Source organism: Carcharodon carcharias, chromosome 13 (genome assembly GCF_017639515.1).
Source record: "Carcharodon carcharias isolate sCarCar2 chromosome 13, sCarCar2.pri, whole genome shotgun sequence".
Taxonomy (NCBI): domain Eukaryota; kingdom Metazoa; phylum Chordata; class Chondrichthyes; order Lamniformes; family Lamnidae; genus Carcharodon; species Carcharodon carcharias.
The window spans coordinates 100,752,405-101,329,120 of record NC_054479.1 but is presented as its reverse complement, the minus strand read 5'-3'; the positions used below and the strand labels follow the sequence as shown (position 1 = coordinate 101,329,120).

The 576,716-nt window shown below is 41.9% G+C and overlaps 4 protein-coding genes across 10 annotated transcripts in view; 1 reads left to right on the top strand and 3 right to left on the bottom strand.

The window, feature by feature from the left end:
• Positions 1-46,876, bottom strand: part of LOC121286119 (mucin-19-like) — a 199,089-nt gene extending 152,213 nt beyond the window's left edge. The window contains exons 1-22 of the mRNA XM_041203108.1: positions 46,802-46,876; positions 45,749-45,934; positions 41,614-41,853; positions 41,332-41,488; positions 38,346-38,471; positions 31,963-32,104; positions 27,921-27,949; positions 10,060-10,116; positions 9,916-9,972; positions 9,542-9,598; positions 8,429-8,485; positions 7,797-7,856; positions 7,650-7,706; positions 6,031-6,087; positions 5,549-5,605; positions 5,064-5,120; positions 4,582-4,638; positions 3,952-4,008; positions 2,333-2,389; positions 1,851-1,907; positions 1,364-1,420; positions 732-788 (exon numbers count right to left, since the gene is read on the bottom strand). Of these exons, the coding sequence (XP_041059042.1) occupies positions 732-788; positions 1,364-1,420; positions 1,851-1,907; positions 2,333-2,389; positions 3,952-4,008; positions 4,582-4,638; positions 5,064-5,120; positions 5,549-5,605; positions 6,031-6,087; positions 7,650-7,706; positions 7,797-7,856; positions 8,429-8,485; positions 9,542-9,598; positions 9,916-9,972; positions 10,060-10,116; positions 27,921-27,949; positions 31,963-32,104; positions 38,346-38,471; positions 41,332-41,488; positions 41,614-41,853; positions 45,749-45,934; positions 46,802-46,876 (1,813 nt within the window). The remainder of the gene's footprint in view (positions 1-731; positions 789-1,363; positions 1,421-1,850; positions 1,908-2,332; positions 2,390-3,951; positions 4,009-4,581; positions 4,639-5,063; positions 5,121-5,548; positions 5,606-6,030; positions 6,088-7,649; positions 7,707-7,796; positions 7,857-8,428; positions 8,486-9,541; positions 9,599-9,915; positions 9,973-10,059; positions 10,117-27,920; positions 27,950-31,962; positions 32,105-38,345; positions 38,472-41,331; positions 41,489-41,613; positions 41,854-45,748; positions 45,935-46,801) is intronic.
• A 315-nt stretch (positions 46,877-47,191) lies between these two features.
• LOC121286118 (mucin-6-like) lies at positions 47,192-56,909 on the bottom strand. Its single transcript, XM_041203107.1, has 6 exons — positions 56,701-56,909; positions 56,560-56,618; positions 56,388-56,470; positions 47,943-48,091; positions 47,707-47,845; positions 47,192-47,197 (listed from the first exon to the last, which is right to left on the bottom strand). The coding sequence occupies exons 1-6, from the start codon at positions 56,907-56,909 to the stop codon at positions 47,192-47,194; spliced, it is 645 nt and encodes a 214-aa protein (XP_041059041.1).
• An 86,136-nt stretch (positions 56,910-143,045) lies between these two features.
• lrrk2 (leucine-rich repeat kinase 2) lies at positions 143,046-370,029 on the bottom strand. Of its 4 annotated transcripts, none has more exons than XM_041203526.1 (52): positions 369,834-370,029; positions 304,925-305,396; positions 304,738-304,823; positions 298,774-298,883; positions 290,658-290,746; positions 281,579-281,713; positions 276,009-276,143; positions 275,537-275,668; positions 275,297-275,416; positions 273,804-273,913; positions 271,546-271,625; positions 271,300-271,406; positions 271,072-271,201; positions 267,048-267,172; positions 257,008-257,129; positions 247,381-247,522; positions 242,598-242,737; positions 240,354-240,470; positions 240,084-240,254; positions 235,550-235,811; positions 233,906-234,091; positions 233,170-233,255; positions 231,469-231,541; positions 227,101-227,321; positions 225,284-225,528; positions 222,212-222,360; positions 217,304-217,397; positions 208,385-208,571; positions 207,952-208,133; positions 206,350-206,585; positions 203,773-203,900; positions 201,873-202,091; positions 200,582-200,783; positions 197,958-198,046; positions 196,321-196,508; positions 195,627-195,781; positions 190,027-190,179; positions 189,357-189,548; positions 183,896-184,042; positions 183,348-183,460; positions 181,374-181,564; positions 179,816-179,976; positions 177,798-177,968; positions 176,726-176,826; positions 166,027-166,221; positions 164,277-164,470; positions 161,892-161,964; positions 158,152-158,333; positions 155,980-156,132; positions 154,843-155,015; positions 146,311-146,391; positions 143,046-145,979 (listed from the first exon to the last, which is right to left on the bottom strand). In XM_041203526.1, the coding sequence occupies exons 2-52, from the start codon at positions 305,058-305,060 to the stop codon at positions 145,858-145,860; spliced, it is 7,491 nt and encodes a 2,496-aa protein (XP_041059460.1). In that variant the 5' UTR covers positions 305,061-305,396; positions 369,834-370,029; the 3' UTR covers positions 143,046-145,857. The 4 variants fall into 4 exon arrangements, with proteins under 4 accessions (XP_041059460.1, XP_041059459.1, XP_041059461.1 ...); XM_041203525.1 differs by lacking the exon at positions 369,834-370,029 and adding an exon at positions 305,639-305,721; XM_041203527.1 differs by lacking the exons at positions 304,738-304,823; positions 369,834-370,029 and adding an exon at positions 305,639-305,721.
• On the top strand, positions 368,903-531,567 carry LOC121286424 (proton myo-inositol cotransporter). Of its 4 annotated transcripts, XM_041203532.1 has the most exons (12): positions 368,903-369,746; positions 401,302-401,461; positions 434,238-434,446; positions 455,220-455,328; positions 497,264-497,427; positions 498,684-498,804; positions 507,115-507,240; positions 522,806-522,927; positions 527,518-527,670; positions 529,480-529,629; positions 529,901-529,957; positions 530,270-531,567. In XM_041203532.1, exons 1-12 carry the CDS (start codon positions 369,194-369,196, stop codon positions 530,278-530,280), a joined length of 1,935 nt encoding a protein of 644 aa, XP_041059466.1. In that variant the 5' UTR covers positions 368,903-369,193; the 3' UTR covers positions 530,281-531,567. The 4 variants fall into 4 exon arrangements, 3 of the variants coding, with proteins under 3 accessions (XP_041059466.1, XP_041059463.1, XP_041059464.1); XM_041203529.1 differs by having other exon boundaries at positions 529,901-531,567; XR_005944933.1 differs by lacking the exon at positions 530,270-531,567 and having other exon boundaries at positions 368,904-369,746; positions 529,480-529,788; positions 529,901-529,922.
• Positions 531,568-576,716: the final 45,149 nt, after the last annotated feature.

The following is a 576,716-nucleotide window of genomic DNA, read 5'->3' as shown; positions in this document are numbered from 1 at the left end:
TGGGCCGTCTTCATTATCCGTATCGCTTGCTAATTCAAAGATACTGCCAACAACACTGCCACTCATCCAACAATGACACAGCCGACTGACTCCCATCAATTCAACAAGCTTACTTAACTGCTCCGTCCTCGACCAAAAGAAATACTTGACAATGCCAGATATCAACTATAACTGGCTACAATCACAATTCTCATACCTCTTTAATCAACACGTGTTTTGATCACAAAACAAAAATGCATCAATAAGCAGTGAGGTAAGTAAAGGGACAAGGTGTTTGTGCTCACATTTTGTAAAATGTGGCATAAAAATTGAACCTAAGCTTACACAAAGCGTTAACAATTTATTATCATTTGACAATTTTACCATCAGAAACCACTGCCAGAAAAAAGCATAAAGAGGCACATTTATGAAGTAAGAACATTACCAATGATTCTATGGAACACCTCATCTGGCATTCATTTATACATTTCCATGTGATTGGACTCAACATATCATCAACTTCAATTTTGCAAAAACGATCAAGACACTTGACTGCCTGCAGTTGGCAGGGCAAACTTCACATGGCAATGAGAAAACATGTGCTCACCAGTAATCGGGTTTCTGAAACCATTGCAAATCCTGTCCCTGTAGCTTGGGTTGGTCCTATGCAGCAGAGATCATAATGCAGAGCGCTAAATCACAAATCGCTCTGAAATAATTTCACCTAATCAAATGAAATTAGCTCTACTCACCAGAAATGCTGGTCTCTGAAGCAGGAAGTACACCTGTCACTGTCGTTAGTGTTCGCACTATGTAGCAGAGGAAATATTAAAGAATATTAATAAACGAATCGCACAACATTAACTTAACATGCTGATGAGGAGAAGAACAATTCTCACCACCACTGATGGTGGTCTCTGAATTTGTTGCTCTCCCTGTTCCTCCAAATGGTGTTGGCCCTAAATACCAGAGAAAATCATAAAGCATATTAATTCACTGCTGGCTGCATCGCTTTCCTACATAATGTTCACTGAATTTACTTCAGTTGAAGGAACATGTTAGAGATGACACTAGAAAGGTAAGAAACAGAAAAATAGTTATACCCAAAATCTCCTATCACTAATTCAATTCTCAAAATCTAGCAGTTAAACCCCAGAGCAGTTGCTGGAGAAAATTGCCTGCAAAGGGCATTTGCTTTTCAGGCAACAATATCATGAATGACATGGTGTCAACAAACAATTCATTGTCTTCTGTTGACAAGAATAAGCGATTGTTTACAAGGAAAGATTATACTTAATGTAGCAGAGGAAATATTACAGAATACTTATACCCGAATCGCAGAAATTTTACTTAACATGCTGATGAGGAGAAGAACAATACTCACCACTGATGGTGGTCGCTGAAGTTCTTGGCCTTCCAGTTCTACCAACTGGCGTTGGCCCTAAATGCCAGAGGAAATGGCAGATTATTAATTCACTACTGGCTGCATCGGCTTCTGAGATAATGTTGAGATATTCGCATCATCTAGTTCAGTTGAAGGAGTAACTTACAATTCCTTCTACAAAGATAGGAACAGAACAATAATTATATACAACAAAGCCTAGCATCAATTCCCTTCCCATAAGGTAGAGGTTAACTTCCAGAGCAATTCCTGGACAAAGTAGCCGATAAGAGGCACTTAATTTTCAGGCAATGATATCTTCAATGACACGTTCTCAACAAACGCTTCATTATCTTTTGTCGACAAGGATGAACAATTGTTTACAAGGAAAGATCATATTTAAGGTAGCAGAGGAAATATTTCAGCATACTAATACACAAATCGCAGAAATTGAACTTAACACGCTGATAAGGAGTAGAACAATACTCACCACTGATGGTGGTCTCTGAAGTTCTTGGTCTTCCAGTTCCACCAAATGGTGTTGGCCCTAAATACCGGAGAAAATGGTACAATATATTAAATCACTACTGGCTGCATCGCTTTGCTAGAAAATGTACACTAAATTTGCATCAGTTGAAGGAGCAAGCTAGAGATGATACTACAAAGGTAAGAAACTGAAAAATAATTATTCCCAAAATCTCCTATCACTAATTCAATTCTCCAAATCTAGCAGTTAACCTCCAGAGCAGGTGCTGGAGCAAGTTGCTTGCAAAAGGCATTTGCTTTTCCGCCAAGAATATCATGAATGACAGAGTGCCAACAAACGCTTCATAATCTTTTGTTGACAAGAATGAACAGTTGTTTACAAGGAAAGATTATATTTAACGTAGCAGAGGAAATATTACAGAATACTTATACCCGAATCACAGAAATTTAACTTAACATGCTGATGAGGAGAAGAACAATACGCACCACTGAAGGTGGTCTCTGAAGTTCTTGGTCTTCCTGCTCCTCCAAATGGCGTTGGCCCTAAATGCCAGAGGAAATGGCAGATTATTAATTCACTACTGGCTGCATCGCCTTCTGAGATAATTTTGAGATATTCACATCATCTGGTTCAGTTGAAGGAGCAACTTACAATTAATTCTACAAAGATAAGGAATAGAACAATAATTATATACAACAGCCTAGCAGCAATTCCCTTCCAATAAGGTAGAGGTTAACTTCCAGAGCAATTCCTGGACAAAGTTGCCGATAAGAGGCACTTAATTTACAGGCAATGATATCTTCAATGACATGGTGTCAGCAAATGCTTCATTTGCTTTTCTTCACGAGATTGAGCGCTTCTTAACAGGCAAAATTAATTGGCATGATTTCAAACTGATTGATATTTCTAACAACTTCAGGGGCGCAATTTAAAAATCCAATTCAGCACATGGCACTTCTCATCACTACTTCACCAATTATTTGCTAATGGAAACCTTGCTGTATTCCATTTTGAGAAAATAATGTTCTCTGTCTTTCCAAAAACATATTTCACATGGAAACCTCATCACTGCGCAAAATCACCCCAAAAGAATCCTTTCATTTTCCAGTTCATCAATTGAGATTCTTTTAAGCATTTTCTCTTGGACTCAGGACAGACAAGCATTTCTCTACTCATCAGATAACCTGATGTCTTCTGCTATCATCATTGGTTCAAATAAATGCATTTAGGTCTCTAAAATTAATAACAGTAACCTGATAGTTCTTCAATCTACAAATGCAAAAATGCAAATAATCACAAATTTTCAATTTGAATATTTGCTTCGAATACACAAATGGAATTGCCAGGCCCAGTTCCCACATTTCTCAAAACATTTTGGGCCGTCTTCATTATCCGTATCGCTTGCTAATTCAAAGATACTGCCAACAACACTGCCACTCATCCAACAATGACACAGCCGACTGACTCCCATCAATTCAACAAGCTTACTTAACTGCTCCGTCCTCGACCAAAAGAAATACTTGACAATGCCAGATATCAACTATAACTGGCTACAATCACAATTCTCATACCTCTTTAATCAACACGTCTTTTAATCACAAAACAAAAATGCATCAATAAGCAGTGTGGTAAGTAAAGGGACAAGGTGTTTGTGCTCACATTTTGTAAAATGTGGCGTAAAAATTGAACCTAAGCTTACACAAAGCGTTAACAATTTATTATCATTTGACAATTTTACCTTCAGAAACCACTGCCAGAAAAACGCATAAAGAGGCACATTTATGAAGTAAGAACATTACCAATAATACTGTGGAACAACTCATTTGGCACTCATTTAGACATTTCCATGTGATTGCACTCAACATATCATCAACTTCAATTTTGCAAAAACATCAAGACCCTTGACTGCCTGCAGTTGGCAGGGCAAGCTTCACATGGCAATGAGAAAACGTGCTCACCAGTAATCCTAATTTCTGAAACCATTGCAAAACCTGTCCCTGTAGCTTGGGTTGGTCCTATGCAGCAGAGATCATATTGCAGAGCGCTAAATCACAAATCGCTCTGAAATAATTTCACCTAATCAAATGAAATTAACTCTACTCACCAGAAATGCTGGTCTCTGAAGCAGGAAGTACACCTGTCACTGTCATTAGTGTTGGCACTATGTAGCAGAGGAAATATAACAGAATATTAATACACGAATCTCACAACATTAACTTAACATTCTGATGAGGAGAAGAACAATTCTCTCCACCACTGATGGTGGTCTCTGAAGTTGTTGCTCTCCCTGTTCCTCCAAATGGTGTTGGCCCTAAATACCAGAGAAAATGGTAAAGCATATTAATTCACTGCTGGCTGCATCGCTTTCCTACATAATGTACACTGAATTTACTTCAGTTGAAGGAACATGTTAGAGATGATACTAGAAAGGTAAGAAACAGAAAAATAGTTATACCCAAAATCGCTTATCACTAATTCAATTCTCAAAATCTAGCAGTTAATCTACAGAGCAGTTGCTGGAGCAAATTGCCTGCAAAAGGCTTTTGCTTTTTAGGCAAGACAATGGTGTCAACAAATGTCAACAAACAATTCATTGTCTTTTATCGACAAGAATGAGCGATTGTTTACAAGGAAAGATTACACTTAATGTAGCAGAGGAAATATTTCAGCATACTAATACAAAAATCGCAGAAATTTTACTTAACACGCTGATTAGGAGGAGAACAATACTCACCACTGATGGTGGTCTCTGAAGTTCTTGGTCTTCCAGTTCCACCAAATGGTGTTGGCCCTAAATACCAGAGAAAATGATACAATATATTAATTCACTCCTGGCTGCATTGCTTTCCTAGAAAATGTACACTAAATTTACATCAGTTGAAGGAGCAAGCTAGAGATGATACTACAGAAGTAAGAAACAGAAAAATAATTATTCCCAAAATCTCCTATCAGCAATTCAATTCTCAAAATCTAGCGGTTAACCTCCAGAGCAGGTGCTGGAGCAAGTTGCCTGCAAAAGGCATTTGCTTTTCCGCCAAGAATATCATTAATGACAGAGTGTCAATAAATGCTTCATAATCTTGTGTTGACGAGAATGAGCAGTTGTTTACAAGGAAAGATTATATTTAACATAGCAGAGGAAATATTACAGAATACTTATAACCGAATCACAGAAATTTAACTTAACATGCTGATGAGGAGAAGAACCATACTCACCACTGATGGTGGTCTCTGAAGTTCTTGGTCTTCCTGTTCCTCCAAATGGCGTTGGCCCTAAATGCCAGAGGAAATGGCACATTATTAATTCACTACTGGCTGCATCGCCTTCTGAGATAATGTTGAGATATTCGCATCATCTAGTTCAGTTGAAGGAGCAACTTACAATTACTTCTACAAAGATAGGAACAGAACAATAATTATATACAACAGCCTAGCAGCAATTCCCTTCCCATAAGGTAGAGGTTAACTTCCAGAGCAATTCCTGGACAAAGTTGCCGATAAGAGGCACTTAATTTACAGGCAATGATATCTTCAATGACATGGTGTCAACAAATGCTTCATTATCTTTTGTTGACAAGAATGAGCGATTGTTTACAAGGAAAGATCATATTTAAGGTAGCAGAGGAAATATTTCAGCATACTAATACACAATTCGCAGAAATTTAACTTAACATGCTGATGAGGAGAAGAACCATACTCACCACTGATGGTGGTCTCTGAAGTTCTTGGTCTTCCTCTTCCACCAAAAGGTGTTGGCCCTAAATACCAGAGAAAATGGGACAATACATTAATTCATTCCTGGCGGCATCGCTTTCCTAGAAAATGTACACTAAATTTACATCAGTTGAAGGAGCAAGCTCGAGATGATACTACAAAGGTAAGAAACTGAAAAATAATTATACCCAAGATCTCCTATCACCAATTCAATTCTCAAAATCTAGCGGTTAACCTCCAGAGCAGGTGCTGGAGCATGTTGCCTGCAAAATGCATTTGCTTTTCCGGCTAGAATATCATTAATGACATGGGGTCAACAAACGCTTCATTATCTTTTGTTGACAAGAATGAGCGGTTGTTTACTAGGGAAGATTATATTTAACGTAGCAGAGGAAATATTACAGAATACCTATATACGAATTAGAGGAATTTAACTTAACATGCTGATGAGGAGAAGAACAGTACTCACCACTGATGGTGATCTCTGAAGTTCTTGGTCTTCCTGTTCCTCCAAATGGCTTTGGCCCTATATGCCAGAGGAAATGGCACAGATTATTAATTCACTACTGGCTGCATCGGCTTCTGAGATAATGTTGAGATATTCGCATCATCTAGTTCAGCTTGGGAAGGAGCAACTTACAATTACTTCTACAAAGAGAAGGAGTAGAACAATAATTATATACAACATAGCCTAGCAGCAGTTCCCTTCCCATCAGATAGAGTTAAACTTCCAGAGCAATTCCTTGACCAAATTGTCGATAAAAGACACTTAATTTTCAGGCAATGATATCTTCAATGACATGGTGTCAGCAAATGCTTCATTTGCTTTTCTTCACGACATTGAGCACTTCTTAACAGTCAAGATTTAATGTGAAAGATTTCAAACTGATGGATATTTCTAACAACTTCAAGGGCGCAATTTAAAAATCCCACTCAGCACATGGCACTTCTCATCACCACTTCACCAATTATTTGCTAATGGAAACCTTGCTGTATTCCATTTTGAGAAAATAATGTTCTCTGTCTTTTCAAAAACATATTTCACATGGAAGCCTCATCATTGCCCAAAATCACCCCAAAAGAATCCTTACATTTTCCAGTTCATCAATGGAGATGCTTTTAAGCACATCCTCTTGGCCTCAGGACAGACAAGCATTTCTCTACTCATCAGATAACCTGATGTCTTCTGCTATCATCATTCATTCAAATAAATGCATTTAGGTCTCTAAAATTAATAACAGCAACCTGATAGTTCTTCAAACTACAAATGCAAAAAAGCAAATAATCGCAAATTTTCAATTTCAATATTTGCTTTGAAAAAATAAATGGAATTATCAGGCCCCAGTTCCTCCATTTCTCAAAAAGTTTTGGGCCGTCTTCATTATCCGTATCGCTTGCTAATTCAAAGATACTGCCAATAACACAATCACTCATCCAACGGACTGACTCCAATCAATTCAACAAGCTTACTTAATTGCTCCGTCCTCGACCAAAAGAAATACTTGACAATGCCAGATATCAACTATAAGTGGCAACAATCACAATTCTCATACCTCTTTAATCAACACGTCTTTTAATCACAAAACAAATATGCATTGATAAGCAGTGAGGTAAGTAAAGGTACAAGGTACTTGTGCTCACATTTTGTAAAATGTGGCATAAAAGTTGAACCTAAGCTTACACAAAGCGTTAACAATTTATTATCATTTGACAATTTTACCTTCAGAAACCACTGCCAGAACAAAGAATAAAGAAGCACATTTATGAAGTAAGAACGTTACCAATAATACTGTGGAACAACTCATTTGGCACTCATTTAGACATTTCCATGTGATTGCACTCAACATATCATCAACTTCAATTTTGCAAAAACATCAAGACCCTTGACTGCCTGCAGTTGGCAGGGCTAGCTTCACATGGCAATGAGAAAACATGTGCTCACCAGTAATCCTGGTTTCTGAAACCATTGCAAAACCTGTCCCTGTAGCTTGGGTTGGTCCTATGCAGCAGAGATCATAATGCAGAGCGCTAAATCACAAATCGCTCTGAAATAATTTCACCTAATCAAATGAAATTAGCTCTACTCACCAGAAATGCTGGTCTCTGAAGCAGGAAGTACACCTGTCACTGTCGTTAGTGTTCGCACTATGTAGCAGAGGAAATATAACAGAATGTTAATACACGAATCTCACAACATTAACTTAACATTCTGATGAGGAGAAGAACAATTCTCACCACCACTGATGGTAGTCTCTGAAGTTGTTGGTCTCCCTGTTCCTCCAAATGGTGTTGGCCCTAAATACGAGAGAAAATGGTAAAGCATATTAATTCACTGCTGGCTGCATCGCTTTCCTACATAATGTACACTGAATTTACTTCAGTTGAAGGAACATGTTAGAGATGATACTAGAAAGGTAAGAAACAGAAAAATAGTTATACCCAAAATCGCTTATCACTAATTCAATTCTCAAAATCTAGCAGTTAATCTATAGAGCAGTTGCTGGAGCAAATTGCCTGCAAAAGGCATTTGCTTTTTGGTTAAGAATATGGTGTCAACAAATGTCAACAAACAATTCATTGTCTTTTGTCGACAAGAATGAGCGATTGTTTACAAGGAAAGATTACACTTAATGTAGCAGAGGAAATATTTCAGCATACTTCCCTGACTGCCAATGGTTGGCAGGGCAAACTTTATATGACAATGAGAAACCATGTCCTCACCACCAATCCTGGTTTCTGAAACTATGGCAATGCCTGTCCCTGTATCTACAGTTGGTCCTATGAGGCAGAGATGATATTGCAGAGCGCTAAATCACAAATCCCTCTGAAATAATTTCACCTAATGAATTGAAATAATCTCTACTCACCAGAAATGCTGGTCTCTGAAGTGGAAAGTGCACCTGTCACTGTCGTTAGTGTTGGCACTATGTAGCAGAGGAAATATTACAGAATATTAATATACGAATCACACAAAATTAACTTAACATGCTGATGAGGAGAAGAACAATTCTCACCACCACTGATGATGGTCTCTGAAGTTGTTGGTCTTCCTGTTCCTCCAAATGGTTTTGGCCCTAAATACCAGAGAAAATGGTACAGCATGTTAATTCCCTGCTGGCTGCATCGCTTTCCTACATAATGTACACTGAATTTACATCAGTTGAAGGAGCACATTACAGATGATATTAGAATGGTAGGAAACAGAAAAATAGTTATACCCAAAATCTCTTATCACTAATTCAATTCTCAAAATCTAGCAGTTAAACTCCAGAGCAGGTGCTGGAGCAAGTTGCCTGCAAAAGGCATTTGCTTTTCAAGCAAGAATATCATGAATGACAGAGTGTCAACAAACACTTCATTGTCTTTTGTTGACAAGAATGAGCATTTGTTTACAAGGAAAGATTATATTTCATGTAGCAGAGGAAATATTTCAGCATACTAACACACAAATCGCAGAAATTAAACTTAACACGCTCATGAGGAGAAGAACAATACTCACCACTGATGGTGGTCCCTGAAATTCTTGGTCTTCCTCTTCCACCAAATGGTGTTGGCCCTAAATACCAGAGAAAATCTTACAATATATTAATTCACTACTCGTTGCATCACTTTCCTAGAAAATGTACACTAAATTTACATCAGTTGAAGGAGCAAGCTAGAGATGATACTACAAAGGTAAGAAACAGAAAAATAATTATACCCAAAATCTCTTATCACTAATTCATTTCTCAAAATCTAGCGATTAACCTCCAGAGCAGTTGCTGGAACAAGTTGCCTACAAAAGGCATTTGCTTTTCAAGCAAGAATATCATAATGACATGGTGTCAATAAATGATTCATTATCTTTTCATGACAAGGATGAGCGGATGTTTACAAGCAAAGATTACATTTCATATAGCAGAGGAAATGTTACAGGATAATAATGCACACGTTGCAATCACTTAATTTAACATGCAGATGAGGAGAAGAACAATACTCACCATTGATGGTGCTCTCTGAAAAGATTGGTCTTTCTGTTCCTCCAAATGGTGTTGGCCCTAAATACCAGAGAAAATGATAAAGCATATTAATTCACTACTGGTTGCATCGCTTTCCTAGAAAATGTACACTAAATTTACATCAGTTGAAGGAGCAAGTTAGAGATGATACTCGAAAGGTAAGAAACAGAAAAAAAATTATACCCAAAATCTCTTATCACTAATTCAATTCTCAAAATCTAGCAGTTAACCTCCATAACAGTTGCTGGAGCAAGTTGCCTGCAAAAGGCATTTCTTTTCAGGCAAGAATATCATTAATGACATTGTATCAACAAACACTTCATTATCTTTTCATGACAAGAATGAGCTCTACTCACCCGTAATGCCAGTCTCTGAAGCGGCTATTACACCTGTCACAGTAGTTGGTGTTGGCGCTATGTAGCAGAGGAAATATTACATAATATTAATACACGAATCACAGAAAATTAACTTAACATGCTGATGAGAAGAACAATACCCACCACTGATGGTGGTCTCTGAAGTTGTTGGTCTTCCTGTTCCTCCAAATGGTGTTGGTCCTAAATACCAGAGAAAATGGTGCTGCATATTAATTCACCACTGGCTTCAACATTTTATGTTTAAATATTCATATCGTTTCGATCAGCTGAAGGGCCAAGTTAGAAATTCTTCTTCAAAGGCAAGCAACAGAACTATAGTTGTCCCTAAATTTTCCTATCAGTAATTCCCTTCCCAAACTGTAGTGATTACCCTTTAGAGCAATTCCTGGACTACAATTCCTGCCTGCAAAAGGGATATCTTTTCAGAAAAGAACATCTTAAATAACATGGTGGAAGCAAACATTTCATTAACTTTTCTTGAGAAGATTGAGGGTCTGTTTATCAGCAAAAACTTTATTTTCAAGGTTTCTAAATGATTTAAATTCCCAAGACTGAAGAGTGTTATTCAAAAATCTCACTGAACCCCTGGCACTTCTCACTATTACTTCATCAATTTCTCGATAATGAGCACTTTGCTTTATTCATTTTGAGGAAATAAATTTGTCTGTCTTTCCAAATAGATATTTCACATGAAAGGATCATCATTGTCCAAAATCACCTGAAAAGAATCGTCTCATTTTGCAATTCTTCAAATGAGATGCTTTCAAGCACTTTCTCTTCTATTCAGGACAGACAAGCACTTCTCTACTCATCAGGTGACCTGATGTCTTCTGCTATCATCATGCATGCAAATAAGTGTATTGGGGTTTTCAAAATTAATGACAGCAAGCTCCTAGCGCTTCAAAACATGAAAGCAAAAAGCAAAAATCCCAAATTTTCCATTTTAATACTTGCATCAAAAACACAAATGGAGACTGTTAAATCCACTGTTCAATAGGTTTTGGGCAGTCTTCATTATTAGTACCTATTTTTAATTCAAAAGTGTTCCCATTAATGCTCTCAGTCGTGCAACAGTGACACATTGAACATTATCCATTAAATTCAACAAGCTTATTGAACAGCACGTCCTCCATTGAAAGTTATACTTGATAATGCCAGATATCCATTATATCACTTTTCCAATAACTATTCAATGAGAAGGTCTTTCAATCTCAAAATAAATATGCATTAATAAGCAGTGAGGCAAGTAAAATACCAAGATACTTGTGCTCATATTTTTTAACATAGGGCACAGAAATTGTACCAAAGATGACAAAAGCATTGACCATCATTTGACAATTTTACCATCAGAAACCAATGTCAGTGCTGAGGATGAAAGAAGCACATTCAGGACGTAAGAATATTACCAACAATTGCATGGCTCAACTCATCTGGCATTCATTTACATACTTCCATGTGAATGGAGTCAATGTATGATGAACTTCAATATTTCACCAACTTCAAGATCCCTGACTGCCTACAGTTGGCAGGAGAAACTTCACATGACAATGAAAAAACATATCCTCACCAGTAATCCTAGTTTGAGAAACAATAGGAATACCTGTCTCCATAGGTTATAGAGTCATAGAGTCACAGAGGTCTACAGCACAGAAAAAGACCCTTTGGCCCATCAGGTCTGCGCCGGTCAAACAGGTACCTAGCTATTCTAATCTTGTTTTGCAGCACTAGGCCCATAACCTTGTATGCCATGGCATTCTAAGTGCACATCCAAATGCTTCTTAAATGTTATGAGTGTTTCTGCCTCTACCAAACTTTCAGGCAGTGAGTTCCAGGTTCCTTCTGAAATCCCCTACTATTACAACTCTATTATTTTTATACTTCTCTGAAATTTGCCTCCATATCTGCTCTTCTATTTCTCTCTCATTGTTTGGGGGCCTATAGTGCACTCGCAGCAATGTGATTGCTCCTTTTCTGTTTCGATTGTGTTGGCCCTATGTAGCAGAGGTCATATTGCAGAGTATTAAACTGCAAATTGCTCTTAATTAATTACACCTAATGATATTGATGAAGCTCTGCTCGCTAGTAATGCCAGTCTCAGAAGCAAGACACACACTTGTCACTATGGTTGGTTTTGGCGCTATGTAGCAGAGGAAATGTTGCAGAATATTATTTCGCTAATTGCAGAAATTAATACTATATGCTGATGAGGATAAGAACAATGCTCACCACTGATGGTCATCCCTGAAGTTGTTGATCTTCCTGTTGCGGAAGTTAGTTTTGGCCCTAAATACCAGAGAAAATGGTACAGAATAATAATTCACTACTGGCTGCATTGGTTTCCTAAGTAATGTTTAGAGATGAGCATCATTTAGTTTAGTTGAAGGAGCAAGTTGTAAATGCAACTACTTTCATAAAGAGCAGATTAATAATTTTAGCCAAAATATCATTTGATTAACTCTCTTGAGTAATTGTTACTGTTGTCCTTCAGATTCATTTTTGGCTCAAGTTGCCTGCAAAAGCCCTAACTGTGCAATAACAATGTAATCGACATGGTGTCAGCAATCACATCATTATCTTTTCTCAACAAAATCTAACTGTTGGTTTCAAATAATTTAATTTGGAAGAATACTGCCAAGTTTGTTTTCCAAAGAATACATGGTGTGATGCAAACATCTCACTGAACACACTGCATTTGTCATCAAATTTAATCAATTTCTCCATATTAAGCATTCTCCTTCTTTCTGATTTGAAGAAGTCACGTCATCTGTCTTCTGCAGTAGAAATTTAACACGGGAGAATCATCGTTGTCCAGAATCATCCCAATCAAATCCTTTGATTTTGGAATTCTCCAAAAGAGATGCTTTCAAGCATTTCTATACTCATCAAATGACCTGATGTCTTCTGCTATCACCATTCATGTGAATAAGTGGACTTAGGTCAAGAAAACATGAAATAGCAACAGAAGACCTTACAGCCTGTCGAGCCAGGTGTGCCTTTCACCATTTTCATGGCTAATATTCGCCTTCAAATTTCCCACCCATTCCCCATAGGCCTTGTTTCCCTGAGAGACCAGAAATCTCTCTATCTCAACCTTAAAATGTAATCAATGATGGAGCATCCACAACCCTCTGGGATAGAGAATTCCAATAATTCACAACCCTTTGAGTGAAAAAAATTCTCTTCATCTCAGTTCTAAGTGATTAGCCCCATGTTGTGAGACTCTATTCACTTGTTCTAGATTCCCCAGCCAGTGGAAACACCGTCTCAGTATCTACACTGTCAAACCTTTTCATAATTTTGAATATTCCAATGAGATCACCTCTCATTCTTTTAAACTCCAGATATACTCCAATTTTCTCAGCCTCTCATCAGAAGGCAGCCGTCTCATCCCAGGGACTAAACCAGTGAACATTTGCTATACTACCTCCAATGCAAGTATATCCTTCCATAGATATGGACCCAAAACTGCAAATAGTCTTCCAGCTGTGGACTCACCAAAGAATCGTACAATTGTAGCAAGACTGCTTTATTCTTGTACTCCAATGTTTCAGTTCACTTTCTGCTCGGATCATGTGATCCACATGAACCTTCTCACTTTTCTGTCAATTTCATCCAAGTACATTTTAGTTACATACACATCTACTACATTTCTCACATCCCACTTGCATGATTTGTGTTGGGATCCCAAAAACACAAACGTGCTCATTTTGTCTGTCATGTTGAAGTTTTTGACCAAACTGTTTGACTGAACTCCATAACCCCAACTGTTGCAGCCCTGCTCACATAACAACTCATTGTTTCAACTGTCGAATGGTTTCAGTTCCTCTTCTGTACACTGGTCAGTCTCTGTCCATCCGTTCAATGTCTGTTTGTAGACTCTTCTCAACAAAGAGCCTGAGCTTTAGCTGCAATTTCAATTGCAGTGAATGGAAAGTCATCATCTACAATCCGAATGAATTGTTGAATGCAATAATGCTTCAGCAATAGTATTTTCTTTCAAACTACGAAATGCAATGTTGTGTGACAGGTATAGCCCACACTGCATCCTTAGCACTGCTATCATTGCTTTTGCCGATTTTGCTCCTAGGATAGCTAATGGAAGTTTTTGATCTGTGACTATTTAACAAAAACTGGTGAAACTTACAGTCCAAAGATGATTTCAAGCACTTTTTAAAATCTATTTGCATACGTTACATTTATTCCTGACACAAATGCTATCAGCTTCTCTTGACCATCATCCATAATGTGACTGATCACTCCCCCAACTCCATAGCTTGAAGCATCACATGCTAACTTCAGGCTGCGATTTATGTCAGAATGAATGAGTAGTGCATCACTAGTTAAGCTTCTCTTATGTACATCATAAGCATCTTAATATGCTTTGGACCATTCCATTTCACATCTTTCTTCAGCAACTCATGTTTGCATAAGCAATATAGCACTCCTTGAAAAATCATTGGAACCATGGAATGGTTACAACACAAAAGGACGCCAGTGCTGACTCTCTGAAAGAACAATTCACCTTGTGCCTGTCCCCTGCCTTCTCCCTGTAGCCCTGCACATTCTCCCTTTTCAGGTAATAATCAAGTTCCCTCTTGAATGCATTGATTAAAATTGCCCCCACCATCTCTCAGCCAGTGTATTGTAGATCCTAACCACTTGCTGGGTGAAATAGCTTTTCCTCATGTTGCCATTGCTTCTTTTGCCAATGACCTTAAATCTGAACCTTCCACCAATAGGAACAGTTTCTCCCGACCTACTCTGTCAAACCCCCTCATGATTTTATATACCTCTATCAAATCTTCTCTCAACCTTCTCTAAGGAAAAGAGGCCCAACTTCTCCTATCTACATAACTGATGTTCCTCATTGGGGAACCATTCTCATGAATCTTTTTTGCATCCCCTCTAAAGCTTTCACATCCTTCCTAAATTGTGGTGCCCAGAATTAGATGCAATACTCTAGTTGAGGCTAAACTAGCATTTTATATAAGTTTTATATAAGTTTAACAAAAGCTTCCTTGCTTTTGTATGCCATGCCTCTATTGATAAAGCCTAGGATGCTGTATGATGTATTAAACATTCTCTCAACTTGTGGTGCCACCATCCATGATTGAGGCACACATATATGCAGGTCCCTCTACTCCTGCACTCCTTTAGAATTGTATCCTTTATTTTGTATTGTCCGTCCACAATTTTTCTATAAAAATGAATATAATCACACTTCTTTGCATTAAATTTCATCTGCCATTGTCTGTCCATTTTATGAACCTGCCTATGTCTTTTTGAAGTTCTACATTATCCTCCTCACAGTTCACAATGCTCCCAAGTTGTATCTTATCCCATTGTAGCTAGGAAGATTGCTTTTATTTTAAGAAAGTTTCACCATTATAGGGCCATTTCATGTAGAAGTATAACCCTTTTTGCTTGTTTATCATGATATACTGGTGACTTTTTCAATCCGCATTGAGCTGTGCATAAACATGAGACAAAACCAAATTCATGAATAGCTTGAATGCCACTAATTCTGCATACAAATCTTGGGAATTCAGTAAGGGATGCTGCTCATTATCCACTGCCTGGGTTATTGTGACTTTGTAGTCCCCACACAGTCATATGGTGTTGTCAGACTTGGGTGCCACTACATTTGGGGTTACCCAATCACTATGATCAATTTCACTAGCAGACCATTTCTCTCTAACTTCTTTAGTTCGTCTTCAACATGGAAAACATAAATAACTGGCTTAACCTTGCAATATATTGGTTTTGCATCAGGTCTGATTTGGATGTGTGCTTCCTCATTGATTATGCCTTCATAGCTGCCCTTGAAAATGTTGTAACTATTCAATAGCTAATCAAGCTTCTTGGTCATCACAACTTGAAAAACATGCTTCCAATATAACTTCAGCTTGTGAAGCCAGCCTTTATCCAAGCCAGTCTTTATCCATTCACAGGTTGGGGGTCAGTCAGTTGTCTGGACGTCTGTTTGTGATGCAGAGTGACGCCAACAGTGCAGGTTCAATTCCGGTACTGGCTGAGGTCATCCATGAAGGCCTTGCCTTCTCAACTTCACCCCTCACCTGAAGTGTGGTGACCCTCAGGTTAAACTCACCAGTTGTCTCTCTTTAATGAAAGAGCAAGGTCCTCTGGGAGTACGGCAACTTTCACTATCCATTCACATTTCTTTGTTGACATATTTTGCTACAACAGTGGACAACTTGGGGGATTTGTCCATATGTTGGACATTGCATTCTATTTGTCCACACATTTCTAAGACCTCACCAGTGTAGGATTTCAACTGAACTTCAGCTAGAGGTACATCAGTAGAGGTATAATTTGCTCTTGCACATGTCATAAAGGAGCACCTGCAGCTGTATCAATTCACATGTTGATGTACTGTTAATTTACCAACATATTTGTACAAAAGTTGCTGTTATTTGAGTGATTGCTAGTGGCATAAATGCTGTGCAGCCCTAGCTGCTCTTCGCTTAGGCGCTGTGGATTCACTTCAAGATTGTAAACTCCAACCCTTTGACATCGCTGTGTTCCAATACTATTGGAATGAGTTTTCTTTCCTGTTTTGGCCTTCGCTGAGCAAGACATTGCAATACGCTCTTTCTTTGGCTATTAAAGCATTTGACATTTCTGTATACATGCCTGGGCCATATGGTTGCCATTACAACAATAAAAAGTCACTAAACTGCTATCACCAGCACTCTTCTGATCAGGTTTCCATATATTAGGCTTGGCAGAAGCCTTCTGACTGCAGACAGAAGCAGTACTAGTCACTTGTGTAGGACAAAATTCCTGAGGATTCTTCATTGCCATCTTCATGGAAAGAGCAGGCATGAACACTAGCTCAAATGTAAGATTTTGTGTGTTCAGTAAACTTGATTGGATTCTTCCATCCACCAACCCACATACAAATCTGTCTTGCAATGCACAGTCTAAGAATGTGCCAACATTGGAATGCAGTCAAAAATTCTTCAGTCCCACAATGGAGCACCAACTGTTTCACTAGCTTTCTGATTTCTGGTTCCAAATTTGTAGCTTTCCACTATCTGTAGTGGCTTTAGGGTTGAAATATTCTTCAAACATGGTGATGATTGTTTTGAATGGCACATCTTTTTCTTCATAGGGAGCCCGAAAATTTGTTGGCATGCTGTACATTTCCAGGCTAATTTTTTTTTTAATTTATTCACGGGATGTGGGCTTCACTGGCTGGGCCAGCATTCATTGTCCATCCCTTGTTGCCCTTGAGAGGGTGCTGGTGAGCTGCCTTCTTGAACCGCTGCAGCCCATTTGGTGGAGGTACACCCACAGTGCTGTTAGGGATTTTGACCCAGTGACAGCAGAATTACTTTATTGTGCTCAATAATTGCCTTACTCTGAGTCTTGACCTCTTCACTTTCACTTTCAAGTTGCAAAATGTTATTTGTTCTGAAAACAATATCCATTCTTTCAACATACAAACTAAATGGTTGTCGAGCCCTCTTATATGTTCTGAGCATTCCGATGAATCCATGGGTACAGCCATATTACCCGTTTCCAAATTCAACAGTGACACAGTGAACAACTTCACTGTGGCTATCTTTAACAGTGATACAGAGTTTCATGCATGCCTACTGTACACACAAGACAGATGAGATTCAACACCATGTTTGCGATAAAACATCTCAATAAGTCAGTTTAGGCAAAATAAATTCAGGAGATCCTGCAATAACCAATCGCAGTAAGAAAGGCAACACAGGTGTTCAAGACTCTCAAATCAACAAAATCATCCTATTTTCTGGCTGTGCAGAATACTATGTTCCCACTCCAAGCACTATGACCTTTGAACATGTTACAGGAAAGATCTATGTTACATTCTAAAAGTGCTCAATGCGCTCAATAAATCTGATTATGTTTACTCATCAGGTGTTTCTGTCTGAACTGTTGCTCTAATCTATGTACCTAGCCCTAGCCACATATGTAAATACAATTGACAGAAAATAAGTAAATATTTAAAAACCACATGCATTTATCATATGAAAACGCCAACACAGCACAGTAATTTCATGCATTTCATTTGCTGTGTACCTTTGTTACGTATCAGACAGACAGTTCAGCACATTGATGTATGTAACTGAGTTTAAGAACACACTATATTTTATGATATATATAGATATATATATATATATAATATATAAATATATATACACACACACATGTCTCATCATGGCTATGTCCTAAAATTTTAAAACTGGATAATGACCTTTTAAAAATGACTGAAGCTCTGTCTGGCTGTGACCTTCAAACAATAGGAGCTAATCTAGCAGTACTGAAGAAATTTACACCTTATTATCCCTGAAGATACATTAACGGCTCTGTGGACTACAGAGGCCAAATTCAGAAGGAATTATAGAAAGGCCATCCACATTTCATAAGCCAGGCTTGATCACTAGAGTCTACTAGTCTGCTAGAACAAAGAGCCCTGCAAAGGGTCCTTTGTAATTCTTAATGGTCGGAACATTAACAATCTTAGGAACCCAGAGAAAAGAATATACACACTTCGTCAAAGCCAAAGCGGAGAGGTGGGAGCCATGTGACGTGAATCCCTAGCTGGAGGAAAACTGCCTTGTGGAGCTGCAAAACTCAGTCTGCCATTTTCCATCTAGCAAGCAACAGCTCAGAAAAATGGTCGTGTCCAGGTTTGAATGCCTGTCCCCCATTTATACTGTTTCAACTAAGGCTTCTGAATTTCTATACCATTGCCTATAATACTAATTCTTCTCTGCATGCCTATCACATTGTGGAAAAGTCAAATATCTAGCATCAGTCCAGCCTGTTGACCTCTGAGAAGAAATTCACCATTGGACTTTGATTCAGGATTTTGGACTCATGTGAAACAATAATTCTTTACTTTGTGGCCTTTGCCCTGTAAATATTTCCTTCTCCATCCCTCTTTTATTGTATAAATGCTCAGGGAGGGGCTACATAGTGATGCCCCCTCCTGCTTTTTGAGTGTATGCAAATAAACTAACCCTATCTCAAGTTTACTGTGGGGTCATTAATGAAATTTAGTTTACACCAAAACTAAGAGCCTGGGAAATATGTCACCGCTTATAAAGGGTGAAATCAAAAATCAAAACACCTTTCTGGTTACAGACGGGTAGTGAGAGAAGAAATCAGGACTGTTTAAATGAAACCCCATCCTGTCTGTAATATATAACATAATGCAGTAGCATGAAGAGACTGAATACAGATAAGTGCTACATTTGTCCATACAGTTGCTTCCCAATATCTGTAAAGCTGTCATTTCTTTCTTCTGAAGAAACATTCAGAAACACAACCTCCAATTCAAGTCCTAAACTACTCTTATATGGCAATGTGACACACGTTGAGCAAGAAATATTATATATAAAAAAAGCAGAGATTTACATTACATCCTCCCAAACAATAATGGGACCAAGTGTTGAGGATAAGGTAGTAATTGTATTTTAGTGAGCAGGAGCATTGCATATTGAAAAAAAACAACTTCGTGGTTGTGGACCCAGGTGTGCTGGTTGTCACTGTTGTTGTAATTATTTCTTCTGAAGATAAACAAAAACATGCACAAATGAATTGAGAAACTATTAAGAGTTTTGTCATGATTCAGCATGTACACAAAATCATTTTAAAACTATTATTACAAATACTCAAGCACAGTGTAACCAGTCATAATACTTAAGAACATAAGAACTAGGAGCAGGGGTAGGCCATTAGGCTGATATGATTGAGGCCTGACCCCTTAACACTCGATTCTTTTTTAGATCAAAAATCTGTCTACCTCAGCCTTGAATATATTCAATGACCTAGCCTCCATTGCTCTCTTGGGTAGAGAAATCCGAAGATCAGTCACCCTCAGAGAAGAAATTTCTCCTCATCTACATCTTGAAAGGGAGATGCCTTGTTTTGAAATTGTACCCCCTTCTAATTCCTCCCATAAGGGGAAATATCCTCTCAGTATTAAACCTGTCAAGCCTCCTCAGAATCCCATTTGTTTCAATAACATCACTCTTATTCTTCTAAATTCAAATGAGTATAGGCCCAACCTGCACAACCTTTCTTCTTAAGGCAATCCCTTCATTCCAGAAATCAACCTAGTGAATCTTCTTTGAACTGCCTCCAATGCGAGCATATTCTTTATTAAATAGAGAGACCAAAACTCTACATAGTGCTCTAGGTTTCATGGCACTAGTGCCCTCCAGGGTTGTAGCAAGACTTTCCTATTTTTATACACCACCCCATTGCAATAAAGGTCAACATTCCATTTGCCTTCCTAATTACTTGCTGTACCTGCATGCTGACTTTTAGTGATTCATGTGTAAGGGCACGCAGATCTCTCTGTAGCACAGCATTCTCGAGTCATTGACAATTTAAATAATATTCTGCTCTTCTATTCTTCCCACCAAAGTGGACAACCTCACATTTTCCTACAGTATACTCCATATGCAAATTTTTACCATTCACTTAACCCATCTATATCCTTTTGCAGGCTTTTTGGATGGAATCTTCCTTTCTGGAGATTAAGTCCAGTGGAGGGAGCAGAAATCAGAGTGACTTCCACTGGAAAGCAGGCTGCTGAACACATGAGATCTTGCACTGTTCAGTTCAATACTTATGCATCCGCAAGAAGTACATTAAATCTCATGGTGGGTAAGGCAGGAAGCAGCCCACCACACTGTCACCTCATAGGCTCTGACATCCAGGCGCCATATTTAAATGGCACCCAGACAGCCATTCACTCTTCCGCTCTGCTCCTTGACTCTCCCAAGTCCTGCCTCGGTCTCATTCCTCCTATATGCCTAGCCTTCGACCCAACCATTTATGGGGCATCTTTTGCCTTTTGGAAATCCAAATACACTACATCTACTGGTTCCCCTTGATCAATCCTGCTTGTTATTTCCACAAATAATTCTAATAAATTTGTCAAACATGGTTTCCTTTTCACTAAACCATGTTGACTCTGTTTGTTTGTATTTTTATTTTCTCAATGTCCTTTTAATACTTCATTAATAATGGATTTCAGTGTTTTTCCAATGACAGATATTAGGCTAACTGACCTACTGCTTTTAGTCTTCCTCTTTTCATAAACAGAGGTATCACTTCTATGATTATTCAATCAGCTGGGACCTTTCCAGGATCTAGGGAATTTTGAAAGATCACAACCAATGCATCCATCATCCCTGCAACCACTTCTTTTAAGACCTCAGGGTACAAAATATCAGGTCAAGTAGACCTCTCAGCTTTTTGTCCCATTATTTTTGCTAGTACTTTTCCCTAGTGATAGTTATTATTTTAAGCTCCTCCTTCCCTTTATTCCCTTGATTTTCTACCATTCTTGGGGATTTTGTTTTGTAATTTCTACTGTGAAGACAGGTGCAAAGTACTTATTTAAAGTCTCTGCCATTTCTTTGTTTCCAATTACTAATTCCCCGGTCTCATATTCTAAGGAACCAACGTTTACTTCAGCTGCTCTCTTCCTTTTTATACAAAAGGACTACTGGTTGTTTTTATTTTTCTCATTTGTTTACACTCATATTCTAATTTACCCTTTTTTTTTGGTCATCCTTTGCTGGCTTTGAAATTTTTCCTTATCTTTCATCTTACCACTAATCTCCACAGAATTGTACACTATTTCTTTCAATCAAAAAGATTCTTAACTTCCTTAGCTAGCCACAGATGGTATATCCTTCTCATAGAGTCTTTCTTTCTCATACATGTATGTGTATTCCATTTGTGTTATTGACAAGCTCTCCGTCAAGTGAATATTATGTGGTAACTTAGAATCTGAGACACGGGGATGGAGCATATACACCTCCACCAGTGGGTTTGAAGGCATGTAAAATCCAGCTGGCGCCATGCCTATTACCTACCAACCCACCCCTTCCCCCACTGCAATTAAATAGGAACCAATTAATGGCCATTTAAGGCCTCATCCCACCTCTGTGGGTATTTTACCTGCAGCTGGGTGTAGCCCACACCGGTCAGGAAGTCCGACAGCTATAGCTGCGCAGGCTGTTCTTGGGCAGCTGGGGGACATACCCCACAAAGTCATTACCTCTTTAAACCCTTCCACCAACCTCTCCAACCAGCCTCCACCCTCCATGCCAGGGCCCGTCAACCTGGCCCAGTGAGACCCTGGGTCCCAGAATCACCTGGGACATTAGCGTGCCATCTAGATGGCTAGCAGTTCTCTAAGGCTGGACTTCTTCCTGAGACAGGGGAAGATGTCCCACCTCCAGCCACTTGACACTGCTCCCAATTCTACATGACTGCAAGGCAGTTGTCGGAACCATGGACAAGCTATTCCCTCTGACGTTTTAGCTGCGGGGTTGGGAGGCAGAGACTACATCATCCTGTCAGATCCGGCCCAGCGAATTCATTTTATTTATCCTGGTCTAAGACTGCACTGACATTTAGAATACAGAGGGTACACTGAAAGCATAAAGGAGACTTAGGCCAGAAAATAATAACATCTGTCAGAACCCATGAGGAGAAAAGGAAGGCATGCAAAGCTGGAGCTCCCTAGATAACTAAAGTTATAGAGATTAAAATCAAAAGCGAAGGGAGGCATGTGATGAATGTCAGGTTCACAATAGTTGAGAACACAGAAAGGTAAGAACAGGAGCCAATTATTCAGTCCCTCAAGCTTGTTCCACCATTCAGTGAGATCATGGCTGACCTGTAGATTAGCTCTATCCACCTGCTTTGGTTTCATATCATTTTATACCTTGTCTAGCAAATATCTATTGATCTCAGGATTAACATTATTCATTAATCTTGCATCTACTACTTTTTGTAAGAGGGTTGTGCACTCCTCCCATACATTGCAGGAAGAGGTGTTTCTAAACTTCACTCCTGAATTTTCTGGCTCAATTTTAAGGTCATGTCCCCTTGACCTAGATACCCCACCAGGAGAAAATGTTTCTCTCCACCTACCCTATCAAAATCCTAAAAACTCATGACTTAACCTTTTTATGTTCCCAGGAATACAAGCCTAGTTTATGTAATCCAAGAGCGTCAGAACGTAAGAAATAGAATCCAGGGTAGGCCATGCAGCCCATCAAAGCTGCTGTGCCATTTTGTAAGATCATGGCTGAACATCTACATCAGTTCCACTTTCCTGTGCTATCTCCATATCCCATGATTTTCTTGGCACCCAAAACTCCATCAATCTCAGTCTTGAATGAGCATCCACAGCCCTCTGGGTTTGAGAATTCAAAAGATACATAGCTCTTTGAGTGAAGAAATCTCTCCTCATCTCAGTCTCAAATGGCTGAACCCTTTTTCTGATGCCTCTCAGCATCTACCAAGCCTTTAAGTATTTTTAATGTTTCAATGAGACCACCTCTCATTCTTTTAATCTCTAGAGTATATAAACCTGTTTTACTCAATCTCTCCTCACAGGACAATGCCAGGGAGCTGTTTAGTGAACCTTTGTTGCAACCTGTCTCTAAGGCAACTATATACTTCCTTAAGCAAGGAAACTAAAATCGTACATAGCACTCCAGTTGTGGTTTCACCAAAGCCCTATATAATTGAAGTAAGACTTCTTTACTGTTATACGCCAATGCCTTTCTAATAAAGGCTAACATACCATTTTCTTTCCTCATTGCTTGCTGTACATGCATATTATCTTTCCCTGTACAAGGTCATCCAGGTTCTTCTGAATACCATTTCCCACTCTCTCACCTTTTAAAAAATATTCTACTTTTCATTTTCCTTACCTTTCCTAATCTGTCCTCATAATCTACCCTTGGAGACCTGTTAATATTCTGGTAAATCTGCGCTGTGCACCTTCCGAGTCCAATATGTCATTTTTAACGTGCTGTGCTGAGAACTCTACACAGTACTCCAGATGCTGTCTATCACGGCATCATCTAGCTGTAACAAAACTTTCTTTGCTTCATATTCTAGCCATCTTGTTATAAAAACTAACTTTCTATTAGTCTTTTGATTAGTTTTTGGACATGCCTGCTACATTTCAGTAATTTGCATAGCACAGAATCATTGGCTTTTCACCAATTACTCGTATCAACTCTTTTTGGTCCAAAATTGATGACCTCACAATTATCTGCGCTGAAATCCATCTCCCCCAATTCTGCCCACTCACATCATCTATCAATGCCTCTTTGAAATGTTATGTTCCTGTCTACACACCTTACAATGCCACTGATTTTTATTAGAAGACTTTGATCTGGTTTTCTTTATATTACCTAAGTCATTAAGAAATCTAGTGAATAGTGGAGGCACATATTCATCACTTCATTCCAATTTGACTATAGACACATTATCGTTACTCTCTGCCTTCTACTACCTAACCATAATCCTAACTAGATAAATAATTTGCCTTCAAATGCCTTCAGGAGGATCATATATACATCCATTTACATCCCCCTGCCTATTACTTTAGTCAACTCCCCAAAAAAAATCAATTAAATTTGTTAGACATGACCTTTTTATAAATCCATGTTGACTCTCTCTAATCAGCTCACATTTCTTGAAGTGCTGAGACAATCTGTCCTAAAATATAATTTCCAACACTTTCCCACAACAGACGTTAGATAACAGAACAAAGCTGAATACAGAATGGAGGAGAACTGAAAAAGGAAATAAGAAAGGCAAAGGAGAATGTATGAGAATAGATCAGTGGGAGGAATAGAAAGGAACACAGAAGTATTTTATAAACATATAAATAGCGAGATTGTATGAGGAATGGTGGAAAAGATTAGTGCCCAAAAAGGAGATGACATGGCTGAGGTACTTAAAGAATTCTTGAATCTGTCTCCATGAAAGAAGAGGATGCTGCTAATATCATGGTAAAGGAGGAGATAACAGAAATTGGATGTCCTAAAAATAGATTAAGAGGAGGTGTTTAAAAGGTTGACAGCATTCAACTTAGAAGCATTACACAGTGCATCCTCAGCTGCTGAGGGATGTAAGGGCAGAAATAATGGAGACACCAGGCACAATCTTTCAATCCTTATCTATGGCAGTGGTGCCAAAGGACAGGAAAATGCAATTGTTGCAAATGATCAAAAAAGGAAGGATGCAGAGGAGATTTACCAGAATGGTACCAGTAGTGGAGCTTCAGTTATGTGGAGAGACACTAGAGAAACGGGGATTCTTCTTAAAGCAATTAAAGGAAGATTTAGCAAAAGTTCAAAAATATGAAGAGTTTTGATAGATTCAATAATGAGAAATTATTTCCAATACAGCATAGTCAGTAACCAGAGGCTGCAGAGTTAAAGCAACTGGCAAAAGAAACAATGGCAATACATGGAAAAATTTATTTTACATAGTGAATTCTTATGATTTGGAATACACTGCCTGAATAACTTTCAAAAGGGAATTGGATTAATACTTGAAGGGAAAAAACACAATTCGGATCGCCAGTATAATCAATTATAGCTTCAGAAAAGGATGAATATAATTCCATGACTTGATGATTTTAATGCATACTTTGTGATGTGTTCTTCTGCATGATCGCTAGCCATAATGGCAACATTTTGTCTTAGAAACAAGCATATGTAATCAAAATTGCTTCAAATATACTGGGCAATAGAGAACAGGATGCTTGGCAGCTTCTGTTTGCATGAAGATATCAAATCTTGACATTCGAATTTTGGAATTTTCTTGAGCTTTATTTCTACGTTTTGAAGATTTAGTAGATTGCTGCCATAATAACAGAGACCATTTCTTACCATGAGAGATAATAAGAGTTGATGATTTCTGGTAAAATGATAGGTACAGCTGAGAATAAAAGGAATTATTTGAAAGCACATTAAATGGAGAATTATTAATCAAAGGCTTGTCAGCAAAATGGAATTCCTTAAAATTAAAGGGGCAGTGGCAGCGTGGACAGCTAAAGGACAGAATGCAGAGAGTAGTGACGAACAGTTGCCTTTTAGAAAGGATGGAAGTATATAGTGGTGTTCAGTTGCCTCTTAGAAAGGACAGAATTTACAGTGGTGTTCTCAATGAGTCAGTATTAGGACCACTGTTCTTTTTGATGTATTACCAACCTGGGCTTGTAGGCTGAAGGCATCATTTCATTGCTTGTAAATGACACAATACTTTGAATTGTACTGAGCAGCATTTGGAAGGCTTCAGGAGGACACAGGTTGGTAAAATGGGCAGAGACGTGACAAATGAAATTTAATGCAGAGAATTGTAAGGCGATGTATTTTGGATGGAAAATGAAGAGAAGCAATGGGAAATAAATGGTACAAATTTAAAGGGGATGCAAGAACAGAGAAATCTCAGATTGTATGTACAAAGATCTTTGGTTTTAGGACAAGTTGATAAGACAGTTAAAAAAGCAAATGGGATCCTTGGCCTTATAAGTATAGACACAGGGTACACCAGCAAGAAAATTATGATAAACCCTGCTAAACCTTCACTGGTTATGCCTCAGCTGGAGTATTGTATCCAAATTTGGGCACAGCAAAGAAAGATGTAAAGGACTCAGAAGAGCTTTACTAGAATAGCACCAGTGATAATGGACATTATGTGGAGGAACGAGAAGATAGGGTTGTTCTACGTAGAGCAGGGTAGGTTTAAGGGTAATTAAAATTAAAATCACGAAAGGTATTGACAGAGTAAATGGGCAGTCACAGCATATAGAAATACATACTTTCCTTGTGGGCCCTTCCAAAATCACACCACCTTCTCCCGGCCCCACCAAGATAATTACATTTTGAATTCTCTGCTTTTGGTCAGACTGGTTATAGATGCTGGAGTGTGCAAGCTGGTCACACTGTCCAGTTGGCCTCCAAAATGGTCTTGGGTTCCAACTATAATGGTCCTGATTTTTGGCATAATTGTGAGGCATCCACTTCAACCATCCAGTTATACAACTGTGGTTTGGGAACTGAGCAGCAAAAAAGTACCTGATGGTTCTAATTCCTGTTCCACCCTTTTTCTGCCAGGTGGAAGGAGTTAAAATCCTGCCAGTGTGTCTGTAAAAATGATCCAAGTTATAAAAATTTATGTATCTTTTTGAGGCTATCCTTGCAATGTGTGCACCATTGTTAAGAATACCCAGCAAACAAATATGTCTAATGGTCATCAATCCAATTTGAAAAAGGTTATGAGGTTATACCTTCCTCATGATTATTTGATCAATTTTCAAATCATGATCAATAAAAATGCAAGACAAATTCTATAACTAATAATGTGGTTTAACTTTGACTCCATTCACAAAATTGGTGTATTCTGAGCTGAATTATGTGTTAATGGCATGATGTAGTTCTTAATGTCATTGTTGTCATATCATCTAAATTGACAGTGAATTATTTCAAAAGGTTAGTTTCCAGTTTCATAATTAGTGATAACTATTGTGTTGCTTTCAGAGAAATGTTAATGGAAGGTGAAATTGTAAGGGCTTGGAAATTCAGGCATACAAAGGGGCACAGGAATCAATCTCAGTGCCTGAATGGATAGACCCTAGGCAGATGTAATGTTGTGTTGATCCAGTTCACAGTACACAAAATGGCATCTTCAGGCTGGAGAAGGGGACTTGAAGATGCAGACCTCTGCAACGCTCACAGACGCTCTAAGGTAAGACTGGGTAGCATTGGCCAGAATCGGGGAGAACAAGTGGCGGGCCTGGAACCAGGAAGAGCAGGTAACGGTGGCCAGATTTGGGGAAGGTAGCAGCTGAGATTCAGGGGGGTGAGGGTGGTGGCAGGGTTTGGTGGTGCAGTAGTGGTGAGCTGTAAGGTTTCAATGAAGCATGAAGAACATTCCTGTACTTCCTGAATCCACGTTCAGGTAAATATATGTTAAACAGTTATCTTATCAGTTGTGTCCTGCCGTGGTCCCTTTAAAGACTGTCAGTTAAACCGTATGTAGATCTGGTTTTCCAGAATACAGCTGGTCATTAACATTCATCTTCCTTATCGGTTAGAATGATATTGGGACTACCAGTGCTACTTTTTATCATTGAAACTGTTACTTACCAGAGATAATGGTTCCATTTCGGCATGTGCTGTAAGATAGAAAATAATAAAATTAAAATATGTTGGTATGATATTCATTTTGGGCAAACCAATAGAAAAATTGTCTTTATTTTAATTATAATTTCTGTTTTTGTTCGTTGAACAAATTTGCTTATTTTGCTCAAATTTGAACAAGATGTCATGCTTATTTAGCTATCATGAACAGCATTTGGGGGTAAGTTTAGTCTTGGAGGCACTGAAAATGCTTTGCATTAGAACTCATTTTTAGTCCCTTTTTAAGCATATTGGCAGGTCCATTTGTGTTCTGTACAATTACAAGCATTACAAGTAAGGTACAGTTGAGGGGTCAGTCAAATATATCTGTGATGCTGCTGAGCAGTTGGTTAAATTCCTAATCGTCCACATAGCGAACATGTATGAACTCTTAGCAAATTCTACCACATAGTGTGCGTGTCTCATTTCCTATTGATTGATTGTGTAAAATAACAGAACTGGCCAATAATGATAAGTATGAAATGAGCCCAACTGAACAGTGCTCAGAGTGAGAAGAGCCCACATGAACAAGAGTGAGACGTTTTATCCCATCCTCATGAAAACATGTATAATGAATGGGATAAGGTTGTTCGATGGTACTTTCACAAGACTACAAGGTAGATACAAAGGAGTAAGTCTATTTGCTCCATCTTAGCCCAATTATTATTTCCTGGTACTTTCTGCAATAGTTTCTTTCATGATTCAGGCCAGCGGGTTTACACAATTACACTGTTTCTTTGGCAACCTATTGCAGAAAGTACCAGGAAAGCATAAGTTTGGAACCAACCCTGAGAACTGAAAGTCAGGTTTAAGAATCCATATATCGGAGAGACTGCTGAATTAATATTTAACCCATTTCAGGTGGATGAGGTGAGAAGTAGGCAGAGATTCACAAAACACTGTGACATAGGGCAGAATATTGCACTCGTCAGGCGGGTATGCACTCGACCCAAACGAGCATAAAATGACGCACGATGACGTCGAGCGAGCATCATCGGGCACGTTAGGCAGTCTATTAAGGCCCTTATGGAACTAATTGACTTGAATTTCTCGCTGCCCATCCAACCGTTAGGTTGGCGGACGGGCAAAAATGCCAAGCGACCTTTACATTTTTGGCGAAGCCTCTTCCAGGGGTGGAATGAGGTTTCGGCCGGTGATTCAGAAAAATAAAAACTTTTTGCTTTCATACTTTACATATCCCTGCTCATGTGACAGTCACATGTGCAGGGATATGTTTTAATTATTTTAAAATTTTTTATTTGTAATGTTAAAAATCTTCAGCTCCATGAGGCAGCTCTGTGCCTCAGGAAGCTTTTACTGCACGCACCCACGTGCATGCGTGAACATCAGCCCACAAGCTTCTGCCGCTCCCACCCCAGCAGTGCTGAGCGCTGCAGCACGCAATTCACCCTGGCTGGCCGTTAATTGGCCAGCCAGCGTAAAATCCATGTCAGGGCCCGATTGTGGGCGCAGTCGCCTTTGCAACCCCTCCCGGGCCCGTCCGCCGCACACGCCCGACGAGGGCAAAATTCTGCCCAAAATTTCCGTGACCATTACAGTTGGACAGAAGTTAATCAACAGAACAACCTCCCTTTGGTGCTGTGAGTGTGCACATGCATGCCCATAACTTAAGTTCAAACTTGCACTCACCTATGCACCAACCAGCCCGCAACGCTCCCACATCCTCCCCCACCCCACCCCCACCACACTACCAGCAGAGCCTCGCAATTGCAAAACTTGAGTTTTAGTTTATATTTCTTTCATAACTGGATCATTAGTGGAGGCTTCAGAAAGTTTGGCAATGTTCCACATTTGTGATCAATGGCTGAATTAGCAGATAATTAACAGAGGTTTAAAACCAGTATTCAGAGGGTTGGCATCAATGAGGAGCTTTATAGATTGCAAGGAGATTAGTCGTGACACTCTCTATTTTCCATCCATATTGATGGCATGGCCAAAAAGGAAGATCTCAAAATTTCCAGAGAATTGCAGAAATAGAAGGACAGACACATACTGAGGAATAATGCAACCTGGTTAGAAAGGTTTAGCTATTTTAAGTAACTGGAACAACAGGTGGCAGATTCAATTCCACAGGCAGAAATGTGAAATAGGTACAAAGTAGTGAACAATTTGGGTTGGGGAAGAGTTGGGGGGGAGGGGCAGCTGGCAGGAGACCTGTATTCATTCACAGGATGTGGGCATCACTAGCAAGGCCAACATTTGCTGTTCATTCCTAGTTAGCTTTGAGAAGGCTGTAATGAGCTAGCTTCATAAACAACTGCTGTCTATGTGCTGTAGGTACTCACAGTGCTGGTAGGGAATCCAAGGATTTTGACCCAGTGGCGAAGAAACAGTGGTATAGTTCCAAGCTAGGATAGCATGTGGCTTGGAGCATAACTTGCAGATGGTAGTGCTCCCATGTGCCTTACTGCTCTTGTTCATAAGGCAGTTAATTTAAGTGACAGGAACGGATGCCTGGTACAATCAGCATCTGAGATTTCACATTCCCTCCAAATATGAGATGTAAAGTTATGTGTTGTAGGTGATGAGATGTAATTTTGTAATGGTGGCTGCTGTTCCATTGACAACGAAAGATGCCTCCTCCTATACAGAAGCCCTCCTGCACTGAACTATTTATAACGTGAGGCTATCTGTTGTCCATAATCTGCAGCAAAGATTTTTAGAGACAGTCACAGCCCCTTCACATGACATCTTCAAGACCCATCTCTAAATTATTTCCATTTATAAAATTTTCATTATCCAGATTACCATCTCAGCAGATCATGTCTGGTTTAGTTAGCACTAATCATATAAGTGTCGGCGGAATATGGATCTTAGCCGATGCAACCAAAGCAGAAGAAGAAGTAGATACTTTTTCAAAGAGCCCGCAAACTCAAAGCATAGCTCAGCAATGCCTACAGCCAAAATTTCACCAGTGCCGCTTTTAACTTTTAGTTTTAGAAATTGTTCCTATTGGTTAATTAATAATGATTTGCAATGAGTGTACGATAGAGGCAGATTCACTAATAGTTTTCAAAAGGGAATTGGATAATTGCCTGAAGAAATAGATTTATAGGGCTATGAGGAAAAGGCAGGGAAGTCAGACTAGCTGAATTGTTCTCTCACAGCAGGCATGGACCTGATGGGCCAAATGGTTTTCTTTATTGAACCATTCTACAATTCTATTTTTCCCTCTTCATGGTACCTTTGGAACACAGATGGGGCTTTACAGACAGAAAAACGGGCCCCCAAAGTGCTATGAGGAACTAGATAACAATATGCCGATCAAAAAAGAAATCAGAGGTAATGGTGGATAATTTTTTGAAACCACCTACACAGTGCTTCTTAACTGCTGCACAAAAAAAGTCAAACAAGCTATCTGGTTTAATTGCCACAGTGTACAGGAAAAATCAAAAGGAGCTGTACTGCTCCATAAGTTGTTGGTCAGACTTTACTCATTGTTCTATTTGGAAATTTGAATGTCTGGGAAATGTTACCCGGAAAGGTCATTAAAGTGGTCAGCAAATGTCTGAAGTAGTGTTCAGTTGTTAAATTGTTCACTGTTTGATTATTTGTGTCTGGTATCTGTTAACTGTTCTTTGTACAATTAGTCAAGCCTGGGTGTAGTTATAGAGAGAAAGAGAAAATAAAAAGCTGGAACTATTGAATAAAACTCCTGTTCAGACATAGAAACTGGTGTTATTTCCTGCATTTCTCCAAGACATAGAACGCAATATGAAATATTTTGCAGATTATGTTATCATGAAAGCATCAATGTAAATGGATTCAACATACAAGTAGATACAGTTCTCAAGGAAGACATCAAGAATATACTGAGGGCATCAGGTCATCTGTTAACCTTTGCAAAAGTGAAATGTTTCTTGGGTATATTAGCTTTTCCTAGTTAATGAAAATTGTATTTATCATGATTTTGTTTCAACATGAAGCATGTTTGAAGATGAATAATAAAACACATCATTTAGAAATGGATAATGAAGTGATACTTTACCATTGCCCACAGTTTGTAATTTGCACTTCATTTGGTTGCAGTAATAGTCCATTATAGTAACAAGTACATTGAGATAAGGGAACACATTTCATTGTATTTTCATCCAGATAAGGAGCATGCTTAGGGCATTTTGCATAGCAACCTGTACATTAGAAGAAAATAGTAAAATTAGTCTGAGGCATTGAGCCTAATTAAGCCACTGTAGCTAAGATACATGTGTGTTTAAGGTGTGTGCTGTTAAGCTTGTCACCTTTTTTCCCCCCCAATTTACTGACATGAACATTTCTGGAAAGATTTAATGTGTGACTATGCTTTTAAGGGCAGCAGTTTAGGCCACTCATTTTGTGCAGATGGGTAGACTGTGTACTACTCACAGTCCACCCCTTTGTACATGAAAATGCCAATTGGTGAGCTCCCACTGGCCTAAGACTCCAATTTTCAAAATTAAGCAGCCTGCCACCTAGAACATGAAGCCCTGCTACTCACCCCATTTAATGTATCAAATGAAAAAGATTAGTGAAGACAAATGTAGGTCCCTTACAGTCCGAAACGGGAGAATTTATAATCAAAGAAATGTCAAGCAATTTAGTGTTGTCTTCATGGAGGAAGATATAAATAACTTCCTAGAAATGCGAGGGAACCAAGGGTCTAGTGAGAAGGAGGAATTGAAGGAAACTAGTATTACTAAAAAAATACTGCTGGAGAAATTAACGGGAGTAAAAGCCAATAAATCCCCAGGGCCTGATAACCTACATCCCAGGGTACTAAAGGAGGTGGCCATGGAAATAGTGGATATGTTGGCTGTCATCTTCCAAAATTTGTAGATTCTGGAACAATCCCAGCAGATTGGAAGGTCGCAAATGTAACTCTACTATTTAAAAGAGTAAGGAGGGAGAAAACATGGAATTACTGACCAGTTAGCCTAACATCAGTAGTAGGGAAAATGTTAGAGTCTATTATAAAGGGTGTGCTAACAGGATGCTTAGAAAATATCAATGGGATTAAACAAAGACAACATGAATTTATGAAAGGGAAAACATATTTGACAAACTTGAGTTTCTTGAGGACATAGATAACAGAATAAATAAGGGAGAACCAGTGGATGTGGTGTATTTGGATTCTCAGAAAGCTTTTGACAAAGTCCCACATAAGAGGTTAGTGTGCCAAGTTAAAGCACTTGGGACTGGGGGTAATATGTTGATATGGATTGAGAATTGATTAGCAGACAGGAAACAGAGTAGGAATAAATGGGTCTTTTGCAGAGTGGCAGGCGATGACTTATGGGGTACCACAGGGATCAGTGCTTGGGCCCTAGCTATTCACAATATTTATATCAATGATTTAGATGAGGGAACCAAATATAATATTTCCAAGTTTGCTGATGACACAAAACTAGGTGGGAGTGTGAGTGGTGAGGATGTTAAGAGAAGTTAAGGTGATTTAGACAAGTTGAATGAGTGGGAAAATATATGGCAGATGCAGTATAATGTGGATAAGTGTGAAGTTAACTTCTTTGGTAGGAAAAACAGAATGGCAGAGTATTGTTTAAATGGTGATAGATTGGAAAATGCTGATATACAAATGGGCCTCGGTATCCTTGTACACATACCACTGAAAGCAAGCATGCAGGTGCAGCAGGCAGTTAGAAAGGAAAAGGTATGTCAGCCTTCATTGTGAGAGGACTTGAGTACAGGAGCAGGAATGCCTTACTGCAGCTGTACAGGGCCTTAGTGAGACACACCTGGAGTATTGAGTGCAGTTTTGGTCTCTTTACCTAAGAAAGAATATACTTGCCATTGAGGGAGTGCAGCAAAGGTTCAACAGACTGATTCCTGGGATGGCAGGATTGTCACATGAGGAGAGATTAGGTTGACTAGCCCTGTATTCACTGGAGTTTAGAAGAATGAGAGGGAATCTCATTGAAATGTATAAAATTCTGAAAGGGCAGGGCAGACTGGGTGTAGGGATGATGTTTCCTCTGGCTGGGAGGTCCAGAGCAAGGGGTCACAATTTCAGGATATGGGGCAGACCATTTAGGCCTGAAATGAGGAGAAATTTCTTCACTCAGAGGGTAGTGAGCCTGTGGAAGGCTGTGGAGGCCAAGTCACTGAATATATTTAAGAAGGAAATATTTCTAAACTCTAAAGGTGTCAAGGGGATGGGAAGAGAGCTGGAATATGGCGCTGGGATAGAGGATCATATTGAATGGCAAAGCAGGCTCAAAGGGTCGAATGACCTACCCCTGCTCCCATTTTCTATGTTTCTGTCTAAGTGGACATTGGGCAATATGGCCAATGTGCCCCTACTCCAATTTTCAACTTCTAGTTACCTGTTTTTCAGGCAATAAACTGGCAGTTGGCAGTTGAAAATCATCTCCATTCCATTCATCGTGTGTAAACTATTTGAAGAGTATTCTAACATTTTGGCTCCTTAACAAGCAGGACTTTGCTTTGCACAGTGTAAAAGAAGCAATAATGGACAGCAAAATGTGGGAAACTCCAATTCCTACCCAGTGACAAGCTGCAGCAGAGTGCCCGCATGTCACCCACTGTTGGCCATCAGCATATAATTGATGCCCAGTCTTCAAAATGGTTCAGCTCTCATACCAGCAACAATAGGTGAGATGCAGACAGGCCCATCAGTTATCCACCTCAAGTTAAAATTGGCCCTATTGATTCACCCTAAGAAACTAACTGGTGGGAAGATTCCATCCAGTCACTGCGTATGAAAATTATAAATGCATTAGGAATACATTTCATAACACATAGGAAATCTTTCCCTATCCAGATGTGCTGGTTAAACATGCCAGCGGCAGTAATATGGAGGTTAGATCCGTGTCCACCCAATGTAAATGCAAGGAAATGGTGCTAGCAGTGTGTCAACCCTGACAGGAAATATTTCAATGATAAGAAAAAAACGAATGAGACATTGATAAGTCTTCAACTAAAAGGTATTAAGCTGAGGGGAGGCAAAGGTCAATTCCCTCAGCTGGTGCCCACAGCAGGAGAGCAGCACAGAATCAGTGACATACTTTAGCGCAGAGGGCACAACATAGCTATTTTAAAAGTTCAGTGAGACTGAGACTTCGCTGAGGCCATATCCAGGTCATTTCAAAGCCATAAATTCAACGTAAATATATGTTCATGTATCCTACAACTCTGTTCTTTAGACACTTTATGTCAGTTTAGAAAGGGCATCTGACAACAACTTACATTTATGTAGCACATTTAATGTCTTAAGACACTTCACAGGAGAATTATGAAAGAAAGTGTGACACCAAGCCAAAAAAGGACACATTAGGCCAGATTGCCAAAAGCTTGGTCAAAGAGGTAGGTTTTAAGGAGTGTCATAAAGGAGGAAAGTGAGGCAGAGAAGCGGAGAGTTGTAGGGAGGGTTTTCCAAAGCTTGGGGCCTAGGCAACTGAGGGCACAACTACTCATGGTGAAGCAATTCAAATCAGGGATGCACAAGACCAAAGCCAGAATTAGAGGAGCTTAGCTATCTCAAAGGGTTGTGGGGCTGGAGGAGATTATAGTGAAATGTTGGGGTGAGGTATTTGAAACCAAGGATGAGAATCTTAGAATCAAGATGTTGCTTGACCGTAAGTCAATGTAGATCAGTGAGCACAGGATGATAGTTGAAGCTCAGACAGGGCAGCAGACTTTTGGACAACCTCAAGTTTACGGAGGGTAGAATGTGGGAGCCCAGCCAGGAATAGTCAAGTCTAAAGGTAACAAAAGCTTGAATGAGGGTTTCAGTAGCAATGAGCTGACCTGCAAGATGAGGACCTCAAAAAGGCCAGCTGAGAGATGTCACTGCAAGCCCTGTCTCGGCACCAAATTTTAATTAATTGGCTTCTAAAAGCAACAGCTACCAAGCAACTGCAACACAGGGAACCTTCCAGGAGGAATGAAGATGCACTGAGGTAGCCTTCATTACATTCAGAGGAAGCAAAAATTCTGAATCCAAACACCAGAAGCAAACTTCTATTCCTTTACCTAGGAAGGCTCTGGTTCCTCAGTACATGGTTCTTCCTTTCCTGATGCCGCTTAACAACTCTCACAAGAAAAACAGGGCCTCCCTGACCACCCTTTCCCCACTAGGTATTGCTTTTCAAGTTTTCTCCTGATACCCATCTGAAAACATTGAACAGCCTGAAACATTGAGGCTCTTTTCTCTCAAAAATGGAAGGTTAAGAGGACAGTGCTATAAGATATATGTTCTGTTCAGTAGATCCCACGAAGACGTTCAGATGCTAGTAAGATTGAACTTTAACTGTTTATTGGTAACACATAATTATGTACATATGTATAGGAGATAGGCCAAGCTATGAGCTAATTCCATGCTTATTTCTACACAGGTCTCTGTCCAGCCCACAACTGACTCTGGTTGCAGGTCATGCGACTCTTTACATCATATTGTGAGCAGTTATGTTCCCCAGCCCCAAATTATCCCTTGCTATGTGAGACATCCTCATACTACAGTGACCTGGTAGAGGTCTTTAAGATTATGAAAGGGTTCAATAGAGTAGATATTGAGAAGATGTTTCCACTTGTGGGGAAGAACAAAATTAGGGGCCATAAATAAAAATAGTCACTGATAAATACAAAAGAAAACTCAGCAGAAATCTGTTTACCCAAAGAGTTGTTATAATGTGGAACTCACTATCACAAGGATAAGCTGAGGTGCATTTTGATGCATTTAAGGGGAAGCTAGATTAACACATGAGGGAAAAAGGAAAGGAAGGTTATAGGGTTAGATGAAGAGGACTGACAAGAGGTTCATGTTGAGTAGAAACACTAGAATGGACCAGGAGAGTCCAAGGAATAGGGTGGGGTGGGGGGGAGTGAGCATTGTGGGATGGAATGGGGTGAAATTGCCAGGAGTAGGGGTGCAACATTGCCAGGACAGGGGCTGAATATTGATGGGGGATGGTGGGGGAAAGGTGAACATTGTCAGGGAGATGGAGTCAACATTGGCAGGAGGGGGTCAACATTGTCAGGAAGAGGGTGAACATCACTGTGTTGGAGGGCATGGTAGCTTTTGTGCTATGACACTCCGGCTGATTTACTTAAAGTTACACTGCTTAGCATGCCTTATACCTGCTATGTAAAGCTCAACTTAGGTCTGTGTAAAAACCAGGGTCAGTATAGGACAAACAGCCCAGTCTCTGTAGTTCAAGCCATTTGATCCCACTGTCATTGGAATCATGCAGCAATCCAGGCAGGGTAAAAACAACAATCAGAAATTTAAACTTCCTGCCTAAGTACCGTGGTTGTGCGTACGCCGGGACTTCTTTAGAATCCCAATGCACATCAGTGATGTAAGTTGAGTCAGAGGCCTCTCACCAAATCAGAAGATTTGGCCCAACATTTTGCATCTCTTAGGACAAAGAAACAATTTACCTCTTTCGATGCAAATAGAAATAAAAGCAATCATTTAGAGCAATCATTTGGTGGCCTCCTTGATAGTATATTACATTTCCCTCCTGGGCTGCATTGCATGATCTTTGTTGTCACCTGTTCAACATCCTTTTGTTCCTTCCCCCTGCTTTCACGTTTTCTGCTGCCCCAAACTAACTTTTTGAATAAAATATATTAAGACCCTCCAACTGATTCAAGCATCCTAAAGGCTTACAGCATTAGAACCCTGATTCTAATATGACATATTTAGATGCATATTGAGTTTGAACATAATGGCTGAACAAAGCTTTCCACCCAACCTTCCTATTCACATCATTCGATCTCATTGGGGTACCTCAATATCAAAAAAAAACCACGCATAATCTATTGATTGTATGCATTGACGTGCATTCGCTTAGGTATAGCAGCACATCAAGTGGAGACTGAAGGAGCAGTAACCGTGCTTTCTGAGGGTTATAAACAGGCAATTGACTGTGTGTGCACAGCCAACAATGCCCAGCACTTAAATCATCCTGTTTGTTAGCCCAAACTGCCTTTGTTTCTCCTGTCAGTCACAGTGTCACATGAGCTGGGACATGTCAATTAATTTTTTAAAAACATTTTATTCAATTTTTAAACAGTTCATGAAACCTCACCCCACCCGTGAATGAGGTTCCATGAAAAATGCAAAGGCCACCTGGGCTCTTCACCTGCCTGCCAACTTTAAGGTTGGACGGGCAGCATTCTTAACTGCTTTAATTGGTTTCCTAATGGCCTTTATTGGTTGTTGACATTTCAGCAGCCATGCAGCCAACTCCGGGGTGCGCCCACCAAACAAAATATCGCAATGACATCGGGACGCATGCCCAGCGTAATTTTATGCATCAGCAAGCAGGCCCTGCCCCCACTCACCGACTCGAAAATTCTGCCCATAGTACATATAACTAATCTATAAACTAACTAGAACAAAAAAATTGAAACCTTCAAGAAGTGTGGAGAACTTTTTGCCAATAGGATGGTCACTGCATGTCTTTTGAGTTGCTGTTCCACATGCTTTGTAGTGCCAGGTGCATTCAACATCATGATTATAATAGTCACAGTATATAGCTGCAATATAAAATATAAATAATTCATATTATTTAATATCACAAGAATAATAAACTCTTGTGGAGTATTCTAATCATGTATGTGCCAGGAAGTCAAATAAAATATCTGCCCTGCAAAAAATACACAAGTTGAGATTACAAGCTGCCAAGAACTGTAAGGTCCTTGAAGACAATTCCCAGGTAATAGGCCATATTATCCTCTACAAATGCAAAGTCTCAATAATAACAATGCTAATGATGGTATGGGTCTCACAATATCTCAATGCACAGAAAGTCAGCATTAGCCCTACAAAACTGAATTAACAACCATGGAGACTGGACACACCACTACATTTAGTGACACTGCATGGCATGCTAACATTACCAATCAATTGCATCAAGACTCTTGGGGAATGATAGACAATTTGCTACACACCATCACCCGGGCAGAAACTTAATTGCCTGGGGCATACCAATACATCTCACCCTAGCTTGTACATACACTGTTGTTCCTAAAACCTTTCATTAGCACAACTGACTAATCATCAAGGTAGATAGTTCTATGTTCAATCATATTGTACTAAACAGGCAACGTTGTTACATCAATGAGGCTCAGGAGTTAAAATAACCCGGATGTCATTTTTGGATGAACAGGAGGGCTTCTTTCTCACAATGTGAGTTGTTGTTGCTACTAAAATTTCAAGAAATGGCCTGGAGTTAGAATCTGGCCAAGGAAATCAAGCTATAATCATTCAACCATTATAATATCAGGCAACTAAATGCACACAATAGGTGTACAATCTGAAAGAATTTGGTGAATGTAATGTGACATCATAAGCAAAACAATGAATAGTGCGATGACTAGAAAATAGATGATGATTGGAGATCATTAATATAGAGAAATAATAGTGTGGAAGAGATGAGAAACATGGGAAACCCTTCAGAGAATTATAAAACAAATGATGAATCATAAATTATAGCACAGGTATGAAATGAGAAGAAACTGGGCATCAATGAATAGTTTTGGTTGGTGCCCATACAATTTCTTTAAAAATTCACAGTGTTACAAATGCAGAACTTTACAAGACGATTATATTTTAAAATGTCTTTTTTAACTCAAGGTGAAACAGAACTTTCTGGGGGTGGTGAGGTCATAGTAAACACCTCTGCTCAGAGACAGCCCCAGGTGATCTGGTTACCATGGGGGTATAAACTCAAATCTACTAAAATATAAAGTGACAGATTTCACGCCTTACACACAGAAAAGCACAACTGCTGTTGTGATGAAGGCAGGAAAGGACTTGGGGCTCTCCCAGGACCAGGTTTTACTATTCTGTAAGAAATGCTGAGGAGTAGAAGTCAAGCTTTCAATGGGGAAAGCAATTTTACCAGAGTCGACTAAACCATTTAAAGGGGGTAAATACAGGAATCTTTCAAATTCTGGATTGTCAGGATGGTTGTGACCTGAAGGAGAGGGGATTCATCGAGTTGTACCATGCTGGTGATAATTGTATCCAGGAAATCTTAAGTATTGTGGAACAATTGTCGAAGGACAATGAAATTTTTGACCTGGTGTGGCAAGAAGTGAACCTCTAGTTGGGAGCTTGGAGTTACTTTGGACTTGTTCCTGTAATGTTATATAGTTCTCAGGATTCTAGTACACATTGTAAGAAGTATCACAATTATGTTATTTAATACAGAGTATCTTTTCTTTGTTTTGTTTTGTTCGCTCATGGGATGTGGGTGTCACTGGCAAGGCTAGCATTTGTTGCCCATCCCTAATTGTCCTTGAACTGAGTGACATGCTAAGCCATTTCAGAGGGCCGTTAAGAGTTGACCATATTGCTGTAGATCTGGAGTCACATATGGGCCAGACCAGGTCAGGATGGTAGATTTCCTTCCCTAAAGAACATTAATGAACCAAATGGGTTTTTATAAGAATCGATGATAGGTTCATGGTCATGATTACTGAGACTAGCTTTGTATTCCAGATTTTCTTATATACTGATTTTAAATTCTGCCAGTTGCCTGTTAAATAATGTTTAGCCTATGTTGATTTTAGGCTGTTACAGTAAAAGTCTTAAAACGTGAAATCCTGTCCATCAGTTAGTTCTGTCTGTTGCTGGAAAATTAACCTCCTTTAAAAAGTTATCACTCTCTACAGGGATCAAGCCAGTAGTACGAGATCTTATCAAAGATTTGGTGATGTCCATGGAAAGGACAGATAATTCAGTAAAATTTTGCAAGGTAATAAGTTTTTCTTTTATTCTAAAAAGGGAAGATTAACTGAAATAATGCAGTTTGTAAAGGCTGCATCGGAAAGGAACAAAATTGCCCATGGCTCACAGCTTATGGCCAATTGGAGGAATATGCTCAGGGCTCTCCAAGGATAGGAGAGCAAAATAGAGGTGAGGAGGAAGTTTCATTTTAGCTGTAATGGCGGAACAGAACAGGCCAACACAAGGACCCAATACCATCAAGTTTAGAACTGAAGTAAAATATTATGAGATTATTTGCATGAAGGGTGCATGCAACTTTACTGCCACGTGTGTACACCACTGTTGCAGCAAGTATTGAAGCTCCTGGCTGGTGTCATCTGATCAGCATCCAGGTTCAGAAAGAATGACCATATAGATTGCTTCTTACAGAACTGTTCACTGATCAGGCCCGTTGTTGACCAGAAGAGGGCTGCCTGTCAACTCTATAGAGACAGAATTGTGATCCTTGATGGGAGGGGGAATATACTTACGTTTTAAACATCTCCTGCAAAGTAGGAATTTCTAAGATGATATTCATAACCAGCCTTGTCGAGCAATTAAAAGTATATTTATTTTTCCTTAAAATGGTCCTTGATTATCATGCATGGTGAAATCATTACTTACGACATGATTCTGAAGTTCTCCAATCAACACAAATACCAGCTGCATTACAAGCTTCTGCATACACTGCTACAGAAGTACAAAAACCCAAAAATCTTCCTTCCATGTCACAGGCACATGCTTCCTCAACACAAGCATTGTAGTATGGATCCGGGTCAACCTGATGGGAGTGTTAGATCACAGTGTCAGAAAGCACGTGAACATTTTATAAGAGGCATCATCTCTTTTTATTTTAAGGCTTTATTGGTTCAGCCTTATACAGACATATTACTCATTAAACCTTACCATTTTATGGCATCCTTTAAAATTGACTCCTGTAATGATGGCGCATTTCCTTGCAGCCCATGAGTAACAATATGGGTTTTTGTCACAAGGGGAAATTTGCGTTATTTTTGCACAGCATGGCTTTGGAGATTTCCAGCTTGCTGCAAATTCCAGAGTATCGGTCATCAAAGATTTTGACTTTGTCATGAGATCATCTTCAGTCCGGGAATTGTAATTTCCACAGAGGCCAAATATTTTGTTCTGTAATGAATTTTCAAAAGAATTTTAGAATGAATCACTGAAAACAGCTTCCTTTTATTGAATACATATTCTCCTCAGGGTAAGATATCAACCAATCATATATGTATCAACAAATTAAGTGACTACAATAATCAAAATTAGAATATTAAAATAGCTTAGCATTTGCATCAAATGAAGGAACTTTATGGTTATTCTGCTTCCCGTTTTGCATGATGTCAAAATTCTTCATTTGCCTTTAAAAAAGTATTTCCAACATGGAAATAAATCTTAGACCTCACTACTCAATTTTAACCATCCCTTCCTCTCACCCTGCTGAATAAATAGTAATTTTGGCCAGAATTTTCCAGCCACCCGTAGCAGGGCCAGCAAGCCATTGAAATCTCCAGTCACATTGGTGATTTGGAAGATCATGTCGGCATGAGGGGCTGGAAAGTTCCAGCCTTTTTTTGTGCTAAAATTACTTAAAAGTCTCTTGTTCATCGTGGGTTTTATCTTTTAGATGCTGATAGCATTGATGTGAAAGCAACAGTTCAACTCATTTGATATAATGGCAATATATTGTCAAATACAAACAGCAAAATTTTGCAATTAAAGTACCATTTCAAAAGATTCATAACAAAATGCAACACTCGAATGAAGAAAAGCAACAGCCAAAACTAAAGATTTTACTAGTCAAGTCACAAAATATGCCAATTAAATAAAAGATAATGGCCCAATTTTAACCCATTCAAAACCTACCCACATGCACAGGGTTAAAATTGGGCCCAATATATTACTATTGATTCACAAGTTATAGAAGGTTAGTTTCACATATCGTTAACAGAAAAATGAAAAATTAGTACACGTATATATGAATAAAAAAGTTCTCAAGGGTAACAAAAATACAAACATGGTTTAAATTAAGCTGTATGCTACACTATGATTGGACGTATGTCCAATAAAATATGATCTTTAAAAGGTTTAATTTACTTTATGTGTTAAAGTTAGGACACATTAAGGGCTGAATTTTAAGACCATAACAAGGACCCCGACAACAGGCCTGACAGCCATTGACCAGTCATTTCCAGGAGTCCCAGCTGCATCTTACTTGGGTCAGGCGTCTACAAAATGGGCCTCAGTTCAATGGCTGGACTTTCCTTGCTTATCCCACCTGTGAACAGGTGATTCAGCAGGAGTAACTGAAGAAATAAAAGAATATATGGCAGCAAGGAAGCCTGGCAGAGATTCCACATCAAAAAAAAATGTCAGTATTTTCATTCAGGGATTGTAATTGAGGTACTAGCCTTGAGCCCATCTTACCTTATAAACATAGGATAGGTGGGGTAGTTTACTTGACCACACTATTTCTCTTGCCACTGCCCTCAACAATCAGCACTACTACCAATGTGGGATTTAGAGTATAGTGTCCCAGAGGTGAGATGGCAGAATGGATACCATAGCTTTAGGCAATGTAAAACTGCTTGTCTTTTGCAAGTTGAGCAGTTAAGGCAAGCTTAGGAGAAATTTTATATCTTACACTTAATAATACCGAACTTAACAGTTTGTACTAAAAATATTTAAAGCATTTTGAGGAAAGGAATACATTTCTCTACAGGAATACAATTGTTCCTGAATCATGAGCAGGATGATAATGAGAATAGGGTTGAAGAGCAGATGGAAATAAGAACTTGGAGACATCACAGAAGGCGACAAAACTCTGCTTATCAATACCTATTCCACAGGATATATTGACCTCATGAGGTCATGCATTGGCTTCTGAACAAAGCAATGTGTTGGAAAGCTATGCTGCCCCCAAGGTTATGGAGAGTTTGTTAAAGCAGCCAATTTAACAAACAACACAGCCTTCTCTGTGACTATTAAAGTAAATACCGCTTTGAATTTTTATACCACCCAGCCTTTTATGGCAGCCACTGCTGACCTCAATTACATCAATCTATGTGTACAACTAGTAAATTGTGTAAGACAGATGGTCTGTTCATGCAAGAATTCCAATATATTCCCTTCCCTTTCCATTCTGCCAAGCAAAGACAATGAGCAGTGAAGTTTTTGCAGAATAGCAGAAATCCCCCAGGTAAATATTATAATTGATGCTAATCATTCAAGGCCCAGATTGGGAATCCCCTTCAATTTAGTTTACAGAAAAAGTTGTAATCCTGGTAATCTGATATTATTCTTGTATGTAATTGCCAGCCACTCAAGAAGCTGCTATGATTAACTTATATTTTGGCAGTTAATAATACCTGGGGAAGGCACACAGGTTAGATATTCTGACACCAGAAATACTCACCTAGCTCTAGCTTGTGACAACTCCTTGACATCCAAGCTATTATTACAGAACAGGTATAATGAGAAATTAAATTACACTTGAATTTCTAGAGAACAGAAAATGAGTATGTTGATGGCCTGTTTCAATAGGTCCCAAAGATCCCTGCAATGCAGGCCAGCAAGAATTGCCTTGAGTGTATCCTCAAAATGGAATGAAGTCGGAGTGAATGCTGGGAAAGGAAAGGGCTAATGATAAATTGTAAAAGCTTAGACAAACAAAGCATTTTTTTTAGTCAAGGATAGAAGACAAAACATAAAGGTCACAAGCCCAAAGATAATTTATAAAGAAAAAAAAATCTATGTCCTGCCTTCTTTATACCTGTGAGAGACTCTTCATGAGCAAAGACCTGAAAAGCTAAGGAGTGATTCAACATGTCTCAGTTCTCCTGTTTCAAAGATTTGGAGGTCATCAAGAGCTATGTGAAGTGATGACACCAAAACAGCTCAATTCTTCAATCACATGTATTACTCAGATAATTGAAAAGGTTTCATTGGGTACCCTAAATATGTAAGATAGTGTTTCAACTAAATTTTTCTTTAATTCTAGATCTTATAGTGGTCTTTTTAGTACAAGCTGTAGGAATTATTAGCCTAGTCCAAGTATGTCTCTGTAAAATCATAAATTGTATCTCTGAAAACAGAAAATAAGGTTACAGAAGTTAATATTGAATGGCTATACAAACCAGTTACAGGCAGACAAACTGTGTTAGTAAGTTGAACATAGTTTCCTTAGATCCATTGAACTGAGATTGAAGCCAGCTAGTCTAGATACACCTACCAAAATGAAGAGACTAACAGGCAAGATCCATTGATCTGATGTATCAAAAGGCTGAGACCTTCCTGCGAGAGCTTATCTATCTTATCTATCCATGCCAGCTTATTAGGGCTCATTTGTACAAGTTTTGGTAAAATTGTCAACTACCAGCTTGTAGGCTAATCTATTCAATAGATGGGTTATCTAATGCTGCTAAATTGTCAACTATCAATCTAATCAATTTATATCAATCTCAGACACATCTCAACTGTAAATTTATAATCAAGAAGAAATTAATGCTGAAATTATTGGTCTGCCACTCACTGTCAGCTTTTTTGTCAATTAACTCTCTACTCATCATTTACATATTCAATTAACAATCATCTCAGTGAAGTTGCAATCCCTTAAGAGGCACACTGTAGACTTATTAATGGTGGACAACTTTTTTTATTATTAACATTTTCCCCTGACTGGCATAGCATTTAGCTCTGAAGAGTCATACGCACTCGAAATGTTAACTCTCTCCACAGATGCTGTTAGACCTGCTTGAGTTTTTCCAGCACTTTCTGTTTTTGTTTCAGATTTCCAGCATCCACAGTATTTTGCTTTTATCATAGCAATTAGCTTCACTGACGAATCTGTAGACACTCCATAGCCAAAATGTGTTTTGTGGTATTCTTCATTACTTTATGATGAATAATATTCAATGAAATATGCCAATTTCTCAAAATCAGTTAAGGCCTTTACTCCGTTTATGGTGTTAATTCCTATTTGCTAATATTGGCATGCACACAAGAAAAATTGAAGGATACTTACTTGCCATTCTGTAGTCAGTGTTACCGAAAATCTGGTGTGTTTATCCCAGATCACTGTAATCCCGTTAGCAAATTCAAGAATTAAATAGAATCCAACGATGTGCATTGAATATATATTTTGTGTGCATTGGGTTTCATTAGAATATACATTTTGTACTTTCCCATCAAGTAGCTTTATTTCTATATCCTATAAGAATGTATTGAAAGAAGAAAGTATTATGTTTAAACCAACAGTGCTATAAATCCACTTGTGCTCCATTTTTGAGCACAGGGGTCACAATTTGCATTCTGGCCAAATTGGTTCCAACAAAGGTTGGCAGCCCACAGATTTGGTGCTTCCTCCTCATTTTCATTATAATAGCCTGAGTGGGTTCCTCATTGCCAGGTGCATCTGCATTCAGCATTGTGCTGCTAGCACGTGGTGCAGTCAGCCAACTCTTCTTAGAGGTGGTCTGACCTTTTCAAAAGAAAACTGTGCTAAATAAATTTTCTGAAATTTAAAATATAGAAAATGGAACTCCAGGGCAGAGGATGGTTGGAGAGTCACAGATGCAGCTCCAGGGAACATTAGTGGTGAGCAAGAGAAGGATCACAATGGGCTGAATTTAAGGCAGCCCGTCACAGCAGGAAACATGATGGCCAGGTTTATTTAATCGCAGGAGAGACCATCAGCAGCATCAGTCTCCCGGTGGCATAAAAACCTCCCGCGATTAAGTTGGGGGCTAGGAGCAGCCCATTGGGGAAACTTGCCCACTCCAGGCACAGCTTTCCCTTAACTCCCGAAGGCTGCCCAGCAAACCTGTGGATCTCAATGGGGTGACAGACAGGGAGTGCTGTTGGACATGCGCTGAGAGATACTTAGTACATTGATTGGCTTGTCAAACAGACACGTGTTACTGTCAAGAAGCATGGAGCAGTCCAACTCCAATTTGACAACAGGAATCAAGCAGAACTTGCACTTGCCAAATTAAGTATTCAGGCATTGCCTCAGCCAGTTGAACTATGACGTCAAAATAATGCTCCATCACTGGCTTCTAGCACATGCTGAGGATACCCTGGATGCGCCCTTCTCAAGACTATGTGCCTCGTTAGGTGGTGACGGTACTACAGAGATGAAATTTACACCCATATTTTCAAAACATACATTAAGATGTTTAAGTCAAATGTTAACAGCAGCTGCTTAATAATTACAAATCAAAGTATATACCTCAAGTAAAATTCTGATCGCTCTTGAACATGTCACACCATTGTCACAGCAAGGTAAACTCTGGACTAATACTTGAAATGCACCAGGTCCTTCAAAGGAGGTCTAAAAATGAAAATAAAGATCAAAATATAGTCTGACCTGACTCACCTAGTTTTATAATAAAAGCAGAAAATGCTGGAGATCCTCAGCAAGGCAGGCAGCAAAACAAAGTTAATGTTTTATGTTGATGACCCTTCATCATACCTGGAAAAGGTTAAAGATGTAGCATGTTTTACACAAACACAGAGGGAGAGGCAGTGGGGAGGGAGCAAAAGATTGAAAGGGAAGGTCTGTGATAGGATGGCAGGCAGGAGAGAATAAATGACTAAAAGGATGATAGTGCAAGGCAAAAGGGGGATGGTAATAGGACAAGTAAGGACCAAAACAATTGGTCCAGAGGAGGTGTAAATGTGAATACCAGAGCCATTAACAACAGCTTCTGTCTGAAAAAAAATAGGAGAATTGGTTATGACCTGAAATTGTTGAATTCAGTGTTAACTCAGGAAGATTGTAAAGTATTTGATTAAAAGATGAGGTGCTGTTCTTTGAGCTTCTGCTGAACTTCACTAGAACAATGTAGGAGACCACAGATTGAATGATTAGAGTGCAAGTGGGGCATAACTCTTTGCAACGCTGAGTTCAACAATTTCAGATCAATAACAGATATTCAGAGATAACAACATTTTAACTTATTTTTCCTCATTAAGTCTCACCTGAACAAAAACGTATTCACAATCACTATCAAAGAACCACCTTTGTCCATCAAAGGTTATATAATGGCCACTTCCATAAACTAGACAAGTCTTTGAACATTGATTTTCACTGCAATCCCATGATCCACCTTGGCATGTACTAGATTAGAAAGAATGCAATGCCAAAACATTTTATAATGTCATGCAGATATTGATGCATTATTTTATTTATTATTTGGTTTTGCGTTTAATCTCACCACTTGTTGCAGTCCAGTTGGATTGTAGCTCCAGGGTTATAAAAGGCATCACCATATAAACAAGAACATTCTTCACGTGGAATGCAGTTTCCATTTCTATCTTCCACTTGATTATTCGGGCAGATCCAGCCAGGAACACATAGACTTGGCTTTAGAGAGATAAAGGATAATACTTTCTTAAATAAGCATCTACAGATACACTCTCTCAAAACTGTAAGCCCAGGGAGTGAGGCCTTGTCAGATTTTGGATTTTGACAGTTTTCCAATCAGGCACTTAAGGTATTAGGTGGTTCGGGCCAATCCTGATCAGGTAAGATCAAGGGTGTTAGTATCTAATAGGTTCTGTTAATAGATATTAAATACCTAGTAGTTTAAGGTAATAAGGTGAACATGTGTTGGGTATTGATTAGTTAATTATTTTCAGATGTGTATATAAAGAAGAATCAGCCACCCCTGGGTGTAAGGATGTTAGAGTGGTGTACTAAGCTCTGTGATGAGCAATAAACAGTCTTTACTAAAGCATCCTAGTCTTCTTTACAGCCAGGCTTGGGAGTTTGCTCTGACAAAGGTTATTTGGAGTGTGGGAATCGAAAATGTGCAAGTGGTGAAGGGAATAACAAGTATGGTGCCATGTAATGCCTAGCTGAATTGTCCAGATAAGTTCATTTTAATTGAGTAAAACTTTTTTTAAAAAAATGCCTGGCACATTCTAAAAATGTGTGGTTTTTGGACAGCTCAGGTTTTTAGATAACTGATTTTGAGGGAGTTCACACGCACTTGTATAATTTTCTGACAATATTAGAAGACAATGTGATTGTCAATGTATTTAAGTAGACCTTCATTCTATACTGACTGAATAAGCCAAATTCCAGTTTTTTTACATGGAATTATGGCAAATTCTTGTACTATTTGTAATGAGTCTTCATCAAAATTGTGCATTATGTATAATTCCCCTATTCATTTTGAATGATGTAGGAAACTCCTGCCAGAAAGAAGTGGGAGCTTGATTTCAATGTTTTAATTAGAAGAATGAGGTCTTCATATTAGGCTATTGAGAGTAATTCATAAAAATCCTCCTGCACACTAGCCACCCAAAGATTCTAGGTAGCTATAGGATGCAAAAGTGTTGATTGAAAGCAACAAGGAAGATAAAATACAGGATCTGAAGAGCATTTTCTAAGTGTTTATTTGAATCATTTTGGTTACTATAGGATTGAAAATCCACTGGTTGTAATATTAACAGTTCTGCCAGGATCCAGCCCACCAGGGTTTGACCCTGCCAGGGTTCCTCAGGGTTAGTCAGGAGGCACTTATTAACCATGAGAAGACTGGCAAAAGCACCACCTCTGTCCCTGGGAAACCAACTAGAATTTTTTTTCAAGGAAAACTGGCTCTCTTTAGGGGTGGGCCTCACTCTCAATATTCTGCCCTCTACTGGTATCCCAAATCCCTATCCAGACTAAGGAATGTAAAATTGGTTTAGGGGTCTGTATCTCTGCTTCCAATGGCTGGCCTTGTATGGGTGACTGAATGTATCATGAAAACAGGGGTAGGCTATCCAACCTGACGAGCTCTGCTCTGCCATTTTATCTGTATACTAACTCCAATTCCCTGTCCTTGATCCCTGACCTTAAAAAAAACAACCTATTAATCTCACAATTGATCCTTTTATTTAATCCACTGCTATCCACAACCTTATGTGAGAGAGATTTCCAGGTTTGCAGTACCTTTTGTGTAGGGAAGAAGTATTTCATCATTTCACTCATGAAAGGCCTAGCTTGAACTGTTAAGATTATATCCCTCTTTTCTGCATGCCATCACCTAAGGAAAGAGTTTTCTCTGTACCCACTCAATAGAATCCTATAAATACCTCAATTAGGTCATCATGCAACCTTCAAAACCCTTGGGAATACATGCTGATTTTATCCAATCATTATTTAAATCTTTAATTGATTATATCCTGTTGGTGACTCAGGACTGTATCCCTTCTGGAATCAAAATATCATGCCTGAAGTGCAGTGCCCATAAATGAACACAGAGTAGATAAAGGGCCATGACACAGGAAGAGGCTCAAGTTAGCCCGGCAAGTAAGGCAAAACAGCAGGGAGAGGGACAGTTAGTAGCAGTCACTTATTCGACATCAGGAAAGTTTTCATTAGATCTAACTAAGGGTGGGGTTTTCCCCTCTCTGCGCTAAGTGCGGTGGTGTGTGTGAAAATTGACGTTTTACCAGCTGGCTGCAATGGAAGGATTCTGTGCCTCATCATCTGTTCCCTGCCTCATTAATTATGAATGCACAGGAAATACACCAGATTACAGCCAGGTGGCATCAGATTCGCCCGTCCTGCCATGTGCTGATTATTTCCTCTCTCGGGTGCAATATTTAAACGGCACCTGTGCACAGCATTTTCTGAAGCCCAGGACTGCCATAAATGAGAGAGATGGCCCTGATAGGGAATAGGTCAGCTTCAAATTCAGTGATACCTGCCGGACGCAGTCTAGGCCCACTGCGATGTCCTCTACCCTAGTAATGGCTGGCGGAGGTCCACCAACCTCACCATTCCGGCTTGGCAGATTGGGAGGCAGTGACAGCGGTGGTCAGTGGCAACACAGCACAGATGTCAGCCACCCAGTGCAGAAAAAGGATGAATGATCTCACCCGTGCCTACAGGGTAAGTCAATCATTTCATCATTCTGAACTCTCATACTCACCAGCCCACTAGACATTCACTGGCATCTCACGTGCTGCCAGTTCAAGGGCCATCACCACTCAGTCTTACATCTCCATCTGGTCTCATATCCTCTGAAGTTTGCATCCTCATCCTGTCCATGGCTGCACTCGCCACCCTCGCATGGCAGGCATCTTTACCGTTCACCCTGGCATGTGCCTGCTCACACTCTCCAACTGTCTGTGTGTGAACTTGTCCTGCATAATCAGAGGGAGAGGCCTCAGACCTGGGGGGGGAAGTGGAGTGGCCAAAATCAAGGTCCTTACTCCCTACAAGAGTTGAGCCATCGAGCTAGCCAGAGAAGACTTGGGCAGTGCCTGTGGCAACAGTGAGGTGGACAGCGTACAACCAAGTGAAGATCTTACACAAACTCATCTCTCGGACAACCATACTGTGAGTGCATGTCCTATATTAGAGTCACCTGCCATGCATTAATTGCCTATCCTTTCTTTTGTAGGCATCTCTGGAAAGTGCCTGAGGGCATCCACAAGCCAGGCTGTCAGCTCCAGCTCCAACAATACCTCTGATGCAGAACCAAAGAGGAGATTGATAGAAGACCTGTCACAGTACTCACCTACACTCTCCAGTAGCACAGAGATTCTCAACCTCTATGGGACTTAGTTTTAGATCAGCATCGGGGTCCACTGCAAGCAGAGGCAGGGACGTTTGAGGTCACCGGCACTTGGAGGGCTGTTGGAAACCAGGAATCTGCGGAGTTTGAGTCAGGTGACGAGCCTCCAGACTCGGTCCTAAATCAGTTGCTGGCGCTGCAGTGACAACCACAGGAACATCAGGAAGGGATGTCAGCTGTATTCCTCAGATTGCAAGGACAATGGAGAAGTCCATCCATGTTCAGTCTGAGGCGATAGCGCCGGCATGCCAACACACCGAGGTCAACACTGGTAGGCTGGCAGAGGCCATGAAGACCTTGGCCTGGCACATTGGTCCTGCATTGCTGCAGGAATAGCACTCCATCGCTGTAGCCATTGGTGATATCCATCAGTGGCTACGTGAGGGGGGGTGGGGGGGTAGCTTTGTGGGGGGCATCTAAATCTCACTTCAGTTGCCCCTTCTCAATCAGGCACCCATTGGGAGGAAGTCCAGCAGCTGGACACCCCGGGGGAATCCACCTTAGGTGACTCCCAGACTGGTTGGCCGGTCTTATGCCCCTCTTCCTGTGACCCCATCACCTTCAGCTCCACAGGCTGAGGAGAGTCCACCTGCCCCACAGCAGGACACCCAAAACAGGCCGGAGCCCTCCAGGTCTCAGCCCCCTGGGGGATGCTCGCCAAAGTCATCACAGATAACAGGATGTAGCATTCAGGAGGCTGCATCCGCCTCTGCTGTGGATGTCAGGGTATCACCCTGACATAGCAGTAGGGTTAGGAAAGTTTAAAATATAAAATCTAGGAGCAGAACCATGGCACGGGTGTACACAATATGTATATAATGTTTACAAATGCACCCTTTTCATATCTCCTCGTGTGCCTCCTTTTTATGGTGAACTGTGTTGCAGTCAATCAGGTGTGATAACATGGCCCCTCCCCCCCACTTATCACAGACGTCGCTATCATGGGCCTCTCGTCTGTGTAGTGTGCTTCCGTATCGCCACACTGTGTGCCCCTGTTTCAGATCATTCCCAACATTAGTGGTGCCTCGACCTTAATGTAAGTGTGCTTGTGGAAGGGACCTCGTTCACATGCTTTGCAGGGTCATGTCATGTTTGTTCTTCACTGTTAGAATGAGGCAGAGGTGCTTCCTATCTCACCTGCATTCCTGGAAGGTGAAGGTGTAGTGTACAAGGAGAGATGCGTTTACACATGGAGAAGGGTAATATATCATACAACTTCTCTATCTATTGGCAGGGTTTTCATCCTATGAGCCCTTACTCAGAGCTTAAGTGCATTCCTGTCTGCCAACCATGTTTCTGACTTTTCCAATTTCACCAATAAGTGGAGGCACCTTGTCACCTCAAGGTGCTGAAGCTCTGCCCCTCTCAACCACATTATTGCCCTGGCCTTTGAACCTACAACCTTAATCATTTCTCAACCTATAATTGTCAGTAGTGCATCCACAAACCTCTCATCACAATGGTGGGGTGCAGCGCTGTGCCTCCCACCATTCAATGAGATCAGTGATACTATATGCAAATAGTGATTTTTTTGGCAGCCAACACACTCTTTGAACACACTCTGGAAGCTCACATCGTAGCTTTAGGCAATGTTGTGAGGAACAATGGGATAGGAGCGAGGATGTACTAAAGCTGAAGTCTGCTCTTTACTAGTAATGACTTATGACCTTGAGGGCTTCATGATGTCTGAGCATTTTGGAGTTTGCATGGGCCAAACCTGGCCATGAGGGCACAATATGTGTCTTGAGGAGGCATTTCAATATTTGGCATACAAGTGGGTGAACGTCATCCTCCTCAGGTGGTCCACATGCATAGTAAGGTGAGGATAAAAGCAGGCAAGCGTCCCTAACTGAGTGCCAAGTGTTAATGGAGAAGAATGTGACACAGGACTAAGCTGCCTCTGAATAGATGCACACGTTCAGAATGTCTTCGGCTGATTGGACCAAGCCTCAGCTATCAGTTTCACTATCGAGGTTACACAGAATGTGTTGCCCCATTGATGGAGATGGATCTCCTCGGGGAGCTTTGTCAGATTGAAGGCATATAGCTAAGAGCCCACTGAGGATAGTGGAACAGCTCCTGGCTCTTGTAGGCTGCCATTGCGACTGGGATGGTGAAGAGACACCTGAAGAGGTAGCACCTTCTGACGTCTGATGCAGGAATGCCCTCCTCCAATTAGCACTTCATCTCAGCAAGGACACGTGCTCCCAAGGCTTCATAATCCTTCAAAGCATCAGGACAATGTGAACCTGATGTGTAACTACTCACATTCAGATTGAAGTGCATGGTTGAAATGGAAAGTCGTCCCCACTTTGCAGTGCCAGGTTGTGCAGCGCGCAGCAAGCCACAATGATCCGTGAGACCCTGTGGGTAGTGCACTGGAGTGCTCCGCCAGATCTATCAAGGCATTGGAATCGCATCTTTTAAGATGCCTATGATGTGCTCCACCAATGTTCAGGTAGTGGCATAAGCTTCATTGTATCTTCTATCTACAGGATTTTGTGACCAGCGTATGGGTGTCATTAGCCATGTCTTTTGCGGGTACCCCTTGTCACGGAAGAGCCAGCCCTGGATCCTGTGCAGTCCCTTGAAGGTGTCCAGGATCTGTGATCTATGAGTTGTGGACTCTTCCTGGGTATCTGGCGCAAACATGCATGATAATATGCAGCTGGTCCGCAACTATAAGAAACTTGAGTGAGTGGTAGCCTTTCTGGTTTATATATTGGAGTGCCTGTTGCCAGGGAGCTTTTATAGCCATATGAGTGCAGTCAATGGCACCCTGGACCCGAGGGAATCCAGAAATCTCAGCAAAGCTCAGTGCTCTGGCGTCCTGGCTTGCTTGATCTCTGTCGAAGTTGATGTAATTGCGGGCCTTGGCAAAAATGGTGCCTGTGACCTCATATATGCATTTATGCATGAATGCTTGAGAGATGCTGCAGAGCTCCCCAGCGGAGCCCTGGAAGGAGCCATTGGCATAGAAGTTGAGTGTGGCCGTTACTTTTAGAGCCACTGGAAATGGATGTCCCCCCAGCCCCCTTGGTGCAATTTCTGGAGATGTGGCAAATGTGAGTCACCACATCCCTGGACATGCGAAGGCGTCAACAACACTGTGTCTCACTCATTTGCAGATAAGACATACGCATTCTGTACACCCTTGGTCTATGAGCCATCTACACACGATGTTTCTGTGAGCCACATTCTCTGGGTCTGGAGGGGTTCCTGCAAGCCCTTGGTCTTGAGGGTTTTGCGCCTCCCTTTGGCAAGCCAGGCACCTCCATTATAATTTTGTCCTTCTCTCCTGCCTGTATACGGTTTTGCAGGCAGCAATAAATCCAGGTTCCATCTTCCTGATGGTCTCCTCTCTGCAGCATCAATGTAAAACAGACATGAATCAGCATTAGCTTGGGACAAGGACAGTCTTTGCAAGCTCAACAATGTAAACTGAGGTGCTTCTTTACCTCAGCGTTCCTCAAGTTCTGGCCCCAAGTGGCTGATGTCATTCCGTAATATACTCCCATCCTGGCGCTGAGGATGCAACCCACCCCCACCGTAGTCATGTGTCTGAGTGCAACCTTTCCCACTCTTACCCCCCAGAGAAGCTCTTGCCCTGTGGCACATTAAAAGCCACCCCCTGCCTTGCCACTGGTCTGGTAGGTAGATACTTGTCAGTGACAACCCCCTGAAAGCGATGTGGTGCTACCAGCGAAGCCTGATGCTGATTATCGCGAGTGCTGCGTGATGTAATGGAGGCAAACGAACCTCGAAGTCTCAAGCGATGTGCAGGTCACCAGGTGCAAGTTGCTTATATACCATTGTGAAATATGTCACTCTATTTGCATGCCAATGTGCATGCAAATTGATTAAAATGACATTCCCGACATGTGGCACAGGAAACGCCATTGAAGATTGCAGATCGCAATCACAAACTAGTTTTACAATAGCATAAACTTTCAGGCAGGATTTTCCCGTCGATGAGCAGGGGGCAGGGCCCGCTCACCGATGCGTAAAATGACACGCAGTGACGTCGGGCGGAACTCCTGATGTCACCCCAGTCCATTTAAAGTTTCCAGTCGGCAGGGGAGCAGCAAAATCAACTGTGTGCCTGCCGACCTGTCAATAGCCAATTGAGGCCATTGACAGAGTCATTTAGCTAATTAATGGACCTGCCCGTCCAACCTTAAGGTTGGTGGGCAGGCCAGGAGCCCCGGTGCGAATTAGAAAAAGCATGAAACCTCATCCAGTGGCGGCATGAGGTTTCATGTAGGTTTTTAAAAAGCTTATTAAAGTTTTTGTAAAAATTATGAACATGTTCCAACTCCTGTGACAGTGTCACATGAGGGGACATGTCAGGAATTTTATGTTTCTATTTTTAATGTTTGTCACAGAATAGCCGATCTCTCTGAAGCAGCACTTAGCCTCAGAGAGAGGAGTGTGCTCTTTCGTGCGCATGCGCAAAAGAGCGCACTCTCAATTTTGGGATTCCCCCGGTCTCAGGGAGCGTTCAGCGCTTCCTTGCAGATGTTGCGTTGGGCGGGCCTTAATTGGCCCACCCATGTAAAATAGCACTGCACCCCTGAATCGGGGGTGCCAATCGGAAGCACGTCTATACGCGCCCGCCATTCAACTTCGCTCCCAACAGGGGGAAAATCCTGCCCTTTATTTTGGCTTCTCATGATATTTTCCAATCCCACCTGTCATGACGCCCGCTGCAGGATGGAGTGGAAAATCCTGGCCTAAGCCAAAAATTTGGATACTGGCATCTAATAAATCCATGAAGTTAAATGTGAATGTTTGAGTGGTCTCAATATTCAAATGGGAGTATACTAATGATCACCAGGTTCATATATTGCACAAAATAGGGAGTCAGCTATTTTTATGAATTAGAAGTAATTGGATTAGGTTCACATAAACAAGAGGACCCTAAACTGGCCCCTGAAAAGCTATACATGCCACTAGCACAAGAAGAGCATTTTAAATGAATCTTTTTTCCTATATCGCAAACTAATTATTTTTTTCAAAATATTTAATCACTCTTTGGTCCAAAGTGGAAGTTACAAATTAGCATAATATTTGAATGTTACTTACGCAGGGCACATTTAAATTTTGGCATGACTTTGCACATTGTTTTTGCAAACCATCACAATTCAAAAATACTTTTCCAGGGCTATCTGAAGAAAAAGGAATTCAATTAAATTGAAGCAAAAGTTGAATTTTATGTGTCAATGATTTTGAAAGTAATTGAAAGAAAACAGATTACCTTGTCTGGAATCTTCTGATTTTGTGTAGGAACAGCTGAGAACTCCACTTTTACAAAAGCTGCACAATGGAAAATAATTGTTTTATTCTATATTGCTCATTATTTATGCTTAATTTGTTTGAGTGTAAGGAAACTGCTTACCAAATGGCACCTTGAACAGTTGCACTGTGTCCATGTTTAATAACATTATCAGAAATATAACATGGACATTGTGTCTTATCAATACAGATTCCATTTTCATCCAAGTACATTCCTTCAGGGCAGCCACAACCACTGACTGGGACATCGTCATCATCACAGGTAAAATCATACTGCATTAATGCCTTGCAGGTCTGGTTACAGGCTCTCATACTATAATGAAACACCTGGGTGTCAGGGCACCTTATTCCTATAAACAAATAGCACATACACCAGTGATAGAATTGCAATGAAAATGCACTATAGAAGTTAATCCTAATAAAAACAGAAAAATATGACATTGATATTTTGAAATGCACCACATTGTGCTTGAATGAAGAAAGCACTTATCCATACTTTCTTGCACATGAATGATTGAACTTTCTGAAACTTGAACTAATTTTAATAATTCTAAAATATTCAAACATGAACTGATTTCTCAAAGGATGTTATGTTTTTCAGGTACAATCGAGATTTTAACTCATTCAAACCCCACCCACTTGCACTTTGTTAAAATTAGGCCCTATCTCTATGCTGTCATGTTTCATCACCTAATCCAAGTTTCCTTTGCTGTTAACACCTAACATGAAATCTTGTCAGCAGTTCTTGGAAAATCCAAGTGCACAGCAGATACATTTAACCTTTCCTGCGCTGCAAGACAGCAGTTAAAATCACTTTATCACCAAGGTCCAGTTCTCTTCGCGCAGTTTCTGATTTTAACCTAGTCTTCTGATCAGGTAGAAAGGAAACCGAGAAGTGGGGTTCCTCAACAGGGTTTGATAGAGCTCGGCTGCTATTTTAAACAGAGGTCTGTGTGGGGAAGCTGTTGTGGCTCCCCTGCCAGGTCAAGGAGTCAGAACCAGAAGAAGGCCCAAAAAGATAAGTTTTTTTTTTACATTTCATGGGTGTCACAGGGAGGAGTGGTGCTCCTCCAAGCAATATAAAGGAGGTAGTAAAAGGTTAGAACTTCACTGTTAATGTACAGGTAGCCGGGACACTGGGTTGTGTGGGAGGACAGCTATGAGACTGAGCAAGTCAATAAACTCGTTTCGGTTTTGGCTCCACCAACCGGCTTGGATCCTATCAAAATTCACTGCCCCAGACCTCTTTGCCCCTTTCCTTAAATCGAGAACCCCTTCCAGGTGACTTATCCAAGTGCCAGGTTTCTCTCCTGCCTCACATATCCAACTCTTGCTGCTTCAGTGAATTGTGGGTGGAAGACATTGTGCCTTTGCAGATAAAGCCTGAGTATTAAATTCTCTGGGACCTCATGCTTAGTCAGGATGGTCTGCCACTTGCCTTAGGCACTGGCTGCCTCAGCTGAATTGTTTTTTTCTGGTTATATATCAACAAATATTTTATTCTTTTATTTACAATTTCTATATAATATTGCTGATATGGTGCTGTTACAATACCATCTATACTTAAAGTAAATATATGATAACTTACTGCACATATTTTTTCTCCAGTCAACCACAGTAACACTTCTTGCAGCACACTCATGAGCATATGCTTCAAATGCTGAGCAGATACAGTCATCAATGTTCAGGCAGGTGCATGAGGCAGCTATGCACATCTGACAAATGGACACATTTAAAGGAGTTATTTCTTTGTGAAGTTTTTATAAACTCTGTAGTGACAGCCCTTTTATTTAAATTCAAATGACATTATGATGCACTGATGTGGACAAGACACTTAGGACCTAGCAGAAGCTCTCAAAATTATGAAAAGCCTGTGAAGGTAAATTGTGATTGGTTTCTGTTGTTGAGGAATCAGTAACAAGGGGTATAAGCTCAGGATTGTAATTAAGAGAATGCAGGAAGAAAGTTAGATGACTTTTTCAGAGTTTCATTATTAGAAAATGGAATGTTTGATCACAAGTGGTCATTGAGGCAGGGGCATTTAAAGGAATTGACCAAGTATTTGAAAAAGAATATGGGGCAAAAATGGCAAGTCACAGCAGTACTTTGCCAAATATAACCATGGACTAACACAGAACTCCATGGTCGCTGAAGAGGGCATGGTATCTGAAGATAGAGAGAGATGGGGCAAGATTACAGTAGACTCCAAGATGTTAGGTGCAGCATTGTAATCATAGCAAATATTCAATTTAGCGAATTTGATAAGTGTAATTTGTAAAATAAGTAATTGTGTTTGAGAGATGTGATGGCAATCCCAGGCATGGTTATGTTAAGCTATGGTATATGGGAGAGTGAAAAGTGTTGAATGCACTCAGAATCCACAATGTTTGCCTTTATTTGTTGAGTTAATAAAATGTAAGAAGCCGCTGTCAAAACCCTCTGACTTTTGCTACTGCGTACCCAGCTACCTCACCTATCTCCCATTCCTGCTGTTACTGAGGAACATAGACACAGGACTGGATTATTCAGTTCCTTGTACCTGATTTGCCATTTAATTAGATCATGATGGAATTTCATTTACCCACATTTGCTCCTTATTCCTGATGCCTTTATCTAATAAATATCTACCATTGGAATCTTAAAATTTTCAATAGACTTAGCATGCTTTTGGGTGAGAGAGTTCCAGATTTCCATTCCCCTTTGTCTGAACAAGTACTCCCTCCATTTGTTCCTCTGCATGATATGATTCCATTTTGCTTCGCTCACTACCTCAGGGGTATCCATGACCTACCTAAATGAGAACTCTGGGCAGAATTTTCCCATCGGCAATTAAGGCCATTGACAGGTTAATTAAGATCATTAAAGACCCTGCCATCCAACCTTAAGGCTGGCGGGCAGGCCAGGAGCCCCAGCAGGCTCCTGATAATACATGAAACCTCATCCACTGACGGGATGAGGTTTCATGTCTGTTTTTAAAAAGTTTAATAAAGTTTATGTCCTTTTTATTAATATGTCCCATCTCATGTGACATTGCCATGTGAGGGAGACATGTTAATTTTTATATTTTTCTATTTTTAATGTTTTTGACACTCAGTAATCTCCCTGAGACAGCACTTAGTCTCAGGAAGCAGTGCGCATGCACGAAAGAGCGCACTATGACAGATGGGGAATCCCTCCACCTCCCGCACAGGAAGAGCATAGCGCTTCTTGTCAGGCATGCCTTAATTGGCCTGCCCACCTAAAATGGCAGCAGGCCCCATTTCGTCGGCGGAGTTCGACTGCCTGCCCGCCGCCAAGCTGGTGGGGCCCGCCCACACATCAAGGTAAAATTCTGGCCTCTATATTCACCTGAGAGGGTAGACAAAGGATAACATGATGCTGAATTAAGAACAGCAGGGCCGCCCTCCTCATGATCTGGGCAACATTTATCACTCAACCAACATCCCTAGAACTGATTATCTGGTGACTATTACATTGCTTTCTTTGGGACTGTGCTGTGCGCAATTTGGCTGCCTCATTTCCTACATAATAACAAGTGACTACAATTCAAAAGAAACATATTTAATTGTCAATCATATGTTTTGGTAGGTCTTGAGGTTGGCAACGGCACTATTTAAACCCAAGTCTTTATCTTTATATCTTTTGTTTCCATAGGACATAATTGTGAAGGATGCATATTGACACCACATCTTCAAATCTATTGGAAGTAAACGCCCAACATCTTACAAATGATCCAGACAACAGAATCAAACAGTTAATATACTAACAGTGTAAGTCTATAACGAACAGTTGGAACAGGAGAAGGACTTTCTACCTTTTTATCCTGTTCCATCATTCAATGAGATCCTTGTTGATTTCTTCCCTAACTCCATCCACCTTCATTGGCTCCATATTCCTTAATACCCTTGGCTAGCAAAAATCTTTCAACCTCAGATTTAAAATGATTGATTTTAATTATTAATCTACTGCTTTTTGTAGGAAAGAGTTCCAGACTTCTTCTATGCTTGCTGTGAAAAAAGTATTTCCAAACTTCTCTCTTGAATTATGTCACAATATCAGAAAACTGTGACCAAGTGAGTGATACTGACAACTTCACCAGCTAACCAGAGGCATATTGAACTATTTAATGAAGACCTGTTTTAAAAAAAAAATACAATTAAAGACATTGACCAAAGATGGAAATGAGCAGTCACCTGGCGTCTGGCGTTTTAAGTGACCATTTTTTTCCCATATGGATTGCGCTGCAGACCTGCTCTAAGATGTTGCATGGAATTTCACACTTTAAACAGGGATTCTTGAAAGGAATGTATTAAAAATGCAAAGTGCTGGGATGTTAATCCAATGTAATTCCGTTGAAGGCAATGGGAACTGCTATCCAGCCAGTTACACCCCACAGAGACACTCAAAACATTTAGTGGATGATGAAATAACCTCTTGGTTTATATCTCAAAAACATGTCAAAATGTTTCTGTAATGAAAGATCCAAAACTGGGATTACTCTTCTGGGAATATGCAGAAATAAGTTTAAAACAGGCTCTGCAGGCACAGCTGGGGCCCATGTGGGTACCCATAGCCACACCTTTTATTTGGAGGAAGTGAGAAGAGTTAAAGGAGAAATTGTTCAGTGTGAGAACAAGTTCAGCCAGACGGAGGAGAGTAGTGGTGGATGGGGATTGTTCGGGCCTCTTTATGGGGTATGTGGAACATTCCTTGTTCCAGTCCTACTCCAGCCCCCTCCCACAACTCTTTCTCCGGTACATCGATGATTACTTCGGTGCTGCTTCATGCTCTCGTCGGGACTTGGAAAAATTTATTAATGTTGCTTCCAATTTCCACCCTGCCATCATTTTCACATGGTCCATCTCTGACACTTCCCTTCCCTTCCTTGACCTCTCTGTCTCAATTTCTGGTGATAGACTGTCCACCAATATCCATTACAAGCCTACCGACTCCCACAGCTACCTCGACTACAGCTCCTCACACCCCGCTTCCTGTAAGGACTCCATCCCATTCTCTCAGTTCCTTTGCCTCTGTCGCATCTGTTCTGATGATGCCACTTTCAGAAACATTTCCTCTGACATGTTCTCCTTCTTCCTCAACCGAGGTTTTCCACCCACATTGGTTGACAGGGCCCTCAACCGTGTCCGGCCCATCTCCCGCGCATCCATCCTCGCACCTTCTCCTCCCTCCCAGAAACATGATAGAGTCTCCCTTGTCCTCACTTATCACCGCACCAGCCTCCGCATTCAAAGGATCATCCTCCGCCATTTCCGCCAACTCCAGCATGATGCCACCACCAAACATCTCTTCCCTTCACCCCCACGGCGGCATTCCATAGGGATCATTCCCTCCGTGACACCCTGGTCCACTCCTCCATCACCCTCTACTCCTCAACCCCCCTCCTACGGCACCTTCCCATGCAACCGCAGGAGATGCAACACCTGCCCCTTCACTTCCCCTATCCTCACCATCCAAGGGTCCAAACACTCTTTTCAAGTGAAGCAGCATTTCACTTGCACTTCCCTCAACTTAGTCTACTGCATTCATTGCTCCCAATGTGGTTTCTTCTACATTGTAGAGACCAAACGCAGACTGGGTGACAGCTTTACAGAATACCTTTGGTCTGTCCGCAAGCATTACCCTCGCTGTCGCTTGCCATTTCAACACTCCACCCTGCTCCCATGCCCATATGTCCATCCTTGGCTTGCTGCATTTTTCCAGTGAAGCTCGACGCAAACTGGAGGAACAGCACCTCATCTTCCGACTAGGCATTTTACAGCCTTCCGGACTGAATATTGAGTTCAACAACTTTAGGCCTTGAGCTCCCTCCTCCATCCTGACCCCCTTTCTGTTTTGTTCCCCCCTCCTTTTTGTTTTTTCCAATAATTTATATAGATTTTTCTTTTCCCACCTATTTCCATTATTTTAAATGTATTTCTATCCATTGTTTTATCTCTACCTTTTAGCCTTTTTAGTATTCCTTCACCCCACCTCACCCCCACTAGAGCTAGTTGTACCTTGTTTGTCCTGCTTTCTACCCTTAATTAGCACATTCCTTTAGATAATATCACCACCTTCAACACCTCTTTGTCCTTTTGTCTATGAAATCTTTTTGTTATCTCCACTTATCACTGACCCTTTACCTAGCTCTCCTTGTCCCAACACCCCCCGCCCCCCTTAAACCAGCTTATATTTCACCCCTTTCCTATTTTTACTTAGTTCTGTTGAAGGGTCATGAGGACTCAAAACATCAACTGTGCTCTTCTCCACCAATGCTGCCAGACCTGCTGAGTTTTTCCAGGTATTTCTGTTTTTGTTTAGGAAAGATCCCTCTCTCTGTCTCTCTTTCTCTTTGAAGCCAGAGCCTTTTCACAGAGTGCAGACCTGAACAAAGTTACCGGAAACCATCTAGCTTCAAATGGCTGTAACATTCCACAGTCCATGCTGCACGGACAAGCAATGACTTACTTGTATATTCTTTTAACTTTTATTTTTTGGATGATAAACTTTCTCATTTTTTATACGTGTGTGTCATCATCGGGAGAATTTCCTCCCCGTTCGGGGGTGGGGGGGGCTGCTGAGGGCTGAGCGGGAGCAAGCGCAGACAGGCGCGCACAACCAGTCATCACCTGCAATCAGCTGCACGCCGCCATTTTACAAGGCAGGCCAATTAAGGCCCGCCCAGCATGACGCACACCCAGAAGTGCCGAGGGCTCCCTGTGCAGGTGGGGGAATTAGGCTGAGTTGGGGCCTGCGTGAGAAAGAGCGCAGAAATCTCCGAGGCATAGAGCTGCCTCAGGGAGATTAATTTCAATGTGAAAAATTTAATTAAAGAAAACAAAAAATTTTAAGACATGTCCCCCCCATGTGACAGTGTCACATGAGCTGGGACATGTCTATGAAATTTATTAAAAATTTTAATTAAATTTTAAAAACCTTCATGAAACCTCATCCCGCTCTTCTTCCAAGGCTAATATATTGTGAAGGGCAGTGCCCAGAATTCTTCTCCAGATGTAGTCTAACTAGAACTTCATACTGCTGTATGAGGTTTCATGACAAATGCACAGGCTGCCTGGGCTCTTCGCCTGTCCGCCAATCTTAAGGTTGGACACGCAGCTCTAGTAATTGGTTTAATTGATATTTAAATTGCCTTAATAGGACTTTGACAGTTCGGCAGGTGCGCAGCCGACTCCTGCCGAACTGAAGATCTGAATGACGTGTGGTGACGCACACCTGACATCACCGCGCATCATTTTGCCCGTCGGCGATCTGGGCCCACACCCGCATGCCAACCTGAAGATTCTGGCCCATGTCTTCTATTATTTTTCTCAGGCTTTAGTAATTCATAAACTTACTCTTCCTTTGACTCAAGAAAATCCTGGTTGATTGGCTCCTTGTTTAAAAAGTAAATACACATGGCCAGAAAAGATATCTATAGGGAAAAGTATTTTTAAAACCTTTATTGCAACCAACTGAGCAGGCTGTATAAAGGGGAGTCAATTCATTTATCCTCACCCTGTCATAGCAATGGACTAACTCTGATTTTAAATATATGTCATCTTGTCCTAGACCTGCCCTCTCACCAGCGGAAAAAGTTTCTGTCCATCTTCCTTTCTATTTTGTTCAAACTCATATAAACCTCATAAAAATCACCACTTAACTCTCTATATTAAAGGGAATACAGGCCCGATTTATTTTAATCTCACTCAGTTTAACCCATAGAGCCTGGTAACATTCTAGTGAATCTACATTGCTCTTCTTCCAAGGCTAATATATTGTGAAGGGCAGTGCCCAGAATTCTTCTCCAGATGTAGTCTAACTAGAACTTCATACTGCTGTAGCAAAATTTCTTCCATTTTATATCCTAGCACTCTATTAGAACAGGTTAACATTCCATTAGTCTTTTTGACTACTTTTTACACCTGCCTGCTACATTTTATTGTTCTATGTACATGGACCTCTAAACTTCTTTGGACCTCTGAAGTTCCTAGTTTTTCACCAGGTAAAAATACTCAAACCTATCTTTATTTGATCCAAAATTAATGACCTCACACTAACCTGCATTGAAATCCATTTGCCCCAATTTTGCCCACTCACTTTATCAATATTGCTTTATAATTATGTTCCCATCTACGCTTTGTAATACCAATCTTTGAGTTATCGGCAAACTTGGATCTATAATTCTCTGCTGTGTTAACTAAGCCATTAAGAAATATGTTGACTAGTTGAAGCCCCTACACAGGTTCTTGTGGAGAACCACTAGTCACTTTGCTCCAATTCAAATAAATAATTATTATTCCCAGTCTCTATCATCTACCAAGTAATGACACTCACAACAAGATCAATAATTTGCCATCAATTCCATGAGCTTTATCTTCACTTTAAGAGGAGCATTATCAAATTTCTTCTGGAAGTCCATGTAAACTACATTCATAAGCATTCCCCTATCTATGATTTTAGCTACTTCTTCAAACAGCTCAAGTAAATTTATTCGACATGACTCACCCATTACAAATTTGAGGCACTGGGAACCAAGGTTGGTTAATGATGTACCTGATTGAATTTTTTGATGAGATGACTAAAGTAGTGGAGAGGATAGTGTCAATAGTGTTATTTATGTGATCTTCATTTGATTAGGTTCCCCATAAAAGACTGTTAGTAAAAGTTAAAGCGGATGGAATTGGAGGCAAATTACCTGGTTAGGAAATTGGTGAATGGCAGGAGACAGAGATTACAGACAATGGGAAGGTACTCTTAATTGGTAGTATTTAACTAGGGTGTCCCACAAGGATCTATATTTATTAATAACTTGGAAGATCAGATAGAAAGCCACATATCCAAATTTGCCAAGGACACAAAGTAAGGCAACACTGCAAGCGCTATAGATAGAAGCAAAGAGATATTAAGAACATTTGATTGGTTAAGTGAATGGACATAACTGTGGCAAATGGATTTCAATGTGGGCATATATGAGGTCATCCACTTTGGACCTAAAAATTACAGGAAAAGTTACTTTCTAAATGGTGAAAAGCTGAAAACAGTGGAGGTCCAAAGAAACTCAGCGCATAGATCATTAAAATGTCATGAACAAGTCTAATGGGACTGTACTTAGATTACAAACATACAAACAAGGAGCCGGAGTAGGCCATTCCGCCCCTTGAGCCTTCTCCACAGTTTAATAAGATAATGGCTGATCTGATAGTAAGCTGAAATCTGCATCCCACCTACCCCCAATAACCTACCACCCCCTTGCTTATCAAGAATCTATCCATCCCTGTCTTAAAAATATTCAAAGACTCTGCTTCCACCACCTTTTGAGGAAGAGAGTTCCAAAGACTCATGACCCTGTGAGTGAAAAAATTTCACGTCATCTCTGTTTTAAATGGGCAACCCCTTATTTTTAAACAGCAACACCTAGTTCTAGGTTCTCCCACAAGAGGAAACATTCTGTTCATATCCACCCTGTCAGGATCTTATATGCTTCAATCAAGTCACCCCCTACTCGTCCAAACTCCATCGGGTACAAACCTAGTCTGTCCAACCTTTCTGCAAAGACAACCCACCCATCCCAGGTATTAGTCTGGTAAACCTTCTCTGAACTGCTTCCAATGCATTTACACCCTTCCTTAATTAAGGTGACCAATACTGTATGCAGTACTTCAAATGTGGTTTCACTAGTGCCCTGCACAACTGAAGTGTAACCTCCCTACTTTTGTAGTTAATTCCCCTCGCAATAAACAATAACATTCTATTAGCTTGCCTAATTACTTGCTGTACCTGCAAACTAGCCTTTTGTGATTCACTCACCAGGACACCCAGATCCCTCTGCACCTCAGAGCTCTGCAATCTCTCACCATTTAGGTAATATGCTTCTCTTTTATTCTTTCTGCCAAAATGGATAATTTAATATTTTCTCACATTATACTCCATTTGCCAGATCTTTGCCCACTCACTTAACCAATCTATATCTTTTTGTAGCTTCTTTATGTCCTCTCCACAACTTTCTTTCCTACCTAACTTTGTGTCAACAGCAAATTTGGCGACCATCCCATCCATCCCTTCATCCAAGTCATTTATATAAATTGTACACAGTTGAGGTCCCAGCAGTGATCCCTGTGGCACACCACTCGTTACATTTTGCCAACCTGAAAAAGACCCATTTATGCCTACTCTCTGCTTCCTGTTAGCCAGCTAATCTTCTACCCATGTGAGATTTCCAGAGGGCATTTGATAAAGTGCCAAATCAAAGGTTACTGTGGAAAATAAAAGCTCATGGTATAGGGGGTAACATATTGGCATGGAATCACAAAAGGCCAATATGCCTTTTGTAAATTTGAAATCAATAAAAATCTGGAATTAAAAGTCTAATGATGACCATGAAGCCATTGTTGATTGTCGTAAAAACCCATCTGGTTCACTAATGCCCTTTACAGAAGGAAATCTGCCATCTCACCCGGTCTGGCCTATATGAGACTCCAGATTCGCAGTAATGTGGTTGACCCTTAAATGCCCTCTGAAAGCCATTCAGTTGTTAAAAACCAGACAACCTGGCATCAACCAAGACACCAGAAATAACAACGGCAAACCCAACCCATTTGACCCTGCCAAATCCTCCTTAATAATATCTGGGAGCTTGTGCCTAAATTGGGAGAGCTGTCTCGCTGACTAGTCAAGCAACAGCCTGATATAGTCATATTCACAGAGTCATACCTTACAGACGATACCCCAAATGTCCTGTCCCACTGGCAGGACAGACCCAGAAGCAGTGGCAGTGAAGCGTAACACAGTTGGCAGGGAGCTGCCCTGGGAGTCCTCAACATCGACTCTGCCCCCAGTGAAGTCTCAGGACATCAGGTCAAACATGGGCAAGGAAACCTCCTACTGATTACTACGTATCATCCCCCCTCAGCTGATGAATCAGTACTCCTCCATGTTGAACAGCAAATGGAGGAAGCAATGAAGGGGGCAAGGGTGCAGAGTGTACCCTGGGTGGGGGACTTCAACACTCACCAGAAAGAGAGGCTCAGAAGCACAACCACAGACTGAGCAGGCCGAATCCTAAAAGTGCTAGACTGGGTCTGCAGCAGGTGATGAGGGAACCAATATACTTGTGCCAATGAGGGAAAAACATACTTGGCCTCATCTTCACCAACCTGCCTGCCACAGATATATCTGTCCATGACAGTATTGGTAGGAGTGACCAATGCACAGTCCTTGTGGAGGTGAAGTCCTGTCTCCACATTCAGGATACTCCCTACCATGTTGTGTGCAACTACCACTGTGCTAAATGGGATAGATTCAGACAGACCTAACAACTCAAGAGGGCAGTGCAGGCCATCATCATCAGCAGAATTGTACTCAACCACAATCTGTAATCTCATGGCCCAGCATATCCCCCACTCTACCATTACTATCAAGCCAAAGGATCCACCCTGGTTCAATGAAAAGTGCAGGAGGGCATGCCAGGAGCAGCACCAAGCATGCCTAAAAATTAGGTGTCAACCTGATGAAACTACAACTCAGGACTACTTGCATGACAAACATAAGCAGCAAGTGATAGACAAAGCTAATTGATTCCACAACCAACGGATCAGATCTAAGCTCTGCAGTCCTGCCACATCCAGTCGTGAATGGTGGTGGACAATTAAACAACTCACTGGAGGAGGAGGCTCCACAAATACCTCCATCTTCAGTGATGGGGGAGCCTGGCATATCAATGCAAAAGGTAAAACTGAAGCATTCGCAACAATCTTCAGCCAGAGGTGCTGAGTGGATGATCCATCTCTGCCTCCTCCAAAGGTCCCCAGCATCGTAGATGCCAGTCTTCAGCCAATTCAATTCACTCTACATGATATCAAGAAATGGCTGAAGGCACTGGATACTGAAAACGCCATGGGCCCAGACAATATTCCAGCAATAGTACGGAAGACTTGTGCTCCAGAAGTTGCCGCACCCCTAGCCAAGCTGTTCCAGTACAGCTACAATACTGACATCTACCTGGCTATGTGGGAAATTGCCCAGGTACATCCTGTACATAAAAAGCAGAACAAATCTAACCCAGCAAATTACCGCCCCATCAGTCTACTATTGATCATAAGACCATAAGACATAGGAGCAGAAATTAGGCCATTCGGCCCATTGAGTCTGCTCCGCCATTCAATCATGGCTGATATGTTCCTCAACCCCATTCTCCCGTCTTCTCCCCGTAACCTTTGACCCAGTTACCAATCAAGAACCTATCTATCTCGGTCTTAAATGCACTCAATGACCTGGCCTCCACAGCCTTCTGTGGCAATGAATTCCATAGATTCACCACTCTCTGGCTAAAGAAGTTTCTCCTTATCTCCGTTCTAAAAGATCTTCCCTTTACTCTGAGGCTGTGCCCTCGGGTCCTAGTCTTTCCTACTAATAGAAACGTCTTCCCCACATCCACTCTATCCAGACCTTTCAGTATTCTATAAGTTTCAATCAGATCCCCCCTCATCCTTCTAAACTCCATCGAGTATAGACCCAGAGTCCTCAAACGTTCCTCATATGTTAAGCGTTTCATTCCTGGGATCATTCTCGTGAACCTCCTCTGAACCCTCTCCAGGGCCAGCACATCCTTCCTGAGATACGGGGCCCAAAATTGCTCACAACATTCTAAATGTGGTCTGACCGGAGCCTTATAAAGCCTCAGCTGCACATCCCTGCTTTTATATTCTAGTCCTCTCGAAATAAATGCCAACATTGCATTTGCCTTCCTAACAACCGGCTCAACCTGCAAGTTAACCTTAAGAGAATCCTGGACTAGACTCCCAAGTTCCTTTGCACTCCACATTTCTGAATTCTCTCCCCATTTAGAAAATAGTCTATGCCTCTATTCTTCCTACCAAAGTGCATGACCTCACACTTCGCCATGTTGTATTCCATCTGCCACTTCTTTGCCCATTCTCTTAACCTATCCAAATCCTTCTGCAGCCTCCCTGCCTCCTCAATACTACCTGTCCCTCCACCTATTTTTGTGCAAACTTAGCCAGGATGCCCTCAGTTCCTCCATCTAGATCATTAATGTATAAAGTGAAAAGTTGTGGTCCCAACACTGACCCCTGCGGAACTCCACTAGTCACCGGCTGCCATCCTGAGAAGGACCCCCTTATCCCCACTCTCTGCCTCCTGCCAGACAGCCAATCTTCTATCCATGCTAGTACCTTGCCTCTAACACCATGGGCTCTTATCTTACTGAGCAGCCTCCTGTGTGGCACCTTGTCAAAGGCCTTCTGGAAGTCAAAGTAGATAACATCCATTGGTTCTCCTTTGTCTAACCTATTCATTACCTCCTCAAAGAATTCTAACAGATTTGTCAGGCATGACCTCCCCTTGATGAAACCATGCTGACTTTGCCCGATTTTGCCATGAACTTCCAAGTATTCTGAAATCTCATCCTTAATAATGGATTCTAAAATCTTACCAACGACCGAGGTCAGGCTAATCGGCCTGTAACTCCCTTCTTAAAAAGGGGGGTTACATTAGCGATTTTCCAGTCCTGTGGGACCCGATCATCAGTAGAGTGATGGAAGGGGTCATCAACAGTGCTATCAAGCAGCACTTGCTTAGCAATAACCTGTTCATCGATGCTTGGTTTGGGTTCCGCCAATATCACTCAGCATCTGACCTCATGACAGCCTTGGTTTAAACATGCACAAACATGGACTGAGTGTGGCATCAAGGAGCCCAACTAAAACTGGAGTCAATAGGAATCAGGGGGAAAAGCCTCTGCTGGTTGGAGTCATACTTGGCACAAAGGAAGATGGTTGTGGTGTTAGAGATGAATTGTCTCAGCTCCAGGACATCACTGCAGGAGTTCCTCAGGGTAGTGTCCTAGGCCCACCCGTCTTCAGCTTCTTTATCATTGACCTTCCTTCCATCATAAGATCAGAAGTGGGGATGTTCACTGATGATTACCCAATGTTCAGCACCTCAGGTGTGACTCCTCAGATACTAAAACAGTCCGTGTTCAAATGCAGTAACACCTGGACATCATCCAAGCTTGGGCTGACAAGTGGCAAGTAATATTCATGCCACACAAGTGCCAGGCAAGGACCATCTCCAACAAGAGAGAATCCATTCATAGCCCCTTGACATTCAACAGCATTGAATCCTTGACTAACAACATCCTGGGGGTTACCATTGACCAGAAATTGAACTGGACTAGCCATATAAATACTGTGGCTACAAGAGCAGGTCAGAGGCTAAGAATCCTGCAGCAAGTAACCCACCTCCTGATTCCCCAAAGCCTGTCCATCATCTACAAGGCACAAGTCAGGAGTGTGATGGAATACTCTCCATTTGCCTGGATGAGAGCAGCTCCAACAACACTAAAGAAGCTTAACACCATCCAGGACAAAACAGCCCGCTTAATTGGCACCACGTCCACAAACATTCACTCCCTCCCCCACCGACGCACAGTAACAGCAGTGTGGATCATCTACAAGATGCACTGCAGGAATTCACCAATGCTCCTTCGACAGCACCTTCCAAACCCACGACCACTACCATCTAGAAGGATAAGGGCAGCAAATAGATAGGCACACCACCATCTGGAAGTCCCCCTCCAAGTCACTCAACATCCTGACTTGGAAATATATCGCCATTCCTTCACTGTCACTGGGTCAAAATCCTGAAACTCCCTAACAGCACTGTGGGTGTATCTACACCATATGGACACAAGTCGGAACACTATTGCCGGAATATTGTAAGGGCCCATAGCCTTTGCAATATCCAGTGCCCTTAGCCATTTCTTGATATAATGTGGAGTGAATCGATTTGGCTGAAGTCTGGCAACCATGATGCTGGGACCTCCGGAGGAGGCCGAGATGGATCGTCCACTCAGCATTTCTGGCTGAAGATTGTAGCAAATGCTTCAGCCTTATCTTTTGTACTGATGTGCTGGGCTCCTCCATAATTGAGGATGGGGATATTTGTGGAGCCTCCTCCTCCAGTGAGTTGTTTAATTGTCCACCACCATTCACGACTGGATGTGGCAGGACTGCAGAGCTTAGATCTGATCCATTGGTTGAGGGATCGCTTAGCCCTGTCAATCACTTGCTGCGTATGCTGTTTGGCAAGCAAGTAATCCAGTGTTGACACCTCATTTTTAGGTATGACTGTTGCTGTCCCTGGCATGCACTCTTTCACTCTTCATTGAACCAGGGTTGATCCTCTGGCTTGATGGTAATGGTAGAGTGGGGGATATGCCAGGCCATGAGGCTATAGATTGTGTCTGAGTACAATTCCGCTGCTGCTGATGGCCCACAGTGCCTCATGGAGGACCAGTCTTGGGCTGCTAGGTCTGTTCGAAATCTATCCCATTTAGCACGGTAGTAAAGCCACACATGATGAAGGGTATCCTCAATATGAATCACAGAATCACAGAATCTCACAGTGCTGAAGAGGTCCTTCGGTCCATCGAGTCTGCACCAACACGTGAGAAACCTATCTACCTAACCCCATTTACCAGCACTTGGCCCATAGCCTTGAATGTTATGATGTGCCAAGTGCTCATCCAGGTACTTTTTAAAGGATGTGAGGCAACCCGCCTCCACCACCCTCCCAGGCAGTGCATTCCAGACCGTCACCACCCTCTGGGTAAAAAAGTTTTTCCTCATATCCTCCCTAAACCTCCTGCCCCTCACCTTGAACTTATGTCCCCTTGTAACTGACCCTTTAACTAAGCAGAACAGCTGCTCCCTATCCACCCTGTCCATGCCCCTCATAATCTTGTACACCTCGATCAGGTTGCCCCTCAGTCTTCTTTGCTCCAACGAAAATAACCCAAGTCTATCCAATCTCTCTTCATAACTTAAATGTTTCATCCCAGGCAACATCCTGGTGAATCTCCTCTGCACCCCCTCCAGTGGAGGAAGGACTTGGTCTCCACAATGATGTGCAATGGTCACCGATACTGTCATTGACCAAATGCGTCTGTAGCAGGCAGGTTGGTGAGGATGAGGTCAAGTGTATTTTTCTTCTTGTTGGTTCCCTCACCACCTGCCACAGGTCCAGTCTAGCAGCTATGTCATCTAGGACGCAGCCAGTAGTGGTCCTACCGAGCCACTCTTGGTGATGGACATTGAGGTCCCCATCCAGAGTACATTCTGCACCCTTGCTATTCTCAGTGCTTCCTCCAAGTGGTGTTCAACATGGAGGAGCACTGATTCATCAGCTGAGAGAGGACAGTGCATGGTAGGAGGTTTCCTTGCCCATGTTTGACCTAATGTCATGAGACTTCATGAGGTCCAGAGTCGATGTTGAGGACTCCCAGGGCATCTCCCTCCAGACTCCCAATCAGCAGCAGCAAACCCACCTCTGCTGGGTCTGTCCTACCAGTGGGACAGGACATACTCAGGGATAGGGATGGTTGTGTCTGGGACAGTATCGAGCCAACAGGGTCGAGATTGTGGTTGTTGTTTCCAAGGTCAATGCCCGTCCGGTTTCATTGTAGCAGTTTGCTAGGTTACAGAGTCAACCACCAACAGATTTCCCCTTCCCTAAAGGGCATTATTGAACCAGGTGGATTTTTACAACAACAGTCATCATCAGACTTTTGAATCCAGATTTTTATTGAATTCAATTTTCCACTATCTGCCATGGCAGGATTTAAACCCAGGTCCTCAGAGCATTACCCTGGGTCTCTGGATTACTAATTCAGCAACAGTACCATTAAGCCATCGCCGTCCTCCAAAGTCAACATGTGTGGAATATGGAAGTAAAAGTCAACATCGTAAATATAGTTTACAAAAGTAAACATACAGTCCCAGTGTTGCAGTGAAATATTCTGCCATTTGAATGTATGATCTTTTCAACCTAGCATTTGGTCAATTTTTTCATCCGATTACGATGTGAAGTGCCTTGAAAAATTTTAATATGTTGAAAATACCACAATAATACAAATTGTTATTATTATATGGTGCTTAGAACAGTGCAATTCACCATGTCCCCTCTGATAACAAAATGCCGTCTAGGACCAGCATACTGAAATGCTATACTAAGATTACATAACCATAGACTATAAACCCACTTTGTAAGGTGTTAATTGCTTGGAAATATTTGTTATCGGCAGCTGAAATGACTGTCAGACACAGCCATTATGGCTGGAGAACAAGACACAAAAGTTTAATATTCACTCTATATAGAATACGCCTATTTCTCAAAATGAAAATCAGGGTTCAGCCACAAGAGGTGACAAAGGGAAATGGATGGCAGATGTCTGTCTGAAGGGCTCAGGGGTGAAGAAATGTGAGAGCTCCAAAGCACTACCTTGTGGCCAGAACACAGAACTGTAGAGTTACAGATCACATTAGCCAATCACAACACTGGAAACCTTAATTAAGTTAGTGTTATCATTACTGGGTGAAGGTCCCATATGACTTTTCAATGGAATGTGGAAAGAAATAGCAAATGTAATAATAATATCTCCCCCTGTAAAGACTTAGGCAGAATTCTTACCTCATAGTATTTTTCATAATTCACTGTAGAATGACACACTGCAAAATGGCCATCAGGCTGTTTTAAGTGGGAGCAATACTCTTTGGCATAATTTTCTATAAGGTAAATTTCAGATATGATTAGAGTTTCTTTTACAGATCAACAAATAATTCAGCAATGTTATAATGTTAGGGTTTTTTTACACTTTTTGTAATATGTGATCTTATAACTTTACCAGGATTCACATTAGGGAGATTAGGGCTGTTATAAGTTTATTAACTGTTGTACGGTGCAAGAATGTCATCTAAAATAACAATATATATACATAGCCATCATCATTGAAGCCATGTTCAAATCAGAAAGAGTGAAATGATTGTAAACACATTCAGAAACTGTTTGTAAATTTGATTTTTTTATAGTACCATCACCTCCTGTCACATGGGCCTCGTGCAGCAAGTGGCAAGTCCAAAGTAAGCTTGCCAGATTTGCTAAGGCCCAGCATCCCATTAAATCCAAAATAACACCAGCTAAACAGATGGCTTGGCACTGGGATTTCAGAATAAGATGTCCTGAGCAGCTTGGAGTGGTTTCTATCCCAAAGGTGCTATATACATATATGCAAGATATTGTTGTCATTGTCTTAAAATAGATAAATTGAGTAATAGTTAAATAAATCTGAAGGACACCAGAGATCCATAGGGTTTCTGCCAACCTCCTGCCATAAGTCCAGCAGAAAACTGGCAGAATCCACCAGAAAATGGCAAGGTAGGAGGTAAGTGAGCTCTTCGCATTCACTGCAATTTTCCAATGTGCTTTGACAGGAGAGGAACCTGTTCCTGCCTATTACAAGGCAAATGTTGTCAGAGGTGAAGCCAGAGACAGGGACTTCAAATGTCAGGAGTCCCTGCTTTCCTAGATCATTTGAGGCTCAGCCTCAACTCAGTAATACCGGAGTTCAGTAATATAAAAAACAATGAGCAGATGGGAAGGTGGGTCCCATTGTGGTACAAGGTGAGGAGCATGGTGTTCAGGGGAAGGAAGCAACCTGGGTCCTGAAGTAAGGAACATTTTAAAAAGTGAAAATTCATAATGTCTGCAGCACACCCCCGCAGAAGGACTGGTGGCTGGCCTGAGCAGAAAAATAGGGATGCACTGTCATACCTACAAGAATTAAAAGATCAGGCACCTAACCTAAATCTACTTCAAGACAAAGTTCAGAAGCCCTTGAGCACCTCTCACTCCACAAACCACATCCCACTAACCATACTCTTATCAACTCCACATAACACCAGTGAAGTTTCATTGGAGTGAGGTATTCACCCACAAATACTAGAAAACTTCATCATGTTAACAACCGTAAAACTTGCATTTCAAAATATACACAATAGAACAAAATTATTTTGAAACAAAGCATTACCATTTTCTGAAATGAGACATAGAGGAGGTGGGACTGCTTCATTGTTACATGGTGCAGCCTTCCAAGAATGACCGAATGCAATTGCCATTGGTTCCACAATATTTTCTGATGACAGAAAATCGTCATCTACTTTGTCGTTGAAGTTACCACATAATCCTAGAAAAGAGGAAGATACATGACATAATCACCTCAACTGCACCATTTCAAGTGTAGTCAGTGATCTTTAGGGCTGCATGGAAATCAGACTGCAGCATTTACTAGAGGTCAGTGCAATTAAGGGAAGCCAGGGAGATGCTGCAGACCAGAAACCAAGAATGAATCTAAATAAACCTCAATAATAAAGAAAGTCAAGTGGACATTTAATGGATGTATTCCAAATTATGAAGGTTTTGAAAGGATGGATAGGGAGCAATTGTTGACAATGGTAGAAGATCTTTAACCAGAGAAATTAGATTGAAAACAATTGGCAAAAATGCCTGGGGAAGTTTAGAATTTTCTTTTGCTCAGCGAGATATGATAACCTTGAAGGCATTGCCTGAAAGGGTGGTGAAAGGAAGCAGATTCAGTGGAAACTTTCAAAAGGAGTGGGCTAGATACTTAAACATAAAAATAAATGTAGGGCTATAGGAAAAGAGCAGGAGAGTGGGAATACTCAGGAAGTACTTTCAGAGAGTTGGCACAGGCACAATAGGCCAAATGGCCTCCTGTGCTATGTGATTCTAAGTCACAAAAAAGGGAATTAGAAATAACAACATGAGAAATGTGAGCAAATTGCTATTTGACCTCTGTGATGTAAGTCTAAAACCAATTGATACCCTCTCTGTTTACTGCAAGCATCCTACATTAAATGAGCTTAGAGTAGTCTCAACTCAATTTCTAATGGGTACAAATTCAAAACTAAATTAGCACTATCACTCAGAAATGTTTTCCCTTTATTCTTTCATGGATGTCATCTGCAAGATCAGCATTTGTTGCCTATCCGTAACTGCCATTTCAGAGGGCAGTTAAGAGTCACATGTATGCCAGACCAGTTGAGAACATGAGGACATGAGTTTTTACAACAGTTGATGATAGTTGTACTGACACTAGCTTTATATTCCATCAGCTGCCGCAATGGAATTTGAACCCATGTCCTCAAGTGCCTCTGGATTACTAGTCCAGTGTCATTACCACTACACCACCATCAATTCAAGTGCGGTGAGCGACACTATTCTTAAATTACAGTGCTATTCTGAGACCCACTTGGATAAGTTTCTATTGCCAGCATCCATTCAAGTTCATGCTCAAAATATTACAACCCACTGACTTTATGCAACAACATGCTCAGCTCTTCATTCCACCTGCACACTGAGGACCCTCTGATAATGCATAATTGGCGCTATTCTGATCTTGCCTTTGTGGCTGAGTGAAGTGGACCATGCAGTCAGCAGCTTACTGCCACATCCTTAGATATTACTGGAAGTTTGTGGTCACTTTCACTGATCCAAATACATCTATAAGGACCTCCATTTCCTGGTCATTGAAATTGGCTTTTCCATCCCTTTGTGCTTCATGGTTTTTACTTGTTCTTGCTGTTGAATTTGGATTGACTGAAACTAAAGAGCACATCGCATTGGCCCCAAAGGGCTTTAAGCCCAGTACATCTAAGAAAATCTGAAGTTCAGTGACCCTTGCTTTGAAATATTTTGCTTGGAATTACTCACACCATGGGCTCCAATATAATGTAGCTTATCTTGAGGCATATGTGACGCAAGGAATTCTGAATGCACTTAACTATTCTCCCATTCCCTCACCATGCCAACTACTCCAACCACCACTATCCCTCCGCTCCCACCCCACTGCATAAGGTTACAAAGGTTTCCCATGTTCATTTCAAAGTACTCATTAACAATTATATTTTGGAGCTAACTTTTGTAGGTACATTGTAACACAGAAGCTAAACTTTGTATGACAGTGTAAAACAGGTGATAGCAAATCAACAGCCCATTATACATCTTTCCCAATTTTTATTTCTATTGATTTCAATGATTTAAAACAAACTGCTGACTCACTGTCATCCAATTTATATTATCGCACAAAAGTCAAAATCTACTCTTGAGTAAAGGGAGAGAAGTTAGTTATCACTATTTAGTGCTATTCTTATGCTGTTCATTCATTAACTGGTCATTAAATATTATGCACAAGAGGGAACTTGCCTGTACACCATCTCAAAGGCTTTATTCTTAAAGACAGCATCATGATGTCTCAGAAATGGTCCAGTTATCCGTTTAATTTCTTTAGGTTCAGTGACTATTGTAATATAAGATCATAAGAAATAGGAGCAAAAATAGATCATTTGGCCCATCAAGCCTGCTCCGCCATTCAGTAAGATCATGGCTGATCTGACCATGGTCTAAATACCACTTTTTTGCCTGATCCCCATAACCATTGACTCCCTTGTCAATCAAAAATCTATCTAACTCAGCCTTGAATATATTCAATGTCCCAGCCTCAACTGCTCTCTGGGAAAAGGAATTCCAAAGATTAACAGTCCTTTAAGACAAGAAATTCCTCATCCCCATCTTAAATTGGAGGCCCCTTACTTTTAAACCATGCCCTCTAGTTCTAGATTCCCCACAAAAGAAAACATCTTCTCAGCATTTGTTTACAGAGTGAGGTTAATATTTTCATTTAATTACACGTTAATTGTACCTTTTACAAGTCCTTTTGCATCATCAGGCAGTGAAATATAAAGCTGTACAATTGAACCAATATTCTGCTGCATTTTGAGCCCATTGTCTGCTGATAGTTGAATGTGATTCATGGACTGATGAAAGATTTTTATCCCGCCTGCAAAAGCAAAAATAAAACAAACTTAAACTCATGTTGAGGAATTTATTCCCTGACCTTGAAGAATACAAACAGAGTTCTCTTACTTTGCATCAATGGGAGTTTAATTAGATTTCCATTAGCATGGACAATCCCATTCTGTTTGATGTGATATTCCACCTACAAAAGAAAAATAAACATTGTCTTGCACCATTTTAAAAATGAAACATATCTGTCAAACAGGTTTGTAAATGAGCAATCTTAAAATACTTGCCCCAGCATAAGTGTATGTAACACTCTCCAAACAGATCTGTTCATGTCCTTCCTTGCATGGATGCATCTCAATCTTGACTAACCATTCATCTGTCTAAATGACAATTTAAAAAGCCAATCTCAGACATTGATTCAGCAAGCATTCTTATGTGCACATTTTAAATAACAAGGGCTGCGCAACCAATGTAGGAAAAGATCACTCACAAAAGCAGCAATGTATGAACAATCTCCCATCAACTGATAGCTTTTGCCATCAAATGTTGTAATGTAGTTTCCTTCTTCAAATTTGCATACATGAGAACAGTTAAGAGAAGAGCATGCCCATTCTCCACCTAGGCAGGTGCTAAAAGTACAGGAAAATACATTTATAACAATATATTTTAGCTGGCATGTTTCAAAATTAATTTGATGAATAGTATATGACTTGAATTGGCAATCATTACCATTGTTGGCAGTGACCAATTCTTGTTTGTCCTCTTAAGTAAATAGATCCACCACTTAAACAAGGACATTCTGTTTTCACAATACATTTTTCTGTATTTCTTATGTTATCAAGAACAGTTCCTAAAGAATAAAATAATCATCTCAGTTAAAAATTACATGGCTGATCTAAAAATGCAGAACACATTCTGACTCGCTTGAGTAAAAACAAAAAATGCTGAAAATACTCAGCAGGTCTTGCAGCATCTATGACTTGTTTTGTGCTGTTTTAAGTGATTGGATCTGCTTACAAAAAGCTAAGTGATTCATTGTGGTTATCAGAATGTTTGAGAGTTTACATTTATTGGTTGATTATTATCTAGGCTGTCAACAGCTGGTGCCAAGCCATGTGAATAATATAAGTGACTTATGTGATATATCAGACAAATCTTGAACTTATGTTGATTAAAGGTAACTTTTGATTTCCAGATATTGTGTTAGGCTTCAGATATTATGCTTCACTAGAACTCATTAGCCTTTCTTTATCTTTTAGGTCAACTTGCTGTATACATCCAACAATTGTTGAATGTATGCTTGGAACAATATTTGATTTGAAAGCACCTGCATTGAATTTAGTTTGACAACAGATTCTGAAAGGAGCAAACTTCTTTCTGCAGTTGTTGATTTGCAAAAGGATGCTCTACAATCTTGTTTTTTTAACACAGAAGAAAAATTAGCATGAAGTAGAACAGAGATGAAGGCCATTAGTAGGTTTTATTGGAAAATTAAAAGAAGTTGGAAATTATTGTGAGGGACAGATACTTAAAAAATGCATCAGTGACATTAAATGGAGGGTAGTGATATGGAGATGAGGAAGCAAGGTAGAGGGATGAAGTGCATGAAAGTGAGAAAGAAGGAAAGGAGAAAGTGAGCAAGGGGAACATCATTTTGCAAATCAACAAGAACAGGAAGGAGAGCAAGGAAAGGGAAAAGGGCACAAAGGGAGGGCAAGGAGATGGTGGAGGAGGAAACAAAGTGATGATGAAAAGGTTGGGGCATAGTGTACGGATAAGTATTTGGCTGAGTTCCAAGACTCACTAATGACGTAGCTCAGCCAGGAGTCTGTTTTACAGGTGGAAGTGGAGTGTTTGCTTTGATTGATTGACAGCTTTATGAGGTTATAATGTTATTCTTTCTTTGATCTGTTTTTTTTCCAATGTCTTTATGTTTATTTGGGCAAGATTAAGAGGTGTGAAGTGAGGGAAAGCTTCTGTTATTGAAGCTAGGAATGGCTGTCCCATTGGCACTTCTATAAGATTGGAAGAGCAAAGTTAGTTTTCAAAGGAAATTTTTGAATGGGTGCTTTTTTATGTGCATTTCAAGACTTGCGTTTGTCGCTACATGGCTCACTGGTTCTGTACATAGTGAATACTGGGTGATGACAGGTGGCATAGGGGCACGTAGGTGGCATAAGGAGTGGGGTTTTAGGAGTGAGTGCTACAGGGCCAAACAGTCTTTAATACAACTGGGACAAAGTCTCAGAAAACCAACTAACCAGCCCGCCTTGGCACTTGCCTTCCTTCGAAACAGCATCTGATCTCCTTCCCGGATCAGTGGGCCCAACTCAACCGTACCACCACCTCCCCAGAATGAAAATGATGTGCCGAGGCCAGTTATACAGAGGCTTTGCCTGTTGAATTGAGAAATTTCCCAACTCGAGCTTTTTGTCTCAATGGTGAAAATCCGACCCAAATATTCTCAAATTGCATTGTGAGGGTGAGAAAGGCTACAAAGATTAAGATATGTGTGTTTATAAACTACATTTGCAACATTATTTATATATGTATGTAGATGAAAAAATATAAAGGATTACTTTTTTAACTAAACTAGGACTGGAGTTTACTTGAAGGAAAACTCATGAAACAAACGATACCAGGAAAAGAAAGCCACCCCGTGGCCTGATTGTGTACTTGCACAACATGACGAATTTATGACTGTGGACACTGGAAATTATAATGGTAAAATGATTAAATAAAAAGTGTGGATAAAACATGACAACAGTAAGTCAGGTAGTGTGGAAGGGAAGATGTAACACATGCAGACGTAAGAATAATATAGAGTATTTAGGTGATCTAGCTTTGTTTCAACATTATTTTCAGAAATTCTTACCGTGTTAAATTAATTTGGATCCAATTACTTGTAACATTATTTTAGCAATTATAGATTATAATAGAAACAGCCAGTTCCAGCTCTGCCACTGCAGCCATGGTGAAATAGGACTTATGTCTACTACTTACGAGGATTGCTTCAGAACTTCCACTAGGTACATATTCCAGTAGCAACACCAGCTGGGTGTCCACTGGGAGAGGGGCAAAGGTGGAGAAAATTAGCAATGAGGACAACCACTGAGATTGAATGCAAGCAGGTTTGAAGGGAATGGATGAAGGGGGAAAAGCAATTGGGCCTTCATGTAATACTATTAGTGGTTTAAAATGTCCCAAGTTGCTTCATAGGAGTGTGATCAAACAGAATTTGACACCAAGCCAAGTAAACAGATATTAGCAAAAGACCAAAAGCTTAGTCAAAGAGGCAGATTTTAAGAAGTAGCTTAAAGATGGAGAGAGGGGTGGAGAGGCAGAGAGATTTAGGGAGGAAAATCCAAGTTTAGGACCTCAAGGAAAACACAAGAAGTAGGTCAGCGAGGACAGAGGTTAATAGATGAGCAGGATTCAGTTCAGGATAGCACACGGACAGCAGGGTTTTGGATGAGCTGATGTTTATGGAATGTAAAGGAAGTAAGGCCAGCCAAGAGAATATTGGGATAGTCAACTCTGGGACTATCTTCCCCAGTAAAGGCATGTCCTATTGATAACCCTGAAAACATGAACTGTACTATCGGTGTGGAGTCTTATGGAACTGACTTTTCTTTTAAAAATGAACTATAACATTTTGCAAAAGATGGCCGCTGAGGGTCATCTGACTTGATCTGTGAATTCAAAACTACCACACTGTCTTTAAAGTAGAAAAGGACACCTTCCAAACTAAAATGTGTCGCTACCCATCTCCTGGGATCTTCCAAATGGTACTTCCTAACATAAGTGGGTCGTTCTGAAGCAAAGACAATGATTGTTTCGACTCCCTTCACGGTGAATGTCAGCAAACAATAACCCAATTTGTGGCTAATCAACTTAAGCCCACCACCATATTTGGAAAAGGGGACTGTGGGAAGTCACATGGTAAGGCAGCCATGTTGGTTCCCCCCAATTTAACCATCAAGTGTTGTCTGTGGAGGGACAACAAAAATAGCAGTAGCAGAAAGGGCAGCAACACATAAGCCTTAAGAACTGGAGATTGCAAAATCATAAGGTCTCCAAGCCTGTTCCTTTTTGAATTCACCAATACAGCAAACCAACCTCCTGGAAACAAGACTACAAGTAACCAACTTCATGAGCTGCAGAAAGTCCATCTCTTCGAGAGAACCCTACAATGACTCTGATATACGACTTCAGCTATTGAATTCACTTAGAATACACTTCAGGAATGAAAACGTCTTCTTCGTCAGGTTTGCAACATGTGTTTCCCAAGACAAGTCAATCGCATGAATTTTGGACTATTCTTTTGTGTATGACTTGTAAAACCGCACCTTCTCTTTAATTGTACTTTTCTTGAGTGCATTTGTGTATGTGATTGTGTGAATGAGGACATAGCATTAGATGTTCAGGGTAAATGCATGAATAAATAATTTTCTTTATTTAAGCTATGAATAAACTTGCTGCTGGTTATTCAAATTGTCCAAACACCCAGGGGTTAAGAAATACACACATCTTCCTTTACAAAAGCATATTGATTACATACAATAGGAAAGAGAACAGGGGTTTCAGTAGTTCTCTCTCACCCTGTCCATAAGAGACTGACAAAGGAACAGATGAGAATTTCAACAGCAAAGAGGCTAAGCCAGACAATATTCAGGAGGTTGAAGTAGGTATTCTTTATGGCATAGAGGATATGGGGTCAACTCTGCTCAGGGTCATAAAGGACAGTAAACTCCCGAACAGTCTTGTACAACCTGAAATAGTGGCTTGGGAGGGGGATTGAATTGATAGTAAAAGTACGGAGCTTGGCCAGGAGTAGAGGTGATGGCTTTGATCTTCCCAAATATTTAGTTAGAAGAAATTGTACTTATTGAAGACTGCATGTCAAACAGTCTGACAGTGGAGAGCTCAAGTGAGCTGGTGGAGATGTAAAGTTGGAGGTCATCAGCAAACGTGTTGAAGCTATGCCTTTAGATGATGTCACCAAGGGACAGGATGTCTATCAATTGTGGCTTTGATTAGGGCCATTAGCAGAAAGAATGTGAGAAGAATAAGCACAGAGTTGGAAAGGAGCAAAATGATCAAGGACATTGAAGGGAAAAGGGAGGTTGAAGGTGGGCTGATCATTTGCAAGGACAGAAGGATCAAGATGTGGATTTTTTTGGAGAAGGGTGGTGATGAAATCCATTATACAAGGTACTAAGCAGTATGTGAAGAGGAGAACTGCCCACAAGATCAACTTAATCGGCTTAAAAGTTCTAAAAACTGCAAGTTGTTGTTTTCGTTTAGTGATACAGACATCAAAGGAGCAGGAGGTGGGTTTCACTAGGCAAAGTAATTACAACTGTCACAACAGCAAGAAATCATGACTGAGTGAGATCTACTTACAACTTTACCAGCTAACTCCAGACATATTGAACTGTTTAAAGACCTGTTATAAAAATACAAGAAAAGACACTGATCCAAAAATGGCTGCCATGAATCACCTGATGTCTGACCTGTAAGTTGACCACTTTTCTGGAAAATTTCTATAAGGATTGCACTGCAGACCTGCTGCATGGAATTTTACACTGGGGGCGTGGGTGGTGGGGGTAGCATTAAGGTTCAACAGGACTCTCTAGAAAGGAAGCATTCAAAATGCAAAGCGCTAGAGTTATAGTTCTATCACGACAATAGGAATGTTAACCAACCAGACACTCATCAAACATTCAAAACCCCCTGTGGAGGACAAAATAACCCCAGCTCTGGTTGATTTCTATCTTTAAATGTGTCAAAGGTTTTGGAAAAGATCAGAAAATGGGATTACTTGATCTACAACAATGACTGCAAGACATGCTAATTGAATTCCTTTCTGTGGATATACATGCAGGAGTTTTAAATCTGGATCTGCCAAGCAGAATCAGGAGGGAGGAGAAACATCACAGTCATCTAAAAACATTGTTGGAAGGGAGCCGTAAAGATCTCTCTCTCTCTCTCTCTCTCTCTGAAGCTAAAAGACTTCAACAAAGTCTAGACGTGAATTAAGTCAACTCCTGAAATCTACAAGAAATCAAATAACTTCAGATGGCTGCAATGTTCAACAATCTAAACTTCAAAGGCAAGCAAAGGAATTAGTTATTTATTCTTTTAACTTTTTATTGAACTCTAACTTCCTTACTTTTGATATCTGTTTATCCGTGTGTGTTTGTCATCACGTTTTTATTTTTCTTGGGTTTAGTAACTAATAAACTCTTTCTTTGACTTAGGAAAACCTGGTTTGATTGGCTCCTTTTTAACCAATAAATACATTTGGATTGGAAAAGGCATTTATGGGGAAAATAAATTTTAAAACCCTTGTTGCGACCAAGGGGTGCTGAATAGAAGGGGAGCCCGTTCACTCCTCCTCATCCAGTTGTAACACAATTTAAAGGAGCATCTTAGAGACAGAGAGATTTACAGCAGGAATTCCAAAGCTCAGGGCCTGTAGAGAGATGAAGACATGGCTGTTATTTTTAAAAAATTAATTCATGGGACATGGGAGTTGCTAGCCAGGCCAGTATTTATGCGCATCCCTAATTTCACTTGAGAAGGTGGTGGTGAGCTGCCTTCTCGAACTGCTACAGTCCATGTCATGCAAGTACAGCTACAGTGCTGTTAGGAAGGGAGTTCCAGGATTTTGACCCAGCCACAGTGAAGGAACGGCGATATATTTCCAAGTCAGGATGGTGTGTGGCTTGGAAGGGAACTTTCAGGTGGTGATATTCCCATGTATCTGCCGCCCTTGTCTTTCTGGATGATAGTGGTCATGGGTTTGGAAGGTGTCAAAGTAGCGTTGGTGAGTTCCTGCAGTGCATCTTGTAGATGGTACACACTGCTGCCACTGTGCATTGGTGTTGGAGGGTGTGAATGTTTGTGGATGGGGGGCCAATCAAGTGGGCTGCTTTGTCCTGGACAGTGTCAAGCTTCTTGAGTGTTATTGAAGCTGTACTCTCCCAGGCGAGTGGAGAGTATTCCATCACACTCCTGATTTGTGCCTTGTGGATGGTGGGCAGGCTTTGGGGAGTCAGGAGGTGAGTTACTTGTTGCAGGGTTCTTAGTCTCTGATCTGTTCTTGTAGCCACAGTATTTATATGGCTAGTTCAGTTCAGTTTCTGGTCAATGGTAACTCCCAGGACAGTGATAGTGGGGTGGGTGGGGGCTTCAGCAATGGTAATGCCATTGACTGTAAAGGGACGATGGTCAGCTTATCTCTAGTTGGAGATGGTGATTGCCTGGCACTTGTGTGGCGAGAATGTTACTTGCCATTTGATATCCCAAGCCTGGATATTGTCCAGGTCTTGCTGCATTTGGACATGGACTGCTTCAGTATCTAAGGAGTCAAGTATGGTGCTGGACATTGTGTAATCATCAGCGAACATCCCCACTTCTGACCTTATGACAGAAAAAAGTCATTGATAAGGCAGCTGAAGATGGTTGGGCCTAGGACACTATCCTGAGGAACTCCTGCAGTGATGTCCTGGAACTGAGGTGACTGATCTCTAACAACCTCTACCATCTTCCTTTATGCTAGGTATGACTCCAACCTGTGAAGAGCTTTCCTCTGATTCCTAGTGACTCCAGTTTTGCTAGGGCTCCTTGATGCCACACTTGGTCAAGTGCTGCCTCGATGTCAAGGGCAGTCACTTTCGCCTCGGGAGTTCAGCTCTGTTGTCCATGTTTGAACCAAGACTGTAATGAGGTCAGGAGCTGAGTGATCCTGGTGGAACCCAAACTGAGTGTCAGTGAGCACGTTATTTCTAGGCAAGTGATAGCACTATTGATGGCCCCTTCCATCACTGTACTGATGATCAAGAGTAGACTGATGGGGCATTAGTTGGCCTGGTTGGATTTGTCCTGCTTTTTGTGGATGGGACATACCTGAGCAATTTTCCACATTTCCGGGTAGATGCCAGTGTTTTAGCTGCTTGGAACAACTTGGCTAGGGGCACAGCAAGTTCTGGAGCACAAGTCTACAGTACTATTGCCGGAATATTGTCAGGGACCATAGCCTTTGCAGTATCCAGTGCCATCAGCTGTTTCTTGATATCACGTGGAGTGAATTGAATTGGCTGAAGATTGGCATCTGTGAAGCTGTGCACCTCCAGAGGCTGATGAAACATTTAAAATCGAGGATGTCCAAGAGGCCAGAATTGGAGGAGTTCAGGGGTCCTGGAGCATCGTGGGGTTGGAGAAGGTTACAGACATAATAAGGGATAAGGCCATGGAAAAATTCGTTCAGGTTCAGGTCTAAGGTCAGGAGGAGATGGGGCTGCAGGATGAGCATTTTAGTATTCATCATATGTAAATTGAATACTTCATCTTTATTCAATAGTCAGAGATTGAAGATTAACGTCATAGAGAAGCTGGAACAAAGACAAAGGCCAGCAAACAGACTTGCAGATAAAGACTATTAAGCCGAAAAATACAGGGATGGTGAGAGGCATGAGTTGGAGAGACTGGGAATGTAACATATTCCTGAATAAAATACAGCAAAATACAAGAGCTTTTCTGATTTACATCAGGGTCAACTATCACTGGCAAATGATTAGGGTCCCGAAGTGCAAAGTTTACTTTACTAGACTAGTAACCCAGAGTATGTGAGTTCAAATCCCATCATAGCAGTTTGAAAATTTAAATTTAGTTTTAAAAACTTCTGGAAATAAAAGGTGGGATCAGGAAAAATGACCATAGTTTGTCATAATATCCTAAATGGTTCATTCAGACTGGCCTATATTTGACTCCAGTCTCAAACCCATGTGTTTGTTTCTGAAGTGACCTGGCAAGCAACACAGTTGTATCAATCAACTTCAAAGCAGTGATTCAAGAAGGCAGCTCACCAATGCCTTCTTAGGGCAACCAGGGATGGGTAATAAATACAAGCCTTGCCCACATCCAAAAATGAATTTTAGAATAAAGACTGCTGTTACTTGTATAATTCTAACTTATCCCCATAGCTCTGCGAGTGTAGCATCTGGGATTTAGCGTGCCAACTCTTCATTCACATATATTTAATGAAGCTGCATGTAGAATAGTCAGGAGGATAGCAGGGAGGACACAGGCCTGATCAGATTAGGCATTGCTGCCATTACATTCCCCACAATCAGCAGATGAAAATGGCACTACACTGAAAAGTGCTCCAAAAATACCAATTAAAATTAGCAGCGTATTGTAATTGTATATTTGCAAATGTTAAGTAAGATTATATAAATGTAATCTCAAGCAAATTAAATTGTTAGTAACAATAAAATCTGATTACCATTTGGACAATCACATGTATTCACACACTGTTGGGAATGGTGTTGAGGATTTCCATTACTACAGGTTGGAATATAGGCAGGACCACACTCCTCGTATATCTGATCCCCTGGACAAGTTTTCGGTGCTGAAAATGAAAAAAAAAATGTTTATTTTATCATTTGACTACCCAATATTGGTAAGCAGTAGAATTACAAAATTCATCTCTCTTTGTTTATATGGCCTGAGGTTGAAAATAAATTAGGAGTTACTTTCACTTCTAAAAGAGTGTGGTTAAAGTTCATGTCCTGACTGCCCGCTGCAGAGCTAACTTACCACAGTCTATAGATTGCCGCCACTTTTGCCAATCTTCACCACTTGCAGCTACACACTGACGTGCTATTTCTTCAAAATTGGCACAAACACCATTAGCTTCTGTGCTTTGAAAACTGCAGGCATCTTTCTGACACATCTCCAAGTATTTATCATTAATGGTAGGGTCAGTACAATGCAGGAAAATCGTTGAGATTTCTGAACAGTTCTGAACATATAAAAGGAATCACAATGATATTTAGACGAAGACAATTCTGAATCAGACTCATTCGGTTGCATTAAATAAATAATTGAACAAGCAGCAGGAAGCTAGTCAATGCCCTGTGCAGCTCGGTTGCATAGATTTAAATAATTGAGGAGGTTCCAAATTCTTAGCTGTGCCAACTGGTGCCCAATCTCTCTGAAGTAAGCTCCTCCAGGAAACAACTAAGGGGGTTGGGGGAACTTCTTCCCAAAACTGGCACAACATTGGCAGAATGTCCACAAAACCCAACTGCAATGGTGATGGGAGACTTGAAACAATTTTTGAATTTGGGTCTTATTTGGATGCACTCTGATAGCTGAGGACACCAAGCAATTGGGTGAAAGAACAGAAAATCACTGAGAGTGGAGGAGTTGTTGGTGGTGAAATAAAGCTGATCTCAGCATGAAGATCACATGGGCCAACAGCATATACTTTGTGAAGCTAATAATTCCCTTCCAAATTAACGGAGCCTTTTGAGGAGCAGCCACTAGGTGTCCCTCTAGGACCACTGGTTCGGCTTATCACAGCATTGTACAAATAGACAGAATTTGCATGTTGCACATTCGTCTCTATTATAATTGGGGTTCTACAAATGGAAGACTGCAACAAGGCCCTATTTGAAAATAGGAAGAAATTATAACAACTGGAATTCTGCTTCAGTTAGGTCTTAGTATCAATGGAGCAGTCAAAGTTGCTACCCCACTTAATTTTCATCTGCCAGATGTCCATTTCTCAGGTGAGAAATAGGTAGCAATCAGCTGAAAACAGTCTTTTTTTTTAATCAGGGGCTTTTGGCAGTTGTAGGACCCCTTAGTAGAGTTGCAGGTCACTGCAGCCAGATGTGCGGGGGACTGTTGGGGGTCAGTAACAGGATGATGCCTCTCCATTTTGCATCCAGCAGAGCTGGCAATGGGAGACATGGAGCTCTCTGGATGCTGCTCCCTCTTGAGACATCCAAGCACAAACCATTCAAGATTGTCATTTTGGTTCGGGCTGCAGAACTAAGCTGGTGTCATATTGACATGTGCATCCATGTTTAAATCACCTTTACAGTCACATGAAGGCTACTGTACCCACTAACTTGGTGATGCAATGATTGAAATAACTGAACCATGTGGAGCTGCTTCAGGACATGCGCCGATAGAGTGCAATCCACATTTCATAGTGGCCACATGTTGTGAAGGCTACTATTCATTCCAAGGATGACCCCATTGTTAGAGAAGAAGGTGACTAAAGCTATTTCCATGATCTTTGTGAGATTTCTGGCTTCTCCTGAGATGTTCATGCTGGGAACAACGGTACTTTGTGTTCCCTGCATCAAAGGCCGAAGAGTCTCGATTGAGAAATATAGTCATGATTTGGTTCCTCCTGGAGACTTACAGCTATGAGACTTTCCTGGGTGATTCTTACTTTCCTAGTTCAGCATCATACATGGAGAGAATAGGAATTATAAGCATGGAAGGATGTTCAGCCTTAAATGCAGGGATAGTCACCAGCTGCAGGAAGGAGTGGGAGCTTGAGGTGTTCAACATTTAATACTACTTTTTTCAAATACCCAATCTCATAGAATAAACACCATTGCAAGTCATGCATTGGGGAAACAATGATATCTTGAGTCGTGACAACTGATTTTGCCATCCACAAAAAACAGAGATCAGTGTGATCAGACAGCAGAATAATCAATAAGCCTGATGTGCAATTCTCCCGCACCTAAATGATGTCAGTCTGGGATTTAATGGTGATGGGTGTATTGGCCAGTCATCATGGTCACATGTTATGTGCCTTTGCTGATGGCGCAGATGTGGAAATAAAGACTGCTCAATGTGGTGAGATCGTGTTGGAATTAATGTAACTAAAGTTCCAGGTGGGGGTACACGTTTCACCCCTGAGTGCACGTGGAACGTTGCATCATCTGAATATCCATTGAATCCATGAGACTTGGAGAAGGGATAAAGCAGAATATATTTATAAAGGTGCAAAGTATATACAAAGAGTGAACCGTGCCACCAGTGCGCATTCGATACTTTTTAATTTTTCTAACCCTCCTGCTACATCTAGGTTCAGCCCCAACATCCACAGTAGAGGGAGGCAGCTTGCTGACTGCTATGCCCTGTTGTCTGAGTTGACTTCAGCAGGCATCCTCTGGAGGTCCGAGACCTTGAGGACCCCAGCCTGCTAAAAGTCTCCTGCTCTGAAGGCGCACCTGCCTTCCTGGGCCTGACCTGCTGGAGTCGATGGGGGTCACTGACAGATGGAGCTGGAGCTTCAGGGCAACATTAGAGTGCCCTAGGTGGGTGCCCCCAGAGTGACTGGTTGGTGTTCCTCCTATCTGTGGGTTCCCAATGGCCCCTCCCTGACTCCTTGAGGAGAAGGGGCACCTGTCCTATGACCAGTTTCCCACTAAAAATTAGATTCCTCCAATAATTACTAAGATGCACTCTGACTGCTCCAGGCTCCACATTCAGGTAAGTTAAAGTCTTTGTAGTGACCTCAGCAGTCCCTTTTAAAAATTACTGGTCTGCTTCGTACTTGGGAAACTGACAACAGCACACATGGTGAATGTTGCAATTGGTTGCAATCAGATATCTGGAAGGAGCCTGAAACTGGCCCTGGATTTGCATGGAGTAAGGACCTGGCCAACTCTTTGGAAAAACAGGCACTACGTAACCCAAACTGCTGAGCAATAATTCTGTAAAGTGGTTAATTCTAATTTAATTATTGATGCTCAAACCAATAATTGCGCAATCATTTTAAATGCAAAATGTTCTTTGCTGTTGGGGAGCTGAATAATATTGTATATAGCATTATATTAAAGTTATATCAGAAACATCTGCTATGCTTACAAGGTAGCCTATACAATAAAAATTGCATTAATAACTTCAGATCTTATCTGGTTAAGTAGGTCACGTCCTTCAAAAATAGTTAAACAGAGAGATATTGGTCATAATTGCTCAAGAGAAAATGATCAAAAGTACTGTATTACATGTGTACATATAATTCCTTTGTAAACATGTACAGATAGCACAAGTTGGATATAAATAATGGTTGTTCTATTAGATCTTTTTTGTACTTGAACCATTTATTTAAGTTTTAAAGATATTAAAAATAAACAGTTACATATTACAGAAATATTACTGGTATAAACACAATACTATCCCAAAGCATGTTAGCAAACCATGTTTAACCAAGGAATTCCCAACCAAAGTGTAGTATCACACATGTAGAAATATGGCTACACAGAGAACAGTTGTTCTTCAGTGATTTCTTGGTAATTTCTATCCCTTTCTAAATAATGTTTCTTTTTGTTTCATAGGATGTGGATTTCATTGGGAAGGCCAGAATTTATTGTACATTCCTAATTGTCCTTGAAAAGATGATAGTTAACCACCTTCTTGAACCACTGCAGTCCATCTGGTGCAGGTACACTGACAGTGTTGTTAGGGAGTTCCAGGATTCTGATCCAACAAAAGTAAAGTAACGCAATATAGTTCCATGTCAAGATGGTGTATGACTTGGAGGGGAACTTGAAGGTGGTGGTGTTTTCATGCATCTGCTTCCCTTGTCCTTCTAGGTGGTAAGGTCATGGTTGTCAAAGGAGGTGCCATTAAGCTATTAATGTATATAATGCTATTGGAAATTATTTTTTTTAAATAGAGATTTAGTCTGTGGGCATGTCTGTGTGTCTTAATTGGATTAAAGCCAGCTAGTCTGGGTGTTTTGATGTATAGTAGTTTTGAGATGTAAACAGAGGTAGAGGTACATTTGCCTTTTTTGAATACAGCATTCGAGAGTGGGAGTGAAATCTTGCACCTAGCTAGGAGACACCAAGCAATTTAAGTTACTAATAAAATTGGTACTATGAAAGGGGTTTTACTATTAGAGGAGGTGGAGTTGAAAGGGCCTGAGAATTTGTACTCAAAGGGGAGTGCTGGGTATAACCTGAGAGGAGTTTGTGTGTGCAGAGCAGGGGCATATAACATCAAAGCAGCTGTAAGCTTACAACTTCTTCAAAGGAACCAAATTGAAAGGAACTTCATTTTGAACTTGTAGGGTAAAAATGCTTTGCCTAGTGTCTGGTTAAGTCTATTGGTTATTGTTGCCTTAGTGGAGACTAATTTGGGAATTTGTTAAAAGTTATGACAGTAGTAATTTGTAGCTATGTGTATGTGTTTAATACCTTGTTGTAAATTAATAAATGTCGCATTTAGTTTCATATAAAAACTTCTCGAAAACTGGTCATCTTATTCCTGAATTTAGAGCTGCAACTCAAAACATACCAATTGAAAATATAGGTTATGATAGTTGTTATGACAGTAGTCTAAAGTCTCCCTCTGGGATTTTTAAATAACAGAAGGCAAGATAAGTTGCTGCAGTGCATTTTGTATATAGTGCACACAGCTGCCACTGTGCATTGGTGGTGGAGGGAGTGAATCTTTAAGTTAGTGGATAGGGTGCTGATCAAATGGGCTGTTTCATCCTGGATAGTGTTGAGCTTCTTGAGTGTTGTTGGAGCCACAATCATCCAGGCAAATGGAGAATATTCTATCACACTGATTTTTGGCTTGTAGATGGTGGACAGGCTTTGGAGAGACAAGGATTGAATCACTCATCACAGAATTCTAATCCCCTGACCTGCTCTTATAGCCACAGTATTTTATATGACTAGTCCAGTTCAGCTTCTGGACAGTGGTAAACCCAGGATGTTGATGGTGATCTAATTATTCAATCAACTCTATAAAACTGTCCTTATAATATATTCTATTATCTTAAGTATTCTTCTGAGAATATCACTTACATTAGCTAATGAGCATGTTGTTTGCTGTGAGATTGTAGTCACACAGGGGTCCTGTGAATCACTCTGCAGAGATGAATAAATTACACCTGAAACAAACACAGTGCAATGAGAAAGTAAGCTTAACCTTTCCTACTAATTTGATTCAATTTATTAAACGTTTGTCAAACAAACGAAATATGAAAAATTATTCAGTGTGCATAAGAGGTTTAACTCATCATCATTTACATGTCCGAAAATTACAATTTTACTTACGCTCAGCATAAAATGGCTCAACTTGAATGTTAGTGGGTTGTTCAGGATTACTACAAAGGCCACATAAATCCCCAGGGTATTGAGTATCAAGAGTGATCTGACAGCAAAAAGCAATAAAGTGTTAGACATAATTCATGGAAAATTTTCAGTTTTGAAAAGCTTTATGAGATAATATGACCTCAAAGTACAAAAGAAGACATTTATCAAAATTAAAACTCACTTGTTTACAAGTATTTTAATCACCACCTCCCATCAAACCCCCCCCCACCCCCCCCTCCCCACCTGCCATGGCAGTGAGTATCAATGAGAAACATTGATACAAGTAGTACACATATCACTACTATTTCCAGCCATCCACGCATGTGTGCCGGGGTAATCTTAAACCTTGCCTCCTGCCATATAGTGTTGTATAATCTTGGAGAATAACTGAAGCATCCACATTATGTGGCAAGGGCGACTCTGTTACACATAATCAGATCAATCTACCAGCCTTAGACTATTAGCTTGAATCTTGAACTGGCAAATAAACATAAAGACAGTTTAATATACATCACAACATTTACTGAATTCTGAAATGTGTTGGCTCCAGGCTTTAATACAAGAGTTAATGTGATCCTGAAGGCTTGTTTAATTCGGTTGTTTCTGTGCCCTTTGAGCATTCCATTGGAAATTACTACACCATTTAAAATATTAAATGTTCTAACTTCACAGTTTGGTCATTGTGGTAACAACTGCAATGGAACCAATGCAACAGATACAGTACTGTTCTGAACACCAGAAATTCTCCTGTACAAATACATGCCTAGGAAATAGAGAAAATAGGGGAGAATTTTCCCATTGTTGGGCAAACCGTGTGGGAGCGGGCATGGACCCAATCACCACCCGCGATTGGGTCCACACCGCCATTTTATGTGGGCTGGCCAATTAAGGCCCGCCCAGTGTAGTACACGACCCCCGTGCATAGCGGGAGTGGGCAGGCGCCGGTAGGCTTGAAAAGGCTGCTCACAATGGCTGGGAGAAGAGCTCAGCAGAGGGGCAATGTTGGTGACGCAAGTCCGGAGGGTAGACCATTGGGGCAGGCCAGATTGGAGGGTAGGCCAGCGGGGCAGTGTGCCTCTCATTTTTCAGATGAGTGCCTAGCTGCCCTCCTGGAGGAGGTGGCAGCACAGCGGGAGGTCCTTCTTCCGAAGGACGGGAGGCAGAAGCCCCCTCATCTGACCAAACTGCGTGGGAAGAGATGGCCAAGAGTGTTAGTTCCCATGATGTGGTGTGGCGCACATGTCTCCAGTACCGCAAAAGGTTCAATGATCTCCTGCGCTCGGGAAGGGTGAGTATCATGTTGCCTCCAATCACTTAATGGAGCTGTCACCCCACCCTCACCCCCTAGCAACTCTGAGTACAGTAACGACATTGAATCCCTCAAGGCTGTATCCCTTGCTGGGTGTGACAGCAGAGATTTCCCATGCCCAGTTCACCCTGAGAGGGTTGAGCTAGGATGTGTTCTGCATCCACAGCATGTGTGACACTGACACCCAGAGTATAGAATGGGGTTGAAAGTCAGGGGTCTGCACCTAGGCAGAGTGCTGGAACTGCGAAGCATGTCGAAGTCAGGGTGCTAACATGCTGGGAGGGGAGCTTCCAGTTGGCAGGGCACCAATGCATCTGCTGGTGTTTTGCGCTCCACGTGCTTGTGCCTCCTTGCTTAGCAAAGAGACACCTTGCGGTGCCACACGTGAAGGAGGCAGTATTTGGGCAACGGGAGGGGGGGTCAGCCCTGGCTTGTTTGAGTGAGTGTGCAGCAGTTGCAAGGTGATGAAGAATTGGAGCTCTGCAATGTCCCACTCTGGCTGGGTTGGCAGGGATGCGATGGGAATTCAGGTGCAGGCTGGACAAATCAATGCTCCTCTCTCCTTTTCAGGAAAAGACTGCATACAATGCAATGGAATGAATGCAGACTGGTGGAGGGCAGGCCCAGTTGGCCATCCTAACGGCTTTCCTGCAGCAGGCCATGGATCTTGAGAGGCATCATGCTCCCAGGTCCACCGGTGGTGGTGAGGATGGGGTGCTAAGGAGAGGTATTTTGGCGAGCACTCAGGTCACCATGTGTGTCACAGAAGCCATGGCACTGCTGAATGCTCCGTGATTGGAGTTAGCAACATGGGTTTACCCTTGATTATGGAAGGATGAGCGCATAATGATCTGGGGGAGCGGTATGTAAGTTGACATTGTCTGCACTGTAACTAATCAAATGTCCTTTATCTTCCTTTCAGCATCACCAGAGCAGGGCCAGGAAGAGGAGGCAAAGGGCCCACCTCTCACCCCTGAGCAAATGCACTCTCCAGCATCACATAATCTCAGCCAGGCAGACACCAGCGCAGATACTAGCACCTCGATGGGAATTAGATCTTTGGCTAGTGTCCCAGGGGTTGGTGGTGAGGGCACTTCACACTTGCTTGAGGAACCATCAGAGACAGAGTGCCCAGTTCGCTGGCAGTCGGAGGATTGCTGGGGACCAGGTACAGGCTCGGTCGGTGGCTGATGATGTGCCTCTGGAGTCGTCTGTGAGGCAGCAAATAATGGAAGTGCAGCAGGGTATGCGGGGCGATCTGGCGGAGATACATGAGACTATGCATGGCATGGTGCCCATGCTGGAGGAGTCCATGCAAAGCATCACCATGCTTCCTCCATGGAGAGAGTGGTGACTCTCGTGGAGAAGTATCTCCAGGAGAATGATCAGGTCCTCCTGGGGTTGGGCTCGGACCAGCAAGCCCTCACAGTGGCACTGGCCACAGCTGGTCAGTGCCAGTTTGGGATTGGTTTTCGGCACCAAGTATCCCAGCTCAGTGCCCATCCATCTACCGTGAGCAGGGAGGTCTGAAGTGACCTCATGTCGGCACAGCAGTTGCCTGTTGTCTCTGTGGGCTCCTCTAAGGGCGTTCTGTATAAGGGCAGCAGCCTCTTCCGCCCCTCTGCCACTGACCATAGCATCCGATGAGGCTGCGGCAACTGGGGAGAGGCCAGCTGTGGAACTGGCCGCTCCCTCCCAGGTGGGGCCATCAAATGCTCCGCGGACCAGAGGATGTCCGCCAAGATCATCGAGGGCAACAGGACAGCACAGTGAGCAGGCTGTCTCAGATGCCAGTGCCAGCAAGGGGACAACACTGAGACATAGCACCCTTAAGCGTAAATTTAAGGCACCTTAGGTTCACCATGGGTTTCTCACTGGTGCTTTTATGTTGGCCCATAGTATTTTGTGGAAGACTTGGTGTGATGTCCCACACCATTGTTGTTTTGCTTTATGAAGTTATATTTGTTTACTCAATAAATTTGACATGTTGCCATGCCTCAGGGTGATTCCATGCTTCTGCATGTGTACGGATGTATGAGTGAGTTAGTTGACATTGAGCTTTATTGACAAGGGCCTTAGTTAATGTTAATATCCAAGCTAATTTAGCAGTCAGGTATCGAGTGTGGAGCCTGCAGCCCTGGTGTGTGTTGAAGCTCCATCTGTGGTGGGCTAGCTGAAGGTTCTGTGGATTAAAGCCTCCTGATGTCCCTGCCTCCATGGAGTATGCCCAGGTCAGCGTCTACCTGCACAGCATTCCCCTGTGTGTGCTCATCCTTGGACTCACTGCTGGACTCATTGTGCGCATCTGGGGCAACTGGGTCTACATCTTCCTCATCCACTGTATCTCCCCTTTCCAGCGCCAGATTGTGGAGAGCGCAGCATGCAACCACTATCGGTAACACGCGATCTGGGGAGTATTGGAGTGCACCCCCTGAGCAGTCCAGGCATCGGAAGCACATCTTGAGAAGACCAATCATTCCCTCCACTGCAGCCCTTGTGGAGGCGTGGCTCCTATTGTACCACTGCTCAGCCTCTGTTCTTGAATGGCGGAGAGGCGTCATGAGCCACCTTTTGAGGGGATAGACCTAGTCACCCAGCAGGCATCTGAGCTGGAGCACTGAAGAGCCCCGGCACCTGGGAGCGTCTGAGTACGTAAGCATCGTGGGAGCTGCCTGGGTACCTTGCACAGACTTGTAGAATATGCAGTTTGTGGAGTGGAAGCCCTTCCTGTTGATGAAGGAACCGGGCTCACCTGCTGGCGCCTTGATGGCCACGTGTGTGCAGTCTATTGCACCCTGGACGCGGGGGAAGCCAGTAATCACTGCGAAGCCTCTGGCTCGTTCTGTCTAACTGGCATCGTCCCAGCGGTAGTGGATGAAAGTCAATGCATGCCTGAATAGAGCGTCTGTCACCTGCTTGACACATGTGTGGAGAGCTGATTGGGAGATTCTGCAGAGATCACCCACCAAGCCCTGGAAAGAGCTGGAGGCATAGAATTTGAGGGCAGCTGTGACCTTCAGAGCCACTGGCATGGGGTGTCCACCCACACTTTGCAGAGATCTCAGGGTCAATCATCTGATAGATGGAGGTGACTGTCTCCCTTGAGACACAAAGCCTCCTTCGGCACTGGACCTCAGACATACTGAGGTAGCTGCTTCACCGCTTGTAAACCCTGGCAGCAGGATGTTGGCATTTTCTGCGGCCCCTTCCACTTTGCACCTCCTGTTGGCCCTGCGCCCCTTATGCCTGCGCCTCTCCTCCAAAAGGTGGCTCCCCTGGAGGCTGAATGTGGATTCCTGGCCTGCTCCCCTTTCTGGCCTTCCCTTCCTCCTCAGAGGAGGTGCCTCCAGCGGAGAGCACAACTCCCATTCCCAGGTTCAGAGAAGGCTTCCTGAAAGCTGCAGGCCTCAGAAATGATCTTTACTGCAGAATCCTGACTAAGGCTTTTACTCCTGTCCTAGTAGCTGGTATGGGTTTTGAAGTCTTCCTGCTCACACAGGCAAGTGTAAGTTACTTTCCCACCTAAATACCTCAAACAACACATTCGCGACCCCACTCACCCCTCTTATCTCGCCTGTGGATGAGGTTTATACAGATGTCTCCTACCCACCTGTCCATTGCACCTGTGAGACATCCTGAAGATCGCACAGGCTGCGAAAAATCGAAATCAATTGCTGCCTCAAGGCCTTAACTGGCCCATTAATTGATGGTGGGCGCGCATCCGAACTTTTCGCGCCCACCTTCCCAAATATTACAATGTCGTGTGATGACGTTGCCCCCGCACGCCAACAGGAAAATTCTGGCCATAAAAATGATCTTTTAAAACCACTCATTGCATTGTATTATTCATTTTTCTCTTCGTGATTATTGTTTCTTATTTCTCTAGCTGCACACTATGCAATTATCTTTGATGCCAAATAATTTGCAGTACAACTAACTAAAAGGAAACAAAAATGTATTATGGCATTAATGAATTACTTCAGGAATGAAATATCATTCTTTACATAAAATATGCAGTTTTTGATTTTTACTTCTGCCTGTAGAATCAGGTTTCTCATTGTAATTTGGGTGCAACACAGCTGGAAAATAAATGCTGCTAAAAACTGCCAAAACATACATGGACTACAGCAGTACCATCCAGCCAATGTTTTATGGATGGGCCAAACCTGACTCATATGTTGGACAATGTACAAATGTCATTCTGCCAATGTTGTAAAGCAACGTATAATTAATCCAGTACAAGGTCGCTATGTAGCAAAGCCTCAAATGCATTTACAAGGAACGCCTTAATGATTTTTCTCTTTGTAGCACACAGATATCTCTTCACCCAAAGCGCGTTGTTTACTTATGCTCTGCTTTGGGAGGAAGACAAACGGCAAGAGGGATGGAAAACCAGAAACCAATCTCTGTCTTTCCAACAGCCAAAGCAAGATCAGAATTAGGAAAGGAGACAGTAAGAATCATAATTGTCCTGGTGACCTCATGGCTGCTGTTATGCCATTGGTGAGCATAATTATTCTCTTTTCTTCTCAGTCTTCAAAAATCAAAAAGGAAACAATTTACATTATTGATCACAAATGCAACCAAATCCAATGGCCAGAGTGAAGAAATTTCTCCTCATCTCTATCCTAAATGGCCAACACCTTACCTGAGACTGTCTCCCCTAGTTCTAGACTCGCCAGACATGGGAAACAGTTCTGCACATCCACCCTGAGAATATTACATGTTTCAATGAGATCACCTCTCATTATTCTTAACCCCAGAGAACATAAACCCATTCTACTCAATCTCTCCTCCAGGAGAGGAGAGGAGGGGAGATGAGATGGTTCAGGTACAGTCAAAGCACATTGCCTATGAAGAGGAAAGGACGGATTAACAAATCCAGCACTCACTGGATGACTAAAGGGATCAAGAGTAAGTTGAAGCAGTAAAAGGGTGTGAATGACAGTTGTCAGGTTGATAATACAAGTGAGAACCAGACTGAATATAGAAAGTTCAGAGGGAAAGTGAAAAAATAAGAGAAGCAAAGAAAGAGTCTAAATATTTCTATAGGCATATAAATAGCAAAAAAGTAGTTAAAGGAGGTGTGGGACCAATGAGGGGATTTATGCGTGGAGGCAGGGGCATGGCTGAGGTAATAAATGAGTACTTTGCATTTGTCTTTACCAAGGGAGAAGATGCTTTCAAAGTCATAGTGAAAGCATAACTTCACTAAGATGGGCTAAAAATTATAAAGAAGAGGTTTTAGAAAGCTGCCTATACTTATAGTTGATAAGCCACCATGACCAGATGTGATGCATCTGAGGATGCTGAGAGAACTAAGGGTGGAAACTGTGAAGGCACTGGTCATAATCTTCAAATCCTCCTTAGAAACAAGGGTAGTGATGGACAACTGGAGAATTGCAAATGTTACATCTCCGTTCAGAAGACTTTGCAAGGATAAACCCAACGATATAGGCCAGTCAGTTTAACCTCAATGGTGAGAAAGCTTTTAGAAACCAGAATCCAGAATTAAATGAATAATCACTTGGACAAATGTGCATTAATTAATGCAAACCAGCATGGATTTGTTAAACACAAATTGTGTTTAACTATCTTGATTGAGTTTTTTGATAAGGTAACAGAGAGGGTTGTTAGGGATAATACGGTTGGGGTGTAGATGCACTTCCAAAAGGCTTTTGATAAAGTGCCACAATATAGGTTTGTCAGCAAAGTTAGAGCCCATGGAATAAGGGGATGGTGCAATATGGATATAAAGTTGGCTGAGTGACAGGAAACAGAGTAATACTGAATGGTTATTTTGCAGACTGGACATAGGTACACAGTGGCATCCCCCAAGGGTCAGTACTAAGACTGAAAAGAGAAAATGCTGAAAAAATCTAGCAGGTCTGGCAGCAATTGTGGAGTTAACATTTCGAGTTCATTTGAGTCTTCAAGACATGACTCTTGGATGAGTCATATTGGACTTGGAACATTAACTCTGTTTCTCTCTCCACAGATGATGCCAGGCCTGCTGAGATTTTCTAGCACTTTCTGTTTTTATTTCAGATCTCCACCATCCACAGTATTTTGATTTTAGGTTTGTAATAGGACCATTGCTTTTCTTGATTTATGTTAATGATCTAGACTTCACAATTTCAAAATTTGTAGATGACACAAAACTTGGAAATGTTGTGAAATGTAAGGAGGATAGAGATGGATTTCAAGAGAACATAGGCTGGTAGGTTGGGCAGACACATAATGAAATGTAATGCTGAGAAGTGTGAAGCAATACATTTTGGTAGGAAGGATTATGGGAGGTAATATAAAATAAAGGATACAATCCTAAAGCAGGTGCAGGAGCAAAGGAACGTGGGGGTAATGTACACCAATTGTTGAAGCTGGCAAAGCAGATTGAGAGAGTGGCTATTAAGGCACACAGGATCCTAGGCATTGAAAGTAGGGGCTTAGAGTACACAGCAAGAAAGTTATTGTGAATATTTATCAAACACTGGTTCGGACTCAACACGAGTATTGTGTCCAATTCTAGGTACCGCCCTTTAGGAAGGATGTGAAGGCATTAGAGAGAGTGCAGAAAAGATTTACAAGAATAGTTCCAGGGATTAGGGACTTCAGTTACTTTGATAGATTGGAGAAGCTGGGGTTGTTCTTAGAGAAAAGAAGGTTGTGATGGGATTTGTTAGAGATTTTCAAAATCATGAGGGGTCTGGACAGAGTAAATGTCGAGAAACTGTTGCCATTGGTTAGGATCTGGGAATGCCTATGCCGGAGGGTGTGTCGGAGGTGGATTCAATTGTGTTTCAAAAGGGAATTGGATAATTATCTGAAGAGAAAAACATTATAGGGCTGAAGGGAAAATGTGGAGAAGTAGGACTAGCTATTTGCTCTTGCAGAGAGCTGGCACAAACAAGATGGGAAAAATGGCTTCCTTCTGTCCTGTAACCTATGGTTCATAGGACAGACAATGAGCCATCATTACACCCCATCTAATGCAAGTATAACTTTCCTTAGGTACAGAGACTAGATCTATGCACAGTACTCCAGTATAGTCTCATCAAAGCCCTGTACAGTTGCAACAAGTCTTCCTTACTCTTGTAATCTAAACCCATTGCAATAAAGGCCAACATACTACTTGCTTTCAAAATTGGTTGCTGTACTTTCTGCATTTTGTGTACAAGGACATTCAAGTCTCCCTAATCACCATTATTTAATTGTTCCTCACCACTTGAAAAAATGTTCATTTTTCTATTCTTCCTACCAAAGAGACTGACTGCACATTTCCCCATGTTTTACTTACCACCTTCTTCCCCACTCACTTAATCTATCTATATCCCTTTGTAGGCACTTTGGGAGAATTTTGCCCTAAAATAATTAATGGCCAGAAATTTTCGTCAGAAAGGCATGCGCCCGCTCTGAATGATCATAAAATGACGCGTGATGACGTCGGGCAAACAATATTTCAGTCAGTGGGCACGCGTGGGAGTCGATAGCGTGTCCACTGACAATTAAGCTGCCTACTAAGGCTATTAAAGTACCAATTAAATTTAATTTTCTGCTGCCCGTCCAACCTTATATTTGGTGGCAGGCAAAAAGGCCAAGCAGCCTTTGAACTTTTTAGGAACCTCATCCACGGGCACATTTTAAAATTCTTTATTTTTTATTTTCATAAATCTTCAACTCCTTGAGGCAGCTCTGTGCCTCAGGGAGCTTTTCCTGAGCACATGTGCGTGCATGCGCAAAGTTCCCTTCTCACCTTTCTCTCACGCAGACAGGCAGCGCTGAGCACTGCAGCACACGTTTCACACTGAGCAGGCCTTAATTGGCAACCTTGACAAATCCTGAATGATAGGTGCATCATTATTCTATTTCAGAATGTCAAACAGTTTCTATCATACTTTGGGATTTCTCATCATATTGTCACTGAACTATCTTGGTATGATTTATAATAAAATGTTATATTGTTGTTAAAATGTTCTCACAGACAGATAACTTGAAGGCAATGTGACAAAAGGAGGAGAGGCCTGTGAATGAACACACCCTGAAATGAACCAGCCATATTATTTTTAACAGTTTGCGACCATAGCTGGATTGTTGTCATATTCCAAACACTATCATTGTTATAATTCCCAACATTATAATGCAGGAGATGCATAAACAGCATAAAGTTGATTGGTTGTGTCAATCAGAGGGGCTTTGAGGGAGCAGCAGGAGGAAGCTGATCGGGAGTGGTGGAGGGTGTCAATCAGGTAGGCTGTTCGGACCTATTGTTCCAGATTGTCAAGAAAACGGTTTTAAAGGCTGGTTCATTACCTTTCCAGTTGATGGAAACATATGAATAGATCTGAATGAATGAATAATTTCCAGTTTTTGCTCAATATATATGAGTGAAGAAGCAAGCTAGTTCTGTTGTAATATTCTATTATCCTTAGTGATTATGGATTTTCTGACACCTTGGACAGAATATAAAAAACAGCAAAGAATGACTAAAAGATTAATAAGGAGGGAAAAATTAGAGTACAAGAGAAAGTCAGCTAGAAATATGAAGATAGATAGTAAGAGTTTCTATCGCTATTTTAAAAAAAGTTAACAAAGTGAGTGTTGTTCCTGGAGAAAGTGAGTCTGGGGAGTTAATAATGGAAAATAAGGAGATGGGAGATGAATTGAACAGGTATTTTACATCGGTCTTCACTATAGAGGATACAAGTAATATCCCAGAAATGGCTGTAAGTCAGGAATTGGAAGGGAGGGAGGAACTAAAAAAAAAATTACTATCAGCAGGGAAGTGGTACTGAGAAAATTGTTGGAACTGTGGGTTGACAAGGCCCCTGGTCCTGACGGATTACATCCTAGGGTCTTAAAAGAAGTGGCTAGTGAAATAGTTGATGCATTGGTTTTAATTTTCCAAAGCTCCATAGATTCAGGAAAGGTTCCATGAGATTGGAAAATAGCTAATGTAACACTTTGATTCAAAAAGGGAGGGAGACAGAAAGCAGGTAACTATAGGCCAATTAGCTTATGTCTGTCATAGGCAAATATTAGAAGGTATTATTAAAGATGTTATAACAGGGCACTTAGATAAATTCAAGGTAATCAGGCAGAGTCAACATGCTTTTGTGAAAGGGAAATTATGTTTAATCCATTTACTGGAGTTCTTTGAAGAAGTAACAGGTGCTGTGGATAAAGGAGATCCAGTAGATGTATTATCCTTAGATTTTCAGAAGGCATTTGATAAGGTGCCTCATCAAAGGTTATTGCAGAAAATAAAACCTCATGGTGTAGAGGGTAACACATTGGCATGGATAAAAGATTGGCTGGCTAACAGGAAACAGAGAGTAAGCATTTTCTGGTTGGCAGGATGTAACAAGTGGTGTGCCACAGGTATCAATGCTGAGGCCTCAACTCTTTACAATCTATATAAATGATTTGGATGAAGGGACCAAATGTATGGTTGCTAAATTTGCTGACAACACAAAGATAGGTAGGAAAGTAATTTGTGAAGAGCACATAAGGAGGCTACAAAAGGATACAAAAATATTAGGTGAGTGGGCAAAGATCTGGCAAATGGAGTGTAATGTGGGAAAATGTGAAATTGTCCACTTTGGCAGGATGAATGATAAAGAAGCATGTTATCTAAATAGTGAGAGATTGTAGAGCTGAGATGCAGAGGGATCTGGGTGTCCTAGTGCATGAATCGCAAAAGGTTAGTATACAGGTGCAGCAAGTAATTAACAAATGTTATCATTTACTGCAAGGGAAATTGAATACAAAAGTAGGAGGGTTATGTTTAATTTTACAGGACCACATCTGCAGTACTGTGTACAGTATTCCTCTCTTTAAGGAAAGATGTAATTGCATTGGAAGCAGCTCAGAGAAGGTTTACTAGAATAATACCTGAAATGGCAGGTTGTCTTATGAGGAAAGGCTGGGCAGGCTAGGCTTGTATCCTCTCAAGTATAGAAGAGGAAGAGGTGACTTGATTGAAACATATAAGATCCTGAGGGGCCTTAACAGGATCTTGGAAAGGATATTTCCTCTTGTGAGAAAATCTAGAACTAAGGGGTCACTGTTTAAAAATAAGGGGTCGCCCACTTAAGACAGGGATGAGGAAAATTCTTTTCTCTCAGAGGGTTGTGAGACTTGGAATTCTCTTCCTCAAAAGGTGATGGAAGCTGTGGCTTTCAATATCTTTAAGGCAGAAGTAGATTAATTCTTGATAAGCAAGTGGGTGAAAGATTATCAGGGATAGGCTGGAATGTGAAGTTGAGATTAAAATTAGATCAGCCATGATCTTATTGAATGGCAGAGCAGGCTTGAGGGGCCGAGTGGCCTACTCCTGCTCCTAACTCATAAGTTCGTATGAACACCCAAACTGATATATAATCAGAGAAAGAGGCAAAAATCAGAATCAAGTTCCTGATTTTCAGTGGACCACACAGTTGACAAAACCTGAGCAGTGGTACAGATTTAGACAGTAGACAACTCTTTTCTGCATTCCAGTTTGGAATGGACATAAAACTGACTCAACCCAACAGTAGCATGTTTGAAACTATCTTACCGACAGTGCATCTTTTAAGTTCCAGAGTAGAGATATGGTGTGTTTCCTGTTTGAAAACTGTACATAAATTCCAAATGGCTGAATACTGATTACTTTATCATCATATGGCACTGTGACACTATGAAACAAAGGTAGTAACAAAACAAAATAAGTTCTGCTCTGTGAACACTGTGAAAATGTTTCTGAAAACTTCTTCTATGACATATAAAGGAATTAACACTTAAAACAAAGTTCACTTATTAACTAGCTTACAGAAAGTGGTAACACGCTCACCTCTGAGTCAGAAGGTTTTGGGTTCAAGTCCCATTCCAGAAACTTGAAAACAAAATCTAAGCTAGCATTCCAGAACCATGTTGAAGAAGTAGTGCACTGTCAGAGGTGCCATCTTTCAGACGAGATGTTGAAATGAGACCACGTCTGTCTCAAATATGGACATAAAAGATTTTGATCAAGCTGGGCAGGATGCCTATTACAGGAAAAGGCCTACCTGCCACTGTCATGGCTCTTGAAACCCAATCTGCACCCAAAAACCCCAGCCAAAAGTCAGTACATTGATAACTCATGGGACCACGAAGGCAGTAATAGAGTAAGATACTGGTGTGCTGAAACAGAGGTTCAGATACCTAGACAAATCTAAGGGTTTTTTTCAATACTGAGCCCATTCATAATTCCCAGTCATAAGTTTGTTCTATGTTTTGCATAAATTTGCCTTGCAATGGAGCCAGGAGATTATGCCAGCAGCAGCTTCAGGCAAGTGACCATCAGAGGAACAAAAGCCTAATGAGGATTCATCAAAATTGGCCAGGCCTCCTGGCATATGATTGGGCCACCAATTGATCAGCTCTACATATACCTTTATGTTACTGTATTCTTTCTATGATCATCAATGTATTTATGCCACTGAGCAGGATTGGATTTCCATTTCAAATAGGTGTTCATCATCCTGAATGCCATGTGCAGGAAAATGGTGTGCAGCACTGACACACCCACAGATGAATATTAAAATTAAGCACCCAACCCAATAGAGGAAGGCACTTCACCTTACCACTGTTCTTGCCAACCCATAATCCATTGAAACACTAACTCAGTATATTTCTGGCAAGATAAAATTTCAACTAAATTTGTACATGTAGCCAACATGACACTGCCCAAAAATCAATCTTTGTCTTTTTTATATGTCACTGGCATGGTACTGTGAGGAGGAAAGCCAAGGCTGGACTGTGTTGCTGTCTTGAGATGGGAGCCTCAGGTGGGTCACCCTCCAGCCGTACCACCTGGCCTTTCATCAATGTCCTAATTGATAAGCAGCATGGTTGAAATAATGGCTGCTATCGGAAGCTAAAAGCCCTAAAATGTAAGAGCCTTCATTCCGGATCCCACAGCCTGGAGGCCAGTATGGCCAGTACTGTCTATTCTGACACCTCCCCCACCCAACAGCCCCCCTACAGCCCCCACCCCCACACATACTTCCATCAGAGCAGCAGCCTGTACTTCTGTGGAAGTGGAGGCACTGAATGACTCTTAGTCAGGAGGCTGCTGCAGATACTGTTGTGCCTATTGAATTTCCCGCAGCACGTGTCAGCAGTTCTGTGGGTGTAAGAGCTGGCACTTAGCGGAAACTGATGGCACAAGAGAAAAATTTTGCAAGTTTCATCCAATGGATGCCCAACAGTAAGTCTTTCTTCTATTTTATTTTACTGAAGACATTGTGACCTCTTCTACAATGTCTCTGTACCATGCCTTCTCTAGCTGCATCTGCTAAAGTTCTCCTATGCCACAGGTTCTTTAAAATGGCACAATAAAACTCAAGAGACATCAAGTCAAGTTGATTGACGTCGACTCGCTAAGCCTTTTCCTTGCTGCTTCTCTTGCCTGGTGTTGCAATCTTCAGTGAAAACTGTTTTTCAAAAGGTTGTACCTAATTTACAAGCAAACCTGTAAATTATACCCATATTGCATGGACTTCACACTAATGACTCCTCCAATGCATATGCAATTGAGCTAATTCATAAAACTCTGGTGCAAACAGCTTGACAAACAAGGGTTGGAGCAATCCATCTCATATTGACGCAAGTGTGTTGTAGTTGATCATGTGGAGTTTCAGGGTCATAATTTGACCTTTGAAATCACATCTCAAAAAAAAAACAAAATTGATCAAAGCAGAACTTACACTTTATCCTTAATCTTAATTATCCCTTCTTCTATAATAATCATGGCACCTTCTATTTGTAAGAAAATATGTTTCAATTGGCCAGATGTTCCTCGGCGAATCTTTATGTTCAAGCTCCTCGTATCTTTGCAAATGGAAGTCAAAGTGAAATAGCAAGTTGAGACAACATGGTAGAAATGATCGTCAAATGTCCTGACTGCTCCCTTTCCCCATGTTGCACACACATCTGAAAGAAAAGCATTTAATAACAAGATAAAACAAAACTAAAACAACAAAAATTTGTCATTCAGTGTGACATAGGATAACAAAAAGTGTACTTAGATATTCCAACATATCAATGAGAGAACAAATATATACTCACTGGAACTGTTATTTGATACCAAAGCACTTACTACATTGTCCGGGTTCGGTTTAGAGATCCATTCTAGTACAAAAGTATTAAATTAGGGTTAGAAATAATGGAGGTATAACATGTTTTAATATTAAAACTAATATTCCTAACTTCCCACAGATACCATTTCTTTTGAAGTGGCAGTCACATTGTATTTTTTACCCCTGCATCTTGTAGATTTGCATATTAATCAAGATGAGGATTGATTCTGACCAACAGTGTACACCAAAGCACACCATCTTTTAATTTGTTCTCTGTCTTTCTGCTAATTCTACTGAGTAACTAATTTACCCACTTTTCCTTTCCTTGTACGCCCAGCATCAGGATTACTCACTCAGAGATTTGTCTTACAAGTCTTTTGACTGGGCAATTTGATGTAACTTGCACCATAAAAGAAAATTCCATACCCCTCCCCCAACGCCGCCAACCCCCACCCCACCAAACCCACACCCATTGGACCAATAAGACACTATCTATTTTCCATACCATTCATTCTTATACCCATTCTGATAATTTAGTGAGAGTGTTTACAAAATCATGTACCCTGGGATCTAGAATTCGAACTATCTAAACATCTTATTAAGGGCGCTTTTACCCCATCGGTAAGACAAGGAGGGTGAATTTTCACACAATAAGTTAGGCTTGTGAAAAGCATTTTGCAGTCACTGCTGGTCTAATGAGGTATTTGCACAAGGTTTCCTCAGTCTGCTCCTTTGAAAACCCACAGTAGTTATCGTTGTAGATCCTGTCTAAAATTGGTGTAATTAGTTGGATTGCAGATCTTAGAGGCCCTGCGGGAAAAGGAGAGGGTGGATCCTGTGATATGGTTCCTAAGCAGACTATCAAAGTCATTTGGCAGAATGCCTCATCGCCAGAACTTTCCAACAAGCACCAAGATGTAGCTTCGCTGGTGGTGAGAAAGGCACTCCCCATCGGATCCTTCCAACATGCCAGGAGTCTCACCCCCTCTGCACATTGCCCTTGAGGTGGCTGTGGTGGGGATGAGACTGTTGTTCACCTCCTTGTGGATTATGCCTTTGCAAAGAAGGTCTGGAGAGAGATGCAGTGGTGTCTGTCGAGGTTCATCCCAAGCAGTTCTGTGACACAGGACTCTACGGGCTGTTCCCAGGGACACACACCGAGACAAACATCAACTGCAGCTGGAGGATCATCAACTCGGTGAAAGACGCTCTTTGGTCTGCCCGAAACTTGTTGGTCTTCCAGCACAAAGAGCTGTCCCCAACCGAGTTTGCAGACTGGCACATTCCAAGGGCCAGAACTATATGCTGTGGGACGCACTAAAGCTTGGGGCAGCTGCCGCAAAGGTGCAATGGGGAAAGGTTGCTCTCTAATACCTTTCTGTCACAGTGCACCGAGGGACTGGGAACTGTTGAGAGCCCCTCGGGCTGTACAGCTCAAAATGAATGTATGCATTGAATATTAATTGTATTATAATTGTATTGAAGCACCTCAGAGTGCAATAAGATGCATGTTGATAACTCCAATACCTTTGTCTGATTGTCTGCATTGACCATATTGAAATTATTGTAATATTCATTGATTGTATTGATGCACCTTGTGATACATGTGTAAAAGTTGAATCTGATTGTACTTTTGTGATGGTGATTTTGAAATGTTCTTCCAGATATTTTATGAATAAAGTATATTTTTCAAACAAAAAATAGTTGGATTGCAGGGAAACTGGAGTTTAGTCTTTGAAAAGATAGTTCTCAGATAAGTGTAAGGAGCTGTACTTAGTTCATTCACTTGATTCTGAGATAACTACACTGAACACGTCATCAATCTTTTAATCATACTTTTCAACAATACCTACAGTAAAACTCTCTGTAGTAAGCAACCAAACAAGAGAGCACAATATGGCACCAGAGCACAGAAGAAGAATGCAGAGCTTTTTGGATTCTAACTTCCAAGATGGCACAGACTCTTTGGTGCCCATATCAGCAAACATGCTAGGAATGCCTCTCTTGTCACCTGAAGGGAGCTGGCACTGGCACTGAATGTCAACTCACTCACTGCAGGGCTACACACCAGTGCCACAAGCAGTTCAATGGTATCACCTGGGTACAAAATGCAACACTCCAGCTTTTCTTCCTTGCAAACATTTCACCTTCTTTACATGACACTGTGTCATTTGACAAAGTGTCATTTGTCAATGTGAAAAATTAACCCTTCACAATGCAGTTATGGAGTCTTTAACTTGTTACTTTGTATTATGGCTACCCAATTTCCCTTTTGGCAATTACCTATCGTGCATAACCCAAAACCCTTTCCAACGCTATAGAAAGGCTTGTTATCCTCACATCTCTACTCCGGCACTCCCTTGCCACTGGTCAACTATTAACCCTTCCCTCATTTACTCTGTCTACTTGGAGGAGAAAATTACAGGGGCAGGCCACTGATGGGGGTTAGTGGTTGTGGGTGCATCACCACCTTTTGTTGTAGGGTGTTGGTTAGTAGGTCTTAATGAAGTCTTTGTCATCTTAAGTAGGTTAATTGTAAGTGTTTATTAACTACAAGAACTATGTACAAATACACAGTAAAGGAGGTACTGGGCTTGTAACCCCAAGATCAAGAGTTCAAATCTCACAATGGCAAACTATGAAACTCTTTCGAGTACAAACACATTTCCATCTGTTTTTATTCAGATGAAGTTACATTGTTTCATAGCTTGCCAATGTGAGATTTGAACTCTTGATCTTGGGGTTACAAGCCCAGTACCATAACCACTTGGCTATTTAACTTCATCTGAAACAGATGGAAACGTGTTTGTACTCGAAAGAGTTACGGGCTTGCTGATAATTCGGCTTGGCCTAAATAGCCAAGTGGTTATGGTACTGGGTTTGTAACCCCAAGATCAAGAGTTCAAAACTCACAATAGCAAACTATGAAACAATATAACCTCATCTGAAACAGATGGAAATGGGTTTGTACTCAAAAGAGTTACACAGTAAAGGATTCAAGCTAAGAGCTGTCTCTGTGCTGGCTAGTACACACAGCTCTGTCCAACACTGACTGACACCTAGGTGTGGGTCATGTGTTCTCTAACATGACTGTGTGGATGGTACTGTACTCAGTTCTACATTAACCCTATATGTGCCAGAGCCTTATACTATACCTCCTCCAAATCTTTATCCACAATATATCATGTGATTATAGTTTACCCCATATATTTAAATTGTTATTACTACTTTATTACTATCCCATCTACCCCCATTCAAGTTCTTGAGTTCAAAGGTTCAGGTGGTCTGGAGGCAGATCACAGGGAAGGCAAAAGAGTATAGGGGAATTCAGAGAGGAATTAAATGCCAGAAAATGGATGAAAATGGTGTGTCACATTATACTGGAATTACCTGAACCTACTTTACTAAGGCTTCTTTAACCCTATCAATAGAGCAACTCATTTTCCGCTCAACTATTACACCAAAAATAGCATCAAAACTCAACTTCTTATCTCAGCAATGGCCCATAATTTCAAGATTCAAAGAATCTTAAAGCACAGAAGGAGGCCATTCAACTGTCATGCCTGGGTCAACTCTTTGAAAGAGCTATCCAATTTAGTACCATACTCCACCTTTTTCTCCATAACCCTGCAAATAAGTTCCTATGGAACTGATACTGCCACACTTTCAGGTAGTATGTTTGGATCTTAACAGTCTGAGGGGGCATATGACCTATATCTGCTCCTATTTCTTATGTTCTTAACGTTCTGCTTGAAGAAATTTTTCATTTCATCTCTAATTAATTTGCCATTTTTTAAAAATCCGTGATCTGTGGTCACTGACCCACTTATCAGAGGAAATAGTTTCTCCCTTCTTTCTCCATCAAAATCCCTCATGATTTTGGACATCTGTGTTAGGCCTCCCTTTAACTTTCTCTGCTCTACAGAGAACAATCCTAGTTTCTCCAATCTCTTCGCATAACTGAACTCCCACATCATTGGCATCATTACTGTAATTAAACTCTAACCCTCTTAAAGGCATTAACATCCTTCCTAAAGTGTCGTTCCCAGAACTGTACATGAAATTCCAGCTGAGGCACAAACAGAGATTTTAATGATGTAGCATTATTTCCATGTTTTTGTACTCAATTCCTCTATTTATAAAGTCAAATATCCATATGCTTTCTTAACTGCCTTCTCAACTTTCAAATATCTGTAAGTATCCACCCCAGGACCCTCTGTTGTTGCAGCCTCTCAAAACGGTACCATTTAGAATATACAGACACTTTGGGCAACATTTCCTCCCATCGGGGAGGATGTGCGGGAGCGGGCATGAATGGGTGGGTTGGGGGAGCGCCGCCATTTTACGTGGGCGGGCCAATTGAGGCCCACCCAGCACGACACCTGCCAGGAAGAGCTATGCGGGCTGGGGGGTGGGGGAGGATTCCCTGAGCTGGGAATGCGCTCTTTCGAGCACGTGCGTGAAAGAGCACACAGATCTCCCTGAGGCAAAGTGCTGCCTTAGGGAGATCGGCTCTGGTTTGCAAATTTCAAAAAGGAAGGAGAAAAAAATTATTGACATGTCCACTCATGTGCCACTGTCACATGAGCTGGGACATGTCAATTTCTTTTATATAAACATTTTATAAAAATTTTAATACCCTCATGAAACATCATTCTACCCGTGGATGAGGTTTCATGCTTTTTCAGAAGCCCGCCTGGGCTCACGGCCTGCTCGCCGACCTTAGGGTTGGACAGGCAGGTCCATTAATCACAGAATTACCTGGAAAAACTCAGCAGGTCTGGCAGCATCGGCGGAGAAGAAAAGATTTGACGTTTCGAGTCCTCATGACTCTCCGACAGAACTTGCGTTCGAGTCCAAGATCACTTCACACTTATCTGCATTAAGTTGGACTTGCCACATGTCTGTCTGTTCATCAATTTGTCTACATCCTCGTGAAGTCTGCTAATACCATTTCACTATTTACTACCTTATCAAGTTTTGTATTGCCCGTAAGCTTTGAAATTGTACTCCCTGTGCCCAAGTCCAGGTCATTTATTTATACTGTATATTGCAGCATATAAGTTGACCTTTGGATCGGGGTTGACTTCTAGTTTGACTTAGTACGTCACTCTCAACTAAATATAAAATTCTTTCTACTGATGATCATTCTTCCCCAGAGGATCCCTTACCATGAGGTTACTAATTAATCTTGTTTCATTACACAAGACAGGATCTAAAGTAATCTGTTCCCTTGTTGGTTCCACAATGTATTGTTCTAGGAAATTGTCTCAAATACATTTCATGAGCTTGTCCTCCAAAATATTTTGCCAATTTGGTTTGCATGGTCTATATGAAGATTAAAGGCCCCCATGATTATTACATTCCTTTTGTCAGAAGTTTCTCTTATTCCTTGATTACAACTCTGTCTGAAAGTACAGATATTGTTCAGAGACCTATAAATTGCTTCCACCACTCTCTGTCCTTTGTTATTTCTTATTTCCACCCATACTGATTCTACTTCCTAATTTTCCAAGATCCTTACATTACCCTTTATTATAAGGGCTACCGCTCCTTCTCTTCTATTTTGTCTGGCTTTTCAAAAGTACCCTGGAGTTGTTAGTTCACCAACATTAGTCACCGGGCAACAATGTTTCTGTAATAGCTATTAGATCAACCTATCTATCTCTGTTTGTGCCATTATTTTGTTTATCTTATTAATGCTTTCTGAATTCAGATAAAGTGTTTTTAATTTTACCTGATAATTTTTTACTGATTTGACCTGAATCACTGATGCACTGTTGCAGTTAAACTCTATGGGCGGAATTTTCTGTGCCGCATTTCCCAACACTGCACATCAGGAACCTCATTGTCATACATCAGCATATCATAATCAGGCCAGCCCGCCGGAATCATCCACACCCCCCGCCACTGGATCAACCATCCACGTTGGCAGGAAAGCATGCCGACGTGCTTCACAAAAGCAAATAAGCGACGTGCACTTGGCAGCCTGCATTTGAGGGGAACTCAGAGGTGTCTACACAGTAACATTGTGCTGTGCTCACCAGGGTGGCCTTGGGTTTCAAGCTTCAGGGGCGCTGGAGGGTTGGGGTTAAGGGCAGCCCTGCCATTGAGGCAAATTGTTGGTGGGGGGGGGAAAGAGCCTGCCATTGTATGTAAGGCACAGCATTCGGGATGGGGGTGTAGGTTGGGCGAGAGAAGTGGCATTAGGGAACCCTGTATAAAGTGGCCATTCCTCGGCAACTCAGACAGTTCAAGGGCAGACACATTGAAATGATTGGAATTGGGCTTCTAGTTTATTTGCTCACTCAAGCAACACAGAGGCATCAAAGTGCCACCAAGTGCTCCAAAGCTTTTCACCCCTGCCCTATCTCCCAAACCCCATCTCTCCAGCACAGACTGCAAAGTCATGAGCATTTTAGTGGATGGCAGAACATTTGGGAGGCTGCACACGTTGTACAATCTCCTTGTTAAAGCTGGCCATGGAGCAGTCACTGCTGGAGGCAGTCACAGACCCTTGCAATTTCATGGAGCCTAGTGAACTAGCTATATGCCTGATGGCCTGTAGAGTGCAAAAACGATGGAGGAAAGAGTGGCTGAGACTCCTGACTGTGCAGAGGCAGGAGCAGCAACCTCAGAAAGAAGGGGCGGCTGGGGCACCCACATACACCACCCAAGAGCCATTGCTGGCCGATGCCTAGCGAAGCCCAGAGTCTATAGACACTGCCTTTCATTCCTGCAGATGACTGAGAACCAGTGTCACTAGAGACTGAGCATGTCTAGGGAACTGGTGAATCACATCTGTCCGCTACTGCGGGATTTGGTGCCATGGGGACATACAGGGCATCCACTGCCAGTGGCTGTGAAAGTGACCGCAGCGTTCAATTTCTATGCCAGTGGTTCCTTTCAGGGCTCCACAGGTGACCTCTGTGGGATTTCACAAGCCTCCACCCACAAATGCATCCATGGGGTCACAGATGCCATCTTCATGAGGGCACACAACTTTGTGCATTTTGCTCTGGACCAGGACAGCTAGCATGTAAGAGTGATTGGATTCACCCAGATCTCGTGTTTCCCACAGGTGCAGGGTGCGATCAACTGCACTCATGTGGCACTCGGATCTCCATCGCAACACACGGTGGACTACATCAACTGCAAGGGATTTCATTTGCATAATGTGCAGCTGGTATGCAACCACCAGAAACGCATCCTGCAGGTGTGCACATGGTTTCCAGGGATTCTGCTCGATGCCTACATCCTCAGTCGGTCACAGGTCCCTGGAGTCTTCCAGGGTCCACAGAAACTGCAGGGATGGCTCCTCATGGACAAGGACTGTGGCTGATGACACCCATGCAGCGGCCTCAGACTGCAGCAGAGCGACGGCATAATGAGGCTCATGCTGCAACTTGTAACTTGGTGGAGCAGACCATCAGGATGCTGTAGATGAGGTTCCAGAGATTGGGCCAGTCTGTTGGAGCCCTGCAATGTAGTCCATAAAGGGTGTAACACATCGTCATCATCTGCTGTGCCCTTTACAACCCTATGTTCCAACAGGGAGAGGAGCTGGCTGAGGAGGAGCTGGAGGACTCCTCCAATGAGGAGGATGCCAATGGGGGGTGAGGTTGAGGAGGCGATGATGACAGGGCTGAGGCCCTTGCAATGGCTAGGCAAGGCAGGCATGCTCAGGAGGCCATCATAGCTGCTAGATTTGTGGAGGATGATGATGACATGCAGTGAGGAGACCCCATAGATCCTCAAATTACATCTGTGCATGTTTGACTCCAGTTTGGCTTATGGCAGCGCGAATACCCTCCGTGAGAATGCTCCTGTCATGGAGGTGCAATGGCGGCCCTGTGATTTCAGGAGGATGATGACAACATGCAGTGAGGACACTCCATAAATCTCCATATAGCCTCTGAGAATGTCTGACTCCTGTCTGGCCGAGGGCAGCTCACTTGTGCTCTGTGATCAGAGTCATATCACAGAGACACAGCCATGAAACTTTAGAAGCATCTGATCCTTTGTCCACCTCCAGCACCTGAGCCCTTCAGGAGCACAGCATCAGTGGTCACAGATATTGAAGAGATGAGGGCCAGCCCCACATTAAAGGTGCTGAAAGCACACAGAGAGGATGAGAACACTCTGTGGTGCTTGCCCACTACATTCTGGCAGCAATGACCAGCACCGCCTAGGTACAAGCATCAGTAATGTTTCCAGGGAGTGAGAGGCGTGACCATCACCTTGGTCTGGAGGCTGCACAAAGCACAGGGAAGAGGCCCTGGATTGAGACACCTGCCTTTTATCCTGTGCAGAAAGGTTTCACATCTGAGTGACAAGAACACTGCTCATCAGAATAAGGAGCCATAGGCAGGGAGACATTCATGGGAGTTTAATGACAACAGTGAACAGTATGTATAAGTGATTAACACCCATGCCCAGGCTGTGCAACTATTTCTCCTCAACTTTCCTAACCTTGCCACTACTTCTTGGTGCTCCCTGGACATCCACAGCAGAGGTGGAGGTAGTCTGCTGACTGTGACGCCCTGTCTGTGATAAGCTTGGCAGGCGTCCTCTGGAGGGCTGAGGCTTGGAGGGTTCTGACCTTATTTTGGGGTCCTGCTGTGCGGCAGTGGCACCTTCCTTGGCCTGTGGAGTTGGAGCTGCTGAAGTCACAGGAAGAGGGGACTCGGATGGGCCAGACATTCTCTGAGTCATCTGGATGGATGGGCCTGGGGTGTGCGCCTGCTGATCCTCCTCCCTATGGGTGCCCGGAGGCCCCAGGCTGACTCCTTGAGGAGCAGGGGTACACACTGTTGGAGGTCAACTATGGCATCAGCGAAGGAGTTGAACCCGCACAGCAGTGCAGGAGTGACATCCTGGACCAAGGTCTCCATGGTAGCTGCCATCCTACCAGTGTTGACCTCGGTGCATTGCCTGCACTATCACCTCAGAGTGAAGGCAGATGGACTCCTCCATCGTGCCTTGCAATCTGAGGAGTGCAGCGACATCCCTTCCTGATGTTCTTGAGCTTGCTTTTGCAGCTCCAGCAACTGTGACATGACTGAGTCCAGAGGCTCATCATTTGACTCAGACTCAGCAAATTTCTGGCCTCCAGCAGTCCTCTGAGTGTCGGACATCAGAGAGGTCCCTGCCGTCACCTGTTGTGGATCAGACAGTGCGATGTGCTCACCAGAATGTAATCCCATTTCTATTCTAAAGCTAGGTCCCACCGAAGTGTGTGTCTCTGCGCTGGTTGTGGAGGGTGTGGGTCAGCGCTGTGACAGGTTTTCAAGGAGGGTGCCTCCAGATTCCTCTTCAGAGGTTTCTTCGGGGCTTGATTGCAGGCCCTGGGTCATGAGCTCCGTTGGCTGTTTCCCAGATGTGCCTGCAGAAGCAAGGAGAGATAATTAGTGCATGACAGTGGCCTGTGAAACAGGACACATCACTCATGGCATGGTTGTCTGATGGATGTTGCACTGCTGGACCCTCACTTGGTAGAACACCACCAATCTCACCATTAGCACAGGACTGGTCCAGATCCTAGCCAGCCAGTTGAATGTTTCTGTTTTCAAAGTCCATGTGGGCCTTGATTTCAGGCATTCCCCCACCAGTCAGTGGCCTCTCCTTCTTGCTGCGTGCCCACTTGTCCTGCATGAATAGAGATGGAGAAAGTGTAAGCAGGACACCTGCCAGCCCAGATGATAAGTATGCCTGGCCTGTGTGGGTGGTGAGTGGTCCCATGGATGGGATAAGGACAATGACGATGAGTGTGAGAGATTGAATGGTGACGCCCCTTGAACTGGCAGCAAGTGAGATCCCTGTGGATGTGTGATGGGTTTGTGAGTGTGAGAGTTGAAAGTGATGAGAAGAATAACTTACCCTGGAAGAACGGAGGAGATCATTCATCCTCTTGCGGCACTGGGTGGCTGTCCTCTTTTGAAGGGCGTTGCCACCGCCTCCTAAGCTGGGTTAGTGCTGTTGCTGCCTATCCTGTGGCCAGATTAGAGAAGAGGACTTCCTGACAGAACTTCACGGCATCCAAAAGTCACTCTAGGGGTGCGGCGTTGCAGTCTTCTTCAGTTTCAGGGCCATGTCTCCATGCACCAGTGGTGGTCTGGAAGCACCTAGATGTGTGTTTGCAGCTGGACGTTAAATATGGTGCCTGGTGTGATGCAGCAGCGGGGTGATGGCGGGCGGGCAAATGAGATCCCACTCGCCATGGAAATGGCATGTTTCCCGGGAGTGCATAAATTTAAGAACAACATTTGGATGGAACATAAAAAGTTATGGACATGTCCCAACTGTGTAACAGTGTCACATGAGGGGACATGTCAGGGATTTTTTTATTTTCTATTTTTAATATTTTTAAGAGTAGAGCTGATCTCCCTGAGGCAGCACTTAGCCTCAGGCAAATGAGTGTGCTCTTTTGTGCGCATGCATTTAAATTTTTAAAAACCTACATGAAACCTCATCCCGCCCGTGGATAAAATTTCATGCTTTTTCTGAAGCCCGCCAGGGCTCCAGGCCTGCCCACCAACCTTAAGGTTGGACGGGCAGGTCCATTAATTACTTCAATGACTCTGTCAATGGCCTGATTCTGCTGTGCCCCCACATATCTGAAAATTTAAATGGGGTATGGTGACATCAGGTGTTCCGCCCAACGTCACTGCTCATCATTTTATGCTTTGGCGAGCGGGCCCCGTCTCTCCCTCCACCCCCCCCCCAAACTCACCGATGAGAAAATCCTGCCCATAGTGACATAAATGCTTAAACTGGGTTATATTCATTCACATATGCTATAAAATGCAATAGTACCCCAAAAACAAATACCTAGGAGAGGCTAATATGGTTTTTTTACATGAGGCAACATTTGGATGGAACATTTTAAGGAAGATGTTTTTAACATTATGTAATATGTCATTTTTGATATCTAGAAAGGGCATAATTAGCATCAATAGGTTCAAGGGGCAACTAGATGTACTTCAGGGTGGAGAAGCAATTAGGGGATATAAGGAGAAGATGGGTAGGTGAGGTTATGATAAATAAAAGAGATTTTCATTGGCAAAACTTTTATCTAGATTACAATTTTTACATTGAAATCAATAATGCTGACCAACAAGTGTTCCTGCTTGAAAATCTAAGCACTGGAGGTGGGAACTGAATATAGTTAGCGGTTATCACAGTTCCTGTAGATAGTTTATGTATAGGGAGTGGATTTTAGCTTCAATCCCTTAATTCGATGTTTCTGGTTTCAATCACACCAGCAGATGTAAGCATTGAACAATGCCAAAGCTCATGGGGTTTGGGAGGTCATGGGGAAGCAAGAAAAGAAAAATAAAATGTGAGGTACATAAGGCCATGGTGATACATTGCCTAGCAACTGTTTCAAAAAGCCAAAAAGCATCCTGATTGACATTTCAATCGAGAAATGGTACAGTGGGATCTAAAGAGAGACACAGGGAGGTAAGCAAATGCTAATCAATAAATCCAGTCCAAGTTTTTTTTATGCCCTGCATAAAGGAAATTTGAATACTAAAAGTCCATAAAGGAGTGACTGCTTTAATCTCAATCAACATATTAACTTAACATATCTACAATGCTAAATCCCTAGAAAATGCATTGTTGTGAGGGGCAATCAAGTATAATTAGCATTATTAATTAATTATAATTAATAAGAGGTGGTTGTATTGAAACATATAAGATCCTGACAGGCTTTGTCAGCGTAGGTGCTGAAAGGATGTTTCTTCTTGTGGGTGAGACTAGAACTAGGGGAAACAATTTAAAAATAAGGGATTTCTCATTTAAGGTGGGAATGAGGAGACTTTTTTTCTTTTGCAGGGTTATGGGTCTTTGGAACTCTTTTCTCCAGAGAGCAGTGGGGTTATTGGATATCTTTAAGGCAGAGGTAGATACATTCTTGACTAAGAGAGAGGTCAAAGGTTATTGGGGGTAGGCAGGAATGTGGAATTGGGGCCACGATTAAATCAGTCATGATTTTATTGAATGGCAGAACAGAATCAAGGGGCCAAACAGCCCACTTGCTCCTAATTCATATGTTTGAAACAAAGCCATAACTGCTACTCATGTTTATGTTGCACCTTTAACATAGAACATTTCTCAAATACTTTAAATGGAAAGGGAGGGACATTAAAATAATAGATATGAAGTGTAAAGCAGCAGGAACTGAGAGGTTGCAAGAGGGAGATAAGAACTTCCACAGTTTTGGGCTTTGGAAAACAATGAGCTTGAAGAGGAGTCAGTGTCATACACCTCGACTTCTTAACTTACCAACTTGTTTAATTCCTCCCACAGATGTACCTGAAAAGTGTTAAAAATAGAATAATCTTAAAACAATTATAAAGGTATTAAACTAGCCATAACAAAAACATAATGATATAATATAAAACAAATGTGGCAATAAATAATGCTCTTGTAAAAATGCTTTAGTAGCAAAGTGGACAACATAGAATTTTGCAATAATGAGGACAGGTCACTGCTGAGAACTTCATCCTCATGGTGCAAGATCATCATCTGAGTGAATCAGGCGCGCATACATTGCTAGTGACCGACAAAGTGCCACTCACTAAAGTCCCACCCTCCCCTACCTCCCACAAGCTGACATCTCTGACTCATGCCAAGTGTGTGATCTCTTCTTTTGCAAGGAGAGAGAGCAGGGAGGTGGAACTGTTAGAAATGGCTTGTATTCAGAGGAGTAAAGGACAACATTTTTTACACATGGTGACTGTGAGGCATGGGTGTGAAAGTGCAACTAGGCATGGGTCATGTGAGTGTTGCCTGCTGAATTGGGGATGTGGAGTGTTGCAGAGAGAGGGGTTGCAAGGTGTGTTGACTTGAGGCGTGTTGTGCAGGAGAATGCTGTATGTCAAAGTGTGGAGCTTGGCATCTGACAGTGTTATATCATTCAACTGTTAGTGTAATTGTGATTTATCTAGATAAGGCACCTCATAATAGACTAATGAATAATGTCAGAGAATATGGAGTCAGGGGACAAGTAGCAGAATGGATTGTTAGCTGACTTCAAGATAGAAAACAAGAGAGTAGGAGTATAAGTAGCTATTCACTGTGGTGGAGGGTGCATAGTGATCTTCCACAAAGATCAATGCTGGGATTATTGCTGTTCACAAATTACATTAACAATTGGGATTTTAAAATCAAAAACACAATTTCCAAATTTATAGATGACTCCAAACTGGGAGGGGGTGGATAGTCAGTACAATAATGTATGTTTGTTAATTTACTATGTGGAAATATATTAATTTGTTATTCTCCCATGATATCAATTTTACAAAAACTGCTGCAGAGAAAAAGCCAAGAATGAAAACTCTACTTGTATACTTCATTTAGCATTTGTTGGTTAAACTATATTGCAAAGCATTACAAGTGATAATAATTTAAAAACTACTTTTAAACTATTAGAAAAATGATATGATACACTTTAGGTATAAAGACAGCAATAATTGTGAAGGCTATAAGCTTAATTTCTAATATATCTGGTGTTAAAATACAATAATGGTATTTTTCTTTCACAAAATGGCAACAAAAATAGGCAAGCTGGAAAGTTGTACTCTAAATTATATTTTGTTCCGTTAAATATGTAACAAATAATCATGTTGATAGATGACATTTGCAAGTTTTGAACCTGTGTCCTGAAAGAAAAGTCTTAGCAAGATTTATTTGTTTATGCTCATTGAATTCTTGAAAATTTATATTATTTCATTAACATTTAATAAAATATAACGGCTGTATAAAACGGAGGAATAAATACCAGTGTGAATATGCCCTAAACCCAATATGTATTTCATATTATTACAGCTCAGGTATTAGACGCAATGGTGTATGGGAAAATGACTTACCTTCAAAAAGGATCAAAGCCCAGAAAACACAATATATGAAGTGTTTCATTGTCTCAGCTAAAGACTGAACAGCAACATTGAGCCTTCTGCTGGCTGGCTCCTCAGTGAAGTCTTTTATAGCTTAACTGCTCCCAATCAGATTTGCATAGAATGAGCAAGTTAAATAAGGTGTGTTGAAATCAATGCATATTTTTTTGCCATGCATGAAATACTATATACTTTGATACATTCTTGACTGAAAGAAAGTTTAAAACTTTGAAATGCACCTTTTATATAATATCAGAAAGATTACTTTAACAAAAATATTGAGCACTTTCCATTTCTATAGCATCTTTAAAATAACATGATGCCCCAAAGTGCTTCACGGAGTCAAAAACTAGACATACAGTGAGGGGAGAAAGGTTTGAGGAAGGGACTCAAAAAGTGGTCAAAGAGATAAGTTTTGAGGCACAAGTCGAATAGATTTGGGGAAAAAATTGAAAAGGATCTGCCATTAAAAATGGACCAGAAGAGGAATACAGAGAAGGTCAGGGACTGAGTGGAGGGCACATATTAACTCATGGGTCTGCAAGCATTCAAAATGATGGGATGGGCTATGGAAGGACTTTACAATAAAAACAATAGAACTAATTTGAATTGCCTCTTCCCAGCATAAATGGAGCAGAAACAACCCTAAAATGGTATCAGGTAATTTATACTGATGGTCCAGCAGCCATCATCTTGGGGAAGGTCCACTGATGGGCAGCCAGGATGTCTGTCAACTTCATGCAGTTGGCCCCTTGGAATATGCAAATCTACCTTCTGTGACATACATAGCACCCCACCTGCAAGTGTGAGCTATGTGCAGTCATCTACGGCCCACACTCCACACATTTGCACCAGGCATTAATAACCTAATCAGTAAATGGTCCACAGTGAGTCACACATAAATCACCCAGGAAATGTTAACTTCTCCCTGGAAGGGTCAGGAGGAGCAAAATAGTGCTAATTCTAGTAATTATAAACGGTTATTGTGAAAGCACATCAGACTCATAAAAATGTGTGCAGATTTTTAACTTGGAAATAAGGTTGTGGTTGATTAAATTATAGGGCTAGATTTTACCAGTGGGGAGGAAGTCCTGCTAATGGGACCAAAAGTGGGTCACAAGCCCACATGGCTGGACAGCCAGAGCCCGGGCTGATTTTACTGGCGGCCGCAAATTAAGAGGCCGCAACTGGGTCTGCCTTCCAATTAATGGCAGCAGCCTGCATTTTGGCTGTCAGCCCAATCAGAAGCCCAGCAGCTTGACAGCTCCACTGATGGAGGTGGCCACGGCTGAGGCTGCAGGGACAAGGAGTGGCTGCCTCCGTTGAGGTGCCCATGAGGAGTGGGCAAGGATTTTTTTTAATGTGCAGGCAGACCAGGCAACTGGAGGGGTGAGCTGCACACATCCCCCCACCACACCACCCCCCCCACCCCCCCACCCCACCACCCACCCCACAGGGGTGGCCATTGCCAGCAAGGGGGAGTGGGTCGCCCTCCACGGGTAATGGAAGAAGGTTTCTCACCGCTCCATTGGTTTCCCACTAGTGGTCTCCTTACGCAGTGGGGCCCCATCCTGATGCCAGGGGAATGCTGACCAGGGTGGAAAGTGGCTGTTAATTAGCAACTTAACTAAAGTAATTTGTTATCATATTCTATTTAGCTTAAATTAGATGTTCAATTATGTGTGGTGTTTTATTTACAGAATGTTGCATGAGTGAATTTTTCCTTCACATTGAGAATAGAAATATATTTTCCAATCTAGTTTAGTATTTTGACTTCCAGTCAATGGGTGGCCGCATTGCTGCCATTCCCACTCCTAGGAAAGTCCCATGGTGGCAGAATAACATGAGGCTTCCCTCCCAACACCTGCCATTTTACCAGCTCTAGCGGGCTGGTCAAATATTGGCCCCAATTTCAAAGTAAAATATGTTACATTTGATTTCTAATGATTAAATACTTAAAGGAGTTCTAGGTTTTACCACATTGGATTTTAAAACAACTTGTGTTACACAAGTATTAATTTACAATTTGGTGCAAACTAACTCATTAAGGTGTAGCACACAGAAAAAAGTGAAACAGACTTCATGTAGAAATGAGAATGGGCAAAAGAGGCTGAGTTTGTAGTGTCAGTCATGCAGATAAGTGCAAAATTTTAGGGGGCAGATAAATCCTACATGGTAAATGATGTAGGACAATTGGGTTTTGGAGCATCACCAATTGGATAAGGGGTGAATGATTGACATAAAGGAAAAAGTAACAGAACAGGAATAAAAAACATATTTTTGGAAGTGAGTATAACATGGGAGAATGGTTATTCAGTAAACTATATATTTTCCCTCATCATGAGTAATATGCCTGTGAGTAGAATCTAGATTTTAAGATTCACAGATTTGTTATCATATTCTATTTTGCTTAAATTATGTGTGGTGTTTTATTTACAGAATGTTGCATGAGTGATTTTTTCCTTCACATTGAGAATAGAAATATATTTTCCAATCTAGTTTAATATTTTCTAACAGTCACCACAGTGAACTTGTATTCTGATTTTGACTTTCTTTGTAACTCTTTGGTTCATCAACTTCAATAAATTACTATTGAAGATATTAGCAAGGGGTGTGTATTGCAGTTGTATGACATCACTCTGCCTATTATTTTACCGCCACTGATAAAATAGCTGATACAGAAATATTATACAGACATATTAGATATTCCTCCAATAATATTACCAACATAAATTCTGAGATGTGCATGAGAAGATCAGGTCCTGTCCAATACCAGAGTTGAGTGATGTTTTCTATAGTAAAATGTTTTTTTAAAAACTCACTTCCAGCTATTGAGAGGGAACTGTGTGTAAACCTTGCTAGTTAAAACATAGGAATATAGGAGCAGAAGTAGGTAATTCAGTCCCTAAGGCCTGTTCCACCCATCAAGCCTCTTCTATTCAATTCAGTTGTGGCTGATCTATATTTTAACTCCATTCACCTGTTCTGTTTCCATGTCCCTTTTACCAGGCAATCTCAGTTATAAAATTTTCAATTTGACCAAGCCTCAGCATCACTTTGTAGTGTGCAGAACTGAATGCAATTCTTCAACCATAGAATAACTTTGACCCTTTGTATCCTATCCTTCTTGAGATTAAGACTAACATTAAAACTCAATGGCAAAACAGCAATACAACACAAAAAATGGAAGTCACTTTCAATGATATTTATACTTAATGATTTGCCGTCAAAGATTTATAGAAATTAGTTTTATTTAAGTAATTTAATTTCAACAGGGTTAAGATTTCTGCAATAATGGTAAAAAGGGGAGCATTTTGGACAGTGAGAAATGATTTATGACTCCTTTGCTTGACAGAATTCCAGGTCCTAAAGGAAGATCCCTGTGTGAAGAATGATGTTTCTTGAGCAATGAAGGCAGCATTCCTTATCAGTGTCCAGAGGAAAAAAAATAATGGGTCCTTCTTCTGGACTGTATCCTGCCACTCATGAAAGAAATCATGTATGGATGCCAAGATCACCAATTATGCTATTGCAGTCAAACAGCTTGCTCACACAGGAATAATAGGCACTTGAGTTAAACAGCTGAGGGCACCCAATGCTAGTGGACCTGTAGGTTTTTGTCCAATGCTATGGTTCGGTTCCAATTTATTAACATTAGTTATAAATACTTTGAAAAAAATAGTGCATTATGATGCAATTACTATATTATGCACCCACATGTTTGATCCCAACCCACCCTTCACACTTTTTCGACCAATGCTTGTAAAGGCTAACAGCCTGTGAGCATGTGCCTGATTATTTGTGGTCCAAGGGGAAACAGGTCTACCTGTGTTTTTTCTCAGTTTTTGGAAGGTTCTCTGTTGGCTTCAGATTTCAGAACTGCTCTATTACTAGGTAAAATGAGTTTCCAACAGCAAATCATTGGAGCAAAACATATATATATATGTTTAAAATATATCTTAAAATTCCAATCATCTTGCACTGATATTCTGTTCAATATTTCTATAAAATGGTTTCAAAATTAAATGTAAGTCATGAAAACAGATGCTGATGTCAACAGTGTACAGGACATAAAGTTAAGTAACATCTTGTGATGTTAGCGCTTAATTAATTATTGTATGGTAATACTTGTGAGCATTGTTTGGTAATAACTATTAGCTTTAACCTCATAGAAGGTTAATTACATTGCAGTCAGATTATACACAATGTCTTCTTTTAGATGCAAGAGAAATGCTTCTGGCTATTTTATAATACTTGAAATGTTCCTTAATAATCTAACCGGATGCCAATGATAATGTAAGTACTCTCACAAGCTCCCTGTCACTGATCACCTCCAAGACTTGCCTGTTTGCAAATTATAACTGTGTTGTTTGCAAGGTTGAATGATTTATAAAATGAGGAGTTTTGTACCTCATTACTCATCTAATTTGATTCAAACACTGGTAACGGTAGTCATATCAACAATGTTAAATTGCATGCAAGACTATACTTCTAATATCTCTTTCTTATTATTAAGCATTCAGATGCATTGTTCAAATCAAACTCAAATTTTTCATGACCTGCATAACAGAGCGCATCAAATTCAGATCATAAAACTGGAATTGTACCCATTGTTGCTGATCAAGAATTGATCATGTCAAATTACTGCATAGACACAAGTATATTTCTGTCAGTGAATTTGTAATTACTCTGTACAATATTATTATGATGCATTATCATGCACAAGCTATTTGATACTGTGCCTTCAATATCATCACAAAATTTTCACCTCCCCCTAATTTAATTTTAGGTAGTACAGGGATGAGTAGGAACTGGGACAAAGTGAAGAAGACCAAAAGATAAGAAATGGGAGCAAGAATAAGTCAGATGGCTCCATGTGTCTACTCATTCAATAAAAACATGGTAGATCTCCCTCCACTATACTTTCCTGCCCTGTGCCCATATCCTTTGCTCCAATTATTGTCCAAAAATCTATCAATCTCAGTCTTGAACATACTCATCATCTTGTGTCCGCTCCATAAAAAAGGGTTAATCCAATCTGGTTGAATTACCACCCCATCAGCCTACTCATCAGCATAGTGATGGAAGGTGTCATCTACAGTGCTATCAAGTGCCACTTATTCACCAATGATCAGCTTGGGTTCTGCCAGGGCCACTTGGCTCAAGATCTCATCACAGCCTTGGCCCAAACATGGACAAAAGAGTGGGATTTAAGGGGTGAGGTGCAAATGGCTGCCCTTGACATCAATCCAGCAGTTGACAAAGTGTGGCATCAAGGAGCCCTCATAAAATTGAAGTCAATGGGAAAAAGGGGAAAATTCTTCACTGGCTGGACACTTGCCTAGAACAAAGGTAAATGGTTGTGGTTATTTAGGAACATAAGAGATAGGAGTGGGATTAGGCCATTCAGCCCCATAAATCTGCTCTACCATTCAATATGATCTGGTCCGGTTGTGGCCTGAACTCCACATGGGGAGATTTCATGTGGTCCTACCTATGGTTATTCCTCTTTGTCATATTTGTAATTTTGCTTCTCTGTCTCTCTAGCTTCTCTTTCCACTTGTCCCTGTGTCATTTTCTATTTCTGTATGTCTCTTCTGCTATTTCAGACAGGAAGTGGCAGGTAGTGGGTCACCTTTAGTGCCAACTGTCTCACACCCTTTGGTCCATGAATACCATTATACTTTATCCCTGTCAACCAAACTTCTTTTTACCTTTGTCACTCCCCCCATATAATCCTTGGTATTAGTGGCTGTACATGCTTCTTGGGTTACGTGGAATATACAGCACAGAAACAGGCAATTTAGCTCAACCAGTCATTGCCAGTGTTTATGCCGTACTCTCACCTCCTCCCATCTTTCTTCTGCTAAATCATTGTAACTGTATATTCCCTTTTCCCTCATATTCTTCTCTAGTTTCCCCTGAAATGCATCTATACTATTCACTTCAACCAGCCCGTGGTAGCGAATTCCACATTTTCAACACTTCATTTACCAATGTTTCATTAAAGCTTCCATTTCCTCGATGTCCTCTCCTTTTAACCTTCACCTATGACAGATGCAGATGCAACATCACACCTATATTCACTGTCTATTACCCTTTTGTTGCCCTCTCTGTTATAATATGGGTTATTTAGATGTCTCAATGATGAGATCTTGAGACTTGTATATTTAAACATGAACCCTTTATTGCTAACTTTAACTATTTACAGATCCCAGGTTACTGTCATGCATGGTGCTATTACCTCCATGCAGGGTGGGTCCAGAGTGTTCTCTCTAGACTGTTCTCACAGTCTATTACCATGTGAATCTATACATCATACCATGGGCAGTGCTATTCTCCAGTGCCACATGAATCCTTGCTCTGCCGAGCACCTTTACATTTCAATGACATGCAGGTACATCGAACTACATCTCCCTTTCTTCTCTAAGGGAAACTTTCCTCTCTTCCATAGGACTATAACAATATAATTGTTACTTACTATCCCTGCTCTCCCACCCCAAGTCTCTGGCTTTATAAATTCAGAATCTTGAGACTTGACAGTTCTTCCACATCTTGATCTGTCACTTTGGAGGCATGGTAGTGGTTCTCTGTGATTCTGGTACTGGGCTACCTCTATTTGGTTTGCTTTTTGTGCTTCGAGTTGCATTTCTCTTTATTAACAACTCATTTGCTTTTTTCAAACACTGTGGGTTTGTCCCATTCCTTCCAAGGGGAAGGTGCACTCCGTTCGTTTCTAGATTGGACTTGAATTATCTTTTTCTGTGGTGTTGGTCATGTTCTTGCTGGACATATACACTTTGCAACTGGAATCTTCATACCCACTTGTTTCACAATCTCAGCCAAACATTAGTTTCATGTTTTATTTTCAAATAATTTTGAAAGCTTATGGATGTTTTCATTCAGCTCAATGGTTCCCAGTACATCTGTGTCATGAAGCTATTAATGTATATAATATTTTGGATTTTTTTTAAACACAAGTTTGGTCTGCAGGTTATGTCTTAATTGGATTAAAGCCAGCTAGTCTAGGTGCTTTGATATACTAGTTTGCGATGTGAACAGAGAAATAGCGTACATTTGTATTTTTTTGAATAGAGCATTCAAGCAGTGGGGTAAAAACTTGACACCTTTTTGACAGCTACCAAGCAATGTGTTTCTGTTACTAATAAAATTGGTACTATGAAAAGGGTTTCATTTTTAAAAGGTGAAGTTCAAAGAGGTTGTTGATACAATGAGAATTAACATTCATTGGGGCTGGTTGGTGTAATTTCAGTAGTTTTTCGCATGTGCAGGCTGAGGCAATGTAAGATCAAAAAGCAGCTCCAATCCTTCAACGGGTTCCACAATGGAAAGAACCTCATTTTGAATTTGAAAGATGAAAATGCTTTGCCTGGTGTTTTGGTTAAGTCTATGGGCAGAATTTTCCCCCCACTGGGGGGAATGTTGAAGTGCGGGCGGGTGGAGGCATGCCATTTTACATGGGTGGGGCAATTAAGGCCCACCCGGCATGACGTCCACATGGAAGCGCTATGCGCTCCCTCTGTGAGTGGGGGGAAATCCCTCAGCAGAGAGCGCAGTCTTTCGCACACACACACGAAAGAGCGCACTCATCCCCCTGAGGCAAAGTGCTGCCTCAGGGAGATCGGCACCACTGTAAAAATCATTAAAAATAGAAAAAAAAGTTCCCTGACATGTCCCCTCATGTGACACTGTCACATGAGCTGGGACATGTCCATAGCTTTTAAAACACTTTAATTAAATTTTTTAAAACGTAATGAAACCTCATCCCGCCCGTGAATGAGCTTTCATGCTTTTTCTAATGCCTGCCAGGGCTCTTGGCCTGCCCGCCAACCTTAAGGTTGGACGGGCAGGTCCACTAATTACTTAAATAACTCTGTCAATGGCCTCAATTGGCCATTGGCCGGTCAGCGGGCGCACAGCTGATTTTGCTGAGCTCCCACCTACCTGAAAATTTAAATGGAGCGTGGTGATGTCGGGAGTTCCGTCCGACGACACCGCACATCATTTTACACGTAGGCGAGTGAGCCCCGCGCCTCCCATTCACCGACGGGGAAATCTTGTCCTATGGGTTGTTGGTTGCCTTAATGGAGATTAGTTTGGGAATTTGTTAAAAGTTATGATAGTAATAATTTGTAGCCATGAGTATATATTTAACCTGTGTAAATTGATACAATGTTCCATATAGTTTAATGTGAAACCTCAAGAACTAGTGGTCTGATTCCTGAGTTTAGAATTACATCTCAAACATAACACTTAAAATTATTGATTATGACAGTTGTTTAAAGTTTCCCTCTGGGATTTTTAAATAACTCCACCATACCAACTATATCAGTCATAACAATCTGAGATATCCAGCGCTCTTTCCTTCCTCTAGTTCCTTGTACTTCAGTGTCAGATTTACATTTGCCAATCTTATTTGTGTCTTTTCTTTCTCTGTCTACAACAGAGTTGTCCTTGTCCTTCATGTTGGTTTCACTGTTGGCCAGGTCTGTCTCCAGCAAAGTCTTAACTTGTTTCAGTTCTGTAATTGTGCAATTCGTGGTTTTATTATCCACCAGCAGTTTGGAAAGATCGACAGCTTTTCTTTCAATGCCTTCCCTTTTTCATTCAACTGCGTCTTCAGCTCTTCAGTCTGTTTCTTGTAGTTTTTGGCTTCCCTGGAATATAGAACATTGCTGAGTCATCTCTGCCAACTGGTTCTTCAGTTTGTTCAGTGACGTTAAATTAATTTTCCTTCTCTTCGTAATTTTCCAGGGGAATAATTTTTGTGCAAAGGAATTCTTGTAGCGCGAAGGTCTTTCAACAGATTTTCCTTTTCTTTCCAAAGTTCACTTGCTTCATCTTGAACTTTTTTGTAATTCAAGAGTCTCTTCAAGTTTCTTCTGCCACGTTTCCATTCTGCTGTTTAAGATAGTCTTCATTTCTTCATGTTGCTGAATACATTCCTTTTGCATTTGATCTTGGACAGTCAACTGTTCTTTCCACTATTTATTTTCTTGCTGACCTCTTGCCAACTCACTCTGAGCTTCCGTGCATTGTTCTGTTGCTACTGTTAATTCCAATGCAGCTTTTTCTGAAGTAATGTTCAACGTCCTCTGTATTTCCTCATGTCTTTCCATGGCTACATATTGATTCTTCAAGGAGTCTTTCAGGGTTGTAACTTCTTTGTGTGCCTTTTCTGCCTGCTGTTTTGCCTGGCTGTACATCTAGTTGAGTTTGCCCAACTCCTGCTTTGATTTGCCAACTGTGGAATTAAGCGTCAGTATTTCCTACTGATATGTTTGTGATGTCTCCGAAATGTGTTTATTCAGATCTTGAATAGCTTGGTTCATTGAAGAATTCAGTTTATCGTGCATTTTTAAAGGTACATATATACTCAGTTTGAATATTGCACTTCAAATATTCGAGTTCAACTCTGATGCGAACATTTTCTGGTAGAACAGCTTTTTACTTTTTGCACATTTTGCTTTTTTTGAATTTCCTCAGATAGCTTTCCTTTATTCATAACCATCTTCTCACTCTGCACTGCCATCTGTCACCCTTGCCCTGGGGTCTTTTGGCTCCCTCGCTCTGGGGTTGTCTATTACCCTTTCTCTAGAGTCTTTTGATGCCCACTCTCTGGAGTCTTTTGATACCCTCAGCACTTTATTGGGATTTGCTCTCTCTCTCTGGGGACTCTTGTTACCCTTGTTGCTTTATTCGGAGTTTAAAATATCTAGGAAAGCCTTTTAATATCTCACCAAATGTTGTTGAGTATGGGTCTATATGTTGGCTGTGGAAAACTTCACCAGCAAATGAGCCAAAGATGAATCAAAGCTTATCAACTTGTCCTTCTCCTGATTCCTTATTTAATAGTGTAGTCTTTCTGTAAACTAAAAATTGTCTTCTCCATGACTCCGACTCTTGAGTCTGGTTTAGCCCTTTCCATAGCACAAATCTGTCTGGCTCTTCAAATTTTCCATCCATGGCTGGGTTTCCCTTTTGTAGTTACTGCTTTAAATGTCACTACCCCTTTAAGACTGTCAGTGAGGTAATAACTTTTTCACTCGGGCTATCTGCAGCTGTTGACTTTCTGTGTTGTGAGCTTACGTGCTTTTTCAGGATTTTGTGGGCTCTCCGGTGATTGTGGCTGCTTTTGCTTTTGACCTTCTGAACTTTCAAGGTAGGAGTATTACTTTACTCTGCGATTCTTTACTTTCTTCATGTAGGTCCTCTTCTTTAGAGTTTTGGCGGGCTCATAGTCCAATTGAAGCCCTTTTTTTAAAACTTAAAGTGACAGCACTTTTCTCCTCTGCACTGCCTGCCCTTTGTTTTTTCTTTCAAGTATCTTTCCTTTTTTTCTCTCAGCAGCTTCTTCTTTATACTACAAATTTTCTTCTTAAACTTTTGGCTCTGTCAGCCACATGTTATTTAACTTCCTTTGTTTTTAACTTCAGTGTAGCGTGGCCACCACTGCTGCAATCTGCTGAGCCCCAGGAATGCTACCTATTATATAATGTAAGTACAGATTCTTTTGTGTAACTTTGCTCACAGTCTTGTAAACTGTCCAAGTTCTTTGACTCTGCTTTACTCAGGGTCTTGCAATTTTTTGTATTTTTGCTCACTCATCTTTGTGATCAGACCAGGTCTATTATTTTTCTTTTAACTCTGCATCACTTGGATGGATTGCAATAAACTTCCACTCACTCTGGTGGATTCCTTAACTTCTAAGAATATAGCGAAACTTTTTCAACTATTTCTTCAATTTTTCTTCTTATGTGCACATCTCTAGTTTGACTTCAGCTGTTAGTATTTCATACCTTGAGATATTGTCCTGGGTTTATTGTTTAAAATGCTGCCACCTTTCAGAACGCTGCTGATGCGACATCTTTTAGGAGCTCCCACTGCTGCCAACTAAGTTGTAGTATGGGTTCTTTAGATCTTGAGACTTGTATATTTAAACATGAACCCTTTATTGCTAACCTTTAACTATTTACAGATCCCATGTTACTGTCATACATGGTGCTGTTACCTCCATGCAAGCTGGGTCCAGAGTGTTCTCTCTAGACTGTTCTCAGTCTATTACCAAGTGAATCTATACATCATACCATGGATGGTGCTATTCTCCAATTCCATATTAACCTTTGCTCTGCTTAGTACCTTTACATTACAATGGCATGCAGGCACATCATACAACACTTTCTACCATACCTCATCCCTGTTTTTGCATATTCTCCTGCCACTTGTGCTTTCCTCTGCTTCCCTTCACTCAGTATGCTCCATTGCTCTAAAGCTCATCCCTCTCTTCGCTCCTCTGCTGCTCCATGTATACCCTTCCTTCCACGTCCCTCTGCTTGTCTCTTCTCTCTGGTGTTTACATTTCCTCACTCTCTCATTTGCACTTCCTCATTTTCTGCTACCCTAAACATTTAAAAAATGCATTAAGCTGATTTGCCAGCTCTTGGTCCATCCTGATTGTTGCCAACCCATAAGGTACCAGATTCATTGAATTTAATGGAAAATTTGTCATGGATTAATTCCTTTGATTTGCTTTTGCAGTACTGTAAGAACTAAATAACCACATCCTCTGCAAAGTCCTTCCAGTGTTATTTAAATAGAACAGTTGGTTCCTATTAAGAAACCCGAAGGACAAACATTGGATGGTAAGGTTGATAGGGATGGCATATGGGTAGCCCAAGACCAGGCACTCAAAGTCTGGAATGGTAGGGCAAAGCGTTGCTTCCTATTGTGGGATCCAGCACGAACACCAAAAGTAAGAGAGAGGGTGTTAAAGTGCCCTCAGGCCCAAGAAGGCAGCTGTAAAATCAGCAGGAAGAACTGAAGAAAGGTGAGAACAAAGGTGAGCGGATCCTTAGAGAAAGTAGCAAGTAACATGTCAGACATAACATAGGCCTCATAGTCATCCAATCCTGAACATCCCACTTCTACCTCCTTCCTACAATCCACAAAAGGACTTCCCTGGTAGACCACCATTTCACCCTGTTCCTGCCCCACGGAACTGATTTCTTCATTGACTGCACCATGTGATTCTGCTGGAACACATCCTCCCACCCCACTTCATTGAGGAAAGCTACAGACACCACAGGGGCTTCCATTCGATAAATGTACAGTTGGTGTTCAACCACACGAGAGCTTCAGTTTGGTGAATGCTCATTAGCCTGGCAGCAGCCACAATGCACGATGTACCAGTTCACTCTATCTGTCATCTTCAGCCCTCCTAGAAGAATCAGAGGATGGCTGCTTGGGGACAAAGGCCACCCCCTCTATGCATGGCCAATGACTCACATCTGTTATCCCACCAAGTAAGTAGAGCTGATCTTCAATGAAAGCCATGGAATCACTCAGAACATTGTGAAGCAGGCAAAAAGCATGCTCAAAGAACAGATCTGCTGCTTTGACCACTCAAAGGAGCCCAGTTCATACAGGGTTTCCAAGTTTGTGGTGGTCTGTAGCATACTTCAAAATTTTGCCATTATGAGGACACAGCCATTACCTCCAGGAATCCAGGGGCCACATCGGTAGGAAAAGCTGGAGGCATCCAAGACCTGTGTAACTGGTTGGGCTGTCAGACAGCAGATTGTGAAGCTCCACTTCTACTGGGACAACTTCCCCAGCAGACAAGCGTGGACCCATTATTCTTCCCCATCCGTTGAGACACCCCTTCAAAGCTTCCCATTGACTCCCATCCAACAATAAAAGCTACCAATAAAAATATTCACATAACATTTTTATCCAAAAACACACTTATTGATATGAACAACAATGGGTTATTCACCCTTGTACAATTCCATAGGGCCCGCCTTGCCTGTCCTAGTGCTTCTACTTTGTGTGGCTGAAGCATGGCTGCTGGAAAGATGCTGCATTTCACTGGGCCAGGCTGCAGATAGCCTTGTAGGACAATCTCAACTATGGGACTTGAAGTCCTGGTTTTAAATTGCACCACCTCATTATGAATGGCAATAATCTGAGTTGACCGGCTAGCTGAGAGGTAACAGCAGTGGCACTGGCAAAGTGGCAGTGGAGAGAGCGTGAATGCCATCATCCTTAGAGAAGGCAGGAAGATCGTACTCCACCAAGCCATTGCCACTTCTCTGGGGCAGCACCTCCATTATCCTGGTAGAAGCACTAGCCCCTCAAGTGTACTCAGGAGGTGAAGCTATGTTAACAGTGTCTCCCTGGTATTGCTGGCCACCTTCTCCTACAAGAAAGGTAGAATTTCAGTGCCTGTGTTGTTCTGTGTTTGAAAGCTGTGCTTGCTATTGCTCAATAACTGGAGGTAACAAAAGGTGAGTGTGAGGCTGACATGATTGGAAGGTATGTGTGGGTAAGATGGAGCATGTGAATGGTAGGCATGAGTCCTGAGCATTAGTGACTGAATGATGGGGCATGGTGCACTGGGCATCTTGAAAGGTTGGTGGCGTGGTGGGTATGAAATATCCTTTGCACATATAAAGAGACACTTACTGACATAGAAATAGAATGGAGTCAGGAGATATATATTCTGTAATATTTCACTCTGTGAATAACTATTCCAAGTAAAGTCCAGCTCTGGTTTCTACTTTCACCAACTGGCTATCAAGAGTATAACAACTTGACCACTTGTGTATGGTTATTAAACATCTTGCGGCACTGCTGCCATGTCTTTGGGGCTAGGCTATGGAAATTCACCTCCCTAGCTACATTCATCTGTTCCCTTTGGACACTGATGCATGAGTACCCCCTGACTTCCCTGGGAAATATGGCCTCCCCTCTGGACTCCACTGGCTAACTAACGCCTCCAAGGCAGCATCACAAAATCTGGGAACCTTCTCTCTTACATTTTGTGCCATATCTGTGGTTCTTGCCTTTCTTAAAATCAATTTCTGGCAATCTTCAGTTTCTTGGTGCAGCATGAATTTTGCCTCTAAGAACTGGAAGCTAGCTGCAACACATGCCAGCCTCATAGTTAGGCCTCCACAATATGTGGCCAGCCAGCCTGTAGCATTACAGATGCTCAGACCTGCACTACACTCATGCAGCTAAAGAAGGCAGTACAAAATCTACATGCTCCCTACCTCAAAGGGAGCTGGCACAGGCAGGTCCTGAAGCATGAGACTGCACTCAAACGCCAGGACAGAAAATTTTTAGCCTCACGTATTTTAAAAATGTAGCGTGTCATAGCTGAAAAACATTTTTTTCTGGGTAGCAATTCATGCTTTAGTAGATTGCCATTGGTAGTGACAGTTGTCCAGCATCACATGACCACCAATGCTGCTTCTAATTGTTACAAAATTATTATTCCTTGAGATTATTACACCAATTTTCCCATAAACTACTAATTTATGTGCTACCAATTTAGAAGTTTATGGGAAAATTGGTGTAATAATTTCAAGGACTAATAATGCAAGGGTAGAATTAAGAATGGAAGCAATTTTACATTGTATCTTGCCTGTCCTACATCTGAACTGATGCCCTAACTATATCACAAGATACTAAGAATGAAGAAGTATTTTGTACCTTGGTGAGTACAAAAATCACAATTGTTTCATCATTCCTTTCCATAAGGTCTCTGAATGTCTATCAGAACTTTGGAAGATCAGCAATAGTCCCTGAGAAATGTTCCTAAGCACTTCACAGCAGTGTAATTAGACAAAAGCAGAACTAACATCAAGCCAAAGAAGACGACATGGGGCCCAGTCTTCTGATTAGAGCATCTTGTGGTGTGTGCCATTCGTTTGACATTTTCCTGCACCCTTCAGTTCAAAATCTTTTGGAGCCATAACTTGCTGGAAGTATGAGGTGGTAACAGCATGATGAGGGCAATGGGATTGTCTAGGAATTTAATGAACAGTGGGACGAATAGTGTATCTGTAACCAAAGGAGTTTATCGATTGGGAACAACAGAGAAAGAATGTGAATTCAAATCAAATCATGTACAGAAAGAAAAATAAAGATTGGATTCATTTAGATAATGAAAGGACTGAACAGTTTAAGTAGTTCCCTTTCTGGGCCAGAAAAATTGAATGGCACAACATGAACAATCATATCATTTTAGTGTACTTACATCTTAATCATGAGACCCAATTTTTTGCAGTGAGCTTAATGGGCAAATCTATCACGTTCTTAAAAATAATGGGAAGGCTACATAGCAAACTATAGAGCAATATAAATAGTCTAGCAAGTACCAGAGATTATTTCTTGATCTCCTGAAATTACTGGCCTATTTGTATATTGTGCCATGAACTTGCAGTTATTTTCCCAACAGGATTTGACCCATCAAAGCAGATTGGTCAAAGACATGGGTCTTAATAAGTGTCTTAAGGGAGGACAGAAAGGTGAAGGGAGCAGGAATTCCAGGGCGTGGCAGCGAGACAGCTGAAAGTAGAGCCACCAATGGTGAGTAAAGGAAGCCAAGGATACAGAAGAGGCCTCAATTGGAGGGACACAAAGTTCATGGAGGTTGTAGAGTTGCAGAAGATAGGGTGGGGTGAGGCCAGGGTGGGGTGAGGCCCTGGAAGAATGTGAATGAGCCAATGAGAATTTTTACATCAAAGCATTCGGAGACTGGGAGCCAATGTAGGGCAGTAAGATGAGAGTGATGGGTGAACCAGACTTGGCATGTGCTAGAATATGGGCAGCTGAGTTATGAATGAGCTCAAGTTTATGGAAAGTGCAAGATAGGAGAGTGAAAGACAGGAGATTGGCCCAGACAGCAATGGAATAGATGTGTCTGTAGGTGTAAGAAAATAGATGAGGGCTTCAGCAGCAACTGGGCTGAGGCAAAGGAAAAGCCAAGTGACATTACACAGGTAGAAGAAAGCAGTTTTGGTGATGAAAATGTTAGTGGTGTCAGAGGCTCAGCTCAGAATGAAATGTGAGCTCATGTTGTGCTTGAGACACTGGCCAGGATGAGAGATGGAATTGGTAGCTAGAGTACAGAGCTTGTGGTGGAGGCCGAAGACAACGGCCAGGATTTTCCGACCCCTGCACAGGGGAGGAGCTGGAAAATTCTGGCATACATCTTCCCAATGCTTAACTGGAAGACACTTTGGCTTATCCAGTATTTGAGGTCCATTCATATTCCAAATATATTAAACAACAAAACTTATCCATGCATTTTTAGAATAGTTAATCTACCTGAATTCTAGCAACATATTCTGTAATTACAATCTCACAAAATGTGCCCCAAAGGTTTTAGTTTTCTGATTAGTGAACCCTCCTAGAAAATGTGTGTGGACATCAGGGCCAGGATTTAATGGCCCTTCCCCCGGTGAAATATTATGATCCCTCCGAACCGAATGAAGATTTAAATGGCTCACCACATCCACCGTGGGGGGGTGGGGGGGGGGGGGGGGGGGGGGGGGGGTGGAGAGGTAGGCACACTCTGGCTGGGGTGTAAAATCCTGGCCCAGGAGATGGGAAGGCTATGATGTTATATCCCATTAGAAACCATTTTGTTATGAGCAATCAATAAGAAAGTTAGCTATGTCCTCTGTTCTTTTTCAGGCATCGATTTATGTTAAGATACATTTCCAAGGATACCAGCGTCCTTCTAATATCTTCTTTAACTTATGTGTATATCTAAGACAACACCAACCAGGTATTAACATTTATGCATCAGGGAATTATTTTCTTCCTGATGTACTCAACAATGATCCTTCTATCTTTTTATCCTTATTATTATCCACTATTAGGTAGATATTAAGTGAGAAAATATCTGGGTGGCAGAGATTGTTGCCTAGCTGCAATTGATCACTGTTGTTTTGTTTCAAAGGATAAGTCTGCAAAACATCAATGGCTTCTTTCAGTTAGAAAACTTGGAATAACCAAAGCTACATGTGGGATAAGTGTTATTACTTGATTGATATGCTCCAACCTGTAGATTAATACTTCTAGTTTAGCTTTTAAACAAAACTGGGCCAAATTTTGGATATTCTGCAAACTCTCGATCTATGCCATTTAATTTTAATTATCCCTTTAAGCAACTAAGTTTTTCTAGTAATTCCGTTCCTTTGGATGTTAATTAGGAAATGTTGCAATTGGGCAGCTGTGGAGTTAAGAATTACCCTTATGGTATAAAATCAATGCCAGGTGACTGAAATAAGTCTGTGTTGCTGACAGATTCAAGCAAATTTACACAGGGCACATGATGGTAGGGATAGAATTATGGAGCATTCCACAAGAGCCCTTAAATACTTCTGGAACTGTTTCAGTATAAGTAAGAAAATGGCAAAAAAGGAAATCATGTCATTTAAGATGGACCAATTTCCAGGATCTGGTGGTTTCCAAAAGTTCACTAAATTTGAGAATTGTCTCTTTGTAGAATTGCAATTGTCACTCCATAATTGAGGAAGGGAGGAAGTGAGAGATGTGTCACAAGGCTATGCTCCTTTAATTTCAAAAGTATAATTTTTCAACCGGATGGAAATTTTGTAATTTGAAATGAAACCAAGCAGTGGTACAGTTTCTCATTCCCACACAAAACAGGAAATCTTGAGATTTTTAGGGAAGTGTGGGTTCGACTGCAAGCTCACCTGAAACATCAGCACTGTATCTGCACCGCTGAAAAGCTACAAAAAATAAAACAAATGTGCAGTAAGTCTTCATTTTGAGTTGCCCTGGTTTACATTAAAGTAATTTTTGTTTAGATATGCTTTCCCTGTTTTGAGTCACGATTTCCTCTTTAGTCATTTCACGTCATCGCCTTCCTTGTGTTATCACTGTCCATTATCATCTCATGCATGTGGTGGCGTATCACCACCAGTCTTCATTGTCTTCCATCTTCATTGGTGCATGTATCATCGCCGTCTGTTATCATCGTGCAGCAGGCATCAGCTCCCTTCGTGTAACATCAGGTCCTGTAACCTGATTGGCGCATTTATTATGGAGGCTGTTTGTACTGTATTCAAGGTCACATCGATTTTTTTAAAAAATCCAAAGCCAGAGTTGTTTTTTTTCAAGGATAAAGTTGAATTTAAATCTGAATTAAATTTTTGAGTTTCAGGGGTACAGTGGGTGAGGCTTTTAAATTACTTTTAAACATGAGCCAGGAACACCCAGTGAATGCTGGCAGCGTGTCTGCTGCTGCAAAGAAAGCAAGAAAATCCATCAGTCTAGCAGTGAAATTTGATGTTTTCAAATGTCTTGAGGCTGGTTAGTGTTGTCAAATTTACATAGGATCTCTTTTATATTTAGTGATTTATTTTATTTTGAAAGCTATTCCAGCTAGGAATACACATGCTGCGCACACATGGTACAGTATTTCAACTCATACATTGTTTTTTTGGGGGGCAAGAAATATCCAATGGAACCTAACTCCAGCTTTAACATTGATTCTTATGGAGGCCCATGATTCACATAAAGTTTCACTTTAAGTCATGATTTCCAGGAAAGCAATCACAACTTAAAATGAGGACTTACTGTAATATGGACCAAGAAATGCCAGACAGCTTTCAAGAAGTTGAAAACCATTTTAATAAATGAGTTAGTGTTAGTGGCTCCAGACTTTAACCAAGCATTTAAAGTAGCCATCGATGCTAGTGACTTCAGGGTAGGGGCTGTCCTCTTCCAGGAGGACAAATCAGGAATAGAGACACCAATCAGGTATTTCTCCAAAAAACTGAACAAACATCAGAAACAGTATTCAACAGTAGAAAAAGAAACCCTAAGTTTGTTACTGGCCCTCAAACACTTTGAAACTCGTCACTGTCTAAGGAAGAGACATTAAAATGAAAATTGATATTGAAACAATGGCTGCCATAGACCGACCCACCCAAAACCCCTTGGAAATACACAATGGCTGAAGTATAACAGGCCAGGCTTCAGCGACTGCAGCAAGACTTCAAAAAAGTCTTCAGCAGAAGAGACTGGTTCAAAACTCTCTCTCTCTTTTTTGGAATGAGTGTATTACCCTTCTTGGAAGCCAATTTTACTATAAATCTATCAGCGAACCGCATCTGACCGCATCCACGGAACAAACTGACCCAAATCGCCCGACATTTAAAAGCCTACACCTCAAGGAAAATCAAAGGACATGTAACTGAATATTCTTTTTTTTTATTGGACTCTTAACTTCCCTTATTTCTGATACCTGTATGTGAGAGAGACATTGCATTTTTATTTTCCCTGGTTTTAGTGATTAATAAATTTGCTCCTGGTTTGATTGGCTCCTTATTGCTCACTGTATAAATAGTTAAATACATTCCAATTTGAAAAAGGCATATCCTCATGAAAACCAAACTTAAACCTTGGTTGTGACCAACTGAGGAGGCTGAATATAGGGGAGCCAGTTCGCTCCTTCTCACCTGGCCACAACAGATGTGAATTTACGGGGTAGACAGAGTGAACAGATCAGTTTAACATCAGCTGTTGCTGTTACCATAATCTTTGGTCAAGGACCCAGGAACTGAACTGATCGCAAATCTATGCTAACTCCCTTTGAGAGGTCAGTTAAGTCTGACTAATCTAGCTGAGATTTTGGATGAGATCCCAACATGCTGGATAGGGGAGGGTTTATGGATATTGCCTATGTGGACTTCCAGAAAGCATGTAAAGTTCCACAGAAGAAATTACTAACAAAAATGAAACCTGCGGTAACATTGTGACATGAGTTGATAATTGATTAAGAGGTAGGCAAAAGCAGGGATGATAGGTATGTACTCTGATAGGTGGGACCTATACTGGGGTCTCAGTTTTTATCATATACATAAATGATTTGAATGAAGAAATTGGAAATTGTATCACCAGGTTTTTCAGATGCCAAAAAGTTAGGAGGCAGGGTAAGCTGTGTAGATGGGCCCCAAGAGATAGAGGGTAATGAACAGGTTGTAAAACTGTGACAGTTGGTGTTCAATGTGAAGCCATCTATTTGGATTCCAGAAAGACAAACTTGAACGGTTTTCTTAATGGCAAGAGACTAGGAAGGAAATTGTGTACACAGTAATAAAAGCCAATAAATTGGCCGATGCAATGTTGGCCTTTATCTCAATGGAGTTGAAATACGAAGGGAGGGAAGCTAATGAATTTCAGTTAACCTATGTGGATTTCATTTGTTTGCTCTTTCTACAAACACTTTTGTACTCTTCTTTACAAATACTTAACCAATTCTCCTTTAAATAATGCTATACTTTTACCTCAATAATTATTAAAACATTGAGTGCTTTACTGAGTGGCTATGAAAAGATTTTGACTGATTTTCCTTTCTATCTATCCAGTGAAGTTCCTTATTCTACGCACATTTATCAATGACTCACCAACTAGTGAAAACTATTGTTCACTGCTGACACAAAACAATTTCCTAATTCTGGTAATCTTTATTAGGTTTATTCTTAAATCTTTTCTTTTCCAGTTGACAAAAAAAACTTTGAAAGCCTTCATAATTATGATGTCTCACCTCTCATACTTCATTCTTCATTGTCCCCTTTCAACGATTGTTATATTCTTCCAACTATGGGTTCCCAGAGTTGTACACATACTCAATTGTGGTTTGCTTCAGTTTAACCATAGCACTTCTGCCTCAGAGTCACTAGGTTGTGATTTCAAGTTCGGTTTCATTGACTTAATCACATAATGTAAGTAAACAATTTCAGCAAAGTACAGAGGGGGTGCTCCAGCACAGTCAAAGATGTTTTTAGGATGAGATGTTAAAATCAGGCTCCTTCTTCCATTTCAGATGAAAATGAAATAACCCATGGCACTACTGGAATAACGGCATGTAAAGTTTTTTTTAAGTCTCCTGTCCAATATTTACCCTCAACCTACACGAGAAAAACAAATGATTTGGTCTTCATCTTTGTTATTTGTGGGCTCCTGGTGTGTGTGGAACATTGCTGTGTGAAATATGACTGCTGAGCTTCCTTACATTAAAAGTGACTGCAGTTCATTAGATATGAAGCATGATGGGACATCCTAAATTTAAGTTCTTTCTTTTCCTTCTTTCTACATATTCTACTGAATCTCACAATACTGAGGGTCATTTTGCCATCTCTGTTTGACCATAGCCAATGTATTATAGTAATTCAACATCAGTTCTTTGCTTTAATTTTCAATGCTTATTTCTTTTTTAATTATTTTTTTACCACTTACTTCTTAATTTTGAAGGTCTGTATCTCCACCCTTCCATTATTGACAAGGGCATACTTCCTTTCATTGTCTTTTTTACATTCGGTGAAGCACACCATTTCATTTTTCTCTGCATTAAACTGCAGCTGCCACGTCACTGACTACTCCAATAACCTATGTCCCCCCTCCAGAAAACTTCTATGTTCTTCACTTTGTCATGGTCCCCAATTTGGAATCAACAGCAAATTTTATCATTCTTGTGTTTTTGTCTAATTCATTTCTGTAAGCGGAAAACAAAATCACTCGCTGTATAGGACTCCGAGGCCCATTCTTAGTACAGGGACGGTATTCTGCTCTTATCAACAATGTAACTAAATTATACCAAATGTATTTGTAAACTAAGATTTCTTCCAGCTGTCACAAGATTGTGGATTTGAACTTAAGTTAAAGAAAACACAGACTTTTTAAACTTGGATGATAAGAACATATTTTTATCAACCAAACCAAATGCACACAGTTGAAGGATAGATTTTCAACAAACGTTATTTCTACCACCAATGGGATTGGGCAAGCAAAAGCCAACAAATTACATAGCTAGCAGCCTTGTCTGATCCCAACTGAAAATGCAGCCCTGTCCACTATACCTTGGTTATCAATCACTCCCATTACTTTTCAGTTGGAAGCTCATTAAGCATACATACAGCTTTGTTACTAATGTTGAGAAACTGGTTGCACAGAAATTCTTTGCAACAATCAAAGATGTGTAAAGATGATGTGAGCAATAACCCGTCTCCCACATCAACATTTATACCACCTAAGGGTGTGACTAACCATAGTTATAGAAGTCGAAACGCCCTTGCCCAAGTCTATTTATCAACGGCAAATGCTTGACAATCCAACCCTCCCCTCAATCACAGTATTTCATGGTACAAAGAAAAATAATGCATAACAGAAAAATAAGGCAACACAGCCGGATTGGCCACACCCACCATGACGTCACTACCCCATCTACAGAATTGGACAAGCTTATCCAGCAAGGGCTGTCGGAATTGGCTAGTCAGGCTTTATGTCAGCAGGAGGCCAGTTGGTGAGGAGTTAATAGGGTTGGTTCTGTCATTACATTTCAGGGCTGCATTAGCTGTGCAATCATTTTTTTTTTAAGCTTTGCTTCATTTCAGTCTAGCATCATCTGCACCTTAAGTTAATGTTCTGCCCACTTTTTCATCTTTACGGTGATGCTATTTTCCAAAACACAGGGGTATTTGCCACCATCCAGAAAGATACTGAATCTCCTCTCCCACCACCATAATCCCCTCCCCATAATCTGTGACTCACCAGTGGCTATCTCCTCAACCTCATTAATTGCATCCTCCAGGCCATGTGCAGCTGTGATGATCCTTGCAAAAAATGGTAAAAGAGACAGAGGATGCTGTCTTGTTCTGGCCCACTTGCAATACTGCAAGTTGCTGTCTCAGGCCTAAAAGGGTGAATATGTGATCAATGTTACAATGGGTACTCCAAGAGATATATTGCAGTGGAGCTTGTACTGCTATTTACTAACTATGTATGTTGTTTGTATGCCTGTGTGGATTAAGAGGTGCTCTTATACAGAAGATTATAGTAGGTGGTCTTCCTCAGTGGAGTCACAACCCTATAATTTCTGAAGCTTCCTCCTGTTTGGAGTTGTTCCCTTGCATGAGATGTTATTTTCCATGCAACCAGAGGAGTATACTTGGTATGTTGTTAGTTGAAGGAGCATATGGATAGTGATAGACCTGTCAAAACTGAAGCTCATCACGGGCATCATGAAACCTGGTTGTATTTTATGTATAAAATCCTTTGTATATGTTGATGTGCCAAGCGTATTGCGAGAGCTTATAGCTAAAATACGTGCCTAAGAGATATGAATGGTTAGACTACAAGGTTTTGAGGGATAAGAACAGAAAATTCTGGAAAAACTCAGCAGGTCTGGCAGCATCTGTAGAGAAAGAAACAGATTAACGTTTCAAGTCCGTATGACTTCTTCAGAGCTGAAGAGAAGTAGAAATGTGATGGGTTTTATACTGTTTGAGAGGGGATGGAGCCGGAGAAGCAGGTTTTGAGAGAGTTTGCAAGGGCCAGCAGTACATGTACAACAAGCTACTTGGTAATACTTGTGGAAGGCATAGACAATTGATTAATGGAATTTAATCTAACTGTGGCAGCTTTTATAAGGTTTCCACCTTCTCATCTCTGTTCCTAAGCGCTGTGATTAGTATGCACAGTGCTGAACTTAGCTGCTACCTCTTGCCAGACATGCTGGCAGTGGAAAGTACCCAGGAGTGGCAAACAGGGAGATCCTCAATTTACCTATTTCCTAGAGTGGCATCGTCACCTTAATAATCATTAACCAGGGGTTTAAATGCCCTGCCATTTAGTTACCAGCATTCAGATTCCCTTTTACAGTACTAGTCATCAGGCATCACCAGTTACATCTTTGTCCCAAATGTGCCGGTGTGGAGGTGAGTAGCTCATATATGTTTTGAAAGCGTTTGGAGCTGTTTTAAAGGCAACCACAATCTTTGCTCCTATATCAAGAGTTGGTCATATCTTTTTAAAGATTGCCATTTTTGTGATTAGACTTTTGAGAACATGGTTTCCTGAACCCCTCTCCCTGGTGAGCTCCTAGCATCATTCCCAATAATTGATCAGGAACATTCACAATTTATTGCAATTTGGCAAACCCTCAAGACTCCTGAGGTGTCAATAATGAACTAATTGGATGGGCACAAATCCCACCTTGGCAACCTCCCACTGGGTTTGTTCTTGGACCCAGAAATCAGTGCTCTCATATTGTCAGCAAGTGTGTCACTTCATTTCCAACATGGTTAATGGTATATTAAATCATTAACTTCTGAACTCTCCTGCTATGGCACATCAATCAGGTTAATCGAGTATCCAATCTGTAAATTTATTTATATTATTGCAATATTACAAAAGCCAAAATTCAGGAATCTAGAGATTTAAACTAGCTTCATGACAAAGTAACAAAAATATATGATTGCTACGACAATAGAATAATTCCTCAATATAACTAGTTTCAAGCTCTACAGAGGAAATTTCCACAATGGGACAAGTGTAGGAGGTATTTTGGCTCCTGTGTGTGCAATATCCCATCTTAAAAATGCCTTCTGTGACTTAACTAGAATGCTGAAATGTTAGGTTTACCATTTCATCTCTTCAATAAACACAAAACATCAAATCAATTGAAGAAAACGTATACACGTATTTGCCCATGTGCACTCATTCCAATGAACCAGTCCTCATTTTTTCAATGATTTCTCTTCTCATATCTGTGTGCTTTTTCAGGCTCTGGATCTCATAAGGAAGATTCATGTCCCAAACAAACAGCTGTGATTGCAATCCTGAAACATGAAATTAAGTACTTGAAATAACAAAAAAGTGTGAGTCAGTCATTGTTAATATTTAACCTTCACAACAAGATGAAGTTTGAGTCATGAAATAATTAACACAGTAATTGTATAAATTTGGCAATGTAGAATTATATATAATCTGTAATTTATCTTTTTACAATTAAATTTGTAAATCAATACAATAAATTAAGTGAAAATCCTCACTTAATTATACAACTGTAGCTGTGCAACAGCCAGAAGTTAACTTAATCTTTTATTAAATACACAGGTTCTGTTTACCTCTCAAAATATTACAACAAAATATTCAGAAAATGAACCATACCACTCTGCTGCTGATTGTTTTCATTATAATCCTTATAGACATTCCCTAGGATCAACATGACAGTGCGAAGGTGTCCCTTTTCTAAAACACAGGATCGAAGAAATATGCTTAACAACAATCAAAATATTATTAAAAGACAGAATCTGAATATCTTAATAAAAGCAACATATCCATTCTAAAGATGAAAAATTAATATTTATTTATTAGAAATCTGTCATCTGCATAAGCTTCCCATCGACATTTTCTATTATAAATTCTTCTGTTCAAATTTATAAATGGACACTATGTAACTATACTCTCCCCGAAGAGGAGAAGCAGTAGTAGCACCACTGGCAAATAAAATCCCTGACAGCTCCTTTATACAATCATCTACTTTATCAAGTACTAAAAATGATGAGTAGATTTCAAGGGAATATAGAATTAGGGCTGTTAATGTAACAGAACATGAATAATTGAGTGTAACAGGACAATACCAAATATTACATGCCAGCCCCATGAGACAGTCTTATTCACTAACAATCAGTTGTAAATAGCATTTACTCTGGAAAACTTCAGAGACACTTCAGTGACCCAACTGTGATTACTATTATTTTACAATAACTGGCTAAAACAAACCAAGTGTTCCCAAGTTTAAAAATGTGCACATATAGGCCTGAATTTTACCCTCAGGGAACGGCCGAAGTCGGCACGGCCGGAAGCAGGTCTAAAATCCACTCCCAGCCGTGACCGCACTGTGAACGTGATCTTACACTAGGTGGCCAATTAAGACTCACCCAGCATGAAATGTGACCGCCAGATGCGATTTCCGTGCGCGGGGGTGGGAATGCATTGGGTCCGATGGGGACCCGGTGGGGTGTTCAAAAACAAAACAGCCAGCTCTCCAAAGGCTGTGAAGAGTTGTGGGGGGTGCTGAGGGAACTGTCTGAAAGCTGTTCAAGTGTCCTGGTGTGCAGTCATGGCCTCAGCACCTGTAGGTCATGGAAGGCAGGAGGGCAGGTTGGTGGGCACTCTGCCCACATTTCTCAGATGAGTGCCTGGGAGCGCTGGTCAAGGAGGTCAGTGCCAAGTGGCATTTCTTACTGCCCAGGGACGGCAAGAGAAGGCTGCCCGATCTGACCAAGAAGTCCTGGACAGAGGTCACCTATATGTAAAGTAGATGATAGAGGTCACCGTCCAGATCAGTGGGTGTAACATGGTGCACTGCATATGGATTCAGTGCTGCAAAATTCAACCCTCTTCTGCAGTCAGCAAGGGTAAGTGCAAAAATGGCATGGGCCTGTGCGGAGAACTTTAGTTGTGTGCCTGTTTCTCAGAATGTTCAGGGGTCTAAGAGTGTGTATGTGAACTGGCACTTAAAGATAGCCCTGCCGAGGCTGGGATGTCAGCACGACCGGTTTCAGTGCATTGCAGTGTGAGATGTTCCACAGTGACACGGCCCGCCTAATGCCCGAGTGAGAGGATGGGTGGGAATCAGGAAAGGACCTTCAGGGAGACGGAGCAATAATGAAGATATTTTTCCTTGTCAGAAGAGGAATCATAACACCGCGGAGCACCGCAGAACAGGTGGAGGAGGAATGCCAAATTTGTGCTTCCTCACCAAACACAAGAGTGATGCACTGGAGCTTGAATGCAACCGGCCAGCTTGCTCCTTCGGTTGCAGTGAGGCAAGGGTCTCAGATGAAGGTAAAAGTGCAGGTGACAGATGCGTGTGCAGTTGGTACTGGAAACATAATGGGCTCCTCTCATCAGAAACTGAACTGTCATAGCCACAGAGCCCATTGAAGCTCCAATGCAGATGGCACCATGCAGCAGTGTCTCCTCAGCCTGCCTAGCAAGAATAGTGACTATGATGATTGAACGTACTGCCTTCCTTCCGCAGCTGCGCCATCCGCAGGAGCCACCTGCAACCCTGAGGCCCCCCCATTGAGCTCTGGGGAAAACAGCACACTGCACCGGTGTCACACTCTCTCTCTGAACCAGGCATCAGCACAGATATCCATGTCAGTGGGTATTAAGTATTCGGCTCTGCGAGTAATGAACAGCGGTGAGGGCACAACACACTCTCTTGAGGAGCTGGAAGAGGCAAAGAAGTTCCAGGGAGCCAACAGTGGGAGCAGAACTGGAGACGAGGACTATGTTGCATCTGAAGCAGACGATGATCCTCTGCATAAAAACAAAAAAACTGCGGATGCTGGAAATCCAAAACAAAAACAGAATTACCTGGAAAAACTCAGCAGGTCTGGCAGCATCGGCGGAGAAGAAAAGAGTTGACGTTTCGAGTCCTCATGACCCTTCGACAGAACTTGAGTTCGAGTCCAAGAAAGAGTTGAAATATAAGCTGGTTTAAGGTGTGTGTGTGGGGGGGCGGAGAGATAGAGAGACAAAGAGGTGGAGGGGGGGGGGGGGGTTGGGGGGGTGTGGTTGTAGGGACAAACAAGCAGTGATAGAAGCAGATCATCAAAAGATGTCAACGACAATAGTACAATAGAACACATAGGTGTTAAAATTAAAGTTGGTGATATTATCTAAACGAATGTGCTAATTAAGAATGGATGGTAGGGCACTCAAGGTATAGCTCTAGTGGGTTTTTTTTTTATATAATGGAAATAGGTGGGAAAAGGGAAATCTTTATAATTTATTGGAAAAAAGGGGGAAGGGGGAAACAGAAAGGGGGTGGGGATGGGGGAGGGAGCTTACGACCTAAAGTTGTTGAATTCAATATTCAGTCCAGAAGGCTGTAAAGTCCCTAGTCGGAAGATGAGGTGTTGTTCCTCCAGTTTGCGTTGGGCTTCACTGGAACAATGCAGCAAGCCAAGGACAGACATGTGGGCAAGAGAGCAGGGTGGAGTGTTGAAATGGCAAGCGACAGGGAGGTTTGGGTCATTCTTGCGGACAGACCGCAGGTGTTCTGCAAAGCGGTCGCCCAGTTTACGTTTGGTCTCTCCAATGTAGAGGAGACCACATTGGGAGCAACGGATGCAGTAGACTAAGTTGGGGGAAATGCAGTGAAATGCTGCTTCACTTGAAAGGAGTGTTTGGGTCCTTGGACGGTGAGGAGAGAGGAAGTGAAGGGGCAGGTATTGCATTTTTTGCATGGGCATGGGGTGGTGCCATAGGAGGGGTTTGAGGAGTAGGGGGTGATGGAGGAATGGACCAGGGTGTCCCGGAGGGAGCGATCCCTACGGAATGCCGATAAGGGGGGTGAAGGGAAGATGTGTTTGGTGGTGGCATCATGCTGGAATTGGCGGAAATGGCAGAGGATGATCCTTTGAATGCGGAGGCTGGTGGGGTGGTAAGTGAGGACAAGGGGGACCCTATCATGTTTCTGGGAGGGAGGAGAAGGCGTGAGGGCGGATGCGCGGGAGATGGGCCGGACACGGTTGAGGGCCCTGTCAACGACCGTGGGTGGAAAACCTCGGTTAAGGAAGAAGGAGGAGGAACTGTTTTTGAATGTAGCATCATCGGAACAGATGCGACGGAGGCGAAGGAACTGAGAGAATGGGATGGAGTCCTTACAGGAAGCAGGGTGTGAGGAGCTGTAGTCGAGATAGCTGTGGGAGTCGGTGGGTTTGTAATGGATATTGGTGGACAGTCTATCACCAGAGATTGAGACAGAGAGGTCAAGGAAGGGAAGGGAAGTGTCAGAGATGGACCACGTGAAAATGATGGAGGGGTGGAGATTGGAAGCAAAATTAATAAATTTTTCCAAGTCCTGATGAGAGCATGAAGCAGCACCGAAGTAATCATCGATGTACCGGAGAAAGAGTAGTGGAAGGGGGCTGGAGTAGGACTGCAACAAGGAATGTTCCACATACCCCATAAAGAGACAGGCATAGCTGGGGCCCATGCGGGTACCCATAGCCACACCTTTTATTTGGAGGAATTGAGAGGAGTTGAAGGAGAAATTGTTCAGTGTGAGAACAAGTTCAGCCAGACGGAGGAGAGTAGTGGTGGATGGGGATTGTTCGGGCCTCTGTTCGAGGAAGAAGCTAAGGGCCCTCAGACCATCCTGGTGGGGGATGGAGGTGTAGAGGGATTGGACGACCATGGTGAAGAGTAAGCGGTTGGGGCCAGGGAACTGGAAATTGTTGATGTGACGTAAGGTGTCAGAGGAATCACGGATGTAGGTGGGAAGGGACTGGACAAGGGGAGAGAGAAGGGAGTCAAGATAACGAGAAATGAGTTCTGTGGGGCAGGAGCAAGCTGTCCTCTGCAGTCGTCCATCAGGCAGCAGATGCTGGATGTCCAGTGGGATGCGCGGGGAGAACTGGCGGAGATCCATGAGGGTCTGCGTGCCATGGTCTCCACCATGTAGGAGCCTATGTGGAGCATGAGTTCTGCGTTGGCCCTTAACACTGAGCGCACAGCCTCCTCCATTGAGAGAGTGGTAACTCTCATGGAGAGGCAGCTTCAGGAGCAGACTCAGGGGTTCCTGGGGTTGCACTCAGACATGCAAACCCTCACACTGGCAAGTGATCTCAGGAGATCACTGCCAGTGAGAGAGGTGGATGAGTCACCTGTGTCCCTGCTGAGTTGCCGTCCATCAATGGTGAGCAGGTAGATGCAAACGCACCTCACGCTGGCAGACGAGCTGTCTGTCTTCCCTATGGGCTTCTCTCAGGGCGCTCTGGATGAAGGCACTAGCTCCTTCGCCCCTCTGCCAGTGGCTGCTGCATCTGATGATGCTGCAACAACTGAGGAGTGCCCAGCTATGGGGCTATGCACCCTCCCAGGCGGAGCATACTCAGGCTCTGGCAGCCAGAGGACAACCACCAAGGTAATCAGGGCCACTCAGACAGCAGAGTCAGCCGGCTGCCTCCAACGCTACTGTCAGCAGGGAGGTGGAGGGGGGGGGCACGCAGTACCTGCAGATGTAAGTTGAAGGCACCTTGAGCACAGCAGGTGACATTTTTTGTGTAAATTATTTTGATTCTTGTGTTAAGGATGGACGTTTTCTTGTTCTTTGTTTATTCATGTGAAGTAACATAAACATTTATTTTCCTTGAATAAGCTGAGTTGGCTGGATGGTATGAATTGGTGCCAGATGCGGCACAGGCTTGAAAAAGTATGGCAGTGTGTGATGCTGGTGTAATGTGTTGGATTCTCATTTATTGATTGTTAGCAAAGGAGACAGTGCCATTGGTTTGATGAGGCATCGATGCCTGGCAGAAGGTTCGCTGCATCAAAGCGTCCCTGGTGTCCCTGCCTCCATGAGGGTTCCTGCCCTCTGCCATGAGGTTCTCACCCTGCACTTCCCCAGGCTCTTCAACTGAGCCATCACTTGAGTCATCCTCCATGGCCTCTGGAGTTGCCTTGTTTTCCTCAGCCTCCACTGGGTACCTCTTTGCCAGAGCCAGGTTGTGCAGGGCGCAGCATGCAACAACTATGAGGGAGACATGCTCTGGAGGATACTGCAATGCTCCCCGATGATCCAAGCATCTGAAGCGCATCTTCAGCAGCCCGATGATCCTCTCCACCATCGCCCTTGTGGAGGCATGACTCCTTTTGTATCTCTCCTCGGCCTCAGTTTTTGGCTAATGGAGTGGGGTCATCAGACACCTCTTCAAGGGATAGCCCGTGTCACCCAGGAGCCATCCATCCACTTGTGCAAGAGCCATGAACAACCTTGGTACCTGTGAGTGCCGCAAGATGTAAGCATCGTGTGAGCTCCCAGGGTAATGGGCACAAACTTGGAGAATCCGTGTCCTGTGGTCACATATGATCTGAACATTCATTGAGTGGAACCCCTTTCTATTGACGAAAGCTCCAGGCTCACTTGCTGGCGCCTTGATAGCTACATGAGTTCAATCTATTACACCCTGGACACGGGGGAACCCAGCCATCGCAGCAGAGCCTTGTGCTCTCTCCGGCTGGATCACCTCGTCTGTCCAGAAGTGGATGAATGTGCGGATGTGTCTAAAGATAGCATCAGTCACAAGCTTGACACAGTTGTGTGCAGCTGATTCAGAAAAGCTGCACGGATCCCCCACTAAGCCCTGAAAACAATCAAAGGCATAGAAGTCGAAAGCCATTGTGACCTTCAAAGACACCGGCATGGGGTGTCCACCCATGCAGCTGGAGGTGATTTCCAGACCTATCATGTGACATTTTGCTGCCACTGTCTTGTGGCACTGGACCTCGAATATCTGGAGGTACTTGGAGCGCTGCCTGAACATTCTAGATGCTGGGTAGTGGTGACTTCAGCATGCCCTCCTGCCTTGATCTCCCTGCTGGCCCTGCACCAACTGAGCCCATGCCTCTCCTCTTAAAGGTCTGTCCTTGGGACGCTGCCTGCGCCCACCTGGCCTCCTCTCCTTCCTGCCCCTCCCTTCCTCTTCAGGGGAGGTTCCACTGGCGGAATACACTAGCCCCATTAGATGGGATGCAGAGTGATTTAAAAATGAAGGAGCACTGTGCTGCAATACTCAGGGGAACCCTCCAAAATTCATTAGATTCTGGAAAGGTTCCATCAGATTGAAAAGTAGCAAATATAACCCTCTATTCAAGAAGAAAGGGAGGCAGAAAACAGGAAACTGTAGGCCACTTAGCTTGATGTCTGTTATTAGAATCGATCATTCAGGACTGGACACTTAGAAGAGTTCAAGGCAATTGGGAAGAGTCAGCATGGTTTTGTGAAAGGAAAATCATGTTTAACCAATTTATTGGAGTTTTTTGAAGGAGTAACATGCGCAGTGAATAAAGGAGAGCCAGTAGACATACTATACCTGGATTTCCAGAAGGCATTTGATAAGGTGCCACATCAAAGATTATTACGGAAAATAAAAGCACATGATGCAGGGGTAACATATTACCATGCATAGAAGATTGGCTGGCTGGCAGAAAGGAAAAATTACACATAAGTGGGTCTTTTTCAGATTGGTAGGATGTGGCAAGTGGAGTTGCACAGGGATCTGTACTGGGGCCTCAACTTTTTACGATTTACATCAATGACTTAGATGAGGGGAGTGAAGATATGGTAGCTAAATTTGCAGATGACATAAAGATAACTAGAAGAATATGTTGTGAAGAGTACATGAGGAGGTTGCAGATGGATATAAATAGGTTGAGTGAATGGGCAAAGATCTGGCAAATAGAGTTTAATGTGGGAAAACGTGAATGTTCACTTTGGCAGGAAGAACAAAAAAGCAGAGTATTACTTAAATGGAGAACAGCTGCATAATTCTGAGGTGCAGAGGGATCTAGGATTTTCTAGTACATGTCACAAAAAGTTAGTATGCAGGTACAGCAAGTAATTAAGGCAACTAATGAAATTCTATCCTTTATCATGACAGGGATTGAACATAAAAGGATGTTATGCTTCAGTTATACAGGGCACTGGTGAGACTGCACCTCGAATACTGTGTGCAGTTTTTGTCTCCTTATTTAAGGAAGGATGTAAATGCATTGGAGGTGGTTCAGAGAAGGTTTACTAGATTGATACCTGGAATGAGTGGGCGGTCTTATGAGGAAAGGTTGGACAGACTAGACTTGTTTCTACTGGAGTTTAAAAGAGTGAGGGGTGATTTGTTTGAAGTACACAAGATCCTGAACAGCCTTGACAAGGGAGATGTCGAAAGAATGTTTCCTCTTTTGGGTGAGTTCAGAACTAGAGGGCACTGTTTTAAAATTAGGGGTTGCCCTTTTAGGACAGAGATGAGGAGCAATTTTTTCTTTGAGGGTAGTGCGACTTTGGAAGTCTGCAACAGAAGGTGGTAGAGGCGGGGTCATTGAATATTTTTAAGGCAGAGGTAGACTGATTCCCTTGCCTAACAAGAATCTAAGGTTATTGGGGTTAGATGGGAATGTGGAAATCGAAACACAAGATGATCAGCCATGATCTTATTGAATGGCGGAGCAGGCTCAAGGGGCCGAATGATCTACTACTGTTCCAGTTTCTTATGTTCCAGGGAAGATGAGGACCCGAGATGCTGAAATGCAGGCTTGCCAATCAAACGAGATGCAAAAAAATTCTGGGAAAACTCTGCACTCACACAACAATGGACTGGCAATGACAGAGAAAGTGGTGCTGCTCCAGGGTCCTTTTATCCTGCCCATGAATGAGGAAGTGATAAAAACATGGATTCCACCCACCTGTTTTGCAATGAGCTAAAAATTACACAGGCAATGTAAAATCACGGTCAATTGGCTTTTTAATGACCTTAATTGGCCCTTTAACTGCTGGAAAGCGCTGCTCCGAATCTCACACATGCATGATGACGTCAGAACGCACGTCCGACGTATTTCCATGCAATTGTAACTCTTTCGAATACAAACACGTTTCCATCTGTTCCTATTCAGATGAAGTTACATTGTTTCATAGTTTGCCATTGTGAGATTTGAACTCTTGATTTTGGGGTTACAAGCCCAGTACCATAACCACTTGGCTAATTGTATGTGTGCTCAGGTCAGGCAATGCAAAATTCTGGCCATAGTTTTTATAATTATATTCAGCTGTTCTCAAGATAATTTCAAGTAATTCACAGTCCTATCTTTGAATTCAATTAAAAAAGTTTGTCAGACTCAAAACCTTACCAATTTGTGCTGTCACCATGCTTCGAATTGAGTGACAAAATTTATCAATGACCTGGATCGATTGATGAGTGGAAAGATCTAATAATATGACATCACCCCCTCCTGTTCCAATCCAAAGGGCAGTTGCCTTTTGAAGATGAAGTGTTTTCACTCTGGCAGAATAAGTGTCATTCCTAGAAAAAATATTTTTTTTTATAAAGTTGACTGGTTTTAAACAACATTTCAAAATTTATTCCCCTTTCAACATAGCTTAAAATAATGAACTTTAAAATAACGAACTGAAAAATAATTAATCACAACAGCATATTGTTTAATTCTGAAGATAAGATTTTAAATAAAACTATATTATTTTGATGCTTTCACTCAGCTCCTCTACTAGTGCTTATTCACACAGAATTTCATTTTTGATGTTCTGCTATGAAATATTCCTCTCTCTTGAGTCCACCACACCTAAGTGGGCAGAGACACCCATTGGTAGGTTTCTACCAACATCATTCTGTAAACAGCTTTTAAGAAGTAGGTATGAGAACAGAGTGAAGTGAATTGTAGCTCAGGATCACAAAACATTTTTTGTTTCACAGCTAGGTTAAGCTATAGGAAACAACAATTTGTGCTAGATCTTCTACCCATAGGCTATGAATGGTTAATACTCTAGCTCTATTTGATGTAAAGCTGTCACAGTACAATGGCAGGATAATTTCTACAAATCTATTCTGTTTGACCTATAGACCTTTCACTTTAACCATCGAGTCTTGACCAACAGACTGTAATTTAAAATTTCTTCTCTTCAAGCAACGTAATTTAAATCCAAAAAAAAAGTTCAATTAGCCTCGACTTCTGCACTGTTATTGGGGAAAAGTCCTAGAACACCTTACCTAATAGCACTGTGGGAGCACCTTCACCACATAACTGCAGTTGTTCAAGAGGGTGCCTCACCATCAACTTCTCAAAGCTAATTAGGATTGGGCAATAAATGTTGGCCTTACCAACGGTGCCACATTTCATGGATGAATTTTTTAAAAATCCTTTGCAATAATATTATCATAATAATTGAAGGGCACTGGCATTTAAACTGATCTCCAGAATATATTTATTTCCTCCAATATTTCTGACAAATTGAATCAATTAAATACTTACTTAAGAAAAGAAGAACAATCAATTGACGCACTCAGTTTGTATGACTTTTTGTCCCAAAGTTCAACAATGTGACTGTCTTTCTTTGCCAGATAAATGTACTTATCAATCACCATTGTGATAATATTTCCATCACAGTAATATTTTTGCTGTCTTCTGCAAAAATGGTGGAAATAATGCAATGAATAATCTTAAATTTATCCTTCACAGCACGTAAGCAAAATAAATTAACAGTTCAGGAAATCATTCTCCTCAGGCTAAGTGTCCTAGAACTTGTAAAATTGGAACTTGACTGTTCTGAGATAGTGAAACATAGCCAGGACTTCAAGGAGTTGGGAAACCTCATTGGACCTTTAAAAAAATGACAGGTGGGGCCCAAATGCAGCACTCCTGCCCTGTTTCCAACAGATCCAATTTTTACTGGTAAGAAAAAGGGTGTGGGGCATGATTCATACAGGTGGGAAACCCAAACTCAGCAGGGCCCTTAAAGGGCAGATAAAGTTTGCATAACTGCCATGATCTGAAGTTTTTTTTAATGCCTTGTCTTTAATATTAAAAAAGGAAACAGGCTGTAGCTATCAATGAGTGTTTAAAATAGCCCTCTGTTGGACTACTTGATAGGCATAGATTAAAAAATAAAGTGGCACTGATTATGTAGTTTCAATAGGTCTCTGTGTTGACATTTGCCCAAGGGTTATTATTATTGTCATTATGAATGCTTGGCTGAGTTTCAAGTGCTACAATTATCTCAGCAGAGGATTGAGTTCATGGTTTGATTGACAGCTTAAAGAAGCTACAAAAGGATTAGCTGTCTTTGAGGTGGTTACTGAATAGTAATTTGTTTTTATAAGAGATTTTCTACTTGAGGTTTAAAAGCTTTGAATGTATTTTCACACCGTCAAGTGTTTAGGAGCGAGAGCTGGATTAGATTATCAGAAGTTTACTTTTTCTCATCTCCACATGGAGGATACTAGATGAATGGTTATGGAGGTGGCATGGAGCGTATAAGGGGTCTGGGGGTGAGGGGGAAAAGAAATCGGTGGATGGGGGCATGAGTTAGTGTGTCAAACAGCCCACTTCGGTATTCGGCCTAGAGCTGTGGCAGCCTACACTCTGCTTCAGGATCGGTGGGCCTGACTCTATCCCACATCCACAGTGAAAAAAATCTCATATTTCAGGATTAGTTTTACTAAGACAGCTCCAGTGGGTTGGGAAATTTCCCGGCTTGAGCCTCAGTAGCTAAAATCTGGTCCTTAGCTTATCTCACTTTTTTCACAGTACCCTACTCACCAGGTTCTTCATGAAAAGAGACAACAAAAAACGTGCACATAAATTGACACAGATGAATTAATTTATTCAAATTTTATACCTTGAAGCTGTTGAATACCAAGGATTTTGTTCAGCTGAAAAAACAAGTCAGGATCTTATTTTGTAGCAGCTTCAAAGCAATGCTAAACTTAAGGTATAAACCCATCCATAGACAAATACCATTACTCATGGAGGAACAACTGTTACCCCACCTCTCTATCAAAAAGGAGTCACAGAATATTATCACTGGCAATGGGAGATATGTATAATTCAAATGAAAGCTAATCTGCCCATCAAATTGAAACTCTTCTGAAAGGCATACTCTTAATTGGCATTCCTTTCCTTTCAGTTGTGTTTAAGGTAAAATTAAGGCTGTTAGCTTTAATCCATTCTTCACAACGTGACAGGGGTTATTGGGTCATACAGAATGACTAAATACAATCCATTTAGCAGGGACACTACACATGCTTATATAAGTAGACAGGATAGTCATTATGCTTGGCCTGGATCCATCAAGTTTTATCAACATACTTTCAAATAAAAAGTGAATCAATTTAACCATCAAGTTAGTTAAACCAGATAGAATCAGAATCACGATGGGAGCTACAGTAATAGCACAAGATGATGATGACCATCATTTACAGATGACAAATTTGAAGTAATTTAAAACAACTCATTTAAAACGGCTGTAGGTTGTTGTAATTTAGATAGCTAACACTTCAGAGGAAATGAGGTGAAAATGCCACTGAAAATAATCGGTTTACATTCTTGCATGATGTACTAAAATACTTGAGTTAATCATATTTAAAATTTGTACCAAAAAAAATCTAAAATTCGCAACTCCAACCAAAGAATGTCATAACTTACAGAGTTCTTGTTTTTGTGTCTATCACCTTCTGAACTGTAAAATCACTGGTGAGGGATATGATCTTTGTTCCACAGCTTGCCCAAAAAACTACCTGTTCTGAAGTAGAAGACATACTAAAGCAGACCAAAGGAGTACTAATGTCACCTATATCCACAACCTTCAGTGGTGCTCCATCTTGATACTGTTGGATCAGAATAAATCACAAATTACTATTTGTGTTGTTTTAAGTATAGGGTCATACAGTTTCACAATACTTGTCAGAATCCTTGGTTTTACATTTATTGAGCCCAAAAACTTCTTCAAAGCCACAATTACAGTAAGCCACAAGCAATATTGTTGGTTGTGTAAACCACTCAAAAGAACCACATAGACATACAAATACTCCATCAAATTGAACAAGATTTGTTCTAAGTAAGGTTTTCCCTTGACATGAGGAATGTCCAAATAATTACAAAAAAAAAAGTTGATATTGCTCTTTGGAGGGCTTCTGCCAGCATTACTGAAACTAATAAATGCAAGACTTTGGAAATGCATTCTGGGAAAACTAGCATTGTCTGCCTGCACATGAGCAGGATGTTAGGCCTTCATTGTGCCAATGAGTTAATAGGAAAATAGGCTGTGAATTACATAAATGCAGCACTCCCCTACAATGTAAAATCTAAAATGTAGAAAATTTCCATAGTATCCTACATGATAAAAGCAGCAAGCAGTGCAGTACTATGCAACAAAAACTAGATGAAGGTCATAAAATGAATTGACAACAGCAATAGCATAGATTATTTCTTTTTAAACAGAAATGAAAATCCCAATTCCTCACGACTTTCAAGAATGTTAATTTGCTCTGGGCGTGTCTACAGGATTTAATTAATTTGGAGTGTAAAAGAGATATACTCATGTGGGCAAACCTTCTAAAGTAGAAGAACCTAAATTCAAATAGTAAAATCCAAGTTAATAAGCACAAGTGCAACTCACCAAATTTCTCATAAGGAATGAACTATGCTTAGCAACTCACTTATACAAGGTCAGCATTGAAAGTAAAGCATACCATGATCTTTCACCAATTGCCCGCTTATAGGATGAGCTGCTAGATATTTGGAAGGATTAGTGATCGCTGGACACTATTACATTTTAGTCAGAAATTTCAAACTTTTTTTGGTGACAATGTTTTTGCTAGCCCCTTTTAAAAAATTGAATTTGGGAATTTATTTTCTTCAAACTGTTCTTAAGAGAAGGGTGAAAGGAGAGAGAGGTTTGACTGGATCAGCGGCGTATTAGCTACAATCATGTAAACTCAGGCTTCCATACAGACCCAGGTACACCTAACTGGGAATATTTTAGGAAAAAAGACAACATATGGAAGCTGACTCAATGCTAATTTCCAACACAGGCCGGCACAGTTGGCAGCAGCCATGATCACTGTCCAACATATTTACAGTTCAGACTCATTCCAAACTACAAAAGTGTGTTTCATCAGCAACACTCAATCCAGAGCAGCCAAATACATTAAGTAGACCACTGATGCATTGTTCACTAACATCCTTCTCACAGTTCCTCATTGAAAATAGCACTAAAATCAGAGGACATTAGAGTTTTTGGCATTGCGATGTCCAGGGTGTTACCGATCAAACCATATGGTTATATGGGTAAAAACAAAAAACTGCAGATGCTGGAAATCAAAAACAAAAACAGAATTACCTGGAAAAACTCAGGTCTGGCAGCGTCGGCAGAGAAGAAAAGAGTTGACGTTTCATGACCCTTCAACAGAACTGGTTATATGGGGTCCTATACACAAATCCATGCCCTTCATGAACCATGACAACTTCCCATCTCAAGATACACAAGGTTAACTGACTGGCAACACAAAATAATGCAGAACAATACATTTATTGCCCTAAAAATGAGGAGCGTGGATGTAAATGTGCATTTTAGCCCAAAGATCTCTCTTGAAATTATATGAGACATGCATAGTGGAACCTAACCAAACATTTGTTCCAATTGCAGAGTTAAGTGAGGTAGGTGTGTGCCTGCTGCATCTCAGTGGAGGCCTTTTGACATTGAAGAAACCCAGTACTAGGTCTCAAGATAGATCATGCATCTGATGCTGCTATATACATTGCTATGCTGGCTGGTCCTGTCCATTCCTGACACATCTAAGGTCATTTGTAGATAGGAAGCAGAAAATGGCACATGTCAAATGTTGGTTTGATGACACTCTTCATGCAGTCATTACTGCATGTCATATTGACATATTGGAGTGTTTTATATGCTAACTTGTCCAGCAAGCAGGGAAAAGCCTTTCACAGGTTGGAAGTTTTAAGGGAACATCTACCATACATCCTAATTTGTGCGAGTAAATGAACATCGGTTTTGCAGCTAGGTTTTGTTTGCTTTGTAATTTCATCTGTGTACATATTAAATCAACAATAGTTCCAGTTTTAAGAAATTGTCCTGCTGTACTTCATGTAAAAGATTTTAAAAATCTGTAAAGTTGGCCTGCATTTTCACAGAGTCAGGATGACTCAGGAGCCCTTTAAAAACAGCAAGCGGGTCCTGATTTAGGGATTTCTGACCCTATTCCCGGACTATCTGATTTTCTGTGCTGCCTTTAAAGGGTGCGGGCTGATTCCTATCAAAAGTCCATATCTGGCACTCCTGACCTCACCGGCTCCATTGCGGAGTAGGCATCTACTCCACAATTTTCATGGAGTCAGGCCAGGTTTTTAAAGAGTTAAGTTTCACAGCCCCTCAGAAGGTTCATGGGCCACAGTCTACATGAAGGGATCTTTTAAAAGGTAAGTTCAAAAGGTCTCACTCTTTCCTCCTATGCCATGTTCTGTCCTTGCACCCACCATCTATGACTCCTCATGCCCCTTTGCCAAGCTCTGCCCTTCCACCAATGCCTCATGCCCCCATGCCAATTTGTCACCCCCCCCCCAATGGCCCCTCATGACCCAATGCCAAGCTAAGACATTTCCATGACCATTGGCCCCAGTATACACTGTCTAGAACCAATGAACGCAATTGTATTGTGTTATGTGTAAAAAAAAAGCTTTTTAAAAAGTAATTCATTCATATCTTTCGCCTATGCTGAAAAAAGTCATTTCACCACAAGCTAATAAATGTATCAATCATCCAGACACTTTAACATATCAAAATAAAAATCACACCCTTAAAACCACTTAGCTTATGTAAAAAAACACACTGAAATTGATAGCAGAGTCCAGAAAGCCTGAGCTGTCAATCAAACAATGTTTTCTCTGGAATGTTTTAGCACTCTAATGGTTGCCTCTGCTCTCAGCCAAGCCTGTGTGTGAGCTTGGCTGAGAGTCCAGACATCCATTAATCTTGTTGAAACAGCTAGTCCCATCCAGTTGGATAATGGAGGAAACACCTGGAGGAGAATGGTATGATCATCCATATCTAAGGAAAAGGATAAGGAGGGATAGTTTAACATAGTTACAGTCATATCAGACGTAATTTGTAACTTTTATTAGGGCCATTTCAATGCTGTCACATGGTAGAAATCTGTTTGAAAAGATTCAAACATGCAGTTGCAGGTAAGAGGGGCATGGATTTTGGGGGCAACAATATGTTCAAGGACTTTGGAGAGTAGAGAAAGAGGCTGGAGATGGAGTTGAAGCAAAAAATTCCAGGAGATCAAATCCAATGTCGAATTATACTTGATGAATTGTTTAAGTATTTACAAAGTTTGCTGTATTTCTATAAAACGTAAACCCACCTTTACTGTTGTATCCTTAAAAGCTGCAAGCTTTCCATCTGCTGTCCCCACCAACAGGAAATTTTCTTCTTTGCTAGGAACAACATAAAAGCTTTTTATGAACATGTAAAATCACTTATCAATTTCTATCCAAATGATAACATTGCAGAATGTTAGGAATACCTTACTACAGAGCAAAAGGGAAAGTATCATTGCTGGGGAGGGGCGATAAATGCTGCCTGTGCTAGTGACTCTAACATCCCAAGAAGGAAAAAAAAAGCCTCATCTCCCTTAGTGGTATTTCTCAGGTCTAGCAAGCCTGGGGGGCCAAGACTCAAAATATACATGCAACTATGCTAAACACATCCAATACCGTGTTTCATCACTAGAGTGAAATCTAAACTTAGGGACACCTAAGGAAGTTGCACTAAGTGTCCTTTATTTGCCAGTGTCCTTATTTTCAAAATGATCAGTGATGTACAGTGAACCAGATGAGCCTAATATCCCGGCATTGCCTGTATTTCCTGCAGTGATCCTTCTTTTTAAATCTCTCCTACCTGGGATCATGTCTAAATCTGTTGCCCGCTAGTGCGATGGGATTTCAGTTTATTTTCCCATTTCATCCAGTTTCTCAGTTTTTTACCATCCCAAGTCACTTTCCACTGAGGAAAAGATGTGCTCAACCGGGATGTGCTAGCACCCACATAGGGTGAATGGCTGTCATAGGGCAAGAGTGCCCGGCAGATTCCAGCCAAATAGGGAGGAATTAATGCCATGCTGACCCCTGCCCTGGACACCTTACCTCTGTGTGCTGCAGCTGCTAATGTTTGAAGTGCTCAGAGGCAGCTCATCAATACCTAATATAATCAGCAGACTAAGAAGCGATCCTCCAATCATAGGTTTACTTCTTCCCACTCTCACCAACTATTCACATGTTTTGGATTGAGTTCTAAGTGCTCAGCTTGCAAGATGCCCAATGCTCGCAGCCTGACCGGAGCTTTCCTCCCAAGCGGCTGCTTTCACAATGTGCACCCATTCTCATCTGCTCTGCACTTAATACCATTTTAAATTAGCAACATGTGGTGAGGATCCCATGGTCTAACAGTTTAAGAAAGAACTTTTCTCCTCCCTTTCCTCATTGGTTCTTCCTTTCTCAGTACTGTTCTCACTCCCATATTGGAGGTACTGCCCTTCCTGGCTCTGCAGGAAAACCTGATGCCTACCCCTACCCCTAGCTAAAGGTCCAATCTCTGGACTTCTAACCCATTCTTTTCTCTTTCTCCTGTGCTCCCCAAGACACCATTCCCCAGTCTCCCCCACCCCATAATTTCAGAGATCCACCCAATATCTGCCCCCAACCCTGAAATACTGAGAATTCTTTCAAATGCTGAGGAGCCCCCCAACCTGATTTCAGAATCCCCCCAATTATAGAAACCCCTCTGAACATCAGTACTCAGAATTCTTAACTCCCCAACTCCCTCTCACCTGCAGCTCCATCAGGTGCATCACAGGGAGATTCACATGCTGGCAGAAAATTTAATCTAATGGTTTTCCACACAAATCATCTATTTGTGGCACCCTGGGGGCCCCAAGCCCCATTTAGAGAGTGTACAGGTCAGCCCTGTGCAGTTCCTTGTCTTTCTGGAATGGGTGTTCTTCACACAGGACCCAGAGCAGCAGAGAAAACTCTATCCCTTGAATAGGGCGATGCAATCATTCAATTCCAGAGGTGCAGTAGTTTCCCTGCTGCTATGGATGTTGGGTAAAAGGTTCTCCACTACACAGAAGCTACACTTTTCACCTGTTGCCACCTCACATTCACCTCTGTCCAGCGTTTTCAGCTACAAACAAAAATGCTGTTTTGAAGGCTATCTGTACAATGTAATTTGTATGTGTTCGGTGTTTCAAGATGTAGTCTATATCTGTGATAATGCAGGTTAGTTGGGATTGGCAACAAGTGCTTTTTTTTTTGCAGGTGTCCATTTTTGGCAGTCTGTTTAGGTTTCACTGTATATTCAACTGAGTTTCAATGATGGGGAAGTGCTAGACCACTGACACTTTATAATTATAGGGAATAATACTATAACTTCTCATTAAAAATAATTGCTGGTCACAATTCATTAAAAATTGTTGATTTATATTCTCATCCAACTTCAACCTTCCAGTCAGATTTTTGCATTTAATGTTTCCTGTGGGAGAACCAGCAAATTAAATCTAGATTTGAAAAATAACCAGACAAACATCGATCTAGCCTGCTATAATCATAAAAACCAAACCAGGGAGTTAAAAACTCTGAAATCCTAGATTTTGATTGGTATAATGCCTGAATAAGAAAAAAATCACAGTAATCAATCATAACCCTTATGTTGTTTAGCATTAAAAAATACTGCTTAAATACTTACTTACCTATGTTTGGAATGATGTGTACAGAACAAACAAGTAATAGAATCAGACATCTTCCGAAGTTGATGAACAGATTTTACATTTTCTGTGTTAATTATCCACAAATGCCCAGACTGAGTGCCAGCAACAACCCAGTTAACTTGTTCACCAATCACACATACCAGTGCCAAGCACAAAATGCGGTTGTCCTCAATGTCCTGTCAAAACATCAAAGGATTAGAACAAAGGGCATGTTAAATGAATGATGATCCAGGGAAGCAAAGTGAATAGGACCCAATTATTCATTGCTATTTCAAATAAGCATTTATGTCATTTAAAACATATACAGTATTACTTTTCTTACCCCTACAGCTAGAACACCAAGGTTTAACAGTTAAGAGAATTACTTTTTTGCTGATCAAGGCGATGGATGTTTCTATTCAGTGATATGTTTTCTCATGATTTAATGCTAAGCAACAGTATGATGCCTGGTACGTAATGTATGCTGATTTCCTTCCCGAAAGAACATTAGTGAGCCAGATCAGTTTTTACAACCACATTTCATGGTCACATTACTGAGACCAATTTTCAATTCCAGATTTATTAATTGAATTTAAATTCCACCAGCTGTCATGGTGGGATTTTAACTCGTGTCCCCAGAGCAATAGCCTGTGCCTTTGGATTATTAGCCCAGTAACATTATCACTATGTCAGCATCACGCCCCAGTGATATGCCTTTTCATGATTTGTTACTCAGCACCAGTATGATGCTTGGTATGTAAAACTGTGGCATGGAAGATGTGTGTTCTTGATACACCCCTCTGAGGCCTCCAACCTGCCTCAACAGTGCCCACCTCTCCTGTTGGGATTACTGAGGCTTCGGAGCTGCTGTCTCCCTAGCTGGCCGTGCAACATCAGGAATGCGCCCACCATTCTTAATTGGACAGCGGTCTATCAGGAGGCCACCTACAGTAAAATCACCGATCCAATCCCTCTGCTGTCTAATGGTTCCAATGTCGAGGTCTTGAAGCCCATGCTAAAATCAAAGTTGTATCTCAAAGCCAGTGTATCAGCCAAAAACTGAAAATAAAACATTGAACAAACTTACAATGCCTATTCTCCATTATAAAGGACTTTCCAATGCAAAATAAACCCCAAATATAGCTCTTTAAACTACAAAAGACAAAAAAGACGCAAAAGCAGAACAAAGCTCATTGCACTGAATTGAAGGAGATACTATTTGTCTCATGTGGTCATTATGATAATGTCCAAAGTTTTTAAAAGAATTGGTCAGCTCCCTAGTTAGTGACTGCCCATTCATATCCATGTGAGGAATAACAAGAATGAGAATTTCCCAAAATTGACAAAGTGCTGAATTTGCTCAATCTGAGCTCCCCTCCAACTCCCCCATCTTGCTTTTTTCGCTTAATCTTTTCATATTATTGTCAAAATACAATATCTGTAGCTTTCAATAAGATATAATTGACTGCCAAGGCTATTTCAACTTGCATATATGCTGGCCCACCCACTCACAATGCTGCCCTTCTGAGTACTGAACAGATATGAAAACAGCAAACTCACTAGTAGGAAGCTTCAAATAAAAATAAAATAAAACAAGTGCAAGTAAAGGAATGATGATATTCAAAAGGTAGAACCTAGGACAATAAATATTCTTCGTAGATCTACCGTTTTCCTACTAAGCAATGCTTAATGGTCCTTACTGGAGTTCCAATTTATTTCTAGTGAAATATTACATCTTCTCCTTTACACATACCATGACAGCCTGCCCATCAGTATCCAGTTCTAAACAGGAGAGTTGTGCCTTGTCTCTTTTCCCACTGCCAATCCAGACACTAGGTTTTCTGCAAATTGAGTTGGTAACCACCAGGCAATCTGCTGTGAGGTTACTGGGTACTATCATCCTTCTCTTCAGACAAAGTAACTCCACTGAGTTCAGAGTGTCATATACCTGTAGAAATAAAGGACACATAAGACTACCACTCAAAAGGAGGACAATATTATTTACTCTTTCTGGCTCCATTTACATTGAACACATTCAAATTTATTTTTTTTTTTTGCATATTGTTTCCCCACCAAGCCTCCTTTAAGGTTTACACACCTCTAACCAAGTAGAAGAACAGGTGTTGTGCCACAAACCATTAAGTTATTCTTGTTTCAGCTGTCAGGAGCCAAGTGATAGCAATGCAGTGAAGACTCTTTCTTCAGTATTTCCTTCCCTTAAGCAGCAGCATAATATATATATCAATCAATGTTGCCAGTTAAGGATTGCATAGCAATTGCCCAGGAAGTCAAACTTCTGTTGGCCAATTACCCTGCAATCAGAGCCATCCGAAAGTACGATTTAAATCGCAAACTTTGGATGGTTCTGGCTGTCTTACAATAATAGTTACTCAGAAAAAGTTAGAAGAGTTAAAACCACTTTTAACTCCTGGGTAATGATAGTATTGACCCCCCGCCCAGACATTCCTCCCACCCTCCCCCCATCATGGGACCCCCTGACCATCTGACACCCCTATTGACCACCCGACCCTCAATCCCTCCCTGATCACCATCCGACACCACACAACCGATCACCCGGCTCCTGCCCAACCGACAACTCCCCCACACTGACCATCCGACCCCCCCGATCAACAGCCCCCCCCACTGACCAACCCCTAATCACCCAATGCCCCCGACCGACTATCCCCAATGGCCACAGGACCCCCAGCACCCTCAACCAACTGATACCCCCAGACCATCTGGCCACCACTCCCTGATTGACTGAACCCCCCCCCCTCCGCCGACTGACTGTAAAAAAGGGGGTGTAGCTTCCTTACTTCCGACTTTCCAGCCCTCAATTGAAGGCCCAGGAGCATGCTGCCTTACACAGTTCTCGTTCATTCTGAGTCCAAAGGTTGGGTGAGAAAGTAGTGGCTGGAATTCTAAGTAAGTTACTATGAGCAGAGTGTCAGTCAAATCTGCTCTTATGCTTTCTCCTAAACTCAAGCACAGGAAAGCAGCTCCCTTATGACAAAGTAAGCTACTACCTCTTAGAGATGCTCAATTTTGTGCCAAATGTTGATAAGCTTTGTGTATTATGAACAGGCCAAAAGGTGTCCTCCAACAAATAGAAAATGCCGCCTCACCCTTAGAATTAAAACCTAAAGTTCTCAACATAAAACAACATTTACTTTCAATAAGTGTTACAAAAATCTTTCCAACAAACATATATATTCAAAACCTAGCAATGTCAATTTAACATTTCAATAAAACACACCAGTAATAATCATCTAGTTATGTGCAAGTTGATACCATCCAATGGGAGAAATTTTAAATCAAGAGAAGGATTCAGATCAGTTGGGGGAGGTTAAAGTCTAAGAAATCTGTTTCCCAACCCAAAGCCACCTCCAATCTGCCCATTTTCAACTTTAACTAAGATCAGAAGGTAAGCGGGCAATCAATCTGCTTCAAGGGGATGGGTTGGAACTTTAAAAATGATAACTTTTCAACTTTAACTGCTTCCCTAGCATTATTGAAGTGAGGTCTTGGTTACCTTCAGGAGGTGCCTGCCTGTACTTCAACCTCCTGGATCCAGCTGGCAAAAGAAGCCTCTGTGGTCAGGCCCCCGCCCATTTACCTCCCAAGCCTTCCCCTGAGGCCTCCAATCCCAAACCAGAGGCCTCTGATCCTACCAACAGATCTCCAACTTCTCCCCACTCCAGGCTATTGGCCTTCGCCACCCCGCCACCCCTACCCCACCCACTCCCAGGCACTGATCTCTCCCAAGTCTCCAATCTCGCCCATGAGTCCTCTAATTCTGTCCACTCGTCCTCCCATTCCTCAGGATTGCAATCTACCCAGTCAAATCCCCCCGACTCCCATTGCCTGACTGGAGGCCAAAACTGTCAATCAGGCAGGGAAACGGATTGGCGTTGCCATATATACTGTGGAGTTAAAGCTCCCACAAAGTGTGGGGCAATCCCAACCCATCAGATCCCTGCCAGTAAGGGAGCTAAAAATTCAGTCCAAAGTGTAAATTGCAGGTCGCAAAGAAAGAGGAAAATCATTTGTAGTGTCTTTCTGAATTTCTGTGAAGCATTTCAAAGCAGTTCACATACAGTGAAATGCTTTTTGAAGCCTAGCGATTGTTAAAGAAGCAAATAAAGCAGCCATTTTGCCAGGTCAGGTCGGGTTCTGGAGTGTGGTTTGAACTCATGATCTTATGATTCAGTGCTTCAGTTCTGCCAAGCTGACGTTTACAGAAAACATTAACTGTTGGCAGGACAGATAGAAATTAAGATCTGTTGGATGATATAACAGAAATGTCTGCTTATATGGGGAAATAAAAAATGAATTCAGTTACAATTTTGCCCGCAGTTTTTTTTTAACCAAACAGCAATGAGATGAGTTAAATAAAGCTTTCTGAATTGCTTTTAATGTAAACCAGGCCCACTTAATAAAAACAATTTGAAGTGCTTAATTCAGCTGATTTATTGCAGGAAACAGATCTGGATTTGGGATCAATCCAAATTTAAACCACCACTGCAAAAACAAAATACTGTACATGAAAGGTTTGTGAAGGCTCTATGAATGAACTGCTTTAGGGTAAAAATGCAAGGCAGCATACAAATAGATAATAAGCATATCCAAAATTATGTAAATATGTCTATTCAATAAAAGCTTCATAAGAAATTTTAATTTTTCTTTAGATCATTCATGTTTAGTTATGAAGTATTATCCTGTGCCATTAGTAGTGCTTTAGGCAATGGGAACAACTGACTGGTGACCTCAGCCTCTCTCATCAAAATCAAGAAATGGTAAGCTGATTTTTCTTTTTACCAATGCATCTCTACAAAATTATTTTGTAAGATAATGATTTAGGATAGGCAGGAGGAGAAATTATGTTCGCAAGGTCCATCAGCAATAGTTAACAACAATTTTAAACAAAAATTTTGGAAAGATGGAATTCAACTCAAGATCATACATCTTGGGCAAAATTTTCTCCCCATCGGGGAGTGAAATGTGGGAGCGGGCAGCCCTCAGATCGGTGCCCCCAATCAGGGGCGCAATGCCATTCTTCGTGGGCAGGCCATTTAAGGCTCGCCCAGCGTGACGTCTGCACGGAAGCACTTTGCGGGCTGGGGGGGGGAAAATGGCAAATGCAGAAGTGCGCTCCTTCGTGTATGCGTGTGAAAGAGCACTCCGATCTCCCTGAGACTAAGTGCTGTCTCAGAGAAATCGGTTTCCAAAGGCAAAAAGTTATTCTTTTGAAAATTTCATTTACCATCCATGTCCCCTCATGTGACAATATCATAAAGTTATGTCCATGTCCCAACTTAAGTAAAAGTTAATCTTAATTTTTTAATTCAGCCACGAAACCTCGTCATGCCTGTGGATGAGGTTTCATGCTTTTTCAGGTGGCTGCCAGCGCTCCCGGCCTGCCTGCCAACTTCAAGGTTGGACGGGCAGGTCCACTAATTGCTTTTTGAATGGCCTCAATAGGCCGTTGACAGGTCGGCAGGCACAGCTGACTCGGCTGCGCCCCAGCCCACCTGAAAATGCAAATGACACGGGATGACGTCAGGAGTTCCGCCCAATGTCTTTCTGCATCATTTTACGTGTCGGCAAGCGGGCCCCTCCCCCGCTTACCAACAGGAAAATTCTTGTCCTTGGGTTGGGTTACACAAAATCTTTAAAGAAATGATATAAAAATAAGACTCCTAAGGCAGCATTTAGGCAACAGGGGTCTCACCTGCCAGCTGGCATGCTGGCGAGAACTCCGTATTGCCTCTTTTCGGATATACCTGCCGATTTCAGTACCAATCAGGCACTTAACTGGGCAGCAGCTGGCCTTCCCTGGGATCAAGGACCGCAGGGACGGTGGTCGTCTGCCGAGAGCTACCACCCAATCGGACGCCGGTTACTCTTAATTACTCGGCAGCCCCACGAGGAAGGCGGTGACTGCTATCAATCTACTGTGATCCAGCATCGCCGAAGGACCCAGGCACAGGTGAGTGACAGCAGGAGGGGGAAGCCACGAGGGAGGTGGAGAGGGTGTTGGCAGGAAGGGCAGGGTAGTTGTTTCACTGCAGGCACCCACCTTCCCAATGCTAGCTCCCTCGATCAGGCACAGAATGCCTTTGCGTCAGGGCCCATCCCCACCCCCCCACACCACCCCCCCACTCCCAACATTGGTATTGCTTTTCATGCTCCCCGCAAGGCAAGTCTCCCACCCACTGTTGAATGAATACCATTAATTGCACACTTAAAGGTCTCAATTGGCAGTGGGTTGGGAAGGCTATCCATAGGCCTTCCCACCACAGACTTAATCAGGGCTGGGGCAGGCAGGCAGCAGGGTTCCCACCCGCCACACTCCCGCTTGTTTAAATGCCACCAAATTTGCCAGGGAGAGAAGACATTAAATTCTGTCCCTAGTAACAGATCTAATAAGATTGACACCTTTGTGTTTATGATTGTGGTGTGTGCGTCTATTCACTCACACCTGATTAGTTCGATCAAAAAATTTGTTAAATACAAATACTATAGGCACCTGTGAGGGACTAAGACCTCACCCTGTATATATTTTTTTGACTGAGCTTATGAACTCAGCAACTCACGCAGTTGAGTTCAGCTTTAAAGACACCATTTATGCCCAAACAGATGGTGTTACCATGGGATCCCCTCTAGGCCCAGCTCTCGCAAACATCTTCATTGGGTTCTATGAGAAACGTCTCTACGGTGGAATGATACCCAACTTCCTACCTCTTGCAAATTCCCAATATGTGGGTGATACATTTGCTATATTTAAAACCATAGCTGCATGTAATAATTTCCTGGCATGTCTATATGGGCTCCATCCTGTGCTCAAATTCATCTTTGAAATGGAGCATTCAAATTAACTCCCTTTCTTTGATGTACTAGTTGAGAAATCTGCTAGGCGGTTCTCAGCCACAGTCTCCTGCAAGCATACCTTCACTGGTCAATACACACTTTGAGACTCTTACAGTTCCATGCGCTATAAAATCGGCCTTATCAGCAACCTCATGAATGGGTCCCAAGTCATTTCTCACCATGCATGATTGATGCACCCTCTTTCATCAAAGATATTCTGCAGAATAATAGCTATCCTGATCAGATCATTTCACACTGTATATCGCGCAAACTCACGAACAGGCCCAAGGCCATCACTTTCGGCCCTGAAAAGTGTTCTGTCCATCTCAGATTACCCTGGAAGGCAAAGTATCTCAAAAATTTGAGCAACAGGTGAAACTAGCTGTTTCATGCTGCTACTATGCAGTAGCAACACTAACAGGACGCTGCCGTCAAGCCCAAAAGACTTTCTGCCTATCGCACAAATGAGTCATGTGGAATATGAATGTCAGTGCCAGTGTGATGCTAGGTATATAGGCCTTACATCCCAAAGACTGGTGAATCGTATCAAACAGCATGTCCCTTCAGCTGTTTGCAATGGGCAAGGTACGGACCACACTCAACCTGCCTGTGCTTGTATTACTGAAAACAGTGTCCAACGTTACATATGATTCCGTGATTGGACATTTGCTAAATAATTCTCAGCGTGCTAAGGATTACGCTGACAGCCAATTTAAGATTGTTAGTCAGGCTTGCAGTGTTGCACATTTATATGTATTGGAAGCTACATATATTAATACATGTTCTCTACAGACAGAGGGAACATGTACACACATTGTGCCTGTTTGAGCCCAACAAAAGAAGTGCCATTCATTGGTTCATTCCCCAGGGCAATATCTTAACCAGAGTCAAGCTGCCTGGTTTAAATTTCAAACAATGCTTGGCAGTTAACTGTCAGTAACCGTCAACTGGTGCGTTCCCCATGACAACACTTCTCTCAATCAAAGGCTACTTGCCAACCAATCAGCACTCCCTTCTCATGCAGTACAAATGTGTTTTCCCTGACATTGGTATTTTCTTGCGAATTGTCCTGATGAGTGCAAGGTGAAAAGCTTCGACAAAAAAATGTTCCTTTTTCCAGCAATACTCAGGCTCCGTACTGCCAAATGACTTTAAAATATAAAATATATAGAGATATACTCACCGGTATCTCTAAAAATTTCAAACTGAGCAAAGTCCTAAAATGGCTCAATCTATGTCTGTCTGTGACCCCAAACAAAAGGAGCTTCTTGGCAGCATCAAAGAAACTCACACCTCTTTATCCTTGAAGAGCCACTAATGACCCCGCTGTGGGCTGCACCATGAACCAAATTCAAAGAGATCTATACAAAGACCATCTGCACTTCATAACACAGGCTGGCCAAACGGATCCTACTCATCCACTAAGACAAAGGGCCCCGCAACCTTCCTTTCAATTCTTAATGGTTGCACCATTTAACAATCTTGGAGACCCAGACAGGAAATACATACCCCGTGTCAAAGACAATGTGAAGCAGTGGGAATCATGTGACATGGACCTCTGGTTTGTGGAACCAGTAATACTGCCTTGCTGGACGGCACAGTCTCAGTCTGCCACTTTACCATCTAACTAGTGTCACAGACATGGAGCTCTGGCCCAGGTTGGACTCCTGGCCCCACCGACGCTGCTTCAGCTGTAAATTCTGTACCATTGCCTACTAGGCTAATTCATCTCTGCATGCATCTCATCATGTGAAGTCAACACCACCAAAGTGAATTAACCAGCATTGGTTTTCAGCTCACCGGCCTCTGTAAAGGAATACCTCACTGGACATTGATTCTGGACTCTGGAACCCACATGAAACATTATCTCTTTTCTCTGTGCTCTCTGCCCTGTAAATCATTCTTGTCTCTATCCTTCTTTTACTGTATGAATGCAAAGGAAGCAATGTTGCAACCCTCCTCCTGCGATCTCAGTGTGTGCAAATAAACTAACCCTTTGAGCTCACCCTACCTCGAGTTTGCTGTGGGGTTATTAATAGAAATTGGATCACACAAAAACAAAAGGGTTGGGAAATATGACACTGCTTACAAAGGGGGAAGACACCTTTCTGTTTACGGATAGGTGGGAAGAGGCAAAATTAGTGCTGATTAAATTAACCCCCCTTTCTATCTGTAACACACCTCAAATTTAAGAGTCAAGTTTCTACTTATCTGCCTGAAGTCTAATGATCTTTTGCTCTGTCACCTAGCATATCACAGACCTCAGGAAAATTCAGTCACTGCTGGCCTTACCAATCAGGAGAGCAATCCTATTTTTTCCTTCTGCTCTTTTAAAATTTTCAATGCTTTCCTTCTTTCTCAATTAATTATTTAAAAAACCAACATACAAAACCCAGATCCCACTTTCATTAAAAGCCAGCATGCTTGTTTACAGATAATTTTGGTTAAAAGGTACTTTGAACCAGATGTAAATTAAATGTGCCTAAATATCTACTCTGGATGTTATTGGGTCAAAACTGCCCAAACATAGCAGATGTGTATTTGTAGTCCTCTGCATGCCTGTGTCTATAGGTTGTCAAGATTGTTGCCATCTGATCACCTTTATCTGACAGGCAGGCCTTCAAAAGCTGTTCTTGAAAGGGATTATGAATATTAAAAGAAACAGGACATTTCACATATTTGTAGTTTGATTTATTTTGTACTGTTCAATGGGAAGAATTAGGCTCCATAAATCTGCTTGTATAATCCATACAAATACTGTATTCTGTTTTTGCTGAGATCTGAACGCCAATTTTGTTCAGAAAAATATTTCACTTCAAGTTCTGTAAGAAGAATACAAAAGGTCTTTAATTAATGCCCTGTGAACCAATGGGAGGCAATGCAAATCAGGGGAAAACGCTCCAATGGTTCCAAAGGAAGGTGGTTGTGATTGTTAGAGGTCAATCATCTCAACCCTGGGACATCGTTGCAGGAGCTCCTCAGGGTAATGTCCTCGTTGCAACCAATTTCAGCTTTTTCATCAATTACCTTCTGCAATGTTCAGCACAATTCATGACTCTTCAGATTCTGAAGCAGTCTGTGTACATATACAAGACTTGAATAATATTCAGGCTTGGGCTGATAAGTGGCAAGTAACATTGGCACCACACTAATGCCAGGCAATGACCATCTCCAACAAGAGAGAATCCAGTCATTCCCCTTGACATTCAAATGGTACTACCTTCACTGGATCCTCCACTATCAACATCCTGGGGTTACCACTAAGTAGAAATTGAACCAGCCATATAAATACTGTGGCTACAAGAGCAAGTCAAAGGCTTGGAATTCTGTGATGAGAAATTACTTCTTGACTCCCCAAAGCCTGTCCACCATTAACAAGGCAGAAGGCAGGAGTGCCATAGAATATTTTCCACTTGCCTGGAGCAAGTGCAGCTGCAACAATACTCAAGAAGCTCAACACCATCCAGGACAAAGCAGCCCACTTGATAAACACCCCAACCACCATCTTCAACATTCACTCCCTCCACCGCTGGCACACAGTGGCAGCAATGTGTGCCATCAACAAGGTGCACTGCAGCAACTCACCAAGGCTCCAACGCCAGCACCTTCCAAACCCACAAGCTCTACTACCTAGAAGGACAAGGGCAGCAGGTGCATGGGAACACCACCACCTGCAATTGTCCCTTCAAGTCACACACCATCCTGACTTGGAATTATATCACCATTCCTTCACTGTACTGGATCAAAATTCTGGAACTCGTTTCCTAACAGCACTGAGAGAGTGTTCCTACAATAACATGGACTGCAGCAGTTTAAAGGCAGCTCTCCACCACTTTCTTAAGGGTAATTAGGGATGGGCAATAATTGCTGGCCTAATCAGCAACCCAACATCCCATGAACAAATAAATAAAACAACATATTCTTTTTTTTTTGCTAGTCACCAACTGCTTCTGTAAATAATTTTATTTGTGAATTGACCTGTTTAATAGTTTAGCTAGCTATGCAAAATGCTAGGTGCGGCTGATATTACTAGTTTTCTAAAGTGGCATGAGACATGGTGTAATTCTAAGTATTATCCAGTAGCATTTACAATTCATGTATGAAATCCATAACATTAATTTTTATGTCATAGGGAAAGTGATTTCGTCAATGCACACTACCTTCCATTGAGAATGAGAAATATTGGGGGGGGTGCCAGCCTGAATTATAACAGGAAGTTCTACATACCCACAACTGGATCTCCACAAGCAACCATGTAAACTACTTCATAAATGGTTATTTTGTATTAATAGAATGCTAGAAGCCACTTGGGCTGTTATTTTACTTTCAAACATTAGAATACATGTTTATTTCAATATAATTACACTGTGGATTCACAATGCTAAACTTGGAAAAAAGATGAAAGAAAAGAGAAGAAAAATCACAGAAGAATCTGGTCAAAACCATGCAGGAGGAAAGGGGAAAAAGTGGAAAAGCTAAAGAGCGCTGGAAGCCAACAAGAAAAATGTGTTATTTCCAAATCTAGATGAGTTGAACAACATGTGGTTTTGGCAGCAGCGACTGTGAAAATGTGATAGTTTCTCCTTACAGGAACTGAAATTGTGTGCTTTACTGTTTCCTAGCCAGATCAGTTCCTTCAATTCCTCCCGACTGGCCCCACTTGCATCACTGATTAATTGCATGATTTAAGAACATAATAGCCTGAGTGAGCAAACTCCATTTGGCACATTGAACTTACGCTATGCAGAGTCCATGTGTAATTATACATGTTTCCCTACCATCTGATGATGTGGCCAAGAATTGGCTTTTATGGGAGACTTTTCCCTATGCTGAGTGGGCTGGGCGGGAAGCCGATCGCCGCCTGCGATTGGCTGCATGACACAATTTTACATGGGCGGGCCAATTAAGGCCCGCCCAGCGTAATGCGAGGCTGGTAGCGGTGTCAGCGCCACCTGTGCAGGTGGGGGGAGGAGGGAAAGTCGGGGCCTGCGCGCGGAGATGCCTCAGGAATATTGAATTGATTATAAAAGTTTTTAATAAATAAAGTAAACATTTAATTAAACATGTCCGATCAAGCTGGGACATGTTTGTGAAGTTTGGAAAAGTTATTTAATTATAAAACCTTCAAGAAACCTCATCCCGCCCATGGATGAGGTTTCCTGAAAAACGGGAAGGCCAATTGGGCAGCATTCCTAACAACTTTAATTACTTTCTTAACGGCCTTAATAGACCGTTGACAGTCTGGCGGGCGAACAAAATATCAAAATGACGTGTGATAACATCGGGACACACGCCTAGTGGCAATATTATGCCCTACATGTGAACACAAGAACATGCTCAAGCACAAAACTGCCTCCTTCACAAGCGCTGCCAGTAGTGAATTGCATTTTACAGCTAATTTCTGCAAGAGTAGTCACAACTGAATCAATTTTCTAAGCCTTAAACTGCATACTACACAAATGTTTCAGTACTGGACAAAATTTCATCCAATCTCCATTTGCTGACAGATAAATGTCATTATTAGGTCGATTATTTTGGTGCTTGTGTTTAAAACTTAGTTTTCAACCTTTGTATGTTCTTACCTGAGAAGCTGTAGGCCTATCCTCGGGATTTTGTTTCAGACAATCATCAATTAAAGTCTGGACACCAGGCCATGGAGAACAGTTAAGTTCTTTGACCGGATCTAAAAATGTTAAAAGAATAATTAAGAAATAAGCATTCAATCATATTTAATTTCATACTCAGGTAAGTGATGGCCAAGAGATGTCCTCTCTTACAAAGGCCATAAAGCATATTCAAGCAAAATACTGCAAAAGATGCTTGAAATTAAAAATAATAGATGATAGAAATAATCAGCAGGACAGACAGCAACTGTGGAGAGAGAACTGAAATTAATGTTTCCGATTGATGACATTTTGTTTGGAACCTGGGTAGCTTTTAGGTGTCTGAAGATCTTCACTGGGAATACGGAACAGTTTGAGGTATGTCTTGATTTTGCAGAGCCAAAGCCCTTTTGATATTTGGGTTTTATATGTAACTTCTCCTTGCCTCCCTCAATTCTAGAAACTTCTGCCTTATCAAATAAAAGGCTATAGCTTTATCATAGACAATAATTTGTTTTCAGTAATTGACTTGATAAAGTGAAAATAATCTTCTGTGTATCAAAGCGGTCTTACTCATCAAAATTTTTTTGACTCCTTAGGCTACCAGCCATTTGAGTTTGATTAGGAATGAGTTTAATGATATTTACAGACTGCATCAGTTGCAACTAACTTCCCCTAACTCTCAAATGTCTCACGAAACCAGGTAACAGAAAGACCATTTTCAGCAGATATTTTGAACGGTTTAATTTTTGCCTTGCAACTGGTGCACGAGACACCGACTTGGGGTATCCCACGCCGCTACCATGAAAAAAAAACCTTAAATCACCAGACAACTCTATACAACAGTTTCAATCTAGAGGAAGGCAAAATGGTCTCTGTGATATGTCATGTCACGTTGCTGGGCAATATTCCTGCTCGTCGTTGAAAATATCTAGTGTGAATTAGCCAACATTTCCTGCAGAAATCACTGGCATGAAGAGGAAATGATTTATTTTTTTCAATTAAATTTATATCAAAATTGTTTTTGTAACTCACCAATTTAAAAACTTACCTGGCAATTTCCCCTGAATTGCCATTTCATCAAAGTCATTTGGAAACTTCATTCCAGTAGAGATCCTTTCACCATTAGTCATCAAATCATATAAAAGCAACCCAAAGGAATACACATCAGCCTGATGATTATATATGACATTTCCTTTTGCAACCTCTGGTGCTCGGAATCCTAACAAACAAAAGTGATAATTATGCAAATTCAAAAACACACAATCAAAATATTATAAAGATATTTATTTATCATTCCTTTAAATTACGGGTACACAAGTTTAGAAACAGGAGTTGTCAGTTTTGGCCATTGATTTCACTCCAGCATTTTATTGCCATTACAATTTCCAAAATCTCCATATAATCGTAGTACCCACTTTCCAAATAAACTTCTAGCTTCTTTTTAACATATCAAATGATTCTGTTTATTGCTTTTGTTGTATGATGTACCACAATAGTGACCATTCACTTCCTCAATAGTCAATGGTTTTCTAAATATATTACACAAACTCAGTTGCATGCTACAGTCCAATGCAAAATGTGTTTGACCAGTTCCACTGCAGTTTATTGTATGTAACACCTTGGTACCTAATTTATCCCTAGTTGGCAACAGGTTAGAAAAATAGCTAGCAAGAGAAACAGAAGTAGTCATATTCTGCAGGAATGGGAGGATTTTTTTAAAAGGGTAAATAAAGACATATTGCTGGGGCTAAGAAAAAAGAGGAACTATGCTCTCCATCTATTTTATGGTATTATATGGCAGTACTTGATCACAGTAAGATGCCCAAAATTAGAGAAACATTCCAATTTTCAGTACTAAACTGTTGTTCTTTATTTCTTTTACTAATACCTCTTGTTTTGATAATCTCAATCCAAAAAATAAGTGCAAAGGCAAAATAAAACTTTGGCTGGGAATTTATTTGGTCCCGCCCACCCCTGCTGGGAGCAGAAATTCCAACCGAAAGTAAAAAGGACATTTTGCTGAAAATTTTGCTAAATTTTCCATCCCGTCTGCTACAGGGCCCATCTGGTCTTTATATAATCATTGGCACTCCACAAAACATTGATTGATACAGGACACTGAATTTATGGGTACAAGCAGTTGACAGGCTGAAATATTCTTATATCCATAACCTTATCCTTTAAATCAAGTTGCATTATATTAATTATGATGTGATGTGGGATACAGAGGGCCAGAAAAGTTTCAGAAGAGAACCACCATATTTATGTGCAGTTTAAAAGACCTTAGGTTACCAGATCAGACTGGGAGAACTGTTCGTTATTTTGGAAAAACATCGACTTTGGGGCATATGATTGAGGTCTTCAAAAAATCACAGGATTAGATTTAGTCCAAGTGAATAATTTAATTGAGTTAGATTGGTTAGGGAGAACGAGGGGCATATGTCTCAAGTTTAGAATGCACAGAGCAGGGTTAGGTACTAGGTAAGATCTTTTTTTTCCCCCAGAGTCACGAACCTCCCAAATAAGTTGCCGATGTGTGCATAAGTGCAGATTCACTGCAAATGTTCAAGGAGCTACAAGTGTTCCAGGAGTGGCAAACATCTCTACACATAAAAGGTAGGTAGGGTCAGTGGGGTTTGATCCAGTCACTGTGGTCTCCTGGAGCTTCCTTGATCAGGGGTTGGAGAGGAATTTACCAGAAATTTCCCTCAACTGACAAAAGTTTTACTTTTTTTTTCCCTCTCTAAGAAGATCGTATGGTTGTGCAGGAGAAGCAGAGTGGAGCAGGATGGGAGCATAAGGCATTCAGATGTTATACCATGCTAAGATGGGACAGACTTGATTGACCTGCTAGTCTTTACCTGTTCTTTTTCAGGTGTTTATCTTACATATTCATGCCTATTAATCTAAGAAGTAGTAGGTGGCCCTGATAGCTTTTATGACCAAATGGCAAACATGCTGCATTTATGAACACAAAAATGTCAAGACTAAATTAAAAACAGTTAATCATTTTCTAATACAACATACTTCAGTGGATCCTCCTTTACACAACACATAATTTTCTACCTGGTGTGCCCTCAGAGCTCTTGATTCCCATTCTGCAGCAGTACTGAGCAATGCCATAATCAGCAATTTTGGCAATTATAGCAGAGTTAGGGTTCAAACTGAACAGTAGTACATTGTGAGGTTTCATATCCCTATATATTATCATTGACGAATGCAAATATCTGTCAAGAAAAATAAATAATACATTAACACAGATACAGGCAAAACATAGGCAAACACTTGACAGAATTTATACCTGGAAGTGATGAAGCAACAATCTAACTGGGAGATTCAGATGTAGTCATTAATCATGAGAAACCTTTGGTTTATATTCATTGCCTGTGCCTTGGCCTAAGATTAAGCTAAAGTGTGGAAGTCACTTCAGGTTATTAGTTATTGTTTTATAAAGTTTCAGGGTTTTATTCCTGATGTTTATTATGTTTGTATGACCAAAACCTTTCAGTGCTAGAAGACATTAGCCTGAGGATTAATTGTTAGGGTATAAGTACCAAAAGCAATCTGGAAACATAACAGTCCCATATCTAGGATATCACATGATTACCCTATGCCATTTATTCATACACAGTGTAGAAAGAAATGTTTAACAAACACCATAACAAAGATATCAATTTTCTAAAAGTTCAGTTTTATTCTAAATGAAGTAAGGTGAAATGGTTAACGGGGGTCCAAATAATACTGATAGAAATGACTTAATAACAACCTTCAAATATACACTATTTTGTTGTTACTTCACACTTCAAAAACTTGCATTTCAATACCCACTCTTCACATACAGAAAAATGTTAGAGAGCTTTTCAGAGTAAAGGAAAATCCACTAATTCACAGTAGTAGGAAAAACAGTTAAGACAGAAGAGAAAACTCACTCAAAGACCAAGATTTTCAGAAGGCATTTGAAAGCAAGGAGGAGGCAAGGCAGTTTTTGAGATGAAGGATCTATTCTCCTGGACCATTCCCTCAACAGAAGGAACCATACTGATCCCACAAATTACCCCTTCAGAGAGCCAATGGGCCAAATGGCCTCTTTTTATGCTGTAACCATTCTATGATTCTTTTCTACAAATAGAGGAACCATTCTAGATAATGCAAGAAATCTCAAATGGATTATTATCTTAGTACTAAGAATCGTACTGACCCCACAAATAAAGAGGCCATTCTAGATAATGTGAGCAACATTACAAATAGTTATGAGATTAAAGGAATATCAGCATATCAGATTTATATTTTTCTTAACTTTTTTTAAACAGATGGGCTGTCGGTCACAAAATACATAGAAATTCTTTTTTAAACAATGCCAGGAAATGTCGTCTTTCTTTTAAGAAATGAAAAATAAAAAGTTAAAACTTTCTCGATTATACTACTTTTCCTAATTTTTCTTGTTTATATCATGAATAATGCGTGCAGTTAACAACAATGATACATCACAGCTAAAACTACTAAGTTTTCTTATGGTGACAGACTTTATAAATCAAAATAAAATCTAATATTACAATAGTTTGGATTTTTCCTCCAAAATCTGTTGCTAACTATAGCAAGCTGCAGTGTATTGAATTATAGCTACCTTAAGCCATCAGCCACCTGTAGAGCAATCCGATGTTGAAGTGTTCGATTAAGGTGGTCTTTCTCAAGGTTAAGCAAGAGGTCCAGGGAACCTTTGGGTGCTAATTCCATTACCAACATCCGAGGTCGAAAGTCAGCCGCCAATAGAGACACCAAACTGGGATGATGCAGATAACTAAGAACTGCAAGTTCCTGATTATTACAGAATTGAAGTTTATTAATTCTCTATAGATAAAAACAATGAGGTAGAGTTTCCATTTTGGGTGCAATTGGCGATTGAATGCAAATTACACTTAAATTTGCAGTGGTTTTGAGAAGTGTTTTCCATCAAGTTTCTACTCAAACTCAGTGCCAAATGCGAAAGCTGCCATGAACTAGCATACTTTCAAAATCAGTTGATAGGAAAGCCGGAAAAGATCAGCAAAGGCTTGTGTGTTATTACATCTGTGACGTGATCTTGCAATGCAAACGTAATATGTTACAAGCAGTGCAACTAACATGCAGAATTCTTGAAGATGCACTGAAGGGCAGGTCTCAGACATGCTCAGTCATGTCAACAACATGCAAAGATTAATGTGGCTCCAGAGTGTGAAAGCAGATTTTTTAAAAATCAAGACAATGACATAAACTCAATGGAGAAATTGACTTTTTAATGAAAGGATCACAAAAGGATTGGAAAAAGATGTAAAATTGTGAATTCCAATTCAGGAAATTTGGAATTAAAATTATATGTAACATAACTAACAAAGTATTGGAGAATTTTTTTTTGAGTCCAGTGATGATTGCGCATTATATGCTGCACAATCAATGCCTTAACATTTTTGGATCATATGTTATGCAAAACAAGTGGGTGAAAATTTGCATGATAAAATCCACTGAGATAGATGCATGATCCTGATGAAATGATTAGTGTTGTTCTTAAATATGTCTAATCTCCAAAAGAGGGACTGTTAGCAAAGAATTAATCAAATGAGACTGCTATTAATTTCTCTTTATATTAATTTAACTGTATCCAGTGAATTTTTGATTGAAACTGATCTCACGACCATTTTGATTATCCCTTTGAAATGGACAGAGCCTGTGAAAAGATCTGGAGTGTTTGTAGATGGGAATGTAGATAGAATGGCACTGTATAAATTATTGTCTTTCAACCCCAAAGTCAGAGGGGTCTGACAACTGTAAGATGGTCGGGTGTCTCCAAAGTTGAAGGTGATTGTTTGATACATAAATGACTATATGCAAAGGCCACGCTAAAAGGTGACATCTGTCAAAAGGGCTATGGTATAATGTGATAGAAAGGTAACATGTGAACAGGAATGTTAAAATGCCAATGATGGTCTGTAACCCATTTCATCCTAAGGATTTGATTGACCAATCAATTGGGATATGAAATTCACTGACAGGGGACATGAAAGGTATGAAAGGAGCAATAGGTAACACAAAAATGCAAAAGAATCAGGGAAAAATTACATAAAATGCGGGTTATTGAAGGAAGGAAAACCTCAGAATTTGATGAGGTCTCATCAGCTGATCATTTTGCTGTTAACTTGTGGATTCTCGAGAATAAAAACTTATAGGTGCAATTGTTAACAGTATGTTTAATTATGGTCAATAGTTATCATATGCTTAATAAATCTGTAAATGTCTAATGATAATGCACTGAATCTTATTATTTTGAGGTGTAACTTGAAGTTTCAGTGCCCACCAGCAGCTGTATTGGGAATTCCACAGAGTGACATTTGGATTGATAATCAGGAGACACCAGGGCATAGAAAAGTGGGTCCTGCCAAGTATTGCATGAATAATCACAGCAATATGTTGCAGAGAAAGGCGAACTAAAGCGAGATATCTCCATAGAAGTGAAAAATCAAGAGGTAAGCAATTTTAATTTTTCTTTATACTTTACTTTGAAAGTACTCCTACAATTTCTACGAAGTGCAAATGTGCACTATGTAATGCAATTTTTATTACATACTTGTCTCAGAAGACGATGTAGGTGCATTTTTGACACATGTTTGTTAAAAATTTTGACAGCCACTTCTTTACATCTGTAAGTTGCCCGATAAACAGATGCAAACCCTCCATCACCTTTAAAAGAAAATAAGAAAGTTGAAGTTGACATTTTACCAAGTGTGCAGTCTTTTCAAGTTAATACTTTAATAAGATTTAATAACCAATTCCCTAAAAAGCCCAATTAGGTATGTACTTGAGCAGATGATCAAATTCAGGGTTAACGTCTTAATGGGATAGAAACTCAGTATGAAAACATTTTTCAAGCAAACTTAATAATCAGATCAGTCTGCTCCAATGTTCACAATGCAAAAGGTTCTCCTTAATTTGCAGTGCGAACATTTTCAACAAAATTTTATTAGTATAAACCAGTTTAGAAATTAGCAGTTGATGTTTCTCACATCATTGCACCTACTAAATGCATAGTCAAACGTTCCATCTTTAAGATGATTTAGTAGTTTTACAATTTACAGAAAGAATAAAACCATAAAAATCATCTGAATTAAATTTTACCCAGCAAAAAATCAGGCGTTTGTTCAAGCTTAAGGTGTTTAACATCCAGCATAATGTTCCTGGGTAGATCAACCAGCACAAGATCTGGCGCAACTCGTGAAATGGAAACCTTGTTGCTTCTATCAGTGGGACAAGTCAAAAAATCCCCTTTAGAAGAAAGCACAAAAATAGATAAGTATAGTTAAATATGCATTTTGCTACATTATATGAACCCCTTCCCCTCCCACTTCTACACTGACTCTTGCTAGGGTGTGGTTGAGAACAGATATTCGAGCGAAGTGTACAGAACACATACACAAAAAAATCTTGGTAGTTTGCTTTTTATTTAAACATTCCATACTTAATATATAGCTTAGTGTGATAACAGCACTACAATTTCATCAAGACACTAAAGCTCCAAATTGTTTAGAAATGGAATGCTGTTAAGGCCCAGGATGCAATATTTCTTAATGTCATCGAGCAGTTGGTCGAAATAGCTGAACACAGGTACATATGGTGGTAGGGGCCCCCTTGGGAGAAAGCCAAGTAGGATCATGCAGTCTGCACCTATGGCAAATTCTGTCTCCCACAGAATATGAGCTTCACCACAGCTGAAGAGGGGAATGCTCATGGAGCCTTCTCTTGTGAAATGCCAACTGTCCACTACTTTTTGCAACTGAACTGTAACTGGACTATAGAGCTTTAACTCTGACTGTTTGGGTGGCCTACAGCCAAAAGACATCTATAAATTGCTTCTATTGTTTAGCATGCAGGTTAAGTAACTACATGTAATAACTTCACTAGGTTTGTACCTAATTTTTTTAAGGCTTGCCTGGTGCTGCTCCTGGCATGCCTTCTACAGTCCACAGTGGCCAGGGTTGGTCTGATTTTCAGTGAAATGAGCAGGGCACTTTAAAACCATCAGTATACAATGATATAAGAACTGGCTGAAATGTTTAATGCATAAAATAAGACCCTAGGACCAAGAACGAAATAACCAATGAAATCAGTTATATTCTGGCTGGGATTTTTGGGGAGTTAAAGAAGAAAAGTCATGAAAATTACAGAACAGTGAACCTGACGTCAGTTACAGAGGAAATGTTAAGTGTTTATCCTGAAGAAGGGTACTGCAAAATACCCAAGGGAGAATCAAGCAAATAAGGCGCACCCCATACAATGGGGATAATTTATTAGGGTAACAGGGGTCTCGGTTGCTGATTGAAAAGCTGGCGAGAGACCCGCATTGCCTCCTGTGGGGAAGCCTTGACAAAATATGACCCAATCAGACAATTAACAAGCCACCAGCAGACCTTCTGTTGGATCAGGGTCCCGGAAGGCCCACCCTCCGAGAACGACCAGCAAATCAGAAGCTGAGAGCTCTTTTGTTCAACAGCGCCTCTGGGGAGCTAGTGGCTGCTGCCAGAATAACATCCACTGGATGCCCAGGATTGTGAAACAACCTAGGCCAGAGCTAAGTGGTAGCAGGAGGGATTTCACAGAGTGGGGATCAGCAGCATGGACTGGTGGCTAGTTCTTCACGTCCTTCCCATCCCTGCCTCCCCAATACCAGGTCCCTCAATCTGCCACTGAGTGCCTTTTGAATGAGGGAACCTCTGGGAGACCACAAGCAGCCAACACAAGTTTGTTTGTCGTGCTCCCTGCGAGGCAACAGGTCTGCCCATCGCTGGATAAATACCAGCGGCAGCTGGATGAGGCCCATAAGTGGGCACTGCCCACTTAAGAGACTCAATTGTCAGTGGGGCGGGTATGCCACAGGCCTCGGATCTTCCCGCCATAGACTTAATCAGTGTGGAGGTGGGAAGACAATTGGGGCCCCCCTGCCACCACCCCATGAGTAAATGCCCTCCCAGTCTCCAAACTCACCATGTTCTAGGGCATAAAATACTGCCAATGGCTTTAGAAGAGAAGAGATCATCTTGACGAACCTATGAGGAGATCTCATTGCTTGTGGGTTAAAGTCAGCTCAGTGGGGAGAGTCCACAAACTGTCAAATAATTTGGTAATTATTTTATTTTTGATCATTTGAAGAGGGAACTAATCTATTTGGAAATTGGGCTGAGAAGTACAACATAGAATAACAGGATATACAGCATAAAAAAGGCCACTCGGCCCATCCAGTCCATGCTGTTTTTGCTCCATTTGAGCCTCGTTCCTGATCTAATTCTATTAACACTCTTATCTAGCTTCCCTCAAATGCATCTATACTATTTCACCTCAACTACTCCCTGTAGTAGCAAATTCCACATTCTCATCACTATGAGAAAAAAATTTTCTCCTCGATTCCTTATCGGATTTATTAATGACAAGTTTATATTGATGGACCCTAGTTTTGCTCTTCCTCACAAGTCATTTTCTGGGCCTGCCATCAGTGAGCATCGTCGTGGGCAGGATGGGAAGATTTGGAGACCCGTTGACTTTTAACGGCTATCTAAACTTTCCAGTCCCACCCGCATTGATACCTGCCAGTGTTGGGGCCGCAAAATCTCATCCCTGTGTATACTTTATCAAAATTGTTCGTGACTTTAAAGACCACTATTCAGTCACACGGGTTTCTCTTTTCATGATAAATAAGACTCAGCCTGCTTCATCCTTTCTTGGTCTGTATAACCTCATAGTTCTGATATCATCCATGTGCTCTTTGTTGTGCCCTCTCCGATGTTCCCTCTCCAGTGCTTCTATATTCTTTTAATGATATGGCAACCAGAACTGTACACAATTCTCCAAGTGGAGTTTAACCAATGGCCAAGTCTAAATGAAGTTTAGCATAACTTTGCTACTGTTCAAATTCTATCTATCTTTGTAGAAATAAACTCTAGTGCTTGGCTTGTTTCACATATGGCCTTACTGACTTGTGCCACAAATTTTAGCGATTTATGTATTTGTACCCGCAGATCCATTTGTATTGCCTTCAGTATTGCTGAAAAAAGACATTTTGTTGAAGCTTTTCGTCTTGCACTCATCAGGACAATTGCAAGAATACCAATGGCAGGGGAGGCAACAACTTTATACGGTATGAGATGAGTCTGCCGATTGGTTGACTACTGGACTCTGATTGGTAGAGGAGTTGCCATGAAGAATGTACTAGCTAATGGTGACGGACAGTTAACTGCCAAGCATTGTTTGACATTTAAACCAGGCAACTTGACTCCGATTGATAGAAGCATTGCCCTGAGGAATGAACTAGTGATTGGCTATCACTTATTTTGTTTAGCTAAAACAGGTGCAATGAGTGTACGTGTTTTTTCTATCTGCAAAGAACAAAGGCCCTGTGTATTAATATATGTAGCTTCCAGTACATGCAAATAGGTCACACTGCTAGCCCGACTGACAACCTTAAATTGGTTGTCAGCACAATTTTTAAGCACACTGAAGATTATATAGCACACGTTGTCCAATTGCAGAATCACATCTAATGTTAGACACTGTGCTTTGAGTTTTGCAAGCATGGTCTGTACCTTGCCCATTGTGAACAGTGGAAGGGACATGCTGTTTGATATGATCCACCAGTCTTTGGGATATATGGCCTACACACTGGCACTGGAATCCATATACCATGTTACTCATTTGTGTGACTGGCAGGATGTTGTTTTAGCTTGACAGCAGCATCCATGAATACCACTTGTGTTGCTACTGCATAGTAGCAGCATGAAAGAGCTGGCTTTACCTGTTGCTCAAATTTTTGAGATATCTTGCCCTCCAGGATAATCTGAGGTAGATTGGGCATCTATCAGGGCCGAAAGTGATGGCTTTATGCCCGATTGTGATTTTGTGTGATATACAGCGCTAAATGATCTGATCAGGGTAGCCATTATCCTGCAGGATGTCTTTGAAGCGTCCTATTTCAGTATCATGCCTGCATGGTGAGCAAATGGCTTAATTTATGAAGTTGCCAATAAGCCCAATCTTATAGCACGTGGAACTGTCAGAATCCCAACATGAGTATTGACCAGTAAGGGTAGGCTTGCGTACACCGTGATAGAGAACCCACTGGTAGATTTCTCAACTAACACGTCAAGAAGAGGGAGTTCATTTGACTGCTCTTGCAAACATCTTTGTTGGTTCCATGAGAAATGTGTCTTCGATGGAATGACACCTGCATATTTCCGATATGCGGATGATACGTTTGCTATACTTAAATCTGTAGCATCATGTAATAATTTTCTTGCATGTCTCAATGGGCTCCATCCTGTGCTCAAATTCACCTTTGAAATGGTACAGTCAAATGAACTCCTTTTCCTTGACATACTTGTTGAGAAATCTGCCAGGGTGCTCTCTACCACAGTCTACCTTCACTGGCTAATACACATATTGGGATTCTTACAGCTGCACGTGCTAGAAGATTGGGCTCATCAGCAACGTCGTAAATAGGACCCGAGCTATTTGCTCACCATGCAAGCTTAATGCTGAAATAGCACGCATCAAAGACGTCCTGCGGGATAATGCCTACCCTGATCAGATCATTTCGCGCTGTATATTGCGCAAACTAATGAACGGGCCCAAGGCCATCACTTTCAGCCCTGAAAAGTGCCCAGTTTACCTCAGATTACCCTGGGAGGGCAAAGTACCTCCAAATTTGAGCAACAGGTGAAGCTAGCTGTTTCATGCCGCTGCTATACAGCAGCAATACAAGTGGTATTCGCCATTAACAGGGTACTGCAGTCAAGCCAAAAAGACGTTCTGCCTATCATACAAATGAGTAATGCAATGTATGAATTTCAGTGCCAGTGTGATGCTAGGCATGTAGGCTGTACGCCCCAAAGACTGGTGGATCATATCAAACAGCATGTCCCTTCTGCTGTTTGCAACAGGCAAGGTACTGACCATACCCAACCAGTCCATGCTTGCAAAACTCAAAACACAGTGTCCGACATTGGATGTGGTTCTGCGATTGGGGCAATATTTGCTAAATAATCCTCAGTGTTCTAAAAATTACGCTGACAACCAATTGTCAGTCAGGTTCACAGTATGGTGCATGTGTGTGTACTGGAAGTTACATGTATTAATAGACAGGGCCCTGTTCTTTGCAGGCAGAAAGAACATGTACACACACTACACCTGCTTCAGCTAAGCAAAATAAGCGATAGCCATTCACTGACTCATTCCTCAGGGCAATACCTTTACCAATCAGAGTTAAGCTGCCTGGTTTAAATTTCAAGCAATGCGTGGAAGTTAAATATCAGTCAGCATTAACTGCATTCTCCATGGCAACTCCTCTACCAATCAGAATCCACTTGCCAACCAATCAGCACTTTCTTCTGATACAGTGTAAAATTGTTGCTTCCCGAGAGTGGTATTCTTGCAATTGTTCTGATGAGTGCAAGACGAAAAGCTTCAACGAAATGTCTTTTTTCAGCAATACCCAAGTTCTGTACTACCAAATGTCTATATGAATTATACTTCAGTGTTATCCTAGTGTCAATGCTAATTATCAAGACATAATTAATCACAAAGAAATGAGTACCTTCTTCAGCTATGTCCAGCAAGTCATCTATTAGAATCTGCTGGCATTCTTGATCATCTTCAAAGCTATACATTGCATATTTCTTCAAAAGAGTGCCTCCTTCACCGCTTATATCTGTCTCCAAAAGCCCTGGAAACCACTCTTCCATTAGGGAATCAATGTGATCGACAATCTGTCCCAACAAGATGAACCCTGCTCGTTTTTATGCAACAGAAGGAGAGCAAAATTTTGTGTTCACAGAAGGAAAGCAGTAATTTGATGAGATTTAAACATAATTTCTAAGAACTGTCAAAGCATTGTGCTATGTCTCTGATATTTGTTTGCAGCTCTTTACTTTGTACTCAAACCCTACCAGCAGATGTAATAAGACAACTTAAATACGAGGTCAAAATCTCCATAAAGTGCCTCAAAATCTTTTAAGGGAAATCTCAGAAAGAAACCCAATTGGACAACATTGTTATTTAATTTCTCATTGCAACTGCTCTCACAACAGCCTAGCAGAAAATTGTATACTCTTTATACATAATGCTAGCCTTATACACCCAACTGGAATTGGATAAACTTTAACTAAAAACTCAAACCTCCTCCACATCCCTGCCCGCCTTCCCACAACCCACCCCTCATCAAAAAAGAATACATTTGAACTAAGTGTTGGAAAGTAGAGGCTTACCTTTCCTGCAGCATGGAACGGTTATTTTGAGAATACTCTCTGGTTTATTGTCCAATACAGTTGAGTCTACCAGACAGTAAGCTTCTGGTGACCAAATCAGATAGACTCCTTGTCTCCAATATGTCCTATTAGGACGTAAAGGTTTCTCTCCACCTGAAAGATCATATGTTGTTTCCATAATGTATCTTAATTGCTTGATCTATTAATCATTCCTATTCACACAGCAAAACTTAAGTTTTAAATTGTATTTATTGCATTCAGTTAGCGGTTTCCAGTCAGTCCTTTATTTCTTTATTAGCAAATGCCATGCTAGATTAACAACATAATCTAATCCAGGAAGGTTAAATGATTCCAGGATATTTTGCAGTGCATTCCTAATGTCTAATAATTGTAATAACATGGTTATCAAGTTGAAAATATGAACAAAAGTTAATATTCTCAACATTTGGATCGAACCAAATATTGAAATACCAGCAGCAAAGGAAGGAAATGCTGCAATGTAGAGAAAATATTCTGGTTAAAAATGTTTCAACAAATTAGTTGCAGAGGCAACTAAAAGTAGTAGTTGGAATTCTGCAACAGAGAGGCTATAATTATTTAATTCTTACACCATTCAGAGCATAGCAGTTCCCAGGACTGGCATCTTGTCACTGGATTCAAAAATCAATATTCTTCACCTCTAGTAGATATTGGCTGTATGTGTGTGCCACCTACAGGATGCAACTGCAACCACTCACCAAACGTGTCAAAAGTGCTTTCTTTCTCCGGTGACATGCATCGCCAATGTTAGGGCTACAAGACATCAACACCTCCAACTCTCAACATACTAACTCAGACATATATCCCTCTTCTTCAGAGTCTCTTGGTCAATATCATGAAAGTTTCATCTTAATCACCACAATGACTGCAACTGGATCATGTGGATGGTTGATAAGTGAAGCATTATCAGTGTCACCCACAATATCAATTTTGAAAAGCCTCCTTCTCCTACTAGCTAATCAACAGAATATTAATGCTCAGCACCTCCTTTATTGGCACCCTCGTGGCATTTTTGTACATGTATGCATATGTAGTCAAACTAGAAAAAACTATTTTTCAATTGGGTACTTTGAACTCCATGTGCTGCACACATCTCTTTTCTGTCCTGCAAAGGTAGCACAGTCTAAAAATGAGGTGGGATCAACTCCCGAGCTGAACAAATGTGGGTTGGAGAAGCTTATAGCAAACCAGTAGAGAAATTGAGAGGTTTATTTTTGCTGAGAAATAGTTCTAAAAATCCAGTCTTAGTGTTTGTACACATGGGTGGACTGACCTTTGAAGATGGCTACATCAATAGGTATTATTGGATGACTGGGAGAATATAGTCGTGACCAAGAGTCATTCGGTGTGTATGTGGAGCGGCCAGAGATTTTTTTTACTGATAATAATATCCTCCATGTTCCTAATAATTCAGCTGTTAATTAGGAGGCGGGGGAAAGGAAAAGAGCAATATTTCTGACTGAAGCAGGTCCAGTATAAAACACAAAAGAATTTGCTTGGCCTTGCTAAGCCAAAAGACACAACACTGTCAGATATTTTGTGTAAGCTTGAGAAGCGCTACAGTCTCAAGCCATTGGAGATTGTAGAAAGCTATCAGTCTGGAATCAAGAATCAGTTGCCCAAGGACATTTGAGACTTTATTGGGGCTTTGAAAAAGCTGTCCATCCATTATCATTTTGAAGAATTTTGAGAGAGGGCACTGTGGAACATATGTCAATGTGGTTTAGAAAATAAATGCATTCACAGCAAGTTGCTGACGTGGCCAAAGCTAACTTTTGACATAGCTTGCCAAATAGCCTTGTTCATGGAGGTGGCGGAATGTGACTCGACAGAAGTCAGTCAGAGTTAACAACTGCCATTCGTCTGCTGAAGTAAATAAGCTGCAGCTGGGTAAGCAGAAGACGATAATAATAGCAGTTAGTAGTAGCAGAGGTACTTAAAGAGTCCTGCTACGAGTGCTTAAACCCACATTGGACAGAGAATTGCCCATTTATGAAGGCAGAGTGCTACAGCTGCAATAAAAAGGGTTATCTTACCAAGAAGTGTTGAAAGAATGTAAACAGAGAAAACACTGGCTGGAGGAAATGACAGTCACTGCATATTGTTGTCAAACAGCACTAGGTTGATGAGGAGTTGGTTGAGGCTCATGTAATCTGAAGCATAAGGATGCCCGGTGGAAATTTGCAGAGCATCATAGTCCAAGTGGCGTTGGATAGAATTCCGGTAAACATGGAGGTTGACATGGGGACATCAGTTAGTGTGATTCATGAATCACTATCCTGTGAAAAATTGAGACAACATCAACTAGGGAAATCATGCATAGAACTACGAAATTATAGATGAAAGAAAATTCCTATAATGGGAAGTGTGTCGTTTTCAGTCACACACAAGAAGAAATACACAAAATTGCCCTTCAGTGTGGTGAAGAGTGAAAAACCAGCCTTGTTAGGAAGAAACTGGTTAACTTCAGTCCAATTTGGATGAGCTTTTTCACGCAGAAAGAAATTCACAATGCAAGACGATGTGATTGCCAAGTACCCTGAAGTATTTAGTGAAACCAGCAAACCAATTCAAGGCCAGTATACAGGTCCACAGGAACACAAAGCTAGTTTATTGCAGGCCTTGTCTGGTGCTCTATGTTCCGAAAAGGGAAAGTAGAGCAAGAACTGAAAAGACTTTAGACTGAGAACTTATCTCTAAAGTAGAACAGAGTAATTGGGCTACTCCAATAGTGGTAGAACCAAAGTCAGATGGTAGCTAAGTATGTGGGGGGATTATAAGGTAAAAGTAAATCAGGTACTGAAGTGTAATCCACCCGACACTTTGTCAAACACGGAGGAGCTGTTCACAATGTTGTCAGGAGGCCTGACAAACACCTATCTGCAATCTCAGTTAGGTGATGAGTCAAATTCATAATTGACTATTAATACCCACGTGGGTATATTTCAGTTTCATAGGCTGCCATTTGGTGTTCCTTCAGCCTCTGGAATTTTCAATGAGGTGATGAGCCAAATTTTGCAAGGAATTCGAGGAGGAATGTGGTATTTGGATGATGTACATACTTCAGCTCCAAACAGGCAGGCCATGATGACAATCTGAATAAGTTGTTCCAACATTTGAAAAAGCGTGGAGTTCAGGCAAAGGCACACAAATGTGAAATGTTTCAAAATTCTATAGAGTACTTGGGTCACAAGATAAACAAAGATGGGTTACATCCTACCAAGAGTAAGGTTCAAGCAATAATAAATGTGCCACACCCTCAGAGTATCTCTGAGCTCAGATATTTTTTGGTACAGTAAATTCACACCAAAGTTGTCAGCCTTATTGCACCCATTGAATGAACCCTTGAGGGTGTTCAGTGGAATTAAACAAGGGAGAATGCAAAAGCATTCCAGTTGTGTGTAAGTAAATTGGTAAATGGTACAATGCTTGTACATTACAATGTGACCAAAAAGATTAAGCTAGCATGTGACGCCTCCCCATGTGGATTAAGTGTTATGATCTCTAAGTGTTGGGCAATGGCAAGGAGAGACCAAATGCATTTGCCTCACACACGCTTAGTGCCAGTGAATTGAATTATGCTCAGATAGAACATGAAGCACTATCTTTGATCTTTGAAGTGAGATTATTTCAAACATAGTTGTATGGTTATAGTTTCACGATTGGAACTGATCACAAGCCACTGACAGCTATTTTGAGTAACTGCATTGAGACTGCAGCTAAAGTAGAGATGGGCTTTGATTTTGTCTGCTTATCGATACAACGTTAAATATAGATGATCGGAAGATCATTACAATGCCAATGTGTTGTCTAGATTACCATTCCCATCAAAGTCAAAACCCAGCAGGGAAAATGTATTTTTCTTTTCACAGATAGACTAATTGCCAGTCAGAGTAGATGGCATTGGTAGAACAACTCACAGGGACCCTGTATTAGCAAGAATATACGAGTATATCGCAAATGGGTGTCCAACACAGATACTGGATTTAGAAATCAGACCATTCTTTATGCACATGAATGAGTTGTCAGTTGAGAAAGACTGTGTTATGTGGGGAACCAAAGTTGGAATCCATGAAAAGTACAGATCGCAGTTGCAATGGATCTTCATGATCGACATCTGGGAGTGAGCTTGTAGCGAGAACCTATCTTTGGTAGCCAGGGTCAGATAAGGTCATAGAAGGCATAGTGAAACACTGTAGAGCATGTCAAACTGTAGAAAAGAAGCCACATAGAAATGGCCAGCTAGAGTGGTGCAGAAGCTGCCTATAGGTTTTGCAGAGTCTGAAGGGCAATAGCTATTTATTGTGATAGGTAGGCAATCAAATTGGGTTGAGGGGTTTCTGATGAATCAAACAACAACCAGTAAAGCTCCAGATATTTTGCATAGTTTGTTTGCTTGCTGTTTGTGTGTTCCCAGGTGAAACTGTGTCTAACAAAGGACCTCAGTTTTATTCAGAAGAGTTTTCAAATTTCATGAGGATGAATGGGGTAAAACACACTAGAGTTCCACCTCATCATCCTGCTTCAATTGGAGCAGCAGTGTGCATAGTTCAAATTGTTGAGTGCTCTTGTTAAACAAATGCTAGAGACAATTTGGTAGAGACGCCAGATGTCATTGAATCACAAATCAGCGAATTATTTGTATATTTTTCACAACACATCTCACATTGCTATCAGCCAGCTGAATTGCTACTTAGAAGGCAGCCTAAAACGAGTTTTTCATTGCTAAAGGCACATTCAGTACCGTCAGCAGAGGAGAAACAATCAATGAAAAAGAACAGGCATAGAATGAGAGAAAGGAGTCTGAAGTTGAAGCAGAAGGTTAAGGTGAAAGAACATCATAAATGGTTGAAGTGGTTACCAGGAAGAGTTGTGAAGATATGTGGTCCTCACAAATATTTGGTTAAGGTGCTTGGTGGTAGAAAGGTTAGATTTTTACATATAGATCATGTTTTACCTTCAGAGGTTCATGAAGGAGGGAGTTGGGAAGAATCAAATGAGTCTGATGAATTGGATAGTTGGAATACAAGTAGAGTAGCAATAGCTACTCCAGCACAAGTTATGCCTGAAACCAGTTCAGATCCAAGTCAGAGTCAAACAGACATGTCTGATGAAGTGCAAGATTCAATTGGAGGTCAGGGGCAAAAATCAGTCATTGTTGGAGAAAATTACTCCTCAGACTCAGACCCCGATGGGTCTAGGTCCTGCCCCAGGTTCTGGAAGCTTAGGTCAAAGAAGGAGGTATCCTCTTATAAATAGGAAACCAGTGATTAAGTTAGATTTCTAAATAAATGAAAAACATGAAATGTATACAAGTTGTATGGAATTTGAACTTCTGCGTAACTTTTTCATTAAGGAGGGAGGAGTGTAAAAGCGACCTCTTGTGGCCATCTGCATGTATGTATATATAGTCAAACTGGAATAAACTAGTTTTCAATCGGGTACTTTAAATGCCCTGCACCGCACACAGTCTGTTTTCTGTCCTGCAAAGATATCAAACCTCCCATCTTTAACATAAGTCATCAATTGACCAGAAACAAAAAAGTGAAGCTGTCAATTACCTTGTTTACGAAGCAAATAAGCAGAAACCTCCAGTAATCTGTTGATAAGCCTGGACCAGAATCCCATTGGGAAATATGGCATCTCATAAAGCCTTATTATCAATTCAGAGTTTTCACAATGTGGGAGTTCAATTACAGGTCTCTGATCAGGCAAACTAAGAAAAAAAATCATCAAAAGGCATGGTAAAAGCTTTACATATAAAAATGAATTGAAATCCATCTTTAAAAATAAAGCAACTGGTGAAGCAATTACTTAACTTCACAAGTTAACATCCAGAATTTGGTTATAAATCTGATTAGATCCTTTAAAAATAATTGGGTGACAGAGAGAAAGCTACAAAGGGAGCCCCATGATATACTTCTTCAGGTTACAAATATCAATAATGAATTAAATAGGCAATTACTCATCTTCAATATTTATAGTACAAAAAGCACGTTAAAAACACAAGACTATTGCTAATGTAGCTGAATGAGAACAGGGTGTACACACAATATTCACATTGTGCACACAATATTCAAGCTCATTTTAATTTTGCAGTTATGTTTATTCTATTTATATTCCTGTAAATTGACACCAAACCACTATGCTAAACCATTATATCTCGTCTTTTGTTTACTTAATACCCTTTGACTTACAAATGTTAATTCATGAATTCAATACTTGATGAAAAGTATGACTTTGATCAAGACTTACCTGCTTGGAATAAGTAGTTGTTCTTCTCCTAAAGGCAATGCGATTTGGAATTTTTCCAGGAGTTTTATATATTGTGACATGTAATTCTGAGGGAAACTGTTTTGCTGGGAGAGATACTTCTCAACATCTGATCGGTAAATAATCCCACATGGATGCTTTGGAAAACTTGCTGCTTTGACAGTCACAATCTAATTTCAAAAAACATATGCACTGCTTGATATTGATCATATATTACAGCAATTCCACATGAAAGCTGTGTTTCAATTTTCAAACAAATAATCAATGAAGCTAGGCCAAAATCACTATGCATTCTGATATTTCTGACAAATCAGAGATCACAGCCGGATTTTTCCAGGACCGTCGTAGGCAGGACCCACCACAGGCGAGGCAGCGCCCCAGCCAGAAGTCCATTGACTCGCAGCAGGACCAAACAATCCTGGTGGTGGGCTGGTGCGGATAACCCAGCCCCACATGTCCATGCCACATTTCATTAACCCTATGAACTATGCAATACTATTCAATAAACCAAAGTGATATTAAGTTATCCAGACTTTTTAAAGAGATATTCAGAAATGCTACAAATGTTTTGAATTTTTGCATATTTCTGCTCTTACTAGGTAATAACATGGAACAAGAAATTTGTTTAAAAAAGGCTTTTTTTTAAACTGCTCTGGTAGGTATTAGGAGATGATCAAAAATAAAACTTGTTTTGAAAGATAATTTAGAACATAAGTAGGAGCAGGAGTGGGCCATTTGACCCCTCAAGCTTACTCCACCATTCAATAAGAACTCCGCTGACCTGATCGTGGCCTCAACTCTACTTTTCTGCCTGTCTCCCATAAACTTTGGCTCACTTGTAAATCAAAAATTTGTTTAACTCAGCCTTAAATGTATTCAGTGACCCAGCATGAACTCCTCTGGGTTAGCAAATTCCAAAGATTTGATACTCCAAGAAGAAATTCCTCTTAATCTCCATTTAAAATGGGCCACCCCTTATTCTGAAACTGTGCCACCCCCCAAACCCCTCCCACTCCCACATCCCCACCACTCCGAGTTCTAGGTTTTCCATGAGAGGAAACGCCCTCTCAGTATTTATTCCGACAAAAATTAAGCATCAAGTACCGTCTTTTCTTTCAACCTTTGGTTAATCACTATGATAATATGAAACTCAGTACATTCTTTATGTATTCATACTTTGCTGGTAACTAACATGACAATTTGTGACTACAGTCACATGCAAACCGACATAAATCAACAAATCTCCTCATTTGCAATGAATCCCAAGGCTGTGATTTCCTGGGCCTGCCCATAGCAGGATCCATTGTGGGCAGGAATGGAAAATTTGGAGAGCCTGCCAAAAGTTGACTTTTGGCAGCACCGGAAAATCCCTGCTGTGGGCAGGGCCAGAAAATCCCAGCCCATGGACTTCATTTCTTACACTGACTTTCACAGAAGTGTGTCAAGGTTTCCTTGGAATCCAAGACCATGAAATTAAGTTCTGTAAATATTACTGTATGAACATTTAACAAGTGCCTCAGTTAAAGTAGCAGACAAAGGAATTCCACAAGACTGAATAGGCTTTCGCACATTACTCATTATACAGCATAATTACAAAGCAAAATGGCTGAAGGCTGTACCTGCACCATCATCTTACACAGCCACTGTGGATCTACAAAATAAAGATCCCGGAGGTGAAGAGCAGGATCATGAAAGTGCAGTAGCACACCTGCAAAGAGAAAATTCACCTTTAAAAAATAGTTCAATACTTAACATCCTGCTTACAATGCTAAATCATAATAAAAGCCCAGAAGGGAAAAAGCAGTTCAGACCAGTATTCTTATTTCCCAGTTTTTAAACTGTTCTTTTCCTTCTGGGAGGTGAACATATTACTTGACTTGTGTGTGTTACAAAGCACTGCTCGTTATTTTTTTCCTCTCAATAATGTGCATCACTTATAACGAGGCACTGAATGGCATGCAGCTACAAGGCCAGCAGAGGCTTGGCCTAAATAGCCAAGTGGTTATGGTACTGGGTTTGGAACCTCAAGATCAAGAGTTCAAATCTCACAATGGCAAACTATGAAACTTCATCTGAAACAGATGGAAATGGGTTTGTACTCGAAAGAGTTACAAGGCCAGCAGAGCTTGGCCTAAATAGCCAAGTGGTTATGGTACTGGGCTTGCAACCCCAAGATCAAGAATTCAAATCTCACAATGGCAAACTATGAAACAATGTAACTTCATCTGAAACAGATGGAAACGGGTTTGTACTCGAAAGAGTTACAAGGCCAGCAGTGGCCCTTTCTGTTTATGAAGGCCAGAATGAACATGTACATTCCATCTAGAAGGAACCAGTTTCCCCTAATAATTTATTGACCTTATTTTACCTTTTGTTAAGTCTACTTTGTCTGCAAGGATTAGTCATACAGCATCTTGATTCTCAAATAGGCATGAATGGTAAAAGTGAAAGCAAGTGTATTCAACTGAATTTTCTGATCATTTTTAAATGGTGGTTAAAAAGGCATCTGTACACTCATTAATATTCTTTTTCTGCTTGTACCGTTTGTTATTTTCAAATTGTTGGTGGTCTTTGATGTCAAAGGAAAATGTCCCAAGGTGCTTCACAAATGCACGAGGAACAGAAATGGACACTAAGCCATAGAAAGGCATATTAGATGATGTCTGCAAAAACTCAGTCATAAAGGTGGGCTTTAAGGAGGATAATAAAAGGGAAGAGCAAAGTAGGCAGAGTTAGGGAGGGAGCTTAGGTGCCTAAGCAACTGAAGGCATGGCTGTCAGTGGTGGGGAGAAGGGAAGAGGTCAGAGTTCAAGGAACAAAGAGCTCAATGAATGTTAGAGAAAGGAAGGAGTGAAGCCATTATGGGATTGGAACATAAGCATGAAAATTTTAAAAATCTTAGCTGTTGGGTACCAGGACTCAATGTAGGTCGGTGAGGATGGGATGCTGGACAACGCAGGGATTAGTGCGGGGTGGAAACTTGCAAAGTTTTGGATGAGCTGAAGTTTATAGGGATGAGAAGATGGTCAGAAATTGTAGTTGAATTAGAATAGGAGAGCCAGGTGTGACACCTGGTGTTGGGAGGTGCTGGCATAGTGGTATTGTCACTGGACTAGTATTCCAGATACCTGGGTTCCAATCCAATCATGGCAGATGGTGAAATTTGAATTCAATAAAAATCTGGAATTAAAAGTCTGGCGATGACCATGAAACTATTGTTGATTGCTATAAGAACCCATCTGGTTCACTTATGCCCTATAAGGAAGGAAATCTGCTGTCCTTACCTGGTCTGGCCTACATGTGACTCCAGGCCCACAGCAATGTGGTTGACTCTCAAATATCCTCTGAACAAGGGCAATTAGGGATAGGCAATAAGTACTGGCCCATGAACAAATAGATTAAAAACAAGGATGAGGCTTTCAGCAATAAAGGGCCTGAGGTAAAGGCAATAAGCAGATGATTAAGGAAGTTAAGGCTGACTCTTTAGGATGGAGAAGTATGGGGTTAGGAACTCAATTTAGAGCCAAATAGGACATTGTGGTTATGAACAGTTCAATACCTAAGACAGTGGCCAGGCAGGGCATGAAGTCAGTGGCAAGGGTATGGCAGGGGCAAAGGACAATGGGTGGGATTTTCCGGCCCCATCCGCTGCCAGGGTCGTCTGGCCCCACTGAAAGTTAAAGGACTTTTGGCTAGCCTGCTGCATCTGCCATGGTAGGGTTGGAAAATCCCAATCAATGACTTCAGTTTTTTCTGTTTTATTAATAGGAACTCTAGGTTGTGGGAAAAAAGATTTCCCTTCCCATCAATGCACGAGCTGAGTTCCATCAGTTCTCAGTGGGTTGTACAGTGTTGTCAGCAGTCAGAATCAGACAACTGTCCGAATTGATTTTGCAATCATGTGTGTCTTAAGGGAAATAAAAGCTATGTAATGGAGCAGCTGGATGTAGACTACAGCACTTGATTGAATGTATTAAGCAAAAGGAATATCCAAGATAAAGTGACACAAATAAATTCACAGGCTGTTATAACAAAACAAATACAGTTCATTTAAAATCAATTAATTCTGGGAAAAGTATTGTTTTGCCACAATATCACCTGGAATAAACCAGTCTTCTCTCTTCTTGCATGCACAAAAAGTTCCTCCCTGTCACATGTACAAAACTAATTAGGTAGCCTAATTCTCAACAGGTGATTTGATTGCTGATACAGGCCATTTAAGGACATCAAAATTTTAAAATACCAGACTCATTGAGGAAGTGAACAGCATGGGACAGCTCATTTTCATCCAACTGCAAATTATTCTCTTGAACTATTTCCAGCAGCCGCTGCTGATGAATTACTGGGAATTCTGTTAGAACAGTCTTTCGTTCCTGTATAATCTTCTTTTCCAACTCCATATAACTATGAGGTATTAGCTGACCCATTACTGGCTGGTCCCTGATCTGAAAAATATTGTTTGAAAATGAGAACCGTGTTTTGTCAAGTCAGAACCTGCTATTGATGCAACAAGAAAGTTGGCAATAAAATAAATACCATGAATAGTAACAAGGTCACAAAGATGAGAAATTTAGCATGCAAAAGTAATTGAATTTAAATTTGGCTGCTAACAAAGGTCTCTATTCCTGTATATAAAAATTTGTTACAACTTCTATTGTACGTTTTACACCTAATCTTTAACCTTTGCAGGTTCTCATTATGCAAAAATCCCGCTTGTATGGGTATGGGATGATGTGTATAATTAAGAGGGACCCATGGTTGATTCCATAGGGTTGAAAGGTAATCGTCTGTGACACTATTGTTACCAATGATTTCACTGCAAGTTTAATTTGAGCTGGATTCAAAGCCTTAACTTTCTGAGGACTGTTCTCACTGTGATAAAATGGTAATTTATGGAAAATAATCAATAATATTAAAAATGACTCCCTCAGAGCATTCTTCTCCTTGACCTTCAGATAAACCTAAATTGCCTATTCTCTATTTGAAAGTAATTTTGCATTAAGGAATCTAAGTATGCAGAGAACTGTCGCATTTCTATAAATATAGTGCCCCTGAACCCAAGCCTGAACCAAGAGCTTCACTCTAGCAATTAATTATTTACTGAGTTACTTGATGTCCTCTAATTATTCCCAGTGACCCACTGTTCTTCTATTAATGTGCAGTATCTGAAATGCAAATCTTTTTTCCTTGTTAATCTTTCATAACTCTAAAGTGTTAAACATTGTTAAACTAAAAATTGAAATATGTTGGAGACCAGGACTCCCGTGACTAAATAATTCCCTATGCAGTCACCATCCAGCATTTAGTATATTTTTTTGGAAGCATATAAAGAGGGAATATATCTGTAGAAATTTTATTGGAACATAAGTAATCAAATATTATCCCAGGGTCATAAGATTGTGCAAAGACCAATGAAAATAAATGAGACTAATTATTCCACTAAACCTACTGAAAGTAATGCAGTTTGAGACAATGGTTATCATCCTTACACACACACACACAACTCCAGTCTTTAGAAAACTTCTTTTGTGCACCTTGAAAGTCTGTAATTCACTAATAATGGCTCTACGCAGTTTTACAACAGAGTCAGATTCTTCTGTGGCCACCACAAAATGGTAATCACGGACAGGAGGAAAATCATGTTGCTGAAGGAATTCCATCTTAATTTTGGTTATACAGTTTTGCTGATGCTTTTCATTGGTCATGTCAACATGAGTGCCAACAAGAATTACAGGACAAGATGAGGAACGTGCCTATTAATTGAAAGGAAAACAAACTTATAATGCATATTAGAAAACAAATATCATAATTAGAAAACAAAAAATAAATACAAGGTTAGGTCAATTATTGCTATCTCACAATGTGAGAAGGTAACACTGGAGTATTCAAAGCATTTGAATACGTTTTAAGATTAGTTGCAGTAAATTATGAGTTTAACATCTTTTATTTTCTCTGATAACTAGCAAAACAATAAGTGAAATATTCCAGTTTCTCCTGCTCTTTACAGGATTGAAAGAGTACAAAATCCCTGTGGATACTGAGAAATTCCTTTTTACTCTGCCTATCACAGAGTCACCAGTGAAGTTCCATATTTGGATGATCTGAGATATGAATTTTATCCAGGGCAGGACCTTATGACCTTTCCTAAGGCACTCCAAGTAGCTGACTATTGCAAAGAATGTATGTTTAAAGCAAAGAATAAGGGATGCTAGACAAAATAGCACCTTTCTATCACTAAAATTCTTAATTTTAGGTCAGAATAGTTACAGATTCTATTCCTGATGCTAGGTTGTTTCCAAGATAACATGGCATTTCTGGTTCCTACTCAAGATTCGGCAAGAAAGAGTTCAGAGTGTTAATCCTAACGGACATAATTCCACCAGTGCATCCAAGGGAATAATAGCAACTGTACCACTCCAAATATGTGGACTTTCATTTTGAGGTAAATGATGTTCCATCAAAGCTACTTGAGCTTCAGCTAGCAGCACTGAGTTTTCCCATTGGAATTGATAATAGCACGCAAAGTAACCGCAAAATATGTCATGGCAGCTGTCCTCTGACAACGCCGCTTTTATACCTATCCATTGATCATGACTCAATCTCAATATAGTGCAGATTAAATAAATGGCTGACTACATAATTGACTGAATTTTACAGCCCCTGTGGGGGACAGGATAGCAGGCAGGAGGTCATAAAATTGGGCACCATCACCTGCCTGCCTCTGCACATTCCCATGGGGACTTCACCCACATGGAGGAGAAGTTAAGTGGCTGACTCCTCTGTGGGTCAATTGAGGTCTTTAAGTAGGTGTCCCTGGTGGCCAGGTCAGCAGGACCCCTCTTGTGCAGGCACCCAGTATTTCCCCAACCCCTGACATTTCCTCTCACCAACTCCCACCCCTTTGTCAGTCCCAGCCCACCTCCCCTCTCACGAAAACCTGCCAGCCAAACCCTGGCAAAACTCTAGATTTACCTGAAAATCCAGGCTCCATCACCTTCTCCTCATCGGGAGTGGTGCATGCTGGGACAAGAGATCTGTTGGCTACTTAATTGTCTGGCAGATCTCGGAGGCAAGATTTCCTCTCCAATGGGGGTGAAAGTCCTACCTCAAGCCAATTAAAGGCCCAATGGCCATGACTGGAGTGGAGGGGGGGAAATAGTGTTGGAACACTGCCACCTGGGTAAAATTCAGTCCAATGAGCGATGTTAACTGTTTCCTTGTGTAATCCACAGCAAGATTGTTACTAACATGACAAAATGGACTTGAGGTGCCACATGGCTAAAGTGAATGTTTAAATGAACATTACCCAAAGATTTTTCACATTTGGGTATGGCAGTTTCTTCTTTTAAATTCACCGAATAAATGGATGATTTTTTTTTAAACTACAAGCAGACATTATTAAATAAGGGGATGCTTACGCTCCTTCTGTCATACCTTTATGTTGAATAACCAAGGTTTGATAGCATCAATTTCACCAACTCCTTTACTAAGGTCATAAACAACAAGGTACAGGGCTCGTGGAGACATAAAGTGGGGATGTGTGCTGTAGAACTCTTCTTGGCCTGATGAAAATAAAATTGCACAATTATTTTTTAAATAAAACTGTCAATTTATACCAGCATTTTATGCCTGATTTACAATGAGAAGATGCTTCAACATAAAACATTAAAAGTTTAGATAAATATTTAATCTTTCCAAAAGTCGAACTTAACTTCAATTTTTATGCAAGTTTTTCAATATATTTGTATAATGTAATAAGATAGAAAATACATAAAAACATTCAATTAAAGCATACACTACAGGTGCTAAGAAAAGTTGCTTGGTCTATCTGCAGTATTTATTCTCTGAAGTTCAAAACGTGAGACACTTATAACATAATCCAGCATGTTCCCTTGTAAGACCCAAACTGCATAAGCATTACTCTTCTCCTATATGCTATGAACTGTAATGTACCCAAAGTGCCAAAGGTACTCAGTTCATACAAGGAAAGTTTTTGCATGGATGAATATCCATGAAAATACTTCAATTTCAAAATGGCAAGTAGAATGATTTTTCAAACAATTCAAATAGTGTGCGTACAGAAAAGAAAATCTTCCATCAGTGCCATTGCTCTTTCACTGTCCTTCAAATCTCACTTGTTCACAGAAATAAATGTAAAAATCCAGTGCATTAACATATCAAGTTTACAGCAATATGCTATCAGATTCTTTTGGAAAGTCCTAGGTAAGTCTTTTTCTGTGATTGTAGGCACTAGCTTAATATGACTTTTCAAAGTCATGTGGACAATTTGCAATAATGAGATGCTGCAATTCTATCTTTGAGTCACTTATTTCTACATTTTATTTACAGCTCTTTTTAAAAATAAAACTTCATTTAAATCCACCCATGTTGTCCTCCTAGCTGTCTTAAAAATTTGCTGAGATTTAAAACTGATCCAAAAATCAGCATTTTTCAAAGCTCCTGTGGAGGACTTTATGCCAGTCAGTGGATCTGGTCTCTCCCACTAACCACAGGTCTCCGGCCTTCATTCGTGCTCTTGCAAGAACATGAGATGGGTAAAAATACGAGTAATACAGAAACAAGTGCTTGAACTCAAATTTCAACCCCTGATTCACTTCCTCCCAAAAACTTCCAACTTGGCTGCACAGTAAACAGGATTTCCTCTGTGATAAAGTTCAGGATTGGGATCAATGGTTTTCATTGCCTAGCACTAAGATGACATTACCAACTCATTCCCTGGGGCCTCCGATTCTGCTCACTCATCAGCTTTCAGCTGTTCTTGGCCATTGCTACTCAACTATCTATTAGCAATCCTGTCAATTTATGGGCCTATGAGTTATTAAAAAGTTACTGGTACTTCTAAATGGTAGCATCTCAAGTGTCTTCTATTAACAGCATATCCTAACTGAACAACAGAGAGGAACAGGGATTATTGAGTAAAGTTGCAAAGTTCACAGCACTCTCACCCCCACCCCACCAAAGGTAAATTTGGAAGTGACTGACACAAGGCTCACAGCTCAGCTATAGGAACTGCACTAATTCTGACTTTGTTTTCAAACTCAACTAGACAAGAGAAAAATAAATATATTTATTTCATACTTAACTCATACTGAAATTTTGCCTCACACCCAGTAGTCTCTGTGGGCTTGCAGCAAAACAAGCCTGCTTTCCATAGAATTTCCAGCGCTCTGGATGGGTGACATACCTGCCATAGCTAAATAACTGGAGATATGTTCAGACAGCAAAAGGATTTGAGACTGGCAACATTGGTAGGTATGTGAGGATGAGGTGGAATATCTAGGTATTAGGTGTGAGTCCCAAATATCAAGGACTGCTTGCTGCTGGGTAAGTGATGGGATTATGATGCATTGAACAGTAAGTAGTCTTGTTGGTGTTCTGGTAGAAGATGCATTCACTGACATTGACCACCTGCTTGGGTTCATTCAATTTCTCATGGCATGGCTGTCAGGTCCTCAAGTCCCGATATCAGGAATTTACTTCCCTAGCCACCTGCGCTCCGAGTCCCTTCTGAGTGTGATCTGAGGGGGTCTTCCCTCCTGTCCACCCCCTTCAGTACCGTATTCATCATACTGGACTCTGACTCTCTCTCTACACCCTGATGTTTAATTTTCCATGTATTAAATTGCAATATTATTATTCAGTGTCGCATTCCTTTAAGATGGGCAGACTGTCTTTGAGAAGACCAGGCTGACTTCACCACATGCAATTAGCACAATGTTGTCCGGCCTTCTGCTGAGCACAGAGGAAGCCAGAAGTGAGATGTGTATTCGCTCCATGTCACATTCATGGTAATGAGGTGGAAGCACCAAATTTACGTGCTGCTCACCTCCGACAATACTGGTGCAGGCATGTTATGAATCACAATTCCCATACCCAAAAAATGGGACAAACCAATTTTTAGCAGGTGAGGTTTAATGGAAGGAAGCAAAAAGTAAATTGAGGATTTAAAATTCTACGAACCTCACTAAAAGACGACAACAAACAATTTACCTGCAAAATCCCAGACACTCAACATGTATTCTTTCCTCTTCCCTATTTTTGCTTTTACATGAACTGACCACTCTTTAACATCAATTCCAATCGTGGCTTTTTCTGGCCCCGAATTTGGCTGCTTGCATTTCATCAGTTGCTGAAGCAATGTTGTTTTACCACTACCGGCATTTCCCACTATCATTAGCTTCATTCTGTAATAAGGTACAGCTTTCTTCAAGCGCTGATGCAGAAATCTAAAATGAGAAAAATAAGCAAGATAATTTTTGAAAAAAAATTGCTCAAGGTGCAATTAAATTATATTGGCCCCAATATTTTACCGAGGCTAAGAACAAAGTGGATAGGGGAATTGTGGAAATCGCAGAGGAATCTGTACAGAAATCATGATTAATGGCATGAACTTAGGGTAATTATCCACTAGTTGCATGTTAAAGGCATGAAAAAGTTAGACATAGTGCAATCAGGAGCAGGTGTAATAAGTGATAACTACTGATAAACAACCTTTATGGCCCTGGATAAAATAATTTTACAAATGTGGTGCCTCATTCCCTCAGAAAAAAATTCATATTGCAAATTTGAAAAACATAGTTTTTCTCTTTTATGTCTCTCTTAATCCCTTGCACATGTTCCAATATTTATTTTGCTTTTTATACAATGATTTAAAAGTCATTTATATTTCCTGTTTTCTATTTTCAAGTTGTAAGTTCTACTTCCAAGTTTCCAAGTCCGCATGTCTCAGTGAGGATTTTTTGAATTGGATTGAGTGAAGAATCTCTCTGCTGCACATGCTGCTCAAAGACATCAGCAATCCCTTGTAGAGGGTGCCATGCTGGATCAGGCATGTGTAGAAATTTCCACTAACTAGCCTGTGAATCTGCGCAACTGTACATGGGATGAACGAGAGCCGTTCCTTCACCACTCAGCAAAATCTGTGCAAATACATATGGGCCAGAATTTTCACGTCAGTGTGCTGGGGGTGGGCCCGGCACACGTACGCCAATGCGTAAAATGACACACAGTGACGTTGGGCATGCGTTCCACGGGCACGTGCCTCAGGGAGATTGCTGCGCTCTTTCAAGCACATGCGCTGAGCACTACTGGCCACGTGTCTTGCTGGGCGGGCCTGCCCATTTAAAAGGCCGTGTGCAGCCGATCAAGGGTGGCGATCGGCTCAGCACCTGCTTGCGCCCGCTCCCGACCGGCCCATCCAACAGGCAGAAAATTCTGTCCATTAAAGCAGAACTAAGGCTCTCAAATTTGTCTGCCACAGTCTACTCCAATTGCTAACTATGTGCTCAATTGCACTGCGACCACAAACTGTTGACCTTATTGACTTGACATGGAATCATGCTGTGTGAAGGCAAAGTTGTGCAGGACAGCAAGCATCCTCGAGGCAGTCTCCCCTTCTGGCCTCAGTACACTCACCAGTCATGTTGTTTTGCACCATGATTAAATCATAGTATAATTGCTCTCTTCATTTCATATTTCACATGCCTGCAGTAAACATCAACAGTGTCATGTAATACTTAAGCGGTATTGACATACCTACACAAACCCCAACTGGTTTCCACAGGCTATACAAAAGGAAGTAAAGTTAGTCACCTTATAATATCTTTTGTTTTGCTGCCCACATGTTTTAAATCCAAATCCAGAAACAGCCCTTGGAGTTCAAGCTCCCACAACTTTTGCAGCTTCCCCATTTCATTTGGTAAGGATCTCAAGTCAGAGTTATAACTCAGGAGTAAAGAGGTTAAGTTTTCTAGCAGACCAATTTGGGGAGGTAGCTAGAAGCAACAAAAAAAATCCAAGTGATTAAATCTGAACTCAAGATTTGATGTACCCAAATATAAAATCAAAAATACTTTAAAATGCCAAACATGAATGTGCATAACTGTAGCAAAGCACAGGTGAAAGAAAATCATTTTTAGATGTATCCACTGATCAGGCTTCTTCCAATTTTTAGAAGGATTCAAATAAGTAATTGAGTAACAGGTTATTATTTTACAGTTTACTGAAATAAAAGTAAAAATTTCACCTCCTTCAACTTGTTATTGTTCAGATTCAGCTTTTCTAGTCGTAACCATTTGTTTGTTCCTTCATTCAAATCCAAAGCACTGATTTGGTTATGGCTGAATATCAGCTCCCTTAAACTTGAAGACTCCCAATGTATAGGCCCAGGAAGTTCTGATATGTTATTGCGACTTAGGTTTACACTCCTTAAGCTAGAGAAAAAAAAGACATCTCAAATCATTGGTTGAAAAATAAATTGATTGATTGAGGGACCTAAAGCATCATTAATTCTTCAATCTATTGAATTTCCAAGTGTTTCTATATCCTGGTTCTCAGATTCCTTCCAAAACATTGGGCTTCACTCAACATACGCTCCAATAAATTTCTACAGTTTAGACATAACATTTCTAGTGTACTGCATATAGAAATAATTAAAAGGGTACATAACAGTGCATCAGCTGTAAAGCCAAGGAAAGTAGTAGAGAATTACTTCCTTCAAAACCACTCTGTCCAGTTACTTAAGTTGAACATTAAAAATTCCCTTCAACTTAACTTAATGCTCACTAAAATAACTAAATTAATCCAGTGTTTTTTGTAGTAGAGGATATTTCACGTTTGTGATTAACTGTATGTTTTTAAATGAGCTGGTGGCAATGGGACACTTAGAACGAAACTGTTTCTATCATGGTAGAGCCAGAGTGCATTTGCCTGCTTTTTCCTTTACGTAATCAATGTTAATTACAAAATCATTATGCAACAAATTAACAAGTTGCTTCAGTTTCACAACTAATGTATCAACCACCATAAACTCAGTAATTTCAAAAGTGCTCACCAAATCAGTTAGGCCATTTGAAATACATGCATCAACAAGCTAACAGCGAAGAAAGGTATCCAAAAAGGTAACCAGAGAGTGCCATGCATAGTTGAAATTTCTGACAAGGAGCCAAACACTAATATTCAGTGATGTACAGCCTGCTTGAGGCACCTCAAAGGCAGGTTTGTGGCCACTGATAGAAGAACAGGGTTAAGGACCTGGAGTTGGCAGGTAGGACAGGGAATGGGCAACAGAGACAGGGAAAAATTGAGCAGATTGACGCTAGGTATTGGGAGTAAAGTGGGTGACCCTTAGGAAACACTTGCAGGTAGCTGGGGAATATTTCATTGTGCCATAAAGGACTGTACACAGGAGTATAGCATTGGGCTGAGCAGAACATGGAATGAACGGAGGGAATCAGCAACAGCAGCATCTGTAAGCCTCAGTGACATTTAAGGTTGGTGGAGGAGGGGAAAAGCAGTAAAGGCAAAAAAGATTGTTTGGAGAAAACAATAGGATTTGAGAACAAAATCAGAAATGTCAATTCGCAATACTTGGGCTACTGTCAGAAATGAGGAAGTTTATCACTGCTAATCATATGAATAAAAGATAGAAAAAAAATGTTGTTGCTTGTTTGAATATTACAATCTTTTAATACTGTTACTTCATTTATTTTTAATGATGTTACATTGAAAACATTCCAGGATTCCAAATTCCTTGTGGGAGTTGAGGTAATTCACTGGCGGCAGCACATAGTGTAAAAATATTAAACAGGAAGGCCAAATGGAAGGAAGGGGCAAACCCAAGCCTCAGGCATCTATGAAACTGTAGGCTGTTGAGGGCAGGTTACTGAATAGGTTTCCAGCAGAACCTGGACAAACTAATAGTTATATTTCAGATTTCATGCCTATGTTATTAATTGTATTTTAGAAAGGTGAACATAGTTGACAAGCTGAGGAAACAAGAATGTTCAAAGATTGCTGTTATTTGTTGTGTGTCAGCTGGTGCTACTGATTTGTAGCTTTGAAAAGCAAAATATTTGATTGGTTCATTTTCTGAGGAGTAGTAGTTTATGATTTACACAGTTGGGCAAATCAAGAGGCTTAATTTAACAGACAGCTTTTTGAGACAATTGAAGTAGTATGGCATTCAGCACATGCCACACTTAATTGTTCATTGTGGACAGCAGGCTGCCATACCTGAAATATGTATCAGGTGCAAAATTTCCAATGGTGCAACAGAATAGGCCATTATATCTGAGCAAGGAATCCAAAGAAGGCAGCAATTCTTTAACAAAAAACAAAGATCAAAAACTAAAATCAAAAACTTTCAAACTTAAAGGATATTCAGGAATATCTGTATTTAATTTATATGGCTTTGGTAAATGCTGTTGTAAGGAAATCCTGCATCTTGTAGAATGACATCAAAAAGATTATACTATAACAAAGGTTATAACTATCAGGAAAGACTGGAACTCTCGCGTAGAAAATAGAATGCGAAGAGGTGACTTAAAAGGGGTCTTTACAATGTCTACTCTATCAAACCCCTTCATAATTTCAAAGATGTTTCCATTTGTAGGGTTGTCTAAAATTAGAGGTCCCAAACACAGGGCAGTCATTGATAAATCCTATAAGGAATTCTGGAGAATTTTTTTTAATCCAGAGAACAGGTAGAATGTGCAACTTGCTACTGCATGAAATACATGAGGCAATTAGCATAGATGAATTTCAGGGGAAGTTAGGTGAGTACATGAAGGAGAATGGAAGAAAGATTATGCTGATAGGGTTAGAAGAAATAGGATTGGAAGAGACTCATGTGGGGCATAAATGCTGACATAGACCAAAACAGAAGATGCTGAAAAAACCCAGCAGGTCTTAACAGCATCTGTGGAGAGTTTTTCTTGCCACAGATGCTGTTAGACCTGAGTTTTTCCAGCATTTTCTGTTTGTGTTTCAGATTTCCAGCATCCACAGTATTTTGCTTTTAACTGACATAGACCAGTTAGGCCAAATAGCCTTTTTTTATTTATTCATTCATGAGACGTGGGTGTTACTAGCTGGGCCAGCATTTATTGTCCATCCCTAATTGCCCTTGAGAAGGTTGGGGCGGGCCACTGCAGTCCATGTGTTGTAGGTATACTCAGAGCACTGTTAGGAAGGGCGTTCCAGGATTTTGATTGAGTGACAGTGATGGAACAGCAATATAGTTTCAAGTCAGGATGATGTGTGGCTTGGAGGGGAACATGGTGCCCTTGTCATTTTAGGTAATAGTGATCACAGGCTTGGAAAGTGCTGTAGAAGGAGCGTTGGCGAGTTGCTGCAGTGCATCTTATAGATGGTACACACTGCTGCCACTGTGTGTTGGTAGCGGAGGGAGTGAATTTGTAAGGAGGTGAATGGGGTACCAATCAAGTAGATTGTCTTGTGCTGGATGGTGTCAAACTTCTTGAGTACTGTTGCAGCTGCACTCATCCTGCAAGTGGAGAGTATTCCATCACGCATTGATTTGTGCCTTGTAGATAGTTGACAAGCTTTGGGTAGTCAGGAGGTGAGTTATTCGCCACAGAATTCCCAGCCTCTGACCTGCTCTTGTAGCCACAGTATCTATATGACTCAACCAGTTCAGTTTCTGATCAATGGTAACCCCCAAGATGTTGATACTGGGAGATTCAGTGATGGTAATGCCGTTGAACATACGAATTAGGAGGAATAGACCAACTGGCCCCTGAGCCCAGACCACCATTTAATGAGATCATGGCTGATCTGATTGTGGCCTCAATGCCACTTTCCTGCCTACCCCACTTTGACTCCCTTAACAGTTAAGAATCTATCTACCTCTGCCTTAAAAATATTCAATGACCCTACATCCACTGCTTTCTGGGGAAGAGAGTTTCACAGACTTACAAACCTCAGAAAAAAATTATCCGCATTTCCATCTTAAATAGGAGACCCCTTATTTTTAAATTGTCCCCCAAGTTCTAGTCTCTTCCAAAAGTGGAAACATCCTCAAAGCAGCCACTGTCAAGTCCCTTCAGGATCTTAGATGTTTCAATAAGATCACTTCGCATTCTTCTAATCTCCAATGGATATAGGCCTAACTTGTCCAACCTTTCCTCTATCCCAGGAATCAGTCAGGTGAACCTTCTCTGAACTGTTTCTAATACAATTATGTCCTTTCTTAAATATGGAGACCAAAACTGTACACTGTACTCTAGATACACCAATTTCCTGTACAACTGTAGCGAAACATCCCTATTTTTTTATATTCTATTCCCCTTGCAATAAATGACAACATTCCATTTGCCTTCACAATCATTTGCTGTACCTGCATACTCATTTTTCATGATTCACGTACCAGGAGACCTAGATCCCTCTATGTCTCAGAGTTCCACAATCTCTGCCGATTTAAATAATATGCTGCTTTTCTATTCTTTCTGCCAAAACGGACAAGTTCACATTTTCCCACATAATATATACGAACATATGAAATAGGAGCAGAAGTAGGTCATTCAGCCCCTCGAGCCATTTAATAAGATCATGGCTGAGTTCCACATTCCCATCTACCCCTGATAACCTTTGACTCCCTTGCCTAACAAGAATCTATCTACCTCTGCCTTAAAAATATTCAGTGACCCCCACCTCCACCTCCTTCTAAGGCGGAGAGTTCCAAAATCGCACAACTCTCAAAAAAATTTCTCCTCATCTCGGTCCTACAAGGACAACCCCGAATTTTAAAACTGTGCCCCCTAGTTCTAGACTCACCCACAAGAGGAAACATCCTTTCCACATCCACCTTGTCAAGACCATTCAAGGTCTTATATGCTTCAATCAAGTCACCCCTCTGTCTTCTAAAGTCCAGTGGAAACAAGTCCAGTCTGTCCAACCTATCCTTATTCCAGGTATCAACCAATCTGAACTGCCTCCAATGCATTTATATCCTTCCTTAAATAAGGAGACCCAAACTGCACACAGTATTCAAGATATGGCCTCACCAATGCCCTGTACAAATGAAGCATAACATCCTCACTTTTATGTTAAATTCCTCTCGTAATAAAGGATAGCATTCAATTACCCTTCTTGTTTACATGCTGTACCTGCATACTAACTTTGTGTGAGTCATGCACGAGAACATCTAGATCCCTCTGCACCTTGGAATTCTGCAGTCATTTCCTGTTTAAGTAATACTCTGCTTTTTTATTCTTCCTGCCAAAGTGAACAACTTCACATTTTCCTACAATATACTCCATCTGTCGATTTTTGCCCACTCACTTATCTATATCCCTCTGCAGACTCCTTATGTCCTCTTCACATCTTACTTTCCTACCTATCATTGAGTCATCAGCAAATTTAACAGTCATACATCGGTCCCTTCATCCGAATCATTCATATAGTTTGTAAAATGTTCAGGGCCCAGCACTGATCCCAGTGGCACTCCACTTGTTACATTCTGCCATCCCGAAAATGACCCATTTATGCCTACTGTTTCCTGTTAGCTAACCAATGCTATCTCTATCGAAGTTAATGTACCTCCTACACCATGAGCTCTTATTTTGTGTAGTAAATACCATAGCTCTTATTTTGTACAATATGACACCAAGAGCTCTTATTTTGTGTAATGTCAAAGGGAGATGGTTAGATTCGCCGGTGATGAAGATGCTCACTGCCTGATACTTGCGCAGCACAAATATTGCTTGCAACTTATTAACCCATGCCCGAATGTTGTCCAGGTCTTGCTGCATATGGATGCAGACTGCTTCAGTATCTGAGGAGTCACAAACATTGTGCAATCATCAGCGAACATCCCTGCTTCTGATTTTATGATGGAGCGAAGGTCATTGATAGAGATTGTGAATGTCTGGGCCCAAACACTGATCCTTGCGGTACCCCACTAGTCACAGCCTGCCAACCTGAGAATTATCCATTTATTTCTACCACTTTCTGTCCATTAACCAATTCTCAATCTATGCCAGTATATTATCCCAATCCCCTGTGCTCTCTTTTTGTTCACCCACCTCCTGTGTGGAGCCTCAGCGAAAGCCTTTTGAAAAGCCAATACACCACATTCATTGGTTCCCCCTTACCTAATATGCTCGTTATATCCTCAAAAAACTCCAAGAGGCTGCCAAATATGATTTTTTATTCATAAATCCATGTTGACTCTGCTCAGTTCCACCATTATTTTCTAACTGTCCTGCCATCATATCCTTTATAATAGATTCTTGCATTATCCCTACTAATGTCAAGCTAATAGGTCAGTAGTTCCCCATTTTCTCTCTTCCCTCCTTCCTTAAATAGTGGGGTTACATTGCTGTCTTCCAATCTGCAGGAACAGCTCCAGATTCTATAGAATTTTGGAAGATGACCACCAGCATATTCATTATCTCTACAGCCATTTCGTTCATCACACTGCGATGTTGATTATCAGTTCCAGGGGATTTATCAACTTTCAGTCCTATTAATTTCTCCAGTACTACTTTTTTGCTAATACTTATTTCCTTCATTTCCTCATTCTCACTAGTCCCTTGGTTCTCTGGTATTCCTGAGAGTTTTTTTGTATCTTCTTCTGTGAAGACAGAAATAAAATATTTGTTTAGCATCTCTGCCATTTCTTTTTTCCCCCATTATAAATTCTCCTGTCTTTGCCTGTAGTGGGCCCACATTTGTCTTTGCTAAGAAAGGAGCAGTACCAGGTACACTTTAAAATGAGGTGTCAATCTGGTGAAGCTACAACACAGGCCAAACAGCAAGCAACAGATGGAGCTAAGCGATTCCACAACCAACGGACAAGGTCTAAGCTCTGCAGTCCTGCCACAACCAGTCGTGAATGGTGGCAGACAATTACACAACAGGGGAAATATCCCCATCCTCAATGATGGGGAAGTCCAGCCATCAGTGCAAAAGGTAAGGCGGAAACATTTGCAACAATCTTCAGCCAGAAGTGCCACGTGGATGATCCACCTTGGCCTCCTCCAGGGGGCCCCAGCATCACAGACGACAGTCTTCAGCCAATTTTAGTCATTCCACATGGTATCAAGAAATGGTTGAAGGCATTGGATACTGCAAAGGCTATGGGCCCTGACACTATTCTGGCAACAGTACTGAAGACTTGTGCTCCAGAACTAGCTGCACCCCTAGCCAAGATGTTCCAGTACAGCGACAACACTGGCATCTGCCTAGCAATGTGAGAAATTGATCAAGTATGTCCTGTCCACAAAAAACAGGACAAATCCAAACAGGCCAACTACTGGCCCATCAGTCTACTCTCGATCATCAGCAAAGTAATGGAAGGTGGAGTTGACAGTGTTATCAAGGAGCACCTACTCAGCAATAACCTGTTCACCGATGCTTGGTTTGAGTTCTGCCAGGGCCACTCAGTTCTTAACCTCAATATAGGCTTGTTCCTAACATGGACAAAAGAACTAAGCTCCAGAGGTGACTCAGTGACTGCCCTTGACATCAAGGTTGCATTTGGCCAAGTATGGCATCAAGGCATTTGATCGAGTGTGGCATCAAAGAGCCCTAGCAAAACTGGAGCCAATGGGGATCAGGGGGAAAACTCTCTATTGGTAGGCGTAACACCTTGCACAAAGGAAGATGGTTGTGGTTGTTGGAAGTCAAACATTTCAGTTCTAAGACATACTGCAGGAGTTCCTTAGGGTAGGGACCTAAGCCAAACCATCTTCAGCTGCTTCATCAATGACCTTCCTTCCGCCACAAGGTCAGAAGTTGGGATGTTCGCTGATGATTGCACAATGTTCAGCACCATTTGCAACTCCTCAGATACTGAAGCAGTCCATGTCTAAATATAGCAAGACCTGGACAATATCCAAGGCTTGGGCTGACAAGTGGCAAGTAACATTCGTGCCACACAAGCGCCAGGCAATGACCATCTCCAACAAGAGAGAAGCTAACCATCGCCCCTTGACATTCAATGGCATTATCACCACTGAATGCCCCACTATCAACATATCATTGACCAGAAACTGAACCAGGTTAGTCATAATACTGTGAAAAACTGTGGCTGCAAGAGCAAGTCAGAGGCTGAGAATTCTGCAGAGAGTAACTCAGCTAACTCCCCAAAGCCTGTCCACCATCTACAAGGCACAAGTCAGGAAGGAATGGAATACTCTCCACTTGCCTGGATGAGTGCAGCTCCAACAACTTGAGTACATCTCAAGAAGCTTGACACCATCCAGGACAAAGCAGCCCGCTGGGCTGGTCTCCCATCCACAAACATTCACTCCTGCCACACCGACACACAGTGGCAGCAGTGTGTACCATCTACAAGATGCACTGCAGAAACTCACTAAGGCTCCTTAAACAGGAACTTCCAAACCCATGACCACTACCATCTCGAAGGACAAGGGCAGCAAGCACATGGGAACACCACCACCTGAGAGTTCCCCTCCAAGTCACTCACCATCCTGACTTGGAAATATATTGCCATTTCTTCACTGTCACTAGGTCAAAATCCTGGAACTCACTCCCCAGCAGCACTGTGGGTGTACCTACACCACATGGACTGCAGCAATTCAAGAAGGCAGTTCACCACCATCTTCTCAAGGACAATTAGGGGTGGGAAATAAAAGCTGACTAGCCAGTGACACCCACACCCCATGAATGAATTTTTTGAAAAATCCCAGGCCATGAGGTTACAGATTATGGCTAAATACAATTCTGCTGCTGCTGATAGCCCACAGAACATCATGGATGCCCAGTTTTGAGCTGCGAGACCTTTCAAAATCTATCCCAGGACAACTCCCTTCTCTCTATACCCCACTCCGCCGCCAATTGGTAATGGTGGTAACTGGGACTCTCTGAAGAAGGGTCATACAAACTCGAAATGTTATCTCTGTTTCTCTCTCCACAGATGCAGCCAGACCTGCTGAGTTTTTCCAGTATATTCTGTTTGTTTTTACTTTGGAAGTCAGAGTTTAGCCATTTTGTTAGCTCAGAGTAATGGGAGCTTTGATCCATATTCAGGTCATGTTATATTTGAGTCAGAAGTGTTTGATTCGAATACCAGGTCACAAAACATTTCATTCATGTCAATGATATCTCTGTTCATGATGACACATTCATTCATACACAAAAAAGATATAAAGAAAAACTGATAGACTAAAGCACATACTGTTGAAGCTTGAGAACTGCTTCAGGAACTCTGTCAAACTTGTTGCTGGCCAAATCGATTGCGGTAATTTTTGACGGCAAACCAGACAACTTACCTGTTAAAGTGAAATAACCAATTAGAAAGCCACAGAACAAAACATAACAGTCTGAATTTATTTGTCAAAGATGCAAAGGACCAAAACCCAAGTCAAATAAAAATAGTTAAGCTGCAACAAAGAAGAAAATAAGATTGAAAACATTTTCCAAATTCAGAAAAGGAAGAGTTATATTTCATTACATTATAAGAAACTTTACATTCTGAAGTTTTATTGAAATAATATAGTTTAATTTCAGCAAGTAAAAATCTCAAGAAATAAGGCATATGCTAATTTTAAAATGTACTACTCAGGCTGTATTGACACAGTTTAAATAAAAATTTAAATAAGAGACCATTATTTCTTCAGAGTCCAGCCAGATACAGTAATATCCTGATGGGAAATTGCTTTCTATTGCAAATAGTGCTATGTAGCACAATGTCCTTTCCTCCATCCAATGAATAAAATTTTTAAAATCTCAAATTCCAGGACTATATTTAGTGATTTTTTTTAAACTCGCTCAAACGATTGTGGAAACTCAAGTTGCACTGAATGTAATTTGCATGTAAAATTCCCGTCTTTTGTGCCATTTACACCCAAAAAAGCTCAAAATTGCAGAAACTCCAGGCACACATTAAGAAATTTACTGAAAGGATAGAAGATGCTAGAGAGAGCAGAAACCCCAAGACCTTTTGAAGTGATTTCAAATGACATAGTCAAAGGCATCTTTCAAATCTGTGGTAGTATAGTTTGCTGTTCCTGAGAGAAGCCTGAAACGTAAGTCAAGGCATATCAACAGAGAAAACTACAAGGGCAGCAGAACAGATTCCCAGTCTTATTAGCCTTGGCTCAATGTAGCACTGTCACTTCCAAAATCAGAAGGTTGAGGGTTCAAGTTCCACTCCAGAGACTTGAGCACATAATGTAACCTGTGATTACTTCACAGGTGGAGGTTTCCTCTTTCAGATGGGATATTAAACCAAGGAATTGTCCATAATTTCTGATGACAAGATCACATGGCATTATTCAAAGAAAAGGAGCAGAGTCCTCCTATGCCCTGATCAATATTTAGCCCTCTTTAAAACAAAGATAACTTGGTCATTATCTCCTACTGTTTGTCGGATCTTGCCGAGCACAAAATTGACTGCCATGTTCCCTACAATATAATTATGATGACACTTTAGAAGTACTTCATTGCCTGTAAAACATTCTGGAACATCCTGGTGTCATGAAAGACACTAGAAACATTCAAATTTCTTCTGTGAAACTCTCTGTAGCAAAAGCTCCTACCGTCTCTGATGAGTGATGCGCCCAGGGCACTTTTAATATCTAACATAATTAAGCATTAGACAGAGGTTGAAAGATAAATGTCTTAGAGCAGAATTGTCCCAGATTGCACTAAATGTGGTACTGGGTGGTAAAAAAGGCATTTTGCCCATAGGCTGCATTGGCAACTTTTCACGCGGTATGTCCTGCTTCCCACCTCTAAGTACGCAGCCACAGGAAACTTGCTGGCAGGTGGCCACTGAATTGCCCGCCAGACTGTTACCACACCATTTCCTGATTCCGGGTGCCATATCCAAACAGCAGCCACACACACAGTGCTCAATGCTTGCAGCCCAGGACTATTCCAGTGATGACATGGCCCTGAAAGCCAGGAAGAATTCAGTGACCTGTCATTGGAATGCATTTTGGAGGCCCACCATGACGTCCTTCACCTCAATCTGGCCGCAGGAGATCCTGCAATCTCATCACTCCGGCTTGGGAGGCAATGGCAGTGGTAGTCAATGCCAATGCTGCACAAAAGAGGTTGGCCATCCAGTGCAAAAGGAGGACAAATGATCTCATCTGTGCCGCCAGGGTAAGGCAATCATCTCATCACTCCAAACTCTCACATTCACAAGCCCATCACACATTCACTGGCATCTCACTCACTGCCAGGTCAAGGGACATCACCACTAACTCTCTCTCACACACACCCTCACATTTCCATCTGGCCTCATCTCCTCTGGAAACTGCCTCCTCAACCTGCAACATCTTGAGGCCACTTACATGGATCAACATATGCTCCCGCACACACCCTGGGATAGCCCACCTTCCCCAGTGCAGCCCTTGCCCCGCAACCTCATCCCTTGCCTGAGGCCTCTTCTCCCCCTTCCCCAAACAAGCCCTAGCCCTGCAGCCATTGAAAAGCCACCCCCACATTATAGCTAGTCTGCTAAGTAGAGACCTGCCTGTGAGCTCCCCTAAATGTGATGTGGTGCTGCATATGAAGCTTGGCACTGATGACCACAAGTGCTGTGCAAAGCAAGGTAGGCAAACAAACCTCAAAATCTCGAGCCAAGTGCTGCTCGCTGGGTGCATGTCGCTTACGTACAGTTGCGAAACATGTCGGCTCGTAGGGACGATTTCGGTGGGCAGGGCTTATAACAACATGCAGATGTATGAAAATGAAGTTCCTGACGTCGGGAAACATGGCCGCAATTGACAGGCCAGGCAGACGATTGCAAACTGGTTTCACGATAGCGTGAAACCAATTTTTGTTACTCCCGCCATAATGTCTGCCATATCAGGACCTGATGGCCTGCATCCAAGGGTTTTAAAGGAAGTGGCTGCAGAGATAGTGGACGCATTGGCCGAAATATTCTAAAACTCACTGGATTCTGGGTGGGTCCCAGTGGATTGGAAAACTGCTAATGTGATGCCCCTGTTCAAGAAGGGAGGGAAACAAAAAGCAGGAAACTATAGGCCAGTCAGCCTAACATCTGTCGTTGGGAAAATGCTAGAGTGCATTACGAAAGAGGAAACAGCAGGACATTTAGAAAAGCTTAACGCAATCAAACAGAGTCAACATGGTTTTGTGAAAGGAAAATCATGTTTGACAAATTTGCTGGAATTCTTTGAGGGTATAACAAGCAGAGTTGACAGAGGAGAGCCAGTACATGTAGTGTATTTGGATTTCCAGAAGACATTCGATAAGGTGCCACATAAAAGGCTACTGCACAAGATAGGAGTTCACGGTATTGGGGGTAATGTATTAGCACGGATTGAGGATTGATTAACACACAGAAGACAGAGTTGGGATTAATGGGTCTTTTCAGGTTGGAAAGGCGTTATTAGTAGAGTGCCACAAGGGTCAGTCTTGGGCCCTCAATTATTTACTATCTATATTAATGACATGGAGGAGGGGGCAGAGTGCAAGGAATCTGCAAGGGGATATGGACAGGTTGAGTGAGTGGGCAAAAACTTGGCAGATGGAATTTAATGTAGGAAAGTGTAGGGTCATGCACTTGGGGAGATGATGATTTAAATGGAGAGAGTTTCCAAAAATGTGCAGCACAGAGGGATCTGGGTGTACTTGTGCATGAAACACAAAAAGTTAGTATGCAGGTGCAGCAAGTAATTAAGAAGGCAAATGCTCTTTTGGCCTATATTGCTAGGGGGTTGGAGTTTAAAAATAGGGAAGTCATGTTACAACTGTACAAGGTGCTGATGAGGCCTCACCTGGAGTACTGTGTACAGTTTTGGTCCCTGTATTTAAAAACGGATATACTGGCATTGAAGGCATTTCAAAAGAGATTCACTGGGCTGATACCTGGGATGAAGGGTTTGGCTTATCAAGAATGGCTAAACCTGTTAGGCCTTTATTCATTAGAGTTTAGAAAAATGAAGTGTGATCTTATTGAAATGTCCAAGATTGTGAGGGGCGGTTGACAGTGTAGATGTTGAGAAGATGCTTCCACTTGTGGGGGAATCTCAAACTAGGGAACATAGTTACAGGATAAGGAGGCTCTCATTTAAAACTGAGATGCGGAGGAGTTTCTTCTCTCAGAAGATAGTGAATGTCTGGAATTCTTTACTCCAGAGTGTTGTGGAGGCTAGGTTACTGAAAATATTTAAAGAGGAGGTAGATAGATTTTTGAAATATCGGGGAGTTGACAGTTATGAGGAGCTGGCACGAAAAAGGAGTTAAGGCCGGGGCAGATCAGCCATGATCTTATTAAATGGCAGGTCCGGCTTGAGGGGCCAAATGGCCTACTCCTGCTCCTATTTCTCATGTTCTTACGACGCCCGACGCCAACGGGCACAGAAAATTCTGGCCTTAGAATCCAACTACTTAGTACCATCAATTCACAGAGAAGAAAGGAATGGATATCTCTTCCAATATAGCTGATCAACTCAACCTGCCATTGCAGGTTACCACATGTGGCTGCACTTGCTCTAACCCTCCTGGGCAAGATGTTCCTAATCCACTTAGTAAGGAATGTTGCTCTACTCACAGGAACAAAAACTGATCTGTACTGAAATCCCCAGGAGGTGCCACGCATTGGGTGAATGCAAAACTCACAAAAGCTTCAGTATGGGATTGCAATTAACTACTTCAGACAGTTTGAAATTCATATTTCACATCTCAGAGATGGACTTATTCGGGTCTAGACAGACTAGATAGATGGAAACTGTTGCCATTAGTAAAATGGTTGAAAGCCAGAGGGCACAGATTTAAAGTGACTGGCAAAAGAATCAAAGGAGACATGACAAGGAATGTATTTTTCACACACCAAGTGGTTATGATCTGGAATGCACTGCCTGAACGGGTGGTGGAGGCAGATACAAAAGGGAATTGGATAAGCACTTAAATGGTAAAAAAAAAATGTAGAGCAAGAGGGAAAGGGCTGGGGAATCAGGCTAGCTAAATTGCTCCTGCAGAGAGCCACCACATATTTGACGAGTTGTAATGCCTCCTTCTGTGCTGTAAAAAGCCCATAACCTTTAGTCTTAAATACACATTCACATCAAGAAAGCTGCTCCTTTGCAATTTATTTGAGAATACTTACCAAGATGATTCTCCGAGACTCTGAATGTTTCCAGCTTTGAGCACTGGATTAGAAATGTATCCACAATGGTGGAGATGCAATTCTGACTAAGGTCTAGTAGATTAAGCTCAGTCAAACACAACGAAGATACAATTGTCCTCATTTTGTTTCTAAAATGTAGAGAAAAAGTATCCAGTTTAAATAAGTTTCCAAAGCTACAAAAAAATTAGCTCAAGGCATGCATATTCTAAATATTACATCACACCAAACCCATGATCTGAACTGGATCTCTCAGCTGTGACTTCTTCAACAATTATGTATGGGGCGGGCGGAAAATCCGTTCTCAAATTATACAAACTTTACTGGCCACATTTAATTCATTGGCCTCTACCTCAGATTTTATTTGAAAATAAATGGAATGTATGTTTTGATACTACAGCCACATGGAGATCTGTGCCAGTTCAGGTAGAGTAATATGCCCTCACAATTGGAATACAATCCTGTTGTTAGCTGAGAAAAATCTCTCTGACCTGCGCAAGAATAATAAATGTTATACAACACAAATGAAAGAGAGTTTATTTTTTCAATTTACCTTACAAAACTGTTTTTATTCATTCATTGGATGTATGCGGGCTGGCAAAACCATCATCTATTACTAATCCTTAATGCCCTTAACTGGGTGGCTTGTTAGGCTATTTCACAGGGCAGTTAAGAGTCAACCACATTGCTGAGGGTCTGGAATCACATATAGGCCAGGCTGGGTAAGGACAGTGGCTTTCCTTTCCTAAAGGACATTAGTGAACCAGATGGGTTTTCACAACAATCAATAGTTATATGGTCACCATTACTGAGACTAGTTATTTTATTCTAAATTTATTTAATTAATTGAATTTAAATTTCCCCATCTGCATTGGAAGGATTTGAACTAATTTCTCTGGATCATTAGTAGAGGCTTCGGTTACTTTATATATTTTTATGATCCTACCTGTAATCAATAATGTACCAATGAACGGATCCATTGGAAACCAACAAATAATCAAGTTAAACTGAATTATGCAAATATTCCTAGATTAATATTAAGTCATTTAACTATTAAAGCACAGGAGACCTGATTGCAACTGATTTACCAATGCAGCGGTCTTTAAAGCTTTCTTCAGCCAGCTAATATTTGAAGTAAGGCTTCTCCTTGCTCCAATGTGGAAAGAATTAGGATATAACTTAAAAGTGGTAGAATAGAATATATGAGTTAGAAAGCAATTAAAATGGAAGTTAAAATGAAAACAGTATGAATACATAAATTGGGAAGAAAAGAGAATAAAGGAAAAGAAAGCATTACAGTTTGTGACACCAAGTCAGGCCTTCCTGTAGTTAGTTTATTGGAAGCCATCATTTAGGCTAACTGGTGGAACCATATTCCAAGTTAGCTCTTTTCAAAAGGGTCATTCTGGGATCACTATGTAAGATTGGATTATTCATCTGAATTAGACAATTTAGCTCTGAAAAGCAAGCAAAAAAACTCTCTTAACAGAGGTGTACAATTCATCACTCACCTACCCTGGTACTAAAAGAGCTCTATGACTATATGAAAATTGACATTTTTCACTGCAGCACGAGCTGACAGATGGATCTAAATTGCAGGTTGTGCTAAACAGAGAATAAAGAGCTAACTCAAACTTCAGAGATGAGTGAACACAATGGAATTTAACTTAGACATTTGAAGGATCTGAGTGGGCTGGGGGGGTTGAAATTTTACCACATACTGTCACAAACTTGGCTTGAGTGCTTAGAAAAATTCATAGAACTTGTTAAACAGCTTCCAACAAGCTGATATCTCAAGAAATAATGTTTAACTGAGATAAAGGTCCAAGATTGAGACTACAGCTTCGTGGTAGCTGATAAAGTGCAATGCTTTTGTATTACTTTACATTTCAGGATTTTTAGTAATGCTTTGGGGTCACATTCCACAATTCAGTTTGTTTGTGAAAAGTGAAAACAAATGGCCTCATGCATGACATAGTGAACTAGTTACTTTGGGTATGCAGTGGAACATGAACTTATCATGAATTAAGGTGCAGCTCTGGCCAACATCCCATCAATTGTACTTATTGCCAAAAATATTACATAAAATAACTGAGTATCAATATTCCAAAGTATACTGAAAACTACTACATCAGGCTCCATTCAAGGCAAAATTAAAATTGTCAGCATCTGAATTTAACATTCAGTTAAATCTGCTGTGATGCCAGTGTAATGGGCCTTTTCAATTCTAACTCACCATCCTGCAAATGAACATCACAAATATTTGAACCAAAAGTTAGGTTTCTGACAGTATATAAGACCGTTAGGAGCCCACTGGATGGAAAATTATTGTAATCCTTTCCACAGTGACAGAACTTATTGAATCTTGTGCCTTGGTGGCAAGAACTACTGTAAATGCAGCATTCAACATGTGGCCTGGGTAAACCATTATATGGTTTGAGCATGATGACCTCAGTTTATACTTTACTAATTTGGCTGTATAAATCAGTGTTTTATTGACTATGTCTTGGCACAGAATATAATCAGTAGGGAGTTTACTGTCACTCTGTCTCTTCCATAGCTAGTTGAGCTCCATTCATTATGCACTCAATTAATTTTGCCAGTTTGCATCCAGCTTAGCTCACTTGCGGTCCTTATGTCATTCCTTAGCTACTTTGTCAGACTCTATGGCTCTCCCCTTCCCCACCACTAACCCCATGTCACCCACACATCCCCTTCAACACATTTTCCCAGTCATCATCGGGAAGCCAAACAATCACATCATTTAGATTATTAAGAACACAGTGAAGTCCAGCACCAATCAGTAGAGAACTTCATTTGGTACATCCGTCAACCCAACATCATTCTTATTACCCACTTCCTCTCTTTCAGTCAATTTTTCATCCACTTTCAAATTGTATTAAGCATATACTATGCCTGAAACTTGTACAACAGACTTTCACCTGAAACCGCATGGTTAGTGCTTTGAGAATTTTAGCATTTATCATGTTTAAACAACTAGCAATCCCATTGGCAATAACCAGAGTAGGTTATCTGCAGGAAAAAAAAACTTACCCTTTAAGTAACAGCTCTTCCAATTTTTCTGTGGCTTTACCAAGACAGTCTGGAAAAGAAGGGAGTTGGTTTTGTGACAAATTTAATTTTTTCAGGGTTGGGCACCTGGAGTTCAAGCTCAGAGAATGACCAATGTTGTTTCTAGAGATATCAAGGGAGACAATGGACTGCATTTCCAGCATACATGAAGGAAAGGAGGTGAACTTGTTATTGCTTATGTCCAAGTCAGTCAGACATTTGAAAATCTAGGGGAAAAAATATAACAATATCATGTTAGAGAAATGATGAATCCTCTTTCAAAGCAAATCAATTATAAATGGTTTGTTTTCCCCATTAGGTTGGATTAGGGGCACTTATGTCTGTGCCAGCATTTTGCAATTTAACATGTCCTCAAATGCTGACAGACTATTAATTTGACAAGTGTGCTACATGTGTCTAATATGGTGTGATCATTATGTCACTTTCTAAACAAATCTGTTGCTTCCTTTGGAGGAATGCCATAACCCAGTTCTCCAGAAAGACAGGGCCCAAAATCTGGCATGGGGATCACGAAGCAAGATTGCACCATATCCATTGTTTCCAAGGCAGGCAGTGCACAAACTTTATGTCATCTGCTAATTTAAATAATTGTAGCAGGCAGCCAGAGCCAAGCGTGCTTATAGAGTTGCTGCATGTCTGAGTCGGGGATGCACAATTGTAAGGCTAACATGAGTCAGTCTGCACTATAAAGCCAGCCTGCACCTCCTAAAGGGGAAGTATCTTAAGTCTGGAAGTCATGTAACAACTGATTCTGACCTGGAAAAGATAGAAGAATTGCACAACATAACAGAGAACATGCTTCAAGATTTTCTAACTACACTGGGGCCTTGTTGCAGGAGGTGGAGAGGAGCAGAGATGTGATCAATCTAAGGCAGCAAAGAGGTCATCAAGACTAATTTTGCGCTCGGACCAGAGAGCCATGGCACTCAATGCCAAGCGTCTAGACAAAGAATCGGCATGCAGTACCAAAAAATTTCAATGATCCCCCTCATACATGATCAAAGTCAGTGAACGCATCTTCATATGCAGTTTCCCCCTCAGCTGCACCACTCGCCTCACACTGTACAGTGCACTATATCTTGTTAATTAATCATGACTCATAACTAATTTTCATAGGTACACTGCACCTTCACACATTTGGCAGAGCAGGCTGAATGGCCTAATGTTCCTATGTTCCTTAGCACTTTGCAAGTCTCATACCCACATCTCAAACCTTGCACCCACCATCAGCTATTCAAACACGACAGTCATATTACCTAAACACATTGTACCATACTCACTGAAACGTCCCCTCCCTCTTGCAGAACAATATGGTGCACAAACAGAGGCAGCAGCACCTATTAGGCAGACAGGTAGGACTGCATTTTCTTTATCCCGATGGTAGAGAAGGTGCTCACCATCATTGGAGAAGCAGGGCCGAGGCTGTGGTCAGTGGTGGGGCTGAAACCATTGAAGGTGGTGGTATCTACTGTTTTAAGAGCAAAAAGGCAGTGGGTGGGGCTGAAAAAACGGGCATTAAGGAGCTGAATGTAGCAGCCTCTTCTACTCAAATCAGTAGTGCAGTTAAGACTGCTGTCTAATATTCAAATCAGGTAATCCTCCAGTGTTACAGTTTCAGCATGGATATCAATAGGACACAATTCTCCTTTCCTTTCTCTTTTGGCTTTTCCCATGTTACATGTGGTCGCCACAATGGCAGAACACAATTCTCATTGATTAAAAATGTCTGGAAACTATGGTGTCTAATAATTGTGAAAAAGATAGATTACAGTTCTTACAGTGCACAAATCTTGGGAGAAGTGTACTAAGTTATTTTGACTTAGGTCCAGTGTGTGTAGATGTGCAAGTTGTGCAACAATACAACAATTCTGACTGAAAAAGTTTAGATTTTCTAAGTCATTTTCAGAAAGATCCAATGACCAGACGAATTCTGTCTCAGAAGCAAACTGCAACAACTGGTCTTGTCCACTTCCAAAAGAGGGTCTTTTTGATGCACAACCTAGGATTAAGCATACATAAATTTTTTAAAAAGTTAGTTTCCTCACATTTTAAGAGTTATTCATGAATTTTCTGAGATAAATAAAACTTATCAACAGAACAGAAAAAAGTTACTGTTCTAAACACCAAAGTAATCCCAATTGTTTTTAAAAAGCACATGCAGCCACTTTTAATTAACAGAATTTCAGAGGCTTTAAACCTTCTCCTCTCTTTCAAATTCATGTCAACCCGAGCAAATTATTTTCTCCGCTAGTAAACAAAAATATATATATATAGAATGTTCCAAATGCAATTAGTCTGCCTGGGAGTTAATTGGGAGAATAAAATCTTGCACCATACCTCATTCCAATTGAGGCACTGCACCTTCTGAACAATATTAATGTACTGGAGGGACTTTCAAAAATAAAATATCATGGATGGATTGGAAGGATTCATAGATGAGTTAGAGAGCCCAGGAATAAACGTTCCAAGTTAAAAACGTGATACAGGTTTTCAAATCCTGAGGGGAGTACATGGAGACATATTGTTTAACAGAACTCAGGGGTGGCAGTGACATAGTGGTAATGTCACTGGATTAGTAATCCAGAGACTCAAACTAGTGCTCTGGGGACACACGTTCAAATCCCACTACTGGTGAGATTTGAATTCAATTAATAAATCTGGAATTTAAAGCTGGTCTAATGACAACGAAACCTCTGTCGATGTCATAAAAACCCATCTCTTTCATCAACGCCTTTTAGGGAAGGAAATCTGCCATCCTTACCTGGTCTGGCCTACATGTGATTTCAGGCCCACAGCAATGTGGATGACTCTTAACTGCCCTCTGCTAATGGCCTAGCAAGCCACTCAATTGTATAAAACTGCTACAAAGTCTAAAAAGGGGAATAAAGCTGTATGGAACCAGCATTGACCTAGGCACAACAGCGGCACATCCAGCCCTGTCGACTTTACAAAGTCCTCTTTACTAACACCTGGGGGCTTGTGCCAAAATTAGGAGAGCTGTCCCACAGAGTAGTCAAGCAACAGCCTGATATAGTCATACTCACCAAATCATACTTTACAGACAATGGCTGGAATTTTACAGGCCTGTCACAGCAGTGACGTAGCCGTAAAATGTGGCGAGGCATTCTAAACTCCAGTGACTTCGACAAGGCCGTAAAATCCCACTGGTGTAAAATTCTACCCAAATGTCCCAGACACCACTATCACCATCCCAAGACATATCCTGTCTCACCAACAGGACGGACCCACCAGAGGCTGCAGCACAGTGGTACTCAGAGTCAGGAGGGAGTTGGCCTGAGGGTCCTTAACATTAACCTTGGGCCCCATGAAATCTTGTGGAATCAGGTCAAAAATGGGCAAGGAAACCTCCTAAGGTTACCACTTATCGTTCCCCCCTCAGCTGATGAACTAGTGCTCCTCCATGTTGAGCATCACTTGGAGTAAGCACTGAGGGTAGAAAGGCACAGAATGTACTCTGGGCAGGAAACTTCAATGTCCATCACCAAGAGTGGCTAAGTAGCACCATTACTGACTGAGCTAGCCATGACCTAAAGGACATAACTGCTAGACTAGGTCTGTGGCAGGTGGAGAGGGAACCAACAAGAGTGAAAAGCCTCCTTGATCTCGTCCTCACCAATCTACCTACCAAAGATGCATTTGTCCATGGCAGTATTGGTAGGAGTGACCACCGCAATGTCCTTGTGGAGACGAGTTCCCATCTTCCCATTGAAGATACTCTACATTGTGCTGTGTGGCAACAGATCTAGTAACTCAAGACTGGGTAACCGTGGGCCATCAGCAGCAGAACTCTATACAACCATAATCTATAACCTCAGCCCAGCATATCCCCTACTCTGTCATTACTATCAAGCTTGGGGGGTCAACCCTGGTTCAATGAAGGATGCAGGAGCGCATACCAAGAGCAGCACCAGACATACCCAAAAATGAGGTGTCAATCCGTTGCAGCTACAACACAGCTACTTGCATGCCATTCAGCAAAAGCAGAATACAATAGACAGAGCTAAGCGATTCCCACAACCAGCAGATCAACTCTCAACGCTGCAGTCCTGCCACAACCAGATATGAACGGTTATTAGACCAGATAACTAACTGGAAGGGGAGGTTCCACAAATATACCCTTCCTCAATAATGAAGGAGCCCAGCACATCAGTGAAAAAATGAAGGCTGCAGCAATTGCAGCCATCTTCAGCCTGAAGAGCCGGGTGGATGATCCATCTCTATCTCCCCAGGCCGCCGTCTGAGGGCCCCAGCATCACAGACGCCAGTCTCCAGCCAATACGATTCACTCCACGTGATCTCAAGAAATGGCCAAAGGCACTGAATGCTGCAAAGGCTATGGGACCTGACAACATTCTGGCATTAGGACTGATGACGTGCTCCAGAACTAGCCACGTCCCTGGCCAAGTTGTTCCAGCACAGCTACAACACCGGCATCTACCCAGCAATTTGGAAAATTACGCAGGTTATATTCTGTCCACAAAAAGGACAAATCCAAATGGCCAATTAACGCCCTATTAGTCTACTCACAATTATCAGCAAAGTGATGGACAGTATCGACAGTGTGATCAAATGCCACTTACTCAGCAATAACCTGCTCACTGACACTCAGTTTGGGTTCCAACAAGACCACTCAGCTCTTGACCTCATTATCATTTCTTTGTGCTAGGTATGACTCCAACCAGTGGAGAGGTTTTCCCCTTGATTCATATTGATCCATACTTAGCACAAAGAAAGATGGTCATGGTTGCTGGAGGTCAATCATCTCAGCCCCAGGACATCACTGCAAGAGTTCCTCAGGCCAGTGTCCTAGGCCAACCACCTTCAGCTGTTTCATCAATGACCTTACCTCCATCATAAGATCAGAAGTGTGGATGTTGACTGATGCACAATGTTCAGCACCATTCACGACTCCTCAGATACTGAAGCTGTCTGTGTCCATATGCAGCAAGAACTGGACAATATTTAGACTTGGTCTAATAAGTGGCAAGTAACATATGCGCCAAGTGCCAGGCAATGACCATTTCCAACAAGAGAGAAGCTAACCATCTCCCCATGACATTCAATGGCATTACAATCGCTGAATCCCATGGTCTCAATATCCTGTGGGTTACCATTGATAAGAAACTGAACTGGACCAGCCATATAAATTTTGTGGTGACAAGAACAAGTCAGAGGCTGGGAATTCTGTGGAGGTTAACTCACTTCCTGACTCCACAAAGCCTGTCCACCATCTACAAGACATGAGTCAGGAGTGTGATAGAATAGTCTCCACTGAGCTGAATAAGTGCAGCTCTGACACGTAAGAAGCTCAGCGACGCCCAGGACAAGGCAGCTCACTTGACTGGCACCCTATCCACCATAATAACCATTCACTCCCTCTCCCATCAACACACAGTGACAGCAGTGTGTTCAGTCTACAAGATGTAGCAACTCACCAAGACTTCTTTGATAGCACCTTCCAAACCCTCGACCTCTACCATCATGAAGGACAAGGGCAGCAGGTGCATGGGAACATCACCACCTTCAAGTTCCCCTCCAAGCCACACACCATCCTGACTTGGAACTATATCATCGTTCCTTCACTATCTCTGGACCAAAATCCTGGAACTCCCTTCCTAAAAGCACTGTGGGTGTTCCTACACCACATGGACTGCAGTGGTTCAAGGCAGCAGCTCACCATCACCTTCTCAAGGGCAATTAGGGATTGGCAATAAATGATGGCCTCGCTAGCGACACCCACATCCCATGAACAAATATAAAAAAATACTGAAGTCAGAGCACGGAATTAGAGGACAAGGTCAAATTTTAAATGGTACGAAGCTTGTGGGGGAGAGCCAGAATCTACATCATGAGATAAGTATTAAAATGGGTGGAACTGGCAGGCAAAAAAAAGGTTCATACAGAAAACGGCAAATCTAGGAAGTCTCTTCCCAAAGGAATGGTCTCAAATACATGGATTGTATCTCTGGTGATGGCAATGGGGAACAAAAGACTTGGAATAATTCATAGACAGTCAATGCAGTGATAAAGGCTGTAGGTTTTTCTGAAACAATGAATTTTATATCAGTGCTGATTTGGAATGGCTTCACATAGTATTATTCAAAGATCAGATGTTTTTTCATTACCTGATTTATAAAACACATGAGAAATAGATCTCCGCCTTGGGTTAACTGCAGGCTCAACATCATCAAGTGAACTCTATCAGTACAAATAAATTTGTTTAAAAAATGGATTAGTATCATTTGCACAAATTAATTCAGTTAATATTAACACTTTAAAAACGAAGTTATTGCATTTGCTACTACACAAAAATGCTTATTCATATTACTAATGCCCAGAAGTTATGTTTTCTTACATAACAACAGGCACTGCTCATCATTAGTAATTCTTTATAAATATGCTCATATTATAAAAGGGCATTGTCACGTAATGTTATCCTATAATATAGAGACATCGGAGAAAGTGAAAAAAGATTCATGAAGATCATAACAGAATTGAAAGGACATAGTTGTTAGGAAAGGCTGCAGGAGGCAGAGACTCTCTTTTTCCAGGCACGCAAAGGCTGAGGTGTGATATGACAAAGGTCTTTAAGATTATGAAAGGCTTTGATAGGGTGGTTGCAGGGAAGATATTTCCAATAGTGAGGGACACCAAATCTGGGGGGCCACAAATATAAAGGATTTTTATCAATAAAATCAATATCGAATTCAGGTGAAATTTGTCTACTCAAAGAGTAGTAAGAATGTGGATCTTGTTACCACAAGGAATAGTTCAACAGCTTAGGCGCATTTAAGGGGCAGCTACATAAGCACAAGGGAGAAAGGAAGAATAGGATATACTTTTAGGGTTAGATAAAAGAGGGTTGGGATGGAGCTCATGTACAGCATAGATAGTTGGGCTGAATGGTCTGTTTCTGAGGTATAGACTCTACATTAACTATGGATCCACAGAAAGATATTCTGACCCAGCACGAGGTATAAATGCAAGAATCTTCATGAACCTGAAGTATACATAGTCCTGTTGAAGCACTCAAGCTAAAATCTTCCTATTTGTCCATTAAACCTATGTGCTGAAATGCATGGGGATCCACTCTGACAGCACAAACAAAGCTGTCAGCAGTGGCTCAGTTGGAAGCACACTCACCTGTATGTCAGACATGGATTCAAGTTTCACTTCAGAGACTTGAACCGACACTCGGCTGAAGTACTAATAAAATTCTGCAACTCAAATGATCCACACTAAAACAACTAGACACACCTACAGTAGCAGTTTTTCAACTGGCATAAAAGTGTTGCCAATTTTAGTTGCCACAACTAAAATCTTTAAAACCACCACATGAAATAGCCCATTAAAATTATTTGGGAAACTGTGCACTAGAGGCATTGCAAGATTCCCACTGTATTGCTTTAAAAAAATTAGGAAATTTAATATGCATCAGTAGCTGATGTAGGTGACTTGTTCATAAGTTGAGTCTCAAACTTGTCCATGCAGCCAGAACTTGACCAGGCTCGATTCTTCCCATCATATGTTTGAATTTCTAGTTTTGATCTGTTAACAGTTATTTTGAACTTTTAAATAATTGGAGTTATTTCAGCTTGGATACTTCAAAGTTCAGTTTTTGGTGTGGAGCTAGTGTTTTCTGTGATGGTTGTAGAATCTTGATTATTCTCTACTAACCAGCAATTAGCAATGGTCAATGAGAAAGTAAGCTGGAAACCAACAGAGGTTGGGGGGGTGATTAATGTGACAACCAGAAAAGGGAGACATACCAGACAGAATATTGATATTACTTTGTATTCTTTTTCTACTCCATTTAATTAACGTACCAGAGAGTTGTCGTGCCTCAAATTAACTGTAGACTCCATTTCAGCATACAAGGAGTAGTTTGGATTTTGAACTACGACATAACTCCCTAAATTTATAAAGAAAAGAAGTGCTTTTGGATATGTGCAATCAATGAGGAAATGGAAATACAGAGAAACTGTTTTGTAGCACACATTCAACACAACCAACCTTACTGCAATTCAAATATAACCTAATTGTGGAAGGAAAGATTGAAAAAAGTTTGAATTTCTCTGCTCAGCCATGCAGTTTATGTTCACAAGTAAAAGTTTCAGAAATGCAAACTTTTAACACTCAAATATGCCACACGTCAATGTTCGTTTGGTTTACACATGCAAATACACACACAAACTCTGCCTCTACATTTGTCACCAAAAAATAATGAACACCCCAGAGCAAATTTGTAGACGTGTTAATGAATTTTGACATAATTTCTACGACAGGTCCATGCACTAAACATTATTGGTAAAATTTCATACGAAAAAATTTGTTCTTTTTAACAACTGCAAGCAAAATAGTTGTAATTGTCAATGGAACAAGCAAGTGACAGCTTAAAGTCATATTCAAAATAATTGTCTGCATTTATAACAGCCAAGACTAACTCATGACTTGATGACAGTGCTTCATGCCTGTAAAAAAGAAACAAAGACCTACAATGAACTGGTGATAAAGCAAAAAACTAAAATCAGCAATTTGTTTGAGCATCTATTGCAAGCAAACCTTCACTTTCCAAGTCATCAAATAGGCTGCTTTCTTCTGTATCAGTCGCTGACACATCCGATAATGCAGTGCAATCATTGTTCTTGTCCAATGCTTCCTCAGAGTAGCTCAATTCAGAACTTGTACTTGACAGTGGCAACTCTGCCCCATCCTTTAGCAAAAGGTTTGTCAAGGAGGCATCTGTGGCTATAGAGCATGGAAGTAATAATCATTAGTTTGTCAGCTGTTAAAAAAAATGCTGCAAAACTTGTCCAGCAATAGACTTTTATATGCAAAGGTACATGTTTCTTAGCCCGTCATGGTAGCAAATTAGCAGTAAGGGTAGGAAGTTCTGATGTCACTACTGTATCTACTAGTTCAGGAATTCCTGTCCACAGCATGGGCCACATTGGTCTGCCTCCAGAAGTAGAGCAACTGGAATTGAGACAGGCTGTAAGAAAATTTTTAGTATCTCTTATGAACTAGAAAAGGGGAAGGGGTGGGAAGTTGGGAGGAAAGAACAAGGTATTATTGTAAACTGGAAGAAGAAATGATTGCTACAGAATTAGAGGCAGCAAGGTTTCCTCTTTGGGCAAGGAAGAAGAAATTAAAAATGTGCCTCTGTAAACCAGGGGAAGTTATGAACTGACTGAAGTTGACATGTTGGGTTTCTCAGCAAAAAGGAGACAGTGACTTTTCAGATTGGCTTTGGGGATGCGATTGTCTAATTTGTTTATTCAATATGGATTAGCTGAAAATATACTTATTTTTAAAATTGAAAAGGATGTCAACTGTGAAGTAAAAACATGCTGTGAACTAGAACATACCCTTTGAGAAATTCAGAGTACTAAACGTTTATAGGTTCGCATGCCCAGGTCCTAAATACCAATATGCACAAGAGATGAATCGACATTTAGGAACAATGTGTACGCCTCTGAACCTTTTAAAAATCCCACTTAAAATCATATTGGGAGAACAGCTTGGTTATACTTTTTCCCCAAATGCATGAAATGATAACTTGCAGAAATAGGAATCTCAATTTTCCCTGGGTTACAGGGTTTGATATTAGTTAAAGCCGACAAAAGATGATCAACACACCAACAAATAGCCACTATATGAACAATCCAATGCATTATAAAATATAAAAACAATGGGGAACTAATGCTATATACATTAAGAAATGATTCAAATACATAGTTTAGACTGAAGTTTCTAGGAATAGGTGGTGCCACATAACAAGTTTGATGATGTCTTGAATAAAGATGGCAGAGTGTTTGGGTACCAGCACTAATGTATGTCTTGTAATTCAAATAAAATCCTCACTCCACTGAGCCCTGATGTCAGCTGCATCTTGTGATGCCAAGCAGCCGGGAGCCTCAGTGCAAAATGTTGGTGGTGGGTGGGTGGGGGGGTGGCGGCGTTGGGTGGTGAAAATCAGACTGTAGGCGATCATCAAGCTATCAAACTGCCTCAACAGATGCCTGAGCAGCGAGGTCAGAACTGCACTCTTAAGCCTTGCAACAGGTAATATAGTAAATATAGTAAAGAGCCTGAAAAGAAGGCAAAAATAAGAAAGAAAAACCCGCTCAGAAAATATTAGTTATACTCTTCACCAGCATTAACTGTAAAACCTATAAAAGTCAAACCATCTTTTCATATACTTACTCAGCTCTCGTTTTGAAATGGGGGACTTTTCATCAGGAAACAATGCACGTAACCAAGCAGCTTCAATCTTTCCCATATGAAATCCACCCAGGCAAATGGCCTTATTGTTTTGGTCCAATCCAAGTTTTCTTAAAAGCAAGCTTATGATTTTGTCATCACCCATCTTAATGCTGGCTTCTAATGCTTTCCGAATATCTTGCTCGCGTGCTCCACTGTTAAGCAAAAGCTCCACTAACAATGGGCTGCTGCTTTGCTTACAAGCCTATGAAAACCATTAAGAAGTTGTTAAAATTCAAGTGCTATTAACTTAACCAAGCATAAGTGCAGGAAACAGTTTTTATTCTTCTCAGGGTCCAAAAAGCACAATGCACTTATTCCCTACATAATGAGGGGAGTTTTAACATGAAGGACTGCACAGGTTTAAATACGGGTTACAGGTTGCCAGTGGTGAGTGGGTTAAACCTGGCAAAAATACAAGCAAATCAATTGGCTCAAACATACTGACGGCTACAATTAACTCAGGGGCCTAATAGTCTGGTTTCTGATTAAAAAAAGCTAATCACTCAATTGGAACAATATTTCAACACACTTAACTTTAATATCATGTCTATAAATTTCCTAGGCTTCCTGAAACTCAACACTGAGAACAAGACAAGAATACAATGGCAAGTGAAAGGGCCGATTAAAACTCTGCAGATACTGCAATAAATTCTCAGAACTCAACCGCTTTTTTTTTTAAACCTGCTAGTGGAAAATTGGGTAGCAGGGATATCGGAATGATCCCAGGGGTGAGGTCAGCCTGCCCTTTCGCAAACCCCAGGTCCGGCTGATCTAGTTAGTCGTACCCGGAAGGGTCCCATGCTCAGGGTTACATGTGATGACCAGTAGCAGATCCAGAAGAATCTATAGCAGTGAAGGAGAAGGAGCTACAACGTCAGAGGACAGTGGCTGGCTGTTGAGAAGTGGAGGATCCTCTGGGAAGAGAGTTTGGTGATTCCTCCAAACATATGAGAAAGGCAATGGAAAAACCCCTCAGACTTCCCTTTTCTCTCGTCAAATGTGGTCAGTACAAACAGTTCTTATTTAGACAACATAAAAGGGGTTGGCGCCATTCATCAATAACTTATTCAGTGCAGACATCCATGAACAGAAGGTCATTCTGGACCATCATCATGGTACTGTGCAAGCCTCAAAAGCTCTAAGAACAAGCACAAGAACAAAAACTGACACCAAAAAATTGCTTGGAACATTAGAATATTACATCAACCAGAAAATGTCATTCAAGAAATATGCAGATTGTCAATCAACATTCCTGGTTTGTATGAAGAAAGATGGATGGGAGCTGGGAAGTGCCAACACAATGATGGAGTCATTATCTATTCAGGTGGCAAGAAACATGAAAAAGGAGTCTCAGTGGGCCTTGAACAAAAACACTGCAAGGCCCTTTTAGGATACTGGGCTGTATCTGAGGCAACGCTCATCATCAGAATACCAGGTACTCCTTTCAACTTAAGCATTAGACAAGTTTATGCCCCAACCCAAGGTGCATCAGATGAAGACCTTGAAGACTTCTATGAACAACTAGACCAAGCAAGGAAACAATGCAGTTCTCAAAATATCACCATTGTCATGGGAGATCTCAAATGTAAAGGTAGGGAGTTCTCATGTACAAGATATTGTTGGCCCACATGTTCTCGGAGAATGCAACAACCGAGGTGACATATAGGTTGACTGGTATTGTTGGAACAAATCAAGTTATTACAAAGGTATGGTTTTAAGCATCACCCCAGGCAAAGCTGGGCATGGAAAAGTCCTGGCAACCAAACAAGAAATCAGGTCAACTTTATAACAGGCGTTGCAGAAACTTCATTAAACAGTAAAATCCTATCCTGGAGCAGAATGTGACAGCGATCACATACTAGCGGTTGCCACAATGAACATCAAGCTGAAAATTCCTAGTAAAGTAAAAGGGAAGCCAAGGAGACTGGATCTTTAAAGACTGAAAGAGCTTGTCATTAAACGCGTTCCAAGTAGAGGAAAAGAACCACTTTGCAGCATTGCAAGGGGAAGGAACATCAAGAGGCGTTCAACATGTTCAAGGAGGTCTTGATGGAAAGCACCAAAGTTAAGGTTCCGACAAAAGTGAAGCATTTCAAGCAAAAATGGATAACAGAAAAAAAATCATGGAGTTGATGGAAGAAAGGAGAAAAGTGAAACAGTCAGAATCGGAATATAAAAAACAGAACTGAGAAATAAAAAGGAAATGCATTGAAGAAAATGAAAAATGGTTGAATGGCAAATGCAAAATTGAGACAATGAATATTTTGCATCCTAAAGAAATTCACCATGTTGCTAATGAAATTTCTGGAAAGAGAACAGTTTGTAGCTCTAGTGGATGCTTGAAAGTAAGGAGTGGTTTGATTCTAATAGACAAAGGAAAAAAATATCAGAGAAAGAAAGTTGTTAAAATGGGAAAGCACCAGGACTGGATGAAACAACAAAAGAGATTGTTGAAGCAACAGGAGAGCTAGGAACTGAAAAACTGACTATTATCACCAACAACATCTAGAACACTCCATTATCCCTGAAGATCTACCAAAAGTCTGTTTTTAATCACTTTGCAAAGAAACCTGGTGCAACAGAACGTGAGATATATCGAACAATCTACCTAATGAGTCACGTAGTAAAGATTATCTTCAGAACCCTATTGGCCAGAGTTAGAGAGAAAAATAAAACAGACATTTCAAAGTAAAGGAACATGAAATGCAATGTGTCTTTTAAAAACCCTGGAAGAGCCACTGAAATGTAAAACTACCACTACCTATGTTTCACTGATTATACTAAAACATTTAATAAAAGTCCAACACAATCATCTCATTGAAGATATTAACATTGATGGAAAAGCTTTTCAATTCATCAGGAATATTTACTGGAATCAGGTAGTGATGATCAGATATGAGAACGAACTTGGTGATTGGAAAGTGATCAAAAGAGGAGTTAGACAAGGTTGTGATCTCTCACTGGACTGTTTCCCCCTATACAGTGATTGCATTCTCAGAGGAATTGAAGGGTTGGATGGTAAGATAGGAGGGAGAACCATCAACAATATCCACTATGCCAACGACACCTTAGTTATAGCAACAAATGAAGACGACTTGCAAAAAATTAATCGATACAGTCGTAAAGGAAAGTGGTAGATATGGGCTTACACTCAACTGCAAGAAAATGTACACTATTGCCAAAACAAAGAAATGAAATAAATGGAAGCAAGTTAGAACACATCAATCAATTCATCTAGGAAGCACAGTAACATCTGATGTCAAAAGCAGTACTGAAATCTGAAAAAGTATTGCACAAGCCAAAAGTGTTTTTTAAAAATTAAGCAACATTCTAAGAAACATCAGCTTGAGTCTCAAAATGAGAATCAGTGTACTAAAATGTCTGGTCAGTAATGAATTATGGATGGGAAGCTGGGAGCGTTGGGAATGAGTAAGAAAAAAAAAATCAACAATTTTGAAATGTGATACTTAAGAATGATCGCAAGGGTAAGCTCGGTGGAACAAAAAACTAAAGTGGTACTGAATGGGGCTGGAAAAACAAGATAAGTCTTAAATAATACCATAAGATGACAAATCAAGTGTTTCAGATATGTTATCTGTTTAGAAGGGTTGGAATGCTTAATCACCACTGGAAAGGTATTGGAAGAAGAGCTAGAGGCCGACAGTGAAGGAAGCAGCTAGACAACATTAAAGCCTGGCTTAACCAGAACTCCAACAACAAGGTAATCCACAGTTACTATGATTGGAAAGTCTGGAAGACCATAGTCACTTAGGCCACTCAGCATGCCATTTAGACAATGATGACTAGTGGGAAAGGGTTTTCCCACAATAATTCTGCTAAGAGTTTACTTCCTGCACTTTAGAGATTTCCAGAAATCAGGTCTGGGCGGGTGTCACCCTGAATGTTTAGATCTTGGACCTTGACAATATAACAATCAGCAACCGCATGGTGGGATGGGGGGCAGTGGGATGGAGGTGGGGTGGGGGGGGGGGGGGGGGGGGGGGGGGGGGGGGGGTGGTGCAGGCAGGGGTTGTAGAGGTTATTGGTCGAGGGTAGGTTTACAGGGTTAGCTTGTTGGGCCTCGAAGAAACACTTCTGCTTATGACCCAGAAGCAATGCTGCAAATATGCTTATGGATCTAGCCCTTCTCATTCCTTTTACCTGTAGGGTTTCCCAAGGCCCAAGAATCGCAGCTATTAGAAGTTAAAAATAGAAACCTTGTTAAAACAGAGGCATATAACCTCCTTAAAAGACTTTAAATGACTGACCAGCTTGCTGAGAGTGGGTTAGTAACCTACTTCTCATTCTTACTCACCTCCATTAAAACCAGAAGTGGCCAAATTTGAGGCAGATTGGATTCAGGTTTCAATTTTTTTTTCAACATTTTAACCCAATCCAAATCCTCTAATTTTCAAGAGATAAAATTACTCTCATAGTTACAGCTGACTTAATATTTGAACAAAATTATACTTACCTGATAAATCAATGATTCATTTTTAGACTTGTGATTGACGTCGGCTTTCAAGAAGATTAAGTATTCTACCATCATGACATTGTTTTCTGAGCAAGCATTCTCAAGCATCTGATTTCTTATTCCACGATCAATGGCCAACTTGCACAAACATTTGCAGAGGAGGCTCTGTAGCTAATCATTTCAAAAGAAGCAGCATGAAATAATTGCTAAAATTATATTAAAAGTAAAGCTTGCTAAACTCTTAAAAACAAGGAGGAAATTTAAAATAACCTGCTTGTTTCTGCAATCTGCCATTTGATGAAAAATAAATCTGTCAATGCCTTCCTTGAAGAAAATTCCAAAAGCAGATGGTACGGTTTTAAAATACATCAAGACTGCTTGAAAACCCTAAAAAGTAAAAAGGTTTTTAATCACAATTTGATAAGCATTTCTACTGTATGCAAAATTACTTTCAACCTCTTGATTCATTAAGGCTGCCCTTGAAATTTTAGGCTAAGAAATTCTGAGGAAGTTACATTTGCGGTTCAGTTTTGTCAAGGTCTCTGCAGTAACGCACTTGTTGAAAAAGCACAATGCTGATTAAACATTTGAAACATGTGAATGATACAGGTGATGACCAGAGGTGAGTTGGTATATTTACTCACATCAAACTCCCCATACCTTTCAAAAATAATTAATAAATACAAAACAATGTAAAGAAATCGTTTAAATGTTCCAATATTACATCAATGGTTGAAATCATATAAAAAGTGGGGCAATATGCAATGTTTTGCCAACCAGATGATACTTTACTACCAAGACAGATGACCTCACTTTTACACTGCCAATATAAACACAAAGGTATAAATGACAAAGACCCTTCGGCCCATTCAGCTCATTCTTCATTGGAAAGGTACGGTCTCCCATCATGGTAGTGTGTGGAAAAATGCTTAACGACAGTATTGTTTCATTGTATCCTTGTTCCTGTCATGCATTAACCTGATATGTGGCTTGAGTGACATTGATAATCTATAGACCAATGTGGTACTCAGATTCATAGAAAGATACAGCACAGAAGGAGGTTATTTGCCCAATTTTGCCTGTGTCAGCTCTTTGTTAGAGCTTTCCAAATAATCCCACTCTTCTGTTTTTTCCCCTCATAGTCCTGCAAATGTTTTCTCTTCAAATATCTAATTGCCTTTTGAAAGTTAATATTGAATTTGTGTCCATGACCTTTCAAGCAATGCATTCCAGATCACAACAACTCGTTACACTTCTGGTTCTTTTGCTAATCATCTTAAATTTGTGATGCTGCAGTTTCCCCTTATTTACTCTATTAAAGCTATTGGTTATTTTGAACACCACTATCAAATCTCCTCTTAACCTTCTCTGCTCAAAAGAGAAGAACTCCAGCTTTTTCATTTTTCCCACATAACTGGTGTTCTTCATTCCTGGTGCCATGTGAGTAAATCTTTTCTGCACCCTCCCCAAGCCCTAGGCATCCTTCAGTTGTGGTGCCCAGAGTTGAACACAAACTCTAGCTGTGGCCCAAATGGTCTCAAAGCTTCTGTGCTTTTGTTCTCTTTTCATGTGTACTCTTACTGTGGACTGAGCCCTCACTTCAAAAAGTAGGTTGGACTGAGCCATCACTTCAAAAAGTAGACTGTGCAAAATTAATATAGGCTCATTTGAGACAAGCAGAGAAACATTAACTGCCTGTTAGTCTGAATTAAATTCAAGTTCAGATCCAGGATTCAAGAGAACGCACTTCCATTGTAAGTACTGGGTCTCCAGAGATACCTTCAATGGTGATGCTTACTTCCAAAAGTGAAACCTGTACAGCTTCAATGCCAAAGGTAGCTTACCATCCCCAGTATCTATGTGTGCAAAAGCATAACCCAGAAGAAAGGGCCTTGCATCTCCCTTATCACACAAACTGGATATCATGCCTTTGACATGTGCCTTTGACATGTGCTTCTTCAATCTTTTCCACAGCAGACTTTGAAAACACTGTTTCAGACATCAGATATTGATTATAAGCTTTTCTTTTCTGTAGGAATTGAATTTATAGATTGGATTCATGTAATTCAAAATCAGTTCAAGTTGTCTTGGTGTCACAAAAAATGCTGAACAGTCTAAGGTTCGAATGGAAAACCTGTGAATCGTCTTGCTTAAATGAAACAAATCCTGACTGCCTTTGTATCAAAAAACCTGAATGGCTTTCCATGCCTTTGTTATTTTTGCTCAGAAGGGAAGGTGTGCCAGACTATGCCTGCAAAGTACCTGGGACTGGAGACTTCATGCACATATGGTGTAAGGTGTTTTCTGATTAAAAGATAAACCAAAGTGTCAAACCTTAAAGAAACTTAACTCATCAGCACATAATTAATCCTCATTTTAACCAAAACTAGGAATATGCCTTGCTTTAAACACCCAAAACTGAAAATTGTGCAACAAAGATTAAAAACAGCCCCTAAGGTAACATTACTATTTCTTATTTAGCTTTTATGCAATCACATTTTTATAATAACCTACCTGTATCTGCATTGCTATGTCATCTTCATATCTGCGTAATGCTTCCAACAAAATCTCTGCCACCAAAACCAAGAGTGCATGATATAAATCTTTCTTCGGAACAAGGAACCCCAGAAGTTTCAGACACAGGTACAGAATTTCTAAAACAAAAAAGTGTGAAACACATTGAATGAATCATTGAGAGAAACATTGAATGCTTGCTGATAGTTATTCGCTATATTCAATTCTGTTGGCACACGGGAGCAACTACACATGCACAAAACACCACAATCAGCTGGTCTTAGTTATGGTTATATCTCATAATAAAATGGTTATACATCAGTTGAGCAATCTCCCCAGCATATTTTCACAGCAACTCCCAGCCTCATGAGCTCTACAAAGTTAAGAGCAGGTAGATTATAGGTACAACATCATGTCCAAGTTACACACCACTGAGTTGTGCAATTGCACTCTGTGGTATCCTCATCTTGCAAGGTAAAAATCATTGAATTTCCTGCCCAGATTGAAGGAACAATATTAGCACAAGGACTGCAGTAGCTAAAGGAAAAGGCCGACTACTATTTTTAAAGGGCAAGTAGGCATGAGCAAAAAATATAGCCTTGCTCACATCCCAAGAGCAAACAGAAACACATGAACATATAATGGGCAGGCAGTGGCTTGTGGTATTGTCACTGGACTGGTAATCCAGAGATCCAGGGTAATGCTCTGGGGACCCCGGGTTCAAATCCCAGCATGGCAGATGGGATCTGGAATTAAAAGTCTAATGATGGCCATGAAACCAATGTCAGTTGTTGTAAAAACCCATCTGGTTCACTAAAGTACTAATGCCCTTTAGGGAAAGAAACCTGCCATCATCACCTGGTCTGGCCTACATTTGACTCCTGATCCATAGTAACGTAGATGACACTTAAATGCCCCCTGAAATAGTCGAGCAAGCCACTCAGTTGTATTTTTTTTATTCATGCAGAGCTGTGGGCTTCACTGGCTAGGCCAGGATTTACTACCCATCCCTAGCTGCCCTTGAGAGGTGGTGGTGAGCTGCCTTCTTTAACCGCTGCAGTTCATTTGGTGTAAGTACACCCACAGTGCTGTTAGGAAGGGAGTTCCAGAATTTTGACCCAGCAACAGTGAAAGAATGGTGATATATTTCCAAGTCAGGATGGTGCATGATTTGGAGGGGAACTTCCAGGTGGTGGTGTTCCCAGCTATCTGCTGCCCTTGTCCTTCGAGATATTAATGGTTGTGAGTTTGGAAGGTGCTGTCGTAGGAGCCTTGGTGAATTCCTGCAGTGGATCTTGTAGATGGTAAATACTGCTGCTACTGTACATCAGTGGTGGACGGAGTCAATGTTTGTGGATGTGGTGCCAATCAAGTGGGCTGCTTTGTTGTGGATGGTGTCAAGCTTCTCGAGTGTTGTGGGAGTTGCATTCCAGGCAAGTGGGGAGTATTCCATTACACTCTTGACTTGATCCTTGTAGATGGTGGACAGACTTTGGGGAGTCAGGTGGTGAGTTACTAGCCACAGGATTCCTAGCTTCTGACCTGCTCTTGTAGCCACAGTATTTATATGGCTAGTCCAGATCTGCCCCAGGGTGTTGATAGCGGGGGTGTTCAGTGATGGTAATGCTATTGAACATAAAAGGGAGATGGTTAGATTCGCTCTTGTTAGAGATGGTCATTGCCTGGCACTTGTGTGGTGTGAATGTTATTTGCCACTTGTCAGCCCAAGCCTGGATATTGTCCAGGTCTTGCTGCATTAGGACATGGACTGCTTCAGTATTTCAGGAGTCGCAAATGGTGCTGAACATTGTGCAATCATCAGCAAACATCACCATTTCTGACCTTATGATGGAAGGAAGGTCATTGATGAAGCAGCTAGAAAGTCAATAAAAAAAAAAAACTGGATTGGACCACCAGGCATCGACATAGGCACGGCAAACCTAGCCCTGTTGACCCTGCAAAGTCCTCCTTAATAACATCTGGCTTGTGCCAGAATTGGGGCAGACTTCTCATGCATCAGCCTAACGTAATTATACCTTACAGATAATGTCCCGGACACCAGCATCACCATCCCTGGATATGTCCTGTCCCACCAGCAGGACAGACCCAGCAGAGGTGGCAGCACAGTGGTATACAGTCAGAAGGGAGATACCCTGGGAGTTCTCAACATTGGCTCTGGGCCCCATGAAGTTATCATGGCATCAGGTCAAACATGGGCATGGAAACCACCTGCTGATTACCACGTACTGCTTCCCCACCTGACTCAGCTGATGAATCCTCCTCCATGTTGAACACCACTTGGAAGAAGCACTGAGGGTGGCATGGGCGCAGAATGTGCTCTGGCTGGAGGACTTCAATGTCCATCACCAAGAATGGCTCAGTAGCACTACCACAGACCGAGCTAGCCAAACCCTAATGGACATACTGCGAGACTGGGTTTGCGGCAGGCGGTGAGGGAGCGAACAAGACAGAAAAATATACTTGACCTCATCCTCGTCAACCTGCCTGCCGCAGATGCAATTGTCCACGACAATACTGGTAGGAGTGAACACTATGTAATCCTTGTGGAGATGAAGTCCCACCTTCACATTAAGGATGCTCTCCTTTGTGTGGCACTACCACCATACTAAATTAATAGATTTCGAACAGATCTAGCAACTCAAGATTGGGCATCCATGAGGCACTGTGGGCCATCAGCACCAGCAGAATTGTGTTCAACACAACCTGTAACCTCATAGCTTGGCATTTCCCCCTCTCTACCATGGCCACAAAGCCAGAGGATTAACCCTGGTTCAATAAAGAGTGCAGGAGGGCATGCCAGGAGCAGCACCAGGGATACCTAAAAATGGTTGTCAACCTGATGAAGCTACAACACAGGATTACTTGCATGCCAACCAGCATAGGCAACAAGTGATAGACAGAGCTAAGTGATCTCACAACCAACGGATCAAAACTAAGCTCTGCAGTCCTGCCACATCCAGTTGTGAATGGTGGACAATTAAACAACTCACTGGGGAAGGAGGCTCCACAAATATCCCTACCCTCAATAATGGAGCAGCCCAACACATCAGTGCAAAAGTTAAGGCTCAAGCATTCGTAACAACCTTCAGCCAGAAGTGCTGAGTGGATGATCCATCTCAGCCTCCTCCTGAGGTCCCCAGCATCAGCCAATTCAATTCACTCCATGTGATTTCAAGAAATGGCTGAAGACACTGGATACTGCAAAGGCTATGGGACCTAACAATATTCCAGCAATAGTACTGAAGGCTTGTGCTCCAGAACTTGCTGGGTCCCTAGCCAAACTGTTCCTGTACTGCTACAACACTGGCATCTACCCATCAATGTGGAAAATTGACCAGGTATGTCCTGTACACAAAAAGCAGGACAAATCCAACCTGAACAATTACCACCCCATCAGTCTACTATCGATCATCAGTAAAGTGATGGAAGAGGTCATCAATAGTGCTATCAAGTGGCACTTGCTTTGCAATAACCTGCTCACTGACATTCATTTTGGGTTCCACCAGGGCCATTCAACTCCTGAACTCATCACAGCCTTTGTTCAAACATGGAAAAAAGAGCTGAGCTTCAGAGATGAGGTGAGAGTGACTGCCTTTGACATCATGGCAGCACTTGACCAAGTGTGGCATCAAGGAGCTCTAGCAAAACTGGAGTCAATGGGAATTGGGGGAAAACTCTCTGCTGGTTGGAGTCATACCTAGCACAAAGAAAGTTGGTTGTGGTTCTTGGAGGTCAGTCATCTCAGTTCCTGGACATCACTGCAGGAGTTCTTCAGGGTAGTGTCCTAGGCCCAACCATCTTCAGCTGCTTCATCAATGACCTTCCTTCCATCATAAGGTCAGAAGTGGGGATGTTCACTGATGATTGCGCAATGTTCAGCATCATCCACAACTTCCAAGGTACTAGAGCAGTCCATGCCAAATGCAGCAACACCCGGACAATATCCAGGCTCGGGCTGACAAGTGGCAAGTAACATTCACGCCAAGTGCCAAGCAATGACCATCTCAAACAAGAGAGAATCTAACCATTGCCCCTTGACATTCAATGGCATTACCATTGCTGAATCCCCCACTATCAACATCCCGGTGGTTACCATTGACCAGAAACTGAACTGGACTAGCCACATAAATACTGTGGCCACAAGAGCAGGTCAAAACAGGTGAAACAAAACCCTGTACAAAACATCTCATTTCACAGCTAATTTTGTTATTTGGCATTCATCTGCTTTACCTGATGAACAAAATAGTATTGTTTCCTTTGTTACCTGTATTGTATTTGTTTCCATTTCCATGGTAAGGTAATGCAAAAATACAGATGTAAAAAAACAAATTTTGGGACTCAACTGTCCTAAGCAGAAGGGGAGGTCCCCTCCATTAAAGGAGATTAGCAACAAAAAACTTTTACTTCCATTACACATCTCACATAAAAAACCGTGTTAATGCATTCAATCGGATGGTCAAAGGTGGATACCCTACTCCTTCTCCTGGGTTTGGCCCTGCACTACTTTTCCACTCTCACATATTCAGCAATAGCTTTTGTTGCTTTCTCTCCTTCCATATGAGGTGACAACCAGTTCCAAGGTCCTCTCATAATTTTGTTGACTCTGAAGTAAGGCAGAGTAAGAAGTTACTTACCCATAAAGCATAAATATGGTTCCTGTCAACACAATTTTCTTTTCCCAATTAAAACATTTTATAAACACAATGGGCTCATGGATAAAGAGAGGTTGCATTTTTTAAAAAATGACATTTACTTTTCCTACCTCGTTTATAAGGATACATTTGTGAAATATGGATCACAGTGACCAAAGCCCCTCGTCTCATCAGTTCTGGTGCACCTGAATGATCAGCAATGGAACAAAGTAATTGAAGGCCACAGTGTTGGATATCTGGATTCCCAATAAACTGGAAAAAGTGCAATAACATTTATTGGCGTCAATAAATTTAACAATGAAAGAGTTGCACAAATTAGACTAGTACTCAACCATGAAATACTCTCTTACAAGCAAAACACCTTATCTGCCAGAAAATAATTGAATATTACTTCAGGTCTAATACCATGAGTCCAAAAAAGCAAGAGCTGATTGTTCCACTAGACATGCATATGACACCATGTGCCTCACTGCAGCAACACAAGCAAAGTTTCAGATCATCTTTTCCACATCTCACACCTGTCTCCCATTCTAAGTGCCAGTTCTGGTCACCAGTCCCTTGCTACAGAGGTGACTACAGTCACAATATTCAGCAGTAATGTTTCACTAGTGGCCACCGGTATTATAAGGCACCATGGACTGGACTTTGAGATCAGCGCTGAAGTACACTTGCATTGATCATGAATTAAATGGTCTAACGTTCTCTCTGGTGAGAATTTCACCTCTATCTCTATGCAGTGGTACTGCGACTGATTGCAATGTTCTTTTACTGCGCCTTTATGGCATGGAGCTGGAGTGATGGCATCATGCTGTTCAAGTGGCCAATTTAATGGATTTTAATATACTCCCAATCAGAAAACTAAAAGCATTAAAATAAAATCACTTAAAAATGTTTATATAAAGCAAATTAAAGATTGGGACATACACATGGGCTGAAGGTAGAAGCTAAAATATTCTCAAAAATATTTTTTTAAAAATTGAAAAAACATTTAACTTAAAAATCTACTAACTAATCATTTAACAGCAATCCACAATTATAAAATTATTTTTTCAGAGCCAATTCTTGTGTTTATCAAATTTTATTCAACACACAACCATTAAAAACCCAGTAGCACCTGACTGAACAGGGGTTTCAAATGGCAGGAAAGCTGAAATTCTCACAGATTGAAGTGATTAATAGCTCTGGGTGGGTCTACAGCACAACCTGCGTCAGAACCCTGAGCAACAGACCTTAGGGTTTCCACAGTGTCCCCTTCAAAATCTGGCCCAAAGGTTTATAGAGGCCTTTTTATCCGATTATGACAAGTATTTTCCCAGTGTCACTAAAGCCAAATAATGTTTAGGACAAATATCGGTGTATAATCAGGTACAATAATTCATTTTTAAAAAAAGTTTTCTACATCCCAAATATATTATCCTTTATTTTAAATAAGTTCCAATTACTGTTATTCATGGTCTGGTTTAAGTACACCACTTTCAGTTCTAACATCATGTTACAGTCTAATATGATTTAACCCAGATATAAATGTAGTTGGCATTTAAACAAGACCAACTGAACACATCTGTGCTTCACTTTCACCCCTCCCCAAATCCCACCAGAGAACTCAATCGATTTGTTTACTCTAAATAATAATATAGATTAAAAACAAAAAACTGCGGATGCTGGAAATCCAAAACAAAAACAGAATTACCTGGAAAAACTCAGCAGGTCTGGCAGCATCGGCGGAGAAGAAAATAGTTGACGTTTCGAGTCCTCATGACCCTTCAATAGAACTGATTGAATGTTAGAAGATTGAAGCCAGACATCAGCAGTCCTCTTTCTCCTCAGATTGAATTTTTTTTTTAATAAAGTGCCCATGAGGTCCCTCCAGGTGGTCAAGGACTTTTAAAATAAGGCTTCACGTCAGCCTGGATTTAAATGCAAGTCAACATAAGACAGCATTTTGAAAGGGATCTCACTCCATTTGACTATAATGCATCAAGGACTCTGGAATTATATTGGCTTGTTAATGTCAGCAAATAACTAAAGGAGAAATGCTAGAGTGAAAAAAAAAAAGGCAGAGGGATATAGTTAGGGAGTGTGGGGGGCCAGCTTGCTGAAGGCACAGCCACCAAGCAATGAAGGGATGGGAGAGGGGGGTGGGAATGCAGGGAACTGTGGGGCTGAAAAGAATTACAAAGATGGGGAAGGGTGTGACCATGAAGGGATTCCAACATAAAAATTTTAATTTCAAATTGGAGATTCTGGAAGACCAAGACTCAATGTAGACCAGCTAGGGCAGATGTGATGGGCGAATAGGACTTTGGGCAAGATTTGGTACAAACATCTGAATTTTACACCAGTTAACATCATGGAGGATGGGAGACCAATCAGCAAAGCGTTGTAAGTGACAAAGGCATAGATGAAGATTTCAGCAGCAGATGGGCTGCAGGAGGACTAGAGATGGACAACGTCACACAAGTGGAAGTAGATGGTCTTTGTGAGGAAGAGGGTGTGGAGTTGGAAACACAGCTCGGGATCAACTCAAGGCTGAAGTTGCAAACATTCTGTTTCAGGATGAAAAACAGTGGCCAGAGAAGGGAGTAGAATTAGAGGCAAGCGTGCAGAGTTTAAGGCAAGGGTCCAAGATAATGGTCATGATCATGCCAATGTTTAGATGAAGGAAATTGCAGTTTTCAAAGGCTGGGTGTTAGACACACAGTTTGACATGCAGCAACAGGTGATGTGTGGTAGAACTGGGTGGCATCCAACATATGTTCCGTTATAATATTGTTGCTACACAAGTTGTAGATAATGAAGAGTAAGGGGCCAAGAACAGATCCTTGGATGACTCCAGAAGTATCAGTGCTGGGACTAAAAGAAAAGCTATTGCTGGAGGTGCTCTAGCTATGATCAGATAAGCAAGAATGGAACCAAACAAGGGCAGTTCCATTGAGTTGGACAGTTGAGGATGGCAACATGGTTGGCTGTACTGGAAAGATAGAGGAGGGTTAATGTACTACAGAGAATGATGTTCATGACTTGTAAGGGCTATTTTGATGCTTTGACAGGGTCAGAAACCTGCCTGGCAATATATAAATGAGGAATGCAGGAGAAATTGGCAGAGATTTTGGAGATGATAACATATTAAATGACTGTGGAGAGGAGGGGAACGTTTAGAGATTGGGTGGGACTTTGCAAGGACAGTGGGATTTTCTTGTAGTGGGGTGGAGGTGGCATGTATTAAGTGAGGTGGAGGAGAGTGGTGACAGTATGACAGTAGTTATGAAAAGGAAGGCAACAGTACCAGAGGAAAGAAAAAAATTACAGGGAAGAATTTTTGGGTCAGCGAGCAAGGACAAGGCCTGCTCGCTGACACATAAAATGAAGCACTGTGACGTCAGGCATGTGCCCTGACGTCACCACACATCAGTTAAATTGTCAGTTTGGCAGCCAAACTGTCAAAGGCCATTAAGAAAGTAATTAAAGTTAAGAATGCTGCCCATCCAACCTTAAGGTTGGCAGGCAGACAAAGAGCCCAAGCTGCCTTCACATTTTTCAGGAAAACTCATCCACGGGTGGGATGAGGTTTCATGAAGGGCTTATTAATTAAATAAAAAATTTTGACAAAATTCATTGACACTGTCACATGAGGGGACATGTCTTAAAATATTTTCTTTTCTTCATTTAAATTTTTGAACTTTAAACTAATCTCTGAGGCACCTCTGTATGAGTGAAAGAGCGTAGCCCCTTTTCAGGGAATCCCCCACCCGCCCGTACAGGGAGTGATCAGCACTTCCGGGCGCACGTCATATGGGCGGGCCTTAATCGGCCTGCCCACGTAAAATGGTGGTGCGGCACCGATTGGGTTCACGCCTGCCCCCACACAACCCTCCCAACGAGGGGAAATTTCTGCCCACAATGTCAGTTAACATGGGTTAACACGGTAAAAAATTTCATTAGCAAATTAATTCAAACGGTGTCAAATGAGCAGGTGGATCTTTTGGATGAGCTGAACTCAGAGGACACAAAGGGCCAAAGGAGAGGAACTAATAAGATTAAAACCCTCCAAACAGAGTCGGTGCTATAAAGTGTGTATCATTTTTAGGAGACGATGGCGTAGTTGCAATGCCACTGCATTGGAATGGTAATCCAGAGGCCCAGGCACTGTGGGCATGAGTTCAAATCCCACCACAGGTAGAACTTAAATTCAATTAATGCATCTGGAATATAAAGCTAGTCTTAGTAATGTGACCACGACAGTTATCAGTAATTGTAAGAACCCATATGGTTCACTTATGTAGGCCACCCTTAACTAGTTTAGCCTACATGTGACTCCAGATCTGCAACAATATGGCTGACTCTTATTGCCCTCTGAAATGGCCAAGCAAGCCACTCAGTTCAGGGGCAATTACAGATGGACATCAAATGCTTACCTTGCCAGTGAACACCCATGTCCCATGAAGATATTTGAAAATAATTAGAGACATGCCACCAAATTACTGTATTTAATCTCTAAGGTCAAACCTCTCCATTTAACCATCTGACTTTAAATTCACATCCTAAAATGGGTTTTCTTATAAGCAATTGGTCTCTTTAAACATGTGTTGACATGAGTTACATATTCAAATAACTGATACATAGGTGCTTTTCATGGAAAATTACTCCCCCAAAAAATCATGAAACTTGACAGTCTACAGAAATAACTGATGAAAAGACCTTTTACAAACCAATGGAAAAGAAACAGTTCATTAGATTCTCCCACAGTTCATACATGCTCACTTACAGCTTGCATTAACTGAGCTCAGACACAAAAGCAATTATAAAAATATCAGTAACAAGCCTAAAGAGATAAAGGCTTAGTCTCAAAGTCAGAGAGAAAGAACAGCAAGATTAAATTATCTAAAAAGTCATCGCGGATCAATAGAAGACTGGGGAATTTGAATGGTCCTTCCTTATTCCTACTTTATGTGATGACAATACTGATTGGGAGTATATAATTTCAAAACCTAGCAAAAACTACTTCTTGCCCAATGTTACTTCACATAACAACAATCTAAGGTAATGTTGGTGAACTTGATAAACTGAAGCTCTGCAGTCTTGAAAGCAGAGCTTTCAGAAGCAATTTTATATTGATATTGAAGTGATTTAAATGGGATAGAAAAAGTAAATCCAAACTGTACTTCAGATATGCCCAGGTAGCAGGATGATGATTTGTTGAGGATTATGAAGAACAAATTTCGAACAGATGTCAGGAAGTATCTCTTTTCATGAAGGGTAATCAGTTGCCAGGAAGGGTAATTAAGGCCTGAATACTGGATTCATTTAAGAAACAGCTGGAAATTATAATGGAAAGATGATGTAATGAGATCAGATGGTCTTAGGGGCCTTCCTCATCTGAATCAATTTGCTATCTTGCAACCATCAACACCAACCTTAAAAATGAGACACAATTATTCTAATCCATCACCAAAGGACAGAATCACAATTACAATGTTTTAACTTATGTACATATGCAAAATACCAGAGAAATTACCACTAATCAGTTTCAAGATATTCTGATTGTGGCTAACTTATATACACAAGCTCACACAATCATGTTGAAATAAGTCAGACACCAAAATAAAGCTCTTTGAAGATTTTGCTTAAATTATCCCGATTATTCATGTATTTAAACAATACCCTGCCCAAAACTAAGTTCACACATATATTTTGGCACAGATAAGGTATTTTCTTAGCATTGAGTAACCATCTGATAGTTTAACATCGCTGTACCTGTTAAAATAATTCATATTAATAGATAAAAGTATTTTTTTCTTAATCACATATTGCCAGCGCTCACAAGACGCTGGAACACAAGGCTGAATTTTCATTCCAGGGCCGGGACCACTCTGGCATCTGACCCAGGTCGGTGTCACCACTAGACACAGGACAGTATTTTGAGATGATCAATTAAGTGGCTCACCGGTATGTTTGTCGTTCAATTAAAGGCAGTGGATGTGTTGAGGCAGGATGTAGACATGACAGGCCCAATTTAAAGGGCACTCGGCAGTCAGGATTGTGGACACCGGTAGAAATTAGAATGCAGTACAGCAGCAACATTGCATGCACCTATGCAAGGGCAGCCCCACAATTTGCTGATGCTTCCCTGGAGATGTTGTTTAAGGAGGTGGCAGCCCAGAGCAGCGTCCCGTTTCTGAAGAGTGCCAGGAGGCGGCCAGCCAGGCAAACAAAGCAGGCATGCATGGAGGTAGCTCAGGGCAAGGAGAGCAGCATGTGGATGTAAGTGCACGAAGTGCTGCAATAACTTCAGGGTCTGGTAAGGTGAGTGTAATCCAGATGACAGGCCTCCAGTTATGCAGTCACCAGCACACCAAGCAGCAGAGCAGCTTGAGGTAGCATTGCGCTCAGGAACAACAACATTTCCCAAGTGCACTTCTGAGCCTTGGGCAATGCTCACACCACAAGCACTTGTGGAGGAAGCAAAACTGGAGCCATGGACATTACATATTAGTGAGACACTGGATGTGGTGAAGGGTAGCAGCAGGGTCTTAACTCTAACTCTTGACTTTATAAGAAAACAAAAGCACAACGCGTGAGAAAGGGGTCACAACAGTGCTGGAGTGGATACAAAATTGGCCGAGTAATAGAAGAAATAGAAGAAAAAAATGGATATTTTTCAGGCTGGAGGAAGGTTTGTAGTGGAGTTCCCCAGGACTCAGTATTGGGACCCTTGCTTTTCCTGATATATATTAATGATCTAGATCTTGGTGTGCAGGGAACAATTTCAAAGTTTATGGATGATACAAAACTTGGAAGCATTGTAAACTGTGAGGACTTCAAAAGACAAGTTGGTGGACTGGGCAGATAGGTGGCAGGTGAAGTTCAATGCAGAGGAGTATGAGGGGATTCATTTTGGAGGGATGAACATGGAGAGACAATAATAAAATAAGGGGTACAATTCTTGATGTGTGTATGTGCATAGAACATTTAAGGTAGTAGGACAGGTGGAGAGAGTAGTTAATAAATCATACAGTATCCTGGGCTTTATTAATAGGGGCATAGAGTACAAGAGCATGGAGGTCTTATATAAGAACAAGTTAGACCTCAGCTGGAATATTGTGTACAGTTCTGGGTGCCACACTATAGGAAGAATGTAGAGAGAGCAGAAAAGGTTTACAAGAATGGCTCCAGGAATGAGAAACTTCAGTTATGAATGTAGATTGGCAAGGTTGGGACTGTTCTCCTTGGAGAGGAAAGGCTAAGAGGAGATTTGATGGAAGTGTTCAAAATCATGAGGGAGCTGCATTGAGTATATAGGGAGAAACTGTTCCTGCTCATCATGGGATCGAGAATGAGAGGACACAGATTTGAAGTGATTTGTAAAAGAAGCAAACGTGATGTGAGAAAAAACTTTTCCACAGAGCAAGTGGTTAAGTGGTTCAAGCCTGGAATGCACTGCTGGAAGTTTGGTGGAGGCAGGTTCAAGTGAGCCATTCAAGAGGGTAATAGATGATTATTGAATAGAAATAATGTGCAAGGGTATGGGGAAAAAGCAGGAGAATGGCACTAAGTCATGATGCTCTTTTGGCAAGCCAGTGCACACAAAGTGGGCAGAGTGGCCTCCTTCTGCACTGTAGCAATCCTGTAGCTCTGTGAAGTTTAGAAACATGTGGTGTAAGATGACCAGTGCTCCTCATGTGAGCAGGTGGTGATGACAGAGGCAATTATGGGCAGCTCACACCTTCCTCAACTGAGTAGAGATAGAGAGCTTCGGAAGTCACATGCAAGGTTGGTCTTTCTGGCACAGCAATGGGAGGCGTGTGCCCAAATGTCACAGTTCCTGGAGGTAGTGCAGAGGCCTTGGTCTGAGAATGGAGAAGGCCATTCATGAGATGCATTTCTCATGTCTCAGGCATATGGCCGCAGGAGCTCCTCCAATGAAAGAGTGGCCAATCTTGAGGACAGCCATACGCAACATCATGCTGAGTGGATGCCAGGTCACAGTGCATGCCACATTCTGTGGCATTGACTGGTCAATTGCTCTGATGACACATGAATAGGCAACCAAGATGTCATCTTGCTTGAGCAGAAAAAATTGTTTGACCATTAATAAATAGCTCGACATCACATTGTTATGATGCACTGAATAATGTCTATACAATGGTCCTGGTAAAGTACAAATTCACCAGACTTGATGGATCTTGGATTTAGTAAAAACAATACCTCTGCAATACACAATGATGCTATACAGTCTGTCAAAATTACAATGATCTCAGCATTCAATTCTAGTTTTCAAGCATTTTGCTATATGTCAACATAACGTACAAAAACCCCAAATGGTTCTGTTACAAAGTGGCAGAGATCCACCCCATGCTCAAGTCTCAACAAATTTGCATAACAGAAAACTGGCTGAAATTCCATCAGTTGGAAACTTTTACAGCTGCAAAGTCAGTTTTAGGACCTGTACTGGCAAATGCAAGAGAGAGAAAATAGATACAAGATTTCTTGAATATTTCAGATAACTAAGTCAATAATTAATAGATACAACAAAATGTGAAAATAGTTCAAACAAATCTAGATAATGACTTATGTGCCTTAGGTTTTTGGGATCACGGCAGGAGGTATGGTGGAAATACTGAGATGGTAAAATCTGTCAACAATCATTGTTGCACTCCTGAGCACACAAAAAAAAGCTTGGCAATTTTTCTCACCTACCCGAAATAATAGCTTTGAAAGTCACGCACACAATAAATTAAATCATTTTTCTGTTTTGGAAACAAGATAAAAAGCCCAACTCTGAATTTCTATGTTCTTGTCACCTGATCATCTGCTGGGTCTGTCAGAAGTGAAGTGTCACATCACTCGCTGGCTCCCTGACATTTAAACCCTTGGCTTTAACTGGCTGCAAATTCAGATAAGCCAGCTAGAAAGTTTCAGTCATAAGTCTATCCCACTGAAAAAAACTACAGAGTAATGGGAGCACTTATTTAAATTATTAGGCTTGAAAAGTTAATGGGAGTCCTTGGCCACAGAGCTGCATCCTTTTGGAGGATTCCAACACTGGAGAACTGCATGGCACCAAGGGATCAAAAGAGAAAGAATAGGGTACAAATGTTGAAGGCAGTGGCACAAGACACTGATTGTGATATTATAAATCTAACTTGTTCTTCATTTTAAATCAAGAAGCAGAAAAATGCAAACAGATTAACTCACTCCATAACGGCTTCACAACGGCTACAACAATTCTATTCTCTACCAGTGAAAGCTTGGACAAACTGGCCTGAAAAGCAGGACTGCTATATACTTGGCAAACTCTGTGGACAGGATTTCTGGAAGATATAATGATCACAACAGTCTTATTTATCCTCTGGGATTGGGGACTTTCTCCTCACCCACACCAACCACCCCCGATCCCCACTCAGACTAACACAGCTCTTGCTATTAACAAAGAAAATATATTCTGCTCTCTAGCCACAGTGTCACAATAAGAAAATTCTAGACCGATTTCCCTTACAGAGCAAGTGAAAACCACAGCCTTATTTATCATGCACAGTGCCTCAATTCATACTACAAATGTGTATCTTTCTATAACCAGGAAATCTTATGGTCAAAGTCATTATGCTCTGTAATTGTAATGGTTTTCTTTCACAATTTTTAAAAATGCGGCAATTAATCCCGAAAATTTTAACCTACCTATTTTAAATGCACAATTAAGGACATGGTATAAGTAGATCACAGATTTGTTCTGTTCTTACCTTGTTCAAAGCTTCAAGAACCAATCCATGAAAACCATCTGGCAAACACTGTTTTACAATCTGCATTGATTCCAACACGTTCATATCTTCCTTTGCATCCATCATGTTCTCCTTCAGGATGACTTTGGACACAAGGTAGTAAAACATATATCCAATTAGAAGCAGTTCAGAAAACTTAAAAAAAAACAAAATGAGAGAAAATAACATTGGCCCATTGTGATCATTCATCGAACACCCATGTGCAACATTTACTATCATGGACTTCACATCCCTTAATGTCCTGATGAGCAATTCTGCAAAAATATTCCACAATTACTAAAGATGATCCAAATTAAGCCTCCATTCTCTCTGCTACATTATTCATTTTTTTTCAGCTTTAACCCAACCAATGTCACAAAACCATCAGGACTCTAATATTTCAGAATAATGACAATATCTAGTGCCACAGCACCTTCCGACCATAGCTACCCTTTCCATTCATAATTTTAGAAATGTCTTTTTATTTAGCTAAATGGATTTTGCTCACAATATTCTCCATATTTTTCCCTATTCTCTCTGTACATAGCTAGAGTTCAAAGTGAAAAACTTTTATTTTTTAAATTTGTTGCCCATCCCTAACTGCTCTTGCAACTGAGAGACTTGCTATGCCATTTCAGAGGGCAGTTAAGAGCCCTCTGCAGTTAAGGAGTCATATGTAGGCCAGAACAGGTAAGGATGACAGGTGTCCCTCCCTAAAGGGTATTAGATCTGTCCCTCTCTAAAGGACATTAGTGAACCAGTTGGGTTTTTATAACAATCAATGATACCTTCATGGCCACAATTACAAAGGCTAACTTCCAATTTCAAATTTAAATTCCATCAGCTGCCAAGGTGAGGTTTGAACTTGCGTCCCCAGGGCATTAGCCTGGGCCTCTGCAGTATTAGTCCAATGGCATTACCACCATGCCACCATCTCCCCAGCAATAATCATCTAAATTAACCCTTACTGTTAACAGAATACATTATGTCAGGTGTTTACTACATTGTACTGTCACCAGCAGTACACAAATATGCAATTCAAAGCCAGAAAATAGACAGGATCCAATTGATATAATGTTGCATGACCACAATTCAAAAACAGGTCCCTCAGTCTGCTGGCATTCTCCATTGTTTACAAACTAATCTTTTGAATTTATAGAGTTCTTTCAAGGTCAAGTTCTCAAATGAACCATTTATCAAGACTGTTTTATCATTACAATTTATTGCACTGCCAAAATAAAATGTCATCCTCTCAACTCACAGGGTTCTCTGACTGCATACATGTAAAGAAGCAGATTGGTAGCTTTTCTACTCTGAACATAGATATGTTGATTCACGCACTACTCCTTGTTAATGACAGAGTTTTGAAAGCAGTTCTTGGTGTTAATACTGTTTCCATTTATGGGCCAGAATGTAAGTAGACATTAACAGTTAGTCACTGGGCTAGAAACACTGATTGACTATGAATTAAAAATTATGATTGCCATTTTTCTGAATCATGCAACCATGGAAAGGTGATAAGAACTTTTAATAATGCAGCATTTCAAAAATAAATTTTAATTAATCTGATATTGAGCACAATCTCATTCCTAATTTAGCTCGTAGTCTTTAATTGTTTAAATAAGGATTGTTGCCAATTCAAGCTATTTTATCATTCCAGATTTAAAGCATCTTTCAAGCATATAGAGCAAATCTTGTGACCTAGCAAAGCACATTGTTAGGTAATCTTTTAGGATCTTTGAGGTTAAATGTATGTCAGGCCACCGTACTAAGCAAAAATCACTGTGATCAGCATTGTAAAGTTATGCCATACCTTTAAAAACACTGCTATATGAATTCACTGCAGACTCAAGCCAGAATTTTCCGCTTCCGTCTGCAGCAGATATGTTTGGCGGCATGAACAGAAAATATCGCGAGATGGTCCTAGTCACGTTTCCTAGCGATGTAAATCCAGGATGCGATTGTCCCCTTTCCCCGTCAATGGCGAGCCACACTTACCACCGCCCACGTCGGAACTTTATTTTAATGAATTTGCATATTATTGTGCCCGCACACCAGAATCATCCCCCCACACTGGCGTGACTTCAGAACAGCATGAGTTACGACTGCCTTTAAAGGCATGCACCTGGCAAGTTGAACTTCGAGAGGAACTCGGAGGTGAGTACACACAATCTTGTGCAGCGCTCACAAGGATCACCCATAGGACATCAAAGGAAGAGGCACCCCACATTTGGAGGGGGCATAGGCAAGTCGCTTTTTCCAGCTGGCTTTCAGTGCAATGTCAAGGCAAGGGCTCCAGTGTGGGAGGTGGCAGGGTGGGGACAAGTCAGCACAGACTGATGGGAGTACACAAGCAAGTGCCAGGGGTGAGAGAGGAGGGTGAGGGAAGCAGTCACGTCCTTGGAAAAGCTTATCAAAAATCAGCACGTTTCCACAACTGAGGCCGTTCAGCATGAGCCCATTGACATGCTTGAACTTGGGCCTCTGAAGCATTTCTGCCCACTTAGGCAATGCAAAAGCACAAAAGTGCCATCAAATGCTTCAGAACCTTTCACCCTGTAGACGCAGACTGCAAATTAATTTGAATTTTAGGGACCTACAGAAAAATTGGACGACTGGGCAAGTTGTATAATCCCCTGACAAAAGCTGGCCATGGCGTAGTCATTGATGGAGGCACTCAGAGCTCCTTGCAATGTATTTATTCAGATTTGGACCAGTAACCCTCCTGGTCCAAGCCAACAGCGAAGCCTTACAGTGCAGGTTAGGGTAATGCCTGTGCCTGAGCTGAGAGCACAGCATGCAGCGCGTGGCCAAAGCTACTTCCAAATCAGTCAAGTGGAGAGGTGGGTGGAGTTTTGGACTGCCATGAAGCACACTAAACACTGGCCATCAAGTGGTGACCAGCACTCTCCAGCATGTGTGAAGTGGCCCTGAGACGCAGCCGGGGCCGGAGACCTAACCAAGAGAGGTCCTTAGGAGACATATGTTAACCCTCACATCTCTCTCTTTGATATTGCACAGCGAGAACATCAGGATCATGGAGCCTGGTGATCTAGCTATATGCCTCATGGCTCACATGGAGCAGAGAAGATGATGTTTGTGACGAAGGTGTCTGGCTTAGCAGAGAGGAGCACCATCCTCGATGAAGGAGCAGCAGGGTCTCCTCAGGACGCAGTTGAAGATCCACAGCGAGCCGTCGCTCGTAGATACCCCATTAGACCCAGGGTTTACAGACGGCACTTGGCATTCCTGCAGATGAGTGAGAACTAGTGTTGCCAAAGACTGCACATGTCGTGGACTTGGAGGGCATCCACTACCAGTGGCTGTTAAAGTGACCGCGGCATTCAATTTTTATTCCAGTGGCTCCTTTCAGGGCTTCACAGGTGACCTGTGCAGGATCTTGCAGGCCTCCAGGCACAAGTGCATCCAGAAGGTCATGGACACCATCTTCACAAAGGCACAGAAATTTGTGCATTTCGACCAGAATCAGGCAAGCCAGGAAAGAAGAGTGCTGGGGTTTGCAGCAATCTCTGGTTTTCCAAAGGTGCAGAGTACCATCAACTGCACTCATGTGGCACTTAGATCTCCGTGACAACAACCAGTCTAGTATGTGAACCACAAGGGCTTCCATTCGCTGATGGTCACAGACCAGCTGAATAATAACAAACGCATCACACAGGTCTACGCACGATACCCCGGGATCATCCACAACTCCTACATCCTCAGCAGGTCTCAGTTCCCTGACATCTTCCAGGGTTCACAGTGGCTGCAGGGTTGCCTCCTCAGGGCAAGGCTACCCACACAGGGCATGGCTGATGATGTCTGTGCAGCAATCTCAGACTGCAGCAGAGAGAGGGTACAACGAGGCTCATGCCGTAACCCGGACTTTGGTGAAGCTCACGATTGGCATCTTAAAAATGAGGTTCCAGTGCCTCGAAAGGTCTGGTGGAGCACTGCAGTATGGTCCCTAGAGGGTGTCACCCATCATCGTAGCTTGCTTGCGCGCTAAACAACCTGGCGCTGCAATGGGGGGAGGACCTGGTTGAGGAGGAAATGGAAGAGCTGCGATGAGGACGACGTCAAAGGAGATGAAGGTGATGAGGTCCTGGAAGGTGAGGATGCTGGCAATGAGGCCATCACAGTGGCCAGGCGAGGCAGGCATGCCTGTGAGGCCCTAATAGTTACCAGATTCATGAAGGATGATGACGACGACATGCAGCGAAGACACTCCTGACATCCTCACATTGTACCTGTGAATATCTGACATCTGTCTGGCTGATGGCAGCACGCACACCCTCTGTGATCAGGCTACTGTCATGGAGACACAGCAGAGGCCCTAATAGTCTCAAGATTCCAGGAGGATGATGGTGACGACATGCAGTGAGGACACTCCATAGATCTTCATGGTGCGTCTGTGAATGTCTGACTCCTATCTGGCTGAGGGCAGCTTGCTTGCACTCTGTGAGCAAAGTCATATCATGGAGGCGCGGGGGGGGCGGAGGAGCCCCACCTCAAAGATGTTGAGAGCACACAGAGAAAATCTCAGAATTCTGTGATGCCTCCCCACAACATTCTGGCAGCAATGACAAGCCACATAGAGGTGCATGCAAGACTGATGTATCAAGTGACTCTGAAGCCGAACAATCACTTGGCTCCGAAGGTTACACACCGCACAGGGAAGAGGCCCTGGACTGAGACACTTGCCTTCATCTTAAGCAGGAACCAAGGTTTCACATCTGAATGACACGAACACTGCTCATCATAATAAAGGAGCCACAGTCAAGGACACATTCTTGGGAGTTTACTTACAATCGTGAACATTATGTACAAGTGATTAACAGCTGTGCTCACACTGTGCAACTACGTCTTACTAACCTTCCTAACCCTGCTTCCTCATGCTTTCCCCATATCCACTGTGGAGGTGGAGGCAGCCTGCTGACTGTTACGCCCTGCCTGTGATGCCTTTGGCTGGCGTCCTCTGGAGGACTGAGGCCTAGGGAGCCTGGTCTGCTTTCAGGGGGCTGCGTTGCGGCAGTGGCACCCTCCCTGGCCTGCGGAGCTGGAGATGTGGGACTCTCAGAAAGAGGGGAGTTGGACGGGCCAGACAATCCCAGAGTCACCTGGGTGGATGGCCCAGGGTGTGCACTTGTTGATCCTGCTCCCTTTGGGTGCCTAGGAACCCCTGGCTGACTCCTTGAGAGGAAGAGACTGCTGGAATGAGTTCAAGATGCCTCACCCCCTCACGTGTTGACAGTGATGGATGCCTGCAAGAGCCTCAGCGATGGAGTTCAGCTCCTGCAGCAGTACAGGACCAATGTCTTGGACCAAGGCCTCCATGCCGACTGCCATCCTACCACTGTTGATCTTGGAGTATTGGCATGTCAGCGCTATCACCTCAGGCCTAAGACACACAGACTCCTCCATTGTGTTTACAATCTGAAGAGTGCCGCAGACAGCCCTTCCTGATGTTCCCAAACTTGTCTTTGTAGCTCCAGCAACTGAAGTCGAACTGAGTCCAGAGGCTCGTCATCTGCCTTAGACTCACCAGATTCCTGACCTCCAGCTATTCTGCAAGTGCAAGCACCCATGGATTTCCCTACCTCTGCCTGCTGTGGATCAGACAGTGTATTGTGCACTGATCTAGAACTACGTCCCAGTGAGGTGTGTCTCTCTGCGCTGATGGAAGGTGTGTGAGCGCTGTGATGGGTCTTCCATTGATATGTCTGTGGATTCCTCGACCGAGGTGTGTTCAGGTCTGGAGTAAATGACCTGGCTCATGGCCACCCTCAGCTGCTTCCCAGATTTGCCTGCAATAGAAAAGAGATAATTAGTGCATGGCAGGGGACTGTGAAACAGGAGATATCACACGTTGTATGGTTCTCTGATGGATGTTGCAATGCAGGATCCTCACTTGGTTGAGTGCCACTAACCTCACCAACTGTGCTGGAACAGTGCACATTCTCGACAGGCAGCTGGATGGCTCTAATTTTAAAGACTGTGAGGACCTTGATGTCGGACATTCCTCCACCAGTGTGGGACATCTCCTTGTTGTTGTGGGTTAGCTTATCCTGCATGGAGACAGACTGAGAGAGTGTAAGCAAGATGCCTGCTAGGCCAGATGAGAAGGATGCCTGGCATGAGTAGAGTGTGAGTGGTGCCATGACGGCATGAGGACACAATGGACAGGGAAGATGAGGGTGCTTGCAAGAGAGAGAGAGTTGTGATGTCCCTTGAGCTGGCAGTGAGTGCGAACCCTGTGGATGTGTAATGGGTTTGCCAGTGAGAGAGTTGAGAGTGATAAGAGGAATGACTTACCCTGGCAGAACGGAGGATATCATTCATCCTCTTGCGGCACTGGGCGTCTTTCCTCTGTTGAAGAGCACTGGCACTCACCACCATCGCTACTACCCATGCTGGGTTGGTGACCTTGGTGGCTGGTCTTCGTCAAAGCAGGCATAGGGGAGTTTGCAGAGGGCTTCCAATATGTCCAGCAGGCGACCCAGTGAGGTATCAGTAAATTTGGGGGGCTGCCATCTTTTTTGCTTTCGGAGCCATCCGTTGGAGTAGTCCGCTGGTCCGAAAGCAAGAAGTAGGCTGTGCTCTGGTGCGCTTTGAGTATGGCGCCTGAAGTGAGGAAGTCCTGAGGTCACGTCATGGCAGGCAAATCTGAGTCCATCTGCCAGCGAACCGGCATGTTTCCCGTGCATGCATTATTAATGAGGTGGGACCTGCTGGGAAGCTGACAATATGGTGCAAAAACTCGCCATTGTGGCAGGTGGGAAAAACATTTTTTCATGCTTGCTATTGCACTTAGTGTAATTCAGGGACAATTCCACCTTCAGTATTTGATGGAATGCTGACATGAACTAAAGGCCCTCACCAATAAGCAACACTCAGTGTATTACTTTAGCTTGGCTGCCCAAAATAGTACTGTACCAAGGGATTATTTTGTTACAGTTTTGAGCTTCCTCAGCACTTTGTCTTGTGTTCACTGTAAAAAAGAAATTTTCAAAAGGAGACTCTGTCTCATGATCCAAAAACTTCCAATCTCTTACCTTCTCTTATCTTTCCATTGAGAACTGCCTTCCCAAATTCTCCACCCCCTTACTTACTCTAGCCTACCTCTGATTGGCCAGCAATTCTCAGGGGTGGTATTTCCACCCTGTTGTGGGCTTGACTATGTGGGAGGCCTGGTCCAGGTAACAGCATGATTGCCTGGTAACTGTGTCAGACATCCCAGAAAGAAGCGACTTGAGGTTCCCACTGATTCTCCAACAAGTAGGCGAGATCCCTGTTGCACTCGTAACGCACAATGTTGGCTTCTGACCCAAATTACAGCCTGTTGGCAGGTTCAGAAGCCCACAAGTAAATCTTGTTGGAACTCTCTGACACGGCCTCTTACCTCTCCCTGGATCATTATCTTACCAGCAAGCATCAAGCCATTGTTTTAAAGATTGTTACCTCAACTCCTCTAGAAATGTTACCTCCACAGCCTCCAAACTTCTAGCCCCCAACTCTGCACAGTCCTCTTCTACGTACTTTCCAAGAGCCACAATAAGACTGCCCTGGTAAACCTATAATTTCAGCCTACTGTTGCCCACCAGAATGGATGTCTTCCTATTTTGACTCCATTTGTTTCCCCTTGTCCACACACTTTTGTTGCTTTAATAGTTTCCAGTTTCCTGGCCCTAATTGTCTCCTTTTCACCATGGACATCCAATCCCTCTACAACTCTATTCCCCCACCAGGATGGCCTGAGTGCTCTGCTTCTTCCTTGAACGGAGGCCCAACCAGTTCCCATCCATCATCACCCTTCCTCTGCCTGAACTAGTTCTCATATTGAACAACAACTTTTTTAACAAAAACAGAATTACCTGGAAAAACTCAGCAGTTCTGGCAGCATCGGTGGAGAAGAAAAGAGTTGACGTTTCGAGTCCTCATGACCCTTCGACAGAACTGATTTCCAGCATCCGCAGTTTTTTTGTTTTTAATAACTTCTTTAACTCCACTCACTTCTTCCAAATAAATATTACTATGAAACCCTATATGGGTCCAAGCTATGCCTACCTTTTGAGAGATATGTGGAACATTCTTTGTTCCAGTTCTACCAAGGTCCCCCCTTCAGCTATTTTTCAGATATTGATAACTTTACCGGTACCATTCCTTGATATCACCCTGAACTGGAAAGTTTCATACACTCGGCTTTCAATTTCCACCCTTCCCTCACCTTCACGTCTGATCTTCCATTCCTTTTCTCAACTTCTCCGTCTCCATTTCTGGGGATAAGATATTTACCAATATCCACCATAAGCCCACTGGCTCCCACAGCTACTTCCACCCACCTTGCTTCCAATAAAGGGCTCTACTCTGTTCTTCCTGTTTCTCAGTTGCTGTTGCATGTGTTCTGGCAATGCCACCTTTCATACCAGAGCTTCCAATATACCTTTCTTTTTCTTCAAATGAGGATTCCCCCAACCCCAAGCATGGTTAACAGGGCCACTGAGCTTCTCCGATCTATTTCTCACAATTTCGCTTTCACCCCTTTTCCTCCCTCTCAGAATCACAATGAGGTTCCATTTATTTGCATCTTCCATCCAACCAGCCCCCACATAAAAAAAGTCATCCTCCGCCTTTCCACAATCTCCAGCATGACACCACCAAACATTTTCCCCTCTCCTTCCCTTTCAGCATTCTGAAAGGACCGTTCCTTCCAAGACACCTTTGTCCACTCCTCAATTACCCCATGGCACCTTTCCATGTAAGCACAAGAAATGCAACACCTGCCCTTTTACTTCCATCCTTCCCATCGTCCAAGGTCCCAAACACTTCTTCCAGGTAAAAATGGATTGGGTGGCCACCTTGTAAAACACCTCGATTCTGCCTATAATAGTGACCCTGAACTTCGTCACCTATCATTTTAATTCTCCAATCCATTCCCTCTTTGACCTTTGTCTTTCACCTCTTCCATTGTTCCAATAAAGCTCAACGCAAGCTTAAGGAACAGCACATTATCTTTTCATCAGGCACTTTTACAAACTCTGGATTCAACACTGAGTTCAACAATTTCAGGTCATAACCTCTACCCCTACCACCCACCCCCTCACCCTTTTATTTTGGAAAGCAGCTGTTGGCAATGATTGTGCTTTTCCTATTTACACCTCCTTAAGATCCATGACTTGTTCCTTTAACTTGTCCCATTATCATCTCATTTTGCACCACACTGTTATCCGTTTTATCATTTATTCTCTTCTGCGTTCCACCCTATAAATGGCCTTCCCTTTTGTCCTTTTCCCATTTTCCCTGCCACTGTATTTGCTTAAAACTTCTAACTTTTTCCTGTTCTGATGAAAGACTTAACATTTCAGGTAGATGACCTATGTCACTCTCTTTTGAGATGTTGCATGACCTGCTCAGTATTTTCAAGATTTTCAGTTTGTAAATCCAAAACCTGCCTGCTTATGTACGTTATATGTGAAATAGCATGTCCAGGATTAAATTACCCTCTTGTTCTGGTTTATAATGAACCATAGGTCACTGAGATGCCACTTTTCCAAAATGCAGAACGGGCCACTCAAATTGAGAAAAGCACGTAGACCGAAACGAATTGGTCAGGTATATTTATAGTTTAATAGAAGTCAAGTAATACAGCAAAATAATTAAAATAATTGAACTGAAATCAGATCACAAGAGTTAAATACTATTTTTAAAACTGCCTCAGAATTGAAGTGACAGATTTGCAAATGAAATTTGTCACAATGTGATGACATGTGAATCATGCAAATCTCAGGTCATCTAGATTTTAGATCTCCTGTTAGAAAGAACTAAAATGACACCAGAATTCACCAGTTCTTAAACAAACCATAGCTGTTCAAGTCAGAGCTGTCCATCAACACGATTAAAGAAACAATTGTGTGACTTAGGGTATAAAATGCTAATGAATTAATAATTTTTAAAAAATCATTATTTCCATTACAAAAACACTAACTCATTATGCACACACTGGATCAGTTGTTTTCACTTACCAGGGCAAATAATATGTGACATGACTCGAAGGGCCTCAAGCTGCACTGAAGAAGTCTGCAAACTACTCTTCAATGTGTCAACTATTCTGCTTGAAGTTAATCTCATAATATCCAGACTCAATGTACTGAAAATACATGAAATGATAATAGCACAGTATTTAATGGTATAACATCAAAATATAGAATGGAGCACAATTTGTTGAATTCTGCTTTTACTTTATTAAAGGTTTGCAAGGAAGAAAACCAAATTAATTCTGCATTATTAAAACTACCATACAACTTAATGTATCAAAAGTAGCATTTGTAGATATTTGTACACTATCCATTCACATCTGGAATCTCGGTTTGAATACAAAACAGATTACATGAATACAACCTTCCACTCATTTGCTGCTGAGAGAACCCAACGAGAATGGCTTTGGACAGTTTCAGCCTCTGTTTCCAATCCATATAGCACCAAAACATGAGCTATGCTTTCCAATCTAAATCTGTAATTTCATTCAAAGAGCCCACAAGAGCAGCAGGAGTCTAAAGCTTAGAAATCCACACTGATGTCATAGAAGTTGGACTTATGATTCTGGGGGCTACACTTCTGAGGCAATGTTCAAAAAGTGCTTTACTCTGCAAAGAGAATAAATTGTAACAGGCCTGGAAATTATTGGCGCTGAGCACTCTACGCAAAACATTAGAAAGTACTCAAATCTTCATTAACAAGATAATCTAACTTGGTAAGTGCAAATATTTAAAAAATAAGTTCCACACTTTAAAAAAAGTCTTCCAAATTCCATTTTTGTTAGCATAGTAAATATTCTTTAATAAATTTTCTGTTAAAAAGCTAATAGCAAGAATGTGCAATTTTAAGAATTATATTATAATAAATAGGGCGGAATTTTATGGCCTCATTATGGAGGGGGAAAACACAGTGAGCAGTTCAAAACTCCGTTGACTTCAGCGGGACCGGAAAATCCTGCCGGTGGGAGGGGCTGTAAAATTCCACCCATGGTATAGTACTGATTCTAAGATGGTGCTGTAAGGTCACAATGTCTAACTGCTGTAAATAGATCCTGAGGTAACTGGAGGATGACTGATTGAATCAGATTGCCTGATGGGCAGCTGGTTGTGAAGTCACAGCCTTTCTCCAGTGTCAACAGAGCTCTGGCTTTCTTACTCTGATTATTTTGCATCTTTAACAAAGTATGAAGGTGCATGTTAGTGGCAAGATCTTAGAATATTTATAGATAGAAACAATTATAATTATGCATTGCTTGAAGTTAGTGACATGTTTAATAAAATGTCATGGTGGTAATCAAGGTTTGTGAATTACATCAACTCTTTCTGGGCTGAATAATCTTGGCAACATTAAATATGTATATGTACTTTCTACTGCATATCACTTATGAAAACGATTTTAAATTTGGAATATTGCAAACTAAAACTATGATGGTATAAGGCACCACAACATATTTCTAAATTAACTGCATTTGCAGCACAGAAGTCAAAAACAGATATCATCTTATTTTTCACAACTAAGAGATTACCACAAGGAGTTCCGGAAACACTAGATTTTGCAATATTTTACAAGGGACCTAACATTAGTGAAATAACCACTTCTCATTGTGGAAATGTTAGCCAGTGTACAAGTTTCCTTAAATTTAGCGTCCGAGGCAATAAGTGAACCTCATCACCAGCATGTTTCTGATCTTAGTTGTAGCATTAAGGCAAAGGCATGATATGCTGACCAAAAAAAGAGAAAGAAAAATAAACACTAAACCCTCAATATTCCAGTTGCTGCATAGCTTAGAGCTGGGAAAAAAAGTGTATTTTCCTGTAGTCAGAGTATTGTAGAAGCCCCATGAACACCTCAAATATAGGTAGAAAAACACGTTACCATGTGTTTTTATTCCATCAATGTTGCTATCTGAGTTTAGATTATTCCCCTAGAGAAGAATGGAAGAACAAAAAAGGTGCCAGACAAAAGCAAAATACTGCAAATGCTGGAAATCTGAAATTAAAAACAGAAAATTCTGGAAATATTCAGCAGGTCAGGCAGCATCTGTGGAGAGAAACAGATTTAATATTTCAGGTCGATGAACTTGCATGAGGTGTTATGGCCCCTGTAGAGAGGATAAGTTTAAAAAACAAATTCAACTTTCTAATTGAGAGCCAAAAGGATGACATGACAAGATTTCATGTTTTAAGACTTTTACTGTAGCAGCCTAAAAGCACTATTGACTAAACACTATTTTCTTTGATAGGTAACTTATACATTTAGCCACAGAACAGAAATTTCCCCTTTTTACTTTTAACACGCCCAAGAATCCCACTTCATAGGTATACTTTATACTGTCTCTAAAATAGTAATTCAATTTTCCCAGAGCTAGTCCAAAGTGACCCTTAGCTTCCGAGGGTTTACTTTCATTACCAGCTTGATAACTTTTAACCCCAGAACTGTCTTTCACAATGAGGATTTTTCCCTGGAGATTCTCTCTCCAGTGCAAGCTGGACAAATCTTCCAGCTTTGTTTCAAATTCTCTTGAATTTGGTCTTATCAATCCAACTGCAAACTCCCACCCTCATTCCTGCATGGTGAACCATAGAGACATTCTGCCTCTAGCTAATCGCTCTCTCCCAGTTCCAAGCAGACTGCCTGGGCAGGATTTTATGCATTGGCGAGCGGGGGCGGGGCCCACTCGCCAACATGTAAAATGGCGCGCAGTGACGTTGGGGAGAGGAACTTCAGACGTCACCGTGCCCCATTTAAATTTTCAGGTAGGCAAGAGCGCAGCAAAATCAGCTGCAAGCCCGCTGACCTGTCAATGGCCGATTGAGGCCATTGACAGAGTCAATTAAGTAATTAAAGGACCTGCCCGTCCAACCTTAAGGTTGGTGGGCAGGCCAGGAGCTCCAGTGGGAATTAGAAAAAACACGAAACCTCATCCACGGGCGAAATGAGGTTTCATGTAGGTTTTAAAAAACTTTAATAAAGTTTTTGTGAAAATTATGAACATGTCCCCACTCAGGTGACATTGTCACGAGGGGACAGGTTAGGGAAATTTTATTTTTCTACTTTTAAATTTTATACATTTACAGCTGATCTCCCTGAGGCTGCACTTAGCCTCAGGGAGATGAGTGCACTCTTTCTTCTGCATAGCGCTTCTGTGCGGATGTCACGCTGGGTGGGCCTTAGTGACCCGCCCACATAAAATGGCACCGCGGCCCCAATTGGGGGCACCGATCAGAAGCGTCCCTGTGCGTGCCGGCCCTTCAACTTCGCCCCCGTCGGGGGGAAAATTCAGCCCCCCTGTGTCTGAGAGTTTTCGGGGATATCTTAGAAACCCTTCTCCTTTCAAAGCCCATTTCCATAGCAGTATGAATCACATGGGCCTTGTAACCACGTAGAAATACTAATTAACTATTCTTCAGACCCCAACCCTATTCTATCTTGGAATTAAATTGACAGTTTAAAGTATAACCATTTACAATTTGACATTCTCAACACCTTCCTAGCATTTTTAAGTCTAGCAATTTAAGCAATGTAAACACAGATTGTGCTGGCATTGTCTCTTGGTAAGAATACCTTACACCTTCTTCACCGCAAAACAATATCTCCCTCACCCAGGCCTGTTGTCAGGCAGACTTCAGAACAGGTCACATGACCCCCTTCATTTTACCATAAATTTGAGAGACAGTCCTAAAACATACCAAACTTATAAAACCTCATATTTGTAACACAGGTTCTGATGAAAGACCATTGACCTGAAACATTATTGCTATTTCTCTCCACAGATACTGCCTGACCTTTTGAGTACATGCATCATTTTCTGTTTTCATTCAGAAAGATACCAGCTCTTGTTGGCATCCCCATGGCCAGCTTCAACATAGAACTCAAAAAGTTGGTCGCTGTTGACCTAACATTTGTGCACTGCACAGGTAAATCTGTGTTGCGATGTCAACTGGAGAAAAGGAGAAAACAATATGAAAAATTATATGCCACTTGGAAAAACCACCCAATATAAACATTTACCTTCCCAGGAATAGCTTATTAAGGAGCTTGCAGGCACTTTCCAGGACATCACAAGAATCTGAATATTTTTTCATTAGGTCTAGGATGTTGATATGTATCCCTTTTGCCAACAGAAGCTTTCTTACTTGTACTGTTAAACAAAAGCAAACAAAGGGATTCGAAGTGCTATTAAGAAAAAAATCTGGCTGCTTTAATATTTTATTGGATGTTTCTTCATTTTTAACTCACCACTTTTGTCTGCCAAAGTTGCTAGAGCATTTGCCGCTGCCTGAAACACTTCCTTTGAATTGGAATGTAATAACATGGCTGCCATCATCAGTCTGTGAACTGGGTAGCTGCAATACAATAAGATATTACTTTAATGCATTCCTGTCAGAATTGAGTAATAAGAAATATCCTTTCAGAACACACATCAGTTACAAAAATACTGAAGTTACAAGTAAGCATTTCTTAAAAGAAACTAGGTGTCAATACCATGCTTCTTCATCTCCAAATTTTGTATGAAGATCATTCTTATACAGAAGTAGATTGTACAGTGCCCAACAAGCTGCTTCCTGAAAGAAGAATATTGCACAGCAATAATCACTTGTATGTAGGTCTTTGTTCTGCATGTTTTATAAACTAGTATTTTGCACTTTCAACTTGTCACAACCAATTTTCCCTCCAACAAAAACTGTCAGTAACTTTTCACCCTCTTTGAATCACCTATTTCAGGTGTGTCCCCTTTAATCTATCTTTGAAAATTATAATTTTGCTAACCCAATGTGACATCATCACCTATCCTTTTGTATACCATGCTAAGAGGAAAAACTAAGTTACAAGTTGGAAAAACAAACATATCTGTTGTGCAATAACACACAGGCATGGGAACTGCAGTTTACATAAAATAAACCTTTCATTCACAGCTGCAACAGGTTAGGGAGCCTAATTATGAGTTACTTTTTGACAATTATCCAACTTTGAATACATATCCTCCATTGATATCATCTGTGAAATGTACATTTTAGTGCTTAAACACATTCATTTGAAGTAACAGTCACAGGATGCACCAGTTTAGCACAACTATTAATAGCTCAAGCAGTGTAATTATGACACTATTTGGAAGCGGTGAGTGAAAATCCATAATTGTAAATGATTGTGAAGCTAGGATTTCAAAAGCAAAGAAAAGATTTGTCACTGCTTTATTTTTTGAAGGCTTGTATCTGTATTGTGTATGTGTATTTTGCGCAGGAGGGGAAAGAGTAACTTTAATAAGAGCACAACCTTAAAAGACATCACACAAACTGCTCTTTCAATCGTTTTTGGGGGACAGAAAAATGTGTTTTATCTACAGATACATAATAAAATATACACTTGTGAAGAAACTTGGAATTTATGAATAATCAATTTTTCTCATCATATACCCTACATTTTCATAGTTATAAAAGAATACGTCCTATCATAGTACAATAGGTCTGCACAACAAAACTAAATAGTCCTTCATGCATTTTTTTTGTATCCTAGAAAGTAGTTTGAGCAAATTAAAATCAGCTAGAGGGTGAACAGAAATTAACTCTTTACTCAGATCAAGTGCCACAGGCAATATCTAGGGCCATAGAGGATGTCAATCTTGTCTCAGTTTTATTACAATTTGCTAAAGACTGATTTGGTGAATCAGTGGACAGCTAAACTGAAACTTTTGATAAAAGTAGTGGCTTCGACACACTTTCCCTTGAGGCAATACACACTGCCAGGTGGAATGCATCAGACTGAAAGTATGCCGCTACTTCTACTTTTTCCTTTATTGTTTCACATCCTACTTTTTACTCCCATTCTCATCTAATACTTGGCACAGTTCCACTGACATCACAGATTATTCACTGCCTGTGCCTAAACAGTGAATATTTGACAACAAGAGCTATCACAATCAAGTTTGGTAATTTCTTCACCAATGTCCATAAGTACACTCCTTTACAACTGAATAGTATTCAGAAACGAGAACTCTGGATGTTTATTCCCCCTCCGTTGGGCAAGGATACTGAGGCCAACGAATACACCAACAGACATTCAGTAGATGCTGTAAAAGAGCAGGGATCAAGCCTGGTTGCATCTTATTCTGCATGGCTGTTGCCTCTAGTTCATAGTTTACATGTTTTATACTATAACTTTAATTTCAGGAATATAACATATAGGTTGGAAATGTAAGTAAAAAGAGTTCAACATATATGTAGTTGTAAACTAGTGTTAATAATGCTTATTTTGTTTCATTCTTTTTGATATACAATAAAGTTTGTTCTTGTTTAAAAACGTGAAATCTTGTGGCATAGTTCTGTCAGTTAATTGCTGGGTGTCTGGACTTCCTCTTTAAAATGTCAACTGTCCCTGACAGGATCATAACAGGCACAATATCACATTATTCAATACACTTCCCAGCTGAGTTACTGGAAGCCATTTTTGTCATTTTCCTCAACAACATGGCAGTCTCTGCTTCACAGAACACTTTTCAAAACAAGTCAATATGACATAGCAAACTGGCTCTACTTGAGTGGTGGGTGCAATTTCTTCAGCAGGTTTTCAATGCTTCAAATGAATTTAAAAGCTTTAGAAAAATTCAGAACTACTTAATGGTCAATGTCAGCAAGGCAAAACAATGATATTGGTTTATGTCCTAAATTTTAAAATAACTGAATATTTGAAAAGAAAAGAGTACAAAAATTAAACATTTCAAGTGCAAAAACAGTAACATCCCTCACCTGGACCTTTGCGTTCTCCTTGAATGATTCCAAAGCTTGACAGCAAGCCTCCGACCAGCAGAGATCATCTTTTTTTCCTTCAAGATCCTTGTTCACAAATATTGTTTCCGCTTATAAAGAGACATGAAGATATTATAATTTTACTGGATCTATTGCAGTAAGCAATTCATCATTCAGAAACTGAGATTTCACTTACAAATTGTGGTACTATGATAGCAAATGACACTGCACATTGTAGAGGGAGAAATTGTCAAAATTAGCCTGATGATGTCAAGTTGTGCCAAATCATTAGTTTTTGTGTAGCAATTTGACAGGAATAGACAATATGATTACTAATGAAAAAGAACACAACAGAAAATGATATGAATCAATGGATCAATGAGAATTTGTAAAGGCCAAAAGGCGTTTGATGTTTCTGGGACAGGCTCTTAAAAAATTCTGGGTTCTTCATCCAAAATGTTAATCTTATTTTTCTCTTTACAGATGCTGCCAAACTTACTATTTCCACATTTTATTTTAGCACAACTAGTTTATTCAATTTTTCACTATTAATTTGGATTTAATCTAAAACACAGTTGTTCCTAATCATTCTTGTTTAAAATGAATTCATCCCTGTAAATTAAATCACATGCTATTTCATTAGAGCTTCAACATTAAGAATTCAACATTAAAATTAAAACAGGAAGTGCTTGCAAAGGTAGGACCAGCAGATAGATGGGAAATCCACCATCTGGAAGTTTCCCCCAAGTAACTCACCATCCTGACTTAGAAATATATCACCGTTCCTTTACTGTCACTGGGTCAAAATCTTGGAACTCCCTTCCTAACAGCACTGTGGGTGTACCTACACCACATGGGCTGCAGCTGTTCAAGGTGGTAGCTCACCACCACCTTCTCAAGGGCAACAAGGGATGGGCAATAAATGCTGCCCAGCTAGCGAAGCCCACATCCCGTAAATGAATTAAAAAAACTCAACAGGTCAGGCAGCATCTGTGGAAAGTGAAACAGAGCTAACATTTCAAGCTGAAGGGTTCTTCACACCTCGAAACATTAACTCTGTTTCTCTCTCTCCACAGAAGCAGCCAGACCGCTGAGTCTTTCCAGCATTTCTGTTTTTATTTCAGACTTCCAGCATCCTCAGTACTTTCCTTTTATTTTAGGTGCCATGAGTTCTAGGGCTTTTTCTGCCTCTTTGCCAAGGTCCCAATTGCAGCCATTCTATTTAATAAAAATATCAAGTGACGGTCTGGTGTCTCCAAATGGGTAATGTGTTGTTGTGAAATGGTGGGGAGGTGCAGCGGGTGAGGGAGGCAGGAGCCCTCATGATTTTTAGAGGCTCTCCAAAATCAGCATTAGCACTGAAACCTTCTGGTGAGATGAGATGAAGAGCACCTTTAATGCAAGAAGCTGTACCCTGCAACTGTGAACAAAGTTTTGACTGAATTCTTACAAATCTTATTTTTAAGTTAACTTATTTTTGGAATGCTGCTTACTTAAAAGAGCCAAACTGTTGAGAGCTGCAGCCTGTAATGTACCATTCTGTGGATATTTTAGAACTGCATTAATGACAACCTCATGCACTCCATTCAGCAGCAAAATGTTGTAAAAATAATCTGAAAAACAAAAATTAAATTCAATTTATTAATTCTCAATTTTTCTTCAATAAAGTACTTTACAACATGGATAGGTTTAACTCAAACTACAGTTCAATGTTAATAAAAAATTAGACTTACTGAGTGTAAACCTCTGAAGTAAACAGCAACCAATTTCATGAATTGCCTCACTTTCAGGGAATCTCTTCATTGCACCAGTTACCAGACTGTAACATTTTTCATTTCCAGACATCAGAATTTCCACATTATTTGCTGAAAATAAAAATCTATGTTTAACTTTGCATGTAAGAAAGCAAATTCTCACTTCCCTTCCCATAATTGTTTCAGCATGCACCTTTAATTAACTGGTCACATTCATCTCAATGTCACACTTCACAGCCAGTGACAGATATAATTCAATAAAGCTAAACCCATCTTTCCTCCTTTTGCAATTGTTGAGTGTCAAGCTCTAGATAGCTCAAATTAGCAGCTATTGAAAACAAAGCAGGAATATTATTTACTCATCTATCTCATTATTTACAATTTAAATTATCACTTTTTAAACAATTTTATAAATGATTCTGAAGAGAATTTATTAAACAAATCAACTTACTTGGACCAGCCAAAGGGAGCAGAGTTCTCAGGCCATGGTGTACCATATCTTCATGTTCATTAAAGTTTTTCAGGGCTTCTAAAATGACCCAGTGATCTTTCCCTTCTACAAATTCAATGACCTGCTCATCTGGAACTTAAATCAAAACCAAATATTATGGATAATGCATCAAATGTAAACAGAGAACAAAATCCAGGAACCTATTAAAGATGAAATCACCTCAAAAGGTAAGGACCAATGTCTTTGCAGGCAGGTTAAATGGTACAGCAGTTTAGAGACCAGGATGAAGCATTAGAGAGAAGAAACAAAAATGTTCAGAAGACTGAAAGAGACAAACAATCAGAGAATAACTAGTCCAGAAATAAGCTTGATCAGACTGGTGAAATGTGAGGCAGATTAAGATGAGTTTGGACTGCATGCCGATAAATAGCAAGGGTGTGGTAGATAAGGCTGGTAAGCTGCGTGGACAAGTACCCATATGACATTATGATGTTGTGGTAATAATGGAGCCCTGGCTCAAACAAGGGAAAGAATGGGCACTGTATACTCCTGGCTACACTGTATTCAGGAAGGATAGGAAAGGAACAAAAATAGGGATGGGATGGCAGTGTTGGTCAAAGATACTGATACAGCAGGGTGCAAAAATAGATTCTATTTTGTCAGAACTAAAGAAATAAGGAGCTAAAACATTGCAGGGTGATGATTGTAGGCCATCAAAAGTAGGAAGGAGATAGAGGAGTAAATTTGCCAGAAAACTGCAGAAGTATGCAAGAACTGTAGAGTAAAAATCAGGTATTCAATTGTTCCAATATAGCTGGGTAAAAGGCAAAGAGGGGAAGGAATTCCTGAAAGTATACAGGAGAACTTTTTGATCAGCATATTTCCTGCAGAACAAGGAAGGAAACAGTACTATACAGTACTTAGATCCAAGGTACGAAGTTGGTAAGTGAAGCATATTTCAATGGGGGAGCAAATGGGAAACACTGAACACGCCAGTAGGTTTAGATTAGCTATGGAAAAGGACAAGGAAAAATCAAATGTCAAAACACTCAATGAGAGGAAGGCTAATTTTGGTGAAACAAAGGGGAACAGGCCCAATGAATGAGTTTTTAAAAAAGGAGACAATTCAGGTACTGATTAGACACATTCACAAGGGAGGGAAATAAAGCACATCCAAAGCTAGGTCTCCCTCGATGACTGAAGATAGAAAAATTGAAGTGAAGCAGAAAAGGTGCACTTTTGATAAAGATGATGTTAATAATTCAGTGGGTAACTAATCTGAATATAAAAAGTACAGAGGGAGCTGAAAAAGGAAGAAAGGCAAAAATGCTCTGAGAATAGTTTAGAATCTTTTAAAAGCATATAAATAGTAAAGTGATAGCAAAAAGGAGAGGGTGTGGCCAATTAGGGATCAAGATGGAAATTTTCTTGTGGAGAGAGAAGACATGGCTGCAATACTAAATGAGTATATTGTATCTGGCCTCATTGATAGCCAACGGCCAATGGAAGAGCAAAGAAGGAGTTAGTAGAGAATTTGAATAGGATAAAAATAGGTAAAGAGGAGGTGCTTAAAAGGTTTGCAGCGCTCAAAGTAGTGAAATCACCCAGAACAGATTAAATGCTTTCTAGGCTGAGGAAATTAAGGGTGGAAATTGTGAAGGTTCTGGCCATAATCTTCCAATCTTCTTTAAAATATGGGAATGATGCCAGAGGACTGGAGGACTGCAAATGTTACACTTCTATTCCAAAATGTGAATAGGAACAAACACAGCAATTACAGGCTATTCAGCCTAAGGTCATTGCTGAGGAAACTTATGGAGCCATTAACCAGGATAAAATCAACTAGCAAATATAGGGGTTTGTAAATGAAATCCAGCATGGATTTTTAAAGGCAAATCATGTTTGACTAAACTTGACTGTGATCTTTGATGAAGTAACAGAGAGGGTTGATGAAGCTACTGTCATTGATGCAGTGTAGATTGACTTTCAAAAGGCATCTGATAATATACCCCATAATCGACTTTAAGCAAAATGAAAGCCAGTAGGTTTAAAGGGGCAATGGGTGTGCATATTCAAAATTGCCTTAGAGGCACAAAGCAAACAGTGATTGTGAAAGGTTATTTTTCAGACTGGAGGAAAGCGTACAGTGGTATCCCCTGGGGTTAGTTTTAGGACAACTTCTCAAATCTATTAATGACCTGATTTGACTACACAGGGCATAATTTCAAAGTCTGCAAATGACCAAAAAAAAAAAATTGAGGCTGTAGCAATCATGGAGAGTATAGAAATAGACTGCAGGAGGTCATAGACATATGGCAGATGAAATTTAATTCAGAGAAGTGTGACACGATTCATTTCAATAGGAAAAATGAGGAGGGGAAATATAAAATGAAGAGTGCATGAATAGGCTGCAAAAACAAAGACCTATACAATGAAATGTACACAAGTTGATTAAGATAGCAGGATCAGTTAAGAAGGCAGTTAAAAAGATATAAAGGATCCCTGGCTATATAAACAGAAGCATATAGTACAAAAGCAAGGAAGTTATGCTAGAACTTTACAAAACTTGAGTTCCAACTGAAATGTTCTGGCCATTTCCGAGCACCACACTTTAAAAAGGATGTCAAGAACTTAGGAGCAAGTGTAGAGGAAATTTGCTAGAATGATACCAAGGATGAAAGGCTTCACTTACATGGATAGACTGGAGAAGCTGGGCTTCTTATTGTTAGAGCAGAGAAGGAAAGATTTGATAGAGATGTTCCACATCATGAACGGTTTTGACAGACAGTTTTGATAGTAACTGTTTCCAGTGGTACAAGATCAGTAACCAGAAGACACAGATTTAAGTTTGTTGGCAAAAGAACCAGCGGCGACATGAGGGAAAAAAATTATGCAGTAAGTTGTTGTAAGTAGATGCAATAACTTCCAAAAGGCAAATGAATAAATACTTGAAAAAAAAGGAATAATTTGCAGGGTTGTGGGGAAAGAGCAGGAATAATTCTTTCAAACATCAGAACAGGCTGAATGGGGTGTGTAGCCTTCTTCTGTGCAGCAGCATTCCTTGATTCAATAATTCTATGACTGTTGTTAATGAATGCAATGGCCTATACACTGCATGTACTAAATATATTTCTAGCAACAGTGAAAGGTCCATTACTTTCAGTCGATTGCAGAAGGAAGGCAAAATAAGCATTTAAGCTGCACATTTTCAGTTCACTGGATTGGTATTAGCACCTTTACTTAGAAGTTAAGGGTAGCAGGATCATTTTAGGTCTCAGGCAACTGAGTCACCTCAGGCTAAGAGTTCCATGTTCAGGGTTATGAGCCATGGCTAATGGCAGAATCAGCAAATTTCCAATGATGATGGCAGAAGAGCTTGAACCTCAAGAGACAACAGCTGCTTACAGGGAGAGGATCCTTCAGGAAGAGGACTTGTGTTTCCTTTAAGCATGCATGAGGAAGGCAACAGGAAACCAGCTTGTGTGTTCTTTTCACTTGTCATATTGCTCATTAAAGTTGAAAATGAGAGGCTCTTGCAAATAACTGAAGAGAAAAGCACAGGACGACAAGGCTTGAGGAAATGAACAGAGAACCTGCCTTTGATCAGACCACTGCTCTTAGAGGTTATAAAGCAAGAGGAAAAAGTGATAACACAGAAAGGAAAAAAGTTAAATCAATTAAGAGTTCAAATGTACCAGGTAAGATTCAAAGGAGGGCAAGAATTAAGAGAAACAGTGGAGAAGATGCCTGTTTTGAAAAACCAACCTAACATGGCACTGCATGTATACACATGCTCATTATTGGAGTGGTACTTATTCTGTGGTTTAACACATTTTCTTTGTTATTCTTCCCACAAATTACTTTCAGCTTTAATAATAAAGCATTCAAAAACGCAAAACTATTTTCAAGGAAACGTAAAATTGCTCAACAGATGTATTTTGAAAAATACCCACAGTTTAAGAATTACGGGCCTTTAGTTTCAACATCTCCCTGCAAAACTTCTTTTAGGTGCTTCTAGAGTAGTAATTTAGTCGTATAGAACTTGAGTATTGCTGTAAAAAGAGAGTTGTCTAAGCTTTTTATCTTGCACTCATCAGGACATTCGCAAGAATACCGAATGTAAAGGGAACAACAACTTATCCTTCATGAGAAGAGAGTGCTGATTGGTTGGCAAGTGGACTCTGATTGGTAGAGGCATTGCCATGGATGATGCCTATTAAGAAATGAATGACATTTAACTGCCAAGCTTTGTTTAAATTCAAACCAAGCAGGTTGACTGATTGGTCAAGGCATTGCCTTGGGGAATGAACCAGAGCAGAGCCTGGATGTTGCCTATCTTGTTCAGTTGAAACAGATGCAATGTGTGCACATTTTCTGTCTCCAAAGAAAAAGGCCCTGTGAATTAATATACGTAGCTTCTAGCATGTGTTAAGTGCATCACACTGCAAGCCTGACTGATAATCTTAAATTGTTTGTCAGTATAATTCTTAAAACACTCAGGATTGTTTAGCAGATGTTATCCAATCGCGGAATCCCATCTAATGTTGGACACTGTGTTTTGAGTTTTGCAAGCACAGGCTAGTTGGTTACAGTCAGTACATTGCCTGTTGTGCCAGCTGAAGGGACATGCCGTTTGACACGATCCACCAGTCTTTGGGACATATGTGAAACAGTTAGCTTCATCTGTTCTTCACCTAAAGCCGTCACTTTCAGTCCTGAAAAATGCCCAGTCTACTTCAGATTACCCTGCAAGGTATCTCAGACATTTGAGCGACAAGTGAAGCTAGTTGTTTAACGCTGCTACTATGCACATGACTGCATACAAACACAACTGTGTTTGCCACCAGCAGGATGCTGCCATCAAGCCAAAAAGGCATTCTGCCTATGAGTAACGTGATATATGAATTTCAGTGCTGGTGTGATGCTAGGTATGTAGGCCGTACGTCCCAGAGATTAGCAGATCGTATCAAACAGTATGTCCCTTCGGCTGTTCACAACAGGCAAGTTACTGACTGCACCCAGCCCATACTTGCAAAACTCAAAACAGTGTCCAACCTTAGATGTGATTCGGCAATTGAACAACATTTGCTAAATAATCCTGAGTGTTCCAAGAATTATGCTGACAAACAATTTAAAATCATCAGTCGAGCTCGCAGTTATGCGTGGTAGAAACTACATATATCAATACACAGAGCCCTGTTCTTTGCAGATAGAAAGAACATGCGCACTCATTGTGCCTGTTTCAACTGAACAAAATAGGCAACATCCTGCTCTGGTTCATTCCCCAGGATAGTGCCTTGACCAGAGTCAACGTGCCTGGTTTGATTTTAAGCAAAACTTGGCAGTTAACTGTCAGCCATCAGTTAACTGGTGCATTCTCCATGGCAAGGCCTCTATCAATCAGACTCCAATTGCCAACCAATCAGCACTCTCTTTTCATGAAGTACAATTGTTGCTCCCTTTACATTTGATATTCTTGCAAATGTCCTGATGAATGCAAGACAAAAAACTTTGACAATTTTCTTCTTTTCAGTGATACTACTTGTAGAATATTTATTCCACTGAATTACCTTTTTCTAAAAGTGCACACAACACCTGACATCCATGCAACTGAATTCCACAATGGTCAGAAAATGTCTTCATTCCGTCAAGAACCAAAGAAAACACATCCATTTCTTCATCTCGAAGCAATAATGAAATTTCATCTGCAATGTGATTTCAAAAGCAGTATTTTTTTTAAAAAGAAGTCTGCACAGAACTTAACTGACAACATTGCACCAATGCAAGAAAATGGAAATAAAATAACAGAGCTACCAAGTCAAATATTCAATTGTCTTTTTAATCCTTTTCAACTAAAAATGAATAATGCATAAAAAGTTCATGGTGGAATCAACTTAAACCAGGTGGAGTATGGTATTTTTAAAAGCTCACAAATGCTACATGCATAAATGAGCTATCAAAGTCTTCTTCACAATTACATTTGTCATCATTTAGACTGGTTAAAAACAGTTTAACACAAAACTACTAATTCTGAGATCTGAAGGAAGGTCCCAGCCGAGCTGCTATCAAGCTGTTGCAGATTTCCGGCATATTCTGTTATCTCAGATTTCCAGTTTGACTTTTTATCTCTACAAAGCTTATGCAATACCTAATATTGTTGACAACAAATTATGAGTGCTACTTATCCAAATGTCCGTATCCAACACCATAAGGCTTTATAAAAATAGAACTTAAGTAGTTCATGCTTATCTAACCGCCCCCCACCCCCACCAACCCACCCACCCAAAAGATTAGATTATACTCTAAACTCAATTTTAAACTTGTATAATATTCTGGAAGAAAATCTTTCCTCATTTTTATTGAGGCAAATGATAACTAAAGACTAAAACTACACCATTGAAAATTGAGAGGTCCTTGTAACAGTTCTTAACAGGGTGCAATACAGATAACAGGCATAAGTACAGAGAATAACTAATAGCTGGTTTAACAGCCTTCTGAATTCCAAAGTGCTATGGCTCCTTGTACTTGGTTCTTCTAGACAAAATAATGTATTTTAAAACATATACACAATAAGAACAGCACTTTCTATTGGTTCTAATTTTGTATTGATGGGGTTTAAATCTACCAACATGCTCATGTACCTGATGCATGATGAAAGATTAACAACCGATACATAATCACAGGGTTAGTGAGCAAATCTGCAATTGTTAACCAGGTAGTCATGGGTCAGTAAGCTTACAAGTCAGGCTTATGATTTGTCAAAATATCACCTACTTTGATTTTTGATGACTACAATTATCCTAGTCCATTAGATTGAAAATGCTGATCTTATTCTTATTTAGCATGGTGAACAAACATCACTTACTGAACGTCGGAAAGGTTTTGAAATTTGGATGGTAAGTTAATTGAAATTTTCAAAATTGAACTCAACAGTTTTTATTAGATAATGAGCATCAAGGGGTATAGATCAAAATCAGGTAAATAGTTTGAGATTCAGATCACCCATGATCTAGTTGAATGATGGAACAGATTTGAGGGGCTGAACTGCCTACGCCTGTTCTTATGAATTGGCACAGGTTTTGCCAATTAAGAATGAATTAATGAGATGTAGCGATTGCAGTTAAAACAGGAGGACATTACCAGGGTATTAAGCAGATTTGATCTAAAGCTGTTTGACCTGTAGCTTATGTTACGACCAAGTGAGTAGAGGTGAACTGACTCTCCTCTATTCAACCTCCTCAGTTGGTCACAACAAAGGCTTAAGTTTCTTTTTCACGAGCATATGATTTTTCCAAATCAGAATGTAGTTAACTATTTAAACTGTGAGCAATAAGAAGTCAATCAAACAAGGTTTTCTTGAGTCAAAGAAAGAACAGATTTATTGACCACTAACACAGAAAAATAATAAAAATACGAGGTCAAGCATTCAGCCCTCATGTAGTCAATTGGGCCCACACACATACAAGTATCAGAAGGGGGAGTTAGAGTTCAATAAAAAAGGTAAAAGAATAATGTGGTTAAGTGTCTTTTGATTGCCCTTGAGATATAGATTTTAAACACTGCTGCCAATTTAGGTTAACTGGTTTCTTGGATGCGGTCAGATGCAGATGTTGCAAATATTAGACGATCTCAGTTCACTAGTAGGTTTCTGGTAGAGTTGGCTTCTTGAACCAGGTGACATGCTTATTCCAAAAGTGAGAGGAGAGAAAGCAGCCTTCAGCCTGTTTCCACTGTTGAAGGCTTTCTTGACACCATCTTTGTCAATTGCAATCTCAAGTGGCTGGGCAGCCTTGCCTTGAAATACTTCACCCATTGTGTATTTCCAAGAGGTTTTGAGTGTGTCTGTCTGTGGCAGCTATTGTTTAAAAATGCAAAGCACTGGATAGTGAATGCATCTTCCTTAGACACAGTTAGGAATTTTGAAGAGTATCTGGATTATAAGAAATGTGTCTCTTCACACTCCCTTGAGGGTGGCTTGCTTGTTCCTCACCTTAACCTTGGAATGTGGCCTTGCATTTTTAAAGAGTTTGTTCTGTCTCTGTTCAAATTGCAAAATGTCCAGTCAACTGGAAGTTGAAAAATCATTTTTTCAAAACAATAAAAAGGGCCATAGCCTTGTGACTCCTCCTTATCACAATAAAATTCAATGTAATTCACTCGCATTTCATTACAAGGTATAAAAAAACAAAAAACAAATGCACTTCCATTCACTCACAGCCTTGGTCTAGATTATCCTATCAGTTCTAACTGGGTCTTTAAGTTCTGGGTAGGGTGTCCTTAATCACATTCGATTTTCCAGCAGTGTGGGTGATTTTTGGGTGATATGGTTGCAGAAACAAACTCCAATGGAATACCTTGCATTGAGTTTTGAATTTTTCCACAAAGATCAAAGGGTTGTGGTCAGTATAGACTGTGGTCTCTCTGTATCCATTTCGGACATACATCTCAAAGTGTTTGAGAGCCAGAACTGTGGAATATCGTTTCTGATGTTTGTTCAGTTTTTTGGAGAAGCACCCAATTGATGTCTCTATTTCCGATTTGTCCTCCAGGAGGAGAACAGCCCCTACCCTGAAGTCACTAGCATCAATGGCTACTTAAATGCTTGGTTAAAGCTAGCACTGGCTCGGTTATTAAAATACTAAAATACAGGGGCAATACTTGTCCCTAACCCACCATGTGTCCTAGGTAGGTCACCTGACCCTAATCAAACTTGCTCTTTGTGAGATTGACCACTAGGTCCGCTGACTAATTTCTGGAAGAGGGCTTCCAACTGCTCTGAGTTTCCCAGGTGTCGCTGTACACTAGGAGGTGGTCTAGGTACACTGCATAATTGGATAAGCCCACCACTACCTGGTTCATCAACCTTTGAAAGGTGGCTGTGGCATTTGAGTCCAAATGGCGTGACTCGACAACGACATAAGCCATCCGGAGTCATGAAGATGGAGATTTCCTTTGCGCAAGTGGTCAAGTATCCCTAGAGTAAACCTTTGTGATATAAGCTGCATTACCTACCCTATTTATGCAGTCTTCCAAGCAGGGAAATCAGGAAGGAGTCAGCTCTGGTCACTGCATTAACCTCGTGGTAGTCAATGCAGAGACTTGTGGAGCCTTATGGCTTGGGCATGAGCACAATGGGGAGCTCCAGTTATTGCTGCTAGGCTCAATTAGTTGATGCTCCAGCATGTATTAATCTCCATCCAAACCTGGGCCACCTTTTCTGGACCTAGATGGTCAGGAATGTTGCCTTATGGGAGGGGCCTCTCCCACAGCCATATCATGTAGAGCTAAAATGCTGCAGCATTGCTGGTCTCTACAGGTACTTTTAAATGTAGTGAGCAGCTTTGTCAGGTCTCCTCGCTGTTCTGCATTTAGATGGGTGAATATGGTGTCCAATTTCACTAGAATTTGTATTTGCTAGCCAGGCAGTAAGGGTTTCAATGTGGGTCTCACCCACATCTGCCTCCAATTCATCCTCACTGTTCCTCTCATCCTCCCGGTACGTTGTTATTGGACAGACTGTTACCTGCTTGTCCCCTTCTTTGCTGTGATATTGTTTTATCATATTGACATGACAGTCTTTGCTTTCTCCTGCAGTCGGGTGTAGCTAGTTTACCTCTCCAAGCGTCTTTGCTATTCTGTACAGGCCACTGAACCGGACTTTTAGGGGTTCACCCAGCAGTGGTAGAAGCATAAGCACATGGTGTCCTGGCTGAAAGGTTCAGGCTTTGGCATGCTTGTCTGCCTTTTTTTTTTTAAATGGATGTTTGGGAGATTTTTTAAGTGTTCTTGAGCCACATCACAGGCTCTCATGAGTCAGCTACAGAACACAGTTACGTAATTTAACATGGGGACATCCTCCTACTGTTCTAAAACTCTTTCCTTGATTAGTTTCAGAGGATCTCTTACTTGTTGCCTGTAAGCCAATTCAAAAAAAGCAGTGGACTCATTGGGTGAGTCTCTGGTAGCAAACAGACAAAACCTAGTCCTTTATCCCAATCATGAGGGCACTGATGACAGATGACATACAATCAGTATGCCCTGATCATTGTTTTCATGGTTTGGTGGCACTGTTCTAGCACCCCCTGCAACAGCGGGTGATACACTGAGGACTTCAGCTGGGTCACGCCCAAGTTACCCATTAATTCCCGAAATATTCAGGACATAAAATTTGAGCCCTGATCCAACTGGATCTCAGTGGGCATACTGAATAAAGAATTGTGTTAATTCCCCCACCACTATTTTGGCAGTTATGGTTCTCAGGGGAATGGCCTCCAGGAAGCAGGGAGCCATATCCATGATGGAAAGGATATACTGATAGCCTCCTTTGGTTTCAGGAAGGAGACCCACATAGTCCACCAGCACCCTGCTGAATGGTTCCCCCAAAGCCAGCACAGGAATCATCGGTGCAGGCTTTATTTCAGGCTAGGGCTTTCCCCATAACCGGTCAGACGTGGAAGGTTCTGCAAAACCTTACTACATCCTTGTGGAGGTATGACCAATAGGCTGATGCAGGCTTGGGCTTTTCATATGCCAACATGCCCAGACATTGAGATTTTGTGTGCTAGCCTTAATATTTCCCACAGTACCCCAGCAGCACCACTACCTGGTAGATCACTGCCCATTCTTTGCTTGCAGGCCTGTGAGAGGGTCTCCACTTCCTCATCAGCACCTCATTATCAATGTAGTAGCATTCAGGATTGCCTCTGCCTCAGCTTCAGTTTGGACAGCCTTAGCTAACTTTTTTTTTTAAAAACAACAGGTGAACTTACTGAGCCGCAACTAGGAAGACCTACTTATTGTCTCCTTAGGGTCCTCTAGACTCCCAAAAAGGTCTCAGGTAATCAGACAGTCTGTCTGCGGTGCAACCTCAGCTTCTACTGACAGAGTTTGTCTAGCCATAGACCATACCTGGCCATACCTCACAGTCAAGGAAAATGCCAGGCACTTTCTCCTGCAGCTGTTCTATCTCCCTGACCTAGGTCTCCTTCTCCAAGACTACTGGGGATGCTCAAACTTTTGATCCCACCAGGTCATTGCTGAGGAGCAGGTTGACCCCATCCAAAAGCAAACTGGGGACGACTCTCACGGTGACCAGTCCTGACACAAGGATGCACTCCAGGTGCACCCGGTATAAGGGGATGGACATGTACTCTCCTTCGATACCCTTTACCAATACCTTGGTGCTTACTGCACTCTCTGGGGGAAAAGGTTGTGCCTTCTCCCAGCAGTAGAGTTTGGCAGGCCACTGCATACTTCAGTATCACAATAGGCTTACTCGTTTGACTCTAGAAAAACATGACCACTCTTCCTTCTGATAAAAAATCCTTGTAACTCTCAAGGATTTTTTAAAACTCACCCACACTTAGGGCACTGCTTCTACAGGGATTTGCTGCCACAGTCAGAGCCATAGCCTGTCTGTCTGACTCCCATTTTTTGTGCGGTGTTTGTGCGCCCCAACAAATCCTACAGGTCTTTCCTGTAACCTCTAGCAATCAGCACACAGGTGTCCTGCCTTGTGGGAGTTAAAACATACAGGTTTCTTGGTCTTACTCCTCTTCTCAGCACCATCCTTTCTGGCCTGAGGAAGGCCCTCTATGTTTCCAGCTGTCCCTGGGTGCTCAGTTTCCTATCACTCTCCCACCTTCTATCATTCTTAGTTGGCTGGGGATGACTTAAGAAGGGTTTCTTTTGGGATGAGGGTTTGTGTACAAGTTCATAGTCATCAGCCAGGGTTGCTGCCAATCTGGTCCCTGTTACTCTGTTCTTCTAAGTGACTTCTTACCAGGAAGGGTATGGAGGTTTTGAACTCTGAGGAGAATTATTTCACAAAGGTTTTCATCTGTGGCCTCAATTTTAAGCGCCTCTACCCACCAGTCAAAAGCGAGCTGCTTAAAGCATTCAAATTCCAAGTATGTCTGGTCAGGCCATTTCTGAGGGTACGGAATTTCTGATGGTATGCCTCTGGCACTAACTGGTAAGCATTTAAAATAGCTCTTTTTGCTGCCTCATAACTTGTTGCACTTTTCCTCAGGCAAGAGGGAGTAAACCTTATGAGCTTTGCCTGTCAACTTACTCTGCAACAGCAGGGACCAGAGTTGGGCTGGCCACTTTAACTGCCATGCTAACCATGCAAAAGAGATAAAGAAGGTATCCACCTCTTCTTCATCAAACTTCGGGGTTAAATGGGCAAACTTGAATACCTCAGCCCTTAAGTCTGAGCTAGGCGTGGTTCCCTCACCAGTGGTTTCTTCAAACAACACACAAAATCCTCAGCTCGTGGAGTTTTAATTTAAACTCCCTTTCCTCTTTCCCCTCCCTGGAATTCTCTCTCATCCTTCCATTCCGGTTTCAATTCCAGTTCCAATTTCTGCTGATCCAATCTTAATTTCTCTGCCCCTGATTTCTCTGTTTTACTGTCCTCAATTTCTATCTCTCGATGTTTTGCCACCTGTTTTAAAATTTCAATTTTTATAGCTTTCAGGCGAAACTCCACCTCTAACTGTCTAGCTACACCTTTTAATCCTTCCAAATACAGTGCCCTTAACTTCTCATTAGTTATCTCATCCTGTTCTAGGAGAGCATTGATACTGAATGTGGACATTTTGGAACTTTAGTATTGCAGACCCAAGAAAACCTTTTGCAGTGTTTAAATTGTTTTTGAAGGAACAATTTAATTTCTCCACTCCAATTCTTTTGTCAGTCTATGGGAGCAATCCCAGATGATCCTCCAGTTTTGTTACGACCAGGTGAGAAGGGGTGAACTGGCAACCCTCTATTCAACTTCTATCGTTAGTCACAAAGGTTTAAGTTTCTTTTTGATATGCATATGCCTTTTTCAAATTATAATGTACTTTACTAAGGGGTCAATCAAACAAGTTTTCTTGAGTTAGAAAAAGGGCAAATTTATTAACCACTAAACCCAAGAAAAGTAATGGAAACATTGGCTGAATTTTCCCCCCATGGGGGGGGGGGTTTGACGGGCAGGCGCATACGGGCACACTTCCGATTGGCGCCCCCGATCGGAGATGTGGCGCCATTTTACGTGGGCGAGCCAATTAGGGAGATCGGCTCTATACGTAAAAAATGATAAAAGTAAAAAAAACTAAATTTCCCTTACATGTCCCCTCATGTGACAATGTCACATGGGTTGGGACATGTCCATCATTTTTACATAATCTTTATTAAAATTTTTTGAAGCCTACATGAAACCTCATCCCACCCGTGGATGAGGTTTCATGATTTTTCTAGTTCCCGCCAGGGCTCCTGGCCTGCCCGCCAACCTTAAGGTTGGACGGGCAGGTCCTTTAATTGCTTCATTGATTCTGTCAATGGCCTCAATTGGCCACTGACAGGTCAACGGGCGAGCAGCTGATTTTGCTGCACTCCCGCCTTCCTGAAAATTTAAATGGAGCGCGGTGACTTCGGAAGTTCCCCCCGATGTCACTGCTCGTCATTTTACGTGTTGGCGAGCAGGCCCCGGCCCCACTCACTGACTCAAAATTCAGCCCATTAAGTCAAGCATTCGGACCTCATGCAGTCATTTGGACACACACACAGGTATCAGAAATAAAGGGGAGTTAGAGTCCAAGTAAAAAGAAAGGTTAAACAATATACAGTTAAAATTCCTTTGAATATCCTTGAGGCGTAGATTTTAAACACTGTGGCCGATTTAGATTCGCTGGTTTCTTGAATGTGGTCAGATGTAGAAGATGTTGCAACTATTACAAAATCTCAGTTTGTTGGTGGGTTTCAGGTAGAGTTAGGTTTTTGAACAAGGCAACACACTTTTTCCAAAAGTGAGAGAGGGAGAAAAAGCAGTCCTCAGCCCATTTCTTCTGCTGAAGACCCTCTTGTCACCCCATGTCACTTGATACCTCTTTCTTGTGGCTGGCAGCCTGGCCTTGAAATACTTCACCCAAGTGTATTTCCAAAAGGTTTTGGATGTGTCTATCTGTGGCAGCCATTGTTTCAACATCCAGAACTTTTGCATTTTTAATGTCTCTTCCTTAGACAGTTAAGTTTCAATGGGTGTCTGGATTATAGGAAATGTCTCTCTCGTCACGCTCCCTTGAGGGTGACTAGTATGTTTCTCACCATCACCTTGGAATGTGACCTTGCATTTTTAAGCAGTTTGTTCTGTCTCAGTTCAAATTGCAAAATTTCCAGTCAGCTGAAAGTTGAAAAATCATTTTTCAAAAACATAAAGGAGCATAGCTTCATGCCACTTAATCAGTGGTGTGCATTCTATCAGAAAGAATAGATTTTGGCCTCACAGATGGATCAACTGAGTCATTGTAGAAGCAATTCTAATGTATAACTGTAGGCACCCAATTCTTGAAGAAAACTGCATACTATTTAATAGTTCATCAAACTCTCAAGACTCAAATCAATTAATATTAGCAAATTATACTATGCACGCCTATCCACCTGCCTGCCAACTACCTGAAATTTGCTATATTTTCCTGCAACAATTACTATCCTAATTATAAGGGAATTATGTTGGTATAAAAACAGGTAATTGTGAGCTTACTCTACATATTTTCATGCATGGATTCTGCCTCCATCAGGGCCATAAAATATACAAGAGAAAAGGGACATTGTTAACAATGTTAAGACTTATTTCTCAGAAATTAACTGGAATTACCATACCTGACTGAACAAGGAGGGTTAACACCTTAAGGCCAACAAGCAGTATGGTGGGATGAAAATTGTAAGTCATCAATAAATTCAACATCTGTCTAAAATATGAATGAGGGAGAAAGAGAAAGAGATGTCAAATATTGCAATAAAACATTTTTTAAAAATAATACAATTTCAATATGAAATAGTTTTTGATGCTACTGGTAATTTCTTAACTTGCTACCAATGATCCCTCCCACCCAGGTAGTTAAAAGAACTGCCTTGTACAGTACTAAGTCATATAAATATCACAAGGTCTTTGCTGAGTTAGCCAATTTCAGTCAAGTGCTACAAACACACAAAGACAAGAACATGCAAACAGTTCAATACACATCTGTAAGTTGCAATCGTGCTAGAAAATGAAAAAGCAATTCAAATTTACAATCCTCCAAAAGGCTTTTAATTGGTAAAAGTAATGACTGGCAAGGAAATAAGAGTCTGCATGCACACGTGTGCAAGAAAGCTGTTCATTACAAAGAGGTGCAGAGGGGGAAAAGACACTGGAAACATTAAGTAGCTGAATAGGCATAAGGAAGCACCACCAGTTGGAAAAGATGCCATCAAGTTAATTAAGCATTCTATGCAATATTAAATAAAATGACATTGTGAAAATTGAGAAGGAGAAAAAAAAAGGTGGTCATTAAGAATTAAGTATAGAAGAATCAGGTTTTGACACAGTGAATAGTACAAGTACAAAGCAAAATGAAGAGCGTAACGAGAGGAATGAGCAATGGGCAAGAAACTAGGAAAACTGCTGGGTGAATCTGAACCTTACATGAAATAAGGATGACTGCCATTGCAGATTAGAAATTAAATGGGATTATCCCAATGTCAGATGAAGGACTAAATTATGTACGTATTTATGCCACATTGTAAAGTTAAACCATTAATTTATTAACAATAATTTAATAATAACAGTAATTTACAATGCTCTTAAACATTAATCATAGATCTAATATAACATTGAAGCAATCAGTTGGGGGATATTCTGTTTTATTAAAACAGGAGCATTATACTATAGAACAGATAGTTAGTTATGCTTCCATGGCTTTGCACATGGAATCAAGACCAAATGCCATTTTTCAGACAAGCAAGGTTGGAAGACAGAGCTGATTAGTCCAAAGTGATTTGATGTAATTCAATGCTCATTTTTACCTTCTACATTTTGTCCTTATCTTTTCATGTACAGGTGACATAGAATTAGGAATGATATCATGCTGAGTGAGTTTGAGGTGTTGGGGTCCAAAATAAAAGCAGAACCTCAAAAGTAATAATCTCTGAATTGTTGCCCGAGGCACACACCAACTGACATAGGGATAAACAGTTCAGAAGGTCAAAGCGTATGGCTGAAGGAGTGGTGTGGGAGGAAGGGGTTTCACTTCATGAACCACTTGCACCAGTACTAGAGACAGGCTCCAGTGGGATGAGCTCCACCTAAACTGGGCTGGGCCATGTCCTGGCAAATTGAATAACTAGGAAAGTAAACAGGCTATAAACTAATAGAGGAAGCAGCGTTCTTTAGCGGGGTTGGGGGGGGGTGGGCTTGATTGGCAGGAGGATTCATGAAAGGGTAAATTCAAAATCAGCAAGGGAAATTTCAGGGCTCTAGAGCACGGCCACATTTTCGGGTAAAAAATACACAGTGTGGGTCAGGAAGGGAGAGTGGGAGTGACAAATGTAATAGGGCATTAATGACTTTGGAGACCTCAGAAAATTAATAAGTCAAAGCTAAAGGCATGAATCATTCATAACTAATTAGATGAATTAATTGTGCAGGTGGAAATTAATAGAGTTGATCTAATAGCCATTACGGAGATGTTTTTGTAATATCACCTAGGTTGAGAACCAAATATTCCAAAATAAGAACATAGGAACAGGAGTAGACCATTGGGCCCTTCAAGCCTTCTTTGCCATTTAACTAGATCATGGCTGATCTTCTACCTCAACACCATGCTCCCACACTAACCCTTAATGTCATTGGTGTCTAGAAATTTATCGACCTCTGGTTTGAACAAGTTCAATGATTGAGCCTCCACAGCCCTCTGGGTAGAGAATTCCAAAGATTTACCACCCTCTGACTGAAGAAATTCCTCCTCATCTCAGTCCTAAATGGTCTACCTCTTATTCTGAGACTGTGTCCCCTGGTTATAGATCCCGCAATCCAGGAGAAACATCTTCCCTGCAACTACCCTGTTGAATCCTGTAAGAATTTTATCAACTTCAATAAGCTCACACCTCATTCTTCTAAACTCTAGAGACTACAGGCCCATTTGCCTCAGTCTTTATTCATAGGACAACCCTGCCATCTCTGGGATTAGTCTGGTGAACCTCCATTGCACCCCCTCTATGGCCAGTGCATCTTTCCTTAAGTAAGGAGACAAAACTGCACACAATACTCCAGGTATGGTCTATACAACTGCAGCAAGACTTCCTTATTCCTGTGCCTTCCTAATTGCGTGTTGCACCTGCATGTTAGTTTTCAGTGAGTTATGAACAAGAACACCCCGGTTTCTTTGGACATCAACATTTCCCAATCTCTCCCCATTTAAGAAATACTCTGCATTTCTGTTTTTCTTACCAAAGTGGGTAACTTCACATTTTTCCACATTATATTGTATCTCCCATGTTTTTGTCCACTCACTTAGTCTGTCTAAATCTCCCTGAAGCCTCCTTGCATCCTCCTCACATTCGCACCAAGTTTTCTGCCATCAGCAAACTTGCGAATCTTACATTTGGTCGCTATATCCAAATCAATGATATAGATTTTGAATAGCTGGGGCCCAAGCACTGATCCTTGTAGTACCCCACTAGTCATAGCCTGCCAACCCAAGAATGGTCCATTTATCCCTACTCTCTAATTTCCATCTGTTAACCAATCCTCAATCCATGCCAGTATATCTCCCTCAATTCCATGAGCTCTAATTTTGCTTACTAACCTCATGTTTGGGACCTTATTGAAAGCCTTCTAAAAATCCAAATACACCACAGTCACTGGTTCCTCTTTATCTATTCTGCTAGTAACATCCTCAAAACATTCCTACAGGTTGGTCAAACATGATTTTTCTTCCATAAATCCATGCTGTCTCTGCCCAAACTCACCATTATTATTAAATTCCCAGTTATCATTTCCTTTGGAATAGATTCTAGCATTTTCCTAACTAGTGATATCAGGTTAAGAGGACTGTAGTTCCCCGGTTTCTCTCTCCCTCTTTTCACAAATAGTGGGGTCACATTTGCTACCTTCCAATCTGCAGGCACCATTCCAGAATCTATAGAATTTTGAAAGATAACCACCAATGCATCCACTATCTCTGCAGCCACCTCTTTCATCTCTCTGGAAGAAGATCATCAGGTCCAAGGGATTTATCAACTTTCAGTCCCATTAATTTCCCCTTAACTTAACTTTTGGAATAAATAGTTAAAATGGAACAGGAGGAGGAGTAGCCTTGATAATAAAGGATGGGATATAGACGGTAGAGAAAAACAATCTTAGCTCAGAAAATCAAGAAGCAGAATCAGTTTACATAGACTTAATAAACAACATGAGATAGAAAACATTGGTGGGAGTTGTATATGCCCCATAAAAGCAGTCGTAATGTAGGGGAGAATATCAATCAGGAAACTAGAGATGTGTATAACGTGGTAATAGAGTAATCAGGAGACATTAATCTTCATATCACATCAACCTTCATCTTGGGAAAACCAAATTGGCAGTAATAGCGTGGTGAACAAGTTCATAGAATGTATGCAAGATAGTTTTCTTAATCAATTATATTGAGGAACCAACCAAGGAACAGACTATTTTAGATTGAGAAAGGGTTAATTAATAACCTTGTAATAAAGGGTCTTTAGGAGAAGTGACCATAATATACGAGAATTTTATATTAAGTTTGAAGGTGATTTCATTAAGCCAAAAATTAGGGTCTCAAATCTAAACAAAGCAGCTGTATAGGCATGAGGAGCAAGTTGGCTAAGGTAGATTGGGAAACATTAAAAATATGATGGTAGACAAGCATGGCTAGAACTTAAAGAATTTTGTAAATTAAATTATTTAAAAATGTGCAATAAATACAGTATTCCTTTAATATACAAAAAACCCCAAAGAAAGTGGTCCAACCTTGGCCTAACAAGAGCAGTTAAGGATAGTATTAGATCAAAGGAAGAGACTTAAAATGTTAACAAGAAAAGGAGTAAGGATTTTAGAATTCAGTGAAGGATGTCCAGGAAATTGCTAAGGAAAAGGAAAAGGGAATAAGAGAATAGACTAATCAAGAGACATGAAAAATATTGTAAGTGTTTCTGTAGGTGCGTAAATTGGTAGACACTAGTGAAAGTCAACTTGGACCATTTAGACATTGAGATGGGTGAAATTATAATGGGGAATTAGGAAACAGCAGAGATATTCAACAAATACTGTGTCTGTCTTCACAGTAAAAGACACAAAAAACAGCAAGACTGGGCAACGTAAAGAAATCAGTACTAGTAAAGAAAGTGCTGGAATAATCAATGGAACTAAGTGGCAAACAATTTGTTGAACTGGACGACCTACCTGCAGAGACAGTGGACGTATTGGTTTTGCTCTTCCAGAATTGCTTTGATTTTAGAACAATTCAAGGATTGCAACACAGCAAAAACAACCCTGCTATTCAAGGAAGAAGGAAGTGCAAATAGGGAATCATACACCAGTTAGCCTAATGTAAGTAGTAGGCAAAAGGCTAGAATCTATTATTAGGCGTGTAGTAACAAAATACTTAGAAAATGATAATATGATTAGTCAACATAGATTAACGAAAAGAAATTCATGTTTGACAAATCTGTTAGAGTCTTTTGAGGATGTAACTAGTAAGATGGATGTAGTGTGTTTGGATTTCAAAAAGCACTCAATAAGGCGCCACACAAGAGGTTATGTGACAAAATTGGAACTCAAGATTGGGGATAGTATATTAGCATGGATTGAGGATTGGCTAATGGACAGAAAACAGTAGGAATAAACCGGATGTGTGTGGGTTGGCATGCTCTAACTAGCAGGGTATTGCAAAGATCAGAACTTGGGCTTCAGCTATTTACAATCCATGATGAGGACTTAGATGAAGGTACTGAGTGTAACCTCTCCAAGGGCAGGATTTTATGTGTTGGCAGGCGGGGCCCGCTTGCTGACATGTAAAATGAAGCGCTGTGATGTGGGGCGAGCTCCCAATGTCACCGCGCCCCATTTAAATTTTCAGGAAGGCAGGGGCGCAGTGAAATCGGCTGTGCACCCGCCAACCTGTCAATAGCCAATTGAGGCCATTGACAGGGTCAATTATGTAATTAAAGGACCTGCCTGTCCAACCTTAAGGTTGGCGGGCAGGCCAGGAGCCCCAGTGCGAACTAGAAAAATCATGAAACCTCATCCACGGGCGGGATGAGGTTTCATGTAGGGTTTTAAAAATTTTAATAAAGTTTTTTTGAAAATTATGGACATGTCCCAACTCATATGATATTGTCACATGAGGGGACATGTTAGGGAAATTTTATTTTTCTATTTTAAGGTTTTTGACATTTAGAGCCGATCTCCCTGAGGACGCACTTAGCATGAAAGAGCGCACTCTTGACTTTGGGATTTGCCCCCCTCGCCGGCACAAGAAGCGCATAGCACTTCCCTGCAGACGTCACGCTGGGCTGGCCTTAATTGGCCTGCCCGTGTAAAATTGCACCGCGCCTCTGATAGGGGGCGCCGATTGAAAGCGCACCTGTGTGTGTCCACCCTTCAACTTCCCCCCCAACGGTGGGGGGGGGGAGGGGTGGTTGGATTGGGATTCATCCCCAAGTTTGCTTACAATACACAATCAGGAGGGAAAGTAAGCTTTTGGTCCAGCCCCAAGGAGGAGCCTGTCACACTGTGGGGATGCTTCCAGACTGACTGTTCGATGCAAAATCTTGCCAGACACAAAGAGGCTGCAGAGGGATAGATAGGCTTAGTGATTGTATCTCATCTGCCAAGTTCTTGCCCAATGTGGTGAAGTTTTATGTTAACCACTTTAGCAGGAAAAATAAAAAACATATTTTGAATGGAGAGAGACTGGGAAATGTTAGCTTGGAATAAGTGGGACAGTGGCAACATTGATACAAACTTGGCCGAGTGACAGGAAACAGAGTGCAATGGTAAACAGTTGTTTTTTGGACTGAAGAAAGATATAAAGTGGTGCTCCCCAGGGGTCAGTACTAGGACCACTGCTTTTCTTGATATATATTAATGACCTAACTCGGATATGCAGGGCACCATTTCTAAATTTGCAAATGACACTAAATTTGGAAGTATTGCGAACCGTGAACAGGACAGTGATAGACTTCAAGAGGACTTAGACATGTTGGTGGAACAGGCAGACATGTGGTGAAGTGATATATTTTGACAGGAAGGAGAGGCAAAATAAATTAAAGGATACAATTCTAAAAAAAAGGTGCAGAAACAGAGACATGGGGGTATATGTGCATAAATTGTTGAAGGTGATAGGGCAGGTTGAGAAAGTGGTTAAAACAGGATATGGGATCATGATGTTTATAAATAGAGACATAGGCCTGAATTTTACGCTGGGGGCAGTGTTCCCCAGCCCTCCCTCAACTTGGTCTGTCACAATTTAATGACATTGGGCCATTAATTGGCTTGAGGCAGGACTTCAATGCACATCAGGAAGTAAGTCCTGCCTCCAAGAGCTGCCAGCCAATTAAATGACTGTTCGCTCTCTGGTCCCAGCAGTGCCACAGGAATCGCAGCCGCTGCTGGAACTGCAGCAAGTACCAGAGAGAAGCAAGCTGCATTGCAGCCAGACTTCAAGTTAAGCTGGGGTCTTGCGGGGTGGTAGGGAGGCCAGTGGTAGGCGGGGGTGGTGGGCAGCTCTGATTGGCAACAAGGGCCAATCCCTCCCACTGCCGTTAAAAATCAAAAGTGTGGCTACATGAGGCCCTTGAGTGGGTAAAATTGCTGTGGCTTTCAAAAGGGAATTAGATAAGGAACTGAAGACAAAAAAAAAAATGTGCAGAGCTACAGAGAAAGGATAGGGGAGCGGGACCAGATGAATTGTCTTGCAGAAAGCCAATGTAGACTCAACGGGCAAACGGCTTCGTTCTGTTCTGTAACCATTCTATGGCTCATTTAGAGGGACCTGGGTGTCCTCACACATGAACCACAGAATGTTAACATGCAGATACAGCAGCAATAAAGACGACAAATAGCATGTTAGCTTTTGTTAAAAAAAGAATTACAGTATAAGCATAAAGATTTACCACAATTATAGAAGACATTGGTGAGGCCACACCTGAAGTAGTGTGTGCAGTTTTGGTCTCCTTAACGAAGGATGGCTATACTTCCCTAGAGGAGTGCAATGAGGGTTCACTAGGCATGCTTTTTGGATGCAGGGATTATCATATATTGTCAGAAGAGATTGGGGGATCCCCAGAGTTTAGAAGAATGGGGTGTGATCTAATTGAAACATATAAAATTCTTACAGGGGTTGACAAAGTAGATGCTGGGGGTGTTTCCCCTGGCTGGAAAGCATAGAACACGGTGTCACAATCTCAGAATAAGGGGTTGACCACTCACAGATGAGACTGAGGAGAAATCTCTTCACTCAAGCAGTTGTGAACTTTGGAATTCACTGCTCCAGAGAGCTCTGGATGCTCAGTCATGGAGTATGTTCAAGCCAGAGCTCAAGAGATTTTTGGATACGAAGGGAATTAAGGGATATGGGGACAGTTGGAAAGGTGGAGTTAAGAAAGCTCAGCCATGATCTTGTTGAATGGTGGTGTAGACTGGAAGGGCCAAATGGCCAACTCCAGCTCCCTATTTCTTATGTCCTTACTATTTCTTATGCCCTTATATTTCCATTATAGATCCCTACGTGCACATTTTAAAATGGATACTACCTGTGTAATTTGTCACTGTAATTGCACCCTTCCACCCATCTTAAAAATTATGAAGCACTTCAAATGGGAACTGAAAGCTCTTCTGGTCTACTGCAAACTTAATTAGACTTGCTCATATTCTAAAAGTATGTTGGAATTAGCTCATAACATTTTATCCTATCATCTGAATGAAAAAAATACTTACTGATGCACTCCAAGAACATCCCAGTCCTTTCCCATATCTTGGGGTGTAGCCAATTTGTTAATTATGTCTGGACAGAGCTCCATCAGTTTACAGAGTAAGGACCAACCTGCCTGATCAAAGAAAGAAGAAAAAACACATCCAATGAAGCATATTGCCATGAAGAACATTAACATATATTTGTTCCCATTCATTTTACCCTTTGTTCACAATACAATTTCAAATCTGAAATACACAATAATTCAACAATAACTTTAGCAAAATGGAAAACTTCATAACAAAATTCTCTAAGAGTTTTGGTAGAATACAAATTGGACCATGGAAAAGTTAAAAAGCCACAGCATTCAAATATCCAAGAGGATAACGTATCTTGTTTTACACCTTAATTAAAAGCAAGGCTGAATCTTTATCAGGACATGCTCCAAGAAGGATGTTCAAGCCATTTAAAAAGAACACTGAAAAATATATCAAGATGGTTTAAATACAAGTTACAAGAAAGGAAGAAAAAGTGCCTTTTCCATTTTAACCTTGGCACTACAGACGTTGGCCCTTGACTTATTTCAGAACAAAATTGCAATACTTTATAACAAATATTGGCTGTTAAATTTGATTTCTTAGTTAACAACATAATCCTTAGATTCCTGGCAGCTCCAGGGAAGCAAAGACATAGTGAACAATTTGGCAGGAAAATTGAGCACTGAATGCGTTCTGGAAGTACCCCCCGCCACTACCCCAAGAATCCTTTTGCTCAATTTGCTCAACAGGTCTGTGGTAGCTATGGAAGTCAACAAGCAAAGGTTAAGTGCTTGCTTCCTTTTCGCTCAATAGCCCATTTGAGAAAAGGGCTGCTTATCCTCCCTTGTAAATGGCAAACAGGTGAGGGAGAGAGCATATTTAATAAGGCATTTATGTTAAATATTTTGTTGAATAGCAGGGAGATGCCATCTTTCAGATGAGAGGTTACATCCAGGTCCTGCTTGATATGATCTGTCAGTCGTTAGGATGTACTGCCTACGAACCTGCCATCGCATGGACACCGAAATTCATATACCATATTACTCATTTGTGGGGTAAGTGGAATGTCTTTTTAGCTTGATGGCAGCATTTTGTTCATGGAAAATACCACTCATGTTGCCAGTAGATAGTAGCAGCATGAAATGGCCAGCTTTACCTGTTGCTCAAATTTTTGAGATATCTTATCCTTCTAGGGCAATGATTATACATAAGACACCACAAGCAATGATCTGACTGGGGTAACCATTATCCTACAGGATAGCTTTGATGCATCCTGTTTCAGCGTCAAGCTTCCATGGTGTGCAAAAGGCTCGGGTCCTATTTACAAGATTGTCGATAAGGCCAATTTTATTGTGCATGGAGCTGTAGGAATCCCAACACACAAATCTGAGCACCTCCCTTCAGCTGTTCGCAATAGGCAGAGTACTGACCATACTCAACCAGCCCTTGCTTGCAAAACTCAGGACATAATGTCTAATATTAGATGAGATTAGGCAATTAGGCAGTACTTGTTAAACAATCCCGAGTATGCTAAGAATTACACTAACGATCAATTTAAGATCAGTCAGATTCACAATATGGTTCACTTACTTTTGCTAGATGCTACATATATTTCACACGCAATGACCTGTCCTCTGCAGGCAAAAGGAATACATCCAGAGTATTGAATATCCAGATTTTTGGATTAAACAAAAGCATGGGGAACAATAGAGTCATAGAGGTCTACAGCACAGAAAAAGCCCCTTCGGCCCATCAAGTCTGCACCAGTCAAACAAGTATCTAACTATCCTAATCGCATTTTCCAGCACTAGGCCCATAGCCTTGTATGCCATGGCATCACAAGTCCACATTCAAATACTTCTTAAATGTTGAGGGTTTCTGCCTTTACCACCCTTTCAGATAATGAGTTCCAGATTCCCACCATCCTCTGAGTGAAAACATTCTTCCTCACATCCCCTCTAAATTTCCTTCCCCTTGCCTTCAATCTATGCCCCCTGGTTATTGATCCCTCCACCAAGGGGAAATGTTCCTTCTTATCTACCCTATCTATACCCCTCATAATTTGATACAGAATTTTATTTTGAACATCACCAGAACTCAAGAAGACAAGTAAAGTCCTTAAAAATGTGTAGTCAAAGCAAAATGAAAAATCACAATTACTTACACAGTTCACAGACAATATCTTATTACAACTAAAAAAAAATCAGCAGGTCTGGCAGCATCGGCGGAGAAGAAAAGAGTTGACGTTTCGAGTTCTCATGACCCTTCGACAGAACTTGCGTTCGAGTCCAAGAAAGAGTTGAAATATAAGCTGGTTTAAGGTGTGTGTGTGGGGGGCGGAGAGATAGAGAGACAAAGAGGTGGAGGGGGGGGGGGGGGGGGTGTGGTTGTAGGGACAAACAAGCAGTGATAGAAGCAGATCATCAAAAGATGTCAACGACAATAGTACAATAGAACACATAGGTGTTAAAATTAAAGTTGGTGATATTATCTAAACGAATGTGCTAATTAAGAATGGATGGTAGGGCACTCAAGGTATAGCTCTAGTGGGGGGTTTTTTTTATTTATGTAATGGAAATAGGTGGGAAAAGGAAAATCTTTATAATTTATTGGAAAAAAAAGGGAAGGGGGAAACAGAAAGGGGGTGGGGATGGAGGAGGGAGCTTACGACCTAAAGTCGTAAGGTCGTAAGCTCCCTCCTCCATCCCCACCCCCTTTCTGTTTCCCCCTTCCCTTTTTTTTCCAATAAATTATCAAGATTTTCCTTTTCCCACCTATTTCCATTATATAAATAAAAAAAAACCCCACTAGAGCTATACCTTGAGTGCCCTACCATCCATTCTTAATTAGCACATTCGTTTAGATAATATCACCAACTTTAATTTTAACACCTATGTGTTCTATTGTACTATTGTCGTTGACATCTTTTGATGATCTGCTTCTATCACTGCTTGTTTGTCCCTACAACCACACCGCCCCCCCCCCCCCCCCCCCCACCTCTTTGTCTCTCTATCTCTCCGCCCCCCACACACACACCTTAAACCAGCTTATATTTCAACTCTTTCTTGGACTCGAACGCAAGTTCTGTCGAAGGGTCATGAGGACTCGAAACGTCAACTCTTTTCTTCTCCGCCGATGCTGCCAGACCTGCTGAGTTTTTCCAGGTAATTCTGTTTTTGTTTTGGATTTCCAGCATCCGCAGTTTTTTTGTTTTTATCTTATTACAACTCACCATCAGACTATTACTTGAAGAAAACACTGGCATATAAATAGTGCCTTTCACAACCTCAGGATGTCCCAAAGCACTTTACAGCCAAGTAAATACTTTTGAAGTGTAGTAACTATCGTAACTTAGGAAACATGGCAGCTAATTTGCACACAGCAAGATCCCACAACCTTCAATGAAATAATGACTAAATAATCTATTTTACTGATAGTTGAAGGATACATACTGGCCAGGACATTGAGGATAGCTTCCCTGTTCTTATGCAAATAGTGCCTTGGGATCTTTCACGTCCACCTGAGAGAGCAGAAGTGGCCTCAATATACGTCTCTTCCGAAACATGACACCTCTAACAGTGCAGCACTCCCTCAGGGCTGCATTGGTCAGCCTAGATACTGTGCTCAAAGCTCTGCAATGAGAATTGAACTGACAATCTTCTGACTCAGAGGTGAGAGTTCTACCACCGAGTGCAGGCTGATTTAACTCCTAAAAAAAACTGAAATTGAAGAACTGATGTTTATTGTTATATCTTCGGCTGCTTAATTGTTGCTATGCTTGTGTAAGTTAAATATTCCTGGAGCATGTACATGAGAATCATACATTCATGCGTTGAATAAACAATGCATGACATTAACCAGTCTTTGATTGAAACCAAGTCTTCAGGAAACTATTAATGTGGTAACTATGCTGGTCTTGCTCAATATGTAATGAGGAATGGATGATTAACAATTACTGCAGTGTCAAGAATATAGTCCTAAAGAAGTTATAAAAGTACAAACTGCACAGCATTTCTTCATTTTCCTTCTAAACATTGGGTCTGGGGATTTGCATGCAACTCATCTGTGATGCCAGCATGGCAGAGACAACATACAAATGTGGGTGCTAACCTCAATGTTGCAATACATGTACATCCCTTGGCCTGATTTTTGATAAGGGATACTATGTGGGTTTTTTCACAAATTTGATGGGACAGTTTTTAAACTGATTAATTGTCCAGTGATTTATTGTTGGAAAAGTAAAATCTGATTTTCATAATCCCTACTTATCAAAAATATTCAATTGGCGTGTAATCAGTTTCAAATATACCAACCTGTGTTTATTTTTAAGAGACCTATCAACTCAAGCGACATTTAAAACCAAAATGAGAGAATTACACTTGAGATGAGCAAGACATGGGAGGTTTGAGATTGTATTGACTAGAAATAGCTGACAGCAACCCACAGGCCAAATGTACACAGCAGGGGTCAGGAAACAGATTGCATATGCCCAGTACAAAATGCCCAACAGGCAAAATGAAGAAAATTGAATAACTGAATCCAAAATACAATATTCAAATTTCAATTGACATAATAATTGTCAGCCAAAAATAGCAAACAACTGGTAGGAAAGTGTAAAGTGGGATAGTTACAGTAAACCTTCCTGCATAGTAAGACTTTGATCATAGTGATAAATGAGTTCCAGCTACAGTACACACCCTTATCCTCCAGTCACAATTCAAAAACATGTCTAAGAAAGAAACTATCAGATCAGCGGGTTTATCAAATAACAATTTTAGCAGTTGCGATAGGTCCCTGATGCATTCTCCATGGCAATGTCTCAGAGTCAACTTACTAACCAATCAGCACCCTTTGCTCGCACAATATTAATTGTTGTTTCTTTTGAAATTTGGCATTCTTGCATCTGACCTGTTCAGTGCAAGATGAAAGCTTCAACAGCATGTCTCCTTTTTCAGCAATATTCGAGTTCTGCACTACCACGCGACTATATGAATTTCATATCTTCTGGTAGTTTGTGTACAGACAATCATAACATTGCCAAATTGTTGTTTAAAAACCCAAATGGTTCACTATTGCATTTCGGGAAAGCAAACAATATCTGGTTTGGCCTACATATGGCTCCAGTCCCACAGTAGATGGCTGATTCTTAATGTCCACCAGTGCTTGCTGCCACCTCTCTCAATGAGGGAGCAAATGGAGATAAAGATGATGCCTCAAATGATGTTTGTTTTGTATGTTCTACAACTATCCTGATTTCTTTAAAAAAAATAAAGTCAGGCAGTTTCCTGCACTTTTATTCAAATTCTATCAATTGAACAAAGCCAACAAACCGCCTCAGGGTGTTCCTAATCAGTAGAAAATTTACAGCTGGTAAGCTCTCTACATTATGTCATATGCAGAGTTCTTACGTTGTTGAAAAAGGCCAGCTGTGGTGCTGTTCATGTAATGTCAGGTATAGTGTACCTACAAAATAACTTACATGTCTGTTTAAGTATTCTCAGGTCTTATCTCATTGGAGGAGTGACAGTAACAGAAATAATTAAGCCCTACGTTGAATCCACGTCCAGGCTACTTTGGCAAGAACAAATTTCCATTGAGACGCACACGTTGTTCGGGACAAACTTTTTAAAGAATAAACTTTTTAAAGAGTTGGGTAGTGAAGAGGATTGCGTAATTTTCAATGACTTGCAAAAGTGACATGCCAAAATGTCAACATGGTTGAGACCACTTAAGTTGTGAAAAATCAATACATGCAACGGTTCTTGTGAAAATTTTGCTTCTTTAAGACTGAAAAACAAATGGTACCAATAACTTTAAAGCTCTTACACTGACCTCGGATGGTGAAAGCAAAACTGAACCAAAACAAAACTAATTATTTATTTGTACCAGTCACGCCATCATATTTACGTGATGTAAACAAAGTGGGACATAGTAAATAAAGAAAAAGCCTACCTGTTGGATACAGGCAACATCGGTAAAGGATTCCAGAACCACCAGCAACGGCATGTGGACGTTCTTATTTCCGAATAAAATCGAGGCTGTTTAAGATGTAAACAATGAGGACGAGGTATCAAAATACGTCCGATCTGTCTTCCGTTAACGGATTTTTCACTAAACTCTGAAATCAGAGCACACTTACCATTTTGAACGGTGGTGAGGAGAATCAAATCGTCCAAAATCTGAAGCAAAGTGTTGACTTCTTTCCCCTGCTCGACGTTTTGGAGACGAACGATGAGTTTTTTCAGGTTTTCTTCCAGTTGTTCCGAGTCCGCCATGGCGAGTCGACAGTTCTAATATTGGCCACTTTTCATGGTTAGACGCAGACAAAATCATCCGGTTGGTCTGTGACAGCGGCCAGGCTTTAGCCAGTCGGTTATTTCCGTCAGCAGTGCTTACGGCATGACTTGCTCGGATGTTCTGCAACAGCGGGGCGACTCAAAGTGAAAATAAAAAGAGATCCGAAAGTTTTCGATTGTAGGGAGTTTCCTAGCGGCGGCTTCAACACAGCACCGCGAGGGTTCTGCGGTTTTCGGCGACCTTGACTGCGCCCTTCTGATTTATTTTTTCCAATTTATTTACCAGGCACCAGCAAAGCCCAGTTCTATTCGTTCCTAAAAATGAAATTCACATTGGTGTTATTGGGAAGTCCAAAGCCTCAAATGACAGGCCAGACCGTCAAAAAAAAATCGCGAGCAGGCACTCCCTTGGCCGCAGCCACTGAAGGAAATTTAGTAATTTGCCAAAACAGCCCACAAACGCATCACCAAATTAAAGTGCTATCATGAGTTATACTTTATCCCCCCTGTTAATCACTTAATATACTACTTGTTTGCCATCTTGTTCTATAACTTACTATATTTAGTCAGGCTGTCTGACACAGGAAGGAACTCGTCACGTTTAAGAATCGTCAATTTGAGCGTTCCATCTGTAGGGTTTCTGTTCCCCCCTTAAATGCACAAATCTTGATCTGAGCAAATAACCCAGACCGAAGTTCGAGTCCAGTGTACTCCACTTATCAGAGGTGTCACCTTGCCAATGAGGCATTGAACTAAGGCCTCTTAGTTGAACCTAAAAGATCCCATGGCATTATTTCAAACAACAAGGGAGTTCTGCCCCAAGTCCTGGCCAGTATTTATTCTTCAATGAACATCACCTCAGAACAAAAATAAAAACAAAAAAAACTGCGGATGCTGGAAATCCAAAACAAAAACAGAATTACCTGGAAAAACTCAGCAGGTCTGGCAGCATCGGCGGAGAAGAAAAGAGTTGACATTTTGAGTCCTCATGACCCTTCAACAGAACTGAATGAATATTAGGAAAGGGGTGAAATATAAGCTGGTTTAAGGTGGGTGGGGGTAGAGAAGTTGGGGGTGTGGTGTGGTTGTAGGGACAAGCAAGCAGTGATAGGAGCAGAAAATCAAAAGATGTCACAGACAAAAGAACAAAGAGGCGTTGAAGGTGGTGATATTATCTAAACAAATGTGCTAATTAAGAATGGATGGCAGGACACTCAAGGTACAGCTCTAGTGGGGGTGGGGTGGAAAGACTAGCAGGGCATAAAAGATTTAAAAATAATGGAAATAGGTGGGAAAAGAAAAATCTATATAAATTATTGGAAAAACAAAAGGAAGGGGGAAGAAACAGAAAGGAGGTGTGGATGGAGGAGGGAGTTCAAGATCTAAAGTTGTTGAATTCAATATTCAGTCCGGAAGGCTGTAAAGTGCCTAGTCGGAAGATGAGGTGCTGTTCCTCCAGTGTGCGTTGGGCTTCACTGGAACAATACAGCAATCCAAGGACAGACAGGTGGGCAAGAGAGCAGGGTGGAGTGTTAAAATGGCAAGCGACAGGGAGGTTTGGATCTTTCTTCCGGACAGACCGCAGGTGTTCTGCAAAGCGGTCGCCCAGTTTACGTTTGGTCTCTTCAATGTAGAGGAAACCGCATTGGGAGCAACAAATGCAGTAGACTAAGTTGGGGGAAATGCAAGTGAAATGCTGCTTCACTTGAAAGGAGTGTTTGGGCCCTTGGACGGTGAGGAGAGAGGAAGTGAAGGGGCAGGTTTTGCATCTTTTGCGTGGGCATGACGAGGTGCCATAGGTAGGGATTGAGGAGTAGGGGGTGATGGAGGAGTGGACCAGGGTGTCCCGGAGGAAATGATCCCTACCGAATGCCGCCGGGGGGGTTGGGGGGGGGGGGGGTGAAGGGAAGATGTGTTTGGTGGTGGCATCATGCTGGAGTTGGCGGAAATGGTGCAGGATGATCCTTTGAATGCGGAGGCTGATGGGATGATAAGTGAGGACAAGGGGGACCCTATCATGTTTCTGGGAGGGAGGAGAAGGCGTGAGGACGGATGCACGGGAGATGGGCCAGACATGGTTGAGGGCCCTGTCAACGACCGTGGGTGGAAAACCTTGGTTAAGGAAGAAGGATGACTTGTCAGAGGAACTGTTTTTGAAGGTAGCATCATCAGAACAGATGCGACGGAGGCGAAGAAACTGAGAGAATGGGATGGAGTCCTTACAGGAAGCAGGGTGTGAGGAGCTGTAGTCGAGGTAGCTGTGGGAGTCGGTAGGCTTGTAATGGATATTGGTGGACAGTCTATCACCAGAAATTGAGACAGAGGTCAAGGAAGGGAAGGGAAGTATCAGAGATGGACCATGTGAAAATGATGGAGGGGTGGCGATTGGAAGCAAAATTAATAAATTTTTCCAAGTCCCGACGAGAGCATGAAGCAGCACCGAAGTAATCATCGTTGTAGTGGAGAAAGAGTTGTGGGAGGGGGCCGGAGTAGGACTGGAACAAGGAATGTTCCACATAACCCATAAAGAGACAGGCATAGCTGGGGCCCATGCGGGTACCCATAGCCACACCTTTTATTTGGAGGAAGTGAGAAGAGTTGAAGGAGAAATTGTTCAGTGTAAGAACAAGTTCAGCCAGACGGAAGAGAGTAGTAGGGGATGGGGATTGTTCGGGCCTCTGTTCGAGGAAGAAGCTAAGGGCCCTCAGACCATCCTGGTGAGGGATAGAGGTGTAGAGGGATTGGACGTCCATGGTGAAGAGGAAGCGGTTGGGGTCAGGGAACTGGAAGTTGTTGATGTGACGTCAGAGGAATCACGGATGTAGGTAGGAAGGGACTGGACAAGGGGAGAGAGAAGGGAGTCTAGATAATGAGAAATGAGTTCCGTGGGGCAGGAACAGGCTGACACGATCGGTCTACCAGGACAGTTCTGTTTGTGGATTTTGGGTAGGAGGTAGAAGCAGGCCGTCCAAGGTTGGGCGACTATCAGGTTGGAAGCTGTGGGAGGAAGATCTCCACAGGAGATGAGGTCAGTGACAGTCCTGGAAACAATGGCTTGATGTTCAGTGGTGGGGTCATGGTCCAAGAAGAGGTAGGAGGAAGTGTCTGCGAGTTGACGCTCAACCTCTGCGAGGTAGAGGTCAGTGCGCCAGACAACAACAGCACCACCCTTGTCAGCAGGTTTGATGACAATGTTGGGGTTGGACATGAGAGAACGGAGTGCAGTAAGTTCAGAGAGAGACGGATTAGAATGGGTGACAGGTGCAGAGAAATTGAGACGACTAATGTCACGCCGACAGTTCTCAATGAAAAGGTCAAGAGAAGGTAAGAATCCAGAGGGAGGGGTCCAGGTGGAGAGAGAATATTGGAGGTGGGTAAAAGGATCCGTTGAACAGGGAGAGGACTCCTGCCCAAAGAAGTGAGCACGGAGACGAAGATGGCGGAAGAAGAGTTCAGCATCGTGCCGAGCCCGAAATTCATTGAGATGAGGGCATAAGGGTATGAAACTAAGTCCTTTGCTGAGCACTGAACGTTCGGCATCGGAGAGGGGAAGGTCAGGGGGTATAGTGAATACACGGCCAGGGCTGGGATTGGAAGATGGGGTGGGGACAGAGGGACAGGCAGGAGTGGAGGGTCCTAGATGGGTGTTGGTGTTGATGAATTGTTGGAGCTTGCGTTCCTTAGCAGTTGAGAGAAAGAGAAAAAGTTTCTTGTTGAGGTGTCGGATGAGACGAAGAATAAAATGAAACTGGGGGCACGCGCAGCTTTGAAAAAGGGTGCGGCAGTGCTGCTGGAGGGAGAGGTCGAGTGTGTTCATATGGCAGCGCAAGGCACTGAGTGTGGATCTCAGAATGTGACGGGAACAGCAGTCCGAGAAACGTTTTATGTCCCGGAGATACTTGTAATCCTGGGTGGGTTCGAAACGAGGGATGGAATTTCAGTTGAAATCCACGTGGGGTAAGTCGGAGACGGAGACAGTCACTGAGAAAGGAGATATGGCTGTGAAAGCGGGTTTTAGTAAACACCTTGTCAAACACCAGGAGAGAAATGGAAAGCAATGAAGGTGAACAAGGCAAAAGAGAGATATGGAAATCTTGTCGCAGAGAGGAGCAGAACTTCTTCAAGGCAGGCATTTCTTGAAGAGGAGTGGGAGTCAATTAAACACAGAGATAAAAACAAAAAACTGCGGATGCTGGAAATCCAAAACAAAAACAGAATTACCTGGAAAAACTTAGCAGGTCTGGCAGCATCAGCGGAGAAAAGAGTTGATGTTTCAAGTCCTCGTGACCCTTCAACAGAATTGATTGAATATTAGGAGAGGGGTGAAATATAAGCTGGTTTAAGGGGGAGGTGGTGGAGGGAGAGAAGTAGAATCCTCTAATATGTAATTTACATCCAAACAATTCATTTCTGTAGAGCTGAAAGAAAGTTATCATCAATTTTGTGATTTAAAAAAATACTATATGTTAGGTAAGGGGTATTATCTACCAGGGGTGCTCGACCATTTGGAGCTGCGGGCTGGACACACGTGCCAAAATCAGTAAGTGGGCTGCATTTGATTGAAGCAGAAATATGAGTTTCATATACATAAATATCAAGATCCCAAAAAATGTAATCTATATTAACAAAAAAATGCAAGATGACTCATGCAGACAATTCAAGCCCTGCCCCAGCTCAACCACACTAGCTTAAACGAACATAACAGGGCTACTGATTTGTCAGAGCCTGGTCTGATTGTCAGTAATGTGAAAGAGAAGTAAAACTAGAATATTGAAAACATGGGGGATTTTTTAACTTCAAACATCATGTAGATTTTAGCAAAATACTGCAGATGCTGGAAATCTAGAACCAAAACAAAAATAGCCTGGAAAAAAGATGTAGATTTTGGTGTGGGTTGATTGTTAAAAGCACTGAAATTGACAGTATGGCAGGAAGCTGCTGACTTCTACATTTAACTGCAACGTGTCAGGCTGTGTGTAAGAAACCCCCTCAGGAGAGGCGGGCTGCCAATTTAAATGGGTTAATGCCTCATTCGCATCTAATTTAATGGATTTTCAAATTTAACTATGGTGTATGTGTTTCCTGTGCTTCCTGGAACTTGCCAGTGAAAGCAAGGAGGTCACAGCAGCAACTGAGGAGGCGAAAGAGATGAATCACAGAATCACAGATTCTTTAGGATAAAAGCAAAATACTGCAGATGTTGGAAATCTGAAACAAAAACAAAGATTGCTGGAAAAACTCAGCAGGTCTGACAGCATCTGTGAAGAGAAAGACAGAGTTAACGTTTCCAGTCCGTATAACTCTTCTTCAGAACTAAAGAGGAGTGGGCCATGGTGTCCCAGAGGGAATGGTCCCTACAGAATGCCGACAGAGGGGGTGAAGGGAAGACGTGTTTGGTGGTGGCATCATGCTAGAGTTGGCAGAAATGGCAGAGGATGATCCTTTGAATGCAGAGGCTGGTGGGGTGAAAAGTGAGGACAAGGCCCTTGCCCTCCATCACCACCTACACCTCAACCCCCTCCCAAGGCACCTTCCCATGCAATCGCAGAAGGTGCAACACCTGACCCTTTACTTCCCCCCTCCTCACCATCCAAGGGCCCAAATGGTCCTTTCAAGTGAAGCAGCACTTCACTTGCACTTCCATTAAATTTGCACTTGATGCTCCCAATGCGGTCTCCTCTACATTGGAGAGATCAAACACAGACTGGGTGACCACTTTGCGGAACACCTTTGGTCTGTCGGCAAGCATGACCCAGATCTTCCTGTTGCTTGCCATTTCAACACACCACCCTGCTCTCATGCCCACATGTCCATCCTTGGCCTGCTGCAATGTTCCAGTGAAGCTCAACATAAACTGGAGGAACAGCACCGTCCCCTTCCCCCACCCCACGCCCACTAGGGCCATCTGTCACTTGCTCATCCTGCTTTCTACTCTTAATGTCGCCATTCGCACCTCCTTTAGCCAGTATCACCACCATCAACACCCCTTTGACCTTTTGTTTCTGACATCTTTTGCAATCTCTCCTTTGCCTCCACCTATTGCTGGCCTTCTATCCAGCTTCACCTGTCCCACCTCCCTTAAACAGTATATGTTTCACCACATTTCTACTTCTCATTAGTTCTGAAGAAGAATCATACAGACTCAAAACGTTAACTCTGCCTTTCTCTCCACAGATGCTGTCAGACCTGCTCAGTTTTTCCAACAATCTTTGTTTTTGTCACAGATTCTTTACATTTGTTATGAATCGGCAGATGATGTGTATCAGGCAGATCAAATCCACAAGGGAAACTTGATCACGTGGTCGCAATGATTTTGCAATTTGTATTTTATTTCCAGATGTGTGCCTTGAATTCAGTAATAAGGCACCAAGACTTACAGATTTTTTACAAAACTAAATTAAACATTTATTAACAAAAGAAAAGATTTCAAGCACACACATCGGTCTATAATTACTATTATAATAATTCCGAAAATCCCTAATTAATCTGGCTTCCAGTTACACCTCAGTTAAGGTAATAGTAAAAACAAATAGATTTTAAAAGACCCAGGCAAAGCCACACAATTCCCTGGACAGTTGAATTCAAAATGAGTTTTCTCAGCTTTGGTTCCTGTAGACAGCAACTTGATGCACAGAGGCTGGAGGCTTTTCACACTTGTGTTAGATCTTAGAATGCCTTCTCCTCTTACACATAGCCTCATCTCCTTTATACATGTTTCTCCATTTTTAATGCAAATTCCATTGTTCCAATATGTCTTTGGAACTTTACCTCTCTCATAATACAAATCTTTCATAGTACTAATTTTATCAGTAACCTTTGGGAAAAATAAACACACTGTTTAGCTTGGCTTCTTCTGGCTAGGCATAACATTTACCAACCTAATTTATCTAAAAATGCAAATGTTTCTTACACCTCACATTCTAAAACTTCAGCCATATTTATGTATTTAGCAGTTCAACCATAGCTTCCTTTCTGATGACTCAAAGCCTCCAGACCAACTGTCTCCAATTCAGTTAAATCACACACACACACGCGCGCGCGCACACACACACACACACACACACACTATCCAAACCCCACTATTGACCTACATTTACAATAAATCACCATAATATTATGAACATTATTATATTTTCATGACAACATTGCAGAAGGAGGTCATTTGGCTCTTCGAGTCTGCACTGGCTCTCTGAAAGAACATTCTACCTGGTCCCACTGCCTTGCCTTATCCCCGTAACCCTGCATATTCTCTGTTTTCAGATAGCAATCTAATTCCCTTCTGAATATCTCAATCGAAAATAAAATAAAGGCAGAAAACCCGCTAAGAATTGAGATCTCACATATACCTCCTTGACTTAATGAAAGGCTTTTGATACTTGTGCTGAATGTGTGCTTTCACTACTTTGGAGATAATTTCCACTACTTCAGCAATGATTACTACTTTGAAAGTGATTTTCACCACATTGGAAGTTACTTTCATTACTTTGGAGGTTTGTATGTCTGATTTTCTCTTTCCATCTGTCAGATATCAGATCAGTATGGGTGCCACTTATTTTGCTTTACCTTGAACCTCACGTTGGGACAAAGGTGAGCAGCAGCAACAACATTAATAGCAGCAGGGACATCAACAACAGGAGCAGCAGCAACAGCCTTCCCCATACAGACCAGCGAATCCACAGGAGAGAAGGATAAGCACAGTGATGCAGCTCGCTGGAAGCGATACCCTCAACACAGAGTACATAGGCAGAGAATCAACCTCCTTGACATGTCAGAACATCAGTCCCTCAGGTGCACTTGCAGCCTACTGGAAGAAGATCTGCTGGCAAGTGAACCTGGTGGCCTTGCTTGGCAGGTAGTTGTCAAAGTGACCATCCTCAAATTCTTCACTAAAGGCTCATTTCAGGGAGCTGTAAGATGTATTTGTCCAATACCTTTGTCTGACACCCACACATTCATCATGCAGGTGATTGATACCATGTTTAACAGGGCAGGAAATTTTGAGAACTGCCATCAATGAGACCAGTAAGAATGTGCAGGTGCTTGAGTTTGTGGCTCTGGCTGACTTCCCACAGAGACAAGCCATGACTGACTGCACATATGTAGCCACCAAGATACCTCCAGATCACCCAATAGTGTTCGTGAACTGTAAGGGCTTCCACCATCACCCATGTAAAGCCTGTGTTCAATCACAAGAATGTCATCATGCAGCTGTGTGCAAGATTCCCAGGGAGCTGCTACAATTTATTTGTCCTGCACCACTCCACCCTCCCTGAGTTTTTTGCACCTCAGAACAGGCTTGTTAGCTGATTCCTTGTGGACAAGGGCTATCCACTTAAGACATCGCCGATAACACGTATGAGGAGCCCAAGCAATGAGGCCCAAACTTACCCTTATATCGACAAAAAATAATTGAGCAAGTAATTGGGATGTTGAAGATACACAGGTACTTAGATAGAAGCGGAGGTGCCTTTCAATATGTACCTAATCAGAGTTTCGAGAATGATTGTTGCGCACTATTGCTCTGCACAACATTCAGCAGCAAGATTTGGAGCTACAAGAGGAGCAAGGTGAGCAATGCATTGACTGTCCACTTGAGGAGGAACATGAAGTGAAAGAGGTGGTACGCGATTTGGTCGTGGCCTGGGATATCCAGGCTTCCCTCATAAAAGCACTATTGAGTTAAGTTGTGCCAGTGCACGTATCTGGCAGACACCTGCTGAACCCACTTGGCCTCCCATCCTATAACAGAAAACATTCTTTCAATCAACAAAGCATCATGTAGTAAAGTACAGTTTCTCACAGACTTTAACGAGTTAATGCTGAAGCTTGACCAAAGTCAATGTACCAGAATGCTTTGAGAAGCTGAGAACATTGTTAATGGGTAAACTTTTTTAACATTTCCTGATGTAACACATTTACTGGGTGACCTTTTTTGATCTACTGAAAAAAACAATGACAACAGTCTGAATGAGACCACTGTGACAATTAAGATGTCAGTATCTGAGATGAGGATAAAAGCAAAATACTGCAGATGCTGGAAATCTGACTCAGACTTGAAATATTAATTCTGTTTCTCTCTCCACAGATGCTGTCAGACATGCTGAGTTTTTCCAGTCTTATCTGTTTTTATAATGAGATGAGGATGTGAGCCTTGATTTCTGCAAAAACAAATTTCCAAGCTTTACAATTTAACAAACATCTGCAAATTCTCCAAATTTCTCAGACATCATGAAAGTGACCTCAGGGACCACAGACCATCAATGAGGTGGAGAGATCCCAACAGGGGACATAAGTTGGCCTGCCTTGGGGAACGCACATACTTGAAAGAATGCCAGAAAACTGGCATAAGCACTGACTTTCCAAGAAGTCTGGCACTCTTCTGCTGTAGAGGGTTAGGCAATTTGAGTGGTCGCACAGAAAAAAGAACTGACCACTCGAAGAAGCTATTATGTATATATGTATGCATGCTACTTACATTAGCATATACTTATTGCTAAGCCCATGACATCTGCACTGGGTTGGCCTCTTTCATTGAATGGATCATGGCTGTACAACCAGTGAATTGGCCACTGGGTCACAACCTCATGGGCATCCATACCTCCGCTACAATGTTACCTGCAAACGAGATATGAAGATAGCAGACATTGACACTGACAAATCGGAAATAATCACTAATGAGCGTGACCTTGGAAGGCTTACTATTTGGAAGGGCATTGGAAAAAGTGAGCAGAATCCAAAAGCATTGATGATCCAGAAGAGGGCCCAAAGTAAACAGAGGCCAGTGAAATATGCACCTTTCCACCCATTCTTCCTCTGCAGCAAATGCGGCAGAGAATGCCACGCCAGAGTAGGGCTCCTGAGCCACACCAGACGATGCTTAACACAGAGTTAACCACCATGGTGCAAATCATCATCTTACAGGAGGGAAGGCCAGTGCCAACCTATGTAGAGTTGACAAACTTCCAGGATTGGCCTGGAGTCTCCAGGAATTGAGGATCAATCGACAGGACTCTGCTGTGTGCAATCCATAGGGACATTAAAAAAAATTTTGCTTTGAACATTTCACTTCACCAGACATAGAAATATTGAAAATGGGGGGAGAAAACTGTTTGGCCGACAATAAAGCATCATCCAATTGGTTAATGCGTGCTTTCCAATTGGTGTAGAAGGCAGCACAGGATGGATGTGTTGGCTGATTAATGGCTGGGGCCTGGGGGCAAGTCATGTGATGAAACCTCAAGAATACATTTACTCACAGTTGGCAATTCTAAATATATGTTTATGCTTGCTTCTAATCATTATTGATTTTGAAACAGTTACCCTGAACTATTTGTCCTGAGATGTTTGTTCCACCAAGGTGTTGACCTGTCTGTGAGTACTGTTAGCCTGAAGTAAAAGTAATTACAAGCCTTACAATCCCTATCATAGACACCCATTACTTGGTTTTAAGTTTTGTCTTGCCATTCATCACAAGTGAGAAAGCCAATCAGGATGTGAAACAATTAATTTTTATGTGATTCGAAAACTAAACAGCAAAATGACAATCTAAAATTGCGTTACAGACCCATGTGACTACCCTTGTCCAACTACATATCTTAACTCTTTGCCTGCTGCTCTTTGTGTTACAATTCCTGTGGCTTCAGCAGAGGGAGAGCGGCAAGCTGCACAGATCTGTGCTGTGACTGTTGAGATGTTCATGGCCAGTGTCCTCTACATTTTGGAGAACATGAGGGCCCCACCTGTGCAGTGGCAGACTCAGCCACTGGGACATGAGGCGGTATGTGGGACACTGAAAGGGATTAGCAGGGACCTGGTGAGATGTGGAAATGTTTTGAGGAGAGTCCCCACTTCTGTGTCTATCCCCTTTCTTTATCTTCCCTCTTATGGCTCATCCACTCTTCTTTGCTAGCAATAAGTTTGAACGGCATTTAGTCACACATCAGTAGGGTGCTGAAGTGCCAAGGCACTTCTTTAAGATGGGATTCAGAGCGTGCAAGCCATTGGTGAAGACCTGTATGCACTCATTGGACTGTTGGGTTTGAGGGTCCATGCAGGTGGCCACTTTTTCATTGGATAAAGATATCATCGCAAGGGCTTGTGGCATCATGGCACTTATGCTTGAGATGGACCCCTTATGCAAAGTATTGCTGGAAAGCCTGCCAATACCTCACATCTTTTGCTGCTGTTCCAGAATTATCCTAGTTATCAATGGCCCCCAAGGTTCACCACCTCCATCCTCCAGTTGAGCACAGGTCGCACCTCTCCATTGCTGACCCTGGCTCCACCATTTGTTGTTGCTCACTCGTGATGTGTGAATCACCAGCTAAAAACCCTGTTGTAGTAATTATTGTTTTGATAAACATAGGACTGTAGCTTTAAGAATAATCCTGTGTTGTAAGATCACATGGTCTGTGTAAACCAATGAGTTAGCAGCGTGGGGAGCTTCTAGGAGAGAGTTCTTCTTTAGTTATAGAGTTAGATGCGCACATGTAGCTGTTGCTGCTGTCTTGTATAAAGTCCAACAAGAAAATCAACTCTATAACAAACTGGCAATGAAGATAAATCAGATCCGTTGCTGCAGCTTTCCCAATGATTGTGAATATCTAAGTTCATTAAAAATAAAAGATATACTCATCTGAAATGTCACAGTTTGGCAGAATCCATCCCTTTGAGCCAGCTACAGGCGATTGGTCTCAATATATAGAAGGTCTTGCGTTCTTCTTTCAAGCAAACAATATCATGGGGGAGGGAAAGAGGAGGAAAAGGAACTCTGCCACAAAGTGGGAAACAGCCCCTGCTAACTGATAAATGAGAGGAAACAGCTTAGCAACTAAATCAAAAACTAAATTTCATCAACGTGGAAACAATCAGTCTTCTAGCGATTGGCAATTTAAAAAAAGTAGAATGTTATTTTTGTCACGGAAGTGGACACAGAATGAGATAGTGCAAAGCGAGATTTAAACAGGCCTCCAAACAATAAACAAAGTCCAATGAAGTCTATAGTGTAGAAGAGCCAGAAACAATCAATTGTTATATTTATTCATTATTCAACATGAATGTTGGGAAAACTGAGCCAATATTTGTTACAGTGCAAGCGAATGGTAAACCATTAACAATAGAAGTAGACATGGGTGCTTCTACCACTGTAATGGGAGAACATACTTTCAGATATTTAAATAAAGGTGCTCAACAATTAAATTTAGAACAAATATCTGCCAAGTTGAAAACGTACACAGGTGAAGAAATCCAAGTAAAAGGTATCATCAGAGTAATAGTTCATCATAGACACCAATCTGCAAATTTGCCTGTGATGGTATTAGAAGGCAGAAGACCAAGGCTTCTAGGTCGAAATTGGTTGAGGGAAATTAACCTTGATTGGCCAGTGAGATTTCAAAAGGAAGCTGGATGAGTTCCTGTCTTGAAAAAGGAACAAGGCAAGGAGCTTCAGAAAGAGCTTGGTGAGTCCAAGGACCACAACTGGATGAAAAAGGAGTGTATAAGCATTCAACAACCTGAAGAAATGAAGACCGTTTAAACAGTGACATGGCAGAACAGCAGAAGAAACCCAAAGAGACTCTGCTGTTCAAGATGAAGTCAGCAAACTTCGTAAAGAAAAGGGAAAACCTGTTGAAAGATCTTCACACACTACAAGGATCCCTTCGGTAAAAATTCGTGCCTTTGAAAAATTACAAAGAGAAAAAGGAAGAATTTAATACCTCTCTGAACTAAATGAAGAACCAGTTGACAGAGAACATGCAGCAATGTTCAAGTTTCCAGGAGGAAGCCAACAGATACAAGAAGGATACAGAAGAGATGGAGAATCACCTAAATGAAGCTAAAGAGGCTTTAAAAGCAAAAGTTGTAGGACTTTCCAAGATGCGAGTAGATAATGAAGTCATGGGTAGCTCAACTACTGAACCAAGACGAGTTGAGATTGCACCTGAGAGAAGTCTGGCCAACAGTGAAGTCAAAGAGAAGGCCAAGACTAAATTCTGTGGTTAAAAAAAAAGAAGACATGTAGAAAGAGGATGCCAAATTACTGACAAGGCACTGTCTTTGGACAAGAATAACCCTAATACTTCCCAATTTGGAGGGGAAGGTGGAGAAAAGTCAAGGGAACCAAAAAGTGACTCATGAATTGCATAGTCGTGAGCGACAATTTACTGTTAGAGAAGCAGTATATTTTGGTGGAGGACCGCAGTGGTTACCTGGTAAAGTAAGTTCAGTGACAAGACCATTGTCATACCATGTGGAAGTGGAGGGCTGGATCACCAGTAAGCATGTGGATCAATTAAGAAAAAGAGAGATATCCCAACAAAATGATGTTCCACCTGTAAGCATTACTGAACCAGTGGTTCCTGTTGAAGTTGCTCAACCAACGACAGACATGTCTAAGGTCTTTATCAGAGTGGAAGATACTGAACTGCATGGGCAGGATTTCATGCGTCGGCGAGCGGAGACGGGGCCCACTTGCTGACGCGTTAAATGACTCATGGTGACGTCAGGCGGAACTTGCGATGTCACCGTGCCACATTTAAATTTTCAGGTAAGCGAGCGTGCAGCAAAATCAGCTGCGTGCCTGCCGGCCTGTCAATGGCCAATTGATGCCATTGACTGAGTCAATTATGTAACTAAAGGATCTGCCCATCCAGCCTTAAGATTGACAGGCAGGCCAGGAGGCCCCGGCGCAAATTAGAAAAAGCATGAAACCTCATCTACGGGCAGGATATGATTTCATGTAGGTTTTTAAAAATTTTAATAACATTTTTGTAAAAATTATGGACATGTCCCAACTCATGTGACAGTGTCACATGAGGGGGCATGTTAGGGAAATTTTATTTTTCTATTTTTAGCTTTTTTACATTTGGAGCCGATCTCCCGGAGGCTGCACCTAGCCTATGTAAATATTGCAATATCATGAGATAAATATCCTTGTAACTACAAAATGTACAGAAAAATCAAAGGGGGAGGAATGCAGTACTTATAGTTTTGATAAATGTGGAACTGTAGCTTTAAGAATAATCCTGTGTTGTAAGATCACATGATCTATGTAAACCAATGAGTTAGCAGCGCACGGAACCTTTAGGAGAGAGTTCTTCTTTAGGTATAGAGTTAGATGCACACATTTGGCTGTTGCTGCTGTCTTGTACATGAAGTTCAATGTTTCTGCCAAGAAAAGTTGCCTGGAAAATCAACTCGATAACACCTGTCTTACTGCTTGCATAGAGGTGTGTGTATCTGAACAGGTGCATGGTCTGTAGAAGAAGCTAATGACAGAGGAAAATAACTCAGAAAAATTAAAGGAAGCATATTTTCTTTTGTTTTATGATGAGTTTATATTATTCTGTGGAACCATCAATGTAAATTAATGTGACAGGTGAGATCCTTCCTTATTTGGCATATATTTATAAATAGAGGCATAGAGTGCAAAAGCAAGGAAATGATGATGAACATCTATAACACTGGTTTAATCTCTACTGGAGTATTGTGTCCAATTCTGGGAACCAATTATGGAGAATACCACGTGTGTTGCTACTGCATAGTAGCAGCATGAAGCGGCTAGCTTCACCTGTTGCTCAAATTTTTGAGAAACCTTCCAGGGGAATCTGAGGTAGGCTGGGCATTTTTCAGGACCGAAAGTGGTGGCCTTAGGCCAATTAATGGCCCGTATTCTCCACTAACAGGATGCTGCCATCAAGTCAAAAAGACATTCTGCCTATGACACAAATGTGTAATGTGTTATATGAAATTCAGTGCCAGTGTGATGCCAGGTATGTAGGCCTTACATCCCAATGGCTGGCAGATTGTATCAAACAAAATGTCCTTTTGGTTGTTCGTTACTAGCAAAGTACTGACTGTACCCAAACAGCTTGTGCTTGCAAAACTCAAAACATAGTGTGCAACATTAGGTGCAATTCTGCGATTGGACAGCACTTGTTAAACAATCCTGATTATGCTAAAAATTACAAGAATTACCAATTTAAGATTATCAGTCAGGCTCACAGTGTGGCTCACCTACGCATGCTAGATGCTACATATATTCACACAGGGCCCTGCCTTTTGCTGACAGAAGGAGCATGTTGATGCATTGCACCTTCTTCAACTAAACAAAAGCTTGGGGAACAGCCATTCCCTGGTTCATTCCACATGGCAACACCTTAACCAATCAGAATCAACCTGCCTGGCTTGAATATAAACAAAAACTTGGCAGTTAACTGTTCCCGGTGCATTCTCCATGATAATGCCTCTATCAATCAGTCCACTTGCCAAATAATCAGCATTCTCTTTTCATGCAGTATAAATCATTGTTCTCTTTACAATTGGTATTCTTGTGTATCTGTCCCAATGAGTAAAATACAAAACCTTCGACAGCATGTCTCTTTTTTCAGCAATACTTATGTGAATAGGTTGCAGAAATTATTGTTGGATCTCCTTAGAGCAGAGGAGATTGGAAGGAGATACAACTGAGCTGTTCAAAATCATGTAGGGTCAGAATGGACAGGATAGCGAATAACTGCTCCCATTAGCAGAGCGGTCAAGAACCAAAGCACATCTATTTGAGGTAATTGGCAAAAGAACCAAAGTTTTTTTCACAGGGAGTGGTTAGGATCTGGAATGTACTGCCTGAGATGTGGTGGAGACAGATTCAATTGTGGCTCTGAAAAGGGAATTGCACCTGAAGCAAAAAAAAATCAAGGCTATGAGAAAGGATGGGTGGGAGGCCAGGGAAGTGGGACTAGCTGGTACAGACTTGATGGGCTAAGTAGCTTTCTTCTGTGCTGTAACCGTTATGTAAATGAAGGCGGGTATTCTAACCTGTCAACCTCACCATCCATCTGTCTCTGTTGTCACCTCTGGCCTGCCTCGCGAGGCAGCAGAAATGACTGCAACCAACATCTGACTTACAGGGACTAAAATACTGAGTGAATGCACTGCCTTTTAGAAGTTGGGACCAGGACATTGGGAAATGGTCCGACTTGCGGTTCCCTAACTGAAGACAAAAATCAAGTCCATTGAATCAGTAAGTAGCAAACATCAGATATTGAGGATGAGTTTAAGTGAAAAAGGATAAATTAACCAATAATGGAATAAAGAAGGATAAAAAGGAAGAGATATGACCTTCCCTTTTCTCCCATTCAACAGAAGTTTGCTGTTTTTCAGTGTTCTGTCTCTTTGAAAAATGTGTGTGAATTTCTGTCTCTTTAAAAGGCCTTGTGACTAATTCTACCTCTTTAAAAAGTCTGAATGAATGGGCTAGATTATATGCTGAGGATGGGCTCCCTACACCCCAGTTTAAGTTTTGGGGGCGAGCTTGACTCCACTTAGCCGACTTGCCCCACTGCAGGCATACCCAGCTTTAATTTTTCGGGTGACGACCCTTTAATTAATATGAGGTGTGAGTTCCATCCATTTCCAGGAGTAAGTCCCAGCTCATAGATCTGCCAGCCAATCGAAGACCAGCAGCTTTATGCCACATGATGATGGGTGGCCATTGCCAGTAGTGCAAGTGTTCCAGGAAGAAGAGTAACCATGGATGCCACCAACCTCAGGTAAGTCAGGGATCTTGCCGGGGCATGGATGACAGGCCCCAGAGAGCTAGCCGGGGGCGGGGGGAGTGATGTTGGAAAAGGCAGGGGGCAGGGTGGACCCGAAGAATCAAAACTGTGGAGAGAGGTCTCCGATTGGCACAGGAGGTGTGGGAAGGCCCCCCCACCACAACACTTTCACTGACCAGCAGTCCGCAGAGTTAAATCTGCTGGGCTTACCTGCTGGGCTACACATTAGGCGCAGGCCTCTCCTGCCACCTGTTAACTCAGAGTGGCAGTGCAATGAGGCCCTTAATTGGGTATTATTTGCCTCAGTTGAGCCACGGGTGGGCAGCCCACTTAATTCCTCCCACACCACCTGTAAAATCATGGCGGGAGCAAGGTCAGGAAAGCCAGTGATGATATGGCACCCTAAATTATGGGTTCGTCTACCTGTTTTCCCACATTCAGGTGGCGTATAAAATTCAGCCCAATGTTTCTGTGTCACTGACTGTGCTCTACGCTTGTTTTCAAGCTGCAATTTTTTCAGTTTATGATATTGATATGACTTAAATTGGAATTATTGAGGTGAAACAGTCTACTTACTAAATTGTGAAAACCAGACTTTTATTATGGCCATGGTGGAATTCTAGTTGTTGTAAATGGTGTGAAAGTCTCTATTTTCTGACATTGGGCCCAATCTTAACATGATGCAAATGGGTGGTTTTGATTGAATTACAATGTCGCCCGAGATTATCACATTAAAAACTGGCATTTTTGAATTTCAAATCCATGCTAAGGTCTTAATGATCTGAGGCAATTTTGATTCTTTAATCATCTTGACGATACTGAAACCTGATAGCTGTTAGCAAACTGGTAACGCACTTGGATCTTGCGATTTGGATCAAACCAAACTGGTGACTGAAGTTGAAAAAAAGGAATGATTAAAAAAACTCCTGCTATATCTGTGACAACAATCTAAAGACAATCCTGTAGTTGGATTGTACTACAGAATTGTTTCATAGGATGTTCAGAATTAATAGCGATGTTAATAATGATTTCTACTGTTTTAACAGCTACCCATTCTTAACGATAAGTTTAAAAATCGGTAACCTTCCATAATTGGTACCTTCCTGACTCTCTTGAAAATAGGAAGGAACAGAGGAGCTGAAATGTATTTCTGAATGGAACTGTACTAGGATCCTTGTGCAAGTTTTAAAGACACAAATCTTTGAAAAAATGATAAGAGTTTAGTTTTTTCTTTATTTACAAAAGTTTTTTTTTCCCAAAGTTTACTTGAAAGATGTGAGCTGCTGTGTGACACAAGCTGACACTAATTGATGGTGTTTTGATAAATCTTTAAAAATCCAAAGAAATCAGCTCTTTCCACAAGCAGCTCTATTTTTTATTTGATTTCTTGTAACAAATTAGTTATGCTTCAGTTATTCCTAAGCAACAATACTTGCATTGCTGAAGGTAAACATTATTGGGCATTGTTAAATTTTGAGTTTCGTAATTTGAATGGATGTTCCCCCAAGTTGACAGAAGAATTGATTATTTAGACTCTCAAGAAGTACCACAATGGATGTTCTGCTCTTTTTTTCTGTTTAAATTGGGTAATGGTCTTTGGGCCTGCATGGGACAAATTTTCATTGCGCAGTGGAGCAGGAATGAATGCAGGCATGCCTGTACTGTAGTCACCAACATGGATGCTAACCAAAAAAGCAGGGTCACTTCACCAATTGAACAAGCCTCTCTCTTGTGAGCTTTTTTTCTCCTGTAGGTCAAGAGAAAGAGAGAGTGTTAAGATAAAGCTGCCCCTCCCTTACTTCTTCCAGTGGAACAATCGCATGAGATTTGGTAGTCTTCAGTGCTGTCTCTTCCACAATACCGCTACGTTTGTGAGCTTTGCTAGGACTCAGTAATACACACATTTCTATGTTCAGGAGAATTATGCGGCCTCAGGTTGCTTAGCTTGTGTTTATGCTGGTGACTACAGACCTCGAAACCTCTCATGTGGATGTCATGTTTCGTCGACAAACTTGCCAGGCTTAACAAAGTCATGGAAGTGCTTGCAACATTAGATTCACATCCTCCTCACAAGGTGTTGGCTTGGCTAATCACAGTGTGACCCACCTCCAGCCATGCCTCCTTCATTTGGTTGGGTAGCCTGTTCCAGTTACTCTAGGAAAGAATGTTTCTCCTTGCTGCCATCATCTCAAACAAAAATACCTCCAGGGAGGCAGTAGAAAAATGTGGGGCTGCTCAGGGATGAGTGACCTGGTGCTGGCCTGCTGCTCTGCTCTCTCCTCCATCTCTGGATGAAATAGCCAGCACCATGATGGCTGCCAATTGTCTTTTAAATTGGGTCCGCTTTATCTAACTCCCACCTCCTCTCTGCACCCAATGCCTATAATTGGGTAGCAATCTTAACCTCAGCCCAATAAGGGCCTTTTCTTTTAAAATCACATTGTGCACCTACTATTGAAATGGTACAGGGTCGGACCCTGGAAGATCTCCTGATCTTTTCCAAACCCAGAACTAAAATTCACCCCAATGAGTACAAAGGTGAAGGATTACCAGGAGTGAAAAGTAGCTTGCATATAAAAGTAGCTTCACAGGCTAACTGCGTAACTTTTGCTGGTTAACTGTTGGTGCAATAGGAGCTCCAGTAATGTTCAGAGCTTAAACACATATTTGCAAACATTGATGAATTTCGAGTGTCACAATGTAGTAACAAATTGGTTTTAGATTTTGACTCCCATATGCTCAGATTTAACCGATTCAGAGTTGTTTATTATCTTCTGAGACAGGTTGCTTGATGGGTAGGAGAGGGTGGGAGGATGGAGATATAAAAGTTACAATCAAATGTGCTTGCAAGCACTTCTGTCTCCTCCATAAAACCAACAAGCCTGTGTATAATTTGTTTGTAACATTAAAATTGTTTAGATAAATTGATATAAGTTGCTGTTCAAGTATTCGGGAAGGAAAATTTATCTGATGTTTAAGGTGTTTTTTATTTTTGAAAATTGAGTCCAGTCTAAGTGGTTCCTGTAAAAAAAAAGTTTTTTGGAGAACAGAAAATGAAGTGAACATTAAAAAATCCTGCAAGTCCAATAATACCAGTCGAGTTAGAACCTATTAAGGTGTCAAGAGGGGAGCCTGTTGTGTTCAAGTTAAGTAACATCGCTCATCTTGTAAATTGGATTGCTCTCTGGAATTGGGATAATTTTGAAATGATAGAAAGAGCTCAGGGACATATAATGGGACATTTTGAAAGAGCAGTTCAAGAGGTGTTTAAGCAGAATTAAGAAATATGTCCTGACTTAGTTGTGGCAGGAGACACCCAGGAGGTCAGCAGAAACAGTTTAGGGATGTCCTCAAAGCATCCCTGAAGAGGGCAAACATTCTTGCCAACTCATGGGAGTCCCTGGCTTGTGACTGACCAAAATGGAGAAGGTTAATTTGGGAAGACACCAAACACATAGCGAGACCTAAATCAGGAACATGCAGAGACAATGTCGAGGCATCGGAGATAGTGCACAAACATCAAAACAACTTGTCTGTCTGACCCTTCATGCACCACCTCCCTTGCATGTGGTCGAGTGTGTATATTGTGCATTGGACTTATCAGCCATCTTAGAACCCATCAAAACTGAGTGGAAGTGAGTCATCCTCGATCCCAAAGGACTGCCTAAGACCTGAAGAATAATCTGCCAATATTCTATGGTTAGGCAATTTCATTAGCAGAAATGTGCAGAGCAAGTATTGGTTCTTGCAGAAGTCATTTTTTAAGAGAGAAAGAAATTAATGATACGCATTTATTATTTGCACAAGTTTGCAGAGCCTGAAAAAAATTATATATTAATGTTTCAAAACATATAATTTTAGGTTATTGTTAACGCAAATTGGATTATTATCTGAAAAGGAAGAATGTGCAGGGCTACGGGAGAAGGTAGGAGTGTGGTACTAGGTGTATTGCTCCTTTGGAGAGCCATGCACAACAGGCAGAATGGTGTCCTTCTGTGCTGTCACCATTCTGAGATTCTGTGATAACTTGGATTAATTTGGGAACTTTATTAAATGGGAGTGATCATATTATTGGACAGTAAAATTCCTCCAGGGCTCATGCATGAAATGAAATGGCAATGGGTATGATCAGAGAAAGTGATAGAAAGCGAGAAATTACACTACCAAATGGGAGTTTTTCCCAAGGTCATTGATCGAGGTGATTATGGGTGAAGTCAGTAACCCAAACATGGGGGTTACGAAAAGATAAATCACCTGAGCAGAATTCACCAAAAGATATTAACTTGGTGTTGATGTCCATTCTAATGGAAGTCCAGAAAGTGTTGAGAACAGTTAACTGATAGTTTTCTTAGAGATGCTTGTTTCTTTTTCTATATTGAACAACAAAAAGAAAATGCATTTGTCAGCATGGCCACTATCTGATGTTGGGACCATGCAGAGGGGAATGAGCAAAGTTCTCCAGACACTCATCTTTTGATTAGATAACTTGAAAGCCAGGAACAGCTTGTATCTTATGTTAGGTATAGCAATGATCTTGTCATGTGTGCAAATGTGCAAGTGAGGCGGCTAGCCTACAGAAATTCATAGTGAAGGTTCATGTTCAGTTACTTGTCAACACTGCAACATGAAGTGGTTAATTTGGCCCAGGAGGGTGAGGATAACTTTTAGTCAAGAAACTGTTTTGGCTCCAAAGAGAAACCGACTCAGTAATGAAACTAGATAGAGATAAACATGCTGGTACTTATCAGAGAAACTGAAATTAAAGAGGGACATAGAATTTGGATTTCTAAATTCAAGGTTATGTTCCTTTGAGGTAAGATACAACTGACGGAGAGCAGAAAAGAACACTTAGAAAATGGATAATAGTAAAATGAGAGGTGTAAAATCTTTGAAGCCCATGATTTCTTGATAATACGGTACATTGTGGCTTTTTGTACTGTACATTGTATTATGATTTCCTTTATCTGATGTGTAATAGTAACCAAATGAAACCTACATTAAAGGGGGAAATGACTTGTGATAGACTTGAGATGCAAATCAGATGAAAACCTTTGATAAGCATGAGGAGTCACCAGGCGGTTGATTAAGACTAAGAAGTAACAAAGGAAACAATTTTCTCAGATTACTTAGTTTAAAAACCCTAACATTAAACAACAGATGGTGTATCTGAAATAATGTAGCGTTGATGGTGAAAATAGGACATCTGTGCTTGGGAATCATGACTGTTGGGAAACAGTTTAAAATGTTGGTCAGCACCCATGGATTGGTATTAACAGAACACTGCCCTATACATGCATGTGTTAGAAGAAATGAAAAGTGGTGCATTTGTGGGATAGAATGAATTAAGGATTAAGCCATTGAGAGAGTACTCACACAGTGTATTTATAAACAGAGTTTAAAAGTTGGGAGTTTGGTGAGAGCGGAATTCTCTGGTAAGTGGTGGGTGAGTACATCTCAAATTGAAACTCAGTCTTACATTTTGAACAAAAACAGAATTACCTGGAAAAACTCAGCAGGTCTGGCAGCATCGGTGGAGAAGAAAACAGTTGACGTTTCGAGTCCTCATGACCCTTCAGCAGAACTGTTCTGCTGAAGGGTCATGAGGACTCGAAACGTCAACTCTTTTCTTCGCCGCCGATGCTGCCAGACCTGCTGAGTTTTTCCAGGTAATTCTGTTTTTGTTTTGGATTTCCAGCATCCGCAGTTTTTTGTTTTTATCTATAACATTTTGAATTTGACTTAAAATGTTAATAACTCAAAGAAACTGCAAATTAATTAATAGAAACTGCCAATCATCTGTAAGCAATTACTGTGAGCAGGAAGCTGAGTGAGCACTTGTATAAACATATAAAAGTATAAAAGTGAACAGCATCTGTGGCTAAATAGAGTGCTTGGTGAACAGAGTGCAAAAATTGAGAATTCGCTAAGAGTGGGAATTAAGTTGGGGGAAGGAGATGCCACTTATTGCCTCCAGTATTTGTAGCAGCTTTTGTTAGCCTCAGGCAGTAAGTTTTTAAATTTCTTGTTGAATAATTTGCTCTAAGCAGCCAAGGAGTGTATAAAAAATGGCGGGCAAAAACTACAACAAACTAAAACTTGAACTGAATAATCTAGATTAAGATAGTGCAGAGCAACTTGTGTGTCTGGACTGCAATATGTGGGAGGTTACGGAAAGCAAGACTGTCCCAAACAAATATATCTGCAGTAGATGTCTCTGTCTTGAATCGGCCCAGCTCAGAGTCATTGAGTTGAAGATATTCTGATACATAAATGTGAGGAATGGATTTTAAAAAAATATTTTTGGAGAATATTGTGCTATTCTGTGAAAATATGTGCTGTATGTGCCTGTGTGTATGATTTAATTAAATTGACACGGTTAATAGGAGACAGGTTGATTGGGAGGGCAGGGTTAAAATATGAGGTAGTCAATGGATTAGATCTAATATTTGCATTTTTAGATAAGTTGAGAGTTTCTTTGAATATCAAAGGGAAATTGTTAGGGGGAAATAAAGGGATACAGTAATGGTTAGGGGAAAATAAAGGGGTACAGTAAGAATTTATTGTAAGGGAATGATACTGTTGGAATCTCCAAGCAGCCAGTGCTTGCAAGTACATAAACAGTGAAAAAGCACCAGATGAACCTTATACACTCTTGAACTTTGTACACCCTCAGGGTTTGCAATCACCAGCAAGGCCCTGGGAGTCAGACTGGAGACTTAGGTTGTAAAAAACAAATAAGATTGAGCCTGTTTACAGCAGATAGGGAAATAACAGTTGGTCCTAGTTTGGTAGGAGGGTAGGTCTCTGCCTGGGTGAAAATAGGGACATACGATGCATGTACCTGTTACCAAAGATGTCTGTTTAATGTAAACCTATATGTTGACAAGATCGGAATCTGGAAACTGTTCTTGTATGTGAACAATAATGTATAAATATGTTGAACGTTTGTAATTTAGCAGAGTACTGTCTCAAGCTGTATTGAGATGGTGCTCTCCCTGCAATTATTCGAATAAATGATCGAAACCTGTACCCAAGAATCCTGTGGTCCGTTTATCAAAGACACCACAACAATTTGGTGTAGTCGGCAGAATACATGGATCGGATCCTCGGGACGGCTCTGCAAAGTGTGTGAGTATATTCATTTACCACCCGTAGTTAGTGCAGTAAGCCTACCCGAGAACGGTCCGGTCAAGCATCAAAGAATCAGGAGAAAGACTCAGGACAGGAGATAGGAGGTGCCAGGGGTAAGAGGCGGAGCCATGCAGGCAGGCTAGCAGTGCCAAAGCCCCGCGGGGAGGGCGGACCATTACCAGAGATAGTTGGCAGAGCCGTGCTGGCGGGTTACGGTTTGAAATATAACCTTAGCTGAAGTCACGCAGGCCAGACCCCAGTTAATAGGAGGGCGGAGTCATGCTGGCAGGCTACGGTTTGAGATAGAGCTTTAGCCAAAGCCGCGCAGGGAGGCCAGGACCCAGAGGAGCGCGGAGCCGTGCTGGCAGGTTACAGTTTGAAATAGAACCTTAGCCGAAGCCGGGCATGGAGGTCAGGTCCCAGTGAAACTGCACATACCTCAGATAATTAAATTGTTAGGACCGTGTGAACGTGCTGCGCAGAGATAGATGGAAAATAGGAACAGAATGCCGGCAGGGAAATAAAATAGCACTACGGAACCCGACTGGGGAATCGCGGACTCCATTATGAGCTTCATAGCCGAACAGCTGTCAAAACTAATCACTAAAATGCAGGAGGGGTGGAGCCCACAGGGAACCCCCGGAGAACCAAAACAGTGGTGGATAGAGCGGAAAAAGGATAAGGAAAAGAAAGGGATGATGGTTATCACACTGTACCTACAGTTGTGCAGACTGGTTAATACTAAATTCCAGTCAATTAGAGAGAGAGAAACAAAGTCAGATCCAAGACAGATCAGAACAGTGGTGGCAGCAGCCTGTAGTGACACTGATCAAGAGGGGAAAGCTCCGAAGGAGAAACCTATGAGGGAGCTGGGACAAAACCGCCCTCATACAAAACAACTGCCCCACTGTGCCCATTGAATCCCATAGCCTCAATAGCAGTAACTGTTAGGAAAAGTAAAGTCAGGAAAGGCAAATTAAAAACTGAAGGAAGAAAGGGGGCTGAGGAATCGGGGGAGGATGAGGAGATTGAGAGGGTTACAGAGAAAGTTAAGAGCCCTGGGGAGAAGCAGGTTTTGTGAAAAGAACTGCTGAGACTTAAAACTCAGCATGGCAACCCAGATTTTTGGACCAAATTGCAGGAAATGCAAGATTTCCATGCAATGCACCCCCTTGATACCCACATACTGATGAAGGCGAAGTGCCAAGGATATCTGGGGAAGATTGCCCCTACAGTTTAGAAGTGGTGACTCGGCGAAACCTGGGGACGTCCCAAATCGGAAGAAGGCGACAGCCCTGCGCAGGGAATTTGAGGAGGCAGTTAAAGAAGCCTTGGGGAAGGGAAAATTGAATTGGGGTATATAACGTCCGTAGTACAGAAGAAGGGTGAGTCTGTAATGAGCTTTGCAGAGCGGAAGTAGGAGACATATGTACAGTTTTCAGGACAAACACATTCCGTGTGGGATGACGAGATTTTCCTGAAAATGTGGAATCTGATTGAGACCTGAAAGGTCCGCTACTGAATTTTCTGTAACTTAAAAAAAATTAATTGATCTAAATTACAAGTGTTGCTTGTGCTGAAGAGAGAGAGAGAGAACGAGAGGTACCCCTAAGGAGTTAATAAACACCCGGCAGGACATTATATAGAATAGAAAATATTGGGGTTATACGGGAGAATTACTATATTAGGTATCGTGACATTCCACCATACGCAGTAGCCATAGAAGGAAATACAGTTAACACCACATTAGAGGGGTGTAGTGTAGAGACCACTGCAGTAGTATGTGCACACCCTGTATATGAGACGGAAGAAGCGAGGTGAGCCTGTTTACAGCAGATAGGGAAATAACAGATGGTCCTAGTTTAGGTAGGAGGGAGGTCTCTGCCTGGGTGAAAATAGGGACATATGACGCATGTACCTGTTACCAGAGATGTCTGTTTAATGCAAACCTATATGTTGACAAGATCGGAATCTGGAAACTGTTCTTGTACGTGACCAATAATGTATAAATATGTTGAATGCTTGTAATTTAGCAGAGTACTGTCTCAAGCTTTATTGAGATGGTGTTCTCCTTGCAATTGCTTGAATAAACGATCGAAACCTGTACCCGAGATTCCTGTGGTCCGTTTATCAAAAACACCACAACAAAATGAAGAAACATGTTTGCATCTTGCAGGAGTTCCATAGGTAAATAGAAGAGGGATATTATATTTTATTGACCCAAAAGCAATGACAAGGTGGAAACATGAAAGATCTTATATTTGAGTTTCAAAGAGGTGTGAAAATAATGGAACCTGAGATGAAAGAGGAAAAAAAGTATTTTAGAATTCCTGTGGAGAACCTAGGGTAGTTGTTTGAGCTGTTGGTATGGAGTTGTGAGACACAGTAACTGGAGCTATAGCTGGAGCTGTGGCTGAGAGAGGATGTAGTTTGAATCAGTCAAAGCCAAGAAAGTCTTGGGCTGCAAAAAGCAGTTTTATTCTGAAGTTTAGATTTTCACAGCAGAATGGAAGAGAGTTGCAGGTCATGTAGTATGCCTTTATTGAAGCTACAGCAGTTTGCCTTGGGTAATATTACTGGATTTTTTATAGTTAAACATCTGTAAGGGAGTGTTGCCTTGAACGTGTTTACTTTTGAGTCTGACCAAGTAGGGTCTTTTTGGGGGAATGTTTTGTAAGCCTAAGTTTAACTGTATATCTGTAATCTTGTGTGCTTGGGTTTTCTTTTATTTTTGTTAATAAAACTTTTAATTTTTAAAATCCCAAAAGTGTTACTGGACTTTTTACTGCTGAGATCAGCGCTTCCCTTTCTTGTTTTCAGAATAGCAAAAAAGGGTATGGCCTGTAAGCCAAGTTTCTCCCTGGGATTTGGTTTGTGCAGCAATTAACATTGGCTGTGGTCATAACATAAGAGAGAAGGAGAAGCATTTGAACAATTTGACCAATACCTTGGTCACACTGAGTAGAGAGGGTTGATTAAGATTTCCGGACTCATCCACCATTTTCGCCATGACAGGGAGGCTAGCTGTCATGGCAAAAATCTGGGCCTAAGTCTCAGTAAGACACTCATAATGCTGACCATTGGAACAGGAGGCTGATCAAATGGGAGAGGAAGAGAAAGTGGCAGGGGAATGTAATGTGGAAGTAGTAGGGGATTCAGCAATTAAGAAAGTTGTATAGCACCCTTTGCAAGCAGGATTGAGAATCTGCATGGTATTTTGCCTAACTGGTTCAAGGAATATCTTGAACTTGATAGGATACTGCAGATGGAGGGGAAGGATCCAGTCCTTGTGATCCATTTTGGGACAAACAACATAGAGGAGAGTAGGCAAGAGGTACTAAGAACTAGGAGTTAAATTAAAGAACAGCGCGTCAAGAGCTATAATGTCTGGAGTTTTAACTGAGCCAAAGTGTCATAGGGCTAAGCAGATTAGGGGGAATGAACATTTGGCTGTGGGTTAGACAAAGAGGAGTTCCATTTCATGGGACACTGGCACCAGTACTGGGACGGGAAAGAGCTGTAGAATCATACCAATTTACAGCACAACAGGAAACTATTCAGTCCATTGTGTCCATGCTGGCCAAAACAGAAACAGAATTACTTGGAAAAACTCAGCAGGTCTGGCAGCATCGGCGGAGAAGAAAAGAGTTGACGTTTCGAGTCCTCATGACCCTTCAACAGAACTTGAGTTCGAGTCCAAGAAAGAGTTGAAATATAAGCTGGTTTAAGGTGTGTGTGTGGGGGGTGGAGAGATAGAGAGAGAGAGAGAGAGGTGGGGGGGGGTGTGGTTGTAGGGACAAACAAGCAGTGATAGAAGCAGATCATCAAAAGATGTCAACGACAATAGTACAATAGAACACATAGGTGTTAAAGTTAAAGTTGGTGATATTATCTAAACGAATGTGCTAATTAAGAATGGATGGTAGGGCACTCAAGGTATAGCTCTAGTGGGTTTTTTTTATATAATGGAAATAGGTGGGAAAAGGAAAAACTTTATAATTTATTGGAAAAAAAAGGAAGGGGGAAACAGAAAGGGGGTGGGGATGGGGGAGGGAGCTCACGACCTAAAGTTGCTGAATTCAATATTCAGTCCGGAAGGCTGTTAAGTCCCTAGTCGGAAAATGAGGTGTTGTTCCTGCAGTTTACGTTGGGCTTCACTGGAACAATGCAGCAAGCCAAGGACAGACATGTGGGCAAGAGAGCAGGGTGGAGTGTTAAAATGGCAAGCAACAGGGAGGTTTGGGTCATTCTTGCGGACAGACCGCAGGTGTTCTGCAAAGCGGTCGCCCAGTTTACGTTTGGTCTCTCCAATGTAGAGGAGACCACATTGGGAGCAACGAATGCAATAGACTAAGTTGGGGGAAATGCAAGTGAAATGCTGCTTCACTTGAAAGGAGTGTTTGGGTCCTTGGACGGTGAGGAGAGAGGAAGTGAAGGGGCAGGTGTTGCATCTTTTGCGTGGGCATGGGGTGGTGCCATAGGAGGGGGTTGAGGAGTAGGGGGTGATGGAGGAGTGGACCAGGGTGTCCCGGAGGGAGCGATCCCTACGGAATGCCGATAAGGGGGGTGAAGGGAAGATGTGTTTGGTGGTGGCATCATGCTGGAGTTGGCGGAAATGGCAGAGGATGATCCTTTGAATGCGGAGGCTGGTGGGGTGATAAGTGAGGACAAGGGGGACCCTATCATATTTCTGGGAGGGAGGAGAAGGCGTGAGGGCGGATTGCGCGGGAGATGGGCCGTACACGGTTGAGGGCCCTGTTAAGGAAGAAGGAGGACATGTCAGAGGAACTGTTTTTGAATGTAGCATCATCGGAACAGATGCAACGGAGGCGAAGGAACTGAGAGAATGGGATGGAGTCCTTACAGGAAGCGGGGTGTGAGGAGCTGTAGTCGTTATCTTGACTCCCTTCTCTCTCCCCTTGTCCAGTCCCTTCCCACCTACATCCGTGATTCCTCTGACACCTTACGTCACATCAACAATTTCCAGTTCCCTAGCCCCAACCGCTTCCTCTTCACCATGGACGTCCAATCCCTCTACACCTCCATCCCCCATCAGGATGGTCTGAGGGCCCTTAGCTTCTTCCTCGAACAGAGGCCCGAACAATCCCCATCCACCACTACTCTCCTCCGTCTGGCTGAACTTATTCTCACGCTGAACAATTTCTCCTTCAACTCCTCTCACTTCCTCCAAATAAAAGGTGTGGCTATGGGTACCCGCATGGGCCCCAGCTATGCCTGTCTCTTTATGGGGTATGTGGAACATTCCTTGTTGCAGTCCTACTCCGGCCCCCTTCCACAACTCTTTCTCCGGTACATCGATGATTACTTCGGTGCCGCTTCATGCTCTCGTCGGGACTTGGAAAAATTTATTAATTTTGCTTCCAATCTCCACCCCTCCATCATTTTCATGTGGTCCATCTCTGACACTTCCCTTCCCTTCCTTGACCTCTCTGTCTCAATCTCTGGTGATAGACTGTCCACCAATATCCATTACAAACCCACCGACTCCCACAGCTATCTCGACTACAGCTCCTCACACCCCGCTTCCTGTAAGGACTCCATCCCATTCTCTCAGTTCCTTCGCCTCCGTCGCATCTGTTCCGATGATGCTACATTCAAAAACAGTTCCTCTGACATGTCCTCCTTCTTCCTTAACCGAGGTTTTCCACCCACGGTCGTTGACAGGGCCCTCAACCGTGTCCGGCCCATCTCCTGCGCATCCGCCCTCACGCCTTCTCCTCCCTCCCAGAAACATGATAGGGTCCCCCTTGTCCTCACTTATCACCCCACCAGCCTCCGCATTCAAAGGATCATCCTCCGCCATTTCCGCCAACTCCAGTATGATGCCACCACCAAACACATCTTCCCTTCACCCCACTTATCGGCATTCCGTAGGGATCGCTCCCTCCGGGACACCCTGGTCCACTCCTCCATCACCCCCTACTCCTCAACCCCCTCCTATGGCACCACCCCATGCCCACGCAAAAGATGCAACACCTGCCCCTTCACTTCCTCTCTCCTCACCGTCCAAGGACCCAAACACTCCTTTCAAGTGAAGCAGCATTTCACTTGCATTTCCCCCAACTTAGTCTATTGCATTCGTTGCTCCCAATGTGCTCGCCTCTACATTGGAGAGACCAAACGTAAACTGGGCGACCGCTTTGCAGAACACCTGCGGTCTGTCCGCAAGAGTGACCCAAACCTCCCTGTCGCTTGCCATTTTAACACTCCACCCTGCTCTCTTGCCCACATGTCTGTCCTTGGCTTGCTGCATTGTTCCAGTGAAGACCAACGTAAACAGCAGGAACAACACCTCATCTTCCGACTAGGGACTTTACAGCCTTCCGGACTGAATATTGAATTCAACAACTTTAGGTCGTGAGCTCCCTCCCCCATCCCCACCCCCTTTCTGTTTCCCCCTTCCTTTTTTTTCCAATAAATTATAAAGATTTTCCTTTTCCCACCTATTTCCATTATATAAAAAAAACCCCCACTAGAGCTATACCTTGAGTGCCCTACCATCCATTCTTAATTAGCACATTCGTTTAGATAATATCACCAACTTTAACTTTAACACCTATGTGTTATTTTGTACTATTGTCGTTGACATCTTTTGATGATCTGCTTCTTTCACTGCTTGTTTGTCCCTACAACCACACCCCCCCCACCTCTCTCTCTCTCTCTATCTCTCCGCCCCCCACACACACACCTTAAACCAGCTTATATTTCAACTCTTTCTTCGACTCTAACTCAAGTTCTGTCGAAGGGTCATGAGGACTCGAAACGTCAACTCTTTTCTTCTCCGCCGATGCTGCCAGACCTGCTGAGTTTTTCCAGGTAATTCTGTTTTTGTTTTGGATTTCCAGCATCCGCAGTTTTTTTGTTTTTATCTCAGTGGCAAAACAGCCTAATCCCACTTTCCAACTCTTGATCAGTACACCATTGATGTTACAGCACTTCATTTTCAAACATTATGAGGATTTCTGCCTCTATTGCCTTCTCAGGCAGTGAGTTCCAGATCCCCACAACGTTTTGTTTCAAAGAATTTCCCTTTGAAACCCCTCTAAATCTCTTATCTGCTACTCTAAGTAAACTATTGGGGATGGGCTCCACCTGAACTGGGTTGGGACCAGGATCCTAGCTCAAAGGATAAACAGTGAAGCCACAAGGACTTTAACCTAGTAAATGGGGGAGAGGTCAATTGGAAAAGGCATAAATAATAGCTCCACAACAAGGTAAAGGGAAGGGAGTAGAATAAAAGTCAGAAATATTGTTTTAGACACACAGTTAAAGGGAAAGTTAAAAGATATAAATTAAACCAGAAAAGAGAAATAAAATACATGTGAGTAAAGAAATTAGAGCAGGACAGATTAGGGTGTGTGGCCCAAATATGCATTCTTTTTTCAAAATACACAAATTGTGAGGAATAAATTGAATGAATTGCAAGTGCAACTGCAACTTAAAGGATGCAACATTACTGAGAGATGGCTGCAAGATGGTTAGGACTGGAACTAAATATACCGTGTGACATGACCAGGGTGGGAGGAGTGCACTCTCTGTCTCTAGTTCCACTATTCCATGGGTCACAACATATACTTAAATGATGTTTCCAGCTAGCTATATGGCCAAATGCGTGCTTTAACCATTAATCTCAGAATGACCACTCATTGCCAAGGTTTCTTCAATAAGCAACACAATTATTAGTTTATTATAAAACCAGGCTTGTCAAGTAGAAAGACAAAGCTTATAAACTGCAGTATGAAATATGCAAGTATAATTACTCCTTCTAAATATCTTAACACATACACACCCACACCAAAAAATAAAATAAAATAGAGGAATTCTGCCAAAAGGTTGAAAGCCTATGGTTCAGAGGAAGAGAATAAATGGTGGAATCCTTGAAATGGCGTCTGGGTAATGTGGTTGGTTTCACAGCACCGGTCTGGGAAACAAGTGATGAGTCTTGCACTACTTTTCAGGCAAACTTTGAGGAAAACTTGCAATCAGTCAATTTTGGAATGTAGAGCAACTTCTATTCACATTTTGCTTTGGGCTAGCTCAGGAGCTATTGTCTTCTTTACCCAAGCAGTTGATCCTTCTTGTTTCCCCCAAAGCAAAACAGCTTACCAGTTTTTAAACAGTTTTCAAAGCACGTTTTTTTTTCCCAAAGCCATAAATCACCATGTGAAACTCTTGTAAACAGTCCACTGGGGTCAAGAGCCTTCCAGCTTCTTTAAAGCTGCTTAATTACCTTTTCTTGTAAAATGTTGTCTTTTCCAGCAACAGCAGCAACCAGAGTCCTTGCATTAACCCTCTAAGGATTAAAAAATACAAATTCTTCCAGAATGCTCTTAGTCCATGAAGACAACCCATTTTTCATGATTACAGTGTTTATGACATACTTTTTAAGGCTTACAAGAAAGATGGGGAAAATGGTAAGAGGGAGGAGCAGCCTTAGTGATTAAAGATGAATTGCTTCAATGATAAGGGGATATAATAAGAAGTAAGAATGCCATGTGAGACTTTCTTCGTAAAATTAAGAAATAAAAAATAATTTAATGCTGGAGTTGTGAAGATGGCCCCTGGCAGCAGGTGTGAAGTGGTGGATTGCGTAAATGCAGAGATCAGACAAGTACATAACAAAGACAGAGTGGTTTTATGAGGAATTTTAGCTTTCATTTCAATTGATAAGCAGGTTCGTACATCAGAAAGGTAGCTAATTTCTTGAGCATGTCCAGACTAGTGTTCTGCAACAATATGCTAAAATCAACAAAGGGGCATGCTGTATTAGATTTGGTAATGAGTAATTAGCCAGATTTAGTTAACAGCCTAACAGTGTGTGAACCTTTATCAAGTAATGATCAAAATCTGATCCAGTGCAACAGAGTGTTTGAAAGGGAGAAACACGAAACAGCTAAGATTCTAAATTAAATAAAGGTTATAAAACTGACAGGAATATTTAAAATACTTAGCTCCAATGGACTTTAATGCCTTGCAGTAGTTCATCCAAACTGAGAATTCTGTCTGAGGTAGCCATCTAGCTTGGTTTATTACTTGGGCCTTCAGTAGATGAACATTGTGGTCCTGGCTGTTTTGCTTTCTTCTGGATGCTCTGAATCCTATTGGAGACCAATGGTGGATCACCATTTTGTCACCATGTTGTGTATTTATTATCTTTTTGTCCCAGATCTGCTAAGTGGCAAAACACCTTCTTAATAATTCTATGCTTCAGTCCAAGCTTCACATTAAGCTTTGAGATCTAACTTGAATTACTTTGCCAACCTTACTTTACCTACATGAGCTTCAGTGAGCTTGTACTGTCTTAATGCTGCTTAAATGGGCAGCCCACTGTGGGAAGGGTCATGAGGACTCGAAACGTCAACTCTTTTCTTCTCTGCCGATGCTGCCAGACCTGCTGAGTTTTTCCAGGTAATTCTGTTTTTGTTTTGGATTTCCAGCATCCACAGTTTTTTGTTTTTATAGCTGCTGCCTTTGGTTGATTGCAACTCCTAATGACAAGGAAATGGCCCACTTAATACCCTAAATTTCACTGACAACTTCCTTTACCTGGTTTCATCCTTAATATCCATTTAAGAAGGATTAACCAGATCATGGACATCCCTTTCAATGGGGCAATCATATTTAATTGGCATGTATCATAAATTATGGATGGTCAAGGCTTTGAATTTCCTGATCAATTCATAACTGCTTGGCATGTTTACACTCCTTAACATCTGTAGCAGGTTGAAGCCATAAATTTGGCTTTCTTGTTGTATAAATGAATCACCTCTTAAGTCCCCTCTAAATAAATGTGTCATTTTTCAGCTTAATGAATAAGCCAGCAGATAGTTTTATGGTACCTTATGGGCAAGATTTTCCCTTCTTCCGGTGGGTGTGGTGGGCGGGCCCTGGGAGCGGCCGTGAAACCGACCACTGCCACAATTGGGCCCTGACCGCGATTTCACACCAGCAGGCCAATTAAGGCCCGCCCAGTATGAAATATGGCTCCTCACTGGCCAGGAAGGGCTGAGCAGGGGCCGGGGCCTGTCGGCCACCAGGTGCAATGGTGACCTGGCGGCCAGTTTAAAAGCAGCCCAGGCAGCACTTGGAAGGCTGTCACAGAGGATGTTTCCTGAGCCAGCACGATGGACCCAAGTGAAGCTGGACGTGGCAAGTGGAACGGCAGGTCAGGTGGGCACTCAGTCCCCCACTTCTCTGATGAGTGCCTCGCTGTCCTCCTGGAGGAGGTGGCTGCCAGGGGGATCCTGGACAGATACCTTGTCCTGAGGGATGGGAGGAGAAGGCCACCGCACCTCACCAAGAGGGCATGGGAGAAGGTGGCAGCGCTAGGTAGCAGCCATGACGTTGTGTGATGCTCCTTGGTGCAGTGCCAGCAGTGCTTCAATGACCAGCTGCGCACAGGAAGGGTGAGTACCATGTTGGCATGGGTCAGTGTGCAGGTGTGTTAAAGTCTGGCCATGCCCCCACAGGCCTCAGGGGTGCTAGAGTCTGAGTGCCAGCTGTCAATGATGACAGAGCTGGCCAAGCGGGTGAGCTGTTTGGGCTGAGTGCCTTACGGCTCAAGGGCCACAACTCGGAAGTGCCCTGCCAGGTGCTCCTCATCTGGGGTTGCCAGACAGCAATGCAGCTGTAGGTACAGTGTGCAACCATTCTAGTGTAGTCTCTTCACTGATGTGAGCCTCAAACCTGGAGTCCCCATTGATCATTGGAAGACGAGGGCACCATGATACAGATCTCCATTGTCTCACCAGGGTGCCTGGCATGCACAGTGACAGTGTAATAACTTTAACTAATGACATGTCCTCCTTCACACTTTTAGGTACGCCAGCAGGCGTCCGATCTCCAGACCCTGAAGGTCCACCCCTGACACTGGAGGATCACCGGGTGTCATTTGCATCTGCGATGCACCTGCTCTCTGAAGCAGACACTAGCGCAGTTACCAGCACCTCGTTGGGCATTACAGCAGTGGCTAGTATCTCAGTGCACATTGGTGAAGGCATTTCACATTCGTTGCGGTGCAGCAGGAGGCAGAGAGTGCCCAGGGCGCTGACAATTGGAGGACTGCTGGGGACCAGGACGATGCTCAGTCAAAGGTTGATGATGAGCCTCTGGAGTCATCCATTAGGCGGCAGATGCTGGGTGTCCAGCGAGATGTGCGGGAGTATCTGGCAGAGATCCGTGAGGGTCTACATGCAATGGTCTCCATGTTGGTGGAGTCCATGCAGAGCATGATCACTGCGTTGACTGTCATGGCCGAGCATATTGCTTCTTCCATTGAGAGAGTGGCGACTATCATGGGGAGGCAGCTCCAGGGACAGAATGAGAGGTTCCTGGGGTTACATCTAGACCTGCAAGCCTTCACATAGGCAATCACCTCAGGTGGTCAGGGCCAGTGTGGAAGATGAATGAGGCACCCAGTATCTCAGTTAGGTGCCTGTTCATCAATGGTGTACAGGGAGGTCCACAGCGACCTCATGTTGGTGCATGAGCTGCCTGTCATCTCTGCAGCCACCTCTCAGGGTGCTCTGAATGACGGCAGCATCTCCTCTGCCCCTCCACCAGTGATCGTGGCATCCTGATGAGGCTATGGCGACTGGAGAGGTGCCAGCCCCGGCACTGGCTGCTCCCTCCCAGGTGGGGCCAGCACAGGCTCCACTGGCCAGAGGATGACCACCAAGGTCAACAAGACAGCAGTGTCAGCAGGCTGTCTCCAATGCCGGTGCCAGTGAGGGGGGAGCACCTAAATGTAGCAGTCGCGAACGTATGTTAGAGGCACCATGAATACAAGAGGGACACAGTTCTGATGAAGTCATACGGACTCGAAACATTAACTCTGTCTTCCTCTCCACAGATGCTGTCAGACCTGAGTTTTTCCAGCAATTTTTGTTTCAGATTTCCAGTATCTGTAGTATTTTGCTTTTATCTTATATGGGTGATTTTATGTTCATTTATATTTACTTTATCCATGCTGGTCTGGGAATGAAGACCAGAGAAGTTTATGTAAATAGTTTGGAATTGTCAAAATGAGATCAATTTTGTTTTTATTGTCATGGCCTTAGTATACTTCACCTTTTTATTTTATTGGTGCAGGGTACATACACCAGTATGTAATGCAGGACATGGGTCGCTCTGAACCTTATTGCACAGGCAATGAGTGTTCTTTGTGTTCGAATGAAAGGATCCTTTCAGACATCTGGGACGAAGGAGGCAGCCCTGACATGCATTTGAAGCTGATCTTTGATAGCCTTGCTGGATGAGCATTGGATCAAGGTGTCCCTGCCTTCCTGGAGGCTACTGGGATCTGGCTCCATGCCCTCAGCATTCTCATCTTCGAACTTACTACTGACCTTATCATCTGTGCAGCTGGTCAAGATCCTCTTCCTCCAGTGGGTACCCCCTTGCCAGTGCCAGATTGTGGAGAATACAGCATGCAACCACGATCAGTGACACCCGCTCTGGGGGGTTTTGTAGTGCTCCCCTTGAACAGTCCCAGTATTGGAAGCACATCTTGAAAAGGCCTATGGTCCTCTCTACCACCGCCCTTGTGGAGGCATGACTTGTATTGTAACGCTTCTCCGCCTCTGTTCTTGGTTGGCAGAGAGGCATCATGAGCCACCTCTTCAATGGATTTCCCTTGTCACCCAGCAGCCACCCATCCAGTTGGACTGGAGCACTGAAGACCCTCAGCACCTGAGTGTGTCTCAGGATGTACGCATCATGGGAGTTGCCAGGGTACCTTGCACAGACTTGCAGAATCTGCATTGTTATCACAGACTATCTGCACGTTCATGGAGTGGAATTTGTTCCTGTTGACGAAGGCAACCAGCTGACCTGTTGGAACCTTGATGGCAATGTGTGCAGTAAATTGCACCCCGGACTCAGGGAAACCCAGCCGCAAAGCCTCTGGCTCGCTCAGCCTGGCTGGCCTCATCCGTATGGTAAAGAATAAAAGGTCAGTACCCACCTGCACAGAGCTTCTATCACCAGCTTGACCCAACTATGGACAGCTGATTGGGATACTCCCCAGAGATCCCCTACTGAGCCCTGGAAAGAGCCGGAGGCATAGAGTTTGAGGGCCCTGACCTTCAGAGCCACTGGCATGGGGTCTCCACCCACACAGTCAAAGCTGATCTCAGGCCCAATCGTCTGGCAACTGGAGGTCACGCTATCCCTTGAGAGGTGGTGCCACCTTTGGCATTGCACCTTGGACATATTGAGGTAGCTGTACCACTGCCTATAAATCCTGGCAGCAGGATAGTGGCATCTCCTGCAGCCCCTTGGACTATCTATTGGCCATGCGCCCCTTGTGCCTGTGCCTCTCCTCCCACAGGTCCCTCCCCTGGAAGCTGCATAGGGACACGTGGCCTCCTCTCCCTTCTGCCCCTCTCTTCTTCCTCAAAGGAGGTGTGTCCAGCAGAGACCACAATCCCCATTACCAGGGTAAGAGAAGGCTATCTGATACTTGGAAGGTCTGAATCCTCCGGGGGCCTGGCAGACAGCAATGAGTCCTGAAACGAAGTCTGGAAATGCTAAGAATGAAGCCCCGAACAGAGATGAAGCTGCCAAGTACCAATAAGCAACCAGCTGCAAACTTTCTCCAAAACCCCTCACTATTCACACTGGCAATGCTGCTGACCTTTTTATCTCGCCCATGGTTGAGATTTGTGAAAATGTTGGCTGGCCGCCTGCCCGTTTTGCCCATGCGACAAGCAGAAAATTGGATGGGCAAGGAAAAATCACAGTCAAATGAACTGTTAAGGGCCTTAAGTGGCTGCATAATTAATGACTGGCACCCACGCATGCCCACAGAGCAAAATATTGTGCAAAGGCCCGATGACATCGGTATGCTCACCCGATGTCATTGCGCACTATTTTACTCCTGTTCAGGTCAGATGCGCGACGCCCGCGGGATGAAAAATTCTGTCCCATGTTTCCAGGGTAAGCACCCATCTCTGGTGGTGGCTTGTGCACTGGAGTGTATTTTATCTTGGTGGTTGATAAAACCTACTATGGTTTAAGAAGCCCATCAACTTCAACTTTCCAGAATTGTAGACGGAGTACACAAAGTACAATCCTAAATTTTCAGTAAAAAATAATGTAAACAAATTTATCAGGGCAAAAAATTATTCTCTGTGGTTGCAAAATGGATCAGAATGTTGTGAAAACAGCGATGGACAGAAAGTTTACTAATGCACAAGAGATGTGGAGAAACTGTCCAATACAAGATTATTTGTTTTTTGCTATTGTTTCTCAAAAGTTTTGTTGTTTAGCTTTTTAACTCCCCGTAGAGCCTGTGTACTTCCAGCATGAAAAGGGCTACTGAAACAATTTTGCCAGTAATTGGCAGACATGCCTATGTTCCACTGACTCTATGACATCACTCCTAGTTTCAGTAACAAGGGGTTGAGATTCTAATCTAGAGCATTAAATCTGTTCTTGCTCTTGGCTCTCACTCTTCAAGTCCCTTTCTTTGCATTACTATTTAAAAAGGGTTAGGTGGAACCTTCCTAGGTGAGATGATGTCTTGATCTATGGCTGACGTTCATTTGAATATGTGCTGGCAACTTTTCGTGAAATCTTCCAAGCCACAAAGCTATGAAAGACCTGGTGGACACCAAGATTGTATTAGCTAGTTCCAACATTTTTTCTCATCCATTCAATTTACACAAATGGGCCTGAGTTTTATCTTTAGTGGGCATACCTGATTGGCGGGCCCGGGAGTGGTCGGGAAACAGACCACCGATCGCAATTTCACGCTGGCAGGCCAATTAATGGCCAGCCTGCATGAAACAAGTGCTGAAAATTCAAAAGTCCACCTGGCTGATTCGCCCGTCCACCAACCATAAGGTTGGATGGGCCACAAAAAATCCGAGACATTCGCGCCATTAATGGGCTTAATTGCCCATTTAATTGTCAGCGGGCACATGCAAAGGTCGGAAGGCACAAAAGCGAAATATCGTGTGAGCGTGCAATGACGTTGGGGCACTTTCCCAGTGTCTTCTTGTGCAATTTTACTCCCAATTGGGTCGGGATATAAAATTCAACCCATAGAAATGCATCAACATGGTTCAAGAAACTGGCAATGGGTATCTAAATACCAACATTTTAAAACGTTTGGAAAATCACTTGTTCTGAACTATCATGCCAACAGAATTTTGCTCCGTCCATATTTATGTAGCAATTTATGGTACAGAAGGTGGCCATAAGATCCATCAAGTTCATGCTGGCTCTCTGCAGAGCAATCCAGTCCTACTACGCTGCTGGATCCCGCTAGCCCTGCAGGTTTATTTCCTTCAGTGACCATCCAATTTCCTTTTGGAGTGACTGATTGTTTCTGCTTCCACCACCCTGTGGGCAGCGAATTCCAGGTCATTACCACTTGCTGCGTAAATAAAAGTTCCTCCTCACATTCTTTTGCATCTCTCACCCAAAAGCTTAAATCTGTGTCTGCTAGTCCTTGTACTATCAGCTAACGGGAACAGTTTCTTCATGTCTACCTTACCCAAACCTGTCAAAATCTTGTGCACGTCTATCAAATGTCCCCTCAATCTCATGTCCCTTTGCTACAAGAACAACTCCAGCTTTTCTAACCTTAGCATCCTCACATCCTTCCCAAAGTGTGGTGACCAGAACTGGGTACACTTCTCTAGTTGAGGCCTCACCAGAACTTTATAAAGGTTCATCATAACTTTCCTTATTTTGTACTTAAGGCATCCATTTATGAAACCCAAGATCACATATGCTTTGCTAACTATTCTCTCAATATGTCCCACCACCTGGAAAGATTGATGCACATGCACCCCAAGTCCCTCTGTTCCTGCACTCTATAGCACTATGTCATTAAGGCTATAGTGCCTCTCCCTGTTCTCTCTGCCAAAATGCATCACTTCACATTTCTCTATATTAAATCCCATCTGCCACTTCCCTGCCCATTCTGCTGGCCCATCTATGTCACGGTGTAGGCAATTCATATCATCCTCATTGTTTGCCACTTTTTCAAATTTGGGATCATCAGCAAATTTTGAAATTTGACTCTGTATTCCAAGATCCAAGTCATTTATATTGTCACGACTCACTGGGGATAGTGCTCTGCAATATCAAGCCCCACTTCTCCCCGAGCTGCGACAAATGTGAAGAAGTTTTATCAATCCACCTAATTGTTTTTTAGATTAACAGAATACAACACCAGGTTTGTAAACTTAGTAAGTAAATAACTGTTTATTGAACAAATTGTCTTTAACCAGTGGCAAAAGAAAGAAATATGAACTGCTAATTTCTAACTCTATAACCTAAAGTTTACCTCTTCTTAAATCCCTATACATACATACAAGGCACATAAGACACAAAAAAACATCGATTTTAAGGATGGGATAAAACAGTTCAATAGCACCAATTCCGGAGTACAGGATTTGATGGGCTGATTTTGATCAATGCCTTCAAAACTCCTTTCAGTTCTTTGTTGATGACACAAGGCAGTCTTTCAGAATTTTTAGTCTTTAATTCACTGGTTTTCCCCCTTACCTCTTGACAGGGGTTTTCAGAGAGAGAGCATGTTAGAGATAGGAGGAGAAAAAGCCAGCCAGCTATTACTGTAGAATTAGTAGAATCTTACACACATGGGAAAGAGAGGTTTTAGGTCTTTTTCCTTTCAGGCAAGGAGCTATTCTGCTGCACTGTTCTCACACAAACCCTGGTCACCTGGCCAGAAGCCAACTAAAACGTTGTTGCCAGACAGTTCTCCATTAGACCAGACTCCTCCTTGGCACCATCCTGTCTTTCATGGCACATTCTGTTCCACGACAGCAATATTGTATATCTCCCTCACATGTCCTTCAAACTGCAGACACTGTAATTTTAATCCACAGGCCAACAGAAATAAAAAGATACGTTCTTTACATGGTGTTGAAGGCAGTGTTGAAGAGACAACAACAATGCTAGAGTTTCTTTTTTACTGTAGAATACTTCCTCTGATATTGATATAGTTTCTTGGAAAAGTACCCCACCGGCTTCTCTATCCCTAATTTATCATCTTGTAATAGGACTGCCCCCGAGTCACTAGCATCAATTGCCATTTTAAAAGGTTTGGTAAAGTCTGGAGCAGCCAACACTGTTCATTTATGAATGTTGCCTTCAGCTTTTCAAAGGCTGCTTGACATTCTGCTGACCATACCACTTAACAAATTGGTAAGAGGTACAGCTATTGTGCTGAAGTTAGGCACAAACTTTCTATAAAACCCACACATTCCCAAAAACCTCATGACTTCTCGTTTAGTTTTAGGAATGGAGAATTCTATTAGAGCGTTCACTTTTGCTGTTCTTGGCAACACTTGCCCTTATCCTACGATGTGACCTAGGTAAGTTATCCTTGCTTTTGCAAATTAGCTTTTGGCCAGATTTATGACTAAGCCAGCCAACTGCAATTGTTTAAACAGGTCCTCTAATTGCTTTACATGTTCTTACCAGGTATTGCGATATATATCATCTAGACAAGCTACACAATTACGTACTTCAGCTACGGCTTGATTCGTAATTCTCTAGAATGTAGCTGGGGCATCTTTAAACCAAAATGGCATGACTCAACATTGATACAATCCACTTGGTGTAACAAAGGCAGATATTTCTTTAACCCTTGATGATAATGGCACTTGCCAGTATCCCTTCAATAGATCAATTTCAGAAAGAAATGAGGCACTGCCAACCCTTTTGATGCAATCTTCTAACCAAGGAATTGGGTACGAATCTGTTCTCATTACTGCATTCACTTTCCGGTAGTCTATACAGAATCCAGTTGATCTATCTGGCTTAGGGGCCAGGACCACCGAGGAAGTCCAGCTGCTTCAGCTGGGCTCAATCAATTGATTTTCCAGCACACAATGGATCTTTGTTTCTACCTGAGCTTGTTTCTCTGGGCTCAGCTGATAAGGATGTTATTTTATCGGCACTGAATCTCCAATGTTCACATCATGTCCAGCTAACGTAGTACGTCCAGGCGTATCCCTACAAATTCCCTTATACTTCCTAAGTAACCTTATTAGATCATCCCATGGTATTTCCTTTAAATATGAGAACACAGTATCTAACTGTCCCAGTATTTTCGTATTGGCTAGTCGATTTGTAGGAGGTTCGCTCTGTGCAATGTCTACTTCTCCCTCTACCTTACTATTACTGTCTCTGTCACCCTCCATTACTCCTACCATCTGGCATACTTGCTCTTTCCCATCATCTTCCCTGAGATGATATTGCTTCAGCATGTTTATATGACATAACCATTTCTTCTTCCTACGCTCAGGAGTATCTATTAGATAAGTCACTTTACTAACTTTCTAAATCCTTGTAGGGGCCACCAAATTTTTCTTTTAGGGGTTCACCTTGAAAAGGTAACAATACCAATACTTCATCTCCTCCTTGGAACATTCTAGTTGTAGCATGTTTGTCTGCCCATTCTTTCATTTTGGCTTGGGAAATTTTTAAATGCTCTCATGCTACTGTGAGTCTTTCTGGAAACATGGACTCATAATCCAACATGGAGGATTTGTCTTTCTGCTTCAGGAACTTTTCCTTAGTCGCTTTTAATGGACCTCTTATTTCACGACCATGGATCAATTCAAATGGACTAAATCCAGTAGATTTGGAGAATCTCTGGTAGCAAATAGCAAGAAATCCTTTGTCCCAATCCGTTGGGTATTCATAGCAATAGGTCTTAATCATGGTTTTGAGAGTCTGATGGTATCTCTCTAAAGCTCCCTGTGTCTGTGCGTGATAGGTGGTAAACTTTAGTTGTTTGATACCCAAATTGCAGATTATGTCCTGGAAAATTTTAGACATGAAGTTAGAACCTTGGTCAGATTGTATTTCGATAGGTCGGCCACAAGTGAAAAACCGAGTTAACTTTTCCACTACTATCTTAGCTGTAATTGTCCTTAAGGAATAGCTTTTGCAAATTGGGTTGTCATATCCATGATTGTAAGGATATATTGATGTCCTGCTTTCATTTTGGGTAATGGTCCTACATAATCTACTAATATCTGACTGAATGGTTCTTCAAAAACTGGTATGGGTCTTAAAGGTGCTGGTTTGATTACACGTTGAGGTTTACCAACTACCTGGTATGTATGACATGTTTTAGAAAATTGCACTATGTCCTTATGAAGTCTTAGCCAAGTAAAATACCTGTCTATCAATGCTTAGATTTTCTGTAGTCCTACATGTACTGCCATAGGAAGTTCATGTGCTACTTGCAATATCTCCTTACGATATTTGGGTGGTACCACTATCTGATGAACAACCGCCCATTCCTCATCCGCAGGTCTGTGAAGGTGCCTCCAATTCCTCATCAGAACTCCATTTTTAATGTAATAGCACTCTAGAACTCCTTCAGCCTCAGCTCCAGTGTGAGCTGATTGTGCTAACTTGTTTAACCCTGGATCTACTTTCTCAGCCTCAATTAATGAAGACATGCCAAACACTTCCTTTGAATTATCCTCATCCTTAAAGAAAATTTCAGCTACTCTAACATCTGCTCGTGGTATTATTTTGACCTCTGGTGATAGACTTTGTTTAGCCATTATACTGGTCACCACACCCAATGGAAAAATACCAGGAACTTGTTCTTGTAACTACTCTATCTCTGCAGCCTCTCTCGGACTTTCCGTAATTATGGGTGAAGCTATAACCTTCACTCCTGCCAAATCATTCCCCAGAGTAAATCAACTCCACCCACGGGTAATTTCTTAACCACTCCTGCAACCACCGATCCAGACAACAAATCACACTCCAATTGCACTTTGTATGATGGAACTGGGATATACTCTCCACTTATCCCGTTTACCAATACTTTAGCTTTCATTGAATTCTCTGGAGGGAAAACTAGGTCCTTCTCCAGCAAACGAGTTTGAGTAGCTCCTGTGTCCCTTAATATAGTTATGGGTTTAACTGCTTCTTTTGATGAAAAAGGAGTTACCTTTCCTTTAGACAAAAACCCTTTATATCTCTCATCTACCTTAATCACTTCAGCTGCATTCGCAGCAGTGGTTACCTCCAGTCCCTTATTTTTAGTTAAAGCTACAATTTGATCTGTGCCATTTTCTTTTTGAGTTCCCTTTTTGGACTCACTCTTATGAACTCCAGTAAGTCCCATGGGCTTCCCTTGAAACTTCCAGCATTCTGAACGAATGTGTCCCACTTTATTACAATGGAAACATTTTGGCCTTCGAGTTTCACATCCACCCTCAGTACCTTCCTTCCTGATCTGGGGAGGAGATCTCAAAGTATTCCCAGCTATCCATTCTTTACCCTGGCTACTTGACTTCCTTTCACTCTCCCACTTTCTATCCTATTCAAATTTATGGGGGTGATGGAAAAAAGGTTTAGTTTTATGGATCAGCTCATAATTGTCAGCCATTACTGCTGCCTGTCTAGCAGTTGCAACCCTTTGGTCTTCAAGATGGGTTCTTATTACAGAAGGTAGGGAGTTTTAAATTCTTCCAAGAGAATGGTCTCGCTGAGAACTTCATAGGTAGTTTCAACTCCTAATGCTCGTATCCACCCGTCAAAACAACTTTGTTCAATCCTTTCAAATTCAATGTAAGTTTACCCAGGCTATTTCCTTAAATGCCAATATTTTTGTCTGTATTCAAACTTCAGGGACCAACTCATACACACACAAAATTGCCTTTTGCAACACATCATAAATCATAATCCCCAGAAACCTCCTCTGACAGTGAAGCATAAAATCTTGTGCTCTGCCTGTCAATTTGCTCTGCATGGACAATGTCCAATTTTCGTTTGGCCAGTTCATCTGTTTAGCTATCTTCTCAAATGAAATAAAAAATGCTTCAACATCCCTTTCCTCAAATTTTGGAAGAGCTTGTAAAAATGTAAACATCTCCCCACTGGTTCTGATCTGGAAATAAGTCCTGCCTCACCTACTGGTGCCTTTTTTTTCACTGCTAGCATTTTAAGCTGGAATTCTCTCTCTTTTTCTCTTCCCTTCTGTTCTAGCTTTGCCATTTCTAACTCCCTTTGAAATGCTCTCTCCCTTTCCTTTTCTTTCTCTGTCCTTTCTGCCTGTTCCCTTTGGAATGCTCTTTCCCTTTCCTTTTCTTTTTATTCTGCCTCTAGTTCCAATTTATTTATTTGCAACTGAATTTGAGCCCATTCCAATGAACCACTCCTTGGAGAACTTGGTCTCTCAGGTATTCCTTCTAATTTCAAATGTTGTACCATCTCTTCCATTATTTCTGCCTTCCTAGCTTTGGCAGGCAATCCTACTTTTAATTTACTTGCCAATTTGATTAACTGGGCTTTTGGGAACCTTGTAAAATCATCAGGGACATCTCTTCCACTTGCAGGAAAGCTTTAGCAGTTTCCAGTGCCATCTTAATTTGACAGTACAAAACTGGTGTTTCCTTTTTGCTTTTATTACTTACTAAATATAGACCCAAATCATTATGGTCTTTTGTTCCAAAATATCCTGGAACCGAGCCCCCAAACTTTGTCATGACTCACAGGGGATATAGTGCGCTGCATTATCAAACCCCACTGCTCCCCGAGCTGTGGCAAGTTTTATCCACCCATCTAATTGTTTAAGTTAGGTTAACAGAATATGAGCACCAGGTTTGTAAACTTAATAAGTAAATAACTATTTGTTGAACAAGTTTTTAACCAGTGGCAAAAGAAAGAAATATGAACTGTTAATTTCTAACTCTATAACCTAAACTCTACCCCTTCTTAAATTCCTATGCACACACATACACAAGACGCACATGGCACACAAAAACATCGATTTTAAGGGTGGGATAAAACAGATCAATTGCACCAACTTCGGATTCGATGGGTTGATTTTGATTGATGCCTTCCAAATTCCTTTCAGTTCTTTGTTGATGACACAAGGTGCTCTTCCAGCACTTTCAGTCTTTAGTTCACTGGTTGAGCAGCTGCCTTTCAATGTCTCTAACAGTGATTTTCCCCTTTGCCTCTTGACAGGGGTTTTCAGAGATCGAGCAGGTTATAGAGATGTGAGGCAAAAAGCCAACTAACTATTATTACTGAAATCTTACACACACAGGAGAGAGAAGTTTTAGGTCTTTTTCCTTTCAGGCCAGGAGCTATTCTGTTGTGCTGCTCTCACATAAACCCTGGTCACCTGGTCAGGTGCCAATTAAAATGTTGTTGCCAGTCAGTTCCCCATTAGGCCAGATGCCTCCTTGGCACCATCCTGTCTTTCATGGCACACTCTGTTCCAGGACAGCAACATTGTACATATCCCTCACACTGTTCCAGTAGACATGTCTTTCAAACTGCAGCTGTTGTAATTTTAATCCACAGTCCAATATAAATAAAAAGATATGTTCTTCACAATATAAAGCTAAAAAAAGTGGTCTTACGACTTAGCTTTGGGGAACATCACTATTTTTCATCCTCCAATTTGATAAACAGCAATTTACCACAACTCTCAGTTTTCTGTCCTGAAGCAATTTTTAAAATAAATTCTTCTTTATTCATTCATGGGATGTAGGCTTTGCTGGCTGGGCCAGCACTTATTGCCCATCCCTACTTGCCCTTGAAAAGGTGCTGGTGAGCTGTGTTCTTGAACTGCTGCAGTCCATGTGGTGTAGGTACACCCACAGTGCTGTTAGGAAGGGAGTTCCAGGATTTTGACCCAGCAACAGTAAAGGAACGGTGATTTATTTCCAAGTCAGCATGGTGGGTGACTTGGAGGAGAACTTCCAGGTGATGGCATTCCCAAATATCTACTGCCCTTGTCCATCTAGATGGTAGTGGTCGTGGGTTTGGAAGGTGCTGTCGATGCAGCCTTGGTGAATTTCTGCTGTGTATCTTATAGATGGTACACGCTGCTGCTATTGTTCGTCGGTGGTGGAGGGAGTGAATGTTTGTGGATGTGGTGCCAATCGAGGGTTGCTTTATCCTGGATAGTGTCAAGCTTCTTGAGTGTCCTGAGAGCTGCACTTATCCAGGCAAGTGGGTAGTATTCCATCACACTCTTGACTGTGCCTTGTAGATAGTGGACAGGCTTTGGAGAGTCAGGAGGTGAGTTACTTGGAGCAGGATTCCTAGCCTCTGAACTGCTCTTCTAGCCACAGTATTTATATGGCTAGTCCAGTTCAGTTATGGTCAATGGTAACCGCTCCCGTTCCCCCCCCCCACCCCCCACCACCCCCACCGCCCCCCCCGACCCACGATGTTGATAAGGGGTGATGGTTGAATTCTCTCTTGTCAGAGATGGTCATTGGCTGACGCTTGTGTGGTCTGAATGTTACTTGCCACTTGTCAGTGCAAGCCTGGATATTTTCCAGGTCTTGCTGCATTTGGACATGGACTGCTTCAGTGTCTGAGGAGTCACGAATGGTGCTGAACATTGTGTAATCATTAGCAAACATCCCCACTTCTGACCTTATGATGAAAGGAAGGTCATTGATGAAGCTGCTGAAGATGGTTGTGCCTAGGACACTACCCTGAGGAATTCTTCAACGATGTCCTGAAGCTGAGGTGACTGACCTCTAACAATCACAACCATCTTCCTTTATGCTGGGTATGTCTCCAACCAGCAGAGTTTTCCCCGATTCCCATTGACTCCAGTTTTGCTAGGGATCCTTGATGTGGAGGAGGCTTGGCACTTCCAACTGAATATTATGGCAAATGCTTCAGCCTTATCTTTTGCACTGATGTGCCAAGCTCCTCCATCATTGAGGATGTGAATATTTGTGGAGCCTCCTCCTCCAGTGAGGTGTGTAATTTTCCACCACCATTCATGACTGGATGTGGCATGACTGCAGAGCTTAGGTCTGATCCGTTGGTTGTGGGATCACAGCTCTGTCTATCACTTGCTGCTTATTCTGTTTGGCACACAAGTAGTCCTGTGTTATAGCTTCACCAGGTTGACACCTCATTTTCATGTATGCCTGGTGCTGCTCCTGGCACGCCCTTCTGCACTCTTCATTGAACCAGAGTTGATCCCCTGGCTTGATGGTGGGGGATATGCCAGGCCACGAGATTACAGATCGTATCAAGTACAATTCTGCTACTGCTGATGGCCCACAGCACCTCATGAATGCCCAGTCTTGAGTTGCTAGATTTGTTCAAAAATCTATCCCAGGTAGTGCCACACAACATGATGGAGGGTATCCTCAATGTGAAGGTGGGACTTCATCTCCAAAACAACTGTGCGGTGGTCACTCCTACTGATACTGTCATGGACAGACGCATCTGCGGCAGGCAGGTTGGTGAGAATGAGATCAAAAACGTTTTTCCATCTTGTTGGTTCCCTCACCATCTGCCATTGACCCAAACTAGCAGCTATGTCATTTAGGGCTCGACCAGTAGTAGTGCTACTGAACCACTCTTGGTGATGGACATTGAAGTCCCCCACCCAGAGTACATTCTATGCCCTTGCCACCATCAGTGCTTCCTCCAAGTGGAGTTCAACATGGAGGAGCACTGATTCATCAGCTGAGGGAGGGGGTATCTGGTAATCAGCAGGAGGTTTTCTTATTTGACCTGATGCCATGAGCCCTCAGATGGAGGACTTTGCAACGTTGACAGGGCTGAGATTGCCGTGGTCATTTCCAGTGTCTAGGTCGATGCCAGGTGGTCTGTCTGGTTTCATTCCTTTTCTGTGACTTTGTAGCAGTTTGATAAAACTGAGTGGCTTGTTAGGTCATTTCAGGTCAACCACATTGCTGTGGGACTGGAGTCACATGTAGGCCAGAGCAGGTTGGGACGACAGATTACTTCCCCTAAAGGGCATTAGTGAACCAGATTGGTTTTTACAACTATCGACAATGGTTCCATGGTCATCATTAGATTTTTAATTCCAGATTTTTTATTGAATTCAAATTCCACCATCTGCCATGGTGGGATTTGAACCCAGGTCCCCAGAGCATTACCCTGGGTCTCTGGGGTCTAGTCCAATGACAATACCACTGTGCCATCGCTTCCACTGAATGTATGAAATTGTATGGATACTGATCATCTTATTCCATGATATGGTACTTTGTTGAATACTTACTTAAAATCCAGATATACAACAGTGACCATATTCTCTCCATCAACCTTCTCTGTTACAAAATCAAAAATTCAATCAGATTAGTCAAGCATGATTTGCCTTTTACAAATCCATGCTGGCTATGCTTAATTAAGTGAAACCACTTATGCTTATTGATTTTCCCCCGGATATTTTTTTCTAAAACCTTACCCACTATTGATGTTAAACTAACTGGCTTGTAGTTGCTAGAACTATCCTCACATCCTTTCTTGGATAAGGGTGTCAAATTTGCCAATCTCTAATGCTTTGGCACCTCCCTTGTATCTAGGGAAGATTGGAAGATTATAGCAAGCCCTCCCACTATCTCCAGCCTGCTTCTTTCAGAAACTTGGTTGCAAGCCATCCAGATTAGATGATTACCTACCTCAAGGATGGCCATCCTTCTTCTCCCTCTCAATTTTCATCCTATCTATTGTTTCCACTACCTCTGCTTCTGACAAGATTCCTCCTTCTTAGTAAATATCTTGAGATAAGCATTTAAAGATACCTTGCATATATTCGCTCAAGAGTTAGGAACATAAGAAATAGGATCAAGAGTAAGCTATTTGGCCCTTGCAATCTACTCTACCATTGAGTAAGATCATAGCTGATTGTTTACCTCAACTACACTTTTCCACACTATCCCCATATCCCTTAATTCTTAGTACCATAAACATCCATTGATCTCAGTCTTGAATATACTCAATGACTGAGTATCCACAGCTCCGAGGTAGAGAATTTCAAAAACGCACAACCTTTTAAATGAAGAATTTTCTCCTCATCTCAGTCCTAAATGGTCAAACCCTGCGTCTGAAACTATGACCCTCTCGTTCTAAAAGCTCGAGCCAGGGAAACCTCCTCCTAGCATCTATTCTGTGAAGCCCCTTAAGAATTTTATATTTCAATGATATCATTTCTCATTCTTCTAAGATCTGGGAATATAGGCCTACTCTATTCAATCTCTCCTCGTAGCAAAATCCTTCCATCACAGGAATCGCTCTAGTAAACTATGTAAGGAGCCCAAAACTGTAGAGTACTCTAGATGTGGTCTCACCAAGGCTCTATATAATAGGTTTAAAACTTCTTTGCTCTTGTACTCCAATTCCTTTATAATAAAGGCTAACATTCCACCTGCCCTCCAATTGCTTGCTATACCTGCACGTTAACTTTCTGTAATTCATGTACAAGGATGCCTAGGTCCCTTTCAATATGAATATTTTAGTCTCTCATCACTTTAAAAAAAAATCTGCTTTTCTATTTTTCTACCAAAGTGGATAACTTACCACTTCTCTACAATACGTTCCATTTGCCATGTTCTTGCTGAGTCACTTTTTGGGTGGGATCCCAAAAGGGGTAAGTTCTGACATCAGGAAGCTTTTCAGGTGGCTAGTACAATCAGGTGGGAGGCTGGAGTTCCCCTGCGATATTGCCAGGAAGAGGAAATCATGAGTTGGCTGGCAGGGGAGGTGGCCAATTAAGGACGGTGGGTGAGTCTTCCATGCTTTTTGCCCAATCAGAGGACCAACAGCTCTGCAGCCTTGGTAATGCCACCAGAGGCAGCAAAGAAAACATAAGGGCATCTAGTTTTTTTTTACTGGGGCCAAGCAGGCAGGCCCTGGAGATCTGAAGGGAAATTCCTCCAACAGCGCCATTGAGGCCGCAAGGGCAGCCATTGCCATTGGCAGCCCCTCCTTGAGCCATGAAACCTTTAGCTTCCATGGCTCCCCTCCCTCAAGAAGCTGTGGGAAGGTTGAAGCTGACAGCTTCCTTACATAAAATGCCTGCAACCGGGGAAAATGGTTCTTAATTGGGCCTTTAATTGCCTAAATTGTCTGTTCACCTCCAGTTGGTGGGGAAGCCGAGCCGCTATTTCTGATCCTGCCACTGGGAAGCTTCCCTGGCAACAGGGCTGCATCGGGTCGCTGTTCTAACATGGCCTCCCAGCATTTTACAGCCCCAGCACCCCCCAAGCCTACCATTTGGAGACTGGGAAAATTCTGCCCCACTTGTCAATCTTCCTTTTGCAGTCTCTTTGTGTCTTCCTCACAGCTTCCTTTCCTAACTTTGTATTGGCAGCAAACTTGGAGACATTTTATTCGATTCCCTCATCCAAGTCATTGATATAGATTATAAACAGCTTAAGTCTAATTCTGATCCTCACCATATCCCATGAGTTAAAGCCTGCCAACTCATTTATTATTACTGTTTTCTGTTCTTTTGACTAATCCACAATCCATGTTAATATTACCTCCAATCCCAAAAGTCCTAATTTTGTTTATAATATCTTGTGTGGCACCTTTTCTAATGCTTCTTGAAAACCTAAATACATTGCGTCCACTGGTTCCCCTTACTTACTCTATTAACTACAACCTCAAAAACTCAAACAGATTTTCAAACAAAATTTCTTCTTCATAATTCTGTGTTGACTCTGCCTAATCATATTATGATTTTCTAAGTGTCCTGTTATCATGTCCCTAGTAATAGATTCTAGCATTTTCCCTGCTACTGATGTCAGGCTACCTGACCTATAATTTCTTCTTTTCTCCCTCACTTCCTTTCTTAAACAGTGGGATTACTTTTGCTACCTTCCAATCCACAGGGACAGTTCTAGCATCTAGGGAATTCTGAAATATCAAAATCAATGCATTCACCGTCTCCAGCTACTTCTTTTGGAACATTTGGGTACAGGCCATCAGGTCCCAGAAACTTGCTGTCTTTTCTTCCCATTAATTTCTCCAATCTTATTTCTCTACTTGTACTAATTTCTTTAAGTTCCCCATTCTTTCTAGACCCTTGGTTCCCACTGATTGTGAAATGAGATGGCCACTGCATGAATAGAAGGAGTTCTAACTTTCCATGTTGGATCTCAATTTGGGAGGGAGTGAAACAATTTGTTTGTAACTGACATCTTTGACATTTGGAATTTGTAACAGAGTTCTCTGCACTACCTCCAGCACTTGAATGTACCTCATTTTTTGGCAACCAAAACTAAATGCAATATTCTGGGTACAGTCCTACCAGAACACTGAGAACTGAATGGCAACTTCCTCTGACATAAGCAAATAAGCATACTTTTAGGCAAGAAGTTAAGGGCATATTGCACTCTTCAGTTTTGAGCCCCAGTGCAGTGGGGTAAGATTGGCAGATTATTTGGCTGTGTAAGCGTCCCCTCTGGGAGTGCAATGATATGTGTTGTTTGTGATGTCGATGTTTTCAGAGCATCAGTTCAAGCAGCTCCTGAAGGAGAAGCTAATCAACACCTAGACTTTCCTACACAGTACCTCCTCCCTATCACCTTTTTTTCCAGTGAGTGTACAAAGGGTCATGAATGGGGGTAGTATGCAGGGAGGGGAGGGAAGTGGGACAGCCGATGGTGTTTGATCCTTGAAAAACTTAGGTTGACTTTTACATGAGGTATATAAAAAATTACAAAATTTAAACGCAAAGCTCATGGGTATTTGAATTTTACACGAGCGTATACGGTATCCTACTTTTTGGCTATGTAGTTCAATTTTTTTTGGCTTTGTTCATTGCTGCTTTGCCTTGGTGGGAATGATTAATATCGTGTATTATGTCACCTTGGTCTCTTTCAGCTTCATCCTTAATTAGTCCAACACTATTCAGACTTCACGTGCCATCTCTTTTCCTTTGTGTGTGCAGTGCTTTTCATGTATCTGTATTAAATGTTTAAATGACGTTGTTCATAAATTACGAGTTGTCAAACTCGTTCTGTAAGTTCTAATCTATCTTTTCTGATTCTACTTCCCCTGCAAGCTTGGTATCAGCTACAAATTTGACTTTGCATTCAGGTACTGAATCCAGGCCACTTGTGTAAATTAAAAACAGAAGTGCTCCCAGCTTGAGTCCTGAAGCACCCTACTCATTACCTCCTCCGACTCTGAACTAACTCTTCTAATAAGTAGTTGTGTTCTACTTTTCATCTACTCGCTTATTTATTCCTAGGGTTTATCTAAAATTCTGAGTTTGAATTAGATTAATAAATTAAGAACGGAACATTATCAAATGTACTTCGAAAGTTTAGGTACAATATATCAAACTTACTAAAGTCAAATTGGTTTATCATTTCCTCAGTTATCAAAGATTTTGGTCAGACAGGACCTTTCCGTTCTGAATTCACAATGATTGCAATTAATTACATAATTTAGGTATAGATAATCGATTGTTATTTTACATGGATTGCAAGTAAGATTAATGGATCTTTTGTCATCAATTTTTAAATAAAGGCACCAATATTAGTCTGTTTTAAATCTTACTGGTACCAGCGACACCCCCGCCAGTGTCCACCGACAGATAATGATTATCTGCACCTCACAAATTTCCTCATACGTGTCTTTCAGCACTCTGTCCTAAAGAGATCTATTTACTTTGAGCCCATGTAGTCTCTCTCGGATTTTCATCTCACTTATGACAGGCATTGATTATACTTGGGACATCATTTTGGGGACAGCATCTTGATCATATTCTCCCTTGTGAATACTTGATTCCTAAGATGTACAAATAAACCAGCAAGTTAATAGAAGTTAAAATACAAGGTTTCTAAGTTCCACGATAAAAATTGCAGTCGACTTGCGAGAGAGTTTTGTAGAGGCATGGTGCAGTGAAAGTAAAGTCTACCCATGAAAGCAGTGCAACCAAGAAATATTTATTAAGTTCCCTAATCTGACTTGATAACAATATAGCGGTCTACTTTTTGATACACTACAAGGAATTCAACAAAGTTTAAATCCAATATCCAACACCACGGTGGTAGAAATAATATGGAGTAAGGAATGGATTTCAATAGAACAAGTTTGAGGCTGGTTAGCTTAGATGGCCAGTGCGTGGTTCAGAATAATGCCAAAAGTGTGGGTTCAATTCCTATTCTGGCTAAGGTGGACTTGGGATCTGCCTCCTTGCCTACCACATGCTTGATACCGAGTGGTGCCCCTCAAACTATATAACCAATTGTCTCTCAAATCGAGAAAGATGCCGATGGTCCCTCATGGATTATGGTCAATTACTTACTTACCTACTGAGAACAAGTTTTAGTTTTAACCCACTGGAAGATTGTAATTTTAGGGAAAGATGAATATCTGAATAGGATCCGAAGCCACCGTTAAATAATAATTTGATGTTTTAAGTATTGTGTAATTTTGCTCATAGAGTCCTGATTGCAAGTCAGATATACTGAAATGTTGTACTTCAATTATGAACTACTATGAACTGTTCATAAATTGTTACTTTTTACTTCATTATATTCATGTATCTTGTATACAACTGATTGATGATAGAGTGATACATGCAGCTTGTATCCTTAAAATATGCCTCTGCCAAAGGAGTAAAATATTAATTTCTCCTCTTTTCAGTGGGGCAGGGGGAAATGATGTCAGGGAAGAGATTGAACATTGTCCTAATACCTTCAGCTGAATTGTGCAAAACAAAGAGTTAATTTGAAGTACCATGGATACACCAAGGCAACATTGTGAAGACAAAGGGTCTTTCACGGTGCACAGCTGGTTGCAATGATCACAGCCAGGTACTACAAGGCATTTTCAGGTCAAATGGATGGGCACCCGGTGCGGAAGGGGGTCGGGAAGGAGGAGGACCTCCTCGTGAACCTGCTCCTGGGCCTGGCCAAGTTGGCCATTAACAGGTCCAGGTAGTGGGCGATCGACGGGGGAGTCCGCCCGATTGTTTGTCCCTCTTCCGCGGCTACGTTCACTGCCGGATGTCCCTGGAGAGGGAGCACGCGGTGTCTGCTGGCACTCTCGAGGCCTTCCATGCTCGGTGGGCACCGCGGGGACTGGGGTGTTTTGTTGACCCCTTTAATCACATTTTGATTTAAAGTTTGTAAGGTTCCTTTAAATTTTTGTCCTTGGTTTTACAGCTGACCTGAATTAGGGGCTGAGCCTGATTTATCCCAATTTTGTTGATTTGATTTTCATTTAAAAGATTATCAAGATTTCAAATCTCACAATGGCAAACTATGAAACAATGTAACTGCATCTGAAACAGATGGAAATGGGTTTGTACTCGAAAGAGTTACAAGCCATTACTAGCTTGGCCTAAATAGCCAAGTGGTTATGGTACTGGGTTTGTAACCCCAAGATCAAGAGTTCAAGTCTCCCAATGGCAAACTATGAAACAATGTAACTTCATCTGGAAACAGACGGAAACGTGTTTGTACTCGAAAGAGTTACAAGCCATTACTAGCTTGGCCTAAATAGCCAAGTGGTTATGGTACTGGGTTTGTAACATCAAGAGTTCAGGTCAAATGGAGGGTTTATTTGAGAGAAACCTTGATGGTGCTGAGCATCGCGCCATGTGCATCCTTAGACTATTTCCTGCAGCTTTCTTGCTGGATGTGTGAGCTACTAATGATACAGTGAGAGCAAGGGGGTGCCTGGGACCTTAATGAATGACAGGATCAACAGTTCAATGAGGTTTAAGGAGTGAGAAACAGGATCTACAGAGGAGGGTAAATTAAAGTGGGTTGAGTAACGTCAAATCATGTTCAGAAAAAGAAATAAAAAGAAATATGGGGTTGAGAGATTCAAAAAAACACAAAGGAAAATATTCAGGAATTATACTCAACAGTTTAAATCTTTCCTTTCTGGACTGGAGAGGATGATTGGTATTGCATTAACAACGGTCATATCACTAAAAGAGTGCTTGCATTATTACGAGCCCTAACTTTCTGTGGTATGTTTAATGGGCAATTAATGAGAACATCCAGCATATTCTTCAAAATAATGAGGAAACTAAGGCTGAGATTCCACTGGTGCAGGCAAACTCAAAGCAACTAGCAGTTCAAAACTGGGCATCCATGAGGCGCTATGGGCAATCAGCAGCAGCATTGTATCAAACCTTAATCTGTAATCTCTTGGCCTGCCATATCCCTCACTCTACCATTGCCATCAAGCCAAGAGAGCAGCACCTGGCATACCTAAATATGAGGTGTCAACCTGGTGAAGTTACAATACAGGAATGCTTACATCTTAAACAACAGAAGCAACGTGCAATAGACAGAACTAAGTGATCCCACAACCAATGGATCAGATCAAAGCTCTGCAGTCCTACCATATCCAGGTGGTGAACAATTGAACAACTAGCTTGGGGAATAGGCTACACGTATATCCCCATCCTCAATAACAGGGGAGCCCAGCACATCAGTGCAAAAGACAAGGCTGAAGCATTTGCAACCACCTTCAGCTAGAAGTGCCTAGTGGATGATCCAACTTGATCTCATTCTGAGATCCCCAGCATTACAGATACCAGTCTTCAGCCAATTCGATTCAATCCACATGACATCAAGAAACAGCTTAAAGGCACTGGGATATTGCAATGGGCCCTGACAACATTCCAGCAATAGTATTCGGAGACTTGTGTTCCAGAATCAGCCGTGCCCCTAGCCAAGCTCTTCCAGTACAGGTACAACACTGGCATCTACCTGACAATATGGAAAATTGCCCAGGTATGCCCTATCCACAAAAAGCAGGTTAAATCCAATCTAGCCAATTACTACCCCATCAGTCTCCTCTCGATCATCAACAAAGTGATGGAAGGTGGCATCAACAGTACTATCAAGCAGCAATCACATGGCAGTAACTTGCTCACTGTTACTTAGTTTGAGTTCCGCTCAGGCCACTCAGCTCCTGACCTCATAACAGCCTTGGTCCAAACATGGACAAAAGAGCTGAACTCAAGAAGGTGAGATGGGAGTGACAGCCCTTGTCACAAAGGCAGCATATGACGGAGTGTGGCACAAGGAGCCCTGGCAAAATTGACGTCAGTGGGAATCAGGGTAAAACTCTCCACTGGTTGGAGTCATCCCTAGCACAAAGCAAAATGCTACAGTTGTTTGAGGTCAATCATCTCAGTCCCAGGACATCACTGTGGGAGTTCCTCAGGGTAGTGTCCTTGAAGGACAAGGGTACCAGATGGATAGAAACACTGCCACTACATTCCTAACAGCAGTGTGCGAGTACCTGCACCAGATGGACTGCAGAGGAGCAACTTAAACCAATCAGCAAAATCTGAAGATTCACAACTCAAGGCATATATTCTCTTTCCCTGACCTTGTTTATTATAAATGCACAAATCAATGAAGTATATCATTGAGACCCCATTATTTTTCAAGGAAGGTTTGGCCTTCGCCCAGAACTTCCATTCTTTGGTGGAGGAATCCCAGAAGAAGTGCTGGGAGACCGCTGCAGGTCCCCCTGAAAGGACTGCTTGGAAATTGCCCAGGAAGTATAAACTTCCAATGGACAATTACCCTGTACCTGGAACGACCCAAAACTCTGATTTAAATTGAAGACTTCAGATGGTTCTGACTCTCTTAGCAGAATATTTACCCAACAAAAGTTAGAAGGATTAAAAATTACTTCTAACTCCTGGGTATCTATACAACTGACCCCCTCGGACCCCTCACAGGATCCCCTGACTACGCCCCACCCCCAGACCAAGCCCCCCAACCACATCCTGACAACCATCCCGATTACCCTCACCACCCCAACTACCCCCATGACCATCCTACCGCCCACCCGCCCACCCAACCCCCTCACCCACTTAACTTACACACTTGTCTTATCTCATGTCAAGGTGGGGGTCCTTTAAACTTATTGCTTTATAGCAGCTAGTGCTGTAAAAAGTGGCATGGCTTCACTGCCTCCAACGTTGCTGCAATACACAGAAAGTTGCTATGCTGCACGTTTCCTAGGAGGCCAGGTCAGAAGATAGGGCGAGAAAGTGCAGCTCCCAAAGCAGATAACTAAAAAGTAGCATAGTGGCAATCCAACAGGGATTACCACTCTACGGAAGTTCTTGCCCATTAATTTCATTGGTAAATATCTACCAAAGTATCATGCTTACCTTTAGTGAATGTATAATTTAACGCGATATGTTAAGGAGCATGTACAAGGATAGTGGCCAGTCTACATTTCTGTAGTAGATAGAAGATTTTTAAAATATATTATTTTGTCTTAGTTCAGAAGACCTAGAAATTACTTACAGGCTATAACCAATGCTGAAGTCATGAGGACTGATCTGTGTATATTAATAGTAGGTGTTAGAGTGGCAAAATGGTGATGAGTAAGCAAGCATGCCACTGGGTTAGAATAGTATCCTCAGGTGATGAAATGAGTTCATTCCAGTGAAGCACAGAATGACTTGCCAAAGCTGAGATGGTGGATCTGTGCACAGGAATCCCTAGGAATGTCTGTTACTATGCAAATTTTAGAACCTACTTTGCATAATACATATAGCTTCTGTCTATTTTTAAACAAATAAACTGTGTGGGTATTTTATGAAACCATGCCAAAGTTCAGGAACACTGTCAGAATTAGAAGATCAAGGTTTGAGCCTCACTCCAGGAGTTGAGCACATAATCTCAACTGAAACTTGCATGCAGTGCTGAAAGAATATAGCACTGCTGGAAGATCAGGCATTAACGTAATGTCACATCTCCTTCTCAGGAGGATGTAGACAAACTCACAGCACTATTCAAAGTTGATGAGAGGAGTTCTTCTGGTGTCCTGGCCAACTATTATCCCTTAGTCAACATCATTAAAACAGTTTAATTGGTCATTTATCTCAATGTTGTTTGTTGACCCTGCAGTGCATAAATTGGTTGCGGTGTTTGCTTACACTACAACAGTGACCACACTTGAAAATGTACTTCACTGGCTGTGAAGTGCTCTGTATGTGCTGTACTGGAGCCGTGCAAGGTGCTATATAAATGCAGGTTTCTTGGTTAACACCGTTCTGTTCAAGTGCAAATACAACTCAGCAGTACAGAAAACATGGACCAGAATTTTACAGCCCCACTGCAGTGTGTCTCCACCACCACAGCCGCCTCCCCCACCCGCCCGCCGCCCGCCCCAAGCGGGTGCGGCAAGCCATATAAATCTCCATTCAGTTTGGCACGACGTAATAGCCTGCCGGGCGGGAGGGACCATAAAATCCTGGCCATGAAGACTTTGTGCCTTCTGCAGCTACTCATTCGCTCAACTGCAGCCTCACATCCACCTTTGATGTTCTTGTCCCCAGTGAAACCATTATGCTTCCTAACCCTGGCTAAGTGCATGGGAACACAGTCTTGAATGGATATGGTAGACAAGTGGTTCAGCCAGATGTGGCTGGACCACATAAAGCACTATCTGTTTCTGCTCTCGTCTGCTAAAACTGCTCACTATTCAAGAATCATCCTTCCTTTGTATACTACAAAATCTTAAGCTCCTCTCCCCTATCTCCTCCACCCTCAGCTCCAATAATACGTATGAGCAGCTATTACAGAATGGTGACAGCTTTGTCTCTAAGACTGAGACCATCTGATCAGCTGCCTCTGCCACTTCCCTCCTTTCCACTTGTCCAATGGGCCAAATTTCCTCTAACGTTCTCCCTGCTCTAATCTTGAACTCACATTTACCTCTAGTTTTGCTTTCTTCTACCAAACCCTTTCCAAGCTCAGCTTTTACGATCTACGAGACCTACCTTCTGCTCCCCCAACCCTATTCCCACTAAACTGCTGGCAACCCAATTTTCCCTTCTGACTCCCATGTTAGCTGATACTGTTAATGGTTTTTCTCTTCAAGTACTGTCACCTTTAAATCTACTATCATTATGTCTCTCCTCAAAAAGACCCTTGACCTTACAGTCCTTGCAAACTAGAGCCACATTTCCACCTCTTTGAGCATTCTGACAAAAGGTTGACCTGAAACATTAAATCTTGTTTGTCTCTTCACAGATGCTGCGAGATTTGCTATTTCCAGCATATTCTGTTTATATTTCAGATTTCCAGCATCTGCAGTGTTTTGCTTTTGTCCTTGAATATGTTATCATCTCACAAATCTTTTTGAAAATTCGTTCATGGGATGTGCAAGGCCAGCATTTATTGCCCATCCCTAATTGCCATGGAGGTGGTGTTGGTGAGCCACTTTTGTGGACTGCTGCAGTCTATGTGTTGCAGGTAAATCCACATTGGTGCTAGAAAGGGAGTCCAGAATTTTTACCCAGCAATAACGGAATGGTGATATAGTTCCAAGTCAGGATGGTGTGTGACTTGGAAGGCAAATTGAAAGCGATGGTGTTCCCGTGTGTCTGCTGCCCTTGCTCTTCTAGTTAGTAGAGATTGAGGAGGAAGTTGCCATTTAATGAGGCTTGGTGAGTTCCTGCAGTGCATCTTGTACATGGTACACACTGCGCCCAGATGGTGGAGGGAATGAATGTTTAAGATGCTGGATGAGCTTGCCTTGGTTGTTGTCAAACTTCTTGAGTTAGAACTACCCACATCCAGGCAAGTAGAGAGCATTCCATTACGCTTCTGATTTGTGCTTTGTGGATGGTAAACTGGCTTTGGAGGGGGGCGGGTGGGATCAATGATGTGTTACTCGCTGCGGAATACCTCATCTGACCTCCTCTTGTAACCATTATATTTATGTGACTAGTCCAGTTAAGCTTCTGGTCAATGGTAACCCCCAGGATCGTGACAGCGGGGGATTCAGCAATGGTAATACTGTTGATCATAAAAGGGAGATGCTGCAGTGTGAATCATCTACAAGGTACACTGCAGCAACTCACCAAGCTTCCTTCAACAACACTTTCCAGACCACAACCACCACCATCTAAAAAGAACAAGGATACCAGATGTCAGAGACCAGTTAAAGATCAATTACATGTTCTGATAACTGGTCGATTGGTTCAAGTCGTTTGTAGAGGAGGGAACAAATTAACAGTTTAGGGTATAAGATTTGAGGTTGACATGTTTGTTTCTGCGGAGAGAAGATCCAAAGGGAAGGATTTGCGCCTAACTGGAATCTCCAGAGAGCCTGGCAGCTCGCAGAAGTGTGAGGAGTCTGCACTGATGAAACTTCTGAGAAGGGCAAGAAAGTGAACTCTACAACATGAATCCACTCTGAATTTTGTGTGCTTTTGTCCATAGCTGAAACGGAATGTATAACCTGTTAAACTATGTTAATTACTACCTAGAATATTAGGTCATGTTTTATGCTCAATAAATCCTTCCACTTTGCTACAACCTGATGATCTTGTTATGGACCTATTTATTACACCCAAATTAGCTATATTCCAGTTACTGGCAGCCCATATCACTTTGCTATCATGTCAATTTTCTGTGAGCCAACATAGTTTCAGTGGGTTATTCAACAAGAAAAAAGCATTCTAAGGCACCTGAGGGAGATGTTATCACACAAAAATGGACACCAAGCCAAAGATATTATAAGAGAGAACTAAACCTTTGTCAAATAGGCAAGTTTTATGGAAAGCTTGAAAGGAGAGGGAGGCGGATTTGCAGAATGTTTTGAGCAGAAAAATTGACTGCAATCTCTACATGGCTGAGGATATCAGAAGCAGGTGGGCTGAGATACGCCTGATTAAAGAGATACAAGTACAGGTAGATGGCATTTGTGGTGGAGGGAATGTGGGTGTGAAAGCTCAACTTGAGGCTGAGAGTGCAAACAGCCTGGTTCAGCCACAGCTAACATCCCAGAAGGTGCATGGAACCAGTAACAAGCATGGTATTTGTGGTTGCAAATGAAAGACAGTCTTGTCTGATGGCTTCAGTCTTCTACCTGTTCAGCACAAAGAAATTGGGGCTCATCCAAGGCTGGTGAACAAGTAATCTGACAAGACAGCAGACAGTTTGAGAGTGAAGGTGGAGCAGTGGACCTTGTCATCTGCACGTGTGAGAATCCCATCACCATGCCTCTGGATGATGTCACCAACGGGCAACATATAGAAGAGAACGAGAACGTAAGGGAAGAGGGGGCAGTAAAGAGACAGTTGATAATTGAGAAAATAAGTTACCTTTACTTTTAAGGATAATCATAGGGTACTGGGGAGTTTCAGTCAAGGACAGTGCCTGATGTGGTCCAGTCGATTTAGTAAAGGTGGCTAAACTACAGGGCAGGTGGACATGAAGGAGCAAAGATGGGAGATATGTGAAACACCAGGGTGGGAATTTAATAAAGGTTTTGCTGGAGACCAAACACATCAGAAGTGGAAGTGATTGAGCAATTTAACAGCTGCAGAAGAACTGAAGCAAGTAGTAGTTGTAAGTGAAATGGGGAGGGTATCATGCAGGGTGAATACAAAAAGTCAGGTTGTAAGGGGGCATGGGGGCGTAAGTTATTAGAAATACAAGAAAATGGTCAGAGGCCTTATTTGAGTAAGACCACAGAAATAGATAGTTGTCAAAAGCATGCACTGTTGACTAATATTGATACAATCCTTCAGGAATATCTTTCTCGCTGTTCTGGCTAAGGCCACAAAGTTGGTAAACAGTTTGTGAAAAAAACTGCATTCAACAACTTTTTGAATTTGTTTAAAAATCACAGTATTTCATGTGATATTTTGCAAGATAATTTCACTGAATAATTGTGAAACTATTACCTACCCATTGTTTACTTAAGCTACAGCACTACAATGAATTGTTTCAATTTCTTTGACTGTGCTCAGCTTTTGACAGTAGTGTACCTGGAAAGCACAAATATTTTGTTATCAATTAAGAAAGTGAAGTTCTGGGCAAAAACAGTGCAAACAGAAGAACAATTGATTGTAAGATATGCCTCTGATTGGGGCTGTACTTCAGATATATTTTGAAACATTTATTTTCTGTAACAGTTTAGAGATTAACCTTTTTTCTGATTAAACAACTTCATTACATTACAATAGCTTTTGAGTGATGAGCTTTTTGCTTGCAGGATAGCAACCGTTGGAATATCTGGCATAAACTAACATTGAAAGATCAGGAATATCCAATATTGCTGCTTTGTCTGAGATCATCTAAGATTATGAAACTGGTCACCCAGTTTTAAAAGAAAACCTTACAATTAATGGTTCTTTGCATTGTCATTTAATGACCATTGCTTAAATGTGACTATTTGTAATGCATTTAACAGAATAATTATAAGACATTAATCAATCCTTTTTTATTTAAATCACATGGCACAACAATTACAGTAGTTAGTTTCAAATTCTTTGATTGCGGTGAGCTTTTGAGAACACCTGGGAAGCAAGAATATCTTGTTTTCAATCCAGAACCTGAAGCACTGGTTGAAAAGGGCATAATCAAAGGAATGTTTAAATTGTTAGTAGATTCACCTCTGGGTGGAGCTATTCATTCTCAAATGAATTTTCCAATGCTTGTTTTTCGTAAAGCTTATAGATAAATATTTTTTATCTAAACAATTTATTTCTTGCAAGTTCATCACACATGTACTTTTGTACCTGCTGTATGACAACATTTGAAATATAATTGATGTAAACTGATAAAGAACTGTTCACTTTATATAAAATTAACATTTTATTATATATGTATCACTAATGCAGAAACTGGGAATAAAAAAGCTCATTAATGGCTGATTCCTGGATAGACAAATTACATCTTTTCAGTTAAGCCAACAAAAGGCAATGATTTTCTGCAAAAATAAAAATACCTGGAAAAACTCAGCAGGTCTAGCAGCATCTGCGGAGAGGAACACAGTTAACGTTTCGAGTCCGTATGACTCTTCAACAGAACTAAATTAAAAAAATTCAGGTATTTTTATTTTTGTTTTGGATTTGCAGCATCTGCAGTTTTTTGCTTTTATCTTGATTTTCTGCAGCTTTTTTTAAATCATAGCTTTATCCAGTAGTTTTCCACCTGACATGAAAACACGTGACTAATTTAAAAAAAAGTAGGCATCAGATTATTGGCCTGAATTTCACAATCAGAGACTAAGGGGCAATGTTTGTTGCTAACTCTGAAGGAAGCCACCCACAAAAATTATTTGGCCTCTGTGGCACCAATTTCCCCATTTTGATGTGACTTTCAATCTGACACTGCCTTTAAGGAGTACGTGGCAGGAACAAATCAACAAGCAGCTAAGCAGGCAGATTGAAGAATTCTAACAGACAGAACAGCAGGGATGAAGCAGCACAGACTATCATTCACTTTTTAATCAATTTACAAAAAGCAAAAATATTGATACATGCGCATGGGATTGCAGTAGAAACTAAAATAAACAAAACTTTTAAAACGTAAAGGGGGGGGGGGGGGAGGTTTGAGAATAATGACGGCAAACGCTGGGGCTGGCCGTCGTTAGAAATACAAAATTCAGGAGCGCTTTAAAGCACTAGTTCACACCACTGTCCCCTTCATATGAGTTGCACGTGACGAAGGCGCGTCTGTTTCACTGCCTGGATATTTTTCCTTCCCCCAACCCCCATACCAGTTTAGCAGCTCGGAGGAGCAGCGGACGCCTGTGTTGGACGGTTCGAGTGAGTGAGTGAGAGCCTTTCCCACAGCGGTCCAGAACCTTCCAGCAGCCGCCTCCCGAGACGGAGCCCACTCCCGGCTCCTTATGTCCCGTAAAGAAAACGACGCTGAGTACAGCTTAAGGGACCTGAGCGGAGAGCGGTGGATCAGGCCGGAGGGGCAGCGGGAGGCGCTGGGCGAGCGGACTCTGATCAGACCGGCAGACGGCGGCGGGAATAACAACAACAACAACCGCTCGTTGGCGGCCATGGCAACCGGGGCGGGGGGCGAGCTGGAGCGGGCCGCCCGGAGGCAGTTCCAAGGCAGCGATAACCCCCGGTTCGTCTACGTCCTCGCCACGTTCGCGGCCCTGGGCGGATTCCTGTTCGGCTACGACACCGGAGTCGTGTCGGGCGCTCTGTTGCTGCTCAAGAAAGAGTTCGCCCTCAACGAGCTGTGGCAGGAGCTGGTGGTCTCGGCCACTGTGGGAGCGGCGGCCATCTCGGCGCTGGCCGGAGGCCTCCTCAACGGCTACTGGGGCCGGAGACCTTGCATCCTGCTGGCCAGCCTTCTCTTCACGGTGGGGGCGGCGGTGATGACGGCTGCCAGCGACCGCTACACCTTGTTGTCCGGACGCGTCGTGGTGGGATTAGGCATCGGTGAGTCCTGGAGTGCAATTCCGCGGGCTGCCCAGAGAGTGTGTGACTTTGGGGGGGGGTGCTGTGAGGGGGGAGATGATTGCTTACCGGTGAGGAGCCGCAAAGATGGTCCGCTCCTCCTTACCCGATCTGATGAAGCCGCCTCTGGACTGTGCATTGCCGGCGGACACGAGTTTGGGACAGTGAGGCCTCGGTCGCTCATTTGCACTCACCGAGTTGCTGGGCGGGGCCTCGGGCCGTTACGGGAGGGCAAGGGGGGTAGTCTCGTGGGGACCCCGCGTGGCGTCGTCACGTTGCAAGCGCTCCTTTTTCAAAAGCCACCATCGCTGAGGGACTGCGTGACCCTTTTGGGGATGGGGATGGAGGATTGCTCTTCCAGCCTTTTGCATTCCGTGTACGAAGGCTCTTAAGTTCTTTTCGTTCTTGCAATTTCATTAATCTCTTAATTTGTCTGAAGATAACAGCAGAATACCACGAATGCTGGAAATCTGAAAGAAAAACGGAAAAATGCTGGAAAAACTCAGGTCTGACAGCTTCTGTGGAGAGAAAAACAGTAAAGAGTCGTACGGACTTGAAACGTGAGCTCTGTTTCTGTCTCCACAGATGCTGTCAGATCTGCTGGGTTTTTCCAGCATTTTCTGTTTTTCTCTTAATTTGTCTTCCTGTCTGCATTTGGAGTTTTAAGCATAAGCCTAAAATTCCATTTTGCAGACAGGAAGACAAATGAAGAGGCGCATAAATAGCAAGGGCAAAAATACTCAAGTGACATCCGGGAAAAAAAATGTCGGTATTTCAGTCATTTGATCAAGGCTGAAAAGCTACAGAGATCTCTTCTAGAGGGCAAAGTGGAGATTGTTAATTCTGGCCGGATGTATTCTGGGGGATGTCGACAGAAGTGATGTCATGGAACCTGGCAGCGTGGCATGAACAGATTTGAGGTTTGAGTTCTCTGTACAAACAGAGCTAGGTAAATATAAATCCTGTACCCCCACCTCTTACTCCTGTTGATGCTTAATGATTGGGTGGTGGGGGCAGGGTGAAGTGGGGAAGAGAGAGCGAGATACTGGAAACAGCAACGACAAAAAAAACCTCCATCTCAACCGAGCTGCTACATATTCTGTATCACAGCCATATTCAACCACGATTCTTGCCCTTCACCTCAACTTCTAGCGTTTCACTTAACAGTCACATCACCCAACGCCATGGCTTCAATGGCCTCTGGGATTTGTAGTCTGCTCTCCACCCAGTTCCACCAAGCAGGGATTGAGACTACATTTCCCAGCCAGTACCCCAGGTGTCTCCCTCCTGCTTGTGGTTTTTTTTGGCGGGGTGTGGGGTGGTGGTGGAGTGGCAATCCTAAAGAAGGGTCAGCCTAAGTATAACTGGATGATAGACATTACAACAGTTTCAGATGCAATATAGTGGATGTGTGAGGATGGTGTAGGGCAGACCAGTGTGACATACCACAACAACCGATCTCCTGATAGGTATAACTAAATGCAGTAGCATGCAAAGGCAATGTAGGGATCAGTTATTGCTTTTTGATGAAAGAGTTTTGACATATATATTTAAAACAAAAACTGAAATGCGTATATTTGGGTAAAATATTCATCCTCGTCTTGCTTAACCTGTCTGCATGCTTTGATACAGTTGACCACACCATTCTCCTCCAGTGCCTCTCCACTGTCGTCCAGCTGGATGGGAATACTTTTCCCTGGTTCCATTCTTGCCTATCTAGTTGTAGATCGTGAATCATCTGTAATGGTTTCTCCTCCTCTCATTGGTGTCCTCCAAGCATCTCTCTTTGGGGCCCCTCCTACTTCTCATTTACATGCTACCCCTTGGTGACGTCATGCAAAACCACAGCATGCGTTTCTACATGAATGTTGACAACATCCACCTCTACTTTGCCACCACCTTTCTTGACACCTCCATTGTCTGTGAATATCAGACTGCTGGTCTGACATACGCTACTGGATGAGCAGAAATTTCCTTGAACTAAATGTTTTCGATGAATCCCCCAAGATGAACTGGCGCCAGACTGCCAGTAGGGATGATCAACAGACTGGAGTGAATGGAAGAAGATTGGCTGTGGACAAGAGAGAACAGATTGTTTTGTCTGTCTCATGCATCTCAAGACATGGGAGCTACTATGTCTTACTAAGTTAGTAAATGATGGAGACCCAAGTTATTGCCTTTGACCCCCATTTGAAATTTTGTTCGCTGGTCATCTTTTTCCCTGGCAATTGTCTTAGAGGCTGAACCAGACAGTCATATTTGACCCCAAGACGAACTTACGGCCAAATATTTGTGCCATCCTTATGACTGCCTGCCTCCTCCCCAGCTTCTGTGCTGAAACTTTCATCAGTGCCTTTTATCTCTAGATTTGATTATTCTAACATTCGCCAGCATCCCCTAAACCTGAGGTAATTGAAATCTTTGCTGCCCATATCTTAACTCACATCATGCCCCATCCATCTATTGCTCATATGATCTCATCCTTGTTTTCAAATTCCTCCAAAGCATCACCCTATAGCTTCACCCCTCTCTAGCTGCTTAATCTCCTCCAGCCCTACAATCCTCTGAGATATGTGTCCTTCCAATTCTGGCCTGAAGCAAATTTCACTAAACTCACCAAAGCTTCTTCCATAGCAACTCCCAAGTCTACAAGCACACATCTAGTAGGAAATGGCAGCAGGTATACCATTTCCAGGTTTCTCTCAAGTCACTTACCATCCTAACTGGGATGTATATCGCTGTTTTTTCATAGCCATTCAGTTAAAATCCTTGTACTCCTTACAAAGTAACTTTGTGGGTGCACCTTCACCACATGGAATGCAATAGTTTGAGAAGGTAGCTCATAACCACCTCGAAATTATGCCGGTATTGCCAAGAATCACTAAAAATAAATAATTAGCACAATCAATATTTACCCAATGTTGTAGCTATTAAGAGGTGGCATTGACATTGTATTGCTGCTTTATTGTGTAATATGCATGTGACATATTTGAACTGATGTGACGCTTACATTGTTTAAATTACGAAGGATTTTCCCAATGCTTTTTCAAGATCCCTGTAACAAATGGTTAAATTCATAGGCTGAAGAGGCTTTTGTCAAGTGTTTTTAAAAGCTGCCATCATCACAAATCACCAGGCCATACTTGTCTTGCAGATGAGGCACCATGTCCGTAATCTGCGCCTGAAATTGAATAGATTTCTGGAATTGTGATTGTAAAACAGCAGTTTAGCAATGATTCCCACTCTAACTTTTCTTCCTGGGTGGTGTTTTGTCCATGCTAGGTATCCTTGCAGCTGAAATCAGGAGCTCAGTGTATTGAGGCTGTTTGAGATTTTTTTTATCAAACGTTCATGTTGTAAATAACAGGAATTTTATTTACAATATTTTTTCATATACTTGATTTCAGTTAGTAGGACATGACTGTAATGTTTGTTTACTGCTGCATTATATTGTGAATGTTAGGTTTAATTAAGTTCGTTTAGAAATTTGACAATACTGATTCATGTTTCCCTGTTTTTAGTTTACACTACTGGAAGTGCTAGTAGTTGTAATTCTATAAAGCACTGTCAGCTTGCCTCAGCTGGTAGAATTCTCACTTCTGAATTAGAAGGCTCAGTTCAAACCTCATGCAATTGAACACAAAATTGTAGTTGACTGAGTATGTGCTGCACTTTTGATGGTTCTGCTTAAATGTTGAATGAGATTAGGTGGCATTGTTTAAAGAAAAGCAAGGTGTTCCCTTAGTTCCTGATGAACATTCGCCCTTTTGCCAACATCAAAATAAATTATAGTCGTGCATTTATTACCTCTTACAGGACCTGGCTGTGCATAATTTTGCTGTAATCCATTAAATCTAAAGATTTCACTACCTGGGTGATTTGGAGGATTTTGAGAGATATGGTGATGCACTATAAAAATCCCTTTTCTAATATTAAGAAAGATTATTTAGCTTTATTACGTAGGTGTTATGTGAAGTAACTCAATTTAAGCACTGATAAACATTAATAGAATAAGACTAGTGCATTATGTTAAATACTGCATTTTTATATGTTCATTGTAGTCATTTTAAATATTGAATGTGTAAACTGGGTGCAGCAGCACGACAGGCATGCTGATTTCTGTAAATTCAGTAGAAAAGAATCTTGCAGTTAGTACTTTCAACAGAAGACTAGGAACAGAAGTGTGACTAAAAATATTTATGACTGCATTAAAAAGATTTAAATCCTGTGTGGATTACCTACACAATAGGAAGGGTTCAGTTCCCCATAGGAATTACTAAATGAAAAACATCACAGCATTCTGTTATGCCAGCAGTCACATGAGTATGGGGTTAATCATGACAATCTTGAACAATTAACCTAAAAGAGATTTAGACATGAGATGAAGGAAAACCTTAAAAAGGTAGAAAACTCCAGAAATATAGATTGAAAGTCAGTTGTTTCTTACAAGTGTGCTTTAATTGTCATATGTTGTGCCTCAGATTACTCCTAAGGATAGCTTAAAAGGATTGAGAAGTAGTTTACATTTTTTTTGCATTATGCAATAAACCCATTTGCATTCGATGCCTGCATTTTGCAACACTTTGTAGGAATGCTTAATGTATGTTTGAATCTCCATTCTGATTTCTGCCCCTGCTGCAGTAGATGATCAATGATTTCAAAAACTTGAAGAAAATAAATGTGCAGGGGTACGGGGATAAAGTAGGGAATGGGATTGACTAGGTTGCCACACATGGAGCTGGTGTGAACTTGATAGGCTGAATGGCCGCTTGCTGTGCTGAAATTACTCTAATTGATGCCATACATGTTATCCTCTGATTGTGATCATGGTACACTAACCTTCTTCACCTTGCTCAATCTGTTGGCAGCCTTTGGCACTGTTGACTATATCCTCCTCCAACGCTTCTCCTCTATTGTCCAGTGTGATTGCTCTCATTGGTACCATTCTCTATTCAATCATAGTTAAAGCAGTAATTTTTTTTTGCCCAAAACACAGTTGAGTCCCTTGGGGATGTATCCTTGGCCAGCTCCCTTTCTGCTCTAACGGTTTCCCCTTGGCGATATTATCTGAAGATATGAGGTCAAGTTCCAAATGTAAGCTAACCATGTCCAATTTCAACAGGAAATTAGATAAGCAAAGGAAATGACCTTGCAGGACTAATGGGTATGAAGTGAAGGAATGGGACTGACTAGATTGCTCTACACAGAGCTAGCATGAATTTGATGGGCTGAACTATTGCAACTTTGTGTCAAATTGCTTTACTGATATCCACTCCTAAATGAGCTACACTTCCAGTTAAATACTGGGGAGACGAAAGTCCTCGCCACTGGCTGTGTACACTTGCCAAAATGGCCTCTCTTTGACCCGACTTGACTTTAACTATTTAACCAATGTTGAAAATAGATATGAAGAATTCCTCTTTCCCCTCCCTCCCTTGCCACACAAGTGCTTTGGTTGTCAGGTTAACAATTGGTAAACAACATGTCACTTTTGATGAAAGGCCAGTAGTGGGCTTTAGAACACAAGAACCTACAGGGATAGCAATTGTTTTGAATTTGAAGGGAAAATTTGTAGCATTTTAGAAGCCCAAGTTTTGTATGCTTTTCTGTGCTGTTTTATAAACTTTGAGATAGAATTTAAGATGCAAATTATTTTTTAAAATCCACCGTTTTCCTTAATGTGTTAAATTGTTTTTTGCAATAGTTTTTAAATTGTACTATACAGTGGGCATTATTGGTTGAGGGGGTGGTTAAAGTAAGTTATAGTAATGTCGGCAAGGAATTAAGTATGCTGCTTACTGTTTGCAAATATATTGCATCAGATGCGAGGACCACCTGAACACATCGACACTTGCGGAATTTAATGTGCTATCAAATTGGTGATTGATTCCTTGTTACAGAAGATTTGAATTCATGCAGTGTGGTTCATGCATGACTTTAAAACAGCATTGTAAATTGCTGTTGCCTCCGTTTTATTTTTGCACTTTATAAACCATTTTAAATTTTGAATTGCGCAATTGCTAAGTACTGTAGGATGGTATTTGATTACCTGCTATGGTGTGGATAAGTTGAGGCCATTGGCCACCGCCAAGTATAGCTGTGGTGAATTTGTATTGATAATCCACTGGGCCTTTTTTTTTACAGTTGCTCACTTGAGCAAGGTAACCTTCTAATCCAACTTTAAAGTGGTTGCAAGAACTCTTATGTAAAGTTCATACAACTGTATGAACTTTTTTTTAGAAACAAGTATTATAAAATCCAGTGAGTTCTGGATGGCCTCAAATTCGGTGATGTCATTTGCTTTCTTAAGTGGTAGAAGCATCTTTCTTTTATGGGAACTGATTTCCACTGCCCTATATCTACATCTATGACACTGTAATATAAAGATATTGCATTCCCTTGTGATTTTGTATACTTGCGTCCTTTCCAAATATATTTCATAAATCTCCCAAGTGGCAAATCAAATTGACACTGCGTCAAGAGTCGCCACAAACTAAGAAAGCTCAACAATTCATAACTACATTGTAGCAGGTTTCATTTTGTGCACAGTGAGGTCCCACGAGATCGGTTTAACTGTATTTTTGGAGAGGTTTATTGCAAGTGTTAAGTGTTAGGAGATAAAAAGAACTTCATTACTCTTTAAATAGTGTTATGAGATAATTGATATCCACCTAAACTAGCAGATGGGGCCTTGATTTAATGTCTTGTTGGATAGGTGCCAGTTCCAACAATGCACCACTCCCTTAGTAATATGCTGTAGTGTCAACCTGAATTATCTGCTCAAGCCCTTGAAGTGGGGTTTGAACCCAAAACCTTATTTTTAAAATTAATTTATGGGATGTAGGCTTTGTTGGCTCAGCCAGCATTTATTACCCATCCCTAATTGCCCTTGAGAAGGTGGTGCTGAGCTGCCGCCTTGAACTGCTGCAGTCCCTGTGGTATACCTCAGGTACACCCACAGTACTGTTAGAGAAGGAGTTCCAGGATTTTGACTCAGTGACAGTGAAGGAATGCCGATATATTTCCAAGTCAGGATGGTGAGTAACTTGGAGGGGAACTTCCAGGCGATGGTGGTGTTCCCATTTATCTGCTGTCCTGTCCTTATTGATGGCAGTGGTCATGGATTTGAAAGGTGCCTAAAGAGCATTGGTGAATTTTTGCAGCACGTCTTGCAGATGGTACACCCCACCACTGTGTGCCGGTGGTGGAGGGAATATTTGTCAAAGGGGTGCCAATCAAGTGGGCTGCATTGTCCTGGATGGTGTCAAGTTTCTTGTGTTGTTGGAGCTGTACCCATCCGGGCAAGGCGGGATATTCCATCACACTCATGACTTGTATATTGTAGATGGTGGATAGGCTTTGGGGAGTCAGGAGGTGAGCTACTCAGCACATGATTCCTAGCCTCTGACCTGCTGTTGTAGCCACAGTATGTGTATGCTAGTCAAATTCAGTTTCTGGTCAGTGGTAACCTCCAGGATGTTGATAGTGGGGGATTCAGCGACGGTAATGCCATTGAATGTGAAGGGGCAATGGTTAGATTCTCTCTTGTTGGAGATGGCCATTGCCCAGCACATGTGGCGCGAACGTTACTTGCCACTTGTCAACCCAAGCCTGGTCATTGTTCAGGTCTTGGTGCAATATACATTGGATTGCAATTTAAGTTTAAATTAATTTTGCAAACATCATCCTGTGGTATAAATCTGTCATCTTCAGCATTAGAGCACTCTGCAGCATAGATGCAACAGTGTGCTCTTAGGAATGGTGAGGGTGATTGATTTATTGTTGCTTGGCAACATCTAATCTGTTGTTTTGAAAAGTGTACTTGCTTAGCTGTGATCAGCTGTCCTGTTAGTATTACAGCCCTCCATATCCGCTGTTCAGGCATTAAATTTCAATGTGTGCGTTTGTTTTGTTTTAACAACATTAGTATTCTTCTGAGGGAATATCAGTGCATTTTGAGACTGTGTTCACTGTTCAATGTAAAATTGAAAATCTTTACAAAAATTTAGTTCTCTATTTTCTCTGCAACAGCTCTTAGATTGCAGTGTGAGTGTGCATGATGGAACTGTACTGATGTCCATGTTAGCTAGCTAAAAATGTCATAACACTCACAGCAACTTGTACTTGTAAAGCACGTTTTACTTAATAAACATTAGGAGGTGCTTCACAAATAAGGTGAAAGAAAACTGACCTCAAACTAGGAAGGTGGAAATTGATTGATTGGCGGGGGGGGGGGGGGGGTGACGACCATGAGCTAGGACAAGAGATGGATTTTGAGGAGAGTTTTAAAGAAAGTGAATGAAAGACAGGTATCAGGAAGGACTTAAGAGAATGCTATTAAAACAGCTGAATGCACTACTTCATTAATGTTGAGGTAAATGAATAGGCTGGTGCATTTTTTGCATTCAATCAGAAAGGTAGAGAGCAGCAATATAAAGGCAGCTGGTGGAGATTGCAATGATTGGGTGGGGCAAGGCTCTTGCAAGTTCTACAGATCAAAGCGAAGATTTTGAATTTAGTGCTGAATGTCTGAGATCCAGTGTGGTTAATGGGCACGTGACAAAGCTTTGGACAAGTTAACTTTATGGTGGATGCAATTGGCTGTTGATTTAATAGGGTGTCATCATATGAGGAACAAGGGAAAAATATGATGTTATTATTTTTGATGAATGGATCCTGAGAACTGTAAGATGATTGAAGGGAATATCACTGACTTAAGATTTCACATTTTACTATCTTTAAATTTCAGGACTACATAAGATCAACTTTGCATTGTTGCAGGAGGTACAATATTATCCTCGATCGATCCATTAATCATTCACAATCGAAAGCATAGTGTTTGTGAAGCCAAAGTTAAATCAGGCTCAGACAAATGATGTCCAAAAGTGCCAGTGAAGTTGGTTGAAGAGAATCCCTTACAGATATCTTTCAAAGCTGATTGGAATTGAGCAACATTTTGAATCGATTGGAAAGGAGCAAGTGTGACCCCAGCCTTAAATGGCCTCAGATTATTGAACTTTTTTTTGTGTTCTCTTGAATATGGGCTGAGTTACGAGCTAAAATTGTCAACTCTTGGGACTTTATGAATCTTTCGAATATCTCGGCTGAAGCAGTTGAGTTCTTCTGCCGGCATCAGATTTGAAGACTGGGAGCAGAGCTTACAGTTGAAGATGTCAGTAAAATATAGGAAATGTTGGACAATTTTTTAATGGGAGTATTTTAATTTTTATGTGGGTTACTAGTTGGCTTGGCATAATAGAAACATCATGGTCCATATTTGAAAAGGACTGAACAAATCTTCATTTGGAAAGGGGTAGGGGGGTGTTGGGGGGTGGGGGGGTGTGTAGGGGGGGGTAGGGGGGTGGGCGGGGTTGGGGGGGTGGGGGGGTAGGGGGGTGGGGGGGTGTTGGGGGGGTGTGGGGTGGGGGGGGCGGTTGAGGGGGGGTAGGGGGGTGTGGGGGGCGTTGTTGAGGGGGGGTAGGGGGTGTGGGGGTGGGGGGGGGTGTTGGGGGGGTGTGGGATGGGGGGGGGCCAGGAGTCTACATTCAGCCTCCAGGGGAGCCATCTTTGGGAGGAGAAGTGCAGGCACAAGGGGTGTAGGGCCAACAGGAAGTCCAAGGCGGAAGGGGCCACAAGACGCCATTATCCTGCTGCCAGGTTTTACAGGCAGCGAAGATGCACCAGCCGTGTGGATGGGCACTCCATGCCAACGACGTTGAAGGTCACAGTTGCCCTCAATTTCTATGCCTCCGGCTCTTTCCAGGGATCAGTGGATGATCTATGCAGAGTATCCCAGTCAGCTGCCCACACCTGTGTCAAGCAGGTGACAGATGTTCTGTTCAGGCGTGCATTGACTTTCATCCACTACAGCTGGGATGAGGCCAGCCAGACAGAGTGAGCCAGAGGCTTTGTGGCCGTTGCTGGCTTCCCCCGTATCCAGGGTGCAATCGACTGCACATATGTGGCCATGAAGGCACCAGCAGGTGAGCCCAGTGCCTTCGTCAACAGGAAGGGATTCCAATCCATGAACGTGCAGATAGTGTGTATGATCACAGGATGCAGATTTTGCAAGCCTGTGCAAGGTACCCAGGCAGCTCGCATGACACTTACATCCTCAGACACTCCGAGGTGCTGAGGCTCTTCAGTGCTTCAGCTTGGCTGGATGGATGGCTGCTGGGTGACAAGGGCCATCCCCTCAAAAGGTGGCTCATGACGCCCCTTTGCTATCTAAGAACAGGGGCTGAGCAGCAGTACAATAGGAGCCACGCCTCCACAAGGGCTGTGGTAGAGAGAACCATCAGTCTTCTCAAGATGCGTTTCCGATGCCTGGACTGTTCAGGGAGCGCACTCCGATGCCACCCACCCCACACACACACACACACACACACACACACACACACACACACACCCCCCCCCCCCCCACCCACCAGATCGTGGTTGGATACTGTGCTCTCCACAATTTGGCGCTGGAAAAGGGCGACACAGTGGAAAAAGAAAATGTAGATGCAGTTGCTCTGGCTACACACGCTAAGTCCGAGGATGAGCACGCACAAGAGAATGCTCGGGGTAGACGCTGACCTGGACACCCTCCAGGGAGGCAGGGATACCCACAAGGCTTTAATCCAACGAACCTTCAGCTAGCCTACCACAGATGGACCTCCAACACAAGCCAGGGCTGCAGGCTCCATACTCAATACCTGAGAACAAAATTTGCCTGAGTAGAAAACAGTAACTGTGTGCCTTGTCATTAAAGCTCAATGACAAACAAATCATTCATAACATCATGGGTTCCTGTCCACCTGCAGAAGTAAGGAATCACCCTGAGCCATGCTCACATATCAAAATTTAATGAATTAACAAAATGAAGCGGAAAATAAAATGAATGCAAAGGTGTCTGGCATCATACCAAGTGGTCATCAGCTAATGGGGCAACATAAAACCACCAGTGAGAAACCTGTGGTGTGCCTAAGGTGCCTTCCGTGTGCTACGTCTAGGTGCGCCCCCATCACTGGCACTGGCATCTGAGACAGCATGCTCACTGTGCTGTCCTGTTGGCCTCAATGACCTTGGCGGGCATCCTCTGGTCCGTGGAGCCTTTAGTGGCCCTGCCTGGGAGGGAGCGGCTAGCTCGATGGCTGGCATCTCCCCAGTTACTCATCAGATCCCACGGTCACTGGCTGAGGGGCAGAAGGGCTGCTGCCCTCATCCAGAGTGCCCTGAGAGGAGCCCTCAGAGACGACGGGCAGCTCATGCACCTTGAGGTCGCTTCGGACCTTCCTGCTCACCATTGATGGATGGGCACTGAGCTGAGATACTTGATGCTCATTCCATCTCCCACACTGGCACTGACCAGCTGAGGTCAATGCCGGTGTGAAGGCTTACAGGTCCGAGCGTAAGGCCAGGATGCCCTGATTGCTCTCCTGGAGAAGCCTCTCTACGAGAGTCGCCACTCTTTCCACGGAGGAAGTATGGCGCTCGACCATGAGGTTCATTGTGTTGGTGATGCTCCGTGTGGACTCCTCCAGCACGGGCATCATGCCACGCATTGCCTCATGTATCTTTGCCAGATCCTCCTGCATACCCTGCTGCACTTGCAGCGTCAGCTGCCTCATGGACAACTCCAGAGGCACATCATCAGCCACCGACTGAGCATGTGCCTGGTGCCCAACAGTCCACTGACTGCTGGTGCCATGGGCATTTTCTGTCTCCGCCTGCACCTCAAGCGAGTGTGAAGTGCCCTCACCGCTATGCTCCGGGACACTAGCCAATGATCTAATTCCCACCGAGATGCAAGTATCTGCGCTGGTGCCTGTCTGACAGAGATGGTGTGACGCTGGTGATTCCATTTGTTCAGGGCACTCAGAGGTGGCCCCTCTGCCTCCCCCTCCTCTTGGCTCTGCTCCGGTGATGCTGAAAGGAAGAACAAGGGTATTTGATTAGTTCAATAGATACAACGTCAATGTGCACGCCTGTCCCCTGGATCAGTTTGTGCTCATACTTCCATAATCAATGGACAGCCCGTGTTGCAAGCTTCAATCACTGAACATTCGGTAGTAGCATGGCTGCCAGGACACACATGGTGACCTCAGCGCACAGCAATTGTTCCTCCCCATTGCACCCTGGCCTCACTGCCACTGGTGGACCTGGGTGCATGTTGTCTCTCCAGATCCATCACCACCTGGTCGTATCTGGTGGTTATGGCCAATTGGGCCTGGCCTTTGCCAGTCTGCATCTGCTCAGCGGCATTGTGTGCAGTCTTCTCCTGAAAGGGAGAGAGGAGCATTGATTAGTCCACCCTGTACCTGGATTCCCATCGCATCCCTGCCACCCCAACCTGAGTGGCAAGGCTCCAGTGATTTGTCATCCTGCAGCTGTTGCGCACTCGCACCAAGAAACCAGGGCTGGACACCCCCCCACGACCCACATGCTGCCTCCATCACATTTGCCACCACATGGTATAACCTCGCAAAGCAAGGACACGCAAGCACATGGAACGCCAAGGGCAGCAGATGGATTGGTGCCCTGCCACCTGGAAGCTCCCCTCCCAGCATGTTAACAACCTGACTATGACATGTTTTGCAGTTCCAGCACTGCGCCTAGGTGTACGTCCTTGAAGTTGCCCCCAAAACAGTACTCTGGGTGTTAGTCTAACACATGCTGCTGGTGCAGAACCCATCTCAGCACTAACCTCTCAGGGTGAACTAGGCATGGGCAATATCTGCTGGCCCACCCAGTGAGGGAAACATGTTGTGAATGTTTCCATGCTGTAACTGCACTCAGAGTTTTTGGAGAGGGGGGGGGGGGTGCGGCACTGGGAGGAAAGCCTACCTCTGCCAACATGGTAGTCACCCTTCCTGAGCACACGAGGTCGTTGAATCGCTTGCGACACTGGATCCGCGTGCGTCTCACCTCGTCATGGGAGCTGACTATGTCTGCCACCACCTCCCAGACACGTTTGATCAGGTGGGGAGGGGCCACCTTCTCCGGTCCCTAAGAACGAGGACCTCCTGCCGTGCTGCCACCACCTCCAGGAGGGCAGCTAGGCACATATCATAAAACCGAGAGGCACACTCCCCACTGCCCTATCCTCCTGCTTGGCCTCCTGGGGAGCCCTTCTGTTGGCCATGATGAACATCCTTTGCAAGGCTGCCTGCGCTCTATTTGAACAGGCTGCTGGGTCGCCTTTGACCCGGTGGTCATTGCGCTCCCGCCACCTGCCCACCCGCTATTCTTGGGAGCCGCACTTCACGTTCTCCCGCTCACGTAAAATGGCGGCGCACAGCCGATCGTGGGTGGCCATCAGGTCTGCGCCGGTTCCCGAACAGCCCACCAGCCGGGGAGAAAATTCTCCCCGTTAATTTAGTTAAAATGGAAGAATAGAATGAATGTTGAGTTTGACAAACAGCTAAAAATGGAATGCGAACTGGATTGCAGATATAGTACTGTGTCAGTCAAACAGTTGTTATAGTGTTTCTCATTTGCTTCACTAAAATATACATATTATGATGCAGGGCAAAAATCTTGAACAAAAGGCTGTGGTACATCAAACCGTTCCACGATATCACTGTGGGAACCTGGGAAGTTTTCGGTCCTTTCAGCATTGCAATCACTTTCACCTTATCAACAGGAGAGGAGCATCTTTAGAGGCGGTGCTTCCATTATTCTAAAACAAAAACACGGACCAGAGGATGCCCGCCAAGGTCATCGAGGCCAACAGGACAGCACAGTGAGCATGCTGTCTAAGATGCCAGTGCCAATGATGGGGGAGCACCTAGACGTAGCACACGGAAGGCACCTTAGGCACACCACAGGTTTCTCTGTTGGTTTTATGTTGCCCCACTATTAGCTGATGACCACTTAGTGTGATGCCAGACACCTTTGCATTCATTTTATTTTTTGCTTCATTTTGTTAATTCATTAAATTTTGATATGTGAGCATGGCTCAGGGTGATTCCTTACTTCTGCAGGTGGACAGGAACCCATGATGTTATGAGTGATTTGTTTGTCATTGAGCTTTAATGACAAGGCACACAGTTACTGTTCCTACTCAGGCAAATTTTGTTCTCAGGTATTGAGTATGGAGCCTGCAGCCCTGGCTTGTGTTGGAGGTCCATCTGTAGTAGGCTAGCTGAAGGTTCATTGGATTAAAGCCTTGTGGGTATCCCTGCCTCCCTGGAGGGTGCCCAGGTCAGCGTCTACCCCGTGATTGGCAAAAGGGCAAATTGGCTTTAGCAGTACAATGTTTTCATGAATAAAGCCAAACTTTTGCAATTTGTTTAACAATTAATTTGACAGGAACTACTGTGAGAAAAATAGGGAATTGTTATTGATAATTTTATTCTCAAATGTTTAATTTTTCTATCAGTTCATGTAAGTGGGCTTGACTATGCATAATTCATTTTTCATTTTCTTAATTTTCACTCATAATGAAAAATGTATACCGATCCCAGTTGTAAAATCGAAGAATCTGTGGGATCAGTTGTTCCCTGTGCTCAGGCCAAAATGAATTTCAGAAAATTACTTGTTGGCAGGTCTAGAATCCTGATCTGAAATGTAAAAATCAGTTGTTGAGAAGTTTACCTGATATTTCAGCATTGCAAAATGTTTTGATGCAGGCAGTCTGCTTGAAGTAAATGTACTAACTGGCAGCATGCAAAATAGTTAATAAAGCTTTTTTTATTTTGCTGAGCTGAAGTGGAGCACTTTATGTACTGAAAGATGTCCCTATAAATGTTAGTACCAATTTTGCATCAAACTAGTTCACAAAGTCATGTGACATGATGTACTGGAATAAGGACTAAAACCTTGCAATTCTTACGCTAACCTAATCTTTCTTTCCTATCTTCCTTTATTCCCCCATCTTCTCCAACCGCACCCCCCCAACCCCCGCCAGCCCTGTTACAAATGAACCCATAACAAATTGTGGCACAAAACGTTCCCCAGGAAGTGATAAATGTGTGTTCAATTTTTGTATAGGGAAATATTATAATTTGAAAAGTGAACCTAAGAAATAGAGTAGACCATTCGGCCCCTCAAGCCTGCCCCGCCATTCAATAAGATCATTGTTGATCTGCCACAGACCTCAACTCCTCTTTCTTGCCAGCTCCTCATAGCCCTCAACTCCCCAATATTTCAAAAATCAATCTATCTCCTCTTTAAATACTTGGTGATCTAGCCTCCACAACTCTATGGTAGAGAATTCCAGATATTCACTACCCTCTGAGAGAAGAAATTCCTTCGCAACTCAGTTTTAAATGTGTGTCCCTTTATTCTGTAACTATGTCCCCTAGTTTGAGATTTCCCCACTAATGGAAACATCTTCTCAACATTTACCCTGTCAAGCCCCCTCAGAATCTTGTTTCAGTAAGATCACCCCTCATTCTTCTAAATTCTAATGAATAAAGGCCTAACCTATTTAGCTATTCTTGGTAAGTCAATCCCTTCATCCTAGGAATCAGCCTAGTGAATCTCTGCCAGTATATCCTTTCTTAAATACTGGGACCAAAACTACACAGTACCCCAGGTGCGGCCTCGCCAACACCCTGTACAATTGTACAAGACTTTACTATTTTTAAACTCCAACATCCTAGCAATACAGGCCAAAATTTTATTTGCCTTCTTAATTACTTGCTGCTTGCTAACTTTGTGTTTCATGCACAGGAACACTCAGATCCCTTTGTGTTGCACTTTTTTTGGAGTCCCTCTATTTAAGTAATAGCCTGTCTTTTGATTCTTCCTACCAAAGTGCATAACCTCCCACTTTCCTACATTAAACTCCATCTGCCAAGTTTTTGCCCACTCACTCAACCTATCTACATCCCTTGCAGATTCCTTTTGTCTTCATCACAACATGCCATCCCGTTTATTTTTGTATCATCAGCAAATTTGGATACATTACACTCTGCCCCCTCCTCCAAGTCATTAATATAAGTAATAACATGGTCCATGTTGTAACATGGTAGAGACATGGTAGCCAAGGCTGGGAACTAAACATTCAGGGGAGCTTGATATTTCAGAAGTATGGTGTCATGAAGCTATTAATGTATATAATGTTATTGGTAATTTTTTAAAATAGAGGTTTAGTCTGTGTGTGTTAATTGGATTAAAGCCAGCTAGTCCTTTGTATAGTAGTTTTGAGATGTAAACAGAGAAGTATTTTGCATTTTGTTGAATAGAACATTGAAGAAGGGGAGTGAAATGTTGCACCTAGGAGACATCAAGCAATGTTTATACTACTAATAAAATTTGTACTATGAAAGGGGTTTATTGTTAGAAGAGGTGGAGTTTAAAGGGCCTGGTGATACAGTGAGAATTTGCATTCAAAGGGCAGGCTGGGTATAACTTGAGAGGAGTTTGTGTCTGAAAAACAGGCAATGTAAGATCAAAGCCTGTAAGCCTACACCTGTCTGCAAATGAACCAAATTGAAAGGAACCTCATTTTTAATTTGTAAGGTGAAAATTCTTTGTCTGGTGTCTGGTTAAGCCTATTGGTTATTGGAGATTAATTTGGGAATTTATTATAAGTTGTGGTAGTAGTAATTTGTAACCATGTGTATATGTTTAGTTTGTTGTAAATTAATAAATGTCTCATTCAGTTTGATATAAAAACCTCTCGAACTTAGTCGTCTTATTCTTGAATTTAGAGCTGCAACTCAAAACATACCAATTGAAAAAAGCAAAAAACTGCGGATGCTGGAAATCCAAAACAAAAATAAAAATACCTGGAAAAACTCAGCAGGTCTGACAGCATCTGCAGAGAGGAACACAATTAACGTTTAGAGTCCGTTTGAATCTTTAACAGAACATATAGGTTATAACAGTTGTTTAAAGTTTCTCCCTGGCATTTTAAATAACTCAGCCTTTAAAAGCTGCTGTGTCATAACAATAGGAAGAAAGAAAAAGGAGATGGGGTAGCTCTCTTAATAAGGAATAAGATCGGTACAATAGTGAGAAATGATCTTGGCTCACAAGATCAAGACGTAGAATCCATTTGGCTGGAGATGATAAAGAAAGAAGCCACTGGTGGGAGTAGTCTACAGGCCTCCTAACAGTAGCTACACTGTAGGACTGAGTATAAATCAAGAAATAATGGAAGCTTTTAGAAAAGTTATTGCAGTAACTATGGGGGACTTTAATTGGAGAAATCAAACTGGCAAAGATAACCATGAGGCCAGGCTGAGTTTATAGAGTGCATTTGGGAGTTCCTTTGAACAATATGTTGTGGAACCAAAACAAAAATATGTGGAAAACTCAGCAGGTCTGACAGCATCTGCGGAGAGGAATACAGTTGATGTTTCGAGTCCGTATGACCCTTCATCAGAACTAAAAAATATAGAAATGAGATGAAATATAAGCTGGTAGAGGGGGGTGGGACAGGGGGAGCTCGATAGGGGGCCAGTGATAGGTGGAGGCCAAGAAGAGACTGCCAAAGATGTCATAGACAAAAGGACAAAGGGGTGTTGATGGTCTATGACATCTTTGGCAGTCTCTTCTTGCCCTCCACCTATCACTGGCCCCTTATTGAGCTCCTCCTGTCCCACCCCCCTCTACCAGCTTATATTTCATCTCATTTCTATATTTTTTAGTTCTGATGAAGGGTCATACGGATTCGAAACATCAGCTGTATCCCTCTCTGCAGATGCTGTAAGACCTGCTGAGTTTTTCCACGTATTTTTGTTTTTGTTTAGATTTCCAGCATCCGCAGTATTTTGCTTTTATGTTGTGGAACCAACCTGGAACAAGCTATTTTAGCTCTGGCAATGTATAAATAAGACAGCATTAATAAATGATTTCATAGTAAAGAATCCTAGCTGTAAGAGTGATCATAACAATATGGAAATTCACATTCAGTTTTAGGGTCTGAAACTAGTGCCTTAAACTTGTAATTGCCTTTAAGTTTATGAAGGCAGAGTTGGCTAGAAGTGGCCTGGAAAATAGATTAAAAGGTAATATGATAGAAGAGCAGTGGCAGACATTTAAGAAGATATTTCATAACTCTGATCAAAGGTATTTTCCATTGAGAAAGAAGGACTCTACAAGAAGAAAGCGCCATCTGTGGCTAACTAAGGAAATTGAGGATCAAATCAAATTGAAAGAAAAGGCATACAATGATATGAAGATAAGTGGTAGGCCAAAAAATTAGTAGAATTTTAGAACCTAGGAAAGGATAATGAAATAATAGAGGGAGATGTTAGAATATAAGGGGAAACTAGCAAGCTCTATATTTCAGGTGTATAAAATAGAATAGCAAAAGTAAACATTGGTACCGTTGGATGAGTCTGGGGAATTAATGAGGAAATGGCAGAGACATTAAACAAATATTTTGTAGCTTCTTTCACGACAGAAGACTCTAGACACAGAAGAACATAAGAAATAGGAGCAGGAGTGAACCTTTTGGCCCCTTGAGCCTCCTCTGCTTTTCAAGGCAATCATGGCTGATCACTACTTCAGCTTCACTTTGCTTCCCCTTGATTCCCTGAAAGATCAAAAATATATCGATCTCGGTCTTGAATATACTCTGGAGCATGCACAATCCTCAGTGAAGAAATTTCTCCTGTGTCTGTCCCAAAAACACCCACAGCCCACATGCCCCACCCCTGCCAGCCCCAGTGTTCTCGATTTCCCCATCTAGGGGAAGCAACCTCGGTGTAAGCTTCCCAATAACAGCAGAAAATCAGGGAGCAAAAGGGAGGGAGGAACTTAAAGCAGTTGTTACCATTAGAGGAAAAAGTACGAGCCAAACTAATGGTATGAAAGGCTGAAAAGTCCCCATGTCTTGATGGCCTGCATTCTAGGGTCTTAAAAGAAGTAGCTGCAGAGATACTGGACACACTGGTTGTAATTTTCCAAAATTTCCTAGATTCTGGAAAAGCCCATGGATTGAAAAACCACAAATGTAACAGCCCTATTCAAGAAAAGGAGAGAGAAAGTAGGCCTGTTAGCCTAACATTTGCTATTGGGAAAAGGCTGGAATCTATTATTAAGGATGTAAAAGCAGGGCATTTAGAAAATCATAATACCATCAAGAGGGTTGATATGGTTTTATGAAAGGAAAATTGTGTTTGACAAATTTAATAAAGATTTTTGAGACTAAGATAAAGGCAAAATACTGCGCATGCTGGAATCTGAAACAAAAAATGCTGGACAAACTCAGCAGGCCTGACAGCATCTGTGGAGGGAAGACAGAGTGAATGTTTTGAGTCCGTATGACTCTTCTTTAGAGCTACAGGGAAATAGAAATGTGGTGAAATATATACTGTTTAAGGAAGGTGGAACAGGTGAAGCTGGATAGAAGGCCAGCGATAGGTAGAGGCAAAGGAGAGATTGCAAGAGATGTCATAAACAAAAGGTCAAACGGTTGTTAATAGTGGTCGTACTGGCTAAAGGAGGTGCTAATGGTGACATTAAGAGTGGAAAGCAGAATGTGTTAATGGCCGGACCAGGGTAAGCACTCTGGAAAATGACAGATGGCCCTAGTGGGTGTGGGGTGGGGGGAGGGGACAGTGGTGGGGAAAAAAAGATCAAAAATAGGCTAAAAGCTGGGGATAAAACAGTGAATAAAAATGGAAATAAATTTTTTAAATGGTAATGAAAATAAGTGGAAAATATAAATTAAAAAAATAAAACTGAATATAGAAAAAAGGGATCAAAAAGGGCCGGGGATGGAGGAGAAGAGTTCATGGCCTGAAGTTGTTGAACTCAATGTTAAGTCCGGAAGGCTACTGTTTACTGCATTCGCTGCTCCCAGTGCGGTCTCTTCTACATTAGAGAGGCCAAACGCAGACTGGGTGACCGCTTTGCGGAATACCTTCAGTCTGTCTGCAAGTAAGGCCCAGACCTTCCTGTCATTTACCATTTCAACACACCACCCTGCTCTTATGCCCACATGTCCATCCTTGGCCTGCTGCAATGTTCCAGTGAAGCTCAATGCAAACTGAAGTATCAGCAGCTCAGCTTCCGATTAGGCACTTTACAGCCTTCTAGACTTAACGTTGAGTTCAACAACTTCTGACCATGAACTCTCTCCTCCATCTCTCCCTTTTTGATTCCCCTTTTCTGTATTCATTTTTATTTTTTAATTAAGTTAATTTTTTTCCACTTATTTCCATCATTTTTAAAAATTTATTTCCATTTTTATTCACTGTTTTATCCCCAGCTTTTAGCCCATTTTGGAATTTTTTCCCACCACTGTCCCCTCCCCCACCCCACCCGCACTAGGGCCATCTGTCCCTTTCCAGAGTGCTTACCCTGGTCCTGCCATTATTACATTCTGCTTTCCACTCTTAATGTCACCACTAGCACCTCTAATAGCCAGTACCGCCACTATTAACCCTTTGACCTTTTGTTTATGACATCTTTTGCAATCTCCTCTTTGCCTCCGCCTGTTGCTGGCCTTCTATCCAGCTTCATCTGTTCCACAACCCCCCCCCCCCCCCCCCCCCCCCCCCCCCACCTTAAACAGTATATATTTCACCACATTTCTGCTGTCCTTTAGCTCTGAAGAAGAGTCAAACGGACTCAACATTAACTCTGTCTTTCTCTCCACAGATGCTGTCAGACCTGCTGAGTTTTTCTAGCATTTTTTGTTTTTGTTAAAAGAATTTTGAGGATGTAATAACCAGTAGATGTAGTGTATTTGGATTTCCAGAAGCCATTCAGTAAGATGCCACCTAAAGGGTTACTGCACAAGATGCTGTTGTAGGTAATATGTTGGCATGGATAGAGGGTTGGGTGACCCATTCTTGCTCCACACCACTTGTAACGTCACAGAGGTCCATATATTCACAGTCAGTGACTCTGGCCTTTATTGCATCGTGAAACTGCTTGTATCAGATTTACTGCTTTTTTAGTGGCTAGATTTTGTTTGTGTTCACCAAACAGTTACATGGTTTGAAATAAAAGGAATCTATAAATGTTCATCTCTAAATAAATATAGCCCTAAGATATGACAAAGCAGATTGTGTTTGGACTGCAGTGTGTGGAAGTTTATGGAGTGTGAGACTGACCCATGTGAACAAATCTGCAGTAGATGTATCTACCTTAAATCTCACTAGCTCAGAGTCATTGAGCTGAAATGTGTTCCAAACAATTCAACACATAAGGGAGAGGGAGGAGTATCTGGACAGTTTTCTCCAGAACTTACTTACATCTGAGAGAGAGGTACAGCATCATGTGTAGCACGACCAAAAGTTTCCTGAATAAGGAGAAGCCAGCTAAGAGATAGAGGGAGACCATGAGCAAACTGGAGGAGTAAAACCTCATCTTCTGATAAGGCTTTGAAGTGCCTACTGGACTTAACATTTAAGTTCAACTTCAGACCATGAACTCTCCTCCATCTTTATCCAAAATATTTTCCCATTCCTCTTCCCCCCCAAACAAGGTCATCTGTCACATGTTTTGCTTTTACAGAGCGTTGACCCTTGTTCTGCTGTTAGCACATTCTGCTATCTTGCCTTCATGCCATCATCAGCACCTTCTTTAGTCTTTAACACTGCCATTAACTCTCCCTTTGCTCTGTGCCCATGACATCTTTGTCAAATTTCTACTTGGCTCCCACCTATCTCTGACCACCTTTCATTTTGTTCCACCTGCTCCAGCCCCTCTTAAACTGTATAAATCCACCACATTTCTACTCTTTATTTATGAAGAAGAGCCATGCAGACTCGATGTTAACTCTGTTTCGCTCTCCACAGATGCTGCCAGACTGCTGAGTTTTTCCAGCATTTTCTGATTTTATCTTGAATTATATAAGAGAGAGGGAGAATGAGAATCCACAAAAACCGATCCAGTCCAACAGAATTGCTGTCTTTGACTGTAAGAATGAATACTGTTGGGAGTACTGCTGGAATGCTGATCATGGCACCTTGGAGCAGGAGGTGGTCCAATGAGAGGGGGAAACATAATATGGTATTTGTAGAGGATCAAAGATCAGGAGGATGGTTGGCATTCTTTGTAACCGTGATCAAAAGTCCCACATAGTATGTTCTCCGCTTGGTGCCAGGGTGCATGACATCTCAAACTGGCTTGCGTAAATATTGGAGGTCATGTTGAGACCAACAACAAAGGGAAAAGTAGGCAGGGGCCACTGTTCAGAGTACCAGGAGCTAAATTTTAAAAAAAAACAGGACCACAAGGATTATAATCTTTTGGATTATTACCTGAGCTATGTGCAAATTGGCATAAGAATAATCAGAACACCATGGCTGAAGGCATGGGACACTGACATGTGTACTGGAAGAAAATATACCATTGGGAGGGGTCCAACTGAATTGGGCTAGGGCCAGGGTCCTTGTGGAAAGTATAAAAAGGGTGGTCACAAGGATTTTAAACTAGTAAATGGGGGGAGGGCTGAGATGGAAAAGGTAGTACAAATAATTTGAAAATGAATGAAAAGAAAGGGAGCGTAATAAAGTACCAGGCAATGACCATCCCAACAAGAGAGAATCAAACCATCTCTCCTTGACGTCCAGTGGCATTCCCATCATTGAATCTCCTACTGCCAATATCCTGGGGGGTTACCATTCAACAGAAACTTAAGTGCACCAGCCATGTAAGTACTGTAGCTGCAAGAACAGGTCAGAGGCTGGGAATTCTGTGAAGTGCATCTCGCTTCCTGACTCCCCTAAGCCTGTTCTACATCTAATAAGGCACAAGTCAGAAGTGTGATGGAATAATGTGCACTTGCCTGGATGAGTCTGGCTCCAACAACATTCAAGAAGCTCGACACCGTCCAGGACAAAGCAGGCTGCTTGATGGACACCTCATCCACCATCTTAAACGTTCAGTCCCTCCATCACTGTTGCAGTGGCAGCAGTGTCTACCATATACAAGATTAAATGCTCCTTCAACAGCATCTTGCAAATCTGTGACCTCTACCACTTGGAACAACTAGGGCAGCAGACACATGGGAACACCACCACCTGCAAGCTCCCCTCCAAGCCATGCACCATCCTGCCTTGGAACTGCCTTGCCATCCCTTCATTGTCACTGGTCAGAATTGTGGTTCAAGAAGGCGCTGCTTAACGAGGGATATTGGGGGCGGGCAACAAATGCTGGTATAGCCAGCAATACCCAATTCCTGTGAAAGAATTAAAAAAAAACTGAAAATGTGTTCATGGATAAATGACAAAACTCAGTGGGAGGAGTTCAATAAAGAATTTGTGATCTTGTTTATACCCTGAAGGGGCAGGAGCTAAAAAAAAAACATGGACAACTGAAGAGGTAAGGGACAATATAAAGCTAAAAGATAAAGCATGCAAGAATGCAAAGTAAAAAGCAAAGATCCTGGCAGATGGGACAGGCTCAAAGAATGTCAAAGGTTTAGAAAAATGAATCGTAGGAACTACAAAAAGCACGTTCATACTTTGATATTCCATGCTTTTCATATTTCAATCAGAGCCAAAAATTCTTAGAACAAGAGTAATTAAGAGCAAAATGGACCCCTTTAAAATTGATTCATTTCCATATTTAAATTATTACTTTCCATTGGTTTTTACAGCAGAGGAAAAGGATAGTATGCCAGACACCCCAAGGAATGGTGACTTGCCATGATTAACATAAGGGCTTGTCATAATTAACATAAGCACAATAGTAATAATAAAGAAAATAATGGTATTGAAGAGTGACAGATCCCCAGGACCAGATGGCTTCCATCCCAATTTTTAAAGGAAGTAGATAAGAACATTGAAAATGCCCTAATTATGATCTTCCAAGCTATCACCTCTCATTCAGAAACCTTTGCTTTAGATTGGAAAATTACACATGCCACTCTGCTGTTTGAGAAAGGTTACGGAGGGAAATCAGGACATTCTAAAACAATTGGCCTAACATCCGTTGTCTGGAAATTACTGTAATTAAGGGTAGAGTGACTGAATACCTTGAAATTGTTCAGCTGATCAGAAAGAGCCAGCAAGGATTTCTCATGCCTGACCAACCTGATATGAATTTGTTGAAGTGGTGACTAGAATTACACTCTCAGAAATTGCTATAATTTATATGGACCTCTGGAAGGCACTTAAGAATATCCATCATAAGAGGCATATGTTGAAGTTAACACATGTGGAATTAAGAACAAATTATTTACCTTGTTAGGAGATTAGCTGAGCAACAGGTCACAGGGAGTAAGAAAAATGGGTAACGACTTGATTGGCAGGATGTGACTAGTGGCGTCCTACAGGGATCCATGTTGGGACCTTAGCTTTTCACTATTGATTAATGACTTGGATACATGGCTTTTCATCCTGATATTTAAGTTTTCCGATATCACGAGTAGTATTCTAAGCTATGTAGATGGAAGCATAAAAAGGCGAAGAGATACCTAAAAGGTTAAATGTAATGAAAAACTGACAAATGGGTTTCAGTATAAGCAAGTGTGAGGTCATCCACTTTGGACCTAAAAATTATAGTTTGGGGGACTTTCTAAATGGTGAAAAGCTAGAAGTAATTAAGTTCCAAAGAAATTTGGGGGTCCATCTACATAAATCATTAAAATATTTTGGACATGCATAAAAAAAAAATCAGAGAGGCAGTTGCAATGCTATAACTAGAGGACTGGAATTCAAATGATTGAAAGCCATACTGCAGCTATACAAAACCCTGGTTAGCCCACACCTGGAACGTGTTCACTCCTAGGCAATACACCTCAGGAAGAATACTGGCCCTGGAGGAAGCACAGTGCAGGACTTGAAGGGTTAAATTGAGGTGAGATCACAAACTCGTATTATTCCATGGAATTAAAAAGATTAAGGGATGGTTTGTTCAAAGTTTTTGAGTTATTAGAGGAACTGATGGGGTGGATTAAAAACTATTCAGCTGTTTGATGATTCTAGGTCTAAGTGACCTAACCTAGAATTGAGAGCCAAGTTTTTCAGGAGTCAAATAAGGAAACACTCCCATAAACAAAAGGTTAGCAGAAGTTTGGAAATCTTTTTCACAAACTAGAATTGATGCTGAGTCAATTGTTAGTTAACGAAAGGTATTGAGGGAAACGGGGGCAAAATAGGTTTATGGCATTAGATGAAAGGCCATGATCTCACCAAGTGGTTGAACAGACTTGTACAGCTAAATTGCCTTTCCCTGTTCCTGTAAATATGATGAATGTTATTGAACTATTTGTGTTTTTAGTTTTTTTAATTCAAAAGGCTCATTGCATTTAAAAAAAACAGTTTAACTGTATTTCAATTCTTGGAGGATAAAATAAGATTAGAGCAAATGCTGACAACTGTAGTAATTCAAGTCACTGAAAGAATCATATTTTTTGATACTTTAAGGCTAGGAAGATTTATCCTTGCTTTCTAATTCTTTTAGAGGATACCTTATGTACTCAATGCTTTCGCAATTGGTGTAAGTTACTCTGTTATTACACTAAATAAACCTTTTTGAAGCTAAACATGGTTTTGCTTGAGTCTTACCTTTCATTTCAGAGCAGGAAGCTTGCACATTTTTCTTCTATTTTCTTTCTTTCCTACTAGAAACAGTGACCACCTTATTTGGGTTTTTTGGATTAGTGAAGGAAGCACAGTAGATATGTACATGAATGTTCTGAAAGCATTTGATACAGTTTCTTGAGGACTTGTTAAACTTATAAAAATTATATGGAATATGAAACATAGGCGCAAGTCGCTTGAAAAATGGGAAAAAAAAAGTTAGGTTAAGTGAATGCAGCTTGGATTGGAGAAGAGTTGGAAGTGGTGCACTCCCAGAATCAGTGTGTGGGGGTGAAGGGGGTGGTGTGGCCGTGTGTGAATTCTCTGTGCCCATGTCCATATGCTGATACGTAAACTTGTTGATTACTCAAATAGGGGTGTTGACAAATAGAATTCTACTGTAAAAGATGTTAGAGAGCATAGTGTTAGTGGAAACAAGCTGACACAAAACAGAAACTCAACTCTGAATATATTTTAAAATTTTATCTTTATTGCTGTTTCTTATTTTTAAACTGGACTTTTCTGCTGAACAAAGACAATTAAGGTGGTTGACCCTCTGCCTGGGAGTTGTCTCTCGAACAAAAGAATTCTTCGCTTTGGGTATATTACACTTAGTTATGCCTAAGGAACTTCCAACAGACAACTTGGGACTGTTTAGACCAAGTTCAAGGGAGGCAATTTGCATTTGATAAGTCAATTTTGTTAGTTGAGTCAGTGGGTCTACTGAGACAATGGCTTCCTAAACACCAGACCTTTAACACGAATGGCACCCCTTTCAACCTATCATGGCGGAGACATTATCAGTCCTGAAAACAAAGCCAAATTCCAGATGCTCGATAAACATCCTTTGTTGAAGTCATTGTGGAGCAGGAAGGTCACATGACCCAAGATTTTGAACATGGCATTTTGAACAGTTTGATACTACATTTCTGGGCATCCGACTGGTAAGCCACAAAGAAGCCAGCTCTGTCCAAACAACAGGTCCATCTAACCTGACTGCTGGAAGATTTTGTACCGTCGCCTTCAGAACCAACTTGATCTCTGCATGCTTACTTTATCTTGTGACATCAATACCACCTGAAAAGTAAATCTTATAACACGGGTCTCTGGCCAGCTGAACTCTCAACTCCTAAGTGAAAGAATTCCTCATTGGACTCTGACTTTGAGACTCTGGAAGTCATGTGAATCAATATTTGGTTTTTCTGTGGTCCCCGTACTGTAAATATTCTTTCCTCTATACTTCCCTTTACTGTGGGAATGCGGAGTGGGAAGTTGCAAACACCCTTTATCATTTATATAAAAACAAAAAAACTGCGGATGCTGGAAATCCAAAACAAAAACAAAAACAGAATTACCTGGAAAAACTCAGCAGGTCTGGCAGCATCGGCGGAGAAGAAAAGAGTTGACGTTTCGAGTCCTCATGACCCTTCGACAGAACTTACCTGAGTTAATCCTAACTCACAACAAAAACAAAAATACCTGGAAAAACTCAGCAGGTCTGGCAGGATCTGCGGAGAGGAGCACAGTTAACGTTTCGAGCCCAAATGACCCTTCAACAGAACTAAGTAAAAATAGAAAGGTGAAATATAAGCTGGCTTAAGGAGGGAGGGAGGGGTGGGGTGGGGGGGCTGGGTGGGGTGGTGGGGGAGAGGGAGGGGTGGTGGGGAGGGGGGAGGCGAGGGGAGGGGGGTGGGGGGACAAAAAGAGCTGGATAAAGGGCCAGTGATAACCAGGAGATAACCAAAAGATGTCAGACAAAAGGACAAAGAGGTGTTGAAGGTGGTGATATTATCTAAAGGAATGTGCTAATTAAGGGTAGAAAGTAGGACGAGCAAGGTGCAGATAGCCCTAGTGGGGGTGGGGGGGGGGGGGAGAAGGGATCAGAATAGACTAAAAGGTAGAGATAAAACAATGGATGGAAATACACTTAAAAATAATGGAAGTAGGTGGGAAAAGAAAAATCTACATAAATTATTGGGAAAAAAAACAAAAAGGGGGAAAATTGGAAAGGGGGTGGTTCGTGATCGAAAATTGTTGAACTCAATATTCAGTCCGGAAGGCTGTAAAGTGCCTAGTCGGAAGATGAGATGCTGTTCCTTCAGTTTGCATTGAGCTTCACTGGAACAATGCAGCAAGCGAAGGATGGACATGTGGGCATGAGAGCAGGGTGGAGTGTTGAAATGGCAAGCGACAGGGAGGTCTGGGTAATACTTGCGGAAAGACTGAAGGTGTTCTGCAAAGCGGTCAACCAGTCTGCCTTTGGTCTCTCCAATGTAGAGAAAACCACATTGGGAGCAACAAATACAGTAGACTAAGTTGAGGGAAGTGCAAGTGAATTGCTGCTTCACTTGAAAGGAGTGTTTGGGCTCTTGGACAGTGAGGAAAGGGGAAGTAAAGGGGCAGGGGTTGCACCTTCTGCGGTTGCATGGGAAGGTGCCGTGGGAGGGGGATGGAGTCCTTAATCATTCCTTCGCCTCCATCGCATCTGTTCTGATGATGCCACTTTCAAAAACAGTTCCTCTGACATGTCTTCCTTCTTCCTTAACCGAGGTTTTCCACCCACAGTGGTTGACAGGGCCCTCAACCGTGTCCGGCCCATCTCCCGCGCATTCTCCCTCCCAGAAACATGATAGGGTCCCCCGTGTCCTCACTCAACACTCCACCAGCCTCTGCATTCAAAGGATCATCCTCCGCCATTTCCGCCAACTCCAGCATGACGCCAGCACCAAACACATCTTCCCTTCACCCCCCCCCACCTCCGGCAGCATTCCACAGGTGTCGTTCCCTCCGGGACACCCTGGTCCGCTCCTCCATCACCCCCTACACCTCAACCCCCTCCCACGGCACCTTCCCATGCAACTGCAGAAGGTGCAACACCTGCCTCTTTACATCCCCTCTCCTCACCTTCCAAGGGCCCAAACACTCCTTTCAAATGAAGCAGCATTTCACTTGCACTTCCCTCAACTTAGTCTACTGCATTCGTTGCTCCCAATGCGGTTTCCTCTACATTGGAGAGACCAAACGCAGACTGGGTGACTGCTTTGCAGAACACCTTCGGTCTGTCCACAAGTATTACCCAGACCTCCCTGTCGCTTGCCATTTCAACACTCCACTTTGCTGTCATGCCCACATGTCCGTCCTTGGCTTGCTGCATTGTTCCAGTGAAGCTCAACGCAAACTGGAGGAATAGCACCTCATTTTCCGACTAGGCACTTTACAGCCTTCCGGACTGAATATTGAGTTCAACAATTTTCGATCATGAACCACCACCTTTCCGATTTTTCCCCATCCTTTTTGTTTTTTTCCAATAACTTATATAGATTTTTCTTTTCCCACCTACTTCCACTATTTTTAAGTGTATTTGCATATGTTGTTTTAGCTCTACCTTTTAGCCTATTTTGATCCCTTCCCCCCCACCCCACCCCCACTAGGGCTATTTTTACTTGCTCGTCCTACTTTCTACCCTTAATTAGCACATTCCTTTAGATATTATCACCACCTTCAACACCTCTTTGTCCTTTTGTCTGTGACATCTTTTGGTTATCTCCACCTATCACTGGCCCTCTATCCAGCTCTTTTTGTCCCCCCACCCCCTTAAACCAGCTTAAATTTCACTTCTCTTCTATTTTTACTTAGTTCTGTTGAAGGGTCATTCGGACTCGAAACGTTAACTGTGCTCCTCTCCGCAGATGCTGCCAGACCTGCTGAGTTTTTCCAGGTATTTTTGTTTTTGTTTTGGATTTCCAGCATCCGCAGTTTTTTGCTTTTTATCCTAACTCAAGTTTGCTGTGAGGTTATTAGTAAAAATTGGATCACACAAAAACTGAAGGGTTGGGAAACAATACACCACCACTTACTTTTTTTTTAAAAAGAAAGAACTAATTCAAAACTCCTTCTGTTTATGGACAGGTGGAGGAGAAAAACTGCTGTTTGAACTGACCCCCTCCTGTCCATAACAGGAGCCAGTAACAGCTTCATGTAAAGAAGTGTGAAGCGAGGCATTTTGAAAGCGAAAATTAACACTGGAAATGTGCACTCAAATGAAAAGATACTTAAAGATGTGGGTGAACCTCAGGTACTTAGTGGGCACAAATAATTTCTTGAAAGTGAGCACAACAAGATTAAACCGTAATTTACTGACTGGAGTATTTTGGGTTTCATAAGAGCATAGCATACAACAGTAAACTGGAAATAAATTTGTGGATGAAAATGTTCTTGTTACAAGACTGCAGTTTTGATTTCCCATTATAGAAAGGACGTGGAAACCACAGAACGTAATGTGTAGACCATGCTGTACGATATGAGGGATTAGAAACTTGGAATGCTGGAACTATTTACATGGTGCATTGCAGCAGCCCACCAAGACTTGTTTGGCAGCACCTCCCAAACCCGGGACCTCCACCATGGAGAAGGGCAGCAACTGCATGGGAACACCATCACCTCTAAATTTTTTTCCAAGTCATGCAACATCCCTACTTGGACACTCTCACTGTTGTTCCTTCTTTGTTGCTGGGTCAAAATCTTGCAACACCCTATCAAACAGCTTTGTGGGAGCACCTTCTCCACAGGGACTTCAGTAGTTCAAGCAGAATTTTCACCTCCACCTATTTCTTTTGGTTGAGGATTTAGTTCTTAAGAGTCAACTTAACGTGGTCACTGAGTGAAAAGAGGATTTGGGGTATTTTCATCTTCTGAGTTGTCAGAATAAGTATCTGAGGCAAGACACAATTTAAGGAAAAAAAGTGGGTGTATAATTTTTACAGGCTTTAGGGAACATAGCAGTGGAACATGCTTCTCTTAACCTGCATTTACTGCATTTTTTTTCATCTAATTTGCTGAAGATTTGTAAACAACATGCTTGCTTGAGTTGACAGCCTTTGCACATGTTGCTTTTTGGTTTTCCATCTGCTTTTTGGTTTTTCACTCCTTGTAGGAGGCCTTCAAGTATCCCTGTAAATATGCTTCTGAACTCCCCCTTTAGATATTGAATACCTGAGTAATAGTCAAGTTGTATTATGTTCTACGGTAATAATATAAAGGCTGTAAATCTACTTGTTTTTCCTGCTGCTGCTTAAAATTTCTGAACAATCAAAGGAAAATTTCTTCTCTGCCTTTCAAGCCCCCTTGTAATTTCAGTTTTGTGGTTCAGATTACATAAATCATTTGAATTACATCATCAAAATTTACAATAGGTAAATATCTCTCAAGCTGTCTGGATACTTGTTCCGACTTGATAGTCACAAGAACGTAAAGCCCAGTACAGAGGCAGTTCTCACCATTGTGCCTTTTGCTGCTGGGTATAATTGGGCTGGACTTTACAGGCACTGTTTGTTACACTTACCCATAGACCTTCTGTGGGGTTGCCACTGGTAGTTCCTGTTGGCCAACCACCTAAAAAGCGCTGCCCCCTCTACAAGGCTCTTGGGCCCTGTCTGAACTTGCAAGGAACTATCTTATCTCCTCAATCAAGTAGGTTGAAGAATTGTTGATTTAACAGTGCAGAGTTTCGATCAGGAAGTGTCAGTTGTTTGGGCCGCAACTTCTGAGCTCCAGGGCAGTGTATTTTGGGAGGTACCCCAAAGAAATGCTGGGGAACCCCCCACTACATCGATAGTTACCCAGAAAAAGTTAGAATTAAAACCACTTCTAGCTTCTGGGTAACTATTGTACTGACCCATCTCCCCAACCCATCTGACTCCTCCACAGGAGTCCCCGTTCCCCAGGCCCGCCACCTTCCCTTATACACTTATCTTCTCCTGGCTTGTCAAAGACCTTTTAAACTTGGCTGGACCTTTGAAACTGACCTGGTTTACCACAGCTGACACCATAAAAAAAGGGGAACGGCTACTTACCTGCGACTGAGCTGCCCTCGATGGTAGACCCCGGGAGTGAGCTTCACTACACAGATCTCACCCAGCCTAAGTCGGTAGGTTGGGTGAAATAGGATCCTTGGATTTCCAGGTAATTTTGAGTGGAGTGCCACTCCAACTCCATTGGAAGTTATGGCCCACTGTTATCTTTACCTGAAATGACTATAGTTTAACTCGTCAATGCAAAATAAGGTGTTCACTGCATGTGATGTCTTCAGTTCTGCATGTTCATTTTTTCCCTAGGACTGGCTTCCATGACTGTGACAGTATACATTGCAGAGGCTGCACCTTCCCATCTCCGAGGACGATTAGTTACCATTAACACCCTTTTCATTACTGGAGGACAATTTTTTGCAAGTGTCATTGATGGAGCATTTAGCTACCTTGAAGCAAATGGCTGGAGGTACGTGGTGTAAAATCAATTAGTGTTGTTTATTCTAGGAAGTATTTAAAGGCTTAAAATTGAGTGATATATGCACTAGAAAAAAACCCACATTTTTTGATAGTTACGTATTTCAGAAGATGTTTTTTTTTCTTTTCTGAGAATTTAAATAAATGTGAATTGATGTGCCTGGAATCACATGTAAATGAAAACCATTTAAAATCCATCTTAATAGGGTAAATAACCTGTTTTATTTCTTGTCAAGTTTTCCAGTTAAAACGTCATTATGTTTTGAGCTGACTATGCTGTAGTTGTGATCCACTTAGCGTGCTTTTGGATCATAACTATATATTAGTGAATAACATTAATTAAATTCTACCAATCTAATGGAACCAACAGCAACAGGCCAGTCAGTTTAACCTCAGACAAATGATAACCTGAGACAAAATTAATAGTCGCTTGGACAAATGTAGATTCATTAAGGAAAGGCAAATTGTTTTTGACTAACTTGCTCGAGTATTTTTGATGAGATAATGGAGCCGGTTGATGAGGATAATATGGTTGATTTGGTGTACCTGGACGTCCACAGTGTCACGTGATAGGCTTGCCAGAAAAGGCAAAGCCGATGGAATAAAAATGACAGTGGCAGCATGGCTACAAAGTTGACTGAGTGACAGGTAGTGGTGAAAGGTTGTTTTGCACATTGGAGGAATATATACAATGGGGTTCCATGAGGATTGATATTAGGACCGCTGCCTTTCTTGATCTATACTAATGACCGAGATCTGGGTCTGTAAGACAAAATTTCAAAACTTGCAGATGATGCAAAACTTTGAAGTATTGTTGACTGTTGGGGGATAGTGATAGATTTCAAGAGGACAAAAGCTGGTGGAATGGGTGGACACGTGACTGATGAAATTTATTGCAGAGCAATATGAAGTGATATATTTTGGTAGGAAGAATAAGGAGAGGCAACATAAAATAAAGGATACAATTCTAAAGGAGTTATCGGAGCTGAAGAACCTGAGATGTATGTGCGCAAATCATTGAAGCTGGAAGGAGGTTGAGAAAGAGGTTAATAAGGTGTTCAAGATTTGGGGCTTTATAAATAGAGGCATAAGAGTACAAAAGAAAGGAAATTATGGTGAACTTTTATCAAACACTGGTTCAGCCTGAGCTGGAGCATTATCTCCATTTCTGGGGACCACACTTATGGAAGGATGTGAAAGCACGAGAGAGTTTGCACGAAAGATTTACGAGAATGGTTCTGGGGATGAGGAATTTCAGTTTTATGGATAAATTGGAGAGGCTGGGGTTGTTCTTTCAGCGAAGGTTGAGAGGAGACTTGATAGACTTGTCCAGGATCAAAGTTTGGACAGAGTAGATAAGGAAAAACTATTTCCTTTGGTGGGAAGGTAGAGAACTAGAGTACACCTACTTAAGCTGAATGGCTAGAGAACCAAAATCGACATAAGGAAAAACATTTTTACACAGCGTGCAGTTAGGATCTGGAATGCACTGCTTGTGTTGTGGAGGCAGATGCAGTTTTGGCCACTTTGGATAATTATCTGAAGAGAAGAAATTTGCAGGGCTGTGGGGAAAGGGTGCTGGAGTTGGACTAACGGAGTTGCTCTTGAATGACCTCCTTCTGTGCTGCAACTATTCTATGAAGAAAAGTCACCTAGGTGTTACAGCAGCTTATGTAGCCATATAAAAGTTGATTTTGAGCAGACGAACATCCCAGCCTTGTGTATTGTGGATTGTTTAGATTTTGTCTACATTTAGTTATATCTGTATAAGCCTTGTGTTGGATGCAAGGAGGGAGATGGTGGCATAGTAGTAATGTCGCTGGACTCATAATTCAGAAGTCCAGGCTAAAGCTCTGGGTCGTGGGTTCAAATCCCACCACTGCAGCTGGTGGAATTTAAATTCAATTAATAAATCTGGAATTGAAAGCTAGTCCTGGTAATAGTGACCATAAACATCGATTGTTGTAAAAACCTATTTGGTTCCCTAATGTTTTTTGGGGAAGGAAATCTTCCATCCTTATCTGGCCTGGCCTTCATGTGACTCCAGATCCACAGTAATGTGGTTGACTGTTAACTACTCTCGGAAATGGCCTAGCAAGCCACTTAGTTCAAGGACAATTAGGGATGGGCAATAAATGCTGGCCTTGTCAGTGGCTCCCACATCGCATGAAAGAATAAAGGGAAAAAAAAAATTTAAATTCTTATCCCAAACTGCCCTGAGACGGTCCAAAAATTTTGTTTATAATTGATTGATGCCATTTTTTTTAACTGTATATCTGATGCATAGGCAAAAAAGATTGAACTTGATTAGTAATGAACTTGAAATGTAATGAATTTGAAATGTAGTGATTTGTTAAGTAGGAACATGTAATAGTTATTTTTGCATAAAATCATACAATGGTCACTGCAATAACTTTAATTGGTGTTGGTTTAAATCCACCACCTTTTAATTTGGCGCTGTGAGTGCTATGAACTATACCAAGCTGTTCACAGTTGGCTCTAATATATTGCTGTATTTTGAAGTGTTGCATGGAATATCTCAATGTTAATTTTACTATTCTAGTTGTATTGATATCCCCAACATTTCTCTTGCTTTCCCTTTTAAAAAAAACAGGTGTTTGCCTACTTTTCAAGGCAAAGTGAAAATATACACTGAAATCTTACAGGCGAATAGACTGTAATGAAAAGTACAGACAAATAAAAGGTGGGAAATTAAGAGCTGAGAATAAGAAAACCACTTTGGCTAAGTTCTGTATCAGTCCATTTGGCCAGTGTAGTTTAATTTTTAGCCATTTTTTTGATCTATGGTACCTTTGGTCTGTTGCTCATGACTGAAGATTTCCTAGGTTTTCAATCATGTCTAATGGGCAGATAAAATAGGCTTGCATGCCAAGGACTTTTCCAATTGTTATGGTGTTGTTTATAATTGATTAAAATTTTTAAGCAGTAGGACACTGAGTATGACCAGCAGTGACCATTTAAAGGTAGATAATGGGTGACTACCTTTTGGCCTTTTTGGTTTTAAAGGGTGACTTTTGTTTTTGAGAGGTGCAATAATGCAAGGTCTAAAATACTTGAAAAATACACAGCTGTTGCCCACACCATTTCTAATTTTGTGTTCTTGAAAACAAAAGACAGTTGTTCCAGAATACTGGATTTTGGGTTTTAAGATGGATGGGTGGCATATTATGTCGATGTGGAAATTGAGGCCTGTTGACTTGTAGACAATGAGTTGTAAGTTGTGAAAAATGTAGAGAAATGTGTACAGAATGAGACTTCCAGAATGAATTGGAGCGGAAGGTAAATTTATGAAATGGAGTGCTTGAGGGAGGGGGAATTTGTAATGTTACTAGAAACAATATTTTTTCAGAATAGTGTGTTGCTTCATGAAGTGATGGGACACAGGCTGCATAAAAACCCCAAAATAAATTTCCTGATGTCGGCTATATAGCTGCAGAGGTGTAAACAAACTCAGGTATTTCTTGGTTTTTTTTGTTTGGGTGGGTGTGGAAAGAAGCAAAGTGCTATGATAAATGTTAGATACTTGAGTGGGGTCTGAAGAGCAGCTTTGGTAGAGGCCTGAATACAAATTGCAGGGGGAGTGAAGTGCGAGAGAGAAAGAGACTAGTTAAAATTGCATTAAAAAAAATGCTTCAAAGTTCTCTACCTGTCTCTCACCTCTCTTCTGTTTGGGTTCAGGAAGTGTCCACTAAGTTGCGGAGTCCTACAAGTGTGGAAGTTCCCTAGGCTGATTTGTGCTGCATTTGCATGATCTCAGTAACAGGAATATTGAGTTCCTTTGGTCATATTGCAAGTTATTGACAATCTGCTTTTCTAAGTACATGCACGTGGATATCAGGTAAGAGCAGGACTGTTGCTTGTGATGTCCCTTTGGTTGAATACCATGCTGAATCTAGTTAGATAACCAGAGAATGCTGGAGATACTTGGTAGGTCAGGCAGCATTTATTGATTGTGAAACATGTTTTAAGTTTCAGGTCATACACCCTTTGATAGAAAGGTCAGAACCTCAGTCTGGAGTTATAGTATAGAGGATCTTTGCTTTCTGTGGAGTTGACATTGTTGATACATTGAGGAGAGAAAAATAACAAAGGGAAATAATCATAATTGGAAACCACTTTAATTCATCATTCGTAACGTGGGGAGGATATCTTTTTTTCCTCTGTGAGAAGCCATTATTTTGTTAGAAATTTAATTTTTGAGATCCCAAATCAAGGATAGGTGTAAGATGAGTTAGTAGTTGAAGATAAGAGAAACTAGTAGAGTGCTAAATATTTAAGTTGCTTTAAATAGTAAGAATTGAGGTTCATAGAAAATGATAATTTGCTTTGGGGTTCTGTATGGTGAAAATACATTTGCAAATGGGAATTGAAAGGAAAAAGCATGAATATTGAAAACGATGGTTTTTTTGTTGAAAACAAATACTTACAATTGACAAATTATAGTTACTGAGCTTTATTACTAAGATTAGTGTGCTTTACACAATGGTAGCCAATCTATTTTGTATGCCTCTTTCTAGGAAATTGCTTCAATCTTAAATGTCAGGATTTGTGATTATTTCAGTTTGAGGTTTCATATCAATTTGATTTAGGTGCCAACTTTGGCTCAGTGATAATGCTCTTGCCTCTGAGTCATAGCATCATGGATTCAAGCCCCACTTCAGAAATGTGAGTGCATAATCCAGGTTGGCATTTCAATATGGTGATGAAGGAATGTTGAGACATTAAACTGAAGCTTTTTCTGTCCTCATGGGTGGACATAAAAGATCCCATGGTACTGTTCAAAGAAGAGCTGATGTGTTCTCGAGGTACCACAGATTTAAATGGGAAGTGACTGGATAACGGGAGAAAAAAATAGAGACAAGACAGTGATTCAGTTTTGTGGGGAAGATGGGCTGAAATAACTGATCCACCAGGATAGTCCTGTCAGTGGATCTTGGGAAGGATTGGGTTGTTGGGGGGAGCTGAGTTTGGAGGCCATGAAGGGAAGATCTCCAGAGGAGATGAAAATCAGTGACAGTCTTGGAAACTGTTTGGTGTTTGGTCATGTTCCGTGGGCGCTATGAGGAAGTGTTAGAGTTTGCTTTCAGCCTCTTCTCAGTGGAAGTTTGGCAAACAATAACAGTGCCACCCTTGTCAGTAGTTCTGATGATAGATTTGGAACAGAGATAACAGAGAAAGTTCAGCGAAACAGTGTATTAGTGAAGAAGGTGAGCAGAGAAAAATTGGTATGGACCATTTGTCACATCAGCAATTTTCAATGAAAAGACACAGAGGGGGTCGGGTAAGGGGCAGGTGAAGGAGAATTCTAAAGATGAGAGAAAGAGTTCGCTGATGGGGGACTTGGGGGAGACTGCTGGCCTAAGAAGTGGGCACAGAAGCAATGGTGGCAGATGAAAAGCTGAGTTCAAAATTCTTTGATGTCAGGTAAGAAGCTGAGGCTTTTACTGAAAATTGATCTTTCAGAGTCAGGGGATAGTGTAAGCATGACAAGGGGTGAGGTTGGAAGATAATAGTGAAGGGGAAGATGGATCTAGGATTGGATTGGTTTGGTTTGTTAGAGCACTGGGTGAGAAGAAGGCTTAAATGGATCTACGGACTAAGACAGCTTTGAGATCAAATGAATTAGTGCTGCTGAAGGGAGAGGCCAAGAAGATGCATGCAGTAGCACATTGTATTGAGTGTGGATCTCTGGATGTGGCAAGCGTAGTGGTTTGAGGAGCACTTAGGGCAGAATCTTTGGCTTGGTGTGCAGGGGCGGGGCCCACTCGCCAAGGCATAAAATGATGTGCAGTGACATCTGGCGTGTGTCCCGACGTCACCGCGCTTCATTCAGATTTTCAGTTCGGCGGGCCTGCCAACCTGGCAAATGCCTATTAAAACCAGTTAACTATCAATTAAAACAATAAACTGAGCTGTCCGTCTAATCTTAAGGTTGGCGGGCAGGCGAAGAGCCCAGGCAGCCTTCGCATTTTTCATGGAACCTCATCCACGGGCAGGATGAGGTTTCATGAAGGCTTTTAAAGTCTTGTAAAAGTTTTTAATAAAATTAACAGACAGTTTCAAATGAGGGGATATGTCTCAAAAAATATTTTTTCCTTTAGTTTAAGTTCAGAAAAATTTAATGATCTCCCTGAGGCAGATCTGTGCCTCGGAGATTTCTGTGCTCTTTTGCGCAAAAGAGCGCAGGCCCCGACTCAGGCAACCCCCTTGCCTGCACAGCGCTCAGCGCTTCTGGGTGCACGTCATGCTGGGCGGGCCTTATTTGGCCCACCCATGTAAAATGGTGGCGCCCAGCCAATCACAAGCGGCGATCGGCTGCATGCACGCCCACACCCGCTCCCACCCGATGGGGAGAAAATTCTCCCCTTAATATCGGAGATATCTTGTCATGGATGGATGCAAAGCATTAAAGATGGAATTTCAGTTGGAATCCATGTGGAATAATTCTGAGCTGGAGAGGGCTGCTGAGAAGAGAGATGTGGCTGTGAAAGCTTGTTTTGGTAGATACCTGATCAAATATGAAAAGAGAAGCAGAAAACAGTGAAGTAATGATAATGTGGTCATGTATCTCATTACTGTTTGTGGGAACTTGCTATCCACAAATTGACTGCACCATTTCAACAGTGACTGTCGGAATTTGCCATCCACAAATTGACTGCATCATTTCAACAGTGACTACACTTAATAAGTATTTCATTGGCTGTAAGTTACATGGTGACATCTGGAGATTGTGCTGGGCATGACAGAAATATGTGTTTTTATTTCCTTAAAGAAAAGTCTTTGTGCTGGGAAAACAAACTTGAAAGAGAAAGAATGACAGGAAAAGAGAATTTAGTTTTGAATACTGTACAATCATTTACACGTTTCATCTAATGATTACAAGAAAGAATTATTACATTATGTACTTGAGTGGAAGATTTGTGTATTTAAGAGTAGCTTTTTACTAACTATACAGGCCCCTCGATCTCGATCCTGATGCAAACTTCATATTTCTTGTACTCGAGCAGATAAAGCAGTAAACAAATAGATTTAATTCAGTTGCCTTGCGTATCTTCCAAGCTTTCTTTCTGCAAATACGGCATCAGCACGCATAGCTGAGTGTCTGATTTAAGAGTCTTAAGGAGGTGAATTATTTACCTCTGACCTTGGCAAGGTCACATTTGGAATATGATGTGATGTCTCGTTTCGTGGAGGGAGCTCAAGTACGTGCTAAAAGGTTGATTTCCTGAAATAAGAGGGATGGGTTTTGGAGCATTGTGTTACAGGAACACACAAAAATTTTAGTCTGTTGTGATAGTATGAATGAGCTCATCCTAATTAATATACTTGCTTGCCTTACACTGGTATACGTGCATTAATTTGTTGAGTTTCTGTTTTGTACCATTTTATAGAATTTTACAGCACAGTAACAAGCCATTTGGCTCAACAAGTTGCTGACACTTACATCCCACAAGTCTATTCTAAGTATTAAATTCAGGATTTGTTTTTGAGGACTTTATTGAAAGGCACAAGTCAAATTTGGAGCAGCACAAAAAGATCAAGTCCAGTTGAAATACTGAATGCATAGGCAGGTTGTAGACATAGTATAACCAGGGGAAAGAACTGAGCTTTAGGCCCACAGCAGACCAGAAAATATGCTTGTTCCGAAAGAACTTCAATGCAGGCGACTAAACAGACTCCCACCAAAAGCATAGGCCAGGTAGATATAAATTCTTGCCTAAGGGGTAATGTCTACAATTGTGAGAGAGACCCATGCACCTCTCTGATATGGCCAGTATGAACCATTGAAATGACTTGATACCTTTTGGTTGGGCCATTGCCTGACATTTGTTGCACTGGGAACCTTTTTTATCATGTCAGTTTATGGGGGATAGATGTTCCACTGGCAGCAGATCTCCTCAACCTCCAGCTTTGTATTGCTTATAGTTTTAAAACAAACCCAACATCAACAGGAATATATTCCTGTTTTTACAGTTCTGCTCATGCCACATTAATTCAATGTTCCAATAAAAAGTACAAGTAAGAATATCCTCAATACCTGTAAATAGACCAAGTGGGACCTTTTAAGTTGGAAGGGATTCTGAGCAGTTCCACACATCAATCCAAATTTTCAAAAAAAGCTTCAATGCTTATACAATGCAATTAGATTGAAAAGCAATGTTCAAAAATAGGCTTTATATCACTTTATTGTGTATATACTCTATTTTGAGCCATTCTTGCACATACTGTAACCTAAGAACCAGTTAGGTTCTGATATAGCCCTTTGACAGCTAGCCCTTCTAAACCATCTTTATGTAGCTAGCTGCAGAATAGGTAACTGTGCTTCAGCACTTTTGCAGATTTCATTAAAATTAAATGTTTTAACTTGGTTGGGGGGAGGGGAAATGACCAAGGAAGTAAATCCTCAAACACATGACTCAGACTACTGTGCTATTTTAGAGGGAAAAACTTCTTGATGACCAGCTCTACTCTCTTCATCTTTATTGATGACTGCTGTCTTGGACAAGCCACAATTTGTGGCCACGCTATAGACTTGCACCCCTAACAGTCTTCATACCCTCATTACTTGTTTCACCACCACCCTACCCCACCCCCTGCCTCCCTAACTGCACCCCCCCCCCAATCCACTGTTTTGTGTTGAACCAGATTGTTCACAATCTCAGGATCCTATTCCAACTATGAGCTGACCCCAGATCCTCTCCATCACAAAGCACAAATACTGTCTGCTTCCATCTCTTGAGCATTGAGCATCGCCTGCTCTCCTTCTCTGCTGTTGAAGCCCACATTTATATGTTTGGCTTTGTTAGAATTGATTCATCCATTGTTTTCCTACCCATCTTCCCATCCTCCACACTCCTTCAACTACAGATCATTCAAAACCTTGCTATTTGATCCCATCCTGGACCAAATCCTGCTCACCCATCATTCATTGCTGATCTACATGGGCTTTTGGTTCCTGAGTACTTCTATTTAATATTCTTATCCACCTGTTAAATCCCTTGATTTATCTTGGCTCAATCTCTATTTTTATTGCCTGATTACACCTTTGTTGAACCTCCTCTTTAGAATGTTTTTCTGCATTAATGGTGCTATATAAATGCAAATTGTCCTTTTAAAGTAGTTGTTCAGAATTGATTTTTGACTGAGCCAAAAGAAATATCAAGGGAGATATTAAAAAACTTAGTCAAAAAGGAAGGGAGTGAAATAGAGGTTTAGAGAGCGAATTGCAAAACCTGAGAACTAAGTGGTTCAGGGCACAACACCAACAATGGGACAAAGGAATGGGGGTGACGAAGGAAGACGCACAAGATATCAGAGAAATGGAGATTGTGAGTGATTTTTATATTCGCCCACAGGACTTGGGAGTTGCGAACCAGGCCAATATTCACTGCCAATTCCTAACCGTTGAGAAGATAGTGAGGAACTGCTTTTTTGAATACAGCTGGCTTGGTACATCATTTCAGGACAGTCAAAAGTTGTTGGTGTTGAGTCACGTAGGCCAGATTGGGGAAGAACAGTATACTAAAGAAGATTAGTGTGCCAATTTGGGTTTTATTACAATCTGATAGTTTCATGGTCACCATTACTGGTGCTGACTGTTGGAGTCAAATTTACTTAATTAACTGAATTTAAATTCCCCAGCTGCCATGGTGGATTTTATCTCATCTTTGGATCATTAGCTCAGTAACATAGGCAGCGTGCTGTTGAAGGCCTGAAAACAGACAGGCATGATCATGAGTGGATGTAAGCTCGAAGACAGAAATTTTATATTTGAGGCAGAGGGGGATAGGTTGCGAGAGCGGTAGTGATGAGTGAGTGGAATTTGGTGCCATATAAGATATGGGTGGCAGAGTTTAAGATGAGCATAGTTTTTTGGAGAGTGATGGATTTCAGAATTTCTAGTAACTTATATTTTTTCCAAAATGACTTATAACTTCGGAAGTGTTTTTATTGCACGACGTAGTGTGGCTTCCCTGCAGCTCATTGGAACTGTCGAGCTATCAAAGAGAGGGGGAGACAGTGACATAGTGGTAATGTCACTGGACGAGTAAGCTAGTGGCAAAAACAGAAAATGCTGGAAAAACTGAGTAGGCCTGCCAGCATCTGTGGAGAGTGAAACAGAGTTGACATTTTGAGTCTTGAAGAAGGGTCATACTGACTCGAAACATTGTAGCTCTGAAGGGAAAAACAGCATTTTCTGTTTTTGTTTCAGATTTCCAGCGTCCTCATTATTTTGCTTTTATCTTAGTAACCCAGAGGCCCAGGCTACTGTTCTGGGGACAGGGAGTCAAAGTCTCACCACAGCAGTGGTGAAATTTAAACTCAATTAATAACCTGGAATTGTAAAGGTAGTCTCAGTAATGGTGACCATGAAACCATTGAAGATTGTCGTAAAAACTTATCTGGTTCACTAATGGCCTCTTGGGAAGGAAATATGCCATCCTTACCTGGTCTGGCCTACATGTGATGCCTGACCCACAGCAATGTAGTTGACTCTTAACTGTCCTCTGAAGTTGTATGGCAAGCTACTCGGCTCAAGGACAGTTGGGGATGGGCATCAGTGACGTCCACAACCCATGAAAGAAATTTCTTTTAAAAGCTGTTAGTTATGAAATTATTTAAGATTAACAAAACTTTTTAATTGTTAACATTGCTTTCTTTCTCCACATACTATCAAAGATTGATTCATTGGTGACATAATATGGTTAAATTAAAGACACTTGTTTCCATATTCTTAGTGTATTTCATAGAGCTACTGTACAAACTTTGTTCTGTTTTACCTTCAAGGTCTTCCCCCATGCCATGAAACATATTGGGCTGAGAGCAGGTAGGGAACCCGTGTGAGAATGGTTTAAGATTAGAATGTACAGCAAAAAAATACAAAACTAATCCCATTGTAACGTGTGCTGAAAATCGATCTTATAATGGCCCGGATTTTAGACTGGACATGTCCTGGCTCTGCAAACCTGACCTGGAGGAAAAAGAGGCCCAGAAGTTTGGATATTTGTTACAGGGTGGCGAGCTGGATTACAATTGAGGCCCACCGCTCCCGGAATGAGTGCAAAGGCATCTTGGTGAAATTATTGAAAAAATGAACAAACAGAAAAGGACCCTGCAGCCCTCAACTTCACCACCCTGCCCTATGCACACTCCCCATGTCCCATCTGTGCCATCTTATACCCTCCACCCACTCCCATGGCCCCGCATACCCCCTATGCCAACTTAATGCCGACTGATGCCAATTCACCTAGTATACGCCATGGGAAAACCTCAGACGCTATGCTGACATAAAATAAAGTTGTGTCTTCTGATGATGTCATTATTTAAATAATAACACTTTCATTGATTGAAAAAAAAAGTCAATACATTGAAATTCCTTCAACTAATCTCTTACGAAAACAAAAATTTCTCTTCTATAACCACCTGGAGTTGTCAATCAAACTGCTCACCTAACAGGCACGCCACTATGATAATGTTAGGTTATAAAATCAAACATGCAGCACAAACCATGTGATGATGGCCCTCAGGCTTATGTCAACAGAATATCAAGCATTGATTTTTTTTTTTAACATCACAAAAATTTTACGCCCAGCAGAGTTAAACCCCCTGACAGCTTTGACAGTTCCAATGGCTTTGACAGGTTGACAGTTCCAATGAGCTTATGCACTTTTTACGCACAATTATGTCTACTTTAACAATCCCAAAGGTCACCTGGCCTACCCCAAAGGGTGCCTTACCACACCTGACCTCTCCCAAAGATGTTCCAGAGCCATTTCCAAAGAGGTGCCTTACTTCTCCAAAAGGGTACCCTGGCTGTCCAAACAAATCCACAAAGTTCAGAGCTGCTGCTGCTGCCAGGATTAATCTGCACACTCCTGGTTTCAAACACCTACCTCACCAAAAGCACATGAGTGGAAGCAGCTGCTGATTTTATATGGACAGCTGCCTCTGGGAACCACAGATGTGCTATTTTAGAAACTTCCCCCAATCCCAATCATCTCCTCTCCCGACCAGCCCCCCCGCCCCCCAAACAGTGAAAATGGCGGAGGCTGGGTTCAGGGGTGGGGCTTCTGGATTTGGGCCTCTACCAGCATTGTCGTGCAGACGCTAAGAATTCAGGCCACTGAACCATTTTTTCTGAAAATTTGGAATTATGTGCAGATATCTTATGAATTAATGTTTTTTTTAAAAACTAGCAGTTGCAAAGGTAATATTGACTAATATATATTTTGAAAAGGTTTGAAAAATTGGGAGTTTTCACTTGATGTAATGGATTCAAGAATACTTTAACCATTGTTTTTTATCTGAATTTCGGTATGTTTATTGTTAATCCCTTTCATTGGACCGTAACTTCTGATGGAGTGGCATTTGAGTCAGATTGCCATTCTGCTCGAAAATTCTCACCTTAAAACCCAGGCGATCCTATCTTGCCCAACCCCCTGACTCAGGCCAGTGAGATCTAGGCAGTACGGTGCGCCCCCAGGTCCTAGCATCGAAGGGCTGTAGAGTGGCAGGTAAGTAAACCCAGCCTGCTTTTTACAGCACTAGCTCCCATAAACCAGGGGGTTGGGTCGGGTCAGGGTGGAGGTGTCAGGTCGGGCCTTGGGGATACAGGTGCGGAAGGTGTCAGTCTGGGCCTTGGGGTCGCATGAGGGGTTGGGAGCTATCAGGTCAGGCCATGAGGAGCAGAGGAGGTGGTGGCGCGGTGAAGGGGAGGTGCTGGGTGGGGGGATGTGTGGGACAGGGAGGTGCTGGGTGGGCGGGGGAGGTGATGGGTGGGGGTCGTGGGGAGGGGGAGGCACAGTTGGAGGTTTTGGATCCGGCTGCGCATTGCATGGGGAGTGTCAGATTGGGCCTCAGGGTGGGAGAACTGTCGGACCTGGCTGGGGTGTGGGGGCAGGGCAGTCGGACTTAGCTGGGGAACTGGCAGGGTTGGGGGGCCAGTCGGGCTTGGCTAGGGAGACAGTGGGTGTGGGAACAGTCTCTGTGGGGGAAGGGGTATCCCGTGGGTTGAGGAGTTCCTATTGATATTGCAGTCCCTTGGGGATGGGGGAAACCCTGTGAGGAAGGGAGAGACCCCTTTGGGGTGGGGTGCCTCATGGTGGGGTGTCCCTGCGGGTACAGAGGGGTGGAGGAGTCCCTTAGGGAGGTTTGTATGGGTCTGTGCAATAGTTACCCAGAAGTCAGAAATCGTTTTAATCCTTCTAACTTTTTCTGGGTAACTATTGATGTAACACAGTCAGAACCATCCGAAGTTTGCGATTTCAATTGCAATTTCTGATGGTTCCCAGTGCAGGGCAATTGCCCAGGCGTCATTTGCACTTCCGGGAAATTGCCGTGCAGACCTTACCAGTGAACTTCGGTGGGGGAGCCCAATATTCTTCATTAGCCCTGTCAAGTTGCTGTAAGTGGATCACATCCCTCTTGACCCAAATGAAATGAGCATCATTTCACTGAGGTGTTGTTGAATCCCAATTTTAAAAATGATCTATTTGTTATACAAAAGACTTTTACATGGCCTTGCGTTGTATTCCCATTCTTGCCTCGGATAAATTGAAGATATTACACCACACTTAAAAAGGTAGATTCACTGGAACAACGAGAACCAGGTAATTGAAGTGGAAGTGCATTAAGCATAGATGATATCTGGGGAGGGGCATGTGTGTTGGTGGAGGTTGAGGGGAGGCGTGGTTGTTGACTTATTTCAACACGTAGTGACTTTTCATATATGAAATGACAGTTTGGCTGCCTTTACTGTCAGCACAAGAAGGGTTTGACTAGCCGAGCCACATAGGTGCAATGTGTTATATCCCCTTACAGCCCGATAACATTTTAAAAAGAGCTTTGGACGTCAGTTAATAGCTGAAAAAGTGACACAAGATTCCACGTTTTAAGATTTTTACTGTAACAAATGAATAAATGCACTAAAACTAAATACTATTTTTGTATGTAACTTATATCTTGAACTACAGTAAGGAACTCACTCCTCTTTTATACTTACCACACATTGCACTCTCCACAGAATTATAGTCCTTATAACGAAGTCCACTGTTTCTTCCAGTTTCTGATGGGTTCACATTTTACCATTTGTGAGTTCCAGGCACTTCCCTCAGTATTTGGAGAGTTACTTCTCCTTGGCCAATCCAGGACAAATCTCCCAGATTCCTTAGGTGGCTGTGGAATACGTCTCTTCGACTAGAGACCTCGTCCCTCCTGCTTCAGCTCTCCTCTCTGCTGGCCACACCAACGACTCTTCGATTCCTCCCTCTCTTTCCCTTCTGCCCAAAAGCTTGGAGTTGGCAAGCCTAATTACTGTTAGCGTAACTATCCATGCCTTTTGTTCTCAGATGTGAGAACTTTGCACCCTGCTCAGCAAGTCCCTTGACTTAGGCAGGCTTGTTGTCAGGCAGGATTCCGAATAGTCACATGATCCCTTTATTTTAGCTTTTATTTAAAGACGACAGTCCAAAACAAAATAATCTTTTAAACCTCATATTTACAAACGGGTGGGAAAGATTTACGATCCATATTTGAGGTGAGTTTGATTTGACAGTATCAACTGGCTAGTCTGCATGACATCGAGAGATTAGGACAGCCACAATCTTGCTAAGAGAGCATGCAAGCACAGTCTGAAGAAACTTGGAGAGAATGCCGCCTCATGGAATGCACTTCCTCGTTTGAGGTTATGAGGAGCAATCGAGGCTCCTTCAACAGCACTTTCCAAACTGCAACTGTTGCCATCTAGAAGGACAAGGGCTGCAGAAACATGGGAACAGCACCACCTGCAAGTTCACTTCCAAGTCACACACTATCCTGACTTGAAACTATACTGCCGTTCCCTCACTGTTGCTGAGCCAAAATCCTAGAACTCCCTCTCTAACAGCACTGTGGGTGTAACTACACCACACCAACTGCAGCAGCTCAAAAAGGCAGCCATCTTCTCGAGGGAAATTAGGGATTGGCAATAAATGCTGGCCTAGTTAGCGACGCCCACATCCTGTGAAAGAATTTAAAAAAGCTTTAGCTTGACTATATTTTGTATAAATTGAAACGCAAGCTTTTTAGATTATAGTCTGTCCACCATCTACATGGCATAAGTCAAGAGTGTGATGGAATACTCGCCACTCACCTGGATGAGTACAGCTCCCAGAACACTCAAGAAGCTTGACGCCACCCAGGATAAAGCAAACTGATTGATTGGCATCCCATCCATAAACATGCACTCCCTCCACCACTGATGCACTGTATATATGTACCACCTACAAGATGCACTGCAGGAACTTGCCAAGCCTCCAAAGACAGCACCTTTCAAATCCACGACCGCTACCATCTAGAAGGACAAGGGCAACAGACACATGGGAACACTACCACTTGGATGTTCCCTTCCAAGCCACCCACCATCCTGACTTGTAAATATATCACCTTCACTGTCACTTGGTCAAAATCCTGGAACTCCGTCCCTAACAGCACTGTTGGTTCACCAATACTACATGGTCTGCAGCCATTCAAGAAAGCAGCTCACCATCTCCTTCTCGAGGGCATTTAGGGATTGCCAATAAATGCTGGCCTAGCCAGCGGCGCCCATACCCATGAACAAACTAAACAAAAAATTGGATTTTAAAATGTAAAATTACATTATTCAGTTCAAATAAAGATGTTTTATTGTTATGACCCTTGGGTTATGCTATTGTATGACTTGATACTATAGGTCGTAAAGGTAAATTTTTAATTGTGATGTTTGTGGATTACAGAAGAGATTTGTAGCCATAAACCTGGGTGAATATTGAATGCAGGCCCCAAATTTGTCAGGCTTACATTTAAAAAAAAAAGTCCTGGTTGAGGCTTCTATCACAGAATTTGTGAACTTGTAGAAAGTTTCCCTAGAGAATTCAAGATTTTATGTGTTGAATCAGCCATCAAAACCACATTATAGTAGCTGTTGTTTTTGGCATAAGTTTATTGCTTTCTGGCATAGGTTTATAAAATAAGGTTGTCTCATTAACCCTTCTGAAGTATCAACAGTTCTGTGAAGGGATACGTTTTTAAATCTCTACCCTATCCTTTCCCCAAGCCAGCAGATGAAGCACCTCATCCACCTGCTGTGCTTCATGACATTACACTTGTTTGGTTCTGCTGTTATCTGTCCCATATATTGAGCACTTCTGCAGTTAAATCTTACATCCCCACATGGTCACTCAGGAGTGCCTTGAAGTTCTGTCCTTTGCTACATCATATTTCTCGTTTATATACTGCCTCTTGGTGACAGTATTCACAAACATGGCCCACTATCTTCCACAAATAGTAACTACACTCAGCTGTTTATAAAGACTTGCCTGACAAATTGTGGATGAACTTAAACTTTTTCGCAAATGAACATTGATGACGCTGAAGTAATTGTGCCAAAACTCAACATTTTGAACAGTCGCATCCAGTTCAAGCTGAAGCAATGTTGCACGACTGCTGACATTTTTGACCCTAGGTTTTACAACAGTTGTGGCTTTACCGACACCACATGCACCACAGCCGTTTAAGAAGATGGGTTTTGAAGAAATTGGGAGTAGCAAAGTATTTGAACTTATGGAGACAGTTCAAAGTTTAGGACCAAAGTAACTGAAGACATGAATGATGACTTCGCAAGAGCAATATGATTGGGCAATAAACACTGGCTTTGCCAGTGATGTTCACGTCCCATGAACGAATTTTTAAAAAAATCCATCACCAAGACTCTTTATGCTGCCTCCCTTTATCACAATTAGATTAGAGTTCTTCATGCTCTCTTTGCTGGACCCTGAGCTTCACATACATAAGTACTAACTTGTTCAATATTCCTTCACTTCCATTTGTTTTATTTGTTCACTTCTGACAACATTCAGTACAGAAGTGATATGTACCCTAGGTGCAGTCCATAGTCTCCTGAGATCGATGGATGTCATCATCAAACTAACTTGCTCAAGATTCCTTCCATTCCTTTTGTTTTATGTCCACAATCACTATCTTAGTGACTTCCAATGACTCCTTGGGCAAGACTTTGGTGCCGATATGGGTACAGGAACAGAGGCGGACAGGCATAAAATTTCCTGATGCTGGAGTTCTGACCCAAATGGAAAATCCTGCCCGCTGATCACTATAGCATTGAATTCACAATCCTTGTTTACAGCTTCCTTTAACTGGCACCCTCAGCTGCATCATCGTTCGTGTCTTTAGCTATTTCAGTCCTGCAGTTAGAACTGTCTCCAGTGCTTTGCTTCTCCCAATTTTGAAAGTTTCTTCAAAACTATTTGTTTAACCACATCTTTGGCCACCCTCACTAATTTCTCCACTGTTTGCTATCCATTTCTTTCTGTATGGGATATTAAAATGCTCGATATGTATGTTATAAGTACAACTGTATGGCAGACTGGCTGATATGGGGAGTTCACCAAAGTAGAAATGAAACTGACCTCGTGACTTTCATTCCCAATACTGATGATACAGTGTGTTTCCCTGCTTTGAGCAGAGCAAATAAAGACAAAATTCCCAGCAGTGATTATTATACCTTCACCTACCCTCTGTTAATTTCTTTCTCCATTGGGAGATATCCCAGCCTGATGTCCTTGTAGTACCTACAAAGTATAGGGGAAAATATCACAATGGCAGAAATAAAATAAAGGTGAAAATCACATGTAACTGTCATGGTGACCTTTCCTCATCTTGACTGCTGTTCCAATGAGGCCCTTTAGTAGCTTATCTGTCAACATTCAAGTTAGAGGATTGATTCAATTCTGTCAGCATTGTATTCTTCATGAAATCTTCAGAAATCTGGAAATTTACAGTAATGGATTACATTAATAGACAGAAGGAAAATGTATTACTAGTTTCAACAATTGCTGTCCTTTTTCACTGATCATACAACTTTACCTGTATTTTAACTGCTGCATTTATTTATTTTGTGGATGAGATGTAGCTGACAATATTTCTTGTTATCTGGTAAATGCCATTGTCATGATTATACTGAAACAAAAAATTGCCATGTGATGTAGAAAGTAACAAAAGTGGTGTCCAATTTGGTGCATGAGTCTTCAACATTAGAGTAGGGTTTTATGATTCTGAAATTCGTTGGGCCATAGCTCTGAGCTGCACCTTAGTGATATGTGGAGTGAACCAATTTGCCTCAGCATTGACATTTATATTGGTGGAAACCTTTTAGCTTACCAACTTCCTATAAATTTTTTGCCCACAATACAATTTTCCTCTTCAGCTGTGTTGCTACTTATCCACTTATAGTTTCCGATCTCTGATTCTTTAAAATCATCAATGCTCCAAAGAGTTGTTATCACAACAGTGAAGTATGTATTTAAAACCTTAATCCCAATAAAACCTTAATCCCAATATTGTATTCTTAAATATTTAAATTTAAAACCAAAGCAAAATATATGCAGGTTACTGAAAATTCCAATCAGTTCATTTTAATGGCTTCCTATTGCGAGTTGTTGGGCAAATCCACCTGTAAGAATGTCATTTTTAAGGCTTATTATAAATATCGTTGCATCTGCATAGTTTAGGAGGATTTCAGTTCCTGTGAACTATATTAAATATTAATGTTAAAGGCAATAGAGACTTTCATTATTGTGAAATCATAATGCATAATGGCTCCAGAAGTATAGGCCTAGGGTATGTGATATTTGAAAAGATTTTGTCACATCCATTTGACCTTTTTAAAATAATTCATACCCTTTAATAAGTATATAGGGATTTGAAATGCTGCTGTGATTGACATGACATTTATGAAGCTTTTTCAAATAAATGCAGCATACTCTAATTTACAATTCAGAAGTTTCTATGTGGGGAAATATGCTGTTATAGATAATAATTAGTTCACTACTTTTTCAATTAACACCTTAAATGATGCACTGGTCCTGATTATTGGTGAGGAGGGAATGGGAGTCATATGAACAAGGAGCAAGAGTAGGCCATTCAGTCCCTCAAGCCTGCTCTGCCATTTCATAAGATCATGGCTGATCTGATAGTAACCTGAAATCTGCATCCCACCTACCCCTGATAACCTATATTTGCCAACTTGCTTACCAAGAATCTATCCAGCTCTGCTTTAAAATATTCAAAGACTCTGCTTCCATCACCTTTCCAGGAAGAGAGTTCCAAAGACTCACGACCCTCTAACTGAAAAAATTTCGCCTCATCTCTGTTTTAAATGCCTTATTTTTAAGCAGTGACCCCAGTTCTAGATTTTTCCACAAGAGGAAACCCCCTCTTCACATCCACCCTGTCAAGACCCCTCAGGACCTTATATGTTTGAATCAAGTCACCTCTTCTAAAATCCAGCAGCCTGGAAATCAGAAAAAGTGGAGATCCTGCTGAATATAATGCAGGAACTCATTAGAATTGACACATGGAGTCTGGCTGCAGCCAGGCAAGAAGATCTGAACTAGCAGGCTGATCATGTGAAGTGTTTCTGGAGGTCGTGGATGGAGGCTGCTTATGACAGGTTAGCTTGTGCTCCTCTTGGCACTCAATCACTACTGAAAAAAGCATTTAGCTGGTGGATCTGGCAGTTCCTGTTTCCCTTTATCTGATGGGTTCCTTTAAATCCTTGGGGAATCTGGCCTGCCGCTGCTAAATCCAAAAGGCTGTTAACTGTGAGACATTAAGCTTAATTAACATAATTACCAACTAGCCTCCTGAGGGCAGGTTACTCACCCGACCCGCAATCCTCCAGCGAAATATTCATGGAGATTGAATTTGGTTTGAAATTTTTTTTCAGTTTAATCCCCTTTCTCCACCCTCCCCCACTGTTCTGCCCAAAATTGAGTACAATTGTAACCTATTATGACCAACATATAGGGTTAGAATTTCTTGTGCCTTTCTCCAACCCCCCCCCCCACCCCCATTACATCGATCATAATATTTATAATGGTCAATCTCTGCACTTTCCTTCAGGGATGGGGGCAGCGGTGGGGAGAATAGCAACGGCTGCAAAAAAACTTCGTAAAAAAAATAACTAATTTACAGTTCTATCGTGCCTTTCACAATATCAGATAACTAAAGCTCTTCACAGCCAATGTAACTGTAGTCAGTTTTGTAATGTAGGGAAATATGGCAGCCAATTTGTGCATGGCAAGGTCTCATAGAGCAATGAGATAAATGGCCGGGTAATCTATTTTTAGTGATGCTGGTTGAGGAATGAATGTTGGCCAGGGTAGCAGAAGATTCTCCTGTTCTTCAAATTGGTATGGGGGGCCTCAGTTTAAAGCCTTATCCAAAGGATGATGCCTCTGATCGTGTAATGGTCCCTCAGCTTGCATTGAGATGTTAGTGGAAATGTGCTGAAATCTTGAGTGGGGCTTGAACCTGAAGTCTGACTTGGGAACAAGCTTGATAACTCAAAAAGTAGTTCTGAATATAACCCTACTATCAAATGAAGATGAGACATTATTGTAGAGTGAAATTAGTGATGGGATGGCGGGAGACCATCATTTTGACTTGAAATGCACCTATACACTTTTGACTTTGACCACCTGTGCTATGCTCAAAATTGAAGATTGCAATTTTGGTGAATTTCGAAATTATTGAAGGGAGATTTGAATGCTGTGAGCATGAGATTTATTTTAAGATGATGTAGGAGTGCTTCCTTCTCCTTGTCCACCTCAATCTCTCATCATTTTGGAGCCTAATGTGAATGTGAATGCCAATCTAATAACATTTTAATTTAATTAAAAATCATGATTGCTCTAATCCTGCTACCCATATAAATTTCAATCCCTGTCAATTCTGCAAATATTGTGAAAGGAAAGTTCAAGTAATGTCAGTTAATGTCTTCATATCAGGTAATATTCTCCTTACCTCAAAAGCAGGTGTGGCCAGTTTCTGGGAAAATAACCTTCGTGTGAGACAACAGTTGGGTATGCTGCAGAAAGTTTCTGAGCAATACCGTTTCTTTGAGTTGAATTTTAGAAGTTTATAAGTCTATTGATTTTGTTTGAGTCAATTTTTGGAGTAAAATATGTTTTTTTTGAGTAATTTGACTTGAACGATATAAATAATCTCGGAAATTAAGAACTTAGTGCTTAAAGTATTTTTGAATGAACTGATAATTTGAATTGAGACCTGACTAAATGATCCTATTGCCAAGGACTCAACTATCTCTTGTTAGCTTCATCTGTGTGTCAGGCTCAGCCTGCTTTCTTCCTGTTACCCCAAAACTGCAGTATGGTGGATACCTCGTACCTCCGCAATAATAAATAAAAACTTGAAAATGTTTTTTTAAAACAGCCATTATGGAAGATTGGGTACACTGAATGAAACTGCATGGAAAGAGTTTGACTTCAAAGACCCAAAAATTATTTCTCTCTGCTAAGACTATATCTGAGGTAAAAACAAAATGCTGGAAATACTCAGAAGGTCAGGCAGCATCTGGAGAGAGAGGAGAGAGTTCTGATGAAAGGTCATCAACCTGAAACATTATCTGTTTTGTTTTTGTCTGTACTTGTATTTTGTACTTCATGTTTTTAAAAGGCTTTTTCTGTGTTAAATTTATTTAGTGAATAAATCCTCAATCAGCACATCAAGATTTATAGGTATCAGCACAACGCAAATGCAGATTATTGGCAGCGTAGATCATTCATGAAGCTACCAGACAATAGGGGTGGGTGAGAATAGGATGATTCAAAAGAAATAAAGTCAAGAAGCAAAGAATGTTAATTGTTAAAGCAGAAGATTTTAGCCAACTGCAACTTGCCTGAAGAGAAATGCAAGTTTTGGGACTGCGAGAGGTAAAATACCATATTGAAGTGGAATCCATAATTCTGTTACATTATGCTACCTAATGGCCATAGCATACAAATACACACAAACTTGAACAGTTAAGTATTGTAGCCTTACAGATTCATTTTAGGAAGGATGTCAAAGCCTTGGAGAGGGTGCTTCAACGGTTTACATTCCAAATAAAGGGTAATATAAATGCACATTTTGTCTTGATCACACTTGGTGGTTGAGATATTTTTCATGAAGCTTGCATGGAGACCAAAAGTGGCAAGGCTGGAGTGAGAATGAGATGAGGAGTTGTTGTGGTAAGCCAAGGTATATCGGGATGTTTGCAAGCAAGAGAGATTTGGTAAAACAGTGACCCAATCTTTTACTCCTGAATATGAAGAAGACTGTGTTGTGTCTCAAATGCTTGGCATTAAATTCGAGTACATGCAAAATACTGTCTGAGAGAACGACTCCTGCTAAAATGATAGGGTATGTTGGTTGAGGTCAAGATGAGGCTTAGCTTTATTGTATAGCCTACCATTGCTCATTTAGCAGCCTTAAGCATGAAGTATGTACATCTTGGGTGAAGTATTGAGGATATCAAATATCTACAATCCCACTATTTTTCATTGCCTTAAAGAGTGGTGGGGAGAAAATTATTAGTTGAGGAAGAAATTGGGAGCAGAACAAAAATGCTTTTTGTAGCTATGCTTTTTCAGCAGCACCATTGAAATGATGGATTTTGCTTTTCTATCCTACCTTGCTCTCTCTTGTCCTTGTGCCATAGCTTTACTTAACTAGGTTCTCAGTTTTCTTTTCTCAGCACACTAATCCTTATGCCCCCTATAGTGGGACAAAATATTCTTACTATTTACTGCTTTAGTTCATTGAGCTGTCCTCACTAATCAATATGTTTTTGTACTTAAGAATTATTCTAGAGAGCAGCGACAATTTTTGAAAAAAAATGTCTGGCTCTACCCCATTGCCTCCCATTCCTAATCCCCTCTTCTGCTCCAACCTCCCTCCAGATTTGAGGAGATCATGGATTTTTATTTTGTCTTGAAGATGGTGAATGTCCCTCCTTGGCCCTCCCTCATGCTTTGCTCCTTGCCCTTCAAAATTGCGCCCTTCACTTGCCCACCCACATATTGACCGAGTTTTTCCGCTCCCACCTGTGGCAGGTGTAATGACCAGAGGAAACGGAAAATATCACGAGATGGAAGAAGATCAGCCTCATATTGGCAGGAAACAGGGTCTAATCATCTGCTCAAGACTTCAGCGGTGGACCATGTTTCCTGATGCGCAATGTTGGGAATGCCATTTGAATATTTTTAAATGTCATGAATACTCATTATAAAGCTTGCTTGCCAGTATCATCCCATCCCACCCCACGCTGGATCAAAAGGTATTGCTGGCGACTTGTATCACAACTGGATATAGGCGACATGCACCTGGTGACCAGCACTTTGCTCATGACTTTGAGATTTGTCCACCCACCTTTCATTGCACAGCACTCGTGGCACTTTAACTCAGCGCCAGGCTTCACAGGCAGCACCACATCGTTCTCAGGGTATCACAGGTAAGGCTCTACCTACCAGACCAGTAAGAAGGTGGGAGTGCTGTGGAAAGGGCTGCAGGGCAAGGCCTCCACTGGGGAGGGGCAGTAGTGGACAGAGATTTGACTCAGAAGCATGACATGGGGTGCTCTGGGGAGAGGCATCCTCTGGGTCACAATAGGGAAGAGTCTGTAACAAAGAGACATAAGTGAGTTGGGGGCCAAAAAGGGAGGACAGTGGTGTGAAAAAATGCTTCATTTTACATGGCTGAGCTCGCAAAGACTCTCCTTGTACCAGTCCAGGAAGGATGAGGGCATGTTGGTCCAGGATCAGCAGTGCCCAGAATGTTGTGCACAGGCAGTCTTCGTAATACCACGCGCCTCAGTCTGTGGGGGTTTCTAGCATTATTCGGTGCAGCAGAGAGCAAATTCGCAGTCATGGGAGGCATCTGCAGCCTATAGATTGGAAAAAGTAGTGTAACTCTTTCGAGTACAAACACGTTTCCATCTGTTCCTATTCAGATGAAATTACATTGTTTCATAATTTGCAATGGTGAGATTTGAACTCTTGATCTTGGGGTTACAAGCCCAGTACCATAACCACTTGGCTATTTAGGCCAAGCAAAATGGAGCAATTCCTGTAACTCTTTCGAGTACAAACCCGTTTCCATCTGTTTCAGATTGAGGTTACATTGTTTCATAGTTTGCCATTGTGAGATTTGAACTCTTGATCTTGAGGTTACAAGCCCAGTACCATAACCACTTGGCTTTTTAGGGGCACTTAAGGGTTCTGGGGAGGGGTGTGCTTTCTGTCTAACTAGGCAGGAGACCTCAAGATGGGGAAGGGTAAGGTCCACATGGCACATCCACCTCCTAAGATTCAGAGGGCAACACAGGGATATTCGCCACAAGCAAAATGGGCTCAAGTATTTGAGGGGGAGGATTGATAGTTGTTGGATGCAGGGAAACCTAGAAATTGAGCTTCTCCTGGTCAATGGGAAGGATTTTTACAGTCACAAAGGGAGGGTTCCAGCTGGTCTGGGAGTGAGAACTCAGCGCCACCATTTTCCAATTTTAAGTACAAAATTAAAAAGAGGTGACTCTCATGGTGAGGGTTCTGAGGGCCAATTGGAGGACTGGTGTTCTGCACAAGAGGGCTGATTGAAGGGGAACCCAACTGAATTGTGTTTGCCAAATGAGAGGGGATGCACACCTGAGACATATTTGGCACCTTTTAGTGGCAATGCAGGGAATCAGGAGAATACTGAGGCCCATTCACATGAGATGAATCCCCGTTCCCGACACTAATTGAACTCCTTGTGATAACCCCTTGTTCCAAACCCTGAAATTCCCCAGAGCCATAAAGTGTGGAGCTATTGGGCGACTGGACAAGCTGGAGCTGGGTCTTAAATGCAGGATCTCAGAATATAGTCGTTGGCAGCTGATTAGTTGAGAAGCCTCAGGCACCCCCCCCCCCCCTCTCAAATGATCACACGTCCTCAGTAAACATTTGCCCTTATTTCTTTTCCAAAGAGTCTAGTTAGCGAGTGCAGTGAATGAGGATCCCAGTGACAGGCTTGAAAGCTGCAAACCCAAGTGCCTGGCCAAAGTGATGTCATAGCAGTGGCTGATGTAGAAGGTATGGCAGAGAGGGGGGCACAGTGACATGTAAAATGCACAGGCAAAGATTTTGGTGATGATTAGCTGCTGACACTGGACCTAACAACTTGAACCCACTCACTTTATTCATCGACAGGAATCGGACATTTGGAGGCTCATGCTCACTTGTGTCTTTTTCTCATTTATGCTGCAGAGAGGAGACCTTCAGCAAGATGGATGCAGGAATTATTGCTGCCTGCATCATTGCATACAGGCAAGAGAGGAGGAGGAGAAGATAGCAATGGAGGCACCAGGCTCGTCAAAGGGAGGAGCTACACCCTCATGAAAAAGGGGCAGCAAGGTCCCCTCCAGGCGTACTGGATGAGGCTCACGTAAATGTCATGTATAGGTAGATGTCAAGACAGGGTGTACAGAAGATGCATATCTTTTCTGCTGATGAGCAACAGGCAGTGTCGCCCACGTTTCTGCATGTCCAGGAATCTGGTGGCATACATCTGCCACATTCTGCAGGATTTTACGCTATAGGAACTGGGAGCCATTGCCAGTAGCTGTTTAAGTCACCGCTGCTCTTGACTTGTATGCAACTGGCTGTTTCTACGACTCCAGTGGGGACCTCTCCGGGATTTTTCAAGCTTTCATGCATAAGTGTGTACGGGAGGTATAAGACACCTTTTCTGCTGAGGCCCACAACTACATTAACTTTGATAGAGATCAAGCCAGCCAGGACACCAGAGCACTAGGCTTGGCTTCAATTTCCAGTTTCCCACAAGTGCAGGGTGCCATCGACTGTACTTGTGGCTCTCAAAGCTCCCTGACAACAGGCACTCCAATACATAAAAGGGAAAGGCTTCAACTCCAATATCCTGCTTGTCTGTGACAACAAGAAACAATTATACACCAGATACCCAGGAAGCTACCACAATTCCTACATCTTGTAGGTTGCAGATCCCAGACATATTCAAGGGACCACACAGATCCAGGTCCGGCTGCTTGGTGACAAAGGGTACCCACAAAGGATGTGGCTGATGATGCTGGCACGGCCGCCACAAATTGCAGCAGAAAGAAGGTACAACGAAACTCATACTGCTATCTGAACATTGGCAGAGCATTGACATGTTAAAGATGCAATTCTGATGGCTGGACAGATCTGGCGGAGCACTCCAGTACGCTCCCCAGAGGGCCTCGTGGATCATTGTGGTTTGCTGCGTGCTGCACAACCTGGCACTGAAAAGATGGGGTGGGGAGGAGTTGCCAGATGACAACATGGAGGAGCTGCACATCTCCCCTAATGAGGAAGATATCAAAAGGGATGAAGGCTACTAAGCGGAAGCTGCAAGAGAAGACACCATTGCAAGGGCCAGATGAGGCAGACCTGCACATGAGGCCCTCATAGCTGTCAGATTTCATGAGGAGGATGATGAGTTGAAGTGAGTCTCCTCTTGGACAAGTATTCTCTATCATGGGCCCAAACTAACGTCAGTGTGACTCTCCCTCTCATTTCAACCACCCACTTCAATCGAAAAGTGATCACTAAACATCAAGCTAACATTGTCCTGATGCTTTGAAGGATGATGAGGCCTCGGGAGCATGTATCCTTGCTGAGATAAGGCCCTGCATCAGATGTCAGAACGTGCTGCTTCTCTCCAGCATCCCACTTGCTACGGCAGCCTAGTAGAGGCAGGAGCTACCCTACCATCCTCAATGCACCCGTACCTGTATGCCCGCAATCTGACAAAGTTCCTCAAGGAGATCCATCTCCAGCAATGGGGCAACATTCTGACTCACCCGCTGGTGATGCTGAGAGGTAACACTTACGCTAAAGCAGCCGAGGGCGTTACGCAGGTCCTCATGCATTTTTGCATGACTCAGTTCTGTGTTTCACCTTCATCTCCATCACCTTGGCATCAGCACTCTACACGTAGCCTGACCTTTCCATATAGATTGACCAGCTGAAGATAACTATGTTCACACACTTACTGGTCACACATTAGAATGTCTCTGTCAAGAGGAGGCAGTCTCCCTTCTTGTCCAGCCTTGGATCTTGCGACCACATGCAGCAATGACACTATGGAAACCTGAATGTGAGGCTTTGACACACCTTAGCTTCATTACATCATTGCTGCCCTCAACATTGTCTTCCCATCAAGGTGACAGTGCATTAATAGCATGCTCAAAGGTTCAATTGATTGCAACACACCATCATTTAGAGTTATCATCAGTGACCTCAGCGACTCTTTAGCTGAGGGGACACTATGCACAACATCTGGCATAGCACTGCTTTGCTACATTTTGATGAGCCTTGTGGACACTATGCAGACAAATACAAGGTGGGAGAAGCTCAAGGTTGTAGCGTTGAGCGCCATGACTATAATGTGGCTGCGAGGGGCAGAGCTGCAGAACATTGAGCTGGGAAGGTGGTCACACTTTTATGGGTGAGCTTATCAGATCTACATTCAGAGTGGACAATGCTCTAGACAGACAGGTTATGATTTTTGGCTCTTTGAATGAAAACCCTGCTGGATAACAGAGAGAACACAGAGTTCCAGTTGAATCTTCTTGATGCGTGCCAACATCTTTCCTTGCACACCAAACCTTCACCTTTCAATAATGCTGAGGAGATGGCTGAACACCTCAGCCTGAATCTCTCACAGCCAAGATCTAACATTTACATGACCCAGCAAAATGAGAAAATGAGTTCCCTTCCACAAGCACGCTTTACTTTAAGGATGAGGCATTGCTGATGCCAGAAACAATCTGAGACGGGGCACACAATGTAGTCAGTTGAAAGCATCAGTGTTGACCAGAGGCATGTGAAAGTGACATCATCAAGTCAGGGGAGGGACCATGATGTCACACATGACTGACAACAACAGGGCTGATCCTAAAGAGGAGGCATCCACAAGAGGATATGTGAAATAGGCGTGATTCTATTTACATTTGTGAAAACTATATACATGTTTAACACCCATGCCACTAATTTGATCCTAATATTGTTTTGCCTTCCTGACCCTACCACTATGTCTTTGTGCTTCCCCAACCTCCACAACAGAGTTGGAGGCAGCATGCTGACTGGTACGCACTGTTGCCTGTGATGACTTTGGCAGGCATCTTCTGGAGGACCGATACTGGGATGACACTGCTTTGGTTCTCCTGCTGTGGGGCACGTGCATCTTCCTTGACCTATGGAGTTGAATCTGATGGGGCCACAGGAGGAGGGTTTTGTGATAGGCTGAACATGGCCGGAGTCGCTTGGGTGGACGCCCCCGAAGTGTCTCACTGCGAGTCCTCATCCCTGTGAGTGCTCAAGTGCCCCTGGCTGACTCAGTGAGATTGAGCCACCTACCTCAGATGTCCCTGTCTCTGCCGACTGTGAACCAAATTGTGACCCTGAGGCTGCTCTAGCAGTGTGTGTCCCTGCGCTGGTGTATGGTGTGGGTGAGTGCTGTGATGGATGTTCAAGGGTGCTACCATCAGCTTTCTCATCTGAGGTGTCATCGGGGTCGAACTGAGGGCCTCAGGCGCTCGGCAGAGGTATCTATGAAAGAAAGTAGAGATGATTGTATGGCAGCAGGTGACTCGCATAAGGCTCAGTTGACTCAGTATGGTTGTCTGAGGGATGAGCTGGCACAGGATCCTCACTTGGGTGATTGTCACCAACCTCTTTGCTGCAGGAACAGTCCACGTCCTCTCCGGCCAGAGTGATGGCTCTGTTCTCCTACTCTTGAGGACTGGGACCTGTCCCTTTGTGCGTGAGTTCTTCCTGTACAAAAACAGATGGAAAGAGTGTGAGCAGGACGTATGCCAGGCCAGTTGATAATGTGGATGATACAGCATTAAAACCTGCCACTGTAGCCAGTAGGAAAAACACCGATTTCACGCCCACAACCACAGTTAGAGCATGGAAGGGAAAATCCCGCTCGCTGTGGAGCCATGGGCGGGATGAGGATGCGAGCTCCAGAGGATAGGAGATGTGAAGGTGTGTGTGAGTGAGTGAATGGTGATGTTTTATGAGCTGGCAATATGAGAGACCCCTGTGGGGTGTCATCCTGCGAATGGCTGATTGGCTTGTGAATGTGTGAGTTGATTGATGATATGGTTGACATAGCCTGGCAAAATGGATGAGATCACTCATCCTCTTTCTGTACTGGATGGCTGACTTCTTCTCTGTGGCATTGGCGCTGACCGCCTCTGTTACCGCCTGCCAAGCCAGAGTGGTGAAGTTGGTGGGCCTCCTCTGGTCAGAGTGGGGTAGAGGACATCGTGGCAGTCCAGTAGGTGGCCCAGGGAGGCATCACTAAACTAGGGACTGCCGTCATCTTGCCTTTTGGAGTCATATCCTCCAGTGCAGCAGTCCTGCACTGCATGCAGTGAGACTGCTGTATGTGGCTGCTCTTAAAATATGGCGCCCCTAGTGAGGTACCGGTGAGGTCACAGCAGGACGGGTGAAACTGAGACCGCCTGCTCATGATTTGACGTTTTTCCCTTGGGCACATTATGAATAATGTGGACGACACAGCATTAAAACCAGCCGCTGTGGCCAGCAGGAAAAACACTAAATTTCACACCCACCACCACACTTGGAGCATGGATGGGAAAATCCTGCTCACTTTTTAACTAAACTCCCTTCATTGCATTTGCTTAAAACCTAGAACATTTTAAATTTTATCCCAGTTCTGATCAAACCGTTAGATGAAATGTCCAGGTTTTCCTTTAAATGATCACTTCGAGAGTCGGATGTTAATACAACACCGAGCAGACAATTTACACTGTTACGAAGCTTGAGCAGGCATGTCTCATTTTCATGTAGTCACTTTACCAGCTGCTTATCTTAACATACGCCCCCTTTGTTGTTACATATCCGTTCCCCCTAATCTTCCAACCATCCGAAGACCATCTTCTGGTGATTGGTTTTCCTCCCTTGTCACTGTTCCTTCCCTGATTTCGTCTTCTCTTAATTAAATATTTTCACATGACTCTCTGCTTTTGTAAGGACAAGCACTTCATGTTTTAACAGATTTTAGTTTTAAGCTAATTTCGCTACTTGAAAACTCCGCTTTTCTCTCCACAATGATGCCAGATCTGCTGAGCACTTCCAATGTTTTCTGTTTTTAATTCCCCTTATTGCATAAAAACATAACATCATGGCTATTTTTGGCTTCAACTCTACTTTCCTGCCTGCTTCCCAAATCCCTTGATTTCTTGAGATCAAAACTAATTGACTAATTAACAAAAATTAAATTTGTTGAGTGATGGAGCATCCACAATCCTCTTGGTAGAGAATTCCAAAGACATGCAACCCTTGAGTCAAGAAATATCTTCTCATCTCAGTCCTAAATGATCGCCCCTTTAACCTGAGAACGTGCCCACGCTCTAGTTTTCCCAGTCAAGGAAACAATTTCATAGTATCTACCCCTGTCAAGCCCCTTCATATTCTTGTATGTTTCAATTAGATCACTTCTCATTCTTCCAAACTCAAGAGAATATAGACCCAATTTACTAGGCCTCTGACCATAGAACAACCCTCTCATCCTAGGGGCCAGTCTAGTGAATTTGTACTGCCTCCAATGCAGGTATATCCTTCCTGAAATATAGAGACCAACACTGCACAGTTTTCCAGCCGTGGTCTGATCAAAGCCCTGTACAATTGTAGTAAGGCTTCTTTAGTCTTGTACTTAATCCCCTTGCAACAAAGACCAACATGCTGTTTGCCTTCTTAGTGCTTGCTGTACCTATATGCTAACTTTGTGTTCTTTACACAAGTACAGCTATGTCCCTCTGAACGTCAACATTCTCAAGTTTCACGGTTTTTAAAAAAATTCTGCTCTTTTATTTTTATGAACAAAGTGTGTAACCTCACACTTGCCCACATTATACTTAACCTGCCGCTTTGTTACTCACTAATTTAACCTGTCCATATCTCTTTGCAGTTTCTGTCTCCACCTCACAGCTTACGTTCCCACATAGTTTTGTATCGTCAGTAACTTTAGATACATTGTTCTCTATTGTTTCTTCTAAGTCACATATACTGTAAATAGCTGAGGCCCCAGCACTGAACCTTGCAGCTAGTCACAGCCTGCCAATTTGAAAATGACCTATTTATCCCTACTCTTTGCTTCCTGTCCATGAGCCAATCCTGTACATATGTTAATATGTTACCCCCAATTCCATTTCTTTGTCTTTCCAATCTACCTGCTAGTCTGCGTGTAGTACTGTCAGCATCACAAATTATATTCTCTGTGATTATGGCTTCTTGACTTCTCTATGGGATTGATACAATCAACTTCCTGCTCCAATGTCCACTGCCCTCATTTATGCCCAATGCTACTTGTTCCAGTGTAGCCCCAATATTATTTTCAATGGCACCTCATCATCTAAGTGTTTTCCCAATGCTTTGGCCTGGAATCCACATGATTCTTTTGACATACTGCCCCCTCAGTGGTATTATCCTTGGGCATTGGGGAAACTTCCACATGTATGGTAACTGATCCCAATTCGACCTTGACTTAGGCAATACAACAATGTTGTCCATTCAAATCAAGGATGAGCCAGAGATTGCTCCAACTTAACTTTGCTAGACCAAAATCATTTGTCCTGACCTGCTGTCCAAAAAGAAACACATTCCAGTCAGGTTAATTTATTTCCTTGGCATATTGCTCAGCCTGTCCTGAATAGTGCACAATGTTTGTGTTGTGCTTTTGACTGAGTTGAGCTAAAATTCCCATACCTTTCACGGAAACTACTCCTAAAGCTTACTGATAAAATTGGTACAATGAAAGATTTTTATTATTAGAAAAATAAAGCCCAAAGACATTTGGAACAATGGGATTTACATTAAGAAGGGAGAAACATGTATAAAGGAGATGAGGTTATGCGTAAAGAGAAGGAATTCTAAGGTCTAACAATTGTGAAAAGCCTCCAGCCTCTTTGTACCAAGCTGCTGCCTATAGGAGCTGAAGCTTAAGAAAATTCACTATGACTATCCTGTCCAGGGTATAATGTGCTTTGCCTGGTTCTGTTAAAATCTATCTTGTTTTTACTGTTGCCTTAACGGGGGTGTAACTGGGTATCAGCTTAATTAGGGGAGCTAGGAGTTATCATAGTAGTAATTTGTAGACCTTTGTATGTGCTTAAAATTATTCCTTTAGTAAATGTTTAATTTAGTTTTGTAAGGATACCTCTAAGACTCGGTGGACCTATTACTGCTGAGTTCAAGGCACACATCTCAAAATAAAAATACAAATTGCAAAAAAGTTGTGGTCATTGTTTCAAGTTTCCCCCTGGGATTTGAGGGATTTGAGAAGCTTAGCATTTACCATCTACTGTGCCATAACACAAGGCTACTTTTTTTTTCTCAGTTTTTCCCCTTTAGCCCATCTTCAGACTTCACCCTTTCCTCAGCTTTGTTCCCAATCTCTTCCATTCCTTCTCCATCTTCCAGCCGACTCTCCTTTGTATTTCTTTTTTCTTTCCCTGTTACCTTTTGAATTCCCTTTCCTTTCCCTCTGCTCCACCTTTGGTAAGTTGTTCCTATTTGATGCTAGACACTGGAAATGTTTACTTAAACCCATCAAAAATGTTTTAACATCCTTTGCTGTTCAGGGTCAATTCTCACCTCTGAATTGTCATGTTTCACTATGTTGAAGATATTACATTAATACATAAAAGCTGCTGTATCAATTCTTTGCCTACTTAATTTGCATTGTGCGCATCTTTGGAATAAACTTTATAGCTCAATAATAATTGTTCTTTTGGATCTGTAGTAACTTTCAATACACTGATATATTAGCAAATTCATTTACCCTTAATATTGTAATTGCTGTTCCAGATACATGCTTGGTCTTTCAGCTGTCCCAGCCATTATCCAGTTCGTGGGATTCCTTTTCCTTCCAGAAAGTCCACGATGGCTAATGCAAAAAGGCAAGACACAGAAAGCACGCAGAGTCCTGAGTCAGATTCGTGGAACCCAAAATATTGATGATGAGTATGAGTGCATCAAAAATAGCATTGAGGAAGAAGAGAGAGAAGCAGGAGGAGGTAAGCTTGTGAATGTCCTGTAAATAAAAACATTTGGCTGTTTAATTATTTCCTGCTTGGCTTTTTAGAGGAGAGAAGGGAGGGAGCCTAACAATTGTTTGGTTTAGTTTTGGTCTGCTTCAGTTTGAACTCTGTTTTGCATTGTAAGTTACCCTGCACTGCTCTTTGATGGAATGAGAAAATGTATATCTGGGCTTTTTTCAGGCATATACAGAAAGTAGCAGATCTTCTAAAGAACATTGGATGGAAACAACTGCTGGATGTATTTGTGGAGAAGTCTTTCAGCTTTAGTTTTAAAAAAGCAACAACTCTTCACATTCTACTAATTAGAATTTTTGTTCTGTACATTTTTCAATAGTAATAATGCATTTTGCATTTTCTGCAGATACCATTTCAATAATGAAGTACACCAGCAGAGAAGTGGCTTATTTGAGTTGGTAACTTAGCTGGCTACTCTTTTTCTTCATTGATGTGAAACATTGCCATATAGAATTATATCAATTGTCTCAATCTCCAAAGACTGAGAATCAAGACCCATGTCCTACCAATCAGTGTGTTTGCTTTTTGCAAGTAAAATGGTCTGTAATAAGTTAATTGAAGGTTCTGATGAACATTTTGTAAAATATTTTTCCTTGTATAACCTTTTTTACAAATGGCACAAGCAAAATGGGTTTTTCCTCTAACATAAAAGTGAACTATTGCTGATGCAGCATTCCTGCACCATTTCCATCACTTCCAGCGTGATGCTACCCCAAACACCTTCCCTTACCCTGCCCTCTGTGACACCCTAGTCCACTCCTCAGTCACCCCCAGCACCGCCTCCATTTCCTATGTCACCTTTCCATGCAAGCACATGAGATACAACACCTGGCCTTTTACCTCCGCTCTTTTCACCATCCAAGGCCCACAGAATCCTTCCAAGTGAAATAGTGATTCGCTTGTGCTTTCTTCAGTGTAATATACTGTATTCGCTGCTCATGATATTGCCACCCTTAAACTGGAGAGACTAAATGCAGACTGGGTGGCCACTTTGTGGACATCTCCAGTTGGCAAACATGACCCTAAGCTTCCTGTCGCTTGTCATTTTAATTCTCCACCTTACTTGCACTTTGTCCTTTCAGTCCTTGGCTTGCTCCAGTATTCCAATGAAGCACAACACAATGAAGAACAGTACCTAATTTTTCAATTGGGCACTTAGGTTGGAGGGCAGGACAGATTAAATGACCATTCACGGACCTTCCCTTAGGCATTAACTTTGTTCTATAATTGCTACAGTGTTCATGTACCTTTATTTGAGTGGCAATTCTTCATTTAGAAGCTAAGTGTCAGCAAAACTTCTTTGTAAACTTCTTCGAAATGAACTTCAGTGATAAATTAGAGCACATAGGCAATCAACACTATGGGATCAGGTTAACATTCAAGGAGAGTCTTGGTTCTTTCTAACAAAGCCTTCAAAGTTAATGCAAGGAAATCTCAGATGCATTGCTCAGTCTCTTGATCAGTTGTAAGTTTTGGAAATTGTAGAAGAGTGATGTGAAAGGTGAGAAGAGGGGCCCTGTGCTCATGAAGAAGGTTAGAGATTGGAGGCCCTAACAGTGCAGTTGACATGGTCAGGAAGACTCAACTTTAAATCAAGGGAAAACCTCAAATAAAGAAAACATTTTAGAAGCTCTGGTGTTGAAATTGAGATTGTTGGAGCTGGTGAAAAAGATTTTATATAACTTGCAGTTCAAATAGTACCTTTAATGTAATTAAACTACCCCAGTTTCTTCAGGAGCATTATAAGAAAAATTTGACACCAAGCCATGAAATGTTAGGGCAAATGACCAAATGCTTGGTCAAAGCTGGGTTTTAAGGTACATTTTATTGGAGAAATGAGAGGTCTAGGGAGGGAATTACAGAGATTAGGGGCTTGACAGCTGAAAGCACAGCTGCTAAAGGTGGACCAATTAAAGTTGGGGATACTTGAGACCAGAATTAGAGGAGCACTAATATCTTGAAGAGTCGTAGGGCTGTAGGAGATTACAGAGATGGTGAGGAACAAAGGCATGGAAGGATTCAAAAACAATGCGTCAATTGTAAAACACTCATCCTTGTTCAACAGGGAGCCCATTTAACACAAAAACAAAAATAGCTGGAAAAACTCAGCAGGTCTGACTGCATTTGCGGAGAGGAATACAGTTAACCTTTTCAAGTCCATATGACTTCATCAGAACTAAGAAATATCGAAATGAGGTGAAATATAAGCTGGTTGAGGGGGGTGTGACAAGTAGAGCTGGATAGAGGGCCAGTGATAGGTGGAGGCAAAGAAGAGATTGCCAAAGATGTCATAGACAAAAGGACAAAGGGGTGTTGACGGTGGTGATATTAGCTGAGGAATGTGCTAATGATGACATTAAGGGTAGAAAGCAGACGAGCAAGTGACAGATAGCCCTAGTGGGGGTGGGGTGGGGGAAGGGATCGAGATAGGCTAAAAGGTAGAGATAAAACAATGGATGGAAATACATTCAAAATAATGGAAATAGGTGGGAAAAGAGGTGAGTTTTTTTAGATATATTTTTCTTTTCCCACCTATTTCCATTATTTTTGAATGTATTTCCATCCATTGTTTTATCTCTACCTTTTAGCCTATCTCGATCCCTATGCCCCACCCCACCCCCACTAGGGCTATCTGTCACTTGCTCGTCCTGCTTTCTACCCTTAATGTCATCATTAGCACATTCCTCAGCTAATATCACCACCATCAACACCCCTTTGTCCTTTTGTCTATGACATCTTTGGCAATCTCTTCTTTGCCTCCACCTATCACTGGCCCTCTATCCAGCTCTACCTGTCCCACCCCCCTCAACCAGCTTCTATTTCACCTCATTTCTATATTTCTTAGTTCTGATGAAGGTCATACGGACTCGAAACGTTAACTGTATTCCTCTCTGCAGATGCTGTCAGACCTGCTGAGTTTTTCCAGCTATTTTTGTTTTTGTTTCAGATTTCCAGCATCTGCAGTATTTTGCTTTTATCTTAGGGAGCCCATTTAGGTCAGCAAGAACAGAGTTGGTGGGTGAATGGCACTTGGTATGACTAAAGACACGGACAGCAGAGATTTGGGTGACCTCAAGTTTATGGAGGGTAGATTGTGTGAGGTTGGCCAGGGGGTGTGTTGGAATAGTCAAGTCTAGGTCTGTCAGCAGCAGGTGAGTTGAGGCAGGGGTGGACTCAAAGTTGGAGATAGGAGGGGGTCTTAGTCATGGCCTGGATATGTGGTTAGAAATTAATTGTGGGGTCAAGTATGACGCCAAGTTGAATACAATTCTTCAGCCTTAGTTGTCAAGGAGAGGGTTGGCGGCCCAGACTGGGGAATGGAGTTTGTAGCAGCGACTGAAGACAATGGCTTTGGTCTTTCCAATATTTAATTGAAGGAAACTTCTGCTCCCTTAGTATTGGATCCTGGACAATTAGACTGTGGAGGAGTTGAGAGAGGTGACAGCAAAGTAGAACTTTGTATCATCCGTGTTCATGTGGAAACTGGTGTTTTCGGATGATGTCATTGATGGTCAGCATGTAATTGAGAAATGGTGGTGGGGGTGGGGAAGGGCAAGGGTAGATCCTTGGGGGACACCAGAGATAACAGTGCAAGAACTGGAAGAGAAGCCATTGCAGGTAATTCTCTGACTGTGAATAAATAGTTAAGATTACAATCAGGTGAATACAGCCTCACCCAGTTGGGTAAAGGAGGGGCTGTAAAAGAAGAGTGTGGGCAACCTTGTCTAAGGGTGTAGAAATATTGAGAGGGGCAAGGAGAGATCATTTACCTTCTGCATGGTCACACAGGATGTTATTTGTGACTTTGATAAGAGATATTAGTTTGTGGAAAGCATGCTTTCAGAATTGGAGGAAAATCCTGGAATTAAAGAGACCACCTGAGAAGGGCCATTTAAAGAGCTGAATGTGTGGAAAAGTGAGGAGCAGTCAATGGATTCCCTCTAGATCAACAGAAGAATAGGAGTGGTTAAAAGATTAGGGTGATGGACTAAATAGCATGGGAACAGGGAAGGAAAGAGTGTTGCTGGGCTCACAAAAGCTCTCAGTGAATGAGTGGTGTTTAAGGTGGACTACGTTTAGCCAACTGAGTATTTGCTCCTGATTTGGTGATTGAGTTGCTAGTCAAGGAAGAGTTGGAGGGCCCAGACAGAAAACGCATGAAACCTGGAGATAAAACTTAGGTTTTCATAATTAGCATCCATGACAGTGCTGTGGAAGTTCCTTGTGGTCATCAAGTTTGGTTTTTTTTTGTAGTGAAGTCTACTGGCACATGTCAGTTTTACAAGAAAATGGTTTGTGAATTTTCTTTGCAGAGGGTAGGAGTCCCTTAGGGTGTCGCTGTTTGTAGGAGTCACCACGGAAGTTTAAAAGCTGCTAGTTAAGCAGTAATGGACAGTTGTGCTAAAGCTAATAGATGCCAGAGAATACAAAATTGTCAAACTAGTAATCACAACAGAAGATATGTCAATCTAAATGGAGACTGCAAAAGGTGGGTCATAATAAGAATGCAGTTAGGTGGAGGGAAGGATTGGTAGATCAAGGGTTTGCCAAGTTATTTTTTTTCTTGAGCAATGATTAAAGAGATCTGTTAATATCACAAATTTCTCATTTTTTGTCTAACAAAGTCTCACTTCCTATTACCCCTGTTGGAATATCTAGTACAGAACTAAAAATTCAGGCTTAAATTAATCCAGTAATCAAAAGTGAATTGTCACTGCCCACCATCTACTTGCACTATGGTATATCTGATTCATACCAGTAGTGAAACCCCTTGTATGAAGTCAGCATTGCAAACACGTATGTACTTGTGCTTCTCCTATCTGGAGGATGGCAGATTGATGTACCTGTGAGTAAGACAATGTAATTCAACAGATTATTTTGACCATTCACATATTATGTTCATAGGAATTTCAATCTATTTCATAATGCTCCTTTATGTCATTAGAGGACTGTGACTGCATGGGTCCTGCATGGTCTGCCAACGAGCAGGCATGGTGGTCAAAAGGCTTATTTTTATTCCATGATTTATGTTGCAGTAATGCCCTGATTCAATTTTGTGTATTCCTCTGTGCAGCATGGTATCTAGTCTAAGTTAACGAGGAAAAAAAAAAGTCAAGATCTGGAACTGTTTTTGTTTCAAGGGGAAATAATGAATCCAGGAAAAATAATTAATCCAATTTTTTTTTTGGAAAAATATACTTTATTCATAAAATATCTGAAAGAACATTACAAAGTATTTCAAAATGGTCATCACAAAAAGTGTAATCATATTCAACTTTTACACATGGATCACGAGGTGCTTCAGTACAATCAATGAACATTGATGACCATATTGAAATGACTGCACAGATAGACAGTGCAGTGGCATTGGAGTTATTGACATACATCATGTTGCACTCTGAGGTGCTTCAATACAACTATGATACATTTAGTATTCACCCCTGTATACATTAGTTCTGAGTTATACAGCCCGAGGGGTCTATACAATTCCAAGCCCCTTGGTGCGCTATGGCAGAAAGGTATTAGACAGCGACCTTTTCCCCATTGTGCCTTTGCGGCAGCTGCCCCAAGCTTTAGTGCATCCATCACATAGTCCTGGACCTTGGAATGTGCCAGTCTGCAGCACTCGGTCAGGGACAACTCTTTGCACTGGAAGACTAACAAGTTTTGGGCAGACCAAAAAGCACCTTTCACTGAGTTGATGATCCTCCAGCTGCAGTTGATGTTTGTCTTGGTGTGTGTCCCTGGGAACAGCCTGTAGAGCACAGAGTCCTGTGGCACGGAACTGTTCAGGATTAACCTCGACAAAAATCACTGCATCTCTCTCCAGACCTTCTTTGCAAAGGCACATTCCACAAGGAGGTGAACAACGGTTTCTTCCCCACCATAGCCACCTCAAGGGCAACATGCGGAAGGGGTGAAACTCCTGGTGTGTAGGAAGGATCTGACAGGGATTGCCTTACTCACCACCAGCCAAGCTACATCTTGACGCTTGTTGGAAAGTTCTGGCAATGAGACATTCTGCCAAATGACTTTGACAGCCTGCTCGGGGAACCATCCGACAGGATCCACCATCTCCTTTTCCCTCAGGGCCTCTAGGACATTACGTGCCGACGACTGCCTGATGGACTTGTGGTCAAAGGTGTTTCTCTGCATAAAATTTTCCACGAGGGAAAGGTGGTATGGCACGGTCTAACTACTAGGAGCATTAATTAATCCAAAGATAGGCTGTGAGTTAGCTCTAGACTCTACACTTTTTTAGCACCTTCCCGAATGAGCTCGCAGTTGACCTCTTTGGGGACCCACTTCAGGATTGATTGAGGAGGCCTTATATTTTTCAATAGACCCTACAAACCTGGCTGCCATGCTCAGTGTTGATAAATCAAAAGAGTTATTGAGGCAGCAAGTTGAATATGATTTTAACAGTGTATGTTGCCATACCTTTTGATGCACGCATAAGCCTATTTTGTTATTCATGTCAACAAATGGAGTATTCACTCTGAGTTCAGCCAGAGCAGCAGAACACAATCAACCAAATCCCATTCACTACATTGTGATGCAAAGAACACACTTAACATTTTTGACCGCAGGCTTCATTTTTGTAATGACCTTTTACATTACTAAAGCTATTGTTCTACCACCTTGCTGTAAATATAATATGCCAGCCCACCAAATTGCCAAAGCCTGATGACATTGATATTTAAGGTGGAATGGCATCTGTGGGTGTATTCAATTTAACCAAAGCCCAACTTCAAAAGAAACAATGGTACTGACTTAAATTTATAATAGCTACAGCTGAACAAGATCTTCATTGCATCATACAAGCTGCAATCAGGTGCAGTGTTACAATAATGTAACAGAGGGAGACAGGCAAACTATTTATTTCCGCTCACTTTCTGCTTATGGGCAGGTGATGTTTTGAATTATTTTTAAAGCATGTGGTGGTGTGTTTTCCCAAACCCTTGGTTTGTGTGATCCAAGTTACTCATATCCCGCAGCGAACTTGGGTTATGATTAACTGAGGAGGTTAGTTTATAAGTTTATATCATATTTGAAACCTGGGGGAGGATTATTCGCAATTTCCCAAGACAGACTGACTGACCCAGAATCACACACAATCACAGGATCTCTCAGTGCAGAAGAAGCCTGTAGGCCCATTGAGTCTACGCCGATACGTGAGAAACACCTGACCTACCTACCTAATCCCATTTACCCGACCTGACCCAAATGAGGAGTTCTTTCACGAAGGAGTTCGAGTTTAGCTGGCTGAAGATCAGAGTTGTGGAATTCACATTCCAGTTGGTGCTGATACCGCAAGTTGAAGTAGGCACGCAGAGACTGAATCCCAATTCTGCAGGCAGTAGTAGGAAATCTTCCAGCAAAGACCAGCTTCGTGGAGCAGGCTGTTATTCTGACTGGAGTTCTGTTTTTAAGATGCGGTAGGGTGGGGGTGGGTGGTGGTGGCGGAGGTGGGGTGGGAAAGGAGGCTCACCAGTTGGATGTTAAGCAGCAGACTGCTTGTGAGGCTAAAGATGTAACGTTAAAACTGTTCAAAAAAGCCAGAGGCTTGGGTCATTTGACATGCCGCATTAATGGTTAATTGCAGCTTAGCAATCAGTTTTTGTGCTTCTGACCAGAATTCCATTGTTCCTCCTTCAGAGAGAGAGAGACGAGGTGCTTATTAATATCTCTTTCAGTATAATGAGTTTTGACCTCTCTCTTGTGATAGTTCGGTTGGGGAGCCAGTTCGCTTGCACTTTCTCTGCTTTAGCTGATCACAAGGAGTCTGTGCAATGAGGTGCAAGATTCCACAGACTGAGTAAGGAATTATCTTGTTCTTGTAGCTCCCAGAACAAAGGGCTAACCCTGTGGCAGGAAGTTATTTTTTTTAAAAGGCAGAAGAATAAAGTTCTGGATTTCTTTTATGTCATACGAAACACAACAGTAACCAATTTATCCAGTTTTTTTTCTTTACCATGATAGTAATACCACTATAACTGATCATTGTCTTTGGGAAGTTATTTTTGATAGCATTTCATTACTTGTTCTATTTAAATAGTGCAGTACTGTAGCTCTGGCAATCGATATCAAAATAAAGCCCTCTAACAGTTCAACTTTGAACTTCTGTTTTCAGATTTGATTCTGCTGTTGCAGTTGTCATGGTGATAAACCATGAAGGTTTCCCAAGAGCCCTTGACTTCTAGCATTTCAAATTGTATAGCTGGAGACTGTCAGCTCAATCAGTGTCTCAGCACAAGATGGGTTTAGATAAAGAGTAATCTTAGATTTTCAGGGCTTAACTAAATATTTACTGTGTTGTGCACCAAGGACCATCCCCATAAAATGAATCTAATCACTTAGATCCAGATATAGCTTTCAGATTTTGGGGGTTTTATGATAGATATTTTCTGGGGTTCATCGTTACCAAAGCTTTGCTATGTACACTTTATCCTGTCCAATTTCAAGCAGTATGACAGCTAGGGATTGTAACAGGAAACTCTTTCTCTATACACTATCTCCTGGATGGTGCCACAATGTGATTCTCCTCCTCTTGAAAGACTGACTCTTTACTTCCTTCAAAGTCTGTGTTTATATAGGTTAGGTTTCTCTTAAATTTCTTCTGTGCCATTCTGCTCTGTAAGGATGGATTTCCTGTATAAATTGCTGCTGTGTGCTCTCAATTTTTTCACTAGCACCTTCTACTCTGGTATTCTGGCAGATGGTCCCCACTGGAAAGTGCAGTATTAGAAAACCGATTCCCACACCACTGAAAACTTGGAATGGAAAACATTGTGTGATGTAGCTGCTTCAAGGAGGTTTTTAAATCATTTTACAAATGCACAGGCTGCATTCATGTTTTGCGGGTAAGGAAGAATTGATAATCCGTACTATATGTGCAATGCCGGAGGCTGCAGCCCCATTCCATCCACTGAAGAGACTGCTTCTAAACTTTTGGTGGAACTTTACCCCCACTCTGTTCACACTTGGTCTTGCAGTGTGGGCAATGAAGCACACAAATAGGACAGTCTGCTCCTGGGTATGGCAAAGATCATCATTCACAGGTTCAGGATGCACAAGGTCAATGGGAGAGAATGCTCTATGCTGCTGGCCCCTCTTCCAAGGTCTCATGAGCACCTGGGTGACCTTGAAACAAAATCGTACGGTGTCGACCAGCTCACATCAAGAAGCTACCAACTGGCAGATAACATAGGACACATGTTTCATTTACAATACATTATTCTGATTATCACTCAAAACACACAGGTTTAGTTTGTTTGGATTTGTGACGCTCCTTTTGTAGAAGAGGTTACTTGTTAGGAATTGGTCAGTTGTTTTGTGGCATTGGAAGTAGATACCAATCAAATAGTTCAGACAAAATAAGAAAATTCAGCTTATATAGATAGTAATCCAATAAATTAACAGCAATCCAATGGTGACACAATTAACATATTTACTGCTTCTTGATCCACAAAATAACCAAGACTGTTGTCCAATATCCAGTTTTGTATGAGTCAAAATTGCCTCCAAATATTTCAGGTCAGACAAGCCTTGTTTTGGTTACAGAGCCGGCCAGTTTAACTGCTTCATGTAGTTAGGGCTGGAGAAAGGAAAAACTTTGACATTTATTATAAAAGTCTAAGCTTTGTTCAATATTTAATACTTTTTTTCTCTCAATCATTTGATTGATCCAACTTTTTAACCCATTCTCTGCACTTATACATTTAATCTTAGTGAAAAGCTGATATTTATTCTAAAGAACAATTTCAAAATCACTATCTTTTGAGAAGTGGCTGTTGATAAGCAGATCATTTTTGTAAAATGTTGTATAGAAACGCATGGTACAGTCTATTGGAATATAAATATACATGGTAATGAAGTGGATGGATCAAGGTTTGATCCAAGTACTAAACATTTTTCCACTCCAACCCATGTACCACTTGAGATTTCCATTTTGGCAAAAGTTCTGTGGGAAGCTGCTGAATGGGGCGAAAATTAGGGCAATTTAAAACTACCCCTTTCCAATAATAATTTTCATAGATACTTGGGGAACTACAACACAACCAAGTCAAACTATTTGTCCTTTGATAGTTTACACGTCTAGATCAAGTTTATGATGGGCAAGGGTTGATGTGGAAGTTTCCCACTTTTATTTTTCAGTTGCAGTGAAACAGATGAAAGTAGGCACCTCAAGCACATCTGCCGTTATGCGTTCCGATGTATGTAAATCCTTTGGTATACCTACCCGACAGTAACTGAAGACAAAAGCAAAATACTGTAGGTGCTGGAAATATGAAATAAAAACAAAAAATGCTGGAAAAATTCAGCAGGTCAGGCAGCATCTGTGGAAGGTAACAGAGTTAACATTTCAGGTTGATGACCTTTCATCGGAACTGTTCTGTTCTAATGTAATGTCATCGACTTGAAACACTAATTCTGTTTCTGTCCACAGATGCTGCCTGACTTGCTGAATTTTTCCAGCCTTTGTTATTTTTATAACTGAAGGCAACTGTTCTGCTTTTCTGAGGCAGTAGATATAATAAATTGGTATATGATTTCCCACAGCTACTGGGCCCTCCTGCAGCTGGCTAGCTCCTTGCATAGACAGCTTCTGATAATTACTTAAAAAAGCTGAAGTCAAGCAATTACAGATCAGCTCATTGATTTTACTGATTTTTTAGAGAAAACAATTGGTTTTGAGCTGCTATTCAGAGACGATCAAATACTGTTATGAAGAATATTGTTTTTACATTTGGAAAAGAAACCCATTGTTGCAATGAATCTGAGCTTTTAAAAAAGAGGAAGCTTCTGCTTTCAGGGAGTTCAACCATTTACCAGTTTGAACAAGAAAAGCATTTGTGATATAAGAATTGCATTGGAATAAATTCAGTAAAATCCACAGCAAAATATCTAAGGCCGGGATTTTCTGGCAGTGTCTTGGCAGGACTCGCTGCAGGATATTTGGCAGCCCAGCCGAAAGTCCATTGACTTTCAGCAGGATCAAACGATCCTGGCGGTGGCCAGGGCCGGAAAATCCCACCCTAAGTTTGCTTTGTTCAGAATATGTAGATGTTAGCCCTATGATACTGGAATGGCAGCTGTCTGTAATGAAATAAATTATTTTCTTATTGCGTGCAGCAGCTTATTTCAGTTTTCTACACACAGTTTATTGATTTTTTTTGACAGAGAACTACTGTTTGATTATATTGATAAATTGGAACTACTCTCTTCCTGCTTTTTCATAATACAGCTGGCTTTTGTGCATGTAACTGTGGTGTTTTTTCCTTTATTTTAGACTTGTAAATAGGATTGTACTTGTAGAGCGTGACATTTACTTTCAAATATAAACTAGCTTTGCTTTCTTTATAACAAGCATTTCATTGTGGTACAGGGTCAGAGTTTTTTTTCCCCAATGAGGCACATGACTACCCAACATCTTGGGGATACTAATTATAGAAATCATAAAATTATTTCCATACTTTTATCTTCATTTTTATCCTTCGTCCTTGATGGATGTTTACAAACAAAATTATAGCATATTTATAACTTGCTCCCAACTTTCCATTGCAGCTACTTTCTCTCGTACTGACTTTACTGTGCATTTCCTGTTTCATTTGTTTGTGCATTTCCTGTTTCATTTGTTTCTCCGCTTTGATGTTCTGTTTTTTTTGCTTAAACTTTCATGTCTTTTTCCTGTACCCTACTTCCCCCCACCCCATCAAACACCACCTGCAGAGACCAGCATGCTGGGGTATAGTTCCTCCAGGACCCTTCTAATATCCTGACCAAGTGGTCACCTGTAGATGCTGGCAGGCTAAAAGACCACGGAGGGCATCACAGACTAGCCCACTCTTGCTATCATTTGAAGGTCAATCTAATCCAGGATTTTTTTTTTTTTTTCTCCCCCCTCCTTCACAGCCTGAGGATCCATGGCTGAAATAAACTAACTACGAACAGGTCATGTATCCTCCCATCTGTGCATTGTAATGCTATGCTTCATTGTGGCATTACCATCTAGATCACTTGAAGATCTTTTTTTCTGCCTTTAAGGGCAAGGTTTTGGGTCAGGACCCTGATGTTGAGGTGACATGGAGGTCACAGACCTGCAGTGTGTGGGGAGACAAACACCTGGCAGTGATTTTCCTCGAATTGACCAATTAATAACCAGAGGCTGGGCTCAGCAAGGTGGGCTGCTGAAGCTGGGGGGATAATAAAATGCCCACCAGCACTGAAGAAACAGAAGCCTCAGGCACACTCTCCATCTTTTCATAGTTTTACATTTTAAAATAGATTCAACAGCAAGGTTATCCTGGGAAAGGGAACTCTTCCACAGGACAACTGTGGCTAGGCAGACAGGGAGGGCCTCATCCTGTCTAGAGCAGCTGAGTTGGTCCCTGAGCTCCAAGGACCCTGGAGGCTGACTGGAAAATTCCATTGGTGAGGGGTGGGTGAAAATCTTGCCCTCGGTGTTTCCTTCCATCCATTACATGCCAGATGTGTCTCTTCTCATTTCTCATGCTCATCCAATCTATCTTCTTTTCCTTCTACACACTTGCTCTGCCTTGCTTTTATCAATATCTCTGCCATCCCATCTTCTATCCTCCATGAACTCCAACCTGTCCAAAACTCAACTGCATAAGTCCTGCCTCACAAAACCCCATTCACCAAATACCTACATAAGCATCCTATCCTCTAAAGCACTGAATTTAAAACTTTTTACTCATTAAGGCTGCAACCCGTGTCTGCAATTATCATTCCTTGAACTCAGATCATTTGTGCATTCCCCCTCACCATTATCGTTGACAGTGCCGTCCAGCTGCTACTTTACAAAATTTACTTTATAAACCTCTTCTTTTATCCATTTCTCTCCACTTTTTTTAAAAATAATACTTGTAAATCCATCTTTTCAATTGTTCTTTTTCAGTCGTTACTTGAGGAAGTTACAAGGTTGTCGAATGAAGGTATTGGTGTAAACTCTGTATATTTGGATTTTTTAACAAATTGCCACACAGTATGCTATCAAAGGGAATAGAATCCCCATGGGACTGGAGAGCAGATTTTGAGTTGTAAAAGGAATAGATTGCCTTCTGATACAGGCTTGTTTTAATGGTGGCAGCTCCACCTTGAGACTAGTCACAAGTATAATGCTACAGGGTCTCCTGTTAGGACTATTAGTCTTAATAATCTTATCAAAATTTTGGACAAAGGAGGTCAGGGTACTGCCTGCAAGTTCTTGGATGCCGTAAAGATCAGTGAGCCCTTGAGAAAAATAATGCTGTCGTCTTCAATAGAAAATAGGTGATCCGACCAGTACCTGGCTGATGACTTAGGGGTGTGTAGGGCTGTTGCTAAGCATATGAATCAAATTCCTAATCTCTGAATTAAAGTCTATTGCAAAGGAAAGAGATCTGGATGTTATAACGTACAGTATCGAATGGCTGACAACCAACATAGCCTGTAGTTTAAGCAATTAGATATTAGGATATATTGCTGGGGCAATTCCAAAAAAAGAAAAAGTCACAGAAGTATCTTTCTACAAGACCTTGGTTAAGCCCCATCGAGACTACTACATCCAGTTCTGATCCCATCACTTAGTAAGAGATTTAGTAGTCTACAGAGTTTCATGGGGGGGCATTGCAATAATACCTAGTTTAAAAACTGATAGAAAAGTATGGATTCTTTGGAGAGATTTTATTGAAGTATCTAAAATGCTGAACAAACTATACAAAGTTATAGATTATTTGAATTAGATTAAGTTAGCTAGAAAAGGACATGTATATAAATAATGCAACCATAGAACTAGATTAAATGTTGGGAGATTTTTCTTTTCCCAGAGGATCATTGACCTTTCAAATAAGTTGCCAGCTCATGCGGTGAATGCCAATTCACTAAAAATGGTTAAAGCTGGAGGAAGCTAATAATCACATTTTAGAAAAGATAAGATGGATGTAGGGTGTACTCTTGTCTCATGAAACTAGTTTTAATTAATGTTGGAAGTTGTACAGCAAATATCCAGAAATTTTTATTTCCTGAATTGGGCACCATCACAGGTGCTCTTTAGATTGCAATGGAGCTTTGTCTTTTACCTCTTTTTTTTGTCTGTGCCCTGTCTCTCTTTCTCCTCTCTCCTGCTGTTCATGATGCTCAGTGAGGTAATGTTTTAAAGCATAAGAGCACCTGGGAAGTGTAGCTTTTGAACATTATTTCCTGACTGTAGAAGAACAGAATCAGAAGAGATTTACTGGGATAGAAATCTAACCTGAAAGCCAAGTAGGCTGGTAGCATATATTGGATTGGAGAGAAACTCCAAGCAGACTGAGCAGAGCAGAGAAGTGAAGCACATTGAACTGAAACCCACAGACCACCAGGTTTATTCCCCCCCCGCCATCCTATGTATGAGATGAACACTTCAGAAAACACAGGAATCTATTTTGCATTGGAGCAAACGTTCCCTCTAAATTATCTTTGTACTGAGAGGCCTATTAACTCTTCTAAGCACAACTTTTATTTTGTGCATGGGCGGCTTAAAATTTAAAACTCACCGCACTTTCACAAAGTTGTGAATAGTCTTTTTGCCTCAGTGCATCATACGTTCCAGAGTGCTGCGTTACTGCATATGTGCGCATCCTGGAGGAAACGTTGCTCTCCTCCTGGTGGTCCCATTTGAGGGGATTTCTGCACAAGTATTGGATGTCAGTTAAGCAGTCATATAATTTAACAGCAGTGGAGCAGTGTACATATGAAAACTAACACTGTGTCTGAGGGGCAGTACATAGATGAGGTACAGGAGGGGGTCAAGCATACATCTTTAGTGCACTTCAGATGTGAGGTAAGGGAGTGGGAAGAGAAGCCAATACAAGTGATGCTGTGATGATTAGATAGATAAAAATGAAACTGTGTAGTCCCACCCAGCTGGATGACAGCAAAGAGATGCTGGAGAAGGATGATGTGGTCAACCATGTCATTATTGTGAGGTTATCCACTTTGGTAGCAAAAACAGGAAGGCAGATTATTATCTGAATGGCTATAAATTGAGAGAGGGGAATGTGCAACGAGACCTGGGTGTCCTCGTATACCAGTCACTGAAGGTGCAGCAGGCAGTAAAGAAGGCAAATGGTATGTTGGCCTTCATAGCCAGAGAATTCGAGTACAGGAACAGCGATGTCTTGCTGCAATTGTACAGGGCCTTGGTGAGACCACATCCGGAATATTATGTGCAGTTTTGGCCTCCTTATCTGAGGAAGGATGTTCTTGCTATAGAGGGAGTGCAGCGAAGGTTTACCAGACTGATTCCTGGTATGGCGGGACTGATATATGAGGAGAGATTGAGTCGGTTAGGATTATTTTCGCTGGAGTTCAGAAGAATGAGGGGGGATCTCATAGAAACCTATAAAATTCTAACATGACTAGACAGGGTAGATGCGGGAAGGGTGTTCCTGATGGTGGGGGAGGCCAGAACCAGGGGCCACAGTCTGAGGATATCGGGTAGATCATTTAGGACTGAGATGAGAAATTTCTTCACCCAGAGAGCGGTGAGCCTGTGGAATTAACACACAATGTTTTGGCCTCAGCTACTTTCTATGTTTTCAAGAAGGAGTTAAATATAGCTCTTGGGATGAAAGGGATCAAAGGATATGGGGAGAAAGCGGGAGCATGCTATTGAGTTGGATGATCAGCCATGATCATAATGAATGGCGGAACAGGCTCAAAGGGCCGAATGGCCTACTCCTCCTATTTTCTATGTGCGTTTCTAAAGACTGCAGACAGGTCAAGAAGGATGAGGAGGGATAGTTTACCTTTGTCACAGTCACAAGGTGTCATATATTACTTTGATAAAAGCCACTTTGGTACTGTGATGGGGGGGAAAACCTGGTTGGAGGGAGTTCTGGGAAAAATGAGCCTGAATCTGGGAAGCAACTACATGTTCAAGGAATTTTGAGAAAAAATGGTGGTTGGGGAAGAGAGGAAAGACAGTGGTGGAGTGGTTATATCACTGAACTAGAAATCCAGAGATCCAGGCTAATGATTTGGGGACATGGGTTCAAACTACGGCAGCTGGTGGATTTTAAATTCAATTGATTAAATCTGGAATTGAAAGTTAGTCAACGTTAATGGTGACCATGAAATTATAATCGATTGTCGTAAAAACCCATCTGGTTCACCAATTTCTTTTAGGGGTGGAAATCTGCCATTTATCAGCTCTGAAGAATAATACAGACTTGAAACATTAACTCTGTTTCTCTCTCCACAGATGCTGACAGACCTTGAGTTTTTCCAGCATTTTCTGTTTTTATTTAAACTGCCACCCTTACTGTGTCTGGCCTACATGTGACTCCAGACCCATAACAATGTGGCTGACTCTAACTGCTCTCTGAAATGGTATAGCTAGCCACTTAGTTCAAGGGAAATAGGGATGGGAAACAAATGCTGGCCTTGTCAGCGATGCCCACATCCCATGATAGAATTTTTTGAAAAAAGAGATGGGGCGGTAGTTTACAAGGACGGTGGGGGTCAAGGATAATTTTTATTGAGGAGAGGCATTATATTGGCAGATTTAAAGGAGAGAGGGTGACAGCACTTGGAGAGAGCGAGAGAGAGAGAGAGAGAGAAAACCATTAACAATATCAGCTACCATGGTGACAGGAAGGGAAGTTGGGTAGTCAGTTTAGTGGGAATAGAATCGGGGGAACAGAAGAGGGGTTTCATGGCCAAGATGACTTAGAGAGGGCATGGGGAAATGGGAGAGAAACTAGAGGGGTTTAAGTTCAGGGCTAGGGCAGGGCGGGGGGGGTTTAGATGAAGTTTGGTGTGATAAAACAACAAAAACAGAAAATTAACCCATTTTATCAAATACAGAATAATTATAAGATCTGATGACACTCATAAACTTCTATTTTTGCTCTGAGCTTAACAGCCACTGAAGTTCTCAAATTAATAGAATTCTGGTAAGCAGAGTTTTATTATATGTCAATTGCAGTCATTCCTTACACATTGAACATTTCAGTATCCAATGTATAAATAAAAAGTGACAATTATTGCTCAAAAGTGCTTCAGTGGCAAGAACATTGTGACATTTTTGGCTGTAACATTTTTAATAAATTTCTGTGATAGGTTGAAATAATCTGCCACAAGAGAAGAGGCTTAATATAATCTGGAAGACGCAATAAATTAATCTTTGCAGACTGTATACCAGAACATATGAAAAGCGGGCCAGTGGGGTCTATGAATTCAGCACTTTGGGTCAAATACATTTTCATGGCAATTTTGAAATGGTTGTCTTGTCAGATTGCACATATTGAGATTATAGCCCTCATCCCCATTCTCTTTTCTATCTGAGTGTGGCTTGCCTGTTCAACCTCTTGGCTTCAGTTGATGCTGAACTGATCCAGGATCAAAAGTTGATCTGATTGGCAGGGTGTGATGAGTGGAGTCCCACAGGGTCTGTGCAGGGGCCTCACCTGTTTATAACTTATATCAATGAGTTAGATGAGGGGAGTGAAGGCATGTGGCTAAATTTACTGATGACACAAAGATAAGTAGGGAACTATATTGTGAAGAGGACATAAGGAGGTTGCAGCAGATATAGATGGGTTGAGTGAGTGGGCAAAAATCTGGAAGATGGAGTATAATGTGGGAAAATGTTCACTTTGGCAGGAAGAATACAAAAGAATATTACTTAAACAGAGAAAGGCTGCAGAATTCCCAAGTGCAGAGGGATCTAGGTGTTCTCATGCACAAATCACAAAAAGTTAGTATGCAGGTACAGCAAGTAATTAAGAAGCCTAATGGAACCCTATCCTTTATTACAAGAGGAATTGAAAATAAAAGTATGGATGCTATACTTCATTTATGCAGGGCATTGGTGATACCGCATATCGAATACTGTGCGCAGTTTTGGTCTCTTTATTTAAGGAAAGATGTAAATGTGCTGGAGGTTGTTCAGAGGAGATTTATTAGATTGATACATGGAGTAAGCGGGTTGCCTTATGAGGAAAGGTTAGACAGACTGGGCTTTTTTCTACTGAAGTTTTAGAAGAGTGAGGGGTGACTTGATTGAAGTATATAAGATCCTGAACGGGAGCAGCACAGTGGCGCAGTGATTAGCACGGCTGCCTGTCAGCTCCAGGGACCTGGGTTGCATCCTGACTTCGGGTGTCTGTCTGTGTGGAATTTGCATGTTCTCCCCATCTCTGTGTGGGTTTCGTACAGGTGCTCGGTATCCTCCCACCATCCATAGACATACTGGTGAGGTGGATTGGCTATGGTAAATTGCCCCTTAGTGTGCATGTCTGTGAGTGTGCGCCCTGTGATGGACTGGTGTTCTGTGTACCCCACCTAGCTCCCATTGCCTGTCGGGATAGGCTCCGACTGCCCGTGACCCTGAATTGGATGAAGCAGTTCTGGAAAAGTGAGCGAGTGAGATCCTGAATGGTGTTGACAAGGTGGATGTGGCTCTTTTGGGTGAGTCCAGAACAAGGGGGCACTGTTTTTAAGTTAGGGTTGCCCATTTAGGGCAGAGTTCAGGAGAAATATTTTCTGAGGGTGTGAGACTTTGGAACTCCTTGCCTCAGAAGATGGTGGAGGCGAGGTCCTTGGATATTTTTAAGGCAGAAGTAGATAGATTCTTGCCAGGCAAGGGAATCAAAAGTTATCAGGGGTCGATGGGAATGTGGAATTAGAAATACAAACAGAGCAGCCATGATCTTATCCAATAGCAGAGCACGCTCGAGGGGCTAAATGGCCTACTTCTGCTCCTATTTCATATGTTCATATGTATGTTTCTCCTTCCTTTCCAGTACAGCAGTGATTCTAACGATAAGTTTATCCACTGATAAATTACTTAACTGGAAAATTTTAAGTGGATAACAGATTGACCATAACATTTTGTGGCTCAATTTGAAAACATAGGGATACAAGAGCATTTAGAGTTGGACAGATTTCAGAAAAGGAGCAAAGATTCTGAGTTCAGAAGATAATGGCTTGGATTTTGTGACTGTAATAATGGCAAGGTTGTTAGTGCTCACCATTATTACCGGGTTCAAGCTGACTGGTATTTCTTGTGTCCACATGTGGTTAAATATGGAGGGAATATTTTACATGGGCTATGGAGAAAAAGCAAGGGAGTGAGATTAATTGGATAGCTCTACCAAAGAGTTGACACATGTACAAAGGGCTGACTGGCCTCCTTCTATCCTGTATCTATCATTTTGTGATCTGTGTTGCTGTCAAAGATACCCTGCTCCTCCAAATGGCATGCTGTTGCAGTCTTGCTGTTAAGGAATGGACTTAAACTAATCAGTTAGACCAATGAAAATCTTTATGCCTTTTTCAATTTTTTAGTAATTACTACTGCTGACCCCTTTGGCCCTGAAAAGTTTATTTGTGGATTGTGTGGAGTCTCACCCACTCAAGAAAAGAAAAATGTTGTGTAAATTTGTGTTTTATTATTTAAATTTAATCCCATGTGGATGTCCCTATTGTATTTTTGTTTTCTGTACAATGCTTTGGGTAATTTTTACTTCCTGCTTTCTATTTCCTGTTTTGCCATCTGTGAGGATTCTTATGACTAATTGACCAGCCTTGTTGCCTTCTGACCTGTTGCAGAAGGTGCCAAATTCAAACTGACATTGGAAAAGCCTGCTAAAACTTTTCTCGAGGTAAAAAGAAACTCTTTCTTTTCCTACTGGCTGCAAAGTTCGGGCCATCGTATGTAGTTGAAAGAAAGATACGTACGCAATCAGACAAAATTTCTTTGACCACTATTTTAAGTGTAACTTGCATTTTCATAGATTTGCACTGCCGTTATGAAAAACCAAATGTATTTTTGGGTAAGAAATTCCATGGATGATTGACCAGTTTACTATAAAACACAGAATTTGCTTTTTGCTGTCACAAACTTAGTGAATTTGCCATAAGGTGCAGAATAAAATGATGTGTATAAAAGTCTCTCTTAAGTTCTTAATAGAGAGAGGGCAGTTTGAAAGTTTATTCATATTTTTATGCCTGTTTGTTGTATCCATATCCATGATACTTTACACAAAGTCCTGGATTTGGCAAATGTATTGCGATTAGCTTATTTGCGATTGCCCAAGCACGTTGCATTGTGGCTATTCAAGAGACAAAATGGTTGATGGTTACTGTTATATTTTCCTCTGTCATTTTATTATGCTTTCACTATCTTGCCCTTTGTCTCTGTCTCTTTCCTCTGTCTCTCTTCCTTCCTGTGTGTGCGCATGCATGCGAGTCCATGTACTTGTACGAGAACCCTGAAGACCAAAGGAAAGTAAAAGTAGATGTGGTATCTTTTGTAAAAGCATTGCTGCTTTCCATTTGACAATCAATGCAACTTAGTCTCTCTCGCTCTCTCTCTCTCTCTTTTTCTCTCTCATTTATATTTTAAGCCCGCTTCGCACCCATCATTATTATTAGGCATTACTGTACGTAATGTGCTGTACTGAAGTGGTAGTGGGGAAAATGAAGAGAGGCACTGTGACGGAATATCATTTTCTGCTCTGTGGGAATTGGGCAGAAACGTTGCCAGCAGTCTACATGGAGTTCACTGTAAATTAAATCATTCAAGAAATTGTTTTTGTTTGGTAACAATATATTGAATTTTCGTCTTGTTTTCTTTTGAATTTGTGACAATTACAAGCTCTTGAACTGGAAATACGGTGTAAGCCCTATGGATTCTATTGCTTATGTTTATATCAATGATGTGAATTCTCCTTTTTAATAGGTGATACTGTATTGTGGAAGATGGTAACCTACCCTCCAACCCGTAGAGCGCTGATAGTTGGATGTGGATTACAGCTCATTCAGCAACTTTCTGGTATCAACACAGTAATGTATGTACCCAATTCCTTCCTGAAATTATGCTACTAGGATTTTTTTAAGCATTGATTTGATTTTTAGATTTTTTTTTTCAAATATTTCAAATAATATTCTGAACTTGGAGTTAAAACTTTCCGTGCCTTGTAAAAATGGATTAGCATGCTATGGATGATCAGCCAGGAAAGACTCTGAAATGGTGGACAAAATATTTTGGGGGCTAAATTCAAGGCTATCCAAAACGGGCACAAGAATTGCATTGTGCAATGAACCCACACCCTTTGATTATGATGCAAGCAGCAGGCTAACTTTTGCTACGTGCTTGTTTCAGTGATTTTAGCATCCAGCAGCGCCAACTGCATTGTCGTTTGGCTGAGCACATCAGTAGGTGCCCAATATCATAAGCTATAGCTAACCTGCATTTCTTAAAGGGAAGGTGAATTGTAGGGCGGTCGCACTTGAAAAACATTGAAAAATGTAACGACATGGGGGAGAGTAGGCTCCAAGGCTTTTGGATGCTGCACTGGAAGCCTTGGCACAGAAGATGGAAAGTAGGGGAGATGTCCTGTAACTGAAGCAGATCCTGCAGGGGAATTGGGAGCAGATAGTGCAGGTCCATGCCAGAATTCGAGCCCAAATTACCTTGGTGTAGTGAGTTTAATAACCTCATGTCACATTTTCCACTGTGATGAGGATAGTCTTAAACTTCAAAAATACACAGGCATGTTGGTGGATTGGGCAGACAAGGCATGTTGGTGGATTGGGCAGACAAGGCATGTTGGTGGATTGGGCAGACAAGTGGCAGATGAAGTTCAGTGCAGAGAAGTGTGAGATGATTCATTTTGTCAGGAAGAATACGGAGAGACCTTATAAAATAAAGGAAGAAACTCTAGAGGAGTTGCAGGAACAGAGGGACCTCGTTGTATAGGTACATATTGAAGATGGCAGGGCATGTTGAGAGAGTAGTTACTAAGGCATATAGTATCTGAGGCTTTATTAATACTGGCTTTGAGTACATGAGTAAGAAGGTCATGTTAAACTTGTATAAGATGCTAGTTAGGCATCATCTGGAGTACAGCGTCCAGTTTTTGGTGCCATATTTGAGGAAGGATGTGAAGGCATTGGAGAGAGTACAGTGGAGATTCACAAGAATGATTCCAGGGATAAAGAACTATAACTATGAGGATAGATTGGAGAGGTTGGGACTGTCTCCTTTGGAGAAAAAGAGGCTGGGAGAAGACTTGATGGAGGTATTCAAGATTCTGAGGGTATGGGCAGAGTAAATAGTGAGAAAGTGTTCCCATTCAAGGGAGCATCAAGAACCTGAGGGCACATTCAAAATAATAGGTAAAGGGAGTAAAAGTGATGAGGAAAAAATTTTTTCACCCAGATGGTAGTTTGATTTTGGAACGGACTTCCTGAGAGGGTGGTGGAGGCAGGCTCAATCAAGGTATTCAAAAAGGAATTGGATGGTTATATGAAAAAGAATGTGCAATCTTACAGGGATAAGACAGGGGATTGGAACTAGGTAGAATGCTCTTTCAGAGAGCCAGTGCAGATTCGCTGGGCTGAATGGCCTTCTGCACTGTAAAGATTTTGTGATGATTGGTCATGGTCAGTGAATGTGTTTTGAAATGCACCGCTAAGCCTCAGACACAGCTCAGTTCAGCAGACCTCCCCTCCCCACCCCCCACAATCACTTATCTACCAACAACCTTTGTCATTGAGAACTCAGACCTGACATTCACAAGGTCCGCTGTGCCCTCACATGGTTAGTGCTGCTGCAAGCCTCACACCTACATCTTACTTCTTGCACACACTGCTAGCTAATCAACCATGACAGCCACATCACCTAAACCCATTCCACAGCATACTTTCACACTCTGCTTTCTTTTGTAAGACAGGATGGCACATAATCTGAGGCAGCAGGAGATAAGCAGAGGGGTGAGTGCAGATGGCGACAGTACTGGCCATTATTAAAACAGTAATTCCTAAGTTGTGGATGGTGGAACTGAAACCAACCTCGTACCTAATATTCCTTTTCACATCCCATCGCCGTCTCATCCCCCACACTCTTTTGATTTACAAACTGGAGATGGTGTAAGCATGCAGTTCTTTCTTCCCCACTGCTACCTCCCACACCCCCCTCTCCCCCAGCCTCCTTTCATATACTCAAGAGCTGCAATCTGCAGTGTAGAAGCCACAAGAAGACATTGATGAAGACAGATTGTAGCTCTATTTCACACTCAAGCCACCAGCTCAGATACTGACACTGCAGTTTAGAGCGTAACATAGTGGTGGGAACAGCACATGGTGAGACAGCAGCACAGGTGGGCTGCAGGCAGAGCAGGGGGAAAGAGAATACAGATCTGTTCTACTGCTGTGTGTGAAGTTAAGAGAAGTCATTGGCTGGTGTGTTGAGCTTCAATATTGCACTGCTGGCGACCAATTTTGACACCATGATCTACCTGTTAAGGATATAAGAAAATAGTGGAAATCCATCAAGATGAGTTTGGATTCATGCCTGGAAGAAGCACCACCAATACCATTTTTGCTTTGAGACAAGTAATGGAGAAATATCAGGTAGGCCAGTGAGACTGTATTCGTCAATCTAGAGAAGGCTAATGACCCAGTGTCCAGGGAGGAAGGCTGGAAATGTGCTAAAATTCATGGAGTCCTGAGAAGTATGTGCAATTATTACAGGATATCTGCAAAGAGCAATAAGCAGTGTAGTAAAAAGAGTGAGAGCTTTGAAATCAAAAGTTGGATTGCACCAAGGATGGGCATTGAACCCCTTCCTCTTCCTGATAGCCATGGATGTTCTAACTGAGCAAGCGAGACAGGAAGCGCCATGATCAATGACACTTGCAAATTACCTTGAGCTATGTGATGTGGATGATGCGAACATGACTGAGTATCTGGAGAAGTGGAGAAAAAGCACTGGAAAATAGGGGTAGTGAAGATCAGTAGATCAAAAACCCAATTTATGTACTATTAGTTTGAGCTTAGGGAAGAGGATCAGAGTAAAGATTATGGGTGAAGACATGGGGAAAATGAATTGTTTAAACTCCCTGGCGTCATTGGTAGCAGAAGATGGAAGTATAGAAATGGAAATTGAGCAACAGATAAACTCTTGCTGGAATAATTGGAAGAAGTGCAGTGGAGTGTTTTGTGAAAGAAAAGTATTGCTGAAACTGAAAGGAAGATTCTACAAGACAGCTGTGAGACCAGCCTTGTTGTTCAGTGCAGAAACAAATAATTTTTTTTTTTGGGACAATATCAAGAAGAGAGCAATAGTGATTGGATACTAATGAAATGTAAATGCTGAAATGGATGTGTGGAGTGACAAAAAAGGACAAAATAACGAACAAATGCATCAGGGGGTCAGTGAAGATTATGGAAGCATCGAAGAAAAAGTCAAGAGGAGGCTGAAATGGTATGATCTTTTGCTGACAAAATGAGGAAATGTGAGGCGAATGATGGAGATGGGACTGCCAGGAAGAAAAAGAGGAAGTCCTAACATCGGATGGAAGGATGCGCTGGCAAGAGACTTAAATGCAGCGGGGTTGGAAAAATAGTTGATTGACAGGCGAAGTTGGAGAAGGCATTGTAGCGACTCCAATAGACCATATGGCTCCTCGAGCCTGCACCACCGTTCAGTACAATTATGGCCAATTATCTGCCTTAACTCCACTTTCCTGCCAGATGCTTGCATTCCATGATTCCTTGAAAGACCAAAAATCTATTGATAGTCTTGAATATGCTCAGTGATGGAGCATCTACAACCCTCTGGGATAGACAATTCCAAAGATTTGCATCCCTCTGAGTGAAGAATTTTCTCCTCATTACAGCCTTAAATGATTGACCCCTTCTCATGAGACTGTGCCACTGTGTTCTAGATTCTCTAGCAAGAGGAAACAATTTACCTTGCTGAGTCCTTTCAAAATCCTGTGTACGCTAACACCCTCACCAATATGGCGTTTGGTGTGATAAGCCCAAAAACTGCACACATGTCTCTTCACCATTTTGAAGCTCAGATAAAATGGTGGCAAACAATCCCATTTTCTCGCTATAATTTTAAAAATTTTGTTTTGTATGATAGTGTTGGCAGGTTTCTTGTATGTATACTTTATTGCTATGGAACTGAATTATTTGATGTGTCAAATTCAAAAGTAATAAAACCTGCTGAAGAATTTCAGCATATTGGAAGAATTCTAAATATCATCATACAGAGACAAGATATTTAGTTCATCAAGCTCACACCATTTTTTAAATCCACATTAACCACTTGTTCTAATCCCATTCTGCAGCTTCCTCTCCATAGCATTTAGTATTTCTTTTTAAAGTAGCTCATTCCCGACTAAAAGAATTTCTGAAATCTGCTTCAATGATTCAAGACAAAGTTTCAAATTCTTATTAACTCGAATTTTTTTATAGCTCTAATTTTAAAAAAAAGTTAAGACAAAATGGTGCATAAGTAGAGGAAGCAGCATTTAACCGATGAGGACGGACAAAGTTACATTCCCTCACGGCAGTGTACAAGATTATGCTTGTCATCGTTGGAGCAGCCATGGTCAGTGGCAGAGCTGAAACCATTTGAAGGTGTCATTATTTCATGCCTTATTCTCCTTCTCACACCTCCCCCTCAGCTCTCAATCTCTTCTGCTTTACAAGCTGTAGATGGTGCAAGTATGCATCTCTTGCTTTTTTTTAATTTATTCATTCATGGAATGTGGGCTTTGCTGCCTGGGTCAGCAGTTATTGCCCATTCTTAGTTGCCCTTGAGAAGATGGTAGTGAGCTGCCGTCTTGAACCACTGCAGTTCATGTTTCCATGTCTCTTTCCAGAGCCTGTGCATGGTGAGACATTGGGCATGAGTGCTCTACAGTTGAGGTAAGGGACAACGTTAGTCCTGTTAGTGCTTGAGCTCTCAAAAGAATTCTCCTGTAGAGGAATCAGGTGAAAACTTTGATGGAATACAGTAGTTTACAGAAGAAGGCTGATAGAAATGCATCCTGAAATGTTTGGTGCGTTGGCAGGCAAGCCCGAAAGTCTGGAGTCAGTGTGAAGGATCATGGATTCTGGCACCAATTTGGTACAGGACTTTGTGCAGAGGCTGGAACATACCCTCTTCAGTATGAAAATGATGGTCAATACATTAATATATTTGTGGATCCTATGATGCAATATCTAATGGCCAGCTGCTCCTGTCTCAACTTCCACTGCAACACAAACATAAGCTATCTAATGTCTAACTGCTGCAATGGAAACTTGGACATTTGTCATGCAAACTGAGCTCACTACCACCATAGCTGCGGATACTAGTGTTCAGAGGGGCTTGCAGGATGTCACAGCAGTCCAGCAATATGTACTCCAACTGATTGCTAGGATTGCTGAAATGTTGTCTCATGGGAGTGGCACTTGTACAGTGAAGCACAAATGTCCTGTCCTCCCAGCATCTTTCCCACTCACCATTGCCACTCCACTAGTACCCTTGATGTTGCCCTTAGGCCAACCAAACCAGATTTCCATTGCCACTGCCAAGATGCTGCAGTCCGAAGCGTGGTTTTATAGGCCTGCAGCTGTTTGAGGCCTGCAAGCTGCATTCTTCCCCCACTGAAAGTTTGCAATCTTCCTCCAACTGTGCTGCAACCACTGGGGTAACACTGCATAGGGGTAAAAGAACAGTCAAAGGCAGAAGGAAGACAGAGCAGGATTATTAATAGCTAATTGTATGCAATATGGTATGGCTTCATGTATAAATTTTTTTTACCATGTTTATTTTGTATTAGCTTTCATTTCATCATTATGGCCAAGTGAGGATGCTCTAATGGTCAGTAACAGAGGAAAAGCAAGGAGTGGGACTATTGGGGTTTGTGTTTATTGGCATCACAGTCAAATGAGTTGATCATGGCCAGCCTGGCCAGAATGGATCTATGTTGAATGCTTCCTCTCATGCTCATCCTTCATGCCCTTCTTTTGTTTGTCCATCCATGGAATGTGGGCACCGCTGGTGAGCCCAGTATTTATTGCCCACCATTTGTTGAGAGTGCAGTATTGTAGATAGTGTTTCTAAGTGTGTTCCAATTCACTTCTGCGCTTTGTGGGAATGCCGGAGAGCGCCTGTTCAATTGAGTCGCTAAACTATTGGTTTTTATCTGGGTAGGCAGTATGTCTGACATTGATACGAGAACACCGTTTCAGCTTTGAATGAAAAAACTTCCAAGGGCTGCATCCTTGCGTTAGTGCACATGAGGGAGTGATCTGTATCTCAATCAGTGCTTGGTAACTGCATTTGTTGAGAATTCTGTTCAGAGTCATGTCTGATGATGATCAGATCCAGCCGGTGCCAATGCCTTGATCTTGGATGTCTCCAGGACACTTTGTGTCATGGTTTGTTCTGAAAAAACGTGCAAGTTACATGAAGCTTTTAGTAGTAGCAAAGCTCAAGTAGTCTCTGTCCTTTATCATTTATCTTTCCAAGGCCATGATGTCCGAGGCAGGAGGGCAATGCCTCATGGTCAGCGCCCACTATTGCATTGAAATCCCTCGTAGGTAAAGGTGTTCTGACTTAGGAACTCTGCTGATCAGTGTCTAGTTCCTCGTAGAATTGGTCTTTCGCATCTAGTAGAGCACAGCTTCAGAGCACAGATACTCATGAGGTTAACTGGCCCTATTTGTGTTGAGAGGTGGATTGAGGGAACATGTTCTTAATCATTTGTGGGGAGTCCTACCATCAAGAGCAACAAGTTCCTTATAGTGAAACCTACCCCCTGCTCATGTGTTTCCTCTGAACTCTTTCCTTGCCAAATGAATGCATAACGTTTTTCTTTCAGTGATCCACAATTTACAAGCCTGGTCTCTTGTGGGATGCAATGTCGGTGTTCAGTCTATCAAGTTCTGTGTTGACCGCAGCTGTCTTGTGCACTTTATTGATCAGCTGCAAGTTGTCTGTCTGTGCACATGGTCCTGATGTTCCAGCTTGCCAATTGAAGAGTTGGCACCTTCTTTCTTTTTGTTTATCTTGTTTGGTTGGTGTGATGAATATCTGTCCAATGGTTGAGCAGAGACTCTAAGCTCTAAGTGCCCATTGATGCAGATGGACCATGGTGGGTCAGCTCCTTACTATTCAGAGGCTGCCTGACTTGACATGGGTGTTGGCTGGCAGTGGGACATGATGGTCCCTCCCACCATGAGAGACAGACCATAGCACCCATTCTCTGTGCCACTCGAGTTGGGATTATCACTCGTAACTGCTGCCCTTAGTGTTGTGTTATTGCTTTGCAGCAAAACTTGAGTGTAGTCTCCAAGGCAGAAGCCTAGGCAAAATTTATGGACACCCTGGGCTGCCCAAACATCGGCGTCCCCTTCGATCTCCCCAATAGCAAGGGAGTGTGTCCAAAAGGTCATTGTGATGTATCTTGTGTATGGGTGAAGAGAGTTTGCATGCTTTCCACTTTTGTGTGCCAGCTTCTCATTTTCAGCCTACACAGCTGGCTGGCAGCAGTATGAGAAACTGAGCTAAATGTGTCAGTCTCTCCCTGTCAGTACACAGCATTCCTCCTTTGGTAAATCTTCAGCCTATGCCTCCCCGTGGTAACACACGAAAACTAGGCTCTTCACGGGCCCAGGCTAAAGCTTCAGAGGAACTTGGAGGACGATGACCCCCAGAAATGTAGTGTGCAGGTCCATTGAGATGGGAACACACCCTGGCACTCGTGAATTAAGCTCCCAGTTATGGGCGAATAGTTCCACTGCCTTGTGGATACATCGGGAGAGTTGAAGGCTAACAGAGTAAGCACTGACAAAAGTCTGGAGTGGAGCCCAAAAGGCGGACTGATGTCGAAATATGTCATCTTTCCAGCAACGCCTGCAACCAAGCTGGTGCCAAGAGTAATGCTTTGCATTCCTTTGGATTTAACCAGGGAGCTTGAGAGGGGGACCCTAACATTTGGCAACCCAGGGTCTCCATACGTTCTGCACGTTTGCACCCCAGAGAGGACAGTATCAAACCTGACTTCTGTCATTATGCACCGATTTCATATTTCATCTTACTCTATCTCCTTTATAGTCCAGGGAACTCTGGTTTTGTTTGTCCTGTCTTTTCCCCTTGTGGGGATGTGCCTCAACAGTACCCGAACCATTTCCTCTTTAAAACTTCCTATTGTTCCGTTACAGTTTTGCCTGCCTATCTTTGATTCCAATTTACCAGGGTTAGATTCATTCTTAGTCTATTGGAATTGGCCCTGTCCCAATTATTATTTTTATTCTGGGATGCTTCTTGTCCTTTTCCATTTAACCTAAACATTACAATATCAGGAACACTCCCTTTTTCTGTGAAGAGAAAAGAAAAAGCAATGTTTCAGGTATGGCCCATTTGCTAGGACTAAGCTACAACACTAGTGAAAAAATGGAATCTCCTCAAATGTTTAAATGAAGCACATTTCTACCTGCCTTACCCCTTCATCTCCGCTATTCACATGCTCTGTTTCTCATAACCATAATTATTTCCTCACATTACTCTTTCTGTTGTCCTATTAATACTTCAGTCATTCAATCATTTCTCATTTTCTCATTCTATCCCTCTTCACCTGGGTGTGCATGTATATTTCCATCCCCATTCCTTTGTTCTAATTCTTCTTAAATGCTGTTCATCTTCTAGTTCTGACAAAAGGTCTACACCTGAAATACTAACTTGTCTGTTCTTTTCTCAGATGCTGCCTGACCTGCTGTCTCGAGCATTTTCTGGTTTTGTATTGGAGAAAGAGTTGCTTTAAATATTGTGTTTTAAAGCAAACTATTCCTGCAATTAAAATAGCTTAAGATGATGATCCAGCTTTGATATTTCCTTACAGACTGCAAATAATCAATTTGTTAGCTTGTTTCTGTAATTGATAATTACCTTGCCTCCATTATGTTTGTAGGTCTTTGAACTATTTCTGCCTGTGAACATTGAGGGATAGAGGAAAATCACAGACGCTGGTAGGCAGTCAAGCTTTTGAAACCAAGAAACTGAGGCAGAGAGGTCTCAGCAAAGACTTGCAAAGGTTAGGAAGCAGGGGAGTTGCTTAAATAGGGTGATCCATTGATATGGAAGCACAGTGTGTTTATTGATATATTTTTTTAAATACATAAAGACATGTTAAATTGATTTGAAATAAGTGAATAAACTTGTTTAACTTAATTACCTTCATGTTTCGTATGAAGTATCATAAGACATAGGAGCAGAAATTAGGCCATTCGGCCCATCGAGTCTGCTCCGCCTTTCAATCATGGCTGATAAGTTTCTCAACCCCATTCTCCCGCCTTCTCCCCGTAACCTTTGATCCTCTTACCAATCAAGAACCTATCTATCTCGGTCTTAAATACACTCAATGACCTGGCCTCCACAGCCTTCTGTGGCAATGAATTCCATAGATTCACCACTCTCTGGCTAAAGAAGTTTCTCCTCATCTCTCCTATTAATGGAAACATCTTCCCCACATCCACTCTATCCAGGCCTTTCAGTATTCTGTAAGTTTCAATCAGATCCCCCCTTATCCTTCTAAACTCCATCGAGTATAGACCCAGAGTCCTCAAACGTTCCTCATATGTTAAGCCTTTCATTCCTGGGATCATTCTCGTGAACCTCCTCTAGACCCTCTCCAGGACCAGCACATCCTTCCTGAGATACGGGGCCCAAAATTGCTCGCAATATTCTAAGTGTGGTCTGACCAGAGCCTTATAAAACCTCAGCAGCACATCCCTGCTTTTATATTCTAGTCCTCTCGAAATAAATGCCAACATTGCATTTGGCTTCCTAACTGCCGACTCAACCTGCAAGTTAACCTTAAGAAAATCCTGGACTAGGTCTCCCAAGTTCCTTTGCACTCCACATTTCTGAATTCTCTCCCATTTAGAAAATAGTCTATGCCTCTATTTTTCCTACCAAAGTGCATGACCTCACACTTCCCCATGTTGTATTCCATCTGCCACTTCTTTGCCCATTCTCCTAACCTGTCCAAATCCTTCTGCAGCCTCCCTGCCTCCTCAATACTACCTGTCCCTCCACCTATCTTTGTATCATCTGCAAACTTAGCCAGGATGCCCTCAGTTCCTTCATCTCGATCATTAAAGTATAAAGTGAAAAGTTGTGGTCCCAACACTGACCCCTGCGAAACTACACTAATCACCGGCCGCCATCCTGAGAAGGACCCCCTTATCCCCACTCTCTGCCTCCTGCCAGACAACCAATCTTCTATCCATGCTAATATCTTGCTTCTTGCACCATGTGCTCTTATCTTACTGAGCAGCCTCCTGTGCGGCACCTTGTCAAAGGCCTTCTGGAAGTCCGAGTAGATAACATCCATTGGCTCTCCTTTGTCTAACCTACTCGTTACCTCCTCAAAGAATTCTAACAGATTTGTCAGGCATGACCTCCCCTTGATGAAACCATGCTGGCTTTGCCCTATTTTATCATACACTTACAAGTATTCTGAAATCTCATCATTAAAAATGGACTCTAAAATCTTAACAACGACCGAGGTCAGGCTAATCGTTCTGTAATTTCCCTTCTTTTGCCTCACTCCCTTCCTAAACAGGAGGGTTACATTAGTGATTTTCCAGTCCTCTGGGACCCTCCCTGACTCCACTGATTCCTGAAAGATCACCACTAACGTCTCCACTATCTCTTCAGCTATCTCCTTCAGAACTCTGGGGTGTAATCCATCTGGTCCAGGCGATTTATCTACCTTCAGACCTTTCAATTTTCCTAGCACCTTCTCCTTGGTAATGGCCACCATACTCACTTCTGCCCCCCCAACTCTCTTGAACTTTGGGGATGTTACTCATGTCTTCCACCATGAAGACTGACGCAAAGTACCTATTCAGTTCCTGCGCCATTTCTTTGTTCCCCACTACTACTTCTCCAGCGTCATTTTCCAGCGGCCCAATGTCCGCTTTTGCCTCTCTCTTACCCTTGATATATCTAAAAAAAACTCTTGCAATCTTCTTTTATATTACTGGCTAGTTTACCCTCATATTTAATCTTCTCCCTCTTTATTTCTTTTTTAGTTGTCCTCTGTTGGTCTTTATAGGCTTCCCAATCCCCTGGTTTCCCACTGCTCTTCGCCGCATTGTATGCTTTCTCTTTAACTTTTATGCTGTCCCTGACTTCCCTTGTCAGCCATGGTTGCCTCATCCTCCCTTTAGCATGCTTCTTCTTCCTAGGGATGAGGTTTTGCTGTGTCTCCCAAATTACTCCCAGAAACTCCTGCCATTGCTGTTCCACTGTCTTTCCTGCTAGGCTTATCTCCCAGTCAATTCTGGCCAGCTCCTCCCTCATGCCTCTGTAGTTGCCTTTATTCAACTGTAATACCGTTACATCTGATTCCAGCTTTTTCCTCTCAAATTGCAGGGTAAATTCTATCATATTATGGTTACTTCCTTCTAAGGGTTCCTTCTCCTTAAGCTCCCTTATCAAATTTGCCTCATTACACATCACTAAATCTAGAATTGTCTGTTCCCTAGTGGGCTCCACCACAAGCTGCTCCAAAAAGCCATCTCAAAGACATTCCACAAATTCCTTTTCTTGGGATTCACTGCCAACCTGATTTTCCCAGTCTACCTGCATATTGAAATCCCCCATGATCACTGTAACCTTGCCTTTCTTACACGCCTTTTCTATCTCCTGGTGTATCTTGTGCCGCACATCCTGACTACTGTTCGGAGGCCTGTACATAACTCCCATTATGGTTTTTTTTACCTTTGCAGTTCCTCAACTCTATCCACACAGATTCTACATCATCTGACCCTACATCATTTCTTGCTATCAATTTAATTTCATTTCTTACTAACAAAGCAACCCCACCTCCTCTGCCAACCTGCCTATCTTTTCGATAGGATGTATATCCTTGGATATTTAGCTCCCAGTCCTGATCCCCATGTCTCCGTGATGCCCGCCACATCATACCTGCCAATTTCAACCTGCGCCACAAGCTCATTTACCTTATTTTGTATACTGCATGCATCAGATACAACACCTTCGGTCCTGTATTTCCCATCCCCTTTCTCATTGTCGTCCCTTTATCTGATGTGCTTGAAGTTAGATTCCTAGCCCTTTCCAAACACTCTGTCCTATTTTGTGTTCTGGGGACTTTAATAGCCTCTCCTGGGCTCTCCTTTCTCTTCAGTTTTTTCATAATTTTTCATGAAGTTGAATCCACCCCGCCCGCCCCCCCACACACTAACCTGCTGCTTTGTTTCCCATTAGTCATACTTCTTGATGTTTTACCCTTCCCTTCCCCCCCAACTTTCTAGTTTAAAGTCCTGTTGACCACTCTATTTACCCTTTTCGCTAGAACATTGGTCCCAGATCAGTTCGGGTGGAGACCATCCCAACAGTACAGATCCTTCCTGTTCCAATACTGATGCCAGTGCCCCACGAAATTGAACCCCTCTTTCCCGCACTCCTTAGCCACGTGTTTACTTCCCTTATTCTCGCATCCCTATGCCAATTTGCACGTGGCTCGTATATACTCATCTCATTAGTATATGCCCGATCCACTTTCAGAGAGATTAAAGCATTCTTCATGTAAAAGGTAGATTATCCAAGAATTTTATTGCATCTTCTATATGCTATTAGAAGTTCCTCTCTTTGCCATGGACTTACGCAGTTCGATGCTGAATTTGGACATCCTTTTTTCCCCAATATTTTCATGGTGGTGGGATTAGTGAAAGGTTGTCATCAGCCCCAAGTTTGTCAAACTTATAAAATGTATAGTTTTGAAAATTAGATTTGTTAAGGATTCATGCTGTCCAGAGGGAAGCAATGAAGTTTGCAAGAGAAACAGATGCAGTGTAAGTTTGGGAATTACTACTTTGTTTAATATAGAATTTGTGATCTTTACTTGGGGTTAAACAAAAAAAAAAATTCTGTAAGTTCACAAAAATATAGCTTGCATGTATAAAATAACAAAGGTTTTTTGCTTGATGTGTCATTTAATATAGATTAGTAGTGTAGCCTTTTGCACAGACTGAATTCCACATTTATGTTAGCATGATTAAATTTAACTCTTATTAATTCAGAAACTGTTTGAAACTCCAGTTTGAAACGTTCATCATGGCATTTTCTGCTTGTACCAGTCACAGTGAAAAATCATGAAAACAGACAATTTTCTTTATTAATAAATGAATAATTATTTTTAGCCACTTATTTTCGTTTATTTTCATTTTGATTCATTTATTCATTGTTTTATCCCCTCCTTTTATCCTTCTATCGATCTTTTTTTCCCCCCACCACTGTCCTCTACCCCCATCCCACAAGGGCCATCTGTCACTTGTTCATGTTGTTCTTTTCAGAGTGCTTACCCTTGTCCTATCGTATTCTGCTTTCTTACCTTGCCACCATCATCACTTCCTTTAGCCCTCACCATAACCATTAACACCCTCTTTGTCCTTTTGTTCATGATATCTTTGTCCATCTCTCCTTTGCCCCCACCTATCGCTGGCCTTCTATCCAGCGTCACCTGCTCCACCACTGCAACCCCACCCCCCCCCACCCCCACCTTAAACAGTATTAATTTCATCACATTTTAACTTCTCTTTAGCTCTGAAGAAGACTCATACGGACTCGAAACATTAACTCTGTTTTTCTCTCCACAGATGCTGTTGGACCTGCTGAGTTTTTCCTGCATTTTCTGTTTTTGTTTCAATTTTCTTTGTTATTTGTTCCTGGGATGTGAACATTTTTGGCAAGGCCAGCATTTATTGCCCACTTCTAATTGCCCTTGAAAAGATGGTGATGTAGGTATATGCATAAAACCGTTAGGGAGGGAGGATTTTTGACCCAGCGTCAGTGAAAAAACAACAATGTGATTCCAAATCAGGATGACGTGTGACTTGGAGGGGAACTTGCAGGTGCTGGTGTTTTCATGCATCCGCTGCTCTTGCTCTCCTATGTAGTATAGGTCACGAGTTTGGAATTTGCTGGCTAAAGAGACTTGGCGAGTTGCTGCAATGCTTCTTGTAAATTGTACACATTGAAGCCATGTGCACTGGAAGTGTTCTGGTGATAGCCACAGTGTTTCCTGTAAGTGATGTTCAACATGGAAGAGCACTGATTCATCAACTGAGGTGGTGGGTAGCTGTGGTAGGTGGTAATCTACTGAAGGTTTGCTTGCCCATGTTTGATCTGATGCCATGAAACTTCATAGGATCCAGAGTCAGTGTTGATATCCCAGGGCCACTCCCTCCTGATTGTATGCCACTGTGCCACCATCTGTCGTGGGTCTGACTTGCCAGGGATCATGATGGAGTGGCATTGGCTGTAAAGTATGATTCTGAGTATGACAATGTCAGGATGTTGCTTGACTTGTCAGTGGGACAGCTCACCCAATTTGGCCACAGGCCCCAGATGTAAGTGAGGAGGACTTTGCAGTGTTGCTCACAGGGGTGGTGCCAGAGAACTGGAGAATTGCAAATATTACATCCTTATTCAAAAAGGGGTTCTATGGGTGCAACTACAGGCCAGTCAGTTTGATTTTAGTGGTAGGGAAATTTCTAGAAATATCAGTTCAGGACAAAGTCAATAGTCATTTAGACAAAATCAATGGTTATTTAGGCAAGTGCAGGATAATAAAGGAAAAATCACATTTAACTAACATGCTGGAGTTTTTTTTTGAGGGGGAGGTAACAGAGAAGGTTGATAAGAGCAATGCAGTTGATGTAGTGCATATGGATTTTCAAACGGAATTTGATACAGGGCCACACAAGACTTGTGAGCAAATTCCAGCTCATGGGATAAAAGGGAAAGTAGGCATTTGGATAAGAAATTGGCTGAGTGACAGGAAAGTGAGGGTAGTGGTAAATTGTTCCCCAGAGATCAATGTTGGGATCCTTGCTCTTCCTGATATATATTAATGACCTAGACTGTGGTGTTCAGGGCATGATTTCAAAATTTTCAGATGGTACAAAGTTTGGCAACATTGTCATCTGTGATGAGTATAGTCTTGAACTTCAAAAGGACATGGGCATGCTGGTGGATTGGGCAGACAAGTGGCAGTTGAAGTTCAGTGCAGAGAAGCATGGGGTGATTCATTTTGACATTAAGCATAAGGTGAGGCTGTATGAAATAAAGGGAGAAATTCCAAAGGAAGTGCAGGAACAGAGGGATCTTGGTGTATATGTGAAGAAGTCATTGAAGACAGGGCATGTTGAGGCAGCAGTTAATAAAGCATATAGTACCTTAGGCTTTATTAAGACTGGCTTTGAGTGTAACAGTAAGGAGGTCATGTTGGACTTTTATAGGACACTCGTTGGGCCCCATCTGCAGTACTGTATCCAGTTCTGGGCTCCATACTTGAGGAAGAATGTGAAGACATTGGAGAGAGTACAGAGGAGATTCACGAGAATGATTCCAGGAATAAAGAACAAAATATGGGGATAGATTGGAGAGGTTGGCACTGTTTTCCTTAGAGAAAATAAGGCTAAGAAGAGGCTTGATAGAGGTATTCACAAGGTCCTGAGGGGTATGGACAGGGTAAATAGTGAGAAACTGTTCCCACTCAGGAGAGCATCAAGAGCTAGAGAGCACAGATTAAAAATAATTGGTAAAAGGAGTAAAAGTGATTAGGAAAATTTTTCCCACCCAGAGGGTGGTTGGAGTCTGGAACGAACTTCCTGAGAGGGTGGTGGAGGGAGAGGAGGTATTGAAAAGGAAATTGGATTGCTACCTGAAAAGAATGAATGTGCAAGGTTAGGGGATAAGGCAAAGGGGTAGGATTGGGTAGAATGCTGTTTCAGAGAGCCTATGCAGACTTGCTGGGCCAAATAGCCTCCTGCACAGTGAAGATTCTATGACTGGGCTGGGTGTGCCTTTGCCGTTTCCAATGTCTAGGTAGATGCTGGGTGGTCCATCTGGTTTTATTTTTCAACTTTTCTGTTGAATTTTGATACAGCTGAGTGATTTACTAGGACATTTCAGAGGACAGTTAAGAGTCAACTGCAGTGCTATGGATCTGGAGTCACATGTAGGTAAGCATGGCAGAAATCCTGCCCTGAAGGGCATTATTGAATTCCAAATTTGTTATTTTAAGGTACAGTGTATTGATGATGCAATCAATTCTTGCATGAAAAAAAGTTTCAGGCTATCCAGTCATTTGAACTGCACAATGCAAAATATTTAAGACTGCAGGGGGCTATGTTGGCAGCCCCTGAAAATAGGCAGGGAAATTGAGATGCACCAATAAACCACACCTGTTGCTTCTGATGCATGTAGCACACTAAACTTCATGCTGCCTGCTAATTCGCACAATTGCTGCCGGCAACCAGCACTAAATGTGCTGAGTGGCTGTACTGAGCAGGGGACCCAAGTTTGTGCATCGCTAGCACCACTTAATCTTAGCCTGCACCTCCTTTAAAGGTGTAGAACTATTTCTGGAAAAGAGTCTTGAGTAGGAAGAGTGAATTATGGTGCAACGGGGAGAGAGGAGAGAGTGCTCCAAGTTTCTCCACCACTGCAGTGGATGCCTTGGTGGAGGAGAGATACGATTTGTAGGTGCCTTCCAGACAAGCTCTCCGAAGTCACCAGGACCAGATAGTGGTGGCAATCTTGCCAGGTATTGAGCCCTGAGGAACTGCATGCAGCATCTCAAAAAGTTCAGTGTTCTCACATGACTGGTCAAAGTTCGTGAACATGTTGTCTAATGGCACATCCCACTAATTGCACCACTAGCCTCACACTGCTTAATGCACTACATCCCCATCGCCTACCAACAATCTCTATCAATTACAACTCATACCAAACATTCATAGCTTCACCCTTATCACCCACACTTAGCACTGCTGCAAGCCTCACACCCGCACCTCTCAACTTGCACACACTGGCAGGTATTCAACCATGATCTCTACATCATTCACATTGCATGACACTCACTGACACACTTCGCTCACAAGAGACAACAGGGGCTAACCAGCAGTGGACAGGCTTGGCTGCATCCCCTTCAATCAATGGAGCAGGTGGTGGTTGCCATCATTGTAGCAGCCATTACTGAGACCATGACCAGTGGTGGGGCTGAAACATGGAAGATGACGGTATCCTCATACCCAGTATTCCTCCTCACATCCCACTTCATACTTATCCACAATCTCTTCTGATTGAGAAGCTGCAGATTGTGTAAGTAAGCGTCTCATATTTTTCCTCCCTTTCCTCACCACAGTCCTACCAGATAGCCGAGAACTGCAATTTAGCCAGGCAGTAGTGGAAGACCAAGATATGATAAAAAAGAAACACCATTATTTGCACTGTTGGAGCCATTAGCTCAGATCCTGACACGGTGTGCTCTTTAGAGAGTTTTGAGAGGCAAGCTCTGAATATCGTGAGACAAGGGGCTCAAGTGGGCCATGACCAGGGTAGCGTGGATGCCAGCTTGCTGGAGGGCAAGGTGAAATACGAGTTTGACTGCAAAGGACTTAGATGAGCATTTTGAAGAGGGGTGTGGGAGTGTGGGTAGAGTGCTACAGGAGAAACCTGATCAGTATGCACCATTAAACGTTTGGAACATTGGTAGGCTTGCCAGGGAGCCTGCAATCACTTGTGGGAGCCCAGTTGAGTCCAGCACCAACTTGAAACAAGGATTTTGTACAGAACTTGGAGCTATCTTTTCCAACATGGGAATGGTGGCTAATTTTATTTACATGCATCCAGACATGCATTGTCTGATGGCTGACTCCTCAACTTCTATTATAACACAAACAGAAGGCACCAGCATCTGAGTACTGCAGTGGAAGCTCAGATTTATGTAATGCAGAGCCAGCTTGTTGTCATAGAAGCGCAGATTGCTCTCAAGTGAACTGAGCTTGCTGCCACGCAAACTCAGACTGCTGCTGTCTTGGCTGTAGATGCCAGTTTTCAAAACTGGCTTGTCATTGGTAGGATTGCTGAGGTGCTGCCCTCAGTGGGGTTGGTGGAGGGTGGAGGGTGGATGGCGGTGTAGGTGGTGGCAGTGGCTCTGTGGAACATGACCCTGCTGTCCCCTTACAGGATGACACATTCATCCTCCTAGCACTGCTGCTCCACCAGTGCCCTGTTGCCTGTCAGACAGCGAGCCCAGAAGGCTGCTAAGAGGTCACAGTCCAAAGCCAGGTTGCCTAGAGTCAGAGCTTTGAGATTATTCTTCATGGCTATCTGCAATCTTCAACATGGAAAGTCGGCAACGTTCCAACAACCATACTGCAGCCATTAGGTTAGCACTTAGTAAGAATACGAAGACAGGCAAAGTCACACAGAAGACAGGTGCTAAGGCTGTGCACATGGATTATTGGTTGATGTTTGAATACAATATGGCATGTTATGTTTTTGTTGGCTTTTATTTTAGCATTCTGGCCAAGAGGATGCTGTGGTGGTTAGTAACAGAAGGAAGGCAAGGTGCTGAACTTTTGCAAAGTGGAAAACTGGGATTGAGTTTATCAGCATTAGCTGGATGAGTCAATCACAACATCTTGACCATGAAGGGGCTAAGTTATTGGCCTCTTTCCTTCCTTCCTCTTCTTTCCCCACCTTTTCAGCTAGTCATTGTATTATTGGTGATAAGTACTATGATTTAATGATGGCAAGGCTTGATACATGCTCTGCCAAGTCCTGTAGGGCTCCTCCAGCATGTTCAAGGCAGCAGAGCTGTTGTTTCAGCACATCAGTGGTTGGCTCTGTCACATATTTTGTATGGCAGCATAGCTTTTGTTATATGCATGCTGCCTATGTGTACATGAGTTGCTCATCAGAGTCATGAACAATGTAGTCAATGGATAGCCCTTGTCGCCCAGTAGCCCAGCAACTAACCTGAAAATAGTTGATGATCCCTTCAAATAGCACTTATGGGATGGGGAGGGGAGTCCTTTCTGCTGTTGAATCTGTGCTCAGTTGTGTGTTTAAGCAACAATGTTAGCTGGAGCATTGAGTTCTGAAATGGCAGTATCGGTGTTAAATTAGAATTACGTTCTGATTGACGTCGCGATGTACCTAATCTGTGTGCTTCCGGTGGATGCTTCCTTTGCCCACACAGGTGCCCTGATCAAAATGGTATCTGACGTGACTTGCACCAGCAGTATGCATGCACATCACAGATGCCGTTTTGGAGTCAAAATGGCACTGATCGCATCAAAAAAACAGGCACGATAGAGCTGTATTTGTGGTCTAGAAAATTAGTGCTAAAAAAAAGGACTATCAGATAGTAATAAGACTGTTCTTCTGTGCCTTCATCAATGTCTGCATTGAGAATGATTTCTGGTGAGGACTGGTGTATCAAGAATTCATAGACTCATTTTTTTATTGTTCAGGATACCTTCCATCTGTTCATGCCATAACTATGGTCGCAGACTTAAGATTTTGATTTGAGCCAGACATAACTTTGTTTCATTAATTAAAATAACAAGGGTATGGAGTGAGTATTCTCTTGGTAAAGCCTTATTGTATTTTATTATTAGTGTATTGTTGATTAATTTCTGATCCAATATTAAATATTTAATGTGAACATGATCTCAACATGATAACAAAAAGAAACGTGCTTTTGCATTTTAGTCAGTGAGCCTAGAATGCTTCGGAGCTGAGGAGTGCAAGTGATTTTTCCTAATTGAGAATATATTTGAGCGGCACACAAACCTATTTGTATGCAGATCTTTTCTTGGACTTAAATAATAAACAGGTACAACTGCTTTTTCTAAAATAAAAACTTTGATTTTATTTTACAACTGAAATCTGTACATTGTGACCATTATTGGTTTCCTTACAAATTTAAATTAATATTTGAAATTGATTCTTAGTACCTTTTTATATTGATTTTGTGAATTGATTTGTAATATTTTAAGTGCTGGCATTGAAATGTAATCTTTTTGTTTCAGTGAAAATACAGATGTACAGTGGGAGTAATTAATGAAAAAAATACTTCACTGACTGTCCACAACATTCCTGAATCCCCACTGCTTCTGAGTTCTTTATTTCACCTTTACTTCTTAGGCAGTTGTCTGTTTTTTAATTTTAGTATTCATTGAGAATGATTTTTCTCAATTGCATAAAATTGCCAGGCTTTTTGCACCATTTCCCTATTGAAACTAGAAATTCAAAAGAAATGCCATTTTCCAGAGTAAAATATTTACTATGCAGAGATTGCAGACAGAGACCGACATCATATCACTTTCAGTATGAAACTAAATTTGCTGTGAACTGTGGTTTGAACTAAATATCCAAGTCATGTCTTGGAAACTTTTTTTTTTGGCAAGGTGGCTCATTTTAAGTTCAGACCTTTTAAGTATTGGTATGTTGACAGTTGCTTGCATATTTTGGCCAGTTTGAAATTCTTGACCTACTTCATCAAAATGTAAAACAAATATGGAATCATAGAATGGCTACAGCCATTTGGCCCCATGTATCCATGCCAACTTTCTGTAAGAGCAACTTAGCCAGTTCCACACCCTTGCCTCTTCCCTGTAGCTCTGCAAATTTTTTCTCTTCAAATAATTTTCCAATCCTTTTCTTCAGAAAGCCACGATTGAATCTGCCTCCACCATACTTTGAGCCAGGATAGTCCAGATCTCAACCTCTTGCTGCATTAAAAAAAAGGTTGCTGCCAGACCTGCTGAGTTTTTCCAGGTAATTCTGTTTTTGTTTTAGGTTTTACCTCATGTTGCCTTTGGTTCTTTGGCCATTTACCTTAAATGGGTGTCGCCTGATCCTCAACCCTTGTGCCATTGAGAACAGTCTCTCTCTATTTACTCACTCTAGAATCTTCATGATTTTGAACACACATAAAATCTCCAATCAAAGTTAAGAGAAGTTTAGTACAGAAAAAAAAAATGTATTTATGTATCACCTTTAACATGGTGCTTCACAGGAGTATGAGAAAATAAAATTTGACATAGAGCTACATAAGGAAATAATAGGGTAGATATCCAAAAGCTTGGTCAAAGAGGTCAGTTTTAAGGAGCATTTTGAAGGTGAAAAAGGAGGAGAGGTTTAGGGAGGGAATTCCAGAGCTTGAGGCCTTGGCAACTGAAGGCATGGCCACCAATGGTGGTGCAATTAAAATCTGGAATGCTCAAAAAGCTAGAATTAGAGGAGCATAGATATTTCAGAGGAATGTAGGTCTAAAGGAAATTGGAGAGTTATGGATGGAATTGAAAACAAGGATGAGAATTTTAAAATGAAGCTATTACTTAACCAGGAACCATTGTGGATCAGCGAGCATAGGGTTAGAGTCATAGGGTCTATAGCACAGGAAAAGGCCCTTCAGCCCATCGAGACTGCACTGGTCAAACAAATACGTAACTATTCCATTCCCATTTTCCAGCACTAGGCCCATAACCTTGTATGCCTTGGCATCACAGTGCACATCCAAATGCTTGTTAAATGTTATGAGGGGTTTCTTTCTCTCCCACCCTTTCAGGCAGTGAGTTCCAGATTCCCACCACCCTCTGGATGAAAAAATTCTTCCTCACATCCCCTGTAAACCTCCTGCCCCTTACTTTAAATCTATGCCCCCGGTTATTGATCCCTCCACCAACGGGAAAAGTTCCTTCCTGTCTTACCCTATCGATGCCCCTCATAATTTTATACACCTCAATCATGTCCTCCCTCAATCTCCTCTGCTCCAGGGAAAATAACCCCAGTCTATCCAATCTCTCCTCATAACTAAAACTCTCCAGCCCAGGCAACATCCTGGTAAACCTCCTCTGCACTCTCTAGTGCAATCACATACTTCCTATAATGCGGATTCCAAAACTGCACAAAATACTCTAGCTGTGGCCTAACCAGCTTTTTATACTGTTCCAGCTCTTGTCTTTATTAGCCGAGGCATAGAATGTAAGTATCCCACGTGCCTCCCTAACCACTTTATCTACCTGTCACGCTACCTTAAGGGACCGATGGACATGCACACCAAGGTCCCTCTGATCTTCGGTACTTCCCAGGGTCCTACCATTCATCATGTATTCCCGTGCGTTGTTTGTCCTGCCCAAGTGCATCACCTCACACTTATCTGGATTAAATTCCATTTGCCACTGATCAGCCCATCTGATCAGTCTGTCTATATCCTCCTGTAATCTAAGGCTATCCTCCTCACTATTCACCATCCCACTAATTTTCGTGTCATCCGTGGACTTACTGATCAACCCTCCTACATTCAAGTCTAAATCATTTTATATATACCACAAACAGCAAGGGTCCCAACACTGATCCCTGTGGAACCCCACTGGACACAGGCAATGGGTCATAAAAACACCCCTCGACCATCACCCTCTGCTCCCTGCCACTCAGCCAATTCTGGATCCAATTTGCCAAATTGCCTTGGATACCATGGGCCCTTAACAGTCTCCCATGCGGGACCTTATCAAAAGCCTTGCTGAAGTCCAAGTAGACTACGTCAATTTCACTGCCCTAATCTACGCACCTGGTCACCTCTTCAAAAAATTCAATCAAATTGGTCAGACATGACTTCCCCTTAACAAAATCATGCTGATTGTCCTTGTTTAATCCCTGCCTCTCCAAGTGTAGATTAATTCTGTCCCTCAGAATTGCTTCCAATAGCTTCCCCACCACTTAGGTTAGACTGACTGCCCTGTAGTTCCCTGGTTTATCCCTTCCTCCCTTCTTGAATAACGGTACCACATTGGCTGTCCTCCAGTCCTCTGGCACCTCTCCTATGGCCAAAGAGGTATTGAAAATTATTGCCAGCACCCCTGCTATCTCCTCCCTTGCCTCACTCAAGTCTGAGATACATTTCATCCGGGCCTGGAGACTTTTCTACTTTTAAGCCTGCTAGACCACTTAGAACCTCCTCCCTTTCTATGCAAATTTCTTTAATTATATCACATACTTCTGCCTGATTTCCATACCCACATCATCCCTCTCACTTGTGAACACCGACACAAAGTATTCATTTAGAACCCTACCTACGTCTTCTGGCTCCACACACAAATTACCACTATGGTCCTTAATGGGCCCTATTCTTTCGCTAGTTGTCCTCTTACTCTTAATGTACTTGTAAAATAACTTTGGATTTTCCTGTATTTTACCTGCCAATGTTTTTTCATACCTCCTTTTTGCTCTCCTTATTTCCTTTTTAAGTCTCCCCCCGCCCCCGCCCCCTACACATTCTATACTCCTCTAGGGCTTCCTCTGTTTTGAGCCCTTGGTATCTGCCATGAGCCTCCCTTTTTCTCTTTATCCAATCCTGTATATCCCTCGACATCCAGGGTTCCCTGGATTTGTTGGATCTATCCTTCGTCTTTACTGGAATATTTTGGCCCTGTACGCTCCCTATTTCCTTCTTGAATGAGTCCCACTGCTCTGACTGCAGATTTACTTAAAAGTAGCTGCTCCCAGTCCACTCTGGCCAAATCATATCTGATCTTATTCAAATCGGCCTTCCCCCAATTTAGAACTCTGATTTCTGGTCCATCCTTGTCCTTTTCCATAACAACCTTGAATCTAACAGAGTTATGATTACTATCTGCAAAATGCTCCCCCACTGATATCTCTACCATGTGCCCGGCTTCATTCCCTAAAATTAAGCCCAGGACTGTCTTGTAGGACCTTCTACTTACTGGCTTAAAAAGTTCTCCTGGATGCGTTTTAAGAATTCTGCTCCCTCTAAACCTATCACACTATGACTAACCCAGTTAATGTTGGGGAAGTTGAAATCCCCCACTATTACTAACCTATTATTTTTACACCTCTCTGAAATGTGCCTACATATCTGCTCTTCTATTTCTCTGACTGTTTGGGGGTCTGTAGTACACTAATACTCTCCAAGCAATGTGATTGCTCCTTTTTTGTTTTTCAGTTCTACCCATATGGCTTCATTTGAGGAGCCTTCTAAGATGTCATCCCTCCTTACTGCTGTAATTGATTCTTTGATCAATATCGTGAAACCCCCTCCTCTTTTACCTCCTTCCCTGTCTTGCCTGAAGACCCTATATCCTGGAAGATTGAGCTGCCAATCCTGCCCCTCTCTCAACCATGTCTCTGTGACAACAATGACATCATACTTCCATGTGTTAATTTGTGCCCTCAACTCATCTGCCTTATTTGTCAGACTCCTTGCATTAAAATAAATACCATCCAACCTTGGCAAACTCCCTTGTGCCTTAACTGGCCTATAATTTCTCTGCCTTCCAGACTCAATTGCTCTCTCTTCTAATTTTGGCTGTGTATCTCCCCCTGCTTAACATCCTCTCAGGATCCCATACCCCTGCCAAATTAGTTTAAACCCTCCCCAACAGCACTAGCAAACCTCCCCACAAGGATGCTGGTCCTTTTCCAGTTCAGGTGCAACCCGTCCGCCTTGTACAGGTCCCACTGCCCCTAGAAACAGTCCCAATGCCCCAGAAATCTAAAGCTCTCCCTCCTGCACCATCTCTCCAGCCACGCATTCATCTGGACTAACCTCCTATTACTATATTCACTCGTGCATGGCACTGGAAGTAATCCAGAGATTACTACCTTTGAGGTCCTATTTTTTAATCTGTTTCCTAGCTCCCTAAATTCTGCTTGCAGGACCTCATCCCTCTTTCTACCTATGTCATTGGTACCAATATGTACCACGATCTCTGTCTGTTTGTCCTCCCCCTTTAGAATGCCCTGTAGTTGTTCAGTGACATTCTTAACCCTGGCACCAGGGAGGCAATATACCATCCTGGAGTTACGTCTACGGCCGCAGAAACGCCTGCCTGTTCCCCGTACTATTGAGTCTCCTACCACTATTGCTCTTCCCCTCTTATTCCTCCCCCACTGTACAGCTGAGCCACTCAGTGCCACGAACGTGGCTGCACTCCCCAGAGGAACCATCACTCTCACCATTTTCAAACACAGAAAAACGGTTCTTGAGCGAGATACAAGGGAATTAGTGTGAATTAAAACATGACCTGTTGGGTTTTGGATCACCCCAAGTTTATGGTGGGTAGAATGTGGAAGCCTGGCCAGCAGCGCATTAGAATAGTCAAAAAGATGAGAATTTTATCAGTGGATGAGTTGAAACGCAGGAGGGGTTGCGAAGGGGAGGGGAACTCGGGCACTGTTACAGTGGTGGGAATAGGTGGTATTGGTGATGATGTGGATATGTGGTTAGAAGCTTATCCCTGAATCTGATATGGCACCAATTTTGTGAACTGTGGTTCAACCTATTGCCAGAGGGAGGGATGGATTTGGTGGTGAGGGAATGGAATTTGTAGCAGGGACCAAAGACATTGATAATTTCGAGATGGTGGAGGGGTCGGGAGTGGTGATGATAAAGTAGAGCTGGGTATCGTTACCAAACATTTGAAAATTGACACCGTTTTCAGATGATGTCACCAAGGTGCTGTGTATGGATGAGAAATGGGAAGTCAATGATGGATCTTCAGGGGACCTGCATACCAATGCAGTTCCCCTAATGTATTAATTATACAGGTTTGCAATGTGTTGCATCATATTTATATCTCAGTGGCTATAGGTGACATTCATTATGTCTAATGCATAGAATGTGGAGGGACTGTGGATTTTGGAAAGTTGGTAACTGAATGCCTGAATTGACTTCCAGGCGTAACTATTTTTCAAACAGCACAAATAGTGAGCAATTAATTAGTGCCAGGACCTAGAAGCAGTAACATTTTCTTAAGAGCTGTAATTTTGTGCAGTTTACTCATGCCTTGCACACCTTAAATCACCACCTCCACCCTCATTATCTGATGCATATAGTTATGGTGGTCCCAACCACCTCCATGTAGGATTGCTATTTCTGGAGACCTTAAGATTTGAATATTTTTTCTGTATTATAAACACAGCATCAATTAACTTGCTTGGCTGCTTGTCATTTAAAATCAGGTCCCTAAGGAAGAGGCAGAATATTTCAAAAGGCACAAATCTTAAGCCTCAACTGTGATGCCTGGCAGGGAATCTGTAAACCTACACCTGAACATAACAGACAGCATATGTGTAAATTTTATATTAATCCTGATTCACAGTTTCTATGTTTTTGTACTTTTATTATGTGGCTATGTCTACATTTACCTTTACACTGATATCCTGACATATATTTGTTTTATGAATGTGAGTAATCTGCGCATGTATCAAGACAATGAGCATCAGGAAGCAGTTTGAGTATGGAAGGCGCCTCAGCTGAGTCTAATTCTGCCTTTGTTTCTTCTTCATATGCTTCCAATCCAGCAAGGATCACTGCATAATGATTGTGATGTTCCACACTTCAGCCCAGGTACACTGAAGCCAACATGAGTGGACCAGCTGCCATGCCGGCTGAGATCAGTAAACTCAGCAGACAGCCGGAATTGAACCTGAATCTTCGAGTCTGTTTAGCTCAGTTAAACATTACCTTTTACCAACTGAGCTATTGGAGGCAATTTTCCACATATCCTGGAAGGCAGGTGGGAACCAGGATGTCACATTTGAAAGGGAAACCAGGTGCATAAAGGATTGGGAGAGACAGTTGGCACTAGAATATGAAATAGTAAAGTTTTAGGCAGAGTAGGAGAGAATGCAATAAGGTATAAATTAGGTTTACAGTGCATATTTCTCAATGCAGGAAGTATAGTAAATAAGCTGGAGTGTCAATACTAAATTGGGGGAGGCCAGTTTCAGTGGGATCAGAATGGATCTGGCCCAGGTAAATTGGAATCAAAGATTGACAGACAAAACTGTAAACAAACAATGGGCAGCCTTTTAAGAGGCAATGGTTCAGGTACAGGCAAGATACTTTTCCCATGAGAGGGAAAGATAGAACAAAGCAAATACACTCTGGGTGATGAAAGAGAGATTAAGTTGATGCAGAAAAATGTTTCATGTGACAGATGTCAGGTTGATGATACAAATGAAAACTAGCCTAAAAATAGAAAGGTCAAGATGACAGTGACATTTTGGCACGAGCACCGCCACTTTGCAGCTTAATGCTCCAGCTAACGCTGTCATTTAATCATATGTGGCTGAACATGCATTTGACGGAAAGAAGGAAACCCCCCACCAGCTATATTGGAGAGGTTATCAATTACTTTCAGGTTAGTTTCTGATTGAGTTTTTCTGCCTGTTGCTACAATTGTGTAAGTGTCTGCCTCCTAGAGTTTTTAAATTTGATAAAGTCTACAGGGAGTGCTGTGACATGTGTTGGACGTGGTAGTCTTGACTTGAAGGATTCCCAGATGTGGGTGCAGTAGTGGGCATTCTCCCACCTGATTTTCCTACCTAAACATCAGCGAGAATCAGTGTTTGAGACATTTGCATGTCCTAGTGCTTCTACACAATGTGTCCCAGTAGCTGCAGCTTGGCTGTTGGAAGACTGCTGAATTTCAGTGGGGGAGATTGAAGGTGATCTTGAATGATGACCTTGAGCAACTCTGGGCTTAGAGGCCCAGCTTTGGATTGTACTATTTGGGTATAGTGGCAGTCTAGCTGGCTGACAGCAGGCAATAGCAAAGGAACTGGCAGAGTGGTGTGGGTAGGAGGACCATTGCTATCACCCTAAGAGCGGATCGCAGTTTTGTGTTCCATGGAGCCACTGTCAATCCAAGGACTGATGCGTCAACAATCCTAGTAATCTGTTGAAGGACAAATCACTAGACTGCTATGACATCTGCAAACTCTACTGAATATCAGCCAAAAATGTGAGATTTCAGTGCTGATTGTTAAAGATTGGTGGTAGGTGAGTGATGGGGGTGTGGTGAATTGAGCAGTGTGTTATACTAAGGGTGCAGCTGATGCATTTACGACATTTGAAGATGGGTTCACTGAACTTAAACAGTTGTGTGAAGTCACTGAACTTTTCTTACAGTGCGTCTGTCTTCAGGACTTGGCTCCTGGCATTGCTGCCACATCTGTCTGATACCACTGGAGGGCCTCCTGGCCTCCCGTGGAAAGAGCACCTCGCACCACCTCGACCAAGGTTTCCATTGCAGGTTGGAAAATCTTTGCTATCTTTCTGTCTTTCCTAGGTCAGAATCAGTTGTAGAATGACTTCCAACGTGTGCTCCAGCCACAGTACAACTCCCTTTTAACAGTGCAGCTGGTTTTAAGTAATGTAGGCTAGCTTTAATTGGTGCAAATCTCTCATAATTTTGAGCTTCTTACTGAAGCACGTAGCTACTCAATAATCAATTAGTACTACCTATGCTCTGTAATCATGTTAACAGGCAGGCAGCCCAAAGTTGCCATGCTGCCTGCATTGGATGCTATGGACACGGATTAGCCCCACATCGTGAACTCCTTGCCTGTTTCTGGGGCTATCAACTTTCACCACCTGCTTTCCTACCTTTGAGGTGTCTGAGCTTATTCAGGTGCTTCCTTCAGAAAAATAGTGTGGTAAAATGCAGAAAAGGTACATTGATTCATGGCCTGTGGAAGGGGTGGGCTTGCTACCTTGCTTTTTCAAATTTTTGTGAATTTTTTTTTTTCAGCAACAGTGTGTTAGCTAAAACCGGGAGGGACAGAAAATGTACAAAGAGAAATTAAACACTCCACTGTTGTTGGCATTTGAAAGGTTAAATGTGGACAAGGCAGCCCAGATTGTATATTCTGAAGACATTTTCATGTAATTTTGTTAGCCCAACAAACCTAACAGGGCAATTTTTGTATAAATCATTCCATCATCGTAACAATTCGTTGTCCAAAATGGTTCCCCTCACCAGTAACATTATGCAGTACATTAGATTAAATGCTATCTGGGAAGACAAACTCAATAAGCCTGTTGTTAGTGAACACTGAGAAATCGTATGTTGTGGAAGAGATAATAAATATTGCAGATGAAGTTTGCAACCTAAGTCATTGCACCATGTCATAAGCTGGTGACTTGGGAATTTCAAAATTAACTAATTAGTCATTAAAATGTGGATTGTGAAGTATGTTGCAGACTTTTTATCCACAGTCTAATAATCTATACAAGTAAACAAATCCATGCATTGATCTATTCTGAAAAAATATTTTGGATGAGAAATTGGGATCTGTAGTGTTGATTCTTAGGTCCAACGCGTGAAAGTGGGGTCTGAGACGTGCACATGCACTTCTGAGAGGCAGTGTAAAGGAATTTGCATAAGCACACCCATGACTGCTGGCAACATGATAAGTAGACAAATTATGATTTCAATCAGGAGGCCACACTGATTTGACCCCAGCACTACCAATTTCAGAAATTGCACTCCAGGCTATGGCCTGATTTAACTTCACAACAGCTGAACATGACATTAAAACGGCATGAAGGCATTCCCCAGCCACAAATGTTACTTGAAGGGACTAACTTAGAGTTAGTTGCTGGGTTACTATTTCTGGCTACTGTTGGTGTTCACATTTTTTTTGCAGCTTTCCTATACTTGCCTGAGGTTTCAATAGTATATGGGGATTGACCTGACTGGAGCTGGAGTGCTTTTTATTCATTTAAAAGTTTGTACTGATGTAAGTTGCTCTCAGGCCTGGGTGACGAGCATGACGAGGAGAATCAAGAGAAGCCATACAGATCATGGAAAGCTGCTAGAAGGGGAAGGAGGAGAGGTGGAGGGCTGTCAGCAGGAAGCTAAATCTGAAGAAATTTTAGGAGAAATTCTCTCACTTGACTTCAGTGAGGACCAATGCTCAAGACATATATTTGCTTCACTAAAGAGCTCGTGACAGAAATCTACCAATTGCTCCAGCCACAATCTCAACCCGAAAGCAAGATAAAGACCCTTTTGCATGTAGCTGTCAAGGTGTCGTCTCTTAACTTCTATGCATCTGGCTCCTTCCAAGCTCTTGTTGGAGATATAAGCAATATTTCATAGTTTATAGCACACTGCAGGGAGGGTCTAAGAAAGAGAGATGTAGGGAGGGTAGCATAATGGCAATATTATTGGTCTAGTAATGCACCCATCTGGACAAATGCTCTGGTGACGCGTGTTTAATTCGCTCCACAGCAGATAGGACAATTGAAATGATCATAAAACTACAGGATTGCTGTTAAAAATCTACCTTTTTCACTGCAGACATTACCCAGTCCAGCCTATGTGTGACTCTGAACCCACAGCAATGCCCCCTGCAATGTCCTAGAAAGCCACTCAGTTCTATTAAACCGCTACCACATGGACTGCAGCAGTTCAAGAAGGCAGCTCACCACCAACTTCTCAATTAAGAATGGGCAATAAATACTGGCCTTGCTAGCGATGCTCACATCCCATGTACAAATATTTTTTTAAAAAGCACCCTTTTCAGAGGTGCATGCTGCCTTTTAAGTAGCACTAGCCACTCAAGATATTGGGTCCCCTGCTGACGCATGCAACCAGTGTTCTGTGTTCAGTCATGTAAATTGCAAATTTATTGTGCTACCTGCAATGCATTAAATGGGCGCACAACTATTGTGTACCTCAATCCACCTGCTTGTTTTCAGTGGTTTGCTTTTTCTCCCCCTAAATATTTTAGTCTGTTTGCATTAAATGGTTAACAGTAATTTTTGCAGCAACTCACCAAGGCTCCTTCAGCAGAACCTTCCAAACTCATGATGTCTACCAACTCGAACAAAGGCAGGTGCATGGGAATACCATCAACTACAAGTTCACCTCCAAACCACACACCATCCTAACTTGGAAATATATCGCTGTTCCTCCACTGTCACTGAGTCAAAATATTGGAACTTCCTTCCTAACAGCACTGTGGGAGTACCCGTACCAGATGGACTGCAGCAGTTCAAGAAGGTGGCTCACCGCCACAATTTCAGGGGCAATTAGGGATGGGCAACAAATGCTGGCTTTGCCAGTGATGCCCTCATCCCATGAAAGAATTTAAAAAAAAAACACGGAAAAGCAGACTCTTAAAGAGGCTACCTGATTTATCTTCTATTAATTCAAAGGCAGTAAAGTAAGCAGATTGGGGTGCTGGCATGTGATTTTTCTCACTGGATTTTATTTATTCACAGGATGTGGGTGTTGCTTGGTTAGGCCAGCGTTTATTGCCCATTCCTAATTACCCTTGAGAAGGTATTGGTGAGCTGCCTTCTTGAACCACTGCAGTTCATGTGGTGCAGGTAAATCCACAGTGCTGTGAGGGAGGGAGTTCCAAGATTTTGACCCAGTGACAGTGAAAGAACGGCGATTATAGTTCTAATTCAAGATGTTGAGTGGCTGGGAGGGGACCTTGCAGGTGGTGTTCCCATTCATCTGCTTCCCTTGTCTATCTAGGTGGTAGAGGCCACAGGTTAAAGGAGCCTTGGTGAGTTGCAGTGCATCTTGTAGAAGATACACACTGCTGCCACTGGAAGGAGTGGATGTTGAAGATGATGGACACATAAGAACATATAAAACAGGAACAGTAGAAGGCCATCCGGCCCTTCGAGCCTACTCCACCATTCAATAAGACCATGGCTGATCTGTTTGTGTTTTAAATTCCACATTCCCATCTACCCCGATAACCTTTGATTCCCTTGACTAACAAGAATCTATCTACCTCTGCCTTAAAAATATTCAATGACCCCGCCTCCACCACCTTCTAAGGCAGTGTGTTCTGAAGTCGCACAATCCTCAGAGAAAAATATTCTCCTCAATCTCTCCTTAAAAGGGCAACCCCGAATTTTAAAACCATGGCCCCTAGTTCTGAACTCCCAAAAGGGGAAACATCCTTTCCACGTCCAACTTGTCGAAGCTGTTCAGTATCTTACATAGTTCAATCAAGTCACCCCTCACTCCTCTAAACTCCATCAGTCTAAGCTTCTTGAGTGTTGTGGAAGCTGCACTCCTCCAAACAAATGAGGAGTGTTCCATCATACTCCTGACTGGTGCCTTGCAGATGCTGGACAGGCTTTGGGGAGCCAGGAGGTGAGTTACTCATCGCAGAATTCCCAACCTCTGACCTGCTTTTGCAGCCACAGTATGGTGGCTACAAGAAGCTATGCTGTCAAGAAGCTTGACACCATCCAGGGCAAAGCAGCCCACTTGATTGGCAGCACATCCACAACCATCCACTCCTTCCACCACCGATGCACAGTAGCAACGGTGCGATCACCTACAAGATGCACTGTAGGAATTCACCAAGGCCCCTTAGACAGCACCTTCCAAACCCATGACCACTACCATCTAGAAGGACAAGGGGAGCAGATAGATGAGAACACCACCACCTGGAAATTGGCCTCCAAGCCACTCACCCTCCTGACTTGACCTGATATCCCTATTCCTTCACAATCCTGAAACTCCCTTCCTAACAGCACTGTGGGTTTACGTACACCACATGGACTGCAGTGATTTAAGAAAGCAGATCACCACCACCATCTCCATGGCAACTAGGGATGGGCAATAAATTCTGGCCCAGCAAGTGAAGCCCACACCCCGTAAATAAATTTAAAAAAATTTATATCTAGTCCAGTTCAGTGTCTGGCCAATGGTAATACCCAGGATGTTGGAGGATTCGGTGATGATAATGCCTTTGCCCCTTGATGTTTCCAGGTATCAATCTCGATGGGGTGCCAGTCAAGCAGGCTGCTTTGTCCTGGATGGTGTTGAGCTTCTTGGCTGTTGATGGAGCTGCACTCATCCAGGCAACTGGGAGAATATTCCATCTCACCCCTGGTTTGTGCCTTGTAGATGGTGCACAGGCTTTTGGAAGTTAAGAGATGAGTTACTCCCTGTAGCTTCTGACCTGTTCTTCTAGCCACAGTATTTATATGGCTGATTCAGTTCAGTTTCCGGTCAGTGGTAACCCCCCAGGATGGTGATAATGGGGAATGGTGATGGGAATTCCATTGAATATCAAGGGGAGATGGTTGGATTCCATCTGGTTGGAGATGGTCATTGCGTGGCGTTTGTGTGGCACAAATGTTACTTTCCACTTGTCAGCCCAAGCCTGGATATTGTCCAGGTCTTGCTGCATATGGGCACAGACTGCTTCAGTATCTGAGGTGTCACAAATGGTGCAGAACATTGTGCAATCATCTGGGAATATCCCCACTTCTGAGCTTATCATGGAGGGAAGGTCATTGATGAAACAGCTGAAGATAGTTGGGCCGAGGACATGACACTGAGGAGTTCTTGCAGTGATGTCCTGGTCTGAGATGATTGACCTCCAACAACCACAACCATCTTCCTTTGTGCTAGGTATGACTCCAACCAGTGGAGAGTTTTCTCCTGATTTTCATTGTCTCCAGCTTTGCTAGTGTTTCTTGATGCCACACTTGGTCAAATGCTGCTTTGATGTCAAGTGCAGTCACTCTTCTGCAGTTCAGCTCTTTTGACCATGTTTGGACCAAGGCTGTAATGAGATCGGGAATTGATTGGCCCTGGCGGAACCCAAACTGAACATCAGTGAACAGGTTATTGCTGACTAAGTGCCGCTTGGTAGCACTGTCGACAACCCCTTCCATCATTTTACTGATGGTCAAGAGTAGACTGATGGGGCAGCAATTAACAGAGTTGCATTTTTCCTGCTTTATGTGGATAGGACAAACTTGGGCAGTTTTCCACATTGCAGGGTAGATGCCAGTTTTGTAGCTGTACTGGAACAGTTTGGCTAAGGGCGCAGCAAGTTCTAAAACACAAGTCTTCAGTACTATTGCTGGTATATTGTCAGGCCCATTGCCTTCGCAGTATCCAGTGCCTTCAGCCATTCAGCCGTTTCTTGATATCACGTTGAATGAACCGAATTAGCTGAAAGCTGGCATCTGTGATGCTGATGACCTCAGGAGGAGGCCAAGATGGATCATCTGCTTGGCACTTCTGGCTGAACATGGTTGCAAATGCTTCAGCCTTGTTTTTTGCACTGATGTGCTGGGCCCAACCATCACTGAGGGTGAGGATATTTGTGGAGCCGCCTCTTCCTGTTAGTTAAATTGTCCACCACTATTCATGGCTGGATGTGCAGGACTGCAGAGCTTAGATCTGAGCTGTTGGTTGTGGGATTGCTTAGCTCTGTCTATCACATGCTGCTTTTGCTGTTTGGCATGCAAGTAGTTCTATGTTGTAGCTTCACCAGGTTGACACCTCATTTTTAAGTATACCTGCTGCTTCTGGCATGCCCTCCTGCACTCTTCATTGAACCAGGGTTGATCCCTTGGCTTAATGGTAATGGTAGAGTGGGGTACATGCTTGGCCATGACGTTACAGATTATGGTTGTATGCAATTCTGCTGCTGCTGATGGCCCACAGCGCCTCATGGCTACCCAGCTTTGAGTTGTTAGATCTGTTCTACATTTAGCAAGGTGGCAGAGTTGCACAACCTTTTGGAGGGTACGCTCAGTGTGAAGATGGGACTTCATCTTTACAAGGACTGTGCGATGGTCATAGATGCATCTGTGACAGGCAGGTTGATGAGGGCAAGGTCAAAGAGGTTTCTCCCGCATGTTGGTTCCCTCACCACCTGCCACAGGATTAGCCTAGAAGCTATGTCCTTAGCACTCGGTCAGTAGCGGTGTTACCAAGCTGCTCTTGGTGATATGGACATTTGAAGTCCCCACTCAGAGTACATTCTGTGCCCTTGGCATCCTCAGTGCTTCCTCCAAGTGGTGCTCAACATGGAGCACTGATTCATCAGCTGAGGAGCGGTGAAGCGAGAGGTTGTAATCAGGAGGAGGTTTCCTTGCCCATGTTTGGCCTGTTGCTATGAGACTTTATGGGGTCCAGAGTCAATGTTGAGCACTCCCAACTCCCTCCTGACTGTATACCACTGTGCCGCTATCTCTGGTGGGTCAGAGATGGTGATGTGGTGTCAGGGACATTGTCTGTAAGGTATGATTCAGTGAGTATGAGTTTCAGTGTGTTGCCTCACCAGTCTGTTGGACAGATGTTAGTAAGGAGAACTCTGCAGGGGCAACAGGGCTGGGTTTGCCGTTGTTGTTTATGGTGCCTTGGTCAATCCGTTCGGTTTCATTTTATTTTTAGGCTTTGTAGTAGTGGTCTTGCTACAACTGAGCGGCCATTTCAGAGGGCATTTAGGAGTCAGTCACATGCGCACAAAAGAGTGCATTGATCTCCCTGAGGCTAAGCGCTGCCTCCGAGAGATCAGCTCAGAATTAAAACTTTGAAGGTAAATGTTAAAAAAATTTCCCTGGGATGTCCCCTTATGTGACACTGTCACATGAGTTGGGACATGTCCATCACTTTAACTCAAACCATGGATGAGGTTTCATGCTTTTTCTGAAGCCCACCAGGACTCCCGGCCTGCCCGCCAACCCTAAGGTTGGATGGGCAGGTCCATTAATTATGTTAATGACTTTTTAAATGGCCTCAATAGGCCATTGACAGGTCGGCGGGCGCACGGCTGATTCGGCTGCACCCCCGCCGACCTGAAAATGGAGATGATGTGGGGTGACGTCGGGAGTTCCGCCCAACGTCATCCTGCGTCGGTGAGCGGATTCCACCCCCAGCTCGCCAACCTAAAGATCCTGTCCCAAGTGACAGATGCCACTTCAAACAGATGCAATGAATCCCTCATCAACTCCCCCCAGATACTTATCACATCATGAGCCAACCAGTCTCACTGAACTCCGTTTTTCACATGAGGGTTTCCAATCTCCATTTTTGAAGAACCCGCTTTAGAATCTTCTCCCAAATGATGCTTTCTCTTGGACGCCTTCCCCAAGGGTCCACCTCCCAGCGTTTCAAACTCTCCTTCCAATGTTCCTCTCCCCTGGATTACCACATGCATTCCAGCTTTGCCTTCCACGCACTCTCTCTCAGATACTCGGCCGTGCCACCAGAACACCACTGTTTCACACACCTATGTAAGGAGTCACCAACTGATCTAAAAAAAACTGCTGTTCCATTTCTCCTTGTGTCTGTGTGCCCCCTGTTGCAAGGCAACTTAGCTTTAACCTTCTAACTATCTCATCCCTCCAGAAAGGTGAAGTTTTCTACTTTGAGTCATAAAACCTCATTAAATATGCAGACATACAAACAAACCCACAGGCTTGCAGGCAGCACTCTAAAATGAAACTAAAAATCAATTTCCCTCCTTTATTAATGCACAAATACAAGAACACAAATTAAACTTAAACTTAAAACTCATTCATAACACCCACAAATACAAATATAACTTATTTAAGCTATCTGTAGCTCCGAACACTTGTGTCTTTTAGATGGTGGACAGGCTTTGTGGAGTAAGGAGGTGAGTTAGTCACCACAGAATTCCTCTGTCTTGCTCCTGGAGCCACAGATTTTATATGGCTGGTCCAGTTCAGTTCTAGGAATGTCAGTTGAAGGGTAAATATTACCCTGGGACTGGATCACTCCTCTTTTTTTTCAAAATAATGCCATGGGATCTTTTACATACACCTGAGAAAGCAGATGAGATCTTGGTTTAACTTCTTATTCAAAAGCTGTCACCTCGAACAGTGCAGCATTCCCTGTACTATATTGAAGTGGCAGCTAAGATTATGTACTTAAGTCTTTGGAGTGGGAGTTGAACTAATCTTGCAGCTTATTGCCAAGGTTACATGGGATCAGATGCCAATATTTGGTTTCATTTTCCTTAAAGTAAGAACTTGCAATCACCTTATCACATGACAATGCACCTTCCCAAAATGTTTCAGATACTATAAATTCCTTTTGAATTGCAGTCACTTAATGGAGAGAACTTTCCTTAGTGGCTTTGAACTTTTTATTCGTAGAGTGTGGGTTTTGTTGGTAAAATTATTGCCCATCCCTCATTGCCCTTGAGAACTGGTTGTGAGCACCTTCTTGAATGTTAAGAGTGGCTTGCGAGGCCATTTCATAGAGCAGTTAAGAGCCAAGAAGATTGCTGTGTGTCTGGAGTCACATATAAGCCAGACCAAGTAAGGACAACAGATTTCCTTCCCCGAAGGACATTAGTGAACTGAATGGGTTTTTGTGACAATTTGATGGTTTCATGATTACCGTTATGGATACTAGCTTTTTATTCCATATTTATTTAATAAAGTGAATTTAAATTCTCCAGCTGCTGTGGTGGAATTTGAATTCAAGCCTCCAAATCATTAGGGCATACCTTCTGTTCATTACACCATGTCTAGGGATTTTTGGTCCAGTGACATAGCTACTGTGCTACTGGATTCACTAAAAGTAAATGAAATGAAGATGAGATAGTGTAAAAACACAAGCATCCTGTTTATTTAAAATTGCATTGCATAGGTATTTGGAAGAAGCAGAGAAATATGTTTCAGAAATATGAAGAGATTGTCCATTGGAGAGAGAGATGGAGGCCAGGTTGAGTGTGGCAGTGATATTGCCTTATTTATCTGGAGCTGTACAATCAATTTTTCCAGTAAATATTGGTGTGGCTGTCCTTTGGCCTCCAAGAGTTGTATAGTCTCCTGGAAGTGTACATGTCTTAATTTATGCTGGTATATCATGCATTGTTGTAAAAGAATAATTTCCCTTGAAATATTCACTTAATTCAATAATGAATAATATTACAGTGATGTCTGTTTTCTACTGTTTTTCCCTTGAGGACGACTGGATTTCATTTTCATGTTTTGTTTTTACTATTCCCTCACTTGCATATTGAATCTGCACTGGATTTAGAAGTCAGAATGAAAAATGCTTTGTCCCTTTAACAATGAACCTTATCCACCACCTACAATTAAGAAAGTTGCTTTCTATTTTGTTTAGCTTTAACTTTTTAACCCCCTCCTCTCTCCTGAAAGGTGAATTTTTTTATTCAGTTGTGGAATGAGGACATTACCGGCTAGTATTTAACGCACATGCCAAATCTCCCACTGCCTTAAACTGATGCAGCCCTTTTGGCGTAGGTGTACTGACAGTTCTTTTGGGGAATGAGTTCCATGATTTTGACACAGCAATTATGGGGGAATAGCGATACATTTTCAAGTCAAGATGGTGAGAGTGACTGCCCTTGACATCATAGCCGCGTTTGACCGAGTTTGGCATCAAGGAGCCCTAGCAAAACTGGAGTCAGTGGGAATCAAGGGAAAACTCTTCACCGGTAGGAGTCATACCTAGCACAAAGGAAGATGGTTGTGATTGTTGGAGATCAATCATCTCAGTTCCAGGACATCACTGCAGGAGTTCCACAGCATAGTGTCCTAGATCCAACCATCTTCAGCTGTTTCATCAATGACCTTCCTTCCATCATAAGGTCAGAAGTGGGGATGTTCATTAATGATTGCATAATGATCAGCAACGTTTGCAACTCCCTCAGATACTGAAGCAGTCGTTATCCAAAATGCAGCAAGACCAGGACAGTATTCAGGCTTGGACTGACAAGTGGCAAGTAACATTCGTGCCACACAAATATCAGGCAATGACCATCTCCAACAAAAAAAGAATCTAATCATTGCCCAGTGATATTCAATAGCATTACCATTGCCGAACACCCCACTATCAATGTCCTGTGAGTTTCCATTGACCGGAAACTGAACTGGACTAGTATATAAATACTGTGGCTACAAGAGCAGGCCAGATGCTAAGAATCCGGTGGTGAATAACTCACTACTTGACCCCCCCACCCCTCCCACCAAGCCTGTCCACCATCTACAAGGCACAAGTCAGGAGTGTGATGGAAAACTCTCCACTTGCCTGGATGAGTGCAGCTTTAACAACACTCAAGAAGCTTGACACCATCCAGGACAAAGCAGCCTGCTTGATTTGTACCCCTTCCACAAACATTCATTCCCTCCATCACCGATTTACAGCGCAGGAACTCACCAAGGCTCCTTGGACCGCACCTTCCAAACCCAAGACTGCCACCATCTAGGAGGACAGGGGCAGCAGATAGATGGTAACACCACCACCTGGAAGTTCCCCTCCAAGCCACAGCACATCCTGATTTGGAAATATATCACCGTTCCTTCGTTGTCGCTGGGTCAAAATCCTGGAACTTCGTCCCTAACACTGTGGGTGTACCTACACCGTAGAGACTGCAGCGGTTCAGGAAGCAGCTCACCACCACCTTTTCAAGAACAATTAGGGATGGGCAATAAATTATTTAATCATTAATGGGATGTGGGCGTACCATGAATGAATGTTAAAAGAGAATGCTGATTGCTATTAAAATTTCAAGTTGTCATGTTAATTATAGCTATGTTACTTATATAAATGATGACGTAACCAGATCTCTGAAAATCAAGGTTCAAAGTCCAAATCTGGTGGGATGATCACTGACGTCTGTTATTCAGTAAAGTCTATTTCATTATTTACTTTCTGGAAATATAACCAATCCTTTGACTTTTTGTGTGATGATTTGGTTTGTCGGAGTGATAGAAAATTATATATATATATATCTGGGCTTTTGAAATTAAATAACAGTGCAGAAACAGGCTAGAGAGAGAAGTAATCTAACTTAGTAAAAAGCCATGTTATCCTGTTTTTCACTGAACAATTTGGCAGTGATGTACATCTCTAAAGCTTTTCTTTTATATACAACTCTTTCTGTTTTCTCATGAGATCTGATTCTGGTGCTAAATTTTGAGTATCTTGTCTTGCTCCAGCTGAGTACTTGCTCTTGCAGCACAATAGCTGGCTGCTTATGCTGGCTAACTGCTACTGGATGTCTCAATTCCTTTCCCTACGTACTAGATACTCTTAATTCTCTGTTCTAACTTTTGCTGCCGCTATATATTATATACTTAGAAGAGGGGGCTGTGTGTAACATCCAAGTTTGCTGGTAATAGAAAGTTAGTTGAGAATGTAAGCTGTGAGGTGGACACAGGCTGCAAGAGGATTTAGACAGGTTAAGTGAGCGAGAAAGAAGATAGCAGATGGAATGTAATATGGACGAATATGAAGTTATCTACTTTGGTAAGAAAAAATAGAAAAGCAAAATAGCAGTTGGGAGGGCCAATGGTATGTTGACCTCAATTACAAAGGAATTTGAGTATAAGGGAAGTCTGGCTACAATTAATAATCGGGCCTTGCTGAGATCACACCTGTGTTCAGTTTTGTTTTCCTTACCTAAGGAAAGGTATGCTTGTCTTAGAGGGAGTGCAACAAAGGTTCACTAGACTGATTCCTGGGATAAGGGTATTATCCAGTGGAAACAGATTGAACAGACTAGGCCTTTATTCCCTTCAGTTTAGAAGAATGAGGGGTGATTTGATTGAAACATAAAATCCTTAAAGGGCTTGACAGGATAGATGCTGGGAGGATGTTTCTCCTGAATGGGGAGTCAAGAATTGGGGATCATAGTTTCAGAATAAGTGGTTGGCCATTAGGCTTGAGGTGAGAAGTTCACAGGATGTGAATCTTTGAAATTCTGTACCATGGAGAGCTGCAGTGCTCCATCGTTCAGTATATTCAAGGTCAGAGATCAATATGATCAATAGATTTTTAGATACTAAGAAATCAAGGGATATGAGGATAGTTCACTGTAGCATAGCTGAGCTTAAAGGTCAGCCATGATCTTATTGAATGCCAAAGAAAATGGCTGAATATCCTACTCTAATTCATATGTTTTATATTGTGAGAATGGCTAATGTTACTGTTCAACCAAAAAATAGCTATCAGATGTTCTGAGCCAGGTTTGCTAGGAGTAACTTTGAAAGGAATGATCTGGTGTTTCTAATTATCACAACTCTTGTATTTCCTTGGCAGTATTCTCTGAGCATTACATTTTTTTTTCAATCTGTTCCTATCATTATAGCCTTCGTGATAATTGTTTGACAGTATAAAGAGATGATGTGATTGTAAATAAATCCTGGAAGGGAAACAGTGACTCAGGAATGTAAAAAGCTTCGTAATATTAAACCGCAACATGTTTGAAGCACCTGTGCAGGCTGTATTGTGACACATGCCATCCTGAAACACCTGTTAAATATCCTAGAGTGCCACAATGTAAGAAGAGAATTTGATTTATTTGGTCCCTGTGAACCAATTTGTCAAGTTATTGATACAGGTTATAAATAGGTCTAAGCATTGATGCTTTGGCTTCACTCCATGCTTTTCCTCTCTTTCTCTGTCCCTCCCACCACATGGAAGACTGATTACTTTTTAAAACCAAATTTCTTATCCCGTTTCACATTCTACTTTTAATCTTTGTAATTTCAAAGAAAATTTGCCAAAGTCCCAAGTAAAAGATGAATTGAAAAGGCACAAATAAGCCATAATTGTCGGGGGCCCAATTTTCCCACCTTTGGCACCGTTTGCACTGTACATTACGACCCTGCCCTCTTATGGGAGGTTGACATCCCAACTCCAGCCCGCCCCAACACTCTGGGTGAAAATAAAGTGGACAGACTCAGCTACTCGGGCAGTGGGATCGCGACTTTGGGAAATGGCCTGACTCCCGTTTCCGACCTCGGAGGAAAATCCATCCCAGGGAGTCCATTACCCACTTATAATGATTTTAACTGCATTAATGCAACACAGGTTCTCTACAAAGTACTGGAGTTTCAGTCTCTATTCTCAATTAAATGGATTTCATCAAAAGAAACCTTGTTTCTAGCAATATTACCTCATAAGGGTCAAGCTTTGTTCAATGAAAAAGATACTCAGTGAAATTGATCTGCGCCAGCAACACCAACGAACTCATAGCGAATTGACAGCTAAGTTTTTACCATGCCAGTTTTTATTTTCTACTGATTTGCAAAATATTGCCAAGATTTTTAATTTCAAACCAAGTAAAAGCGACATTAAGTCAAGCAAATACATCTCCAAAGAAAGTTTGCACTATTGTCATGTTGGGCGCAATGAAAACTCGGCTGCTGGTCCACTACAGTCTGTTTCACGCTGCTGGTATAGATCAAGTTCCCCTCCACTTAGTTCTAAAACAGCATCAGGTGAAGGATTCGGTGTAGTTTGTTTTTAAAAGCCATACACTGAAGATGACTCTTCATCAGAATCACTGAACATGGTGACTAAAAACCAGTAATGAAATCATTGTGTGTATACAAGGATTAACATTTGAAACAAATTTCAGAGTTAAAAGAATAAAGTTGTTACTACCATCCATTTCTTCCCCCTCTCTTTTATTAACTACTTATCCTGCTGAATGGACCATGATTGTACAGTTAATATGGTTGGATTAGACTACAGTACAAATGATGCATTCCATCCCATTGTCGCCTCCAGGTATTACAGTGCTACCATTTTACAGATGTCAGGAGTCCAAGATGACACATCAGCAATCTGGTTGGCAGCAGTGACAGCATTCACAAACTTCCTTTTTACATTGGTTGGAGTTTGGCTGGTTGAGAAGGTAGGACGCAGAAAGCTCACCCTGGGCAGTCTCACAGGTCAGTAAACTTATTTTCTCAATCTACATATTCATAATTTCAAATGTGAAAAAAACTCTGCTATTTTCATTTCTAGAAAATATGCAATTCAGGGCAAGATGAGGCTACACTTCAAAAAGACTGATGTTTGCAATATCACCTCAGCAATTTCTGCTAGCGTTCAATGCTAAGCAAACAGCCTTATTTCTAGTGTTTTTCCCCCTAATTATGTTGCGAGGACTCCGGGAGATCTAAATGGTTATGGTGTTTATTTTAATTAGATATCAAGTCATTGACAATTTGGCTTCGAAACAGTAATTGTGGATGTTCAGTTCTGACTACGCCTGCTGGTGGGATAGAGCAGATGGCGTTTTACTCTATTCTGCAGATGCTAGTGACCTAAGAATCCACAGCAAATGAAGTGTTCTTCTAGTCCAGTCATGTTTCTGAGCTTCATAGTACAATAGATAAATAAAAATAATTTTTTTTTAACAATACTTGGTGATAATATATAACACCTTGATTCAAAGACTTTGCACCTCAGTGCTGCATATTGGTAGGGCAAAAATAATCATGATTGGTAACAACATAACTGATTATTTGGGCCAGTTAAATATCTATTTGACTAAAGTTGAATTAAATAGAAGCAGTGAAAAGTATTCATGAGCATCAAATAGCAGTCTTAAGACTAAGCATTCAAATTATTTATCTATTTTCTTAAATGTTATTGCACCCAACAACTACCTATTGCACATCTGGTGCTCAGCATGTGGCAATTCCAGCATCCAATCATTGTATTTAGTGACACAGGTTAATCTTCAATTCTTTTGGATAATAAATATTTGTAATGTTAGTAATAAAAACTGCAGGTGGTAGAAACCTGAAGCAAAAATACTAAAAGACATTTAAGAGGTCAGGCAAAATTCATGCAAAGAAAGTTTAATGATTAAGGTCTCTGAATCCACCCAGTAATTCCAATATTCTTTATTTGGAATTGTTAGTGTTGTGATCTGGAGAGGGCCAGCAACCTCTACCAACTACGAAAAATTATAAATCAGAGAGGAGGTTACTTCTCCATGTGTTCTTTCTACCAGCTATTCTGGTTAATTTACGGCAATGCTTACAGGTTTCATGTGAAGATAGAAGTAGCACATCTGTAGTTTTCTCAACTATTTGGACTTAAAATTATTTGCATACCTAAATCGAGGGGCTAAGTTTGTGATGTAGTGTTCAGCTTGAAGATTCTGTTGATGGTTTCTGTGATTTTTTTTTTGCAGGAACAGCATTGAGCCTTGTGATTCTAGCAGTTGGATTTTTGTTATCAGCCCGAGCCTCACCATCTATAACTCTCCATCCCAGAGACCCTTCAGGCCATAATGGCAGTTGTGTTCAATACAAGTGAGTGTTCTCTTTAATACATTCAAGAATGCAAATTTTCTTTACATTGTATACAGAACTCCATTTTGTCAGAATGCTACCACAAATATAGGCTTGCATTGTCATTCATTGGAAACAATAAAAAGTAGAATTGACTTTTGACACTTCAAGAATACAGCAGATTTGTTAATTGACTCTGACATCAGTTTCATTCTGTGCGCTATCACAATTGTGCTTCTTGGATGGAATGATAGAATTTGACTAAAATGAGCTGAGGCCAAGGACATGTTAAGACTGGAATAACAGTCATGCTAAAGGACACTGCTGGTGTTCAAAAGTTTTTAGAACCTACCATAATTTATCGTTAATCTCATTATCTAACTTCTGCTGCAAAGTGAACCTGGCATCAGAGAGTAGCAAAACAGTTACAAAAAATTCTGGAAATACTCAGCAGGCCTGTCAGCATCTATGTGGAGAGAAACTGAGTTAAAGGACTGGATTTAGCCATTGTGGTTGAAGGTTCCACAGAAACGGGTGGAGGGGGCCTGCAAACCCATTTCGGCAGCCTGTGGTAGCCAGTTTGTCAGCAGTAGCCAATTAATTGGCTACCGTCAGGAGCTTATGGCTAATTGGAGGGCTGGCAGCTCAACAGTGGTAAGTGGTGGCCAGTCCAAAGATTGCAATGGATGGATGGCGTTCTCACAACCAGGTAGGGAGGGGTCTGATGGCACCAGGGTCAGTCAGGAAGCCCCTGGCAATGTGTGGGGTGGGGAATGGGTTGGCAAGGGCAGGTGGGGCCATTGCACAGAGGCAATTGCAAATTCCGATAACACTTGAGAAGCTCAACATCATCCAGGACAAAGCAGCCCAGTTGATTAATGCCCCATCCACCGATTTAATCAGTCCTTTCCTCCAACACGGGTGCCAGTGGCAGCAATGTATATCGTCTACAAGATGCACTGCAGAAACTTGCCAAGCCTCCTTCAACAGTACATTTTGAAATCTGTGACCTCTACCACCTAGAACAAGGACACCAGATGCATGGGAACACCACCACTTGAAAGTTCCCATCCAAGTCGCACACCAGCCTGACTTTGGAACTATAGTGCCATTTCTTCACTGTCACTGGGTCACTATCCTGGAATCCCTTCCTAACAGTACTATGAGTGTACAGCATGTGGAATGCTGTGGTTCAAGAGTGTGGTTCACCATCACCTTCTCGAGGTCAATTAGTGATGGGCAGTAAACGCTGGCCTTGTCAGCCATGCTCACATCCCAAGAACAAACAAAACGAAATATAGAGTTGCTTATGTAGCAGGACAAAGACAAATGCAGTAGGAAGGACAGTGGGAATAGGTAGCACACTCTGCAGCCAAGAACATGAATCCCAAAGGGTGTATTGCCTGCCCGGTGCCAGGGTAGGGGATATCTCGTGGGGGCTGGAGAGAAACCTGGAAAGGGAGGGAGCAAGTCTAGTTGTCATGGTCCATATTAGAACAAACACAACATGGGTAGGAACAGGGAGGAGGCACTGCTGAAAGTACATGAGGCCCTTAATTAAAAAACACTGGAATTTGAGCAGAATAATTTCTGAATTACTGTCTGAGCCACATGCAAATTGGCATAGCAACCGACAGATTTGGAGAATTAACACAAGGCCAAAGGGCTAGTTTGAGGAAAAGGGGTTCCTTTTCATTAGACACTGGCACCAGTTCTGCGACAGGAAGGAGCTGTACCAATTGTATGGGCTCCATCTGAACCTGGATGGAACCTATCTCCTAGCGGAAAAGGTAAAGGGGGAGGTGCAAAGGCATTAAACTAGAAAGAGGAAGGAACAGGTCTACAAGAACACAAGCATCCTAAACAGGGCAGGAGAACATAGGAAAGAATAAAATAAGGGAAAACATTGATGGCAAGGGAACAAGTAAGAGTTATTGAATGATTCACAGAATTGTGACAGCACAGAAGGAGGCCATTTGACCCATTGTGTCTTCACCAGCTCTCCAAATGAGCATTATGACTTGGTGCTATTCTCCTGCCTTTTCACTGTACCCTTGCATATTGTTTCTATTCAAGTAATCATTCAATGCCCTCTTGAATGCCTCAATTGAATCTGCCTCCATCACACTTCCAGGCAATGCATTCCAGACTCAAACTATTTGCTGAATGAAAAATTTTTTTCTCTCATCACATTTGCTTCTTTTGCAAATCACTTTAAATCTGTGCCCTCTCATTCTCGATTCTTTTACGAGCAGGAACAGTTTTTCCCTGTCTACTCTATCCAGCCCCTCATGATTTTGAACACCTCTATCAAATCTCCTCTTAGCCTTCTCTTCTCCATGGATAACAGTCGAACCTCTCCAACCTATCTTCATAACTGAAGTTTCTCATCCCTGGAACCGTTCTTGTAAACCTCTTCTGCACTCTCTCCATTACATTCACATCCTTCCTATAGTGTTGTGCCCAGAACTGTACACAATACTCCAGCTGAGATCTAACTAGTGTCTTCTATAAGATCAGCATAACCTCCTTGCATTTTTACACTATGCCACTTTTGATAAAGCCTAAAATATTGTATGCTTTATTAACTGCTCTTTTCACCTGTCCTGCCACCTACAATGATCTATGCACATATACACCCAAAATACATCATCTCAAACATCTCCACATTGAACTTCATCTGCCACCTATCTGCCCACTCCACCAACTTGTCTACGTCCTTTTGAAGCTCTACACTGTCCTCCTCTCAGTTTACAATGTTTCCAAGTTTTGGATCATCTGCAAACTTTGAAATTGTCCCCTACACACCAAGATCTAGATCATTAATACACAGTAAAGTCCCGCATTTTGCGGGGGTTACGTTCCCGCAAAATCTCGCAAACTGCGCAATCACGAACGGGAACATGATTTTGAATAGGACTCAGTTAGATAGGCTCCAGTCATGCGAGGGCAGCATTGGTTTGGGCAGTATTGTGGTGCAGCACCTACCTGTATACAACATGTGGGGGAGCCTCTGAGCAATACATCAGTGAGATTTCAAATTGAATCGGGTATTAGCTTTGATGAAAGATCTTTTGGTAAATTATATGTTTAGTTGGAGGGAAAACAGAAGACCCAAAGGATTTGAGAATTATTTCATCACAGTGCTGTCATCATAAATAACAATTAGTATTTTGCCTGGACATATATTTTAAAAAAATACTCCGACCCACTATCCCCATCTGAGCACTAATACCCTGGTTTCTATTGTCTACTGGCTTGATGTAGCAGCCAGGTGAATTCGCTCCCTTCCGGACTGATGGGCTGCCTCAGACACTTATAGGCACTCGCAGCCTCTTGTTAATGTGGCCCAACCACCAATTTGGTTTGAGCTTTTTGCTGATGCCAAATGTGCACCAGCCAAAGGGATGCCCTCCAGCCCTGACAGATCGGCAGACTCTCTGGGAGGTGGGAACTGCCTGTTCGTGATGCTGAAAGAGAGGGTGCCTCAACAGAAAGAAACCACAGATAATCGAACAGTGCTCACACAATGGGCGAAGCGGTGTACAGAGTACAAAGCGCGGGTAAGTGAAAACATGAACCAGGAAGGCGCGAATCACAGGACTTAACTGTATATCAGGAAAACAAGGATTCCAGTACCGATCCCTGGAAAACTCCACTACAAACCTTCCTCCAGCCTGAAAAATATCTATTGACCATTACCCTCTGTTTCCTATTACTCAGCCAACTTTGTATCCATTTTGCTACTGTCCCTTTTATTCCATGAGCTATAACTTTACTCATAAGTTTGTTGTCTGGCACTGTATCGATTGCCTTTTGAAAGTCCATGTACACCACGTCAACAGCATTATCCTCATCTACTTTTTCTGTTACCTCTTCAAAAAAACTCCCAAGTTAGTTGAACATGATTTCCCCTTTAGAAATCCATGCTGGCTCTTCCTAATCAACCCACATTTTTCCATGTGACCACTAATTTTGTCTCGAATAATTGTTTCTAGAATCTTGCCCACCATTGAAGTTAAACTGTCTGGTCTGTAATTGCTGGTCTTATCCTTACAACCTTTTTTGAACAAGTGTGTAATGTTTGCAATTCTCCATTCCACTGGCACCTCCCCTGAGTCTAGGGAAGACTGAAAGATTATGGCCAATCTTCCACCCTTACTTCAATATCCTTGGATGCATCTCATCCTTTCCCAGTGCCTTGTCAACCTTGAGCACCCAAAGCTTATCCAACACTTCCTCCTCATCCATTTTGAATCCTTCTAGTGACGGAGTTTCCTCCTGTGTCACCATGACCTCAGCAGCATCTGCTTCCTTGTTAAAGACAATGCAAAGTATTCATTTAACACCACAGCCATGCCCCTTGCCTCCAGGTGTAAGTCCCCTTTTTCGTCCCTAATTGGTCCTACTCCTCCTTTTACCACCCTCTTACTATTTATGTGCTGTTAGAAGACTTTGGGATTCCCCTTTATGGTCTCATAATCCGTCATTGCTGCTCTTACTTGCTTGTTCACCTCCCCTCTGAACCTTTTGTATTCCACTTGGTTCACAGTTGTAATTTCTACCTGACACCTGTCATAAGCATGCTTTTTCTTCTTTATCTTAAGTTCTATCTCCTTTTTCATCTAGGGAGCTCTGGATTTGTTTGCCCTGTCTTTTCCCTTTTGAGGGAACATACCTTGACTGTGCCCCAACCATTTTTTTCTTTGAAGGTAGCCCATTGTTCAGCTACAATTTTTCCCATCAACCTTTGGTTCCAGTCTATCCAGCCTAGCTCTGTTCTTGCCTTATTGAAGTCGGCTCTCCCCCAGTTAATTATTCTTGCTCCAGATTGGGAGTCTAAAAAGATGGCTAAACATAAAATGAGAGGAAGTCCTATTGAAAATTAGTTAAAATGTCTGTTCAACAATGCACACAATGTTCATAATAAGGAAGGCTAGAAGCAATCGTGTCGGGAGGAACCAGACATGATAGTGATTCCTAAGACATGGCTACAGAAAAATCAAGACTGTGAATTAAACCCTGCAGAGTATAATATTTAGAAAAGATAAAGGGGAGAAAATGGGGAGTTTGAGCAGCTGTACTTATTCAGGATTTCTATTACAGCAGAAGAGAAAAAGGGACACAGCTATCAGCAAGACCAAGATAGAATCCATATGGAAAGAGACAAAAGATAAGAAAAGATCCACTACACCAACAGATGGGCCTGACAGTGCAGGTAATAGTGGAAGGCAGGTACGGGAAGAAATATGCAGACAAGTTAGGGAATTGAATTTAAAAAATTGAATAATAATCATGGGAAATTTCAACTACCTTGATATTAATTGTTCAGAAGAGGTAGGATAAAGAAATTGAGATCCTACAATGTGTACAGGACTTCTTTCTAGCCCAACATGGAAAGATTCACTATTGGATCTAGTAATGGGGAATGAACCAGAGCAGATAAAAGAAGTATAAGTTGGGGAGCATATGAATAAGGAACAATGAATGAGTAGGCCACTCGGCCCCTCGAGCCTGCTCCGCCATTCAGTAAGATCATGACTGATCTGATTGTAACCTCAACTTCACATTCCCACCTATCCCCAATAACCTTTCACCCCTTGGCTTATCAAGAATCTATATAGCTCTGCCTTAAAATATTCAAAGACTCTGCTTCTACAGTCTTTTGAGGAAGAGAGTTCCAAAGACACTCAACACTCTGAGAGATTTCTTCTTATCCCTGTCCTAAATAGGTGACCCCTTATTTTTAATCACTGGCCCCTAGTTCTAGATTCTCCCAGAAGAAGAAACATCCCTTTCACATCCATACTGTCAAGACTCCTCAGGACCTTATATGTTTCAAGCAAATCACATCTTACTCTCCTAGTACATACAAGCCTAGCCTATCCAACCTTTCCTCATAAGATGATCCACCCATTCCAGCTATCAGTCCTGTAAACCTTCTCTGAGCTGCTTCCAACTCATTTATATCCTTCCTTAAATAAGGAGATCAATACTGAATGCACTACTCCAGATGTGGCGTCACCAATGCCCTGTATAACTGAAGCATAACCTTTTGTATTCAATTCCGCTCACAATAGACAATAACATTCTATTGGCTTTCCTAATTACTTGCTGTACTTGTATACTAACCCTTACAATTCATGCATTAGGACACTCAAATCCCTCTGCATCTCAGAGCTCTGCAATCTCTCACTATTTAGATAATATGCTTTTTTATTCTTTCTGCCAAAGTGGACAATTTCACATTTTCCCCCGTAATACCCCATTTGCCAGATCTTTGCCTACTCAATTAACCTGTCTATTCTTGAGCAAGATTTTACTAGCATGGGTCAAAGCAATTGCTCTGCAATTTGTGCACTGTTTCAGGTTACCTTTCTTCAGAAGAGGGGTAAACGTAGAGTCAGTCCACTCATCTGGCTGATCGCTGGTCTCCCACTGTGCCACACATATTCTATATATCCTGTCCACTACCGATTCTCCTCTCATCTTAAGTAATTCTCCCGGTATATTGTCAGGGCCCGTAGCCTTACGGTTGGCCATCTAATGAATGGCTCTCTGTACCTCAGCTTGAAGTGGAGGAGATTCATAATCAACTTGGCCTTAAAATTTGACTCAGTCATCCTTGTGAAGATACTCTCAATATTTGCGCCATTGGTGCAGCAATTTTCTTTGTTTCCATTTCATTTTTGCCAGAAACTGAGAATGCAATGCAAGCAAGGTTGAAACTTTCATGTCATTGATTGAACTGTTTGGAAAAGTTTCTGCATATTGTCTTCCTGATTCTCTGCTTCTAATTCATCGGACATGTCATTTAGCTGTTTCTCTTTATCTGCTTACAGCTTTAATTGAATTTCTGTCTTTAAACCTTTAACAATCCACATCCATTTTCCTCTTTGCCGCCCTCTTGGCCTCTAACAGGGAAAAAGTCTCATCAGATATACAACCTTTCCGTCTCAAAGGCTGCACAAATCCCATCATTTCTTTTGCTACACTCATGAGAACAAGTTTTGTGATTTGCCAAAACTCTCTCCTGTTTTCTCATCAGCCTATTAAATTACTGGTCAGTGGTAACTCCCAGGAAGTTGATGGTGGGGGAATTCAATGATTGTAATGCCTTTGAATGTCATGGGGAGATGGTTATACACTCTCTTGTTGGAGATTCTCAAATGTCTGACACTTGTGTGGTGCAAAAGTAACTTGCCACTGATCAGCCCAAGCCTAACTGTGGTCCAGGTCTTGCTGCATATGGACACGGGCTGCTTCAGTGTCTGAGGAATTGCAAATGGTGCTGAACATTGTACAATCATCGGCAAACATCCCTGCTTCTGACTTTATGATGGAACAAGTGTCACTAATGTAACAGCTGAAGATAGTTGGGTCAATGACACCACCTTGAGGATTTCCTGCAGCGATATCCTGGGGACGACATTCTGTGCCCTTGCTACCCTCGTGCTTTTCCATGTGGTGTTCAATATAAAGGAGCACTGATTCATTAGTTGAGGGAAGATGGTCGGTGGTAATCAGCAGCTGGTTTCCTTGCCAGTGTTTGACCTGATACCATGAGATGTCATGGGATCCAGAGTCCACGACTCTCAGGCCACAGTCTCCCAATTGTATACACTGCTCTGACACCTCTGGTGGGTCTGTCCTGTTGGTGTGACAGAACTTAACCAGGAATGGTGATGGAGGAGTCTGGGACCTTGGCTGTAAGGTACAATTCTCTGAGTATGACCATGTTAGGCTGTTGCTTGACCCATCTGTAGGACAGCTCTCCCAATCTTGGCTCAAGACTGCAGATGTTTATGAGGGTTACTTTGCAGGGTTGACTGGGCTGGGTGTGCTGTTTTCATTTTCGGTGCCTAGATCAATGCTGAGTGGTCTGTCTGGTTTTATTCCTTTTCAACTTTATTTTTTTTGTAACCGTTTAATACAATTGAATGGCTTTCTAGGCCATTTCAGAAGGCAATTATAAGTCAACAACAATGCTGTTGGTCTGGAGTCATAGGTAGCCCAGATTGGGTAAGATTAAAAGATTTCGACGTCTTTTCTTAAAGGACATTTGTGAACCGGACGGATTTTTATAATCCAATAACTTCACAATCATTAATAATGAACCTAGCATTTTATTCCAAATTAATTGATTTTAAGTTCCTCCAATTGTTATTGTGGAGTTTGAGTACATGCCTCCAGCATATTAGTCCAAACCTCTGGATTACTGATCTCGTAACATTATCACTATGTTACAATTCCTGTAAATGTAAATTGTTGTGGTGCATGTTTAACTTGATGCAAATCAAAATTTTAATGGTTTTCATTTCTTAATTTCAGATCTTGTAACAATTGTATGTTGGACCCAAACTGTGGCTTCTGTTTTAAAATGGAAAGTCCCAATGTTACTGAGTCATCCTGTGTTCCTGTGAGCAACAAGTCTGAAGCAGTGGCTGCCTGGGGCAGGTATGAAACTCTAAGCAGTGTATTTTCAATGTATATACTCAGTATTTGCCGAGCAAATTGCCTACTTGATACAAATAGAGAAAGAGAGAAAATATGGGTTTACACAATCTTTTAAGGACCATTTTTGACTAATGGTCTAATCTTGAAATGTTAACCTGCATTTTCAGGGATGGGAAGGATTCTGTTAATCTGTACTCAGCTGTAGTGCTGGCTTCACATTTAGAATATAGTCTAGCTTAATAGTTTCTCTAGATCATAAGTGCTTAAATCTTCAATACACATGATTAGATTGCAGTCTAATTTTATAGCTTTTCCAGACCCCAGAGGGTGATTTTCATTTGGGCAGAGCAGAGAGAGGAACATTGAGTGGGAAGGAATGCAATGGAGCCCCACCCGATTTTTGCATCATTAAAAGTAAATAGGGAAGAAATTGTGCAGGCATGTGAACCTCCTGAATCAGTTTTCTTCTATAGCCCAGCCAGGTATTATAGATGAAAACTTACCCAGCTTATGTTTATGCATCTTTATTTGCACACTCATCGTATAGTCATCCACTCTTGTCCCAGTAGAGCCCAGGAATTTTGGCCTGGTTAGTTAATTTACACCTGAAGCTGAACAAGCTTAATATTTTTACAACTCTGGTGGGTCTGATGGTCGAGTCCCTCTGTTGGGCTTGATGGTTAGATGATATGTGGAAAAATATATACTTTTAAAAGAATGGACAAAGTGTCAACTGGGTTGATTTATCTAATTCACACTTGAGGAATCCTCACACTTGAGGACCACAACCAACAATGAATTAGTTAGATCTTTAAAACAATCCAGTTGCTTCTTTGGGCTTTTTCTTTCTGTTCCCAAATTCTCAAATGATCAGTTTTATGGAAGTCAATTTCACAACTTGCTATGATTGAATTAAATTTTTGGCTTCTGGATGCTAGTAAAATCTCCCATGAACCAGCACAACTGGACAGTGTTTTAGAACATGGAATTTTTTTAAAAATTTGCATTAAAAATATTCCTTGATGTATTTAAATATGGTAACCTGGTGCAGTTTTACTAATACAGCTGAAAATGGAATTATCACAAAAAATAAGCATTTTTAATTGGTGTCCAGTCTATGAAAATAATTTATACAAAACTATTTGTGAGCTATATTGGTCAATTTCCTATTAACTTTTTTAAATCAATGATCTTTAAAGGTGCCAATTAGTGCCTTTGCACTAAAGAAAGATTAAATTTTAAGATTGGTACAATTAGCAGAAACTTGCCATGGTTATTAATTGAATCTGAGAGTGTGATCAGTTTTGTGGGCAGGGCACTTCTTATGCCATGTTTTTTAAAGCAGTGAAGAAGATTATGAAAATTTAATTTGCATGGATTAACTTGTGTTTCAAATTCTGCAGCCTTTACTGCTGAATTGGTCAGTTTTGGACAAATTGTTCTAGAATATCACTGAACAGAAACGCAACCACTATATATTCTTGTGTTCCTTTCAAACCTTAAAACATCATTTGAAATAACTGAAAAAAGAGTTTATTGCAGTTTTTATAATTTTGAAAATTAATTGAAAATACTTATGGAAAAATATTTCTCACTTTTGTAATTTTATTGCAAAGGCATATGAACATATGAAATAGGAGCAGAAGTAGGCAGTTTGGCCCCTCGAGCCTGCTCTGCCATTCAATAAGATCATGACTGATTGGTTTGTGTTTCAAGTTCCACATTCCCATCTACCCACGATAACCTTAGATTCTTGTTAGACAAGGGAATCAATCTACCTCTGCCTTAAAAATATTCAGTGACCCTGCCTCCACCGCCTTTTGAGGCAGAGTTCTAAAGCCACACAACCCTTGGAGAAAAATTTCTCCTCAGCTCTGTCCTTTAAGGGTGACCTGTAATTTTAAAACAGTGCCCCCCTAGTGTTGGGCTCAAGGAAATATTCTTTCCACGTCCATCTTGTCAAGACCATTCAGGATCTTATGTACTTCAATCAAATCACCCCTCACTCTTCTAAACTCCAATGGAAAGAAGCCCAGCCTGTCCAACCAATCCTCAGAAGACAGCCTGCTCATTCCAGGCATCAATCTATTAAACCTTTGAACTGCCTCCAACGCATTTACATCCTTCCTTAAATAAGTAGACCAAAACTGCACACACTATTCAAGATTTGGTCTCACCAGTGCCCTGTATAATTGAAGCATAACGTCCTTACTTTTATGTTCAATTCCTCTGGTAATGAAGGATAGCATTCCATTAGCCTTCTTGATTACATGCTGCACTTGAATGCTAACTTTTTGTGAGTCATGCACAAGAACACCTAGATCCCTCTGCACCTCGGAATTCTGCAGTTGTTCTCCATTTAAATACTCTGCTTTTTTATTCCTCCTGCCAAAGTGAACAACATTTTCCCACATTATACTCCATCTGCCAGATTTTTGCTTACTCATTCAACTTCTGTCTTCAAACTCCTTATGTCTTCTTCACAGCATACTCTTGTACTTATCTTTGTGTCATCTGCAAATTTAACTACCATGTCTTCACTCCCCTCATCTAAGTTATCGATGTAAATTGTAGGAAGTTGAGGTTCCATCACAGACCCCTGCCGGACTCCACTCGTCACATCCTGCCAATCAAACAAAGACCCAATTATGCATGCTCTCTGTTTTCTGCCAGCCAGCCAATTTCCTGTCCAGGCCATCTACATCATAAGTGTGTAGGTGTGTGTGTATCTGTTAATACATTTCAAGTATAACTTTCTTTCTGAATAGTAAAATTCAGGCTTAATTAAGCTCTTTGAAGTTATTGGTGTGTGAATTCTGTGAAACTAGTCATACATGCTAAATACTATGCTTAAACAACAAAGGCCATTGCACGATGAAAGGGAGGGGGTGGGGAAGAAGGGCTCTGAGCAGGAAACCATATCATCGAGAGTCCTTTGGGAGTAATTCTCTTCCTTCAACTACAGCAAGGGCCAAAGCTTAAGAAGTCTTTACCTCTCTACAGTGATTGTAACTGAAATCTGTCAACTGCTGCAGCCATAGCTACAATCTCAAAACATGGCAATGACTGTTTTGCCTATGTCTGTCAGTGACTATGGCCCTTGTATGAATCTTGCTACTTCCAGGCTGCTGCTGAAGCAATAAGCAGCATCTCACAACTTGTAGTGCATGCTTCAAAGACAATAAAAGGACACTTAACCATATATTCTATTACCATTTTTTATTGGATTCTAACTCCCCTTACTTCAGATACGTGTGTGTGTGTGTATATATGGGCTCTAATGACTGCATTAGAGCTGAATCCTTGATGGTACTTTTTTCATTATTTTTCTCTGCTTTGGTGATTAATAAATTTGCTCACTCTTTGACTCAAGAAAAGCTTTTTTGATTGACTCCTTATTGCTTGCAGCTTAAATAATTAAACACATTCTGATTTGGAAAATGCGTATCCTTGTGAAACAAAAACTTAAGTCTTTGTTGTGACCAGCCGAGGAGGTTGAATTGAAGGGAGCCAGTTCTCATCCCTTTTCACTTGATCGTAACAAAATGCAGATATCGTCTTTATCGACTGCTTCAGCTCTGCCAGTGCCATGGCCTTATCAATGCCCCTTCCCATGATGGCTAAACTGTCATCTCCATGACGATTAAAACATACAAATATGCCTGTCCTCCTCCAGTTCTTTGCTGCTTGTTATGTGCATTTTTCCTTCAGTCAGTGTCCTGGAAGATGTTTGGGTGATGTGACTGTCATGGTTGAATAGTTGCCATGTAGGTGAGCTGTGAGTTATAGAGCCATAGAGGTCTACAGCACAGAAAAAGGCCCATCGAGTCTGCGCTGGTCAAACAAATACCTAACTATTCTAATCCCATTTGCCAGCACTAGGCCCTTAGCCTTGTATGCCATGGCATCACAAGTGCACATCCAAATATTTCTTAAATGTTATGAGGGTTTCTGCCTCTACCACCCTTTCAGGTTTTGAGTTCCAGATTCCCACCACCCTCTGGGTGAAAAAATTCTTCCTCACATCCCCTCTAAACCTCCTGCTCCTTACCTTAAATCTATGCCCCCCCTGGTTATTGATCCCTCCACCAAGGGGAAAAGTTCCTTCCTGTCTACCCTATCTATGCCCCTCATAATTTTATACACCTCAATCATGTACCCCCTTAATTCCTCTGCTCCAGGGAAAATAACCCCAGTCTATCCAATCTCTCCTCATAACTAAAACTCTGCAGCCCAGGCAACATCCTGGCAAATCTCCTCTGCGCACTCTGTAGTGCAATCACATCCTTCCTATAATGCTGATTCCAGAATTGCACGCAATACTCTAGCTGTGGCCTAATCAGCATTTTATACAGTTCCAGCATTACCTCCCTGTTCTTATATGCTATGCCTCGGCTAATAAAGGCAAGTGTCCAATATGCCTTCTTAATGATTGCTTTATGATTGCGAAGCTTGCGATTGTGTTAGGAATGTGAAGATGAGGTAAAGGTTATGAATGTTAGGGTTTAGTCCTATTGATAGAGACTATTAGTAGGTAGGTAATGGCGTGTAGTGAATATTCTACCAAGAATATTCCATTTGAAGATGAACTTGCTCACTTTGATAACTGAGAACATTATAATTTTTCCTTCACTGCATTCATTTTCTTGGATCATCACTCCTGGCTTCCCTTGCCTTCTTCCACTTCTTATTCCCACTGCTTCCTGAGTATATAACTCCCATGGTCGTCTCTCCTCCAGGGATGCAGAACCCACAGTGAGCATCAGGTGGGTGCCGCTTGATAGCCCTGTCAACCACACATTTCATCGCATGCTGATGATTGCAAGTAAACTGATGGGGTTCGTAATTGGCTGGATTGGATTTGTCCTGGCCAGGACATAACTGGGTAATTTTCAACTTTGTTGGTTAGTTGCCAATGGTGTAGCTGTACTGGAACAACTTGGCAAGAGGCATGGCTAGATCTGGAGCATAAGTCTTCAGTACTACAGCTGAGATGTTGTCAGGGCCTATTGCTTTTGCTATATCCAATGTGCTCAATTGTTTCTTGATATGAAAAGGATTGAATTGAATTGGTCAAGGTCTGGCATCTGTAATAGTGGGGACCTCCGGAGGAGACAGATGGATCATCCACCCAACACTTCAGGCTGAAGGTGGTTGCAAACGCTTCAAGTCTTTTGCACTCGTGTGTTGGACTCCACTATCACTTAGGATCAAAAAGTTCATGGACTCCTCCCTCCTCATTAGCTGTTTAATTGGATGTGTTATGATCCTGGACCAGACTCCAAAGATTTTGGTACAATCTGGTTAGGAAGAGCTGGACCATTACTTTTTTTTTAAATAGACAAAATTTGAGATTCAAGGTGCTTACTAAGAGAATAAAGCCACAAGATTCCATGGTTTCGGAACAAACAAAATAAACTTTACGATATTAAGTCAGAAAAGTAAAACAATTTACAATATCTATCTTAAACTCAAACATTCAGAATTAACATAAGTTTCTTGTGAATTAACAGGCAAACTGTGGTCAAATACACTACACTACATGGGAGATGCGACCAAGACACAGTTTACGGATTTCTCAGCAACCCACCCAGACATCAGTATCCACAATGAGTTACACAATCTCGTTTAAACTCTTGTCTCCTTCATGAGGGATTCCAAGTCTTCTCTCTTGATTTTTGAAGATCGTGCCTCAGAATTCCCTCCGACAGTCACTCCGACTCTGATTGTCTCGATGACTGCTTGCCTCTCAAAGTTTCAATCTTGTCTTCTGAAATTACATTCTCCCGGATTCCTGAGTCTGCACTCCAGCACCAACTCGCAAGCACAACTTCAGCTCTTGAGCCACGATGAGCAGAACACCACTGTTTCAAAGGGTTACCTTTGCCCCACTGGCCCCCGGTATAGAGTCACCAATTTTCCCCTGCTTTTTCAGCTCTTCCTGGCTTCTCCAGAACCCTCAATATTTGGGAGCATGCCAACCACAGCACTTTTACTACTTGGAGCCTCTTTCTTTGCTCTCTTCATGCTGGTTCCTACTAGTGGTCTCCCCTGCCCAATGGCTCCTTACCCAATTCTCTCTTTCTCTGGGCCCTCCCCCTTTCCCCCATCCCTAGGTTCCCTCTTCAGATTCCCTATTTTGGACCTCTTACTGTCCCCTTTCTCGATCCCCTGTCCCAGGACTCCTCTCTGGTATGGTGTCCACTCCGGAGCCTTGATTGGTTTTCTGCGCCGTTTTTTCTCCAGGCACACTGGGCACCTGTCAAACGCTGGGCTGTGCATGCCTAGCCTGCTCCCAATCCGCACTTGTGTAGAAACTCCTGGGGCATGTCTGGACTTGTGGTTCCTGACCTCCTCCCAACAACAAAGTAATTTTGTATTTCTTAAGAGATGTGAAAAGATTGCGAGGCCTTGATCTGATCCATTGGTTATGGAATTAGCCAACTCTATCTACAGTATGCTGCTGCCACTGTTTAGCATGCATATATAGTTCTGTTGGAACTTCCTCATTTTCTGTACACCTAGATTTTTCAACAGCATTTCGGTAGAGGACAAGTGAAACTCTTTTAACTATCTAATGCAAAGCATACAGAGTAAAAATGTGCCTTGGATCGACGAACATTTGTAACTTCAGCATATAATCTAGCCTTACACTTCATTGTTGTGTTTGGGGAGCACTGCATTGGTGGAGGTGCCATTTTCCAGTTGAAAAAATAAGTTTGCCTATTTGGGTGGTTGTGAAAATTTGAAGAATAATAAGGAATCCTGAGTATAAATCAGCGTGAGAATGAGAGAGCGAGCGATGAGATTTCAGAGTATAGGAGCAGAGGAGCATAAAAACAGCACAAGAAGCGGCGAGAGTTCGAGAGCAGAGGGGAAGAATTTTCCCGTTGGCGAACGGGGGTGGGGCTCGCCAAACTGTCAAAGGCCTATTAAGGCCATTAACAAAGTAATTAAAGTTGTTAAGAATGCTGCCCATCCAACCTTAAGGTTGGCGGGCAGGTGAAGAGCCCAGGTGGCCTTCGCATTTTTCATGAAACTTATCCACGGGCGGGATGAGGTTTCATGAAGGGTTTATTATTTAAATAAAAATTTTTGAAAAAATTAATGGATATGTCCTCATGTGAAACTGTCACATGTCCTTAAAAAATTTTTTTCACCTTTATTAAATATTCCAGAACTTAAGCTGATCTACCTGAGGCACCTCTGTGCCTCAGGGAGATATCTGCGCTCTTTTGCACGCATGCGCGAAAGAGCGCAGGCCCCAACTCAGGGAATCCCCCCTACCCTCACAGGGAGTGCACAGCGCTTCCAGGTGTGGGTCACGCTGGGTGAGCCTTAGTTGGCCCGCCCACATAAAATGGAGGGGTGTTGTTCGGGTTTGCGCTCGCTCCCGCCCGCCCCTGCACAAACCCCCCACCTGACGGGGAAAATTCAGCTCCAGGTGAGTTCGGTGACGAGGTGTTCCTTTCCTTTTCTACCTTTCTGCAGAAAGAAGGTGGCCTTGCTAAGTAGGACCTGGCGAGTAAATTAGAAAATAGTAATATTTTTAAACAAATAACTATACTTGGATTTAACTGAGAAGCGCCAGGAATAAGGGAAGTTTAGAACCAATATAATAAAGTAGAATTAAGTTAACATAAGGGAAGTAGAGTGGAATGGAATGCGTGTCCTGTAATATGTGCGAAGTCATGGTCGCTACCAATATCCTAGATGATCACACATGCAAAAAGTGCTGCCAGCTGCAGAAACTTGAGCTCCGGCTTTCAGAGCTTGAGTGGCGGCTGGAGTCACTCTGGCATATCCAGGAGGCTGAGAGCTATGTGGATAGCACGCTCAGAGAGGTAGTCACACCGCAGCATAAGGTCCTGGAGATAGAGGGGGAATGGGTGACCACAAGGCAGCCCAAGAGAAGTAGGCAGGTAGTGCAGGAGTCCCCTGGGGTTCCACTCACAAATCAGTTTTCCATTTTGGAAGCTGGAGAGTAGTTGGTTCTTCAGAGGAGTGTAGTCAGAGCCAAGTTTGTGGCACCACGAGCAGCTTGGCTGTCTCTACAGGAGGGGAGGAAGAAGAAAGAAAGAGCAATAGTGGTAGGGGATTCATTGGTTAAGGGAGCAGACAGGCATTTCAGTGGCTGTAGACATGACTTCAAGATGGTATGTTGCCTCCCTGGTGCCAGAGTCAAAGATGTCGCAGAGCGGCTGCAGGACATTCTTCCGGGGGAGGGTGAACAGCCAGAGGTCATGGTCCACATTGGTACCAATGACTTAGGTAGGAAGGGAGATTTGGTCCTGCAATCAGAATTTAGGGAGCTAGGTAGAAAATTAGCAAGCAGGATCTCAAATGTAGTAATTTCCAGATTATTCCCAGTACCATGTGCCAGTGAGTACAGAAATAGGAAGATAAAGCATATGAATGCGTGGCTAGAAAGATGGTGCAGGTGAAAGGGCTTTAGATTCCTGGGAGACTGGGTCTGGCTCTGGGGGAGATGACATTTATACAAGCCAGACAGCTTGCACCTGAACAGAGCTGGGACTGAGTTCCTTGCATTTTGCTAGTGCTCTTGGGAGGGCTTTAAACTAACTTGGCAGGGGTGTGGGAACCAAGAGAAAATATTAGAGAGGAATACCAGGGTGCACAAAATACTGGGAGGGACAGATAGCACTAGTATAGAGAATAGTAAGTTAATAAGTGAGGTCAGGGTGAGGGAAAGTAACAAAATCTAAATCAGGGTTACTTTGCATGCATGTGGGTATAATAAATACGATTGGGGAGTTACAAGCACAGATTGCCAGAAATATGTTTTGGCGGTAACAGAAACCTGGCTGAAGGAAGGGCAGAACTGGGTGTTAAATATTCCTGGGTACAAGATGTTCAGAAAAGATAGGAAAGGAGGGTTGGTGGTATTGGTTAAGGAGAACAATGCAGTGCTGGAGAAAGAGGATGTCCCAGAGGGTTCAAGGACAGAATCAATTTGGCTAGAGCTAAGAAACAAAAAGGGTGCAACTACATTGCTTGGTGTAGTCTATAGGCTGCCAACTAGTGGGAAGGATGTGGAAGAACAAATCTGCAGGGAAATTGCAGAGTTCAAGCATTATAGAGTAGTTATAATGGGGACTTTAATTATCCAAATGTAAACTGGGAAATTGGTAGTGCAAAGGACAGAGAGGGGTAAAAGTTCCTAGGTTGTATTCAGGAAAATCTTCTACAGCAGTATGTGTCCAATCCAACAAGAAAAAATGCACTGTCAGACCTGGTTCTTGGAAATGAGATGGGCTGAGTAGATCAAGGGGAGGATTCTCCCCTCGTCAGGCGGGCGTGGCAGATGGGCCTGAGAGTGGCCGTGCAATGGTCCGCTGTCTGCGATTGGGCCCTGACCGCGATTTCACACTGGCTGCCAATTAACAGCCAGCCAGCGTGAATCATGTGCTGAAACGCTCAGCGCTGCCTGGTGGGGTGGGGAGGAGGGAGAAAGCTCCCTGGAGGTGCAGAGCTGCCTCTATGCCATTAAAAATAAAGATTTAAAAAATAAGGAAAACATCCCCTCATGTGACTCTGCCACATGAGCAGGAACATGTTGCAAATGAGTTCTGAAAACTTCTATTTTTAATTAACATCGGAAACCTCATCCCGCCCGTGGATAAGGTTTCCTCAAAAATCTGAAAGGTCGCTTGGCCTATTCATCAGCCTGCCAACCGTAAGGTTGGACGGGCAGAGAAAATTTCTATTTAATTGATCAATTAATGGGCTAGCCCTCTTTATTGTCGACAGGCGCACTGCCGACTCCCACACGTGCCCACTAACTGAAATATTGTGAGAGTGAATGCGCAATGTCGGGATGCTCGCCTGACGTCATCACGTGCTCTTTCACACTCATGCGTGTTGGATGCGCACCCGTATGTCGAGGTGAAAATTCAGCCCCAAGTATTAGTAGGGGAACATTTAGGAGACGGTGATCATTGTATCGTACATTTTATGATGATGATAGAAAAGGATGATAGGCAATCCGGAGTAAGAATAATTAACTGGACGAGAGCCGACATCAATGGGGCAAGAACGGAGCTGGGCCAGAAAGACTAGAACGAAAGATTGGTGGGTAGCTGAACAATGGGCTGCCTTCAAAAAAGAATTGGTTTGGGCACAGTCAAGGTATATTCCATCAAAATGGAAAAGTAAGGCAAACAAATCCATAGCTCCCTGGATGAAAAAGGTGATACAAATTAAGATAAAGAAGAAAAAGTGCACTTATTACAGGTGTCAGATAGAAAATACAATTGAGAACCAAGAGGAATACAGAAGATTCAGAGGGGAGATGAAAGAGCACATTGGAGAAGTGAAGAGGGATGAAGAAAAAAAACTGGCAACCAACATAAAATGGAATCCCAAAGTCTTCTATAGGTATATAAATAGTAAAAGGGTGGTAACAGGAGGAATAGGGCTGATTAGGGACCTAAAAGGGAATTTACACATGGACGAAGGGGCCATGACTGAGGTATTAAATGAAAATTTTGCATCCATCTTTACCAAGGAGGTAAATACGTCCCAAGCCATGGAGACAGACGAGGAAATTCTGTCACTGGAAGGGTTCAAAATTGATAACGAGGAAGTGTTGGATAGACTGTCGGTAGTTAAAGCTGACAAGGCACAGGGACCGGACAAGATGCATCCAAGGATTTTGAAGAAAGTGAGAGTAGAAATTGCAGGGGCACTGGCCATATTTTTTCCAGTCTTCTTTAGACTCAGGAGGTGCCAGAGGACTGGAGAATTGCAAATATTACGCCCTTGTTCAAAAAAGATTGTAAGGATAAGCCCAGCAATTACAGGCCAGTCAGTTTAACTTCAGTGGTGGGCAAGATTCTGGAAACAATTATTTGGGATAGAATTAGTAGTCACATAGAAAAATATGGGTTATTAAGGAAGAGCCAGCATGGAGTTCTAAAGGGGAAATCGTGTTTAACTAACTTGCTGGAGTTTTTTGAAAAAGTAACAAAGGTTGATAAGGGTAATGCTGTTGATGTGGTGTACATGGACTTTCAAGAGGCATTTGATACAGTGCCACACAACAGACTGGTAAAAGAAGTTATTGATCATGGAATAAAAAGGACAGTAGCAACGTGGATACAAAGTTGGCTGAGCAATAGAAACAGGGTAATGGTCGATGGATATTTTTCAGGCTGGAAGAGGGTTTGTAGTGGAGTTCCCCAAGGGTTGGTATGTATATGATCTCGATCTTGGTGTGCAGGGTTTCATAGTTGGATGATACTAAATTTTGGAATGTTGTAAACTGTGAAGTGTGGAACTTCAAAAGGACATCGAAAAGTTGGCGGAGTGGGCAGATAGGTGGCAAATGAAGTTCAGTGTGGAGAAGTATAAGGTGATGCATTTTGGTAGGAAGAATATGGATAGACCATATTAAATAAGGGGTGAAATTTTGAATGGGGTGCAGGAGCAGCAAGACCTAGCTGGATATGTGCATAGATCATTGAAGATGGCAGGACAAGTGGAGCTTTATTAATAGGGGCATAGAGAACAAGAGCAAGGAGGTTATGCTGCATTTATATAAGACACTCGTTAGACCTCAGCTGGAGTATTATGTACAGTTCTGGGCGCCACATTATAGGAAGGACATGAACACTTTGGAGAGAGTACATTAGAGGTTTACGAGAATTGTTCCAGGGATGAAAATCTTCAGCTATAAGGACAAATTGGAGGTTGGGACTGTTCTCCTTTGAGAGAAGAAGGCTAAGAGGACATTTGATATGTTAAAATCAGAGAATGTTAAAATCAGGAGGGGGCTGGACAGTGTAGACAGGGAGAAACTATTCTTGCTTGTAAAAGGATCAAGAGTGAGAGGGCACAGATTTAAAGTGATTTGCAAAAGAAGCAAATGCGACACGAGAAAAAACTTTTTCACACAATGAGTGGTTCTGGAATGTACTGCCTGGAAGTGTGATGGAGGCAGGTTCAATTGAGACATTCAAGGGGGCATTAGATCATTATTTGAATAGAAACAATGTGCAGGGGTACAGGCAAAAGGCAGGGCAATGGCATTAGGTCATAATGCTCATTTGGAGAGCCAGTGCAGACACGATGGGCTGGATGGCCTCCTGTGATGACCTGGCTAACCCGAACAAGCACCACTAATACAGGGTGAACATTTATGTTGGTGCTGTTTGTTGAATCTTACTGTGTGCAAACTGGCTAACTTGTTTGCAACAATATTTCAGAAGTACTTCATTTTGGGATACCCACAAGGACATGAAAGATGCAATAGAAATACAAGAGGATAGAAATTTGTTTCACGAGGTGGCATAAAATGGGCCTATTGAATAGGTGGCCCATTGTACACACCACTTAAAATGAAATTTCATTGACTGCAATGAAGCTGAATATCGGGTTGCACTTGGCAGGCCGATCCAAAATCACTTGTTTCACGCCACCAACCAACATGAAATTCTACCCTGAAATCTTTTTTGCAAATGACCATTAGTTAAGCTCCAAATTGTGGGGATTTTGGGTAAATTATGAAAATGGATAAAAGAAAAAAATGGCAGTAATAAAACAAATATATCTGGAGGAATTAGTTGGAATGGAAGAGGTGCTAATGAGTGCCTGAAAAATCAATATTGACACAATTACCTTATTTATTTTTTAAGTTAACTATTTGAATTCAGGAAAAAAACGAAAACTGAAAATGCTGGAAATACTCTGCAGGTTAGACAGCATCTATACAGAGAGGAAACAGTTGGCATTTCACGTTGGTGACCTTACATCAGTTCTGGCATTTATGTTAACTCTTGTTTCTCTCTCCACATATGTTGCCAGACCTGTTGAGTATTTTCAATATATTTCCAGAATGTGTTATTTTGCTTTTCTTTTTTAAAAAAAAACTTTCCAGCTTTAATAGGCATAGACTGAGAGGCAAAACTAGTAAACACTATGGAAAGGTAAATCTGGAAAACTCTTCATACTAAATTTGCAACAGAAAACGAAAGAGGGCACAGGTTCAAACTAATAAAAGGGAATTTTAGAATTAATCAGCATTTTTTTCTTCATGTGAACAATTATGAATGAACAACAGGGGAAGAGTCATTGAGGTGAACACTGGGGGAAGAATTTTCCCCCCGTTGGGGGGTTGTGCTAGGGAGGGCACAAACCCAATTGGGTCTGCGCTGCCATTTTATGTGGGCAGGCCAATCAAGGCCTGCCCAGCATGACACGTGCCCGGCATTGCTGAGCGCTCCCTGTGTGGGCGAGGGGGGGGGGATTCCCTGAGTCGAGGCCTGTGCTCCAGAAATCTCCCTGAGGCACAGAGGTGCTTCAGGGAGATTACTTTAAGTTTTAAAAAGCTGAATAAAGAAAAGAAAAAATTTTAAGACATGTCCTCTCATGTGATAGTGTCATATGAGCTGGGACATGTCAATGAATTTCTAAAAAAATTTTAATTCAATTTATAAACACTTCACGAAACTTCACACCCGTGGTTGAGGTTCCATGAAAAATGTGAAGGCCGCCCTGGCTCTTCGCCTGCCTGTCAACCTTAAGGTTAGACAGGCAGCTCAGTTTATTGGTTTAATTAGTTCTTAAATGGCCCTAATAGGCCTTTGACAGTTTGGCAGGTGCACAGCTGAGTCGGCTGCATGCCCACCGAACTGAAAATCTAAATGACCCGCGGTGACATTGGGACACACGCCCGACATCACCCTGTGTCATTTTACGCCTCAGCGAGCGGGCCCTGTCCCCGCTTGCCAAGCTGAAAATTCTGGCCTGGATTTTTTTTAAAATCTCTGCTGCATGGTGGGGTGGCGGTGGGGGAAGTATGAGGTCGTTTTGGAGACGTGAACTAAAATGGGCCAAATGTCGTCATCTGTATTTATGTTGTGAACTTGTGGAAAGTTTAATATCTTGTTAATTGATGTGCAAACGTAAAAAATTTATTCAAAAAAGAGCGTATGGCTGACACAAATAGCATATGAGGAATCTGAAATGTAGTTTGAGTGGAAAATTGTGTAGTTTATTGTAGAGAGGCAATAATGTAGAGGGGAAAAATCCATTTTCATCTAGTTTTTGATCATTGCCTTTGGAAATGCTGTCTTTGTCTGCCTGTGGTGTGATCAACTTATTTTTATGGCATGGCTGAGATTGGAATTCACAGGCTCAAACTCAGAAGTTGCCATTCTGTATCAGATTACGTTAATACCAATACTGTCAATTGGGGAATATCATAGCTGTTGCACTATATTGCTTGAAAATAAATTTGACAATATATACCTTTTATCCATGTTTTTATTGTGTGCTATTCTGTGCAACTTACTCAATCACTGAAACTAAGGTTTAAATGGAGAATATGATTTCCCAAAATATAAGACAGTCCCAATTAAAGTAATATCTTATCAAAACAGTATATTTTAAGAAAAGTAGTTCTGAAAGATAAAAAAGCACCAGCTTGCAATCATGATTTTTGTAGATTGAGATGAAAGTTAGTAATTAAAGCACTTGTGTAAAATGTATGTTACTTGCCGTTTATAGCCCAAGCCAGAGTGTTGTTGAGGTCTTGCTACATGCAGGGAATTACTTCATTATCTGAGGAGTTGCAAATGGAACTGAGCACTTTGTAATCTTCAGTGAACATTCCTACTTCTGACCTTATGAGGGAGGGGAGGTCATTGATGAAGCTGCTTAAATTCGATCAGTTTGTTTCTGTCAGCCATCTATTACATGTGGAAGCCCGTCAACACAGTGTAGTCTCCAAACTAGTCACTGCCATCAGGCAAGTGAAAGTTTCAGGTTTAACTGCATGCTTGATGAGTTGGATAGGAGAGATTTGGAATTCTTCCCATGTAGCATAGTGACTAAAACAATTTGCCTTTAAAACGTGCCTTTTGCTCATCCTGTTTTCCTCAGCATGGCTTTGCACTACACCCCATCAAATTCTGATTCCACCAATTGAAGATCGAGATTCTTGCCTCCCTGCATCACAATCAATACAGGCAATGAACCCATATTTACACACAAGGATAAATAAAGAAATGCATTTTCTCTGGAGAGTCAATGATGAAGTTTAATTTAAAATTATCACAAAGACACTTGAGGGGAGAATTAATGAGAGATTTTATCAGAGTTGTTGGAGCAAAGAGGGTTAGGAGATGCCTCTTTACACAGAATTGTTGGCGCATGAAATGCCCTCCTAGGGTGGATAAGATTGGTCCCATATTTACCTTTTGTAATGGGAGGATTGCATTAATATCTGTTGCCATAAAATATATTCTTCCACATGGACAGACTTCTGAAAGACTAATAATTTTGGTGTCATGTTTCTCTACTGGATAGTGCATTACTTAGGTCATTCTTAGCTGACACAATGCGTTTGAGTTTCATTCTGATTTGGACCATCTTTCTGAATTTTCAGCAGCAGTGGAATTTGATCCCTTTTGATAGACCCTGCCTCCTCCTATGTGATTAATTTTAACATAAACAAGAAAACATATTTTCAACTTTGCGATTTCTTATCACAGTTATTTTGTGAGTGATGTTATCCATAACAATATTCCATTATTTCTTGTAGATGCAGCAATGTGTCAGAGTTTAAGAAAGAAGGATTATTTTGGGCATACAACTTCTGCCCCACAGTATATTCCTGGACTGCGTTATTGGGTCTTATCCTATACCTTGTCTTTTTTGCACCCGGTACGAATTACTTTAATATGATAATCTTTCAATGATTTGTATTGTAACCTGTTGAGTAATAGCAGTGAATTCTTTTTAAACATTGCATATTTTTTAGTTTATGTGGAAGGAAATCCATTCTGTATGAATAGAATATGATTCAAAGTTGCAATTACAGGAGTTCAGATTTTGCAGTCAATGGTGAAGGAATTGTCGCCATCCACATTGCTGACATATGCCCAGTTTTTGCAAGCTCTTCCTTCGCATAGATTTGCACTAATTTTGTCTTTTTTTCATTCATGGGATGGGGAAGTGATTGGGTAAGGAACTCCTGCAGCAATGGGAAGAATTTTGCCCTTGATGGGCAGGCGGACCCCACCGGCTCGGCGGCGAGCGGGCAGCCAATCGCCGCCGACGAAATGGGCCCCGCCATTTTAAGTGGGCGGGCCATCTGACAGGAAGCGCTATGCGTTTCCTGGGGGGGGGGGGATTCCCCGACTGTCAGAGTGCACTCTTTCGCGCATGCACGAAAGAAAGCGCACATCTCCCTGAGGCAAAGTGCTGCCTCAGGGAGATCACTGAAAGGCTGACAAATATAAAAAATAGAACAACACAAAATTAATTTACATGTCCCCCTCATGTGAAAATGTCACACGAGATGTGACATGTTAATGAAATAAATAAAAACTTTATTAAACTTTTTTAAAACCGCTATCAAACCTCATCCTGCCACTGGATGAGTTTGTAAAAAAATCACCTGCCCGTTCAGCCCGTACGCCGAGCCAAAGTTCGCACGGGCCCCTCAAAATTGTCGATGATTGGCAAGTTAAGGGCCTTAACGAGGCCTTTAATTAATGGTAGGAGCGCGTCCGCCGACCGAAATATCGCGATGCCGTGCGCTGACATCAGAACGCGCGTGCGCGACATTTTAAGCGCTGGCATGCAGGCTCCGCCACCCGCACGCCAGCCAGAAGATTCTGCCCAATGTCTTGAGACCTCAACAGCCACACCAATCTTCCTTTGTGCTAGAATTGATTTCAGCCAGTGGAGAGTTCTCAACTCCATTGACTTCAGTTTTGCTAGGGCTCCTTGATGCCACGCTGAGTCAAATGCTGCCTTGGTGTCGAAGGCAGCCACTCTTGCCACACTGATATAAAAACAAAAAACTGCGGATGCTGGAAATCCAAAACAAAAACAGAATTACCTGGAAAAACTCAGCAGGTCTGGCAGCATCGGCGGAGAAGAAAAGAGTTGACGTTTCGAGTCCTCATGACCCTTCAACAGAACTAGATGATTCCCAGGAAGGGTTGAAATATAAGCTGGTTTAAGGAGGAGGAGGAGGAGGTGGTGGTGGTGGTGGTGGTGGTGGTTAAGGAGAGAAGTGGAGGGGGGTGGTGTGGTTGTAGGCAAAAGCAGTGATAGAAGCAGATCATCAAAAGATGTCACAGACGGCAGAACAAAAGAACACATAGGTGTCGAAGTTGGTGATATTATCTAAACGAATGTGCTAATTAAGAATGGATGGTAGGGCACTCAAGGTATAGCTCTAGTGGGGGTGGGGGAGCATAAAAGATTTAAAAATATTTTAAAATAATGGAAATAGGAGGGAAAAAGAAAAATCTATATAATTTATTGGAAAAAAACAAAAGGAAGGGGGAAGAAACAGAAGGGGGGTGGGGATGGAGGAGGGAGGTCAAGACCTAAAGTTGTTAAATTCAATATTCAGTCCAGAAGGCTGTAAAGTGCCTAGTCGCAAGATTGCGGTCTGTCTGCAAGAATGACCCAAACCTCCCTGTCGCTTGCCATTTCAACACTCCACCCTGCTCTCTTGCCCACATGTCTGTCCTTGGCTTGCTGCATTGTTCCAGTGAAGCCCAACACAAACTGGAGGAACAACACCTCATCTTCCGACTAGGCACTTTACAGCCTTCCGGACTGAATATTGAATTCAACAACTTTAGGTCTTGACCTCCCTCCTCCATCCCCACCCCCCTTCTGTTTCTTCCCCCTTCCTTTTGTTTTTTTCCAATAAATTATATAGATTTTTCTTTTTCCCTCCTATTTCCATTATTTTAAAATATTTTTAAATCTTTTATGCTCCCCCCCACCCCCACTAGAGCTATACCTTGAGTGCCCTACCATCCATTCTTAATTAGCACATTCATTTAGATAATATCATCAACTTCGACACCTGTGTTCTTTTGTTCTGCCGTCTGTGACATCTTTTGATGATCTGCTTCTATCACTGCTTTTGCCTACAACCACACCACCCCCCTCCACTTCTCTCCCTCTCCCCCCACCCAACCCCCCCCCCCCCCCCCCCCCCCCCCCCCCCCACCACCACCACCTTAAACCAGCTTATATTTCAACCCTTCCTGGGATTCATCTAGTTCTGTCGAAGGGTCATGAGGACTCGAAACATCAACTCTTTTCATCTCCGCCGATGCTGCCAGACCTGCTGAGTTTTTCCAGGTAATTCTGTTTTTGTTTTTGTTATTCTTGCCATACTGTTGGAATTCAACTCTTTTGTCTATGTTTAGACCAAGATTGCAATGAGGTTTGGAGCTGAGTGACCATGGTAAAGCCCAAAGTGAGCCATCGATAAATAGGTTATTGCTGAGTAAGGTCTGATTGATAGCACTGTGAATGACACCTTCCAGCACTTAGTTGTTTGAGAAGAGGCTGATAATTGGGCAAATGATCCAGTGCGGTGCGGAACAGGCTCAAGGGGCCAAATGGCTTACTGCTCCTTGTTTGTATGTTTGTATCCAGTGGCTCTGTGACATCAATGAACAGGACAAGAAACAGTGAGGCTCTTCAATCACTGATTAGTCTAAACTAGGAAGCATAAATTAGATTTAAATAATGTACAGAAAGTGAAATGAAGATTGAGACAAACAGATGGGATTAAGAAAGAGAGATGAGAAGGAGACAGGAAATTAAAATGAATTTTTTTTTAAGAATTTCCAACTGGTTCTGGAGGAATGAGACTCCACATTTATAAAATTAAACTTCCACGGCTGGATAGGGTATTTGGCAGGGATTTTCATGCTGATTTAAAAAAAAATGCTTACTCCTGAATGCACCAAAGCTAATAATTTGTGGTATACTCAGTGGGGATGTAACACAAGTTGCAACCATTGCATTGATTTCTGTACCAGGTTATTGGTGAGGATTTCAGCAGCATACCTGTGCAACAGCAGTTTATTTGACAGCAGTTTCTGGATTTCAATATCTAACTGAACATGGGTGTACTCAAAATTACTGTTAGCTTTCCTGCTTTTCAAATGTGACCACCTCACCATTATTAATTGCTAAATTGGGGCAAAGCTTCAGGTGGCATCTCAAGGTGAAAGAGAATCTTTTCACAGGATTCTCGTCATGCAACCTTTCCTTGTTAACTGTTCCTTTATGACATTGTTTCCATGTTACAGGGGATTATTCTGTACTATTGTCAGGAGTTGTCAGTTTTTAGTAAGTGATGAAAGCCCATGGTGTTAATTGTTCAATGTTGTTTAGAGTTATTGAGAAATAATCAAAAAACGATTGGGCCAGAATTTATTCTACCCAGTTAACAAAGGGTTTTGACCTTTGTTAGACTTGTTATTGCCCTTTTAGTTTCTGAGATCTTTCACTGGAAATTGCATTTAAGTCTGAGATGGAACAGCGCATTGCTTCTGAAAGGCATCTGGAGTTCTGTGTAGTTTCAGTCTCTTTACTTAAGAAAGGAAATAATTGCATTGGAAGCAGTTAGATAATGTTCACTCGACTGATTCCTAGGATGAAGAGGTCATCTTATGAGGGAAAAGTTGAGCAAGTTGGGCCTGTATCCATTGGAGTTTAGAAGAATGAGAGGTGATCTAATTGAAACATAAGCTGCTGAGGGGACTTAACACGATGGATGCTGAGATGATGTTTCCCCTTATGGGAGAGAGTAGAACTAGAGGGCACAATTTGAAAATAAGATGAAGATGAGACATTTTTTTCTGAGGGTCATTAGTATGTGGAATTCTCATTCACAAAGAGGCAAAGGTTATTGAGTATTTTTTAGGCGTGAACAAGGAACTGCGTAATCAGATTATTGGAGGAGTGTTAAATGATTGTTAGAATAATTAATTAAATAAGAGGTTGAGAGAGGAAAAAAAACAAAGAAAATGTACAAAAAATGTTTAGATTTTTAAAGAAAAACTTTTGCAATTTAAAGCTGAAAGAGAGAGACTTCACACTAGACTTCATAATAGTTATTTTTCAATGCTAGAGAGATCTGTTGGGATACTTAGACTGAAATGGCTAACCCTAACTTTATGTGGTAAACCTAATCTGTATCTGCTATGCAAGTAACAGAATGTCACACCATTTCACGCATTTGGGTGGGGAATCAAGACAACCAGATGCCTTTTTGTGAAGTTAATAGTGCACCTAGGACAGCAATTTCTGGATCTTCACTTTTAACTGCATCTGCTTTGCTTGAAATTGCCATGTGACTTGCACACAAATAACAATGAACCCCAGTAGCCTCACTTGACAGGAAATTTTGAGCCATTATCAGGAAAACTTGTATTTGCAAATAAGTGTTTTAATAGTGCTCAAGACTATTATGGTATTTTTTAGGAATGGGTTCTATGCCTTGGACAATAAATTCTGAAATATATCCAATGTGGGCACGAAGTACAGGGAATGCTTGTTCTTCTGGAGTCAACTGGATTTTCAATGTCCTTGTGTCAGTGTCATTTTTGCATTTGGCACAACATCTTACTTATTATGGTAGGGATGAATTTTATTTCACAACATTTTCTATTTTGATGTATAATTAAAGTTTAATTTTTACTCCATTTAATAAATCACCTCAGTTTAAAAAATACGAGTGGATAAACAATAGAATGTGTAACTTATGCAAATTAGTCCAGATGCTTCGAAGGAATATTTTATAAGCATGTATGCACTTCACAAAGTCAACCTTGAACTGAATAGAAATTCAAAATGCAGCATCTAAATACAAACATATATGCAAAATACAAATAGGAGCAGGAATAGGCTATTCGGCCCCTCAAACCTGCTCTGCCATTGAGCAAGATCATCTGATTATGGCCTTGGCTCCACTTTCCTGCTTGTTCCTCATAATCCTTGACTCCCTTGTAGGTCAAACATCTGTCTAGTTCAGCATTGAAAATATTTAATGACCCAGCTTGCACTTCTCTCTGGGGTAGAGAATACCAATGATTAATGAGAGAAATTCCTCTTAAATGGGAGACCCCTTATTTTGAAACTGCCCCAAGGGGAAACATCCTCTCAGCATGTACCCTGTCAAGCTTCTCAGAATTCTGTATGCTTCAAGAAGATTACCTCTTTCTTCTAAACTCCAATGAGTATAGGTCTAATTGCTCAACTTTTCCTCATAAGACAACCCCCCTTCATCAAGGAATCAAGTCTTGTGAACCTTCTCTGAACTGTCTCCAATACAAGTATATCCCTCTTTAAATAAGGGGACCAAAACTGTACACAGTACTCTAGGTGTGGTCTCACCAATGCCCTATACAGTTGTAGCAAGACTTCCTTCATTTTATACTCTGGAAGGCCAACATTCTATTTGCCCTCAATTATTATATACCTGCATGCCAAACTGGGCTGAATTTTCAATCGGTGAAAGTGGCACATTCAGAGGCTTGCAGATTTCACGCTACTGCCCAACATGCTGGACTGCCAGCGTGTCACTGCCTCCAGCTTAATTTGAGGGAGGGTTCTAGGGGCAGGTGGGGAATGGGATATGGCCAATTAAAGTACCTATTTCCATGCTTCACATGCCGCTAAGGCTGAAGTCTGTCAGGTTGATGGAGGTGGTCTCCTGATGGACCATGTCTCATTTAACTCCTTCTCTGTGCTACAGCCACTATTGCCAGAGGTTTGCAGCTGCAGACGTGGGCCATCCTGTGGTGGGCTTTCCCCTTCCAGAAGGCTGGCATGGCAGCTATGGTCACTTTATTTTTAAACTTTCCAGCCTATCTACCTACATTCTCAGCGCCCACCTCTGCCAGTGGCCTCTCAAAGTCTTGGGTGCTCCAATTGTATCCTCTGGCTGTGGAGCCCATCTGCTGTCCTTAATTGGACAGGGCATCTGGAGATGCCTTTGAATGCCCCCTCAAAAAATCTTTCAGGGTCCCACCACTGGGATTTCTGGGTTCCTGGCATGTATTTCATCCTCACCACAGATTTTTGCCTGTTTATGTCTGTGTTAGTGCAACGTAAGTTTAATACTTCTATGGTATCTGGTTTGACCTTGAGTTTCAGGCTTTCAACGTATATTGAAATGTTAGAGTAAATGCAAAAATCTTGGAAATGGCAGTATTTTTCCCTCACCTCCAAATTTAAAAACTTGTTTTTTGCCTCATGAGTATTGATTGCATTTGACTCACTCAAGTTTTACATCTTATTTCATTGTTGTGAGTGTTTAGCATTGTGCAAATGATATTCTGGGCAAACGAATGCATAAACTCTCCAGTATAATTCTGTGTTCAGCCAAACTAATTTCCTTTCTCACTATTATTTGAATTACTTACTTTGCACTTTGTGTTGCAGGTACTTTCTTTTTGTATTCCGGACTAACCACCTTGGGGTTGTTCTTCGTCTATGGATGCCTTCCAGAAACTAAAGGAATAAAGTTGGAGGAAATTGAGAGCTTGTTTGAGAACAGGCTATGTACATGTGGCCTTTTGGATTCTGATGAAGGTCGGCACATTGAATATATTCGAGTGAAAGGAAGCAATTATCATCTTTCTGATAATGATGCTTCTGATGTAGAGTGATATTCTGCTGTGGTGTCCTTTATTATTCATTCCTCTTACGAATCAAGGAATATTGGTGTCCATCTACCCTGTTTCTGGCTTGGTGTGTGATTCTGCACTTAGATGCTCCTTCTGTTTTAAAAAAAAATAATTCTATACTTTTAATTCTCTAACTCTAAAGGGTCTTTGTAAACCATTGTACTTTTGTTTTATAGCTTCTAGTCCACTTTGTCAAAGAATTGAAAGTGAAGATGACATTATATGGTACACAGGTGGGCAAACAAACATGTATTCTGAATTTAATGATTTGCTGCTGACATTAGGTTCTATGTCTATCATTGAAGTGAAGATAAAAGATGTAGCGTAAAAACATTTTAGATTATCTTGGTATAATATTTTACATCCAAATAATTCTCAAATATAACCTTTTGAAATAAGGCAGCCATATTAGCTTGGGCAGTTTACTAGTATGTGGTATGCTACAGCAATATTATTCGCAGTAGCCTGGTGATGTCGTGTATTAGTCTACCAATATTCTGTGACACGTAGGATGTTTATATTTTTCTCCCTCTTGGCAAAAACAGATCTTGTCTAGGTCTTCAATAAGTTGAGGAATTTTCTCAAGCAAGAGAATGATCAAGTTTGTCAACTTCACCCACTCACATAAATCTAGAGGTCAGATACAGAACAAGTTGGCAAGAAACGTGCTTGTCTAGCATCTTGAGAGTGAATGTTTTATGAACCTAAATTTAGTAGAATATAATTTTTAGCTTTGAAAGAGGAGGGGTTTGTTAAAAGAATTACTTAAAAAGTCTACGTATTAATTGTGGTCAAAAATTGCATTTCTAGTGCCTAACACCATTGGCACATAGTCCATTATGGATTTAAATGTGGAAAACCCATTTTAACACAACTTTTATGTACGTTTTTGTTAAAGTAATTTTTCAGTTTTCTCTCAATTTAGTAAAACGCATTTCACTACTCTGAGCAGAATTTTATAGCTCCGGTGTGGCAGGGGTGGGGTTGGGAAATATGGCAAGCCATTCAAAACTCCACTTAATTCGGCAGGACCAGAAAATCCCGCCAGCGGGAAGGACCATAAATTTCTGCCCAATGCTGCAAATAGTCTTAAAAATATCTGTAACCATAGAACTGAACCCATTTATTATGTTAGAAAACTGATATTTATTAATGTTTTTGAGGTTTTGTTTGAATAGATTTCTGTGAAATTTAATATTAGCGGTGCCCAAATACATTATTACAAAATCTATATTTTTCTAAAATCACAGAAATACAGCAAACGGTTTTTATCTTCGATTGGTTCTATTAATTTGCTTATCTAGAAATATTTTTTCAGCATGCAATTTGCACTGGTGGTGGTGTTTGCAGTTGCTATATCTAAGTTAGCACACGTGGCCTTTTAATGTTCTAACAGTGCCAGCAATCATTTTACAGTGCTTGTGAGGGCTAATAGTTTGAATTGGAGCAGCATCTGATTGTAGCAGCTCTGTAAGTGTTTCCCAGTGACTTATAGGGACCAAAGAGAGAGTAAAACAAGTATTCATTGGATCAGGGTACGCATTTTCATATTTTTCATTTTATGCACATATTTTGTGATCTGATTAGAGATTCATATTTTATTGGAATTGGAGGCCAACCATCTAGTTAACTTTTTACCAAAGAATGGTTTTCTTAAACTTTGGGCACTCCATCATCTGTTCTCCTTTTTGTAGTGAAAAATGCACACGTAGAAGTAATTGTGAAAAAAAGTATGCCTTATTTAAATGTAATGGAGAAACTACATTGCTATATCCCTCAGAGGTAGATCGTTTTTTAGTATAGAATCAGTGTTGACTTAGTATAGTAAAATATTATATAGCAATTGGACTTCATTTTATATATATATATATATATATATATACATATATATATATATATATATATATATAGAGCAATTAGACTTCAGTGAGAACCAAATAATATTTGATTTCTGCCCTTGTTTAGGGTTTTCCAATTGATGTACTTGCAGTATTTGGCACCATTTTGTTAAGCACAAGATGGAAAATATGCACGTTAAATTGATTTAACATCTAATTAATTTACACTGAGTTCTGCATCAAATCTAGTGCTGCATTACAACAATATGTACCTACTTCATATGTCAAATTATGAAGGCAGTTGCTAATTGTAAATATACTTTACATCACCGTATGAAAGGAACTGAGCTGACCAAAAATCACATTCCAATTAGAATTTTTTGCATTACAATGTTAAGTTATTTTATACATTCCTTTTTAATTAATTTAATTATTCAATTTAAACATGGTAGAACCAAAGGGTAACATATCCAAAATTCAGTGCTCTGAAATGCACAACATATGTCACTGTTAAATAAAAAAAACTATAAATGCATTAAAATATTAACAATTCAAACAGAAACTGATACATGTTGTATATAATATTCTAATTGTTTCATACCAAAAATAAGGGAATAAAAGGGGCATACTAAAACTGATCAACTGCAGTTAGCTCAGTGGGCTAGAACCCTACCCTTTATCCTCTGAAACTTGGAATCCCAGACTATTTTGACATTTGCCCAAGTATTGGTATCCCATGATTTGACACATATTAACATGAAATTGGCTGTCTCATTCAATGCAGCTATAAGAATCAGTGAAAACAATTATATGGGTGCAGAAGGAGGAGGCACTTGAGGTTAAGATGAATTATTACAGTAGCAGGAAAGAATTACTTTTTCTGACACGTTCAGAGTGCTTAATGGCACTTTTGCTCAAATAGAAAGGAATTTAAATCCTTACCTGTGACATCATTCTTTTCATGGCAGCAACTTGTACGTTCATAACATGCTAGTTCACTTAAGAAACCTAAAGGTGTACATTTGCCAGGTATTTCTAAGTTAACAATTAAAATAAGCTTTTCTGCAGAGTTGCTAGGTGATAGCATGACCAAGTTACATTAGTTTCATAATTATTGCAATGTTTTCCATTTGAATATTCTAAAATTTGGTCTATGGAAACGTTAATGTTGTACTAATGCGTCAACAGAGAAAGTGTTTCAGCTGTCCATCAGCTACATGACACAATCAAAATGGCTAAATGCTTCTGTGTTGTAGCAGTATATTTATATGTAACAGATAGTGATGTAATGTACCAGAAAGACTATTAAAGGATTATTAATTTATAAACTAGAACTACATATATGTTTCATGCAGAAGTATATGTAGATGTACATGTGGATCTACAGCAAATCTGGACTTGCTTTACTTCAAAAATATTATTGTTGGTTTAATGCACTAAGAAATTCCACACATGCATTAATTGTGAATTTGACTTCAGCGCTGCAGTGCATTGAAGGTATTGTGATGTTTGGATTGTATGTATAAATCATCATCTAATGGGACATTTACCGGATGACAGAGATGCAGCAGTAACATTTTTGAAAAAGTACTTTGTTTAGCTGGTTGAATATAGTGGGATTGCCAAGGTAATGATTTTTATGATGATCAAAGAATTGAATTCCAAAGCTGTTGTGAAAAAAGTAATTAAAACAACAATATATAATATAAATGCTATTACAATTTACTAAATCCAAAACATGGGCATTTATAATCACTTGTATAGCACTGTTTGACACACCAAAGTTGATGCTCCAGTGAAACTGACCAATAATCTGAATAGGGATCCATTTTCCCAATTATTCCATGTTCTTTTTACATTCTCTTTAAAATGAACAAAAAATTGGTATGAACTAAAATTATTTTTTTTTAAATTGAATTTAAATTATTCAACATTCAATAAACCAATCCTTTTGTAACATTTTAAACAAATACAATGGCAGAAAAACAATCAAATTTGATTCTAATAACAAACACAAAAAAATCCTGTAATTTTGTGAAGTACAGACAAAATGAGGATATATCACCATAAGCTGTAGTATTCAGCTATCTTGGCAATTCTGACAAATATTCAATTTTTATTAATGCGTATTGGGGATATCTGTATCCTCTGAGGGGACCTAAATACAACTTTATTAAAATCTGAAATATTTGTACATTAGTGTTGTAAAGTTAGAGCTATATTTGTTACTTCATGTTACTGTACATGTTTTAATTGGTATACTTTCTATGAAATTATATGGATCTGGTTAATGGATTCTGTTGATTCATAAATGAACCTGTAAAGGGAAAAAAATAAATGTTAATTAATACCTACATCATTGTGTTATCTTCAAATTTAAATCTGATGTTAACAACTTACACAACGTTAAACATAAAGATGTTGACTGATGCCAGTTTTGTGCATGACAAGGACCTGCTTTATTTAGAAATAACTGATACAAATGTGACCAAATGTTTTTTCTTTAAATTAGTTATAACTGTGCTGGGTGTAAGCAAATGCATGTTTCCTCTCCAAAAGCCATACTTCAGTTTCAGTGAGGATTCATGTTTTAAATACCTCTACTTACTATATAGAATTTCCATTGAATCTAAAAGTAAGGAGACGTTTACAATATCTATAAATGCCAAATTAGTTTACATACAAGTTGATGCACTTCAATTTTATTTAAAACTGCATGGGTTAGGAAACAGGAAATACATTTCATAGTGTAAATTGTCCTTTCTTGACCTGGATATCAAGTGGGTTCAGAGATATATTTTGTTTAGTCTCTACAATCATTAACAAACTAATGAGAATGTCCAAGTAATAATAAAATATCAGCAATCTCGTATAGGGTTTTGTCTTCTTCAGAATTCCTCATCACATTAGGTTGAGATTTCATGTCTAATGCATTTATTTGTCTCCTAGACTCCCATTTTAACTTTACCTTCTGGCCAAAGAGATGATCAGATGCCATAGAAGCAGTCTGCGTGGCTACTACATGAGTCATATTTTTGTCCCAATCTGTAAACATGACATTTCAGAATCTGTAATTTGGAAAACTTCCAGCCAAATCTTCAGTACCAATTACTGCTAGTACAAAATAATGATTTTATAGGTAAAGATGTGAAAACATTGAAATCTGAATAAATTACAATAGTATACGATTAATGCATTATTTTAAAAAATCCAGAAAGGAGAGCTTATCTATAATCGTTGAACATTTTTTGCTTAAAGTCATATACCACTTTGCCTCGATGTGAAATACTGTGATACTCTATGGATGGGAAGAGTTGACATTTATAGCTATGGCATTGTGCACACTTTTTCTGGACAAAATTAAACAAAAGAGAAAAATGTTGGAGTTTGAACCAGCATTTTAACTGCTGTGCTGTGTGTATAAATGTGTTAGGAGCTAACTACATGCCTGTCATGCTTAAAAATATTGAGCACCCAGTTCGTCTCGAAGGTTTTCTGCCCCCGACCACTACATGTATGACCTCCATCCTGGTCCTTGACCTCTTGGCATGGTGAGTCAAAGCAGCAGCATGAAATCTAGAGGTCCTCTTCTATCCTTGGTGTGCCATAGCTTCTCCATGAATGGCAGAAAATGATTATCCATCAGTCTGCAGTGCATTGCTGTAACTTCCCTTATGTAGGGACTCCCCTGTTTTAAAAAGAAATCAAAGGAACCCTGGTGCCCCTGAAACATAGGCTAGAATTTTCCAGCTGACGTGCAGGTGGCGGAGCCCACACATCAGTGCACAGCATCGCAATATTTCGGTCGGCGGGGGCGCTCAGCAGCGGTGCGTTCACCTGCCATTAATTGAAGGGCTCGTTAAGGCCCTTAACTTGCCAATTGTCCTGGATTTTGAGGGGCCTGTGCGAACTTCGGGTCGGAGCACGGGCCCAACGGGCAGGCGGGTAGGAGATTTTTTAAGAAAACTCATGCAATGTCGTGATATGTGGACTCAGAGGGGATGTTCATGTTTTACACGAAGTTTTAATTGATGAAAGTGTTTTAAACTTGCCTGTGTGATTGTTAGCAATTCTCATCGATTTCCAAGAGCTCCTTGTGTACCGAGAAAGCAGTCTGCAGACAGTAATCTTTCCCGAGGCCTCCATTTAGCCTGGGGGTATGGGTTCTGACCATTCCACTGGAGGCAGTTCCCCTGAGGAGGAAGGGAGGGATAGAATAAGGAGGAGGCCAGTACTGGACAATCAGCCTCCAGGGAGCCACCTTTGGGAGGCCAGGCGCAGGCACAAGGGGTGCAGGGCCAAGAGGTTGTCCAAGGTGCAAGGGGCCGCAGAAGACTGCTGCCAGGGTATACAGGCAGAGAAGCAGCTACCTTAATATGGCTGAGGTGCAGTGCCGAAGGAGGCTCCGACTCTCAAGGGAGACAGGCAACTATATCTGTCAGATGATTGGCCCTGAGATCTCCCCTAACTGTGTGGGTGGACCCCATGCCAGCGGCTCTGACGTTCACAGTTGCCCTCCATTTCTATGCTTCTGCCTCCTTCCAGGGCTCGGTGGGAGATACTGCAAAGATCACCCAATCAGCAGTCCACACTTGTGTCAAGCAGGTTACAGATGCTCTGTTCAGATGAGTATCCACCTTCATCCACTTCTGCTGCGACCAGGCAAGTCAGGCACAGCGAAGCAGAGGCTTTGCAGCTATTGCTGGCTTCCCCCATTTCCAGGGTGCAATAGACTGCACACATGTAGCCATCAAGGCACCAGCACGTGAGCCCGGTGCCTTCATCAACAGGAAGGGATTCCACTCCATGAGCATGCAGCTAGTGTGTGATCACAGGATGCAGATTTTACAAGTCTGTGCAAGGTACCCAGGCAGCTCCCACGACGCCTACATCCTCAGACACTCCCAGGTGCCGGGGCTCTTCAGTGCTCCGGCTCGGCTGGATGGTTGGCTGCTGGGGGACAAGGGCTATCCCCTGCAAAGGTGGCTCATGACACCACTACGCCGTCCAAGAACAGAAGCTGAGCAGTGGTACAATAGGAGCCAGGGCACCACAAGGGCCGTGGTGGAGCGAGCCATCGGTCTTCTCAAGATGGGCTTCTGTTGACTGGACCGCTCAGTGCACACTCCAGTAGCCCTAGATCAAGTCTCTCTGATTGTGCAGGGCGCAGCAGTCTACCACTGTCTTGTGCTCAAAAGGGGGGATGCAGTTGACGATGAAGACCTTGATGCCCTGATGAATCCAGCAGTGCCTCAGAGGATGAGGAAGCACAGGGCGATGATGAGGGGCAGAACGACGACCTGCATTTACATCAAGTAGGCAGGGACACCCGGGACAATTTAATCCAAAGAACCTTCAGCTAGCTCCACACGCATGGATCAGCAGGAACAGCATTGCCTGGCACTTCCACTTAGGTGCCACATCTTCCACCTGTCCAGCTGCAAATAAGGGCCTAGTACAGAAACATCAATGTCCACTCAAACACTCATGATAAATATGTGAAAAAAAATGCACCACAAACAAAAGACCCTCAGCCATGGTAACAAAGGTGGATTTTATTGTGTCCAAAAGAAAAGCACACAGCACTCTTTTGCGATAAGTATGGGTCCCTATTCTAAGGCCAACACAAATCACCAGTGACATACCCGTGAAGTGCCTAAGGTGCCTTATGCTTACGTTTTCGGGTGCAACGTCTACGTACCGCTCTATCGCTCGGAGTGGCTTGAGAGACAGCCTGCTGACTCTGCTGTCCTATTGGCCTCGATGACCTTGGCGGACGTCCTCCGGCCCGTGGAGCCTGTGATGGCCCCACCTGGGAGGGAGTGGCCAGTTCCTGAACTGGCACCTCCCCAGCTGTCGCAACCTCAATGGAAGAAACGTTGACTGGCAGAGGAGCTGCTGCCCTCATCCGGAGTGCCCTGAGAGGAGTTTGCAGCGACGACAGGCTGTTGCTGCGCTGACGTGAGGTCCTTTTTGACCTCCCTGCTTGCCACAGATGCATGGGCATCGAGTGCCGACGCTTGGTATCCGCAACATCTCCCACATTGGGAATGACCACCTGTGGCCAGTATCGCCATGAGGGCTTGCAGGTCAGAGTGTATCCCAATCATAAAATGTTCCATTCGATTGAAGCCCCTCTCTATGAGAGTCACCAATCTCTCATTGGAGGAACCCTGAAGCTCTGCCCTGAGGGCCAAGCCTTCACATGCACTCTGCCTGGACCCCTCCGTCACAGAGAGCAACTGAAGCATTCCCTTGTGCAACCCCACCAGATGCATACGCACTTCCTGCCGCCTGTCCTGCAGCTGCTGCATTGGGGACTCAGCATGTGCCTCGTCCACTGCAGCCCTCCGGCTGCTGGCACCATCGGCACTCTCTGCCCCTACCATCTCCTCCAGCGATTGTGATGTGCCCTCTCCTCTGTGACCCAGGACACGAGCCGACGGTAAAGTCCCCACCAAGGTGTGTGTGTCTGCGCTGGTGCCTTGGTGGCTAAAATGATGTGCCGCAAGTTGCACATGTTGGCCCTCAAGTGTGGGGGGGGGGGGCTGCGGTGTTAACGTGCGGGTCGCTCTGGTGATGATGCTGAAATTAGCAACAAGGACAGTGCATCAGTTAGTACATTCAGTTCAACGTTTCATCCCTTTACCCCTCCAGCCTCATAAGTCGCTCACTCTTCAAGACCCTAAGGAGAAGAACATTGGTGAGGTGGAAAAGAGTCAAGACGAGCCCCAACCATTAAACGCACATGCAGACAGGCTGGTCAGATGGCCTCAGGAATGCTACATGGCATGTTATGAACCATAGGAATGGGGAGAGTGCAGAGGTACCTGACATGGATGCATTGTGGCCTGGATAGTTGCGGGGTTGAGGAAAAATTGCAAACAGTTGTGACATTTGCCATCGATCACATGAGATTGAGAGGTCACATTATTGACCTTCATTCCATAAGGAGGGGCATGGACCGGGTGGGAATAAGGCAACATTTCCCCTTGGCGCAGGGATGAGTAACGTGATGACATTCATCTAAATTGAGTGCCATGAGGTTCACAGCTGAGGCGCTGAGGACCTTTTGGACAAAGTAATGTGGGGCACACTGGTTGAAAGGGTGCTGGAAGTCCCAAACCCCCTAAGATGAAATAAGTCTTTGGCTGTGCAGCAGCAATCCAATGGCATGTTAGACCATGGTGATCGTGGTTACAAATGGGATAAGGTAACTTTGAAAGGTGGTGGAGACGCAAGTCCTCAAGGGGACGAGGGTCCCTTCTGTATGACCCACACGTCAAAATGTCTCAGTCTGTGAATGAGCGTTGTTTCAGCATTAACGATTGCAGCAACCATCAGTGGTTTGGATGGTGGGCAGACAGAGTGAATGGGACTGTGCACCTCAAATACTTGGCTGCTGGACCCCAGCCTCACTGCCACCGGCCGCCCTGGCCTCCTGCCTCCTGCCCAGCTCCATGGCCTGCTCTTCATAGGGTATGAGGCGCTGGAGGAGGGCGCACCCACCACCAGTCCTCTGGCGCTCCCTGGCATTGTGGTGACTTTTTGCCTGCAAAACAGAGAAGAGGATTTATTTATTCGACAGAAGTTCTGTCGAAGGGTCATGAGGACTCGAAACGTCAACTCTTTTCTTCTCCGCCGATGCTGCCAGACCTGCTGAGCCCCTCCCCCAATGACCACCTTGGACACATTCGGTGTCCATCACTTTGAATAGCACACGGGTCTTAGCGCCCATGTCAAGGAGGCACAACTAGGTGTGGCGCCGATGCCAGCAGATGGCACTTGCCCAAAACACCTTGAGGCGCCCCTTGCACTACCTCATTACCATCAATGTGACGTGTTGGAGTTCTGAGTATGTGTCGTGCAGCCTCCCCTGCAGGTTGCCCCCTCAAATGCCACAAACACCAACATATGCTGTGGGGAGAACCCTTCTTCTCCTCAACCACTAAGGCTGATGTAAGCATGGTCAATACCCATTTGCCCACCCAGCATGCAACAGACGCCCTATGCAGTAACGACAGCAAGACGTGGGGGGGCTCAAAGGCTAAGGCTGCCTCCTGGGTCAAATGACCAAGACAGACATGGTACTCACCTGTCCAGAGCGCAGCAAATCATTGAATCTTTTCCTGCACTGGGTGCCAGTCCGCCACACATCATCATGGGCGCTTACAGCATCACCCAGCTCCTCCCACGCCTGGCTGGTGACATGGGGAGCCCTCCTCCTCCCATCCACAGGCTACATAATGTGCCGAGGGATAGCCACCTCTGGCAGGAGGACAGCAAGACATGCATCTGAAAATCGGAGGGCACAGTGGCCCACCGCTGGCCTCTCCTGCAGCCTGCCCCCTCCTCCCTCAATCCAGCATGTCCTTCTCTATGAGTGGCCTCAAGCAGGCTTCTGGCCACTCTTTATACAGGCTGCCGGTTCCCCACTGGAACCAGCGGTCTGAGGCCGCCCGCCCCCATGACTATTTTCCCGTTCTCCACGGGAGTCGCTTACCCGCTGGGCGGACCTTAATTGGCCCGCCCGTGGAAAATGGCGGCACGGCCCGTTTCTCCAGTGGCAATCGGCTGCTCGCTTGATCAACGGAAAATTCTGTCCATGGTTTCTAACCACCAATAATTACCCCCCCTGGAATATGCAGAGGAGACTTGCATTGGAATGGTGATAAGCAGCAAGAAATGAATTAGGTAGACGAATTTTATGTCTTAACCCTCTCATTTCCAGCATATATGGGCATGCTGCAAATTGCGCACTCAATGCCCAAATACTGTGCCAAATGAACTTCACCCTCCAGAAGCCTCCTCTCTATGCCCTGACAGTTAAAGTAAGTCATTTGCTCTTCATGATATGATACATCAGTTTCAGCCAAGCAAGTGACCTCATCAGTGCAATTTAGGATGAGAAGTGCAGCTGCCAGAACACCAATGAAGTGAAACCCTGGGATTTCGATGCCAATATGTTCAGTTAACTTTAGTGTAGTCTAAATTGAAGGATAGCCCCTATGATGCAGGTGAGAAGGCTGTCTCTTCTGTGTACAAATATCACATGATGTAGTCCATGAATGCTTGTTCTGCAGGTAATTGGTCAATGTAACCAATGCATTCTATTTCAAATTTTTGTCCATTGTGAAATTATTCAGGTTTTGTTTACCCAGTATGTATTTGTACTATTAGTTCTTGTGTTTTCTTCACGTTTTTATTTTAAACATAGTTATAGCCTGAATAAAGCTTTCAGGGTCGGGCATCCCTTGTGGACATATGTACGGTATTATAGCAATTTAAGGTTAAATGTTAGCCCTGTGGCATGCTATCCCATTCACAATATTCATGGAGGTTCCTGGAAACTCTTCATTTACCTGCTGTTTCCCTAAAATCTGTCCACCATCTACAAGGCACCAGTTGGGAGTGTGATGGAATACTCTTCACTTGCCTGGATGAGCGAGCGAAGGAACGAACGAGCGAACGAACGAATGTCACTCTAGTCCCAGAGGACCATAGGCTGCTCTGTCATTAGAGAGAGATGACTGGTGGTGTTTAATGTGAGGGTCACCACATCTCAAGCAAGGGGCGAGGTTGAAAAGGACCTGCGCTGGGGAACATCCGAAAATGCAGTTGCAAACTTCAGATGATTCCACCAGGCTTATATCAATAGTCACTCATAAAAGCTTAGAATAATTAAAACCTCTTCTAACTTCTGATTAACTGTTGTAATGACCCAGACTGACTCCATGGGACTCCCCCATGACCCCCCCTGACCTCCGATACACCTCCTGACATCCGACTGACCTCTGCCCCTGACATCGAACACCCCTCCCCCATCCTTCGCAAAATAACTACCCTGGACCTCTGACTGGCCTCCACCCCCAACCTTGGAGAGTCCCCACCCCAAGCCATACCTTTGGGGATTGTCTAGATGGTCTAGTCTCCTAAAGAATGCTGCTTGGGTCCGTAGTCTCTTTAACCATAATTGTTCATTTACAACAGGTATTTGGACCTCCACATGAGTTGAGCTTCTCCTCTTCCAGGGTCAGAATTTTTCCCTTGGCGTACAAGATCAGTGGGGGCGGGCAGGAGCGGTCGGGAAGCTAACCGCCACCTGCAATCGGCAGGGCTCTGCGATTTTATGCTGGCCAGCCAATTATGACCCGCCCAGCATAATATGCGAGCGGCAGCACTGAGGGCTGCCTGTGTGGGCGAAGAGAGGAGGGCAAGCCAGCCTGGCGTGAACTTTGCTTGCGCACAAGAGAACACAGAATAATCTCCCTGAGGCATAGAGCTGCCTCAGGGAGATGAAGAATGTATTGAACAGATTATTGAACATCAATGAAAGAAAAATTTAATAAAACGTCCCCTCATGTGACTCTGTCACATGAGCAGGGACATGTTTTTAATTAAAAAATGTTTTTATTTTATTTGTGTTTGTTTTTCGAAACCTCATCCCGCCGTGGATGAGACTTCCAAAAAAATGCAAAGGTCACTTGGCCTTTTCGCCTGCCTGCCAACCGTTAGGTTGAAAAGGCAGTGAAAAATTAAACTCAGTTGATAACTTAATGGCCTTAATAGGCCTTTTAATTGTCGGATGCGCTGCCAGCTCCAACACGTGCCCGCTGACCAAACTATGGCGCATTGACATCGGCACGCTCGGCCAACATTATCGCGCATCATTTCACACTTGGTTGGGTCAGGCACACGCCCACCTGCTGAGTTAAAAATTCTGGCCTAGATCTCGCTCATTCCTCAGTCATGTGATCTAACATCATTAGTATATCAGCATCATGTATGCTACTGATGTTAACACTTCATTCTACATCTACCCCCAAGTCTTTATTCCATTTATGCATCCTCCTACATCTCCCTGCAAAGTCTCAGACTTCACAGGGTTAGTCTCTGAGGTACCTTCACCAATCTTCCTGATCTGGTTCTGATCTTTTGAGGTCGAGGATTTCAGTGCTCTCCCTTCAGTTAGCATGTGATCTTCTCCTGGGTGGCTGTAGAGCTTGTAGTAAGTTTTTCTTCTTCAGGATTTGAGTAGTAAGCCCAAGTTTCAATTGGCTTTCTATCCAAGGACATTAAGGCGCTGCGGTTTCTCCTTATGATACCATGGCCTGTCTCAACCCTGTATAGTCTTGGTCGTGGAGATTTTTTCAATGATTGTACCTTCCGTTTGTTGGGCTCAGACCCATACTCTCTCCCCAGGCTTCAGCACTGGCAACTTAAGTGCTCCTGTGATTTTAAAGTTCCAAGCCTGGTTGTTTCTCTGTTCTTCCTCATGCTGTTTTACCCTCTCGTGGTCATTCATGGTGACATTGGGTTTGAATTTTTGTGCCAGAGATGGAAGCTGTGTTCTCAATCTTCTCCCCATTAGTAACTCTGGTGACAAACCATGCTGTAGTGGTGAAGATTGTTAACTCAGAACAGCTAAATTAAGGTCTTCATTTTTCTTTAATAATGCTTAATGGTTCGTACCCCTCTCTCAGCTTCTCCATTCGCTTGAGGATAGTGAGGTGAGTTAGTTGTATGAACAAAGCTATGTTTGTTTGCGCAACTTTGGAATAGCTCATTTGCAAATTGTGGCCCATTTTCATCCACTACCACGTCCAATGCCATGCACTGAATAAATTATCTCGACGGATTGAATGACGGTATCACAGCAAAAACAATGCAATCGGTTTACTTCAATCCACTGAGTAGTAATTAATGACAATAAGGAAGGCTTTCCCCTTAAATTCAAATAAATCTATTCCCATGTGCTCCCACTGCCTTGATGGAAAAGTAGGAAGTAATAATGATTCTTTTTGTTAATGGCTGCTTACAGCACAAGTAAGACAGTTAGAAATCATTTCTTTTATAGAGCAGGTAATACCTAGCCACCTTCTGCTTGTTATGCCCTCGCGTGACGCTTTGGCTTGATATTCTTCAAAGACTTTACCACGGAATAACAAAGTGTTCTCGGTATGACTTTTTTCTTGTTAAAGATTAGGAAGTTTTCGATAACAGTGATATGCTCGTGCTTTTTCAAAGTACTAGCGTTGTGTCGGATTACTGGGGTATAGTCTAGCCATCTTTCCACACGATATTCTTGGATTTGAAGATATTCTTCAGCTTGTTTCTGGGCTTACCTTATTTCCTGCAACTTCCTTGCAGTAGCTAATTAAGTGCTGAGTGACACATATGCATCAACCTCCTCAATGAAGTGTAAATGCTTTTGTTTGGTTCCTTCTGATAGTATTCATGACAGTGTGTCTGCTGTTATTTGACAGTTTCCTTGCACATAAAGTGTGGTGGAGTCATATCTCTTCAATCTTAATCTGAATTGCTGGATTCTCAGTGGCATCTAGACAATTTCTTTCATGTTCAGAAGAGTGACTAGTGGTTTAAGTTCTGTTTCAATTTTGAAACGTAATCCCGTAACACAGTCTGAGAATCTTTCACATGCCCACGTTGCTGTCAAAGCCTTTTCTATCGTGGCATCTATTGTCGTTCTGTTTCTGTTTGTGACCCAGAAGCATAATAGACTGGCCTACACTTGCCGTCCTTCTGTACTTGAAATAGTACTGCCCCCAGACGTGTAGATGATGCATCTCCCGCTGCTATGGTCGGTAATTTTGGGTCATAATTGCCAAGACTTCAGAAGAGATTAGGTGTTTAATTCTTTAGAAACTATTTTGCCGGTTCACAATCCAGCACCACAGAGCTGGCTGACCACTGCTAAATTCGGTAGGAATTTACCTACTTGCATCCCAAGGAAGCTTTGAAGCTCAGTAATGTTGCTGGGTTACAGAAAGTCTCTTCTAACTTTTGTTTTTTTTGCGGAACAACTGTGATTCCAGTGGCTCGAACTATGCGACCTAGAAACTTGATCATGGCCTGAATTATCCGGTTGGTGGGGGAGCTGAAGCGAGCGCAGATGGGCACTGAACCAATCACCACCTGCGATCGAGTCTGCGCTGCCATTTTACGCGGGTGGGCCAATTAAGGCCCACGCAGGCAGGCCAATTAAGACCTGTCCAGCGTACTTCTCAACTCGCGAGGATAGCGGGAGTGGGTGGGCGGCGGTGGGCGTGCACAGACCACCGGGTCCAACGGTGACCCGGCAGCCTGTTTAAATGAAGGCTTGGCAGCCTTTTCTAGGCTGCTTACAATGGCAAGTGCAAGGCCACAGCAGAGGACTTCTGGTGAGCAGGCCAATCCAGAGGGTAGGGCAGCAGGACAGGCCAGGCCGGAGGGTAGGGCAGCGGGACAGGCCAGGCCGGGGGATAGGGCGGGAGGCCAGTGTGCCCCTCGTTTTTCGGATGACTGCCTTGCTGCCCTCCTTGAGGAGGTGGCAGTACGGCGGCAGGTGCTGGTCCCCAAGGATGAGAGGAAGAGGCCCCCCACTCCCCAACCACATGACAAAATGTGCCTGGGAGGAGGTGGCAGAGGCGGTGAGCTCCTGCGATGTGGAGCGGCGCATCTGGATCCAGTGTCGCAAGCGCTTCAACAACTTGTGCTCTGGCAGGGTGAGTACCATGTTGGCATTGGGCATTTAACCCAGCAGGTCGGCTTACCCCCCCCCATCCCCAAGTCCGAGTGTCGTGACCACATTGAATCATTGACAGCATTTGTCCTTTGCTGGGTGAGCAGGCAGATACTGCCCATTCTGAGGTCAGCCTGATAGGGTGATGAGATGTGTTTTGCCCCCGTAGCATGTGTCACACTGAGTCCCACATGACTGGTGCGGGGGCAACCTGGAGGAGCTGCACATACATGCTGTGTTAGAACTCCAAGACATGTCCTAGTCAGGGTGATGAGATAGTGGGAGGGGAGCTTCAAGGTGGCCTGGCAACGAACCATCTGCTGCACTTTGTGCTCCACGTGCTTCCGCCTTCTTGCTATGGAAGGATATACCGTGTGGTGCCGAATGTGATATAGGCAATGTGTATCCGGGGGGGGGGGGGGGGGGGGGGGGGGGGGGGATGAGGAGCAGGCCTAGCATCTTTGTGTGAGTGCTCGGCAGTAGCGGGGTGAAGAGGCACTGGAGCCCTGATGTGTCCCACTCTGGTTGGGGCGGGCCTTACATGAACAGACTCCATGTGTAATTTGCACCAGTCAATGTTCTTCCCTCATTTTCAGGAGAAGAATGCTCATAGTGCGGCAGAGCGTGTGAGGACTGGCAGCGGCCAGGCGCAGATCGCCATTCTAAGCCGTTTCAAGCAGGAGGCCCTGCAGAGGCACCATGTGCCCAGGTCCACTGGTATCGTTGAGGCTGGGTATTTATGCCCAACAGTGAGGTCAGCATTGTCCTCCCAACAGCCATTGCACTGCTGAATGTTAAATGATTTAATTTTGCAACATGGCTTGACCGTTGGTTATGGAAGGATGAGCGTATAATAATCCAGGGGACAGGGATGGACTTTGTCATTGTCTTCACGCTAAGTGATCCATTGTCCTTGTTTTTCCTTTCAGCATCATCGGAGCAGCAGAGGCAGGGGGCAGGGAGCTCACACCTGAGAGACCTTTAGCCTCACCAGCATCACACCATTTCTACAAGGCAGGCACCAGCGCAGATACTTGCACCTCGGTGGGAATTAGAATAACGGCTAGTGTCCCAGAGCGGTGATGACACTTCACAGTCGCTGGAGGAGCTGGCAGAGACAGAGAGTGCCCATGGTGCCAGCAGTCAGAGGACTGCAGGGAACCAGGCACATGCTCAGTTGGTGCCTGATGATGTGCCTCTGGAGTCGTCCGTGACGCAGCAGGTGTAGGAAATGCGACTGGGTGTGTGGGAGCATCTGGGGGAGAATCATAAGACTACGCTTGGCTTGATCTCCGCGGTGGAGTAGTCTAAGTGGATGTTCACCGAAGCAAAGAGCCACATGTCCGAGCACCATGTGCCCTCCATGGAGAGAGTGGCGACTCTCGTGGAGAGCCTATTCCAGGAGACCAGTCAGGGCTTCCTGGGGATGTGCTCTGACCAGCAAGCCTTCACATCGATGTTGACTTCAGATGGTCAGTGCCACTGTGGGAGATGGTGCGGGGCGTCAAGTTTCCCAGCTCAGTGCCCATCCATCCATGGGGAGCAGGGAGGTCCAAAGTGACCTCACGGCGCAGCAGCTGCCTGTCGTCTCTGCGAACCCCTCTCAGGGCACTCTGGCTGAGGGCAGCAGCTGCACTGCCCCTTTCCCAGTGACTGTATCATCCGGTGAGGCTGCGATAACTGGAAGTTGCTAGCTGTGGAACAGGCAGCCCCCCTCCCAGGTGCAGCCAGCAAAGGCTCCACAGAACAGAGGACGACCGCCAAGGTCATTAAGGCCAACAGGACAGCAGAGTCAGCAGGCTGTCTCAGATACCACTCTGAGCGATGAGGCAGCACCAAGATGTAGCACCCAGAAATGAAAGCATAAGGCACCATAGGCACACCATGGGTTTTTCACTGTGCTTTTGTGTTGGCCCGAGATGAGACCCTTATGACTTTATTTGATTTGTAACACTATTCTCTTTTTTTTTGTAATAAGTTGCTTTGCTTGACACATTAAATTCAGATATGTCACCATGGCTGAGGGTGCCTCTTCTGCATGTGTATGGTTTCCAAAACTGTAATGAGTGTTTTGTTGGACATTCAGCTTTATTGACAAGGTCCCTAGTTGCTAACCTGGCAAATTTTGCACTTAGGTGTCGAGTATTGAGCTGACAGCCCAGGCTTGTCCTGGTGGACCATCTGTGGTGTGCTAGCTGAAGGTTTGTTGTATTAAAGCCTCCCGGGTGTCCCTGCCTCCCTGGAGTATGCCGGGTCAGCGTCTAGCCCCTCAGCATTTCCCTGTGCATGCTCGTCCTCGGACTCACTGCTGGACTCATCGTGAGCAGCTGCAGCCACTGTGTCAACGTCTTCATTGTCTGCTGTGTCCCCCGTTTTCAGCGCAAGATTGTAGAGAATACATCACGCAACTACTATCACCGAGACACGATCTGGGGGGTATTGGAGTGCACCCCCTGAGCGGTCCAGGCATCGGAAGCGCATCTTGAGAATATTGACGGTTCTCTCCACCGCAGCCCTTGTGGAGGCGTGGCTCCTATTGTACCACTGCTCAGCTTCTGTTCTTGGATGGCAGAGAGGTGTCATGAGCCACCTTCTGAGGGGATGGCCCTTGTCACCCAGCAGCCATCCATCAAGCCAGGTTGGAGCACTGAAGAGCCCCGGCACCTGGCAGTATCTGAGGATGTAGGCATCGTGGGAGCTGTCTGGGTACCTGGCACAGACTTGTAAAATCAGCATCCTGTGATCACACACTATCTGCACGTTCATGGAGTGGAAGCCCTTCCAGTTGACAAAGGCACCTGGCTCACCTGGCATCTTGATGGCCAAATGTGTGCAGTCTATTGCACTCTGGACGCAGGGGAAGCCAGCAATTGCCATGAAGCCTCTAGCTTGCTGTGTCAGACTTGCCTGGTCCCAACGGAAGAGGATGAAGGTCAGTGCATGCCTGAACAGTGTCTGCAACCTGCTTAACACAAGTATGGACCGCTGATTGGGAGACACTGGAAAGATCACCCACCGAGCTCTGGAAGGAGCCAGAGGCATAGAGATTGAGGGAAGTTGTGACCTTTTAGAGCATGGGGTGTCCACTCACAGGGGAGATCTCGGGCCCAATCATCTGACAGATATAGTTGACCGTCTCCCTTGGGAGATGGAGCCTCCTTCGGCACTGCACCTCAGACATATTGAAGTAGCTGCTTCACCGCCTGTATACCCTGGCAGCTGAATAGTGGTGTCTTCTGCGGCCCCTTCTGCCTTGGACTTCCTGTTGGCCCTGCGGCCCTTGTGCCTGTGTCTGTCCTCCCAAAGGTGGCTCCCTTGGAGGCTGAATGCGCACTCCTGGCCCCCTCCTCCTCACCCTCCCTCCTCACAGGAGCTGCCTTCAGTGGATAGTTCAGCTCCCATTCCCAGGCTAAGGGAAGGTTTCCTGAAACCTGCAGACCCAGACAGGTTCCTCACTGCAGAGTGCTGACCTGAAGGTTAAGAGTCCAGAAAAAGCAGCTGGTATGCGTTTTGAAGTACTGCAGATCACACAGGCAAGGTTGAAAAACTTTCAAAGATAAATACTTGACTGTGCACATTCACGACCCCAGTGAGCCCTCTTATCCCGCCCGTGAATGAGGTTAATACAAATGTGTCCTACTCGCCTGCCCGCACAACAATGGGAAAATTCTGCCCCCTGGGTTTGGCAAACTCTCATTTTTTATTCAGTTCAGCCTGCATCCTGTAAGACTCTCAAGACTGCACTAACCCTGCAATCATGCTGTTTTCCTGTGGATCCATGTCTAAGTATGTCATGCATATGGCATATTCCTCCTTCCATGCCCTCTAAATTGTTAGACATTGTTTGCTGGAAAGTTTCTGAGTGGATGAAATTCCGAAGGGCAACCTATTGAAACAATAATGACCAAATGGCATTATAAATATGGCCAGTAATCTGGATTCTTTGTCCAGAGGCAACTGCTGAGATCAAATGTTTGCATCCAGTTTGCTGAAAGAAGTGCTCTTGGCGAGCCTGTCATCTACCGAGTGGAGATCTCATTCCACTTTAGTTTAGCTAAGTTAAATCCATGCAGATTCTTATATTGCCATTTGAGTTTGAGACTATAGCCATACAAGCTCATCATTTTGTTGGCATGGTGACAACCTGACTTTGTCCAAGAGCGGGTGAGGGATTTTCCTCGGTGTAAAGAGGCAAACTGGTTTAGGATCAACTCGCAGGGTGATGTGGTACTCAGTCTTTAATTTCTCTGGCCCTGTAAACAATTTTGGGAATTCATTTCGAAATGTAGTGTGGTGATTCTCACTCAGCAACTTCATCCACCTTACAAATGAATTTCCATTTTAGGCATGCCTTTCTGCTTAGTAGAGAGCATTCTTGATTTTGAATGACAGAGAGTGGTTCAAGGATTTCTTGATCTTTATATTTCAGCTTTGCCATCAGTTGGCCTTTCACTTTTAAAGTTGTCCCACCAAGACCTTGTAATTTAATAGATGAGGATTGCAATGTGATCTGTTTGAGCCATTTGACTTTTTCTGATAAAATAGAAACCCCTGACATTGTATCTTATTTAATCTCTGTGGGGTGTCCATCCACTTCAAATTTTTCAATGGCTTTTATCCGCGCCCCCCCCACCCCCGCCACAACCAAGGAAGTACTTCCACTTCTTGTACATGGCTGTATTTTTAATTTTTTCTCCTTTTTACAGGTTGTCAGTGTTTTTGAGTGACAATGTTTTGATGTAGCCTATTTTACTACAGTTGTGGCACTCTGCTCACCCATCACCCCCCACCCCCCGCAACACACACTTCTCATTTGTGCAGTTTGTTCCCACTACACCAGAGACATTTCAATATGGAAGTTGGTATACTTTTCCTCGTTTTGACAGGCTTAGGCTTTTGTGTGTTTTCCCTTTTATGGCCTACAAACTAAATGTTCTCACTCAATCTTCTCAACGGGACCTCTGCTTCCCCTCGAACGAACACCCAATTCCATTTCCCAAGTTCCGTTTACCTCACAAAGTGCACTGCTTTCACCAGCGTTAAATCCTCTCTTGACTGTAAGAGATCGGACAATGCTGATCTAGGACTCCTATTACGATTTGTGGCAAATCTGTCTTTTAAAATTCCATAAATGCAGTCCCCTGCTAGTTTACAGAGATCATTGATGAATTAATCCATGCTTTTGCTTGGCCTTTGTTTCCTTCTTTTAAATTTAGCCCCCTTCGATTATTAAATTCTGACAGATACTGAAATAAGAGTCAGTAGCTTGCAGGACCTCTTCCTGAGAAGCTGAAGTCTCATCAAACCCCTGCCTTACAACTGATCCTACAGCATAGAGTACTGACCTGTTTTTTTTTTAATGTAATCACGAAGCAGTTCTGTACCTTGTGAACCTTTCTCTACAGTTGTCAGTGTTCTAGGCCTTCTGCACTTTGAAATGGTTCTGGGGGTGTTGGGGTATGTTCCATGCTTCCAAGCCCTGGAATTGTTCCTGCTTCTCTGCTGCTGATTCAGGCCTGTGCTTACTGCTGTTCGGTCTCCAGGTCTGTGTTACAGCTTGCACCTGCTGTTCCTGTGATGTTCTGATGTCTGGATGAGTCTTTGAATTTTCTCTCTTTGTCCTTTCTTCAAGAATCTCTTCTCTTGCCAGCGTTGTAGCTTCTTTCAATCTTTGCTTTTTTTTAAACTCACTGCAACCATATGTGGTAGGGGTTTAAACGGGGTTTTGGGGATTGTCTATTCTCCCAAAGTATACTGCTTGTGTCTGTAGTCTTTTTAGCTACAACTGTTTATTTACAGCAAATATTTACACATTTGGAATTTCACACAAGGTTGTGTAGAATTCTCCTCTTCCAGATCTCTTACTTCTCTGTCATAATGATGTTAGATCACATTACATCAGTATCATGTATGCTTCTGATGTTAACCCTTTACACACTCAACAACTTGCCAAGCTTCCTACGAAAGCACCTTCCAAACTTGCAACATTGGCCACCTACTTGGACAAGGGCAACAGATGTATCGGAACTCCAGCACCTGCAAGTTCTGCTCCAAACCACATACCATTCTGATATGGAACTATATTGTCATTCCTTCACTGTTGCTGGATCAAAATCCTGTAACTCCCTTCCTAACTAGCACTGTGGATGTACCATCACCAAATGGACTGCAATGGTTCAAGGAGGCGGCTCAGCACCACCTTCCAGAGGACATTTAAGACTGGGCAACAAGTGCTGGACTTCCCAGAAATGCCCACGTCCTTTGAAAGAATAAAAGTAAAATAACATTGCACTAACTGTTAAAATCATTTTGGGGTTTGTGTCCACTACCCTATTTGAAAGCTCGGGTGTTGATTATTGTGTGAAAAGCTTCCAGATAATGATAATTTTGCTAGTTTGATTGTTGCCCTATGCCATACTGTCAGTTTTCTATACCATGTACTATAATGTACTTTCGTAAGTCTGCTCTTTCTTATCCTTTTTAAAGTTGAGAAATACGTTTCCACAGGCTTTCCTTTTAGCTCAGTCCTTCTCTAGGGATGAGTCTCTTGATTATTCTCTACAGTGCACTTGGACCTTAACTTTTGGCACCTAGTCTGAACATTATATATCATTAAACACCTGAACATCTACTCATAGCACTAAGCGTGACTTCAGGGAACGTGGCAAAATAGACACGAGCAAGACTTACAATAAGAGTTGGAGAGTTTGAGAGCTGGCGATAAGAATTGCACATCACGCAAAAAAACTGTTTGATATAATCTATTTATGAGCGTGAGATGAGCCTCCCAGAGAAAGAAGCAAAATTCTGGGGATAAACTGATTAGTCAGTTATGCAGATAAAGAATAAAACATGACAGGCTTGTGTTTAATAGTCTATGAAATTGGGTCTTGGATAGACCTAGCTGTTCAGTGTGGAAGTGATTGGCACAAAACAAGCCTCATGAAGGCAGCTTTTGCAAAGGAGCAGATGATGAGACCAACACTATCACCACATTACAGGAAGGACGTAATAGCTCTGGAGGGAGTGCAGAGGAGGTTTACAAGAATGTTGCCAGGGTTAGAAAAGAGTAGCTACGAGGAGGGATTGGATAGGTTGGGGTTATTTTCCTTAGAACAAAGAAGGCTGAGAGGTGACTTGATTGAGGTGTACAAAATTATGAGGGGAATAGAAAGAGTGGACAGGATAAAATTGTTTCCCTTGGTGAAGAATTCTAGAACCGGGGACTTAGATTCAAGATAAGTGGTAGAAGGTGTAGGGGGAACATGAGGAAGAACTTTTTTACGCAGAGGGTAGTGGGTGTCTGGAATTCGCTGCCCAAGTTGGTGGTAGAGGCAGAAACTTTAAACTTTTTTAGAAAATACCTGGATCTGCACCTAAAGTGCTGTAAGCTGCAGGGCTATGGGTCGGGTGCAGGAAGGTGGGATTAGAAAGGGCACCTGGGTGTCCTCGGGCTGGCATGAACAAGATGGGCTGAATGGCCTCCTTCTGTGCTGTAACTTTTCTATGGTTCTATAAGATACTAAGGGTATAACTATCAAACCTTAAGAGGTGATAGCTACTGATTGGACTTGAAGCAGATGTGAAACCATGTTTTGAGTACATGCTTTATGAATGGAGAACGGGACAAGACGAACCTCGCTATGTTGTTACTGGTTGCACATCTTTCTTCCTGAACATTAAGGCTGTGTCTACAAGAACTTTAATTGGGTAAGCATTAATTTGGTTTGCATCCCTTGTTATTTCTTAGATCGAAATATAATGAATTTGGTGGGATAGCAGTAAATGCAATAAGGCCTAAATTAGTATATATGAATGTGAAAGCAAAGAGTATGGTAAATAAGGTTGGTGAGCGGCAGGCACAGGTAGTCACATGTGAATATGATATTATTGTGATAACAGAGCCCAGGCTCAAAAAGTGAAAGGACTGGATACTAAATATTCCTGGATATAAGATGTTCAGGAAAAATGGTGAAGGAAAGAAAGGCGGTGAGGTGAGAGTAACTGCCCTTGACACCATGGCAGCATTTGACTCAGTGTAACATCAAGGAGTCCTAGCAAAGTCAGTGGGAATAAGAGGTAAAACTCTCCACTGGTTGAAGTCATACCTAGCAAAAAGGAAGACGGTTGTGCTTGTTGGAGGTCAATCATTTCAGTTCCAGGACATCACTGCAGGAATTCCTCAACTTAGTGTCTTAGGCCCAACCATTTTTAGCTACTTCATCAATGAGCTTTCTTCCATCATAAGGTCAGAAGTGGGGATGATCATGAATGATTGCAAAATGTTCGGCACCTCATCAAGAATCTCAATCAAATTAATTAAACATAACTTGTCCATTAGCAGCAAGACTTGGACAATATTCAGGCTTTGGCTAATCAAAGTGGCAAGTAACGTTCATGCCAAAAAGTACCAGACAATGACCATCTTCCCATGACATTTAATGGTATTACAATCACTGAATCCTGCACTAGCAGGGGATTACCATTGACCAGAAACTGAACTGTACCATCCATGTAAATACTGTGACTACAAGAGCAGGTCAGAGGCTATGAATTCTGCAGAGAGTAACTCACCTCCCAGCTTCCTAAAGCCTGTCCACAAGGCACAAGTCAGGAGTTGATGGTATTCTGTTCACTTGCCTGGATGAATGCAGCTGCAACAATGCTCCAGAAGCTCGACATCAGCTAAGACAAAGTAGCCCACTTGATTTGCACCCAATCCACCACCCTAAACATTCTCGTCCTCTATCACTAACGTACAGTGGCAGCAGTGTGTACCATGTACGAGATGCACCGCAGCAACTCACCAAAGCAGCACCATGCAAACCTGTGACGTCTACTGCTTAGAAGGACAAGGGCAGCAGGTGCATAGGAACACCACCACCTGCAAGTTCTCCTCCAAGTCACACACCATCCTGAATTGGTACTATATCACCATTGATTCACTGTCACAGAGTCAGAAGCCTGAAACTCCCTTCTTAGCAGCATTGTGGGTATACCAACCCCACATGGACTGCAGTGGTTCAAGAAGGCAGCTCACCACCACATTCTCAAGGGCAATTGGGATGGACAATAAATGCTGAGCTAGCATCCACATCCTGTGAATGAATAAATAACAAGAGGTGCCAATATTGATAAGGATAACATTAGAGTGATGGAGAAAGTATGGTCGGGATTTTCCAGTGCCTTCGTGGTAGGACCCGCTGCGGGAATTTCGGTGGCCCAGCCAAAAGTCCATTGACTTTTGTCAGGACCTGATGATCCTGGCGGTGGACAAGGGCAGAAAATCCTGCCCATGTCCTAAAGGCATCAAGGAGAGAATCCATTTGGTTAGAGCTGAGAAAGAATAATATTTGTAGCGTATCATTACACTACTGAGTGCATTCCATAGGCCAGAGGGTAGTTATAATGGTGGCCTTCAATTATCCTAATGCGGAGTGGGATAGTAATAGTGTAAAGGTAATAGAAGAGGAAGAGTTTCTGAAGTGTGTTTCCAGCCCAAGGAGGAAGAAAGATCTGGTTCTGGTGAATAAATTTGAACAAGTGGATCAATTGTAAGTAGGGGAACATTTATAAGACATAGTATCATAAGGTTTAGGTTGGTTAGGGAGAAGTAAAAGGAGCAAGCCAGGGCAAAAATAATAAATTGGGGGAGAGCCAATTTCAATGAAGTAAGAACAGATTTGGCTCTGGTAAATTGGAATGTAAGATTGGCAGACAAAACTGCAACCTTTACAGAGGAGATAGTTCTGCTATGGTTGAAGTACATTTCCCAGAAGGAAAGGTGGGTTAAACAAAGCCAGAGCTCTGTGGATGACGGGTGGGTGGTAAAGTGAAGCAGAAAAGGGGTGTATCTGACAGATGTCAGGATGATGATACAAGTAAGAACCAGGCTAAATATAGAAAGGTCAAAGGGCGAGCAAAAAAAGAAATGAGTAGCCAAGAGACAGAAAGAGAAGAAATTGGCAGCCAAAAAAAGGAAGTCAACAGTCTTCTATAGACATATAAATAGTAAAAGGGTGATAAAAGGAGGAGTAGGATCAAAAAGGGAATTTACATATGGAGGTGGAGGGAATGGCTGAGGTATTAAATGAATACTTTGCATCTATTTTTACCAAGGGAGATGGTGTTAAAGAGGAGGTAGTAGACACTAGATGGACTAAAAATTGACAAAGGAGAAATTAGATAGGCTGGCTGTACTTAAAGTTGATAAGCCACCAGGATCAGATGAGATGCATGTGAGGATACTGTGGGATGTAAGAATGGCACTAATAATAATCTTCCAATTCATAGATACAGGGTGGTGCCAAAGGAATTGAGAATTGCAAATGTTACACATTTGTTCAAAAAAGGATAAGCCAAGAAACAACAGGTTAGTCAGTTACAAAAACAGAATTACCTGGAAAAACTCAGCAGGTCTGGCAGCCTCGGCGGAGAAGAAAAGAGTTGACGTTTCAAGTCTCAAAACGTCAACTCTTCTCCGCCGAGGCTGCCAGACCTGCTGAGTTTTTCCAGGTAATTCTGTTATTGTTTTGGATTTCCAGCATCCGCAGTTTTTTTGTTTTTATTAGGTTAGTCAGTTTAACCTCTGTGATGGGAAAGCTTTTAGAAATGGTAAGACAATTGTGTATTATGGAAAGCCAGCATAGATTTATTAAAGGCTGGAATTTCTGATTACCCTCATTAACTCTGTTACCTAATGTGGTTGATAAACAATGTCTAAAAAGTGTTTGATAAAGTGCCACATAACAGATTTATTAGCAAAATTGGAATAAAAGGGACATGGATATGAAACACAGTAATGATGAATGCTTGATTTTCAGACTGGAGGATGGTATATGGTGGTATTCCCAAGGGGTCAGTGTTTGGACTACTGCTTTTCTTGATCTATGTTAATCACCTAGACTTGGGTGTAGAGGGCACAATTTGAAAATTTATAGATGACTCAAAACTTAGAAGTATTGTATAGTGTGAGGAGCTTGTGATTGATTTCAAGGGGGCATAGACAGGCTGGTGGACTGAGCAGATACAGGGCAGATGAAATTTAATACAAAGAAGTGTGAAGTGATTCTTTTTCCTTGGAAGAACGAGGATAGGCAATATACAATAACAGGATATAATTCTTAAGGGGTTGCAAGGAGAAAGGGCCTGCGTGTATATGTGCGCAAATCATAGCTGGCAGGACAGGTTGAGAAAGCAATTAAGAAGGCATACAGGATCCTGGACGGGCACAATAGTACAAAAGCAAGGAACAAAAAAAATTGTGCTAATTTACGCATCGAAGATAAAAAAAGTTATGCCCTGTTATATGTAAGCAGAAAATATTTAATGGGATTTAGATTTAGTGAAGACCAAGCTGTAAAATTGTTTTCTCTGCTCCAATTTCTTTCCTTAGAATGCAAAGGCCCAAGCTGGTTCCATAGGCACCAACATCCTTACTCAAGTTGCTGTTTTTCATGTGAACCAATATTGTTAGCAAGCTGTTAAGTTCTTATTTAACGTTCATATGAATACACTGTTCCACAAAAAGGACACTGTTTAATGATTAACAGCAAAAGAGTCCCATTTAGGTAGAAAAATTCTGGGATTAATTTAACATTCAACTGTATCAATGAATTAAATAACTCATTGCAGATTAGATATCAAACCTGGGATGTTACTTGTCCAAAAGGCTTAGTTCCATTGGAGACAATGTATTCACTGACCCATCGGTGGAGTGACAAAGTTGTGTTACAACGAAAGCTCAGGAAAGGTGAAGCACCATCCCATTTTAAACCACAGCTTCCCAATATAAAAATGAACACTGCTGGAAGGCCAATAAAGTTTATCTTTTCAAGGCTTAAAACTATATATTCTAGATAACTTACTTGCTTATTCCTTTTGACCTGTTATATTGTTAATGTCTGATAACTTGCAGACTTTTTCATTTTGAATGGATTGTTTTATCTGTTGAGTCTCTGGTCTTTGAATTTCATTCTCGCTGCAGCTACCAGGGATCAGAGAAGAATTATGGTAGTTGGTGATCGTTTTAGTATTCCCTCCTCTTCTGACTTTAAGGCATTTTGTGTCATCCAGTTCCTCAAAACTGTTGCCTAAACTTCGATCTTTTTTGGTGAACGCTGCAGGTTTCTCGGTAGATACATTCAAACAATGAGAGTATTTATTTGATAAGTTGTACTGTCCCCTAGTGGTATGCACAAGATTGCTGCTGTCACCAGTCAGACTGGCTGGTTCTTTGACAGGTGAGGAGAGACTCTCTGGATTTGACAAGTTGCATTGTACAGCAATATCTGATCTTTTCATATATACAAGTGAACATTCAGTTTGCGTCCATGCATTTTGAACCTGAAATGACTTGCTGTCGGTAGTAGTCTCTGATGAGCAATTCATTGATGAGGATGGAACAAACTGATCTGGATTTTCCTCCTGTTCACGATTAACCACGTTTGACTCAATTGAAGCATTAGTGACTTTTGTACTGATGGGATAAGAATAAGATTGGTTTGTACAATTTCTTTCTCCGCTGTACTCCTGTGGTATGTTTTGAACTTTAAAGTTTTCTCTGACAGCCTGGACTTCAAAAGGCATTTCCTGAACATTGCATTTGTTTGTAGCTAAAACATCTGGCTGCATGATTTGACCATCTAATTCTGACTGAAAAATTAGAAAAATAAATTGTAAATTAGTACAATGGTGAAACTATTCAAATGATTGCATCTTATTTAGTAATCACGCCATTATCTGAAATTCAGGATGAATCTCTTAGGTACATTTGTAGTTAATATTTGCCGGGAGATGAATCTGATGCATGCCACCAAGAGGATCTTGGGGAGAGGGGAAGAGAGAGTGTCATAGTAACTTGGGTCTCTGCCTAAGTTCCTGCTATTACGGACCTAGATTAAGCAGCTCATAAGAAGAAAGTCTGGGTTCCAGCTTTAGATTTGGGAGTCAAGCTCATCAATATAACTGCATGTTGCAATGTTGCAAACTATTGTTCAAAAATCCTTCCAGCAGACTGAAGGCAGATTTTAGTTTTCTAGTTGATGAGCAAACTGAGACTTGGGAGGATAGCTGTTGAAAGATGTTGCCTAGAGATAGGATATAACAGCAGGTCTTCAAATGAGGAATGCCTACTATAATTTGATTGCAAGGATTGAAACTGCTACTGGAGCTCCCCATCTCCAATTGGGGGACACACTGCCAAATAGAATATGGCACATGCCCATGCAGCGGGATGTTGGTAATGCATTTGCACATTTTATGGTGAGCTCTGCTGTTCAAGAAGCACTCATGAGAAGCTCACCATATCTGTTTTCTGCCTAGTTGAAATCATATAACTCAAATGCCAAGTTACAAATAAGTTATCATCCTTGGTATGGTGTGGAGAGGAAATAAGCAACAAGTCAAAACAACATTGGAACAGAGTCAAACCTTCATGACGGACTCAGTATTCCAGCTTATGATCCAACCAGTATTCCAGGGCGCTTTTGACTGCTGAGCCAGTCTAGCTCATTGGGACTTAGCGAGATATATCTGACATTGACAGCTGAGACATATTCCATTTAGTTCAAATAACTCTGCAAGCATATTACTTAACAGATGGGGCTTCCCATTCAATACTCTGAGATAAACCACATTTAAGCTAGTTCAAATACAGCAGTAACCTTGCACACACACTGATGTAATCTGTCTTACCTTTTTAATTATTTTAAAATGTTAATAAAACACTTTCCTGCCTATTTTTTTGCTTCTATATTTTCTATACTTCAATTTCTTTGATTTTATTGACCCTAGATTTTTCATTTTCCTCTTTAATTCTCCAACTTATTTAAAAACTTGAATTCTATTTGCTACTTACGTGGGTATGTCTAGTTTTAACATTAATCATCTCCAGTTTGAAAGTTTCCATTGTTTGGTCACTGTCTTATGTGACAACTTCTATCAGTTTTGTCTACCTTTATTTTCCTTTTACTTTAGTTACTTAACTAAACATGACAAGCTTCATCACTCACTGCCTCTTTCAATTTTTACTTCTAAGTCTAATTACATTATGGTCATTTCTTCCTATTCCCTCAGCCTCACAACTACATGCCTCTTTCTACATGCTTGTTAAGTGCAAAGTGGCCACATTGTGGAAACCAAATTTGAGAGATTAAAGAAAGCGGGTGTGGTAGAGAGAAACTATTTCCACTGGTTGGGAGTCCAGGATTAGGGGCATATTCTAAACTTTAAAGCAAGATGTTTCAGAAGGAAATTAGGAAAACATTTCTAAATACAAAGGATGACAGAAGCTTGGAATTCTTCCACAAATGGCAAATATTAATGGATTTTTGTTAGCCAAAGGTACGAAGGAATATGGGTCAAGGTGGTATGGAGTTTGGTTGCAGATCAGCCATGATTTCATTCAGTGGCAGAAGAGGCTCAAGGCATTAAACAGCCTACTCCTGTTCCTGTGTTCACTACTGTTTTGCACAGTTTTACTAGTGAAAAAAAACTGAACAGACAATGTAAATACCCTGTTCCATATCTTTAGGACATATTAACAGCAGTGGGTACCAAAGCAGATGCCTGGTGAACACCCTGTGCATTTTACTACTGGGACAACATTTTAATTTATCGCCACCATCTCCAATCCATCTTGGATAAATTTGTCATCTAATTCAGATGCCTTAGCCTCCTCCACTAGTTTTAAATGTGGAAGTTTGTCAAATTCATTTCTGAAACCCATGCAAATTGTTGGTCACATTCTGAAGCATTTCAGCAAGACGATTACTTCTAAAACCATCCAGACTGCTCCCTGTTATCATTGTGTTCTTTATATGTTCATTTTCAGCATGTTTTTAAAATCTTTTTACCCGCTACAGGTGTAAAACTAATTGATCTAAATTACCAGCATTGTGCCTTATTGTTTTCTTTGGGTACTGTACTGGAACTACAGTTGCAATTTCCTTGCATTCAAGTACAGCTTCTATATTTATAGAATTCTGAACACCTGCATCAGGGTTAAGAAGCTAAATGGTCCATGACCGGATCTTCCATAGAGTGGCTGTCATCATTGGATTGCAACTCCACTTGAATTTTTGCCTGCTCTGACGCTGCTCCACATTTGGGTCTTCTCAGCCTGGCTTCTCCAATCGAAGAGCTTCATTTCAGCACTGGAACATCGGGTTGGGGGGATGCTTGGAGAGGGGAGAGACTGGACATGTTCTTTTGAGGTAAGTTTAAAGGTCCAGTGTCAATGTTAGTGAATGGATGAATGAGTGAAGATAGGTAGGTGATAGGGTAGGTAGGTGATAGGGTAAGTGGGTAGGGGTTGGTGAGGTGAGGCAGGTGGGTAGGGTGGCAGGTGGATGAGATGGGTAGTCAGGTTGGAGCTGGGCAGTTTGAGTTGGGTGGTGGGGGGGGGTTTGTTGAGTGGTCTGTAGGTTGGCGTGGTTGGGAGAGGGAGTGGGGTCAGATCAGAGGGTTAGTCAAGTGATGGGAGATAATCAAGTTTGGTTGGGGGTGTTATCAGGTGGTCGAGGGTTAGCGTGGTCAAGAGGGGTAGTGGGTCAGGTCAGGGGATAGCTGGGTGGTAGGAGGGAATGGTCAGGAGGTAGTCGGGGAGCCGGGGTTGGTGGTGGGGGGGCGTTAGTCGTGTGGTCGGGTGAATAGTAGGATCAGGTCAGAGGGTAGATGGGTGAGGTCAAGGGGGGGATTCGGGAGTCAGTGTGAGTGACTCGGGAGCCAGTTCTGTAGTTAAACTAGTTTTTCATGACTAACATTTCCTGAGTAACCAGCAGTATGTTTCCAGTCCAACGAGAAAGGCGGTACAGCAGACCTGTTCTTAGGAATGAGGTGGGCCAAGTTTATCAAGTGTCAGTAGGAGAACATTTAGGGGACAGTTATTATTGTATCATAAGGTTTAGGCTGTCAACAGAAAAGGACAAAAAACAATCCAGAGTAATAATAAACTGGGGGAAATTCAACTTCAATGGAAATTGGAGTCAAAGGTTGGCAGGAAAAATGGTAGCTGAACAATGGTTTATCTTAAAAGAGGAAATTGGGTATAGTCAAGGTATATTCCCTCGAAAGGGAAAGGTAGGGCAAACAAAGTCAGAGCTCCCTGGATGACAAAAAGGATAAAAATTAAGATAAAGAAAAACAAGTATGGTTATGACAAATGTCAGGCAGAAAATATAATTGAGAACCAGGCTGAATAGAGGAGGTACAGAGGGGAGGTGAAAAAGCAAAAAAGAAAAACAAAGAAGAACTATGAAAGGAGTCTGGCAGCCAACACAAAAGGGAATCCCAAAGTCTTCTATAGTTATATAGAAAGTAAAAGGGTGGCAAAAGGAGGAGTACGGCCGATAAGAGACCAAGAAGGAGAATTGCGCATGGAGGCAAAGGGCATAGCTGTAGTATTACATGAATACTTTGGTTCTGTATTTACCAAGGAAGAAGATGCTAAGCAGGCCATGGTGAAAGAGGAAGTAATTCAGACACTAGAAGGATTTAAAATTAATAAGGTGGTGGTACTGCTTAGGCTGTCTGTATTGAAGTTAATAAGGCACCAGGACAGAATGAAATGCATCCAAAGATACTAAGGGAAGTGATGGGGGAATTGCGGAGACGCAGGCAATAATTTTTCAGTCTTCCTCCGACTCGGGCGGTGCCAGAGGACTGAAGAATTGCAACATTAGACTCTTGTTCAAAAAAGGGTGTAAAGATAAATCCAGTAAATACAGAGCAGTCAGTTTAACTTCAGGGGGGGGGGGGGTAATAATCATCTAGGACAAAATTAATAGTTGCATGGACAAAGGCGGGTTAATTAAGGAAAGCCTGCATGGATTCCTTAACAGAAAATCATGCTTAAACAATTTGCTGGAATCTTTTGAAGAGGTAACAGAAGGCTGATGAGGGTAATGCTGTTGATATGGTGTCCACTGACTTTCAAAATTTGATACAGTGTCATACAACAGACCTGTGTGCAAAGTTATAGCTCATGGAATAAAAGAGACAGTAGCAACATAGATACAAAATTAGGTGAGCGATAGGAAACAGAGAGTAATGATTAATGTATGTTTTTCAGGCTGGAAGAATGTTTGTAATGTTCCCCAGGGGTCAGTGTTGGGAACCTTGCTTTTTCTGATGTACATTAATGACCTAGACCTTGGTGTACTTGGTGTACAGGGCACAATTTCAAATTTTACGGATGATACTAAACTTGGAAGCATTGTGAACTGTGAGGAGGATAGTGTAGAACTTCAAAAGGACATAGACAAGTTGGAGGAATGGCTGGACAGGTGGCATATGAAGTTCAGTGCAGGGAATGTGAAGTCATTCATTTTAGCAGGAAGAACATGGAGAGATGATGTAAAATATAGGGTACAATTCTAAAGAGGGATGTAGGAGCAGAGGGTGTATATTTGCATAAGTCATTGAAGGTAACGGACAGGTTGATAGCGTGGTTAATATAGCATACAGTATCTTAGGCTTTATTAATAGGGGCATAGAGTACAAGAGCAAGGAGATTATGTTGAACTTAAGTCACTAGTTCAGTCTTCGCTCAAGTACTGCATACAGTTCTGGGTGCTGCACTTTAGGAAGGATATGAAGGCATTGGAGACAGTGCAGAAATGATTCATGACAATGGTTCCAGATATGAGGAACTTCAGTTGCGAGGACTGATTGGAGAAGTTAGGACTATTTTCCTTGGAGAGAAGACTGAGGGGAGATTTGGTAGAAGTATTCAAAATCATGAGGGTCTGGACACAGTAGATAGGGAGAAACTGTTTCCACTCGTGAAAGGATCGCGAGTGGATCTCTTTAAAGTAAGAAGCAAAAGCAGTATGAGAAAAAAGTGAATGGTTAAGGAATGCACTGCCTGAGAGTGTGGTGGAGGCAGGTTCAATCGAAGCATTCAAAAGGAAATTAGACTGTTGCCTGAAAAGGAAAAATGTGCAGGGTTACAGGGAGAAGACGGCAGAATGGCATCAAGGGAAATACTCACTCAGACAGTCGGTGCAGACATGATGGGCCAAACGGCCTCCTTCATTGTAACAATTCTGTGATATCCAGGTAAATACTACGGAAGTGTCTGAAGTTTCCAACTCTAACTCAGGGTTGGAGACCTTTATGGAGACTCCCAGGGAGCAGGGGAATTGCCCACTGGAAGTTCAAACTTCCCGGCCAGTACCCACAGAGATTGGCAAGTTGGGACTTCTGCAGGGTCTGCTTGATTGTAGGTATCATACCAATGTGTGCTTTAACAATGCATGTTTTTTTCCCCCTCCAGGCATCTCATATTTGGAATCTTTCTGTCATGGAAATGTTATTTTATCCTGAATCTAAAACTTGGCATACTTTCTGGTACATATTGTTGACATATCCGCCTCTCCTTATTGGTGGTCTCAATCATTGTCATCACAGATTCTATATAATGATATTAAGTGCAGTTCATGCTGAAGAAGTTCAAAAATCCAAACCTCTCCCCACAGAATACAGGAAGGTTTCTCAAAATCAGAAAAGTATCCACAAGTTTCAAACAATTTGATGAAATCCTAAAGTTACAAGCACTTTGTCTGGTGTTGACATCATGTGTATCTACTGAAACTCAAACCAGAGTTATTTTATGGGTAGGAACCATAACCAATGCTTCCTCTAAGGTGCACTGGTGCGCAGCTACACAGCAATCTAAAATATACCGTGCGTTGAAATAAACAGGCCACTCACAACTTTGTGCAAGTTCAATGACTTTTAAAATATAAGCTGCCCATAGGCAAGATAGTAGCGCTTGGAGGGTTTGTAGCCTTCCCAATGCAAAGAAAAATTAGAGGGAACATTGTCTGTAATCCATCAATTTGTGACACTTGGTTTGGAATTCCATTAAAAAGAGACGTTCTGGTGGCTGCCTCAAAACCTGCCTTGAGACAAGCTTGCTAATAGTTGAGGGCAAAGCACTGAAGGGAATCAACAATTGCTGGAGATTTGGGGGAGAGATTGTTGGTCAATGCTTTAGCCTACTTTTTGGTCTTCGTTTTGTGATTAATACCACTTTCCTTGTGGAATATTGGTGTTTAGCACAATGCACTAGTTAATGAGAATGATAAAATCGCTTGATCACAGTTAGTAACTCTGCTATACTCACTCAACAATGTGTGTCATGGCAGCCACCTTTGGAGAATCTTTCTGAAATAGATTTTTTAAAATTTGCATTTTGAACCAACCACAAAATTGAATGTTGATGTGTTGAGAGGAAAAGTTGAGTGACTGTGCGTTTGTTGCACAGGTCAGGAGGTTAATTGTTTGTCCTTGCCTATTTGCTACTTTTTAACCATATAGTCTGGTTAAACATAAGAGTACACATCACGAAATTCTAAAAGATACTGCTGCATACTCACCAAGTCAGAAGATGCACTACAACAACTCTCTGTTTCCTTTGGAGAGTAGCTGGGAGATTGACTACTTTCAAATGAATCATTCAGCACTGCAAAAAAAAAATTGATTCAAATAATAAGCTGTCAACTAGAAAGATTGCTCATTTCAAAATCAATAATCATTATCAATTACTTGCCTGATTAAAGCAAGAATATGCAAGTTGATCATTGAAAGTATCAGTCATATGTGCCTGCATTTCAGACTTGTTTCATCATGCACAATGGTATTCAATTACACAAAATACTGTAAAGTTCAGTACACAAAAACAATGTGCAATAATAAGGGCACTGTAACTCCTTACCCAGATTGTGTAATCTCCATGTGGTATCTGAATAATCTTTTTGTTGTAACAGTTAACACAAGTACAACAATATTGCTGTCAGCTGTTGACAGCATTAGCAAATGAAGACATTTGCGGGTGGTGGGGCAGTGGTGGAGGAGTCAAATGATACACAGTTAAGTACTTAACAACACAGATGGAAATATTACATTATTATTGACTCAATGGAATTTTATGTCCAGCTGCCTGAAGTTGTACTAATGGTACAGTTGCCATAAATCTCCCAAAATGGGACCTAAGGTTAAGTGTCAAAATGGCTAACACTTTCAAACTGTTCACATAACTTCAAACACTAGATCTGTGACAATGGTTGATACTAAAAACACGTGGGGAGGCAGGGATTGAGAATTGTATGCACATTGAAACCTGAAAACATACAAAAAAACGGACAGATGAAAAAATAATGGTGGCTATTGAGACCCCAAAATACCTTGCATTTTATATCATATAAGCAAAACTGAAGCCACAGACACTCATAAATTACGAACTATGGGAGCCTTCAACGTACCAATTTTTTTTAATCGTTTAAAACATGGAACACTGCCTTTCACTGCACATAGAAATAGTACATACTTTGAACATTTTGAAGTTTGAAAATCATGTTGATCAATGGATTGTTACTGGATTCCTTTCTGTCCATGCAGATATCTGAAGTTTGAATCATTTCTGCAGCTGCTTCTTTCAAAAGCAACCTTGTTGACATATCAAAAGATGCGCACACCCCAAACAATGCAGTATGGTAGTCCATCTTTCTGTGTTGTTACGCAGGTTTCATTGTATTGGTTCAATCTGCAACATCCATTTAGTAATCTCTACTTCTAAACATAAACTCTTAACATTGTTGCAACTGACTAGTTGATCATAATCTCAGCTGGTTCTTTACAATATATACAATGACCATTTCGAAAATAAGGATATTTGGAAAAAGAACCCGGTGCAAGTCCCTTGGAAGTCCCTAATTTACATGGTTCATTGTGTCTCAGTCACCATGACTTTACTTTCTGTTCTAGCCATTTTAGCCCGCACCTAGGAGGTAGGCATAAAGTTTATATACAATGGTACATGAACATATATTTTGTAGTTCATTAGCTAAAAAATATTTTTTTTTTTAAAAAAGGGCTACTATTCCACTTTATCCTCTATGTGGACTTGAAAATATTGTTTTGTGTCAGTGCCAGTGTTTTACTTGCAAAATTGAATATTTAGAATATTGATTTGTTTCCTGTCTCTAATTTTTCTCTCAACCACCACATTCCAGCTTGTTTTCCTTAACATTTGTGCATTGTGTATGCATTAGTAATACAAACCATGACCTGAGTTCTGGATAAAATTTGCAATTGGAAAGCAATCAGATGTATGGATTCAAGGATTTTCTTGCCTAACTCGATATTCTTTGAGGAGGTAACGAGTAGGTTAGACAAAGGAGAGCCAATGGATGTTATCTACTTGGACTTCCAGAAGGCCTTTGACAAGGTACCGCTCAGGAGGCTGCTGAGTAAGATAAGAGCCCATGGTGTTAGAGGCAAGGTACTAGCATGGATAGAAGGTTGGCTGTCTGGCAGGAGGCAGAGAGTGGGGATAAGGGGGTCCTTCTCAGGATGGCGGCTGGTGACTAGTGGAGTTCCGCAGGGGTCAGTGTTGGGAACACAACTTTTCACTTTATACATTAATGATCTAGATGAAGGAACTGAGGGCATCCTGGCTATGTTTGCAGATGATACAAATATAGGTGGAGGGACAGGTAGTACTGAGGAGGCAGGGAGGCTGCAGAAGTATTTGGACATGTTAGGAGAATGGGCAAAGAAGTGGCAGATGGAATACAACATGGGGAAGTGTGAGGTCATGCACTTTGGTAGGAAGAATAGAGACATGGACTATTTTCTAAATGGGGAGAGAATTCAGAAATCTGGAGTGCAAAGGGACTTGGGAGTCCTAGTCCAGGATTCTCTTAAGGTTAACTTGCAGGTTGAGTCGGTAGTTAGGAAGGCAAATGCAATGTTGGCATTTATTTCGAGAGGACTAGAATATAAAAGCATGGATGTGCTGCTGAGGCTTTATAAGGCTCTGGTCAGACCACATTTAGAATATTGTGAGCAATTTTGGGCCCCGTATCTCAGGAAGGATGTGCTGGCCATGGAGAGGGTCCAGAGAAGGTTCACGAGAATGATCCCAAGAATGAAAGGCTTTACATATGAGGAATGTTTGAGGGCTCTGGGTCTATACTCGATGGAGTTTAGAAGGATATGGGGGGATCTGATTGAAACTTACAGAATACTGAAAGGCCTGGTTAGAGTGGACGTGGGGAAAATGTTTCCATTAGTAGGAGAGATTAAGACCCGAGGGCACAGCCTCAGAGTAAAGGGAAGACCTTTTAGAACAGAGATGAGGAGAAACTTCTTTAGCCAGAGAGTGGTGAATCTATGGAATTCATTGCCACAGAATGCTGTGGAGGCCAAGTCATTAAGTGTATTTAAGACCAAGATAGATAGGTTCTTGATTGGTAAGGGGATCAAAGGTTATGGGGAGAAGGCAGGAGAATGGGGTTGAGAAACTTATCAGCCATGATTGAATGGCGGAGCAGATTCGATGGGCCGATTGGCCTATTTTCTGCTCCTATGTCTTATGGTCTTATTCACCTTGCACTTCCTCCCATGTAAAGGGTTTGAATTCAAAGCAATAGAGATCTTCATGCAAATAACTAGCATAATGGTAGTTCGCAATACCAACCTGTTCCTCTGTAGTTCAAGGATCTCCAAGATTCCTCAAAACCTCTGAAAAAGCCATTGTTTTCCTGAACATTAAACTCTAAGTTGCTTTCGAGAGTCTTCTTATCACGTGAATTATTTTCACCAAAATGATCTTCCTCAAATGCTTCTTTACATAAATTGGCTGTTGGTTGTATGAAAATATTTTCATTCTTTCTGTTTTGAATAATACTTTTAGGACCTACAACTGAAGTTCTACACATGTCACTTCTTTTACAGGGAATATTTATTTTAAAACTGGTTTCAGCTGGAGCCAAAGGATTATGCATAAACTTCTCTTGACATACATGGCTGGATAGGAGTTGACTACTTTCTGAATTGAAGCATTGAATCAAAGGGAAATCTCTGCCATGGAAAGTCATGCTCTGATTTGTGCTTGCAACTTTCTGAGATAAAGGAAAAGCATCTTGAACAGCAAAGGAAATATATTCTTCACCATTGTTTGAACGAAGACCTGAACACTCCGTGAAGGAATTTTGCAATAACCTTAAAATAAAGAAGGATTAACATATTAAATGCATTTTTATATGAAAAGAATAATTGGCATTTTCTCAATAATCGACCTCTAATGTTAGCAGTTGCTCAACGAACTCCATCTACGTTCCCACAAAAATCTGTATTTTCTATGACAAAGATTTTTAGCACCAAAATATCGATTCAAACCTATGAATAAAAATGTGTTTAGGTTTGGCAACAGAGCCAGAGGCAGGATGAGGGGGGATTTTTTTTGTACAAATAGTTGTTATAATCTGGAATGCACTGTCTAGAAGGTTGGTAGGAGCAGATTATAATAGCTTTAAAAAGACATTTGGATTGATACTTGAAAGGGGTTAAAATGCAGGACTATGTGGAAAGAGCAGGGAGCTAACTTAACAGCTCTTTCAGACACCTGACACAGGTACAATGGGCCTAATCATCATCTCCAGTATCATTCTATGATTCTAATATTGGTTACATGCAGGCTTCAAAAATAATTTATTATATTGGAGCCATTGTTGGTTTTTTAAGAATTGAGAGATGGTGGTGTTGCCATTATTTCAGTCGTTGATGTCAATTTGCATTACAGGTCAGAGCACTTAATTTTAAAATAAATTCCAATTTGGGAACTACACTATAAATAACTCTAACATTCCATAAAGTGCTCTAAATCAGTGTCTGTGAAACCTCCTGTTTGAATGCTGCTAGGAAACCAGAGAGCAAGTGTTTGCACTGTATTAGTATGTTATGGAGGTCTGGCACTGCCTCCCTGACTCACTTTGGGTTTTGCAGTTGCTGTTGTGGCTGTCGGCCAGGTCTTTGCTGGCATGCAGTGATGGTGGGGGAGAACATTGGTAGGAGAATGTTTTGGTGCCTGTGTGGGAGGGAGGGGTTTCCTTGACAGACTCGCAGGGGAGGAGCTGAAGCCACAAGGACTGTCTGAAGCATGAGCCAGAGGAGAAGGAGCCTTCAGAGCGCTAGCCAAGGAGTGGGACAGCAGGACAGTAGTGCCATGGTAGGTGAGTAGTTGAACTAACTGGGCTGGAGGCTGCAGCAGCTGTTTGTTAAAAGGCATGAAGAGCAACGAGTCAGTTACCTATGGCAATGTAGGCCAGCATCTTCAAGATTCCTCAAAACCTCTAAAAAAGCCATTGTTTTCCTGAACATTGAACCCTTAAGTTGCTTTCAGGAAACTGCTTATCATATTAATTATTCTCACCAAAATAAACTTTCTCAACTGCTTTAAATAAATTGGTTGTTGGTTATTTGAAAATATTTTCATTTTTTTCTATTTTGAATAACACTTTCCGGGATTACAACTGAAGGTCTACATGTCACTTATTTTATAGGGAGCATTTATTTTAAAACTGGTTTCAGCTCAAGCCAAAGGATTAAGCATAAACTTCTCTTGACATACATGGCTGGATAGAGGTCGATTACTTTCTGAGTTGAAGCATTGAGTCAAAAAGAAATCCCGCATCCAGCCGGAGGCTCCTCGCTCTACAGGGCTTGTGTTATGAGGAGCAGCGGGGGGAAGACAAGTTCAGCCACGAGATTTCCAGCAGATCTGTGAAAGCGCATTACCCCCAAAGAGAGAGGTTCAAAATCACAAGTCTTCACCCCTGATGAAAGTAAGACATTCTTGCTCCCGTTGTTTAGCAAACAAGTCTGCACCACTGCTGATTCAAAACAAGGAATTGGGTTTTGAATGGTTCTTTTGGATTCAGGGTGTTGAACAATGGTCGTCCACTATGAGCAGTTTGTTTCTTTAAGATAAATTTCTTTTATGTGTGTACTTATATGTTTGGTACCAATGGAATAAAGGGTCACTGAACCAGGATATCTTCTGTGTACTCTTTCCTGTGTTACAAGTGTTTTAAGGGAATTACATAAAATGTACTGCACAGAAATGAGCCACTCAGCCCAATTGGTCCATGCCAAAGTTTATGCTGAAAATGAACCACTTCCCACCCATTTTCATTTAATCTCATCAGCATAAACTTCTACTCCCTTCTCCCTCATGCTTATCTAATTCCCCCTTAAGTGCAACTATGTGCAGAATTCTCTGCTCCCTCCAGAAGGCAGGAATCGTGGTAGGCAGGAACACTAAATTTGGCATGATGGAAAAAGTCTGTTTCTCACTGGCGGGAAATTAATTTTGTTCTCCCGACTTTGATGGCGGGTTAACGCCAGGTCAAGTTTCCCGCTGATGTATGTCAGGTCCACATTTGCATCTCATGAATGTTCATTAAAAGGCCAACTTGCCAGAATTATGTTCCCCCTCCAAATTAAGTGCCTGCCAGTGGATAATTAGAATGGTCTGTTTCCTGACTATATACAAGTGGCATACCTGGCAAGCTTCACTTCATCAGTGACTTTAAGGTAAGTCCATGCTGCTTTCACCTGCCTTTAAGAGTGGTGCTGAGCAATTTTGTGCGCCTGTATGACAAGCTGCACCAAGGCTGGGCACAGGAGGCAATACCGGAGGGGCGGGGGGGGAGAAATGGGGTTTGTGGAATGTATGAGGGGAGGGGTAGATGGGCAGGACTGGGGTGTGGTTGTGGAACATGGTAGAGGAGGGGGAAGACAAAGGCAGGACCATGGGGTCGTCAAGGAACACAACAGAGTAGGGAAAGACTGTCCTTATGCAAGAGTTATAACACTGTCCAAGGAGGAGTCAGAGACTGTCCTGGGGTTGAGGCCACATTGTTGGAAGAGCATTTGAAGAAACTTTGCTGGAGCTGCGTGGACTATGTTAGGGGGCTCTGCATACCACGCGTGTATTGGTCCTGGTCTTGGGCGTACGAAGGCCGCTCTAGACAATGACGGTCATGCACAGTATGATGTGCGGGGTGTGGTCAGTCACCGAAAGCCCTGGGGATTAAAGTCATGGTACTATGAGCTCGACGGCACAGTCAAATTCAGGGGGGACCTCTGTATCCTGTAAGTCAATCGCTGAAAATTCCTGGGTGGGTATTGGATGGTTTCATGGTAGGGGGTCTGGAAAAGTCAGGGTGCATGTGGCCTCATGAAGGGGAGGGGTCAGGTCGACAAAGGGCATTGGGACATAAACATTAAAGGGTTCAGTGGGGAGAACTGGAATACCTACATGGATAATGAATGGTTCAAGGATAATGGGGGCATTGGAGGGAAGGCTGGATAGTTTATAGGAGAAAGGGGAATTAGAAAGTGATGAGCAGGGAGGAGGATGGGAGGGACTTGGTAGGTTGCAAGCTGGTCTCCCAGGCAAAGGTCAGCAGCGCCATTTTTGAGCTCACCTTACAAATGACGCTGTTCGAGAAACAAGCTAGAAAAAAATCAGTCAGGGACACGTCTCAGGGCATGTGCGAGGAGTTCAGCATAGCAATTCTCAGCTAACTAAAGGGGCACCCTATAAATGTCCTGCTCAAACCATGGAGAGCATGGTTCAGCTGAGTGCTGGACTCGTGGGTCTAATGCTCCTTTACTAATGGTGTACATTCAGGCAAGAATCCATTACATTTAGGTGCTGCAGTGCATATGGTCTTAATTGGTATCTGATCCTCACAGACGCAACTCAGAATGGATGTATGGTCAAAAAATCAATGGCCACATCTGCTGTGCAGAGGAAGCATGGACCCTACAAGCCTCTATGTTCCCAGTGCACTGGTCATGGCATTCAAGGTACCATGCTTGCAGTCAGGACATAAGTGCAAGGATACTGGGTATCCATAGTTATTGTAAAGGCCACTGAAGGACAATTAACACAAGGCTGACTGGCTCCTAGGGCTTGAGTCTTTTGACCCTAATTAAGACCCATGTTGTGAAAACGCAGTCTCATCTGAGGGGAAAGCTCAAGCCACCTGTCATCCTCCAGGATGATATCATCCTGCAAGGGGTGGCTTTGGTATGCGATGTGCAGACTAAGGGAAAGTCAAGGGCTGGGGACTGCATTCCTAACTTGTATGTGTAGGGAGACCAGCCCATGGGAACTACTATTTATTGCTCAATTGTATGCATTCACAGATACAAGGAGCCGTGGAGAATGCCGGCTGCAGGCAATACTGCCTTCTTAATAGCTGATTATAATTTTTCTTGTTCTTCATGGGACATGATTGTTGTTGCCCATCCCTAATTGCCATTGAGAAGGTGGTGGTTAGCTGCCTTCTTGAATTGCTGCCATCCATGTGGTGTAGGTACACCCATTGTGCTGTTAGGCAGGAATTTCCAGAATTTTGCCCCAGCGACAGTGAAGGAATGGTGCTATTGTGCCAAGTCAGGATGGTGTGTGGCTTGTAGGGGACTTGCATGTGGTGGTGTTCCCATGCATCTGCTGTCTTTGTTCTTCTAGTTGGTAGAGGTCACAGGTTTGGAAGGTGCTGTCAAAGAAACCTTGGTGAGTTACTGCAGTGCATCTTGTAGATGTTACATATTTCTGCCACAATGTGTCAGTGGTGGAGAGAGTGAATGTTAGAGATGGTGGAAGAGGTGCCTTGTCCTGGATTGTGTAAAGCTTCTTGAGAGCTGATGCAACTGCACTTATCCAGGCAAGTGGAGAATATTCCATCACACTCCTGATTTGTGCCTTGTAAATGGTGGCCAGGCTTTAGGGAGTCAGGAGGTGAGTTGCTCGCCACAGTGTTCTCAGCCTCTGACTTGATCTTGTAGCCACAGTATTTATATGGCTGGTCCAGTTCAGTTTCTGTTCAATTGTAACCCCAAGATGTAGAAAGTGGGGGATTCAGCAATAGTAATGCCATTGAACATCAAGGGGATATAGTTGAATTCTCTCTTGTTGGAGGTGGTCATTGCCTGGCATTTGTGTGGCACAAATGTTACTTGCCAATTATCAACCCTTGCCTACATGTTGTTCAGGTCTTGCTGCATATGGGTACGGATTTCTTCACTATCTGATGAGTCGCGAATAGTGCTAAACATTGTACAATCAACAGCGAACATCCTCACTTCTGACCTTATGATGGAGGGAAGGTCATTGATGAAGCAGCTGAAGATGGCTGGACTTAGGTCACTAAGCTAATGAACTCCTGCAGTGATGTTCTGGCACTGAGGTGATTGACCTCCAACAACCACAGCCATCTTCCTTTTGCTAGGTATGACACCAACCAGTGGAAAGCTTTCCCCGATTCCTAATGATTCCAGTTTTTCTCAGGTTCCTCGATGCCACACTTGGTCAAATGTGGTCTTAACGTCAAGGGCAGTCACTGTCACCTCACCTCTGGAGTTCAGCTCTTTTATTCACGTTTAGACTAAATTTGTAATGAGGTCAGGAGTTGATTGGCCCTGGCGGAACCCAAACTGAGCTTCAGTAAGCAGTTTGTGGTCTGAGTAAATGCCACTTGATAGCACTGTCGACATCACCTTCCATCACTTTGCTGATGATCAAGAGTAGACTGATGGGGTGGTAATTTGCTGGGTTGGATGTGTCCTGCTTTTTCTGGGTAGGATATACCTGGGCAGTTTTCCACATTGCCAGGTAGATGCCAGTGTTGTTGCTGTACTGGAACAGCTTGGCTAAGGGCGCAGCTAGTTTTGGAGCACAAGTCTTTAGTACTACTGCTGGAGTGATGTCAGGGGCAGTATCTAGTTCCTTCAGCCATGATACCATATGGATTGAATCGAATTGGCTGAAGACAGGTATCTGCAGTGCTCGGAACCTCGGGAGAAGGCCGCGATGGATCATCCCCTCGGCACTTTTGGCTGAAGGTGGTTGCACATGCTTCAACCTTGTCACTGATGTGCTGCGCTCCCCCATCATTGAGGATGGGGCTATTTGTGAATGATCCTCCTCCAGTTAGTTGTTTAATTGTCTACCACTATTCATGACTGGATGTGGCAGGACTGCAAAGCTTAGATCTGATCTGTCGGTTCTCTTAGGTCCATCACATCCTGCTTTTGCTGTCTGGCATGTAAGAAGGCCTGTGCTGAAGCTTCACCAGGTTGACACCTCATGTTTAGGTACACCTGGTGCTGCTCCTGGCATGCCCACCTGCACTCTTCATTGAACCAGGGTTGATTCTCTGGTTTGATGGTAATGGTAGAGCGGGGGAATATGCCTGGCCATGAGGTTAGATTGTGATTGTATAAAATTCTGTTGCTGATGACGGCCCACAGCGCCTCATGGATGCCCAGTTTTTAGTGGCTAGATCTGTTTGAAATCTATCCCATATAGCACAATGGTGGTGTCATACAACACAGTTGAGGGTATCCTCAATGTGAAGGCAGGACTTTGTCTCCCCAAGCACTGTGCAGTGATCACTCCTACCAATACTCTCATGAACAGATGCAACAGCAACAGGTAGATTGGTGAGGATGAGGTCAAATAGGTTTTTCCCTCTTGTTGGTTCCCTCCACCTGCCACAGACCCAGTTTAGCAACCATGTCCTTTAGGACTCGGCTAACTCGGTCAGTAGTGGTGCTACTGAGCCACTCTTGGTGACGGACATTGAAGTCAGCCACCCAGAGTACATTCTGTCCTTGCCACCCTCAGTGCTTCCTCCAAGTAGTGTTCGACATGGAGGAGTACTGATTCATCAGCTGGGGGGGTGCTGGTATGAGATATGTGAGGGAGCTTGGCGCTTAGAGGGTTGGCTCCTCAGTGATAAGCGGTACCCCCTGAAGACTTGGCTAATGACACCCGTTCGTTATCCACAGAGTGCATCTGAGGATAGATACAATGCTGCACATTCAACCACAAGGTCCTTAATAAGGCAGATTATTAGCCTCTTAAAGGATGTTTCAGATGTTTGCACTGGTCAAGTGGGGCTCTCCAATACTCACTGCAGAGTGTGTCCTGCATAATCATTATTTGCTGTGCCCTGCATGACCTGGTGCTGCACAGGGGGATGTTTTGCCTAAGATAGACATAGAGCAGTAGATGTGCCCATGACAACCTCATAGCTTCAAGATTCCTGGAGGAATAAGGTGAAGACAAGTTGTTATGAATGCAGTTCTCTTCATGTGTTGATGTGGGGGCACAACACTTCACTGTCATCTTCAACATATCACGAAAGGACAATAATCTCACAATGATCACTGAAGAAGCGTAAGTCATCTTTAACCCTAATGATGGGGTCACCCTTGGAAGCCCAGTAGCCAAAGGACCATGTGGCTTCTGTGGAATGCACTCCACATCCTTAAACAACTAAGATAGTGACGTCCTTTCAACCATGGCACCAAAATGTCAGTGGTCATTGGATCCCGCAAGAGGATGAAACGCTATTGCACACATAGATGCACTCATGCCTGCATGACAACAGCTTAGCAAGGCAGCTCTAAAATAAAAAACATTTGTCAATGGTTAAAGCTTGACTGTCTCAAGAGGGAGCTACATCCAGACAGCAACATCGCTCCAAACTCCAGTTCTCATGTATGATTAATGCAGAGGCCGCATCTTGATACTGAGCCCCAAGATGCCATTGGACATCAGGATGCAGTGATCTGCAGCACGCATCCAAAGCTGGAAGTTAAGTTAGGAGTGTCCTCACAGAGAGTGGTTCAGCAGGACAATCGCGTGATTATTGACAAACACTTATAATCCTGCATTTGTCAGAAGCTTGCCAAATTTACGTCCTGCACTGCCTTAGCATTTGGGAGACATGGCCCAGTCAGTTTGACACAGCAGTCAATGATGATTTATTCCCTTCATCGATACTACCGAGCACTCAGGAGATGTGCCGGAGCATCGCTTTCATACCATTGCATTCTGTTACTTCACAGAGGGATTCCATGAAGTGTTACTAGACAGCCGTTCAGGAGAAAACTATGATCCTCACAGGTTAGTGGATGGGTTTATCAGGATGAGCACACACCTCTGAAAGCACACACTCATTCCTATCTAGCTGACATTTTACATGTCACCGAGTGGAACCAACTTCCATTGCTCAATGTCATGCATGGGGATAGTGGGGACTAATAAAGGAATAATGTTCAGCCTTAAATGTGGAGATGAAAACACGCTGCAGGGAGGTATGAAAGGCTATGACGCTCTACTACTTTAACCAAAACTTCACAGTCATAACATAATCATTCTGTTGAAGGGTCATGAGGACTCGAAACGTCAACTCTTTTCTTCTCCGCCGATGCTGCCAGACCTGCTGAGTTTTTCCAGGTAATTCTGTTTTTGTTTTGGATTTCCAGCATCCGCAGTTGTTTGTTTTTATAACATAATCATTGCTAAGTGCGTTTGGGTGCAAAGACTCCAAAATAGGTCACAACAAATACTTATAACATCCACAAACTGCAGACCTCAGTGCAAAGGCATCTGGATAATCACTAATCTTGATGAAAAATTCTCAGGAGGTTACATAATGTCTGCCTAAGATGTAAGGATTACATGTGTCTTATTCAGTCATCATTTTCATATAGGAAATGCCTTTGTTCATGTCGCTGATGTAGAACTAAAAGGTGATACGTTGTTTCATTGAGTTTCACTAAATCTCATCAGAGGGACAAGATGGGAGATGATGGCTGAGGGTGGGGGTTCATTTTGTACCCTTGAATGAATGTAGGACCTTCTATCATATCAATTAGCCATTCAATACCTGAGGCTTGGAGAGGGATAAGTGTGAAATATATTTACAACAATGCAGATTACGTACAGTGAACAAACACCCATGGCACCATTATGCATTC

Coding starts and splice junctions, on each gene's coding strand:
- LOC121286118 (XM_041203107.1), bottom strand. CDS start 56,909: ATGAGAGCCTGTAACCAGACCTGCAAGGCATTAATGCAGTATGATTTT. Junction 56,619..56,700: donor ACTGTTCAAGGTGCCATTTG/GTAAGCAGTTTC, acceptor TCCATTGTGCAG/CTTTTGTAAAAGTGGAGTTC. Junction 48,092..56,387: donor AAAATTTAAATGTGCCCTGC/GTAAGTAACATT, acceptor ATCTCTCTAAAG/CCAAGTCTATGTGTTCCTGG.
- lrrk2 (XM_041203526.1), bottom strand. CDS start 305,060: ATGGCGGACTCGGAACAACTGGAAGAAAACCTGAAAAAACTCATCGTT. Junction 281,714..290,657: donor AACCCTCCTTGTTCAGTCAG/GTATGGTAATTC, acceptor ATCACATTGCAG/ATGAAATTTCATTATTGCTT. Junction 158,334..161,891: donor TTAAGGATACAACAGTAAAG/GTGGGTTTACGT, acceptor CTGATCCAACAG/TATCAAGATGGAGCACCACT.
- LOC121286424 (XM_041203529.1), top strand. CDS start 369,194: ATGTCCCGTAAAGAAAACGACGCTGAGTACAGCTTAAGGGACCTGAGC. Junction 369,747..401,301: donor CGTGGTGGGATTAGGCATCG/GTGAGTCCTGGA, acceptor TTTTTTCCCTAG/GACTGGCTTCCATGACTGTG. Junction 529,630..529,900: donor CCTTTTGGATTCTGATGAAG/GTCGGCACATTG, acceptor TTTGTTTTATAG/CTTCTAGTCCACTTTGTCAA.